Source organism: Pelophylax lessonae, assembly GCF_965119305.1.
Source record: "Pelophylax lessonae genome assembly, chromosome: 2".
In the NCBI taxonomy this organism is placed as follows: domain Eukaryota; kingdom Metazoa; phylum Chordata; class Amphibia; order Anura; family Ranidae; genus Pelophylax; species Pelophylax lessonae.
In genome coordinates this window covers 274,776,924-275,353,639 of record NC_138769.1, presented here as the reverse complement: position 1 = coordinate 275,353,639, position 576,716 = coordinate 274,776,924, and the positions used below count along the sequence as shown (strand labels likewise).

General features: G+C 45.5%; 1 protein-coding gene across 1 annotated transcript; it reads left to right on the top strand.

The window, feature by feature from the left end:
* Positions 1 to 299,051: 299,051 nt before the first annotated feature.
* Positions 299,052 to 576,265, top strand: CTSE (cathepsin E). The gene is made up of 9 exons (XM_082245811.1): positions 299,052 to 299,120; positions 323,445 to 323,601; positions 360,641 to 360,758; positions 395,593 to 395,711; positions 428,837 to 429,036; positions 450,657 to 450,779; positions 491,835 to 491,976; positions 531,894 to 531,992; positions 575,698 to 576,265. Exons 1-9 carry the CDS (start codon positions 299,065 to 299,067, stop codon positions 575,875 to 575,877), a joined length of 1,194 nt encoding a protein of 397 aa, XP_082101937.1. The 5' UTR covers positions 299,052 to 299,064; the 3' UTR covers positions 575,878 to 576,265.
* The last annotated feature ends 451 nt before the right edge of the window (positions 576,266 to 576,716 follow it).

Below are 576,716 nucleotides of genomic sequence, written 5' to 3'. Positions count from 1 at the left end.
CCCTTTACTTTCCTGTCCACCACTACCCCTTTACATTCCTGTCCCCCCACTACCCCTTTACATTCCTGTCCCCCACTACCCCTTTACATTCCTATCCCCCACTACCCCTTTTCTTTCCTGTCCCCCACTACCCCTTTACATTCCTGTCCCCCACTACCCCTTTACATTCCTGTCCCACACTACCCCTTTACATTCCTGTCCCACACAACCCCTTTACATTCCTGTCCTCAGCTTTACCCCATCTTCAGATTCCTGTCTTTAGCTCCCCCATCCTCAGCCCCCCCATCCTCAGCTCCCTGTCCTCAGCCCCCCCATCCTCAGCTCCCCCCCATCCTCAGCTCCCTGTCCTCAGCTGCCCCCCCATCCTCAGCTCCCTGTCTTTAGCCCCCCCATCCTCAGCTCCCCCCCATCCTCAGCTCCCTGTCCTCAGCTTCCCCCCCATCCTCAGCTCCCCCCGTCCTCAGCTCCCCCCCATCCTCAGCTCCCCCCCATCCTCAGCTCCCCCCCATCCTCAGCTCCCCCCCATCCTCAGCTCCCTGTCCTCAGCTCCCCCCATCCTCAGCTCCCTGTCCTCAGCCCCTCCATCCCGAGCTCCCTGTCCTCAGCCCCCCCCCATCTTCAGCCCCCCCCATCCTCAGCTTCCTGTCCTCAGCTCCCCCCCCCATCCTCAGCTCCCCCCTATCCTCAGCTCCCTGTCCTCAGCTCCCCCTCCCCCTAATCCTCAGCTCCCCCCCCATCCTCAGCTCCCTGTCCTCGTTTCCCCCCCATCCTCAGCTCCCTGTACTCAGCTCCCCCCCATACCCATCCTCAACTCCCTCCCATCTTAATGTTCCTGTCCTCAGCTCCCCCTTCACTGCAACCTCAGCTTCCTCCACAATCCACACTACTCACAGAGCAGACAGCAGCTGGACAGCTTCACATGGATGGTGGCAAGCATGAAAGCTGACATCAGAAGCAGGACAGCTCTGTAAGGAGGGCGGGATCTGCATTACTTTTCCAGGTAACCAGCTTGTGATTGGTTGCTGCGGGTTAACTTGAAGTGCCGCCCTCCATCCGGAGCTGTACACTGGCTCTGATATCAGTGTCCTGCCATCCATGCAGGGCTTGTTCAGGATGGCTGAGCGGGCTCCTAAATGGCAGCGTGTCACTGCGCCCCCCCCCAGATTTTGCGCCCGGTGCGGCTGGCCCCCCCACACCCCCCACACTACGCCACTGCCTAGAGCACCAAGACACTGGAAATGCCCACAAAATTACCACATTTTGGAAAGCAAACACTCCACGTATATTCTATTAGGCATTATGAGTAGGGTTGAGCGAACACGGACTGTATTATTCGTGTTCGTACCGAATAATTGGATTTTTGTTACCCGAACACGGACCCGAAAACTTTACTGTATATTCGGGTAAAAATCCGTGTTCGGTCATTTTATTTCCGGGTTTTGCATGCTTTGGCGCGCTTTTCATGGCGGGCTTTCAACAGCCAATCAACAAGCGTTTAACTGGTGTGCCTAAGCCATCCCAGCCATGCCTACAAATGTATCAGTAGCTGTGATTGGCCGTCTGAAGCATGTGACCAAGTCTTTATAAGTTCGAGGCAGCGCCGCTGCGGCGTCATTCTGCTGTTTAGTTCAGGGAGAGAGCACACATCAACGTGCTGCCTGCTGATTAGGGACAGACAGGAAAAAAAAAACATTTGTGTCCGGATAGAATTGAGGGACAGGTCGGAGTGTGTTAGGCAGGGCGAGTTGTAGGCATTTTAGGGAGAGAGTCTGCTGATTTTTAGGGTCAGTGTGTTCTACAAACTACAATCAATATTGCTGTGTGGGGTGGGGTTTGCAGTGACCGATCTACGATCTTAGCAATCCTTTTAGGGAGAGAGTCTGCTGATTTTTAGGGTCAGTGTGTTCTACAAACTACAATCAATATTGCTGTGTGGGGTGGGGTTTGCAGTGACCGATCTACGATCTTATCAATCCTTTTAGGGAGAGAGTCTGCTGATTTTTAGGGTCAGTGTGTTCTACAAACTACAATCGATATTGCTGTGTGGGGTGGGGTTTGCAGTGACCGATCTATGATCTTAGCAATCCTTTTAGGGACAGAGTCTGCAGATTTTTAGGGTCAGACAGTGTGTTCTACAAACTACAATCGATATTGCTGTGTGGGGTGGGGTTTGCAGTGACCGATCTACGATCTTATCAATCCTTTTAGGGAGAGAGTCTGCTGATTTTTAGGGTCAGTGTGTTCTACAAACTACAATCGATATTGCTGTGTGGTGTGGGATAGGAGATAGGCAGGTGTCAGTGGTCCACATCCATTTTGCTGTGTGTGGGCTGCAGTGAACACAATCTTTTTGGGGTGCAGTGAACACAATCTTTTTGGGGTGCAGTGAACACAATCTTTTTGGGGTGCAGTGAACACAATCTTTTTTGCCCACTGAGGAGGAGGGAAAAGTATTTTTCTATCAGGCACTGTGTGCAGCATTTTTCCTTCAGCTGTGCTGTGCTGAGTGACTGATCATACACTGCTGTGTTCAGTTCACATGTGCTAATATTGAGTGGTTTCAGAAATCATACACTTTTTTTCTATTCCACTATTCAATATACAGCCTTGGGTTAAAAAAAATTAAATTGTGGCCTGCAGCAGAGCTGAATGATATTTGGGGGTTTTGGGGTTCATCTCATACTTCTGAAGATTTGAGGGTGCTGCCTGTTCCATACTCCTCCTACTCCTCATTCAGCTTTTTAGGGGTACAAACAATAGTAATTGGGGCCTAGTGTGGTTTTGTACGTGTGAGATACATACACTTTTTTTGATCATATTTCCTATTCCGCTATTCAATAAAAAACCTTTGGGGATCAATTAAATTGCGGGATAGTTTGTGTTGGTACGTGTGAGATCCACCTTTCCAAGTTTTTGGGGTTCATCTCATACTTCTGAAGATTTGAGGGTGCTGCCTGTTCCATACTCCTCCTACTCCTCATTCAGCCTTTTAGGGGTACAAACAATAGTAATTGGGGCCTAGTGTGCTTCTGTACATGTGAGATACATACACTTTTTTTATCATATTTCCTATTCCGCTATTCAATAAAAACCTTTGGGGATCAATTAAATTGCGGGATAGTTTGTGTTGGTACGTGTGAGACCCACCTTTCCAAGTTTTTGGGGTTCATCTCATACTTCTGAAGATTTGAGGGTGCTGCCTGTTCCATACTCCTCCTACTCCTCATTCAGCCTTTTAGGGGTACAAACAATAGTAATTGGGGCCTAGTGTGCTTCTGTACGTGTGAGATACATACACTTTTTTTGATCATATTTCCTATTCCGCTATTCAATAAAAACCTTTGGGGATCAATTAAATTGCGGGATAGTTTGTGTTGGTACGTGTGAGATCCACCTTTCCAAGTTTTTGGGGTTCATCTCATACTTCTGAAGATTTGAGGGTGCTGCCTGTTCCATACTCCTCCTACTCCTCATTCAGCCTTTTAGGGATACAAACAATAGTAATTGGGGCCTAGTGTGCTTCTGTACGTGTGAGATACATACACTTTTTTTGATCATATTTCCTATTCCGCTATTCAATAAAAACCTTTGGGGATCAATTAAATTGCGGGATAGTTTGTGTTGGTACGTGTGAGATCCACCTTTCCAAGTTTTTGGGGTTCATCTCATACTTCTGAAGATTTGAGGGTGCTGCCTGTTCCATACTCCTCCTACTCCTCATTCAGCTTTTTAGGGGTACAAACAATAGTAATTGGGGCCTAGTGTGGTTTTGTACGTGTGAGATACATACACTTTTTTTGATCATATTTCCTAATCCGCTATTCAATAAAAACCTTTGGGGATCAATTAAATTGCGGGATAGTTTGTGTTGGTACGTGTGAGATCCACCTTTCCAAGTTTTTGGGGTTCATCTCATACTTCTGAAGATTTGAGGGTGCTGCCTGTTCCATACTCCTCCTACTCCTCATTCAGCCTTTTAGGGGTACAAACAATAGTAATTGGGGCCTAGTGTGCTTCTGTACATGTGAGATACATACACTTTTTTTTATCATATTTCCTATTCCGCTATTCAATAAAAACCTTTGGGGATCAATTAAATTGCGGGATAGTTTGTGTTGGTACGTGTGAGACCCACCTTTCCAAGTTTTTGGGGTTCATCTCATACTTCTGAAGATTTGAGGGTGCTGCCTGTTCCATACTCCTCCTACTCCTCATTCAGCCTTTTAGGGGTACAAACAATAGTAATTGGGGCCTAGTTGTAACGCTCCTGCATTTTTATATGGTGTGGATTTTCAGCTGCAGAAATAGTTCCACGTCAGCAGTCATGTAAGAGATATGCTGAGATACCATTCCCAACCTCAATGACTCATCATGTGTGGAAGGTCTTATTTCAGCCAGTAAATACACACAATTAGCAAGCTGGTTCTTAGAGTGACTTTATGCATGTGGTAACACAATGATGAAGGTTGAGGGATAGGTTAAGTGGAGGTGGTAGGTGATAGACACTTGAAGGTGAGACAGTAGCAGATGGATGCAGGAAGGTTTAGCAATGTTGTATGATAGCAGATGATAGAATAGCAGGTGGACATACAAAAGAGATCAACCCAGTGCAGAAAAGTAGCAGTAGTCTCAAGAGCTAGCAATCTAGTTTATGCAGATGTGATAAACAGTCTCTACTATGCAGAGCTAGATAGTGTAAGCTTAGTATAAGTTTATAGAGAATTCCCCTGCGGGGTACTTAGCACTATTAGCGATACAGCCGAAGGGTGGTTCAGGAGAGGCGGATGATCCAGTAGCGGGATACAGGGATCAGCGCAGCGAGGTTCCGTCAGCGAAGTAAGCTTGCAAGCATGGAAGCTTCAAGCAAGGTTAGCATCCAGATAAGGGTGTTTGAACGAACACATGTGAGTGAGAACCGACGCCTTAAATAGCCATCTAGTCCGGCGCTGAGTGATGACAGCTCCAGTCTTAAAGGTGTATGCGCACCTTTCCAAAAGTAAATGGTAGGGCGCATACACCCGTGGAAAGCGCAACCTAGGGTACCAAAGGCACCGGAACATTACAATACCCCCCCTTAAGGCCTGCTCCTGAAGGCCTCTGGAGCTGGTTTGTCTGGGTATCTCGCATGAAAATTGCGGATTAATCTAGGGGCATGTATGTCAGAGGTGTTTAGCCAGGTGTCGTCTTGGGGCCCATAGTTCTTCCATCTAACCAAGTACTGAAGTCTTCTTCTGTAGATACGAGAATCCAGAATCTCTTTTATCTCGTATTCTTCTCCACCTTCAACTTGTACAGGAGGGGAGGTGGAATATTAGGCCTTATTCCTTGGTCCGGAACATGGGGTTTTAGTAGCGACACATGGAAAATGGGATGGATTTTTAGGTCCATTGGCAATGTAAGCTGCACTGCAGCTTTTCCAATAAGTTTCTTGATTGGGAAAGGTCCCAAGAACAGAGGTCCAAGCTTTTTGCTAGGGATCTTCAGTCTCAAGTTTTTTGTTGAGAGCCAAACGAGGTCCCCGATAGTATACTGTGGAGAAGGTCTTCTACGAAGATCATAGTACTTCTTTTGTTGACTGTGAGCGTGTGCAATGGTAGTATTTAGTAAACCCAGAGAATCCTTTATTTGGGAAAGATAGTCTGAGGCTACTGGGTTATTTGAAGGAAGGATGCGTGGAGGGAGAATAGAGGGATGGAACCCATAGTTCAAGTAGAACGGACTCTGCTTGGTTGTACTGTGAGTTGCGTTGTTGTAGGCAAATTCTGCCAGGGGGAGAAGATCCAACCAATCATCCTGTTGGTAAGAAGTGTAACAACGTAAATACTGCTCGATGCATTGTTTGACTCTTTCAGTCTGTCCGTTGGTCTGCGGATGGTAAGGAGAAGTGAGCTTCCGCTCAATCCGTAGTATGTGACATAGTTCTTGCCAGAATTTAGAAATAAATTGGGATCCACGGTCAGACAAAAGAGTTTTTGGGATACCATGTAATCTGAAGACATGTTTCATCAGGAGTTCTGCCGTTTGTTTGGACGAAGGTAGTCTGCGAATAGCAATGAAATGTGCCATCTTTGTCAGATGGTCCACTGACACCAAGATGGTATTAAATCCTTTGGAAGGAGGCAATTCTACGATGAAGTCCAATGACAGAACCTCCCATGGAGTTTGGGGTATTGGTAGACTGCATAGTAGACCGGATGGTCTCGTAGTGTCAATTTTGGACCTGGCACAGACATTGCATGAAGAGACGAATTTTTGTATAGATGTTTTCATGTCAGGCCACCAGAATTGCAGAGAAATCAAATTGAAAGTCTTTGTCATACCCATATGTCCTGCCATAAGGCACATCATGCGATAATTCCAAGATCTTGGTGCGTAGGGTAGGTGGTATGTAAAGTTTGTCGTTGTAGTAGAGGAAGCCTTCTGCATCGGTAGTTAGTTGTGGTGGGGGTGAATCCAACCTTATACCATGCAGAACCTCTTCCTTCAAGGAACGGACAACTCCAATAATGCGTTTGTGAGGTATTATAGGAACGGAAGGAATTTCAAAGTAGTTTTCTTCAGTTAGTCGTGATAGTGCATCCGCCTTTTTGTTCTTATCTGCAGGTGTGTAGGTCACTAGGAAGTTAAACCTTAGAAAGAATAGTGACCATCGTACCTGTCGATGCAAGAGAGTTTTGCTAGTCTGAAGATATTGGAGGTTTTTATGGTCCGTGTATATAATTATTGGTAATTGGGTGCCTTCGAGTAAATGTCGCCAATTCTCCAGAGCCAATTTTATAGCAAGCAGTTCCTTCTCACCCACGGGGTAATTTATCTCGGGACTGCTCAGGGATTTAGAAAAAAAAGGCGACTGGATGAAGTGGTGAAGTGGGGGTAGGTCGTTGGGAGAGTATTGCTCCTACTGCCAGGTTTGACGCATCTACCTCCAGAATGTATTGGAGGGATGGGTCTGGATGGCGTAATATGGGAGCGGAAGTAAACCTTGTCTTTAACAAGTGGAAAGCCTTATTTGCTTCTTCTGACCATTTAAATGGTATTTTTATGCTAGTGAGCTGTGTGAGGGGTCTCACAATAGCAGAAAAGTTTTTTATGAACTTCCTGTAGAAATTTCCAAAATCCCAGGAATCGCTGTAGCGCCTTGCGTGTAGTTGGTGTAGGCCAATCCTGAATGCAGGATATTTTACTCATGTCCATCTCGATTCCTGTTTTGGATATGATGTAGCCTAGAAAGAGTACCTCATCTTTATGGAACAAGCATTTCTTCAGCTTCACATAAAGATTATGTGCAAGCAATCTCGATAATACAAGTCTTACATGTCTTATGTGTTCAGACAGGGTCCGTGAATATATAAGTATATGGTCCAGATATACCACAACACAGACATCTAGTAAGTCTTTAAAAATATCGTTTATAAATCGTTGGAAAACTGCAGGGGCATTGCATAGGCCGAATGGCATCACAAGATATTCGAACAATCCGTATCTAGTTGTGAACGCAGTCTTCCACTCGTGTCCATCACGGATTCGAATGAGATTGTATGCTCCTTTCAGGTCTAATTTTGAAAAATAGGTAGCTCCACGCACCTGCTCAATGAGCTCAGGGATAAGCGGTAGAGGATAGCGATCTTTTATTGTGATAGCATTCAATTTCCTGTAGTCGATGATAGGTCTGAGACTTGAATCTTTATTGCGAACAAAAAAGAGTCCTGCTGCTGTGGAAGAAGTGGAAGGTCTAATAAAACCTTTTTCCAAGTTCTCATCCAAATAGGTTTTGAGATGGGCAAGTTCATCCTGTGAAAGAGGATAAACATGACCGAACGGCAATTTGCTATTTGGGAGTAGATCAATGCTACAATCATAGTCTCGATGAGGAGGTAATGCTTGAGCATTTTTCTCAAGAAAAACCTCAGAAAGATCCTGATAACATAGTGGTGCAATCTCATCTGTCACCACAGACAGAATCTTCCCGGAAAACGGGAGGTTACACGTTTCCTCGCAATAACAAGAAGGGAAGGTCAAGGACCGTTTCTTCCAATCTATGGTTGGTTGGTGTGTGTGCAACCAGGGAAGTCCCAACACAATGGGAAAGTGGGGTGATGGTATTAAATCGAAGGTAGAAGTCTCCCTATGAGACTCGTTAATAGTGACTAGAAGTGCTTGTGTCTGATCGGTGATCGGACCAGAGGATAACGGAACACCGGTAATAAGACTTACTGAGACAGGTTTGAGTTTAGAAATAATAGGAATTTTATTTAAAGCAGCAAAACATATATCCATATAATTTCCACAAGATCCTGTGTCAATCATGGCCTTAGTAGTAATCCTGTTCTGGTCCCACTGTAATGTCAAAAAAACAGAAATGTAGGGGTTAGTGAATGAAGTTGTTAATCCTCCTAGAGAGACATGTGAACACTCACCCTTCTTTTTGTTGACTAGGGGACAGACGTTTATCTTGTGATCCGGGGATGCACAGTACAAGCAGAGATTTTCATTTCGTCTTTTGGCTTTTTCCATAGTTGATAGCGGTGGGCGTATGGTTCCTACCTCCATAGGAACGGCCAGACTCCGAGAGGAAACGGATAATGGCATTCCCATCTTTTCAGCCTTTCTTTCTCGTAGTCTTCTATCTATGGTAATACTGAGTTGTATTAATGCATCCAGGGTTTTTGGCAGATCCGCTCGGGCGAGCTCGTCCTTAACGGCTTCTGATATGCCAAGCCTAAATTGGGTTTTCAGAGATGCATCATTCCATTCTGAATCAAGGGTCCATCTCTTGAACTCTGCGACAAAGTCTTCCACAGGCCTCCTTCTTTGTTTCAAGGATCTTAACTGAAGATCAGCAGTACTCTGCCTATTGGGGTCATCATATAGGCTAGTGAGCTCTGCCAGGAACAAGGCATAGGAGTTGAGAAGCTGGTCGTTTTTCTCAAAAAGAGAATCTGCCCAGGCTCGAGGATCGCTTGATAGGTAAGAAATAATAGTACAAACCTTAATGTGATCAGTAAGGTAGGTACGAGGTTTTAGCAAAAAAAGTAACTCACATGCGTTTTTAAATTCGCGAAATTTTTTGCGATCGCCTGTAAATACCAAAGGGGGATTTATCTTGGGTTCAGGGGACTGAGCAGAGGTAAGTTGTGTCAGTCTAATTACCTGCTGCGACAGAGCATGATTGTCTTCTTTTAATTCAGCAAGTGCGTGTATTAACGCAGATACTTGCTGTTTTAATTGTGTCACCTGAGTGGTTATTTCTGGAACTATTTCTGCTGAATCCATTTTTGGGTTCGTTCAATCTGTAACGCTCCTGCGTTTTTATATGGTGTGGATTTTCAGCTGCAGAAATAGTTCCACGTCAGCAGTCATGTAAGAGATATGCTGAGATACCATTCCCAACCTCAATGACTCATCATGTGTGGAAGGTCTTATTTCAGCCAGTAAATACACACAATTAGCAAGCTGGTTCTTAGAGTGACTTTATGCATGTGGTAACACAATGATGAAGGTTGAGGGATAGGTTGAGTGGAGGTGGTAGGTGATAGACACTTGAAGGTGAGACAGTAGCAGATGGATGCAGGAAGGTTTAGCAATGTTGTATGATAGCAGATGATAGAATAGCAGGTGGACATACAAAAGAGATCAACCCAGTGCAGAAAAGTAGCAGTAGTCTCAAGAGCTAGCAATCTAGTTTATGCAGATGTGATAAACAGTCTCTACTATGCAGAGCTAGATAGTGTAAGCTTAGTATAAGTTTATAGAGAATTCCCCTGCGGGGTACTTAGCACTATTAGCGATACAGCCGAAGGGTGGTTCAGGAGAGGCGGATGATCCAGTAGCGGGATACAGGGATCAGCGCAGCGAGGTTCCGTCAGCGAAGTAAGCTTGCAAGCATGGAAGCTTCAAGCAAGGTTAGCATCCAGATAAGGGTGTTTGAACGAACACATGTGAGTGAGAACCGACGCCTTAAATAGCCATCTAGTCCGGCGCTGAGTGATGACAGCTCCAGTCTTAAAGGTGTATGCGCACCTTTCCAAAAGTAAATGGTAGGGCGCATACACCCGTGGAAAGCGCAACCTAGGGTACCAAAGGCACCGGAACATTACACTAGTGTGCTTCTGTACGTGTGAGGGATCAATTAAATTGTGGGGTAGTCTGTGTCGGTACGTGTGAGATACACCCTTCCAATTTTTGGGGCGCATCTCATTCTGCTGAGGATTTGAGGGTTTTTCAGTCTGCCTCCTGCCTGTTCCGAACTCCTCCTACTCCTCATCCTGCCTTTAGGGTACAAAAAATTGTAATCGGGGCCTAGATTGTGTTTGTACGTGTGAGATACACCGTTTTGTAAAATTTGTCCTATTCCGCTATTCAATATACACCCTGTTTGAGTATAAAAAATTAAATTGCGGGATAGTCTGTATCGGTACATGTGAGATACACCTTTTTAAATTTGTTTGGCGCATCTCCTTCTACCGCCGAGGATTGCAGGGCGCTTCAGTTTGCCTCCTGTTCCCAACTCCTCCTACTCCTCTTCCTCATCCTGCCTTTAGGGTACAAAAAATTGTAATCGGGGCCTAGTCTGTGTTTGTACGTGTGAGATACACCGTATTATAAAATTTTTCCTATTCCGCTATTCAATATACACCCTTTTGGAGTGTAAGAAAATTAAATTACGGCATAGTCTGTATCGGTACGTGTGAGATACACCTTTTAAATTTGTTTGGCGCATCTCCTTCCACCGCCAAGGATTGCAGGGCGCTTCAGTTTGCCTCCTGTTCCCAACTCCTCCTACTCCTCGTCCTCATCCTCCCGTTAGGGTACAAAAATTTTTAATCGGGGCCTAGTCTGTGTTTGTACGTGTGAGATACACCGTTTTTTTTATCCTTTTTCCTATTCCGCTATTCAATATACACCCTTTTGGGGTAAAAAACATTACATTGCGGCATAGTTTGCATATTTGACTGTCAGATACACCCGTGCGATACTGTTGTTGTTTTGTTCCGCTATTCAATAAACACCTTTCTAGGGCAAGATCATAAATTACAGAAATATGAGGAGACCGTCAAATAGGGGCCGTGGCCTGGGTCGTGGTGCTGCTGGTAGAGCTCCTGTTGCAAGGAGAGGACGTGGTCGATCTGTGCCAGCTACACGCACAAGTGAAACACCTTCCTCAAGTGTTAGTAGGCAACAGAACCTGCACCAGTATTTGGTAGGGCATCATACGCCTCTAGAAGTGATGAGGCCAGAACACAGAGAGGCGATAGTAGATTGGTTTGCTGCTGACAGTGCCTCCAGTTCCTTCACATTGTCTCCCACCCAGTCTACTGCAGAAAGGTCAGAGTTGGCACCTGCAGCCGATGTCCAACCGTCTTTCACCTCACCCCCTTGCAAATCAGGCAGCAGTCTGAGCCCCAAGCCATACAGGAGTCTCTTCTTCTTTTTGAGGACTCTGTCAGCAGGGTTTCCCAGGGCCATCCACCTAGCCCTGCCCCAGAAGTGGAAGAGATTGAGTGCAGCGATGCCCAACCACTCATTTCTCAAGATGAGTACATGCAAGGACCATCGCAACACATCTCCGATGATGACGAAACGCAGGTGCCAACTGCTGCGGCGTTCAGCATTGTGGAGACCGACAAGGAGGGCAGGGGTGAAGACTGGGTGGAAGATGATGTGGAGGACGATGAGGTCCTCGACCCCACATGGAATGAACGTCATGCAGGTGACCGGAGAAGTTTGGAGGAAGAGGCGGTGGTCGCACAGAGCCACCAGCACAGCAGAAGAGGGAGCAGGGTGCAGAAGCGGATCGCCCGTGCCCTAGACACTACGCCTGCTACTGCCCAACACAGCAAGGGAACGAGTGCACCAAAGTCAGCTCAAAGAAGTTCTCTAGCGTGGAAGTTCTTTAGAAAATGTGCTGATGACAGGACACGAGTGGTTTGCACCCTGTGCAATCAGAGCCTGAAGCGAGGCATAAACCTTCTCAACCTGAGCACAACCTGCATGATCAGGCATCTAAGTGCAAAGCACAATCTGCAGTGGAGTAAACACCTTCAAAACCAAGGAACGTCTCTGGCTCATCCTGCTTCCTCTTCTGCTGCAGTCTCGGCCGCTCCAGCCACATCTGTAGTGATACCGACACCTGCCACCCGCAAACAGAGGATCTGTCAGCAGGGCCGGCCTTTGGGGTGTGCGAGCCGTGCGGCCGCACAGGGCGCCATGGGCAACAAGGGCGCCGTGCGGCCATCACAGCTCGCAGATCAGGTGATTCAGGCCGCACAGCGGGAGGTGAGCGGCGACCGCGGCCTGGACAGGGTTAACACTTACCTAACACGCTTACCTCCCGCTGTGCGGCTTTGCCTCGGTCACCCGTACAAGCAGTGAGGCGAGCTGTGTGTATTACACACAGCTCAGCCTCCGCTCCGATGCTGCCACGCTGACGATCTCTCCTCCCTCCCTGCACTGACACCAGAGGAGAGATCGTCAGCTCCTCCTCACCCCGCCCCTTCTCCTCCTCCCGCCTGCCCACACTCCCGGGGATGTGTGGGCGGGAAGTTTAAAGAAAAAAAAAAAAGCTGCAGAGATCGGAAGGTATCAAGGTAAGTGAGGACTCTCACTTCAATGTAAGGGGGGGGGGCTTTTTGTGGGAAGCTCTGTGTGAGGGGGGGGGTCTGTGATGTAAGGAGGGGCTCTCTGATGTGGGGGGGTCTGATGTAAGGGGGGTCTGTGATGTAAGGGGGGGCTCTCTGATGTGGGGGGCTCCATGGGGGGGTCTGATGTAAGGGGGGTCTGTGATGTAAGGGGGGGCTCTCTGATGTGGGGGGCTCTATGGAGGGGGTCTGATGTAAGGGGACTTTGTGTGGGGGGTCTGTGATGTGGGGGGGCTCTGTGTGAGGGGGGGCTCTGATGTAAGGGGGCTTTGTGTGGGGGTCTGTGATGTAAGGGGGGCTCTCTGATGTGGGGGGCTCTGTGTGGGGGGGGCTCTCTGATGTAAGGGGGCTTTGTGTGGGGGGTCTGTGATGTAAGGGGGGCTTTGTGTGTGGGGTCTCTGATGTGAGGGGGGCTCTGTGTGTGGGGTCTCTGTGCGGGGGGCGTTGTGTGTGTAGGGGGGTTTGTGGGGGGGGGTCTCTGATGTGAGGGGGCTCTGTGTGGGGGGTCTCTGATGTGTGGGGGGGTCTCTGATGTAAGGGGGCTCTGTGTGTGGGGTCTCTGATGTGAGGGGGGCTTTGTGTGTTGGGTCTCTGATGTGAGGGGGGCTTTGTGTGTGTAGGGGGCTTTGTGTGGGGGGTCTCTGATGTAAGGGGGCTTTGTGTGTGGGGTCTCTGATGGAAGGGGGCTCTGAGTGTGGGGTCTCTGATGGAAGGGGGCTCTGAGTGTGGGGTCTCTGATGGAAGGGGGCTCTGAGTGTGGAGTCTATGATGTGAGGGGGGCTTTGTGTGGGGGGTCTCTGATGTGAGGGGGGCTTTTTTTGTGTGTAGGGGGTCTCTGATCTTAGGGGGGCTTTGTGTGGGGGTCTCTGATGTGTGTGTGGGGTCTCTGATGTGAGGGGGGCTTTGTGTGGAGGGGTCTCTGAAGTGAGGGGGGCTCTGTGTGGGGGGGGCTCTCTGATGTAGGGGGCCTCTAAATTAAGGGGGGCTTTGTGTGGGGGTTCTCTGATGTAAAGGGGGCTCTGTGTGGGGCTCTCTAATGTAAAGGGGGCTCTGTGTATGGGGTCTCTGATGTAAGGGGGGCTAAGTTATTAGTGATCATAAAAAAGGTGCAAGAAAATGCGCGGGGGGGGGGCGCCACAGGATTAGCTCGCACAGGGCGCCTGAACACCTAAGGCCGGCCCTGTCTGTCAGCAACACCACCACCTGGGTCACCAACCATCTCCACAATGTCCCGTGGAAGCGTTCAGCTTTCCATCTCCCAAACACTTGAGAGGAAGAGGAAGTACCCCCCTACCCACCCGAAATCCCTGGCCCTGAATGCCAGCATTTCAAAATTCTTGGCCTTTGAAATGCTGTCATTCCGTCTGGTGGAGACGCACAGTTTTAAAAACCTTATGTCGGTGGCTGTCCAACAGTACGTCGTGCCCAGCCGCCACTACTTTTCCAGGCAAGCAATCCCTTTTCGGCACAACCAAGTGGGGGAAAAAATCAGGTGTGCACTGCGCAACGCCATCTCTGGCAAGGTCCACCTAACTACCGATACGTGGACCAGTAAGCATGGTCAGGGGCGTTATATCTCCCTAACGGCACACTGGGTAAATGCAGTGGCGGATGGGCCTGAGGCGGATAGCAATTTGGCGCATGTCCTTCCACCACCGAGGATTGCAGGGCGCTTCAGTTTGCCTCCTGTTCCTAACTCCTCCTACTCCGCTTCCTCATCCTCTACCGCCTCCTCATCCGGACAGCGTAACACCTTCACCACCAACTTCAGCACGGCCAGGGGTAAACGACAGCAGGCAGTTTTAAAACTTGCCTGTTTGGGGGACAAACCACACACCGCGCAGGAGTTGTGGAGGAGCATGGAACAGCAGACAAATGAGTGGTTGCTGCCAGCGAGCCTCAAGCCCGGCTTGGTGGTGTGCGATAACGGGCGAAATCTCATAGCAGCTCTGGGCCTAGCCGGTTTGACGCACATCCCTTGCCTGGCGCATGTGCTGAATTTGGTGGTGCAGAGGTTCCTTAAAAACTACCCCGATATGTCAGAGCTGCTGCAGAAAGTGCGGGCCGTCTGTGCGCACTTTCGGCGTTCTCACCCTGCTGCTGCTTGCCTGTCCGTGCTGCAGCGTAACTTCGGCCTTCCCGCTCACCGCCTCATATGTGACGTGCCCACAAGGTGGAACTCCACCTTGTACATGCTGGAAAGACTGTGCGAGCAGCAGCAGGCCATAGTGAAGTTTCAGCTGCAGCACGCACGCGTGAGTCGCTCTGCGGAACAGCACCACTTCACCACCAATAACTGGGCCTCCATGCGAGACCTGTGTGCCTTGTTGCGCTGTTTTGAGTACTCCACCAACATGGCCAGTGCCGATGACGCCGTTCTCAGCTTAACTATCCCACTTCTATGCCTCCTTGAAAAAACAATTCGGGCGATGATGGAAGAGGATGTGGCACAGGATGAGGAGGAGGAGGAGGAGGATGAAGAGCTAACATTTCCAAGGCTTTCAGGGCAGTCATTCGCAAGGGGCTCCGAGGGTGGGTTCCTGCACACACAAACGCCAGGGACACAATTGTCCAGCAGGGGCACAGTTCTGGAGGATGAGGAGGATGAGGAGGAGGAGCTGGAGGAGGAGATGGAACCATGTTCACAGCAGGGTGGCACCCAGGCCAGCTCATGGCCATCACTGGTGTGTGGCTGGGGGATACAGAGGACACGGACGATACACCTCCCACAGAGGACAGCCTTTCGTTGCCTCTGGGCAGCCTGGCACACATGAGCGATTTCATGCTGCAGTGTCTCCACAACGACCGCCGAGTTGCCCACATTCTAACTTGTGCTGATTACTGGGTGGCCACGCTGCTGGATCCCCATTACAAGGACAACGTACCGTCCTTAATTCACTCACTGGAGCGCGATCGCAAGATGCTCGAGTACAAGCGCACGCTGGTAGACGCCATGCTGCTGGCATTCCCACCTGACAGCGGGGCCACAGTGGAAGCAAAAGGCAGAGGAGGAGGAGGAGGAGGAAGAGGTCGCCAACGCAACCAGGGCACCGCCAGCACCTCAGAAGGCAGGGTTAGCATGGCCGAAATGTGGAAAAGCTTTGTCAGCACGCCACAACAAACAGCAGCAGCACCAGCAGCTCATATGGAACGTCTTAGCAGGAGGCAGCATTTCACCAACATGGTGGAGCAGTATGTGTGCACACGCCTAGACGTACTGAATGAGGGGTCTGCCCCCTTCAACTTCTGGGTCTCCAAGTTGGGCACATGGCCTGAGCTTGCCCTTTACGCCTTGGAGGTGCTGGCGTGCCCTGCAGCCAGTGTATTATCTGAACGGGTATTTATCACGGCTGGGGGCGTTATCACAGACAAGCGCAGCCGCCTGTCCAGAAACAATGTGGACAAGCTCACGTTCATTAAAATGAACCAGGCATGGATCCCACGGGACTTTTCCGTACCTTGTGCAGAATAGCGATGGATACCGACCTTACCCACCCATTGTTCCATTTTTGCTCTTTCTCACTCTTTTGGGGTGTACCCTCATTTAAAATTTCTGAAAAGAAGCAGTGTTGGCTACCTCGTCCTCCTCAGGGCCAGATTAACATAGGGGCTATTGGAGCTGCAGCTCCAGGCCCCTACCTTTATATAGGCCCCGGGTTGGCCATATTCACTGTTACCGCTCTTCTGTCACTTGTAAACACAGAAGTCTGGCTTCTATGCTCGCTTCCCCAGGCAGCTCCCTCAGAACCTCCCCACACAGCACGAAGGCCGGACAAGGAGGGACAGTTGCCGATGCATGGATGTGTTTATGGGCTTCAGAGACAGCAACCCATGTTGAATTAGGCATGCATGGCTGCACCCTTCCTCCTCTGGGTGCATGCCAAGGCACGGCCCTTAAGGCCCTTCAAAATCCTCAGCACCAAGCCCATGATGCTCTTAATCCGGCCCTGGTCCTCCTCCACCGCTTTTTCCACCTACACCGCCCATAGGTGTGCGCAGCCTATTGCATTAGGGTGTGCACCCCAAAGTTTAAATACACATGCATGTGTTTGCCTACATGTACATGGCCCCGATACATTACTCTCCCTGCTGGCAAAGTGAAATAGAGCAGAGCAGGTCCGAGGGAGATCTTTCCCATCTCCTCACTGGCAAACAGAGCGATAATGCTAATGTGCTCTAGGTGATTAGGGTGTGCCCAGGTACACCCGGCACACCCTGTGCGCACGCCTATGACACCGCCACATCCACCACCACCTCAACCTCCCTCCTACTCCATATGGGCCTCGTCCTTCAGAGATGAAGAACATTGTTTTATTTTTCTGTTTTTTTTTTGTTGTTTTAAGTTATTTCCCTATCCACATTTGTTTGCAGAGCACTTGCCATGCTCTTAACAACGTTTTGCTGCCATTTGCAGCACTCTAGCCCTTTCCATTGGTGTTTTAGAGCCATTTTAGTGCCTGAAAGTTCGGGTCCCCATTGACTTCAATGGGGTTCGGTGTCTGGGAAAAGTTCGGCAAAAGTCCGGGACACGGACCCGGACTTTTTTTAAAGTTCGGCCGAACCCGCCGAATACGGACATCCAGGTGTCCGCTCAACTCTAATTATGAGTCTTTTGAACATGTCCTTTTTTCCCACAAGTTTTTGGAAAATGCGGGGAAAAAATGAAAACCTATTTTTTTTTTTTTTACACAAAGTTGTCAATTTATAGGATATTTCTAACACATAGCATGTACATAGCAAAAATGACACCCCAAAATACATTCTACTCCTCCTCCTGAGTATGGCGATACCACATGTGTGAGACTTTTACACAGCCTGGCCACATAAAGAGACTCAACATCCAAGTAGCACCTTCAGGCGTTCTAGGAGCATAAATTACACACATCATTTTCTGACTACCCATCACACTTTTGAAGGCCCTAGAGCACAAAGACAATGGAAATGCGCACAAAATGACACCATTTTGGAAAGCAAACACTCCAATGTGTATTCTATGAGGCATTATGGGTCTTTTGATAATGTCATTTTTTCCACAAGATTTTGGAAAATGTGGGAAAAACATGAAAACCTATTTTTTTTTTTTTTTTTACACAAAGTTGTCAATTTGTAGGATATTCCTAACACAAAGCATGTACACAGCAAAAATGACACATGAAAAAATATATTCTGCCACTCCTCTTGAGTTTGGCAATACCACATGTGTGAGACTTTCACAGCCTAGCCACATAGAGTGGCCCAACATCCAAGTAGCACCTTCAGGCATTCTAGGAGCATAAATTACACACATCATTTTCTGACTACCCATCACACTTTTGTAGTGCAGTGGTCTCGGCAGCAGGAAGGAACGTAGACAGCGACAGTGAAAGGATCGTCCAGACAGCAGACAGGTATACTGTCCATAGTCAGTACAGGCAGAGATATTGTCAGCACAGCCAAAGCATTGGTCCAGGTAGCAGGCAGGGATGTGGTCAGCAGCAGCGAAAGGATTGTCCATGCAGCAGGCAGGAATACTGTCTATAATTAGTACAGGCAGCAGGCAGAGATATGGTCAGTACAGCCCAAGTATTGGTCCAGGCAACAGGCACATTTTCCATAAAAAGTCCTGGGTCATTGCAGGCAGAGATATTATAAGCATAGCCAAAGTATTGGTCCAGGCAACAGGCAGGACCATCAAGCTTAGGGCTTTGGTCGGGAAAGAATAGGGACAGGGGTAGAGGCTTCTCCCACCTAAATCAATTTGAAGCCTCCGGACGCCAGACTCCGTTCCGGGATTACAAAGAATACTATTCTGAAGCCCCTCACAAAAGGGAGACCCCTGTGTTATTTTGAATCCCACTACTACAGTAGCAGGGCAAAAGATCAGTCTAAGTGGCAGGCAAAAAACATGGTCGTAACAGGCTGAGGTCAGTGCAGGTAAAAGGCAGAAATAGACGGTAGGCTAAGGCATAATCGATAAACAGTCCAGGGTCAGTTCACATGAAAGGCAGAAATGTGGCGGATAAACAATGCAGACGGCAGGCAGAAGCATAGTCGATATACAGGCCAGGGTCGGTTCATGTGGAAGGCAGTGATATGGTTGGTTGAGGCAGCAGGAAAATATTCAGCACAGAAATTGAAAAAGGGGAAATGGCAGTCTGATTGAAATATGGGCTAATAGTTTAGGGCAGTGTGATAGAGTCTGAATCAATCTCCGATGCATAGGCCAGGTTGGGAGGGACATTGGGCACAATAAAAACGTGTATCTTTCCTAATCCCTCTTTTGCCACACACCTGACACTTTTTTTGGCATCTTCTTCTGGTTTCTGATGGTGGGATATGGTCAGGGAAATGGCGCTCATGATGTCTGCTGACACAATCGGAACAAATGCTTTCTGGGGGATATCCTTGCTGGTAAATCAGGGCAGTGGCAATATCCTGTAAATGGCCAAATGGAAAAAAGTAAATTGGGACTTTTCCATACCAAAAGAGGGACTTTCATGTTGGGAGATAGGGCTGCAACATTTGACCATTTAAATCCACCCCTCCTTATACTTATTGTACTTGTGGATACAACCAGGCATTTGAACGGGACTGCGTGTTCTTTGAAGTTCCACTGATGGACATGATGTAAACGTCTTTCCTATGCCTCCACTTCACAGCCAACACTTCCTCATTCCTAAGGCTTGCGGATTCCCGGTTTTGTAATTTTGTGGTGACTAGACGCTGTGGGAAGCCCTTCCTGTTTTTTCTTGCTGTACCGCAGGCCAAGGTTTTCTTCAGGTGCAGGTGGCAGAAAAAGGGCAAACTCGTATAATAATTGTCCATATAAATATGGTACCCCTTTTGCAATAGTGGGAATGCTAGGTCCCAGACAATTTTCCCACTTATTCCCATGTACGTTGGGCACTCAGGGGGCTGAAGCTGGGAGTCTCTGTCTTCATACACACAAAAGGCATACACATACCCAGTGGTGCTTTCACAGAGCTTGTTTAGTTTTAAGTCATACCTAGCCCTCTTGCTGGGAATGTACTGCTTAAATCCCAGCCGGCCTGTGAAACGGACCAGTGATTCATCCACAGAGATGTTCTGGTCAGGGACATAAACTTCGGAAAACCTCTTAGAAAATAAATCAATTAGGGGTGAATTTTATAGAGTTTGTCAAAATTGGGATGATCTCGGGGAGGGCACTGTTAGTTATCGCTGAAAGGCAGGAAGCACATTATATTGTCATAGCGGGACCTAGACATGACCGATTAATAAATTAGCATGTGGTGGATGGGTTTGGTGGACCAATAGAAATGCAACAAATTTTTTTTGTAAGTCCCATATTGATTGTAAGGCCCAAAAACAATTTAAGCTCTTCTAAAGTTAGGCGTCTCCATTCGAAAGCACAGGCATGATATGAGTTTGGGTTGTCAAACTGTTGGGCAAAAATATTTATTTGGTCCACGATGCCTTGAAGGAACTCATTAGGGAAAAATAAATTTAAAAAATCAATTAAAGAAAAATTTGTAGAACTGGTGTGATAGACCAGTGGCCCCCCAATAGCACATATTGAAGTGGGGTGTTATCAGAGTATACTTTTACAAGTGTATTTGTGTCCTGCAACAATATTGCCTCTTTTGCTGTGTGATACACGCAGTGCCAAACTCACTGGCCAATTTTTTTGTAGAACTGGTGTGATAGACCAGAGGCCCCCCAATACCACATATTGAAGCGGGGTGTTATTTAACAGTATACTTTTCTAAGAGTGTATTTTAGTCCTGCCAAAATTTGGCCTCTCTTGCTGGTTTGACTGTGCTACACACAGTGACAACAGTTAATGGCCAATTATTTGTAGAACTGGTGTGATAGACCAGTGGCCCCCCAATAGCACAGATTGAAGTGGGGTGTTATCTGAGTATACTTTTACATGTTTATTTGTGTCCTGCAACAATATTGCCTCTTTTGCTGAGTTAAGTCGGATACACACAGTGCCAAACTCACTGGCCAAGTTTTTTAACTGGTGTGATACACCAATGGCCCCCCTAATACCACATATTGACATGGGGTGTTATCTGAGTAAACTTTAACAAGTGTATTTGTGTCCTGCAACAATATTGCCTCGTTTGCTGAGTGAAGTCTGGTACACACAGTGCCAAACTCACTGGCCAATTTTTTTGAACTGCTGGGATAGACCAGTGCCCCCCCCCCCCCCCAATACCACATATTGAAGTGGGGTGGTATTTAACAGTATAATTTTCTAAGAGTGTATTGTAGTCTTGCAAAAATGTGGCCTCTTGCTGTGTAAACAGTGCTACACACAGTGACAACAGTTACTGGCCAATTATTTGTAGAACCGGTGTAATAAACCTGTGGCCCCCAATACCACATATTGAATTGGGGTGTTATCTGAGAAAACTTTTACAAGTGTATTTGTGTCCTGCAACAATATTGCCTCGTTTGCTGAGTGAAGTCTGGTACACACAGTGCCAAACTCACTGGCCAAGTTTTTTAACTGGTGTGATACACCAATGGCCCCCCTAATACCACATATTGACATGGGGTGTTATCTGAGTAAACTTTAACAAGTGTATTTGTGTCCTGCAACAATATTGCCTCGTTTGCTGAGTGAAGTCTGGTACACACAGTGCCAAACTCACTGGCAAATTTTTTGAACTGGTGTGATACACCAATGGCCCCCCAATACCACATATTGAAGTGGGTGTTATTTAACAGTATAATTTTCTAAGAGTGTATTTTAGTCCTGCAAACATTTGGCCTCTTTTTCTGTGTTAACTGTGCTACACACAGTGACAACAGCTACTGGCCAATTATTTGCAGAACTGGTGTAATAAACCTGTGGCCCCCCTAATACCACATATTGAAGTGGGGTGTTATCTGAGTGAACTTTTACAAGTGTATTTGTGTCCTGCAACAATATTGCCTCGTTTGCTGAGTGAAGTCTGGTACACACAGTGCCAAACTCACTGGCCAATTTTTAGAACTGGTGTGATACACCAATGGCCCCCAATACCACATATTGAAGTGGGGTGTTATCTGAGTAAACTTTAACAAGTGTATTTGTGTCCTGCAACAATATTGCCTCGTTTGCTGGGTGAAGTCTGGTACACACAGTGCCAAACTCACTGGCCAATTTTTTGAACTGGTGTGATACACAAATGGCCCCCCAATACCACATATTGAAGTGGGGTGTTATAATTTTCTAAGAGTGTATTTTAGTTCTGCAAAAATTTGGCCTCTTGCTGTGTAAACAGTGCTGCACACAGTGACAACAGTTACTGGCCAATTATTTGCAGAACTGGTGTAATAAACCTGTGGCCCCCCCAATACCACATATTGAAGTGGGGTGTTATCTGAGTAAACTTTTACACGTGTATTTGTGTCCTGCAACAATATTGCCTCGTTTGCTGAGTGCAGTCTGGTACACACAGTGCCAAACTCACTGGGCAATTTTTTTGAACTGGTGTGATACACCAAAGGCCCTCCTATACCACATATTGATGTGGGGTGTTATTTAACAGTATAATTTTCTAAGAGTGTATGTTAGTCCTGCAAATATTTGGCCTCTTTTGCTGTGTTAACTGTGCTACACACAGTGACAACAGTTACTGGCCAATTATTTGTAGAACTGGTGGAATAAACCTGTGGCCCCCAATACCACAGATTGAAGTGAGGTGTTATTTAACAGTATACTTTTCTAAGATTGTATTTTAGTCCTGCAAAAAAGTTGCCTCTTTTGCTGTGTTAACTGTGCTACACACAGTGACAACAGTTACTGGCCAATTATTTGTAGAACTGGCAGACTGACGGACCGGCAGATAGGGAGCAGAGGCAGGCAGAACTTGCATTGCACAAGAGGTACAAAGCAGACTGCAAATGTATCAGGAGCAAGCCATCAACCATGTTCAGTCACATCTGGCGCTCCTAGGACGCCGTCACATGACGCTGCAGTGTGGGCTTTTTTTAATGTGTCCGTTGCTGACAACACTGTTGCCATCTGCAGCCTTTGCAGTCAACGCATAAGTCGCAGTAAGCTCAACACTCACCTAGGGACCACCGCCTTAAGAAGGCACCTGAAATCACATCACCGAGCCCAGTGGGAGCAAAACCATCAGAACCCACAAAGCCACACTCCAGGATCTCACCATCCAGCCTCTTCTCCTTCTCCTGTCTCCTCACAGTTGTCCAACACTCCACCTTCGATGATGCTGTTGTCACGTTGTTCTGGAAAAAGGCAGGCTTCTGTGGCTCAAATGTTGGAGCGTAAAAAAAGGTGTCCGACAGGTGTCCGACTACATCGGGTTAACGGCCGATGTGGACACTCTGAGGAGTGATGAATCCCTGGACTACAGGGTGGGCAGGCTTGACCTCTGGCCAGAGCTTGCACAATTTGCAATGGAAATGTTGGCTTGCCCCCGTCCAATGTCCTGTCCGAAAGGACGTTCAGCGCAGCAGGGGGGATCGTGACCGATAAGCGCACTCGCCTAGCTCATGACAGTGTAGACTACCTCACATTTATAAAAACTAATGAGGCATGGATCCCTGAGGAATTCAACACATGTGACCAGTAGACCATGTTTCATTGAAATTCCTCATCACAGGCCACAAATATCTGCCAGACCGCCATCCACCCACAACAATTCCTGGTCCTTGTCTTCGCTAAATACAGCGGCATAAAAGGCATTTCATGTCCATTGAATGGCTAATTTTTGGGGCCTATACAGGCCGACACTTACTGTTCTGTGTACTGTGAATGCCTACTGTACCTCCAGCCATCAAATACTACGTTCTTTGCTGTCAGTTTAACCCATGTGAGCTAATTTTTGCAGCCTATACAGGCCGACACTTACTTCTGTACAGTGGCGTAGCGTGGGTTGTCAGCGCCCGGGGCAAGTTAAGTAATTTGCGCCCCCCTACACAAACCTACTAGACCACTACACTGACACCTACACTGACCTAGCTGACCACTACAGAGACCTACCTTATTCCTACACTGACCTACCTGATTACTATACTGACACCTACACTGACCTACCTGACCACTACACAGACCTACCTTATTCCTACACTGACCTACCTGATTACTATACTGACACCTACACTGACCTACCTGACCACTACACAGACCTACCTTATTCCTACACTGACCTACCTGATTACTATACTGACACCTACACTGACCTACCTGACCACTACACAGACCTACCTGATTACTATACTGACACCTACACTGACCTAGCTGACCACTTACGAGACCTACCTTACTCCTACACTGACCTACCCGATTACTACACTGACACCTACACTGACCTACCTGACCACTACACAGAAACCTACTCTGACCTACCCTCTTCCAACACTGACCTACCTTATTCCTGCACTAATCAACCTGATCACTACACTGACACCTACACTGACCTACCTACAGAGACCTACCTGATTCATACACTTACCTACCTGATTACTATACTGACACCTACAGAGACCTATCTGACCACTTCACAGACCTACCTAATTCCTGCACTAACAGACCTGATCACTACACTGACCTACCTGATTCCTGCACTAACAGACCTGATCACTACACTGACCCCTACACTGAACCATACACTGACATTCCTGATTCCTACACTGACCTACCTAACACCTTCACTGAACCCCCTACACTGACACCTTCACCGACCCCACCCCCCCTACACTGACACCTACACTGACCCCCCTACACTGAGCCCTATAATGACCCCTACAATGAACCCCGTACACTGACCCCCCCTACACTGACCCCTTTACTGATACCCCCATACACTGACACCTACACTGACCCCCCCACCCTGACCTGCCCCATACACTGACACCTACACTTATCCCCCATACACTGACACCTACACTGACCCCCCCATACACTGACACCTACACTGACCCCCCCATACACTGACCCCTTCATTGACACCTACACTGATTCCATGCACTGAACCCCCCCCCCCTACAGTGACACCTTCACTGACAAATACACTGACCCCCCCCCCTACACTGACACCCCCTATACTGACCCCCCTACACTGACCCCCCATACATTGACCCCCCCATAGACTGACACCTACACTGACCCCCCTACACTGACACCCCTATGCTGACCCCCTCTACATTCCCACATACACTTACCCCCTACACATACCCCCCTCTACTGACCCCCTACACTGACCCCCACACTGACACCAACACTGAACACCACACTGACACCTATACTGTCCCCCCCTATACTGACACCGACACTGACTCCCCCATACACTGACCCCCCCATACACTGACACCTATACTGACCCCCCATACACTGACCCCGCTATACTGACACCGACACTGACTCCCCCATACACTGACCCCCCCATACACTGTCCCCCACACTGACACCTATACTGACCCCCCTACACTGACCCCCCCATACACTGACATCTACACTGACCCCCCTTCACTAACCCCCTACACTGACACATACATTGATCCCCCATACACTGACCCTTACACTAACCCCCCCTACATTTCCACATACACTGACCCCCCTACACTGACCTCCTTACACTGACCTACCATACACTGACACCTACACTGACCTCATCATACACTGAGACCTACACTGACACTTATACTGACCCCCCCTACACTTACCCCCTTCACTGACCCCCCTACATTTACACATATGCGTACCCCCCCACACTGACACCTATACTGACACCCCCTACACTGACCCCCCCCCATACACTGACCCCCCCATACACTGACACCTATACTGCCCCCCCCACACTGACCCCCCCACATTCCCAAATATACTGACCCCCCCTACACTGACCTCCCTACACTGACCCCCCCATACATTGACTCCCCTACATTTCTACATACACTGACCCCCTACACTGACTCCCCTACAATGACACCCCCTACACTGACCCCCCCCCCATACAGTGACACCTACATTGACCCCTCTACACTGACCACTGACCCCCCATACACTGACCCCCTACGCTGAACCCCCCCCTACATTTCCACATGCACTGACCCCCCCTACACTGACACCAATACTGACCCCCTACACTGAACCTCCCCTACACTGACACCTATACTGACCCCCCTACACTGAACCTCCCCTACACTGACACCTATACTGACACCCCCTACACTGACCCACCTCCTCCCCTCCCATGTCAGCTTCCCTGGGCTCCCGGGGGCAGGCAGCACATCACTTACCTTGTTCTGTGTAAAAACACTAGCGACTTGAGGAGGCGATCCGGAGCAAAGGGGAGAGACAGCGGGCCGGCCCGAACAGCAGGGGGAGACTCCGGAAGCGGTGCTGCACATGCACCGAGCGACAGAGCATCTTCACCCACGACCAGCCCCGCCCCCTGGCCGCTGCTCGTCCTGCATAAAGTCAGTCACGGAGCCAAGAGGAGTGCGGGCGGGGGGCGCTGGACACTATGATCCCGCGGATGGCGGGCGTGGGATGCGCCCCCCTAAATGTTGCGCCCGGTGCCAGTGGCCCCCCCAGCACCCCCCACGCTACACCACTGCTTCTGTATACTGTGAATGCCTAATGTACCTCTGGCCATCAAATACTAAGTTCTTTGCTGTCAGTTAAACCCATGTGAGCTAATTTTTGGGGCCTATACAGTCCGCCACTTACTTCTGTATCCTGTGAATGCCTACCATACCTCCAGCCATCAAATACTACATTCTTTGCTGTCAGTTCAACCCATGTGGGCTAATTTTTGGAGCCTATAGAGGCCGACACTTACTTCTGTATACTGTGAATGCCTACTGTACCTCTAGCCATCAAATACTACGTTCTTTGCTGTCAGTTCAACCCATGTGAACTAATTTTTGCAGCCTATACAGGCCGACACTTACTTCTGTATACTGTGTGAATGCCTAATGTACCTCTAACCATCAAATACTACGTTCTTTGCTGTCAGTTAAACCTATGTGAGCTAATTTTTGGGGCCTATACAGGCCGACACTTACTTCTGTATACTGTGAATGCCTACTGTACCTCCAGCCATCAAATACTACGTTCTTTGCTGTCAGTTCAACCCATGTGAGCTACTTTTTGGAGCCTATACAGGCCGACACTTACTTCTGTATACTGTGAATGCCTACTGTACCTCCAGCCATCAAATACACTACGTTCTTTGCTGTCAGTTCAACCCATGTGAGCTAATTTTTGGAGCCTATACAGGACGACACTTACTTCTGTATACTGTGAATGCCTACTGTACCTCCAGCCATCAAATACACTACGTTCTTTGCTGTCAGTTAAACCCATGTGGGCTAATTTTTGGGGCCTATACAGGCCGACACTTACTTCTGTATACCGTGTGAATGCCTAATGTACCTTCAGCCACAGAATACTACGTACTTAGCTGTCAGGTAAACCCATGTGGGCTAATTTTTGGGGCCTATACAGGCCGACACTTACTTCTGTATCCTGTTGCCTAATGTACCTTCAGCCACAGAATACTACATTCTTAGCTGTCAGGTAAACCCATGTGGGCTAATTTTTTGGGGCCAATACTGGCTGACACTTTCTTCTGTATCCTGTAAATGCCTAATGTACCTTCAGCCACAGAATACTACGTTCTTAGCTGTCAGGTAAACGCATGTGGGTTAATTTTTGGGGCCTGGAATGGCCGACACTTACTTCTTTATCCTGTGAATGCCTAATTTTTCAGACTGGAAATGAAAAACAATGGGTCTGTAAAGGTTCCACCAAGTTGTGGAATGGATGCGGACCCATTTTACAGATGTATGAATGGACCCTATATGTATTAGGCAATGTATTTACCAGCTGCCGTCAGTTCTGGCTGATTTATGAAAAAAAAAATGTTTTTGCTGTAAAAAAAAAAATTTAGGGCAACTTTTTCAATTGCAATACTTCTGTTATGATATTGTCCATGTGCTGGGACTATTTGTGCACAGCTAGTACATCTTTTGTGGCTGCAAATATGACCTAAAGGTTTTTAAAGTTTGCCTCCCATTAAAGTCAATGGGGCTGACGTTCGTGAACCGCCCCGGCCGATGTTCATCCATCTCTAATCCCTAATAAATGCAATCCAAAGTGGGGTCTCTTGGGGATAGTTGAGGACTTTAATACTAGCTTTTTAAAGAAAATACATTTCCACATTTGCTTTTTAATGAATAAAAAATGGTTTTACTTCAGTGGCTAAACACTAATTCCCTCAATTTAAATCTATGGAAAAGAACTCATAAACCAAACACTGTCCTTTATTAACATATGAAGCTAGAGGCTTTCCTTCAAGATTTAGGAAAGTATGGGGTAAATGGTTGAGCTTTCCAGATACACCGACCTGTAATTTATGGCCCAAGACTGTGATACACAGTTTTACTTGGAGTCTTATAAATGGACATGGCTGTTAAAACCCACCATACTGTTTCTTAATCTATATTATATATTACATTGTTCAAGATAGCATTGTAAGTTTAGGTAGGTTTTAGTATTGTCAGAAAATGATTTCACATTTAAGTATTATGTTTATATAGTGCATATGTTACCAAGTATTGCCTCAAAAAATGCCAACCTGAAATACTGCAAATCAATAATGTGACACATCAGCTAACATTAATTAAAACATCTAATATATCTTTCAACTGTTGTAGCACAGAGATGCACATTTGGTGTTTTACTAACCTTTAAATTATTTCATATGTCAATACAGTTAATCTTAACCACTTCAGCCCCAGAAGGTTTTACCCCCTAATGACCAGGTCATTTTTTGCAATACGGAATTGCGTTGCTTTAACTTACAATTGCGCAGTTGTGTGATGCTGTACCTAAAACAAATTGGTGTCATTTTTTTCCCCACAAATAGAGCTTTCTTTTGATGGCATTTGATCACCTATGTGATCAATTAAATCAAATTTCTTTATCAGTTTAGGCCAATTTGTATTCTGCTACATATTTTTGGTAAAAAAAAATCCCCAAAAGCATATAATAATTGGTTTGTGCAAAAGTTATAGCGTTTTCAAACTATGGGATAAATTTATGGACATTTTTATAAAATTGTTTTTATTAGTAATGGCGGTGATCAGCAATTTTTAGCGGAACTGCGACATTGCGGCAGACAAATCTGACACTAAGTGCCTAATTCATTAAACCTCCAGCCTAACCCTGCTTTGGCTTTTTTTTTTTCTCGCCGCATTCAAATCAATTAACTCCTGCTGTGGCTAACTGGACAGCGTTACAGCAATAGTGAGTTCTGCCTTCAGCGGCGTTGATGTAGGCTGAATGGCGATCAGATTCATGCATCTCACTCTGCCGTAGGTTCTAGTCTGACCATCTCCACCTAAGTTGTGTTGGGGAGAGATATGTTTATTTTTAAAACTTTGACAGATTGGATCATTTTCATGGCTCCAAGACTTACGTCAAGTACATGCATGCACATACCCTGTGAAGCGCTTGCAAAGTCACATCATGTACAGCTATTTAATTATCTCATCTTTGTCTGGATTTGAACTCATGGTTGTACGGTGCAGAACAAACCATTACAACCACTAAACCCACTACACCACTCAGGTCCAAATTAAAACATCACACTTTTTCAATGGTCTTTTTCCTAGATTCCCTACAATGTTGAGTACCTTAGCTATATGTGCATTTTAGCCTTAAGCCACTCCTTTCTCTTCACAAAACAGCTGGATTCTGCAGAATAGCTAGCTGCTTTGCAAATTAACTACAGTTAACAACGTCATGGTTTCAAATCCCAACAATGACTGCACTTTGATGTATTTTCCCTATCAACCTTTTTTTTTTTTTTTTTTTTGGGGGGGGGGCTCTAGATAATTATACAGAACACTAATGGAACTAACACAATTTTAAGTGTATGAGTGTGGTCATCTTTTTCTTGAGCTGCAATTGTTTACATACCAGTGTCTAGTATTAGAACTTCAACATATTTTACCAGCACAGCCCCTCATAGTCCAACACTACACTTTGCCTCACACCTCAACACAACAGTGTCCCATCCCCAGAGATGTATAGTAACGAAGTAGAACTACTTAAGTACTGTACTTAAGTACCGAAATGCAGTATCTGTACTTTCCTAGAGTAGAATTTTTTTCTCCTACTTCTACTTTTACTTCACTACATTTTTTCGATGATTTCGATACTTCTACTCAAGTATTTTTTTTTTTGTGCTGCATAGTTACTCGTTACTTTTAAAAAAATTACCACTGCCAGAACAGTAGATGGCAGGTTGCATAAAGCTCAAAAAAATGTGTATAATGTCATTTGTAAATCAGCGCATACGAAAATAAAGGCTGTGTATAATAAAAGCTGCTATACCAAATCTTTCCAATAAAAAGAAAATATGAAAAACAAATAAATGGTGCTACAGCGCTTAAAGTGCATCAAGAAACTACTAACAAACACAGGTTAATCATTTGAATAAATCATTTGAAATAATAAAAACAATATGATGTTCATACTTTTGACTTCTTTCTTTAATAACTACATAACAGTACTTGTACTTCTACTTTCAGTACTTGAGTAGAAATTTTTTTTCAAAACTACTGGTACTTTTTACTTTTAGTACTTAAGTAGCAAATTTTTTGAAAAAACTACTTGCAATACTTAAGTAAAAAAAATGTTGAATACTTTAGTACTTCTACTTAAGTAACTTTTTCTGCGAGCACTTCCACTTCTACTCAAGTAATTTTTTGATCGAGCACTTGTACTTTTACTCAAGTAGAAATTTCGAGTACTTTATACAAGTCTGCCCATCCCTACCCTATATTCAAACCCCTCACATCACCAGCACAAGTAGCATGCAAAGTGCAAAGCCCCGGCATTGGCAGCTTAAGTCTGTAGCCACAAAAAGCAACACAGATCTGGACACATGTATCCCACATCTTTACTTACCAGAGATTTGTTCCGCAGCCTTGCTCAGCACTCTTGGAGCGCGCCTCTTCGCATTGCTCCAAGAGTGCTGATGGTCCACAAATGCGGACCGGAAATTAAATCTCCGCCTCAGCTTCATCCGGACACGACGAAGCATGGTGTGTTTGGTGTGAAGGTCGGTGTTTATTATATCATAACCCAGGAGGAGGAGGACCTGTGAAAACAGCAATGTATATTTGAGTCAAACTATGTTAAAAAATGTAAACCAATCAGAAAACATACTATATCAACTTTTTGAGATTGGAGACCAATGAATCCCATTTCTGGTGATACATATACATCTATGTCCAAATCTATCCATGCCCTAGGTTCAACCACACTGGTGATGACTAGGGATGATCGAACTTTTGAAAAGTTCGGTTCAACTAGAACACCCGAATTTCCCGAAAGTTTGGTTCGGATTCCCGGACCCCATTTAAATCAATGGGACCCGAACTTCGGGAATCAAAAAAAACATTTTGAAGCCCTAAAACCTAATAAATGCCCCTAAAAAGTGGCTAGGGTTCTGGGTCATGTCCCAGGGACTATGAATTAAGCAAAAAAAGCTCTTAAAAATTATCGTTTTTGATAGAGAGCCAATTATTAAAAAAATTATTGAAAAAAAAAAAAATGAGATTTCTTTGGATTTAGTGTCTGGGGGTCTAAAAAGTGTACCTGTGAAGTTTCAGCTCTGTAGCATGTCCAGAACCAGAATTATAGCATGCCAAACCTTCAAAAATGACTTTTTTGCTTAACCGCGCCTTTCTTTTGCTCCTAATCAACTGCACAGCCAATATGTATGATGGGGACATAATGCAGTGCACTGGGAACAAGATTAGAGTTTTTTTTGGAAAAAGGTGCTGTCTCTTTAAATGTGGATATTTTCACAATGGGGCTATTATTAACAAATGTTTTCAAGAAGTCAAAAGATGTATGTAGATGAACTTTATTTCATGTAAAATGGTGTTTGGTGAACTTGAATTCTCACAAGAAACAGACATATATGCACGGATACATTGAGGGTTAGAGTTAGGGGTAGGGGCCACAATGTAGTGCACAGTGAACAAGATTAGAGATGTTTTGGATGAATACTGTTGTCTATTGACTTTGAATAGAAGTAAAGGATGCTAAAAAATTGGGCCTTTGGTGGTGCAGACGATGCCTTGACACCATAACCCTATGAAAGTGCTGGTCATGAAGGCAATAATTGCCTTTGTAAGGAAAAAAATTGCAATGATATGCATCTGTGAAACAGGTGTGCAAAATTTGTTGTTTGGGTGTTGGCGGAGCCATACCACTGTAAGCCCAAAAAGCTGGTGTTGAAGTAGGCAAAAAAATTAAGAAGATGTGTACCTGTGGATCAGGTGAGCAAACATTGTGTTTTGGGTGTTGGCGGAGCCTCCCCACCGTAAGCCCAAAGAGCTGGTTTTGAAGAAGGCGTAAAAATTATGAAGGTGTGCACCTGTGGAACAGGTGCGAAAACATGGTATTTTTGGTGTTGGCAGAGCCTCCCCAAAGTAAGCCCAAAGAGCTGGTGTTGCAGAAGGCCAAAAAAAAAAATGAATCTTTTCTAGTGGAAACTAAAATGAGGTTCTGTGAACCTAAACAGATTGAGAGGAGGGTTGGAGGGTGGGACCCTGGTCCAGGCTTAAACTGAGGCTCAGCTGCCACATCGCAACGATAATAAAGATATATATATATATATATATATATATATATATATATATATATATATTCAAAAGAATATATTCTTCGCGCCTAGGAAAGCCTAATTAAGCAGATAGATTCACTAATAAATATATAATATTAAAATTAAATTACAAGAAATTGGCAATTTGGGACTTTATATGAGAACTGGCGAGCACTGCACAGTGTCTCCATCCCTGTCTATTGAAAAACAAGATGGGATAAATGAGGGTGTGTGAAATTAAAATTAAATTAGCAGCTGCTATAAAATATAGAGGAAATGAATAAAAAAAACCCAAAGTAAATGGGATTATATAGCGCTTGCTGGTAGATCAGGATCATATAAGAATATAAAATCGGTGATGGAATGTAGTTAAAAAAGCTAATATCATAAATTATGTAAAATATAAAACCCATAAAATAAACACACAGTGTTGAATATATTAATAAATAACAAAAGTGTCATAAAAGTGCATATATGTGCCAAATAAAGTCCATAAAAAGTTCATAAGTGATTTAGTGAAGAATAATCCACTTGAGTGCAAAGAAAAAGTGCAGATAAGGTCCTCCAAGTCCAGTTAGGGAAAAGAATATAAAGCTCCAGATGGTGCAGCACCGTTTAAAAGGTTTTTTTTTAAGTTATTGATCAAACAGATGCAAAATAAAGATAAAACTCAGTATATCCGCGCCCGCTGTTGTAATGTCTGTAGCGTGGAGGGCTAGTAGCGTGGAGGGCTACAAGGTCTGCATCAGGTGCATCAAAGCTTGATATCCACGACTGATTCATTTTAATGAATGTCAAATGGTCGACTGAGTCGGTGGAGAGTCTCGTTCGATGGTCTGTGACAGAGGCGTAACTAGAACCTTCAGGGCCCCGATGCAAGAAACCATGAAGGGCCCCCCAGACCCCTGGCTGGGGCCCTTCCCTTCAAGCCGGGGCTCTTCCCACTACTCCTGGGGCTCTTTACTCTCGTTGCATGGCCTTTTATTACGGTCCCGCAGCAGTATCCTTTCACAAGTTCTGCAGTGGGCCCCCTTCCTGCAATCTTGGGGCCTCCCCACAGTGGTGCAATGCCAGGGCCCGGTCGCAAGTGTGACCTTTGAGATCCTGGAAGTTCACCCACTGGTTTGCTACCGGGCCCCCTGGAGCATGGGGCCCGGTAGCAATTGCAACCCCTGCAGTTACACCCCTGGTCTGTGACGAATCCTCCTGCTGCGCTGAATGCACGTTCCGATAGGACACTGGAAGCAGGGCAGGCCAACAACTCCATGGCATACTGGGCCAGTTCTGGCCAGTGGTCTAATCTTAAGACCCAGTAAGCCAGTGGGTCGGATTCGTCACATGAAAAGCGCTCTGTGTCACTTTGTGCCCTGACGTAATCGTCCACCATATGATGCAGACGCTGTTGATGCAATGTGGCAGCTGAGAGGCCTGGGCGGTGAGGACTAAAAAAAGACCGAAAGGCATCCATCAACCACACGCCTTCTCCAACGCTCCTCTCGTGACCCGCATTAGAGTCCATGGTAGGTTGTCCCCGCCCCTGCACCCTACGGGAGTCGGGGAACGTGCTCACCAGAATCCTCTTGAGACTGTCCTCAAGGGACTTGATCCCGTGGACTCTCTGGGTGGATGGGAAAAGCTCAGAGACTTTTGACTTGTACCGGTGGTCAAGTAGGGTGGCCAACCAATAGTGGTCAGTCTCTTTAATGACCTTGATTCTGGGGTCCTTTCGCAGGCTCTGAAGCATGATGTTTGCCATGTGTCGCAAATTTGCAAAGGCCTGACAAGCTGACTCCTCGGGGTCACTTAAAACGACATGATCTTGAACGTGCTCCTCCTCCCAGCCACGTACTACTCCACAGTGTCCCGAGGGAGTCAAACTAGGCCTTGCAGATTGCCGCATGTCTTCCTCCTACTCCTCAAAGCTTGCAAAAGTTCCAGAAGAATCGTCATCCCCCTCCTTTTCCTCTTCCACCCCTGGATCCTGTTCGGGCCTCTGGGAGCTAGGCATAATGGGGTCAGGATAAAGGGGGCCTTGAGAGGCAAGGAAGTTCTCCTTTTCCTCCTGCTGCTCTGCCTCCAGTGCCCTGTCCATAATGCCACGCAGAGTGTGCTCCAACAAAAACAGTACCGGTAGGGTGTCAGTGATGCATGCGCATGCATCCTTAATCAAAATCCACTGCCGTGGCGAAAAAAAGCCCAGGTGCGCTGAGCCAATGCTGGTGCCGTACTCGCATAGATATTCATTGAGGGCCCTCTGCTGCAAAGTAATGCCGACTTGGCACCTGCCACTGTGTTAAACAACGTTTGCTGCATAGCCGATTGCTTGTAAAGCTCCAGATCAGCAGAAGAGCAGTCAGCTTACAGAAAGATTTTCAGTGTAGTTAGAAATACAGCAATTGTGCTGTTTGAGTTAGAAAAAAAAATATATATATTTAAAGGGACAGTGTCAGTTAGAAATTATCTTCTGCTGTATGGAGCTGTTCTTTTAGTGTGAGGAAAGGGATGTGCAGTGTAGTTAGGGTACTATATAGCACTATAGTTAGATTCAATAATCTAGCTTTTGTAGGAATAGTTTTAAGTGTCAGGGTTCCGTCTAGTGAGCACGTTGCACTGCGTAAATATCTACAGCAGGTATACGTGCTTGCTAGTCAGCTATTGTGCAAAATACATTTCAGCGTTACACACATCTGCTGTATTTAGCGACAACTTTGGGTCGCATAGCAGTGTGCGTCTTGCAGGTGATTTTCACATCGCACAGTTGATTTATGCCTCGTACACACGTGCAGATCGTCGGCCGAACGATCGGCCGTCTTTTGTCCCCAGGCTGTCGTGTCTGTTGAAAAGTGCAAAAGACTGCACAAGAATTTTGTCCGCCGACTACAGCCGACTGCAGAAGTGATGTCATGTGATGGTTAACTTTCCCTGTGTTTTTCCTTTTCTGAGCATGCCCAGTCTTGCAAATCTGCTGTCTGTCGGCCGAATTCTGTATTGACTGGCGAACAATCGGCCGCTCTGGTGTCGGCATACAAAAATTTTAATGCTTGCACGACAGATTCTTTTCGGCCGAAAGTGCGCTGTCGGCTGTCGGAAGCATCATACTAACAAGCCGAAAATCGACCGATCGTTCGGCAGCCGAATCTTTTCGGCCGACAATCTGCACGTGTGTACGGGGCATAAGCCTCAGTGACAAGTTAACACCTGTTCTTGTTGTAAGCGTTAAGTCCACTGCAAAAGTCCAACAAACATTGAAAAAATATAACAAACATTTGGGTAGACCAGAAAACATTTTTTTTTAACGCATAAGCAAGTATTTTGGAAAACATTTTAAACATGCCCGCCCACCACCATCAATGTTTATTTAAAGCACAATACACAGCTCAAACAATTCACATATGACATTTTTGGCGAACAGTATCCAAGCCTCATGCCACACTAGCTTGAGAGCTTTGCAAAAAGAAACTACTACAAGCACAGCCAGGGCAGCCATCAGAAATTTTGGGGCCCCTTACACCGCTTTAAGCCTGGGCCCCTTCGGGCCTGACCACCAACGTTAGGGAGGACCTGCCCTCTTGCCGTCCCACCGGATCCATCCACTGGCCATCCCATTAATACATAAAAAATGAATCTAATCCAACAAAGAGACATCCCCATATATTCAGCAAAGAGACATCCCAGACCAGCAAAGAGACAGCCTCATATATTCAGCAAAGAGACATTACAATCCAGTAAAGAGACAGTCTCATATTTTCAGCAAAAAACATCCCAATCCAGTAAAGAGACGGTCTCATATATTCCGAGAAAAGGCATCCCAATCCCACAAAGAGACGGCCTCATATATTGAGCAAAGAGACATCCCAGTCCAGCAAAGAGACAGCCTCATATTTTCAGCAAATAGACAATGCAATCCAGCAAAGAGACGGTCTCATATATTCCGCAAAGAGACATCCCAATCCAACAAAGAGACGGCCTCATATATTCAGCAAAGAGACATCCCAGTCCAGCAAAGAGACTGCCTCATATTTACAGCAAATAGACAACGCAATCCAGCAAAGAGACATCCCTTCAGCTGCATCGGCTTACTCTGCAGCTGCCCTGCTTTAGAAATTGCTAGCTACTACAGCAGCAACAACTCGGTCTCGGTGGTTGGGGTCTGGGCGGCTGGGCCCCTTGGAACGCCTGGGCCCCCTACATGTGTATGGGCTGTCCCCCCCTGATGGCTGCCCTGAGCACAGCAATAGTAAATACATACTACATACATGAACAAAGAGCCAATAAGATTAACCTCCCTGGCGGTATGATTCTGTCAGGAATTCTGTACCAAAAGCGGTACAATTTTTTTCATGGAAATTTGGCGTTATGTATTATAGGCCTACAATTCTTAGTAATTACTGACTTAAACCTGACCAAAACAAGACTCTAGTAGACATCCCAGATGTGATAAATTTGAAACACAAACGCATGAATTATAATCTAATCAATAATATAATTTTATTATATAATATAATATATATACAGTATATATATATATATATATATATATATATATTATATTATAAAATTATATTATTGATTAGATTATAATTCATGCATTATATTATATTATATATATATATATATATATATATATATATATATATATATGTGCATATATATATATATACACACACACACATATATATATATATATATATATATACACACATATATATATATATATATATATATATATATATATATATATATATATATATATATATATATATATATATATATATATAATATAAATGTTATGTGTGTGTTTGTGTTTTGTGCAACGTTTGAATTTCCCTCCCTAGTTCCGCTCCCATGCAGCATTGCTGCTGCAGGGAACGGAACTAGGAAGTCATCACACCGACGGAGGACGGACGAGCGGCGGGGATCTCAGACGGCTGGCGATCTCAGCAATGGGAGATCATCGCTGGATCGCCAGGAGAAGGTAAGAGACCGCTGCGCGCTCTGCCCATCCACCCCGAGCGTGACTCGGGGATACCGATAATAGCATGGAAAATCCACTCCGAGTCACGCTCGGGGATACCGCTAGGAGGGTTAATATACATGTGCAGATTGACAAACCAAAACAATTAGCAACAAATAAGCAAAAACTTACAGAGGGTCAAGCATTCATTCCCCCAAATACAGCCCTGGGCTATGTGTCATTAGACATGACAGGCAAACCAGCCAAATCCCCCCCCCCCCCCACCCCACTGCCCACCGAAAAATCACAAAGCCCAAAAAATGAAACACAAAGAAAATCCCTACGAAAAAATATCCCCACCACAATATATTGGACCTTTTGGCAGCCCAAAACTTCCCTGATGTTTGAGTTTTTTCTAAGATACGTCAGACAACACACACCCAGTAATGGGAACGCCCAGCAGAACAATTAACTGTGTGTGTCCTGGAAGCAAACCAACATAGGTGCAACTGCAATTTTGAGTGGGATGTAACAGGGATGAATTGCAAAGCTTTGTAGCATGCATGGTTTATCTAGAAACTCAAGAAAAAGTCTAAGTCTTTGAGCATGCCCAGTAAAACAGAAATGGCAAATTGCAAGAGAGAGAGAGCCTGAACTTTATTGTAGTTGGCCAAACAGTTGCATATGCTTTCTAGAACTACATATATAGATATTCATCTCTCTCTCTCTCTCTCTCTCTCTCTCTCTCTCTCTCTATATATATATATAGTGCTCAGCATATATACGTACACCTCAACAGATTTGTCAGAAAACCTTTAATTTCTTTTCAGAATCAACATTTTCTATGGGACATTATACTATAAAATACTCCCACAAATGCGGGCCATTGATTGCAACCATAATTTAATAATTTGCACACACAAAAAAGTATTTTTCCTAACAAATGCATTCAAGACCATGTTGCTAAAATGAATACACCCCAATGAAAGTCTTAGAAGCAAAGCTAAATTTTAGACAACAAAATCCTAGTTAACCAGAATTCGAAAACAGGTGAGTCTAATTATTATTTTTTAAACAGGTATCTAGCAGACAGTTGATTATAAAAAGGTGTTACTTAACCTCCCTAGCGGTATTCCCGAGTGTGGCTTGGGGTTAATATAGAGTACCAAAAGCGGTAATCCCGAGCCACCATCGGGATTACCCCACAATAAAACTCACCTTCCCCTGCGATCCTCCCGCTGTCCTCCCACTGTGTGCTTGGCTGATGCTGTCACCTGTCTTCCGGGTTCCCTTCCCTGCGAGCGGGGGCAATTTCAAAAATGTAAATAAACCAAATGACATGATACAAAGTTGTTATCCTAACGGATTACACTGTATCATGATTAATTTTCGCACTTATCGCTATCGCTCTTTTCTTCAAGTAACTCTGTTTCGCTGTTGCTGTTTTCCAGTTCGCCTAAAAGCACTCTTGCGCAAAAAGAACGCTTTTTGGACACCATGGTCCTTCTCAATTTTCCAGGCACAAAGAAGTGGAAAAGCACAGGCAGTTGAAATCCTGTGCTAAAATGGCATGATACAGTGTAATCTGTTAGGATAACAACTTTGTATTATGTCATATGGTTTATTTACATTTTTTATTTACATTTTTGCTGCCGGTTCCACCCCCCTGCATCGCGACACTCGCAGGGAAGGGAACCGGAAGACAGGCGACGGCATCGGCCGAGCACACAGTGGGAGGACAGCGGGAGGATGGCTGGAGGACTGGAGGATGGTGGGGGAGGGCCGCAGGGGATCGCAGGGGAAGGTGAGTTTTATTGTGGGGTAATCCTGAGTGTGGCTCGGGGTTACCGCTTTTGGTACTCTATATATTTTTTTTTTTTTCATAAACAAATTTTTTTTATTTTGTTAAAAGCAAGATGTAACAAGAAATGTATACAATACAGTAAATTGGAAGATAATGAACCCACATAATATCAAGATACATAATAGCATAACAACTTATGAGATTACGTGGTTACAGACACAAGAAGACATAATCAAAAACATATAAGGTGGAAGCACTCTATTGAGAAAGGGATGAGGCTTCAAATATTCTGGCTTCTTGGTAACCATCTGTGGGAGTGCAGAAATATAGCTTGTCAAAGAGATAGAAAAAGGTAGGCAGAGAGGAATAATAAAGAGAGAAAGATAGAGAGGAAGATATTGGGAAGGAGGGAGAGGTAAAAAGAAGAAAGAGAAAAAAAAAAAATTAAAAGGGGGGTGGGGGGGATTGGAGGGGTTTGTGGGTATGAGGATCAGGAGGGGAGATCAGGAGGTAGTGAATCTAATGGTGAAAATGAGCACAATTTCCCTGCTCTTATTCCTCTAGGGAAACCGGCTCCAGAGTAATAATAAAGTCTATGGATTCAGATTATGGAGAGCTGATGAAAGATTTGTATTCGTCTGTCTCTTTGTATCGGATCCAGTGCAGCCATTCCGCAGAGAACTTGGATATTTCTTCCCTTGAGATAGCTATCAGTTCTTCTATTTCTTCAGTTCTATTTAGTCTGCGGAACCATTCTTTGAGTGAGGGTATATCAGATGTGCGCCAGTGGCACGGAACACAAAGTTTGGCAGCATTCATCATGTGTCGCGCCAGTGCAGTTTGAAGGGAGTTGGAGGTTCTAGGGGAATAGTTAAGAAGAAATTTTTCCGGGGTGAAAGGAATTTCACTAGATGTGACTTTTTTATGGTTTCTTGTACTTTTTCCCAGAAGGGTTGCAATACTGGGCATGCCCACCATATGTGAAGCATGGTACCCGGAGACTCAGTGCATCTCCAACAGGTGTTATCAACTGCTGGGGCGAATCTGTGGATTTTGTCTGGCGTCCTGTACCAGCGGGTAAGGATTTTATATCCATTTTCTTGTGCAGTGACATTAATCGAGGTGCGATGGGGTGAGCGGCAGATCGCTTCCCAGTCTTTTTCGGAAAGGGATAGTTGTAGGTCTTTCGACCAAGCAAGGGCAAAAGTGGCAGAGGATGCAGATGGGGCATCAAGTATGTGACCATATAATTCTGAAATTATATGTCTATGGGTGCGTTCACATATGGTTTCCAATGGTGACCGGGGTCTCGACCATAATGCTGGGGTGCCTTTGGAAGAAAGGAAGTGGCGCACTTCAAAGAATGTCCACAGTGGTATGCCTGGGGGGCGTAGTGAGGAGTTAAGTCTTTCCCATGAGATGGGTGCTCCATCTTTGTAAAAGTGTTTGGCTAGGACTTCCTGATGCGGCCAAAGGGAGCGCAAAATTGGTACTCTATATTAACCCTGAGCCACACTCATGAATACCGCTTGGGAGGTTATTATAATTTATGATTTCATGTTTCAAACTTTATCATACCGAGGATGTATACTAGACTCTTTTTTGGACAGATTTAAGTGGGTTATTTCTAAGAATTACAGGCCTAAAATATAAAACAACATATTTCCATGCAAAACAATGTACCGCTTTTAGCACAAAAATTCTGACATAATCACACCGCCAGGGAGGTTAACAAAGAAAACCCCTTTCCATTTCATGCTGTCAGCAATGGCCCCACATGGAAGAGAAATGTCACAAGGCCTGAGAAAGAAAATACAGTAAACCCCCCTCCATTGCGGGGGTTACGTTCCGGACCCAGCCACGAAAAGTGAAAATCCGCGAAATAGAAAAACCCTATTAAAATGCATTGTAGGCATGTTTTTTTTTACTGTTACTGTACGTGTAAAAGCATTTTAAGGTCTTTAAACACACTTTTAAAACAATAGAAACTCATTTAAACACATAAAAGATACTGAGAGACATAGCAAGAGCTATGGAAAACACAAAAATATTTCATTTTTAATGATTTCTATAGTAAAATAACATTACAAAAAAAAACGCAATATACCGGGACCGCAAAAACTGAACCGCGATGGAGCTGGGGTTTACTGTATTTCTTTACACAAGAAACGTGAAGGCTACAAGAAGATCAGCAAAGCTTTACTTATCAGTCAGAATACTGTAGCAAAAATGATACAACAATTTAACAATGATGGAACTGCAACCCTCTTACAGAGACATCCAGGCTGTCCTCGGAAGTTAACACCTCGACTTCTGATGAGAAGAATTGAAGAATTGAAGAAAATCGCCATGCAAGTTTACTGCAGTTAGCAGAAGTAGAAAGCCAAACTGGGGTGATTGTTTCCTGTGACACAATACAGCATACATTGCAGAGGAATGGCATGCATGAGTGTCGTCCAAAAAACAAGCCTCTCCTAAAACCCATGCACAAAACAGCCTGTCTAGCCTGTCAGGGCCTATGCTAACAAAGAAAGAAGGCTACTGGGACTCTGTACTCCGAGTGATGAGACAAAGATAAATGTTTTTGAAACTGATGGCTTCAAAACTGTATGTCACAAAGGTGAGGAGTACAAAGAAAAATGCATGGTGCCTACAGTCAAACATGGTGGTTGTAGTGTCCTTTGCTGGAGCTGCATGAGTGCTGCTAATGTTGGGGAGCTGCAATTTCATTGATGGTATCACGAATTCAAAGATGCACTGCTCTATATTGAAAGAGAAGATGCTACCATCATCCCATGCCCTTGGTCTTTGTGCACTTTTCCAACATGACAATGATCAAAAAAATAAAAATAAAAACACATTTAAGGCCACTGCTGCATTTCTGAAGAAGAACAGGGTGAAAGTGATTCAGTGGCCAAGTATGTCCCCTGATCTGAACCCAATCGAACACCTATGGGGAATTCTGAAGAGACAAGTTGAGCATCACACTCCGTCCAGCATCCAGGATCTAAAATAGGACTAGATGTAGTATTTTTTGTTGTGGGGTGTATTTATTTTTGCATCAACTTATGTGAGTAAAACTGAAGATTTTGTAATCTAAGTTATACTTAGGGATGAGCTTTGAGTTTGAGTTGAAGCTAAGTTCGAATCGAACATCGGTCGTTCGATCGTTCGTCGATTGTCGAACAAATGTACATCTTCGCGGGAAATTCGAGATCCCATAATGCACTGCGTGCGCCGCACGTTATGTGATTGGCCAAAGCATGCACCCTGACCTCCTGACCCCCTGACCTTTGGCCAATCAAATGATCTCTCCAATGATTGGACAGGCAGGCTGCCTTTAGCCAATCATGGCTCAGGGGCCAAGTACACGCCCCACACTACATAAAGGCTGCCCCTGCAGCCACAGCGTGTAGTGTGATTGTGCGATCGAGGAGACAGGGAGAGGAACGCCTTTGAGGCAGGGCGAGAGTAGCTTTTTTTGGAATTTGTCAGACAGTGCAGAGAGACATTCCTAGCAGTGTAGGGAGGGACAGGAATGTGTTTGAGGCAGGGAGAGAATTGTTTCTTTGCAGTTTGTCAGACAGTGCCAGTGAGACATTCCTAGCAGTGTAGGGAGGGCCAGGAACGTGTTTTAGGCAGGGAGTGAAACGTTTCTTTGCAGTTAGTCAGACAGTGCAGTGCCAGTGAGACATTCCTAGCAGGGAGGGAGAGAGATTTGTGATTTTTACATGTTCAGAGATCAGATAGTGAGAAGTATTTTCAGTAGTGCATACCATAGACCATATACCATACATAGATCTCTATATATAGGGCTATTGATTACATCATATCAGATCAGTGAGAGTATTGTTAATCGGTCACTTGTGTACATCCTATAAGCAGCACAGCTCATCTATAAGGCTATAGATTACATCATATCAGTGAGAGTATTGTTAATCGGTCACTTGCGTACATCCTATAAGCAGCACAGCTCATCTATAAGGCTATAGATTACATCATATCAGTGAGAGTATTGTTAATCGGTCATTTGCGTACATCCTATAAGCAGAACAGCTCATCTATAAGGCTATAGATTACATCATATCAGTGAGAGTATTGTTAACCGGTCACTTGCGTACATCCTATAAGCAGCACAGCTCATCTATAAGGCTATAGATTACATCATATCAGTGAGAGTATTGTTAATCGGTCACTTGCGTACATCCTATAAGCAGCACAGCTCATTTATAGGGCTAATGATTACATCATATCAGTTAAAGTATTGTTAATCTGTCACTTGCGTACATCCCATAAGCAGCACAGCTCATCTATAGGGCTATAGATTACATCATATCAGTGAGAGTATTGTTATTCAGTCACTTGCGTACATCCGATAAGCAGCACATCTCATCTATAGGGCTATTGATTACATCATATCAGGTCATTGAGTATCTATTGACACCCACGTTCACAGTAGTTTGCCTTCCACCGCAGCTGCCAAAGCGGCCCGTTCCACAGGCTTCTTCTCCACAGCTACTCCTTCAGTTGCCCCACCATCATGCATGGAGGAGTCACCTGAACTTTTCGATCATAGTGTCAGTGACATGCTGCTGGAGGATGCACAGCAATTTGAAAGCTGTGATGTTGGTTCCCAGGTTGATGAAGGGAATAACGTGAGCCTAGAGAGAGGGGGTGACAATGACGGACAAGAAACCAGCAGTCATGTTCCCACAGCTGAAGCATATTGCCAAGTTTGCTCCAGTGATGAGGAGGGAGGGGATGATGAGGTCACTGACTGTACTTGGGTGCCTGACAGGATAGAGGAGGAGGAGGAGGGGGAGAATGAGGAGGACGCACAACTCCAACGAGGCAGGATGTGCTCCAGGGGCCGCCATAGCAGTAGCCAACCTATTGCGTCACAGCACAGAGCTCCACAGATGCGGGGTGCTGCAAACTCCTCGCGGACTCACTAAGTGCTACAAAAATGGCTAAAATCATTTGAAATGTGCAAGTAACGATGAATAAAGTTAAAAATAACCACATATATAAGCAAAGAATCCAAGTGACATAAAATATTAATAATGCAAGCCAGATATATAAAAATGTAAAATTAAGCCATTTTTGTAGCACTTAGTAGGTATTGATTGGAGTGCGCTTTTTTTTATTGGAGAATAGCGCATTACCATTGTCTCCTATCCTATATGCAGCACAGCTCATCTATAGGGCTATTGATTACATATCAGTGAGAGTATTGTTAATCAGTCACGTACATCCTATGAGCAGCACAGCTCATCTATAGGGCTATTGATTACATATCAGTGAGAGTATTGTTAATCGGTCACTTGTGTTACATCCTATAAGCAGCACAGCTCATCTATAGGGCTATTGATTACATCATATCAGGTCATTGAGTATCTATTGGTCAGTTGCGTATACCCTATATTGATCTGTATCAACATCATGTCCGAAAGGCCAACAAGGAGAGGCCGACGCTCACAGGCCATGAAAAGAGGGCAAGCAGCCTCTGTGTCCATTGTGAAAAGTGGTGGTCACAGTCGACATAGTGCACCCTCTGCAGGCGGGGCACGCCCGTCCTTTATTTCTGGTGCTGCCCATGCTATTCAGCCACAACATGTGGAAGAGTTGGTGGAGTGGATCAATAAGGCATCCTCATCCTCCTTGTCCTTTGACGCCCACGCTCATCTATAGGGCTATTGATTACATCATATCAGGTCATTGAGTATCTATTGACACCCACGTTCACAGTAGTTTTCCTTCCACCGCAGCTGCCAAAGCGGCCCCTTCCACAGGCTCCTTCTCCACAGCTACTCCTTCTGTCGCCCCACCATCATGCATGGAGTAGTCACCAGAACTATTCGATCATAGTGTCAGTGACATGCGGCTGGAGGATGTGCAGGAATTCGAAAGCTGTGATGTTGGTTCCCAGGTTGATGAAGGGAATAACCTGAGCCTAGAGAAAGGGGGTGACAATGATAGACAAGAAACCAGCAGTCATGTTGCTACAGCTGAAGCATATTGACAAGTTTGCTCCAGTGACGAGAAGGGATAGGATGATGAGCTCACTGACTGTACTTGGGTGCCTGACAGGATGGAAGAGGAGGAGGAGTGGGAGGAGGAGGACGCACAACTCCAACAAGGCAGGATGTGCTCCAGGGGCCGCCATAGCAGTAGCCAACCTATTGCGTCACAGCACAGAGCTCCACAGATGCGGGGTGCTGCAAACTCCTCGCGGACTCACAAAAGTTCATTATTATGGGCTTTTTTCAGCACATGTGCAGTAGACCGCAGCATTGTTGTTTGCAACATCTGTCTAAAGTGGATCAAGCGTGGCCAGAACACCAGCCGCTTGGGCACCACATGCTTGACAAGGCATATGACGACCTGCCCTGCAGTCCGTTGGCAACAGCACCTGAAAGAGTCACCAGATCAAAACAAGCATACATCACCTTACTCCTCATCTGTGATCTCTAACCCTACTATACCTCATGCTGCCTTCTCAAATACCAGCATTGAGAGGGATGATGGTATAGCAATGAGTGCCACAGAGACTTGCACACAATCTGCTAGCAGTATACACCACCGCTTGATTTGAGAAGCAGGCAAATTTCACTTCCCCAGTTTTTGAACTGTAGAAAGAAATACTGTCCCAGCCATCCACATACTCAGCGTCTTAATGCTAGCTTGGCCAAATTGTTAGCATTACAATTGCTGCCTTTTCATTTGGTAGACTCTGCTCCATTTTGCAAATTTGTGGAATGTGCTGCACCACAGTGGCAGGTCCCAAAAAGGCATTTATTTTCGCGTAAGGCCATTCCGGCTCTCTACCGTCATGTGGAAGGTAGTGTTTTGGCCTCGTTGGACAAAGTGGTCAGCAGGAAGGTGAAAATTACTGCTGACTCTTGGTCCAGCAGGTATGGACAGGAACGTTACATTTCCTTAACGGCGCACTGGGTAACTCTGCTGGCAGCTGGGAAGGATGTAGGACAGGGTTCAGTGTTGCAGCTTGTTTTGCCACCACGCCTCCAAAAAGCTGGTGCTGGTTCTGCCACATCTGGGTACTCCGCTACCTCCTCCTCCTCCATGTCCTCTTTTGCTCAACTGTCCTCTGAAGCAGCAGTGCTCCCTAAGCATTCAAGGGGCTATGCGAGCAGTCAGGCTAAAGGATGCCATGCTGTGCTTCAGTTGGTCTGTCTAGGGGATAGGAGCCACACCGGGGCAGAAATTCTGTCATCTCTGCAGGGGCAGGCTCAGAGATGGTTGACACCATGACTAGGGTTGAGCGAACACGGACTGTATTATTCGTGTTCGTACCGAATAATTGGATTTTTGTTACCTGAACACGGACCCGAAAACTTTACTGTATGTTCGGGTAAAAATCCGTGTTCGGTCGTTTTATTTCTGGGTTTTGCATGCATTGGCGTGCTTTTCATGGCGGGCTTTCAACAGCCAATCAACAAGCGTTTAACTGGTGTGCCTTAAGCCATCCCAGCCATGCCTACAAATGTATTAGTAGCTGTGATTGGCCATCTGAAGCATGTGACCAAGTCTTTATAAGTCCGAGGCAGCGCCGCTGCGTCATTCTGCTGTGTTAGTTCAGGGACAGAGCACACATCATACATGCTGGCTGCTGATTAGGGACAGACAGGAAAAAAAAAACATTTGTGTCCGGATAGAATTGAGGGACAGGTCGGAGTGTGTTAGGCAGGGCGAGTTGTAGGCATTTTAGGGCGAGGCTGCTGATTTTTAGGGACAGTTTTCTACGATCGATTTTGCTGTGTGGGAGGGGTTTTCAGTGACCGATCTACGATCTTATCAATCCTTTTAGGGAGAGGCTGCTGCTGATTTTTAGGGTCAGTTCTCTACGATCGATTTTGCTGTGTGGGAGGGGATTTCAGTGACCGATCTACGATCTTATCAATCCTTTTAGGGAGAGGCTGCTGCTGATTTTTAGGGTCAGTTTTCTACGATCGATTTTGCTGTGTGGGAGGGGTTTTCAGTGACCGATCTACGATCTTATCAATCCATTTAGGGAGAGGCTGGAGATAGGCAGGTGTCAGTGGTCCACATCGATTTTGCTGTGTGTGGGGTGCAGTGAACACAATTTTTTTGCCCACTGAGGAGGAGGGAGAAAAGTATTTTTCTATCAGTCACTGTGTGCAGCATTTTTCCTTCAGCTGTGCTGTGCTGACTGATCATACACTGCTGTGTTCAGTTCACATATGCTATTATTAAGTGGTTTCAAAAATCATACACTTTTTTCTATTCCACTATTCAATATACAGCCTTGGGTTAAAAAAAAATAAATTGTGGCCTGCAGCAGAGCTGAATGATATTTGGGGTTTTTGGGGTTCATCTCATACTTCTGAAGATTTGAGGGTGCTGCCTGTTCCAAACTCCTCCTACTCCTCATCCTGCCTTTAGGGGTACAAACAATAGTAATTGGGGCCTAGTGTGGTTCTGTACGTGTGAGATACATACACTTTTTTTGATCATATTTTCTATTCCGCTATTCAATAAAAACCTTTGGGTATCAATTAAACTGCGGGATAGCCTGTGTTGGTACGTGTGAGATCCACCTTTCCAAGTTTTTGGGGTTCATCTCATACTTCTGAAGATTTGAGGGTGCTGCCTGTTCCAAACTCCTCCTACTCCCCATCCAGCCTTTTAGGGGTACAAACAATAGTAATTGGGGCCTAGTGTGGTTTTGTACGTGTGAGATACATACACTTTTTTTGATCATATTTTCTATTCCGCTATTCAATAAAAACCTTTGGGGATTAATTAAATTGCGGGATAGTCTGTGTTGGTACGTGTGAAATACACCTTTCCAAGTTTTTGGGGTTCATCTCATACTTCTGAAGATTTGAGGGTGCTGCCTGTTCCAAACTCCTCCAACTCCTCATCCTGCCTTTAGGGGTACAAACAATAGTAATTGGGGCCTAGTGTGGTTCTGTACGTGTGAGATACATACACTTTTTTTGATCATATTTTCTATTCCGCTATTCAATAAAAACCTTTGGGTATCAATTAAATTGCGGGATAATCTGTGTTGGTACGTGTGAGATACACCTTTCCAAGTTTTTGGGGTTCATCTCATACTTCTGAAGATTTGAGGGTGCTGCCTGTTCCAAACTCCTCCTACTCCTCATCCTGCCTTTAGGGGTACAAACAATAGTAATTGGGGCCTAGTGTGGTTCTGTACGTGTGAGATACATACACTTTTTTTGATCATATTTTCTATTCCGCTATTTAATCAAAACCTTTGGGTATAAACAATTAAATTGCGGGATAGTCTGTGTCGGTACGTGTGAGATACACCTTTCCAATTTTTGGGGCGCATCTCATACTGCCGAGGATTTGAGGGTGCTTCAGTCTGCCTCCTGCCTGTTCCGAACTCCTCCTACTCCTCATCCTGCCTTTAGGGTACAAAAAATTGTAATCAGGGCCTAGTTTGTGTTTGTACGTGTGAGATACACCGTTTTGAAAAATTTGTCCTATTCCGCTATTCAATATACACCCTGTTTGAGTGTAAAAAATTAAATTGCGGGAGAGTCTGGATCGGTACATGTGAGATACACCTTTTTAAAATTGTTTGGCGCATCTCCTTCTACCGCCGAGGATTGCAGGGCGCTTCAGTTTGGCTCCTGTTCCCAACTCCTCCTACTCCTCTTCCTCATCCTGCCTTTAGGGTACAAAAAATTGTAATCGGGCCTAGTTTGTGTTTGTACGTGTGAGATACAACGTTTTGTAAAATTTGTCCTATTCCGCTATTCAATATACACCCTGTTTGAGTGTAAAAAATTAAATTGCGGGATAGTCTGTATCGGTACATGTGAGATACACCTTTTTAAAATTGTTTGGCGCATCTCCTTCTACCGCCGAGGATTGCAGGGCGCTTCAGTTTGGCTCCTGTTCCCAACTCCTCCTACTCCTCTTCCTCATCCTCCCTTTAGGATACAAAAAATTTTAATCGGGGCCTAGTCTGTGTTTGTACGTGTGAGATACACCGTTTTTTATCCTATTCCGCTATTCAATATACACCCTTTTGGGGTAAAAAACATTAAATTGCGGCATAGTTTGCATATTTGACTGCGAGATACACCCGTGCAATACTGTTGTTGTTTTGTTCCGCTATTCAATAAACACCTTTCTAGGGCAAGATCTTAAATTACAGAAATATGAGGAGACCGTCAAATAGGGGCCGTGGCCTGGGTCGTGGTGTTGCTGGTAGAGCTCCTGTTGCAAGGAGAGGACGTGGTCGATCTGTGCCAGCTACACGCACAAGTGAAACACATTCCTCAAGTGTTAGTAGTGCCTCCAGTTCCTTCACATTGTCTCCCACCCAGTCTACTGCAGAAAGGTCAGAGTTGGCACCTGCAGCCGATGTCCAACCGTCTTTCACCTCACCCCCTTGGAAATCAGGCAAGAAGTCTGAGCCCCAAGCCATACAGCAGTCTTTTCTTCTTTTTGAGGACTCTGTCAGCAGGGTTTCCCAGGGCCATCCACCTAGCCCTGCCCCAGAAGTGGAAGAGATTGAGTGCAGCGATGCCCAACCACTTATTTCTCAAGAGGAGTACATTGAAGGACCATCGCAGCACGTCTCCGATGATGACGAAACGCAGGTGCCAACTGCTTGCTGCGGCGTTCAGAATTGTGGAGACCGACAAGGAGGGCAGGGGTGAAGACTGGGTGGAAGATGATGTGGAGGACGATGAGGTCCTCGACCCCACATGGAATGAACGTCATGCAGGTGACCTGAGTAGTTTGGAGGAAGAGGCGGTGGTCGCACAGAGCCACCAGCACAGCAGAAGAGGGAGCAGGGTGCAGAAGCGGAGCGGCCGTGCCCTAGACACTACGCCTGCTACTGCCCAACGCAGCAAGGGAACGAGCGCACCAAAGTCAGCTCAAAGGAGTTCTCTAGCGTGGAAGTTCTTCAGAAAATGTGCTGATGACAGGACACGAGTGGTTTGCACCCTGTGCAATCAGAGCCTGAAGCAAGGCATAAACCTTCTCAACCTGAGCACAACCTGCATGATCAGGCATCTAAGTGCAAAGCATGAGCTGCAGTGGAGTAGACACCTTCAAAACCAAGAAACATCTCTGGCTCATCCTGCTTCCTCTTCTGCTGCAGTCTCGGCCGCTCCAGCCACATCTGTAGTGATACAGACACCTGCCACCCCGAAAAACAGAGGATCTGTCAGCAACACCACTACCTGGGTCACCAACCATCTCCACAATGTCCCGTGGAAGCGTTCAGCTTTCCATCTCCCAAACACTTGAGAGGAAGAGGAAGTACCCCCCTACCCACCCGCGATCCCTGGCCCTGAATGCCAGCATTTCAAAATTCTTGGCCTTTGAAATGCTGTCATTCCGTCTGGTGGAGACGCACAGTTTTAAAAACCTTATGTCGGTGGTTGTCCCACAGTACGTCGTGCCCAGCTGCCACTACTTTTCCAGGCAAACCATCCCTTCCCTGCACAACCAAGTGGGGGAAAAAATTAGGTGTGCACTGCGCAACGCCATCTGTGGCAAGGTCCACCTAACTACCGATACGTGGACCAGTAAGCACGGTCAGGGGCGTTATATCTCCCTAACGGCACACTGGGTAAATGCAGTGGCGGATGGGCCTGAGGCGGATAGCAATTTGGCGCATGTCCTTCCACCACCGAGGGCGCTTCAGTTTGCCTCCTGTTCCTAACTCCTCCTACTCCGCTTTCTCATCCTCTACCGCCTCCTCATCCGGACAGCGTAACACCTTCACCACCAACTTCAGCACGGCCAGGGGTAAACGACAGCAGGCAGTTTTAAAACTTGCCTGTTTGGGGGAAAAACCACACACCGCGCAGGAGTTGTGGAGGAGCATGGAACAGCAGACAAATGAGTGGTTGCTGCCAGCGAGCCTCAAGCCCGGCCTGGTGGTGTGCGATAACGGGCGAAATCTCATAGCAGCTCTGGGCCTAGCCGGTTTGACGCACATCCCTTGCCTAGCGCATGTGCTGAATTTGGTAGTGCAGAGGTTACTTAAAAACTACCCCGATATGTCAGAGCTGCTGCAGAAAGCGCGGGCCATCTGTGCGCACTTTCTGCGTTCTCACCCTGCTGCTGCTCGCCTGTCAGCGCTGCAGCGTAACTTCGGCCTTCCCGCTCACCGCCTCATATGGGACGTGCCCACAAGGTGGAACTCCACCTTGCACATGCTGCAAAGACTGTGCGAGCAGCAGCAGGCCATAGTGGAGTTTCAGCTGCAGCACGCACTCGTGAGTCGCTCTGCGGAATAACACCACTTCACCACCAATAACTGGGCCTCCATGCGAGACCTGTGTGCCTTGTTGCGCTGTTTTGAGTACTCCACCAACATGGCCAGTGCCGATGACGCCGTTGTCAGCTTAACTATCCCTCTTCTATGCCTCCTTCAAAAAACAATTCGGGCGATGATGGAAGAGGATGTGGCACAGGATGAGGAGGAGGATGAAGAGGTAACATTTCCAAGGCTTTCAGGGCAGTCATTCACAAGGGGCTCCGAGGGTGGGTTCCTGCACACACAAACGCCAGGGACACAATTGTCCAGCAGGGGCACAGTTCTGGAGGATGAGGAGGATGAGGAGGAGGAGGAGGAGATGGAGGAGGAGATGGAACCATGTTCACAGCAGGGTGGCACCCAGGCCAGCTCATGGCCATCACTGGTGCGTGGCTGGGGGGATACAGAGGACACGGACGATACACCTCCCACAGAGGACAGCCTTTTGTTTCCTCTGGGCAGCCTGGCACACATGAGCGATTACATGCTGCAGTGTCTCCACAACGACCGCCAAGTTGCCCACATTCTAACTTTTGCTGATTGCTGGGTGGCCACGCTGCTGGATCCCCGTTACAAGGACAACGTACCGTCCTTAATTCACTCACTGTAGTGCGATCGCAAGATATGCGAGTACAAGCGCACGCTGGTAGACGCCATGCTGCTGGCATTCCCACCTGACAGCGGGGCCACAGTGGAAGCACAAGGCAGAGGAGGAGGAGGAGGAAGAGGTCGCTAACGCAACCAGGGCACCGCCAGCACCTCAGAAGGCAGGGTTAGCATGGCCGAAATGTGGAAAAGCTTTATCAGCATGCCACAACAAACAGCAGCACCAGCAGCTCATATGGAACGTCTTAGCAGGAGGCAGCATTTCACGAACATGGTGGAGCAGCATGTGTGCACACGCCTAGACGTACTGAATGAGGGGTCTGGCCCCTTTAACTTCTGGGTCTCCAAGTTGGGCACATGGCCTGAGCTTGCCCTTTACGCCTTGGAGGTGCTGGCTTGCCCTGCAGCCAGTGTATTATCTGAACGGGTATTTAGCACGGCTGGGGGCGTTATCACAGACAAGCGCAGCCGCCTGTCCAGAGACAATGTGGACAAGCTCACGTTCATTAAAATGAACCAGGCATGGATCCCACGGGACTTTTCCGTACCTTGTGCAGAATAGCGATGGATACCGACCTTACCCACCCATTGTTCTATTTTTGCTCTTTCTCACTCTTTTGGGGTGTACCCTCATTTAAAATTTGTGAAAAGAAGCAGTGTTGGCTACCTCGTTCTCCTCAGGGCCAGATTAACGTAGGGGCTATTGGAGCTGCAGCTCCAGGCCCATACCTTTATATAGGCCCCGGGTTGGCCATATTCACTGTTACCGCTCTTCTGTCACTTGTAAACACAGAAGTCTGGCTTCTATGCTCGCTTCCCCAGGCAGCTCCCTCAGAACCTCCCCACACAGCACGAAGGCCAGACAAGGAGGGACAGTTGCCGATGCATGGATGTGTTTATGGGCTTCAGAGACAGCATCCCATGTTGAATTAGGCATGCATGGCTGCACCCTTCCTCCTCTGGGTGCATGCCAAGGCACGGCCCTTAAGGCCCTTCAAAATCCTCAGCACCAAGCCCATGATGCTCTTAATCCGGCCCTGGTCCTCCTCCACCGCCGCTTCCACCTACACCGCCCATAGGTGTGCGCAGCCTATTGCATTAGGGTGTGCACCCCAAAGTTTAAATACACATGCATGTGTTTGCCTACATGTTCATGGCCCCGATACATTACTCTTCCTGCTGGCAAAGAGAAATAGAGCAGAGCAGGCCTGAGGGAGATCTTTCCCATCTCCTCGCTGGCAAACAGAGCGATAATGCTAATGTGCCCTAGGTGATTAGGGTGTGCCCAGGCACATCCGGCATACCCTGTGCGCACGCCTATGAGACCGCCACATCCACCACCACCTCAACCTCCCTCCTACTCCATATGGGCCTCGTCCTTCAGAGATGAAGAACATTGTTTTATTTTTCTGTTTTTTTTTGTTGTTTTAAGTTATTTCCCTATCCACATTTGTTTGCAGAGCACTTGCCATGCTCTTAACAACGTTTTGCTGCCATTTGCAGCACTCTAGCCCTTTCCATTGGTGTTTTAGAGCCATTTTAGTGCCTGAAAGTTCGGGTCCCCATTGACTTCAATGGAGTTCGGTGTCCGGGAAAAGTTCGGCAAAAGTCTGGGACACGGACCCGGACTTTTTTTTAAAGTTCGGCCGAACCCGCCGAACACGGACATCCAGGTGTCCGCTCAACTCTAACCATGACAGCTTGAGCCAGGAATGGTTGTATGCGACAATGGCACCAACCTTCTCTCCACCCTTCCACAGGGACACTTGACACATGTTCCATGCTTGGCACATGTTCTGAATCTGGTGGTGTAGCCTTCTTGAGCAGATACCCAGGCTTCCAAGATCTCCTGAGGTAGGCCAGAAAAGTCTGTGGCCATTTCCGCCGCTCATTTAATGCCAGTGTTCGCTTATCTGACATTCAACGGAAAATCAACCTGCCCACCAACCGCCTCATTTGTGACATTCCCATCAGGTGGAACTCAATGTTGGCAATGCTACAGTGGTTTCACACGCAGCAGAGGGCCATCAATGAGTACCTGTGCGAGTATGGCACAAGGACAGGAGCTTGGCTTTTTTTCGTCATGCCAGTGGCTTTTGATAAAGGATGCAAGCACCATTTGAGGAGGCCACAAGGATGGTGAGTCGGGACGATGCATGCATCAGTGATACTATCCCTCTAGTCTACCTGCTGGAGCAAGCGCTCTGTGGAATTATGGACAGGGCACTTGAGGCAGAACAGCGGGAGGAAGAGGAGGACTTCCTTTTCTCACAAGGCCCCCATTATGCAGATATCATTCCTGCAGGGGAACAAAACACACAGGAGGAAGAGGAGGGGAAGGAGGATTTTGGCAGCATGGATATAGAGGATAGCATACAGGAGTCTTCAAGGGATGGTTTCTTCAAGGTACGTGGTTAGGAAGAGGTTGCTCTTGCTGATAATGTCATCCTTAGTCACCCAGAGGACTCAGAAGCTCATGCCTCCTCCAAATTACATTGCATGGGCTCCCTGATTCTGCAAAGCCTGCGAAAGGACCCAAGGATTCGTGCTATCAAGGAGAGATATAATTACTGGTTGGCAAGCCTTCTTGATCCACGTTACAAGGGTAAAGTTGCAGAGCTCATCCTGCAGAGGTGGCAGAGGATAAAACATATTGAGAAGGCCTTGAAAAAAAATTTGTGTGCCACCTTTCCAGACACTGGGAGGTCAACATTCTCTGGATGTGTTTCTGAGGCATCGTTCAACCAAAGGAGGAGCAGTGGAGAAGGCGGCCAGCTGACTGATGCCTTTAAACAGTTCTTTAGTCCTCAGCAGCACCCAGGGTTGTTAGGTTTAAGCAACCATTGGCAGTGTCTCCATCATATGGTGCATGATTATCTAGGCGCAAGAGCAGACTTGGAGACCTTTCCAGCTGAGCATCCACTGGGTTACTGGGTCTTGAGGATGGACCACTGGCCAGAACTTGCTCAATATGCAATGGAGCTACTGGCCTGCCCTGCTTCCAGCATGCTTTCTGAACGGACGTTCAGTGCTGCTGGAGGTTTTGTGACGGACAAAAGAGTGTGTCTGTCCACAGACTCTGTTTACCAGCTGACTTATTTCAAAATGAACCAGACCTGGATCAACAAGAGCTATCTAGCCCCTGATGCGGATTGAATTTTCTAGGGGTCTGCCATCCCTTGAAGACTGCATATGCTGCCTATCCTATTCCTCGATTCTGCTAGCTTCCAACAATGTTTTTGGTTTAGGTCACCACCAACCCCCAAGGTCTTGTATGACAGGTGCATACAATTTAAATGTCGTATGTCATTTTTAACAGCAGGCCCTGTCCCTGTGCCCTGCTAACTGTGAGGGGTTACAGTGTTCAGCCACCACCAACAGCAAAGGCACAATTTTTGGCACCTGTATAGCACATGCAATTTCAAATTTGTATGGAATTCTTGACAGCAGGCCAAGAATTCCCGTTCCTGCACCCAGCAAGAGTAACTGCGAGGGCTTAATTATGGTGTTCAGGCACCACCAACAGCATAGGCCCAATTTTTGGCACCTGTATAGCACATGCAATTTCAAATTTGTAAGGAATTCTTACCAGCAGGTCCTGTTCCTGCACCCAGCAAGAGTAACTGCGAGGGCTTGGTTACGGTGTTCAGGCCCCACCAACAGTAAAGGCCCAATTTTTGGCACCTGTATAGCACAGGCAATTTCAAATTTGTATGGAATTCTTACCAGCAGGTCCCTTTCCTGCGCCCAGCAAGAGTAACTGTGAGGGGTTACGGTGTTCAGGCACCACCTACAGTAAAGGCCCAATTTTTGGCACCTGTATAGCACATGCAATTTCAAATTTGTATGGAATTCTTACAAGCAGGTCCCGTTTCTGCACCCAGCAAGAGTAACTGCGAAGGCTTGGTTATGGTGTTCAGGCACCACCAACAGCAAAGGCCCAATTTTTGGCACCTGTAAAGCACATGCAATTTCAAATTTGTATGGAATTCTTACCAGCAGGTCCCATTCCTGCACCCAGCAGGAGTAACTGCGAGGGCTTGGTTACGGTGTTCAGGCCCCACCAACAGCAAAGGCCCAATTTTTGGTACCTGTATAGCACATGAAATCTCAAATTTGTATGGAATTCTTACCAGCAGGTACCGTTCCTGCGCCCAGCAAGAGCAACTGTGAGGGGTTACGGTGTTCAGGCACCACCTACAGCAAAGGCCCAATTTTTGGCACCTGTATGGCACATGCAATTTCCAATTTGTATGGAATTCTTACAAGCAGGTCCCGTTCCTGCACCCAGTAAGAGTAACTGTGAAGGCTTGGTTACGGTGTTCAGGCACCACCAACAGCAAAGGCCCAATTTTTGGCACCTGTATAGCACATGCAATTTCAAATTTGTATGGAATTCTTACCAGCAGGTCCCGTTCCTGCACCCAGCAAGAGTAACTGCGAGGGCTTGGTTACGGTGTTCAGGCACCACCAACAGCAAAGGCCCAATTTTTGGCACCTGTATAGCACATGCAATTTCAAATTTGTATGGAATTCTTACCAGCAGGTCCCGTTCCTGCACCCAGCAAGAGTAACTGTGAGGGCTTGGTTACGGTGTTCAGGCACCACCAACAGCAAAGGCCCAATTTTTAGCACCTGTATAGTACATGCGATTTCAAATTTGTATGGAATTACTGTTGGGCCCAGTAAGAGTAACTGAGGGGTTGGGGTGTTCTGACACCACCAACAACCAAGGCCCAATTTTTCTGCACCTGTTTGACAAGTACATGAGATTTGAAATTTGTATGTATATTTGAATATGACATTTTTTGCTTTAGAAATGTCAGTATTGCTGCAGCAGGCTACATACATCGTAGAGATGCGCTTCTTTACAGGTACATTCAGGGGACCTTTTTTATAGTTTCACTTTAAGCCTCATTAAAATCAGTAAATCACTGCTCCTTTAAAAACGATCATTTTTAAAAACTTTTTTTTCATTGCTACATGTTCCCCAGGTCAGTACCCGGACCCCCAGACACTTTTTTGAGGTAATAACTTGCTTTTAAGCCTTTAAAATGAGGCCTTTTGATTTTTGAGGTTCGACTCCCATAGACTTCAATAGGGTTAATTTATTCAAACAAACTTTTCCTCTGTTCCCGGTGTTGAATCGGGGGGTGTTCGGCTCATCACTATCGGGCATTATCCAATTTCCCTGGGCTATGCTGAAGTCCCTGGAATTGTGCCTTTTATGAGGTTTTCAGTATATTAAAACAACCCTCTGAATCCTTTAACATAACTTCCTTCTCAAATCCATTTGTATGCAGCTTAGGCCATTTAGCAACTAGCTGTTTAATCAAGAGGGAAACTTCTGGTTTAAATGCCTGCATAATAGTTTGTGTGTATATCATGCCCATATCACTTTCAGTGGTCATTCCCGCTTCTTCTTTCAACACCATTTAAAACCTTTTAATAAAATCAGTTACTGATTCTTTCGGACCTTGCTTACAGGCTATGGCTGTGGAAATTGATTTCTTATCCTACCATATTTTTTTCATTTCTGCCTCAACTTGCTTCCATATTTCTTCCACATCAGTATCTGTTAATAAAGGATAATCTGCTCCTCTATATCGCCTGGTGGTATTAAGTCTAATTTATTCACACAATAACAAAAATATACACAAAATTGTATATATCACCAGTTCATGCGCTGATCAATGAGACACTTCCATGGCTTGCTACAGTCTTTAAGCTCCTACTGTGAGGTTGTTGCAGCTCCTCCTTGCTTCCACTGGGTGGCGGACTATGCTTGCATCTATATATAACAGAAAGGAGACACCAGCGCATGACCGTCCTCGCAAAATACCGTTTATTGCACCATAATACACATAAGACAATTACACTCACATTTCATTTGTAGATCACAGGCATGTAGGAATGCTCCTTCTTCCCCTCTCCCTCTCAGGATGCCCTCGGCTTGCTCTGCGATATTATTATGGCCGTTCAATTGCACCTCGCGTGCCCGCCACTGTGGAGCTTCCCCGCTGAGCTCCAGCGTTTTGTGTCCCGTGCGCCTGCGCCCGGTCCCACCGACTAATTCCAACTGCGCATGCGCGCAGCGGCCGCCGCTATGCTGGAGGCCTCTCGGGTGAGAGGGGAATGGTGTATGCACAAGAGTTCACCACTCTAAGGTTGCCACGGCAATGCATTTTGGAGGCGGAGCCTCCTTCTTCAGGTCCCCTGTGTAAAAATAAAAACCACAGAGGTGATCAAATACCACCAAAAGAAAGCTCTATTTGTAGTAAAAAAAGGATTTTATTTGGGTACAGCGTCGCATGATCGCGCAAGTGTCAGTTAAAGTAATGCAGTGCCGTAGCACAAAAATTGCCTGCTCGTTAAGGGGGTTGGAGCAGTAGGCTCCAGTGTTTCTAAAAGGAAAGGATTATTAGCTTTTTTATCTGCCTGCCTGAAGGTACATATACCACTGCATATTTTAACCAGTTTGATATACTTTTTATCCCATTCTCGATCAGGGTCAAACCATGGGAAAGCTTCCTTGTCCCCCAGGCACAGACCCTTCCGCATATTCATATGAAACTCATCATTTGCACCATCTCTGGGAAAAGGGCTTGAACTATGCATTAACTCAGTATATTCTGACAGACTATCTACCCAAGGATTTACATAATAATAATCCCAGGGGGGTTAAATTTTCCGGATTTTGGTTTTGGAGCGGATTTTGGCATTTTACCAAGTTTATGCAATAGTTTTCTTTCTCTAAGAACCGTTCTAGGAGGCTTATGCGGATCTGTTAGTTTCCCCTTACCTAGGGATTTTCCCATCCTTTGGATGCAAAAAAGCAGTTATGCAAGCAGTTCCTAGTATAGTGAAAAAAGGATTCCCCTGGGGGTGGGATTTTTTAGGCACAGTAGTAAATCGTAAACCATATATATATAAAATATTAATTTATTAGATAAATAGAAAATATGAATACAAAAATCACAACAATAATTGATTATTAAAAACAATTAATGCAAGCAAATGTGTAATGGCGAGAACAAAACCCCAATTGACAAAACCAGATGTTCCGACGCGTTTCGAGGTACTGTAAGACCCCTTCGTCAGGGAAGATACTGGCGTCACTGTATAGGTTCGTTTTCACTAAAGCACCGAGCTTGCAAGTTAAAAACAGGAAAAATGAGCTACGTCCACAGCCTTGTCATGTGTCAGATGATAAGATTTTGCTTCTCTTTGTTGGTGTATGTCACAAGGAAGTAGAGGGGAAAGGTAAATAGCCCCTAATGCCTCTTAGAGCAGGGCAACTGAAGTCCAGTTGTAGCTGAATGGGAAAGGGCCAACATGGGTCTCCAACGAGCTTGTAATGGTTAGTGGGACCAGCAAGCTGCATAGACAACCTTCTCCCAGAGGTGGATCGCACAGATCTGTGGTCTTACAGTACCTCGAAACGCGTCGGAACATCTGGTTTTGTCAATTGGGGTTTTGTTCTCGCCATTACACATTTGCTTGCATTAATTGTTTTTAATAATCATTGTTGTGATTTTTGTATTCATATTTTCTATTTATCTAATAAATTAATATTTTATATATATATGGTTTACGATTTACTACTGTGCCTAAAAAATCCCACCCCCAGGGGAATCCCTTTTTTTGCCTACATATTTAGGGATGCGGCACACTCTATAAGAGACCTCCCGCGGGAACATACCACACACAGTTCCTAGTATAGTGATAATCTGCCCAATATTCTTTGTGCTGGAGTAGCTGACAACACTGATGTAGAGCCTCCGTTCAAAACTTCTTAACAGCACCTGCACAGCTATGGCTTAAATCAGACAGAATTCAGTACACCCCTAACATTCTGTCTCTCCCCCACTTTCTTTCACCTTCTCTGAGTCATGGCCGTTAGGCTAGCCAGCAGTGGCGGCTGGTGCGTTGGGGGCGCAGGGGCCCCCCCATCCATGCGTCCGGCCCCCTAATCTGCATGCGGGCACCCGGCGCATGGAGCTCAATGGGTTTTTTTTTAAAATCACCTGATTAGACCCAGAGGCTCTAATAGGCTTCAGCAAAGGGTGGACCCGGAGCCCACCCATTGTGTGACAATAGCGAATGAAAATCAGGAAGTGGGTCTGATAGCCGTTTTCTGATTGGCCGCAAGGCAAACCTCATGCAATTGGCCAATGAGGAGGTGGGAGGGCTCACTTGAGGAGATGCCAGGGGACTGAGGAGAAGCCGCCGCCACTGCTGCTGCTGCAGGTAAGTGCACTGCATTGAAGGGGGAACGCACGCTGGTCTCTGCATTGAAGGGGGCATGCACACTGGTCTCTGTATTAAAGGGGGCACGCACGATGGTCTCTGCATTAAAGGGGGCACGCACGCTGGTCTCTGCATTGAAGGGGGCACGCACGCTTGTCTCTGCATTAAAGGGGGCACGCACACTGGTCTCTGCATTGAGGGGGGCACGCACATTGGTCTCTGCATTGATGGTGGCACTCACACTGGTCTCTGCATTGAAGGGGGCATGCACACTGGTCTCTGCATTGAAGGGGGCACGCTCACTGGTCTCTGCATTGAAGGGGGCACGCACACTGGTCTCTGCATTGAGGGGCACGCACGCTGGTCTCTGCATTGAAGGGGGCACGCACACTGGTCTCTGCATTGAAGGGGGCAAGCACACTGGTCTCTGCATTGAGGGGCACACACGCTGGTCTCTGCATTAAAGGGGGCACGCACTCTAGTCTCTGCATTGAATGGGGCACGCACGCTGGTCTCTGCATTGAAGGGGGCACCCATGCTGGTCTCTGCATTGAAGGGGCAGGCACGCTGGTCTCTGCATTAAAGGGGGCACGCACACTGGTCTCTGCATTGAGGGGGGCATGCACACTGGTCTCTGCATTGAAGGGGGCTTGCACACTGCACTCTGCATTGAAGGGGGCATGCACATTGATCTCTGCATTGAAGGGGGCACACACACTGGTCTCTGCATTGAGGGGCACACACGTTGGTCTCTGCATCGAAGGGGGCACGCACACTGGTCTCTGCATTGAAGGGGTCAAGCACACTGGTCTCTGCATTGAAGGGGGCATGCACACTGGTCTCTGCATTAAAGGGGGCACGCACACTGGTCTCTGCATTGAGGGGGGCATGCACACTGGTCTCTGCATTGAAGGGGGCTTGCACACTGCACTCTGCATTGAAGGGGGCATGCACATTGATCTCTGCATTGAAGGGGGCACACACACTGGTCTTTGCATTGAGGGGCACACACGTTGGTCTCTGCATCGAAGGGGGCACGCACACTGGTCTCTGCATTGAAGGGGTCAAGCACACTGGTCTCTGCATTGAAGGGGGCATGCGCGCTGGTCTTGCATTGAAGGGGGCATGCACAAGGGGGCACGCACACTGGTCTCTGCATTGAAGGGGGCACGCACACTGGTCTCGGCATTGAAGGGGGCACGCACACTGGTCTCTGCATTGAGGGGCACGCACGCTGGTCTCTGCATTGAAGGGGGCACGCACACTGGTCTCTGCATTGAAGGGGGCACGCACACTGGTCTCTGCATTAAAGGGGGCACGCATGCTGGTCTCTGCATTAAAGGGGGCACGCACGCTGGTCTCTGCATTGAAGGGGGCACCCACGCTGGTCTCTGCATTGAAGGGGGCACCCACGCTGGTCTCTGCATTGAAGGGGGCACGCACGCTGGTCTCTGCATTGAAGGGGGCACGCACGCTGGTCTCTGCATTAAAGGGGGCATGCACACTGGTCTAGGCATTGAGGGGGGCATGCACCCTGGTCTCTGCATTGAAGGGGGCATGCACACTGCACTCTGCATTGAAGGGGGCACGCACACTGGTCTCTGCATTGAAGGGGGCAAGCACACTGGTCTCTACATTGAGGGGCACGCACGCTGGTCTAGGCATTGAGGGGGGCATGCACCCTGGTCTCTGCATTGAAGGGGGCATGCACACAGCACTCTGCATTGAAGGGGGCACGCACACTGGTCTCTGCATTGAAAGGGGCAAGCACACTGGTCACTGCATTGAGGGGCACGCACGCTGGTCTCTGCATCGAAGTGGGCACGCACACTGGTCTCTGCATTGAAGGGGGCAAGCACACTGGTCTCTGCATTGAGGGGCACACACGCTGGTCTCTGCATTAAACAGGGCACGCAGGTCTCTGCATTAAAGGGGGCACACACGCTGGTCTCTGCAATAAAGGGGGCAGCCACGCTGGTCTCTGCATTGAAGGGGGCACGCACGCTGGTCTCTGCATTGAAGGGGGCACGCACGCTGGTCTCTGCATTGAAGGGGGCACGCACGCTGGTCTCTGCATTGAAGGGGGCACGCCCGCTGGTCTAGGCATTGAGATCTGTGCGATCCACCTCTGGGAGAAGGTTGTCTATGCAGCTTGCTGGTCCCACTAACCATTACAAGCTCGTTGGAGACCCATGTTGGCCCTTTCCGATTCAGCTACAACTGGACTTCAGTTGCCCTGCTCTAAGAGGCATTAGGGGCTATTTACCTTTCCCCTCTACTTCCTTGTGACATACACCAACAAAGAGAAGCAAAATCTTATCATCTGACACATGACAAGGCTGTGGACGTAGCTCATTTTTCCTGTTTTTAACTTGCAAGCTCGGTGCTTTAGTGAAAACGAACCTATACAGTGACGCCAGTATCTTCCCTGACGAAGGGGTCTTACAGTACCTCGAAACGCGTCGGAACATCTGGTTTTTTCAATTGGGGTTTTGTTCTCGCCATTACACATTTGCTTGCATTAATTGTTTTTAATAATCATTGTTGTGATTTTTGTATTCATATTTTCTATTTATCTAATAAATTAATATTTTATATATATATGGTTTACGATTTACTACTGTGCCTAAAAAATCCCACCCCCAGGGGAATCCCTTTTTTTGCCTACATATTTAGGGATGCGGCACACTCTATAACTGACCTCCCGCGGGAACATACCACACACAGTTCCTAGTATAGTGATAATCTGCCCAATATTCTTTGTGCTGGAGTAGCTGACAACACTGATGTAGAGCCTCCGTTCAAAACTTCTTAACAGCACCTGCACAGCTATGGCTTAAATCAGACAGAATTCAGTACACCCCTAACATTCTGTCTCTCCCCCACTTTCTTTCACCTTCTCTGAGTCATGGCCGTTAGGCTAGCCAGCAGTGGCGGCTGGTGCGTTGGGGGCGCAGGGGCCCCCCCATCCATGCGTCCGGCCCCCTAATCTGCATGCGGGCACCCGGCGCATGGAGCTCAATGGGTTTTTTTTAAATCACCTGATTAGGCCCAGAGGTTCTAATAGGCTTCAGCAAAGGGTGGACCCGGAGCCCACCCATTGTGTGACAATAGCGAATGAAAATCAGGAAGTGGGTCTGATAGCCGTTTTCTGATTGGCCGCAAGGCAAACCTCATGCAATTGGCCAATGAGGAGGTGGGAGGGCTCACTTGAGGAGATGCCAGGGGACTGAGGAGAAGCCGCCGCCACTGCTGCTGCTGCAGGTAAGTGCACTGCATTGAAGGGGGAACGCACGCTGGTCTCTGCATTGAAGGGGGCATGCACACTGGTCTCTGTATTAAAGGGGGCACGCACGATGGTCTCTGCATTAAAGGGGGCACGCACGCTGGTCTCTGCATTGAAGGGGGCACGCACGCTTGTCTCTGCATTAAAGGGGGCACGCACACTGGTCTCTGCATTGAGGGGGGCACGCACATTGGTCTCTGCATTGATGGTGGCACTCACACTGGTCTCTGCATTGAAGGGGGCATGCACACTGGTCTCTGCATTGAAGGAGGCACGCTCACTGGTCTCTGCATTGAAGGGGGCACGCACACTGGTCTCTGCATTGAGGGGCACGCACGCTGGTCTCTGCATTGAAGGGGGCACGCACACTGGTCTCTGCATTGAAGGGGGCAAGCACACTGGTCTCTGCATTGAGGGGCACGCACGCTGGTCTCTGCATTAAAGGGGGCACGCACTCTAGTCTCTGCATTGAATGGGGCACGCACGCTGGTCTCTGCATTGAAGGGGGCACCCATGCTGGTCTCTGCATTGAAGGGGCAGGCACGCTGGTCTCTGCATTAAAGGGGGCACGCACACTGGTCTCTGCATTGAGGGGGGCATGCACACTGGTCTCTGCATTGAAGGGGGCTTGCACACTGCACTCTGCATTGAAGGGGGCATGCACATTGATCTCTGCATTGAAGGGGGCACACACACTGGTCTCTGCATTGAGGGGCACACACGTTGGTCTCTGCATCGAAGGGGGCACGCACACTGGTCTCTGCATTGAAGGGGTCAAGCACACTGGTCTCTGCATTGAAGGGGGCATGCACACTGGTCTCTGCATTAAAGGGGGCATGCACACTGGTCTCTGCATTGAGGGGGGCATGCACACTGGTCTCTGCATTGAAGGGGGCTTGCACACTGCACTCTGCATTGAAGGGGGCATGCACATTGATCTCTGCATTGAAGGGGCACACACACTGGTCTTTGCATTGAGGGGCACACACGTTGGTCTCTGCATCGAAGGGGGCACGCACACTGGTCTCTGCATTGAAGGGGTCAAGCACACTGGTCTCTGCATTGAAGGGGGCATGCGCGCTGGTCTTGCATTGAAGGGGGCATGCACAAGGGGGCACGCACACTGGTCTCTGCATTGAAGGGGGCACGCACACTGGTCTCTGCATTGAAGGGGGCACGCACACTGGTCTCTGCATTGAGGGGCACGCACGCTGGTCTCTGCATTGAAGGGGGCACGCACACTGGTCTCTGCATTGAAGGGGGCACGCACACTGGTCTCTGCATTAAAGGGGGCACGCATGCTGGTCTCTGCATTAAAGGGGGCACGCGCGCTGGTCTCTGCATTGAAGGGGGCACCCACGCTGGTCTCTGCATTGAAGGGGGCACCCACGCTGGTCTCTGCATTGAAGGGGGCACGCACGCTGGTCTCTGCATTGAAGGGGGCACGCACGCTGGTCTCTGCATTAAAGGGGGCATGCACACTGGTCTAGGCATTGAGGGGGGCATGCACCCTGGTCTCTGCATTGAAGGGGGCATGCACACTGCACTCTGCATTGAAGGGGGCACGCACACTGGTCTCTGCATTGAAAGGGGCAAGCACACTGGTCACTGCATTGAGGGGCACGCACGCTGGTCTCTGCATCGAAGTGGGCACGCACACTGGTCTCTGCATTGAAGGGGGCAAGCACACTGGTCTCTGCATTGAGGGGCACACACGCTGGTCTCTGCATTAAACAGGGCACGCAGGTCTCTGCATTAAAGGGGGCACACACGCTGGTCTCTGCAATAAAGGGGGCAGCCACGCTGGTCTCTGCATTGAAGGGGGCACGCACGCTGGTCTCTGCATTAAAGGGGGCACGCACGCTGGTCTCTGCATTGAAGGGGGCACGCCCGCTGGTCTAGGCATTGAGAGGGGGCATGCACACTGGTCTCTGCATTGAAGGGGGCATGCACACTGCACTCTGCATTGAAGGGGGCACGCACACTGGTCTCTGCATTGAAGGGGGCAAGCACACTGGTCTCTGCATTGAGGGGCACGCACGCTGGTCTCTGCATCGAAGTGGGCACGCACACTGGTCTCTGCATTGAAGGGGGCAAGCACACTGGTCTCTGCATTGAGGGGCACGCATGCTGGTCTCTGCATTAAAGGGGGCATGCGCGCTGGTCTCTGCATTGAAGGAGGCACGCACACTGGTCTCTGTATTGAAGGGGGCATGCACGCTGGTCTCTGCATTGAAGGGGGCATGCACGCTGGCCTCTGCATTGAAGGGGGCATGCACGCTGGCCTCTGCATTGAAGGGGGCATGCACGCTGGCCTCTGCATTAAAGGGGGGCATGCACACTGGTCTCTGCATTGAAGGGGGCACGCACGCTGGTCTCTGCATTGAAGGGGCACGCACGCTGGTCTCTTCATTGAAGGGAGCACGCACCCTGGTCTCTGCATTGAAGGGGGCATGAACGCTGGTCTCTGCATTGAGGGACACGCACGCTGATCTCTGCATTGAAGGGGCACGCACACTGGTCTCTGCATTGAAGGGGGCCCACACACTGGTCTCTGCATTGAGGGGCACGCACGCTCGTTTCTGCATTAAAGGGGGCATGCACACTGGTCTCTGCATTGAAGGGGGCACGCACACTGGTCTCAGCATTGAAGAGGGGCATGCACGCTGGTCTCTGCATTGAAGGGCACGCACGCTGGTCTCTGCATTAAAGGGGGCACACACGCTGGTCTCTGCATTGAAGGGGGCACGCACTCTGGTCTCTGCATTGAAGGGGGCACGCACGCTGGTCTCTGCATTGAAGGGGGCACGCACGCTGGTCTCTGCATTGAAGGGGCACGCACGCTGGTCTCAGCATTGAAGAGGGGCATGCACGCTGGTCTCTGCATTGAAGGGCATGCACGCTGGTCTCTTCATTAAAGGGGGCACACACGCTGGTCTCTGCATTGAAGGGGGCACGCACGCTTGTCTCTGCATTGAAATAGAATAGGTAGGACCTATCACTCAATACCCAGTGTGGGTGGCCATCATCCAGATAGGTAGAAAAAGGAAAATCCCCCAGTGGTATGGGATTTTATATGCCACACGCACACTGAACAAGAATACCAACAGTATGTATATAAAATTCAATTTATTAGGTAACACATAACAAAAAATTACACAAACATGTATGTCTAAAGCAAAGTAGACACAACAATTAAAAACTTGCAAGTGTTGACAGACCAGTATCCGTACAGGAGACCCTTGGGTGTCATTGGTAGGATGAACCGGAAAAGACCCTACGCGTTTCGGGTTACAAACCCTTCATCAGGGGTCACCCAAAGTTCAGTACACAATGTCAACCTATTTATGGACATAAATTGCATATTAGTGTTGTAAAATTCATAAACCGTACAACATCACAATTCCAACAATTCATAGTATGCGGTATATAAAGGATGCAGTAGTAATTTTAGGCTTCAAAGGTTAATACCTACCCAAGAGGGTCATCTTAGTAGGGGCAACTGGACTGTCAGTTAAAATCGGTGTCAACCGAAGAGAGGATGTCAATGGCTAGGAGAACATAGTTCATAGGAAAAGTGACGAGAAAATAGAACAATGTTGGCGGGAGCCGACCAGATCGAGGGCACCACAATGATCCGCCACTGGTCCGAATTCCTCAAAAGTAGTGAGTCACTCAAGAGTCCCACAATGTCACTGAAATAGTAATAGGGTAAGGGAAAATTAGCAGAGTAATGGTCACACTAATGTGAAGCAAATGAGGTCATTAAACAAAGAGGAGGATTCTTATATACATGTGCTATGGATATGTATCAGCAATACTGATCGGATCCAATATTGCCTAGACTTTAACTTCCATCTCAATATCATTGGAATGGTTTGTCTCTGCATTGAAAGGGGCACGCAGGCTGGTCTCTGCATTGAAGGGCATGCACGCTGGTCTCTTCATTAAAGGGGGCACACACGCTGGTCTCTGCATTGAAGGGGGCACGCACGCTGGTCTCTGCATTGAAGGGGGCACACACGCTGGTCTCTGCATTGAAGGGCATGCACGCTGGTCTCTGCATTGAAGGAGGCACGTTGGTCTCTGCATGGAAAGGGGGTACGCACGCTGGTCTCTGCATTGAAGGGGGCACGCTGGTCTCTGCATTGAAGGGGGCACGCTGGTCTCTGCATTGAAGGGGGCACGCTGGTCTCTGCATTGACGGGGGCACGCTGGTCACTGCATTGAAGGGGGCACGCTGGTCACTGTTTTGAAAGGGGCACACTGGTCACTGTGCATTGAAAGGGGGCACGCTTGTTTACTGTGCATTGATAGGGGGCACGCTGGTCACTGTGCATTGAAAGGGGGCACGCTGGTCTCTCTGCATTGAAAGGGGGCACATTGGTCTCTCTGCATTGAAAGGGGGCACGCTGGTCTCTCTGCAATGAAAGGGGGCACGCTGGTCACTGTGCATTGAAAGGGGGCACGCTGGTCACTCTGCATTGAAAGGGGGCACGCTGTCACTCTGCATTGAAAGGGGGCACGCTGGTCTCTCTGCATTGAAAGGGGGCATGCTGGTCTCTCTGCATTGAAAGGGGCACGCTGGTCATTTTGCATTGAAAGGGGGCACATTATACCTTAATTACTGAAGGCCCCTTTCACACTTTTGTGACCTCAAAGTCACGCAATTTTTTTACAGCGTTTTTTGCCGCAAAGCAATGCCTATTAAATTTTTCGGTTTGCACCCCCCCCCCAAAAAAAAAATGTGAGCACAAGCTGCCACTGCTAGCCAGAGAGCTGGTGTGTCTTGAGGAGATCAAGAGTACAAAAACATTTTATTCTAACAACAGCACAATAAGCAATCTAACAAAAGCACAATAAGCAAAACATGCATATCACTCTTAACAGGTTGAAGGGAGTATTCCTACAACTATTTAAATTTGCCTAGGCTAATAATCATTCTGTGAGCTACCTCAGCTCAAACAGACCTATCTTCAGTTCTCCCGCAGCACTAGGGCTCTTTGAAATGTGCCCGCAATCAGGGTGTCATAAGACAGAAAGTCTCACTTACCTCTGATGGCGAAGTCACATCCCACTTCTGATCACCAGTTCTGAAAGGTAATACCCCTTGGTACGTATACTTCTGCTGGCCAGTCTCCCTTCAACCTGTAAAGAATGTACGAGTACTTGGAAATAAGACATGAAGACGGGTATGATCTTTCAGTCTGTATTCAAAGCCATTCTGGTCAGGACAGATTATATACAGTTCATAAAGGGGATGTGACATTAGTTTCCCAGACCAACTAAAAATATACATATAAAATGTAAGGGAAATGGACATAACCTATACATAGTAGGAAACAGATGTATGCATAACAGGAAAGTAAACTCAGGAAAGAAACATCTCAGAATAGAAAAATACTGTGCGACCAAAAAATGTTCTCACAATTCAATCCTCAACAGCAAAGAGAGATTTTCAGTAAAATTATAAGTTAAAGCATAACCCATATCATAAAATTCAATTAAGCATGACTATATAACATTTAACCTCCCTGGCGGTATGATTATGTCAGGAATTCTGTACCAAAAGCGGTACAATTTTTTGCATGGAAATTTGGCGTTATGTATTATAGGCCTACAATTCTTAGTAATTACTGACTTAAACCTGACCAAAACAAGACTCTAGTAGACATCCCAGATGTGATAAATTTGAAACACAAACGCATGAATTATAATCTAATCAATAATATAATTTTATTATATAATATATATATATATATATATATATATATATATATATATATATATATAATATTATATAATATTATATAATAAAATTATTGATTAGATTATAAATCATGCGTTATATAATATATATTCGTGTGTGTGTATATATATATATATATATATATATATATATATATATATATATAAAAATAATATAAATGTTATGTGTTTGTGTTTTGTGCAATGTTCAACGTTTGAATTTCCCTCCCTAGTTCCGCTCCCATGCATCATTGCGGTAGGGAATGGGAGATCATCCCTGGATCGCCAGGAGAAGGTAAGAGACACCGCTGCACGCTTTGCACATCCACCCCGAGCGTGACTCGGGGATACCGATAACAGCACGGAAAATCCACCCCGAGTCACGCTCGGGGATACCGCTAGGCATTTTAAATAAGCATAATTCTAACAACACTAGCTTAGGTGTTCTGGAAATGGACCTCACTGTATTGTAAAATCCCACAGAATCTATAGCACATCAGATCAGGGGAGCCTAATCACATTATGGTATACAATACAAACTGTAAACAGGAATATAATTAACATAGCTAAGAAACCTCCAACATAAACATAATCTAAGAAAGCGAATCAACATAAGCATATACCATCCCACAATAGTTTGAGTGTCGATGTTTAAGTGTAATAGTGCACTTTTAGTGTTGAGCGAACACTGACTGTATTATTCGTGTTTGTACCGAATAATTGGATTTTTGTTAACCGAACACGGACCCGAAAACTTTACTGTATGTTCGGGTTTAAAATCCGTGTTCGGTCATTTTATTTCCTGTTTTGTATGTAATGGCGCGCTTTTAATGGCGGGCTTTCAACAGCCAATCAACAAGCGTTTAACTGGTGTGCCTTAAGCCATCCCAGCCATGCCTACTAATGTATTAGTAGCTGTGATTGGCCATCTGAAGCATGTGACCATGTCTTTATAAGTTCGAGAGCCCCAGCGCGCCGCGTCATTCTGCTGTAGTTTAGGGACAGAGCACACATCATACGTGCTGGCTGCTGATTAGGGACAGACAGTGATTCAGTGAAAAATTGTGTCCGAAGAGAATGCAGGGACAGGTCGGAGTGCAGGCAGGGAAAGTTATTAGAGCATTTTAGGGCCAGGCTGGAGATTAGGCAGGGTCAGTCTACATCGATTTTGCTGTGTGGGGGGTGGTGCAGTGAACAATCTTATTGAGCATATTAGGGCCAGGCTGGAGATTAGGCAGGGACAGTCTACATCGATTTTGCTGTGTGCGGAGTGGTGCAGTGAATGATCTTATTAAGCATATTAGGGCCAGGCTGGAGATTAGGCAGGGTCAGTCTACATCGTTTTTGCTGTGTGGGGGGTGGTGCAGGGAACGATCTTATTGAGCATATTAGGGCCAGGCTGGAGATTAGGCAGGGACAGTCTACATCGATTTTGCTGTGTGGGGGGTGGTGCAGTGAACAATCTTTTTGCCCTCACTTGAGCCCACTGAGGAGGAGGGAGAAAAAAAATCTATTTTTATCAGTCAGTTGTGTGCAGCGTTCATCTATTTTACTACAAGTTAAAAGGGATTTTTTTCCTCCTTCATAGCCTGTTTGCTGCAGTGCTGACTGTGACATATAAGACACTGCTGTGTTCACATGTGCTATTGAGTGATTTTCAATTTTATACACTTTTTTCTATTCCACTATTCAATATACACCCTTTTGGGTTAAAAAAAATTAAATTGTGGCATAGTCTGTACTAGAGTTGAGCGGACACCTGGATGTCCGTGTTCGGCGGGTTCGGCCGAACTTGAAAAAAAAGTCCGGGTCCGTGTCCCGGACTTTTTCCAAACTTTACCCGGACACTGAACCCCATTGAAGTCAATGGGGACCCGAACTTTCAGACACTAAAATGGCTCTAAAACACCAATGGAAAGAGCTAGAGTGCTGCAAATGGCAGCAAAACGTAGTTAAGAGCATGGCAAGTGCTGTGCAAACAAATGTGGATAGGGAAATAACTTAAAAAACAACAAAAAAAACAGAAAAATAAAACAATGTTCTTCATCTGTGAGGCCCATATGGAGTAGGAGGGAGGTTGAGGTGGTGGTGGATGTGGCGGTGTCAAAGGCGTGCGCACAGGGTGTGCCGGGTGTGCCTGGGCACACCCTAATCACCTAGGGCACATTAGCATTATCGCTCTGTTTGCCAGTGAGCAGATGGGAAAGATCTCCCTCGGACCTGCTCTGCCATAAGAGAAGTGCCACACACTTCTATTTCACTTTTCCAGCAGGGAGAGTAATGTACCGGGGCCATATACATGTAGGCAAACACATGCATGTGTATTTAAACTTTGGGGTGCACATCCTAATGCAATAGGCTGCGCACACCTATGGGCGGTGTAGGTGGAAGCGGCGGTGGAGGAGGACGAGGTAGCCAACACTGCTTTTTTTCAGTCATTTTAAATGAGGGTATACCCCAAAAGAGTGAGAAAGAGCAAAAATAGAACAATGGCTGGGTAAGGTCGGTATCCATCTCTATTCTGCACAAGGTACGGAAAAGTCCCGTGGGATCCATGCCTGGTTCATTTTAATGAACGTGAGCTTGTCCACATTGTCTCTGGACAGGCGGCTGCGCTTGTCTGTGATAACGCCCCCAGCCGTGCTAAATACACGTTCAGATAATACACTGGCTGCAGGGCACGCCAGCACCTCCAAGGCGTAAAGGGCAAGCTCAGGCCATGTGCCCAATTTGGAGACCCAGAAGTTGAAGGGGGCAGACCCGTCATTCACTACATGTAGGCGTGTGCACACATACTGCTCCACCATGTTGGTGAAATGCTGCCTCCTGCTAAGACATTCCATATGAGCTGCTGGTGCTGCTGTTTGTTGTGGCGTGCTGACAAAGCTTTTCCACATTTCGGCCATGCTAACCCTGCCTTCTGAGGTGCTGGCGGTGCTCTGGTTGCGTTGGCGACCTCTTCCTCCTCCTCCTCTGCCTTGGCCTTGTGCTTCCACTGTGCAGCATCGCCTCTACCAGCGTGTGCTTGTACTCGCGCATCTTGCGATCGCGCTCCAGTGAGTGAATTAAGGACGGTACGTTGTCCTTGTAACGGGGATCCAGCAGCGTGGCCACCCAGTAATCAGCACAAGTTATAATGTGGGCAACTCAGCGGTCGTTGTGGAGACACTGCAGCATGTAATCGCTCATGTGTGCCAGGCTGCCCAGAGGCAACGAAAGGCTGTCCTCAGTGGGAGGTGTATCGTCTGTGTCCTCTGTATCCCCCCAGCCACGCACCAGTGATGGCCATGAGCTGGCCTGGGTGCCACCCTGCTGTGAACATGGTTCCATCTCCTCCTCCATCTCCTCCTCCTCATCCTCCTCATCCTCTAGAACTGTGCCCCTGCTGGACAATTGTGTCCCTGGTGTTTGTGTGTGCAGGAACCCACCCTCGGAGCCCCTTGCGAATGACTGCCCTGAAAGCCTTGGAAATGTTACCTCTTCATCCTCCCCCTCCTCCTCCTCATCCTGTGCCACATCCTCTTCCATCATCGCCCGAATCGTTTTTTGAAGGAGGCATAGAAGTGGGATAGTTAAGCTGACAACGGCGTCATCGGCACTGGCCATGTCGGTGGAGTACTCAAAACAGCACAACAAGGCACACAGGTCTCGCATGGAGGCCCAGTTATTGGTGGTGAAGTGGTGCTGTTCCGCAGAGCGACTCACGCGTGCGTGCTGCAGCTGAAACTCCACTATGGCCTGCTGCTGCTCGCACAGTCTTTCCAGCATGTGCAAGGTGGAGTTCCACCTTGTGGGCACGTCACATATGAGGCGGTGAGCGGGAAGGCCGAAGTTACGCTGCAGCGCTGACAGGCGAGCAGCAGCAGGGTGAGAACGCCGAAAGTGCGCACAGACGGCCCGCACTTTCTGTAGCAGCTCTGACATATTGGGGTAATTTTTAAGGAACCTCTGCACCACCAAATTCAGCACATACGCCAGGCAAGGGATGTGCGTCAAACCGGCTAGGCCCAGAGCTGCTATGAGATTTCCCCATTATCGCACACCACCAGGCCGGGCTTGAGGCTCGCTGGCAGCAACCACTCATTTGTCTGCTGTTCCATGCTCCTCCACAACTCCTGCGCGGTGTGTGGTTTTTCCCCCAAACAGGCAAGTTTTAAAACTGCCTGCTGTCGTTTACCCCTGGCTGTGCTGAAGTTGGTGGTGAAGGTGTTACGCTGACCGGATGAGGAGGCGGTAGAGGATGAGGAAGCGGAGTAGGAGGAGTTAGAAACAGGAGGCAAACTGAAGCGCCCTGCAATCCTCGGTGGTGGAAGGACGTGCGCCAAATTGCTATCCGTCTCAGGCCCATCCGCCACTGCATTTACCCAGCCTGCCGTTAGGGAGATATAACGCCCCTGACCGTGCTTACTGGTCCACGTATCGGTAGTTAGGTGGACCATGGCACAGATGGCGTTGCGCAGTGCACACCTGATTTTTTCCCCCACTTGGTTGTGCAGGGAAGGGATGGCTTGCCTGGAAAAGTAGTGGCGGCTGGGCACGACCTACTGTGGGACAGCCACCGACATAAGGCTTTTAAAACTGTGCGTCTCCACCAGACGGAATGACAGCATTTCAAAGGCCAAGAATTTTGAAATGCTGGCATTCAGGGCCAGGGATCGCGGGTGGGTAGGGGGGTACTTCCTCTTCCTCTCAAGTGTTTGGGAGATGGAAAGCTGAACGCTTCCACGGGACATTGTGGAGATGGTTGGTGACCCAGGTGGTGGTGTTGCTGACAGATCGTCTGTTTGCGGGGTGGCAGGTGCCAGTATCACTACAGATGTGGATGGAGAGGCCGAGACTGCAGCAGAAGAGGAAGCAGGAGGAGCCAGAGACCTTTCTTGGTTTTGAAGGTGTCTACTCCACTGCAGCTTGTGCTTTGCACTTAGATGCCTGATCATGCAGGTTGTGCTCAGGTTGAGAAGGTTTATGCCTCGCTTCAGGCTCTGATTGCACAGGGTGCAAACCACTTGTGTCCTGTCATCAGCACATTTTCTGAAGAACTTCCACGCTAGAGAACTCCTTTGAGCTGGCTTTGGTGTGCTCGTTGCCTTTCTGCGTTGGGCAGTAGCAGGCGTAGTGTCTAGGGCAGGGCCGCTCCGCTTCTGCACCCTGCTCCCTCTTCTGCTGTGCTGGTGGCTCTGTGCGACCACCGCCTCTTCCTCCAAACTACTCAGGTCACCTGCATGACCTTCATTCCATGTGGGGTCGAGGACCTCATCGTCCTCCACATCATCTTCCACCCAGTCTTCACCCCTGCCCTCCTTGTCGGTCTCCACAATTCTGAGTGCCGCAGCAGTTGGCACCTGCGTTTCGTCATCATCGGAGATGTGCTGCGATGGTCCTTCCATGTACTCATCTTGAGAAATAAGTGATTGGGCATCGCTGCACTCAATCTCTTCCACTTCTGGGGCAGGGCTAGGTGGATGGCCCTGGGAAACCCTGCTGACAGAGTCATCAAAAAGAAGAAGAGACTGCTGCATGACTTGGGGCTCAGACTGCTTGCCTGATTTGCAAGGGGGTGAGGTGAAAGACGGTTGGACATTGGCTGCAGGTGCCAACCCTGACCTTTCTGCAGTAGACTGGGTGGGAGACAATGTGAAGGAACTGGAGGTACTGTCAGCAACCCAATCTACTATCGCCTGTACTTCTTCTGGCCTCATCACTTCTAGAGGCGCATGATGCCCTACCAAATACTGCTGCAGGTTCTGTCACCTACTCACACTTGAGGAAGGTGTTTCACTTGTGCGTGTAGCTGGCACAGATCGACCACGTCCTCTCCTTGCAACAGGAGCTCTACCAGCATCACCACGACCCAGGCCACGGCCCCTATTTGACGGTCTCCTCATATTTCTGTAATTTATGATCTTGCCCTAGAAAGGTGTTTATTGAATAGCGGAACAAAACAACAACAGTATCGCACGGGTGTATCTCACAGTCAAATATGCAAACTATGCCGCAATTTAATTTTTTTTACCACAAAAGGGTGTATATTGAATTGCGGAATAGAAAAAAGGATAAAAAACGGTGTATCTCACACGTACAAACACAGACTAGGCCCCGATTACAATTTTTTGTACGCTAAAGGGAGGATGAGGAGGAGTTCGGAACAGGAGGCAAACTGAAGCGCCCTGCAATCCTTGGCGGTGGAAGGAGATGCGCCAAACAAATTTAGAGGGTGTATCTCACACGTACCGATACAGACTATGCCGTAATTTAATTTTTTACACTCCAAAAGGGTGTATATTGAATAGCGGAATAGGAAAAATTTTATAAAACGGTGTATCTCACACGTACAAACACAGACTAGGCCCCGATTACAATTTTTTATACCCTAAAGGCAGGATGAGGAAGAGGAGTAGGAGGAGTTCGGAACAGGAGGCAAACTGAAGCGCCCTGCAATCCTTGGCGGTAGAAGGAGATGCGCCAAACAAATTTAGAAGGTGTATCTCACACGTACCGATACAGACTATGCCGTAATTTAATTTTTTACACTCCAAAAGGGTGTATATTGAATAGCGGAATAGGAAAAATTTTATAAAACGGTGTATCTCACACGTACAAACACAGACTAGGCCCCGATTACAATTTTTTTTACCTTAAAGGCAGGATGAGGAAGAGGAGTAGGAGGAGTTCGGAACAGGAGGCAAACTGAAGCACCCTGCAATCCTCGGCGGTGGAAGGAGATGCGCCAAACAAATTTAAAAAGGTGTATCTCACATGTACCGATACAGACTATGCCATAATTTAATTTTTTACACTCAAACAGGGTGTATATTGAATAGCGGAATAGAAAAAATTTTACAAAACGGTGTATCTCACACTTACAAACACAGACTAGGCCCCGATTACAATTTTTTGTACCCTAAAGGCAGGATGAGGATGAGGAGTAGGAGGAGGTCCGAACAGGAGGCAAACTGAAGCACCCTGCAATCCTCAGCGGTGGAAGATGCGCCCCCCAAATTTGGAAGGTTTATCTCACATGTACCGATACAGACTATCCCGCAATTTAATTGTTTTTACCCCAAAGGTGTAGATTGAATAGCGGAATAGAAAATATGATATCAAAAGGTGTATGTATCTCACACGTACAGACCCAGACTAGGCCCCGATTACTATTTTTTGTACCCCCAAAGGCAGGTTGAGGGGTGTGAGATTCCGAAGGGAGTGTGAAGTGCTGGGAGTGGCTACAGGAGGAATTGTCCCCTCCCCAGCTGCCTGCCAAGTGGCCAACACTGGCATCTCCCTCCCACTACCACAACCTGCAGTGGCAGGTGATTGTGATGTTTGGGAGGGCTCTGCCAATGGGGCATCTTCAGCTCCAACCAGGCGTTGGCGTGTGGCCAGCACCTGAGTGTCAACACTTTGCCGATCCCGTTGATGCTGGTCTGCTAACCTTAGCAAGCAGTCACGCATATCCTGTTGAACCTGTACCATAGTTGCTACAGATTCCTGTATGAGCCCTAGCAGCCGTACTACCTCACTAGATTGCTCAGTAGGCCTCCTTGACTCATTTTGGAACCGATACTCGGCAAGCAGCATCTGGGCCACATCCAGCAGAGATGGACGAGGTGGGGTAGGTGACAATCCCGCTGCATCCAAGGCTGCCTGAAATCAGAAGAAATATACCAAATCTTTAGAAAACATCATTACTAAATAGTTCAGATTAGTTTGTCAACTTAACACCCCAAGCAGAACTTAGAAAAGTTGGATGTGCTTCTAATAAGTACTTGTTCATTGTAATATTATCCAAGCTAGCAACACTTCTGATAATGGGTACATATTATGTTGGTTTTACTAATATGACAAAGGCAAAACAGTTTTGACATGAAGCTGTTCCCAATTAACCCTGGTCTGGTAGGTTGTTTCTGGTTTTGGTAAGTCTGTTACTACACCAATGACTTTCAACATCTACGTATGTTGTCTAAAATCTCGCCATCAATCGGCTACAGGACAACCCAACAAAACGACACACATGAATTTGGACCTGGAAAATCAAAGACTGGCCGGACTTTAAAGGTCCTGGATGTTTTTGCCATGTTTGTGGCACCCCAAATTATACAATAATTCCCTGACGTTCAAGATCTAACTCTTGTTGTGCTGGTGCATCGTCAGAATGTCCTTGCACAAATTTAAAACAGACAATGTAAGCCACATCTAGCCCAAAAACAGTACAACCATTGAAATGTTACATGTGCACCTTGTTCCCTTATATCACATACCACAGCATTGGATGCAGAATCGTCGCCAGCTCCTGATCCAACTCCAGCTGCTACTTCAAGAGGGGCCTGATGTTCTTTGAAAAAAAAGTACAAAACAGGTTTAGTACATACCCTTATGCAGTAATGATTAGGGCCAGATTTCCCTCCTAGCTTCAGGAATTAAGCATTGAGGCCAAACATTCAAAAGTGCTTTCCTGGGCTCATAGGACACTTGCTAAAACCCTCCCAAAGGTTAAGAAGGCATGGTCTGAATACTAATTACGGCACCCATTAATGCTGACAATGGTGTTTTGCAGGGTAAACATCTAAAAGGCAACACTCTTTCTAAAGAAAAGACATGTGCGTTAACTGTGTTAATAAGATTCCTAAAAAGATACATTTGCTATACATACCAACACCTTCCTCCAGGCCTTTCTGCACTGGGGGGGGGGGGTTCCCTGCTGCTGATCTTCTGTAAAGAGGACATAGCAATATGAGCTATCTTGGAAAGGATAAAATATACATTGTTTGGCACAGTACGATATGGGACCTACCAGGAGGAGGGTCATCACTGATGTCAGCACCCATGAGTCCATCTGAGTCGCCAAGCTGCATGGGCTGTGGAGGGGCTGAGATCCATGCTACAGATGAACAAATTGCAGGTTGGGGAAAAGAAAAAAGGACAATTGGAAGGCCAAGTATAAAAGTCTATTCATGTCACACATAGGATAGTAGTTCATCTTTTCACAACAACTCACACAATTGACATCCAAGTTAATATTCTACCTTGGCGCAAAGCATCCGAATCTATGCCCTCTCTGGAAAAGATGGTATCGGGCCCAAGAATCCTCAAAAAAGGTACTTCGTAATTCCAGAGAGAAGCTTGTGCACTTGGATCCAGCCGACCTTCTCGGTCATAAAGACCCGCAGCAGCCCATGCAATTAGCTTATTCCGAACTGACCCACGGATGTCGTTGACCCTCTTCCGCACACTGTCAGTTGGGCAACGTTGACCACCCAGTGCATTTACAGCATCCCGGATTTCATCCCACAATCTTCGCCTCTCAGTGACAGAGGTAGTCTGGGCCCTGGTCCCATGTATCCAATCATATCTGGCCATATAGGCCTGGACCAGGACCCTGCTCTGATTGGGGTTGAAACGGGAAAGCCGGGATAATGTGGACAAGCTGCCTCTGGTGGAAGGACCCTCTCCAGGAGTACTGGGAGAAGAGGCAGCTTGTCCACTTGGTGTGTTAACACCTCCCCCGGCTTCCTCCTCCGGGATGGACGGTGGACTCACTCCTGGATACAGCTGGAGCCTCCCTCACACCAGAGCCAGACAATCTGCCCCCCCTGGCCACCCCACCCGCTAACCTACCTGCTACCCTACTACTTCTCCTAGGCCTTCCAGTGGGTGGGGCCATGGGAGCACGAGGTGGGCAGAGAATCTGGCTGTCCAGCAGCAGCAAATAGCCCCAAACGCCTAAATCTGAAATGACAAAAGAGAAAAAAGGAAAGAGAAAACAGAAAAAAACATGAGTTGCTGAATGCTCTAATATACAGTATAATTAGTGAACAGTTACAGAACACACTTACCAAAGCTAGCCACTGCTTGGTTTCAAAGCCGCATTGGTGGTGGTGGCAAATCTGAGCCTAGGAGGCTGCAAAGAAAGAAAAAGAAAAAATAAATAAAAAAACGCATATGGTCAAACATCACACGAGGCCCTCCAAACACTTACCTAATGGCACAAACGGAATCTATTTGGTGGTGGTAGTGGTGTTGGTGGAGGAGGAAAATGTGAGCCTAGAAGGCTGCAAAGAAAACAAAAAAAAAATTTAAAAAAAAAACGCATATGGTCAAACATCACACGAGGCCCTCCAAACACTTACCTAATGGCACAAACAGAATCTATTTGGTGGTGTGGTGGTGGTGTTGGTGGAGGAGGAAAATGTGAGCCTAGGAGGCTGCAAAGAAAACAAAAAATAAATAAAAAAAACGCATATGGTCAAGCATCACACGAGGCCCTCCAAACACTTACCTAACGGCACAAACAGAATCTATTTGGTGGTGGTGGTGGTGTTGGTGGAGGAGGAAAATGTGAGCCTAGGAGGCTGCAAAGAAAACAAAAAAAAATAAATTAAACGCATATGGTCAAACATCACACGAGGCCCTCCAAACACTTACCTAACGGCACAAACAGAATCTATTTGGTGGTGGTAGTGGTGGAAGATTTTAGAGGCAAAAGGAGGCTGCAAACATTAAACATACATGAGAAATCGCATGACCTACATGCGTGCACATAATAAATTACAGTTAGCAGGAAAGCAAAAAGGGGGTCTTTGGAAGCTGGGAAGGTAAGGGGGCAGGTTTTGATGCCAAATCTAGACTGCAAACATTGACCAAACATGAGAAAACACATGTCAAAACCACATGCACATGGGGCCAACTGACAATGATTAAAAGACACTTGAGGGGTTCCCAAGGTATTGTGGGTTGGAGGGGATTCACCATAGACAACTAAAGCACACCCAAGATAAGTACAAATTAGCTCCTTCAGGAAACAATAACGGTGAGCAAGACCACACAGACAGATATATATATATATATATATATATATATATATATATATATATATATATTTGGAGAGAGAGAGATACAATTGTCTTACCTAAAGATAATGTACGTTGTGGGTCACAGGGTCTTGCTAGCAGATAATATCTATAACATCCTTTGATAACTCTATAACATCCATCAGCCATATTGGCCATGTGCTCATTTTATAGCTGGCTCACAGGTGTGGCAATTACCGGCCATTTCTATATATATCTGCGCATGTGCGAATTCCCACGCTCAAAATGGAGAACGAAAACCCAAGCGTTTTAGAAGGTGCGATGTTAGCCTTTATCGGTGCCCTGTTTGAGGAGGCCATAGCACAGGAGGCAGCAGAAGGTGGGGAAGCAGGTGCTGGGGAAGCAGCTGCAGCAGCACCTCCAGTCCGTGTGCCCTTACCTCGCCAGCCACGCATTTTTGCTCCAAGGATATATTTGGACAAGCTGCGGGATTCTGATGTCAAGAGGAAGTTCCGGCTTGAGCGAGGAACTATTCTACACTAGGGTTGAGCGAACACGGACTGTATTATTTGTGTTCGTACCGAATAATTGGATTTTTTTTACCCGAACACGGACACGAACACTTTACTGTATATTCGGGTAAAAATCAGTGTTCAGTCGTTTTATTTCCGGGTTTTGCATGCTTTGGCGCGCTTTTCATGGTGGGCTTCAACAGCCAATAAACAAGCGTTTAACTGGTGTGCCTAAGCCATCCCAGCCATGCCTACAAATGTATCAGTAGCTGTGATTGGCCGTCTGAAGCATGTGACCAAGTCTTTATAAGTTCGAGGCAGCGCCGCTACGGCGTCATTCTGCTGCGTAGATCAGGGAGAGAGCACACATCAACGTGCTGGCTGCTGATTAGGGACAGACAGGAAAAAAAAAACATTTGTGTCCGGATAGAATTGAGGGACAGGTCAGAGTGTGTTAGGCAGGGCGAGTTGTAGGCATTTTAGGGAGAGAGTCTGCTGACTTTTAGGGAAAGTGTGTTCTACAAACTACAATCGACATTGCTGTGTGGGGTGGGGTTTGCAGTCACCCGATCTACGATCTCTTATCAATCCTGTTAGGGAGAGAGTCTGCTGATTTTTAGGGAAAGTGTGTTCTACAAACGACAATCGATATTGCTGTGTGGGGTGGGGTCTGCAGTCCCGATCTACGATCTTATAAATCCTGTTAGGGATAGAGTCTGCTGATTTTTAGGGAAAGTGTGTTCTACAAACTACAATCGATATTGCTGTGTGGGGTGGGGTCTGCAGTCCCGATCTACGATCTTATAAATCCTGTTAGGGATAGAGTCTGCTGATTTTTAGGGAAAGTGTGTTCTACAAACTACAATCGATATTGCTGTGTGGTGTGGGATAGGAGCTAGGCAGGTGTCAGTGATCCACATCCATTTTGCTGTGTGTGGGCTGCAGTAAACACAATCTTTTTGGGGTACAGTGAACACAATCTTTGTGGGGTGCAGTGAACACAATCTTTTTGGGGTACAGTGAACACAATCTTTTTGGGGTGCAGTGAACACAATCTTTGTGGGGTGCAGTGAACACAATCTTTTTGGGGTGCAGTGAACAAAATCCTTTTGGGGTGCAGTGAACACAATCTTTTTGGGGTGCAGTGAACACAATCTTTGTGGGGTGCAGTGATCGCAATCTTTTTGGGGTGCAGTGATCGCAATCTTTTTGGGGTGCAGTGAACACAATCTTTTTGGGGTGCAGTGAACGCAATCTTTTTGGGGTGCAGTGAACGCAATCTTTTTGGGGTACAGTGAACACAATCTTTTTTGCCCACTGAGGAGGAGGGAGAAAAGTCTTTTTCTATCAGTCACTGTGTGCAGCATTTTTCCTTCAGCTGTGCTGTGCTGAGTGACTGATCATACACTGCTGTGTTCAGTTCAAATGTGCTAATATTGAGTGGTTTCAAAAATCATACACTTTTTTCTATTCCACTATTCAATATACAGCCTTGGGTTAAAAAAAATTAAGTTGTGGCCTGCAGCAGAGCTGAATGATATTTGGGGTTTTTGGGGTTCATCTCATACTTCTGAAGATTTGAGGGTGCTGCCTGTTCCATACTCCCCCCTACTCCTCATCCAGCCTTTTAGGGGTACAAACAATAGTAATTGGGGCCTAGTGTGGTTGTGTACGTGTGATATACATACACTTTTTTTGATCATATTTTCTATTCCGCTATTTAATCAAAAACCTTTGGGGATCAGTTAAATTGGGGTATAGTCTGTGTTGGTACGTGTGGGAGAGATCCACCTTTCCAAGTTTTTGGGGTTCATCTCATACTTCTGAAGATTTGAGGGTGCTGCCTGTTCCATACTCCCCCCTACTCCTCATCCAGCCTTTTAGGGGTACAAACAATAGTAATTGGGGCCTAGTGTGGTTGTGTACGTGTGATATACATACACTTTTTTTGATCATATTTTCTATTCCGCTATTTAATCAAAAACCTTTGGGGATCAGTTAAATTGGGGTATAGTCTGTGATGGTACGTGTGGGAGAGATCCACCTTTCCAAGTTTTTGGGGTTCATCTCATACTTCTGAAGATTTGAGGGTGCTGCCTGTTCCATACTCCCCCCTACTCCTCATCCAGCCTTTTAGGGGTACAAACAATAGTAATTGGGGCCTAGTGTGGTTGTGTACGTGTGATATACATACACTTTTTTTGATCATATTTTCTATTCCGCTATTTAATCAAAAACCTTTGGGGATCAGTTAAATTGGGGGATAGCCTGTGTTGGTACGTGTGGGAGAGATCCACCTTTCCAAGTTTTTGGGGTTCATCTCATACTTCTGAAGATTTGAGGGTGCTGCCTGTTCCATACTCCCCCCTACTCCTCATCCAGCCTTTTAGGGGTACAAACAATAGTAATTGGGGCCTAGTGTGGTTGTGTACGTGTGATATACATACACTTTTTTTGATCATATTTTCTATTCCGCTATTTAATCAAAAACCTTTGGGGATCAGTTAAATTGGGGGATAGTCTGTGTTGGTACGTGTGGGAGAGATCCACCTTTCCAAGTTTTTGGGGTTCATCTCATACTTCTGAAGATTTGAGGGTGCTGCCTGTTCCATACTCCCCCCTACTCCTCATCCAGCCTTTTAGGGGTACAAACAATAGTAATTGTGGCCTAGTGTGGTTGTGTACGTGTGATATACATACACTTTTTTTGATCATATTTTCTATTCCGCTATTTAATCAAAAACCTTTGGGGATCAGTTAAATTGGGGGATAGTCTGTGTTGGTACGTGTGGGAGAGATCCACCTTTCCAAGTTTTTGGGGTTCATCTCATATTTCTGAAGATTTGAGGGTGCTGCCTGTTCCATACTCCCCCCTACTCCTCATCCAGCCTTTTAGGGGTACAAACAATAGTAATTGGGGCCTAGTGTGGTTGTGTACGTGTGATATACATACACTTTTTTTGATCATATTTTCTATTCCGCTATTTAATCAAAAACCTTTGGGGATCAGTTAAATTGGGGGATAGTTTGTGTTGGTACGTGTGAGATCCACCTTTCCAAGTTTTTGGGGTTCATCTCATACTTCTGAAGATTTGAGGGTGCTGCCTGTTCCATACTCCTCCTACTCCTCATCCTGCCTTTAGGGGTACAAACAATAGTAATTGGGGCCTAGTGTGGTTGTGTACGTGTGAGATACATACACTTTTTTTGATCATATTTCCTATTCCGCTATTCAATAAAAACTTTGGGGATCAATTAAATTGCGGGATAGTCTGTGTTGGTACGTGTGGGAGAGATCCACCTTTCCAAGTTTTTGGGGTTCATCTCATACTTCTGAAGATTTGAGGGTGCTGCCTGTTCCATACTCCCCCCTACTCCTCATCCAGCCTTTTAGGGGTACAAACAATAGTAATTGGGGCCTAGTGTGGTTGTGTACGTGTGATATACATACACTTTTTTTGATCATATTTTCTATTCCGCTATTTAATCAAAAACCTTTGGGGATCAGTTAAATTGGGGGATAGTCTGTGTTGGTACATGTAGGAGAGATCCACCTTTCCAAGTTTTTGGGGTTCATCTCATACTTCTGAAGATTTGAGGGTGCTGCCTGTTCCATACTCCTCCTACTCCTCATCCTGCCTTTAGGGGTACAAACAATAGTAATTGGGGCCTAGTGTGGTTGTGTACGTGTGATATACATACTACACATATTTTCTATTCCGCTATTTAATCAAAACCTTTGGGTATAAACAATTAAATTGCGTGATAGTCTGTGTCGGTACGTGTGAGATACACCTTTCCAATTTTTGGGGCGCATCTCATACTGCCGAGGATTTGAGGGTGCTTCAGTCTGCCTCCTGCCTGTTCCCAACTCCTCCTACTCCTCTTCCTCATCCTGCCTTTAGGGTACAAAAAAATTGTAATCGGGGCCTAGTTGGTGTTTGTATGTGTGAGATACACCGTTTTGTAAAATTTGTCCTATTCTGCAATTCAATATACACCCTTTTGGAGTGTAAGAAAATTAAATTACGGCATAGTCTGTATCGGTACGTGTGAGATACACCTTTTAAATTTGTTTGGCGCATCTCCTTCCACCGCCAAGGATTGCAGGGCGCTTCAGTTTGCCTCCTGTTCCCAACTCCCCCTACTCCTCTTCCTCATCCTCCCTTTAGGGTACAAAAAATTTGAATCGGGGCCTAGTCTGTGCTTGTACGTGTGAGATACACCGTTTTTTTATCCTTTTTCCTATTCCGCTATTCAATATACACCCTTTTGGGGTAAAAAACATTAAATTGCGGCATAGTTTGCATATTTGACTGTGAGATACACCCGTGCGATACTGTTGTTGTTTTGTTCCGCTATTCAATAAACACCTTTCTAGAGCAAGATCATAAATTACAGAAACATGAGGAGACCGTCAAATAGGGGCCGTGGCCTGGGTCGTGGTGCTGCTGGTAGAGCTCCTGTTGCAAGGAGAGGATGTGGTCGATCGGTGCCAGCTACACGCACAAGTCAAACACCTTCCTCAAGTGTGAATAGGCGACAGAACCTGCATCAGTATTTGGTAGGGCATCATGCGCCTCTAGACGTGATGAGGCCTGAAGAAGTACAGGCGATAGTAGATTGGGTTGCTGACAGTGCCTCCGGTTCCTTCACATTGTCTCCCACCCAGTCTACTGCAGAAAGGTCAGAGTTGGCACCTGCAGCCAATGTCCAACCGTCTTTCACCACACCCCCTTGGAAATCAGGCAAGCAGTCTGAGCCCCAATCCATACAGCAGTCTCTTCTTCTTTTTGAGGACTCTGTCAGCAGGGTTTCCCAGGGCCATCCACCTAGCCCTGCCCCAGAAGTTGAAGAGATTGAGTGCAGCGATGCCCAACCACTTATTTCTCAAGATGAGTACATGCAAGGACCATCGCAGCACGTCTCCGATAAAGACGAAACGCAGGTGCCAACTGCTGTGGCGTTCAGCATTGTGGAGACCGACAAGGAGGGCAGGGGTGAAGACTGGGTGGAAGATGATGTGGAGGACGATGAGGTCCTCGACCCCACATGGAATGAATGTCATGCAGGTGACCTGAGTAGTTTGGAGGAAGAGGTGGTGGTCGCACAGAGCCACCAGCACAGCAGAAGAGGGAGCAGGGTGCAGAAGCGGAGCGGCCGTGCCCTAGACACTACGCCCGCTACTGCCCAACGCAGCAAGGGAACGAGCGCACCAAAGTCAGCTCAAAGGAGTTCTCTAGCGTGGAAGTTCTTTAGAAAATGTGCTGATGACATGACACGAGTGGTTTGCACCCTGTGCAATCAGAGCCTGAAGCGAGGCATAAACCTTCTCAACCTGAGCACAACCTGCATGATCAGGCATCTAAGTGCAAAGCACGAGCTGCAGTGGAGTAGACACCTTCAAAACCAAGAAACGTCTCTGGCTCATCCTGCTTCCTCTTTTGCTGCAGTCTCGGCCGCTCCAGCCACATCTGTAGTGATACCGGCACCTGCCACCCCGCAAACAGAGGATCTGTCAGCAACACCACCACCTGGGTCACCAACCATCTCCACAATGTCCCGTGGAAGCGTTCAGCTTTCCATCTCCCAAACACTTGAGAGGAAGAGGAAGTACCCACCCGCGATCCCTGGCCCTGAATGCCAGCATTTCAAAATTCTTGGCCTTTGAAATGCTGTCATTCCGTCTGGTGGAGACGCACAGTCTTAAAAACCTTATGTCAGTGGCTGTCCCACAGTACGTCGTGCCCAGCCGCCACTACTTTTCCAGGCAAGCCATCCCTTCCCTGCACAACCAAGTGGGGGAAAAAATCAGGTGTGCACTGCGCAACGCCATCTCTGGCAAGGTCCACCTAACTACCGATACGTGGACCAGTAAGCACGGTCAGGGGCGTTATATCTCACTAACAGCACACTGGGTAAATGCAGTGGCGGATGGGCCTGAGGCGGATAGCAATTTGGCGCATGTCCTTCCACCACCGAGGATTGCAGGGCGCTTCAGTTTGCCTCCTGTTCCTAACTCCTCCTACTCCGCTTCCTCATCCTCTACCGCCTCCTCATCCGGACAGCATAACACCTTCACCACCAACTTCAGCACGGCCAGGGGTAAACGACAGCAGGCAGTTTTATAACTTGCCTGTTTGGGGGACAAACCACACACCGCGCAGGAGTTGTGGAGGAGCATGGAACAGCAGACAAATGAGTGGTTGCTGCCAGCGAGCCTCAAGCCCGGCCTGGTGGTGTGCGATAACGGGCGAAATCTCATAGCAGCTCTGGGCCTAGCCGGTTTGACGCACATCCCTTGCATGGCGCATGTGCTGAATTTGGTGGTGCAGAGGTTCCTTAAAAACTACCCCGATATGTCAGAGCTGCTGCAGAAAGTGCAGGCCGTCTGTGCGCACTTTCGGCGTTCTCACCCTGCTGCTGCTCGCCTGTCAGCGCTGCAGCGTAACTTCGGCCTTCCCGCTCACCGCCTCATATATGACGTGCCCACAAGGTGGGCTCCGAGGGTGGGTTCCTGCACACACAAACGCCAGGGACACAATTGTCCAGCAGGGGCACAGTTCTGGAGGATGAGGAGGATGAGGAGGAGGAGCTGGAGGAGGAGATGGAACCATGTTCACAGCAGGGTGGCACCCAGGCCAGCTCATGGCCATCACTGGTGCGTGGCTGTGGGGATACAGAGGACACGGACGATACACCTCCCACAGAGGACAGCCTTTCGTTGCCTCTGGGTAGCCTGGCACACATGAGCGATTACATGCTGCAGTGTCTCCACAACGACCGCCGAGTTGCCCACATTCTAACTTGTGCTGATTACTGGGTGGCCACGCTGCTGGATCCCCGTTACAAGGACAACGTACCGTCCTTAATTCACTCACTGGAGCGCGATCGCAAGATGCGCGAGTACAAGCGCACGCTGGTAGACGCCATGCTGCTGCCATTCCCACCTGACAGCGGGGCCACAGTGGAAGCACAAGGCAGAGGAGGAGGAAGAGGTCGCCAACGCAACCAGGGCACCGCCAGCACCTCAGAAGGCAGGGTTAGCATGGCCGAAATGTGGAAAAGCTTTGTCAGCACGCCACAACAAACAGCAGCACCAGCAGCTCAGATGGAACGTCTTAGCAGGAGGCAGCATTTTACCAACATGGTGGAGCAGTATGTGTGCACACGCCTAGACATACTGAATGAGGGGTCTGCCCCCTTCAACTTCTGGGTCTCCAAGTTGGGCACATGGCCTGAGCTTGCCCTTTACGCCTTGGAGGTGCTGGTGTGCCCTGCAGCCAGTGTATTATCTGAACGGGTATTTAGCACGGCTGGGGGCGTTATCACAGACAAGCGCAGCCGCCTGTCCAGAGACAATGTGGACAAGCTCACGTTCATTAAAATGAACCAGGCATGGATCCCACGGGACTTTTCCGTACCTTGTGCAGAATAGCGATGGATACCGACCTTACCCAGCCATTGTTCTATGTTTGCTCTTTCTCACTCTTTTGGGGTGTACCCTCATTTAAAATTTGTGAAAAGAAGCAGTGTTGGCTACCTCGTCCTCCTCAGGGCCAGATTAACGTAGGGGCTAATGGAGCTGCAGCTCCAGGCCCCTACCTTTATATAGGCCCCGGGTTGGCCATATTCACTGTTACCGCTCTTCTGTCACTTGTAAACACAGAAGTCTGGCTTCTATGCTCGCTTCCCCAGGCAGCTCCCTCAGAACCTCCCCACACAGCACGAAGGCCGGACAAGGAGGGACAGTTGCCGATGCATGGATGTGTTTATGGGCTTCAGAGACAGCATCCCATGTTGAATTAGGCATGCATGGCTGCACCCTTCCTCCTCTGGGTGAATGCCAAGGCACGGCCTTTAAGGCCCTTCAAAATCCTCAGCACCAAGCCCATGGTGCTCTTAATCCGGCCCTGGTCCTCCTCCACCGCTTTTTCCACCTACACCGCCCATAGGTGTGCGCAGCCTATTGCATTAGGGTGTGCACCCCAAAGTTTAAATACACATGCATGTGTTTGCCTACATGTACATGGCCCGATACATTACTCTCCCTGCTGGCAAAGAGAAATGGAGCAGAGCAGGTCCGAGGGAGATCTTTCCCATCTCCTCACTGCCAAACAGAGCGATAATGCTATGTGCCCTAGGTGATTAGGGTGTGCCCAGGTACACCCGGCACACCCTGTGCACACGCCTATGACACCGCCACATCCACCACCACCTCAACCTCCCTCCTACTCCATATGGGCCTCGTCCTTCAGAGATGAAGAACATTGTTTTATTTTTCTGTTTTTTTTTTGTTGTTTTAAGTTATTTCCCTATCCACATTTGTTTGCAGAGCACTTGCCATGCTCTTAACTACGTTTTGCTGCCATTTGCAGCACTCTAGCCCTTTCCTTTGGTGTTTTAGAGCCATTTTAGTGCCTGAAAGTTCGGGTCCCCATTGACTTCAATGGGGTTCGGTGTCCGGGAAAAGTTCGGCAAAAGTCCGGGACACGGACCGGGACTTTTTTTTAAAGTTCGGCCGAACCCGCCGAACACGGACACGGACATCCAGGTGTTGTTCTGGACATGCTACAGAGCTGAAACTTCACAGGTACACTTTTTAGACCCCCCAGACAATAAATCCAAAGATTTTTTTTATTATTTTTTTTTAATTTTTCCAATAATTGGCTCTCTATCAAAAATGACAAATTTTAAAAACTTTTTTTGTGTGATTTCGTGTCTGGGGGGTCTAAAAAGTGTACCTGTGAAGTTTCAGCTCTGTAGCATGTCCAGAACCAGAAAAAAAGATCATTTTTCAGTAGAGCAGGGATGGTGGGAACCCTCCTTTTATAACTATATGATCTTTTTTTTCTGGTTCTGGACATGCTACAGAGCTGAAACTTCACAGGTACACTTTTTAGACCCCCCAGACACCAAATCCAAAGATTTTTTTTTTTTAAAGTTTTCCAATAATTGGCTCTCTATCAAAAATGACAATTTTTAAGAACTTTTTTTGTGTGATTTAGTGTCTGGGGGGTCTAAAAAGTGTACCTGTGAAGTTTCAGGTCTGTAGCATGTCCAGAACCAGAAAAATAGATAATTTTTCAGTAGAGCAGGGATGGTGGGACCCTCCTTTTACACCTATATGATCTTTCTTTTCTGGTTCTGGACATGCTACAGAGCTGAAACTTCACAGGTACACTTTTTAGACCCCCCCCCCCCCCCCGACACTAATCCAAAAAAAGTCATGCCTGCCTCCAAAAATGCCTGATAAATATATAGAAAAGAAATAAATAAAAGCAGACTGATATACCAGCCCTAAAAAGGGCTTTTTGGGGTGCTGTCAGGATGCTGTCCTTACAGCAGGAGTGGACACAGAACACTGGCCTAGCTAATGATTTCCCTATCAATTCAGCAGCAACAGCAGCCCTCTCCCTGCCTGCTCTAACTAACTCTGCAGCTTCAGAATGAATCTAAGATGGATGCTGCCCTTACTTTTTTATATAGGAGGTGGGAGGGTCTGGGAGGGAGGGTATGCTGATTGGCTGGAATGTGTCTGCTGACTGTGAGGTACAGGGTCAAAGTTTGCTCAATGATGATGTATAGGAGGCGGACCGAACATCGCATATGTTCGCCCAGCGAGGTGAACGCGAACATGCAAAGTTCGCCGGGAACTGTTCGCTGGCGAACAGTTCGGGACATCTCTAATAATGAGTGCCAACACTGGTCACCCAGGGTCGTGCCATGATATGTGTTATGAGTTGGCAGGCTGTTTGCACACAACCAGATCATCAGCCTACCAGCTCACAACAGAAAGATTTCCAAAGTTGTCTTTGAGTCAAATGAAGGTTGTTAACCAATGTGTAAATAGCCTATGTCCTAGTCCTATAGCCACACAAGCAAAACATAAAAGTGATTCCAATGGTATTGCCATATCCCAAAAGTACTTTGCATAAGTGAGTCAATATTGGTTTCCTCACTCTAGTTTAAGATATATTCCAGAAGTAATGCCTATGCTAATGTAATAGGAACAAAATACGGGACAAGTTGGAACTTGCAAGAGAAACACACCACTTTGTGTGTCCTTTTTCCCATTTGTATTAGTGATTTAGGCAGTTAGACAGAGTTGAGATGTTTCATATGAGTTTTTGAACACAGATGAGCAGGTTGTTTAGAAAAATGCATCATTGTCTCCCATTTTGAGGAGTCATCTAAAGTCACATGATATGAAGAACTAATGTATATTTATTTTTTTTTTCAGGGGATGCTGGTTACCCGCAGCTGACGTGGCTGATGGCTCCAATCAGGTACCCCCAGGGCAGAGCAGAACTGAATTACAACAGGGCCTTGCGGAAAAGCCGAAGTATCATTGAGTTGACCATAGGTCTTCTAAAATCCCGGTTTCTCTGCTTGGCCTGGCCTGGGGGTGAACTCCTGTACTCTCCTGCAAAGGCTTCCAAGATCATCCTGGCGTGCTGCGTGTTGCAAAACATGTGCGTTGCCAGGGATGAATCCTGGGAGCTGACGGAGGAGAGGGAGCCAGAGGTCCAGCAGCTGGCGGCCCCCAGGCGGCGGAGCACCGCTGCAGGGATGGCCACCCGGAATACCCTGGTTGCTAGCCACTTTACATGTAAGTACTGTAACCGGTCGAGATAGGGCATGTGTATTAACTTGCTAGTTTGCAGAGATGCCACTCACAGGGAGACAGATGGTAATTATCATCTGCCAATGACACTTGCCATTGTAGATAAAGTGTAGTCAACATTTGTAAACTGTGTTACTTGAGCAAGAACATGCACCTCTAACCATAAACATGTTGTTATTGTGAAAAGTGGAAAGGGCTGAGAAGAGCTGGCAGGTGTTCAGTTGTGTCTATGCCACCTGTGTAGTTATTGATAACATGAACGGCTGCTTGGTATCTTATGGTGTCCTAATTTTTCAGAATCTGAACATCTTGGCACGTACCATGAGAAGCCTGTGGTAATGGGCTGTCTGGCGTCACAGGTGTGTATTCAAATGTTTGCATTAATGATTTCTGGTTTGTGTAAGTTGTGAGAAAATGTGTTATTTCCCTCGTGATGTAGAAATTAAATGAAGTTCAGAATGAATCAAACGGGCATTAAGATGTGATTTTCATGATGAAATGGCTTATCCTTTGCTTTATTTTTCCAGGAGTGGTACTGCTTGCGGTTGTAGCTGGTAGAAACCCACCTTCATGGACTCCACTCGTCTTCATTTGTGGTCAGTGTATATTTTGTGAGGCACATGGCCAGAACTGGCATCGATGACCAACATGAACACCCTGGAACTTCCGAAGTGGCTTGGAAGCTGAACAGCAACCTGGCCATGCCTGTCCTCTATGAGCTGGTAGAGGTGCAGAATTGCTTCTTGACTCTGCATGAAGTTGCTGAAGATATCAGAATCCCGTATCCTTGCCTAATGTAGCCATGGAGCAAAGATCGTGGGCTGGCGCTGTAAAGGCACACGGACTGGAGACTGTCAATATTAGCTTGCTGCATCCCTCCTATAATATGCTGTAATTCCATGAGCAATAAATACTTTTGAACGGAACATGTGTTTGTTTTTTGGGTGGGTGGCTACAGACCAAAGTGCCATGCACACTATAAGATTTGGAGAAGACTTTATCCTTCAGATTTACCTTTTCTATGTAGTGCAAGGGCCTGCCTGATTGCATACAAATTGAAAGTGTTTAGGTTTGACCTCATATTATATGGTTTTGGTAAGTCTAAAGGAAAAAGTCTTGATAAAATCTTATAGTGTATGGCCCATTAAGCTGCCAAGGCCGGAGCTTTGCACTTTGCATGCTGCTTGTACTGGTGATGTGAGGGGTTGGAATGTAGGGTAGGGATGGGACAGTGTTGTGTTGAGGTGTGAGGCAAATGTAGTGTTGGACTATGAGGGTCTGTGTTGTTCAAATATGGAGAGAGTCCAATATCAGACACATAGAAACATAGAAACATAGAATGTGTCGGTAGATAAGAACCATTTTGCCCATCTAGTCTGCCCAATATATCTGAATCCTATGAATAGTCCCTGGCCCTATCTTATATGAAGGATAGCCTTATGCCTATCCCATGCATGCTTAAACTCCTTCACTGTATTTGCAGCTACCACTTCCGCAGGAAGGTTATTCCATGCATCCACTACTCTCTCAGTAAAGTAATACTTCCTCATATTACTTTTAAACCTTTGCCCCTCTAATTTAAAACTGTGTCCTCTTGTGGTAGTTTTTCTTCTTTTAAATATGCTCTCCTCCTTTACCGAGTTGATTCCCTTTATGTATTTAAAAGTGTCTATCATATCCCCTCTGTCTCTTCTTTCTTCCAAGCTATATGTTATGTTAAGGTCCTTTAACCTTTCCTAGTAAGTTTTTTCCTGCAATCCATGTACTAGTTTAGTAGCTCTTCTCTGAACTCTCTCTAGAGTATCTATATCCTTCTGGAGATATGGCCTCCAGTACTGCGCACAATACTCCAAGTGAGGTCTCACCAGTGTTCTGTACAGCGGCATAAGCACTTCTCTCTTTCTACTGCTTATACCTCTCCCTATACATCCAAGCTTTCTGCTGGCATTTCGTGCTGCTCTATTACATTGTCTTCCCACCTTTAAGTCTTCTGAAATAATTACTCCTAAATCCCTTTCCTCGGATACTGAGGTCAGGACTGTGTCAAATATTCTATATTCTGCCCTTGGGTTTTTACGCCCCAGGTGCATTATCTTGCACTTATCCACATTAAATTTCAGTTGCCAGAGTTCTGACCATTCTTCTAGTTTTCCTAAATCCTTTTTCATTTGGCGTTTCCCTCCAGGAACATCAACCCTGTTACATATCTTTGTGTCATCAGCAAAAAGACAAACCTTACCATTGAGGCCTTTTGCAATATCACTTATGAAGATATTAAACAAAATTGGTCCCAGTACAGATCCCTGAGGTACCCCACTGGTAACATGACCTTGTTCTGAATGTTCTCCATTGACTACAACCCTCTGTTGTCTGTCACTCAGCCATTGCCTAATCCACTCAACAATATGGGAGTCCATGCTCAATGACTGCGGTTTATTGATAAGTCTTCTATGTGGGACAGTGTCAAAAGCCTTACTAAAATCTAGATATGCAATGTCTACTGCACCTCCACCGTCTATTATTTTAGTCACCCAGTCAAAAAAATCTATAAGATTTGTTTGACATGATCTCCCTGAAGTAAACCCATGTTGTTTTTCATCTTGCAATCCATGGGATTTAAGATGTTCCACAATCCTATCCTTTAATAGGGTTTCCATTAATTTGCCTACTATTGATGTCAGACTCACTGGTCTATAGTTGCTCGATTCCTCCCTACTACCTTTCTTGTGAATGGGCACGACATTTGCCAATTTCCAATCTTCCGGGACGACTCCTGTTACTAAAGATTGGTTAAATAAATCTGTTAATGGCTTTGCCAGCTCACCACTAAGCTCTTAATTATTTTGGGTGTATCTCATCAGGACCCTGTGACTTATTTGTCTTCACTTTAGACAGCAATCTTAGAACGTCTTCCTCTGTAAAGACACATGCATCAAACGATTCATTAGTCATCCTTTCAAGTGGAGGTCCTTCTCCTTCTTTTTCTTCTGTAAAAACTGAACAGAAGTATTCCATAAGGCAGTCGGCTAGCCCTTTATTCTCTTCTACATACCTTCCGTCCTTAGTTTTTAATTTAGTTATTCCTTGTTTTAATTTATATATCTGAAGAATGTCTTATCCCCCTTTTTCATAGACTGAGCTAGTTTTTCTTCTGCCTGCGCATTAGAAGTTCTTATAACTTGCTTGGCCTCTTTCTGCCTAATCTTGTAGATTTCCTTATCTTCATTGCTCTGGGTTTTTTTATAATTACAAAATGCTAGCTTTTTATTTTTAATGATTTGGGCCACTTCTGCTGAGTACCACAGTGGTCTCTTCCTTTTTTTGCTTTTGCTGACAAGTCTAATACAATTTTCTGTTGCCTTCAATAATGCACCTTTTAAGTAGTCCCATTTCTCCTGGACTCCATGTAATCTGTTCCAGTCGGATAAGGACTCATTTATGACTAATTTCATTTTTGAAAAGTCTGTTTTTCTAAAATCTAAAACTTTTTTTTTTGTGTGGTGTGACTCTTTTACAGTTCTTATATTAAACCACACTGACTGGTGATCACTAGATCCCAAGGTTTCGTCTACAATGACATCATATACCGAATCCCCATTTGTGAATACCAAATCCAAAATGGCCTCCCTCCGGGTTGGCTCCTCAACCACTTGTTGCAGAGACAACCCCAGTAGGGAATTTAGAATATCTGTACTCCTGGTAGAACTTGCTATTTTGGTTTTCCAGTTTATATCTGGAAGATTGAAATCTCCCATAATGATAACTTCTCCTTTCATTGTCATTTTAGCTATTTCTTCAACTAGCAGATCATCTAGTTCTTTAACTTGACCAGGTGGTCTATATATCACACCTACACGAGTTACTGCATGATTAGCAAACTGCAACGTAACCCAAACTGACTCTATGTTGGCCTCACCAACTTGTATTAGGTTAGATTTAATGCCATCTTTCACATACAGGGCCACTCCTCCTCCTTTCTTGCCCTCTCTGTCTCTTCTGTATAAAGAGTACCCTGGTATGGTTATGTCCCAGTTATTTCTTTCATTAAACCATGTCTCCATAACAGCCACTAAATCTACATTCTCAGATGCCATTATTGACCCAAGTTCATTGATTTTTTTTACCTAAACTGCGAGCATTTGTAGACAGGACTCTGAGCTTATCATTTCTTAACCACTTCCATACCGAGTCATGTAAAATGACGTCGGCAAAGTGGTTGTCTAGATCCGGGCCGCCGTCATATGACGTCGGCCCGTTCTAGCTGCTACTGCGCGCCCCCGGCGGCGCGCAGCGGCGCGATCAGGGATGAGGCTCGTCCCTCGGACATAGCCCATCCCTGATCAAGGTAAACAGCCAATAGAAATTGGCTGTTTACCACGTGATCGGCTGTGTCAATCACAGCCGATCACATGAGCGGCTCCAGCACGAGCCGCTCGTTCTCTCTGCAATGCGCGCCCCCGGGGGCGCGCAGAGCAGCGATCGGGGACGAGGCTCGTCCCTCGGACAGAGTCGGTCCCCGATCTAGGTAAAGAGCCAATGAAATTGGCTCTTTACCACGTGACCGGCTGTGTCCAATCACAGCCGGTCACAAATGTCAACAGAGAACACGGTAACTAGCTGTCACCGTGTTCTCCTCCTCACACACTGATCCTGTGTGAGGATGAGATTGTGGTAACAGCTAGTTACCAACTACAGTGCACCCCAACCACACTGATTGCCCCCCCCCCCCAATAAAGAGCACCTGTCACTAGCCCATCAAAGTACCCGAGTACCTGTCACCAGCCCATCAGGTACTTAGATGACAGGTACTTGGGTACTCTGATGGGCTGGTGACAGGTATTCGGGTACTCTGATGACAGGTACTCTGATGACAGGTACTCGGGTACTCTGACGGGTACTCGGGTACTCTGATGACAGGTACTCGGGTACTCTGATGACAGGTACTCGGGTACTCTGACGGGTACTCGGGTACTCTGATGACGGGTACTCGGGTACTCTGATGACAGGTACTCGAGTACTCTGATGACGGGTACTCGGGTACTCTGATGACGGGTACTCGGGTACTCTGATGACAGGTACTCGGGTACTCTGATGACGGGTACTCCGGTACTCTGATGACGGGTACTCGGGTACTCTGATGACGGGTACTCGGGTACTCTGATGACGGGTACTCGGGTACTCTGATGACGGGTACTCGGGTACTCTGATGACAGGTACTCGGGTACTTTGAGTACCTGTCAACGGAGTACCCGTCATCGGAGTACCTGAGTACCTGTCACCTACCCATCAGAGTACCCGAGTACCTTCCACCTGCTCATCAGAGTACCTGACGCCTGAAGTACCCAAGTACTTGCCGCCTGCTCATCAGTACCCATCACTACTCATCAGTACTCATCAGTACCTATCACGTATCAGTACTGATCATCAGTACCCATCAGTACAGTATCACCTATCACCTATCAGTCAGTGAGTACTACTCATCAGTACCTATCACCTGCCTGTCACCTGCCCATCAGAGTACCCGAGTACCTGTCACCTGCCTATCGGAGTACCCGAGTACCTGCCACCTGCTCATCAGTACCAGAGTACCTGTCACCTGCCCAACAAAGTACCCGAGTACCTGTCACCCTTCATACAGCCACCATGTCCAAGTCCAAAAAGGTTTATATACGTCCTCCGTTTAAACCTAAATACCGGTGTTATGGCAGCAGATAGCTGCCATAACCCTGGTATTTTTTTAAACGGTGGACGGTTGGCTTTCCGATAAGGGTGGTCCCAGCGGCGGATTCGCCGTGGGATCACCCTTCCGGGATGGCGGAAGAGGCGCCCCCCCCCTCCCGACACGTTCCGGTCCTTTTCCCCGCTTACCGGACCCGCCGGCAGCGGGGAAAACGATCCGGTCCCGAATCCTCACAGACAGGATGTCGAGTGAGGGCAAGCTTGCCCTCACTTGACTCTATGGTCTTGGAGGACCGGAGCTACGGAAAATGTTGTTGCCTAGCAACCGGTTTAAAGGTCCTTTTTTTTTTTTTTTTCATTTTAGTTCAATCTGAGTTTATTAAGAAAGAGGAGTTTTACAGAATATGGGTGAAAGCTAAGGAGCAAGGAGCAAACAGAAAAAATTCACAGCCATGTCACACAATGAATTTCAAGTAAGTGCTTAGTACAAACAATATCAATCAGTGTTGAGACGAAACAGAAACTACCAAGTCCATTGGAGTACGATTGTATCGCAACTTGATATACAGCAGCTTTTTTCATTTTATATTATAATTATTTTTTTTTTTTTCTATCATTTAGTGTACTTGTGAGATCTGAGGACTTTTTGACCCCAGATCTCACAAAAAAGAGGTCCTGTCGTGCCTATTTCTATTACGAGGAAAATTTACATTTCTTTTAATAGAAATAAAAATGATCATTTTTTTTTTTTTAAACGGTGTAAAAATAAAAAATAATAAATAAAATAAATAGTAAAAAAAAAAAAATTAAAGCGCCCTGTCCCCGTTAGCTCGCGCGCAGAAGCGAATGCATACAGAAACCCGGCCCACATATGTAAACGGTGTTCAAACCACACATGTGAGGTATCGCCGCGATCGTTAGAGCAAGGGGAATAATTTGAGCCCTAGACCTCCTCTGTAACTCAAAGATGGCAACCTGTAGAAATTTTTAAATTGTCGCCTATGGGGATTTTTAAGTACCAAAGTTTGTCACCATTCCGTGAGCGTGCGCAATTTTGAAACATGGCATGTTGGGTATCTATTTACTCTGCGTAACATTATCTTTCACATTATGGAAAAAAATTGGGCTAACTTTACTGGTTTCTTATTTTTTAATTAAAAAAAGTGAATTTTTTTCCAAAAAAATTGCGTTTGGAAGACCGCTACGCAAATACGGTGTGATAAAAAATATTGCAATAATCTCCATTTTATTCTCTAGGGTCTCTGCTAAAAAAATATATATAATGTTTGGGGTTTCTAAGCAGTTTTCTAGCAAAACAACTGATTTTAGCTTGTAAACACCAAATGTCAAAAATAGGCCTAGGCAAGTGGCTAGGATGCATGATGATGCTCCTTGGATGTTAGGCCCCTCTATATGGCTAGGCTGTGAAAAAGTCTCACACATGTGGTATTGCCATACTCAGGAGGAGTGGCAAAATGTATTTTGGGGTGTCATTTTTGCTGTGTACATGCTATGTGTTAGGAATATCCTATAAATTGACAACTTTGTGTAAAAAAAAAAAGTTTTCATTTTTTTCCCACATTTTCCAAAAACCTGTGGAAAAAAATGATATGTTCAAACGACCCATAATGCCTCATAGAATATACGTTGGAGTGTTTGCTTTCCAAAATGGGGTCATTTTGTGGACTTTTCTATTGTATTGGTGCTCTAGGGCCTTGAAAAGTGTGATAGGTAGTAAGAAAGTTTTATGTGTATTTATGCTCCTAGAACGCCTGAATGTGCTTCTTGGACGTGGAGTCTCTTTTTGTGGCCAGGCTGTGTAAAAGTCTCACACATGTGGTATCGCCATACTCGGAAGGAGTAGCAGAATGTATTTTTGGGTGTAATTTTTGCTGTGTACATGCTATGTGTTAGAAATAGCTTATAAATTGACAACTTTGTGGGAAAAAAAAGAAAAAAAAATTTTTTTTCTTCATTTTCCCAAGAATTGTGGGAAAAAATTACAACTTCAAAAAACTCACCATGCCTCTTACTAAATACCTTGGACTGTCTACTTTACAAAAAGGGGTCATTTGGTCAGTATTTGTACTGTCCTGACATTTCAGGGCCTCAAGAAACGAGATAGGCAGTCAGTACATCTGGTGTGATCAATTTTCAGTAATTGGTACCATAGCTTCTAGACTCAATAACTTTCACACAGACTAAATAATATACACTAATTTGGGTTAATTTTACCAGAGACATGTAGCAGTATACATTTTGGCCCAAATGTATGAAGAAAAATTTATTTTTTGCAAAATTTCATAATTGAAACTAAAAAAAAGTGTTTTTTTTTCAAAATTTTTGCTCTTTTTTTGCATATATCACGAAAAAAAAAAACCCCAGTTGTGATCAAATACCACCAAAAGAAAGCTCTATTTGTGTGAAGAAAATGATAAAAATTTTGTTTGGTTACAGTGTAGCATGACTGAGCAATTGTCATTCAAAGTGTGAGAGTGCTGAAAGCTGAAAATTGGTCTGGGCAGGAAGCGTGTCAAACTGCTCTGCATGGAAGCGGTTAAATTCTGTGCTTCTGACCTGTTCTGGCATATGTTTATTGGTCCTGAAATTGTAAGAACCATGGTAAATGTGTAAAGAATTGCAGCTCCAGAAAACTAGGACCACACTCATAGAATTAAAATTGTGTTGGTTCCATAAATGTGCTGGAAATTTGGGTAGAACACCCACCCCCAAAATTAGATATTCAGTAAAAAATATATAAAATAAATGAGAGTGAAAAGAGATCCCAAGTGTAGCGATTGTTGGGATTTGAAACCATGACGTTGTTAACTGCAGTGAAGTTGCAAAGCACTTAGCTATTGTGCAGAATAGAGCTGTTTGGTGAAAATAAAGGAGTGTGTTAAAGCTAAAAAGAACATATAGCTAAAGTACTAAACATTGTATAGAATCTAGGAAGAAGACCATAGAAAAATTGCAAGGTTTAATGTTGACCTGAAGTGGTGTAGTGGTTTGATGACTTGGCTTTGCAATGTGGAATCATAAGATCGATTCTACAGACAGACGAGATCATCAAATCACTTAAGATTATGTAAGTTTGCAAGCGCTTCTGGGTGTAACATTATTTAGCAATATATATGATCCAATCCGTGATAGTTTTTTACAAATAAAAAAAAAATGAGAAAAGAAGTTAGGTGGAGATGGTAAGCCTCGAACCTACATCAGAGGGAGGTGAATTACAGACAATGTGTGCACTAACCCACTAGACCACATTGCTATTCCGCTGATGGCGGAATTCATTGTTGCTGTCCCGCTGTCCAATTCGCCAGTGCGCTAGTTAATTGATTTGAAAGCGGCGAGACTTAAACAAGCCAAAGGAGTCTGAAGCTGCAGTGTTTATAAATTCGGCTGTATGTAACTATGTAGCCCAGGGATAATTGGTGTCAATCAACACTGACTAATGGTTGAATAAACGAGATTAGGAAGAAGACATAGAGGATTATTAATATTATGATGTTGAGGTATTGAATAAATGATTGAAATGGAGCGGGGGGTTGAGGCACACCAGGACAACGGCGATCAATTAAGTTAAATGGATATGCATTAGCAATGTTGATTGTTTGTTTTTATGCACATATTGAAATAAAAAGAGTTAAAAAAAATACTCTATGAAACATAGGGAGGTCAAAGGGATCCCTAATAGATACTGGCATTTATTGACATCAGACCCCTCAGTGGGTCCATTCGTTTCCCCCTACCCCATTGGTCACCTATAGATGAGTCTCTTCAGTGGATGACCAATTGACACAAACCGAGTACTGAGGGGACCAAAGGGGCGAAAGATGATAAACTGTTTGGCACATTTCCGTGTGGTGCATGCTCCTACTGCCAGTTTATTGAGAAAAGAGATATAGTATACTTATATAGTATACTTATGGGATGGCCGTCCTTTCCATCCAATTGCCACACTACAGGAGTTCTTTACCTGTTAAGCTGTGAATGTGGTTGTTTCTATGTAGGAAAACACATCTTGAGCATGCAGAAAAGTGACCCCGAACTTCCCCTGGGTAGACATGTGGCATCTGTCCATGCAGGTCGGTTCCCATCAATATCCTTTTTAGCTTGGACCGAATCCACCCTAGCTCCTGAGGAGAAGACTTTAACAAGTCCCTCCTCCAGCGTGAGCTACTTTGGATTTCAGATCTCAATGCCATCTCACCCCCCGGCTTGAATGAAGCCTTTAACCTCAAGCCGTTCCTCTGTAATGTTCCGGTACCTTTGGTACCCTAAATTACTCTTTTCACAAGTGTATGCGCCCCACCATTCTCTTTTGGAAAGGTGCGCATACACCTTTAAGACTGAAGCTGTCATCACTCAGCGCCGGACTAGATGGCTATTTAAATCGCCGGTTCTCACTCACATGTGTTCGTTCAAACACCCTTACCTGGATGCTAACTTGGCTTGAAGCTTTCGTGCTTGCAAGCATACCTCGCTGACGGAACCTCGCTGCGCTGATCCCTGCATCCCACTTCCGGATCATCCGCTCCTCCTGAACCAACCTTCGGCTGTATTGCTATTAGTGCTAAGTACCCCGCAGGGGAACCCTCTATAAACTTATACTAAGCTTACACTATCTAGCTCTGCATAGTAAAGACTATTTATCACATCTGCATATCTAGATTGCTAGCTCTTAAGACTACTGCTACTTATTCCTGCACTGGGTTGATCTCTCTTGTATGTCCACCTGCTACTCTGTCATCTGCTACCATACATGATTGCTAAACCTACCTGCATCCATCTGCTACTGTCTTACCTTCAAGTGTCTGTCACCTACCACCTCCACTCAACCTGTCTCTTAAATCTTCATCACTGTGTTACTACATACATAAAGTCACTCTAGGAACCAGCTTGTTGAGTGTGTGTATTTACTAGCTGAATTAAGACCTTCCACACATGATGAGTCATTGAGGTTGGGAATGGTATCTCAGCATCTCTCTTACATGACTACTGAAGTGGAATATTTCTGCAGCTGAAAATCCACACCATACATGAAACGCAGGAGCGTTACATCCTCCAAGGATTTACCTCTGGAGGGTTTGACCTGGACCTTTGAAATCTGTTGTGCATTCACCAAATTCAGTTTTTTGCTTTGTCCCAGGACTTGTTTGTAGAGTATACTATCATCCATGTCTACCTTTTTCCCTGTCATATATTTCACACTGCTATAACTTGTCCTTTCTTCTCTGTCTTTTTTCTTTTCCTTCCCTTCCTTTCTCTTTCTCCCCCTTTCTCCTCTTTTTTTTCTCCTCATTGTCCCTTTTTCCTTTTCTTGGCTACTCACATGTATTTCATTTATTGACTGTTGGTTACCCATTTGTCACCGATATACAATGTCTTTGCATGTATTATCTGAATCTTTTTTGTTTTTACAGCGTGCCCCCTTGCATCTTCCTTTTTGGTCACTGGATGTCGCTGTGGTCTAGTCTGGGTGCTCCCCGGCATAGCTAGGCCCTTGGCATGTTTGTGCGCTCTGGGCCTATTTTTGAGGTCTGCGAGGTCCACCTAGCCAACCGGCTTCTCCGGTTTGCGCATGTGCACTTCATCCCATTCCACTGGATGTCTTCTGACCTTCCTACTTCCGTGTTGGTGGTCCTGTGACATCTGTCTCGGCTGCGTGGCGCATGCGCGGCCGCACCGGATGCTCCGGGCACCAGGAGATCCTGTTAGCGCGAATGAATCTGTTGACAGATGTCCACGGATGATGGAGACCTGCCACTGTGTGGCTGGATAGGCCCTCACTGTGACTATGCCTGGCTCTCTGATACCAAATGAACCCGATCTGATATGACCTCACTTCCTGTTGAAGGCAGGATGTGACCTCAGATATGACCTTGCTTCCTGTTGAAGGCAGGATGTGACCTCAGTTTAGGTCCAGAATAAGGCTTGGAAGGCATGCCGCCGCCATCTTGGATGGATGGGGCAGGAAGTGCTTAGTTCTCACACACTGGAATAAGATTTACACCCTATTAGATGCACTATAAATACCAGCGATTCCCCACAATTATACAGACTATATCCTTTGATAATGTTGTTTACAACGAAATGCGTCAGGATGTTTTGACCGGCCTTTCTTGATTTTACCTTGCGGTTTACTAATGGATGTTTTGTAAGTACAAGTCTTTTCTTTTAATACATTTTATATAGCAATATTACGCTATGTTTTTTATTTGGCTTGCTTACATGGCTGTTGATTGAGGGACTCGTATGCCTACATGTCTACACCCTTCTGGGAGAAGTCCTGATACATGAATTCCTGGTTTTACCATGCTGTATTTGACTTGTTTTGCCTATATGGTCACACAGGTCTACATTGTTTGGTAAGTGTACATGAGCTTCTTTCTTTCTGTGATGGGACCTAACACACTCTTTTGGACCATTTCACCTATATTTGGATTTTGAACACTTTGCATGAGGATTAATCCCGTTTGAGTGCCTATTTTGACCTATCTTGCTATATAGCAGTATAGGTTCACTATATTTGGTAAGCGTATTCATTTCTCCTCTAGCGGTTGATGGGACTTGTTTTACTTAGCACAACTCTTATGGATGGATTGTGAAGGTTCTTTCCGTATGAAGACCATTTCAATTCGCAGTTTCCTTCTTGCATGATTGTCATCATCTGTTTGGTACTTGCAATTTACTTACATGTCTGGTGACGGTTGTCTGTATCACTATTTGTTACTGGATCCCTAAGTGATACCAATTTTTCACCTGATTTGGAGTGATATATATGTATGCCTAGTGTAACATACCCTGGCAATATTACACTATATACTTTTCATTTTTTTTTTTTGGGTGGATTATATACCTCTGGCCAATGAGAGATTCTTCTTTGCTCCCTATCTGAGAAACATACATCAAGGAGGAGTGGCGAGATCTATGTCCTACTTTCCTTACAGTGGTTTCTACTGGCCTATTTTGACTTACCATAAGGTATTGTGAGTCCATATATTGCGGTAAGCGCATATTATTACATCAGTATGAGATTTCATCATCTTCATCTGTTTGCAGTGGTTTGAACTTCACACCTACAACAGAAGTTACACCTTGCTGGCTGGACTGTGTGTTCTCATTTGGTTATATTGATTTGTATGGACTCATTGATTTACATCACTTCCACATGTGTAGACCAATTTCTGTTACTTCATTTATTGGTCTCTTGAATCAATCTTTTCATCACAATTGTACATTTTTCACTATTTACTTTTTAGCGCTGCACTTTTTATTATTATTACTTCCTACTTCCATGTTGGTGGTCCTGTGACATCCGACTCAGCTGCGTGGCGCATGTGCGGCCACGCCAGATGCTCCGGGCACCAGGAGATCCTGTTGGCGCGGATGAATCTGTTGACAGATGTCCCCGGATGATGGAGACCTGTCACTGTGCGGCTGGATAGGCCCCCACTGTTACTATGACTGGTTCTCTGATACCGAATGCACCCTGTTCCTCCACACTTCCAGGCCATAGCTTACGTTAAACTAATTTGTTACTACACATATGTGAATATAGCAGGTTCATCACAAGTTGGACTGAGATCAATCCAACTGTGAACCATGCTACTGTCCCTCTGGTGCAACAACTGATCTGATGTAAGTACTTATCACTACTATTTACTATTTGGGTACTATATACATTCTGACAGCCTTATTGGCTTACCAGTCATGAGTCCTTTATCCTCCCTCCCCCACATCTGGGGTTTTTCTAAACAAGGAAGGACATTGGTCCTCTTACATTATATTTTGTATATTACACTTATACTTTTTGCAGATCAAGTATTTCCTCTATTACATTAGAAAATGTCCCTTCTTTTTTCCTGGATCCTTAAGCCCTCATATGTGGTTTTCAGCTGAACACCTAACCACCATCTACTTCCCATATTTATCTTCTGCCTCAATTTTTTGTTTGGTCCTGGGAAGTCCTTGATGCAAAGGGACACATGCTACTCAGCTGTTTTTCATGATCTTATGTATACACCTATTTATTTTAATCTGTTACCCTAATATTATGTACAATAACACATTTATGGTTGTTTATAGATTAATATAGTGTTTTCATCCTACTCCTTAGTGAAGGAGAAATGTTTTTATTTGGAAACATGTTGGGATTGTTGTGAACCCTACTACACTGTAGGTTTCCCCTATCTGAGATCCAGTTGGGTTCTGACTTTAATGGATGTCATCTAGCACTATATACTGTATTATCTACTCATTGTTCTTAACTATACTGTGATGTTTATCACCATTTTATGATTTTGTATCCAATAAACTTTTTTGATTTTTATACTCTGGTTGCTGCTTTCAAAGTCCCATGGGGGAGTTCCTCTCTTTGCATCTACATTTCTAGGGATGTGGCAGTGAGTCTTCTACACTAAACTTGGAGCTTTTTTCTTATACCCCACAGGAGGACATTCCCCTCTTGAGGATATTTGCATGACAATGCAAAACTGTTAACAGGAATATAATTGACATAGATAAACAACAACCAATATACTGTATACTATAAACATAAGTTAATTAAAAAACTAGCCACCTATGCGACCCAATGCCCACCCAGACAATGTTGTGATTAATAAGAGATCCCACTACGGGTCAGACTGCCCGTCACTGAGCTTACAAAGTACATTACATGTTATCATAAGTATAAACACATAACATCTCACAATAGTTCCACAACAAGTTAAAGTGTTCACAAGATTAATCTCATCTACAAGATAAGATCAGACAGACCGAAACCATAGAGCAATGGGAATGCATACTGAGGAGGTACATAATGAGGAAATGATACAATGGGACAAGAACACATAACACCTTAAATAGATTATACCAGGAGACCTCAAGAATCAGAGAGCTTTGAGCTGATGATATTAACATCTGCTCTGAGTCTCACAGTCTGAACGTAGTCATTGCTGATTTGGGCCTAGAGACCCCAAATATGCATATAACTAACAAGGTCCCAGACCTCCATCTGATCTATACCTGCATTAGTGGGGCAGAGTGAACCCGCATAGGTGATCCACATGATCCCCATTCTGGGCCGCAGGGAATAGTTGTCATCAGTAGGTGTGGGAAAGAGGTCGTGGAATCTGTCCAACTGCCAGCACTTCAGCTGGGTGGTCTTTACTATTCTGGGGCACAGCCTGCTGCTGGGGAGAGGGCCAACAGCCCCGGCTCCCTGGAACCACGAAGACACATGTGGTGCTAGGCAGAGGCTACAGTGATCTGCCCTGTTCTCAGCACTTCAGCTGGGTGACCTTTACCATTCTGAAGCTCGATCTGAGTTTGAAGTTGGCAGAGACAATCATGGCCTCATTGACTGTTAAATGTAATAATGTCCTCTTGCATTATCTAACAGGACATCTTCCTAAATGCTTTTAGTTCCTTGAATGCCAGGGCCCATAGTCAATAAGCAAGAGGCTAGCATGCAGTTCCCTCCAAAAGCCTATGTCCTGGTTGGGTCTGTCACCCCAGGTAAAGTAATTACACTAATAATCAGATTATTAAAGAGATGATCAGACAGACAGAAACAATAGATGACTCAATTACCAATGGGAATGCACACCTAGGCAGCACACAATGGGGCAAAGACACATAACACATAACACCTTCAACCGATTATATCTGGAGACCCAAAAATCAGGTTGCTTTGAGCTGATGATATTACCATGTGCTCTGAATATCACAATCTAAAGTAGTCATTGCTGGTTTTGGGCATAGAGGCCCTAAATATGGATCGGGTCCTCCAATTCCCAGAGTCTGTGTGTTATTGGGGAGACTTTAATCAGAAACAAGACCACTCCAAGGTTCCCCCAGGCACACACCTCCCAAAGAGTAGTGTTCACTTAAAAACCAGGGCCCATAGTCAGTAGGAAAAGAGGCCACCCTGCAGTCCCTTCCAAAAGCCCCTGTTCTGGCTGGGTCTGTCACAGACCCAATTCCCCAAATCTCCAGTACTTACACAGGGGAATATGCTTCAAGTGCTTGTTAAAGAAATCTCTAAATAACAGTGTCACTTGTGCTTCGGTGTCCAGTAAAGCTTGGGCGTAGACGCCTTCCGCTTGCACTGACACTATGGGAGACAAGTATAGGCTGAAGGGCGTAGCCGCTCAGGTGAGACAAAGCACTCCGGTGCTGGTCACATCCGCCATCCAGAAAATGTCTCAAACCCAAGGAAAAATGGACCGCACTCAGGAGTAGATGAAATTAGAACTGTCGTTTATTCCTCATGAATACATCCATACAGACAGTGCATCAAAGACATGCAAATAGGTTGACGCGTTTCACGATACAGAGGATCGCTTACTCATAACCACACAATGGGATATCGGTGAAGGACTAACATTTGTAGGCAGAATATCAGCTGGTGCCAATTGCTTGATGGTTAACCACTTGCCGACCGCCGCCCGACTATATACGGCGGCAGTCAGCCCCTCCCAGGCAAAGTGACGTACCGGTATGTCACTAGCCTGGGAGCCAATAGGGGGCGAGTGCGCGCCGCCGGAGGCGCGCTCCCGCCCCTGCTCATTCCCTAAGAAGCCCGTGCGTGTGACCGGCGGACCCGATGTCCGCCGGTCACTCGCGATCGTCGGGTGGAGAGGGAGAAAGGCAGGTGAAGGACTAACATTTGTAGGCAGAATATCAGCTGGTGCCAATTGCTTGATGGTTAACCACTTGCCGACCGCCGCCCGACTATATACGGCGGCAGTCAGCCCCTCCCAGGCAAAGTGACGTACCGGTATGTCACTAGCCTGGGAGCCAATAGGGGGCGAGTGCGCGCCGCCGGAGGTGCGCTCCCGCCCCTGCTCATTCCCTAAGAAGCCCGTGCGTGTGACCGGCGGACCCGATGTCCGCCAGTCACTCGCGATCGTCGGGTGGAGAGGGAGAAAGGCAGGCGGCTTAATGTAAACAAAGCCGCCTGTCATTCTCCCCTGTGTAAATGCACAGATCATACGGTCCTGCTATGTAGGACTGTTGATCTCTGCTGTTACACACACAGCCACATCCAATCACAGTTATAAGCACGCCCCTAGGGACACACTTAAAGCGGAGTTCCGGGCACAAAATCGACCTAATCGATTTTGTGGCCATCCGCTTGCTCTTCTTCACCTGAAAAGGAATTGGATAGTTAGGATTATTTTTTTTTTACTTACCTTGTAATTATAGAAAGAAATACTCACCTATTTTCCACTTCCTCCTTCTGTGGCCGTCACTTCCGGTTTGCAATGATTCCTGGGAGCTGAACGTCATCGCTCCCAGGAATCAATGCGACGGCACCGGCCCCGCTCGTCACTTCCAGTGCGACGCCGCATTCCCTGCTAAACAGCTTCTGGGCATGCCCAGAAGCTGTGTAGGAATGCGGCGCCGCACCGGAAGTGACGAGAGGGGCCTGTGTAGGCGCATTCTGGGAGAAGAAGACATGGAAGAGGACGCAGAAGAGGATCGCGCTGGCTTCAGCTGCCCACAACAGAGATGGCAACGCTGTAGAAGAAATTTTATAAGTGAGTATTTCTTCTTGCAGATAAGTGCGAACCGGGACAGATCAGAGGCTAGCCATTGTGGAATGTACTAGCCCTGACTGTCCCAGGGGTATGTTCATTGAAAAAATGTTTTTGTGCCCGGAACTCCGCTTTAACCCCTCCCTCTCCAATTAAGTTAACCCCTTCCCTCCCAGTGTCATTTTTACAGTAACAGTGCATATGTATAGCCCTGATTACTGTAGTAATGTCAATGGTACCCCCAAAAGTTTAAAAAATGTCAGTCAAGGGTCCGATCTGTCCGCCGCAATGTCGCAGTCCCGCAAAAAAAAAAAAAATCTCAGATCAACGCCATTACTCGTTAAAAAAAAAAAACAAACAACAAAAATGACATAAATCTTTCCCTTAGTTAGTAAACGCAATAACTTTTGCGCAAACCAATCAAAATACGCTTTTTGCGATTTTTTTTTTTACCAAACATGTAGCAGAAAACAAATTGACCTAAAATGTTAAAACATTTTGATTTTTACATTTTTTTGGGGGGGGGGGATTTCATATAAAAAAAAAATGTGAAAAATATTGTTATTTTTTCAAAATTATCGCTCTTTTTTTGTTTATAGCGCATGATCAAAAAATGTTTGTGGGAAAAAAAGAATGTCAATTTCATTTGGGTCACGCAGTGCCGAATCGCAAAATACCCCCTGGTCAGGAAGGGGGTAAAATCTTCCGGGGCTTAAGTGGTTAAACACACCCTGAATCAATTCAACATAGAAAAAATGCCTACAGATGTATATCAAAACACCTTTTACCCATGCAATAAAAGACAAATATTCACAGAGCTCTCCAAATTAGGGAGAAGACTGTGTACAATCAGATCATTCAATAAATTTAAAAGACATAAAAAAAATACTGTATGTGGTCCATAATATATTATACGGTATTTAATGTTCATATTGATCAATATACACATCAGTTGTTTGTGATCTTTATGATCATATGCGGGTTTTTGATGTGACTTGCTAAAAAAGGTTTTTTTCTTTGGAGTTATTCTAATATTTTAGCTTGTCAAGATTTGTAGAATTTTGTGATTGAAATGTTTTTTACTAACAAGCATTGATATCAGATACAATTTATTGTTCCTAAGAATACTCCTTTTTGTAGACATATATTTTTTCTCAATTTTAGTGAGACCCGTGTCGTTTCAAATATACATGTATATTTTATGCATGATCTATATATATTTTTACAATTCTTGATCTTCATTTGGGTTCTTTGTTGTAATTTTTTTCTCCTCCTTTTAGTGTGTCTCAGGTGGAATCTCTTGTGTGGCTCCTTAACCACTTTACCGCTGCTCACTAGAGCTCTACTGCGGCAAAGTGGTTCGATAACGTCTGGCGACGTAGACCTACGTCGCCAGACATTCCCCTCTCTCAGCGGCGTGCGCGCGCCGCCGGAGGCTCGCTCCCGCTGTGTTCAGTCACAGCGGGAGTCAGGCCAGGGGAGGAGCAGCGGCGTTCGCCGCTGCTCTTCCCCGATCGTCGGGGAATTGAGTGTGGAGATTTGCCCGCTTGTGTAAACAAAGCGGGCGGATCTCCTAAGTGACAGGCAGTGTCAGATTGCAGGGTTCAGCATAGCTGAACCTGCGATCTGTCCTTGTGTCACTCAGTCACCTCCCCCCACACATGTCAGTAAGCACCAGGCATACATTAACCCCTCCCTCTCCAATAAAATTAACCCCTTCCCGTCACATTTTTACAGTAACAGTGCATATTTATAGCACTGATTACTGTAGTAATGTCACTGGTACCCCCAAAAGTGTCAAAATGTCAGTCAAGGGTCCGATCTGTCCGCCGCAATGTCGCAGTCCCGCAAAAAAAAAAAAAAAAAAAAAAAAAAAAAAAAAAATCGCAGATCGCTGCCATTACTCGTTAAAAAAAAAAACACCAAAAACGACAGAAATATTTCCCTTAGTTAGTAAACGCAATAACTTTTGTGCAAACCAATCAAAATATACTTATTGCAATTTTTTTTACCAAAAATATGTAGCAGAAAACAAATTGGCCTAAAATGATAAAAAATTTAGATTTTTACATTTTTTGGGGGGGGGGAATTTCATATAAAAAAATTAGAAAAATATTGTTATTTTTTCAAAATCGTCGCTCTTTTTTTGTTTATAGCGCAAAAAGTAAAAATCGCACAGGTGATCAAAAGAAAGCTTCACCAAAAGAAAGCTCTATTTGTGAGAAAAAAAGGACGTAAATTTTGTTTGGGTATGGCGTTGCATGACCGTGCAATTGTCAGTTAAAGTCACACAGTGCCAAATCGCAAAAAGTGTCCCAGACATAAAACAGCAAAATCCTCCGGTGGTAAAGTGGTTAAAGATGATAAACCCTATTTCATTGAACATTATTCAGTATTTTCTCCAGAGGCTCTGCTGGATTGTATTAATGCTGTACACTCAAGCAAGGGGATTGTAAATTGAGTTTTGTTCAGCCCTTACTCCAAACCTGGTTAGATCTCTCCTATCCTGAATCCGCTAACTCGCACCTAGACACTTCAGCCTCTCGACTTCAGTTAACTCAAAGTTGCCCCTCTCCGTTACCTGTAGCAACCACAGCTGCATTCAGGTATGGTTTGCTTTCTACTGCTTGTTCATATCCTGGCTTAACGAGTTGCACTTTTCCTGCATTTAACCCTGTGAAAACTTCCTCTACCACTCCCCTAGCAACCTCTCAGAAATTCTCCTCTGTAACTGTCTCTCCTTTTCCACCATCTCCCAATACTGCCATTTCGCTTCTATCTACTTCACAATCTATTCATACCCCTGCAATCACTAGCAAGATTCCTGTATCTAAACCTAAAAAGAAAACAAGATTTTTCCCAACACATACAATTATACCTGCTACCCAGCCTGCTAATCCGGTGCCTGTTTCTCAGCCTTCTGTCCCAGTGCCCGCTGTTCTGATGCCTGCTGTTCAAGTGCCTGCTGATCTGGTGCCTCCTACTGAGCCTGCTGACCCAGTGCTTGCTGTTCCGGTGCCCTCTGACCCAGTGCTTGCTGTTCCGGTGCCCGCTGATCCAGTGCCCGTTGTTCTGGTGACCACTACCCAGCCTGCTGATCTGGTGCCTGTTTCTCAGCCTGCTGTCCCAGTGCCGGCTTTTCCAGTGCCTGCTGTTCTGACGCCTGCTGTCCCAGTGCCCGCTGATCTGGTGCCTCCTACTGAGCCTGCTGATCAGTGCCCGCTGACCTGGTGCCTCCTACTGAGTCTGCTGATCCAGTGCCCACTGTTCTGATGCCTGCTGATCCAGTGCCTCCTACTGAGCCTGCTGATCCAGTGCCCGCTGTTCTGATGCCTACTATTCCAGTGCCCACTGATCTGGTGCCTCCTACTGAGCCTGCTGATCCAGTGCCCACTGATCTGGTGCCTTCTACTGAGCCTGCTGATCCAGTGCCCGCTGTTCTGATGCCTGCTGTTCCAGTGCCCGCTGATCTGGTGCCTTCTACTGAGCCTGCTGATCCAGTGCCCACTGTTCCAGTGCCTGCTGATCCAGTGTCTCCTACTGAACCTAATTGCATGTCTTTGATGCACTGTCTGTATGGATGTATTCATGAGGAATAAACGACAGTTCTAATTTCATCTACTCCTGAGTGCGGTCCATTTTTCCTTGGTTTTGAGACTATGGGAGACAAGCTTACAAGCCTTTTGGGCAGGTCAGCTTGCTTTCTAGGGTGAGCCAAGTTCCCGGGCTTTCCTTGCCAACTGCTGAAAGGACTGAACAGTGACCTTGGGATGTGGTAAAGCATTGACTCTCTGGGCCCTTTGTCCCAACCTAGCTGGCCTACTATTAGCATTGGTGGAATAGTAGTTACACGCCCTGAGGTCTTCTGCTTGCACCTTGACCTGGTCTCCCCATTCTTTCCATTTTTGGAGCTCTGGGCTTTCTTGGAGTTCTCGGCTGGCTCCTTCACTGAGTGTCAGGATCAGTGTCATTACGTGGGTCACCTGCTGGTGGCACTGTTGTTCCTGGAACTGAGGGGCGCAGTTCCAGGGCCCACCAGCGGGTGTCTCCCAGCAGCTGGACTGTACTTTTAATTAAGCTGCACCTGTGGAGGACTGCTGAGGGAATATAAGCCTGCCCTTCACTGAGGCTCAGTGCTTCAGTATTTTCTCTGCTAGCCGTGTATCTGTCTGAGCCTGATCCTGAAACCTGCATCCTGAAACCTGTATTCTGATCCTGAGTCCTGTTCCCTGCACCCTGCTTCCTGTACCTGGCTCCCTGCTTTCCTTGTCTCCTGTCCTGTCCTGCTATTGTTTGCTCCATCCTTTTGTATATAGTTTGTTAGGTCACTATTGGGGTTTGCTGTTACATTTATATTCTGGTTACTTGTTTTTGTCCACTGGTGTTGCTATTGGAATATGTTACTTGCTTATTAAATGTATTTGCACCTTATTCGTTTGTGTCCTGATTCCTTAGTGCAGCCAATTGATCTGATCACCCTTGCTGGATGCCTGCATGTGGTATCCCTGACACTGAGACCCATTGAAGTTTCCTGCCTTCCGAGCAAGGATGATTTTCTGTAAGACTTTCAGTACCTCGGCTGTAAGATCTGGTTCAGTTTTCTTCTTAGGGGCACTTGGCTTGAAAATGCCCCAGCTCTCCACAACAAAAGCACTTTCTAAATTGGGCTTAGCCCTTTGCATGTTTGCCTGAGCCTCCACTACTCATAGTAGGGTCTGTTGCATCTTGTCCTGAACCTGAACTACTTGAGTTAGCAACTTAGCTGGGGCTGTCTCACTGACGGACTTAATAGTGGGAGGAATTGGGTATTTGTCCCACTCAGTCTCCTCATCGCTATCCTCCTCAGGGGCACTCTTCTCCACTTGAGCCATCTCAGCTGACACCTTCTCCACCATGGAGTTAGCTTCGGCCAGTTCCTTAGACCCTTGGTTCTTCTCATCCAGCAAAGCCTCCTCCTCTCTCATTACTTTCACCAGTTCAGGGTAGGTAGGGACCACTTGTGTCCTTTTAAGTAACCACCACAACACAATTGGGTGGTTGGGCCTGGCACCCTGCAGAATTCATTCTAGCCTGACTTTTTCAGCGTCCCGGGGAATGTTCCCTTTCTTCAGAATGATCTGGTGCAAGACATAATCAGACAGTCTATCTCCCTTGTATTGGTGAGTGTGTTCAAACTTGTACATTAAATCAGGAAGTTTGTCCACTCTACCATAGGCAGGGCATAGAGCCACGATGTAATCCATCACACAATCTGGTTTTCCCCTTCTTAGGTCTTGAATATTGTCTGACTTCTGAGACTTTCTCTTATCCTCTGTCTTTTCACCACCTTGGGCACACTCCACTCTTCCACAGCTTGAATGTCCTGATCATCCGACTTTCAACCCTTACTCCCCTCCAGGGGTGGGGATGTGTCCTTAGAAAAACTGAAGCCTCCAGTACCCTTTATGGGCTGATAAAGTACTGCTCTTTAACAGACTCTCAACTAGCTTGCTCATGTCTGCATAGAAAAAAGGCAGATGCCTTCACTGCTCCCAGATGAAGGCTGTGGTCCCAAGAGACTGAGTCCTCCCCAACACAGGCTATTTATCACCTCTCATAGCATTCTATTCTCTTCCTCCAGCTGGCTGAAACATGTAGTCCACAGCGATCCGGGATCCATGAAGATCTGAGCTTTTTGGACTTCATGTCCCAAGATTCTCCACACTTCTGTAACTTTTCACTCACCCTGCATTCAGGATGTGACAAGGCGGATCCCAGGTTGGGCACTAGAGGGAACAGTCTCATTGTGGCAAATGCTGTAGAGTGCTCATAAGTGCTCAAAGAATGAAGCACTTTAAATACCCCATGGCAAAGGGTTTTGCCATGTGGTGTTTATAGCACTTTATTCTTTGAGCACTTATGATTTATTTGTTGCACCCCGGAAGAAGCTCAATTTATGAGCGAAACATGGAGGGTATTTTTGGGTCACAGAATGGGTTTTGGTGCACAATCCCTTCAACATGGAGATATATTTGGTGGGGAGGAGTTTTGATCAACCTAGCCAATCTCCTAGATCAGGGATAGGAGTGATTAGTATACTGCAGCATAGGACAGTTTTGGGTCCAGTTAGAATAGAAAGCTTAGGGGCACTTTCCCAGGAGTGCCTTTGAATAGGGAGGAAATTTGGTGGCAGGTAAATCTGATACTTTCCCAATATACCCCTTCTAATTGCTGCAGTGCAGATACAGGTAACCAGACAGAGGAATGTTTTGAATATACCCTTCCCCATAGGTGAAAACACACACACCCAACAAATCAATCTAACAAAGTCCTAATAATCTTTAGGCATTGTCCCTAGGTCTTTTGGTGTGTGGGTATGCACACCTTGTTTTGAATTTAATTATATTACCAAAAAGAGGGGCAACTAATTCAGATTTAAGAGGCCATTGTTCAATTGTTATTATAAAAGTTACACTTATATACAAACATCATAATAATAATAATGATTATTGAGAAAAATGTCCACATATTTTAAAGTTAACTTTGTAATACATCTTTTAAATAAGAGTTGTCTTGTCCTCATAACCTTAAAATATGGAGAAACTTCATGTCCTTCATTTAGTGGCACAATAGAGATATACTCTATGAGTTTTTAAGTTTCCTAAACATAGACCAGGGGATTTATTTAACTTTTTGTCCTGTTAATTAGTATAATAAAGAGAAGACACTCTGTGTATATTGCCATAGGATAATGGCCTGTGTTTGCTAGGTCCAAGGTTTGTCAAACAGATACCATTTGGAGAACAATGAGAAGGGTCTTTTCTAGGCTTCAGGTTGGGGGAAATAACCAAAACCCATTATCCAGAAACTGCTTTAATTAACTTATACCTTATGTTTGTAGATTAAATTGTTCCAGTTGAGAAAAACAGAACGGCTCTGATGGGAAAGTTAAACTAAAATGAAGACTTGTTTAAAAGACTCATACTGTCCAAAATTAAATGGTCAAATATATAATTGTATTTCATAACAGTTCTGACAGCCTAACAGGACCCATTCAAGTGAACGCCCTGCAACTGGTTGCTACATGGTGAGTCTGCATTTTCATGGTTAAAACATGGATTGAGAGGCAGATCACTTTTCCGAGGGGAGGCAATGATAGACAGATGTTTGAACAAAGCCTGACCAAATATGTTCTGGGACTTCCATAACAGCTATTTAAACACTGTGATTGCTGGGACATGTCGTGCTACACCTGCTCTATGCTGCTATTTAAACTTTGGGACTGATGGGACTTGTAATTCTGTATCTGCTGTAAACTGCAATCTGAATGCTGGGACTTTTAAGGCATGGGGTTGTGTTTGCTAGGACTTTTAGTGCTTCAGGCACTGTGTGGGGCTTATAACAGTTCCCTTGACACAGACTTCGATAATCAGATTACTAGATGCCACCTCTCGGTACCTATTCTGTGAGTTACTGGAACTTTGTCCTATGGTTGTTATTTCCACCCCCTCCATTCCTGTCCCTTCCAACATACTGTGTATTGAAAAACCTTCAATAAATATCCTGCATGTTGGGTTCTGTGTGCTTAGCATAAGCATTCTCTTTCCCTCTGCTCTCCTAGTTTGACACATGGGTGGCTGTAGACTTATATATACTTTTGCTAAAGCTTTTGAAACTGTTCACTACACATGGCTGTTGTGTAACTGAGTTTTACCAATTACTTTTTTGTATGAATTATTTGTGGTCATTGTACCTGGGGGCCTGGCAGGGGTGTGTCCATCTACATACTCTGTCCTAAAAGGTGTCTCTCTTTTATACCTCAGAAAATTAAGTGTTTGTGCACTTATAATATTTATTCTAAAATATGCAAGCAGTTGGTGGAGGTTTTTTTTTTTTTTTTTTGTAATAAAGTAAGGTTTAAAAAGTTGAAAAAGAAATAGGAAAGACATAGTCCATTTTCAGTTTAAACCCCGAAGACTAGCTAAAAAAAAAAAAAAAAAAGAAAAGAAAAAAAAAAACCCTAACTGGATTGCTCAAGAAGATCAGATTACTTACCCTGGGGAAATGAATTAGATGTTTCATATAATTTGACTGAGTTGATATTCAGTAATTCACTTATCCCTATCACTATTTAATACTTTATTTAGAATTGGCTAGTGACTATTTTATGCACAGTAGAGGGATATTATAATGCCTTGGTTATGAATAATACAGAAAGAGAAACCATTTCTAGTAGATTAAAGAGTGGAAAGTAATCAGTCATTTGATAGTCAGATCGGTATTGTATCAAAACCATAATAGTCTTATTTTAAAGCTATGACTGCTGTCAAGCTTCAATATAAAAATCTATATTAGGTTGTATTTGAAAAATACTCATTCTTATCTTATTTATATATATACCATATATACATATCTTTGCCTTGCTTCCTCAAGTGCTTTCTCATTTGAAAATCATACTATATAACATGTCTAATTTAAAGTTACCAAACTCATTTTAGACTTAGCGAACCACAGAATGGCTGCAAAAATGTTTATATAGTATATATAATGTTCAAAGCAAAATAGAGGTTCATCCTCTCTATTTGTCTTGGTAACCATTATCACTAAAAGTGAAGAAAAAAAAAAAAATACCAAATATTGAGTGGTTACCAGAACGGGAATATAGGGGAAATCTTCCACTAGTGGGAACACTAGTTCTAATGATAAAGATAGGCAGCCGGTAAGCCGAAACATCCCAAATTCTTTATTTGCGATATGACCGTGTACATAAATTTTATTTTTGTTTTGTAATTAATATATTTCGCTTTCCACCCTGAGATGCAAACCTTTTCATCTATCTCATTGATTGATTTAAATTAGTTGCACCTGAATGTCTTTGGGTGGAGGGTGTATATATTGATGTTACGGTTCAGAGATTATTATGCTATGACTAAGACCACTCGGCCAAAACACGTAAGCTGGTTTATCCTATAATTACCCTGTAGCAAATAAAGACTTACCTGATTTCTTTTTATGAGGAGGAAAGTAAAACCTTGGACAGAGGGGTGGCTGTGGTCGTAGTATACTTGGATTTTGCAAAAGCGTTTGACACAGTTCCCTACACAGAGCTAATGGGTAAAGTAAAGTCTACAGGTTTGGAAAGATCAGTTTGTAAATGGATAGAAAACTGGCTAAAAGATTTCAAAAAGAGAGAGATTTGTGCTTTTTACAAGTTCAGAGATCAGATAGAAGCATATTCAGTAGTGCATACCATAAACCATATACCATACATAGATCTCGATATATAAGGCTATCAATTATTTTTTTTTGTTTAATATATTTTTAATGGGGCATAAAGAAAGTCACAAACAAAGACATACCTTTGTAATCTAGAGGAGAACAAAACATAATCCTTGAACAAAATTGTACACGTCAATGAAAACCAAGAGCAACATGAACATCACACAGGCAGGCAATCATAAAGACTCTAAGTTTCAGGAATTATGAAGCTTATCAACCAGGTATATGAGCGGAGGCGCTCATGGACATAGAAGATAGAAGAAGAGCAGAAAAAAGGGGAAAGGACAGCAGTTAGAGAGAGGGGGTGGGGGGAGGGGGGGGGTAAGGTGTTTCCCAGAGCTTCAGATTACTTAATCAAGAAGAATTATCAACCATATAGGTAGCATAGGTGGTAGAGTGGGTAAATGCTAACCAACATGACCATTAGGGATGATCGAACGGTTCGGGTCGACCATCGGTTCGACCCGAACATTGGATGTTCGATATTCGGCCGAATACCAAATTTTTTGCGGTAAAAGTTCAGTATTCGGCCACCAGAACCGCCCAAAATGCACTGGGACAGGAACTGGGCTTTAAAAGCCCGTGATTGGCCCAGAAACGTCTGCAAAAGCCAATGAGGGGGCAGGAGTCTCCTAGGAATGTGATTGGAGTGACTACGGGGACCAGAGGCCAATCAGGAGTGAATACGCCCCACAAAGGGAAAGTGAAAGTGTGAGGGTTCTGTTTAGTGAGCACGTTGCACAGTGCTGCTGTATCACAGCAGGTATACGTGCTTGCTAGGCAGCAAAATACAGTGACAACTTAACGCCTGTTGTTCAAAGCGTTAGGTGCACTGTACAAAAGCCTTTGCAGCTGTGCTGTATCCAGCGACAACTGTGGGTCGCATAGCAGTGTGCGTTTTTCACCGCACACAGTTGCCAACGCATCAGTGACAACTTAACGCCTGTTGTTCAAAGCGTTAGGTCCACTGTGCAAAAGGCTTTGCTACTGTGCGTGACACGCATCTGCTGTATCCAGCGACAACTGTGGGTCGCATAGCAGTGTGCGTTTTTCACCGCACACAGTTGCCAACGCATCAGTGACAACTTAACACCTGTTGTTCAAAGCGTTAGGTCCACTGTGCAAAAGGCTTTGCTACTGTGCGTGACACGCATCTGCTGTGCTGTATCCAGCGACAACTGTGGGTCGCATAGCAGTGTGCGTTTTTCACCGCACACAGTTGCCAACGCATCAGTGACAAATATGCCTGGTAGACCAAGAAAAGGCATACGTGGCCCTGCTGCGGAAAGGGGCACAGCTTCTAGGGTGTCTAGAGGCAGGGGTGGACGTGGTGGTCAGTCCTCAGCCAGGCCACCATTTGGATTGTTCTCCGGCAGTGGCCAAGCTATACATCCACAGTATGTACAGGAGGTGGTGGACTATATGACCAAACCCTCATCATAGGCATCATCTGCAACTACAGTGACCCAGGCAGAGAAAAGTGGTCAGTCTTCTGCAGTTGGCAGAACAAATACAGATTCCATGTCCACCTCACGTCCTCCCTTAGACCCAACTTCAGACATGATTGAGGAGTCCATGTCCACCTCACGTCCTCCCTTAGACCCAACTTCAGACATGACAGAGGAGTCAGCTGAGCTGTTTGATCACAGTGTCGGCCATCTACTCCAGCCTGATGCTCAGTCCTTTATGGAGTCTGATGTTGGGTCTGAGTTTGAGGAGGAGGCAGAGCAAACAAGAGGGGAGAGCAGACGGCCCGCTCCATCTAAGGCCACACTTGTTGTCTCCCGGGCCAGGCCTGATGCTCAGTCTTTGATGGAGTCAGATGTTGGGTCTGAGGTTGAGGAGGAGGCAGAGCAAGCAAGAGGGGAGAGCAGACGGCCCGCTCCATCTAAGGCCGCACCTGTTGTCTCCCGGGCCACTATACACACCTCATCTTGCTGGGCCTTTTTTGAGACATCCCATGTAGACAAAACAGTTGCGATCTGCAAGATTTGTAAGAAGGGTATAAAACGTGGCAAAAATGTCAACCACCTCGGTACAAGCTGCCTAAACAGGCATTTGACAACCCACCACTCGGCCCGTTGGCAGGAGCATTTAAAGAACCCACAAAAGGGCCAAAGATTGGTCAGTCGGCCTCCTAGTCCTCCTTGCGCTCCTCCTCATGCTCCACCTGCTCCACCTGCACATCAGTCTGTTCCTGGCCCTGCTATAGTCACTCGTCACCTGTTGGCAGCCTCCACTGACAGGGATGATGATATAGCAGGCAGTGTCGCATCTACCTCCAGCACACCACCAGCTGTAACATCTAGACGCCAAATTTCGATTCCACACATGCTGGAACGAAAAAAAATGTATACTCCCCGCCACCCACATGCCCAGCGTCTAAACAGTAGTTTGACTAAACTACTGGCTCTGCAACTATTACCATTTAACCTGGTAGAGTCTGCTCCCTTCAGTGACTTCGCAAAATGTGCAGTTCCACAGTGGCAGGTGCCAAGTCGGCATTACTTTGCCCGTAAGGCCCTGCCATCCCTATACCAACATGTGGAAGGCAATGTAGTGTCGTCCCTGGCCAAGTCAGTCAGCCGTAAGATACACTTGACGGCTGACACTTGGTCAAGCAAACATGGGCAGGGACGGTACATTTCTGTCACTGCTCACTGGGTGACACTGCTTGCCAGCGGAAGGGATTGTAGCCAGGGCTCGGTGCTGCAGCCAGTGTTGCCCCCACGTCTGCAAACAGCTGGTGGTGTCGCTGATCGATCACTTCTACCCCCTCCTGCTCCTCCTCCTCTACCTCCTCCATGCCCTTCTCTGCAGAATGGTCCTTTGAATATGATGAGGTACCACGTAAACGTTCAAAGGGCTATTCTATGTCTCAGGCCAAAAGGTGTCACGCAGTACTGCAGCTTGTGTGTCTAGGGGACAGGCAGCACACTGCCCCTCAGATTCTTGGGGCTCTGCAGGCACAGGCCCAGAGGTGGTTGACACCACGCCAGCTGCAGCCAGGGATGGTGGTTACTGATAATGGGTCAAACCTCCTGGCCGCCCTTCGTCAGTGAAAGTTAACCCATGTGCCATGCCTGGCGCATGTCCTGAATCTCGTGGTACAGCGGTTTTTGAACTCGTACCCGGGAATGCAGGATGTGCTAACGATGGCAAGAAGGGTGTGCAGTCACTTCAGGCGGTCGTACAGTGCCACTGCACGTTCGGCCGAAGTGCAGCGCGAGTTTCACCTGCCGGTACACCGCCTCATCTGTGACATGCCCACCCGCTGGAACTCCACCTTGGCTATGCTGCAGCGCCTGTACATGCAGCAGAGGGCCCTCAATGAATACCTATGCGAGTACGGCACCAGCACTGGCTCTGCGCGCCTGGGCTTCTTTTCACCACGGCAGTGGCTTTTGATTAAGGATGCATGCGCTGTCCTCTCGCCATTTGAGGAGGCCACAAGGATGGTCAGCCGGGACATCGCATGCATCAGTGACACCCTACCAGTACTGTTTTTGTTGGAGCACACTCTGTGTGGCATTATGGACAGGGCACTGGAGGCAGAGCAGCAGGAGGAAGAGGAGGACTTCCTTGCCTCTCAAGGCCCCCTTTATCCTGAGAATTCTGACCCCATTATGCCTAGCTCCCAGAGGCCCGAGCAGGATCCAGGGGTGGAAGAGGAGGAGGAGGAGGAGGACGATTCTGCGGGAACTTTTGCAGGGTTTGAGGAGGAGGAGGAGGAAGACATGTGGCAATCTGCAAGGCCTAGTTTGACTCCCTCGGGACACTTTGGAGTAGTGCGTGGCTGGGAGGAGGAGGAGCCTGTTCAAGATAATGTCGTTTTGAGTGACCCCGAGGAGTCAGCTTCTCAGGCCTTCGCTAATTTGCGACGCATGGGAAACATCATGCTTCAGAGCCTGCGAAAGGACCCCAGAATCAAGGCCATTAAACAGACTGACCACTATTGGTTAGCCACCCTACTTGAACCCCGGTACAAGTCTAAAGTCTCGGAGCTTTTCCCATCCACCCAGAGAGTCCACAGGATCAAATCCCTTGAGGACAGTCTCAAGAGGATTCTGGTGAACACGTTCCCCGACTCCCGTAGGGTGCAGGGGCGGGGACAACCTACCATGGATTCTACTGGTGGTCACGAGAGGAGCGTTGGAGAAGGCGTGCGGTTGACGGATGCCTTTCGGGCTTTTTTTTAGTCCTCACCGCCCAGGCCTCTCAGCTGCCACATCGCATCGACAGCGTCTGCATCACATGGTGGACGATTACGTAAGGGCACAGAGTGACACAGAGGGCTTTTCATGTGACGAAGCCGATCCACTGGCATACTGGGTCTTAAGATTAGACCACTGGCCAGAACTGGCCCAGTATGCCATGGAGTTGTTGGCCTGCCCTGCTTCCAGTGTCCTATCGGAACGGGCATTCAGCGCAGCAGGAGGATTCGTCACAGACCATCAAACGAGACTCTCCACCGACTCAGTCGACCGTTTGACATTCATTAAAATGAATCAGTCGTGGATATCAAGCTTTGATGCACCTGATGCAGACCTTGTAGACTAGGCTATCGTTGTGATGTGGCTGCTGAGCCTCAGTTTAAGCCTGGACCATGGTGCCACCCTCAAACCCTCCTCTCATTCTCTTTATGTTCACAGAACCTCATTTTGGTTATAACAAAAACTACCATGTTTGCGCACCTGTTCCACAGGTGCACACCTTTACAATTTTTGGGCCTCCTTCAACACCAGCTCTTTGGGGTTAAGGTGGGGAGGCTATGCTAAACAAAAACTACCATGTTTGCAAACCTGTTCCACAGGTGCACACCTTTACAATTTTTGGGCCTCCTTCAACACCAGCTCTTTGGGGTTAAGGTGGGGAGGCTATGCTAAACAAAAACTACCATGTTTGCGCACCAGTTCCACATGTGCACACCTTCATAATTTTTACGCCTTCTTCAACACCAGCTCTTTGGGCTTACAGTGGTATAGCTCCACCAACACCCAAACTGTAACAATCCTACAGGCTCACCTGAGTCAGAGGACTGCTGGCCGGAGGTATGAGTGGAGCCCAGTGGCAAGGACCGCAGGCCGATAGTAGGTGCAGGGAGTCTGGCAGAGGCTTGGTCAGATAATCCGGGTTGGCTACGGTGGTAGCGGTGCTGGATGCCGGATGGACACCAGGTAGTACTCTGCTGAGGACACGGGTTCACCTGAGGTGCGGAAACTAAGTGATAGCTGGTTTTCACTAGAGCCCCTGATGGTGGGGATAGACTGCGCTGCAAGCTAACACCAGGACGCGGTCCTCAGGATCACCCAGCCAGGCAGAGTGCAGGTTTGGTCCGAAGGCGGAGGAGCAGACAAGGGATAACCAGAGAGAAGTCAGACGAGCCAAAGGTCGGGGCAGGCAGCAGTAAGCGTGGTCAGACAATCCGGATCAGCAACAGAGGTAGCAGTTCAGTAGGTAGGGACAAAGCAGAAGAGTAGTCGGTAGTCAATTCCTGGTCAGCGTTGGATTTGTGGTAGTAGATAGAGCAGCAGATGAGGAGAAGCTTGATCAGGGCTCAGGAGCTCAATAATCAGCAAGCTTGAGTGTACGGGGCTGGACTTATATAGGGAAGTACCAGGTGTCAGGAATCAAGGGTGATGAGCAAGGCTTGGCAAGACTAAGGGAAGAATGTTCAGGGAAGAATGTTCAGGGAGGAAAGTCCAGAGAGGAAAGTCCAGAGAGGAAAGTCCAGAGAGGACGGTAGCCTAGTAAGCAGGGCTACTGCCTGAGATGTGGCTGGTCTCAGGTTCGAATCCCGACACAAACAACAATTTCTGCGCACCTGTCACACAGATGCATATCATTGTAATTTTTTTCCTTACAAAGGCAATTGTTGCCTTCATTACCAGCACTTTCATAGGGATATGGTGTCAAGGCATCGTCAGCACCACCAAAGGCCCAATTTTTAAGCATCCTTTACTTCTATTCAAAGTCAAGAGACAACAGTATTCATCCAAAACATCTCTAATCTTGTTCACTCTGCACTACATTGTGGCCCCTACCCCTAACCCTAACCCTCAATGTATCCGTGCATATATGTCTGTTTCTTGTGAGAATTCAAGTTAAAGTGCACCAAACACCATTTTACATGAAATAAAGTGCAACTACATACATCTTTGGACTTCTTGAAAACATTTGGTAATAATAGCCCCATTGTTGAAATACACCCGTTAATTATATGCACATTTAAAGAGACAGCGCCTTTTTCCAAAAAAAACTCTAATCTTGTTCCCAGTGCACTGCATTATGTCCCCATCATACACATTGGCTGTGCCGTTGATTAGGAGCAAAAGAAAGGTGCGGTTAAGCAAAAAAGTCATTTTTGAAGGTTTGGTATGCTATAATTCTGGTTCTGGACATGCTACAGAGCTGAAACTTCACATGTACACCTTTTAGACCCCCCAGACACTAAATCCAAAGAAATCTCTCTTTTTTTTTTTTTTAATTTTATCAATAATTGGCTCTCTATCAAAAACGACAATTTTTAAGAACTTTTTTTTGTGTGATTAATAGTCCCTGGGGCATGTCCCAGAACCCTAGGCACTTTTTAGGGGCATTTATTGGGTTTTAGGGCTTCAAAACTGTGTTTTTTGATTCCAGAAGTTCGGGTCCCATTGATTTCAATGGGGTTCTGGAATCCGAAGTGAACTTTCCTGAAATTCGGGTGTTCTGGTCGAACCGAACTTTTCAAAAGTTCGATCATCCCTAATGACCATATCTTGCGGGCTAGGGGGGAAAGCCCACGGAGGTCCAGGGTCATGTCCTCCAAATGATATAACCAGTCCACAGAGCGCAACCATTGGTGTATCGGGGGGGCCCCCGTTTGCTTCCAGTATTTCGGGATCAGGGCTTTGGCTGCGTTAAGCAAGTGAGGCGTGATAGATTTACGGTATTGAGCTGGGTGAAGTTTGGTGTCGTGAAACAGCACGGTCCATGGGTCCATAGGCAAAGGGAATCCTTGAATCTCTTCAATGAGTGACAAAACAGTGGTCCAAAAGGGGCGGATGACAGGGCACTACCACCAGATGTGTGCATGCGTGGCTCTGAGCCCACAGCCTCTCCAGCACTCTTCCGACAACGTCGGGAGCATCCTATGCAATTTAGCAGGGGAGTAGTGCCAACGAGTTAGTAACTTATAGTTAGCCTCAGCTGTCCTAGCGGAGACTGCCGAAGTGTGAGATAACTGAAGGATAACTTTTTCCTGTGCTGGGGAGAGAGGGCATTGGAGGTCCGATTCCCATTGTTTCAGGGAAAGCAGACCTTTACTGGGCTTCACAGAGGACAAGATACGTTCAATAGGATTCAGAAGTTTGCAGTTTGCAGATGGCGTAATGGATGGGGAAGAGCTTTCACAAACTGCTGTAGCTGGTGGTACTTCCAGTGATCCATAAAGGTCGTGGGTTCCGAGCGGCAAAGTGTGGTGAACGGCAACAGCCCCTCAGCCGTGGTGATATGATGGAGAAAGGTGTCCTTTGACTGAAGGAGCCATGAAGCGAAAGAGGGATCTCGGAAACCCGGTAGGAAGTGACGATGGCCCAAGACCGGCATGAGAGGGGAGTTATACGGAATTTTATGCACTTTATGCATTGCATCCCAAACCCGGAACACCGAACTGGTGAGAGGGGAAAGCTTCTAGCCGACGGGGGAATCCAGAGCTGTGTAAACAGGGGGGCAGCCGCCATGTCCTGCTCCAGCTGGACCCATAGTTTTACCCCAAAGCAATGCTTCCAGTCGGCTATCCGAACCAGGGAGGCAGCAGCCAAATACCTTTCAAAGTCGGGCACCACCAACCCACCCCGGCTTTTGAAGCGCGTAAGGAGCGAGAACGCCACATGGGGTTGTGAGCAGCGCCACACATACATCCTAACCAATGAGTTCAGTAGCTGAACAAAGTTACTAGGTACATTAAACGGAAGCATTTGGAACATGAAGAGCACCCTGGGCAGCACATTCATTTTGACAACATTCACCCGTCCTATCCACGAGGTGGCTAGGTACTGCCACTTCGAGAGATTAGCTCTGTTCGAATTGAGTAAGGGAATGTAATTGACCCTGGCCATATCATCTACATGAGCTGTAATGTGAACCCCTAAATACTTGAGGGAATGAGATTGCCATGCAAAAGGGAAGGAGGGGCGAATGTGGGAAACAACTGCGGGGGGGATGGAGATGTTTAAGATTTCCGATTTTGCGAGATTGATTTTGAAGTTAGACAAGGCGCCATAGCTAGAAAACTCAGAGAGTAGATTAGAGAGGGATATCAGGGGTTGTTGTACGTAAAACAGGACATCGTCCGCATAGGCGGCGTATTTGTGTGTACTTGATCCGACTGCGATGCCGTGGATGGCTGGGTTCGCTTGTATTCTGGCAAGAAAGGGCTCCAGGGACATGGCAAAGAGGATGGGGGAGAGCGGGCATCTCTGTCTGGTACCATTGGAGAGCGTGAAGGAATCACTGAGGATTCCATTAACTCTGATCTGGGCAGTGGGGGAGCGATAGAGGGCGTTAATCATGCTGAGCAGGCACGGCCCCAGACCGAACGCCTGGAGGGTGGCCATTAGGAACTCCCAGTCCACCCTGTCAAACGCCTTTTCAGCATCCGTAGAAAGCAACAGGGTGGGCTGGAAGCACCGCCGTACATAGGACAAGAGGAAAATGGTGCGGGACACATTATCCCTGGCCTCACGTCCAGGGACAAAGCCAGTTTGGCTATTAGCAATACAGGCGGGGAGGAGAGGGAACAATCTATTGGCAATGACCTTGGCATACAGTTTGGCATCTATGTTAAGTAGGGAAATGGGGCGGTAACTGGGACAGAGAGAGGGGTCTTTTCCCTCCTTCGGCAACACCGTAACGTGGGCATGAAGGGTCTCGGGTCGTAGAGCTGCGCCATCTGCAGTGACATTTACGTAGGAAGCCAAGTGGGGAAGGAGAATGTCAGTGAAATGTTTATAATAGGAGGCCGAGAAGCCATCTGGGCCGGGTGCCTTACCCGAAGCTGTGGACGCGAGGGCAGTGCGAAGTTTGGAGATGGTAATGTCGGCTTCCAAGGAAGCCAGCTTGTGTGAGGGGATGGTAGGGAGGTTGGCGCTAGCTAGATATGAGGCCATCAGAGATTTTCGCCCTACAGGATCTGGGATAGCCTTCGGTACAGAATAAAGGTTTTGGTAAAACGAGTGAAATTCGGCCGCAATAGATGTGGAATCATGCACCAGGGAATCATCTTGTCGTTTAATCTTGGGGATAAAGGAAGCTGCTTTTTGTTGTTGCAGGGAACGAGCCAAGTGTCGACTAGGTTTATCTCCCCATTCGTACACCCTTTGGGAAACCTTACGGAACATTGCCTTGCTTTGAGAATGAAAGAGGGCTTTAAGATCCTCCCTCTTCTGAGTCAGAAGGTGTAGCGTGGTAGCAGCAAGGGAGGCTTTATGGGAGCGCTCAAGGGTTTGGATTTCTGCAATAAGGGCAGCTTGACGTAGTGAACGTTCTCTTTTCTTCCGAGACCCCAATTCAATAAGTTTACCCCGAATACAAGCCTTATAGGCCTCCCAGCGCACGGTGGGGCTAACTTCTGGCCCTGCATTGTCGGCAAAAAATCTGGACAGTTCGTCGCCTATGTGCTGTTTATCCATCGGATCTATAAGGAGGGAGTCATTTCGTTTCCAAGTGGATCTCTTGAGCGGAAGGGAGGGGATGGTCAGGACCAGGGCCGGACTGGCCATAGGGCAGACCGGGCATATGCCCGGTGGGCCGACCTCTGGGCGCATGTCATTTTGTGTGCCAGTCCCAGACAGTGTCCCTCCCTCTGAGTCCCGTCCCAAGCTGGCCCTCCGCGGCCGGCCGGCCGGCCGCGTATTCTTCTGGCCGGCCGGCCGCCGGCCGGGTATGTCACTGCACTCACTGTAGTGTCCCCCACTCCCCCTAGTCTTAGGCATAGTGGCATCAGGCTGGCAGCCGCCGGGCTGTGCTCACTGCGGCCGGCTCCGTGAAGGGGGAGGAGCTAGCCGGGACTCCTTCCTGCTTGATCCGGGCCTGGCGGGAACAGTGAGCAGCCACACCGAAGACACCGGCACCCAGGGCCTGCAGCTCTGCAAGGTAAGGAAGAAAGGGTACTCTACTCTTCACAAGACACTCTGTCTGCTGCCTGTGCCTCATCTCATCATCCATCCCACCTCCATCCCCTCTGCTGTGCCTCATCCCACCATCCATCCCCTCTGCTGTGCCTCATCCCACCATCCATCCCTTCTGCTGTGCCTCATCCCACCATCCATCCCTTCTGCTGTGCCTCATCCCATCATCCATCCCACCTCCATCCCCTCTGCTGTGCCTCATCCCACCATCCATCCCCTCTGCTGTGCCTCATCCCACCATCCATCCATTCTGCTGTGCCTCATCCCATCATCCATCCCCTCTGCTGTGCCTCATCCCACCATCCATCCCCTCTGCTGTGCCTCATCCCACCATCCATCCCCTCTGCTGTGCCTCATCCCATCATCCATCCCACCTCCATCCCCTCTGCTGTGCCTCATCCCATCATCCATCCCCTCTGCTGTGCCTCATCCCATCATCCATCCCCTCTGCTGTGCCTCATCCCATCATCCATCCCCTCTGCTGTGCCTCATCCCATCATCCATCCCCTCTGCTGTGCCTCATCCCACCATCCATCCCCTCTGCTGTGCCTCATCCCACCATCAATCCCCTCTGCTGTGCCTCATCCCATCATCCATCCCACCTCCATCCCCTCTGCTGTGCCTCATCCCATCATCCATCCCACCTCCATCCCCTCTGCTGTGCCTCATCCCATCATCCATCCCCTCTGCTGTGCCTCATCCCATCATCCATCCCCTCTGCTGTGCCTCATCCCATCATCCATCCCCTCTGCTGTGCCTCATCCCATCATCCATCCCCTCTGCTGTGCCTCATCCCATCATCCATCCCACCTCCATCCCATCTGCTTTGCCTCATCCCATCATCCATCCCCTCTGCTGTGCCTCATCCCATCATCCATCCCACCTCCATCCCCTCTGCTTTGCCTCATCCCATTATCCATCCCACCTCCATCCCCTCTGCTGTGCCTCATCCCACCATCCATACCCTCTGCTGTGCCTCATCCCATCATCCATCCCCTCTGCTGTGCCTCATCCCATCATCCATCCCCTCTGCTGTGCCTCATCCCATCATCCATCCCACCTCCACCCCCTCTGCTGTGCCTCATCCCACCATCCATCCCTTCTGCTGTGCCTCATCCCATCATCCATCCCCTCTGCTGTGCCTCATCCCATCATCCATCCCACCTCCATCCCCTCTGCTGTGCCTCATCCCACCATCCATCCCCTCTGCTGTGCCTCATCCCACCATCCATCCCCTCTGCTGTGCCTCATCCCATCATCCATCCCCTCTGCTGTGCCTCATCCCACCATCCATCCCCTCTGCTGTGCCTCATCCCACCATCCATCCCCTCTGCTGTGCCTCATCCCACCATCCATCCCTTCTGCTGTGCCTCATCCCATCATCCATCCCACCTCCATCCCCTCTGCTGTGCCTCATCCCATCATCCATCCCACCTCCATCCCCTCTGCTGTGCCTCATCCCATCATCCATCCCACCTCCATCCCCTCTGCTGTGCCTCATCCCATCATCCATCCCCTCTGCTGTGCCTCATCCCATCATCCATCCCCTCTGCTGTGCCTCATCCCATCATCCATCCCACCTCCATCCCCTCTGCTGTGCCTCATCCCATCATCCATCCCACCTCCATCCCCTCTGCTGTGCCTCATCCCATCATACATCCCCTCTGCTGTGCCTCATCCCATCATCCATCCCCTCTGCTGTGCCTCATCCCATCATCCATCCCCTCTGCTGTGCCTCATCCCATCATCCATCCCACCTCCATCCCCTCTGCTGTGCCTCATCCCATCATCCATCCCACCTCCATCCCATCTGCTTTGCCTCATCCCATCATCCATCCCCTCTGCTGTGCCTCATCCCATCATCCATCCCACCCCCATCCCCTCTGCTTTGCCTCATCCCATTATCCATCCCACCTCCATCCCCTCTGCTGTGCCTCATCCCACCATCCATCCCCTCTGCTGTGCCTCATCCCATCATCCATCCCCTCTGCTGTGCCTCATCCCATCATCCATCCCCTCTGCTGTGCCTCATCCCATCATCCATCCCACCTCCATCCCCTCTGCTGTGCCTCATCCCACCATCCATCCCTTCTGCTGTGCCTCATCCCATCATCCATCCCCTCTGCTGTGCCTCATCCCATCATCCATCCCACCTCCATCCCCTCTGCTGTGCCTCATCCCACCATCCATCCCCTCTGCTGTGCCTCATCCCACCATCCATCCCTTCTGCTGTGCCTCATCCCATCATCCATCCCCTCTGCTGTGCCTCATCCCACCATCCCTCCCCTCTGCTGTGCCTCATCCCACCATCCATCCCTTCTGCTGTGCCTCATCCCATCATCCATCCCCTCTGCTGTGCCTCATCCCATCATCCATCCCACCTCCATCCCCTCTGCTGTGCCTCATCCCATCATCCATCCCACCTCCATCCCCTCTGCTGTGCCTCATCCCATCATCCATCCCCTCTGCTGTGCCTCATCCCATCATCCATCCCCTCTGCTGTGCCTCATCCCATCATCCATCCCCTCTGCTGTGCCTCATCCCATCATCCATCCCACCTCCATCCCCTCTGCTGTGCCTCATCCCACCATCCATCCCCTCTGCTGTGCCTCATCCCACCATCCATCCCTTCTGCTGTGCCTCATCCCATCATCCATCCCCTCTGCTGTGCCTCATCCCATCATCCATCCCACCTCCATCCCCTCTGCTGTGCCTCATCCCATCATCCATCCCCTCTGCTGTGCCTCATCCCATCATCCATCCCACCTCCATCCCATCTGCTGTGTCTCATCCCATCATCCATCCCCTCTGCTGTGCCTCATCCCATCATCCATCCCCTCTGCTGTGCCTCATCCCATCATCCATCCCCTCTGCTGTGCCTCATCCCATCATCCATCCCATCTGCTTTGCCTCATCCCATTATCCATCCCACCTCCACCCCCTCTGCTGTGCCTCATCCCATCATCCATCCCCTCTCCCCTCTGCTGTGCCTCATCCCATCATCCATCCCCTCTGCTGTGCCTCATCCCATCATCCATCCCCTCTGCTGTGCCTCATCCCATCATCCATCCCCTCTGCTGTGCCTCATCCCATCATCCACCCCCTCTGCTGTGCCTCATCCCATCATCCATCCCCTCTGCTGTGCCTCATCCCATCATCCATCCCACCTCCATCCCCTCTGCTGTGCCTCATCCCACCATCCATCCCCTCTGCTGTGCCTCATCCCATCATCCATCCCCTCTGCTGTGCCTCATCCCATCATCCATCCCCTCTGCTGTGCCTCATCCCATCATCCATCCCCTCTGCTGTGCCTCATCCCATCATCCATCCCCTCTGCTGTGCCTCATCCCATCATCCACCCCCTCTGCTGTGCCTCATCCCATCATCCATCCCCTCTGCTGTGCCTCATCCCATCATCCATCCCACCTCCATCCCCTCTGCTGTGCCTCATCCCACCATCCATCCCCTCTGCTGTGCCTCATCCCATCATCCATCCCCTCTGCTGTGCCTCATCCCATCATCCATCCCCTCTGCTGTGCCTCATCCCACCATCCATCCCCTCTGCTGTGCCTCATCCCATCATCCATCCCACCTCCATCCCATCTGCTTTGCCTCATCCCATTATCCATCCCACCTCCATCCCCTCTGCTCTGCCTCATCCCACCATCCATCCCCTCTGCTGTGCCTCATCCCATCATTCATCCCCTCTGCTGTGCCTCATCCCATCATCCATCCCCTCTGCTGTGCCTCATCCCACCATCCATCCCCTCTGCTGTGCCTCATCCCATCATCCATCCCCTCTGCTGTGCCTCATCCCATCATCCATCCCCTCTGCTGTGCCTCATCCCATCATCCATCCCCTCTGCTGTGCCTCATCCCATCATCCATCCCACCTCCATCCCCTCTGCTGTGCCTCATCCCACCATCCATCCCCTCTGCTGTGCCTCATCCCACCATCCATCCCCTCTGCTGTGCCTCATCCCATCATCCATCCCCTCTGCTGTGCCTCATCCCATCATCCATCCCTCTGCTGTGCCTCATCTCATCATCCATCCCACCTCCATCCCTCTGCTCTGCCTCATCCCATCCCTCCCACCTCAATCCCTCTGCTCTGCCTCACCCCATCCATCCCACCGCCATCCCTCTGCTCTGCCTCATCCCATCTCTCCCACGGCCATCCCTCTGTCTGATCTCCACCCCTCCCATGAGGAAGTGGTGATGGGGGGGATAAGGATGACATCAGTGGCAATGGTGATGAGGATAGGGATGACATCAGTGGCAGTGAACATTGTCATTCCTATCCCCACCACCACTGCCACTGATGTTATCCCTATCCTTACCACTACTCCCACTGATGTCAAACCTATCCTCAACACCGATGTTATCTCTATCCCAACCACCACTGATGTCACCCCTATCCCCACCACCACTGCCACTGATGTCACCCCTATCCCCACCACCACTGCCACTGATGTCACCCCTATCCCCACTGCCACTGATGTCACCCCTATCCCCACCACCACTGCCACTGATGTCACCCCTATCCCCACCACCACTGCCACTGATGTCACCCCTATCCCCACCACCACTGCCACTGATGTCACCCCTATCCCCACCACCACTGATGTCACCCCTATCCCCACCACCACTGCCACTGATGTCACCCCTATCCCCACTGCCACTGATGTCACCCCTATCCCCACCACCACTGCCACTGATGTCTCCCCTATCCCCACCACCACTGCCACTGATGTCACCCCTATCCCCACTGCCACTGATGTCACCCCTATCCCCACCACCACTGCCACTGATGTCACCCCTATCCCCACCACCACTGCCACTGATGTCACCCCTATCCCCACTGCCACTGATGTCACCCCTATCCCCACCACCACTGCCACTGATGTCACCCCTATCCCCACTGCCACTGATGTCACCCCTATCCCCACCACCACTGCCACTGATGTCACCCCTATCCCCACTGCCACTGATGTCACCCCTATCCCCACCACCACTGCCACTGATGTCACCCCTATCCCCACTGCCACTGATGTCACCCCTATCCCCACCACCACTGCCACTGATGTCACCCCTATCCCCACTGCCACCATACGAAACTACATACAAATTTTGGGGGCGCCTGTGAACAAAAACCCTGATTTTACTACACGTGTAATATATGACCCTGCACACTGGAATGAGAGCAATAATTATAGGATCATTGTTCATGGTAACTCTGAACTGATGACCTCTATGATCTTTAATAGCTTTGCCTATGGAAAATATAGGGTACTGAAATGTGTTGCCATTTTCGGGCATGCATAGTCTTAAGGTTTGACATGTTGGGTATTTATTTACTTGACACAAACTCATCTTTTATATTTTACCCAAAAATTGGGTAATATATTTTTAATGTACCCTAAAATTACCTGTTATCTCTTAGCCTGGGTTCACACTAAATGCAGACTTCATCTAAATAGCAACCCGTCCATGCAAACAGATTGCGGAGTGTATGTTAGGTTAACGACACTCCGCAATCAGTTTCCAAAACGCGGCACGATTTGCAGAATTGGATCGCATGGGTGTGCAGGCTAAATATAACTAAAAAACATAGAGAAACCGGTAGTTGTTCATCATTGGTCATTTTGTTAAAAAAAAAAATGGGCTGCTCAGCCTAAATTGCCCGGGCCTATTTTTTGTCCCAGTCCGGGCCTGGTCAGGACTAGGCAGATAGGGGAGTGATCGGAGATTGAGGACATGGCAATGGAGGATGAGTCAACTAGTTCAAGGTGGAAATGGTCCACCAAGAAGTAGTCAAGTCTCGAGTAGAAGGTATGTGTTTTGGAGAAATAGGAGTAGTCCCTATCGGATGGGTGCATGGCGCGCCAAACGCCTACCAATTGGAATTCGTGGAAATGTTTGCGCAGAAAATTCAACCGTTTGTGTGCAATGTATGACTTACCGGAGGAGGTGTCGAGCAACGGGTCCAAGGGCACGTTGAAATCACCTGCCACCACTGATATACCGGATGCAAATTCATGAAACCTGCGCAAAGTGGATGTCAAGAAGGACACTTGGTCCTGGTTAGGAGTATAGATATTAGCGAACGAGCAGACAGTACTACCCAGGGTGCCATTCAGGAACAAATTCCGCCCACCATCATCAGCTAACATTTGTATAAGTTTGAAGGAGGACCCCCTGCGAAACCCAATGGCAACCCCCTTGGAATTCCTAACATCTGAGAGGCCATAATACCAGGTAGGGTATGTAGGGGTGGACAATTTGAGGTTAGATGTGTGAGTGATATGGGTCTCTTGTAGGAAAACCACTTCACCATTCAACGCGTCCAGTTCCCTAAAAAGACAATGACGTTTAGCAGGGGTATGGAGGCCTCTCACGTTATAGGAGATATAGGTCACAGTTGCCATGGGGATTGCACAGGGTAGGGGAGAGCATTAACACAGGATCCGGGAAACACCAGGGAGAGGGGACAGAGGGAGAGCGAGGAGGCGAGGGAAAGAGGAAGAAAGGGGACAGAAGAAGAGTGGTAGAAGTAAATGTAAACAGGATGCCAACATATCGGCTACATGGCGGCGAGAAAAACTCACCAAAGAGCGGGGGAACAGAGTCCCCCACCCACGGTCCACCCGGGAGACCAGCTGCCCGGGAGGAAACGTGGGCGAAGAAGAGCCGAACACCGCTCTAAGATAGGGAGGGGGTGGTCACTAGGAGGAGAAACCAGACCGAACCAAAGAAGGCCAGGCACAGGAGCCCCTCCGTGAGACCCCGCCAAGGAAACTACCATGAGACAGTAATAAAAACATTAACTGCATCAACCAACATTTCAGCATGGAACTCAGAAAACAAAATGTGGAAACATGAACCCGAAAGAGCATGGGTCAACCAGGGTGCCCCTCAGATGCTGAAAATAAGAGGGCAGCTCATAATATGCAGGGCTACACAGGAGACCAAACTGCAAGCAGAACCGCAGCAGCAAAACTGCTGTGAAGCAGCTACAGGCATTCAAGTGGGCTTGCGGGAGGAACGGGATCCAGAGGGAGATTTCTGTGATTTGGAAACCTTCTGCCAGGAAACATCAGTAGAGGAGGCCAACGCTGGAAGAGCTTCAGCCTGCCAACCAGGGAGTTCAGGTGGTACAATTGTATGACAGGTGCATACAATTTAAATGTCGTATGTAATTTTTAACAGCAGGCCCTGTGGGTCCCTGTGCCCTGCTAACTGTGAGAGGTTACGGTGTTCAGGCACCACTAACACCAAAGGTCCAATATTTTTGCACCTGTATGACAAGTACATGCAATTTCAAATTCGTATGGAATTCTCACCAGCAGGTCCCATTCCTGCGCCCAGCAAGAATAACTGTGAGGGCTTTGTTATGGTGTTCAGGCACCACCAACAGGAGCAGGAGCAGGAAGATGAGGAAGTCGCAATGTTGGATGAATTCCCAGTGGGTGCTACTCCATCTGAGACATGTCAACAACAGGAGTCTGAAGAGGAGTCAGAGGAGGATGGTGCTGGGGTGGATTAGGAGGAGCAAGAAGAGCATTCTTTAAACCTTTCTGGGATCCCTGGTTTTGTCCGTGGATGGGGGGAGGAGAACGAGGACGACATTATCCTGGATGATGAGCTGGAGAAAGGCCACCTCACCGCTTCAAGTTTAGTGCGAATGGGGGCCTTCATGCTCCAGTGTTTTAAGGGGGACCCCCGTATAAAAAGCATAAAGGGCAAGGACCAGTACTGGGTGGCAACGTACCTGGTACAAACAAAATATGGCGGACTATTTGTACACAGCTAGTAAGTATTTTGTGGCTGAAAATATGACCTAAAGGTTTTTAAAGTTCGCCTCCCATTAAAGTCAATGGGGCCCGCCGCGAACTTGCGATTCATGAACATTTGAGAAAGTTCACGGCTAACGTTCACAAACCGCGCCGGCCGATGTTCGTTCATGACTAATTATGAGTACAGCCAATTCTGGCTATTAACCACCACTCCAAGATCAAGCAAAAAAATTAAATTGGAAAACGCCAACCAATGGGATATCAGTGAGAGATAAAGAAAAATTTACAGTAAGGGACTTCAATGTCTATGTCTGGAAAAAACCACGATAATGGGGGTAGACATGCCAGTCACCCCCATAGGAAACTTGTACGTTTCATGGACACTGAGATGGATCCAATGGATAACAGGTTGGCTATGACAGCTTCAGATGGCTCATTGGCTTAATCAAGCAATTCCAGCCACACACTTCACACAAGTACTCCAGGCTCATCAAAAAATGGTTTACAAAAATCCAACACCAAGAAGTTTTACAAAAAACCCCAAAAAACCAAGGAGGGGAGAGAAGACCGAGGAAATTCCACCACCATGCGATATGCCCTCAGGACTCAGACCCAGAAGAAATAGGTATTTCTAATAATGTGATTATTGTGTCCAGTAGAGACATTTCTTCAAGTGAAATTCCTTTGCTTTCAAAAGGTTTGCATTTTTGTCCTCATGTTCACTTTGACCCTTTTAAAACTGTATTAAATATTAATAAGTTTGTTCGTAACTTAACTGTTCTCAAACATTATTTTGTAAAGAGAGTGAGGATGTTGAGGCAGCAGCTGGGTTGGAATTGGTCTCCAATACTATGGATGATTTTTATTTTTTTTACGCTGTTTTATGCTGTTTTTTTCAAAATTGTTGCTCTTTTTTGTTTATAGTGCAAAATCTAAAAAACGCAGAGGTGATCAGATACCACCAAAAGAAAGCTCTATTTATGGAGTTAAAAACAGTCCAGCTAAAAGCTGGACTGTTTTGTTCAAAATCACAATATATGGCAGGAAAAAAATAAAAAATGCTTGGGAAAGATGTGTTATATGATCTTGAGATAAAGTGATTTTAAACTGTGTGAAAAAGTTAGGTAGAAAAAAAAGATATCAAGAAAAGTGTAAGATAGCCCATGTGCGCATGCTCCATACCAAAAAGTAGGCTAAAAATAACGTTTTAGAAAACGTTAGTGGGAGGTATAGTGAATTGCGCTATATACCGCGGCAAATACCACTGTAAAACGGCAAATACCACTGTAAAACGGCGTTATTCAGGCACTAATGAGAGAAATGCACATATCTATGCATGTGTGTGTATGTATGTGTGTGTCTGTGTGTGTATATATATATATATATAGATGCCAAACAAAATAATTATATGTGTATATATGTTTTTTTATTGTTTTGTCTATGTGTGTATATATATATATGACAAGCAACACTAATATGGCTCCTCCCCAAAAATAAAACATGTGTGAAACTCATATATTTTTGGGTTGGTTAGATATAGAAAGTAACAATAATATAGTGGTTTTTGAATATGCATATATATATATATACAGTGGGTACGGAAAGTATTCAGACCCCTTAAATTTTTCACTCTTTGTTATATTGCAGCCATTTGCTAAAATCATTTAAGTTCATTCTTCTTCCTCATGAATGTACACATAGCACCCCATACTGACAGAAAAACACAGAATTGTTGACATTGTTGCAGATTTATTAAAAAAGAAAAACTGAAATATCACATGGTCCTAAGTATTCAGACCCTTTGCTCAGTATTTAGTAGAAGCCCCCTTTTGATCTAATACAGCCAGGAGTCTTTTTGGGAAAGATGCAACAAGTCTTTCACACCTGGATTTGGGGATCCTCTGCCATTCCTCCTTGCAGATCCTCTCCAGTTCTGTCAGGTTGGATGGTAAACGTTGGTGGACAGCCATTTTTAGGTCTCTCCAGAGATGCTCAATTGGGTTTAAGTCAGGGCTCTGGCTGGGCCATTCAAGAACAGTCACGGAGTTGTTGTGAAGCCACTCCTTCGTTATTTTAGCTGTGTGCTTAGGGTCATTGTCTTGTTGGAAGGTAAACCTTCGGCCCAGTCTGAGGTCCAGAGCACTCTGGAGAAGGTTTTTGTCCAGGATATCCCTGTACTTGGCCGCATTCATCTTTCCCTCGATTGCCACCAGTCGTCCTGTCCCTGCAGCTGAAAAACACCCCCACAGCATGATGCTGCCACCACCATGCTTCACTGTTGGGACTGTATTGGACAGGTGATGAGCAGTGCCTGGTTTTCTCCACACATACCGCTTAGAATTAAGGCCAAAAAGTTCTATTTTGGTCTCATCAGACCAGAGAATCTTATTTCTCACCATCTTGGAGTCCTTCAGGTGTTTTTTAGCAAAAAAAAAAAGCCCGCATGGAGTTTGCTAAAAAACACCTGAAGGACTCCAAGATGGTGAGAAATAAGATTCTCTGGTCTGATGAGATCAAAATAGAACTTTTTGGCCTTAATTCTAAGCGGTATGTGTGGAGAAAACCAGGCACTGCTCATCACCTGTCCAATACAGTCCCAACAGTGAAGCATGGTGGTGGCAGCATCATGCTGTGGGGGTGTTTTTCAGCTGCAGGGACAGGACGACTGGTTGCAATTGAGGGAAAGATGAATGCGGCCAAGTACAGGGATATCCTGGACAAAAACCTTCTCCAGATTGCTCTGGACCTCAGACTGGGCCGAAGGTTTACCTTCCAACAAGACAATGACCCTAAGCACACAGCTAAAATAACGAAGGAGTGGCTTCACAACAACTCCGTGACTGTTCTTGAATGGCCCAGCCAGAGCCCTGACTTAAACCCAATTGAGCATCTCTGGAGAGACCTAAAAATGGCTGTCCACCAACGTTTACCATCCAACCTGACAGAACTGGAGAGGATCTGCAAGGAGGAATGGCAGAGGATCCCCAAATCCAGGTGTGAAAGACTTGTTGCATCTTTCCCAAAAAGACTCCTGGCTGTATTAGATCAAAAGGGGGCTTCTACTAAATACTGAGCAAAGGGTCTGAATACTTAGGACCATGTGATATTTCAGTTTTTCTTTTTTAGTAAATCTGCAACAATGTCAACAATTCTGTGTTTTTCTGTCAGTATGGGGTGCTATGTGTACATTCATGAGCAAGAAGAATGAACCTAAATGATTTTAGCAAATGGCTGCAATATAACAAAGAGTGAAAAATTTAAGGGGGTCTGAATACTTTCCGCACCCACTGTATATATATATATATATATATATATATATATATATATATATATGCAAAAACCAATATATTATTGTTACTTCCTATATCTAACCAACCCAAAAATATATTAATTTCACACATATACAATGTTTTATTTTGGGGAGGAGCCATATTAATGTTGCTTGTCATAAAGAACAACAGAGACATTTGTAGGTAGTTCAGGGATTTGAACACAGAAATACACTGTTGCATGGCAGATTTGCTAACCACTTAGCCCCCCGGTGCTCATGACATTTTTGAAAAGCATGTGTGATTTGGGAAGACTTCTTTATGGCTCCCCCCCCCCCGCCAAAAATAAAACATTGTATATGTGTGAAATTAATATATTTGTTGGTTGAGTGGGGAGCCATATTAGTGTTGCTTCCTATATAGAGCCACATTAAACTCTGAAAAATAGCAAGGTGTTTGAGCTGCAAAATCCAAGAATTTGGAAATTGATTGAGCATATGCAGTGGAACCACAGAACTCAGAATTCAACAACCCCCCCAAAAAAAAAAATATATATATATATATATATATATATATAAATATATATCCCCAAAATATAATTTATATTTATTTTTTTCTGAAAGATTTCTGGGTTCAGCTGCTCATGCTCCAAACATTTGCTATTTTGCACAGTTTTTTGTTCCAAAAATACTACATCAAATCAACACACATAAGAAATGCTTTCAATAATCTCATGAGCACAAAGTGGCTTTTTACATTTTGACCAAGATACAGTGTTCATGTGGGGTGATCCCTATGTGTGCCACATCCCAAATTTTGGTACAAAACAAGAAAATTTCCCCTTGGGTGGGACTTTGAAGGCACTAATTGCACAAACACATAGAGTAAAAAATGTTTAAACTTTATTGAAATTAAACAAAAATGGATAAAATCAGAGGCAAGCTTTAGCATACATCACTTTGTACAATTAGTGCCTTCAAAGTCCCACCCAAGGGGAAATTTTCTTGTTTTTTACATTTGACAAACACTTTCATTCATTAGTGAACTGGTGATTTTGCTTTAGGGACCTTTCACACAGGATGTCCATCGGACGGACTCCGTTTTTCTCAGCGGGAGATCGATCCGCCGATCCCCCGCTGAGCAGGAGGATGACAGCTGTTCTCCGCTCTGTGTGCGGAGACACAGCTGTCAGAGCCCCATACATCTCTATGGGGGAATCGGATGTAAATTGTAAGAAATAATTAAAGTGTGTATGTATAGATTTAGCTAGAAATATATATAAATAAGGAATAATACAAAAATTCCGTTCAGCCTCGGTGGATGAATGTAACCAAAATATTTAAAAAAAAATCACTAAAAATGATTACTAAATAAAAGATTGATACAGCACTGTATTCATGCATGACTGACTCACCTTCGTAGTTTCCCTAGGTCAGTGATAGTGAACCTTGGCAACACAGGTGTTTTGTAACAACATTTCCCATGATGCTCACCTACACTGCAGAGTACATGAGCATTATGGGAAATGTAGGGCAAAAACATCTAGGAGGGTTAAGGATTACCATCATTGGCCTAGGTAAAACATTTCCAATACATTTTAGTTGTCTGTGTGCACCAGTTTTAAAATAAAGAAAAAGCACTTTAAAATAAATTGCAAATGGCACATAGGCGTTCGTCCTGGACCAGAAATGACACCAAATTGGGTTGCACACATTCCAGGAAGTGGTCACAATCAACTGGCTAATCATAGTGAGGGCTACTTTCAGCCGTGAAGAAATGGCATTCGTATGCAAAGTAAGTTGGGGGGAGGGGGGGTCTGTGCTTGTAATCAGAGCATTGATTACCAGTGCAGACCCTTGGGGGATGCCACTAGAGCCACCAGGGATTGCTGACCCATGGCCACCAGGGATGCCCACCCATGCCACCATTGATGCTCAGGGAGCCTGTTAGTGCCCTCCTCATCAGTGCTGCCCATCATTACCATCTACAGTATCAGTGCTGCCCACCAGTGCCAATCATTGCCCATCAGTGCCACCTATCAGTGCCGCCTATCAGTGTCCATCAGTGCTGCATGTTAGTGTCTCATCAGTGCCTGCCAGTGCAGCCTCATCAATTCTCGTCAGTGCAACAAAAAACATATTGATTTACCAAATTTTATTACATAAGCAAAAACACATTTTTTTTAGGGGTCAAACATTTAGGTCTTTTTGCCAATGAAAAAAAAAAACCTTGCAGTGATCAAATACCACCAAAAGAAAGCACTATTTGTGTGAAAATAATGTCATAAACTTGTGTTAGGTACAGGGTTGAATGACCGCGCAATTGTCATTCAAAATGCAACAGCATAAAAAGCTGAAAATTGGCCTGGGCAGGAAGGGGGTGTAACTGCCCTGTAAGGAAGTGGTTAACTATTGAAACATGGGACTAAATATTCCATGGGTAATCATGCTCAGCTCAATGGTTTAGTGGTTAGTGCTCCTATCTATAAACACTGAGAACATGAGTTCATATCCCAAGTATGCCGCCACCTCCTTAAATTTTAGACAGCTGTAAATAAATACTGAAACTTGCCAAATGCATAATTGCACCCTGCACATATGCACGTCTGTTTCTTGAATATACATGGCCATTGACATGCAATTTTTGGTGATGTAGCCAATGTATTACTATATGGTAAAAAAATAATGACACACAACTGTGAACACACAGGGTGTTAGCATGGTTGGGCCTTGAACTCATGACCTAGCAATCTTTGTCTATGAGCATAGACCATTACACCAAAGTGCTGAATACAATCAGACATGCCTGAAAATTTCAGATGAATAAAGAATGAAGATTGATAATTAGACAGCTGTGTAGTCTGCTATTAGTAAATCTAAAGGTTAAAACACATAAGATACATAACTATACCTTAAAAATAAACCATAAAAACTGAAAATTCCTATCAAATACTTACTGTAATTTTCCTTTCCTGATGGTCTCCATGGCAGCCTACGTGTGGGTTAACCCTGCCTCCACTCCAAGGGTATAGGACCCCGCTCCCATAAATTTCAGCTCTTAGGTACAGCTAGTGTTCTATATCTTAGCCGAATCCAAGACCAGAGGGTGGGAACTCCGGCTGCCATGGAGACCATCAGGAAAGGAAAATTACGGTAAGTATTTGATAGGAATTTTCCGTTTTCCTGACAGTCTCCATGGCAGCCTACATGTGGGAAATAACTAGCTTGTGCCACATGGGTGGGAATGCTTTAACAAAGAAACTTTAATTCATATTGTTAGCAGACAAAACAGTCAGACCAAAATTAACTGAAGATAATGAAGCAGGCTCCACACAGTAGTGGGTCATGAAGGTGTTGACCGAAGACTAAGAAGCCGCTCTACAGATCACATCTGGAGCCACTTGACGTGAAGCCGCCCAGGACGTGGATATACTCCTTGTATAATGGGCTGTCACCGCCTCTGGAGGAGCCAAACCCTCTGCCCTATAGGCCTGTTGGATAGCCGCCACAATCCATGATGCAATGGTTCTGGACGAAGCACGCTTCCCTCTATTTTTTCCCAGGAATAAAATAAAGAGGTTGTCTGACTGTCTGAATGATGTTGTTGCTTGAAGATAGATCCTCAAGGATTCACCCTCAAGGATTCACCCACATCCAGCAGATGTAGCCTAGTCTCATCAGAAGACCGGAAAGTAGGGAGAACAATCTCTTGATTCTCTTGAAATACCGAGGTAACTTTCAGGTTAGAATTCAACATGGGTATCAGAACTACCTGATCCGGGAAGAAGGTTAGAAATGGTTCTTTGTAACCGAGGGAACCTATCTCAGAGACCCTTTTATCCGATGTGATGGCTACCAGGAAAACTGTCCAGATGGTAAGGTCCTTGATGGAAGAGGAGGACATTAGTTCAGTTTTTGAGAAGGCATTCAAGATGAGGGAAAGATGCCATTTTGGGAATCTAGGTTTTCTCTGTGGTCTGAGTCTGGCTGGCCCTTTAAAGAATTGTTGGATAAGTGGGTGTTTGGCCCACAAGACACCGGAAAAGGTGGTCAAAGCTGACACTTGAACTCTTAGAGTGCCTACAGAAAGAGCCATATCCAGACCAGTCTGGAGAAATTTTAAGACTTCCCAGGGACTGAGGAAGACATTTCCTCCAGATATGCAGATTCCATGAATCTTGTCCAGACTCTACGGTATACCACATTTGTGCTCGGTCTTCTGGAGTTCATCAAAGTGGGAATGACTGTCGGCGGACAGCCGAGCGATTCCAACATCTCTCTCTCAAGAACCAGACCGTCAACCGGAGTACTGCAGGACAGGGGTGCACTGATGTTCCCTGTGAAAGAAGGTCTGGCCTGAGGGGAAGAGGGATCGGGTCCCGATAACTGAGCTGTAGGAGAAGCAGGAACCATGGCCTGTTCGGCCAAAAAGGAGCCACCATCACGACTTCCACATCTTCTGCTTGAAGTCTCTGCAGGAATTTCAGAATGATGGGTACTGGGGGAAAGGCATATGCCCTGCTGAACTCCCACCTGCCGGTTAATGCATCTGTCCCATAGGCTTGATGGCACTTGCCTCTCGTGACATATTTCTCCAACTTGTGGTTGCAAGGAGAAGCGAACAGGTCGACTTCGGGAGACACTCCCAATGGCAGAATCCAGTTGAACGACTCTGCATGAAGAGACCATTCGTTGTGGTTCAACTGGACTCTGGACAGGAGAACCGCCTGGACCTTCTGAGGTCCTGGAATGTATAATGCGGATATGTTGACTAGATAAACCTGGGCCCAGGTCATAATTGGATCTAGGTCCCACAGAAGGGAAAGGCTCCGCGTCCCACCTTGCCTCTTCACATAAGACACTGCTGTGGTATTGTCCATCCTGAGCAGTACAGACTTCCCTTCCACAAGGTGGTGGAAGGCTCGAAGAGCCTAAAAGGCTGCTCGGAGTTCCAAAATGTTTGAAACTGGAGTGTGGCTTTGAGGAGACCACCTCCTTTGAGCTACTTGCGACAGACCATGAGCTCCCCAGCCGGAGTTGCTGGCATCCGTTGTGATAATGGTCCACGAGGCTGGAATCAAAGAGTGGCAATTGAGCAGATTCTTGCATTGAAGCCATCAAAGGAGATTGCTCCTCATGCTGGAAGATATGTGAATGCATTGCTCTTGTTCCTCTGGATTCCATTGTTTTAGAAAACCTCTTTGAAAAGGCCGCATTCGCCAAAGAGCCCATTTGACCATGGGGGCCTTGGACACCATCGTGCCGATGATTTTGAGGCACTGAGAAGCCCTCAGCCGGGAGGAGGAAAGGGCTGGGAGGATTCTTTCCCGCACCACCGGTATCTTCTCCACAGGGAGAGAGATTGTACTCTTGACGGTGTCGAACTGAGCCCCTAGATAAACTAGGCATTGAGTGGGCTCCAGCTGGCTCTTCTGCAGGTTCAACAGCGAGCCAAACTCCATGAGGGTCGCCATGACCTGATCCCTGTGGGCTAGTAATTGATCTTTGTCTTGAGACAACAGTAGAAGGTCGTCTAGGTAATGGTGTAGACGAATACCTTTTAACCGTATGAGAGCCACTACAGCCAGGAGAACTTTGGAAAATACTCTCGGAGATGTAGAGAGGCAGAAAGGAAGGCAAGTAAACTGAAGATGTCGGTTCTTGACTGAAAAGCGGAGATACCTGTGAAAATCACCTGCTACAGGCACATGAAAGTAGGTGTCCCTGAGGTCTATCGAGGCAAGCCAGTCCCCTGATAACACCGCCTTTTGGATGGTGGAAAGAGTCTCCATTTTGAACTTTTCATTTTTTATGAACTTGTTCAAATATGTGAGATCTCTGAAGGGGCCTCCAGGAACCGTTCTTCTTTTGTACCAGGAAAAGGGGTGAGTATACGCCCTGAAATCTCTCTTGATCGGGCACCAGAACCACTGCTCCTTGAGACACCAAAGCGTCTACATAAGTGAGCAAGTCTTCTTTTTCCTCTTCTTGATAAGGCAAGCGAGTTGGAAAAAAACGGGGAACAGGGTTCACCAGGAAAGACCACCTGTGACCTGTAGAGACCGTTCTGACGATCCAGAAGTCCGAGATTGAGGCCGCCCAGACATCCTGAAAGTGGAGTAGACGTGCCCCCACCTGGCATGTCTGAACGGGCCCAATCTCAAAAAGACTTAGTGGTTTCTTGCCCCTAGGTTGAGGCTTCTTCTGGCCAAAACAGGTGCCTGTCTTGCGGTAGGAAACCAGATTTCCATCCAGTGGCTTTTGCTATGGCGCTGTCCAATTTGCTGCCAAAGAGAGATGAACCCTCAAAGGGAATTTTACACCATGCCTGTTTTGGAGGCTGGATCAGCAAGCCAGGGACGCAGCCATAAGGCCCGCTTTGCCGTGACTGACGACAGCATCGACCTGGACAAGAGCCGAAGGACATCAATGGAGGCTTCTCCCAGGAAAACAGACGCTAGTTTGAGCTCATGAATAGGAGAGTTCTCAACTGCCTCATCTGGGATGCTCCCCAGTTTAGCCTCAATGTCAGATACCCAGACTTCCATGGCTTTGGACATGGCTGCTAGTGCCATAACTGGTTTACAGGCTGCACTAGCCATAACATACACTCTCTTCAGATCCAAGTCTATTTTTCTGTCCAAGGGGTCTTTAAAGGAAATCGCTTCATCTAAGGGCAGTGTAACATGCTTAGCCAATCTTGTGACTGCGGCATCCACAAGGGGAGCTGATTCTAGGTGAACTACATCCTCAGCCTTAAAAGGATAAAGCTTCACCAGCTTGGAGGATAGGGAAGATTTGCTGTCCCTTTTGCTCCACTCTTCAGTGATAACATCCTTCAGCTCAGTAAGGGAAGGGAAGTTGAGGCGCTCCTTACCTAGGTGCTGAAAGAACTTCCGTTGCTTCTTTTGAGGAGACACAGGATCCTCCCATTTTAGGGCTACCTTGATGACCCTGATTAAAGGCGGGGCTAGGGCAAACTCAAAGCCTCCTACTGCTCCTTCCTCTTCAGAATCGCTTTCTGATGATTTCCCAGAAGCAAGGCTCGGTTAAAAGGGGCCCTGATCCTCAGGCGCTTCAACTGGAGAGCTGGTTGTGGCGGGACCATGTGCAGGAACAGTACCCCACTCTTTCATGGACTGTTGTACCACCCGTTTTACCAGGGTTTCCAAGTTATGGTCCTCAGACTCCCTCTCACCGGCTGCACGAGTGAAGCATGGCTCGCAAAGGGACTTGTCCTCCGGGACATGCACCGCACAACCCCAACAAGCTCTCTGATCCATGCAGTGACCATGACGGTGTGTATGGTGTCTGGAGGAAGAATTAGAGCATCTCCTCTGAAGCCTGCTCCCTGATGGACGTCACGCTTTGCTTTCTGAAGTCAGCCTCCTCCAATTTTGTGTTTTTTCCCTACCAAGGACATGTCGTTCTTTGGAATTCTAATTTCTTTCTGGCCATGTTAAAAATTAAAATGTGTGTGGCTTGGCTTGAACATTGTGTGTGTTTAGCAACATGTCAAAAATGCTCAACCCCCGGGAATGTCCCAAAATTGGAGTTCACATTTTGTGCTTTTGTTTTAACAGCTTCTCCTAAACAAAGTCCATCTGCCTCTGAGGGCCCAAGCTAAATGTTTGAGGGTAAGTAATGTGTGCTTTTTCTGTAATGTGTCTACTTTGTTAGGGTATAAATGCTACATGTGTATGGCCCAGATCAGGCTTCAAGTAGTTGTAAAGGCAGCAGGTTGTTTATGTGAATGCATTCTGCCCATTAAGATTCTTACTGCACAAGTTTAGCAGGAGACACTTGTCTGATCCTGACTCCCCCTCCTCGTTAGCTGAGATGACAGCAGGCCAAGATTGCCTCCAGATGCGATCAGTATAAATCATTGAGACTATCTGAAGAGAGGGGGGCCAGGCTGGCTCACAGCCTAGTGCCTGAACAGACACAGGGCGCTTGGCTTCATCTCTGGTGAGTCCATAGCAAGCTGCCTGCTGTGGGGGAAATCAACAGGAGGGAGGTGCGTAGATGGGGTGTAGAGGGACCATGTGAAGAGGAGGATCAGGCCTTCTCTTGTCAAAACCACTAAACAGGCAACAGCGGGTAAGTATAAGCGTTTATTTTTGGTGCCTAGCCATCAAAAAAGGAGATGTTCCCAACACTTTGAACAGGCAGGGCTGAGGCTGAAACAACATCTGAGAAACACAATCCGCACAAAACCATGGAGTACATATCTTTAACGCTATAAGCTTCACCCAGAAGTATGAAGCTCGCAGTGTAGAAATCAGCCTCACCACCGTAACATTTCTAAAAGCACACTTTCAGGGGAGTGTGGAGGGGGGTGGAGTGGGTGTTATTTTTTTTTTTCCTGACTGTCGGGACTCCTGACGGAGTTTTTTTCCTGACTGTCTAACCTACATTTAGTGTCAGTACATTCCTTGATCAACTTTTTACTCTCTTTTAATACAGTTTTGCTGGAGCAAAGGGGATCTTCGGGGGATCGGGATCAATCCCTGGTACCATGTGCCATCCGTCTTCCAAGGGGTCAGTCTCTACAATGTGTCTGTCTCAATCTATAGACAGTAAGAGGGAGAAAGAACTCAATCCTAAATTCTGATGGTGAGAGAGAGAGACGTGTGCGCATGTATCCTTGGAAGCAATTGAACACAACACCTTACATTCTTCAAAATTTTTGGTTGTGTTGACCTGGAAAGCTTTTTACATTGCTTTGATGGAACAGCTACTAACATTCCAAACCATCTTGTGGAACCTTTCAAACCCTTTGCCCTGCAATTTTTGGATGAAGGTTTAGGTCCTCTTCAAGCTGTATCACCTAGAATTTATCTGTTACCAACAACAAAGTGCTTCCTCCACTGTAATCTACTATGTATGTATGAATGTGAGTTAGGGACCTTAGATTGTAAGCTCCTTGAGGGCAGGGACTGATGTGAATGTGCAATGTATATGTAAAAGCGCTGCGTAAATTGACAGCACTATATAAGTACCTGAAATAATAATAATAATCTCTACCATCTTCAGGCTTCAATGCTAAGAGATGAAAGACAACGCCTAAGCTTACTAGGAGCTAGGCCTCCTCCCTTCCCAAAGGTGGGATTACTCAAACCATCAGCACAATAGGGAAGCTCTGGTCCTGTGTGTATGCAATTGGATACCATTCCCAAACAAGCTATATCCCAAGAGGTTGAAGTGAAAAAGATCTTCTGGTTGACCATGCAATTCTCCTTACAAATGTCCAAAACCTGATTGTGTATTAAGCTTTTCAGTGTAACTATGTAGACCAGCAATCTAGCATATTTGCTCATGAATGTTAAGAAAAGCCTGACAATCTACTCCAATGCATATTTGTTGATGCACATTTATTACAATCCTTGTTTTAATAATTTGGCCTCAAGGTAATTACCCTGTCTTTTTCTACACAGGGCATAGCCAGATGACCGTGGAGGTCGCCATGGAATACCTCAGATGGTGTGGCACCAGGCTAGCCCTCTTGGAGTGGAGGTTTGGGGTTGATCCTGACCCCCAAAGATCCTTTTATTCGGGAGCATGCCCATTTTTGAGGTTTTATTTCTGTTTATATATTTTTTACGTTTAAAACAGTTGCTTGTTGCACAAACACATTTTTATATGTTAAAGTTGAATTTTAAAACTTTTCTACCTGCAAAAATGTTATAATAAATATTTATATTTTCCCAAATATGTGAGTTTTTGTGTTTTTCAACATATAGTAAATAAACAAATAAAACACACTACAGATTGAGTGCCGGTTCACACTGGGGCGACTTGTCAGTCACCCTGACAAGTCGCCGTGGGTCGCTTGCCATAGATTAGCACAGGACCCGTTCTAATAGGAGCGACACAAGTCGCTCTGACTTAGAAAAAGGGTCCTGTACTACTTTGGGGTGACCTTGAGCGACCTGCATTGACTTCAATCATATGAAGTCCGTGCATGTCTCTCCGAGGTCGCGGTGCGCGCTGTGCACTGTGACTTCACAGGTCGCCCTGGCAAGTCGGGTCGCCTGTATGTGAACCGGCTCTGAGAGTGGTTGGGATTGTAATTATTTGCATGTTGCCTTTGGTTTCTGTTCTTCATGAGAACTGAATTCTGTGTAAATTAAAAGGGACACCTTTTAGTATTTCATTCAGGGAAGATTGAGTTTAGCAATTAGGAATGTAACCATATGTTTGGAGATAGAGAAGCACGTGTATAGAAAGGCGTACACTAACCAGGGCCTTTACTTGTCCAACATCACTCACAAAATACCAGAGATCAAACACAAATAAATCAATTGGAAACTATATTTATTAAATCACAAAATACAAATGGAAAATAAATATACATCCCCCCCAAAATTAAAAAAAAGGGGCCCCACAATTTGGCCAATTTAAAAAAAAAAAAAATATATATATATATATATATAATAAACGTACATTAAAATATAAGAAAAGAAACATTAAGGTGGTGGCTCGGCAGGTGCAGAGGAACCCTGACGCCCCATCTGCAATACAATCTGCTGCAGTAAATTTAGAATTTCCTGGTTTGGCTGTGGCTGGTGGTAATGCTGCGGCTGTTGCTACTGCTGCTGATGCTGTGGCTGCTGCGGTGGCAGCTGCTGCTGTTGTTGCTGCGGCGGCAGCTGCTGTTGTGATTTCTGCGGCGGCGGCTGCTGCTGCTGCTGTTGTGGCTACTGTGGCAGCTGCTGCTGCAGCTGCACCCAGGGTATTTTTTGCTGCTGCTGGGGGTGCAAGGGGCATGAAGATGAGGTGCGGTGAGGTGTGAGGGGTCGTTTGGAGGGGCAGGGCACGGTGTAGGGATGACCGAGGAGTGGCTGTGTTGGGTAAGAATGGGAAGGGCCTGGGGAGGAGTGTTGAGAGGAAGGTGTTGAGGGAATGGGGCTGTTTGTAAGGCGTAGTGTGGAACCGGAATTTAAAGAGGTGGGGAACTAGGCTTGCTGGTTGAGGGGTGTAAAATTTGGAAGGGACTGTAAAGTGCTGGGAGTGGCTATAGGAGAAATTGTCCCCTCCCCAGCTGCCTGCCCAGTGGCCTCCCACTAATGTAGTGCCAGAGCAATACACAGTGCCTTTAATGCAGCGTCATTGGTGTCAGTTATAGGAATCACCGTACAATGTCACCACCACCAGCTCTGGCACTACATAAACAAAGACTTTTGAAGGACTCTGTTCTTGCTTAGTTGGATGTTTTGGATTATATATGCAATTTATGCACTTTATTTATTTGCACTTTATGAAAGGAGGGTAACACCATCCCTGCGCTACTGAAATTCTAAGAAAAATAATCTGTTTTTTTTTGTGATGAATTTTAATTTATGTATAGTTGTCACTGAGGCTTTATCAACTGTGCGATGTGAAATTCACCTGCAAAACGCACACTGCTATGCGACCCAAAGCTGTCGCTAAATAAAGCAGATGTGTGTGACGCAGAGTAGCAAAGCCTTTTGCAGTGGACTTAACGCTTACAACAAGAACATCCGTTAAGTTGTCACTGAGGCTTTGGCAACTCTGCGTGGTGAAATTCACCTGCAAAACGCACACTGCTAAGCGACCCAAAGTTGTCGCTAAATAAAGCAGATGTGTGTGACGCAGAGTAGCAAAGCCTTTTGCAGTGGACTTAAAGCCTCAGTGACAATTTAACGCCTGTTCTTGTTGTAAGCGTTAAGTCCACTGCAAAACGCGTCACACACATCTGCTTTATTAGGAGCAAAAGAAAGGCGCTGTTAAGCAAAAAGTCATTTTTGAAGGTTTGGCATGCTATAATTCTGGTTCAGGACATGCTACAGAGCTGAAACTTCACAGGTACACTTTTTGGACCCCCCAGACACTAAATCCAAATATCATTTTTTTTTTCAATAATTTTTTAAATAATTGGCTCTCTATCAAAAACGACAATTTTTGAGAACTTTTTTTTGCCTGATTCATAGTCCCTGGGGCATGACCCAGAACCCTAGGCACTTTTTAGGGGCATTTATTAGGTTTTAGGGCTTCAAAATGGTGTTTTTTGATTCCCGAAGTTCGGGTCCCATTGAATTCAATGGGGTTCGGGAATCCGAACTGAACTTTCGGGAAATTTGGGTGTTCTGGTAGAGCCAAACTTTTCAAAAGTTCGATCATCCCTAGTAAACACCCCAAGCAGACCTTAGAACAGTTGGCTGTCCTTCTAATAAGCACTTGCTCATTGTAATGTTAGCCAAGCTAGCAACACTTCTGATAATGGGTACACATTATTGTTTTTTTGCTAATATTACAATGGCTGAAAAGTTTGTACATTAACCAGTTCCAAACTTGCCCTGGTCTGCTAGCTTAATTCTTCTTTTTGAAAGCCTCTTACTGCACCACTGACTTGCAACATTTAAGTAACTAATTTAAAATATGGCCAAAGAAATGATCCATGACACCAAAAAAATTTTGAACCTTTTGGGGCCAGAGAAAATATACAATTCTTCCCTGACATTCAGGCTCAAATTCTTGTGCTGCTAGTGCAGCCTTGGGATGTCCTTACACAAATTTTAAGGAAACAATGTAGGCCACATACATCCAAAAAACATTGCTAACATTTTAATGGAACATTTCAACCTTCATTTAGATCACATACCCCAGCATCGGATGCAGAATCCTCGCCAGCTCCTGGTCCAACTCAAGCTGCTCCTTCACAAGGGGCCTGATGTTCTTTAAAAAAGAGCAAGAAAAGGCTTAGGAAATAACCTTATACAGTATGGATTTGGGGCCAATTTCAATCCTAGCTTCATGGATTAAGCATTGAGGCCAAACACTCTTAAGTGTTTGCCCGGCTCATAGGACACTTGCTAGCACCCTCCCAAAGGCTAAGAAGGCATGGTCAGAATCCAAAATAGGCCACCCATGAATGATGACAACGGTGTTTTTAAGGGTAGACATATTAAGGCCAACACTCTTAAATTTGCTTCATCTGGGTTATCAATAAGATTACTAAAAATACACATTAGCAATACATACCAACACCTTCCTCCAGGCCTTGCTGCAGTAGGGGTGTTCGCTGCTCCCGATGATGTTCTTCTGTCAAGAGGACATAGCAATGTGAGCTCTCATTTGTAAAGGAGAGACTAGTTGTCTACATTGTTTAGCACAGGACAACTTGGTACCTACCAGGAGTAGGCTCAACATTCACGTCGGCAGCCGTGAGTCTGTCCTGGTCGCCGAGCTGCATGGGCTGCGGAGGGGCTGAGATTCATCCTGCAGATGAACAAATAGGGGGTGTTTGAAAAAGAAAAAAGAAACACTTGAAGGCCAGGTATAAAAGTATATTCATGTCACACATAGGATAGTAGTTAATAATTTCACAACAACTCATACAAGTAACATCTAAGTTATTAACTTACCTCTGTGCCAAGCATCCGTATCAACCCCCTCCGTGCCAAGGATGGTGTTGGGGACAAGTATGTTCATAAATTCCAGCTCATAATCCCAGAGTCGAGCTTCTGCTGATGGATGCAGGCCACGTTGGCGGACATGAAGGGCCTCCGCAGCCCATGCACGCAGCTTTTTCTGGACGGACCCACAGATGTCGTTGAGCCTCTTCCGAACATTTTGTACGGTGCGGTGTACACTACCACCCACTGCATTTACAGCATGCCGGATTTCCTCCCACAAGCGTTGCCTCTCAGTACCTGAGGTTGCCTGGGCCCTGGTCCCTGCTATGCGGTCAAATCGAGCCATATAAGCCTGGACCCGGACACGGCTCTGCCCGCGGAAGAACTGGGGAAGCCGGGAGGCTGAGGACATGCTGCCTCTCCTCCTCGAAGGTCCCTCTCCAGGGCTGCGAGGTGAAGCAGCATGTCCACTTGGTGTGGTAACCCGCCCCCCGGCTTCGTCCTCCGGGCTGGAGAAGGTTGACTCCCTTCTGGAGACAGCTGGAGCCTCCCTCACACCCGAGCCAGACAATCTGCCCACCTGGCCCCCCTAGCTTCTACCCTTACACTCCTTCTAACTCGGGGTTGGGCCATGGGAGAACCAGGTGGGCAGGTAGTCTGGCTGTCTAGCAGCAGCAAATACCCTCAATGCCACAATCTGCAAAAAAAAAGAGAAAAAAGGAAAGAGAAAAAACATAAGTTGCAGAATTAAAAATACTACAGTAAAATTTGTGAACAATTCCAGAACACACTTACCAAAGCTTGCCACTGATTGAGTGCAAAGCCGCCTTGGTGGTTGTGGTGATGCCAACTGGAGGCTGCAAAGAAAAAACAAACATGAGAAAATGCATCTGCAAGGCCACTGCACGTGGGCCCAAAAACACTTACCAAAGGTGACTCAGCAGTGTCTGGGGTTGTGGTGGTGGTGTTGGTGGTGGTTTGTGATGCCAACTGGAGGCCGCAAAGAAAAAACAAACATGAGAAAATGCATCTGCAAGGCCACTACACGTGGGCCCAAAAAACACTTACCAAAGGTGACTCAGCAGTGGCTGGGGTTGTGGTGGTGATGCCAAATATAAACTGCAAAGAAGAAACAAACATGAGAAAACGCATGAGCTAAATCCCTGCACATGAGGGCAAATAACACTTACCAAGAAAGAAAAAAGGGGCCTTTTCTTGGGGGGAAGGTGAGGGGGGAGGCACACAGCCCAAATATAGACTGCAAAAAACAAACATGAAAAAAAACATTGGAAAACCACATGCACATGGGGGCAACTGACAATGACTAAAATACACTTGAGGGGTTTCAAGTATTATCACTTGCACAGTGCTCCTTGGGATGTTTAAAGCTTGGGAAATCTTTTTGTATCCAAATACAGCTTTAAACTTCTCCACAACAGTATCTCGGACCTGCCTGGTGTGTTCTTCATGATGCTCATTGCTCTTTAAATGGACTTCTGAGACTTTCACAGTGCAGGTGCATTTATACGGAGACTTGATTACACACAGGTGGATTCTATTTATCATCATTAGTCATTTAGGTCAACATTGTATCATTCAGAGAGCCTCACTGAACTTCTTGAGAGTTTGCTGCACTGAAAGTAAAGGGGCTGAATAATTTTGCACGCCCAATTTTTCAGTTTTTTATTTGTTAAAAAAGTTTGTAATATCCAATAAATTTCGTTCCACTTCATGATTGTGTCCCACTTGTTGTTGATTCTTCACAAAAAATTACAGTTTTATATCTTTATGTTTGAAGCCTGAAATGTGGCAAAAGGTCGCAAAGTTCAAGGGGGCCGAATACTTTCGCAAGGCACTGTATATATATATATATATATATATATATATATATATATATATATATATAGAGAGAGAGAGAGAAAGATATATATATAGATATAGATATATATAGAGAGAGAGAGAGAAAGAGAAGAGAAAGAGAGAGAGAGAGAGAGATACAATTGTCTTAGCTAAAGATACGATAAGTTCTCTTCGTCTTGCTGGCTCACACAGTCTTTCTCTGGCATATAACATCCAGCAGCCGTCTTGGCCATGTGCTCATTTTATAGCAGGCTCAGGCTGTGGCAATTAGCGTGCGTGCGTATATATACCTGCTTCAGTGTGCCAGCTAAATCCCGTGCTCAAAATGGCAGACAGACAGTTATTGGAAAATGTGCTCCTGGCATTTATTAGTGCCCTGTTTGAGGAGGCCAGAGCACAGGAGGCAACAGCAGGTGGGGCAGCACCTGAGGGAGCAGCTGGGGAAGCAGCACCTCCAGTCCCTATGCGCTTACTGCGCCAGCCAAAAATTTTTGCTCCACAGCTATATTTGGACAAGATGCAAGATTCGGCTATCAGGAGGAATTTCCGCCTAGAGCGCGAAGCAGTTCTACACCTCTACCAGCTCATAGAGGACAAAATAGCACCTGACACACAGCACTGCCATGCGGTGCCTGGCATTGTCAGGTTGCTGGTTACTTTGTACATATTAGGGCGTGGCAGCTTCCAAAGCACTTCTGGAAATATAATGGGCATTAGCCAGGCCACAGTGTCCAGGGTGTTTATGTTGGTGATTGATGCCATTCTGGAGATAGGGCCCCAATTTATCCACTGGCCACAGAATGTCAATGAGTGGAATGACGTGAAGGCGGATTTCTCCTGGCGGGCACAGATGCCCCAAATACTAGGGGCAATTGATTGCAGCCATGTAGCCATCAGGCCACCCAGGAGCCACGAGATAGACTATCGCAACCGCAAGCAGTACCACTCCCTTAACATCCAATTAGTGTATGACGCAAGACAGCGCATAATGAGTGCCAACACAGGTTTCCCAGGGTCGTGCCATGATTCGATGATTTTGGAAGAAAGCGAGCTATACACAATGTTTGAAAGTGGTGAAATGCCCCAAGGGTGGCTTATTGGTAAAGTATTATTTTCAGGCAACAACATAAACTCAAAGGTTACATACAAACATGTTTTTTTACATTAGTGTTTAGAGAGGAATAGACAGATTAATAAAGAACATATGTACACCCTGCTTAAAAACAAGCCTACATAATGTATACGTTATGAGTTGGCAGGCTGGTTGCACACAACCAGATCCTCATCTGCTTGTATGCAAGCAGCCTGCCAGCTCACAACTGAAACATTTCAGAAGTTGTCTTCAAGTCAAATTAAGGTGGTTACCCAATCTGTAAATGCTGTGCTAACGCCAGACAAGCAAAACACAAAAGTGATTTCAATGGTATTGACATATCAACAAAGTTCTTTTCATAAGTGAGTCAATATTTGTTGGCTCAATATAGTGTAAGATATCTTCCAGAAGTAATGCCTATGCTAATCTAAGTTGAAAAAAGGACACCAAAAGGACTTTAAATTTCAACTTAGATTAGGGATGGAGGCAATTAGACATATTTCATATGTGTCAGATCACTTTTTGCTATTATCTACAATAATAAAATCCAAGTGTCTCTGCATCCAGTCCCTGTGTCCGTGGGATTGCACTACTGCGCATGTGCCCCACAGACAGCCGTTGAGAGTGCAGAGACTTCGCCCCGCCCTACTTCAGTCAGTTAGGGCAGGACTTCCCAAACCGTGCGTGGCAACCCACAGCCACATCTGAGTGAATAGCCGACAGTCACTGCTGCCAGCCCATAACAACTGCCTTTTTACGGTGATGAATTCTGTCATGAATAATAAAAGCCATTTAAATGTTGTATTCAATGTACTTCATAATGCACATATATATTAAAGACTTTACATTTCATTCTGCACAATATATATATATATATTAGAAACGAATAAATACAGCATTGCACTTCAGCATGTGATCAGCTCTGCAGTTCTGTGGGTAATTTGCATAAACCACCTACCAATCAGACAGTAGAAGTTATCTGCTCAGTAGCACACATAGGCTCTGTGTACACCATCGGGGTTACATAGCAAATAAGTAGAGAGAGAGAGAGAGAGAGTAGGAGGCGTCTCATTACTCTGTGAAGCTGACATTTTGCACTGTGTATATTATATATATATATATATATATATATATATATATATATATATGGGAATATTGTCTGATTAGAGAACACAAACACAGCTCTTATCGGGGCACATTAAAGGGGACTCCGACGGCATTATTAAAGGGGGACTCCAACGGCATTATTAAGGGGGACTCCGACCGCATTATTAAGGGGGACTCCGACCGCATATTTAAGGGGGACTCTGACCGCATTATTAAGGGGGACTCCGACTGCATTATTAAGGGGGACTCTGACTGCATTATTAAAGGGGGACTCCGAACGCATTATTAAGGGGGACTCTGACCGCATTATTAAGGGGGACTCCGACTGCATTATTAAGGGGGACTCTGACTGCATTATTAAAGGGGGACTCTGACCGCATTATTAAGGGGGACTCTGACGGTATTATTAAGGGGGACTCCGGCCGCATTATTAAAGGGGGACTCTGACCGCATTATTAAAGGGGGACTCTGACCAGGGGCACTTTAACCGGGGCTCATACAGGGGAACTCTGACCCGGACACATAAAGGGACACTGATGTAAGGAGGCACTCCGATGGGGACACTGATGTAAGGGAGCACTCCAATGGGGACACTGATGTAAGGGAGCACTCTCCAGTGGGGACACTGATGTAAGGGAGCACTCTCCAGTGGGGACACTGATGTAAGGGAGCACTCTCCAGTGGGGAAACTGATGTAAGGAGGCTCTCTCTGATGGGGACACTGATGTAAGGGAGCACTCTCCAGTGGGGACACTGATGTAAGGGAGCACTCTCCGGTGGGGACACTGATGTAAGGGAGCACTCTCCAGTGGGGACACTGATGTAAGGGAGCACTCTCCGTCTCCAGTGGGGACACTGATGTAAGGGAGCACTCTCCAGTGGGGACACTCATGTAAGGGAGCACTCCGATGGGGACACTGATGTCAGGAGGCACTCCAATGGGGACACTAATGTAAGGGAGCACTCCGATGGGGACACTAATGTAAGGGAGCACTCCGATGGGGACACTGATGTAAGGAGGCACTCCGATGGGGACACTGATGTAAGGAGGCACTCCGATGGGGACACTAATGTAAGGGAGCACTCCGATGGGGACACTAATGTAAGGAGGCACTCCGATGGGGACACTGATGTAAGGAGGCACTCTGATGGGGACACTAATGTAAGGGAGCACTCCGATGGGGACACTAATGTAAGGAGGCACTCTGATGGGGACACTGATGTAAGGAGGCACTCTGGTGGGGACACTAGATTGGATTGCTAGATTGCTAGAGCAACAGGGACGCAGTGCACAGTGAGTGACAGGTCAGACAAGGAGGCTGATGAGGGAGAGACTTAAAGATATTAAAAGGACATTGTATGAGGAAACTTATACTTGGAATTGCATGAGGAAACTTATACTTGGCAAACCCTTTGACTGTAAATATTGTGGTGAAAAAAGCGAATAGAGCTATGATTAATTTTTAAAGGAAAAAAGCTGTTGCTGTCAGGAAAAGGATAATTTAAACAGAGGAAAAAACCTGTCACACTCAGCAAAGCAAATCTGCGACTGTAGAAACGCTGTTAAAGGGACATTGCCTGATTGAAATCTACCACTGTAAGTGCATTACTGTAAAAAAAAAAAAAAACGCAAAACATAGACACGCTATTAAAGGGACATTTATAAGCAAACTGACTTTAGTAGCAAAGTACGCCTACAGAAAATCTGTGAGTCAGATTGCGAAACCTTACAAAAAAATGGAAAGTAAAGACACGCTTTGAACGGGACATTTGCAAATAGAAAGACTGCAGACGCAAAACACGCCTGAATGAAATCTGCGACTGTAGGTGCATTACTGTAAAAAAAAAATCACAGAACATAGACACGCTATTAAAGGGACATTTATAAGCAAACTGACTTCAGTAGCAAAGTACTCCTTACTGGAACAAGTCTGTTTTTACAAATGTTTGACCACATATGTTCTAGCGCCCGTTAATTTAACGGGCTTAATGTCTAGTGCAAATATAAGCACACACCTAGACACACAGATGAGCAGGTTGTGGCCAAAAATTCATCATTGTCTCCCATTTTGTTTACAGGCATCTAAGGTCACATGATATGAAGAACCAATGTATATCTTTTTTTCTTTTTTTATTTTCAGGAGATGCTGGTAACCCGCAGCTGACGTGGCTGATGGCTCCAATCAGGTACCCCCTGGGCCAACCACAACATCGTTACAACAGGGCCTTGCGGAGAAGCCAGGGCATCATTGAGTTGACCATAGGCCTTCTCAAATCCCGGTTTCTCTGCTTTCCTGGCCTGGGGGGAACTCCTGTACTCTCCTCAAAAGGCTTCCAGGATTATCCTGGGGTGCTGCGTGTTGCATAACATGTGCGTTGCCCGGGATGAATCGTGGGAGCTGACAGAGGAGAGGGAGCCAGAGGTTTGTCAGCTGGCAGTCCCCAGGCAGCGGAGCACTGCTGCAGGGATGGCCACCCGGAATGGACTGGTCGCTAGCCACTTTACATGTATGTACTGGAACCGCTCGAGATACAGAATGTGTAGTAACTTGCTACTTTGCAGAGTTGACCCTTACAGGGAGACAGATGGCAATAAACATCTGCCAATTACACTTGCCATTCTAGATAACGTGTAGTCAACATTCTAAAACTGTTTTACTTGAGCAATAACACTAACCTCAAATCGAAAACATGTTGCTATTTGGAATAGTGGAGAGGGATGAGAAGACCTGGCAGGTGTTTAGTTGTGTCTGTGCCACCTGTGTAGTTATTGTCAACATGAAAGCCTGCTTGGTATCTTATGGTGCATGTATTTTTCAGAATATGGACATCTTGGATGGGAATCATGGCACGTACCCTGAGAAGCCTGTGGTGATGGGCTGTCTTGCGTCACAGGTGTGTATTCAAATTTTGGCAGAAATTATTTCTGGTTTGTGTAAGTTGTGTGAAAATGTATAATTTCACTCCTAATGTATAAAAGAATGAAATAAAAAATCAAGCGAGCATGCAGTAAGATGTGATTGTCATGATGAAATGGCTTATCCTTTGATGTCATTTTACAGGAGTGGTACTGCTCGGTTGTAGTTGGTAGAAACCCACCTTCATGGACTCCACTCGTCTTCATTTGTGGTCAGTGGATATTTTGGGAGGCACAAGCCCAGAACTGGCCTCAATCACCAACATGAACACCCTGGCACATCAGAAGTGGCTTGGAAGCTGAACAGCAACCTGGCAATGCCTGTCCTCTATGAGCTGGTAGAGGTGCACAATTGCTTCTCGACTCTGCATGAACTTGCTCAAGATATCCGAATCCCGCATCTTTGCCTAATGTAGTCATGGAGCAAAAATCGTGGGTTGGCGCAGTAAAGGCACAGGAACTGGAAACTGTAAATATGACCTTGCTGCATCCCTCCTTATGCTGTAATCAAATAAAAACAAATACATTTGCTAGGGAACATGTATTTCGTATTTTTTTTGTGCTTCAGACTTAAGCTGACAATGCCGGGGCCTTGCACTTTACATGCTGCTTCTGCTGGTGATGTGAGGGGCTGGAATATAGGGTAGGGATGGGACAGTGTTGTGTTGAGGTGTGAGGCAAAGTGGAGTGTTGGACTATGAGGAGCTGTGTTGGTAAAATATGTAGAGGGTCCAACAATGTGTAAACGATTGCAGCTCCAGAAAAATATGACCACACTCATACACTTAAAATTGGGTTTGTTCCATGTGTGCGCTGTATATTTATCTAGGGCTCCCCCGGGCTTGTCATTGTTGGAATTTGAAACCATGACCGTGTAAACTCTAGGTAAATTGCAAAGCAGTTAGTTATTCTGCAGAATCGAGTTGTTTTGGGAACAGAAAGGAGTGACTTGAGGCTAAAATGCACATATAGATAAGGTACTCAACATTGTAGGGAATCTAGGAAGAAGACCGTTCAAAAAGTGTGGCATTTAAATGTGGACCTCAGTGGTGTAGTGGTTGTAATTGTTTGCTATGCACCGTGCAACCATGGTATCTATGTATCCCCTTGTTTCTTCCTTCACATGCAGTGTCTAGCACTAGTTTTTGGTTAAACAAGAGTTAATAGTACTGGCCTCCTACTCCTGCCCCTTCCCACCCTTTACCCCACTAAAGACTTGTCCTTTGGCAAATCTCCTTCCTATGGTTTGTCTGCCTTGAAACATGTAGCCACATCCTCTCCACTTCCTGTCATCACCCACCTGAGAGAGGTGCTGTTTGGAGCCGCAGCCATCTTGCCATTTCTGGAAGCAGCTGATGCTTATGTCCTAGCCAGAACTCTGCTTCAACCAGCCACATGCCTTCTGAGCTCTGCAGCCTCACAGTGATCCTATGGAGGTCTATAAGGGTTTATGACAAGCTTTAATCTAATTTTATCTAGTGAGTGCATTTTTATTATTTTTTATGCTTTTTTAATAAATTGCTGTCATCAAGCTCACAAAGTGCAATACACATTATTATAAGTGTAAAGACATCCCCACAGTAGAAAATAGGTGAGTAAATCAGCACATTCAAAAATGTGTGGAAGAGAGGTGGTTGAGCTGATAATATTAGCATCTGCTATGAGTCTGACTATGCAGCAGTACCCTATTGGCAATAGACCTAGTCACAAGTACACTGTAATTTCCCTGGCCTTGGGGGGCGTGGCCGGCGTGTGATGTGAGAGGATGTGTTCTGCAGTAGCTCCACTGGTATCCTGATCAATTTCCTGTTTATCTCCGCCATCCTGTCCTCCACTTATCTTGAATCGCCCCGGGCAGCACCCCGGACTCCTATACTTACCTATCGGGTGAATATTGCTGACCTCCACGATGTCCAGAAGGGCGCCAGATCCGTGAATCCAAGATGGCGGCTCTGCGGCCCGCTCAGCGAAGGAGAAACAGATAGAGGCGGCTCAGTGGCTGTTCTCCAGACCCCAAGGTAAAGATAAGCCCCAGCACTCATCCTCCGCTGATGTTGGAGAGGAGGATCAGGTTATGGGGGACGTAGAGGGTGGTAGCACCCCCCCCCCCGAGCCAGCTGATGGGATTATGGCCTACCCTAACATGTACTGCCTGCCTCCCATGCGGCCTACATCCTGCTCCCCTGATTCAGATCCTGAACCCACCCTGCGGGAGATTTTTTCTTCAGTAACAACTGGGAATGCTACTAAAGCGGAGCTAGCGAGGGAGGTGAAGGGGATGAAGGTGGAACTTTCCCTGGTCCGCCAGGACATGCAAAAACTCGGGCACCGCACTGCTGCTTTGGAGGGCCGGGTCAGCTCTTTGGAGGATGAGTGGCAGCCATTACAGCGAGACGTGAAATATATTCAAACAGTGTCCTCAGCTAATGCTGCTAAATTGGAGGACTTGGAGAATCGTCTCTTCAGGAATAATGGGGACACCGCATCCCTGCAAGACCCCCACCGGCTGGTGCACCCCCCAGGCCCTTTCTCTTCAAACTCCTCAATTATAGGGATAGGGATGTGATTCTTAATAAGGCAAGAACTACAGCGCATCTTTCGGTCAGCAATGCTCGGGTCTCCCTATATCCTGACTTTTCTGCGGAAGTGCAACGCCGCCGGGCAAAGTTTCTAGATATTAAGAAGAGACTGCGCAATTTGAATGTGCAATCCTTTATGCTATATCCAGTAAAACTGAAGGTGATAGCCAACGGCTCTACCCAGTTCTTTGCTTATCCCTCCACGGCTATGCACTGGCTGGACAGGGAGGAACGCAACCTGGCGCGCAATGCGCCCATTTAATTGCCTGGGTCTGGAATCCTTGGACTTGTGAGATCTTATAATGGAGCCCAAATTGAGCACTTTCCAGAAACCACCCCATCGCCTGGTGTTTACCCCCCTTGGGTATTAGTCACGCACTTTTCCCGCTCGGCTGAGCGTGATTATTTTTTTCCTATTTTTGTTTTTTTCCTGATGGAGAAATTGCACTTACTCTCTTTGTATCCTGTTGTCCTGCATGGACCTTACGGTTCTGCAAGGCAGAACGCCGACTGCCGGAAGAAATCCTTTATTGTTGGCGGTACCTGATGTGGTCTTTTTTTACACCCTATCTGGGGGTGTTGTTATGGTATTTGTACCTCTCTGGATGGAGGTCAGGTGTGGCACCCCCAGGGAGATACCAGTGTATATACATTTAATGCATGGCGACTCTACCTTCTAATATAATGGTATTGACCTGGAATGTCAGGGGCCCAGCAGATAGTGTCAAGAGAAAAGCTAGATTTAGTTACTTCAGATAAATGCGACCTGCCTTAATCTGCCTTTAGGAAACTCATTTGCTTAGCACCTCTACACAGCTGCTGTGGTCCAGAGCCTACCTTCTGCAATACCACTCCATCTACTCCTCTTACTCCAGGGGAGTGAGTGTTCTGGTGTCTAGGGAAGTGATATTTCTGTGTCTGCAGCAGCGGCTGGATGAACATGGGAGATTCGTATTTTTATTATGCAAAATTAATGGCTTTTTGTGTATCCTGGCTTCGGTGTATATACCTCCACCCTTCTCACATGAGGTCCTGCGTTTGTTAGCACAATTTGTGGCTCCTCACCCGAATACCCCGGTATTTGCCATGGGGGATTATAATAACTACCTTGATCAAGCCCTAGATAAATTTAGTCCTACCCCTAGGGGACCCCCCTCCCACCTCCTGCCCTATGGTGTTTGCTAAACTCTTATTAGAGTTGGGCCTCAGAGATGTTTGGAGAGATAGACATCCGGACCTTAAATGTTATTCATTCTACTCGGCTACCCATGGAGGTCTGTCTCGTATGGACCTGGCCCTGGGCAATGAGGCGATGTGACCATATGTTGTTGATATAGAATATGAGCCCCGTTTGGTGTCTGAACATGCTCAACTCTGGGTTAGGGTGTCCATGGCTGGGCCGACTTTGCATCTGTTATGGCGGGTGAACCCGTTTTAGCTGACCCTTTTCCCTAACCCAGACCCTATATTGGCAGCTTTGACAGATTTTCTCCAAATTAACCAGGATACAGCCTCAATATCCACTGTCTGGGAGACTCTGAAAGCCTTTTTACGAGGTCTTATCATACGGGAAATAAATGGAATTAAACGTAGATCTGCAGCGTGGGAAGACACTGTGTGGGGTGAAATGCAATGTAGGGAGGAGGCTTTGATAGCTGATCCAACTCCCTCCACTCATAAGGCTTGGTTGGAAGCACAGGCTCTATACAATTCTGTGGTTCTTTCTGCAGCTGAGAAAAAATGATACTTTTTGCAGCAAACCAATTTTGAGGAGGGTGAGTATACAGGCCACGTGTTGGCTCTGGTGGCAAGGACTCAGAGGGAACAGGGGTCAATAGCAGGGATTACTGCCAACTCGGGGGAGGTTGTGACCTCTACCGAGGAGGTGGCTGAGGTCTTTCATCAGTTTTATGCAGACCTATATCAATCAAAATTTGAGGGTGAGCCATCCGCCATATCTTCCTTACTAGACAGGTGTCCCCTTCCCCCAACTGGGTAGACAGGATAGGATGTCCCTTAATGCTCCTCTCACTATGGATGAACTTACTGATGCTCTGTTGCAAGCTCCCACTAATAAAGCACCGGGTGTGGATGGCCTCCCAGCTGAGGTGTATGTGAAATATGGCAAGGCCATTCTGCCTGCCCTCCTGTTAACCATGCAGGACATTATGCGTACGGGGATTATACCGGACTCTATGAGGGAGGCCATTGTTATAGTACTGACCAAACCGGGGAAGGATCCAATCTTCCCTGACTCATACAGGCCAATTTCTCTCTTGACTACTGACATAAAACTTCTTGCCCGGGATGAATCGTGGGAGCTGACAGAAGAGAGGGAGCCAGAGGTTTGTCAGCTGGCAGTCCCCAGGCAGCGGAGCACTGCTGCAGGGATGGCCACCCGGAATGGACTGGTCGCTAGCCACTTTACATGTATGTACTGGAACCGCTCGAGATACAGAATGTGTAGTAACTTGCTACTTTGCAGAGTTGACCCTCACAGGGAGACAGATGGCAATAAACATCTGCCAATTACACTTGCCATTCTAGATAACGTGTAGTCAACATTCTAAAACTGTTTTACTTGAGCAATAACACTAACCTCAAATCGAAAACATGTTGCTATTTGGAATAGTGGAGAGGGATGAGAAGACCTGGCAGGACTCTGACCGCATTATTAAAGGGGGACTCTGACCAGGGGCACTTTAACCGGGGCTCATACAGGGGAACTCTGACCCGGACACATAAAGGGACACTGATGTAAGGAGGCACTCCGATGGGGACACTGATGTAAGGGAGCACTCCAATGGGGACACTGATGTAAGGGAGCACTCTCCAGTGGGGACACTGATGTAAGGGAGCACTCTCCAGTGGGGACACTGATGTAAGGGAGCACTCTCCAGTGGGGAAACTGATGTAAGGAGGCTCTCTCTGATGGGGACACTGATGTAAGGGAGCACTCTCCAGTGGGGACACTGATGTAAGGGAGCACTCTCCGGTGGGGACACTGATGTAAGGGAGCACTCTCCAGTGGGGACACTGATGTAAGGGAGCACTCTCCGTCTCCAGTGGGGACACTGATGTAAGGGAGCACTCTCCAGTGGGGACACTCATGTAAGGGAGCACTCCGATGGGGACACTGATGTCAGGAGGCACTCCAATGGGGACACTAATGTAAGGGAGCACTCCGATGGGGACACTAATGTAAGGGAGCACTCCGATGGGGACACTGATGTAAGGAGGCACTCCGATGGGGACACTGATGTAAGGAGGCACTCCGATGGGGACACTAATGTAAGGGAGCACTCCGATGGGGACACTAATGTAAGGAGGCACTCCGATGGGGACACTGATGTAAGGAGGCACTCTGATGGGGACACTAATGTAAGGGAGCACTCCGATGGGGACACTAATGTAAGGAGGCACTCTGATGGGGACACTGATGTAAGGAGGCACTCTGGTGGGGACACTAGATTGGATTGCTAGATTGCTAGAGCAACAGGGACGCAGTGCACAGTGAGTGACAGGTCAGACAAGGAGGCTGATGAGGGAGAGACTTAAAGATATTAAAAGGACATTGTATGAGGAAACTTATACTTGGAATTGCATGAGGAAACTTATACTTGGCAAACCCTTTGACTGTAAATATTGTGGTGAAAAAAGCGAATAGAGCTATGATTAATTTTTAAAGGAAAAAAGCTGTTGCTGTCAGGAAAAGGATAATTTAAACAGAGGAAAAAACCTGTCACACTCAGCAAAGCAAATCTGCGACTGTAGAAACGCTGTTAAAGGGACATTGCCTGATTGAAATCTACCACTGTAAGTGCATTACTGTAAAAAAAAAAAAAACGCAAAACATAGACACGCTATTAAAGGGACATTTATAAGCAAACTGACTTTAGTAGCAAAGTACGCCTACAGAAAATCTGTGAGTCAGATTGCGAAACCTTACAAAAAAATGGAAAGTAAAGACACGCTTTGAACGGGACATTTGCAAATAGAAAGACTGCAGACGCAAAACACGCCTGAATGAAATCTGCGACTGTAGGTGCATTACTGTAAAAAAAAAATCACAGAACATAGACACGCTATTAAAGGGACATTTATAAGCAAACTGACTTCAGTAGCAAAGTACTCCTTACTGGAACAAGTCTGTTTTTACAAATGTTTGACCACATATGTTCTAGCGCCCGTTAATTTAACGGGCTTAATGTCTAGTGCAAATATAAGCACACACCTAGACACACAGATGAGCAGGTTGTGGCCAAAAATTCATCATTGTCTCCCATTTTGTTTACAGGCATCTAAGGTCACATGATATGAAGAACCAATGTATATCTTTTTTTCTTTTTTTATTTTCAGGAGATGCTGGTAACCCGCAGCTGACGTGGCTGATGGCTCCAATCAGGTACCCCCTGGGCCAACCACAACATCGTTACAACAGGGCCTTGCGGAGAAGCCAGGGCATCATTGAGTTGACCATAGGCCTTCTCAAATCCCGGTTTCTCTGCTTTCCTGGCCTGGGGGGAACTCCTGTACTCTCCTCAAAAGGCTTCCAGGATTATCCTGGGGTGCTGCGTGTTGCATAACATGTGCGTTGCCCGGGATGAATCGTGGGAGCTGACAGAGGAGAGGGAGCCAGAGGTTTGTCAGCTGGCAGTCCCCAGGCAGCGGAGCACTGCTGCAGGGATGGCCACCCGGAATGGACTGGTCGCTAGCCACTTTACATGTATGTACTGGAACCGCTCGAGATACAGAATGTGTAGTAACTTGCTACTTTGCAGAGTTGACCCTTACAGGGAGACAGATGGCAATAAACATCTGCCAATTACACTTGCCATTCTAGATAACGTGTAGTCAACATTCTAAAACTGTTTTACTTGAGCAATAACACTAACCTCAAATCGAAAACATGTTGCTATTTGGAATAGTGGAGAGGGATGAGAAGACCTGGCAGGTGTTTAGTTGTGTCTGTGCCACCTGTGTAGTTATTGTCAACATGAAAGCCTGCTTGGTATCTTATGGTGCATGTATTTTTCAGAATATGGACATCTTGGATGGGAATCATGGCACGTACCCTGAGAAGCCTGTGGTGATGGGCTGTCTTGCGTCACAGGTGTGTATTCAAATTTTGGCAGAAATTATTTCTGGTTTGTGTAAGTTGTGTGAAAATGTATAATTTCACTCCTAATGTATAAAAGAATGAAATAAAAAATCAAGCGAGCATGCAGTAAGATGTGATTGTCATGATGAAATGGCTTATCCTTTGATGTCATTTTACAGGAGTGGTACTGCTCGGTTGTAGCTGGTAGAAACCCACCTTCATGGACTCCACTCGTCTTCATTTGTGGTCAGTGGATATTTTGGGAGGCACAAGCCCAGAACTGGCCTCAATCACCAACATGAACACCCTGGCACATCAGAAGTGGCTTGGAAGCTGAACAGCAACCTGGCAATGCCTGTCCTCTATGAGCTGGTAGAGGTGCACAATTGCTTCTCGACTCTGCATGAACTTGCTCAAGATATCCGAATCCCGCATCTTTGCCTAATGTAGTCATGGAGCAAAAATCGTGGGTTGGCGCAGTAAAGGCACAGGAACTGGAAACTGTAAATATGACCTTGCTGCATCCCTCCTTATGCTGTAATCAAATAAAAACAAATACATTTGCTAGGGAACATGTATTTCGTATTTTTTTTGTGCTTCAGACTTAAGCTGACAATGCCGGGGCCTTGCACTTTACATGCTGCTTCTGCTGGTGATGTGAGGGGCTGGAATATAGGGTAGGGATGGGACAGTGTTGTGTTGAGGTGTGAGGCAAAGTGGAGTGTTGGACTATGAGGAGCTGTGTTGGTAAAATATGTAGAGGGTCCAACAATGTGTAAACGATTGCAGCTCCAGAAAAATATGACCACACTCATACACTTAAAATTGGGTTTGTTCCATGTGTGCGCTGTATATTTATCTAGGGCTCCCCCGGGCTTGTCATTGTTGGAATTTGAAACCATGACCGTGTAAACTCTAGGTAAATTGCAAAGCAGTTAGTTATTCTGCAGAATCGAGTTGTTTTGGGAACAGAAAGGAGTGACTTGAGGCTAAAATGCACATATAGATAAGGTACTCAACATTGTAGGGAATCTAGGAAGAAGACCGTTCAAAAAGTGTGGCATTTAAATGTGGACCTCAGTGGTGTAGTGGTTGTAATTGTTTGCTATGCACCGTGCAACCATGGTATCTATGTATCCCCTTGTTTCTTCCTTCACATGCAGTGTCTAGCACTAGTTTTTGGTTAAACAAGAGTTAATAGTACTGGCCTCCTACTCCTGCCCCTTCCCACCCTTTACCCCACTAAAGACTTGTCCTTTGGCAAATCTCCTTCCTATGGTTTGTCTGCCTTGAAACATGTAGCCACATCCTCTCCACTTCCTGTCATCACCCACCTGAGAGAGGTGCTGTTTGGAGCCGCAGCCATCTTGCCATTTCTGGAAGCAGCTGATGCTTATGTCCTAGCCAGAACTCTGCTTCAACCAGCCACATGCCTTCTGAGCTCTGCAGCCTCACAGTGATCCTATGGAGGTCTATAAGGGTTTATGACAAGCTTTAATCTAATTTTATCTAGTGAGTGCATTTTTATTATTTTTTATGCTTTTTTAATAAATTGCTGTCATCAAGCTCACAAAGTGCAATACACATTATTATAAGTGTAAAGACATCCCCACAGTAGAAAATAGGTGAGTAAATCAGCACATTCAAAAATGTGTGGAAGAGAGGTGGTTGAGCTGATAATATTAGCATCTGCTATGAGTCTGACTATGCAGCAGTACCCTATTGGCAATAGACCTAGTCACAAGTACACTGTAATTTCCCTGGCCTTGGGGGGCGTGGCCGGCGTGTGATGTGAGAGGATGTGTTCTGCAGTAGCTCCACTGGTATCCTGATCAATTTCCTGTTTATCTCCGCCATCCTGTCCTCCACTTATCTTGAATCGCCCCGGGCAGCACCCCGGACTCCTATACTTACCTATCGGGTGAATATTGCTGACCTCCACGATGTCCAGAAGGGCGCCAGATCCGTGAATCCAAGATGGCGGCTCTGCGGCCCGCTCAGCGAAGGAGAAACAGATAGAGGCGGCTCAGTGGCTGTTCTCCAGACCCCAAGGTAAAGATAAGCCCCAGCACTCATCCTCCGCTGATGTTGGAGAGGAGGATCAGGTTATGGGGGACGTAGAGGGTGGTAGCACCCCCCCCCCCGAGCCAGCTGATGGGATTATGGCCTACCCTAACATGTACTGCCTGCCTCCCATGCGGCCTACATCCTGCTCCCCTGATTCAGATCCTGAACCCACCCTGCGGGAGATTTTTTCTTCAGTAACAACTGGGAATGCTACTAAAGCGGAGCTAGCGAGGGAGGTGAAGGGGATGAAGGTGGAACTTTCCCTGGTCCGCCAGGACATGCAAAAACTCGGGCACCGCACTGCTGCTTTGGAGGGCCGGGTCAGCTCTTTGGAGGATGAGTGGCAGCCATTACAGCGAGACGTGAAATATATTCAAACAGTGTCCTCAGCTAATGCTGCTAAATTGGAGGACTTGGAGAATCGTCTCTTCAGGAATAATGGGGACACCGCATCCCTGCAAGACCCCCACCGGCTGGTGCACCCCCCAGGCCCTTTCTCTTCAAACTCCTCAATTATAGGGATAGGGATGTGATTCTTAATAAGGCAAGAACTACAGCGCATCTTTCGGTCAGCAATGCTCGGGTCTCCCTATATCCTGACTTTTCTGCGGAAGTGCAACGCCGCCGGGCAAAGTTTCTAGATATTAAGAAGAGACTGCGCAATTTGAATGTGCAATCCTTTATGCTATATCCAGTAAAACTGAAGGTGATAGCCAACGGCTCTACCCAGTTCTTTGCTTATCCCTCCACGGCTATGCACTGGCTGGACAGGGAGGAACGCAACCTGGCGCGCAATGCGCCCATTTAATTGCCTGGGTCTGGAATCCTTGGACTTGTGAGATCTTATAATGGAGCCCAAATTGAGCACTTTCCAGAAACCACCCCATCGCCTGGTGTTTACCCCCCTTGGGTATTAGTCACGCACTTTTCCCGCTCGGCTGAGCGTGATTATTTTTTTCCTATTTTTGTTTTTTTCCTGATGGAGAAATTGCACTTACTCTCTTTGTATCCTGTTGTCCTGCATGGACCTTACGGTTCTGCAAGGCAGAACGCCGACTGCCGGAAGAAATCCTTTATTGTTGGCGGTACCTGATGTGGTCTTTTTTTACACCCTATCTGGGGGTGTTGTTATGGTATTTGTACCTCTCTGGATGGAGGTCAGGTGTGGCACCCCCAGGGAGATACCAGTGTATATACATTTAATGCATGGCGACTCTACCTTCTAATATAATGGTATTGACCTGGAATGTCAGGGGCCCAGCAGATAGTGTCAAGAGAAAAGCTAGATTTAGTTACTTCAGATAAATGCGACCTGCCTTAATCTGCCTTTAGGAAACTCATTTGCTTAGCACCTCTACACAGCTGCTGTGGTCCAGAGCCTACCTTCTGCAATACCACTCCATCTACTCCTCTTACTCCAGGGGAGTGAGTGTTCTGGTGTCTAGGGAAGTGATATTTCTGTGTCTGCAGCAGCGGCTGGATGAACATGGGAGATTCGTATTTTTATTATGCAAAATTAATGGCTTTTTGTGTATCCTGGCTTCGGTGTATATACCTCCACCCTTCTCACATGAGGTCCTGCGTTTGTTAGCACAATTTGTGGCTCCTCACCCGAATACCCCGGTATTTGCCATGGGGGATTATAATAACTACCTTGATCAAGCCCTAGATAAATTTAGTCCTACCCCTAGGGGACCCCCCTCCCACCTCCTGCCCTATGGTGTTTGCTAAACTCTTATTAGAGTTGGGCCTCAGAGATGTTTGGAGAGATAGACATCCGGACCTTAAATGTTATTCATTCTACTCGGCTACCCATGGAGGTCTGTCTCGTATGGACCTGGCCCTGGGCAATGAGGCGATGTGACCATATGTTGTTGATATAGAATATGAGCCCCGTTTGGTGTCTGAACATGCTCAACTCTGGGTTAGGGTGTCCATGGCTGGGCCGACTTTGCATCTGTTATGGCGGGTGAACCCGTTTTAGCTGACCCTTTTCCCTAACCCAGACCCTATATTGGCAGCTTTGACAGATTTTCTCCAAATTAACCAGGATACAGCCTCAATATCCACTGTCTGGGAGACTCTGAAAGCCTTTTTACGAGGTCTTATCATACGGGAAATAAATGGAATTAAACGTAGATCTGCAGCGTGGGAAGACACTGTGTGGGGTGAAATGCAATGTAGGGAGGAGGCTTTGATAGCTGATCCAACTCCCTCCACTCATAAGGCTTGGTTGGAAGCACAGGCTCTATACAATTCTGTGGTTCTTTCTGCAGCTGAGAAAAAATGATACTTTTTGCAGCAAACCAATTTTGAGGAGGGTGAGTATACAGGCCACGTGTTGGCTCTGGTGGCAAGGACTCAGAGGGAACAGGGGTCAATAGCAGGGATTACTGCCAACTCGGGGGAGGTTGTGACCTCTACCGAGGAGGTGGCTGAGGTCTTTCATCAGTTTTATGCAGACCTATATCAATCAAAATTTGAGGGTGAGCCATCCGCCATATCTTCCTTACTAGACAGGTGTCCCCTTCCCCCAACTGGGTAGACAGGATAGGATGTCCCTTAATGCTCCTCTCACTATGGATGAACTTACTGATGCTCTGTTGCAAGCTCCCACTAATAAAGCACCGGGTGTGGATGGCCTCCCAGCTGAGGTGTATGTGAAATATGGCAAGGCCATTCTGCCTGCCCTCCTGTTAACCATGCAGGACATTATGCGTACGGGGATTATACCGGACTCTATGAGGGAGGCCATTGTTATAGTACTGACCAAACCGGGGAAGGATCCAATCTTCCCTGACTCATACAGGCCAATTTCTCTCTTGACTACTGACATAAAACTTCTTGCCCGGGATGAATCGTGGGAGCTGACAGAAGAGAGGGAGCCAGAGGTTTGTCAGCTGGCAGTCCCCAGGCAGCGGAGCACTGCTGCAGGGATGGCCACCCGGAATGGACTGGTCGCTAGCCACTTTACATGTATGTACTGGAACCGCTCGAGATACAGAATGTGTAGTAACTTGCTACTTTGCAGAGTTGACCCTCACAGGGAGACAGATGGCAATAAACATCTGCCAATTACACTTGCCATTCTAGATAACGTGTAGTCAACATTCTAAAACTGTTTTACTTGAGCAATAACACTAACCTCAAATCGAAAACATGTTGCTATTTGGAATAGTGGAGAGGGATGAGAAGACCTGGCAGGTGTTTAGTTGTGTCTGTGCCACCTGTGTAGTTATTGTCAACATGAAAGCCTGCTTGGTATCTTATGGTGCATGTATTTTTCAGAATATGGACATCTTGGATGGGAATCATGGCACGTACCCTGAGAAGCCTGTGGTGATGGGCTGTCTTGCGTCACAGGTGTGTATTCAAATTTTGGCAGAAATTATTTCTGGTTTGTGTAAGTTGTGTGAAAATGTATAATTTCACTCCTAATGTATAAAAGAATGAAATAAAAAATCAAGCGAGCATGCAGTAAGATGTGATTGTCATGATGAAATGGCTTATCCTTTGATGTCATTTTACAGGAGTGGTACTGCTCGGTTGTAGCTGGTAGAAACCCACCTTCATGGACTCCACTCGTCTTCATTTGTGGTCAGTGGATATTTTGGGAGGCACAAGCCCAGAACTGGCCTCAATCACCAACATGAACACCCTGGCACATCAGAAGTGGCTTGGAAGCTGAACAGCAACCTGGCAATGCCTGTCCTCTATGAGCTGGTAGAGGTGCACAATTGCTTCTCGACTCTGCATGAACTTGCTCAAGATATCCGAATCCCGCATCTTTGCCTAATGTAGTCATGGAGCAAAAATCGTGGGTTGGCGCAGTAAAGGCACAGGAACTGGAAACTGTAAATATGACCTTGCTGCATCCCTCCTTATGCTGTAATCAAATAAAAACAAATACATTTGCTAGGGAACATGTATTTCGTATTTTTTTTGTGCTTCAGACTTAAGCTGACAATGCCGGGGCCTTGCACTTTACATGCTGCTTCTGCTGGTGATGTGAGGGGCTGGAATATAGGGTAGGGATGGGACAGTGTTGTGTTGAGGTGTGAGGCAAAGTGGAGTGTTGGACTATGAGGAGCTGTGTTGGTAAAATATGTAGAGGGTCCAACAATGTGTAAACGATTGCAGCTCCAGAAAAATATGACCACACTCATACACTTAAAATTGGGTTTGTTCCATTTGTGCGCTGTATATTTATCTAGGGCTCCCCCGGGCTTGTCATTGTTGGAATTTGAAACCATGACCTTGTTAACTCTAGGTAAGTTGCAAAGCAGTTAGTTATTCTGCAGAATCGAGTTGTTTTGGGAACAGAAAGGAGTGACTTGAGGCTAAAATGCACATATAGCTAAGGTACTCAACATTGTAGGGAATCTAGGAAGAAGACCGTTCAAAAAGTGTGGCGTTTAAATGTGGACCTCAGTGGTGTAGTGGTTGTAATTGTTTGCTATGCACCATGCAACCATGGTATCTATGTATTCCCTGTGTTTCTTCCTTCACATGCAGTGTCTAGCACTAGTTTTTGGTTAAACAAGAGTTAATAGTACAGGCCTCCTACTCCTGCCCCTTCCCACCCTTTACACCACTAAAGACTTGTCCTTTGGCAAATCTCCTTCCTATGGTTTGTCTGCCTTGAAACATGTAGCCACATCCTCTCCACTTCCTGTCATCACCCACCTGAGAGAGGTGCTGTTTGGAGCCGCAGCCATCTTGCCATTTCTGGAAGCAGCTGATGCTTATGTCCTAGCCAGAACTCTGCTTCAACCAGCCACATGCCTTCTGAGCTCTGCAGCCTCACAGTGATCCTATGGAGGTCTATAAGGGTTTATGACAAGCTTTAATCTAATTTTATCTAGTGAGTGCATTTTTATTATTTTTTATGCTTTTTTAATAAATTGCTGTCATCAAGCTCACAAAGTGCAATACACATTATTATAAGTGTAAAGACATCCCCACAGTAGAAAATAGGTGAGTAAATCAGCACATTCAAAAATGTGTGGAAGAGAGGTGGTTGAGCTGATAATATTAGCATCTGCTATGAGTCTGACTATGCAGCAGTACCCTATTGGCAATAGACCTAGTCACAAGTACACTGTAATTTCCCTGGCCTTGGGGGGCGTGGCCGGCGTGTGATGTGAGAGGATGTGTTCTGCAGTAGCTCCACTGGTATCCTGATCAATTTCCTGTTTATCTCTGCCATCCTGTCCTCCACTTATCTTGAATCGCCCTGGGCAGCACCCCGGACTCCTATACTTACCTATCGGGTGAATATTGCTGACCTCCACGATGTCCAGAAGGGCGCCAGATCCGTGAATCCAAGATGGCGGCTCTGCGGCCCGCTCAGCGAAGGAGAAACAGATAGAGGCGGCTCAGTGGCTGTTCTCCAGACCCCAAGGTAAAGATAAGCCCCAGCACTCATCCTCCGCTGATGTTGGAGAGGAGGATCAGGTTATGGGGGACGTAGAGGGTGGTAGCACCCCCCCCCCCCAGGCAGCTGATGGGATTATGGCCTACCCTAACATGTACTGCCTGCCTCCCATGCGGCCTACATCCTGCTCCCCTGATTCAGATCCTGAACCCACCCTGCGGGAGATTTTTTCTTCAGTAACAACTGGGAATGCTACTAAAGCGGAGCTAGCGAGGGAGGTGAAGGGGATGAAGGTGGAACTTTCCCTGGTCCGCCAGGACATGCAAAAACTCGGGAACCGCACTGCTGCTTTGGAGGGCCGGGTCAGCTCTTTGGAGGATGAGTGGCAGCCATTACAGCGAGACGTGAAATATATTCAAACAGTGTCCTCAGCTAATGCTGCTAAATTGGAGGACTTGGAGAATCGTCTCTGCAGGAATAATGGGGACACCGCATCCCTGCAAGACCCCCACCGGCTGGTGCACCCCCCAGGCCCTTTCTCTTCAAACTCCTCAATTATAGGGATAGGGATGTGATTCTTAATAAGGCAAGAACTACAGCGCATCTTTAGGTCAGCAATGCTCGGGTCTCCCTATATCCTGACTTTTCTGCGGAAGTGCAACGCCGCCGGGCAAAGTTTCTAGATATTAAGAAGAGACTGCGCAATTTGAATGTGCAATCCTTTATGCTATATCCAGTAAAACTGAAGGTGATAGCCAACGGCTCTACCCAGTTCTTTGCTTATCCCTCCACGGCTATGCACTGGCTGGACAGGGAGGAACGCAACCTGGCGCGCAATGCGCCCATTTAATTGCCTGGGTCTGGAATCCTTGGACTTGTGAGATCTTATAATGGAGCCCAAATTGAGCACTTTCCAGAAACCACCCCATCGCCTGGTGTTTACCCCCCTTGGGTATTAGTCACGCACTTTTCCCGCTCGGCTGAGCGTGATTATTTTTTTCCTATTTTTGTTTTTTTCCTGATGGAGAAATTGCACTTACTCTCTTTGTATCCTGTTGTCCTGCATGGACCTTACGGTTCTGCAAGGCAGAACGCCGACTGCCGGAAGAAATCCTTTATTGTTGGCGGTACCTGATGTGGTCTTTTTTTACACCCTATCTGGGGGTGTTGTTATGGTATTTGTACCTCTCTGGATGGAGGTCAGGTGTGGCACCCCCAGGGAGATACCAGTGTATATACATTTAATGCATGGCGACTCTACCTTCTAATATAATGGTATTGACCTGGAATGTCAGGGGCCCAGCAGATAGTGTCAAGAGAAAAGCTAGATTTAGTTACTTCAGATAAATGCGACCTGCCTTAATCTGCCTTTAGGAAACTCATTTGCTTAGCACCTCTACACAGCTGCTGTGGTCCAGAGCCTACCTTCTGCAATACCACTCCATCTACTCCTCTTACTCCAGGGGAGTGAGTGTTCTGGTGTCTAGGGAAGTGATATTTCTGTGTCTGCAGCAGCGGCTGGATGAACATGGGAGATTCGTATTTTTATTATGCAAAATTAATGGCTTTTTGTGTATCCTGGCTTCGGTGTATATACCTCCACCCTTCTCACATGAGGTCCTGCGTTTGTTAGCACAATTTGTGGCTCCTCACCCGAATACCCCGGTATTTGCCATGGGGGATTATAATAACTACCTTGATCAAGCCCTAGATAAATTTAGTCCTACCCCTAGGGGACCCCCCTCCCACCTCCTGCCCTATGGTGTTTGCTAAACTCTTATTAGAGTTGGGCCTCAGAGATGTTTGGAGAGATAGACATCCGGACCTTAAATGTTATTCATTCTACTCGGCTACCCATGGAGGTCTGTCTCGTATGGACCTGGCCCTGGGCAATGAGGCGATGTGACCATATGTTGTTGATATAGAATATGAGCCCCGTTTGGTGTCTGAACATGCTCAACTCTGGGTTAGGGTGTCCATGGCTGGGCCGACTTTGCATCTGTTATGGCGGGTGAACCCGTTTTAGCTGACCCTTTTCCCTAACCCAGACCCTATATTGGCAGCTTTGACAGATTTTCTCCAAATTAACCAGGATACGGCCTCAATATCCACTGTCTGGGAGACTCTGAAAGCCTTTTTACGAGGTCTTATCATACGGGAAATAAATGGAATTAAACGTAGATCTGCAGCGTGGGAAGACACTGTGTGGGGTGAAATGCAATGTAGGGAGGAGGCTTTGATAGCTGATCCAACTCCCTCCACTCATAAGGCTTGGTTGGAAGCACAGGCTCTATACAATTCTGTGGTTCTTTCTGCAGCTGAGAAAAAATTATACTTTTTGCAGCAAACCAATTTTGAGGAGGGTGAGTATACAGGCCACATGTTGGCTCTGGTGGCAAGGACTCAGAGGGAACAGGGGTCAATAGCAGGGATTACTGCCAACTCGGGGGAGGTTGTGACCTCTACCGAGGAGGTGGCTGAGGTCTTTCATCAGTTTTATGCAGACCTATATCAATCAAAATTTGAGGGTGAGCCATCCGCCATATCTTCCTTACTAGACAGGTGTCCCCTCCCCCAACTGGGTAGACAGGATAGGATGTCCCTTAATGCTCCTCTCACTATGGATGAACTTACTGATGCTCTGTTGCAAGCTCCCACTAATAAAGCACCGGGTGTGGATGGCCTCCCAGCTGAGGTGTATGTGAAATATGGCAAGGCCATTCTGCCTGCCCTCCTGTTAACCATGCAGGACATTATGCGTACGGGTATTATACCGGACTCGATGAGGGAGGCCATTGTTATAGTACTGACCAAACCGGGGAAGGATCCAATCTTCCCTGACTCATACAGGCCAATTTCTCTCCTGACTACTGACATAAAACTTCTTGCACATATACTTGCAAATAGGCTATCCAAAGTTATCACAAAACGAATACATCCTGATCAATCGGGGTTTATCCCAGGGAGATCTACTGCGCTTAACATTAGGCGCCTTTTCCTTAATTTTGCCAGATGTTGCAGAATGTTGCCTTGCCAGGGTCTAGAAAGAGGTTTTGACCCAGAGTTCTCAACCAGATGGGTTGAGGGGCTCCAGGGAGCTTGTGACATAAAGAGAAAACTGACTTTTCCGTTTTCTCAGTGTTTTAAAAAGTCCAGTTTTGGGACCTGGAGCCTGGAGATTTCTAAGTGACCTGGGTGGGATGAAATCTTTAATCCTGGGTCCAGCTATTCAGTATAGCCAGCATGCTAATTTTTCAGGTGCGTGCTGGGCTTTTAATAACCTGACCATGGTTCTGGGCTCTCCACCCCGGCAGACAGGAGGTTTGTCCCAGGAGTCAGGAGGGCTCCACGAGGTAATCAGTGCAGCATGAGGCCGCTATCCGTGTGCACCCTGTTGGGTGAGCAAAGTCTCTAGGAGACAGACGAGGGCCTGGAGTTCAAGGCCAGTGCAGCAATGCTGCAGGTTGAAGCCAGAGGGGCTGAATGATCATTTATTTTGCTTAGGACTGAAATGCTGAAACCCCTGCGAGGGAAATGCTGTTATTTTTCTGCTTTAACAAACATGGACGAGGAAAGCCCTTAAAAGAAAGAAAAAGTGAGTGGCGGTGCCCTTTAACTGCTCTACAGATGCGAATCTCACACAGGGTACTGCCTACAAATGGCATTCCACGCTGTTTAGGCGATTCCCTCACAGAGATCCCCCTAGACAGGACATGTTTGATAGTGATGCCATATCTGATTTGACCTCAACCATCTCTGTTTCCTCTACACTGAAAAATACTGCTGATCAATCCTGTAAACCACAGGGCTATAATGGCCCAAGTGCAGAATATTCCAATGAGAGAGCAGAGGACTCAATGAGACAACCCCAATCCAGAGAAGGGCATCCCCAGATCGGCTGCCCCAACTAGTCAGAAAATGCAGAAAATCAGTGAGCAACCCTTTCCAAGGTAGCTTTAACATGTCCACTTCCAATGTGACTTCAGCCCCTGACGTAGATCCAACAACTTTTTTTACCTAATCTGGACAGAACCAATCCCAATCGAATGTGAACAATGGGGGTGCTGAATCAGTATGCATATACGCCAACCGACAAATAGATTACTGTGATGATGACAAGATAGGATCCCCCTACGTACTTACTCACTCTGAAAAACAGTTACTCTCTAAAGGTTTGAGTTTCTGCCCTATTATTAACATTGACCATTAGAGATGGGCAGAATGACCCCCTGTTCGTTTCATGCCAGAACTCTCGCAAAAGTTTGGACCCGAACGACAAACCATATTGAAGTCTGAGACCCGAACAGGAAAAATCAACAGTCCTAATTTTGAATGCTTATACAGTATGCAAGTTTTAGGCCATAAAAAGGGTATGGGGGCCCACGTACTGCCCTAGGGGACATGTACCAATGCAAAAGATGTTTTTTTTATAAATATTGTTTTAAAGAAGCAGTGATATTAACCACTTGTTGTCCGCCCGCCGTAATATTATTGCGGCAGGGCGGCTCGGCTGTATCCATTCACGTAGTACTACGTGACTGGAGTGCATGTGGTTTCGGCGGAACGCACGCTGTGTTTAGACACAACGGGAGGCAATTGCCGCTGCCCTCCTGCGATCGTCCGGAAAACCGAGAGAAGACCCGCCTGCTTATGTAAATAAAGCAGGCGGATCTTCTCTCAGACAGGCAGGGACAGATCAGCAGTTTCAGCTAAGCTGAAACTGCGATCTGTCTGTGCCTGTCACAGAACCCCCCCCCACACACACACACACACAAACGGTCAGTAAGCATACAGGCATACATTTAACCCCTCTGATCACCCCCAGTATTAACCCCTTCCCTGCCAGTGTAATTTATACAGCATCAGTGCATATTATTTAGCACTGATTACTGTACTAAAAGTGTCAAAAATGTCAGTTAGGGTCCGATCTGTCCGCTGAAATGTTGCAGTCCCGCTAAAAATTGCAGATCGCCGCCATTACTAATAATAAAAAATAAATAAATGAAAAGTCCAAAAATCTATCCCGTAGTTTGTAAATGCTATAACTTTTGCGCAAACCAATTAAAATATGCTTTTTGGGGTTTTTTTTGGGCAACTCGGCGGTCGTTGAGGAGACACTGCAGCATGTAATCGCTCATGTGTGCCAGGCTGCCTAGAGGCAACGAAAGGCTGTCCTCTGTGGGAGGTGTATCGTCTGTGTCCTCTGTATCCCCCCAGCCACGCACCAGTGATGGCCATGAGCTGGCCTGGGTGCCACCCTGCTGTGAACATGGTTCCATCTCCTCCTCCATCTCCTCCTCCTCATCCTCCAGAACTGTGCCCCTGCAGGACAATTGTGTCCCTGGCGTTTGTGGGTGCAGGAACCCACCCTCGGACCCACTTGCGAATGACTGCCCTGAAAGCCTTGGAAATGTTAGCTCTTCATCCTCCTCCTCCTCATCCTGTGCCACATCCTCTTCCATCATCGCTCGAATCGTTTTTTGAAGGAGGCATAGAAGTGGGATAGTTAAGCTGACAACGGCGTCATCGGCACTGGCCATGTTGGTGGAGTACTCAAAACAGCGCAACAAGGCACACAGGTCTCGCATGGAGGCCCAGTTATTGGTGGTGAAGTGGTGCTGTTCCGCAGAGCGACACACGTGTGCGTGCTGCAGCTGAAACTCCACTATGGCCTGCTGATGCTCGCACAGTCTTTCCAGCATGTGCAAGGTGGAGTTCCACCTTGTGGGCACGTCACATATGAGGCGGTGAGCGAGAAGGCCGAAGTTACGCTGCAGCGCTGACAGGCGAGCAGCAGCAGGGTGAGAACACCGAAAGTGCGCACAGACGGCCCGCACTTTCTGCAGCAGCTCTGACATATCGGGGTAATTTTTAAGGAACCTCTGCACCACCAAATTCAGCACATGCGCCAGGCAAGGGATGTGCGTAAAACCGGCTAGGCCCAGAGCTGCTATGAGATTTCGCCCGTTATCGCACACCACCAGGCCGGGCTTGAGGCTCGCTGGCAGCAACCACTCATTTGTCTGCTGTTCCATGCTCCTTCACAACTCCTGCATGGTGTGTGGGTTTTCCCCCAAACAGGCAAGTTTTAAAACTGCCTGCTGTCGTTTACCCCTGGCTGTGCTGAAGTTGGTGGTGAAGGTGTTATGCTGACCGGATGAGGAGGCGGTAGAGGATGGGGAAGCGGAGTAGGAGGAGTTAGGAACAGGAGGCAAACTGAAGCGCCCTGCAATCCTCCGTGGTGGAAGGACATGCGCCAAATTGTTATCCGCCTCAGGCCCATCCGCCAGTGCATTTACCCAGTGTGCCGTTAGGGAGATATAACGCCCCTGACCGTGCTTACTGGTCCACATATCGGTAGTTAGGTGGATCTTGGCACAGATGGCGTTGCGCAGTGCACACCTGATTTTATCCCCCACTTGGTTGTGCAGGGAAGGGATGGCTTGCCTGGAAAAGTAGTGGCGGCTGGGCATAACATACTGTGGGACAGCCACCGACATAAGGCTTTTAAAACTGTGCGTCTCCACCAGACGGAATGACAGCATTTCAAAGGCCAAGAATTTTGAAATGCTGGCATTCAGGGCCAGGGATCGCGGGTGGGTAGGGGGGTACTTCCTCTTCCTCTGAAGTGTTTGGGAGATGGAAAGCTGAACGCTTCCACGGGACATTGTGGAGATGGTTGGTGACCCAGGTGGTGGTGTTGCTGGGTGGCAGGTGCCGGTATCACTACAGAGGTGGATGGAGAGGCCGAGACTGCAGCAGAAGAGGAAGCAGGAGGAGTCAGAGACCTTTCTTGGTTTTGAAGGTGTCTACTCCACTGCAGCTCGTGCTTTGCACTTAGATGCCTGATCATGCAGGTTGTGCTCAGGTTGAGAAGGTTTATGCCTCGCTTCAGGCTCTGATTTCACAGGGTGAAAACCACTCGTGTCCTGTCATCAGCACATTTTCTGAAGAACTTCCACGCTAGAGAACTCCTTTGAGCTGGCTTTGGTGCGCTCGGTCCCTTGCTGCGTTGGGCAGTAGCAGGTGTAGTGTCTAGGGCATGGCCGTTCCGCTTCTGCACCCTGCTCCCTCTTCTGCTGTGCTGGTGGCTCTGTGCGACCACCGCCTCTTCCTCCAAACTACTCAGGTCACCTGCATGACCTTCATTCCATGTGGGGTCGAGGACCTCATCGTCCTCCACATCATCTTCCACCCAGTCTTCACCCCTGCCCTCCTTGTCTGTCTCCACAATTCTGAGTGCCGCAGCAGTTGGCACCTGCGTTTCGTCATCATCGGAGACGTGCTGCGATGGTCCTTCCATGTACTCATCTTGAGAAATAAGTGGTTGGGCATCGCTGCACTCAATCTCTTCCACTTCTGGGGCAGGGCTAGGTGGATGGCCCTGGGAAACCCTGCTGACAGAGTCATCAAAAAGAAGAAGAGACTGCTGCATGACTTGGGGCTCAGACTGATTGCCTGATTTGCAAGGGGGTGAGGTGAAAGACGGTTGGACATCGGCTGCAGGTGGCAACTCTGACCTTTCTGCAGTAGACTGGGTGGGAGAAAATGTGAAGGAACTGGAGGCACTGTCAGCAACCCAATCTACTATCGCCTGTACTTCTTCTGGCCTCATCACTTCTAGAGGCGCATGATGCCCTACCAAATACTGCTGCAGGTTCTGTCGCCTACTCACACTTGAGGAAGGTGTTTCACTTGTGCGTGTAGCTGGCACAGATCGACTACGTCCTCTCCTTGCAACAGGAGCTCTACCAGCAGCACCACGACCCAGGCCACGGCCCCTATTTGATGGTCTCCTCATATTTTTGTAATTTATGATCTTGCCCTAGAAAGGTGTTTATTGAATAGTGGAACAAAACAACAACAGTATCGCACGGGTGTATCTCACAGTCAAATATGCAAACTATGCCGCAATTTAATTTTTTTTACCCCAAAAGGGTGTTTATTAAATAGCGGAATAGAAAAACAGTATACAAATACAACGGGTGTATCTCACAGTCAAATATGCAAAGTATGCCGCAAATTTAATTTTTTCACCCCAAAAGGGTGTATATTGAATAGCGGAATAGAAAAAAGATATAAAACGGTGTATCTCACACGTACAAACACAGACTAGGCCCCGATTACAATTTTTTGTACCCTAAAGGGAGAATGAGGAAGAGGAGTAGGAGGAGTTCGGAACAGGAGGCAAACTGAAGCACCCTGCAATCCTTGGCAGTGGAAGGAGATGCGCCAAACAAATTTAAAAGGTGTATCTCACACGTACCGATACAAACTATGCCGTAATTTAATTTCTTACACTCCAAAAGGGTGTATATTAAATAGCGGAAAAGGAAAAATGTTATAAAACGGTGTATCTCACACGTACAAACACAGACTAGGCCCCGATTACAATTTTTTGTACCCTAAAGGCAGGATGAGGATGAGGAAGAGGAGTAGGAGGAGTTCGGAACAGGAGGCAAACTGAAGCGCCCTGCAATCCTCGGCGGTGGAAGGAGATGCGCCAAACAAATTTAAAAAGGGGTATCTCACATGTACTGAAACAGACTATGCCGTAATTTAATTTTTTACACTCAAACAGGGTGTATATTGAATAGCGGAATAGAAAAATTTTTATAAAATAGTGTATCTCACACGTACAAACACAGACTAAGCCCCGATTACAATTTTTTGTACCCTAAAGGGAGAATGAGGAAGAGGAGTAGGAGGAGTTCGGAACAGGAGGCAAACTGAACCGCCCTGCAATCCTTGGCGGTGGAAGGAGATGCGCCAAACAAATTTAAAAGGTGTATCTCACACGTACCAATACAAACTATGCCGTAATTTAATTTTTTACACTCCAAAAGGGTGTATATTGAATAGCGGAATAGGAAAAATTTTATAAAACAGTGTATCTCACACGTACAAACACAGACTAGGCCCCAATTACAATTTTTTGTACCCTAAAGGCAGGATGAGGATGAGGAAGAGGAGTAGGAGGAGTTCGGAACAGGAGGCAAACTGAAGCTCCCTGCAATCCTCGGCGGTGGAAGGAGATGCGCCAAACAAATTTAAAAAGGTGTATCTCACACGTACCGATACAGACTATGCCGCAATTTAATTATTTTTACCCCAAGGTTGTAGATTGAATAGCGGAATAGAAAATATGATATCAAAAGGTGTATCTATCTCACACGTACAGACCCAGACTTGGCCCTGATTACTATTTTTTGTACCCCAAAGGCAGGATGAGGAGTAGGAGGAGTTCGGAACAGGAAGGAGGCAAACTGAAGCACCCTACAATTCTTGGCGGTGTAAGATGCGCCCCAAAAATTGGAAAGGTGTATCTCACACGTACCGATACAGACTATGCCGCAATTTAATTCTTTTTACCCCAAGGGTGTAGATTGAATAGCGGAATAGAAAATATGATATCAAAAGGTGTATCTATCTCACACGTACAGACCCAGACTAGGCCCCGATTACTATTTTTTCTACCCCAAAGGCAGGATGAGGAGTAGGAGGAGTTCGGAACAGGCAGGAGGCAAACAGAAACACCCTGCAATCCTCGGAGGTGTAAGATGCGCCCCAAAAATTGGAAAGGTGTATCTCACACGTACCGATATAGACTATGCCGCAATTTAATTATTTTTACCCCAAGGGTGTAGATTGAATAGCGGAATAGAAAATATTATATCAAAAGATGTATCTATCTCACGCGTACAGACCCAGACTAGGCCCCGATTACTATTTTTTGTACCCCAAAGGCAGGATGAGGAGTAGGAGGAGTTCAGAACAGGCAGGAGGCAAACTGAAACACCCTGCAATCCTCGGCGGTGTAAGATGCGCCCCAAAAATTGGAAAGGTGTATCTCACACGTACCGATACAGACTATGCCGCAATTTAATTCTTTTTACCCCAAGGAAGTAGATTGAATAAGGGAATAGAAAATATGATATCAAAAGGTGTATCTATCTCACACGTACAGACCCAGACTAGGCCCTGATTACTATTTTTTGTACCCTAAAGGCAGGATGAGGAGTAGGAGGAGTTCGGAACAGGCAGGAGGCAAACTGAAACACCCTGAAATCCTCAGCGGTGTAAGATGCGCCCCAAAAATTGGAAAGGTGTATCTCACAGGTACTGATATAGACTATGCCGCAATTTAATTCTTTTTACCCCAAGGGTGTAGATTGAATAGCGGAATAGAAAATATGATATCAAAAGGTGTATCTATCTCACACGTACAGACCCAGACTAGGCCTGATTACTATTTTTTGTACCCTAAAGGCAGGATGAGGAGTAGGAGGAGTTCGGAACAGGCAGGAGGCAAACTGAAGCACCCTGCAATCCTCGGTGGTGTAAGATGCGCCCCAAAAATTGGAAAGGTGTATCTCACAAGTACCGATACTGACTATGCCACAATTTAATTCTTTTTACCCCAAGGGTGTAGATTGAATAGCGGAATAGAAAATATGATATAAAATTGGTGATTTTTCAATAGCACATGTGAACACAGCAGTGTCTTATGTCAGTCAGCTCTGCTGCAGGCTATGAAGGGAAAAAAAAAGAAAATTCCCCTTTAAGTTTGTAATTTGTAAATAGATTAGTACAGACTATGGCACAATTTAATTTTTTTTAACCCAAAAGGGTGTATATTGTATAATGGAATAGAAAAATGTGTATAAAATTGAAAATCACTCAATAGCACATGTGAACACAGCAGTGTCTTATCACAGTCAGCACTGGAGCAAAAAGGCTATGAAGGGGGAAAAAAAAAACCCCTTTTAACTTGTAGTAAAATAGATCTAAGATGAACGCTGCACACAACTGACTGAGAAAAATAGATTTTTTTCTCCCTCCTCCTCCTCCTCAGTGGGCTCAAGTGAGGGCAAAAATATTGTGTTCACTGCACCACCCCCCACACAGCAAAATCGATGTATACTGTCCCTGCCTAATCTCTGCAGCCTGGCCCTAATATGCTCGATAAGATCGTTCACTGCACCACCCCCCACACAGCAAAATCGATGTAGAACACTGACCCTGCCTTATCTCCAGCCTCGCCCTAATATGCTCGATAAGATCGTTCACTGCACAACCCCCCACACAGCAAAATTGATGTAGAACACTGACCCTGCTTAATCTCCAGCCTCGCCCTAATATGCTCATTAAGATCCTTCACTGCACAACCCCCCACACAGCAAAATCGATGTAGAACACTGACCCTGCCTAATCTCCAGCCTCACTCTAAAATGCTCTAATAACTCTCCCTGCCTGCACTCCGACCTGTCCCTGCATTCTTTTCTGACACAATTTTTCACAGAATCACTGTCTGTCCCTAATCAGCAGCCAGCACGTATGATGTGTGCTCTGTCCCTAAACTACAGCAGAATGACGCAGCGCGCTGGGGCTCTCGAACTTATAAAAACATGGTCACATGCTTCAGATGGCCAATCACAGCTACTAATACATTAGTAGGCATGGCTGGGATGGCTTAAGGCACACCAGTTAAACGCTTGTTGATTGGCTGTTGAAAGCCCGCCATTAAAAGCGTGCCATTACATATAAAACAGGAAATAAAATGACCGAACGCGGATTTTAAACCCGAACATACAGTAAAGTTTTCGGGTACGTGTTCGGGTAACAAAAATCCAATTATTCGGTACGAACACGAATAATACAGTCCGTGTTCGCTCAACACTAAATACCACCATAAGAAAGCTCTATTAGTGAGACACATCAATTGTATTTGGGTACAACGTCACAGGACTGCGCAATTTTCAGTTAAAGTAACAGTGCGGAATCGCAAAAAATGGCCTTGTCATTAAGGGGGTAAAACCTTCCGGGGCTGAAGTGGTTAATGATGGTTAAAGTGAAACAAAAAAAATTAAAAATTCCATTAACCACCTTAATACTGGGCCCTTTACCCCCCTTTCTGCCTAGACCAATTCAGCTTTCAACGCTGTCACAATTTGAATGACAATCGCGTGGCCATGCAATGCTGTACCTAAATGTATTTTTTATTATTTTCTTCCCACAAATTGAGCTCTCTTTTGGTGGTATTTAATCACCTCCTGGGTTTTTTATTTTTTGCTAAAAAACAAACAAAAAAGGCCAAAATGTTTTTCTTCGTTTCTGTCAGAAAATTTTGTAAATAAGTAATTTTTCTCCTTTGCTAATGGGCACTGACAGGCTGCACTGATGAGGCGGCACTGAAGGGCACTGATGGGGTGGCACTGATGAGAAGGCATTAATATGCAGCACTGATGGGCACTGATAGGCAGACCTGATGGGCACTGATAGGCAGCACTTATGGGCAATAATAGGCAGCACTGATAGGCGGCACTGATTGGCATCACTGATGGGCACATATTGGCATCACTTGGCACAATTTGGCATCACTGATGGGCACTGACTGGTGTCACTGATGGGTACAGGTTGGTGTCACTGATGGGCACAGAGTTACATCACTGGGCACTATTGGGGCTGCACTGTAATCAGGGCCCTGATTAGCTATACATGCCCCCCCTGTGAAGAGATGGTGCTTATCATCTCTCCTCTCCTCACACTCTGTCAGTGTGAGGCAGGGAAAGCCAATAGACGGCATCTCCTTGTATACATCTGATCGGCTGTGATTGAATGCAGCTGATCACGTAGGTAAAGAACCACGTCTCTTGACCGAGATCAGATGTCCTAAGCACACAGCGCGCCTGTGATTGCCGTGCTGCGCACCCCAATGCGGGAGGTGGCATATGACATTGGCCCAGAACAAGACCTGCCCCACTCTGCCATAATTTTACCAGGAGGCAGGTAAATATAGGATCTGGGGGGTCCCCATAGTCTGCCTGTAAATAAAGTGGCACATCTGTACCATGTATAGGTGCACATTTAGATTTTTTGGATAAATTCTGGTGTCTGTTTGGCAGACTTTGAATTTAAATAACAAAGTTTTGCACCACAATGACCAATTGACCAAGCTGTATTTAAAGAAGCCAAATTTTAGTACACTCAGGCCAAGATTACATTTTTTTTACGGTAGATAAAGTCTGGTGTCTCTTTCGCAGACTTTGGATAAAAGGAACAGGTGTGGAAAAATTGGGCTTTGGGTGTTGTTAACGCCTTTACCCCATAACCTTCTAAAGGTACTCTTGATGAAAGCAAGAATTGGCATTGCTATAAAAAAAAAATTAAAATGTGAAGCCCCTGTCAAACAGTTGTGGAAAAATTTGTCTTTGAGTGTTTTTGGTAACTTCACCCCGTAACCTTCTAGAGGTACTCTTGATGAAAGCAAGAATTGACCTTGCTGTAAAAAAAATTTAATTTGATGCCCCTGTCAAACAGTTGTGGAAAAATTGGTCCTTGGGTTTTTTGGTGCTTTCACCCCGAAACCTCCTAGAGGTACTCTTGATGAAAGCAAGAATTGGCCTTGCTTTACAAAAAATTTAATTTGATGCCACTGCTCTAGGTCAGTCTCCCATCTCCACGTCCACTAACACAGAGACCAGGTGCTGGTGCTGTCCATCACGGATTCCAATGAGTGGGGATGGGCCAAACACTCCCTGTTCGGTTCGAACCAGAAAATCTAGAACAGAGAAAAAGTTCTAGTGAACATATGAACTCTATTAACCATTTGCCGACCGCAGTTTTACTACATAGTACTACGTCGGTCGCGCATGTAGTGCTAGGGGGCAAGTGCATGCCGCTGTTGGCGCGCTCCTGCCCCCAATAGGCAGGGGGGATGCTGACCGTTCTTCTCTCTGAAATGATCACAGAGCGCTTGTGATCCTTCTATATAGGATCACAGGTCTTTACGGTCATTTCAAAAGCCCCTCCCCCCACAGTTAGTAAACACTCCCCTAGGCTTACATTTAACCCTTTGATCACCCACTAGGTTAACCCCTTCCTTGCCAGTGTCATTAATACAATAACAGTGCATATTTTTAGCACCGATTACTGTAGTAATGTCACTGGTCCCCCCAAAAGTGTCAAAAAGGTTAGTAAGGGGTCCGAACTGTCCACCGCAATGTCGCAGTCCCACTAAAAATCACAGATCGCCACCATTAGTAGTAAAAAAAAAAAAAAAAGACATAAATCTTTCCCCTAGTTTGTAAAGGCGATAACTTTTGCGCAAACCATTCAAAATACGCTTATTGCGTTTGTTTTTTTCTTTTACCAAAAATATGTAGCAGAACACAAATTGGCCTAAAATGATGAAAAAGTTAGATTTTTAAAATTTTTGGGGTGGGGAATGTAATATAGCAGAATGTGAAATTTTTTTTTTTTGGCGCTCTTTTTTTGTTTATAGCGCAAAAAATAAAAATTTGCACATATGATCAAATACCATTAAAAGAAAGCTCTATTTGTGGGAAAAAAAGGACATCAATTTTATTTTGGTACAGCATCGGCAACTGCACAATTTTCCGTTAAAGTAAGGCCGTGCCGAATAGCAAAAAATGACCTGGTCATTAGGGGGCAAATACTTCCAATCCAGAACTGGTTAAAGTCAATGGGACACGAACCTGAAAAACCAAAAGTCCTAATTTTAAAGGCTTATAAAGTTATTGCCAAAAAAAGTGTATGGGGACCTGGGTACTGCCCTGGGGGGCATGTATCAATGCACAAAATGTTTTTTAAAACAATTGTTTGGAGTAGTAATTTTAAAGTGAAACGATAAAAATGAAAAATTCCTTTAAATATTGTTTTTGTGCTTGCAGGGTACCCTTTTTCTACCTGTAAAATGGTGCATCAGTATGATGTATAGAGCCTGCTGAAGCAATAATGACCTTTTTCAAGGAAAAAATATCATTTAAACTTACTGGTGGCTGTAATGTATTGCCGGTCCCCGGCAATTTAGATAAAAAAAAAATGAAATAAAAAAAAACAGTTTGGAGTCACTGCCCAGTCTATACCAGACCTTTTGGGTCTGGCATGGATTTTAAGGGGAACCCAATGCCAAAATTAAAAAAAACGGCATAGGGTCCCCCCAAAATCCATACCAGGCCCTTATCCAAGTATGCAGCCTGGCAGGTCCGAAAAATAGGGGTAGGGGGTGTGAGCGCCCCCTCCCTCCTGAACCATACCAGGCTACATGCCCAGATGCCCTCAACATGAAGGGTGGGTGCTTTGGAGTAAGGGACAATGTTGATGGGGACAAGGGCCTCTTTCCAACAACCCTGGGCTGTGGTTGTCAGGGTCTGCGGGTGGGGGGACAGGGGGGCCCCCAGATTCCACCCACCCTATATGAATGGGTATCGGGTACATCGTACCCCTACCCATTCATCAAAAAAGTGTCAAAAAGTAAGATAGACAGGAAACAATTTTTGACAAGTCTTTTAATAAAAAATAAAAAAATAGTGTCCCTCGATGTAAATTCATTGTCAATCACGATGCCCGCTGGAGCCAAAAAATAGAAAAAAAAGAACGCTTTTGCCCTTTAGGAGGCTTCCTGCCATCTGTCTCCGCTCCGCTTTGACAGTTCTTATAAAGCCAAGGGGCCACCTGGCTACGTCACCCGATGGCACCGGCCCCTTCTTAAATTACATGCACCTGTCAAACAGGTGCATAAAAAAAAAACCTCCAGCAGCACTGAATGTCTGTTCGGAAAGCACGCTGGAAGCAGGACAGGCCAGTAGCTCGATTGCATGTTGAACAAGTTCTGGCCAGTAGTCCATCCTCAAGACCCAGTAACCCAGTGGATGCTCAGTTGAAAAGGTCTCCAAGGCTGCTCTTACCCCTAGATAATCTTGCACCATATGATGCAGACGCTGCTGATGATTGCTTAAACCTAACAGCCTGGAGCACTGAGGGCTAAAGAATTTTTTAAAGGCATCGGTCAGCCGGCCGTTTTCTCCACTGCTCTTTCTTTGAACGAAGCCTCAGAAATACAATGTCCAGGAAATGTGTTACACAAATTTTTCTTCAAGGCATCCTCAACATGTTTAATCCTCTGCTCCCTCTGCGAAGGCAGGTGGAGCTCTGCAACTTTACCCTTGTAACGTGGATCAAGAAGGGTTGCCAACCAGTAATGATACCTCTTCTTGATACCACAAATCTTCAGGTCTTTTTGCAGGCTTTGCAGAATCAGGGAGCCCATGCAGTAAGTATGAGGAGGCATGAGATTCTGAGTCCTCTGAGTCATTAAGGATAACATTGTCAGGAACTACCTGTCCCCAGCCACAAACAACTCCTGTGGTTTCTGGGGAATGAAAATCATCCCTTAAAGACTGCTTTATGTTATCCTCTATATCCATGCTGCCACAATCCTCCTACTCTTCCTTCTGTGTGTTTTGTGTAGGATTGGTATCTGCATAAAGGGGGCCTTGTGAAGAAATGAAGTCCTCCTCTTCCTCCCGCTGTTCTGCCTCAAGTGCCCTGTCCTTGATTCCATGAAGCATGTGCTCCAGCGGGAAAACTAGATTTATGGTGTCAGTGTTGCATGCATTGTTGCAGCTCAACATTTTTGTGGTCTCCTCAAATGGTGACAGAACAGTGCATGTATCCTTTATCAGCAGCCACTGGCATGGCGAAAAGAAACAAAGCTCCCCTGAGCTCCATTTTGCCATACTCACACAGGTACTCATTGATGGCCCTCTGCTGTGTGTCCAGCCACTGCAGCATTGCCAATGTTGAGTTCCACCTGGTGGGCATATCACAAATGAGGCGGTTGGTGGGCAGTTTGAATACCCATTGAATGTCAGCCAGCCGAGCACTGGCGTTTTATGACCACCGGAAATGGCCACAGACTTTTCTGACCTGCCTCAGAAGATCTTGTAAGCCTGGGTACCTGTTCAAGAAACACTGCACCACCAAATTCAAGCATGGAACATGTGTCAAGTGTCCCTGTTGGCGGGTGGAGAGAAGGTTGGTGCCATTGTCGCATACAACCATTCGCAAACAACCATTCAAGCTGCCATGGCGTCAACCACCTCTGAGCCTGCCCCTGCAGAGCTGACAGAATCTCTGGCCTATTGTGGCTTCTGTCTCCTAGACAGACTAACTGAAGCACCGCATGGTATCTTTTAGCCTGATTGTTTGCGTAGCCCTTTAAACGCATAGGGAGCACTGCTGGTTCAGAGGACAATTCAGCAGAAGAGGCCATAGAGGAAGAAAAAGAGAGGGTCTTGCAGACAGATGTGGCAGAATCATCCCCAGCCTTTTGGAGACATAGTGGTGGAACAAGCTCCAGTTTGAGGGGTGCAGGCCAATCCCATGTCCTTATTTAAAGCTGTACAACCTTCTGAAAAGGCAATGGAGGAATTCTAATGCTCCATGGTGTCTAATGCTGCACAGAAGCAAACGAACAGTGCCAAACAGGAGACAAACTGCGAACTAGCGGAACAGATAGTGGGTTTACAGAGAGCAGTAACCCAGCAGGCTGAAATGGTGAAAGGTGACCCACAGAAGGCAGTGCAGTGAACTCTGCAAAAGATGACGGTCACAGACAATGCAGACAGGTTGCAGAGAACCCTGGTACCAGGAGAACAGGTCGGGGTCATCTGTGTGCATGGTGATTTTAAAGACTATCCAGTGGCCTGTGTGACCATGTGTACACCTGCAGGAACTGCTACACTAAAAGTTGGGGTGGTCCCAGGATTGCCTCATGACTTACTACTCGGGTGAGACTGCCCCTTATTTTGGGACATGTATGAGCAAAAGCTCAAAGGTTCGGGGGTTTCCCCAAAAAAGCAAGAACCCACAGAGGTTGTGAATAATACTGTGTTACAGAATGGTAATACTGATAAAAGGTACCAGATGGCTGAACCTGCAGAAAGTGAGCCCAGTCCCCTGGAGGTATTTGCTGGATTGGAAGCGGAAAGTACCTCCTCTGAGCCACATTTGTCAGATCCCGGGGGCTCCCAGGAAGATTTCCTTAGTGCTCAGATGAGGGACCCAACTTTGATGCCTGCCAGACAACAGGCCACAGAGTTAAATGGTGAACCACAGCAACCTGGGGCCGATATGCAGTTCCCCCATTTTGTTGTAAATCACGACTTGCTGTATAGAGTAACCAAAGTCAATGATGAAGTGTTGGAACAACTAGTGGTACCCAAACCTTTTAGGTCTAAAGTGTTACATTTGGCTCTTAGTTATGTACTTGGGGGTCACCTTGGTGCGGCTAACACTCAGGAACAGATTTTACAACATTTATATCGGCCCAGAGTATATTGGGAAATCAAAGACCACTGTGAGTCCTGCCCCACCTGTCAAAGAACACCAATACCCCATTTTCGTAGTCCACTGGTACCGCTTCCAATTATAGAGGTTCCCTTTGATTGCATAGCCATGAACTTGGTGGGCCCCCTACCCAAGTCAGCTAGGAGACACTAATACATTTTAGTTGTCCTTGACTATGTGGCCAGGTATCCGGAAGTGGTCCTTTTAAGAAATTGCTCGACCAAGGTCATTGCACGGGAGTTGTTTTAGATGTCCATGTGGACAGGGCTCCCATCTGAAATCTTGACGGATCAAGGTACCCCATTCATGTCAAAAATAATGAAGGAGCTCTGTAAACTGTTTAAGATTTAACACTTGCAGACTTCGGTGTATCATGCACCAACTGATGGGCTAGTGGAGCGGGTCAACAAACCCCTAAAGGGGATGCTGAAAAAAGTGGTTGGGGAGGATGGTCGTGATTGGTATTACTTGTTGCCTCCCTTGTTGTTTGCCATAAGAGAGGTACCTCAGGCCTCCACAGGATTCTCCCCCTTTGAGTTGGTTTATGGGAGACACCCATGTGGACTACTGGATATAGTGAAGGAGACGTGGGAACAAGAGGCTTCCTCTTATCGGAGTGTGGTGGAACACATTTCACAACTGCAGGATAGAATAGCAAAAGTTACGCCCATAGTCAGGGAACATTTGCAGGCGGCCCAGAGTCGTGCGTACAACCAATCCGCCAAGGTTAGGGAGTTTAAACCTGGGGATCGGGTGCTGGTATTAGTGTCTACCATAGAGAGTAAGTTTCTTGCCAAGTGGCAAGGACCCTTTGAGATAGTTGAGAAGATGGGGAAGGTTAATTATAAAGTCCATCAGCCCACCAAAAGTAAACCGTACCAGGCTGACTTTTCCATCCAGCACGGAGAATGGCGCCTCTTCTTGCTGCCCAAGTTGTTGGACCACCTTTGGGTTAATCTATCTATGCCCAGGACACTGGTGTGGTTTAGTTGGCTTTTCATTCAATTTATTTTATGAACAATAAATGTTATGGGTTTAACTACATTCTGGATCCAATTGCCATTGATTACCCAAGACTACTGAGAACTGTTTCCTTTGCATGATTGTTCTTATGCTGCATTCTTTCCAAATGTGTTTTTGGCAGCTGCACTTGTTCTAAGAACTTTGTTTATTCTCCATCCTCGGCTCATACAAAATTCAGAATCTATGCTTTAGCGCTTGAGGTATTGTATTGTTCTGACTGATGACCCTACCAGCTACAGAACCATCCCCCTACTGAATACTGATAGTAAATTATATGCCAAACTCCTAGCTACACTACTTTAAGATATTATCCATCAACTAGTGCACATCGAACAGTTTGTTGCTTGCAAACAAGTATCAGACAGCACCCACAGATTTATTGATTTGTTAGAGTGGACAGGGCATCATCAAACACCTTCTTTGCCCATCTCCCTTGATGTAGAGAAGGCATTTGATTTTTGAAATTTGAAATTTGGTTTCTCTAGGATCATTCTGGATCATTCTGGAAGCCATACTCCCCCTTTTTTTCTCTCCCAGCACCAAAGTTATGACTTAAGGCCTACTCTCAGACCCCTTCCGCATCTATAGTGGGACACGTCAAGGGTGTCTGCTCTCACCTTTGATATTTGCCCTTATTAGGGAACCCCTAGCACAATCAACCCACTCATTTCAGGCATTAGAGTTGGTGATAGAATGCATAAAATCGGCTTCTATGGCAACAATGTCATCATATCTCTGACTGAAAATTAACTTTTTAAAGTCTAGCATGCTCGGCAAAGGCCTTAACCAACACACCAAAAATGGCATTGCTGCTCACACGCCTTTCTTGTGGACCCCTAACTCTATCCTAACATATTTGAGTATCCAATTGATCACAATTATGGTCTCTCAGCTTCAATAATCTTGTATTTAAACTCCAGAAGGCTGTGTAGGATTTCCAACATACTCAAACCTCATGGGCATATAAAATCACCCTAAGCAAAATGTATCTATTCCCACATGTCCTATACATGTTCTGAACTATACTGATACTCTTTCTTCAAAAGCAACTACTGAAACACCAGTCCATCATAACCACCTTTATCTGGGGTGGAAAACACCCCCGTCTTAAACGCAGCACCCTATGCACACCCATTTTCTCTGGAAGGATGGGTGCACCAGGCATTCCAGCATATTATAAAGCAATTATTCTTGACCAAGCCAAGGTATGGTGAAACCCCACACAGAAAACACCTGGCTTCAGATAGAAATAGCTGCACTAGCCTCCCATCCCAAACAGACTCTGTGCTCTCCTCCTACAGCACCAAGGGATTTGCACTTGCCTCGACACCATTACTGCCATCATCAAGACATGAAAAGCCACTCTTCAAAGCACTAGAGGCATCCCGGACTGTCTGCCCTCAAACACACCTCTGGCGGGACTTCATATTCTGACACCTGACTAGGGATGAGCTTCGAGATCAAACGTGGCTGTTCACGAGAAATTCGCCCGCCATAATGCACTGTGCATTTGCAGTGTATTAAGTGCTTTGATTAGCCAAAGCATGCACCTTGACCAGTATGCTTTGGACAATCACAGCACAATGTCCTATCAGATCCATGATTGGCCAAAGGCAGGGTGCCTTTAGCCAAACATGGCTCAGAGGCTAAGTCTACGCCCACACTATATAAAGCTACTTACACAGCAGCCGTGTGTAGTGTGTTAGAGGACGAGATAAGCAGGTAATTAGTGTATTGTGAGTTTTATATATAAAGTGTAGTGTGTGTATATATATATATATTGTGACAGGAAGTCAGGTAAATCTGGGGATGTAGTCACAGAGAGGAGACACATTCCCACCTGGTTTGGAAAGTTCATTAATTACTATAGGGTGTCGGCTGCCAAAGGCAGCAGGAAGGTGTAAAGAAGTTGAATGGCCTTCAGCTGTTCGGAATGAGGAAATGAAGGTCTCTATAATTTGTCCAGAGGAAGTCTATGGATTGCTGCCTCCTGTCGCCGTGTGGGCTGGGAGAAGGAGGACAGTCAGACGAGTGCCTCCCGACAAGCTGGTGAGCATGGGAGAAGACCCCCTGAAGTGATGTGCGCTAAGGAGGGTAACCAGTTGTGAAGAATTCTCAAGGTAAATAAACAAACTATTTCTATGTGGAAGAAATAAAGGAAAGTTCTCTAGCTGGAGAGAAAACAAAGGGACAGCTTAAATGAACATGTGCTGTGGTGGAGAGATAAAACATGGACTATTGAGAGTCTGCTGTATGACCAGCCAAGTCTGCCCAACAGTAGGTTGGGGACAGACTTTATTAGATAGTGGCAAGGATTCATTTTGTTTTATTTTATTTTGGCTGTTTTGATGCTTGCACTGGTATAAAGAAAAATTGCAAGAATAAAACTCATACACTGTTTTTGCAACCACTTCTCGGCTATCTTAATGTGTAAACGCACCCCCAAAGGGGGCATCCACACACGCCACCGATCTAATCCCTCACATATGGTGGGGGATGCGGGCAGAAGCAGAGATCCCTGCAAAGAAGTGCATATGTTTGATGAACTTTGTCCGGTGCACGAGATTGCACAATCTATGTGTGCAGGAGAGGAGATCCTGAAAGAGGAAAAAAACGTTTTTTAAAGAGACAGCGGTCTCAAAATTTTTGATGAACTGTGTCTGGTGCAAGGGACTGCACAAACTGTGTGTACAGGAAAGGAAATCCTGCAAGAGAGAGAAAAAAACGACTAAGTTTTAAAGAGACAGTGGTCTTAAAAGTTTTGCTGGACTTTGAAACAATTTTTTGTGGAGTGACTAAAGATGGGGCGATCAAAACGCCTTAAAGATGCAAGGATCGCTGAAATGAGAGACCGGATTCTATGGATGGAGGGGATGCTATTATTTGAACCAGCCCCATCCATGCCTGAACGGAATCGGCTAAAGAGAAAAGTTGTTGTCCCTAGCAACGCTGGTGTAAATGAATCGGTTATGGAGACACAGTGTTCTCAGATGCAAAGTAAGCCCAAAATGGAGGAGATGTTGAAACAACTGATTATATCAAATGCAGCTCAACAGCAGGCAAATGCAGCTCAACAGCAGGCAAATGCGGATTTTCAGCGGAGCTTTGCAGCTCAACAAAAGGCTCACCAAGAGAGCATGGCAGGCTGGAAACAGAGACGCCAGCAGCCAATGGAGGCCATCGGTTTGGAGGAAACCGAGTATGTGTGCAGGGCTGAGTTGGATGCCTTGCAACGGAAAATGGAAGAAAAGGAACAAGCCTTGGAATTGCTTAGGATGGAGCATAGAAACGTGCAGGCTCAGGTGTTCCAGTGGGAAGAATCCACTGCTCTTCTTTTTTCCGAGTTGCACAAACGCAGAGAGACTATAATGGAGAAAGATACCATCCTTATGGAAAAGGAAATTGAAATTCAGACTTTGCAGAAGCAAAGTATGTGTGAAATGTTGGAGTTGCGTAATCAGCTGGAAAAAAGTCTTCAGTCTTTGGAAGCTATCAAAATAGACCTGCAGGGGGCGCAGGAACAGAATGTCGCTCTGAAAACGACATTGTCTCTCAGCGACAAGGAGAAAAGTGAAAGAGAGGCTAAATTACTGAGTACTGTGTATGAGCTCACTACTTTGAGCAATGTGGTAGATGAATTGCGTGCGGACTGTGAAAGTTGGAAAGATGAAGCCCAACGTGTCCAGCAGCAGTTAAAGGAGAAAGAAGCCTGTGTGGCAGAATTACAGTCTCATTCCCAGAAACTAGCCAATGAGGTGAAGGCTCTTCTGCAGGGAAAAGGAGATTCTGAACACAAGAGAAAAAAAGTAGAGGCACAGCTGCAGGAATCGCAAGTCAAGATGTCAGAAGGTGACCAAGTGTGTGCTAAGCTGTCAGAGAAGGCAAACCGATTGCAGGTTGAGTTGGACAGTGTCACAAATCAGCTTTCTCAAGCAGACAGCAAATCTAGAGAAATTGCGGAAGATTTTTCTATCTTGAAATCGCGGCTGCAAAACACGCAGGAACTCTTACAGGAAGAGAGGTGTCAAAGGCTGAGTTTTAGCACAAAGCTCAAACAAATGGGAGATGTGAAAAATGGCTTCCTGGAACAGTTAAAAGAGGAGGAGGAAGCAAAGAAAAACCTATCAGAGCAAGTCGCAACACTGCAAGCTCAGATAGCGGATATGAAAAAACGCATGGAAGAAAGCGTTGGTTCATTAGAGTGTGTAGAAGATGTGAAAAAGAAGTTTGATCAGATGCTTGGTGAGGAGAAGACTGTGTCTGCAAAATATGCAGAAGAACGCGACCGTGCAAAAACGGAGGCGCGTGATAACGAGAGCAAAGCCCTGTTCTTGGCTCGCTCCTTGGAGGAAGCTCTAGAGTCTAAGGCTGAACTTGAAAGAGTTAACAAACAGCTGTTTACAGAGATGGAAGATTTGGTCAGCTCCAAGGATGATGTTGAGAAAAACGTTAAGGAGCTAGAAGAGTCTAAACGAGCCTTAGAACAGCAAGTAGAAGAGATGAAGATTCCGTTACAGGAACTGGAAGAGGAATTACAGGCAACAGAGGATCTGTCCCAAAGAGGGGATAGTGTGCCTGATGCAGTTTTTAAAAGGATCAGTGTTTTGGGGTCTGTCCTGAGTGAGCCTCAGAAATGTGATGACATGTGGCTTGAATCACCCCTTTGGAATAAACCGTTCCTTCAAAAACTTCAAGCATTGGAAAAGGTATCATTAGAGCTTCAGCAAACAAAGGAGCTGGGTAAGAAATGTGATGATTTCTCAGTTCAAGCTGAAAACCTAGAGGAGAAAACTAAAGCGGAGAAAACTAAAGCAAGTGATATAAAGCTGGGAGAAAAAAGCAAACACCACCTAGTGGAGAAAACTAAGGCTGTTGGTGAAAATGTGAAGCACATGAATAAGTGCCTTTCAGGGAATATTTCCAAAATGGAACTGGTGAAAGACAGGTGGCAGAAGTTTGAGCGTGATCTTGAAATGCATTCCATGTGGAATTCAGATAGAGAAAAGGAACTAGGTGACCTTGAGCGGTCAAATAGTTCAGCAGAAAGTGCATTGAAGAAACCTGTAAAAGAATGTGTTGCAGTTCCATGCTTCTTCACTGATGCAGAGAGGAGGTCTATAATGGATACCACCCAGATCGCTGGGTTCAACTGTGTTGTTGCCTTTGACCCCTATGTTGGTGGAAGGAAAGTTGATGATGTTCTGGTTAGCTACTTCTGTGAAGAGTTTGGCAAGAAATATAAACTGAATATCAAATCAAATAGTAGGCCTTTACTGCGACTCGCTTAGGAGGGCGAAAAGTTTAAGAAGTTGATGAGTGCAAATGCTTCAGATCTGCCTATGAATATGAAATGTTTGGTGAATGATATTGATGTCTCTGGGAAAAGGAACAGGGGTCACTTTGAAGAAATGTGTGACAGCCTGTTGTCTCAAATGGAAAATCCTCTGCACAGCATCTTAGAGCAAGCCAAGCTCAAGAAGGAAGATCATTCCCTTTTACAACAAAAAGTCAATGATTGTGTACAGCTGTATGGAGAGGCAACTCAAGTCACAGAGGGACATTAAGAGTCCCTACTTGGAACAAAGCTTAGTGAAGCAGAGGTTCTCAAAGTGTTGTGGAAATCATTTGTTGATTACAGAGAGAGGCGGCTCAAGAATGTTGAAGACATTAAGACTAGCCCAATTGAGTTGCTTATGGATCACGGTCCTCCATCGCGGATAGGACAAACTTGTATGCAAGAGAAACTTGAGAAGAAGCGAAATGATGCCAAAAATGCAGTGGAAGAATGTGTATATGAGATGAGAGACAAACTGTGTGACATTTATGAGAAATCTGTCAATGAAGATGACAGAAACAGTTTCATCCGTCAGCGTGAGGATAATAGAAGGCTTATCAGTGAGAGTCAAGAGAAGTGCCTGACACATGCGTGTCTGGAAATCTGTGTCCCAACCCTAGGGTTGAAACAAAAGGGGGGGTATGTGACAGGAAGTCAGGTAAATCTGGGGATGTAGTCACAGAGAGGAGACACATTCCCACCTGGTTTGGAAAGTTCACTAATTACTATAGGGTGTCGGCTGCCAAAGGCAGCAGGAAGGTGTAAAGAAGTTGAAAGGCCTTCAGCTGTTCGGAATGAGGAAATGAAGGCCTCTATAATTTGTCCAGAGGAAGTCTATGGATTGCTGCCTCCTGTCGCCGTGTGGGCTGGGAGAAGGAGGACAGTCAGACGAGTGCCTCCCGACAAGCTGGTGAGCATGGGAGAAGACCCCCTGAAGTGATGTGCGCTAAGGAGGGTAACCAGTTGTGAAGACTTCTCAAGGTAAATAAACAAACTATTTCTATGTGGAAGAAATAAAGGAAAGTTCTCTAGCTGGAGAGAAAACAAAGGGACAGCTTAAATGAACATGTGCTGTGGTGGAGAGATAAAACATGGACTATTGAGAGTCTGCTGTATGACCAGCCAAGTCTGCCCAACAGTAGGTTGGGGACAGACTTCATTAGATAGGTTCCAGTGTGTGAAGGTAGCCGCCCACAGTGGCAAGGATTTATTTTGTTTTATTTTATTTTGGCTGTTTTGATGCTTGCACTGGTATGAAGAAAAATTGCAAGAATAAAACTCATACACTGTTTTTGCAACCACTTCTCGGCTATCTTAATGTGTAAACGCACCCCCAAAGGGGGCATCCACACCCGCCACCGAGCTAATCCCTCACAATATATATATATATATATATATATATATATCAGCTATTGTAGGATATATGCACAGTGCAGTATATATATATATATATATATATATATATATAGGATAGTGCATTATATATATTTCAGCTTTTGGAGGATATATCAGATTGTGCAGAATATATATTTATCAGCTATTGCAGGATATATCAGCTTGTGCAGAATATATATTTATCAGCTATTGCAGGATATATCAGCTTGTGCAGTATATATATTTATTATTTATATATTATTATTTATAAATTTATTATTTATATATTGGCTGATATATATATATATATATATATATATATATACTGCACTGTATATCAACCAGTGCAGTATATATATCAGCCAAGTCCAGCGTATATATCTGCCAGTACAGTATAAATGTATATCAGCAGCCATTGCAGTGTATATATCAGCCATTGCAGTGTAGTGTAGGGCTGATTCTAATGTTACACAGTGTACTGCAGTCAGTTTAGTGCTGTGCTGTGATTCTGTTGCTGAAATATTAGTCGTCCCCCTTCTTTGTCGCAGGCGCTAGTGCGTCCTTCTGCATCAGCATCAGCATCAGCATCAATTTTTTTAAATAATATTAAGGGCATAATTGCTGCCCGCCTTTTGCATCTCAGGCGCTATTCCTTCTGCTCCAGAAGTGGGTGTTTTTTTTGGTGGCTCACCAGAACTAATATTAAGGGCATATCTGCTGTACCCTTGTCATGGCCATGCAATAGTGTCCAGCAGTTTACCTTCTCCTCCATGTCTCCATTAGAGGCCTAACTCTCTTTCTGGCTGCCTTTTATCATCCCTCCTCCCTGTATGGCTCCACCCCAGGCCATTCCAGGAAGTCTATATTAACTAGTGCACCGCAGGTCTGCTTTGTTCAACTTTGTTTGTTAGCTTGTGTTCCTTTCTGTTGTGTGCTACGTCTACCTTGCTGTGTACCGATCTTTGGCTCGTCTCTGACTACTCCTGTTTTCCTGTGACCCTGACCTTTGGCCTGTCTCTTGGTTACCCTCATCTGCCTGTTTGCCCCGACCTCGGCTGACCCATCACTATCCCTTTTGTCCTGAGTGGCTGCTTCCCCTCTCTTCCTACGGAGCGTGACCTGGGGTTCAGCTGCAGCGAAGGCCATCCTCACCATTAGAGGCTCTGGTGAACACCTGCTGGGCCTTAGACTCTGTGCCCTGGGGAATCTTGGGCTCACGTTTCCTGTCCATCCGCAGCAGTCAGCTATTGGGTTCACTACCTTGTGGTGCACCCCTGTCCCCAACAGGGTGCAGTTGTCACCTGGCCACAGGTGACCCGACAACCCCCTTGTGCATCTCAGATGCTATTCCTTTAGCTCCAGAAGTGGGTGTTTTTTTTTTTGGTGGTGCACCAGCACTAATAATATTAAGGGCACAATTGCTGTACCCCCTTGAGCATCTCAGACGCTATTCTTTCAGCTCCAGAAATGGGTGTTTTTTTTTTTTTGGTGGTGAACCAGCACTTAAATATTAGGGGCATAAATGATGTACCTCCTTGTGCATCTCAGACGCTATACCTTCTGCTCCATACGTGGGTGTTTTTGTTGGTGGCACACCAGCACTAATAATATTAAGGGCCCAATTGCTGTACCGCTTTGTGCATCTCAGACACTATCCCTTCTGCCTGGGGATTTCTTTTTTTTTTTTTGCTTTATTACATTTTTCTTTATTAATAAAAAATATATAATAAAACAGTTTATAGTGCAGCAAGCACAAAAGTATTGCACCCAAGCACCATATTCCCTTTCCACACTCTATAAAAATCCCCCCCCCCAAAAAAAAATAAAACACAATAATAAAACAGTTTATAGTGCACCAAGTACAAAATTATTGCACCCAAGCATCATATTTCTATCCCACATTCTATAATAAACAGTTACAAACCCCCCCCCAAAAAAAATATTCACATAATGTCCGAAAGGCCAACAAGGAGAGGCAGACGCTAGCAGGCCACTAAAAGAGGACAAGCAGCCCCTGTGTCCACAATGAAGTGGTGGTCGCAGACATGATGCATTCTCTGCAGGTGGGGCACACTTGTCCTTTTTACCGTTGCTGGCCGTGTTATTGATCCACAACATGCAGAAAAGTTGGTGGAGTGGATAACTAAGCTGTTCTCATCCTCCTCGTCCTCTGTCACACAGGCTCATACTAGATTGGGTGCAAGTATCTGTGGCACTCATTGCTATACCATCATCCCTCTCAGTGCAGGTTTTTGAGAAGACATGAGGTATAGTAGGGGTAGAGATCCCAGATGAGGAGCAAGGTGAAGTATGCTTTTTTTTTTTATCATCTTGGTCTTTCAGGCGCTGTTGCCAACGGACTTCATGGCAGGTCGTCATATGGCTTGTCAAGCATGTGGTGCCCAAGCAGCTGGTGTTCTGGCCACACTTGATCCACTTCAGACAGAGATTGCAAACAGCAATGTCTACTGCACATGTGTTGAAAAAAGCCCACACCAATGAACTTTTGGAAGTCAGTGGAGAGTTAGCAGTGCCTTGCACCTGTGGAGTTTTGTGGTGTAATGCAATAGGGTGGCTGCCCTTAACCACTTACCGCAAAGTGATGTCGGCTGACTTTGCATGGTTATACCGGGATGATGCCTCTAGCTAGAGGCATCATCCCGGTACCGTTGTTTAGAGCCAGCGGTCGGCTTTCCGGTGGTAATGACCGATGCGACTCGGGAGCTGCTCGATCGTTACCCCGGCGAGTGGGAAGGGACGTCCCCCCTCCCGCCGCCTTCCGCGGCTCTGCCCGGGTCTCACGTCCCACCGGGAGACCCGAGCAACCAGCCGGCACGTCCGCCGGCTGGATGGAGTCCCGATATAAGCCATAGGTGGCTTCGATTGGGTCTCCGATGACGTAACCCGGAGGCGGTGTCCATGACGTCGCGTCGGGGTTACTCTGCTGCTAAAGGTGGCAGATTCAAAAAGTGACTGTATTCAAAAATGCTGTTTTCGGCGTTTTGAATACATGGAAGTTTAGTGGAGGGGTCTAGGGTCTTTTAGACCCTTGATCCCTCCATAAAGAGTACCTGTCACTGCATTTTGCTGTCACCATTGAGTTGGCGCTGTGTGTACCAGACTTCACTCTAACTAGGCAATATTGTTGCAATACACAAATACACTTGAAAAAGTTTACTCAGATAGCACCCCACTTCAATATGTGGCATTGGGGGGGGGGGGGCATTGGTGTAGCACACCAGTTCCAAATATTGGCCAGTGAGTTTGGCGCTGTGTGTACCAGACTTCACTCAGCAAACTAGGCAATATTGTTGCATGACACAAATACACCTGAAAAAGTTTACTCAGATAACACCCCACTTCAATATGTGGCATTGGGGGGGGAGCATTGGTGTAGCACACCAGTTCAAAAAATTGGCCAGTGAGTTAGGCGCTGCGTGTACCAGACTTCACTCAGCAAACTAGGCAATATTGTTGCATGACACAAATACACTTTAAAAAGTTTTCTCAGATAACACCCCACTTCAATATGTGGCATGGGGGGGGGGGGCATTGGTGTAGCACACCAGTTCAAAAAATTGGCCAGTGTGTTTGGCGCTGTGTGTACCAGACTTCACTCAGCAAACCAGGCAATATTGTTGCATGACACAAATACACTTGAAAAAGTTTACTCAGATAACACCCCACTTCAATATGTGGTATTGGGGGGCCACAGGTTTATTACACCAGTTCTACAAATAATTGGCCAGTAACTGTTGTCACTGTGTGTAGCACTGTTTACACAGTAAGAGGCCAAATTTTTGCAGGAGTAAAATACACTCTTAGAAAATTATACTGTTAAATAACACCCCACTTCAATATGTGGTATTGGGGGGCCACAGGTTTATCACACCAGTTCTACAAATAATTGGGCAGTAACTGTTGTCACTGTGTGTAGCACTGTTTACACAGCGAGAGGCCAAATTTTTGCAGGACTAAAATACACTCTTAGAAAATTATACTGTTAAATAACACCCCACTTCAATATGTGGCATTGGGGGGGGGGGGGGGGGCACAGATTTATTACACCAGTTCTACAAATAATTGGCCAGTAACTGTTGTCACTGTGTGTAGCACTGTTTACACAGCTAGAGGCCAAATTTTTGCAGGACTAAAATACACTCTTAGAAAATTATACTGGTAAATAACACCCCACATCAATATGTGGCATTGGGGGGGGGGGGGGCACAGGTTTATTACAGCAGTTCTACAAATAATTGGCCAGTAACTGTTGTCATTATGTGTAACACTGTTTACACAGCGAGAGGCCAAATTTTTGCAGGACTAAAATACACTCTTAGAAAATTATACTGTTAAATAACACCCCACTTCAATATGTGGCATTGGGGGGGGGCATTGGTGTAGCACACCAGTTCAAAAAATTGGCCAGTGAGTTTGGCGCTGTGCGTACCAGACTTACTCAGCAAACTAGGCAATATTGTTGCACGACACAAATACACTTGAAAAAGTTTACTCAGATAACACCCCACTTCAATATGTGGCATGGGGGGGGGGGGCAATTGGTCTATCACACCAGTTTTAATACATTATATGTGCTTTTGTCACTGTGTGTAGTGTTGCTGCAGAAACGCTCAGTCTCACCACCACATCTGTCACAATGCTGCACAGTGCACAATAATAGTACTAATCCACTAAAATATGCTTTCTACAAAGTATATTATACTGTGGATTACCCCCCCTCCCCCACCCCACCCCCCTTTTTAGTGCACTGCACAGCAATACCAAAAAATTTGCAGTCCTTTACATGACTTTTGTGGGCAGCAGTTAGAGATCGGCTGCAGTCACACAATTTGTGTGTGACTGCAGCCGATCTCTAACTGCCCCTAAAGCAACCACTGGATAACTGCCCCTATAGTAAAGAGACTGCAATAGACCCTATAACAACATTGGAGCATTTTAAATGACTTTTGTGGACATTGACAGAGCGATGTCTGTGTGACTGCAGCCGATCTCTAACTGCCCCTAAAGCAACCACAGGATACCTCTCCCTAAGCTCAAAAGATACTAGACCTATACTGAAATACCAGCCCTCAAAAGGACTTTTGTGGACATTGACGGAGCGATTTGTGTGTGACTGCAGCTGATCTCTAACTGCCCCTAAAGCAACCACAGGATACCTCTCCCTAAGCTCAAAAGATTACTAGACCTATACTGAAATACCAGCCCTCAAAAGGACTTTTGTGGACATTGACGGAGAGATTTGTGTATGACTGCAGCCGATGTCTAACTGACCCTAAAGCAACCACAGGATACCTCTCCCTAAGCTCAAAAGATACTAGACCTATACCGAAAAATACCAGCCCTGAAAAGGACTTTTGTGGATCTTCACAGCGCTATATGTGTCTAGCAAACTCTCCCTGATGAGCACAGCAGACCTCTCCCTACACTGGCAGAAAGCGGAATGTGAAATGGCCGCCAGATTGGGTCTATTTATAGGATAGGGGGACTGTCCATGTGCTGGAATGTTTCAATTGGCTGTCCCGTTCCACCTGACGGCTGTGTCACAGGTCAAAGTTCTCCCCAATGTAAACAAATATGGCCGCCGCGAACGACGCCATGTGTCCGAAAATTTGGCGGGTAGTGAACAAGCAAAATTTGCCGCGAACTGACCACCAGGCGAACCGCAAGGCCATCTCTATTGGCAACCCTTCTTGATCCACGTTACAAGGGTAAAGTTGCAGAGCTCATCCTGCCTTCACATAAGGAGCAGAGGATGAAACAGCTTGAGGATGCCTTGAAGAATAATTTGTGTAACACCTTTCCAGACATTGGAACGTTAACATTCTCTGGACGTGTTTCTGAGGCATTATTCAGCCAAAGGAGGAGCTGTGGAGAAGGCGGCCAGCTGACTGATGCCTTTAAACAATTCTTTAGTCCTCAGCGCCCAGGGCTGTTAGGTTTAAGCAACAATCGGCAGCGCCTCCATCATGTGGTGCAGGATTATCTAGGGGCAAGAGCAGACTTGGAGACCTTTCCAACTGGGCATCCACTGGGTTACTGGGTCTTGAGGATGGACTACTGGCCAGAACTTTTTCAACATGCAATCAAGCTACTGGCCTGTCCTGTTTCCAGCGTGCTTTCCGAATGGACATTCAGTTCTGCTTGTGGTTTTGTGATGAATAAAAGAGTGCATCTGCACACAGACTTTGTTGACTAGCTGACATTTATCAAAATTAATCAGTCCTGGATCAACAGCAGCTATCAAGCCCCTGATGCTGATGTAACTGATTGAATTTGCTAGGGATCTGGCATCCCTTGGAGACTGCATATGCTGCCTATCCTATTCCTGAATCTTGATTATGCTAGCTCTAGCTTCCAACATTATTTTTGGTTTAGGGCACCACCAACACCGAATTTTTCTGCACCTGTATGACAGTTGCATGCAATTTCAATTTTCTATGAAATTTTTAACAGCAGGGCCTGTTCCTGCGCCCGGCAAGAGTAACTGTGAGGGGTTGCGGTGTTCAGGCACCGCCAACACCCAAGGCCCAAATTTCCTGCACCTATATGACAAGTAGGGATGATCGAATGGTTCGGGTCGACCATCGGTTCGACCCGAACATTGGCTGTTCGAGGTTCGGCCGAATTTAGAACTTTTTGCCCAAAAAGTTCGGAATTCGGCAACCAGAACCGACCAAAATGCAATGGTTCAGGAAATGGGCTGTAAAATCCCGTGATTGGACCAGAACCATCAGTAAAAGCCAATTGAGGGGGCAGGAGAATGCTACGAATGGATTGGAGTGACTAGGGGGTCCATAGTCCAATCATTAGTGAATACGCCCCCAGTATATAAGATAGCCCCCGCCAAATTCCTAGCATTCTTATACAGGGACATGGAAGAGAGTGGAATGCTGTTCTGTTACTTCTGTTACAAAGTGTCATTTAGCAATTTTTAGTGTGAGGAAAGGGATATCTAGTGTAGTTAGGGTGCTATTTTCCACTATAGTTAGCTTTAATTTATTCAGTTTCTGTAGGGAAAGTGTTAAATGTAAGGGGACCATAGTGTAGTGTAGGGTTAACTGACTGTGACTGCTATGGAAGGGTGACAAAACCCTTCCATATCAGGGTGACCGCTATAGAGAAAAGATTGTTTCTCTTGTGTCACTTTCAGAGCAATGATATGGCTCCGCTCCTGTCAGCATTCTTTTTGCTGCAGGCGTTGCTAGTGCTTTTTTGAGGACATGTTTGGAGTCAGGCATGACATCTGAACATGTCTATAGGGGTATATATACACACACATGTCTGTATATATACACCTGCACATATATAGGTGTGAAAGGAGCAGATCACTATACTTTTGCAAATTAAATAATTTGCACTAATATAGCTCCACTCCCAACACACCTATATATGTGTAAGTGTAAAATACATATAAGTGTGTGTGTGTATATATATATATATACCCCTATACAGAAGTTCAGATGTTTTGCCTGCCTCCAAAGAACCCAAAAAAATGCCCAAAAAAATGCCTGCAAGAACAAACCTGGGCATTTTTTTTTGGCGCTGGCATTTTTTTGGCCATTTTTTTGGGTTCTTTGGAGGCAGGCAAAACATCTGAACTTCTGTATAGGGGTATATATATACACACACACTTATATGTATTTTACACTTACACATATATAGGTGTGTTGGGAGCGGAGCCATATTAGTGCAAATTATTTCATTAGCAAAAGTATAGTGTTCTGCTCCTTTCACACCTATATATGTGTATGGGTATATATACATATAAGTGTGTGTCTTTATATACCCCTATAAAGGAGTTCAGATGTTTTGCCTGCCTCCAAAGAACCCAAAAAAATGCCCAAAAAAATGCCAGCGCCAGAAAAAAAATACCCAGGTTTGTTTGCAGGCGTTTTTTTTTTTTGGCACTGGCATTTTTTTTGGTGCAGGCATGACATCTGAACTTCTGTATAGGGGTATATATACACACCTACACATATATAGGTGTGAAAGTAGCACAACACTATACTTTTGCTAATGAAATAATTTGCACTAATATGGCTCCACTCCTAACACACCTATATATGTGTAAGTGTAAAATACATATCAGTGTGTGTGTATATATATATATATACCCCTATAGAGAAGTTCAAGGTGTGTTCCTGCTGAGAACCTCAATATATGTGCCACATCCCGATAAGTAATGGAGAAAAGGGGGTTCCCCTGGGATTGGGACTATTTAGGCAACAGTTGACAAATCTTGAACAGATAATAAGATATAAATATTTTAATGAAAAATTGCACAAATCAGAAAAAAAAAAAAAAAAAACATATGAACAAGCAAATATTGTATAAAAACAATTGCAAGCGTAAATGTATGTGCAATGTAACCAAAGAAAACTCAACCAAAGGATCAGGAGATCCGACGCGTTTCGGGATTCTTGAGATCCCTTCGTCAGGGATAACGCTGGTGTCCTATCTGTAGGTATTTGAAAAGGCATATTGTATAATATTTTAGCAGATCATATCTGTTTATACAATGCATGCATGACAGATTTCAATAAATAATATATTACTTACATGGTTGGTTTACACAAAGGTTTAGAGCTTGCAAAATTAAAAGCAGGAAGAAAGCTGCGATCCAAATGTCACCGTATGCCAGAGAGATTTCCCTTTTTGGGGCTGTTATACAGCCATCATAGGATGGAGGTAGAGGGAGGGAAGATAGATTTATGCTCCTCTAAAGCTTCCAATTCAGAACAGCTGGAGTCCAAAAGTAGCTTAGCTTAGCGGGATAGGTCAGACATGAGCCTGTCCAAATACTGCTGAAAAATCATAAAAAGGAAAATATGTAGATACCAAAGAGCACTAAAACCCCTATTCTCATTCTTTCATATTTCATAGGTTTACAAAAATATATACATGTCCTTGATAGAAAGAGAGGAAAGAGATATGTGTCACTGGTGGACAAAGAAAAGACCACCAGAACAGTAATGTGTCTGTATCTTCTGAGTCCTAATGATCACCACTATATTTGGCTAAAGCCAGTTGTGTTTAAATTGTACAAAATGCCAAAAAGAAAAAACATATGAGAAAGGATTTTCTTTACCAGTTAAATATGCACTGAATGCATGTAGGTTCAGTATATTTATATGGCAATGGGCAAAGGAAATATACCTATTTCCAAGTAGAGGAGGATAAATACTGAGTGGTGAAACATAGGAATCCGAAAAGATACCATTAGTAAGGGGGGATAGATTACTCAAATAGTATTCCATAAGAGTGAGAGAATAAAAGATGAGGTTGAAATCCAATGGAACAAAAAAAAAAAAAAAAGAAAGCTTTTAGAGAGAATACCTTTAAATTGATAGAGGATCAGAGACCTGCATGGACATCCTTCTCCCAGCAATGGATCGCACAAATGATCCATGCTGGGAGCCGGTGTTATAGTGTCCATGCAGCTGATCCTGATAAGGCTAATGAGAGCAGATCACCGCCGCCAGCTGAAGGCTCCCTGGGCGGTGTCTGCCGAGTGACGGACACTGTACCCGACGTATCAGAATACGTCCTGGCGCCGGATGTGGGCGTGACCGGCACGTCGTCGCCCACCGACACGGAAGTGATGTCAGCGCGTCGCACAGGAAATGCGGTCGCTGGCATTCCGGGGATGTGGCTGACACTGAGAAGTGTCAGCAGAGAGTGTATCCATCTACCCGGATGGGGGGGGCTTGCCAAATTGAATTGACAAATCCCGCTTTCCGTGCCGGGCTGTGCTGAGTAGGAAGCAGACAGAGGAGCAACGTATATCATGGATAACTCAATATCATGTAAATGTTTGCAAGAAAAGCGAACTGCTTATGAATGATATACCATTATATTATAGTAATGATAGTAACGGATCAATAAACAAAAGGCATTTGGTGAATGGTGAGCGCAGCTGTCTACCTGTTTTTTTACAAAGGGCGAAAGAATATACATATATTTATATATACATGGGCATTGGTATGTGTAGAACATGGAACAGAGATATTGTAATATAGAATATAACAAGTACAAAAACTGTATGACAAAGCCAAATGAGGTAAGATAGGATATGATATATATAAAATGCATAGACTTTTGTTTTACTTCTCCATCCCACCCGAATGAAAGCCTTCCAAGAAGGGCTTAAACGAGATTGCCTCGTTGAGTCCGGGGGGCTCAGTAGCTCTGAGTGAGTATATCCATCGAAGCTCCAGCTGCAGAAGACGTTTGTTCCAGTCTCCGCCCCTGGAGCTAGGATGGATACGATCCAACACCAAGAACTTGACCTTTGGAAAAATGCCCGCATGTACTGATGCAACGTGGCGCCCCAAGGGTAATTCAGGATCGCATGTCTGCATACTCCTGATATGCCTATATATGCGCCTCCAAAGTTCCAATTTGGTCTTGCCCACATAAAAGCAATTACAGTTGCAAAGCAAAAGGTAAACCACCCCAAGGGTGCGGCAGTTCGCAAAGTGCTTTGCCTGAAATTTTATACCGTTGGGTAAAATGATGTTACGTTGCACATGCATGAATTTGCAATAATTGCAAGATCCACACATGTACGTGCCCCTATATTTGCATGGATCAGATTTGGGTGGTTGCTTGAATTCGCTTGAGACTAGTTTGTCACCAAGCGCAGGAGCCCTTCTGTAAGTAAACTGGGGTGTCTGGGGTACATGGGGACCCAGCAAAGGGTCTAGAGCCAAAAGGTGCCAGTATTTAGAAACTATACTACGTAGGTCCTGATGCTGCTGGGAATATCCTGTGATTATTCTCAAAGTATCATCAGATTGGCGTTTTTTTGGAATCAAAAGTGTGTTTCTATCACACATTAAAGCTTTTTTGTATGCTTTTTTCAAGGTTTTTTGAGAATAACCTCTGAGCAGCAATCGGCTACGCAGACCATCTGCTGCTGTTTTGAATGAGGTGAGGTCAGAACAATTGCGTCGAAGGCGCAAGTACTGGCCAGTTGGTATAGATCGTATCAGGGGCTGGGGATGGAAACTGGTGGCGTGGAGGACGGTGTTCCCCGCAGTGGGCTTACGATAAAGGCCACTGCGGAGGACACCGTCCTCCCCCTTGGAGATCTCCACATCAAGAAAAGTGATCTTGAATGGATCTGTAGAAGAGGTGAAGGAAAGATTGAAATTGTTCCTGTTAAGTCTCTCAATACACCTATCCAGGAGGTCATGGGGACCGTCCCAGATTAAGAAAATATCATCAATGTACCGAATCCAAGTTCGGATACAATCGGTGTATAGTGTGAGAGAGTCATCAGAAAGAAAAGCCTGTTCCCACTCCCCCAGGTACAGATTGGCGTAGGATGGGGCACAACAAGTCCCCATCACTACGCCTTGCACCTGGAGGTAGTGGGAATTTTGAAATGTGAAAACATTATGGGTGAGAATGTATTCGAGAAGGGTTAACATAAACTCACCATTAGGGTCCAGGTTATCTGGGACTGCAATGGTGTGGCGTACAGCTGCAATGCCCTTGTGGTGGGGAATTGAGCTGTACAATGCCTCCACGTCAATGGCTACTAGCAGACAGTCTTGAGGGACAAAAAGATCACTGATTCTTTCTAAGAAGTGGATCGTATCTCTCGTGTACGATGGCAATTTTATGACAAATGGTTTGAGAAAGGCATCAACAAGCTTGCTGGCATTGTCTGTGATAGAACCACATCCAGATATGATGGGTCTCCCCGGGGGATGAATAGGGTCTTTGTGGACGTTGGGGAGGGCGTAAAAAGTGGGTGTTATGGGGAACGTGGTACGTATAAACTCCCAAGTATCCTTAGTGATGATGTTATTGAAATACGCTCCATCTATCAACTCATAAAATTGTGAGTTGTACTTCTGGATGATGTCCTGGGTGATTTTTCTATACCATTGTTGGTTTTTTAGAATCCTATGGCACATATCGATATATTGGGTGTCATTCATCAGAACGATGTTACCACCCTTGTCAGCTGGCTTAATGACAATGGTGGGATCATCAGCAAGGGTGTTGATAGCCCGTCTCTGTTCAGGAGTGATATTGGAGTCCGAGAGTGTCTGCGTTCTTATATAGAGAAGTTCAGATGTTTTGCCTGCCTCCAAAGAACCCAAAAAAATGCCAGCGCCAAAAAAAAAATGCCCAGGTTTGTTCTTGCAGGCATTTTTTTGGGCATTTTTTTGGGTTCTTTGGAGGCAGGAAAACATCTGAACTTCTGTATAGGGGTATATATTAGGGCTGCGCATCTTCACTTACCTCACGATTCGATGTGATTACAATTATTAGGGTCGCGATTCGATACGATTCGATTCCACGATGCATCACGATTACTGCCCAATGCCCATGCCCAGCCCACTGCCTAATGGTTTTCAAAACTTTATAAAAAAAAACAAACAATCAAGCAGTCACAAATAAAAGAATCCTTTTTATTTTCATTTGCTTCAAAGGACACTTTCCTGGACCCTGTCATGGCCTGCAAGCCCTGCATACTTTAGTGCACTTGCACTGCAAACATATAGGAAGGTCTGAAAATGCAAACAGCATAGCAGAGACAGACAACAACACTAGTATTTTACTAGAAGTAACAGTAAAATTAGTAAAAAACTGTAGTAGTGCAGTTTACTGCTTCATAAAAGAAAATATTAATATAAGCCAGGTCTACCACCATTTAAATTACAACTAAAGGCAAAACTTTTTTGATTTTGGATAAAGTTTTGCCTATAGTTGTACTGTAAAGGCAAGCCAAGATAGAAGAAGCCAGCCAGCCAAGCTAATATTCTTGTGAAAATGGTCAGCATAAATTCCCACAAAACATTATATATAAATCCTTTTATGTGAATATGCATTGCAATAAATTCCAGGTGTGCCATAACCTGTCCTCTACAAAACAGAGCACTTCCTGACTAGTAGCAAACATCAAGGGTGAACCTGGCAATAGTGCACTGCTGCATAACTTCCATGTTCACCGTGATGTTTGTTTCCCTCTGCAACTGCCAGTCAACTCAAGTGAGTTGATGGATTGGCTGCTAGAGGGGAGTTACAAATATAAGCTTTAAGCTTATCAATTCACTTATGTCACTTTTATGTCATTTACTTTACAGAAAACGTTACCTGTCCTGCAGACAGTCTCTGTCTCTACCACGATTAAACCCAACTGAAACCAAGCCAAAGCCACCATTAGAGGAAGGAAAACCTTTGACAGAGTAAATCATCAACTGAAGCTTAAACCTTGAGTAAATCTTCATGGGATCACAAAAAAACACACAACACGATTGTCTGCATCAGAATCATGAGAACTGAAGAAAGGTTTGGCATTGGCACACTGGTACAACTCAAGGCATATAGGTTAGGTCAGGTTTGTGTGTATTTGTGATCCAGTAAAGATTTAATCAAGGTTTTACGCTTCAATGTATGATTGATTTAATCTTTCAAGGATGTCCTTTTCTGTACCGTGGCTGCCTGGCTTGCCTTCAGTTGTCTAGATACACTTTTACCTTTAGTATTTGTTTGGTTGAGGGAACCCCCTACACTTGCTATTGCTACAGAGTACAACAGACCAGCAGACAGACATTCGTTGCAATAAATTCCAGGTGTGTGCCATAACCTGTCCTCTACAAAACAGAGCACTTCCTGACTAGTAGCAAATATCAAAGGTGAACCTGGCAATAGTGCACTGCTGCATAACTTCCATGTTCACCGTGATGTTTGTTTCCCCCTGCAACTGCCAGTCAACTCAAGTGAAGTGAGTTGATGGCTGCTAGAGGGGAGTTATACAAATATAAGCTTAAGCTTAAATAATTATCAATTCACTTATGTGAATGGACCATTTTTGAAAACAAGCCATTCTCCATCTCTCCAGTGCCAGAAAAGCTGTAAAAAATATAAAATGTTCCAGGTTCACTGAGATTGTGTTTGCCCCTGCCATTGCCAGTCAACTAAACACAGTGTGTGTGTGTCGTGACTCGTGACAACTCAAAAGCTTATACGCAGCCTCAGCATCAACTCAACACACACACACATACTGTGTGTGTGTGTGTTGAGTTAATGCTAGAGCTGCGTTATAAGCTCTTGAGTTGTCACGACAGTCAGTCAGCCACGTTACAGAAAGAAAACTTTACCTGCACTGCACTGAGCAGCACTCTACCATGTCGATTACATCTGTAACTGAAGCCAAGCTAGCCAACAAGCCACCATTAGAGGAAGGAAAATCCTTGAGAGAATAAATTGTAAACTGAAGCTTAACCTTGAGGAAATCCTATGGGGGTGACATTCACATACTCACAAATATAGTATATTACACAAGAATCCACAATTGGTGTATTTATTTGTGATCCAATAAGATAAGATTTACTCGAGGTTAAGCTTCAAATGTACAAGTTATTTCTCTCAATGATTTTCCTTCCTATAATGCTGCACCGTGGCTGGCTTGGTGTCAGTCAGTTGTCTAGAAGAAAATACACTTTAATATTATTTATTTGGTTGAGGGTTAAATGAACCCCTGCCTACTTGCCTAGACACTTTTAGTGTGAAGCAACGGAACGGATTATGGATTGGAAATGGACACATTGGACAGGACAATCTTCAAAAACAAACCATCAGTGCTATAAAGCTATAAAACAAGACTGGTGATGTGACTGACTGGTGACTGGTGGCAGATTGAATTAGTAATTACTAATTCATTAAAAACATGAATTAGTAATTATTTCAGTGCTTAGCATTTGGGAACATGTAGGTTTTTCTGTAAGAACACTAGATGATCCACATGCTCAGGTTTCAGACTGCTTCTTTTCGCTGTTATAACATCTCCTGCAGTAGAGAAAACCCGCTCTGCAGATACACTTGTACCTGGGATACACAAGTATTGCTTTGACAGCTGAGAGAGGAGGGGGAATATGACCTCATGCTCACGCCACCATTTCAAAGGGTCCTCAGTGAGAGGCAGAGGTGGGGCTTTACAATATTTTTCCATTTCGTCTTCTGCCTTGGCATAGGGGGTCTTAGGTTCTATTGCACCATCAGTGAAAGACTGCCCCAGCAAAGTCATGAGCAGCGATGTTGTGGCCTTTTTTTTGGGAGGAGAATGGCTTTCCTCAATGGGTGTTGTTTCTTCTTCCACAGTTGCTTTTTCCCTAGGCACTTCATCCACATTTGTCCTTCTATTAGATGTAATCTGTGTGTTTGAACAAAAGATAATAGTATAAGAAGAGCTGAACTGACTAAGAGTGTGATTCATTGATGAGGTGTGGGAAACTGCACGGTAATCCATACCATACAGTTCCACTTCCCACACCGCATCAGTGAATCAGGGCATGTTATTACACAACACAATGTAGCTGAGCTTCTAGCTGTCTGGGAGGAAACATGATGAAATTCTAATTACCTCCAAAGATGCAGCCTCCTCAGTCACTCCTCTGTATATCTCTGATCTCTCCTCCTCTGTGAGAATAAAAGGCAGTCCTTTAAAGCGAGGATCCAGTGCAGAGGCTGTATGAAGGATCTTCTTCTCTGCCTCACTGCTGTACCTCTTCAGGAGATCTGTTTTGATGGCATTCTTGATCTCATGGGTCATGGGTGTGTCTCCCATGGTGTCTGTCATGCTCTGGAGCAGTTGTGCATTTAGAGGGGCAATGAGAGACACTGTTGGGTTGCGCTCTTCTGACATCAGCAAGGTTGCATCCTTCATTAGCTTTAATGCACTCACAGCGTCCTCTGCATTTGACACATCTGTTTCATTGAGAGTGCAGAGATCAGACTCTCCTTTTCTGACTTCTGGAGACAGCAAGGTGGCACAAACTGCAGGTTGTTGTTCTAAGAACCTCTCGACCATGTCATATGCGCTGTTCCATCTTGTTGGCACATCAGTTATTAGCTTATGATTCTTCAGGCCCAGACATTTCTGTTTCTCTTTTAGACAGTGGCTTGCTCTAGTGCTGCGATGGAAGAATGTGGATATTCGTCGCACTCTGGCGAGAAGCCTGGAGAGCGTGGCCCCTTTCAGTGTCCGCTGACATGCAAGATTGAGTGTATGGGCAAAACATTTACCATGAGGAAATTTACCAACTTGAGCTGCAACTATCATGTTCGCCGCGTTGTCGGTCACAAGCACTACAGATTTATCAGACAGCTGCCATTCTTCCACGACATGAGACAGTAGCTCTGCCAGATGAGCACCTGTGTGAGACTCATAAATGGCTCTTGTTTGCAACACATGTGACAAGACCTGCCAGTCCTTAGTAACGTAATGTGCTGTTATTGTAACATAGGACTCCGTTGTGACTGAAGTCCATGAATCACACGTTATTGCAACTCGACTGGCTTGGTTCATTGACGCAAGTACCTGAGCTTTAATGTCGTGGTAGAGTGCAGGTATAACATTTTCTGTAAAGTGACTGCGTGATGGGATCTTATAACGTGGCTCTAGCGTCTTCACAAGGTAGCGAAACCCGGCGTTGTCCACAACTGAGTAAGGCCGTAGGTCCTTGGCGATGAAAGCTGCCACAGCTTTGGTTAGTTTTCTGAGTTGGGCGGATAAGTTGACAGTATGGCATCAATTCTTGGCTGATCTGGGTCCAGCAGTCTTTCCTTGGCAGTGGTGGCACTCCTGGTGGTGACAGGTGTTACTAACTCAGAGTGAAAACGGCTAACATGGTTTCTCAAGTTTGTAGTATTCCCTAGGTATTTAATTTTTGTGTGACAGGCTTTACATACGGCGTGTGTCTTGTCCAACTCACGCTTCCCTGTGTGTTCGTAAAATCCGAAATGTGCCCAGATGTTTGCTCTTAAAACGCTAGGTGCATTTTTTATCTCTCGATCTTTTTCTCCTTCTGCCATTACCACCATACTACCACGTATGTGACGGAGACGGATGACGTAAGTTGCCAAACTCTGTCAGTGTTTAAAAAAAAATAAAAAAATACCACTTGTAAACTAAGCCGCAACAAGTCAACCAAGCAACATCTTTCATAAAATATGACTCTCTGTCTGTCTGTCAGACTCCCTCTTATGCATGCACTGAGCCAAAACCCCCGGGGCCCCCCCCTTACCCCACAGCTGCCTGTGACAGTGACACTGACAGAGACCCCCCTCCCCCCACAGCTGAGCTGACAGCCGGACACACTGACAGAGACCTGGATGTCCCACTGTCCCACACCTTCCCCAATCCCCCACAGCACTGACAAACACTGAGAGTGAGTCCCCCCCTTGCCCAGACCCCCACAGCTGACAGTGACACTGACAGAGACCTGGATGTCCCACTGTCCCACACCTTCCCCAATCCCCCACAGCACTGACAAACACTGAGTGAGTCCCCCCCCTTGCCCAGACCCCCACAGCTGACACTGACAGAGACCCCCAGGCCCCCACTGACACTCAGAGAGAGCCCCCCTGGCTGCCAGACTGCCACAGCAGAACAGTACCCCCGGGCCCCGACTGACCATCCCCTGTCCCAGCCCCCCCCATCAGACATCCCCCAGAGATACAGACGAGACCCCCATGAATGTCATGATTATACAATTATTTGTTCGGACTAGTACATACCTGCTGCTGTGTGACTGTGTGGGTTGTTGTGCACTGCATTGCAGAGGAGGACAGGTGCTGTGCTGCTCTGTGGCGGGCGGCTGGCGTCACTGGCAGTGGCGGCGTGGCGGCGGCTGGGCCTGGGACGGTCGGCTACGGTGAGGCTGGCGGCGCTGGCTGCACTTGGGGCTCCTCGCTCCTGTGCTGTGGAGTGTGGACTGGCTTCTGGCTTGTGGCTTGGCTGGCTGGCTGGCTTCTTGGCTGCAAGGCCGCAGGTGGGACGCCGATACACGTGGGGGATGTCTTGTTGCGCCTCGGCCCGGGTCAAAGAGACGGAAGGGGAGGGGCGGAGCCTTTTTATTAAGCTCCCGCCACTAACCCACCAATCTGCTGCCAATCTTGTGACTTTTTCTCCCTTGCGCGATAGGGCGTGGCCACGGCTGATGACGTCATTTCCTAATCGATTATGCCGGCAACCCACATCGATGCAGAATCGCGAAGGGTCGAATCGCGATGCATCAATCTTTCGATTATATTCAGCAGCCCTAGTATATATATACACACACACTTATATGTATTTTACATTTACACATATATAGGTGTGTTGGGAGCAGAGCCATATTAGTGCAAATTATTTCATTAGCAAAAGTATAGTGTTCTGCTACTTTCACACCTATATATGTGTATGGGTATATATACATATAAGTGTGTATGTATATATACCCCTACACAGAAGTTCTGATGTTTTGCCTGCCTCCAATAACCCCCAAAAAATGCCCAAAAAAATGCTTAATACTAAACCGGCAAGGTGTGAAAAGAGCGGAGCCATATCCCTGTTCTATAAGTGACAAAATACAAACAATCTCTTTTTTATGGTTCTGGACATGCTACAGAGCTGAAACTTCACAGAGTCAAAATCAAAAAATCTCTTTTTTTTTTTTTTTTTCAATAATTGGCTCTCTATCAAAAATGACAATTTTTAAGAACTTTTTTTTGTGTGATTAATAGTCCCTGGGGCATGACCCAGAACCCTAGGCACTTTTTAGGGGCTTCAAAATTGTGTTTTTTGATTACCGAAGTTCGGGTCCCATTGATTTCAATGGGGTTCTGAAATCCGGGCCGAACTTTCGGGAAGTTCGGATGTTCCCTAATGACAAGTAGATGCGATTTGAATTTTGTATCTAATTTTTATAGCAGGGCTCGTTACTGCGCCCTGCGCGTTTTTTTTTTTTTTTTTTTATAATTTTGTTGTACCAGATCCAAATCAATACCAGACCCGAATGGACAGGGGGTACCCTATGCCTTTTTTTTTATTTTTTATCTGTACTGCCGGGAGCCGACAATACATTACAGCCGCGAGCATGTTTAAATTACATTTTTTTCTTTAGAAATGTCAGTATTGCTTCAGCAGGCTATATACATCATACAAATTTTACAGGCACATTAAGGGAACCCCCAAGCACAATATTGAAAGGAATTTTTCATTTTTATTGTTTCACTTTAAGCATCATTAAAATCACTGCTCCTGTAAAAACGATAGTTTTAAAAACATTTTTTTGCATTGGTACATGTCCCCCAGGTCAGTACCCAGACCCCGCATACACTTTTTTCTGGGAAATAACTTGCATTTAAGCCTTTAAAATGCGGACTTTTGATTTTTTAGGTTCAAGTCCCATAGACTTTAATGGGATTCGAATATTCAAACAAACTTTTCCCCCTTTCACGATGCTATGGTGTGAACCGAACAGGGGGGTTTTCAGCCCATCCCTACACTTGACATTACGTTCTCCAAATGGGCCACCGCAGGTATTTCCTTTATTGGAAACTTATACAAGGGCTCCACGCTCATGCCCTTTCAACAACTACAATTTACTTGGCACAATATGTCCAAGGACTTCTTCAAATACCTCAAGATACGCTCACCCATATCTAGGGTAAAGTGGTCGGGAGACCTAACACTCTGGCATATAATAAAATTCTTTAATCAAAACTCCCCTCATCGATGTGGAATTTTATACATCTACAAACTCCTGCCCGATACCTGCCACAACTCAAAGACACAAACGATGCTATAATGGGACTTATTATAATGTTCCTATAACTCCCCAACAATAGTACCGCTTGCTTCAAATACCCTTAAAAACTTCAAGATGTATAGTAGACTGGGAAACTGTTCAAATATGATACCACAGCTGGTACCTTAGCCTGGCTAAAATCACCCATATCTACTTATCTTCTACCAATCTATGCTGGAGAAACTGTGGAAACCCAGGAACCTCATTACATATCTGGTGGAACTGCCCAACCCTCCCCAAACTCTGGACAAAGTTCTCTAAGTTCCTCTGTTCCATCTTACCAACTCCTGCATCCGTCACACCTCAAATGGTACTATTGGGTCTGAACATGGATACCTGGCCCTGAACCTCCCACACAGTCATCTCCCATGTATTCATAGCTACTCGCCTAGCTATTGCCAGAAACTGAAAAGCCCCCACCCCCCATCCAGCTCAGAATTAATAGCTATTTTGAACAATTATTGTCTGATGGAGTATACAGTATGTATGCCAAAGCACACTTACAAATTCCTACCTTCTAAAAACTCTGGAATTTGGCTCAAACACCCTAAATGCCTATCTCTCCCATGAATGAATCATAATATCCTTGAAATCCTAACGCCTTGTCCATACCCAATTAGTCACCTCTCTGATAATGCTTGTGTCACTCATAGCACACTACTAGTGATTGTCTATATTTACTAAGCCTACCCTAAACATATTCAACTGTATCTTAGTGACCTATGTACACCCTTTGTTGGTACATTAACTTGTTCCTCAATTGATTGTTCACTTGACGATCCACTGTTCAACTTTGTACTTTGTACTTTGAAAAACGTATAATTAAACCAAATAGAAAAAAAAAAAGCAACACTGCTCTGCGAGAACACAGTTAACACGTCGTCATCTGTGGCCAACTTCTGTAACATTGCACATTGTTCCTACAGACACAGTTCCTCATTACACTTACAGTAAGCATACTTCTCTCACTTAAGTTGTGCAGCGTTTCTGAGCCAGTACCGCAAGCTTGTACCAGGCTCCACCAATAGAGATGGCCTTGCGGTTCGCCCGGTGGTCGGTTTGCTGCAAATTTTGCTTGTTTGCTACCCGCCAATTTTGCAAACACATGGCGTTGTTCGCGGCGGCCATATTAGTTTACATTGGGGAGAACTTTGACCCATGACACAGCTGTCAGGTGGAACGGGACAGCCAATTGAAACATTTCAGCACATGGACATGCCCCCTACCTTATAAATAGACCAGAGCAGATGGCCATTTCACATTCTGCTTTTTGTCAGTGTAGAGAAAGGTCTGCTGTGTTCATGAGGGAGAGATTGCCAGACACAAATAGCTCTGTTAAGATCCACAAAAGTCCTTTTCAGGGCTGGTGTTTCAGTATAGGTCTACTACAGTCTCTTTTGAGTTTAGGGACAGGTATCCAGTCTGTGCTTTAGGGACAGTTAGAGATCGGCAGTGACACAAATCACTCTGTTAATGTCCACAAAAGTCATTTAAAGGGCTGGTCTTTATTTGGTATAGCTGTGCAGTTTCTGTTCAGTTTAGGGAAAGGTATCCAGTATGCTCTAGGGACAGATCTGCAGTGACACAAATCGCTCTGTTAACCACTTAAGCCCTGGAGGATTTTCCTGCTCAAAGACCAGACCCCTTTTTTCAACTTGGCACTGCATGAATTTAACTGACAATTGCGCGGTCATGCAATGCTGTACTCAAACTAAATTTACGTCCTTTTTTTCCCATAAAAAGAGCTTTTTTTGGTGGTATTTGATCACCTCTGCACTTTTTATTTTTTGCGATATTAATAAAAAAAGAGCGAAAATTTTGAGAAAAAATGACATTTTCAACTTTGTCTTTTAAAAAATATCCAATATACTTAATTTATGTCACATATTTTGGCCAAAATGTGTTTAGCTGCATGTCCTTGACAAAAAAAATTTCAATGAGTGTGTGTATTTTTATTGGTTTGCGCAAAAGTTATAGCGTCTACAAACTATGGTGTAAACACTGGAATTTACGCAGCATTAATTTCTGACTTCATTTCATGAAGTGATAAAATGGCAGGGCAGTACAAACCCCCCCCCCCAAATTACCACTTTTTGGAAGGTAGGCATCCCAAGAAATGTCCTGAGAGGCATTTTGAGCTGATTGAATATTTCATTTTTTTGTCACAGGTGTTTGAAAAATGACTAAAAAAAAAAAATTTTTTTACACAAAGTTGCCAATGAAATGATATATTGCTCACACATGTCATGGGTATATGTGTAATTAAACCCCAAAATATATTCTGCTGCTTCTCCTGAGTACAGGGATACCACATATGTGAGACTTTTTGGGAGCCTAGCTGTGTACGGGACCCCGAAAATCAATCCCCACCATCAGAATTTCAAAGGGCGTACATTTTTCATTGCATTTTATCACTACCTATAACGGTTTAGGAGGCCCTGAAATGTCAAGATAGCACAAACACCCCCCCCCCCAAATGACCCCATTTTGGAAAGTAGACACCCCAAGCAATTTGCTGAGAGGCATGGTGAGTCCATGGAATATTTATATTTTGCCACAAGTTTTGGGAAAATTACTTTTTTTTTTTTTTTTTAATACAAAGTTGTCACCGAAAGATACATTTCTCCCACATGACATGGGTATATGTGGAATGACACCCCACAATACATTCGGCCACTTCTCCTGAGTATGGAGATACCCCATGTGTGAGATTTTTTGGGAGCCTAGCTGTGTACAGGACCCCGAAAATCAATCACCATCTTCAGGTTTTCTAATGGTGTAAATTTTTGATTTTACTCCTCACTACCCATAACAGTTTCGGAGGCCCTGAAATTTCAAGATAGCACAAAACCCCCCCAAATGACCCCATTTTGGAAATTAGACACCCAAGATATTTGCTGAGAGGCATGGTGAGTCCATGGAATATTTTATATTTTGCCACAAGTTTGAGGAAAATTAAATTTTTTTATTGTTTTTCTTTAAAACAAAGTTGTCACTAAAAGATAAATTGCTCACACATGCCATGGGTATATGTGAAATGACACCCCAAAATACATTCTGCTTCTTCTCCTGAGTACAGGGATACCCCATGTGTGAGACTTTTTTGCAGTCTAGCCAAGTACAGGACCCCGAAAACCAATCCCCACTTTCAGGCTTTCCAAGGGCGTAAATTGTTGATTTCACTCCTAACTACACAGTTTCAGAGGCCATGAAATGCCAAGACAGCACAAACCCCCTCCAAAAATTGAAAAAAGAGGGAAAAAAATGCATTTTCCTGTTTTTCTTCATTTTCCAAAAAAATGAGAGCTGCAAAATACTCCCCATGCCTCTCAGCAAATAGATTGGAGTGTCTACTTTGCAAAATGGGGTCATTTGGGGGGGTTTTGTGCCATCTTGGCATTTCATGGCCTTCAAAAGTGTGATAGCTAGTAAGGAGTGAGATCAACAATTTACGCCCTTAGAAAGCCAGAAGGTGCGGATCGGTTTTCGGGGTCCTGTACGTGGCTAGACTGCCAAAAAGTCTCACACATGGGGTATCCCTGTACTCAGGAGAAGCAGCAGAATGTATTTTGGGGTGTCATTTCCCCATGGCATGTGTGAGCATTATATCATTTACTGACAACTTTGTGGAAAAAAAAAAAAAAAATTTCCAGAAACTTGTGGCAAAATATAAACTATTCCATGGACTCATCATGCCTCTCAGCTAATAGATTGGAGTGTCTACTTTGCAAAATTGGGTCATTTGGGGGGGTTTTGTGCTATCTTGAAATTCCAGGGCCTCTGAAACCGTGACAGGTAGTGCAGAGGTAAAATAAGCAATTTACGCCATTAGAAAACCTGAAGATGGGGATTGGATTTCGGGGTCCCGTACACAGCTAGGCTCCCAAAAAGTCTCACACATGTGGTATCTCTGTACTCAGGAGAAGAAGCAAAATGTATTTTGGGGTGTCATTTCCCATATACCCATGGCATGTGTGAGCAATATATCATTTAGTGACAACTTTGTGTAAAAAAACAAAAAAAAAAGAAATAATAATTTTTCCGCAACTTGTGGCAAAATATAAAATATTCGATGGACTCACCATGCCTCTCAGCAAATAGCTTAGAGTGTCTACTTTGCAAAATGGGGTCATTTGGGTGGGTTTTGTGCTATCTTGAAATCTCAGGGCCTCTGAAACTGTGACAGGTAGTGCAGAGGTAAAATAAGCAATTTACGCCATTAGAAAACTTGAAGACAAGATTGAACACCAGCAACAACCAGAAGAGGAAAGATGGAGCCTGATCCATCCCCTCCCATACATCCACTCCATCCCTTCTCTCTTCTGCTTCCCAATACTGATGTATGCCTTGCCAAACTGTCTGATAAGCAGGTAAGTCTGTCTCTGAAGACGTCAACGTAGTGACGAAACGTGTTAGTTGGAAAGAAAGTCGGGATGTCAATGGAGATAGTGGAACGCAAGCCGGACATTACCGCTCTCCACTCTCAGCTCCATTCGTGATCACTCACTGGATATATTTTATGTACTGTTTTTACCTGCTACCCATTGATGAAATAAAATAAAAGCTTTTAAAACGTAAAAAAAAAAAAAAGAAAACTTGAAGATGGGGATTGGTTTCGGGGTCCCGTACACAGCTAGGCTCCCAAAAAGTCTCACACATGTGGTATCCCTGTACTCAGGAGAAGCAGCAGAATGTATTTTGGGGTGTCACTTCACATATACCCATGACATGCTTGAGCAATATATCATTTAGTGACAACTTTCTTTAAAAAAACAAAAAAAAAACAAATTGTCACCTTCCCGAAACTTAGGGCAAAATATAAAATACTCCATGGACTCAATATGCCTCTCAGCAAATAGCTTTGGGTATCTACTTTTCAAAAAGGGGTCATTTGGGGGGTGTTTGAACTGTCCCCGCATTTTATGCTCAATCTTAGCCACACATTACCCACTCTTCTAACCACTTAAAAACCAAACCTTTTCTGTGACTTTTTGTTTACATGAAAAAATAAAGTGAAGAAAGTGGAGGGAAGAGATTGGACTTTATAGGCACCAATATTAAAATTGTATATTCTTTATTAGAAAATTCACAAAAGCACATTGATAACAAAACGCCAAAGAAGAGACATATGAAAAGGACAACATATCATATACAACAATTATTACAATAAGGCGGCAAAGCCTCAAAACGGTTGTGCAAATCGCATAGCCTATCAAGTATTGATTATTGGTACAACAATCACAAGCGATACAAGGATGACCTGTGTTCATGAGGCGGCCCTGGAGAAGGGATGGCCGTCTCCAAAGGGTCGTCTGTACATAGTAGATACAGATGTTTAGGTTGAATCCCAGCTGCCCTACATGTTTCGCTTAACCTAGTAAGCTTCTTCTGGAGCATATGATGAGAGCAAACATCTGCATAAGGACAAAGCAATAACAATGAATATCCTTATATGTAGACAAAACGTTTACATTTTTATAAGAGTTATTATACCGTCATATAACTGAATAGATCTAATGACCAGTCAACACATGGTTACATTTGAGGCTATGTGCCATACCCTTGTCACACCAGGAGACAGAAAGATAGTAGAAAGATGCATGTAAAACAGAAATCATCACAGGAATATTGTGTAGTATTACACACCGTTAACCGCCCAACAACCAAACCCACTGATTTAATGTTGGGTATACATGACAATATTCCACGTATACCTAAAGGTATTCTAACTGCAGTGGTGAAATCAGCCTACCACAGCTGCTGCCATCAGAGGTATCCATATATGCTGAGCGCAAACGCTGTTTGTCTGTTTTTCATTCTTTTGTTAACCTGTTTGTCTTGCAGGTACCCGTCAGCTGCCACACAGATTTTATATATTCTGACACAAAGTACAGTAAAAGTACAGTAGGAAGAGTAGAAGAACATAAAAATAACTGACACAACAACTGTTTTTTGTTTTTTTATTTCATTTTTTTTTTAACACTTTTTTCTGTGAACTGTGATTTTCAAGCTTGGGTTTCTCAAAATGTCGATAGCCATCGAACATCTTTCGGGACCCTGTGTTTGTGTGCCCTACATTGTGTCGTGCTGTACTCTACACTAGAACTCCACTAGTGTATGGTAGCGATGGAAACAGTCCCCGATGCAGAGACCAGGTTGGCCAGGACAGTCAGGAAAATAATAGTGGGTGTCACGCCTACATCCGTGCCTGCTACAGACACGGCATGTTCTTTGGGGCTGTCTTTGGGTAGGGGTACGCGGGAGGACTTGTGGAAAGTTCCTCTCATGCAGCCGGCTCACTGCATCTGGAAGGAGAAGTTGGACAGAAACACTTCCTGGGTACAGGTAGGCTTCGATGATCTCTTCCTGGAATTCTTGGAAGGATCCGGTTCGTCCTGACGCCCTGTATAGGACAAAGGCGTTCAGCATAGCCAATTGGAATAAATAAACAGACACTTTTTTGACACCAGCGTCTGGCTTTACGGGCAACTAAATACGGCGCCAAAAGCTGGTCGTTAAGGTCCAGCCCTCCCATATTAAGGTTATATTCGTGGGGGTTTCTCCATAACGCCAGTTGCCGTAGAAATTTGGACTGTCGTGTCTGGGTGAATGGAGGACAGAACGAAAACATCCCGTGTATCCCTCCACTTCACTGCAAGCAATTTGTCCGTTTTCAAGAAGGCTCTCTCCCCCCGACTAAGACGGGAATTTAGCCGTTGGGGGAAGCCCTGGCGATTAGGTCGCATGGTGCCACATGCGCCAAATTGTAATTCAAGAAGGTGATTAAATAGTGGCACGCTTGTTTAAAAATTGTCCATGTACAAATGGTACCCCTTTCCGGATAAGGGTGACACCAAGTCCCAAACTATCTTGCCGCTGCTCCCTCTGTAGTCTGGGCAGTTGGGGGGCTCCACACAGCTATCTTTTCCCTTCATAGACCCGAATACTAACTGTATAGCCTGTGGCCCTGTCACAGAGCTTGTACAGTTTGACCCCATACTTGGCACGCTTGCCGGGGAGGTACTGTTTCATAGCAAGGTGGCCAGTAAATTTATTTAGGGACTCGTCAACGCAGACAACTTGTTTGGGGGTAAGCAAGGCTGCAAACCGCTGACTGAAGTGGTCTATGAGGGTCCAAATTTTGTGGAGCCAATCATATTCAGGGTCTCCCCGAGGACGACAGATTTCATTGTCGTTGAAATGCATAAATCGCAGAAATTGCTCGTATCTCGCCCTGGACATGGAGGTACACGCGCATATGGTGAAGTGGGCTAGTGGACCAATATAGCCGCAATTCACTCTTTTTGGTTATGTCGATGTTCAGGGAAAGGCCCAGAAAGATTTTAAAATCGGGAACCGTTATAGGTTTCCAGGCGAATTGTCTGGCAAGGGGCAAATTTCGGTTTGCGGTGATGAATTGTTGTGCGTATAAATTTGATTGATCCACAATAGATCCGAAAAGATCTTCCATGAAGAACAGCTCAAAAAAGTTCAGGGGCGTAAAACCAGCTGTCTCCACGTGGATTGCAGGTTGGGCAGTGAATGGGGGAAGTATTGGCGCTGTAGAATCAGTGGGTTGCCAATTGGGATATGCCAGCGCATCAGGGAGGGCACTATGGGCTCCACGGGCCTGTCTTCGAATACGCAGTGGCTGAAGGCCACTACTCGTGCTAGCCACCGCACCAGCTTCAACTGCACTTATGGGACTCGCCACGTCACCAAGTGTTACTGCAGTGCTGGTTGTACTAGGTCCAGGGTGTACTAGGCCGCTGGTGCTTGCCAGGCCACCAGAAGGATGAGCGGCACTAGTACCGACACTCTTCTCTATATGAGCATCCTGCGATTCCTGCATCTGAACAACTCCAGAATGGGGTCGGGTACACCTGGGTCTAAAAGGGACCCATCTGTTGTCGGAGCTATCTGTCAGGGAGCCGCTGCTGTCATCAGGTTCGTATACTGACCCTGATTCTGCCAGTGAGGCTTCCCCGTCGCTCTCATCTGACATGGTCAGTATACTGTAAGCCTCTGCACTACTAAACCAACGTTTGGACATTTTAGTAACTAAATTTACCGGTACAGTAGTGTGACTCACAGGTAATAAAATCACCTGGTTGTCAAGGACTATTTCAACCGCTACCAAAAAAAACTGCTAATGCTAGCAGGGATCAGGCCTGACTCTGCTAACACAGCGGTTTTGTGTGTTGTGTTTTTGTAAGTGACAGTAATCCATTGATTACTACACTTGCCTGGGTGGGGTGGGGTGGGCTGGCCGGAGGGGTTAAACGCAGATGCTGGCAGGAATCAGTGCTGTTCGTGCAAACACCGCGTTTTGAGAACCCTAAACTATGGGGACGCTAGTATAGTTCTGATCAGATCATATATCGATCTGTTCAAACACTATACTAGTAATGGAAGTGTATGTGTGTGTGTGTGTATGTATGTGTGTGTGTGTGTGTGTGTGTGTGCGCTATTTTAGACTGACGCTAACACTAGCTAATGTCAACTGTGTCACTAATAATAGTGACCAGAAAAAAAACTGTACACTATAAAAGTGACACTGTGACAGGGCAATGAAGGGGTTAACTGGGGGTGATCAGGGGGGATCAGGGGGTTAAATCTTTATGGGGGGGGTGGCAGGGACCCTAAACCTCCTAGGGACAGAAACAAACTCGCTAGCGCTAAGTCACAATCACACTAATACAAAATACAATAAAAACACTATATTACGTGTGTATTAGTGTGCAATGTGACAGGGGGGAAGGGGTTAACTGGGGGTGATCAGGAGAGACCAGGGGGTTGAATCTTTATTGGGGGGGTGGCGGGTATCCTAAGGATAAAAGGAACGACCGCAAGCGCTAAACCTGGTCACAAGTCACACTTATACGGGTATATAGGAAAATGCTATATACTGTATACAGTTTGTGTTGTGACAGGGGGTGTAGGGGTGATCGGGGGGATAAGGAGGTTAAATCTTTATTGGGGGGGGGTGGCGGGGACCCTAAACCTATTTGGGACAGAAACTAACTCGCTAGCGCTAACTCAAGTCACAATCACACTAATACAAAATACAGTAAAACACCATATTACGTGTGTATTAGTGTGCAATCATACAGGGGGGAAGGGGTTAACTGGGGGTGATAAGGGGGGATCAGGGGGTTAAATCTTTATGGGGGGGATGGCGGGTATTTTAAGTGTAAAAGGAAGGGCTGCAAACGCTAAACCTGGTCACAAGTCACACTTATACGGGTATATAGGAAAATGCTATATACTGTATACAGTGTGTGTTGTAAAAGGGGGTGTAGGGGAGATCAGGGGGTTAAATCTTTATTTGGGGGGGGCGGTGGGGACCCTAAACCTCCTTGGGACAGAAGCTAACTCGCTAGCGCTAACTCAAGTCACAATCACACTAATACAAAATACAGAAAAACACTATATTACGTGTGTATTATTGTGCAATGTGACAGGGGGGAAAGGGGTTAACTTGGGGTGATCAGGGGGGGTCATGGGGTTAAATCTTTATGGGGGTGTGGCGGGTATTTTAAGTGTAAAGGGAAGGGCCGCCAACGCTACACCTGGTCACAAATCACACTTATACGGGTATATAGGAAAATGCTATATACAGTATACAGTGTGTGTTGTGACAGGGGGTGTAGGGGTTAACGGGGGGGGGGGGCGATCGGTGGTGAAATGTGCCTATGTAAGTGTGCATGTATGTGCTTGGTGCAGTACTCACAGTTAGATGTGCTCTCTCCTCTCGATGAATCCAAAAAGGATCATGGGAGCAGAGAGCGGGTCTTTTCTGAGCCTGTGTTTACATTATACAGGCTCAGCATAGAATCTGATTGGGCAGGACCGATCAACAGGTCCAGGCCAAAAATCATTGGCCTGGACCTGATGACTTATTGGTTCTGAACCCAATCACATCATCAGCGGGACCGCAGGACCGCGCCCCAGAACGGCGGGAGCGAGCGACGTAGCAGTACGTCGCTTTGCCTGCACGGGGCTGACTGCCGCAGTAAATATACTGTGGGCAGTCGGCAAGTGGTTAATGTCCACAAAAGTAATTTAAAGGACTGGGATTATTTTGGTATTGGTGTGCAGTGCACTATATTGGGGTGTAATCCACGGTATAATATAATTTGTAATATAGAAAGCATATTATAGTGGATTTGTATTGTGCACTGTGCAGCATTGTGACTGGTGTGGTGACTGAGCGTTGCTGCAGCAATACTACAAACAGTGACAAAACCATTTTAATGTATTATAACTAGTGTGATAGACCAGTGGCCCCCCAATACCACATATTGAAGTGGGGTGTTATCTGAGTATACTTTTACAAGTGTATTTGTGTCCTGCAACAATATTGCCTATTTTGCTGCGTTAAGTCTGAAACTCACAGTGCCAAACTCCCTGGCCAATTTTTTGAACAACTGGTGTGATAGACCAGTGGCCCCCCAATATCACATATTGAAGTGGGGTGTTATCTGAATATACGTTTACAAGTGTATTTGTGTCCTGCAACAATATTGCCTCTTTTGCTGTGTTAACTCTGCTACACACAGTGACAACAGTTACTGGCCAATTATTTTTAGAACTGGTGTAATAAACCTGTGGCCCCCCTATACCACAGATTGAAGCGGGTGTTATCTGAGTATACTTTCCTAAGTGTATTTGTGTCCTACAACAATATTGCCTCTTTTGCTGTGTTAAGTCTGATATACACAGTGCCAAACTCCCTGGCCAATTTTTTGAACAACTTGTGTGATAAACCAGTGGCCCCCCAATACCACATATTGAAGTGGGGTGTTATCTGAGTATACTTTTACAAGTGTATTTGTGTCCTGCAACAATATTTCCTCTTTTGCTGTGTTAAGTCTGAAACTCACAGTGCCAAACTCCCTGGCCAATTTTTTGAACAACTGGTGTGATAGACCAGTGGCCCCCCAATACCACATATTGAAGTGGGGTGTTATCTGAGTATACGTTTACAAGTATATTTGTGTCCTGCAACAATATTGCCTCTTTTGCTGTGTTAACTCTGCTACACACAGTGACAACAGTTACTGGCCAATTATTTTTAGAACTGGTGTAATAAACCTGTGGCCCCCCTATACCACAGATTGAAGCGGGTGTTATCTGAGTATACTTTCCTAAGTGTATTTGTGTCCTGCAACAATATTGCCTCGAGTTTTATGTCACAATTTAGAAGGGAAATTGGACGGTAGCTGCCGCATAGAAGGGGGTCTTTCCCCTCCTTGAGTATAAGCGTAATATACGCCCTCAATGAATCTATAGGCAGCACTATACCGTCCTGAACTGAATTCATATATGCCTTAAAAGAGGTTGTATTAAATGGGACTTGAAGTGTTGATAGTATGGTAATGTAAGTCCATGGGGCTTTATGTGTCTTGGTCTGGGCTATTGCAGCAACCAATTGCGTTTCTGTAATCTCTCCTTCCATAGCGAGTGTTTGTTCCGCAGATAACACGGGCATACCAGAGTTTTGAAGATAGGATTCTATCTGTTCTGATTGTTTAACATGGTCCATTTTTCCACCCCCTGCACTCTGTAGATTATACAGGGAGTGATAAAATGAGCGAAATTCACCAGCAATTGCTGACGAAGTGGACACCTCCCCCCCTCCCGCCATCTTTATGCGGGGGGTGGATGTTTGTTGCCTAGGTCCCCTTAATGTCCTTGCCAACATCATCCCTGGTTTGTTTACAACTTCAAAGGAGTGTCTTTTAAACCATATCAGTCTCCTATTTATCTTTAGAAAGAGAATGCAATTTAGCTCCTCTCTTGCCCGAGTGAGAGGGGCCAAATGTTCAATAGGGATGATCGAACGGTTCGGGTCGACCATCGGTTCGGCCCGAACATTGGGTGTTCGAGGTTCGGCCGAATTTAGAACTTTTTGCCCAAAAAGTTCGGAATTCGGCAACCAGAACCGACCAAAATGCAATGCTTCGGGAAATGGGCTTTAAAAGCCCGTGATTGGACCAGAACCATTAGCAAAAGCCAATTGAGGGGGCAGGAGAATGCTAGGAATGTGATTGGAGTGACTAGGGGGTCCCTAGACCAATCATTAGTGAATACGCCCCCCAGTATATAAGATCGCCCCCGCCATATTCCTAGCATTGTTATACTGGACATGGAAGAGAGTGGAAGCAGTTCTGTTAATTTTACTTTAAAAGTGTCATTTAGCTATTTATTAGTGTGAGGAAAGGGATATCTAGTGTAGTTAGAGTGCTCCTTTATACTTAAGTTAGCTTCAAAAATTTAGTTTCTGTAGGGAAAGTGTTAAGTGTAAGGGGACCTTAGTGTAGTGTAGGGTTAACTGGCAGTGACTGCTATGGCAGGGTGACAAAACCCTTCCATAGCAGGGTGACCGCTATAGAGAAATGATCATTTCTCTGAGTTGCTTCGGAACTGGAATATGGCTTCTCACCAGCCAAGCATTTTTTATGCTGCAGGGGCTGCCACTGCCAGTGCTTTTTTGAGGACATGTTTGATGTCAGACATGACATCTGAACATGTGTATAGGGGGTATATATACACATATATGTCTGTATATATACCCCTAGACATATATAGGTGTGATAGTAGCAGAAATAAATGCTTGCGCTAATGAAATCATTTACAGTAATATATTTCTGCTACTATCACACCTATATATGGCTAGGTGTCTATATACATATAATTATGTGTGTATATATACCACTATACACAAGTTCAGATGTTTTGCCTGCCTCAAAAGAACCCCAAAAAAATGCCAAAAAAATGCTAGCGTCAAAAAAAAAATGCCCAGGTGTGTTTTTGCTGGCATTTTTTGGGGGGGTTTTGGAGGCAGGCAAAACATCTGAACTTGTGCACAGTACCACTATACACAAGTTCAGATGTTTTTCCTGACTGCAAAGAACCCAAAAAAATGCCTGCTATTAAACCGGCAAGGTGTTACAGCAGAGAAGCCATACTCCTGTGCTGAAAGTTTTCTAATACAAACAATCCTTTTTTTTTATGGTTCTGGACATGCTACAGAGCTGAAACTTCACAGGTACACATTTTAGACCCCCCAGACACAAAACCACACAAAAAAGTTCTTAAAAATTGTCATTTTTGATAAAAAAAGCCAATTATTGAAAAAAAAAAAAAAAGAGAGAGATTTTTTGATTTTGACTTTGGATTTCATATCTGGGGGGGGGGGGGGGGGGTCTAAAAAGTGTACATGTGAAGTTTCAGCTCTGTAGCATGTCCAGAACCATAAAAAAAAAGATTGTTTGTATTAGAACACTTTCAGATCACCAATATGGCTTCTCGGTTTCCACACCTTGCCGGTTTAATAGCAGGCATTTTTTTGGGTTCTTTGCAGTCAGGAAAAACATCTGAACTTGTGTATAGTGGTACTGTGCACAAGTTCTGATGTTTTGCCTGCCTCCAAAAACTCCCAAAAAATGCCAGCAAAAACACACCTGGGCATTTTCTTTTTGACGCTAGCGTTTTTTTTGGCATTTTTTGGGGTTCTTTTGAGGCAGGCAAAACATCTGAACTTGTGTATAGTGGTATATATACACACATAATTATATGTATATAGACACCTAGCCATATATAGGTGTGATAGTAGCAGAAATATATTACTGTAAATGATTTCATTAGCGCAAGCATATATTTCTGCTACTATCACACCTATATATGTCTAGGTGTGTATATAAATATAAGTATGTGTGTATATACACCACTATACACAAGTTCAGATGTTTTGCCTGCCTCAAAAGAACCCCAAAAAATGCCAAAAAAAACGCTAGCGTAAAAAAAAAAAAGCCCAGGTGTGTTTTTGCTGGCATTTTTTGGGGGTTTTTGGAGGCAGGCAAAACATCAGAACTTGTGCACAGTACCACTATACACAAGTTCAGATGTTTTTCCTGACTGCAAAGAACCCAAAAAAATGCCTTCTATTAAACCGGCAAGGTGTTATAGCAGCGAAGCCATACTCCTGTGCTGAAAGTTTTCTAATACAAACAATCTTTTTTTTTATGGTTCTGGACATGCTACAGAGCTGAAACTTCACATGTACACTTTTTAGACCCCCCAGATACTAAATCCAAAGTAAAAGTTTAATTTTTCAATAATTGGCTTTTTTATCAAAAATGACAATTGTTAAGAACTTTTTTGTGTGATTTTGTGTCTGGGGGGTCTAAAAGGTGTACCTGTGAAGTTTCAGCTCTGTAGCATGTCCAGAACCAGAAAAAAAAGATCATATAGGTGTTAAAGGAGGGTCCCACATCCCTGTTCTACTGAAAAATTATCTTTTTTTTTCATGGTTCTGGACATGCTACAGAGCTGAAACTTCACATGTACACCGTTTAGACCCCCCAGATACTAAATCCAAAGTCAAAATCAAAAAATCTCTCTTTTTTTTTTTTTTTTCAATAATTGGCTTTTTTATCAAAAATGACAATTTTTAAGAACTTTTTTTGTGTGATTAATAGTTAATGGGGCATGACCCAGAACCCTAGGCACTTTTTAGGGGCATTTATTGGGTTTTAGGGCTTAAAAATTGTGTTTTTTGATTACCGAAGTTCGGGTCCCATTGATTTCAATGGGGTTCTGAAATCCGGGCCAAACTTTCGGGAAGTTCGGATGTTCTGGCCGAACCGAACTTTTCAAAAGTTCGATCATCCCTAATATTCAATAGCCAAAGATCTTTTATGGAGTCTACTTAGGTCTTCAATTTGAGAAAGCAGCTCATTCACCTTTTTCTCCTGAGTTTTTTTTTTTTTTTTTGGGATGCCAACCGCATCATAACCCCTCGAGCCACACATTTGTGGGCCTCCCAGATAGTTGAGGGAGACAGGGAGTCGTCTTTATTTTCCAAAAAGTAATATCTCAGCGCCTCCTCTATTTTTACCCTAAACTCTGGGGATTGCAAGAGTGATTCATTCAGATGCCATGTAGCAGGTCTAGGTGATCTAGAGTCCCATCCAATGCACACATGAACCGGGGCGTGGTCTAACATCGAAAAATTGTCGATGAGAGCACCAACGGTAAATCCGACTGAGGGACCAAAATGCGGTCTATTCGGGAGTAGGCGTTGTGGATCGGAGAATAATAAGTATAATCCCGTACATTCGGGTGCATTAGCCGCCAAGGGTCGACTAGATTTAAAATAGAAAGTTCACGCTGCAAGCGCCACAATCATGTATACGAGATACAAGAAGATTTCTTTGAAGAATCCATAAGGGGTTCTGAGGCAAAATTGAAATCCCCCCCAAGACCAGATGGCCTTCCCTGAATCCCAAGATAACAGGTATCAACTGCTGTAAAAATACCAGGTGGTCTGAATTGAGCAGGTAAACATTTACCAGTGTAAGTTCTGTGTGGCCAGTACTCCCCTTCACTAGTAAATATCTCCCCATGGGATCTGCTAGGCACTCTTTAGGTGTCCATGGAATCTCTTTAGAAATAAGAATACTAACCCCCTTAGATTTAGTGATAGGAGTGATAGGAGAAGGGGCATGATATGCCCCTTTATTGTAAAGTTTATTGTAAAGTTTGGGTATAAAATCCTTCCTAAAATATGTTTCCTGTAGAAATGCTATTTGTATATCTCTGCGTTTTAGGTCCTGCAATAAGCGCGTGCGCTTCTGTGGGGTAGACAACCCTCTAACATTGATGGTTGTAATCTTACAGCCAATATCCACTCGTCTATGAGGGTTCGATGTTGCAGATGACACCCCCATCCCCCCCCCCCCCCGCCCCTTCCCCCAAAACCGTAGGCACAGACATGATTTAGGAAAGGAGAGAGAAAGAAGAAAAAAAAAAAAAAAGGGGACCACAACAGAAACACTAAAGAAAGAAGAAGAAAAATAACTTTGCGCAACCAGGGGCATCCTATAGTGGGGTAAAAATGTGATAGGCAGGCTCCGTGAGGTTCCCACAGATTTGATAAGAAGAAAAAATTCTAAACACTAGATGCTTGAAGCTGTGAGCGGAGCGGGCCCACCTCTAATGTAGGGGGGGGGGAGGGAGAGGAGAGGGAAGACAGACCCCGCCACCCCACCCCCCATCCCCCCAACCTCCCCTCCACCCCACCCGGCTCCCCGAGTTCAGACCAGCCCATCGCCATGTAACAAAAATAATTTAACCCTCCGTCGCCCTCACCAAGGGAGAGGTCCCAAATGCAGCAATCAACCCGTTATATTGCCATTATCTTAACAATAAAAGTAGTAAAAAAAAGAAGAATTGTAACGCCGAGTGCTCCGGGTTCCGTGGCTTCCCAGGAGCACTCAAGGCGTCCTGCGGGCTGCAGCGCTCCGGTCGGCGTCCCCGACCATGAGCGCTGTTCCCCCGCATTAGTGGAACTCACCCGCCGGGTCCTCTCTGCTCCCGGCGCACGCCGGGTTCCTTCCTCCTCTCGGCGCGCGCGGCCCCGCTCCCTAGGGCGCGCGCGCGCCGCAGCATGTAAATTTAAAGGGCCAGTGCACCACTAATTGGTGCCTGGTCCAATCAGCCCAAATTCAATAAAAACCCACTTCCCCTTCCTGTCCTTGCCGGATCTTGTTGCCTTTGGTATCTTGAGAAAGCTTTTGGTGTATCATTCCCTGCCTGTGTATCTGACCTTCTGCTGTTGCCCCTGACTACGAACCTTGCCGCCTGCCTTGACCCTTTGCTCTGTCTGACCTTGCCTTTGCCTTGTCCTTCTGTACCGCGCCTGAATCAGCTGTCTTTGAGGTTGAGCCACTACCGGAGGATACGACCTGGTTGCTACCGCCGCAGCAAGTCCATCCCGCCTTGCGGCGGGCTCTGGTGAAACCGGTAGTAACTTAGAACCGGTCCCCTGGTACGGTCCACGCCAATCCCTCACTGACACAGAGGATCCACCTCCAGTGCCATCACCTGCCGCCAGTCCGGACCCTGACAGTAGATCCGGCCATGGATCCCGCTGATGTGCCGCTGCCTAGTCTCGCTGACCTCACTACCGTGGTTGCCCAGCAGTCCCAGCAGATTGCCCAACAAGGACAACAACTGGCACAGTTGACCGCCATGCTGCAACAGCTTCTTCCCGCACCGCAGCAGCCGCCTGCTTCTGCTTCTGCTTCCGCTCCACCTCCGCAGCCGGTGGCCGCCACCTCCGCTAGAATCAGTTTGTCTCTCCCGGACAAGTTTGATGGGGATTCTAAGATGTGCCGGGGATTCTTGTCCCAATGTTCCCTACACCTGGAGATGTTGGCCGACCAGTTTCCTACGGAACGATCTAAGGTGGCCTTCATGGTCAGCTTATTGTCTGGGAAGGCCTTGGCCTGGGCCACGCCACTTTGGGACCGCAATGATCCTGCCACTGCCTCCGTCCAGTCTTTCGTCTCTGAAGTCCGCAGTGTCTTCGAGGAACCTGCCCGTGCCTCGTCAGCAGAAACGGCCTTGCTAAACCTCGTCCAAGGAGACGCTACAGTAGGCGAATATGCTATACAATTTCGCACACTGGCCTCCGAACTGACTTGGAACAACGACGCCCTCTGCGCAACTTTTAAAAAAGGTTTATCCAGCCATATCAAGGATGCTCTAGCCGCACGAGAAATACCTGACTCCCTGACGGAACTCATCCAGTTGGCTACTCGCATAGATATGCGCTTCCTTGAAAGACGCCAGGAACTTCGCCAAGAAAAGAATCTTGTTCGCAACAGGCGTTATCCACGCCTGGCACCTCTCTTTCAGCAACCATTGCAACCGGTTGCTGCGCCTCCCGCCGAGGAGGCCATGCAAGTGGATCGGGCTCGCCTGACCCAGCAAGAAAGGTCTCGCCGGAGGAATGAGAATTTATGTTTATATTGTGGGAGTTCCGAACATTTCTTAAAGGACTGTCCAGTTCGTCCACAGCGTCAGGGAAACGCTCGCACCTAGTGAACGTAGGAGAGGCGTCGCTGGGTGTAGAGTCTTCCTCTCCACGTTTGATGGTTCCAGTACGGATTTCTTCTACCGCTAAAGTCTTCTTCCCTGCACAGGCCTTCTTGGACTCTGGTTCTGCAGGAAACTTCATTAGAGCCTCCTTCATAAACCGCTTTAACATTCCTGTGATCCGTCTCTTCGCCTTTCTTCGTTTCTACAGTTAACGGTGAGAATCTAAACTGTACCGTGCGTTATCGCACAGAAACTGTGCTCATGACCATAGGAGTCCTCCACCAAGAGACCATTGAATTTTTTGTTCTACCGAACTGCACCTCTGACGTCCTTTTTGGCCTGCCCTGGCTCCAGCGCCACTCTCCTACCCTCGACTGGACCTCTGGGGACATTAAATCATGGGGGCCTACCTGCCACACTCATTGCCTCAAGTCGGTACCTACTAGACAAGTCTCCGTTTCCTCACCATTGCTCGGCCTTCCTAAGGCTTATCTGGACTTCTCTGACGTCTTTTGCAAGAAGCAGGCGGAGGTCTTACCACCACATAGACCCTATGATTGTCCCATTGATTTGCTTCCTGGTACCACGCCACCCCGTGGCAGGATTTACCCTCTTTCCATCCCTGAAACCAAGGCCATGTCAGAATACGTTCAAGAGAACCTTAAGAAAGGTTTTATCAGGAAATCCTCTTCTCCTGCCGGAGCAGGATTTTTCTTTGTTGCCAAAAAGGATGGGTCACTACGCCCATGTATTGACTACCACGGTCTTAACAAAATCACGGTAAAAAATCGCTACCCTTTGCCTCTCATCTCGGAACTCTTTGACCGTCTGCGCGGAGCAAGGGTCTTCACCAAGCTTGACCTCAGGGGCGCTTATAATCTCATCAGAATCCGTGAGGGAGATGAGTGGAAAACCGCTTTTAATACCAGAGATGGCCACTTTGAGTATCTCGTCATGCCGTTCGGCCTGTGCAACGCTCCTGCAGTCTTTCAAGACTTTGTCAACGAGATCTTCCGGGACATGTTGTATACTTGTGTAGTGGTCTATCTCGACGACATTCTAATCTTCTCCTCCACCCTGGAGGAACACCGTCGCCATGTTCGTCAAGTGCTCCAGCGCCTTCGTGTCAACCATCTGTACGCCAAAATGGAAAAATGTCTTTTTGAACGTAGCTGTCTGCCGTTTCTGGGATACCTAGTTTCTGGACAGGGTCTTCAAATGGACCCTGACAAACTCTCTGCAGTCTTGGATTGGCCACGCCCCTCAGGCCTTCGCTCTATTCAGCGCTTCCTGGGATTCGCCAATTATTACCGTCAGTTTGTTCCCCATTTCTCCACTATCGTGTCGCCTATTGTGGCCCTAACCAAGAAAGAAGCGAATCCGAAATCCTGGCCTCCCCAAGCTGAAGAAGCCTTTACTCGTCTTAAAGCCGCCTTCGCCTCCGCTCCAGTCTTGAATAGACCTGATCCGCTGAAACCATTCTTCCTGGAGGTAGATGCCTCCTCTGTTGGAGCCGGAGCGGTTCTTCTTCAAAAATCTGCTAAAGGGAAAAATGTCACCTGCGGTTTCTTCTCAAAAACTTTTTCTCCCCCTGAAAAGAACTACGCCATCGGAGATCGTGAACTTCTAGCCATTAAATTGGCACTGGAAGAATGGAGACACCTTCTGGAAGGATCCCCTCATCCGATCACCATCTATACTGACCACAAAAATCTCTCGTACCTTCAGTCTGCCCAGCGCCTTAATCCACGCCAGGCCAGGTGGTCATTGTTCTTTGCCCGATTCACCTTCCAAATCCATTTTCGTCCTGCTGATAAAAACATTAGGGCGGATGCCCTATCACGCTCCACCGATGCCTCCGAGGATGAAACCGTTCCTCAACACATCATTCCTCCTGAGTGTCTAATTTCAACTGCCCCTGCTTCACTGGTACCAGTTCCTCCAGGGAAAACATTTGTTCCTCCACGTCTTCGCCTGCGGACTCTCAAATGGGGTCACTCCTCTCACCTGGCGGGTCATGCTGGAATTAAAAAGACGACTCAACTAATTGCCAGACACTATTGGTGGCCTTCCTTTGAGAAAGATGTGACGGAGTTCGTTCGGGCCTGTACTGTCTGCGCACGTGATAAAACTCCCCGCCAGAAGCCTGCAGGTCTTCTTCTCCCTCTGCCAGTGCCTGAACAGCCTTGGTCCCACATAGCAATGGACTTCGTCACGGATCTTCCTGTATCCCATGGCAACACAGTCATATGGGTGGTTGTCGACAGGTTCTCTAAAATGGCACATTTTATTCCGCTCCCTGGCCTCCCTTCTGCGCCACAGCTGGCAAAGCAATTCTTCTTACACATTTTTCGTCTCCATGGTCTTCCAACACACATCGTCTCCGATAGAGGCGTTCAGTTTATCTCAAAGTTTTGGAGAGCTCTCTGCACCCAATTGAAGATCAAATTGAACTTCTCCTCTGCCTACCACCCTCAGTCCAATGGACAAGTGGAGAGGGTTAACCAGATCCTTGGTGACTACCTGCGACATTTCGTCTCCTCCCGTCAGGATGATTGGGTCGACTTGTTGCCCTGGGCCGAATTTTCTTACAACTTTAGAGACTCTGAGTCATCCACCAAATCCCCGTTTTTTGTGGTGTACGGCCGTCACCCGCTTCCCCCCCTCCCCATTCCCACTTCTTCTGGAGTTCCTGCCGTTGATGACTTGACCCTGGACTTCTCCTCCATCTGGAAAGAGACTCAAAAGTCGCTCACCCTCGCCTCTTCTCGCATGAAGAGACATGCAGATAGGAAAAGAAGAACTCCTCCTGTCTTTTCTCCTGGGGGCAGAGTGTGGCTCTCTGCCAAATACATCCGGTTTCGGGTCCCCAGCTACAAACTGGGTCCACGTTATCTTGGGCCTTTTAAAATCAAAAGCCAAATTAATGCTGTCTCTTACAAACTCCATCTTCCTCCTTCTCTCCGTATTCACAACTCCTTTCATGTATCCCTCCTCAAACCCCTCATTCTTAACCGATTTTCCCCCAAGGTCATCGTTCCTGCTCCTGTCTCTGGGTCCTCTGACGTCTTCTCAGTAAAAGAGATCCTCGCCTCCAAGGTCGTCAGAGGTAAAAAGTTTTTTTTGGTTGACTGGGAGAATTGTGGTCCTGAGGAGAGGTCGTGGGAGCCCGAGTCCAATATCCTTGACAAGGACCTCATCCACAGGTACCTGGGCTCCAAAAAGAGGGGGAGACCTAAGGGGGGGGGGTACTGTAACGCCGAGTGCTCCGGGTTCCGTGGCTTCCCCGGAGCACTCAAGGCGTCCTGCGGGCTGCAGCGCTCCAGTCGGCGTCCCCGACCATGAGCGCTGTTCCCCCGCATTAGTGGAACTCACCCGCCGGGTCCTCTCTGCTCCCGGCGCACGCCGGGTTCCTTCCTCCTCTCGGCGCGCGCGGCCCCGCTCCCTAGGGCGCGCGCGCGCCGCAGCATGTAAATTTAAAGGGCCAGTGCACCACTAATTGGTGCCTGGTCCAATCAGCCCAAATTCAATAAAAACCCACTTCCCCTTCCTGTCCTTGCCGGATCTTGTTGCCTTTGGTATCTTGAGAAAGCTTTTGGTGTATCGTTCCCTGCCTGTGTATCTGACCTTCTGCTGTTGCCCCTGACTACGAACCTTGCCGCCTGCCTTGACCCTTTGCTCCGTCTGACCTTGCCTTTGCCTTGTCCTTCTGTACCGCGCCTGAATCAGCTGTCTTTGAGGTTGAGCCATTACCGGAGGATACGACCTGGTTGCTACCGCCGCAGCAAGTCCATCCCGCCTTGCGGCGGGCTCTGGTGAAAACCGGTAGTAACTTAGAACCGGTCCCCTGGTACGGTCCACGCCAATCCCTCACTGACACAGAGGATCCACCTCCAGTGCCATCACCTGCCGCCAGTCCGGACCCTGACAAGAATGCTGCAAACAGAATGCATAGTATCATCCAATAATAAGAAAATGAACACAATCCAAAAAAATAGAGGACCATCAGGTGCAATCATAAATATTCTAAGCACACATCTTCAATGAGCCAAAGATTTTTACAAAGCCTAAGATGCGGTAAGCACGTCCTCTGTCACTGTCTCTAGATGGCTCTTCGAGTGGGTTTGTGAGCGGGACACAAGCCTATTTGATATGGGACCTCCAGGGCCCCCCCCCTCCATAGACCCCTAATCAGTCCGGTACAGGGACAGGAGAAGTCCCAAGGAAGGAAAACAATTCGGGGAGTTGATCATGCCACTTGAGTATAAACGACTTTTTGTCTCGCACCACCACCAGCTGAAATGGATGGCCCCAATGATAAGTTGCCTTTTTTCTATAGATCTCCTCCAACAAAGGCTTCAACATAGCCCTCATTCGTAGGGTGTTATGGGAGAGGTCTGGGAACAAACGTATTTGGGCACCTTTATAGTCCCATGGTCCCTGTTTCCAGGCACACCTCATGATCTCCTCCTTAAAGGCAAAAAAATGTATCCTTATTAACACATCACGTGGATATTTAGTACCTTTATTGCGTGGGGTTCCAATCCTATGAACCCTATCTATTTCAAAGGGTTCAACCAATGGACGCTTCACTAACCCATTAATAATCTTCATCACACAATCCTTGAGATCAGGGCCCAGGACAGACTCTGGAAAACCTCTAAGTCTGACGTTATTCCTGCGGTTACGATTTTCATTACCATCTTGCTTCAGATGCAGTATAGTAATTTGTTTCTGTAATAGCGACTGTGAGTGCTTTAACTCGTTAATTGTGGAGTTCGATAGGGATTGTACCTCCTCCACCCGGCCGACCCTGGCGTCTACCTGGTCCACTTTTTGTTTAACTGAATTAATTTCACCTTTCAGGTTACTCGCGATTGTGAACACCATGTCTGCGATGTCTTGCTTAGTTGGAATGCGGGAGACAAACTCCTTCCACTCTGTGACCGGTAGTAGCTGGGGTACTAGCATTTGTGAAGCCTGTGCAGCCCCGCACTCCTCCATAGCTGGATCCCAAGAAGGGGAACCCTGTATAGGGGGAGGGGACTCTCCCAAATGGTCGGAGATCGCCTTGGATGCCTTTTTTTGCTGCTGTGACGCCGGACCAGTGGGTCCGGTAGCCGGAGGTCGGGTCGGCGCCATTTTGGGGATAGCTGCAGAGCCTTGTGGGACCGCCGATCGTCTCAAAAAATATGCAGTAATCTCAGACCGCTTCGTGGTAATACTTGGCTATGTAGATGCCTGGGTTGTCGGCATGTAAGCTGCAGGCGTAAGGGCTGGAACGCTGGCTGCAGAGGATCACACTCCGCTCAGCTCACCAAGCTCCTGCTTACTGCGGCCTCACGGTGCCATTGCCTAGCCACACCCCCACGCCTCTTTAATTAACCCAATACTTTGGATAATAAAATTAAAGGATGATTTCTTTATATTTAAGAGTAATCATAAAAGCAACATATAAACTTGTCCATACTCTCAATATGTAAGGGATGTCAGGTACCCCATAAAAAAAACACATTTCCGTTTTATGGCATTTCTATTAATTTACCAGTAGATGGCAGCACAAAGCACAAAGTTCAACTGCAAACAAGGCATAGGAAGAACTAAAAAGTTAGACCTTTTGTTCCTGGGGGGACAGAATAGCAGTTGCTGTCCACCAGATTAAAAGGTCATCATACCTCACTCATGTCCTTGTAATTACAGGTAAGAAGGAGTATATTTAAGACTATAAACAGGGCAAAATTGATTTAATTTACATCCCTGTGACCAGTAAAGGCTCCTGTAACTACTGTGTGATTGAATGACATACTGCACAAATGTTAGTGGGTCACACTGTAGCATCACATGACTACAGTGTACCAGGAATGTGGTTATTATAGTGTTATGTTGTTATATCTTATATTAGATTGTTTTATGAGACCACTGTGATGCAGAAGGAGTAACAACATATCAGCACATGTTGAATTGGTTATTTTCTAGGAGGACGTTATTCCTGTATATGAGAATGTTTATATTGTTATATATATAGTGTGAGGGATTAGCTCGGTAGCAGGTGTGGATAACCCCTTTGGGGGGGTTCGTCACACAGGGAGATAGCCGAGGAGTGGTTTAAAACAACAGTTTATGGTTTATTCTTCCAATTTCTTCAAACAAGTGCATGCAGCAAAAACATCAAAATAAAATAAAACACAAAATAAATCCTGGCCGCTGTGGGCGTCTACCTTCTCACACACAGGAACCTACCTAAGGAGTCTTCCCAACCTACTGTTGGGCAGACACTGCTGATCCTACAGCAAACACTCATATGTCCATTTGTGTTTTCTTTACACAGAAAAAATTCAACACCTCACCTTTAGAAGTCTCTCATCTGACTGCTCTCCCCAGCTTACACAGCCTCAGGAGACAGCAATCAATAGACTCCCTTTGGACAAATTATAGAGGTCTTAATTGCCTCATTCTGAACAGCTGAAAGTTTTCTCAACTTCCGTACATCTTCCTGCCTACCTCTGCAGCCGACACCTGATAGTAATTGGTGATTTGTCTAAACCAAGCAGAAATATATCTCCCGTCGGTGACAACACCCATAGATTTACCTGACTTCCTGTCACATACCCCCCCTCTTGTTTCAACCCTAGGGTAGGGACACAGGTTGCCAGGCACGCATGTGCTCGGGACAAACCATCTGCATTCCCCATTTGAACACCGGGGCAATGCTTTACCACAAAACGAAATTCCTGAAGGGCCAGGAACCACCTATTTATTCTCCTATTGGTCTCCTTGTTCTGTGCCATCCACTTCAATGGGGCATGATCCGTCACCAGTTCAAACTGTCTACCCAGGAGGTAGTACTGGAGAGAATCCAAGGCCCATTTCACCGCCAAACACTCTTTCTCAATGGTGGCATAATTCTCCTCATGGGCCTTCAACTTTCGGCTGAGGTACATAACAGGGTGTTCTTCCCCATTGATAATCTGGGACAGTACAGCTCCTAAACCCACATTTGATGCATCTGTCTGGACCACAAAGTCTCGTGAAAAGTCAGGCGACTTTAAAACTGGCTGGCTACATAAGGCCTGTTTTAAAGCCTGAAAAGCTGTTTCTGCCTTGGGAGTCCATTTAAGCATGACAGACTCCTTCCCTTTGGTCAAATTGGTCAGGGAAGCAGCCTGTGAGGCAAAATGGGGAATAAAACGGCGATAATAACCTGCAATCCCCAAAAATGCACGAACCTGTTTCTTGCTGGTGGGACGTGGCCAATCCTTAATAGCTTCAACTTTGTTTATTTGGGGCTTGATTAGACCTCTACCAATGGTATACCCCAGACACTTCACCTCTTCTTTGGATTGGCTGTAAACCCAGCTTTCCAGATGGAATCCAACACAGCCTGAACTTTTGGTAAGTGTGAGTCCCAATCCTCACTGTGAATGACCACGTCATCGAGGTATGCAGCAGCATAGGCTTGATGAGGCTGAAGGGTCTTATCCATGGTGCTTTGGAATGTGGCAGGAGCATTCTGTAACCCAAAAGGCATCCTCCGATATTGGAAAGATCCGTCTGGAGTTACAAATGCTGTTTGTAGGGAGAAGTTTTCAGACCTGCCAGGTTGGGTCTCGGGAGTTAAACATGACATTATCACCACACCAGGGGATAAGGTCAAGTTAAAGCCTTATAGAATTCCAGAAGCCCGGCGAGAGGCCATTCGCCAGGAAGTAACAAGTTCATGTGATAGAGCTGCTCAGGTTTTCGTCTTTTCGTCTAATTTTATAATTCACCATCCCTATTTTCTCCAACACTTCATAGGGCCCCTGCCATTTGGCTAGGAATTTACTTTCGACCGTGGGGACCAACACCAACACCCTATCACCAGGTGCAAAAGAACGGACCTGGGCCCCACGATTGTAAATCCTTTGTTGAGCCAACTGGGCTTGGGCTAAATGTGCCTTCACAATCGGCATCACTTGGGCAATTCTATCTTGCATTTGTGCAACATGCTCAATCACACTTCGATGAGGGGAACTCTCACTCTCCCATGTTTCCCTGGCAATGTCCAGTAGGCCCCAGGGGTGCCTCCCATACAGCAACTCAAACGGAGAGAACCCTGTGGATGATTGGGGAACCTCTCTTATGGCAAACATCAGATAAGGGAGCAGATAATCCCAATTCTTTCCGTCTTTATCCACCACCTTCCTCAACATTTGTTTTAACGTTTTATTAAACCTCTCCACTAACCCATCTGTTTGAGGGTGATATACTGAGGTACGTAACTGGGTCACTTTCAGGAGTTTACAAAGTTCTCTTGTCACCCTAGACATAAACGGGGTGCCCTGGTCAGTTAGGATTTCCTTAGGCAGACCCACCCGGGTGCCAACTTGAAATAACTCCTTGGCTATGGTTTTAGCAGAGGTATTTCGGAGAGGAATCGCTTCTGGGTAACGGGTGGCATAATCCATTATTACCAAGATGTGCTGGTGCCCTCTAGTGGACTTCAGTAAGGGCCCAACCAAATCCATGGCGATCCTCTCAAAAGGAACCTCGATAATGGGCAGGGGTACCAACGGACTGCGGAAATGGGGCATGGGTGCATTAATCTGACACACTGGACAGGAAGAGCAGTACAATTCCACTTCCTTAGTGATCCCAGGCCAATAAAACCTCTGGGTGATTCTCTCACGGGTTTTTTCTGCTCCCAAATGTCCCCCAAGAATGTGCCCATGGGCCAGTTCCAAAACCATCTTGCGGTACGGTTTAGGCACTACCAGTTGCTCAACGGTGTCCTCTATCCTCTGTGACACTCGATATAAGAGGTCCCTTTCAATAATGAAGTAAGGGAGGGCAATCCTCTCGTCAGGGTTAATTAGCTCCCCATCTATCTTCACTACATTCTCCCGGGCTCTTAGCAATGTGGGGTCCCTCAATTGCTCAGTGATAAAATTTTCTCGGTGCACCTTAAGGTCATCCAACCCTAACGGCCGCTGTTCCTCTTCTGAGGTAGCAGGCTCCTCCCTAGGGACTGGTGTTTCCCCGGCTAAGACTGAGCACGGAAACTCAGGATAATCCTCACAGTTAGAGGATTCTGGAGTAGATGGTTCAGGCTCAGAAGAACCACCTACTGGGGAATCTGGGCAATCCCAGAGTTCCCAGAACTTTGGGAAATCCCTTCCCACAATGGCGTCATGTGGCAGTTTGGGAACTAAACCCACTTGGTGACACAGGATACCGAGGGATGTTTCAAAAGTAATTGTAGTCACCGGATATTCTCGAGTGTCCCCATGTACACAAACTACAGCCATTTTCCTAGGATGAAAGTTTTTTTTCACCACTAGATCACTTCTCACTAAGGTGACCAGGCTACCTGAATCCAACAATACCACCACATCTTTACCATCTAAACACATTCTATATAAAGGTTTCTCATTCCCCTTTACTGCAGTGTATGTGGTTGCAAAAAAGGACTGTCGTCTCTCTATCAGAAAGTCACAATGCATGGCTTCATCATCCGCTGGGCAAACCGCTGGGCAAACCGCTGCTACATGTCCCTCTTCCCGGCAACGGTGACAAATCAACCTTCCAGGCCTCTCCTGTGGGATGGGTCTTCCAGGCCGCTCTCGCCAAACATTAGTAGTAGTCCTGCTAATACCTCTAGTTGCTCTTTGGATCCTCTCTCCACCCACATCCCCTGACGCAGTCTTACTTATAGGTGGGGAGGGTCTGGTCTTGGGGTGAAAAGTCTGTGCATCTCTGGAAAAAGAGGTCAAATTCTCTGTTGTTAGGTACCTTTCGACCAGGTCTACTAATTTGTCTGCGGTTTCCGGACCACCATGGCTCACCCATTTCTGCAAGGTGTTAGGAAGAGACCTAAGAAATTTGTCCATGACTACTCGCTCCAAAATTTTTGGTCTGGACAGAATTTCTGGCTGCAGCCATTTCTTAGCCAAATGGATGAGGTCATACATCTGCGACCAGGGTGGTTTCTTCAGTTGATAACTCCAATTGTGGACCCGCTGAGCACGGACATCCAAGGTTACCCCAAAACGTGCCAATATTTCCACTTTTAATCGATCATAGTTTTTTGCATCTGCAAGTTCCAAGTCAAAATATACCTTTTGGGCTTCTCCAGCTAATAGGGGGGCCACTAGTCCAGCCCACTGTTCTTTAGGCCAACTCTCTTTCTCCGCTGTTCTTTCAAACGTGGCCAGAAACATCTCAGGGTCCTCATCTGTAGTCATCTTTGGCAATAAGTGGTTTACCCCGAAAAGTCGGTATGTTACTGACCTGACTCCCAGCCTCGGTCTGCTGTCTCTGAAGCGGTTTCACAATGGCCTCCATTTGCTGCTGGTGTCTCTGTTCCAAGCCTTCAATGGCCTCTCGGTGAGCTTGTTGTTGAGCTACAAAGCTCCGCTGAAAATCCGCATTTGCCTGCTGTTGAGCTGCATTTGCCTGCTGTTGGGCTGCATTCGATATAATCAGTTGTTTCAGTATCTCCTTCATTTTGGGTTTACTTTAACTGCCCACGGCACTCCGCCATATGTGAGGGATTAGCTTGGTAGCAGGTGTGGATAACCCCTTTGGGGGGGTTCGTCACACAGGGAGATAGCCGAGGAGTGGTTTAAAACAACAGTTTATGGTTTATTCTTTCAATTTCTTCAAACAAGTGCATGCAGCAAAAACATCAAAATAAAATAAAACACAAAATAAATCCTGGCCACTGTGGGCGTCTACCTTCTCACACACAGGAACCTACCTATGGAGTCTTCCCAGCCTACTGTTGGGCAGACACTGCTGATCCTACAGCAAACACTCAAATGTCCATTTGTGTTTTCTTTACACAGAAAAAGTTCAACACCTCACCTTTAGAAGTCTCTCATCTGACTGCTCTCCCCAGCTTACACAGCCTCAGGAGACAGCAATCAATAGACTCCCTTTGGACAACTTATAGAGGTCTTAATTGCCTCATTCTGAACAGCTGAAAGTTTTCTCAACTTCTGTACACCTTCCTGCCTACCTCTGCAGCCGACACTTGATAGTAATTGGTGAATTGTCTAAACCAAGCAGAAATATATCTCCCGTCGGTGACAACACCCATAGATTTACCTGACTTCCTGTCACAATAGTTATGTAATAGTATGTATGAACAGAATAGCAGTTGCTGTCCACCAGAATAAAAGGTCATCATACCTCACTCATGAAACGTTTTCAATAAAAATAATTCTGGTTTCACCCGGTTCGATCCCTTCGCACATTGGAATTATTGACCATACTTTCAGCATATGTGCAACAAAATTGGCGCCCGAACAGGGACCGGGTGAAGAAAACGCAAAAGTCACGGAAGTGAAAAAGAGTGGCTACACTGTCCGTGGTGAAGCTGAGAGAAGATTAAAATTTTAACCGTTGCTGCACAGGAATCGCACACAGATGGATGTAGAAAAGTTGCAAAATGAAATCAGTGGGCCTCTTATTCACATGACAGTCGGTGATCTCATTGAGACTTGCCAGTTTATCAAGGCCTCTGAAGCAAGTATGGCGAAAGGAAAAACCCGGCGCCGCTACATGCGGATAGTCAATGAGGTGATAGATGAACTGGTCGAGACTGAAAGTGAAGAAACGGTGACACAATTTCTCCAAGCAACTAAGAGATTTGTCAGTGAGCTAGAGAAGAAGACGGACAATGCTGAAGCACCAAACACCAGTGAGAAAGACCCCCAACCAGAACAGCAATTAGCCAATCTGAAATGACAATACCACACTATGCAGGAGAAGTTCCAGGAAACGTCCAGAATGATCGAGGACTAGATAAAAGAGCTGAGTACTAAAAGCCAGGACTCAAATGACAGTCATTCAAAACAAGAACCTATTGCAGTTACTCAGAGACTTCACCATGGTAACTTGCTAGAGGTGACAATCAGGAAGGACTTTAAGATTGCTGGCCAGATAGGTGAAAAGGAACAGAAAGACAAGTTGTCCTATACAAACCTTATGCACCAGATCGACATGGGACTACAAAAAGGGTATCCCGAGTCCGAGATTGTGGAAGCTGTGGTAAAAGCCATAACCCCCGGCCTAAGTCTCAGAGGTATGCTGGAAATGAAGAATGGACTGACCCTAGTGCAACTTAGGAGAATCCTAAAAAGCCATTACAAGGAGGAAAATGCTTCCGAACTGTACCAACAACTGATAAACATCTCACAGAATAGTAAGGAAACTCCTCAGAATTTCCTGTTCAGAGCTATCGAATTGAAGGACCGCCTGTTGTTTGTCTCACAAGGAGAAGGTTCGGATGAACACTTCAGCGCTGAGCTGATACAAAAGAAATTCCTAAGGTCAGTGGGTACTGGACTGAGAAGTGACCACATCAAGTTCAAGTTAAAGCAGTTTTTAGACGATCTGTCCATTCCAGACGAGGTGCTCATAGAGAAAACAAATGAAGCCACTAATATGGAGATGGAAAGGGAAAAGAAGCAAAAGAAAACTCAGCCCAGCAATTCCATGAAAGGGAAAGAGTGTCAGTCCAATGTCTTACAGTGTCGACACAACACCAAGTAGCCAAACCATCCAACAGCTTTCAAAGAGCAACTCTGAACTGGAAAAGCTGATACTCCAGATGCAAAAAGAGATGAAAACACTTCTCCAAGACTCGAGAACTCGACTTGATCGTGAACTTAGAGGGCCTCAGGTAACAATGGGCATGAGCAATAGAGGTTGTCAATCTTGTAAAAGAACTGGTCGGAGAACTGCCTGTGACCATTGCTTCCACTGTGGTCAATCTGGACATATAGCGAAGAAACTGTAAAATGACCAGTCCCAACCAGTTAAACGGGAGAGGGTTGCTGTCAAGGGACCGACAGTAACCTGTGCGAGAACCAACCCTGTGTCCCAAAGTGCAACTCTTGTCGGTAGCAAAGCAACAAGTTCTCAAACCACCATCAGTGCCACGGCTGGAAGGGTGAGCCCAGACCCCTTGCAAAGGGTACCAACCCGCAGTAACCAAAGATTCTACCAGGTGGCTGAGGAAGTGCCAACTCATGTGGACGGTGTTACCATGAGACAAAACAGCAAGTTTCTGAGTCTCCTTGGAAAAAGGTGCCTTGTGAACTGTGAAATAGATGATACTCCTGTCCAGGCCCTATAGGATACCGGCTCTCAGGTTAGCATTATCAATGAGAGCTGGAGACAGCGAGTTCTGCCACATACGGTGCTCCGATCTTTTGAAGAATTGCTTGGGCCCGGAGTCCTCCTAGGTAAAGCAGCTAATGAGACTGAGATTCCCTTCTCAGGGTGGATTGAGGTCGTTTTTCAGCTAACATCGGGAAGTAACACCTGCCAACAGTTAATAGTGCCCCTTGTGGTATCGGAGGATGAGAAAGTAGCTGAAAAGCCCATCATCGGTTATAATGTTATTGAAGAACTCTTCAAGGAGACATCTTCCAAGGGAAAGAAAGCCATTCCAGGTTTTGTAGACGTACTAGGGACAGCATTGGAACTCTCAACCACCAAAACAGAGATCCTTGTAAGTCTACTACAAGCCAGTCACAGGGAAACTGGTGGTGCTACACTAAAGACTGGTACTAAGAGCCAAAGAATTCCGGCAAACACTGGAACATATCTCAGGTGTAGGGCTCACGCCAAACCAGCACTGCAAGATCAGACAGTTTTGTTTACACCTGATGAGGCCCATCATTGGCCTGATGGACTGCATGTAGGTGAGACATTAGTATCACTCCAAAAGGGACGATTTTCCAAACTATCCATCCCGGTTTGGAACACAACTAAGCAGGACATTATTTTATCAGGTCAGACTAGGATGGGGTGCCTCGAACCCATAAAGGCAACTTACCAAGCTCAGGTGAAACTGAAACAATCAGTGAGTGTGGCCACTCACTCAGTAACTCATCGGCCACTGACATCCAGACCAGGGCCGGAAGGTCGAGTGGATAACCTGAACATGAGTCAATCACCGGTAAGCAATGCTAATCGAGAACACAGGGATCCACCAGTGACTATCGAACACCTACCGGAGGAGGATCAACAGGTAGTCAAGATGATGTTAAGGGAGGAATGTAATGCTTTTGCCAAAGATGACTCTGATGTAGGATGTATCCCTTCCCTACAATTGCAACTTCGCCTCAAAGACAACACACCTGTTAGGAGAACTTACATGTCTGTACCGAAACCACTGCACAGAGAAGTGAAAGAGTACCTGAAGGATCTGCTGAACCACGGATGGATTGCGGAGTCAAAATCTCCATACTCATCACCCATTGTGTGCGTAAGGAAGAAGGATGGTAGTTTAAGACTGTGTTGTGACTACAGAGAATTGAGCCAGAAGTCCATCTCTGACCGCCATCCAATCCCTAGGATTCAAGACATGCTGGACAGCTTAGGAGGAAGTTCATGGTTTTCCGTGCTAGACCAAGGGAAAGCCTACCATCAAGGATTTGTGGAAGAATCCAGTCGACCACTGACTGCATTTATCACACCTTGGGGTCTGTATGAGTGGATCAGAATACCTTTTGGCCTTAGCTCTGCACCAGCTGAATTTCAACGCAGCATGGAAACCTGTTTAATGGGACTGAGAGATGAGATCTGTCTGCCGTACCTAGATGACAACCTTGTTCACAGCAAATCATTCCAAGAACATGTGGAGCATGTCAGGTTGGTACTGCAATGATATCAGCAACATGGAGTCAAGTTAACAGCTAGGAAGTGTGAACTCTTCCAAAACAAAGTCAGATTCTTGGGCAAGATCGTGTCCAAAGATGGTCATTTCGTGGATCCAGCAGACACTGCACCTGTGCTGGCATTGAAGGACAACCAGCCAAAGACTGTTGAAGAACTCAGAAAACTACTAGGATTCATTTCCTATTATCGCCCTTATGTCCAAAACTTTTCCAGAATTGCAAAACCTCTCTATGAATTACTGTCAGCGGATACAACACCTGCTGCATCATCAGCACCAACAAGCCAGTCCAGGAAGAAGAAGAAGCCATCACCACAGCTAAGAGGTCAACTACCCTCTCATCAGTCTATAGTCTGGGCTGACCACCACCAGGTAGTGCTGAACCGCCTTATTGAGGTGTTAACTCATCCTCCAGTGATGGGTTACCCTGACTACAGCAAATCCTTTGTTCTACACTGTGATGCCTCGCAAGAAGGACTAAGAGCTGTGCTGTACCAAGAGCAAGAGGAAAAGTTAAAGGTAATTGCTTACGGGTCTAGAACTCTCACACCTGCCGAGAAGAACTATCACATGCATTCAGGAAAACTAGAATTCCTAGCGATGAAGTGGGCCATATGTGGTAGGTTCCGAGACTACCTATACTACTGTCCATCCTTTGTAGTATATACTGACAATAACCCCCTAACCTATATCCTCACTACGGTTAAACTAAATGCAACAGGCCATCAATGGGTTGCAGAATTAGCTGACTTAAATTTCACCGTCAAGTATCGTCCAGGAAAAAGGAATGCGGATGCAGATGTACTTTCCCGTATGCCATTAAGTCCTGAACAATACATGCAACAGTGTTCGCAAGAAGTGGACCCCAAAATCGTTGAATGCATAACACAAGCACTTCAAGTACGTCAGAAGGAAGAAATGCCTTGGCTGTGTCCAGTAACCATCGCCCATATGACATCAGCAATAGATGGTACCCAAAGGAAGGTAGCTCAAATACCCAAAGGGACCATAAGGACAGCCCAAAAAGAAGACTCTGTGATTGGCCCTGTGTGGAAGTACAAGAGCCAAAACCAGTTCCCTTCAAAACAGGAACGACAAGGTGGACCACTTGATCTCTTCATACTAATGAAACAGTGGACCAAGCTATACCTTGAGGAAGACGGAATCTTGAGACGGAAAACATCATCAGGTTCTCAACTAGTGTGTAACGCTCCTGCGTTTTACGTATGATGTGGATTTTCAGCTGCAGAAATATTCCACTTCAGTAGTCATGTAGAGAAACGCTGAGACACCAATCCCAACTCTCAATGACTCATCATGTGTGGATGATCTCAATTCAGCAAGTAAATACACACACTCAATAAGATGTTTCCTAGAATGACTTATGTATATAGTAACACAGTGATGATAGGCTGAAGAGACAGGTTGGGTAGAGATGGTAGATGACAGACACTTGAAAGGAAAGGTTCTTGAAAGTAAGATAGTAGCAGATGGGATGCAGATAGGTTTAGCAATCATGTATGGTAGCAGATGACAGAGTAGCAGGTGGACATACAAGAGAGATCAACCCAGTGCAAGAACAGGTGGTAGTAGGCTCAAGAGCTAACAATCTTAGATAATGCAGATGTAGTAATAGTCCTTAGTATGCAGAGCTAGATAGTGTAAGCTTTAGTATAAAGGTTATAGAGGTTTCCCCTGTGGGGTACTTATCACTAATAGCAATGTAGCAGAGGAGAGGTTCGGCAAGAGCGGATGATCCGGTAGCGGGATACAGGGATCAGCGCAGCGTGGTTCCGACAGCGAGGTATGCTTGCAAGCATGAGAGCTTCAAGACAGGTTAGCATCAAGGCACAAAGCAGTTTGAACGAACACATGTGAGTGAGAGCCGGCGATCTAAATAGCCATCCAGTCCGGCGCTCAGTGATGACAGCATCAGTCTTAAAGGTGTATGCGCACCTTACCAAAAGAGAATGGTGGGGCACATACACTTATGAAAGAGTAATTAGGGTACCCAAAGGTACCAGAACATTACATAGTGCTGCCCAAGTTGTATCATCAATTGGTGTTGAAAGAATTACATGAAGATATGGGACACTTAGGAGTCGAAAGGACTGTAAATCTGATCAGAGAAAGATTCTTTTGGCCACATATGCAGAGAGACGTTGAGCAATACATCAGCCACCAGTGCACTTGTCTGAAAGACAAACGCCCACATAAGCCTACTAGAGCTCCATTGAACAGTATTGCCACCACTTATCCTTTTGAGCTGGTCTCCATTGACTTTCTCCATCTCGAGACTTGTAAAGGAGGTTATGAGTACATATTAGTGGTAATCGACCATTTCACCAGGTTTGCTCAAGCCTACACAACCAAAAACAAGTCAGCAAAGACTGTTGCCGACAAGATATTCAGTGACTTTGTCTTGAAGTTTGGATTTCCTACCAGAATTCACCATGACATGGGTAAAGAATTTGAAAACCAATTGTTCTTGGCATTAGGGAAACACTGCCATATCCAGAACTCTCACACAACTCCATATCATCCAGAAGGCAATGGACAATGTGAAAGATTTAATCGTACCCTGTTGTCTATGCTTCGGACCCTGTCACCAGATTCCAAGAAAGACTGGAAAAGTTCACTTGCACAGGTCGTACATGCATACAATTGCACCAAGAGTGAAGCTAGAGGGTATTCTCCATTCTTTCTACTGTTCGGGAGGTCTCCACGATTACTCATAGATAGCATGTTTGACACTCCAGTAACAGAAAAATACAAGACTCACTCTGAGTATGTGAAAACGGGGACAGATAGGATGACTGAGGCCTACCAAGTTGCTTCAAAGGTAGCTACTCAAGCTGCACAAAGAGGAAAAGAACACTATGACAAGAAGACTCATGGAGTTGAGCTTGCACCTGGCAGCAGAGTTCTTGTAAGAAATCTTAGTGAAAGAGGAGGACCAGGAAAATTGAGAATTGTTCTGGGAAGATGCCGTACATGTTGTCCTTAGGAAAAAGTGTGAAGATAGTCCAGTGTATGAGGTCAAGCCAGAAATTGGAAAAGGCCGAACAAGGATTCTACACCGCAATTTGTTATTGCCATGCGATTACCTACCCGTCGACAGAGGTCAGAAGATACCTGACAGACCCAGTGCCAGAAAACAAGGAAAAGTTCCAAAGACTACTCAACTGCCTACACAGATATCTGAGAAAGTATCAGAAGATGAATCCGACCATGAACAAGAGCAATGGAGATCTTTCATTCCTGTAACTCAGAGAGACCACACAAGGAAAGACACAGAGTTGAATCCAGAAGCAGCAGAGTTCTACCCTTGTCAGTTTGAAATGAGTGAGGAAATCACAGAAGAAAGTACAGCGGAAGCTACAGAAGAAAGTACGGCGGAAGTTACAGAGGAAAGTACAGAGGAAGCTATAGCGGAAGTTACAGAGGAAGCTACAGTGGGAACTACAGAGGACAAGCCTGTGGGTCAACCTGAACAAACTGCACGTTCACCAGGAGATATAGAAGAAGAAAATCCTTCACCAGGAAAGCCAACAGAGACAGTTGACTGTGACGAAGGCGAGTATGAGGACGCTTCAGATGCCCTTCCTCTACACAGGATACAATCCAGTAGGAACAGGAGACAACCAAAAGTTCTGACTTATGACACTTTGGGTCAACCCAGTAGTACTGCCAGAAATGCAGCTGTACAGGCCATAGACTGTATTCATACACTACCCGTTTGCCCTAGCTGGTATTTAAGTCCAGAATGTTTTGCTGAGGACTCTAAAAACTGGTAAAAACAGTCATGAATATATTGATACGGTCTACTAATTATCACTATGTTAGAGTTGTTTACTTATGTCGAAGATGTTACGTGTTATTTTCTGTAGTTAACAAAAGGACATTTCTTGCACTCTCACTGCAGATTTTCCAGGTCAAGCAAAAATAGTTTCAAGTGATGGGACTAGGTAGTCGGCCGACAACAAAATGGATAGAGAGTATTAGGTGGTTATGCTGTATTGTATTGATAACGTACCATGGGTATTCCACCTTAAAAACACAACAATGGACAGAAGTAATAATATGTTCCCTAGTTCTCCATCAAACCATCTTCTCAATAGCCTACACAAACCTGTGTTGTCGAGGTTTACTAATTAGTTGGCTATATGCAACAATATCTCACCAGGTACATGAGCGCTCTGTACCTGGTGGGAAACTGTGACATAACTGGGAGTAGATGTCGCAGGAAGGACGGTTCCTCCAGTAATTGGATTACTACTTAACCTTGGCTCCCAATGGCTATTGTGAGAAGGGGCATGGAATGGTTCTAATACTAAATCTGCATATGTCGGGGACGACATAAAATTTTGTGGAGGAGAGTGTAAGGGATGTCAGGTACCCCATAAAAAAACACATTTCCGTTTTATGGCATTTCTATTAATTTACCAGTAGATGGCAGCACAAAGCACAAAGTTCAACTGCAAACAAGGCATGGGAGGAACTAAAAAGTTAGACCTTTTGTTCCTGGGGGTACAGAATAGCAGTTGCTGTCCACCAGATTAAAAGGTCATCATACCTCACTCATGTCCTTGTAATTACAGGTAAGAAGGAGTATATTTAAGACTATAAACAGGGCAAAATTGATTTAATTTACATCCCTGTGACCAGTAAAGGCTCCTGTAACTACTGTGTGATTGAATGACATACTGCACAAATGTTAGAGGGTCACACTGTAGCATCACATGACTACAATGTACCAGGAATGTGGTTATTATAGTGTTATGTTGTTATATCTTATATTAGATTGTTTTATGAGGCCACTGTGATGCAGAATAAGTAACAACATATCAGCACATGTTGAATTGGTTATTTTCTATCAGGACGTTATTCCTGTATATGAGAATGTTGATATTGTTATATATATATATAGTTATGTAATAGTATGTATGAACAGAATAGCAGTTGCTGTCCACCAGAATAAAAGGTCATCATACCTCACTCATGTCCTTGTAATTACAGAAACGTTTTCAATAAAAATAATTCTGGTTTTTCACCCGGTCCGATCCCTTCACACATTGGAATTATTGACCATACTTTCAGCATATGTGCAACAAATACATACATAAATGTCCATCTAATATCTCCATTAGGGATGATCGAACTTTTGAAAAGTTCGGTTCGACCAGAACACCCGAACTTCCGAAAAGTTTGGCCCGGATTTCAGAACCCCATTGAAATCAATGGGACCCGAACTTCGGTAATCAAAAAACACCATTTTGAAGCCCTAAAACCCAATAAATGCCCCTAAAAAGTGCCTAGGGTTCTGGGTCATGCCCCAGGGACTATTAATCACACAAAAAAGTTCTTAAAAATTGTCGTTTTTGATAGAGAGCAAATTATTGAAAAAATTATTGAAAAAAAAAAAACAAGAGATTTCTTTGGATTTAGTGTCTTGGGGGTCTAAAACGTGTACCTGTGAAGTTTCAGCTCTTTAGCATGTCCAGAACCAGAAAAAAAAGATTGTTTGTTTGTATTAGAATTGCAGTAGAGCAGGCATAGGGCTCCGCTATTTTCACACCCGGCCGTTTTTGTTGCAGGCGTTTATTGGGCTTTTTTGTAGACGTCTATGGAGGCCGGCATGACATCTGAACTTCTGTGTAGGGGTATATATACACACACACATGTATGTATATATACCCATACACATATATAGGTGTGAAAGTAGCAGAACCCTATGCCTGTGCTAATGAAATTATTTGCAGGCATAGGGCTCCGCTCCTATCACACCTATATGTGTGTATGTGTATAAATACATATAAGTGTGTGTGTGTATATATACCCCTATACAGAAGTTCAGATGTTATGCCTGCCTCCAAAGACGCCCAAAAAATGCCCAAAAAAACGCCTGCAACAAAAACGCCCAGGTGTGTTGTTGCAGGCGTTTTTTGGGCATCTTTGGAGGCAGGCATAACATCTGAACTTCTGTATAGGGGTATATATACACACACACTTATATGTATTTATACACATACACACATATAGGTGTGATAGGAGCGGAGCCCTATGCCTGCAAATAATTTCATTAGCGCAGGCATAGGGTTCTGCTACTTTCACACCTACAGTGCCTTGCGAAAGTATTCCGCCCCCTTGAACTTTGCAACCTTTTGCAACATTTCAGGCTTCAAACATAAAGATATAAAACTGTAATTTTTTGTGAAGAATCAACAACAAGTTGGACACAATCATGAAGTGGAACGAAATTTATTGGATATTTCAAACTTTTTTAACAAATAAAAAACTGAAAAATTGGGCGTGCAAAATTATTCAGCCCCTTTACTTTCAGTGCAGCAAACTCTCTCCAGAAGTTCAGTGAGGATCTCTGAATGATCCAATGTTGACCTAAATGACTAATGATGATTAATAGAATCCACCTGTGTGTAATCAAGTCTCCGTATAAATGCACCTGCACTGTGATAGTCTCAGAGGTCCATTTAAAGCGCAGAGAGCATCATGAAGAACAAGGAACACACCAGGCAGGTCCGAGATACTGCTGTGGAGAAATTTAAAGCCGGATTTGGATACAAAAAGATTTCCCAAGCTTTAAACATTCCAAGGAGCACCATGCAAGCGATAATATTGAAATGGAAGGAGTATCAGACCACTGCAAATCTACGAAGACCTGGCCGTCCCTCTAAACTTTCAGCTCATACAAGGAGAAGACTGATCAGAGATGCAGCCAAGAGGCCCATGATCACTCTGGATGAACTGCAGAGATCTACAGCTGAGGTGGGAGACTCTGTCCATAGGACAACAATCAGTCGTATACTGCACAAATCTGGCCTTTATGGAAGAGTGGCAGGAAGAAAGCCATTTCTTAAAGATATCCATAAAAAGTGTAGTTTAAAGTTTGCCACAAGCCACCTGGGAGACACACCAAACATGTGGAAGAAGGTGCTCTGGTCAGATGAAACCAAAATCGAACTTTTTGGCAACAATGCAAAACGTTATGTTTGGTCTAAAAGCAACACAGCTCATTACCCTGAACACACCATCCCCACTGTCAAACATGGTGGTGGCAGCATCATGGTTTGGGCCTGCTTTTCTTCAGCAGGGACAGGGAAGATGGTTAAAATTGATGGGAAGATGGATGGAGCCAAATACAGGACCATTCTGGAAGAAAACCTGATGGAGTCTGTAAAAGACCTGAGACTGGGACGGAGATTTGTCTTCCAACAAGACAATGATCCATAAAGCAAAATCTACAATGGAATGGTTCAAAAATAAACATATCCAGGTATTAGAATGGCCAAGTCAAAGTCCAGACCTGAATCCAATCGAGAATCTGTGGAAAGAACTGAAAACTGCTGTTTACAAACGCTCTCCATCCAACCTCACTGAGCTCGAGCTGTTTTGCAAGGAGGAATGGGCAAAAATTTCAGTCCCTCGATGTGCAAAACTGATAGAGACATACCCCAAGTGACTTACAGCTGTAATCGCAGCAAAAGGTGGCGCTACAAAGTATTAACTTAAGGGGGCTGAATAATTTTGCACGCCCAATTTTTCAGTCTTTCATTTATTAAAAAAGTTTGAAATATCCAATAAATTTCGTCCCACTTCATGATTGTGTCCCACTTGTTGTTGATTCTTCACAAAAAATTAGTTTTATATCTTTATGTTTGAAGCCTGATATGTGGCAAAAGGTCGCAAAGTTCAAGGGGGCCGAATACTTTCGCAAGGCACTGTATATGTGTGTATGTGTATAAATAGCGGAGCCCTATGCCTGCAAATGCAAATAATTTCATTAGCGCAGGCATAGGGTTCTGCTACTTTCACACCTATATGTGTGTATGTGTATCAATACATATAAGTGTGTGTGTATATATACCCCTACACAGAAGTTCAGATGCTATGCCTGCCTCCAAAGACGCCCAAAAAATGCCCAAAAAAACGCCTGCAACAAAAATGCACAGGTGTGTTGTTGCAGGCGTTTTTTTTGGGCATTTTTTGGGCGTCTTTGGAGGCAGGCATAACATCTGAACTTCTGTATAGGGGTATATATACACACACACATATATGTATTTATACACATACACACATATAGGTGTGATAGGAGTGGAGCCCTATGCCTGCAAATAATTTCATTAGCGCAGGCATAGGGTTCGGCTACTTTCACACCTATATGTGTGTATGTGTATAAATACATATAAGTGTGTGTGTATATATACCCCTACACAGAAGTTCAGATGTCATGCCTGCCTCCAAAGACGTCCACAAAAAAGCCCAATAAACACCTGCAACAAAAACGGCCAGGTCTAAAAGTAGCAAGAGCCACTATCCTGCTCTACTGCAATTCTAATACAAACTATCTTTTTTCTATGGCGGTCACCCTGACATGGAAGGGTTTGGTCACCCTGGCATAGCAGTCAGAGTCAGTTCACCCTACACTACACTAGGGTCCCCCTGACACTTAACACTTGCCCTACAGAAACTAGATTATTGAATCTAACTATAGTGGAAAATAGTACCCTAACTACACTAGATATCCCTTTCCTCACACTAATAATTGCTAAATGACACTTTTGAAGCAGGAGTAACAGAACTGCTTCCACTCTCTTCCACAGCCCCTGTATTACAATGCTAGAGATTTGGCGGGGCTATCTTATATACTGGGGGGCGTATTCACTACTGATTGGCCTCTGGACCCCCTAGTCACTCCAATCACATTCCTAGCATCCTCCTGCCCCCTCAATTGGCTTTTACTGATGGTTCTGGTCCAATCATGGGCTTTTAAAGCCCAGTTCCTGTCCCATTGCATTTTGGTCGGTTCTGGTTGCCGAATTCCGAACTTATTCAGCAAAAAGTTCGGAATTCAGCCTGAATTTCGAACAGTCAATGTGCGGGTCAAACCGATGGTTGACCCGAACCGCTCGATCATCCCTAATCTCCATCACTCATCTTGGCAGAGATTGGATCTGGTAAAGCCATTTATAAAGATAATTATTACTCCAATATATATATTTATTCTGGAAATATCTCATTTTACCGAAAGACTGCATTTAGTAATATCTCCAAAGGGGGCGGTATCGTACTGTTCATTAGATTCAGTATTTAGAACATACAATAAGACCACTATTAAAGATAACCTTTGACCTAAGACTGATTCAAGCAATTAAATCACTTGGCTGTGTCCTATACTGTCAAGAAATGCATCTGGCTTGTAGGATTTATATTACCTAGCCCAGTCCAAAGTAATTCTTATATAAACACTCCTACCACATGCCTTAAAATGAAGTCATTAGTTACAATACACGTCCTTACACTGAAAAGAAATATTCTAATATATATATATATATATATATATATATATATATATCTATATATATCTTTATACACACACATATATATATATATATATATATATATATATATATATATATATATACATACACATCTCTAACATTATATATTTCATTATATCAACAATAGAATAAGACTTAATTGTTGATATACATCTTACACCCAATATAAGGTATCTTTAAAACTATAGTTTAAATGAGAGTGGGGGAAAAAGAGATTGGACTTTATAGGCACCAATATAAAATGGTATGTTCTTTATTAGAAACATTTTTTACAAAAACACATACATAATAAACCACAAAAAGAGGGGACATATAAAAAGAGCAACATGTCATATACGTTGATAATTGCAGTATGGCGGCAGAGCCTACAAAAAGTAGTGCAAGTCACATAGCCTTATCAGATATTGGTTATTATACAGTGTTCACAAGTGATACAAAGAAGACCTGTGTTCATGAGGCGGCCCTGGAGAAGGGATAACCGTCTCCAAAGGGTCGTCTGTATATAGTAGACGCAGATGTTAGGTTGAATCCCAGCTGCTCTACATGTTTCGCTTAACCTATTAAGCTTCTTCTGGAGCATATGGTAAAGACAAACATCTGCATAAAGACAAAGCATTAACAATGAATAATCTTATGTAAGGACACAACGTTTACATTTTTAAACAAACACAAAACAAGACAAGTTGTTATACAGTCATGACTGAGTAGATCTAATAGTCAGTCAGCACATAATTGCATTCTGAGGCTGCATGCCATACCCTTGTCACAGCAGAGAACCAAGAGAAAGAAAGTAAGGAAAGTGAGAATAAGAAAGCCGGGTGGCAAAGGGAGAAGGAAGGGAAGAAGGGAGTGAACTGGGGAAAGGAAAGAAAGGGAGAAACAGGAAGGGTGAGAAGGATAAAAGAGAGAGAGAAAAGAAAAAAAGGTTTGAAAAGAAAAGAGCCTGAGCGTTTAGGAGTGCTAGCCATGCCCAGAGACATAGAGCCAGACGTAGGGACCAAGGCTTGGTATTAAAGTAGACTGGGGTATGACTGGAAGGATGAGCAAAACCGCAACAATATACTGAACAAAGTACGTACCTGAAAAAAATATTACAGGTGAAAGAACTTTCTGATGAATCATGCCATAAAGGCTGGAAAGGGTAATAACGAGGGGGATCGGTACGCTGCAGTTAGAAAAAGGAGCCAAGTAGAAACGTCCAAACTATCATAGGATATAGAGCTTGGAGTAGCCTAAAATAAATAATGTAATAAGTATGATACACAATGATTGAAAATGAGTCAATTTGAAGGGAAAGTTAGGATGAGGATAGTTGTCCAGCACTTCACCTCCGTGCAACTAGATGAATATAGTTTGAGAAAGACCCCAAGTTAATGCCAGAATTAGTGTTACACATATTACTTAATAAGAGTAATGGTGGTAGGTAAAAAGAGAAAAATACCAAAAGAATATAATAACATGCATCAGTAAGCTAAAGATGGAGGTTAGGGTGCCTAGGATGAAAATAGGCATACCCACTATAATGGGTGGCCACAAACACCAAGCTGTGATAAAGCAGAAATGAAGGAGTTAATGAGTAATACTCACATAAATATAAGGCAAAATATTGGCTTGTTACTATGGAGGGTATAGTCCCATAGAGAAATCATGTGTGGCGACCAAGTGGGGAGAGAAGCCCCGGCCCACAGACCCAGATCACGGACCAGTGAGACAAAAAGCTCACATGCCAATGGACCTGTGAAGGTTAAGAATGATAAGCACAATAGAGCGCCATGTAAGAGAGTAGTTATTCAAAAGATCATGTAGTCTTACCAATGGTATGTTAAGGCTGTGGATCCTGACACTGCAGCGACCGTGTGTACACCCCCCCGGATGGGGATACCGCCATGTTTTTAGAGCGAATGCCGCGCTCTATTTGAAGGCAGTGGTCCCGGGTGATGAGTCAGACATGTGACGTCATCAACCCCGGCCGGTGTTTCCCGCGCATGCGCGGGCCATAGGCGTCACCATGGTGACCCAGCAAACAACTGGCCGTGTCATGACACGGGGGGGAAGCCCTTGTGGGTCAGCTGACCCACAACGCCTCCTCCTATCCACGCCAGCGGGAACGCCCATTGGCAGTCAACCGCTGGGCGTGGTTACCCGGCCGTACGTCGGCTCCAAACAGTCAGCGGGGATGGTGAGCACACACCCCCACACGCACGGCGCCTTCCTAGAAAGAATAGAGAGAGAATGCTGGGGTAAAGCAAAAAGTGAAGATAGAAAAAGTATAACATAATGAAAAACGGGGGAAGAAAAGCAGAGATGGACCCCCGACAAAAAGAAAAAAAGTGGGGAAAAGTCAATAATATATCTGACAAGTGCGCCGTTAGTCTAACCTGGGAGAAACGGGGCACTTGCAAGTATCAATGAATCCTAACTAAGTACATGTCACAGATAATAGATCGAAAGCCTGCATGACCATGTGTTGGACAATACTGTCATAGACACATGGGTATGGTGCAGTCGATCCATATAAACATTCATAATGACCACAATAAAATACATGATATTGGATAATTATACTTGGTGTATCCAACAGTAATGTCTGAAGCTTTGAACCAGTTAAACCAAAATGAAAAAAAGGGAGGGGGAGGGGGGGAAAAAGGGTAGGAAAGAGGGGGGGAAAAAAAGGGGGGGAGGAGAAAAGAAGGGACCAGGGAGGGAAAAAAAGAGAAAAACATATATAAAAAGGGGATAAATAGCGCTGCTAGTCATGCACGAATTGACAGCGTTATTGGTCCTTTACAGAAAGCATTTATAGGAGTGCGCCTCGTTGAGCCCCGGGCGGACGTTGGCATTCAGACGCTCAATCCAGAGGGATTCCCTCTGGAGGATACGCTGATTCCAATCGCCGCCCCTGGGGTCGCGGGGTATAATCTCCAAGACAATAAAATTGACATTCATGGTATTGAACCTATGGTACAAGTCCAGGTGCCTGCTTACCGGGGTGATCATCTTGCCACCTGATGAGTAGTAGATGTGGTCGTTTATCCGTCGTCGGAATTGACGAAAGGTCTTCCCCACATAAAACATATTACATTTGCATGACATGAGATAGACCACCCCCTCAGTGCCACAGTCAGCTCTGAAGGTCGGAACAAAAATTTCGCCATTGGGTAGGGTAAATCTGTTGCCCTCGGCCACCCAGGGGCACATATCGCAGTGGCGGCATTTATAAATGCCTCGTGGCCCAGAGGCTATAGTTTTCTTATGGCTGTAGAAGCTGCGGGTTAGGCGGTCTCGCAAGGAGGTTGTCCGCCTATAGGTGATCTGAGGCACTGCATTAACATGTTTGCCCACTGTAGGGTCTTCATGCAATAGGTGCCAATGTCTAGTAAGGATATTACGTAATGTGCCATGATGACTAGAAAATTTTGTAATAAACTTGACTGGATGGTTTAAAGTCGTAGGTTTGGTACCATAGAGAAGGGAGTGTCTATCCTTTGACAGAGCCGAGTTGTAGGCCTTGCGAAGGGTGCTTTTGCTGTAACCTCTCTTCAGTAGACGCATCCGCAAAAAAACGGACTGTCTCTTGTAGTTTGTAAGTGATGTACAGTTCCGCCGTAATCTGATATACTGAGCATATGGAATGCTGCGGATCAGTGCTGGCGGGTGTGCACTGGTGGCATGCAGGATAGTGTTTCCTGCCGAGGTTTTACGAAAGAGATCCGTGGTGACACGGCCGTTCAAGTCTTTCCTCACCGTCAAATCTAAGAAATTTACTTCATGTTCATCTACAGAGAACGTAAATTGTAGGTTAAAGTGGTTAATGTTTAGGTGTTGGACAAAGTCCGTCAAAAGCTGACGAGGACCCGTCCACACCACAAATACGTCGTCGATATATCTTAACCAAATCTCAACATATTGGATATATTGAGATAAAGTTTCATCAGAAAAAATGTGGTGTTCCCACCCCCTCAGGTACAGGTTGGCGTAGGCAGGGGCACAACAAGTGCCCATTGCCACGCCCTGTACCTGGAGGTAGTGGGAACCATTGAACGAAAACCAGTTATTAGTAAGAATGAAGGATAACAATTTGAGGAGGAAGTCATTGAGCGGCCATGTCCGGTCGTCTTTTTGCTGGAGGAAGGTTTTAACCATCCCAACACCCTGCTCGTGAGGGATGCTGGAGTAGAGAGCCTCCACATCCAATGTCACGAGCAGGGCGTCGGGAGGGAGAACCAAACCATCTAGAGTTTTCAAAAAATCAAGGGTATCCTTAATGTACGATGGGAGGGCCTGTACATGGGGCATTAGGAAGAAGTCAATGAATCGGCTCGCATTCTCGGTAAGATTGCCAATACCGGAGATAATAGGACGGCCAGGGGGAGAAATTACATTTTTATGGGTTTTGGGTAAAGCATAAAACGTAGCCTCCCTAGGGAAGCGGGTATTAAGAAAATTATAAGTGTCTTGGTCAATGAGACCCAATTGAAAAGCCTGTCCAATCAAGTCTTTGTAAGCAGACTTGAATTTGGCCGTTTGCGAGGGCTGGATTTTCTTGTACCATGATTCATTGCTCAGTATGTCCATGCACATTTTCTCGTAGTATTCCCTGGTCATTAAGACTATGTTCCCACCCTTATCTGATGCCTTGATGATCAGATCAGGATGGTTTTGTAGCCTATCAATGATGCGTTTCTGTTCTGAAGAGAGGTTAGAGCGAGAGGAAGGTAAAGGGCAGCGTTTCAGTTCGCTGACGCATGCATTAAGGAATGCCCAGATCTTAGGATTAGTAGTGAGGTCCGGAAATTGGGTAGATTTAGGTTTGAATTTCCTTTTAGGTATACATGGCAGAGGCTGTGTCGTGGACAGTACATTGGCGGAGGTCCCATCAGTTGAGGAACTACATCCCTCCTGATCATTTTCCTCCAGAAGGAGGATTAGATCACGGAGTGCGCGAAATTCCTTCATTGTAAAACTTTTTACTCTTTCAGAGATTTGGCGTTCTTGGTTAGCCCTAACGTTAGAAGGATCAAAGATGTACCTATACGTCAAGTTCCTGCAGAACAGGTATAAGTCTTTGATGACATCGTATCTATCCAGGGGGGCTGTGGGACAAAAAGTTAGGCCTAATTTCAGGACTTCGTCTTCCTCACTTGACAGTTTATATGGAGTCAAGTTGATAATTGACAAATTTAGGTCGGTAATGTTAGGGTTTGACTCAACGGAAAATTTGTGGGCTGTGATGGGGCAGGGTTAAAATGTGTATCGAGAGTGGTCTGTTTGGTACCTACATTGGAGGATATGGGTGCCAAGGATGTTGATGTACCCTGTATGGATGGTAAGGTGCTCAGCGCTACATTAGCACCCTGTCCTAATCCATTGGTGTTGGATGGTCTCACTTGGGTTGTAGCTGACCCAGGTTGCATCATCTGCAGGGCCTGTAGGGCCACATTCCCCAAATATGTACCTTGTGTATGGGTATATGTGTCCCTTGGATTAGAGGACGTGTTTGATTTGGCAGCTGGATCCTGTCCCCTTTTAGGGTGTGAGGTATGGTGGCCCCCACGAGGTGTACGTGCACGTGGGCCGCCCCTAGTTTTAGAGCGTGTCATAATGATATTAGAATGTGTTGATTGGTGTGAAGTGTTTGATACTGATGACGAGTCTGATTCCCATTCAGTCTCTCTCTGATCCGATGCTAAGGTTGAATCAGTTTGGCCATGTGGGTGACGGGGTCTACGGGAGCGCGGCGGGCCCTGCCAGCGATAAGCGAACCCTTCTGAGAAGGCAAGTTGGTCTTTGAGGAATTTCGTTTGCTTTTTGTTGACAATGTCCTTGTTTAATTTGGTAAGATATTGTTTCACCTCGTCCCACTTTTTTGCATAGGACTCGTGAGTTTTGATAGTCTCATTCTTGGTATAGAGTGTGGCCAGTTCAGAATCGAGGGCTAAGAGGTCCGACTGATATTGTGCAACTAGAAGTTGACATAGCTCCAGACTGCATCTAGTAAGGGCATTCTCCCACTGGGTTTTGAAAACGTTAGAAGCATTATCAAAAGAGGGGAAAAGTTGGATCCTAAGTCCCAATGGACAGATCCCCTCTTTGATATATTTCAAAAAGAACTCTATGTGCCAATAGAGATTGGATTTGCGTTTCAATAGTCTCCTAGCAGTACTAATGTACTGATTCAATCCTATGTCATTTCTGACAGAGGTATTGCAGCTTAATTGGATCTCCGCCATGTATCCTGTCCACGAATTGCCTACAAATTCCATGTTTTGACTCATTAGTTACAAACCTACGTGGCAAGATGATCAGTGGTCCCAGAAGCTAGACAGACCCCGCAATTGGGGTACTACCTGATAGGAGATGTACCTGGAAAAAAGAAAAAGAACATAGGATGTAAGAAAAAGTAATTAGTAAAACGAGTTAGTACTGGCTGGTTCAGAGATTATAGTGTAGTCAGACAGACAAGTAAAAGTAAAAAATCAAAAAGGATTTGTAAAATACCTGCTTGTTGGTGAAAACACCAACGGGTGCTACCACCCTAAAGTTTAATTGGAATAATTAGATATGTGCGCACCTAGGTCGCAGGATGTCTAGGCGCACCAAAGAAAAAGTAACTAAAAAGTGCCACATCCTAATTAACAGAATTGAGAGTGGGGGAAAAAGAGATTGGACTTTATAGGCACCAATATAAAATGGTATGTTCTTTATTAGAAACATTTTTTACAAAAACACATACATAATAAACCACAAAAAGAGGGGACATATAAAAAGAGCAACATGTCATATACGTTGATAATTGCAGTATGGCGGCAGAGCCTACAAAAAGTAGTGCAAGTCACATAGCCTTATCAGATATTGGTTATTATACAGTGTTCACAAGTGATACAAAGAAGACCTGTGTTCATGAGGCGGCCCTGGAGAAGGGATAACCGTCTCCAAAGGGTCGTCTGTATATAGTAGACGCAGATGTTAGGTTGAATCCCAGCTGCTCTACATGTTTCGCTTAACCTATTAAGCTTCTTCTGGAGCATATGGTAAAGACAAACATCTGCATAAAGACAAAGCATTAACAATGAATAATCTTATGTAAGGACACAACGTTTACATTTTTAAACAAACACAAAACAAGACAAGTTGTTATACAGTCATGACTGAGTAGATCTAATAGTCAGTCAGCACATAATTGCATTCTGAGGCTGCATGCCATACCCTTGTCACAGCAGAGAACCAAGAGAAAGAAAGTAAGGAAAGTGAGAATAAGGAAGCCGGGTGGCAAAGGGAGAAGGAAGGGAAGAAGGGAGTGAACTGGGGAAAGGAAAGAAAGGGAGAAACAGGAAGGGTGAGAAGGATAAAAGAGAGAGAGAGAAAAGAAAAAAAGGTTTGAAAAGAAAAGAGCCTGAGCGTTTAGGAGTGCTAGCCATGCCCAGAGACATAGAGCCAGACGTAGGGACCAAGGCTTGGTATTAAAGTAGACTGGGGTATGACTGGAAGGATGAGCAAAACCGCAACAATATACTGAACAAAGTACGTACCTGAAAAAAATATTACAGGTGAAAGAACTTTCTGATGAATCATGCCATAAAGGCTGGAAAGGGTAATAACGAGGGGGATCGGTACGCTGCAGTTAGAAAAAGGAGCCAAGTAGAAACGTCCAAACTATCATAGGATATAGAGCTTGGAGTAGCCTAAAATAAATAATGTAATAAGTATGATACACAATGATTGAAAATGAGTCAATTTGAAGGGAAAGTTAGGATGAGGATAGTTGTCCAGCACTTCACCTCCGTGCAACTAGATGAATATAGTTTGAGAAAGACCCCAAGTTAATGCCAGAATTAGTGTTACACATATTACTTAATAAGAGTAATGGTGGTAGGTAAAAAGAGAAAAATACCAAAAGAATATAATAACATGCATCAGTAAGCTAAAGATGGAGGTTAGGGTGCCTAGGATGAAAATAGGCATACCCACTATAATGGGTGGCCACAAACACCAAGCTGTGATAAAGCAGAAATGAAGGAGTTAATGAGTAATACTCACATAAATATAAGGCAAAATATTGGCTTGTTACTATGGAGGGTAAAGTCCCATAGAGAAATCATGTGTGGCGACCAAGTGGGGAGAGAAGCCCCGGCCCACAGACCCAGATCACGGACCAGTGAGACAAAAAGCTCACATGCCAATGGACCTGTGAAGGTTAAGAATGATAAGCACAATAGAGCGCCATGTAAGAGAGTAGTTATTCAAAAGATCATGTAGTCTTACCAATGGTATGTTAAGGCTGTGGATCCTGACACTGCAGCGACCGTGTGTACACCCCCCCGGATGGGGATACCGCCATGTTTTTAGAGCGAATGCCGCGCTCTATTTGAAGGCAGTGGTCCCGGGTGATGAGTCAGACATGTGACGTCATCAACCCCGGCCGGTGTTTCCCGCGCATGCGCGGGCCATAGGCGTCACCATGGTGACCCAGCAAACAACTGGCCGTGTCATGACACGGGGGGGAAGCCCTTGTGGGTCAGCTGACCCACAACGCCTCCTCCTATCCACGCCAGCGGGAACGCCCATTGGCAGTCAACCGCTGGGCGTGGTTACCCGGCCGTACGTCGGCTCCAAACAGTCAGCGGGGATGGTGAGCACACACCCCCACACGCACGGCGCCTTCCTAGAAAGAATAGAGAGAGAATGCTGGGGTAAAGCAAAAAGTGAAGATAGAAAAAGTATAACATAATGAAAAACGGGGGAAGAAAAGCAGAGATGGACCCCCGACAAAAAGAAAAAAAGTGGGGAAAAGTCAATAATATATCTGACAAGTGCGCCGTTAGTCTAACCTGGGAGAAACGGGGCACTTGCAAGTATCAATGAATCCTAACTAAGTACATGTCACAGATAATAGATCGAAAGCCTGCATGACCATGTGTTGGACAATACTGTCATAGACACATGGGTATGGTGCAGTCGATCCATATAAACATTCATAATGACCACAATAAAATACATGATATTGGATAATTATACTTGGTGTATCCAACAGTAATGTCTGAAGCTTTGAACCAGTTAAACCAAAATGAAAAAAAGGGAGGGGGAGGGGGAGGGGGGGAAAAAGGGTAGGAAAGAGGGGGGGAAAAAAAGGGGGGGAGGAGAAAAGAAGGGACCAGGGAGGGAAAAAAAGAGAAAAACATATATAAAAAGGGGATAAATAGCGCTGCTAGTCATGCACGAATTGACAGCGTTATTGGTCCTTTACAGAAAGCATTTATAGGAGTGCGCCTCGTTGAGCCCCGGGCGGACGTTGGCATTCAGACGCTCAATCCAGAGGGATTCCCTCTGGAGGATACGCTGATTCCAATTGCCGCCCCTGGGGTCGCGGGGTATAATCTCCAAGACAATAAAATTGACATTCATGGTATTGAACCTATGGTACAAGTCCAGGTGCCTGCTTACCGGGGTGATCATCTTGCCACCTGATGAGTAGTAGATGTGGTCGTTTATCCGTCGTCGGAATTGACGAAAGGTCTTCCCCACATAAAACATATTACATTTGCATGACATGAGATAGACCACCCCCTCAGTGCCACAGTCAGCTCTGAAGGTCGGAACAAAAATTTCGCCATTGGGTAGGCTTTTCAATTGGGTCTCATTGACCAAGACACTTATAATTTTCTTAATACCCGCTTCCCTAGGGAGGCTACGTTTTATGCTTTACCCAAAACCCATAAAAATTTAATTTCTCCCCCTGGCCGTCCTATTATCTCCGGTATTGGCAATCTTACCGAGAATGCGAGCCGATTCATTGACTTCTTCCTAATGCCCCATGTACAGGCCCTCCCATCGTACATTAAGGATACCCTTGATTTTTTGAAAACTCTAGATGGTTTGGTTCTCCCTCCCGACGCCCTGCTCGTGACATTGGATGTGGAGGCTCTCTACTCCAGCATCCCTCACGAGCAGGGTGTTGGGATGGTTAAAACCTTCCTCCAGCAAAAAGACGACCGGACATGGCCGCTCAATGACTTCCTCCTCAAATTGTTATCCTTCATTCTTACTAATAACTGGTTTTCGTTCAATGGTTCCCACTACCTCCAGGTACAGGGCGTGGCAATGGGCACTTGTTGTGCCCCTGCCTACGCCAACCTGTACCTGGGGGGGTGGGAACACCACATTTTTTCTGATGAAACTTTATCTCAATATATCCAATATGTTGAGATTTGGTTAAGATATATCGACGACGTATTTGTGGTGTGGACGGGTCCTCGTCAGCTTTTGACGGACTTTGTCCAACACCTAAACATTAACCACTTTAACCTACAATTTACGTTCTCTGTAGATGAACATGAAGTAAATTTCTTAGATTTGACGGTGAGGAAAGACTTGAACGGCCGTGTCACCACGGATCTCTTTCGTAAAACCTCGGCAGGAAACACTATCCTGCATGCCACCAGTGCACACCCGCCAGCACTGATCCGCAGCATTCCATATGCTCAGTATATCAGATTACGGCGGAACTGTACATCACTTACAAACTACAAGAGACAGTCCGTTTTTTTGCGGATGCGTCTACTGAAGAGAGGTTACAGCAAAAGCACCCTTCGCAAGGCCTACAACTCGGCTCTGTCAAAGGATAGACACTCCCTTCTCTATGGTACCAAACCTACGACTTTAAACCATCCAGTCAAGTTTATTACAAAATTTTCTAGTCATCATGGCACATTACGTAATATCCTTACTAGACATTGGCACCTATTGCATGAAGACCCTACAGTGGGCAAACATGTTAATGCAGTGCCTCAGATCACCTATAGGCGGACAACCTCCTTGCGAGACCGCCTAACCCGCAGCTTCTACAGCCATAAGAAAACTATAGCCTCTGGGCCACGAGGCATTTATAAATGCCGCCACTGCGATATGTGCCCCTGGGTGGCCGAGGGCAACAGATTTACCCTACCCAATGGCGAAATTTTTGTTCCGACCTTCAGAGCTGACTGTGGCACTGAGGGGGTGGTCTATCTCATGTCATGCAAATGTAATATGTTTTATGTGGGGAAGACCTTTCGTCAATTCCGACGACGGATAAACGACCACATCTACTACTCATCAGGTGGCAAGATGATCACCCCGGTAAGCAGGCACCTGGACTTGTACCATAGGTTCAATACCATGAATGTCAATTTTATTGTCTTGGAGATTATACCCCGCGACCCCAGGGGCGGCGATTGGAATCAGCGTATCCTCCAGAGGGAATCCCTCTGGATTGAGCGTCTGAATGCCAACGTCCGCCCGGGGCTCAACGAGGCGCACTCCTATAAATGCTTTCTGTAAAGGACCAATAACGCTGTCAATTCGTGCATGACTAGCAGCGCTATTTATCCCCTTTTTATATATGTTTTTCTCTTTTTTTCCCTCCCTGGTCCCTTCTTTTCTCCTCCCCCCCTTTTTTTCCCCCCCTCTTTCCTACCCTTTTTCCCCCCCTCCCCCTCCCTTTTTTTCATTTTGGTTTAACTGGTTCAAAGCTTCAGACATTACTGTTGGATACACCAAGTATAATTATCCAATATCATGTATTTTATTGTGGTCATTATGAATGTTTATATGGATCGACTGCACCATACCCATGTGTCTATGACAGTATTGTCCAACACATGGTCATGCAGGCTTTCGATCTATTATCTGTGACATGTACTTAGTTAGGATTCATTGATACTTGCAAGTGCCCCGTTTCTCCCAGGTTAGACTAACGGCGCACTTGTCAGATATATTATTGACTTTTCCCCACTTTTTTTCTTTTTGTCGGGGGTCCATCTCTGCTTTTCTTCCCCCGTTTTTCATTATGTTATACTTTTTCTATCTTCACTTTTTGCTTTACCCCAGCATTCTCTCTCTATTCTTTCTAGGAAGGCGCCGTGCGTGTGGGGGTGTGTGCTCACCATCCCCGCTGACTGTTTGGAGCCGACGTACGGCCGGGTAACCACGCCCAGCGGTTGACTGCCAATGGGCGTTCCCGCTGGCGTGGATAGGAGGAGGCGTTGTGGGTCAGCTGACCCACAAGGGCTTCCCCCCCGTGTCATGACACGGCCAGTTGTTTGCTGGGTCACCATGGTGACGCCTATGGCCCGCGCATGCGCGGGAAACACCGGCCGGGGTTGATGACGTCACATGTCTGACTCATCACCCGGGACCACTGCCTTCAAATAGAGCGCGGCATTCGCTCTAAAAACATGGCGGTATCCCCATCCGGGGGGGTGTACACACGGTCGCTGCAGTGTCAGGATCCACAGCCTTAACATACCATTGGTAAGACTACATGATCTTTTGAATAACTACTCTCTTACATGGCGCTCTATTGTGCTTATCATTCTTAACCTTCACAGGTCCATTGGCATGTGAGCTTTTTGTCTCACTGGTCCGTGATCTGGGTCTGTGGGCCGGGGCTTCTCTCCCCACTTGGTCGCCACACATGATTTCTCTATGGGACTATACCCTCCATAGTAACAAGCCAATATTTTGCCTTATATTTATGTGAGTATTACTCATTAACTCCTTCATTTCTGCTTTATCACAGCTTGGTGTTTGTGGCCACCCATTATAGTGGGTATGCCTATTTTCATCCTAGGCACCCTAACCTCCATCTTTAGCTTACTGATGCATGTTATTATATTCTTTTGGTATTTTTCTCTTTTTACCTACCACCATTACTCTTATTAAGTAATATGTGTAACACTAATTCTGGCATTAACTTGGGGTCTTTCTCAAACTATATTCATCTAGTTGCACGGAGGTGAAGTGCTGGACAACTATCCTCATCCTAACTTTCCCTTCAAATTGACTCATTTTCAATCATTGTGTATCATACTTATTACATTATTTATTTTAGGCTACTCCAAGCTCTATATCCTATGATAGTTTGGACGTTTCTACTTGGCTCCTTTTTCTAACTGCAGCGTACCGATCCCCCTCGTTATTACCCTTTCCAGCCTTTATGGCATGATTCATCAGAAAGTTCTTTCACCTGTAATATTTTTTTCAGGTACGTACTTTGTTCAGTATATTGTTGCGGTTTTGCTCATCCTTCCAGTCATACCCCAGTCTACTTTAATACCAAGCCTTGGTCCCTACGTCTGGCTCTATGTCTCTGGGCATGGCTAGCACTCCTAAACGCTCAGGCTCTTTTCTTTTCAAACCTTTTTTTCTTTTCTCTCTCTCTTTTATCCTTCTCGCCCTTCCTGTTTCTCCCTTTCTTTCCTTTCCCCAGTTCACTCCCTTCTTCCCTTCCTTCTCCCTTTGCCACCCGGCTTTCTTATTCTCACTTTCCTTACTTTCTTTCTCTTGGTTCTCTGCTGTGACAAGGGTATGGCATGCAGCCTCAGAATGCAATTATGTGCTGACTGACTATTAGATCTACTCAGTCATGACTGTATAACAACTTGTCTTGTTTTGTGTTTGTTTAAAAATGTAAACGTTGTGTCCTTACATAAGATTATTCATTGTTAATGCTTTGTCTTTATGCAGATGTTTGTCTTTACCATATGCTCCAGAAGAAGCTTAATAGGTTAAGCGAAACATGTAGAGCAGCTGGGATTCAACCTAACATCTGCGTCTACTATATACAGACGACCCTTTGGAGACGGTTATCCCTTCTCCAGGGCCGCCTCATGAACACAGGTCTTCTTTGTATCACTTGTGAACACTGTATAATAACCAATATCTGATAAGGCTATGTGACTTGCACTACTTTTTGTAGGCTCTGCCGCCATACTGCAATTATCAACGTATATGACATGTTGCTCTTTTTATATGTCCCCTCTTTTTGTGGTTTATTATGTATGTGTTTTTGTAAAAAAATTTTCTAATAAAGAACATACCATTTTATATTGGTGCCTATAAAGTCCAATCTCTTTTTCCCCCACTCTCAATTCTGTCAATTAGGATGTGGCACTTTTTAGTTACTTTTTCTTTGGTGCGCCTAGACATCCTGCGACCTAGGTGCGCACATATCTAATTATTCCAATTATAGTTTAAATGAACCTAATAGAATACATGGAGCTATTGTCCATTGTTAAATACAGACAGACTGGCACTACCATTATGTCTTATATGATGAGATGTCCATGTACCACTTATTTGTGACTACATAGGTAGACAGAATTTTCTGTTGAAACCATAGACCCTCTGTAAGAGACATCTTGTTTAACCGCTTCCATACAGAGCAGTTAGACACCCTTCCTGCCCAGACCAATTTTCAGCTTTCAGCACTCTCACACTTTGAATGACAATTGCTCAGTCATGCTACACTGTAACCAAACAAAATTTTTATCATTTTTTTCACACAAATAGAGCTTTCTTTTGGTGGTATTTGATCACAACTGGGGTTTTTTTTTTCGTGATATATGCAAAAAAAGAGCAAAAATTTTGAAAAAAAAACACTTTTTTTTAGTTTCAATTATGAAATTTTGCAAAAAATTAAATTTTCTTCATACATTTGGGCCAAAATGTATACTGCTACATGTCTCTGGTAAAATTAACCCGAATTAGTGTATATTATTTAGTCTGTGTGAAAGTTATTGAGTCTAGAAGCTATGGTACCAATTACTGAAAATTGATCACACCAGATGTACTGACTGCCTATCTCCTTTCTTGAGGCCCTGAAATGTCAGGACAGTACAAATACCGACCAAATGACCCCTTTTTGTAAAGTAGACAGTCCAAGGTATTTAGTAAGAGGCATGGTGAGTTTTTTGAAGTTGTAATTTTTTCCCACAATTCTTGGGAAAATGAAGAAAAAATTTTTTTTTTCTTTTTTTTCCCACAAAGTTGTTAATTTATAAGCTATTTCTAACACATAGCATGTACACAGCAAAAATTACACCCAAAAATACATTCTACTACTCCTCCTGAGTATGGCGATACCACATGTGTGAGACTTTTACACAGCCTGGCCACAAAAAGAGACTCCACGTCCAAGAAGCACATTCAGGCGTTCTAGGAGCATAAATACACATAAAACTTTCTTACTACCTATCACACTTTTTAAGGCCCTAGAGCACCAATACAATGGAAAAGTCCACAAAATGACCCCATTTTGGAAAGCAAACACTCCAACGTATATTCTATGAGGCATTATGGGTCGTTTGAACATATCATTTTTTCCACAGGTTTTTGGAAAATGTGGGAAAAAAATGAAAACTTTTTTTTTTTACACAAAGTTGTCAATTTATAGGATATTCCTAACACATAGCATGTACACAGCAAAAATGACACCCTAAAATACATTCTGCTACTCCTCCTGAGTATGGCAATACCACATGTGTGAGACTTTTTCACAGCCTAGCCATATAGAGGGGCCTAACATCCAAGGAGCATCATCATGCATCCTAGCCACTTGCCTAGGCCTATTTTTGACATTTGGTGTTTACAAGCTAAAATCAGTTGTTTTGCTAGAAAACTGCTTAGAACCCCCAAACATTATATATTTTTTTTTAGCAGAGACCCTAGAGAATAAAATGGAGATTATTGCAATATTTTTTATCACACCGTATTTGCGCAGCGGTCTTCCAAACGCATTTTTTTTGGAAAAAATTCACTTTTTTTAATTAAAAAATAAGAAACCAGTAAAGTTAGCCCAATTTTTTTCCATAATGTGAAAGATAATGTTACGCCGAGTAAATAGATACCCAACATGTCATGTTTCAAAATTGCGCACGCTCACGGAATGGCGACAAACTTTGGTAATCGATTATTCCCCTTGCTCTAACGATCGCGGCGATACCTCACATGTGTGGTTTGAACACCGTTTACATATGTGGGCCGGGTTTCTGTATGCGTTCGCTTCTGCGCGTGAGCTAAAGGGGACAGGGCGCTTTAATTTTTTCTTTTTTTTTTTTTTACTATTTATTTTATTTATTATTTTTTATTTTTACACCGTTTAAAAAAAAAAAAATTGATCATTTTTATTTCTATTAAAAGAAATGTAAATATTCCTCGTAATAGAAATAGGCACGACAGGACCTCTTTTTTGTGAGATCTGGAGTCAAAAAGTCCTCAGATCTCACAAGTACACTAAAAGATAGAAAAAAAAAAAATTATTATATAAAATGAAAAAAAAAAAAGGACCTTTAAACCGGTTGCTAGGCAACAACATTTTCCGTAGCTCCGGTCCTCCAAGACCATAGAGTCAAGTGAGGGCAAGCTTGCCCTCACTCGACATCCTGTCTGTGAGGATTCGGGACCGGATCGTTTTCCCCGCTGCCGGCGGGTCCGGTAAGCGAGGAAAAGGACCGGAACGCTTCGGGAGGGGGGGGGGTGCGCCTCTTCCGCCATCCCGGAAGGGTGATCCCACGGCGAATCCGCCGCTGGGACCACCCTTATCGGAAAGCCAACCGTCCACCGTTTAAAAAAAATATCAGGGTTATGGCAGCTATCTGCTGCCATAACACCGGTATTTAGGTTTAAACAGAGGACGTATATAAACCTTTTTGGACTTGGACATGGTGGCTGTATGAAGGGTGACAGGTACTCGGGTACTTTGTTGGGCAGGTGACAGGTACTCTGGTACTGATGAGCAGGTGGCAGGTACTTGGGTACTCCGATAGGCAGGTGACAGGTACTCGGGTAATCTGATGGGCAGGTGACAGGCAGGTGATAGGTACTGATGAGTAGTACTCACTGACTGATAGGGGATACTGTACTGATGATCAGTACTGATACGTGATAGGTACTGATGAGTACTGATGAGTACTGATGGGTACTGATGAGCAGGCGGCAAGTACTTGGGTACTTCAGGCGTCAGGTACTCTGATGAGCAGGTGGAAGGTACTCGGGTACTCTGATGGGTAGGTGACAGGTACTCAGGTACTCTGATGACGGGTACTCCGTTGACAGGTACTCAAAGTACCCGAGTACCTGTCATCAGAGTACCCGAGTACCTGTCATCAGAGTACCCGAGTACCCGTCATCAGAGTACCCGAGTACCTGTCATCAGAGTACCCGAGTACCTGTCAGAGTACCCGTCATCAGAGTACCCGAGTACCCGTCATCAGAGTACTCGAGTACCTGTCATCAGAGTACCCGAGTACCCGTCAGAGTACCTGAGTACCCGTCATCAGAGTACCCGAGTACCTGTCATCAGAGTACCCGAGTACCCGTCATCAGAGTACTCGAGTACCTGTCATCAGAGTACCCGAGTACCCGTCATCAGAGTACCCGAGTACCTGTCATCAGAGTACCCGAGTACCCGTCAGAGTACCCGAGTACCTGTCATCAGAGTACCCGAGTACCTGTCATCAGAGTATCCGTCATCAGAGTACCTGAGTACCTGTCATCAGAGTACCCGAATACCTGTCACCAGCCCATCAGAGTACCCAAGTACCTGTCATCTGAGTACCTGATGGGCTGGTGACAGGTACTCGGGTACTTTGATGGGCTAGTGACAGGTGCTCTTTATTGGGGGTGGGGGGCAATCAGTGTGTTTAGGGTGCACTGTAGTTGGTAACTAGCTGTTACCACAATCTCCTCCTCACACAGGATCAGTGTGTGAGGAGGAGAACACGGTGACAGCTAGTTACCGTGTTCTCTGTTGACATTTGTGACCGGCTGTGATTGGACACAGCCGGTCACGTGGTAAAGAGCCAATTTCAGTGGCTCTTTACCTAGATCGGGGATCGACTCTGTCCGAGGGACGAGCCTCGTCCCCGATCGCTGCTCTGCGCGCCCCCGGGGGCGCGCATTGCAGAGAGAACGAGCGGCTTGTGCTGGAGCCGCTCATGTGATCGGCTGTGATTGACACAGCCGATCACGTGGTAAACAGCCAATTTCTATTGGCTGTTTACCTTGATCAGGGATGGACTATGTCCGAGGGACGAGCCTCATCCCTGATCGCGCCGCTGCGCGCCGCCGGGGGCGCGCACTGGCTGCTAGAACGGGCCGACGTCATATGACGGCGGCCCGGATCTAGACAACCACTTTGCCGACGTCATTTTACATGACTCGGTATGGAAGTGGTTAAAAGAACATTTGAACTTTCATTCACCTTCAAACAAGATGGAAGCTGTGCTGTTCACAATCTATATATATAAGACTGAATATACATGTAGCTTTTAATAATTAAATTTTTTTTCTTTTATTTAATTACCCCAATAATCCTGACATACCCCTCCCCCTTCTTCCCAGTATGCAGGTGAACAGCCTAGCCATATCTGGGAATAAGGTCAGAAGAAACAGAAAAGAAAAAAAAATGTCTTGTCCTCTTTTTATAAGAGAATAGTTCATATTGGGAATTGTTCATAACTAGAGTTGAGTGGACACCTGGATGTCCATGTTCGGCGGGTCAGGCCGAATTTGAAAAAAAAGTCCGGGTCCGTGACCCAGACTTTTTCCAAACTTTACCCGGAGACTGAACCCCATTGAAGTCAATGGGGACCCGAACTTTCAGGCACTAAAATGGCTCTAAAAAACCAATGGAAAGGGCTAGAGTGCTGCAAATGGCAGCAAAATGTAGTTAAGAGCATGGCAAGTGCTCTGCAAACAAATGTGGATAGGGAAATAACTTAAAACAACAAAAAAAACAGAAAAATAAAAAATGTTCTTCCTCTGTGAAGGACGAGGCCCATATGAAGTAGGAGGGAGGTTGAGGTGGCGGTGGATGTGGCGGTGTAGGTGGAAGCTGCGGTGGAGGGGGACGAGGTAGCCAACACTGCTTTTTTTTTCAGTCATTTTAAATTAGGGTACACCCCAAAAGAGTGAGAAAGATCAAAAATATAACAATGGCTGGGTAAGGTCGGTATCCATCTCTATTCTGCACAAGGTACTGAAAAGTCCTGTGGGATCCATGCCTGGTTCATTTTAATGAATGTGAGCTTGTCCACATTGTCTCTGGACAGGCGGCTGCGCTTGTCTGTGATAACGCCCCCAGCCGTGCTAAATACATGTTCAGATAATACACTGGCTGCAGGGCACGCCAGCACCTCCAAGGCGTAAAGGGAAAGCTCAGGCCATGAGCCCAATTTAGAGACCCAGAAGTTGAAGGGGGCAGACCCGTCATTCACTACATGTAGGCGTGTGCACACATACTGCTCCACCATGTTGGTGAAATGCTGCCTCTTGCTAAGACGTTCCATATGAGCTGCTGGTGCTGCTGTTTGTTGTGGCGTGCTGACAAAGCTTTTCCACATTTCGGCCATGCTAACCCTGCCTTCTGAGGTGCTGGCGGTGCCCCGGTTGCCTTGGCGACCTCTTCCTCCTCCTCCTCTGCCTTGGCCTTGTGCTTCCACTGTGGCCCCGCTGTCAGGTGGGAATGCCAGCAGCTTTGCGTCTACCAGCGTGCGCTTGCGATCACGCTCCAGTGAGTGAATTAAGGACGGTACGTTGTCCTTGTAACGGGGATCCAGCAGCGTGGCCACCCAGTAATCAGCACAAGTTAGAATGTGGGCAACTCGGCGGTCGTTGTGGAGACACTGCAGCATGTAATCGCTCATGTGTGCCAGGCTGCCCAGAGGCAACGAAAGGCTGTCCTCTGTGGGAGGTGTATCGTCTGTGTCCTCTGTATCCCCCCAGCCACGCACCAGTGATGGCCATGAGCTGGCCTGGGTGCCACCCTGCTGTGAACATGGTTCCATCTCCTCCTCCATCTCCTCTTCCTCATCCTCCTCATCCTCCAGAACTGTGCCCCTGCTGGACAATTGTGTACCTGGCGTTTGTGGGTGCAGGAATCGTTTTTTGAAGGAGGCATAGAAGTGGGATAGTTAAGCTGACAACGGCATCATCAGCACTGGCCATGTTGGTGGAGTACTCAAAACAGCGCAACAAGGCACACAGGTCTCGCATGGAGGCCCAGTTATTGAGGGTGAAGTGGTGCTGTTCCGCAGAGCGACTCACGCGTGCGTTCTGCAGCTGAAACTCCACTATGGCCTTCTGCTGCTCGCACAGTCTTTCCAGCATGTGCAAGGTGGAGTTCAACCTTGTGGGCCCGTCACATATGAGGCGGTGAGCGGGAAGGCCGAAGTTACGCTGCAGCGCTGACAGGCGAGCAGCAGCAGGGTGAGAACGCCGAAAGTGCGCACAGACGGCCCGCACTTTGTTCAGCAGCTCTGACATATCGGGGTAATTTTTAAGGAACCTCTGCACCACAAAATTCAGCACATGCGCCAGGCAAGGGATGTGCGTCAAACCGGCTAGGCCCAGAGCTGCTATGAGATTTCGCCCATTATCGCACACCACCAGGCCGGGCTTGAGGCTCGCTGGCAGCAACCACTCATTTGTCTGCTGTTCCATGCTCCTCCACAACTCCTGCGTTGTGTGTGGTTTTTCCCCCAAACAGGCAAGTTTTAAAACTGCCTGCTGTCGTTTACCCCTGGCTGTGCTGAAGTTGGTGGTGAAGGTGTTACGCTGACCGGATGAGGAGGCGGTAGAGGATGAGGAAGCGGAGTAGGAGGAGTTAGGAACAGGAGGCAAACTGAAGCGCCCTGCAATCCTCCGTGGTGGAAGGACATGCGCCGAATTGCTATCCGCCTCAGGCCCATCCGCAACTGCATTTACCCAGTGTGCTGTTAGGGAGATATAACGCCCCTGACCGTGCTTACTGGTCCACGTATCGGTAGTTAGATGGACCTTGCCACAGATGGCGTTGCGCAGTGCACACCTGATTTTTTCCCCCACTTGGTTGTGCAGGGAAGGGATAGCTTGCCTGGAAAAGTAGTAGCGGCTGGGCACGACGTACTGTGGGACAGCCACCGACATAAGGCTTTTAAAACTGTGCGTCTCTACCAGACGGAATGACAGCATTTCAAAGGCCAAGAATTTTGAAATGCTCACATTCAGGGCCAGGGATCGCGGTTGGGTAGGGGGTACTTCCTCTTCCTCTGAAGTGTTTGGGAGATGGAAAGCTGAACGCTTCCACGGGACATTGTGGAGATGGTTGGTGACCCAGGTGGTGGTGTTGCTGACAGATCGTCTGTTTGCGGTGTGGCAGGTGCCGGTATCACTACAGAGGTGGATGAAGAGGCCGAGACTGCAGCAGAAGAGGAAGCAGGAGGAGCCGGAGACCTTTCTTGGTTTTGAAGGTGTCTACTCCACTGCAGCTCGTGCTTTGCACTTAGATGCCTGATCATGCAGGTTGTGCTCAGGTTGAGAAGGTTTATGCCTCGCTTCAGGCTCTGATTGCACAGGGTGCAAACCACTCGTGTCATGTCATCAGCACATTGTCTGAAGAACTTCCGTGCTAGAGAACTCCTTTGAGCTGGCTTTGGTGCGCTCGGTCCCTTGCTGCGTTGGGCAGTAGCAGGCGTAGTGTCTAGGGCATGGCCGCTCCGCTTCTGCACCCTGCTCCCTCTTCTGCTGTGCTGGTGGCTCTGTGCGACCACCGCCTCTTCCTCCAAACTACTCAGGTCACCTGCATGACCTTCATTCCATGTGGGGTCGAGGACCTCATCGTCCTCCACATCATCTTCCACCCAGTCTTCACCCCTGCCCTCCTTGTCGGTCTCCACATTTCTGAGTGCCGCAGCAGTTGGCACCTGCGTTTCGTCATCATCGGAGACGTGCTGCGATGGTCCTTCCATGTACTCATCTTGAGAAATAAGTGGTTGGGCATCGCTGCATTCAATCTCTTCCACTTCTGGGGCAGGGCTAGGTGGATGGCCCTGGGAAACCCTGCTGACAGAGTCATCAAAAAGAAGAAGAGACTGCTGCATGACTTGGGGCTCAGACTGCTTGCATGATTTGCAAGGGGGTGAGGTGAAAGACGGTTGGACATCGGCTGCAGGTGCCAACTCTGACCTTTCTGCAGTAGACTGGGTGGGAGACAATGTGAAGGGACAGGAGGCACTGTCAGCAAACCAATCTACTATCGCCTCTACTTGTTCTTGCCTCAACACTTGTAGAGGCGCATGATGCCCTACCAAATACTGCTGCAGGTTCTGGCCGCCTACTCACACTTGAGGAAGGTGTTTCACTTATGTGTGTAGCTGGCACAGATCGACCACGTCCTCTCCTTGCAACAGGAGCTCTACCAGCAGCACCACGGCCCCTATTTGACGTTCTCCTCATATTTCTGTAATTTATGATCTTGCCCTAGAAAGGTGTTTATTGAATAGCGGAACAAAACAACAACAGTATCGCACGGGTGTATCTCACAGTCAAATATGCAAACAATGCCGCAATTTAATTTTTTTTACCCCAAAAGGGTGTTTATTAAATAGCGGAATAGAAAAACAGTATACAAATACAACGGGTGTATCTCACAGTCAAATATGCAAAGTATGCTGCAATTTAATTTTTTTTCACCCCAAAAGGGTGTATATTGAATAGCGGAATAGAAAAATTTTTATAAAACGGTGTATCTCACACGTACAAACACAGACAAGGCCCCGATTAAAATTTTTTGTACCCTAAAGGGAGGATGAGGATGAGGAAGAGGAGTAGGAGGAGTTCAGAACATAAGGCAAACTGAAGCGACCTGCAATCCTCTGCGGTAGAAGGAGATGCGCCAAGCAAATTTAAAAAGGTGTATCTCACACGTATCGATACAGACTATGCCGCAATTTAATTTTTTTCACCCCAAAAGGGTGTATATTGAATAGCGGAATAGAAAAAATTATATAAAACAGGTGTATCTCACACGTACAAACCCAGACTAGGCCCCGATTACAATTTTTTGTACCCTAAAGGCAGGATGAGGAAGAGGAGTAGGAGGAGTTCGGAACAGGAGGCAAACTGAAGCGTCCTGCAATCCTCGGCGGTGGAAGGAGATGCGCCAAACAAATTTAAAAGGTGTATCTCACACGTACCGATACAGACTATGCCGCAATTTAATTTTTTTCACCCCAAAGGGGTGTATATTGAATAGCGGAATAGAAAAAAGTATATGAAAAGGTGTATCTCACAAGTACCGATACAGACTATGCCGCAATTTATTTTTTTTCGCCCCAAAAGGGTGTATATTGAATAGCGGAATAGAAAAAATTATATAAAATGGTGTATCTCACATGTACAAACCCAGACTAGGCCCCGATTAGAATTTTTTGTACGGTAAAGGCAGGATGAGGATGAGGAAGAGGAGTAGGAGGAGTTCGGAACAGGAGGCAAACTGAAGCGCCCTGCAATCCTCGGCGGTGGAAGGAGATGCGCCAAACAAATTTAAAAGGTGTATCTCACACGTACCGATACAGACTATGCCGCAATTTAATTTTTTTCACCCCAAAAGGGTGTATATTGAATAGCGGAATAGAAAAAAGTATATAAAAAGGTGTATCTCAGACGTACAAACACAGACTATGCCGCAATTTAATTTGTTTTACCCCAAAAGGGTGTATATTGAATAGCGGAATAGAAAATTTTTTATAAAACGGTGTATCTCACACGTACAAACACAGACTAGGCCCAGATTACAATTTTTTGTACCCTAAAGGCAGGATGAGGAAGAGGAGTAGGAGGAGTTCGGAACAGGAGGCAAACTGAAGCGCCCTGCAATCCTCTGCGGTGGAAGATGCGCCCAAAAAATTTGAAAGGTGTATCTCACACGTACCGATACAGACTATGCCGCAATAAATTTTTTTTCACCCCAAAAGGGTGTATATTGAATAGCGGAATAGAAAAAAGTATATAAAATTGGTGATTTTTCAATAGCACATGTGAACACAGCAGTGTCTTATGTTTTATGTCACGGTCAGCAGCAGGCTATGAAGGGGAAAAAAAAAATTCCCCTTTAAATGTGTAATTTTTAAATAGCAGATTAGTACAGACTATGCCACAATTTAATTTTTTTTACCCTAAAAGGGTGTATATTGAATAGCGGAATAGAAAAAAGTATATAAAATTGGTGATTTTTCAATAGCACATGTGAACACAGCAGTGTCTTATGTTTTATGTCACGGTCAGCAGCAGGCTATGAAGGGGAAAAAAAAAATTCCCCTTTAAATTTGTAATTTTTAAATGTCAGATTAGTACAGACTATGCCGCAATTTAATTTTTTTTACCCCAAAAGGGGGTATATTGAATAGCGGAATAGAAAAAAGTATATAAAATTGGTGATTTTTCAATAGCACATGTGAACACAGCAGTGTCTTATGTTTTATGTCACGGTCAGCAGCAGGCTATGAAGGGAAAAAAAAAAATTCCCCTTTAAATTTGTAATTTTTAAATAGCAGATTAGTATAGACTATGCCACAATTTAATTTTTTTTACCCCAAAAGGGTGTATATTGAATAGCGGAATAGAAAAAAGTATATACAATTGGTGATTTTTCAATAGCACATGTGAACACAGCAGTGTCTTATGTTTTATGTCACGGTCAGCAGCAGGCTATGAAGGGGAAAAAAAAAATTCCCCTTTAAATTTGTAATTTTTAAATAGCAGATTAGTACAGACTATGCCACAATTTAATTTTTTTTACCCTAAAAGGGTGTATATTGAATAGCGGAATAGAAAAAAGTATATAAAATTGGTGATTTTTCAATAGCACATGTGAACACAGCAGTGTCTTATGTTTTATGTCACGGTCAGCAGCAGGCTATGAAGGGAAAAAAAAAAAAAAATTCCCCTTTAACTTTGTAATTTTTAAATAGCAGATTAGAACAGCAATCTGTAGTAAAATATAGCTGAACACTGCACACAACAGACTGATAAAAATATATTTTTTTCTCCCTCCTCCTCCTCCTCAGTGGGCTCAAGTGAGGGCAAAAAGATCGTTCACTGCACCACCACCCACACAACAAAATCGATGTAGATCGCTAACGGACGATTGTTCTGTCCTGTGTCTCCTATCTGTCCCTGCCTACTCTCTCCAGCCTGTCCCTAAAATGCTCAAATATCTTTCCCTGCCTACACTCCGACCTGTCCCTGCATTCTTTTCGGGCACAATGTTGTTTTTCCCTGTCTGTCCCTAATCAGGAGCAGCCAGCACCGTTCTGTGTGCTCTCTCCCTACACTACAGCAGACTGACACACCGCGCTGTGTCTCTCGAGCTTATAAAGACCTGGGTCACATGCTTCAGCTGGCCAATCACAGCTACTAATACATTAGTAGGCATGGCTGGGATGGCTTCTAAGGCACACCAGTTAAACGTTTGTTGATTGGCTGTTGAAAGCCCGCCATTAAAAAAAATAAAATTACCGAACACGGATTTTAAACCCGAACATACAGTAAAGTTTTTGGGTCCGTGTCCGGGTAGCAAAAATCCAATTATCCGGTACAGACCCGAATAATACAGTCCATGTTCGCTCAACACTATTCATAACTTTTAAGTAAAGCGGTGAAATGAAAAAAAAAATCAGTTCCAAATGTAAGTTTGTAGCGACTGTGCTAGTGTTAGCTATGTCACAAACTGTTCCTTATTAGTCTTTTGAATTTCGATCTCCTGGAAAAGAAACTCAAATTTTTCTTGAAATCTCCAACTTCAGCTTGCAAAGTCTTGATGGAGACAGGAATTAACTACTGCGATGGCATTAGCCACTACCATTCAAAGCGCAGTAAAACAATGCTGACAATCAGGAATCCGAGAAATCTCTTTGGACGTTGGTTGAATAATGAATGGTCTCAGCATGGTCTAGAGTGTCATATTTCTAGACTGAGTTTTGCTCACATGTGCAATGCACCATTCTCACATCTCCTTCAATTGAAAACAGGAGGTAGTGCGATTCCTCTCAATGGATTTCCTCAGAACAAATGCATAAAGATCTGTTGAAACAAGTCTTCCTCTCGTCAATAAGAATCTGGGGCATCTCGCAAAATGACTCCTGAAGACGGTCCCGATTCAATGAGGGGTTCCGTCTTGAGCTGGGCTCTAAGGAGAGATGACCCATCCGATCGCTGCATTTTTGGCAAACATCATCGTCTGTACCAATCAACGACCTGGCATGGAAGGTTAATCTCTTCCTATTGGATGAAACATACAGTATGAATATACATTCTTATCAATTGACATTTCAATGTGTGGTTGGTACCCTAAGCTTTCTCAGAGTTCTCCTTTAGTCCACCGTGTGATCAGCCCTTTATATGATCACCATGGATGGTGAGACTATATATGTGACCTTTCCTAGGGGCGACTGACTTCTGCGGTTCATTAACATGGGGATGTATTTATCGCCATGGATACCACGCATTGAACAATTGTACAATGAGACAATATTTTGTTAAAATTTTACCTTCTACTTGGGAGGAAAAATATAATATCTCCCCCTTTGGGGCATCAATGCAATTTATTGTAGGCAACAAACTACCTGACATTGAGGATTCCTTCTTGGTTACCATATACAACCTTTAACCTCTTGACTTCATTACGTCATTAGGGTTTGATCCTCCTTGGTATCACCGACATTGGCGATTTTTCAAAATGTGTCCGCTTTGAGCGACCTGTTTGAGTCAGAGGGATGAAGTGACCACTGAAAAATAGGAGGGTAGTTTGTATCTAATAAACAAGATCCCCTGGCAGGGATTTCAGGATCCTCAATACTGTGACCTGAGGAAAAAAAAGGTGTTAGAACCTCTTTCTCTTATACCTCCATTCAGTGTATCCCTCTGATTCCTTGCCATTTGGGCATTTAAGGATTTTGTGGCCTTTGGCTGGCCACAGGATTTGTTCCTAAAGAGGACTTATTTTAGTTCTGGGCTGCAGTGCCCTGAGTGAACCAAGTGATCAACTTATCTAACTTGGCATCTACTATGTTGAAAACCTTTTCAGAATTGGATTGTAGGCTCCGCCTCCTGTGGTGCCTATGTCCCTCGGGTTCAGACAGATTGGACAGATCCCCATCAGAACCACTTACTCGGTTCTGGCGTGAGGTCTGGGCCTTAATGGCTTTCCATCTTCCAGAGGATTTTGAGGAGCCCTAGGATGGGGCAAATCCCTATTTATTTGTGGGTGCCCCCCCCCCTGTTAATTGGTGGAATGTTCAGTGTCCTCCTTGAGATATCCGGTGTCCCCCTTGGGGCCTAGGTGGCATGTCTCCTTTTACTACCTCAGTGTAAATCTTGCTCCTTTGCCAAACTTATTTTTATGTACTTAGGCAATGCCTCAAAGCACAGGGATTTAAATTCCGGGTGGTTGTACTCAGGCTCCTTCATTGAAGGGTGTTAGGCACTTTTGAGTACAGCCAAAAATTCAGTGGGGCTTTGGTGCTGTGTACCTTTTAGATTGTAGATAGCAGCGTTAAAGTTTTTGTATGGGCTGGATTTTAAATGACATCCTACAGGCCGAACACAGGGTGTTTTCATAGGCCTTAAGGTGATCAGTAATGTCTAAAGACCCTTTCTTAACAAAAATCGGGACAGTACTCTTTTTAAAACTTATAATTCTGGAGGTGTCTGGTATCTTTTTAGGGGTGCTAGTCTTTTTGCAGTGACCTTGATATGACTCATACCTATTTATGCATGGCTGCCTAATTTCTGCCCTCCTATATTTAGAAGATGGCTGGGGTGGGCCTTGAACTCTTTGCCTGACTCCCCCCCCCCCTTTGTCTGGGTCATACCCATCAGACTGGGAGTCATATCTGGGTCCATGAATTATTACATCATTTATCATGCAGAACTAATAAGCATTACCCTTTTGCATGGACACCATGACCTTTTGTAACTCTCCTATTTGTTTACTGATGAGTTCCTGTCTTGACTTGAACTGTTAAACTTTATTTTCCACTGCTGATTAGTCGGCAACTAAATTTTCCACTGCTGGTTACTCGGCAACTTTCATAGTTACATAGTTACATAGTAGGTGAGGTTGAATAAAGACAATAGTCCATCCAGTTCAACCTGTGTAGGTGTGTGTGGCTGTAATCATCTCACATACCCCTGAATGTTCTGATCCTTGAGATGCACGTCCAATAGTCTTTTGAAAGCCACCATACTACCCGCAGAAACCACCTCTTGTGGTAGAGAATTCCACAATCTTGTAGCCCTAACAGTAAAGAACCCCCCACGTTGCCTGAGGTTAAAACACTTCTCCTCTAATCGCATTGTATGCCCCCGAGTCCTCATGCAATCCCTTTGACTAAACAGCTTTTTTTCTAAGCTGAGATCCCCATTGAGATGTTTAAAAATTTCTATCATGTCCCCCCTCAGGCGTCTCTTCTCCAGGGAGAATAAATCAAGACGCTCTTCATAATCAAGGTCCTCCAATCCCCTAATTAGTTTAGTTGCCCTTCTCTGGACTTTCTCCAGCTCCAACACATCCCTTCTGAGGACTGGCGACCAGAACTGGACAGAATACTCCAGATGCGGTCGAACCAGAGTTTTATAACTCTATACTTTCGCTAGAAAACATTTTCCCTTGCTCAAAACTTCCTAATTATTGCATTAATCGTTTCTTTTTTAAATCATTGCTTTCATTACGGCTTTCTTGATAAGACTTCTGCCACAATTCTACTTCATTTTGCAGTTTCACGCTACATTCTCTTAACTGATGTGTCCCAATAGAGGTCACTTTCACCTGCTCAAGGAGGTTCCTAATCTCACTTCCTATTATTTGGAGTGGAGATTGGAACTTTACTAAATTCCTTTTCTGCTGAGCCTGCTGGTACAGTTCCTCACAAAGATACAGTAAGGTTGGCCATGACTCTAAAAGTATGTGATCACGAATCCTGATGTCTTTGGTGTTAGATAAGCTATTGGAGAGTTCATACATCGGGTTTTCCTCTACCCATGTCAGATGCCCATATTTGGCCTGTCGTTTGAGGATTTTGATATACAGTATATGACTCTAACCAGCTTTTACATATTCCACCATTTCAGACTCAGAGAGGTGTTTTCACACATTTTTATGATCTGTGCCGAATCTACTGGGGTTGTGGCATTACCACTAGGGACTCACACCTTGCCAGAGTTGGCAGCATGAACTTTACTTACTGTAGACATTTTTAGGGTGTTTCTATCACATTCACAATCAATAAAAAAAATTTAATTTTTTTTTTTTGCAAGGTTATTGATTATGTCACCATGATCAAAATTATGATTGGCATATGTTAGAAATTAATATTATCTCAGCAGTGCCTCTATTATGTCAGAATATTTATACTGCTCTGAATATAACAGTGTCTCTATTTATTTCAATAAGCAAAGATCTGTAAGGTAGGAGAATCTCAACTTATTTCCACAAATCAATATGTAGCGAATTCTTTTTAATTGATTAATTTATTTTTAAAAGCATATACCAATCTTAGTGAAAACCGTCTACAGTAAGGAATATATATAAGAATATTTATTCACAAGACATGTATTCACAATAAATGATCAAAATGGAGGTAACAAAAAAGGGATAACTTTACATAAAATACAAACTTAACGATAAATGCAATGTGATATGTAGCTCAACGATGAAAGCAAAAATAAAGCAAAATGAAAGCAAGATTACCTTTTCTCCAGGCAAAGGATAAACCATAGGTAAGTGTTCTATATAATCAGACCACAATTGTCTGCGAATTGCACAGCCGATAATCACTCCACTGCAGATGGAGCGAGAATAAGCTATGCAAAACGGAAGACTAAAATCGCAAATATTGCGCTAAATCTGATATTAATAAAAATGTATAAAAACAAAAATCAGCTTTTTAGAGAAAAATCTACTATGGTTTATACGGCTGGGATTGTAATCTTATTACCCTTAAATATGCAATATAAAACATATAAGGAAGGAAATAAACAATATTGAATAAAATCAAATAAACAGCAAGGTATATTTACCACACTTAAGATGGCTGCTAGCTTCAAATGGTCGTTACCAGAGTCCTAAAATGGCTGCCTTCTTAAAATGGTGGCTGGTTAGGGAAGATTTTGATTTGGCGTCCCTCAAAGTTTCAGATAAATGATGGAGCAAGATGGAGTATGTTTAGATGAGTATATAGATGGATGGGAGTAGCGTGTGTGTTGTAGGTGTAATGTGTGTTGTCAGTAGTGTAATGTCTCACATCTGGGTTCTCCTTTTTATATGGTATTGAACAAAGGACTATTAAAATTACCATAAGTTAAACCCAGAGGGAGGAACATTATCCCCATTGGTTGGGATATCTTATCCATTAACTGATGAGGTCATAGTCACGCCTCTTTAATTAACCCGATACTTAAAGGATTTTAATTATCCAAACTAGATAAACTAGAGGAAAGGCGGTTTAACCTTAAAATGCGCAGGGGGTTCTTTACTGTGAGAGCGGTAAGGATGTGGAATTCTCTTCCACAAGCAGTCGTATCAGCAGGGAGCATTGATAGTTTCAAAAAACTGTTAGATGGGCACCTTAGAGACCACAACATACAGGGGTATACAATGTACGGTTAAAAGCAAACACACACACACATCATAGGTTAAACTGGATGGACTGTTGTCTTTTTTCAACCTCACTAACTACGTAACTATGTAACTAAAAGGATGATTTCTTTATATTTAAGAGTAATCATAAAAGCAACATATAAACTTGTCCATACTCTCAATACATACATAAATGTCCATCTAATATCTCCATTACTCATCTTGGCAGAGATTGGATCTGGTAAAGCCATTTATAAAGATAATTATTAATATAATATATATATATTTATTTTGGAAATATCTCATTTTACCCAAAGACTGCATTTAGTAATATCTCCAAAGGGGGCAGTATTGTACTGTTCATTAGATTCAGTATTTAGAACATACAATAAGACCACTATTAAAGATAACCTTTGACCTAAGACTGATTCAAGCAATTAAATCACTTGGCTGTGTCCTATACTGTCAAGAAATGCGTCTGGCTTGTAGGATTTATATTACCTAGCACGGTCCAAAGTAATTCTTATATAAACACTCCTACCACATGCCTTAAAATGAAGTAATTAGGTACAAGACACGTATGTCCTTACACTGAAAAGAAATATTCTAATATATATATATATATATATATATATATATATATATATATATATATATATATATATTATATATATACATACATATATATACATACACATCTCTAACATTATATATTCCATTATATCAACAATAGAATAAGACTTAATTGTTGATATACATCTTACACACAATATAAGGTATCTTTAAAACTATAGTTTAAATTAACCTAATAGAATACACTGAGCTATTGTCCATTGTTAAATACAGACAGTCTGGCACTACCATTATGTCTTATCTGATGAGATGTCCATGTATCACTTATTTATGACTACATAGGTAGACAGAATTTTCTGTTGAAACCATAGACCCTCTGTAAGAGACATCTTGTTTAAAAGAACATTTGAACTTTCATTCACCTTCAAACAAGATGGAAACTGTGCAGTTCACATTCTATATATATAAGACTGAATATACATGTAGCTTTTAATAATTCTATTTTTTTTCTTTTATTTAATTACCCCCAATAATCCTGACATATTTTATGTAAGGTTATCTCTTTTTGTTACCTCAAGTCTAATCATTTATTGTGAATACATGTCTTGTAAATAAATATTCTTATATATTCCCTACTGTAGACTGTTTTCACTAAGATTGGTATATGCTGTTAAAAAGAAATTAATGGATTAAAAAGAAATTGTTACATATTGATTTGTGGAAATAAGTTGAGATTCTCCTACCTTACAAATCTTTGCTTATTGACATAAATAGACACTGTTATATCAGAGCAGTATAAATATTCTGACAGCCTTCCTCCATCTCCGACCGCCTGTTTAACCGTAGCACCTCTACCTGACAATCTCCAGCACGTCCCTCTGGTATATCTTGAATTTAGAGATGTCTTTGATAAACAAAAAGCTGATTGCCTACCACCTCATCGGTCTTACGACTGCCCCATTGATTTCCTACCTGGTTCCAAAATACCCTTTGGCCGCATCTTTCCACTATCAGAGACTGAACTAGCGGCTCTTAAGACTTATATTGATGAGAACTTGGATAAGGGTTTAATTCGTCCATCCTCTTCACCAGCCGGAGCCGGCATCTTCTTTGTGGAAAAGAAAGATGTTTCCCTAAGACCATGCATAGACTATAGAGAACTGAACAAAATAACGATAAAAAATCGTTATTCTCTTCCACTCATCCCAGAGTTGTTTCAGTGTTTCCGGTCCGCCCGAATTTTCTCTAAGTTGGATCTGCGAGGTGCCTATAACCTCATCCGAATCAGGCCTGCAGACGAATGGAAGACTGCCTTCAGGTCCAGGTTTGGACATTATGAATATTTGGTAATGCCCTTTGGGCTGTGTAACGCCCCGGACACATTTCAGCACCTGGTAAACGACATGTTTCAAGAATATCTGGACAATTTCCTAGTTGTTTACCTGGACGTTAATGTCCAGTTTGGGCATCCAGAAGCCGTCCATCGGTGGGGGGCACTGTCAGAGAAACCTTCAGCTGCAGACTGGTCATCACATGACATGCACCACATGACTTCCACATGACTTCCTGGCTGCCTATAAAAGCTGAGCGAGTGCTCAGAGGAATTGCTGGTTTGTCTTTCAGCTTCCTGTACCTAAGTTCCTGTTTGATCATTTACCTGCTGTGACCCGGATCGACCCTAACCTACTCTGCTCTTCTCCTGGACCTGACCTTGGCTTGTTTTATGGACTTTGCTCTTGTCTCCTGTGTTTGACCCTCTGCCTGCGACCCGGATTTATCTTCAGTCTCCTGTGCCTTGACCTTCTGTTTGTGACCCAGTCTTGCCTACTATCTCCAGTGCCTTGACCTTCAGCCTGTGTCTTGGCTTACCTGTGTTTGACCCTCAGCCTGTTCTGGACTTTCTACTTACTTCAGCTGGATCTTGATCAGTCTCTGCTCCAGTTCTACAGGACCTCCACACAAGCTCTACCCTGCCTGCTGGTAGTTTGTGCCTCTTTGTGCCATCCACCCTCTGTATCCCCTCCAGAGGGGCGGAGTGCGCTTAGTCGCAACAGCGAACCGCTCTCTGCATCTTGGCCTCAGTGAGTCTATTCTGACAGTCTTGCTCTGCTTCAATGGCTCCAAGAATAGCTTGAAAGAATGATGTCTGCATAAAGCAGGGCTTGAGAGGAAAGGAAGTCCTCCTCTTCCTCCCGATGCTCTGCCTTAAACAATCCAGATCACAGGCTGGGGGTCAAGGCACTGGAGACAGGAGGCAAGACTGAGTCACAAGCAGAAGGTCAAGGCACAGGAGACTGAAGGTGAATCCGGGTTGCAAGCAGAGGGTCAAACACAGGAGGCAGGAACAAAGTCCGTGAAACAAGCCAAGGTCAGGTCCAGGAGAAAATCAGAGTAGGTCAGGGTCAATCCTGGTCACATCAGGTAAACGATCAAACAGGAAACAGGAGCTCAGGTACATGAAGCTGAAGACAAACCAGCAATTCTTCTGAGCACTTGCTCAGCTTTTATAGGCAGCCAGGAAATCATGTGGAAGTCATGTGGTGCATGTCATGTGACGGCCAGTCTGCGGCTGAAGGTTTCTCGGACAAAGACATACGTTAACCCTGAAAGATGATTTTCCAACCCCAGAATCCTTGAGAGTAGTATGTGGATGGGAGGAGGCAGTTCCAGATACTGTAATCCTCAGTGACCAGAGGAGTCTGTTTCTCATGCCTTCACAAACTTGCGGTGCATGGGATCCCTCATTATTCAAAGCTTGCGAAAGGACCCGATGTGGCATCAAGAAGGATCACTTTTGGTTGGCAACCCTCCTTGACCACCATTACATGGGGAAAGTCTTGGAACTCACCCCATCCACACAGAGGGAACAGAAGATGAAATCTCTTGAGGACACCCTAAAGAGGAGTTTATTTAAGGCCTTTCCCAACTCTGGTAGGTTACCGTCTGGTGGAAAACTTAGTTTTGAGGCTTCTGTTGGTCAAGAGAGGAGCGGTGGAGAAGGGGGCCACCTCAGTAAAGCATTTCAAAGTTTTTTTAGTCCCGGTGCCCAGGGCTGTCAGCTTCCACAGTGTCTGCATTATATGGTGAGGGATTATTTAGGGGCGAAAACAGACATTGAAAGCTTTCCAGTTGACGATCCACTGGGTTACTGGGTCATGAGAATAGACCAATGGCCAGAACATGCCCAGTATGTAATTGAGCTGCTGGGCTGCCCTGCATCAAGCATGCTTTCCAAACGGGCATTCAGAGCTGCCAGATGTTGTGACAGATAAGAGAGCTTGTCTGTCCACAGACTCCTTGGACCAGCTGACATTTATCAAAGTGAATCAGCCCTGGATTAGCAGCAGCTATCAAGCCTCTGATTCCGATGTTGAGCATTAGGTGCTCTCTGGATCTTGAATCTCTAAAAGTCTGTAGGCTGCCTAGATTTGTGGGTGTTGATTTAATCTAGAAGAAACTTTTTGGTGTAGGTTTCATGGGCACAATTAACCCCCATGGACAATTTTTTTCCACACATGTTTGACAGGTGCAAATCATTGTGTGTAATAAATTTAAAACAGCGCTAGCTTTTCATGTTGGCAAATAAATAAGATGCAATAAAAAATATTTATATATATAAAAAAACATACAAATATTGGAAAAAAATATATATAACAGTCCTTATTTATGAAGTGTCCAATAAAGTGCTCAGGTGCAGAAAATGATAATTCAAACGGTGCTCAAGTGAGTGGCCAGACCCTCTAGGTTCCCTACTCATCACAGATATGAGTCTCATGCGCTTGATAAAATCCTTAAAGCATTGGTAACCGGGCTCTTTGAAATGGATCCAGGAATAGGAAAGCCTTATGAAGGATCGCTCCAAAATAGGTCTCTGTTAGTCCCAGACAAGAAAACAGAAAGGACCAATAGTGTAGTATATAAAGGTAATTTAATTCCCCAAAATCAAAGAAACGTACTTACAAAATGTATGGATAAAAAACGCAGAGTAAATGAACATCAATGGTGGTGGACGCCGCTGTTCGCGTGCGTTCCACCGTCAATCCAGGAAGCGAACTGGAAGTGACGATGCGTACCAGCCGTACCGGAAATTGCGGCAACGCGTTTCGCCTGCCTACTAATTTTCAAAGACATCATATCCGGTCGGCAAACCTCCATTTATATCTATTTATATCTAGCACGAGCGGACACAACATCCAGTGCTTAATTGATATAGTTTACATTCTAGTTTTAATATATTTGTAGAATCCTCATTAAAGGCATTCCGAAATGTAGATATAATTAATTTTAATGTATGAATTCTGAAATTAATGTATATACTCGCACGGACATCGGTGCTACTTCCTGTTTACAAAAACAAACTTTATTGGTCTCCTAAAGAATAAAAACACTTAACATTGCTATTTAAAAAATATATATAGCGAACATATTTGATCATATATTTATGATTTGTATATATTTAATGTAACCATATGTGCATCGATTTTAACAAATCAAGTGCTATGTGTATTTTGTGATGAAAGAAATAACTATTTAAATGTGATATTAAAAAAATAATTGAATATAATAATAAAGGTGCTTGGTGAATTTGTTTTGAATAAATATGTGTTTGAATATCATATAGTCAAATATGAAATCAAAAATACTGGATGATATTTAAAAATGGTGATTATAAAATCACCTAGTGGTCCTTCCAATATATTGGAGGCCACAGGTGCAAATCATTGCAATTTTTGACAGCAAGGTCAATTCTTGCTTTCATCAAGAGTACCTCTATAGGGTTACTGTGTGAAGGCACCATCAACACCCAAAGACCAATTTTTCCGCACCTGTTTGACAAGTGCATATCATTTCAATTTTTAACAGCAAGGCCAATTCTTGCTTTCACCAAGAGTACCTCTATAGCGTTATGGTGTGAAGGTACCACCAACACCCAAAGCCCAGTTTTTCCACACTTGTTACTTCTAGCCAAAGTCTGGGAAAGAGACACCAGAAAGATCTTGAATCTTATTCCGAGTGCACTAAATTGTGGCCTCATCATACAGACTGGCTCCCCAAGGATTTGTTTATAAAAGAAAGAAGGCTTGAATGGAAGATGCCATTTTTTAACTTTATAAATGTCATTATTGCTTTCATTTTTATTTTTATTTCTTATTTTTATATTTTCTCTTTAAAAATCAGTAAATCACTACTCATTTAAAAATGATGTTTTTTACAAACGTTTTTTTTCATTGATACAGGTCCCCCAGGGCAGTACCAAGACCCCCATAACCATTGTATGCCCAATTACTTGCATTTAAGCCTTCAAAATGGGCACTTTTGATTTTTCCAGTTTGGGTCTCATAGACTTCAATAGGGTTCACTATTCGGTTCCGAGATTTTGCGATGTTCAAAAGTTCTGCCGTGAACCGAACAGGAGGTCGTTCGGCCCATCTCTACTGGAGAGTTGATGCTGTGAAAAATAACAGACCTGCTGGCTGAATTACCAGATTAAATAAAAGAAAAAATGCCTAAAAAAGGAAACGAATACTACCATCACATTTAAAAATTGGTAAACTGCACTATAATACATGTTTGCTTTTGGGTTTAATACTGCTTTAAGATTAATGACAACATTGTCTTGGTTGTCACTGCCAGGTGCCATATGGAGAATTCACTGGGGGTCCCATCAACATTTTGTTATGGAACCCCATATTACACTTCTGACTGTCATCCAGATTTATGAAGTTACACTGCTGTTTGCTGTAACAGTGCTGCAAATTCATCAATTTTTTTTTTTTTTTTTTTTTGAACACGAGCTAGCATGATAGACTGTGCTGAGTGATCAAAAAGACAGGAAGTTAGATACTGGGGATTATTACAAACTGCTTTACAAAAGTGTCTACTGGGCAAAGTACACTGGCTGAAAATAAATAGACTTTCAACGTTATGTTCTTACTTACTACAGTGCTGTTGTGTTGGGCATTGGGCCCCAGTACAAATGTGTGATCTCACTCAGGACAATTTTGAACTAATTTGATAGTTTACCTTAGTTCAAAATGGGTAGTTGATAAAACATATTTAATTTTGCTGAAAAATAATGCTGTATGTTAGTTAGAAGATATATTGAAAATACGTCGAAGAGAATTAGGGGGTCACCAGAATCTGGTAGGAGTGTTTTCAAAGAATTAAAAAAGTTTTAACTTTGGGTTTGCTACATGTATAAATTTTACATTATACTGAAAAACATTTATTTATTCAAAGTTAGCGCTTTTATTTTACAGTTATTTTATTGTAATGCTAGGCTAGTCACCTGCCTATCCACTGGTTTCTGCACAGTAACCTCATGAGGATAGGTGTGGACAAAACCCTCACAAGCTTTTAACCTTGTTAATTGTGTAAGAAATGTGAGAATATGTCACCTATTTACTTTTCACAGCAAACAATACTATCTGGGTTTGGTTTTAGAAAAGATATAAATTGGATTTTCCTGTTGGCCTGACACACTGAACAGTTTCTGCATGTGCCAACAATGAAGCACATACTTGTACTTCTTCTCATTTTGTCTTTGGTCCATGGGATAATTCGGTGAGTGATATTTTTATTTTCCTTTCCTAATATTTCAAGCTTTGCTCTGTAAGATTTTTTTTTTTTAACTAGCTGTGGCTTGTTTTTTAGTGTATTTACCCCTCAGTGCTATGCATTGATGACGGATTATCTACATTTATACAAAATAATATTTCACTTACAGCTTAAAGAACTTATTTTTTACACACCACAGATGACAAAACATTTATATGCTATATTACCAAGGCAATCATGAGATCCAAATTAGAGTGACTGATACAGGAAATGACTTACTGCAAAAATTGAATACATGTTTTTCTTTCACTGATTTGAAGCCAATAAACTCAAACTCAGCATGATTTGTTTTCTTGCACCGCTTAAATTTCTCACCCAATTACATTACCACTTAAGCCCCCGAGGATGTGGCTGCTCAAAGACCAGACCCCTTTTTTTAACTTGGCACTGCGTGATTTTAACTGACAATTGCGCGGTCATGCAATGCTGTACCCAAACAAAATTTATGTCCTTTTTTTCTCACAAACAGAGCTTTCTTTTAGTGTATTTGATTACCTCTGCACTTTTCATTTTTTGCGATATTACTAAAAAAAAGAGCGAACATTTTGAGAAAAAATTAAATTTTCAACTTTGTCTTTTAACCACTTAAGCCCCGGAAGATTTTACCACCTTCCTGACCAGGGGGGTATTTTGCGATTCGGCACTGCGTGACTTTAATGGACAATTGCGCGGTTGTGCGACGCTTTATCTAAACGAATTTTTTCCCCACAAACAGAGCTTTCTTTTGTCGGTATTTGATCACCTGTGCGATTTTTTGATCATGCGCTATAAACAAAAAAAGAGCGTAAATTTTGCAAAAATAGCAATATTTTTCACATTTTTTTCTCCCAAAAAAAAAGTAAAAATCAAAATTTTTTAATATTTTCGGCCAATTTGTTTTATGCTACCTATGTTTGGTAAAAAAAATCGCAAAAAGCGTATTTTGATTGGTTTGCGCAAAAGTTATCGCGTTTACTAACAAAGGGAAAGATTTTTGTCATTTTTGTTGTTTTTTTTTACGCGTAATGGCGGTGATCTGCGATTTTTTTGCGGTACTGCGACACTGCGGCGGACAGATCGGACCCTTGACTGACATTTTTGACACTTTTGGGGTTACCAGTGACATTTCTACAGTAATCAGTGCTATACATATGCACTGTTACTGTAAAAATACACTGGCAGTGAAGGGGTTAACACGTGGTATCCCTGTACTTAGGAGAAGCAGCAGAATGTATTTTGGGGTGTCATTTCACATATACCCATGGCATGCATGAGCAATATATCATTTAGTGCCAACTTTGTGTAAAAAAAAAAAATTGTCACCTTCCCGAAACTTAGGGCAAAATATAAAATACTCCATGGACTCAATATGCCTCTCAGCAAATAGCTTTGTGTGTCTACTTTTCCAAAAGGTTTCATTTGGGGGGTGTTTGAACTATCCTGGCATTTTATGCTCAATCTTAGCCACACATCACCCACTCTTCTAACCACTTGAAAACCAAGCCTTTTCTGTGACTTTTTGTTTACATGAAAAAATATGTTTTTTTTACTAGAAAATTACTTTGAACCCCCAAACATTATATATTTATTTAAAGCAGAGGCCCTACAGAACAAAATTGTGGATGTTGCAAATTTTTTTGTCACGCACAGAATTTCCAAACGCAATTTCTGAGAAAACATTTTTTTTTTTAATTTAATGCACAAATAAACTATACAATTCCAAATTGTTTGCTAAAACTTAAAAGATTTTCTTATGCCGAGTAAATAGATACATAGATAAAAATTGCGCACTCCTGTGCAGCGGCAACAAACTAAGTACATTTTTAAAAGCCTTTAAAAGTCTTTACAGGTTACCACTTTAGACTTACAGAGGAGGTCTACTGCAAGAATTACTGCACTCGACCTGGCATTCGCGGTGATACCTCACATGCATGCTGCAATTGCGGTTTACATATGACATTAGACTAACGCTTGCGTGCGCCTTTGTGCGCAAGCACGGGGGACAGGGGGGCTTGTTTTTTTTTATTTTTTTATTTTGATTTTTTATGTTATTTTGACATCTTTCCTTTTCCTTTTTTTTTTTTTAATCATTTTTTATTGTTTTCACAGTGAATTTAACCACTTGCCGACTGCCGCACGACTATTTACGTCGGCAGTCAGCCCCTCACAGGCAGAGCGACGTAGATCTACGTCGCTAGCCTGTAAGGGTTTTGGGAGTGAGCGCGCGCCGCCGGAGGCGCGCTCCCGCTCGGTCACGGACCCCCCACGCGCGTGTGCCCAGCGGACCCGATGTCCGCCGGGCACTCACGATCGTCCGTGACACTGGGAGAAAGGCAGGCGGCTAGTGTAAACAAAGCCGCCTGTCAGTTCTCCCTGTGTAAGAATGGTGATCAAACGGTTCTACTATGTAGGACCGTTGATCACTGTTCTTACACATCAAGCCACAGCCAATCACAGTTAGAAACACGCCCCTAGGACACACTTAACCCCTCCCTCTCCAATACAGTTAACTCCTTCACTGCCAGTGTAATTTTTACAGTAACAGTGCATATGTATAGCACTGATTACTGTAGTAATGTCACTGGTAACCCCAAAAGTGTCAAAAATGTCAGTCAAGGGTCCGATCTGTCCGCCCCAATGTCGCAGTCCCACAAAAAAATCGCAGATTGCCGCCATTATGCGTTAAAAAAAAAACAACTAAAATGACAAAAATCTTTCCCTTTGTTAGTAAACGCATTAACTTTTGGGCAAACCAATCAAAATACGCTTTTTGCGATTTTTTTTTAACCAAACATATGGTAAAAAAAAAATGGCCTAAAATGTTAAAAAATTTTGATTTTTACATTTTTTGGGGAATTTCATATAAAAAAATGTGAAAAATATTGTTATTTTTGCAAAATTGACGCTCTTTTTTTGTTTATAGTGCATGATCAAAAAATCGCACAGATCAAATACCACCAAAAGAAAGCTCTGTTTCTGGGAAAAAAAAGAACACCAAATTAGTTTAGGTACAGTGTCGCACGACCGCGCAATTGTCCGTTAAAGTCACGCAGTGCCGAATCGCAAAATAGGCCCTGGTCAGGAAGGGGGTAAAATCTTCCGGGGCTTAAGTGGTTAAATATCCCCTATGATAGCAATCTGTAGTGACAAGTACTCTTTTTTTTTAAAAAATGGGGTCTTTTAGACTCTAGATCTCTCCTCTGACCTTAACGCATCTGACCACACCAAAATTGGTGTGATAAAATGCTTTCCCAATTTCCCAATGGCACTGTTTATTTCTGGCAAAACAGAAGTCATGAAATGCTCGTTGCTTCCTGTATCTTGGGCCATAGAGATGATTGGAGCCATTCTTGTCTCCAATCAGCTCTATGGTTAGTTAATTGAACCACCGGCTGTACTCTTGGATTAACCGGTGGGACAGGAGAGCCCGAGAAAAACCACAGAAGGCGGCGGGAGGGGGAGTCCCCTCCCACTGCATGTAAAAGCAGTCTAGCGGCCAATTATCCGCTAGGATTGCTTTTACATGTAAGCCGATCGCTGGCTATAAAAAACCATACCAAGATGATGCCTAAATCTGCAGGCATCTTCCTGGTATAACCACTCAAAGTCCAGCAACGTACCAGTACATTGCTGGTCCTTGTTTGGCATATAGTGTAGGTTTTTTTTTTTTCATGCAGCCTGTGGGCTGAACGAAAAAAAGAGAACCTAACAGAAATCCCCATAGGAAAATTGTGTAGTATACACACCATTAACCGCCCAACATCCAAACCCACTTATTTAATGGTGGGTATACATGACAATATTCCACGTATACCTAAAGGTATTTTAACTGTAGTGGTGAAATCAACCTACCACAGAGCTGCCATCAGAGGTATCCATATATGCTGAGCGCAAATGCTGTTTGTGTCAGAATATATAAAATTAGTGTGGCAGCCTACGAGTACCTGCAAGGGAAACAGGTTAAGAAAATAATGAAAAAAACAAAGTACAGTAAAAGTACAGTAGGAAGAGTAGAAGAACATAAAAATAACTGACATGACAACTGTTTTTGGTTTTTTATTTTATATTTTTTGTTGTATTTTTTTAACACTTTTTTTTTTGTGAACTGCAATTTTCCAGCTTAGGGTCTCTCAAAATGTCGATAGCCATTGAATGTCTTTCGAGACCCTGTGTTTGTGTGCCCTACACTATGTCGTGCTGTACCCTACACTAATACTCTACTAGTGTAGGTAGCGCTCAAAACATTCCCCGATGCAGAGACCAGGTTGGTCAGGACAGGTGGGACAATAATAACGGGTGTCACGCCTAAATTCGTGCCTACTACAGACAGGAAATCTTCTTTGGGGGCATCTTTGGGTAGGGGTACTCGGGAGGACATGTGAAAAATGTCTCTCATGCAGCTGGCTCACTGCATCTAGAAGGGGAAGTTGGGCAGGAACACTTCCTGGGTACAGGTAGGCATTGATGATCGTTTCCTGGAATTCTAGGAAGGATCCGGTTGGTCCTGACGCCCTATATAGGACAAAGGTGTTCAGCATAGCCAATTGGAATAAATAAACAGACGCTTTTTTTGTACCAGCGTCTGGCTTTATGGGCAACTAAATACGGCGCCAAAAGCTGGTCGTTAAGGTCCACCCCTCCCATATTAAGGTTGTAGTCGTGGACACAGAGGAGTTTCTCCATAACGCCAGTTGCCGTAGGAATTTGGATCGTCGTGTCTGCGTGAAGGGAGGACAGAACAAAAACATTCCGTGTATCCCTCCACTTCACTGCAAGCAATTTTTCCGTTTTCAAGCAGGCTCTCTCCCCCCGACTAAGACGGGAATTTACAAGCCATTGGGGGAAGCCCCGGTGATTAGGTCGCACGATGCCACATGCGCCAATTTGTAATTCAAGAAGATGACTAAATAGTGGCACGCATGTGTAAAGGTTTCCAGCCGGATGGTTTGGCAAGGGGCGAATTTTGGTTGGCGGCGATTAATTGATGTGCGTATATATATTTGATTGATCCACAATGGATCTGAAAAGCTCTTCCATGAAGAACAGCTCATAAAAATCCAGGGGCGTAAAATTGGCTGTTTCCACGTGGATTCCAGGTTGGGCAGTGAATGGGGGAAGTACTGGCGCTGTAGTATCAGTGGGTTGCCAATTGGGATATGCCATCACATCAGGGAGGGCACTATGGGCTCTACGGGCCTGTCTTCGAATACGAGGTGGCTGCGGGCCACTACTTGTGCTAGCCACCGCACCAGCTTCAACTGCACTTATGGGACTCGCCACGTCACCAAGTGTTACTGCAGTGCTGGTTGTACTAGGTTCAGGGTGTACTAGGCCGCTGGCGCTTGCCAGGCCACCAAAAGGATGAGCGGCACTAGTACCGACACTCTGCTCCATACGAGCACGCTGCGATCTCTGCACCTCAGCAACTCCAGAATGGGGTCGGGTACGCCTGGTTCTAACAGGGACCCATCCGTCGTTGGAGCTATCTGTCTGACATGGTCAGTATACTGTAAGCCTCTGCACTACTGTACCACCGTTTGGTAATTTTATTAACTAAATTTACCGATACAGTAGTGTGACTCGCAGGTAAAAAAAGCACCTGGTTGTCAAGGACTTTTTCAACCGCTACCAAAAAAAACTGCTAATGCTAGCAGGGATCAGGCCTGACAGGCCTGGGCAGAGGGGTTAAACGCAGGTGCTGGCAGGAATCAGTGCTGATCCCGCAAACACCACGTTTTGGGAACCCTAAACTATGGGGATGCTAGTAGGGATGATCGTACGGTTCGGGTCGACCATCGGTTCGACCCGAACATTGGGTGTTCGAAATTCGGCCGAATTCCGAACTTTTTGCGGTAAAAGTTCAGAATTCGGCCACCAGAACCGCCCAAAATGCACTGGGACAAGAACTGGGCTTTAAAAGCCCGTGATTGGCCCAGAAACATCAGCAAAAGCCAATGATGGGGCAGGAGTCTCCTAGGAACGTGATTGGAGTGACTACGGGGACCAGAGGCCAATCAGGAGTGAATACGCCCCACAGTATATAAGATAGCCCCGCCTAAACTCTAGCACAGTGATACATAGCCTGTTGAAGAGAGTGGAAGCATTTCTCTTACTCCTGCTTTGCTACACTACATTTTCTGCATAGACGAGTGGTTCTAAAGCTCCATATAGAAGAATTGCATTCAGCTTACAGCCAGTCAGTGTAGTTAGAAATACAGCGATTGTGCTGTTTTTTTTTGAATTAGGAAAAAAAAAAAAATTTTAAGGGACAGTGTCAGTCTTCTGCTGTAGGGAGCTTTTTATTTAGTGTGAGGAAAGGGATATCTAGTGTAGTTAGGGAACTTTGTACCACAGTAGTTAGATGTAATAATCGAGTTTCTGTAGGGAAAGTGAAAGTGAAAGTGTGAGGGTTCTGTGTAGTGAGCACATTGCACAGTGCTGATATATCTACAGCAGGTATACGTGCTTGCTAGGCAGCAAAATACATTGCCTCAGTGACAACTTAACACCTGTTCTTCAAAGCGTTAGGTCCACTGTGCAAAAGGCTTTGCTACTGTGAGTGACACGCATCTGCTGTGCTGTATTCAGCGACAACTGTGGGTCGCATAGCAGTGTGCGTTTTTCACTGCACAGAGTTGCCAACGCCTCAGTGACAAATATGCCAGGTAGACCAAGAAAAGGCATACGTGGCCCTGCTGCGGAAAGGGGCACAGCTTCTAGGGTGTCTAGAGGCAGGGGTGGACGTGGTGGTCAGTCCTCAGCCAGGCCACCATTTGGATTGTTCTCCGGCAGTGGCCAAGCTATACGTCCACAGTACGTACAGGAGGTGGTGGACTATATGACCAAACCCTCATCATCGGCATCATCTGCAACTACAGTGACCCAGGCAGAGAAAAGTGGTCAGTCTTCTGCAGTTGGCAGAACAAATACTCATGAGTCCATGTCCACCTCACGTTCTCCCTTAGACCCAACTTCAAAAATGGCAGAGGAGTCAGCTGAGCTGTTGGCCATCTACTCCAGCCTGATGCTCAGTCCTTTATGGAGTCAGATGTTGGGTCTGAGGTTGAGGAGGAGGCAGAGCAAGCAAGAGGGGAGAGCAGACGGCCCGCTCCATCTAAGGCCGCACCTGTTGTCTCCCGGGCCACGCCTGATGCTCAGTCCTTGATGGAGTCTGATGTTGGGTCTGAGGTTGAGGAGGAGGCAGAGCAAGCAAGAGGGGAGAGCAGACGGCCCGCTCCATCTAAGGCCGCACCTGTTGTCTCCCGGGCCACTATACACGCCTCTTCTTGCTGGGCCTTTTTTGAGACATCCCATGCAGACCGAACAGTTGCGATCTGCAAGATTTGACAGAAGGGTATAAAACGTGGCAAAAATGTCAACCACCTGGGTACAAGCTGCCTAAACAGGCATTTGACAACCCGCCACTTGGCCCATTGGCCGGAGCATTTGAAGAACCCACAAAAGGGCCAAAGATCGGTCAGTCGGCCTCCTAGTCCTCCTCGCGCTCCTCCTCGTGCTCCACCTGCACATCAGTCTGTTCCTGGCCCTGCTATAGTCACTCGTCACCTGTTGGCAGCCTCCACTGACAGGGATGATGATATAGCAGGCAGTGTCGCATCTACCTCCAGCACACCACCAGCTGTAACATCTAGACGCCAAATTTCGATTCCACACATGCTGGAACGAAAAAAAATGTATACTCCCCGCCACCCACATGCCCAGCGTCTAAACAGTAGTTTGGCAAAACTACTGGCTCTGCAACTGTTACCATTTAACCTGGTAGAGTCTGCTCCCTTCCGTGACTTTGCAAAATGTGCAGTTCCACAGTGGCAGGTGCCAAGTCGGCATTACTTTGCCCGTAAGGCCTGCCATCCCTATACCAACATGTGGAAGGCAATGTAGTGTCATCCCTGGCCAAGTCAGTCAGCCGTAAGATACACCTGACGGCTGACACTTGGTCAAGCAAACATGGGCAGGGACGGTACATTTCTGTCACTGCTCATTGGGTGACACTGCTTGCCAGCGGAAGGGATTGTAGCCAGAGCTCGGTGCTGCAGCCAGTGTTGCCCCCACGTCTGCAAACAGCTGGTGGTGTCGCTGATCCGGGTAGATCGATCACTTCTACCCCCTCCTGCTCCTCCTCCTCTACCTCCACCATGCCCTCCTCTGCAGAATGGTCCTTTGAATACGATGAGGTACCATGTAAGCGTTCAAAGGGCTATTCTATGTCTCAGGCCAAAAGGTGTCACGCAGTGCTGCAGCTTGTGTGTCTAGGGGACAGGCAGCACACTGCCCCTCAGATTCTTGGGGCTCTGCAGGCACAGGCCCAGAGGTGGTTGACACCACGCCAGCTGCAGCCAGGGATGGTGGTTACCGATAATGTGTCAAACCTCCTGGCCGTCCTTCGTCAGGGAAAGTTGACCCATGTGCCATGCCTGGCGCATGTCCTGAATCTCGTGGTACAGCGGTTTTTGAACTCGTACCCGGGAATGCAGGATGTGCTAAGGATGGCAAGAAGGGTGTGCAGTCACTTCAGGTGGTCGTACAGTGCCACTGCACGTTTGGCCGAAGTGCAGCGCGAGTTTCACCTGCCGGTACACCGCCTCGTCTGTGACATGCCCACCCGCTGGAACTCCACCTTGGCTATGCTGCAGCGCCTGTACATGCAGCAGAGGGCCCTCAATGAATATCTCTGCTAATACGGCACCAGCACTGGCTCTGCGCGCCTGGGCTTCTTTTCACCACGGCAGTGGTTTTTGATTAAGGATGCATGCGCTGTCCTCTCGCCATTTGAGGAGGCCACAAGGATGGTAAGCCGGGACAGCGCATGCATCAGTGACACCCTACCGGTACTGTTTTTGTTGGAGCACACTCTGCGTGGCATTATGGACAGGGCACTGGAGGCAGAGCAGCAGGAGGAAGAGGAGGACTTCCTTGCCTCTCAAGGCCCCCTTTATCCTGAGAATCCTGACCCCATTATGCCTAGCTCCCAGAGGCCCGAGCAGGATCCAGGGGTGGAAGAGGAGGAGGAGGAGGACGATTCTACGGGAACTTTTGCAGGCTTTGAGGAGGAGGAGGAAGACATGCGGCAATCTGCAAGGCCTAGTTTGACTCCCTGGGGACACTTTGGAGTAGTGCGTGGCTGGGAGGAGGAGGAGCCCGTTCAAGATAATTGTTTTGAGTGACCCCGAGGAGTCAGCTTCTGAGGCCTTTGCTAATTTGCGACGCATGGCAAACATCATGCTTCAGAGCCTGCGAAAGGACCCCAGAATCAAGGCCATTAAACAGACTGACCACTATTGGTTAGCCACCCTACTTGACCACCGGTACAAGTCAAAAGTCTCAGAGCTTTTCCCATCCACCAGAGAGTCCACAGGATCAAATCCCCTGAGGACAGTCTCAAGAGGATTCTGGTGAACACGTTCCCCGATTCCCGTAGGGTGCAGGGGCGGGGACAACCTACCGTGGACTCTACTGCTGGTCACGAGAGGAGCGTTGGAGAAGGCGTGCGGTTGATGGATGCCTCTTGGTCTTTTTTTAGTCCTCACCGCCCAGGCCTCTCAGCTGCCACATCGCATCGACAGCGTCTGCATCACATGGTGGACGATTACGTCAGGGCACAAAGTGACACAGAGGGCTTTTCATGTGACGAAGCCGATCCACTGGCATACTGGGTCTTAAGATTAGACCACTGGCCAGAACTGGCCCAGTATGCCATGGAGTTGTTGGCCTGCCCTGCTTCCAGTGTCCTATCGGAACGGGCATTCAGCGCAGCAGGAGGATTCGTCACAGACCATCGAACGAGACTCTCCACCGACTCAGTCGACCTTTTGACATTAAAATGAATCAGTCGTGGATATCAAGCTTTGATGCACCTGATGCAGACCTTGTAGACTAGGCTATCTTTGCGATGTGGCTGCTGAGCCTCAGTTTAAGCCTGGACCATGGTGCCACCCTCAAACCCTCCTCTCATTCTGTTTAGGTTCACAGAACCTCATTTTGGTTATAACAAAAATAGCATGTTTGTGCACCTGTTCCACAGGTGCACACCTTTATAATTTTTTGGCCTCCTTCAACACCAGCTCTTTGGGGTTACGGTGGGGAGGCTACGCCAAAAAAAAATACCATGTTTGCGCACCTGTTCCACAGGTGCACACCTTTATAATTTTTTGGCCTCCTTCAACACCAGCTCTTTGGGGTTACGGTGGGGAGGCTACGCTAAACAAAAAATACCATGTTTGTGCACCTATTCCACAGGTGCACACCTTTATAATTTTTTGGCCTCCTTCAACACCAGCTCTTTGGGGTTACGGTGGGGAGGCTACGCTAAAAAAAAAAATACCATGTTTGCGCACCTGTTCCACAAGTGCACACCTTTATAATTCTTTGGACTCCTTCAACACCAGCTCTTTGGGGTTACGGTGGGGAGGCTACGCTAAACAAAAAATACCATGTTTGCGCACCTGTTCCACAGGTGCACACCTTTATAATTTTTGGGCCTCCTTCAACACCAGCTCTTTGGGGTTACGGTGGGGAGGCTACGCTAAACAAAAAATACCATGTTTGCGCATCTGTTCCACAGGTGTACACCTTTATAATTTTTGGGCCTCCTTCAACACCAGCTCTTTGGGGTTACGGTGGGGAGGCTACGCTAAACAAAAAATACCATGTTTGTACACCTGTTCCACAGGTGCACACCTTTATAATTTTTTGGCCTCCTTCAACACCAGCTCTTTAGGGTTACGGTGGGGAGGCTACGCTAAAAAAAAAAAATACCATGTTTGCGCACCTGTTCCACAGGTGCACACCTTTATAATTTTTTGGACTCCTTCAACACCAGCTCTTTGGGGTTACGGTGGGGAGGCTACGCTAAACAAAAAATACCATGTTTGCGCACCTGTTCCACAGGTGCACACCTTTATAATTTTTGGGCCTCCTTCAACACCAGCTCTTTGGGGTTACGGTGGGGAGGCTACGCTAAACAAAAAATACCATGTTTGCGCACCTGTTCCACAGGTGTACACCTTTATAATTTTTGGGCCTCCTTCAACACCAGCTCTTTGGGGTTACGGTGGGGAGGCTACGCTAAACAAAAAATACCATGTTTGCGCATCTGTTCCACAGGTGTACACCTTTATAATTTTTGGGCCTCCTTCAACACCAGCTCTTTGGGGTTACGGTGGGGAGGCTACGCTAAACAAAAAATACCATGTTTGCGCACCTGTTCCACAGGTGCACACCTTTATAATTTTTGGGCCTCCTTCAACACCAGCTCTTTGGGGTTACGGTGGGGAGGCTACGCTAAACAAAAAATACCATGTTTGCACACCTGTTCCACAGGTGTACACCTTTATAATTTTTGGGCCTCCTTCAACACCAGCTCTTTGGGGTTACGGTGGGGAGGCTACGCTAAACAAAAAATACCATGTTTGCGCACCTGTTCCACAGGTGCACACCTTTCTAATTTTTTGGCCTCCTTCAACACCAGCTCTTTGGGGCTACGGTGGGGAGGCTCTGCCAACACCAAAAATACCATGTTTGCGCACCTGTTCCACAGGTGCACACCTTCATAATTTTTACGCCTTCTTCAACACCAGCTCTTTGGGCTTACAGTGGTATGGCTCCGCCAACACCCAAACAACAATTTTTGCGCACCTGTCACACAGATGCATATCATTGCAATTTTTTTCCTTACAAAGGCAATTATTGCCTTCATGACCAGCACTTTCATAGGGTTATGGTGTCAAGGCATCGTCGGCACCACCAAAGCCCCAATTTTTAAGCATCCTTTACTTCTATTCAAAGTCAAGAGACAACAGTATTCATCCAAAACATCTCTAATCTTGTTCACTCTGCACTACATTGTGGCCCCTACCCCTAACCCTAACCCTCAATGTATCCGTGCATATATGTCTGTTTCTTGTGAGAATTCAAGTTAAAGTGCACCAAACACCATTTTACATGAAATAAAGTGCATCTACATACATCATTTTGACTTCTTGAAAAAATTTGGTAATAATAGCCCCATTGTGAAAATACACCCGTTAATTATATGCACATTTAAAGAGACAGCACCTTTTTCCAAAAAAACTCTAATCTTGTTCCCAGTGCACTGCACTATGTCCCCATCATACACATTGGCTGTGCAGTTGATTAGGAGCAAAAGAAAGGCGCGGTTAAGCAAAAAAGTCATTTTTGAAGGTTTGGTATGCTATAATTCTGGTTCTGGACATGCTACAGAGCTGAAACTTCACAGGTACACCTTTTAGACCCCAAACCTTAAATCCAAAGAAATCTCTTTTTTTTTTTTTTTTCAATAATTGTTCTCTATCAAAAATGACAATTTTTAAGAACTTTTTTGGTGTGATTAATAGTCCCTGGGGCATGACCCAGAACCCTAGGCACTTTTTAGGGACATTTATTGGGTTTTAGGGCTTCAAAATGGTGTTTTTTGATTACCGAAGTTCGGGTCCCATTGATTTCAATGGGGTTCTGGAATCCGAACCGAACTTTGGGGAAATTCGGGTGTTCTGGTCGAACAGAACTTTTCAAAAGTTCAATCATCCCTAGATGCTAGTATAGTTCTGATCAAATCAGATATTGATCTGTTCGAACACTATACTAGTAATGTAAGTGTGTGTGCGCGTGTGCGGTAATCAAGGGGTTATTTCTAACTATGCGCCAGGGATCTGCGCTATCTTAGACTGACGCTAACACTAACTAATATCACCTGTTTCACTAATAATAGTGATCAGAAAAAAAAATGTACACCCGTGGCGGCCGGTGTATAGAGGGCATAGGGGCACTGCCCCCCCATCCATGTGTCCGGCCCCATAATCTGCATGCAGGGGCGCCGGACGCATGGAGCTTAAAGGGTTTTTTTTTTTTAAATCACCTGATTAGAGCCAGAGGCTCTCATAGGGTGATGCAAAGGGTGGAGCCGGGGTGCAGAGCAGTGCGCCCTGAACCCACCAATTGTGTGAAAATTCGCTATTGTCACACCGATCCTCCTCCTGGCCAATCAGGAAGTGCATCCGATACGCACTTCCTGATTGGCCTCAAGGCAAACCCCATGCCATTGGCCGAGGAGGAGGCGGGAGTGGGAGGACTGGAGGAGATGCGCCGCCGGCCCGGGACTGAGGAGAAGCCAACCCGGGGGACTGAGGAGAAGCCGCCCGCCTTCGCCGCCGCTGCTGTTCCAGGTAAGTAAGAGGGAATGCACGCTGATCTCTGCATTGGGGGAATGTATGCTGGTCACTGCATTGAAGGGGGCACACACGCTGATCTCTGCATTGGGGGAATGTATGCTGGTCACTGCATTGAAGGGGGCACACACGCTGAACTCTGCATTGGGGGAATGTATGCTGGTCACTGCATTGAAGGGGGCACGCACGCTGATCTCTGCATTGGGTGAATGTATGCTGGTCACTGCATTGAAGGGGGCACGCACGCTGATCTCTGCATTGGGGGAATGTATGTTGGTCACTGCATTGAAGGGGGCACGCACGCTGATCTCTGCATTGGTGGAATGTATGCTGGTCACTGCATTGCAGGGGGCACGCACGCTGATCTCTGCATTGGGGGAATGTATGCTGGCCACTGCATTGAAGGGGGCACGCACGCTGATCTCTGCATTGGGGGAATGTATGCTGGTCACTGCATTGAAGGGGGCACGCACGTTGGTCTCTGCATTGGGGGAATGTATGCTGGTCACTGCATTGAAGGGGGCATGCACGCTGATCTCTGCATTGAAGGGGGCATGTATGCTGGTCACTGCATTGAAGGGGGCACACACGCTGATCTCTGCATTGGGGGAATGTATGCTGGTCACTGCATTGAAGGGGGCATGTATGCTGGTCTCTGCATTGGGGGGATGTATGCTGGTCACTGCATTGAAGGGGGCACGCACGCTGATCTCTGCATTGAAGGGGGCAGGTACGCTGGTCACTGCATTGAAGGGGACATGTACGCTGGTCTCTGCATTGAAGGGGGCATGTACGCTGGTCACTGCATTGAAGGGGGCATGTACGCTGGTCACTGCATTGAAAGGGGGCACGCTGGTCACTGTGGGGGGGGGGTGGCGGGGACCCTAAACCTCCTTGGGACAGAAAATAATTTGCTAGCGCTAACCCAAGTCACAATCACACTAATACAAAAATACAATATACCCCTATATTACCTGTGTATAGTCTGCAATGTGACAGGGGGGAAGGGGTTAACTGGGATGATCAGGGGGAGATCAGGGGGTTAAATCTTTATTGGGGGAGTGGCGGGTATCCTAACCCTAAAAGGAATGGCCGCAAGCGCTAAAACTGGTCACAAGTCACACTGATACAGGTATATAGGAAACTGCTATATACTGTATGCAGTGTGTGTTGTAACAGGGGGTGTAGGGGTTAACTGCGGGTGATCAGGGGGTTAAATCTTTATTGGGGGGTGGCGGGGACAGTAAACCTCCTTGGGACAGAAACTAACTCGCTAGCGCTATCTCAAGTCACAATCACACTAATACAAAATGCAGTAAATCACTATATTACCTGTGTATTAGTGTGCAATGTGACAGGGGGGAAGGGATTAACTGGGGGTGATCAGGGGGGGTTCAGGGTGTTAAATCTTTATGGGGGGGTGGCGGGTATCCTAAGTGTAAAAGGAAGGGCCGCAAGTGCTAAACCTGGTCACAAGTCACACTTATACGGGTATATAGGAAAATGCTATATACTGTATACAGTGTGTGTTGTGACAGGGGGTGTAGGGGTGACCAGGGTGGTATCAGGGGGTTAAATCCTTATTGGGGGGGTGGCGGGGACCCTAAACCTCCTTAGGACAGAAACGAACTCGCTAGCGCTAACTCAAGTCACAATCACACTAATACAAAATACAGTAAAACACTATATTACATGTGTATTAGTGTGCAATGTGACAGGGGGGAAGGGGTTAATTAGGGGTGATCAGAGGGGGATCAGGGGGTTAAATCTTTATTGGGGGGGTGGCGGGTATCCGAAGTGTAAAAGGAAGGGCCGCAAGCGCTAAACCTGGTCACAAGTCACACTTAAACAGGTATATAGGAAACTGCTATATACAGTATACAGTGTGTGTGTTATGACAGGGGGTGTAGGGGTTAACTAGGGGGCGATCGGGGGTGAAATGTGCCTATCTAAGTGTGTCTGGGTGTGCTGGTGCAGTACTCCACAGTTTAGATCTGCTCTCTCCTCTCGATGAATCCAAAAAGGATCATGGGAGGGGAGAGCGGGTCTTTTCTGTGCCTGTGTTTACATGACACAGGCACAGATCAGTATCTGATTGGGCAGGACTGATCAACAGGTCCAGACCAAAAATCATTGGCCTGGACCTGATGACTGATCGGTTCTGAACCCAATCAGATCATCAGCGGTGCCGGGGGCGTGCAGGGGCGCGCCCCAGAGCGGGGGGAGCGAGCGACGTAGGGATACGTCGCTTTGCCTGCAGGGGACTGACTGCCGCAGTATATAGTCATGTGGCAGTCGGCAAGTGGTTAAAGTGGAACTCCCCTTTTGTTGAGAAAAAAACTTTCCCCTCTGGATGATCTATGTACATTGCAAGGACTTTAACAAACGTTGCAGATTCCTACCTTTTGTTATTGTGTGCTTCTGTGCTGAGTGGGTTAAATGGGAGTGGTTTCATAATTATCTATCAGCTGTGGCAGCTGCAGAGCTCTAATGAGGTAAGCTGCTGGGCCTGCATCCCTTTAGACGTGTTCCTATTGGGAGTATCTCACCAAAAATTACATTTTTGTTGCAGGGGATGCCAGAAATCTGACTTGTATCTTAGTATAGACTTCTGGGAAAATCAGTGAGCCAATCACACAAGCAGAAAATTATGTTTCTGGGGGACATAATGTGTACAGAAAACCTCTAGGTAGCCATTTTCAGAAAATTACATCGACTGCAGATTGAAAAGGAAAGGTACTTTTAATAACATTCAATTGCAATATGACTTGTGTCACAATTGTATTTGCAAAATTGTTTTTTTCTTTATTTGCTTTTTTTCCCCTGCAAAAGTGAAGCTGCCCTTTAATATTATGTCCACATAAACACTAATATTCTCTGTCAAGTTTCCATTTTCAGAGACTTTTGTCTGTCCTGGGGGTGACTCTTTGTTTTTTTATGCACCTTCTGGAGTTTGTGGAAGGTAGAAATAGTAGGGCTCTTATTTTGGAGAAATGTTAATTCATCTTTAAATATCAACTTATCTTCCAGGGCCCCCCTTTAAAATAGCCTTCAACTCTGACACATACTGTTTGGTTGGACCCTTCCCCAAAATACAGTAGTTTTCCATATTCTGCAGTAGTTGCAAGCATTTCATTATGTATTTTTCCCTATCCATTAGCACCAGGTTGCCTCCGCTGGTTCTTAGGCAGACTTTTGGGAAAATTGGTGAGCCAAGCAGCAGGAAATTATATTTCTGGGGTGCGGTCAGTACACATTCTGTGTACAGAAAACCTTCAGGTAGCCATATTGCATTGCATTTTTAGAAAATTACAACAGAGGCAGATTGAAAAGGAAAGGTGACTTTTAATACCATTCAATTACAATATGATTTGTGTTGCAATTGTATATGCTATATTGTTTTTTCTTTATTTGTTATTTTTTTTTCCCACAAAAGTGGAGTTACCCTTTAAGCTAGGCATCATTGTGTGTTAAAATCTCCATAGATTATAAAGCACTTACAGTCTAATTTAAAGATAATAAGTAATTTGTTACCCATTTTTATGCCCTTTTGAAAACTCTAACTGGCCATACATGGATTGTTTTTGTTTTTTGCTTGAGCAGTCAGCTTGCTGACAACCGGGTTCCCCCATCAACACATTCAAGGTAGATAGAAGAATCCTCCCCACTGCAGTATTGTATTTTGACAGCGAGATTCCTCCACTGTCAGGATACACTGATCAGTGTTGCAGCCAATTGGTTGCATGCAATGATTGAACGCAATTTTCCCCTTATGAACTGGCTGAATTTCAATCCATCTATGCCAGCCTAATGCCCAGTACACGCGTTCCGATAATCGTACGACAAAACTTGCTTTCGACCTGATCGCACGATAATCTGATCGTTAGTACACAGCTTTCGACAGCCGATCACGACAGTTGGTCCAACAAAATCCGAAGGGACAAACAGGAAAACTTTTGTCGTACGACAGCTTATCGAACGACAATCGTTTCATCAGTACAGTATGCGTCCGCTAAAAATCAATCGACAAAGACCGAGCATGCTCAAAAACACTAAAATAGCACGGAAAAAGCCTGGCTGCCATTGTTTTTGTTTTGCACCATCTGATACGTAGCTAAGCAACCAGGAAGCTTTTCCAGAATCGTACGACAAAAATCATACGTTTTGTACGCATTGTTGAATTCGATGTTAGTATCATGCAACAAAATGCGAACGATAAGTCGTCCGATTATCTGAACGTGTGTACGGGGCATAAGTCTCTACTTACGGTCGGCTTTCAGATAAGGGTGGTCCCAGTGGCAGATTCGCCGCAGAATTACCCTTACGGTGCAGGGGAAGAGGTGCCCCCCCCTCCTGCCGCGTCCCAGACGTTTCCCCAGCTTACCGGACCCGCCGGCAGCGGAGAAAACTATCCGGTCCCGGATCCTCAGAGACAGGAAGTCGAGTGAGGGCAAGATGGCCCTCACTCAACTCTATGGTCTTGGAGGACCGGAGCTACGTCAAAAGACGTTGCCTAGCAACCGGTTTAAAGGGCCGCTTTTTTTTTTTTTCCTCTTTCAACATTTTTTTTTTTCTTTTTTAGTGTAGTTGTGAGGTCTTTTTGACCCCAGATCTCACAATAAAGAGGACCTGCCATGCCTATTTCTATTACAAGGGATGTTTACATTCCTTGTAATAGGAATAAAAATGATCAAAACATTTTTTTTTTTTAAACTGTGTAAAAATAAAAAAATAATAAATAAAATAAATAGGAAAAAAAAAATTAAAGCGCCCTGTCCCCGTTAGCTCGCGCGCAGAAGTAAACGCATACGCAAGTCCCGCCCACATATGTAAACGGTGTTCAAACCATACATGTGAGGTATCGCCGCGATCGTTAGAGCGAGAGCAATAATTTGAGCCCTAGACCTCCTCTGTAACTCTAAGCTAGTAACCTGCATAAATTTTTAAAATGTTGCCTATGGGGATTTTTAAGTACCAATGTTTGGCGCCATTCTGTGAGCATGCGCAATTTTGAAGCATGACATGTTGGGTATCTAATTACTCGGCGTAACATTATCTTTCACATTATGGAAAAAATTGTGCTAAATTTACTGTTTTCTTATTTTTTAGTTTGAAAAAGTGAATGTTTTTCAAAAAAATCGCATTTGGAAGACTGCTGCGCAAATATGGTGTGATAAAAAATATTGCAACGATCTCCATTTTATTCTCTAGGGTCTCTGCTAAAAAAATATATAATGTTTGGGGGTTCCAAGTAGTTTTCTAGCAAAAAAAATGATTTTAGCTTGTAAACACCAAGTGTCAAAAATAGGCCCAGTCTTAAAGTGGATAAATGGATAACTTTGTGTAAAGCGCTACTTGGATGTTAGGCCGTATGTGGCCAGGCTGTGAAAAAGTGTTACACATGTGGTATCGCCATACTCAGGAGGAATAGCAGAATGTATTTTGGGGTGCATTTTTTGCTATGTACATGCTATGTGTTAGAAATATTGCATAAATGGACAGCTTTGTGTAAAAAAAATGTGTTTTCATTTTCTTTCCACATTTTCCAAAAACTTGTGGAAAAAAATGACATATTCAAAAGACTCATTATGCCTCAAAAATTATACATTGGGCTGTTTGCTTTCCAAAATGGGGTCATTTTATGGGGGTTTCTATTGTCCTGGTGCTCCAGGGCCTTCAAAAGTGCGATAGGTTGTCAGGAAATTATATGTGTAATTTGTGCTCCTAGAATGCCGGACGGGGCTACTTGGATGTTAGGCCTCTGTATGTGGCCAGGCTGTGAAAAAGTCTCACACATGTGGTATCGCCATATTCAGGAGGAGTAGTAGAATGTGTTTTGGGGTGTAGTTGCAAGTATACATGTGCTGTGTGAGAGAAATAACCTGTTAATACGGCAATTTGTAAAAAAAAAAAAAAAAAATCTTCATTTTGCAAAGCATTGTGGGAAAAAATTACAACTTCAAAAAACTCACCATGCCCCTTATTAAATACCTTGGAATGTCTACTTTCCAAAAAGGGGTCATTTGGGGGGTATTTGTACTTTTCTGACTTTTTAGTGTCTCAAGAAATTAGATAGGCCTTCAGTACATCAGGTGTGATCAAGTGTGATCAATTTTCAATGATTCGCACCATAACTTGTGGACTCTATAACTTTCACAAAGACCAAATAATATACACTTACTTGGGTTATTTTTACCAAAGATAAGTAGCAGTATAAATTTTGGCCAAAATTTGTGAAGGAAAATGACTAATTTGCAAAATTTTATGACAGAAACAAAGAAAAATGTTTTTTCACGATATTTTTCATTTTTTATTTATAGCACAAAAAATAAAAAACCCAGTATTGATCAAATACCATCAAAATAAAGCTCTATTTGTGTGGAAAAAAGGACACAATTTTTGTATGGGTACAGTGTTGCATGACTGAGTAATTCTCAGTCAAAGTGTGAGAGCGCTGAAAGCTGAAAATCAGTCTGGGCAGGAAGGGGGTGAAAGTGCACTGTAGGCAAGTGGTTAACTTAATACATAATTAAGCTAAGGATCACCATGATAACCAGGGGGATAGCATCTGTAGCACAGGGCTGGGAAACAAAGATAAATATGCATATTGATGCCAAGCAAAGCAGTCAGCAGCTATCTCTTATTTTTCTTACCTCCTCCATACATACCTTCCTTCTCATTCCAGCAATCCTCACTGTGTGGCGCTACCCAATGATAAGCAACGTAAATTTCCTGGCTGGCTCCTCTTACTGGTACAAATGCACTATTTCTTTCTATGGGTGAGCCGCATTCCACTGAACAGCTAGAGACCTGCATGAGCACTACCTATGGGAATGAATAGAGCCACAGTGTAGGCCAGTAGGAAGATGAGCCATCCAGAAAGTTGTCTTTGCAAATACTGTGCAGCACTGGGCAGATTACTGGAAATGGGTAAAAAGTAAGTATTCCAGTTATGGATGATGGAGGCCATTGTACTCATTGGGACCTTTAATGCTGCAGACATTTTTCTGTACCCTTCCCCAGATCTGTGCCTCGATACAATCCGGTCTCAGAGGTCTACAGACCATTCCTTGGACTTCATGGCTTGGTTTGTGCTCTGACATGCACTGTTAACTGTGGGACCTTATATAAACAGGTGTGTGCCTTTCCAAATCATGTCCAATCAACTAAATTTACTACAGGTGGACTCCAATCAAGTTGTAGAAACATCTCAAGGATGATCAGTGGAAATGGATGCACCGGGGCTCAGTTTTGAGTGCCATGGCAAAGGCTGTGAATACTTATGCACATGGGATTTTTTTGTTTTTTATTTTTTAATTAATTTGCTAAGATTTCAAACAAACTTCTTTCATTTTGTCGTTATGGGGTATTGTTTGTAGAATTTTGAGGAAAATAATGAATTTAATCCATTTTGGAAAAGGGTGTAACATAACAAAATGTGGAAAAAGCGAAGAGCTGTGAATACCTTCGGATGCACTGTGCTGAGAACACAGCCTGCTCTCCTATAAAATGATCAGGCTTTTGCTGACATGCCCCCCTTGCATAGCTATTTACTAGGAAGACTAGTGTAATGCTGTTGCTCCTCCCTTAGCTCTCTGAGCACCTTATGCAGTTGAGAACAGAGGGTATGTGACCACATACCATCACATTTCTTATTTGCTGACATTAGGAGTATTAGGGTACCTGCTCAATACTGGCCAGGAGCAGTCCCTTCCTACTGTTCCCTGGGTGTATAATGCGTCACTTACAGGTGTACTGTGCAGGATGTCGTCACTTCCTGGCCCGTCCCGACGTGGCATTTTGTTGTCCTGACATTTTCAGGCCACAGCTTATGGAGCAGGTACCATAGTACTCTGCTCATGTCAGCAAACAAGCGAATGTACCTTAGTGTATGTGAATAGGCATTGTGGAAGTGGTTTATGGAAAAATAATGTTTAGGGTTTCACACTATTGTGATCTTCCTCTATTTCTTCTTAATGTTGCGTGAGTCTATATGATTTCTATATAACACCAGCAAGAGAAGAGAGAAGGACTTGGTCCAGGTAGAAAGTGGATGGTGTTTCACTCTGTGTAACAAGCATTTTTTGACTTACCTATAGTGGGTGGTCATATAAATCTTGTAAGTTTTCTGTGTTGGTGGTGGAGGATCACTGGAGACCTGCATTTTTTGTCTGCATGTATTCAAGAAGTGAACATAAGAGCACTTTTATGGGATCCATGATATGGACACTGTATCAAAGGCACAGAGCCTGAATTTGTTGGAGATTTTTGCACTACTGCACTTCTTGAGGAATTTTGATAAATAGACACTTTTTTATGCACTTTATTGTATGATACTGTATATATTTCTTACTTGTATGCACATAGATTTGTATACACGGACCAATAGCGCCGTATAGAATTAAGAGGGTTTACATGTACTTTAAGTCATCAGGCCTCGTGCAGTGAATGTCCCCAGTGAGAGTGGTGTGTGTGGAAGGGGCTTAAGGCGCCCTTGCAGGGACACTGTGGAATTTGCACTCACTAATGCCTTAACTTTAGGCAGGAGCTGTGATCAGATGAATTCAACATTAAGGCAGAACTTAGAAGCGAGTAGTAAAATTGTACAGTTAACTCCTTGCAATGTGTGGCCATACTTCTTACCATGTTGTTTACACTAAAGCACTTTGAACTTTGAACACAAATTATGTTAGAGAATACCATCTTTCCCAGGTGTGCAGCATGTTTATACCATTACCACAAAGCTTCTACCGGTCTCCATCAACTCTGCAGACCCATTACCTCATTTCCATTGACAATGTTCTGTATGTTGCTATTAGACACAGGAAACACATTACTTTTTGCTTGTTCTCCTCCTGAGGCCTTGCTACATCTCCTGTGATTCCCAGGCTAGATACCTAAGTACTCTGTGCCATGAGGGTATTCCCTGTATGTGGGGAACCGTTCACTAGAGAAGGGGCCAAGCATAACACCCGTTCACTACCAGAGTATCTCTCACCTCTGCCATGTCACCCGTTTCCTGGTTGGTTGGATGAATTTGCAAGTAACACAAACATGATAGTCCTTGGCGACAGCAATCTAACTTTCTTTAGACAGAATTTTGTTTGTTAGACCTCAGTACTGTATCTTCCCTAACCTCAATCCTCTTTTTGTAAACCCTGTTCTTTCGATACACCATGCATGCACCCCTTGAGAGACTTCAGGCCAAGCAATTTATATGAATATAGATATTTTACTGAGGTAGTTGCAGATAACACACAAAGAGTTCTCAAAGACATCTTCCATACACTTGCCTGTACAAAGTTCTCCAGTGCCCCATGGGGTGGTCATACCTTAGGCAGATGGCTAAATCTATAAAGAGTCCTCCTCAAGGCAAGAGTCGATAATAGGCAGTAAATTCATAAGGGATAGCAAACAATCTCTTAAAGTCCATGATCTGGTAATAATCTTCAAATGGTGGTAAGTCTATGACTAACAGCTATAAGTCCATAAAGATCCACAGGTTCCAAACCCAACTTGGAACCCACAAATGGTTTCCCCAGAAGGAGCACAGCCCAGCAGAGTGACAGCTACATCTTCGCCGTCTTTTGCCAGGGCACCTCTCTTGGCACCAGAGATGTATAGTAACTAAGTAGAACTACTTCACTACTGTACTTAAGTACCGAAAGGCAGTATCTGTACTTTCCTAGAGTAGAATATTTTTCTCCTACTTCCACTTTTACTTCACTACATTTTTTCAATGATTTCAATACTTCTACTCCAATAATTTTTTTTGTGCTGCATAGTTACTAGTTACAATTATAAAAATTACCACTGCCAGAACAGTAGATGGCAGGTTTCATGAAGCTCAAAACATGTGTATTATCAGCGCATACGAAATTAAATGCTACTGTATGTATAAATAAAAGCTGCATTTTAAATAATAAAAAACAATATGATGTTCAAACTTTTGACTTCTTTCTTTAATAACTACATAACACAGTACTTGTACTTTTACTTTCAGTACTTGAGTAGCATTTTTTTTCAAAACTACTGGTACTTTTACTTTCAGTACTTGAGTAGCAAAATTTAAAAAAAAAAACTACTTGCAATACTTAAGTACAAAAAATGTTGAATACTTTAGTACTTCTACTCAAGTCACTTTTTGATCGAGCACTTGTACTTTTACTCAAGTATGGGTTTCGAGTACTTTATACAACTCTGCTTGGCACTAATGAGCCCCTATTTATATGGTATGACTTGCAGGGGGTGGCCACCTTCCTGAAAAGAGCAGGGAAACCTGGCCCTTCCTTCTCAAGCACCACCAGCTGAGCAGGTCAACCTAAGGAACAGTGCAACATTTTATACATTGTAACAATTTGCAGCATCAGTGACCTGGTTAACTTCAGAGCATAAACACAGAAGATGAAGAAGTTAAACACCTTAGAACCCTCTAGGAAGCACCTATGGACTGATAATGTGCCCTGAGTTAGGCCTGAATGAACTATCCCTGCTACTAGGAGGACCTGCCCTCAAGCACATTTTGTATAGAAATGTACACATCAGAACCATAGGAGGGACAACTGAGGCTGTACAAGAGACTGAGAGATTTTGTCTCAAAAGAACATTCCCTCCAAGTCAGGAAAAGTTGGGCGCTATGATTCATATAAATCTGAAAGCACCATTTCTACTTTCCTCCAACTTCCCAGCAGCGTGCAAAGGACCCTAAAATCTTGCTCCTGTCTGGAGGGCATAATTGATTTTCCTGAACACTTCCTGTACCTTCTAGATGTGCAGGCACATCAACAGAACTACACCTGGTGCACCTGGTGTTAGAGAGATGCACTGAAAATACTCTACTAAATCCATGATAGGCACTACATAGGTAATTCCTGTATTTCTGGCAAGATCACCAAGTACCTTTTACTACTAACAGCTTTCTGACAAAGAAACAATAGTTGTGCGTGTATGCAGATTGATATATATATATATATTTATGTATATATAATATATAGCATTGGTAGCAATGCTTACCTAATTAGGTGTTAGTCCTCAGCTGTTGTCTTTGCTCTAATGCTTTTTACTATGGACAATTTATTAATTACAGAATTCCACTGAAGAGACAGAAGTCACTGCGAAAAATTCTTAAGGAAAAAGGAAAGCTCTCACAATTATGGACAAAGCAGGGAAATGACTTTCTTCAGTTGAGTGACTCTTGTAGCAGCCCAGAAACTGCAAATGAGCCTCTTATGAATTACTTGGATGTAAGTACTGAAATACTACATTTTGATGTGGAAATTTACGATGATCATTTACCTAAGCAAACAAATTAAGAATCACAATCATAACAACATTTTCAAATTTATTGAGATATAAGCAAGCAGCTCAACTCCTAGAGCAGATTCTTTTTTTCAGTAATATCACTATGTCAACATGAGAACACAAGCTAAGATCTGTTGCAGAGATAGATCCATTAGGGTATATTCACACTATTGTATTTCTGAAAAATGGGGTAAAGTGCATTTTTTTACTGCTATTTGCTTATTTACCTTACCTTACTTATTTAGCCATTACACATATGTTAACCATCCAGGCAGTGTGATAAATTGCATTTCTAAAAGTTAATGTTTTTTTTTTTTTTTTACCAAAATGTTAACACATGAGAAGTAAAGCTGGCCATAGACAGATCAAAATTTGGCTGGTTCAGCCGGGAGGGATTGAATTTTGATCAATGTGTGTCTGGCTCTGTTTGACAGAAGTCGATCACTAGATAGACTTCTGTTGAAGGACAAGCTGGAAAACTTTTGCTGATCAGAGACCAAGCCCAACTATCAGAATACAATATCCTTGTGGGAACGGGGGGGGGGGGGGGGGTAGGGGGTGAGGGAAATTCCTCTATTAACCTAGTTTGGGTAAATGGAGGAATCGGTTAATTTTTTTTTTTTGTACAGCCCACTGGCTGAACAAAATAAAAAAGGTAAAATCTATGGCCAGCTTAATGGACCTGTTTGAATAGGCACTCAGACTCCCTGGAAGTCCACTCCGGTCATGGTAGATTCTGCAGTGAATCCCCCTAAGGAAACAATTGCTTGGATTCAGTGGGAACCCCACTTTCCTTGGTCATATGTCTTTACAGAACAAACTCTATAATATGAAACTTATATAGGTGCACTGTCCCCTTAAGAAACAAACATCTCAAGTGAACAAATCAAAATAAAACATTTATATATATATATATATATATCCACATTACTTATCATACTTAAAATGCAAATCAATAAATATAGTGCAAGGCTGTGAAAATCCATGACAGCAAATCCACAAACTGTGAACCAAAAAAAAAACAGATTAGATAAAGTCCAAAGAAAAAAAAGTCCAAGATAAAAGTGAACCACTCCTTCTATAATGTAATAGCAGTACCACGAGGAAGGAAGGGTGCGACCAGACCATTCTACACAATAGTAAAGCAGGCTCCTTACCAAGCCTATAGATCCCACAACAGAGGCGTAACTAGAACCTTCACGGACCCAGTGCAAGAAAGCATGAAGGTAGGCCCCCCTGACCTCTGATCATGATGCTCTCTCCTCTGAGCTCGGGGCCCTTTCCTCCTGGCTCGGGGCTAGGGTTGCCACCTTTTCTTCAAGCCAAACCCGAACACTTTTGCAGCGCATGGCAATTTTTTTTTTGTAGCAGTATTTACCATGCATATAATTTGTGATTAAAAAACATTTCTAATCCTTATGAGTTAGTACAGGGCCCCCTATAGGGAGCACTATTAGATCAGAGTCCCCTTAAAGGATATGTGATAAACATAATACTATATGAATAGTTGTTGAAACCTCCAATCTGTTCCAAAATGTGTTGTGCTAATATCCAACTTATAAAGTCCTTTTGAGTTGGATATTAGCAATACACATTTTGGAATGGATCAGAGGTTTCCACCACTATTCTAATAGTTTTATGTGTATCAAGATTGCACAGTATATGTGTTTGAATAAGATTGGATTGTATTAATACTTGGATTATCCTTGGGTGTTTCCACCATCATTCATAATTATTTTGTGTTTTGAGGTGTGGGACCATATATCATGTCCAGTTTTTCTCTTTTTTTTTTTAGTTTAGAGACCCCTTATATCAGTGAGCCCCCTTAGAGACCAACCATTGGTCTCTAAGTCGAATCGCTGATATAAGGGGACTCTGCTCTAATGGGGGAGTATCTAAGGGAGTGTGCTAAAGGTACTCTGATCTAATAGGGGTCTGTAAGGGAGGTGTTTATATAAGGTGACCCTGATTTCATGGGAGATCTATAAAGGGGAATGCTGATAAAGAGGGACTCTGATGTAATGGAGGTCTCTAGAGGCGGAGCTGACATGAGACTCTGATCTAATGTGTGGTCTCTAATGGGGATGCTGATTGGTGTTCTAATGGTTGGTCACAAACTATTAGATCAGCAGGCAGTCCCCCATTAGCCCAGAGTCCCCTTATATCATGCCTTATCCCCCCTTAGAGCCCTCCATTACATCAGAGAGACCCCCCTGCAATGCAGAAAGTCAAGTATGGGAACCAGAGTTTGTGGGCGGAGCTGGGAGGTGGAGTAGCTCAGCTCTACTGCTCTAGCCATAATCCTCCCACTGTGTGGGGGGAGAGGCGGGTGAGTAGTGGGGAGAAGGGAAGAAAATCGAGCACAGGCAGGCCCTGCACTGGAACAGGAATCCTTACTGCCTGATGGCACTGTCTAAAAGCAAAGCACCCACGTCCCCCCAGAACTTGCATGGCTCCATGCACCTATATAAGTTTCATATTACATCTGAACTACCCAGATAAATAGAGTTTGTTCTGTAAAGACATATGACCAAGGAAAGTGGGGTTCCCACTGAATCCAAGCAATTGTTTCCTTAGGGGGATTCACTGCAGAATCTACCATGACCGGAGTGGACTTCCAGGGAGTCTTGAGTGCCTATTCAAACAGGTCCATTATGTTAAGCTGGCCATAGATTTTACTTTTTTTCTTTTGTTCAGCCAGTGGGCTGTACAAAAATAAAATTAACCGATTCCTCCATTTACCCAAACTAGGTTAATAGAGGAATTCCCCTCACCCCCTACCCCCCCGTTCCCACAAGGATATTGTATTCTGATAGTTGGGCTTGGTCTCTGATCAGCAAAAGTTTTCCAGCTTGTCCTTCCTTAATAAAATATGCATAATCAATATATGACAGTATATGTGAATTATACAGAAACGTCCATAGACAAATGGTCAAATCCAGGAGAGAAAAGGTAGATGACACCAGCATTCCCAGAAGAACCATTATACAGAAAGGGGAAGAGGGTGACTGGAAAACAAGAAAATAGCTTCACACCTTCACACCCTATGTGGTATATACGTAGGCGTGGTTTATGGTGCTGACGACATTGCGCTTCTCGTTTCTGATTGGAGGAATGCTGTTTCCTCTCAGAAGCCTGGATTTCAAAATGAACTCCGCAGGAACGACGTAGCACACGACTTTTATGCCTGTACCCTTTGATTTGTTGCAAGTACAATATATTTTTAGTCACAATAAATGTTTTATCTCTTAATGCATTATGGTAGCGCTTTTATCTCTTGCCTTTCATGACATATGAGTTGGTTGACAGCTGATCCTTTATGTACCAATGTCTTATCGATGGATGATCGGTGGATTGCCTTTTTTGGACCACCTATGATTTAGTAGTCATTGTGATCTGGTAAGGGGATTACATATACCACATAGGGTGTGAAGCTATATTCTTGTTTTTCAGTCACCCTCTTCCCCTTTCTGTATATGGTTCTTCTGGGAATGCTTGTATCATCTACCTTTTCTCTTTTGGATTTGACCATTTGTTTATGGATTTTTTCTGTAGGATTTACATATACTGTCATATATTGATTATGTATATATTATTCATTGGTTCTATTATCTTTGATTAGCGCTGCACTATTTGCTTGTTATTTTGTTTTTGGAAGTCTGTATCTTTATTCCAAGTGCTAGCTGCTTACCTCATAGCACAAGGTTTTACTCTGTGTTATTCATCTTTATGTAGAGCAACAATTCTTTTTTTAGATCCTCAGAGTTCTTTGCCATGAGGTGCCATGTTAAACTTCCAGTGACCACTATGAGAGAGTGAGAGTGATAACACCAAAATGAACACATCTGCTCCCCATTCACACCTGAAACGCTCTAACACTAACGAGTCACATGCCCCCAGGAAGGGAAAATGGCTAATTGGGCCCAATTTAGACATTTTCACTTAAGTGTGTACTCACTTTTGTTGCCAGCGGTTTAGATATTAATGGCTGTGTGTGTTATTTTGAGGGGAGAGCAAATTTACAGTGTTGATAAAAGCTGTACACATTGTAGCAAAGTGTAATTTCTTCAGTGTTGTCACATGAAAAGACATAATAAAATATTTACAAAATTGTGAGGGGTATACTCACTTTTGTGAGATACTGTATATGCAAAGAATTGGCTAAAAAAAGGAGTATGGGGGTCTGGGTACTGCCCTAGTGGACAGGTATTAATAAAAAAAAAAAAAGAAAAAAGTGATTTAATTATGCTTAAAATGCACCAGTAAAAATAGAAAATTAATTTAAATATAGTGCCTGGGGGGTATCTTTAATGGGTATCTTGTAAAGTGGTACATCTGTAGCATGCATAAAACAGGCTGCATCAAAAAGGACATTTGTAAATAAAGAAAAATGAGACAAATCCCATTTAAAATGACTCGGCATACCTGACATACAACTTGGCAAGTCAGGAAAGAAGGGGGGGGGGGCGAGTGAGCGCCCGCCCTCGTGAACCATACCAGGACACATGCCCTCAACATGGGGGGTTGGGTGCTTTTGGGCAGGGGGCTCCTCTACCCCCACCATAAGGCACCTTGTCCCCATGTTGATGGGCTGTGGCCTGGTATGGTTCAGGAGGGGGGGCGCTCACTTGTTTCCCCTGGGCTGTGGTTGTCAGGGTCTGCGGGGGCGGTGAGCTTATCGGAATCCTGGGCTTCTCATGTCAGCATACTCCTGGGATCAACTCTGCCCCCTGACTCCCTCGGGACAATGCTTTCCTAGTTCATCAAAGACTGACCTTAAACTCCCCCTTGATGCTCTTTTCTCTGTCTTGCACAAGCCAAGAATGACTTGCCTGAGTGAATAGCTCTGCTGTGGAGAAAGGAGTTCGGCAAACGATTCAGCCCGGTCATGAGTTTGGGCCGAACATTGGCCAATTGCCCTGTTCGGGGAACACCCGAATTTGCATTGTGTTCAGTTGGTGTCTGCCACGCCGCACACTCTGCAATGCACTGCGCGCTGCACAGTGCATGCTGTGCCCTGATTGGGCAAAGCTTTGACCAATCAGGGTTGCAGTAAAAGCTGGTTGTTAAGGAGTGTGGCAGGGAAGTCGGCCTTAGTGTCCTTTACAACCGATGAGTCATCAGCTGTCATTGAAATTTAAATAACAATCCAACTGTGCTAGGTCACACTAATACTTAATGGTGAACATAAATACAAATGAATATATAGGCTGCCAGTACATAGGTAAATAGAACCACAAGCAATAAAATAGAAAAAGTACAGCCCAAACATAAATCAAAACATATTGTGTGGAAAAAAGTCCAATGAAGGTCAGTTAGTAGATCCCACAAAAATAGATGATGTGATGAATCCCAAAAGGTAAAGAACCAAAAAGTCCAGCACCCCCAATGGGATCAAAAAGGAGGCGAAAAACCACCACATGCACAAGATTTTGACAATGTCCCTATTGTGACGAAACGCGCCAGCCACGCCCACATGTCTACATGTCCATCTTGGTCCTTTCGATTTTTCATGCGCTGTCATATCCATAGAAATGTGAGTCGCCATTTTTACATGTTAATTTATTAATAAAGTGTTATGCTATGCCATTGGAGTCTTCCTTTATCTTTGGAGGTATATGGTATAACGAGTTGAATATCAAGTGGAGGTTTGGAAAACGCCAGCTGTACTAGTGAAAGTAATCGCTACCGATGTTTGGTGGATGATCTAGTCTTGGAATAGCTTTGAATCCATGCTCCTTTTGACCATTCCTAACCGATGGTCAGAACGTTCCGGTAAGCGTACACCCTTATCTTGTGCAAGTGGTGGTTTTCTCCTCCTTTTTGATCCCATTGGGGTGCTGGACTTTTTGGTTCTTTACTTTTTGGGATTCATCACATCATCTATTTTTGTGGGATCTACTAACTGACCTTCATTGGACTTTTTTCCACACAATATGTTTTGATTTATGTTGGCGCTGTACTTTTTCTATTTTATCAGCTGTCATTGGGCTTCCTGTCTGACAGCTATTTAAAAAAAAAAAAAAAAGAAAAATTACCTGTAAAAAATAATAAAGAACATTTAAAAGAAAAAAACGGTGTGGGGTCTCCCCAAATTCCATAACAGACCCTTATCCAAGCATGCAGCCTGGCAGGTTGGCCCCAAAGCACCTTGTCCCCATCACCTCTTCCCAACAGCCCTGGGCTGTGGTTGTCTCGGTCTGTGGGCGGGGGCTAATCAGAATCTGGAAGCCCCCTTTAACAAGGGGGCCCCCAGATCCCACCCCCCTATGTGAATGGGTAATGGGTACATAGTACACCTACCCTTTTACCCAAAAAGTGTAAAAAAATAATAAACACAAGACAGTTTTAGACAAATCCTTTATTAAAAAAAAATAGTGTCCCTCGACCCAAAAAATTGAAAAAATATAAAACACTCCTGCCTTCTGAAAAGCCTCCTGCCGAATGCCTGCTCTCCTAGTTATGCCAAACGGTGGCACCACCCCCTTCTTATATTATGGAATGGTGCATGCTGGGCATGTGATGTCACGTTGGTGCGGGGTGACCGAGTGACGTAGCTAGGTGGGCGCGCCCCTTACCTATAAAAAAAATTGTCAAAGCGCAGAGCAGGCATTCGGCTGAAGGCCTCCCAGGTGGCAGGAGTGTTTTTGATTTATTTTTATTTTTTGGGTCAGCGGGCGGCGTGATTGACAATGGATTTACATTGGGGGACACTATTTTTTAATTTTTTAATAAAGATATTGTCAAAAATTGTCTGTTGTATCTTTTACTTTTTGATACTTTTTTGGTGAATGGGTAGGGGTACTACGTACTAGGGATAGACCGATTATCGGCAAGGCCGGTATATCGGGGGCTGATATGCACTTTCCCCGATATATCGGTATCGCCCCAGAACTGGCCGATATTGCCGATATTTTTGTGACGTCATTCTGCCTTCTTAGGCCGCCTCCCTTTGCCTTGGACAGCCTCGTCTGGAGGCGGTACTAGTCTGGCGGGAGTGTGTCACAGCCATACACCCACCCACAGCAGCCCGCTGCCAGCCAGCCACCCACATCCACAGGCCCTGTACCACCCAGCCAGCCAGCCACAGGCACTGTACCAGCCAGCCTTAGGCACTGCACCAGCCAGCCACCCACATCTCTGTACCAGCCAGCCACCCACAGCCCCTGTGCCAGCCAGCCAGCCACCCACCACAGGGTGCCAGCCAGCCACCCACCCACCCACCCACAGAGAGGGTGCCAGACAGCCAGCCAGCCACCCACAGACAGGGTGCCAGATAGCCAGCCACCCAACAAAGGGTGCCAGCCAGCCACCCACCACAGGGTGCCAGCATGCCAGCCATTAAGCATTAAAAATGAACATGTTCAGTACCAGATTTGTGTCAAAAATTTTATTTATTTATTAAAACTTTAAATGTACAAAATATCGGCCCATACCGATAGGTTGTGACCAAAATATCAGTATCGGTATCGGCACTGCAAAAAAGCATATCGGTCTATCCCTACTATGTACCCAATACTAATTCACAGGGGGGGACCGGGATCTGGGGGCCACCTTGTTAAAGGGGGCTTCCAGATTCTAATAAGCCCCTTGCCCGACGACCCAGACGACCACAGCCCAGGGTTGTCAGGAAGAGGCCCTTGTCCCCATCAACATAGAGGCAAGGTGCTTTGGGGTGGGGGGGGGGCAGAGCCCCCCGTCCCAAAGCACCCAACCTACCATGTTGAGGGCATGTTTCCTGGTATGGTTCAATGGGGGTGGGGGTGCTCATCCTCCCACCTTTCCTGCCAGGCTGCATGACCGGATAAGGGTCAGGTATGCATTTTTTTTTGGGGGGAGGAGGTCCTACACTTTTTTTTTTTTTTTTGACGAGGTGTTTGGGTCGAACCATTCGCCATCCCTACTCATTAGTTAGCAACTAAAATGAAAAATGTAATAAAATGCACAAAAACAGACATTACAAAATTTAAGCAAAACTGCCTAACAGTGGCTGTGGACAGATGTGAACAATGCCTAACTTGAAATACATTTTGGTCTCTATGCATTTGTGTGGTGTTCCATCTATTCTAAATTTCCTATTGTTTATACGCAAAGTTCATCTCAGTAGCTCCTACTGCATAAGAACAGCCAGAGACACTGTTCTCTTCCATAATACACCAGTCACGTACTACCAATTGAAACCCAGGATCCAAAGATTCTCTACCATTCCTAGGAAGATCAGTCACTTGCAGTGCGGTACACTGGTAGAGATTGGTTGGAGCAGTGCTGTGATATACTATGATGTTAGAATCTTCTGGTCCTAGTTTCTTCCCCTTTCTATCCTTACAAACAAGTATAAACCAGAAGTGACATCAACAACATTAGCAGAGGTGAACCGGATCTTTCAGCTCCTTAAGGGGCCAGTAGATGATATATCTTTGCCTTGATTCTGTGTGCACTGGATTTAAGTGCACACACATTATACATGTGGGTGCATATTATTTGAGCTTTTAAATAAAATAGTGTTTTTTAAACAGTAAGCACAATGATGGTTTTGTTTTGTTCCTTTTGAGTGGTAGTGCATATTATACTTGGTGAACTGGATCCAACTGGGAACACCAGGAGGATAATAGGCCATTGCAGTAATTGATCTAATTTAAAGAGAAAAAGCGCTTTGGATCTATTTAACACATACAGTAGGTCATTACATGAAGGTGAGCTGCTAATGTATGTGGTGGAGGATATCATGTGGTGATCATACCCAAAAATTCATTATATTACGGATCAAGAAGAGCACTTCTAAAGGCAAACTGTTTCTTATGAACACGTTGAATGTGCATGTGCACTGATATTGGAGCAGTATTTTATTATTTGTATGGACTGAAGCACTTTTTTTTTTGAGTTTTTATGCAAAGGAATTGCGTAATGAAAATTGCTTGTCCAAGCTTGAGGGGATAATTAATGTCACTACAAATAAGGACAACACGTTTTTTTATTTTTACCATTTTTTATAATAACAAGTTTTGTTGATATTTTGTTTTTATCACATTTTACATTAGGGGGTGTCACCATTGTTGTTAACATGTAATCATATGTTTAAAGCATACTAAGGTAGCACTGCATTTTATTTTTTTTCATTTTGCTACTTATTTACTTGGTAGATGTTATTTGAATAAGATGTGCTTGTGCGGTAGCTTTTCACATATTTATGTCATTTCAGATCAGTGACTCGCAAGGTAATAAAACACGATATATGGATAAGATTTAAAGCCCCAAACCATTAAACAAAAAAAACAATAAAATAAGCAATGGTGGATCCCATTTTTCTATCCTGACAAGCTCATTTTAAATAAAAAAAAAAAAAAATGTTTTCTGTTTAAAGTTTGTCTGCTTGAGAGATCACCTCTGAATATATATGTAAAGCACAATAATCAAAATATGAGTAAAAATTTGAAAGGCATATCAGAAATCAGTTTCAAGTAACTGTTACAATATTAACCGCTTGCCGACCGCCGCAAGTAAATATACTGCGGCGGTCAGCCCCTCACAGGCAAAGTGACGTATATAAACGTCACTAGCCTGGGAGGGTCTGGGGAGCGAGCGCGCGCTCCCGCTCCCGCGCGGTCACGGACCCCCCCGCGCGTGTGACCCGATGTCCGCCGGTCACTCTGCGATCGTCGGGGGAGAGGGAGAAAGGCAGGCAACTTGTGTAAACAAGCTGCCTTTCAGTTCTCCCTGTGTAGAGACACTGATCATACGGTTCTACTATGTAGGACCGTTGATCAGTGTCCCTACACCTCAAGCCACAGCCAATCACAGTTAGAATCACGCCCCTAGGGACACACACAGCCCCTCCCTCTCAAATAAAGTTAACCCCTTCACTGCCAGTGTAATTTTACAGTAACAGTGCATATATATAGCACTGATTACTGTAGAAATGTCCCTGGTAACCCCAAAAGTGTCAAAAATGTCAGTCAGGGGTCAGGGGTCCGATCTGTCCGCCGCAATGTCGCAGTACTGCAAAAAAAATCGCAGATCGCCGCCATTACGCGTTAAAAAAAAAACAACAAAAATGACAAAAATCTTTCCCTTTGTTAGTTAACGCGATAACTTTTGCGCAAACCAATCAAAATACGCTTTTTGCGATTTTTTTTTACCAAACATATGTAGCATAAAACAAATTGGCTGAAAATGTTAAAAAATTTTGATTTTTACTTTTTTTTTTTGGGAATTTCATATAAAAAAATGTGAAAAATATTGTTATTTTTGCAAAATTGACGCTCTTTTTTTGTTTACAGCGCGTGATCAAAAAATCGCACAGGTGATCAAATACCACCAAAAGAAAGCTCTGTTTGTGGGAAAAAAAGGACGTCAAATTTGTTTAGGTACAGCGTCGCACGACCGCGCAAAAGTGCCGAATCGCAAAATACCCCCTCGTCTTTTAGCAGCCAAATCCTCCGGGGCTTAAGTGGTTAACTAAAAATGCGTACTTACACAATACTGCAGTTTCCACAATAGCTAAATTTAAAAAAAGGCTTCTTTCATGCAGTTTGAATGAGTAAGAAACTAAGCAGATATCATACACTTTCTTCCTCTGTGCTCTGAAAGCTATCGTCACTGGTCCCGGCCAATGTAAACATTGTTCTATTTGCATTAAGATTCTCTGATTCTGTTCTGTAACAAAAGACAGCAACTGAGAACAACTCATATGGCCAGTTTGAGTTAAGGTTTTAGTTTTCAAGAGCCATATATGGTGTTTTTTGTGCTGCAATGCACTTCTGTAATCTTCTGGTATCATAAACTGCTAGAAACAGGCAGTCTCTGCATATGTTTACCAACCTATGCATCAGTGTAATTCCAATAAACTTGTCATCAGTTCTGGCTTAATCACGTACTTTCTACAGAAGAGATTTACTGTGAAAGTAAGCCCATGCCCCAATATATGCAAGAACAAATATCTAGAGACAAAGTAGGGGTTTTGTTCTGTTCTCACTACACGTATGGCGTGTGCAGCTCAACATACAGCTAAACCTTTAATCCTGCAATAACCAGTCCTTTTGTAACTTAAGGCTTTATTTCAGAGATAGAATAGTGGTCACATGAACAGGTTACAAGTCAGAATGGATATGCGAATAGGATTGTGAATAGAGGTGAATAGGGTTGAGCGGACACCTAGATGTCCGTGTTCGACGGGTTCGGCCGAACTTTAAAAAAAAGTCCGGGTCCGTGTCCCGGACTTTTACCGAACTTTTCCCGGACACCGAACCCCATTGAAGTCAATGGGGACCCAAACTTTAAGGAACTAAAATGGCTCTAAAACACCAAAGGAAAGGGCTAGAGTGCTGCAAATGGCAGCAAAACGTAATTAAGAGCATGGCAAGTGCTCTGCAAACAAATGTGGATAGGGAAATAATTTAAAACAACAAAAAAAAACAGAACAATAAAACAATGTTCTTCTTCATCTCTGAAGGACGAGGCCCATATGGAGTAGGAGGGAGGTTGAGGTGGTGGTGGATGTGGCGGTGACATAGGCATGCGCACAGGGTGTGCCGGGTGTGCCTGGGCACACCCTAATCACCTAGGGCACATAGCATTGCCAGTGAGGAGATGGGAAAGATCTCCCTCGGACCTGCTCTGCTCTATTTCTCTTTGCCTACAGGTACATGGCCCCGATACATTACTCTCCCTGCTGGCAAACACATGCATGTGTATTTCAACTTTGGGGTGCACACCTTAATGCAATAGGCTGCGCACACCTATGGGCGGTGTAGGTGGAAGCGGCGGTGGAGGAGGACCAGGGCCGGATTAAGAGCATCATGGGCTTGGTGCTGAGGATTTTGAAGGGCCTTAAGGGCCGTGCCTTGCCATGCACCCAGAGGAGGAAGGGTGCAGCCATGCATGCCTAATTCAACATGGGATGCTGTCTCTGAAGCCCATAAACACATCCATGCATCGGCAACTGTCCCTCCTTGTCCGGCCTTCGCGCTGTGTGGGGAGGTTCTGAGGGTGCTGCCTGGGGAAGCGAGCATAGAAGCCAGACTTCTGTGTTTACAAGTGACAGAAGAGCGGTAACAGTGAATATGGCCAACCCGGGGCCTATATAAAAGGTAGGGGCCTGGAGCTGCAGCTCCAATAGCCCCTACGTTAATCTGGCCCTGAGGAGGAGGACGAGGTAGCCAACACTGCTTCTTTTCACAAATTTTAAATGAGGGTACACCCCAAAAGAGTGAGAAAGAGCAAAAATGGAACAATGGGTGGGTAAGGTCGGTATCCATTGCTATTCTGCATAAGGTACGGAAAAGTCCCGTGGGATCCATGCCTGGTTCATTTTAATGAACGTGAGCTTGTCCACATTGTCTCTGGACAGGCGGCTGCACTTGTCTGTTATAACGCCCCCAGCCCTGCTAAATACCCGTTCAGATAATACACTGGCTGCAGGGCACGCCAGCACCTCCAAGGCGTAAAGGGCAAGCTCAGGCCATGTGCCCAATTTGGAGACCCAGAAGTTGAAGGGGGCAGACCCCTCATTCACTACATGTAGGCATGTGCACACATACTGCTCCACCATGTTGGTAAAATGCTGCCTCCTGCTAAGACGTTCCATCTGAGCTGCTGGTGCTGCTGTTTGTTGTGGCGTGCTGACAAAGCTTTTCCACATTTCGGCCATGCTAACCCTGCCTTCTGAGGTGCTGGCGGTGCCCTGGTTGCGTTGGCGACCTCCTCCTCCTCCTCCTCCTCCTCTGCCTTGTGCTTCCACTGCGGCCCCGCTGTCAGATGGGAATGCCAGCAGCATGGCGTCTACCAGCGTGCGCTTGTACTCGCGCATCTTGCGATCGCGCTCCAGTGAGTGAATTAAGGACGGTACGTTGTCCTTGTAACGGGGATCCAGCAGCGTGGCCACCCAGTAATCAGCACAAGTTAGAATGTGGGCAACTCGGCGGTCGTTGTGGAGACACTGCAGCATGTAATCGCTCATGTGTGCCAGGCTGCCCAGAGGCAACGAAAGGCTGTCCTCTGTGGGAGGTGTATCGTCCGTGTCCTCTGTATCCCCCCAGCCACGCACCAGTGATGGCCATGAGCTGGCCTGGGTGCCACCCTGCTGTGAACATGGTTCCATCTCCTCCTCCAGCTCCTCCTCCTCCTCATCCTCCTCATCCTCCAGAACTGTGCCCCTGCTGGACAATTGTGTCCCTGGCGTTTGTGTGTGCAGGAACCCACCCTCGGAGCCCCTTGCGAATGACTGCCCTGAAAGTCTTGGAAATGTTACCTCTTCATCCTCCTCCTCCTCCTCATCCTGTGCCACATCCTCTTCCATCATCGCCCGAATTGTTTTTTCAAGGAGGCATAGAAGTGGGATAGTTAAGCTGAGAACGGCGTCATTGCCACTGGCCATGTTGGTGGAGTACTCAAAACAGCGCAACAAGGCACACAGGTCTCGCATGGAGGCCCAGTTATTGGTGGTGAAGTGGTGCTGTTCCGCAGAGCGACTCACGCGTGCGTGCTGCAGCTGAAACTCCACTATGGCCTGCTGCTGCTTTCCAGCATGTGCAAGGTGGAGTTCCACCTTGTGGGCACGTCACATATGAGGCGGTGAGCGGGAAGGCCGAAGTTACGCTGCAGCGCTGCCAGGCGAGCAGCAGCAGGGTGAGAACGCCGAAAGTGCGCAAAACGGCCCGCACTTTCTGCAGCAGCTCTGACATATCGGGGTAGTTTTTAAGGAACCTCTGCACCACCAAATTCAGCACATGCGCCAGGCCAGGGATGTGCGTCAAACCGGCTAGGCCCAGAGCTGCTATGAGATTTCGCCCAGGCCGGGCTTGAGGCTCGCTGGCAGCAACCACTCATTTGTCTGCTGTTCCATGCTCCTCCACAACTCCTGCGCAGTGTGTGGTTTGTCCCCCAAACAGGCAAGTTGTAAAACTGCCTGCTGTCGTTTACCCCTGGCCGTGCTGAAGTTGGTGGTGAAGGTGTTACGCTGTCCGGATGAGGAGGCGGTAGAGGATGAGGAAGCGGAGTAGGAGGAGTTAGGAACAGGAGGCAAACTGAAGCGCCCTGCAATCCTCGGTGGTGGAAGGACATGCGCCAAATTGCTATCCGCCTCAGGCCCATCCGCCACTGCATTTACCCAGTGTGCCGTTAGGGAGATATAACGCCCCTGACCGTGCTTACTGGTCCACGTATCGGTAGTTAGGTGGACCTTGGCACAGATGGCGTTGCGCAGTGCACACCTGATTTTTTCCCCCACTTAGTTGTGCAGGGAAGGGATGGCTTGCCTGGAAAAGTAGTGGCGGCTGGGCACGACGTACTGTGGGACAGCCACCGACATAAGGTTTTTAAAACTGTGCGTCTCCACCAGACGGAATGACAGCATTTCAAAGGCCAATAATTTTGAAATGCTGGCATTCAGGGCCAGGGATCGCGGGTGGGTAGGGGGGTACTTCCTCTTCCTCTCAAGTGTTTGGGAGATGGAAAGCTGAACGCTTCCACGGGACATTGTGGAGATGGTTGTTGGTGACCCAGGTGGTGGTGTTGCTGACAGATCGTCTGTTTGCGGGGTATCACTACAGATGTGGCTGGAGCGGCCGAGACTGCAGCAGAAGAGGAAGCAGGATGAGCCAGAGACGTTTCTTGGTTTTGAAGGTGTGTACTCCACTGCAGCTCGTGCTTTGCACTTAGATGCCTGATCATGCAGGTTGTGCTCAGGTTGAGAAGGTTTATGCCTCGCTTCAAGCTCTGATTGCACAGGGTGCAAACCACTCGTGTCCTGTCATCAGCACATTTTCTAAAGAACTTCCACGCTAGAGAACTCCTTTGAGCTGACTTTGGTGCGCTCGTTCCCTTGCTGCGTTGGGCAGTAGCGGGCGTAGTGTCTAGGGCACGGCCGCTCCGCTTCTGCACCCTGCTCCCTCTTCTGCTGTGCTGGTGGCTCTGTGCGACCACCGCCTCTTCCTCCAAACTACTCAGGTCACCTGCATGACGTTCATTCCATGTCCACACTCCACACTCCACATCATCTTCCACCCAGTCTTCACCCCTGCCCTCCTTGTCGGTCTCCACAATGCTGAACACCACAGCAGGAACTAAAATGGCTCTAAAACACCAAAGGAAAGGGCTAGAGTGCTGCAAATGGCAGCAAAACGTAATTAAGAGCATGGCAAGTGCTCTGCAAACAAATGTGGATAGGGAAATAATTTAAAACAACAAAAAAAAACAGAACAATAAAACAATGTTCTTCTTCATCTCTGAAGGACGAGGCCCATATGGAGTAGGAGGGAGGTTGAGGTGGTGGTGGATGTGGCGGTGACATAGGCATGCGCACAGGGTGTGCCGGGTGTGCCTGGGCACACCCTAATCACCTAGGGCACATAGCATTGCCAGTGAGGAGATGGGAAAGATCTCCCTCGGACCTGCTCTGCTCTATTTCTCTTTGCCTACAGGTACATGGCCCCGATACATTACTCTCCCTGCTGGCAAACACATGCATGTGTATTTCAACTTTGGGGTGCACACCTTAATGCAATAGGCTGCGCACACCTATGGGCGGTGTAGGTGGAAGCGGCGGTGGAGGAGGACCAGGGCCGGATTAAGAGCATCATGGGCTTGGTGCTGAGGATTTTGAAGGGCCTTAAGGGCCGTGCCTTGCCATGCACCCAGAGGAGGAAGGGTGCAGCCATGCATGCCTAATTCAACATGGGATGCTGTCTCTGAAGCCCATAAACACATCCATGCATCGGCAACTGTCCCTCCTTGTCCGGCCTTCGCGCTGTGTGGGGAGGTTCTGAGGGTGCTGCCTGGGGAAGCGAGCATAGAAGCCAGACTTCTGTGTTTACAAGTGACAGAAGAGCGGTAACAGTGAATATGGCCAACCCGGGGCCTATATAAAAGGTAGGGGCCTGGAGCTGCAGCTCCAATAGCCCCTACGTTAATCTGGCCCTGAGGAGGAGGACGAGGTAGCCAACACTGCTTCTTTTCACAAATTTTAAATGAGGGTACACCCCAAAAGAGTGAGAAAGAGCAAAAATGGAACAATGGGTGGGTAAGGTCGGTATCCATTGCTATTCTGCATAAGGTACGGAAAAGTCCCGTGGGATCCATGCCTGGTTCATTTTAATGAACGTGAGCTTGTCCACATTGTCTCTGGACAGGCGGCTGCACTTGTCTGTTATAACGCCCCCAGCCCTGCTAAATACCCGTTCAGATAATACACTGGCTGCAGGGCACGCCAGCACCTCCAAGGCGTAAAGGGCAAGCTCAGGCCATGTGCCCAATTTGGAGACCCAGAAGTTGAAGGGGGCAGACCCCTCATTCACTACATGTAGGCATGTGCACACATACTGCTCCACCATGTTGGTAAAATGCTGCCTCCTGCTAAGACGTTCCATCTGAGCTGCTGGTGCTGCTGTTTGTTGTGGCGTGCTGACAAAGCTTTTCCACATTTCGGCCATGCTAACCCTGCCTTCTGAGGTGCTGGCGGTGCCCTGGTTGCGTTGGCGACCTCCTCCTCCTCCTCCTCCTCCTCTGCCTTGTGCTTCCACTGCGGCCCCGCTGTCAGATGGGAATGCCAGCAGCATGGCGTCTACCAGCGTGCGCTTGTACTCGCGCATCTTGCGATCGCGCTCCAGTGAGTGAATTAAGGACGGTACGTTGTCCTTGTAACGGGGATCCAGCAGCGTGGCCACCCAGTAATCAGCACAAGTTAGAATGTGGGCAACTCGGCGGTCGTTGTGGAGACACTGCAGCATGTAATCGCTCATGTGTGCCAGGCTGCCCAGAGGCAACGAAAGGCTGTCCTCTGTGGGAGGTGTATCGTCCGTGTCCTCTGTATCCCCCCAGCCACGCACCAGTGATGGCCATGAGCTGGCCTGGGTGCCACCCTGCTGTGAACATGGTTCCATCTCCTCCTCCAGCTCCTCCTCCTCCTCATCCTCCTCATCCTCCAGAACTGTGCCCCTGCTGGACAATTGTGTCCCTGGCGTTTGTGTGTGCAGGAACCCACCCTCGGAGCCCCTTGCGAATGACTGCCCTGAAAGTCTTGGAAATGTTACCTCTTCATCCTCCTCCTCCTCCTCATCCTGTGCCACATCCTCTTCCATCATCGCCCGAATTGTTTTTTCAAGGAGGCATAGAAGTGGGATAGTTAAGCTGAGAACGGCGTCATTGCCACTGGCCATGTTGGTGGAGTACTCAAAACAGCGCAACAAGGCACACAGGTCTCGCATGGAGGCCCAGTTATTGGTGGTGAAGTGGTGCTGTTCCGCAGAGCGACTCACGCGTGCGTGCTGCAGCTGAAACTCCACTATGGCCTGCTGCTGCTTTCCAGCATGTGCAAGGTGGAGTTCCACCTTGTGGGCACGTCACATATGAGGCGGTGAGCGGGAAGGCCGAAGTTACGCTGCAGCGCTGCCAGGCGAGCAGCAGCAGGGTGAGAACGCCGAAAGTGCGCAAAACGGCCCGCACTTTCTGCAGCAGCTCTGACATATCGGGGTAGTTTTTAAGGAACCTCTGCACCACCAAATTCAGCACATGCGCCAGGCCAGGGATGTGCGTCAAACCGGCTAGGCCCAGAGCTGCTATGAGATTTCGCCCAGGCCGGGCTTGAGGCTCGCTGGCAGCAACCACTCATTTGTCTGCTGTTCCATGCTCCTCCACAACTCCTGCGCAGTGTGTGGTTTGTCCCCCAAACAGGCAAGTTGTAAAACTGCCTGCTGTCGTTTACCCCTGGCCGTGCTGAAGTTGGTGGTGAAGGTGTTACGCTGTCCGGATGAGGAGGCGGTAGAGGATGAGGAAGCGGAGTAGGAGGAGTTAGGAACAGGAGGCAAACTGAAGCGCCCTGCAATCCTCGGTGGTGGAAGGACATGCGCCAAATTGCTATCCGCCTCAGGCCCATCCGCCACTGCATTTACCCAGTGTGCCGTTAGGGAGATATAACGCCCCTGACCGTGCTTACTGGTCCACGTATCGGTAGTTAGGTGGACCTTGGCACAGATGGCGTTGCGCAGTGCACACCTGATTTTTTCCCCCACTTAGTTGTGCAGGGAAGGGATGGCTTGCCTGGAAAAGTAGTGGCGGCTGGGCACGACGTACTGTGGGACAGCCACCGACATAAGGTTTTTAAAACTGTGCGTCTCCACCAGACGGAATGACAGCATTTCAAAGGCCAATAATTTTGAAATGCTGGCATTCAGGGCCAGGGATCGCGGGTGGGTAGGGGGGTACTTCCTCTTCCTCTCAAGTGTTTGGGAGATGGAAAGCTGAACGCTTCCACGGGACATTGTGGAGATGGTTGTTGGTGACCCAGGTGGTGGTGTTGCTGACAGATCGTCTGTTTGCGGGGTATCACTACAGATGTGGCTGGAGCGGCCGAGACTGCAGCAGAAGAGGAAGCAGGATGAGCCAGAGACGTTTCTTGGTTTTGAAGGTGTGTACTCCACTGCAGCTCGTGCTTTGCACTTAGATGCCTGATCATGCAGGTTGTGCTCAGGTTGAGAAGGTTTATGCCTCGCTTCAAGCTCTGATTGCACAGGGTGCAAACCACTCGTGTCCTGTCATCAGCACATTTTCTAAAGAACTTCCACGCTAGAGAACTCCTTTGAGCTGACTTTGGTGCGCTCGTTCCCTTGCTGCGTTGGGCAGTAGCGGGCGTAGTGTCTAGGGCACGGCCGCTCCGCTTCTGCACCCTGCTCCCTCTTCTGCTGTGCTGGTGGCTCTGTGCGACCACCGCCTCTTCCTCCAAACTACTCAGGTCACCTGCATGACGTTCATTCCATGTCCACACTCCACACTCCACATCATCTTCCACCCAGTCTTCACCCCTGCCCTCCTTGTCGGTCTCCACAATGCTGAACACCACAGCAGTTGGCACCTGCGTTTCGTCATCATCGGAGACGTGCTTCGATGATCCTTGCATGTACTCATCTTGAGAAATAAGTGGTTGGGCATCGCTGCACTCAATCTCTTCCACTTCTGGGGCAGGGCTAGGTGGATGGCCCTGGGAAACCCTGCTGACAGAGTCATCAAAAAGAAGAAGAGACTGCTGTATGGCTTGGGGCTCAGACTGCTTGCCTGATTTGCAAGGGGGTGAGGTGAAAGACGGTTGGACATCGGCTGCAGGTGCCAACTGTGACCTTTCTGCAGTAGACTGGGTGGGAGAAAATGTGAAGGAACTGGAGGCACTGTCAGCAGCAAACCAATCTACTATCGCCTCCACTTGTTCTGGCCTCATCACTTCTAGGGGCGTATGATGCCCTACCAAATACTGATGCAGGTTCTGTCGCCTACTCACACTTGAGGAAGGTGTTTCACTTGTGCGTGTAGCTGGCACAGATCGACCACGTCCTCTCCTTGCAACAGGAGCTCTACCAGCAGCACCACGACCCAGGCCACGGCCCTTATTTGACGGTCTCCTCATATTTCTGTAATTTAAGATCTTGCCCTAGAAAGGTTTTTATTGAATAGCGGAATAGGAAATATGATCCAAAAAAGTGTATGTATCTCGCACGTACAAAACCACACTAGGCCCCAATTACTATTGTTTCTACCCCTAAAAGGATGGATGAGGAGTAGGAGGAGTATGGAACAGACAGCACCCTCAAATCTTCAGAAGTATGAGATGAACCTCAAAAACTTGGAAAGGTGGATCTCACACGTACCGACACAGACTATCCCGCAATTCAATTGATCCTCAAAGGTTTTTATTGAATAGCGGAATAGGAAATATGATCAAAAAGAAAGTGTATATATCTCACACGTACACCACCACACTAGGCCCCAATTACTATTGTTTGTACCCCTAAAAGGATGGTTGAGCAGTAGGAGGAGGAGTATGGAACAGGCAGCACCCTCAAATCTTCAGAAGTATGAGATGAACCCCAAAAACTTGGAAAGGTGGATCTCACACGTACCGACACAGACTATCACGCAATTTAATTGATCCCCAAAGGTTTTAATTGAATAGCGGAATAGAAAATATGATCAAAAAGAAAGTGTATGTATCTCACACGTACACCACCACACTAGGCCCCAATTACTATTGTTTGTACCCCTAAAAGGATGGTTGAGCAGTAGGAGGAGGAGTATGGAACAGGCAGCACCCTCAAATCTTCAGAAGTATGAGATGAACCCCAAAAACTTGGAAAGGTGGATCTCACACATACCGACACAGACTATCACGCAATTTAATTGATCCCCAAAGGTTTTAATTGAATAGCGGAATAGAAAATATGATCAAAAAGAAAGTGTATGTATCTCACACGTACACCACCACACTAGGCCCCAATTACTATTGTTTGTACCCCTAAAAGGATGGTTGAGCAGTAGGAGGAGGAGTATGGAACAGGCAGCACCCTCAAATCTTCAGAAGTATGAGATGAACCCCAAAAACTTGGAAAGGTGGATCTCACACGTACCGACACAGACTATCACGCAATTTAATTGATCCCCAAAGGTTTTAATTGAATAGCGGAATAGAAAATATGATCAAAAAGAAAGTGTATGTATCTCACACGTACACCACCACACTAGGCCCCAATTACTATTGTTTGTACCCCTAAAAGGATGGTTGAGCAGTAGGAGGAGGAGTATGGAACAGGCAGCACCCTCAAATCTTCAGAAGTATGAGATGAACCCCAAAAACTTGGAAAGGTGGATCTCACACGTACCGACACAGACTATCACGCAATTTAATTGATCCCCAAAGGATTTAATTGAATAGCGGAATAGAAAATATGATCAAAAAGAAAGTGTATGTATCTCACACGTACACCACCACACTAGGCCCCAATTACTATTGTTTGTACCCCTAAAAGGATGGTTGAGCAGTAGGAGGAGGAGTATGGAACAGGCAGCACCCTCAAATGTTCAGAAGTATGAGATTGTGTTCACTGTACCCCACAAAGATTGTGTTCACTGTACCCCACAAAGATTGTGTTCACTGCACCTCAAAAAGGATTTTGTTCACTGCACCCCACAAAGATTGTGTTCACTGCACCCTAAAAGGATTTTGTTCACTGCACCCCAAAAAGATTGTGTTCACTGTGCCCCCCAAAGATTGTGTTCACTGCACCCCACAAAGATTCTGTTCCCTGTACCCCACAAAGATTGTGTTCACTGCACCCCACAAAGGATTTTGTTCACTGCACCCCAAAAAGATTGTGTTCACTGCACCCCAAAAAGGATGTTGTTCACTGCACCCCAAAAAGGATTTTGTTCACTGCACCCCAAAAAGATTGTGTTCACTGCACCCCACAAAGATTGCGTTCACTGCACCCCACAAAGGATTTTGTTCACTGCACCCCAAAAAGATTGTGTTCACTGTACCCCCCAAAGATTGTGTTCACTGCACCCCACAAAGGATTTTGTTCACTGCACCCCAAAAAAGATTGTGTTCACTGTACCCCCCAAAGATTGTGTTCACTGCACCCCACAAAGATTCCGTTCACTGTACCCCACAAAGATTGTGTTCACTGCACCTCACAAAGGATTTTGTTCACTGCACCCCAAAAAGATTGTGTTCACTGCACCCCAAAAAGGATGTTGTTCACTGCACCCCAAAAAGGATTTTGTTCACTGCACCCCAAAAAGATTGTGTTCACTGCACCCCACAAAGATTGTGTTCACTGCACCCCACAAAGGATTTTGTTCACTGCACCCCAAAAAGATTGTGTTCACTGTACCCCCCAAAGATTGTGTTCACTGCCCCCCACAAAGGATTTTGTTCACTGCACCCCAAAAAGATTGTGTTCACTGTACCCCCCAAAGATTGTGTTCACTGCACCCCACAAAGATTCTGTTCACTGTACCCCACAAAGATTGTGTTCACTGCACCCCACAAAGGATTTTGTTCACTGCACCCCAAAAAGATTGTGTTCACTGCACCCCAAAAAGGATTTTGTTCACTGCACCCCAAAAAGGATGTTGTTCACTGCACCCCAAAAAGGATTTTGTTCACTGCACTCCAAAAAGATTGTGTTCACTGCACCCCACAAAGATTGTGTTCACTGCACCCCACAAAGGATTTTGTTCACTGCACCCCAAAAAGATTGTGTTCACTGCACCCCAAAAAGGATTTTGTTCACTGCACCCCAAAAAGGATGTTGTTCACTGCACCCCAAAAAGGATTTTGTTCACTCCACCCCAAAAAGGTTGTGTTCACTGCACCCCACAAAGATTGTGTTCACTGCACCCCAAAAAGGATTTTGTTCACTGCACCCCAAAAAGATTGTGTTCACTGCACCCCACAAAGATTGTGTTCACTGAACCCCACAAAGGATTTTGTTCACTGCACCCCAAAAAAGATTGTGTTCACTGCACCCCACAAAGATTGTGTTCACTGCACCCCACAAAGGATTTTGTTCACTGCACCCCAAAAAGATTGTGTTCACTGTACCCCCCAAAGATTGTGTTCACTGCACCCCACAAAGATTCTGTTCACTGTACCCCACAAAGATTGTGTTCACTGCACCCTAAAAGGATTTTGTTCACTGCACCCCAAAAAGGATGTTGTTCACTGCACCCCAAAAAGGATTTTGTTCACTGCACCCCAAAAAGGATGTTGTTCACTGCACCCCAAAAATGATTTTGTTCACTGCACCCCAAAAAGATTGTGTTCACTGCACCCCACAAAGATTGTGTTCACTGCACCCCACAAAGGATTTTGTTCACTGCACCCTAAAAAGATTGTGTTCACTGCACCCCAAAAAGGATTTTGTTCACTGCACCCCAAAAAGGATGTTGTTCACTGCACCCCAAAAAGATTGTGTTCACTGCACCCCAAAAAGGATGTTGTTCACTGCACCCCAAAAAGATTTTGTTCACTGCACCCCAAAAAGGACGTTGTTCACTGCACCCCAAAAAGATTGTGTTCACTGCAGCCCAAAAAGATTGTGTTCACTGCAGCTCACACACAGAAAAATGGATGTGGATCACTGACACCTGCCTATCTCCTATCCCACACCACACAGCAATATCGATTGTAGTTTGTAGAACACAGTTTCCCTAAAATTCAGCAGCAGCAGCCTCTCCCTAACAGGATTGAGAAGAGATCGTAGATCAGGATTGAGTGCAGAGTCACCCCACCCCCCACACAGCAATATCGATTGTACTTTGTAGAAGACACTGACCCTATAATTCAGCAGACTCTATCCCTAAAATGCCTACAACTCGCCCTGCCTAAACACTCCGACCTGTCCCTCAATTCTATCCGGACACAAATGGTTTTTTCCTGCCTGTCTTTCCCTAATCAGCAGCCAGCACTTTGATGTGTGCTCTGTCCCTGATCTAAGCAGCAGAATGAAGACGCTGCGGCTGCCTGGAACTTATAAAGACTTGGTCACATGCTTCAGACGGCCAATCACAGCTACTGAGACATTTGCAGGCATGGCTGGGATGGCTTAAGGCACACCAGTTAAACGATTGTTGATTGGCTGTTGAAAGCCCGCCATGAAAAGAGCGCCAAAGCATGCAAAACCCGGAAATAAAACGACCGAACACGGATTTTTACCCGAACATACAGTAAAGTGTCCGTGTCCGTGTTCGGGTACAAAAAATTCAATTATTCGGTACGAACACGAATAATACAGTCCGTGTTCGCTCAACACTAGAGGTGAAACTATGAATAAACAGATAAACATACAATCAGTGTACAAACACAAACAATATATGCATTGAGTATATAACTGACAGTTCTGAGCATACCAGCGATGCTTCAAAGGGGGGTTCAGGAATCTTCCCACAGCAACCTCAGATGCTGTCTGCTCCTTCTTGAGGTAAATCTAAAATGGAGATTCTCTCAGAGAGGGGTGGAACTAATCCAGCAATAGAGAACAGGAAATACCATAAAGTACTGTACAACAGTCTGTCACAGTGGCATCTTGTGGACAAAATTGGTATGGCAAGTTCCAATAGCATTCATTTTTTCCTTATGCTGGAGGCATGACACTCCCCGCCTGGTATCATCAGATACCACTATTTATTCCTCAGATGATAACAGCAAGATCGGTTCAGAAACTGGTCTGAGGAACAACTTTGACTCCCTGATTCTCTGGATCTTGACTTCCACTTTACATGGGAGTGATGATGTGATACAATCAAGTGAGCGATGTGGTGGTGACCAGGAACTGTTAGAGGGTTTCTCTCTTCTGACTCTAGGTTGGCTTGTCTTAGACGACCACCTACCCTAAGTAGTCCATTTGGATCAAGGAATGGGTCAAATTTTCTCAGGGCACTGTCTCTAGGGATAGGTTTCCCGTTCAAGATACAGTCTATCTCCTTAGCATAGGCTTCATGCTGTACAGTGCGGATGATAAGATCCTGAGACTGCTGTAGCTCCAATACTGAACTGATCCTTTGGCAATGGTGCCATCCCTTGCGGTCACAGCTGTTTGAGTCACCTTTAAAGGAGCAAGCTATGTGAATAAGACAAGAAATAGCTCGAACAAGTGTCTTCCATTTTGAGAATCTGGTAAATCTGTCAGATTTAAGCTGGCAGTCTGAAGTTGTGGTATGAAATGTTGAGATCTCAGGACGGATGTCAGTATCTGAGTCTGGATCTACTAGTTCAATTGTGTCACTTTTAGGAAAAGTCTGTTCTGCATCGTACAAGAATGCAGGTCCAGTAAACCATGTTGTGTCTTTCAGGTTACATGCAGCAACAACTCTTGTAGCATTGTCTGCAGGGTTATAGTCAGAAGGTACATAGTGCCATTGTGTTGGAATGGTGGATCTCCTATTCCTCAACACTCTGTTGTTGACATAAACATAAAAACGTCTGGTCTCATTGTAGATGTAGCCTAGAACTACCTTGCTGTCTGTGTAGAGTTGAACATCCTTGAGGTCAATGTCCATCTCTGAGGCTATTAGCTCTGCTAGTTCAACAGCTAGTACTGCAGCACAAAGTTCTAGCCCAGGTATAGTGTGCTCGGGGTGTGGAGCAAGCTTTGCTTTGCCCATGATGAATCCTACGTGGCATCGTGCTGTAGTGTCAACAGTTCTTAAGTAGGCCACGGCAGCTATTGCCTTGACAGAAGCATCACATAATATGCAAAGGTTTTGACTCTGTATCTCTGTAGAAGGTACAGGAGCATATGGACGTGAAACATGGAGATCAGATAAGACTGATAAAGAGTCCCTCCACTCTACCCAAGAGTTCCTCTTATCAAGGGGAAGTGGGGCATCCCAGTCGGATGTTTCACGAATCAAGTCTCTAAGCAAGGCTTTACCTTGAATTGTCACAGGTGCCGCAAAACCTAATGGATCGTACAGGCTATTGATTGTAGACAAGACACCTCTGCGAGTGAAGGGTCTTTCTTCTCCATTTACTTGGAAGGTAAAGGAATCGGATTTCAAGTCCCAAAGTAGACCTAGACTGCGCAGTACAGGTAAAGAGTCTGTACCCAGATCTAAGTCCTTTAGATCACTGGAATGGTCTTGAGCGGGGAAAGCTTCCATTACCTCTTTGCTGTTGGAAGCAATCTTGTGAAGCCTGAGATTGGAACAAGCGAGCATTTCCTGTGCTCTTTTAAGAAGACAGATTGCAGACTCACTGGAAGGTAAGGATTTTAAACAGTCATCCACATAAAAGTCTTTTTCTACGAATTGTCTTGCATCTGAGCCAAACTCAAGTTCACCTTCTTGGGGCGGAATGTCTGAGTCCGTAGATAGCGACTGCAGGTGAAGGGCTATTGCCAAAGATGTGTACGCTCATGCGATACTCTGAGATATCTTTTGAAGGATCATTGTCTTGGAACCAAAGGAACCTTAGGAAGTTCCTGTCTTCCTCTCTGACCAAGAAACAATGGAACATCTGCTGGATGTCAGCTATGAAGGCAATAGAATCTTTGCGGAAGCGTAAGAGCACTCCCAGGAGTTTGTTGTTGAGGTCTGGGCCTGTCAAGAGGACATTGTTTAAAGAGATACCCTTGTATTTGGCACTAGAGTCAAATACTACTCTAATTTGACCTGGCTTTTTGGGATGGTACACTCCGAATATAGGGAGATACCAACACTCTTCAGAGTCTTTAGGGGTGGGAGCCACCTCGGCATGACCGTTCTCAAAGATCTTCCCCATGAAAGAAAAGAAATGTTCCCTCATCTCTGGCTTTCTTTGTAAATTACGTCTAAGGGAAGCAAAACGTTGTAAAGCTTGTTTTTTGTTATTGGTTAAGCGTTGTCTCTGTGGTCTGAAGGGAAGAGGTGCAACCCAGCTGTTTGTGCTGTCTTTAACTAGACCTTGCTCCATTAATTCTAAGAAGAGTTTGTCTTCGATAGACATTGCCACACGATTGTCATCTTTAGTTCTCTGAAAGACTGTGCACCCTAAATGGTCTTGGTCACTGTCACAGGCAAAGTTGTCACTAATTGGGTTTGTGAAGGGACAAGATGAGTGGGTGGCGTAGGCTGATTCCTTAACAAGGAAATGGTTGTGGCATGGCTGGAAAAGAGAAGGACGTCCATTCTCTAGGGTATTTGTGAGCATGCTGCTAACGGAGTTAGGTTTGTGCACGCTTCCTAGACAGACATCTCCTATGATGACCCATCCGAGGTCTAAATTCTGAGCATAAGGAGCGTTATTGGGACCAATAATCTGAGCTCTTGATTTGTGGGCTTATAAGATATCTCTCCCAAGGAGTAGGATAATCTGAGCCTGAGGATCAAGTTCTGGTATCAGATGTGCTATGCGTTTCAAGTGTGGGTGATGAGCAGCTACATCTGGTGTAGGAATTTCAGATCTGTGATCAGGGATCTGATTGCATTCGATAAGAGTTGGCAAAGACAAGCGAGATCGCCCATCGATGGACTCGATTTGGTAGCCGGATGCTCTCCTACCAGCCGTCTCCACTATTCCTGCACAAGTTTTCAAGGAGTAGGGAATGCTGGGGCCTTTAATGCCGAACATGTCAAAGAAAGTTGAGCTGGCTAATGACTTGTTACTTTGGTCATCCAGAATTACATAAAGCTTAATAGCTTTGTCTTTTTGGCCTGCTGGGTAGACTCTGACTAGGCAGATTTTGGAGCAGGACCTATGGCTCCTTTGCAGATCTCTGTACATTGTGAAGTGACCTCTGGTGTAGTTGTGGTGGTGTGCTCCTCCTCCCCGCCGTGCTCACTAGTGCTGAGGGTGTGTTGTAAAGTCCATGGAGCTGGCCCAGGATGTAACCCTGTGTTGTGGTCTGAGCTGTCACATTCTGTGCATTTTAAACTGACCTTACAGTCCTTGGCGAGATGGGATGTTGAAGAGCAGCACCTGTAGCAGATGTGGTTCTCCTTGAGGAAGGCTTTGCGGTCTTGCAGGGTTTTCTCTCTGAAGGCTCTGCATTTTAGTAGAGGATGTGGCTTCCGATGCAAGGGACACTGCTTACCAGGATCGTTGACCTTTGTCTCTGAGTTAGAGAAGTTGGCAGACCTGTGAAAGGAACCTGGTCAGGTATTTAATTAGAGGTGTCGCGCTTTGTTTATAGTGCTCTCCTAAATCGATAATATGGAGCCCCCATATAACGGTGACAATAATTCCATCCTGTCCTCTGTAAGAATTTATTTCCTCTTCCTGGTTCACAAAGCCAGGGGGAACCTGATAACCGGGCTCTTGTGTTATAATTTAACTCCCCCAGGGACACACTTGTGCGACTCAACATATAGAGTCCACCTTATTAAGGAATAGGGAGCATGCCAAACGATGCCGGGTTATATACTTCCAAATAGTCCACTGTAAGTATATGGAGACAGGCTCTAGAATGGTTTAGGTTATACACCATTCAGAGTCATGATACCCATTCATGACCCTATAGGTAGCCTTGGTATCGGTGATTCTCCATATGTGCCTGCCTGCCTTTGATGTCGTGTCAGTAAATTTCAGTCCGGTATATTGGCAACACTGCTGATCACACTGTTTGCTCATTTTGCAATAATCGGAAATAAGTACCCCCAAATTGTTTTCCTCTGTAGTGCTGGCCAACAATGTACCTCCAATGTTGAGGGAAATAAAGTTAAAGGAGCCTGCACCTTCTTTTGTGCATGCTACCCTACTTGAACTAGCGGTCCCTGGCACATTTGCAGTATAGTCCAAGTCACCCTGCACAAAGTGTTCAGAGGGTCTCCCAAAGTTAGGTCTTTGGGTGAAGCATCAGCAGTTGGGCTACATAGTTATATAGGTAATTAGGTTGAAAAAAAGACACAAGTCCATCTAGTTAAACCAATAAAAAGGAAAAAAATCATCCAATCCCATATACACAATCCTATACCCACAGTTGATCCAGAGTAAGGCAAAAAACCCCAGCAAAGCATGATCCAATTTGCTACAGTCTTGACTTTATCTTCTGAGACAAGAGGCAACATGTCTCTGCCTATAGTTGCATCATTGGGTGGTTCAGGGGGCTCCACAGCAAGAGCTAGGGGACTACTGGGTTGTGTTGTATTGTCAGGATCTATGGCTTCTCCTAGGGGTCTTGGAGTTAACAGTGGAAGAGCATGAGACAGCCACCATTCAAACTCTGGTGGCAGAGACATTTGTTGCTCACAAACTTGGCTAGGTTCCTCAAAAAACCCTTATGGGCCTCTCTGTGGCTCTCAATAGGTTTAAGGATTTTATGGTATAGGAGTCTCCTTTTTTCCTTGGTTCTATATATTTCTTGGGTTGTAGAATGGCACACCTGAAATAGGGGGTTGTAGGATGACTCCAGGGACTTTATCCAATGGGGTTGACATTTTCCTTGCTAGTATGTGCCCTAATGTTGGATTAGCACTCTGTTTCCAGGTTATATATTTAGTCAGGTTGAAAATAGACACAAGTCCATCTGGTTCAAACAATAGAAAAAACACAAACAAATAGAAAACCCCCATTTACACAATTCTATACCCACAACTGATTCAGTGGAAGGTGAAAAACCCAATAAAGCATGATTCATTTTGATCCTGAGGGGGGGGGGGGGATCAGATACTCCCTGAATCAGCTACGTCAAAGTCTGATGTCTCCAATTCGTCTTGCTCCATCCATGGCTAGTCTTTAGCAAATTGTTTGACTTCAGACATGCATCATTTCCACACCTGAATCCAGGAACATGTGGGCCATATGTTTGTGAGCCCCTGACAGTATGACCAAGCATTACATGGTAAGGTGAGTGGCCTGTCAAGGAATGTACTAATTGTTTTGCTAAGTAATAGGTTAACTTTCTTTGTTTCTCAGGAACCAAGTCTCTTAGCAGTTATATCAATTTGCAATTGAACCTCTAACATGCCTCATTGCCATGTGGGAGGTACGGGGTAGTGTGCATTTTCTTCATGCCTATTGAGTGGCACCATTCCTGGAAGAATTTGCTATTGAAACAGTGTCCCTGGTCTGAATGTATCTTCACCAGAAAGCCATAAGAAAGGCAGAAATACTTGCATACCATTTTCATACCATTACTATGTAAGATTCTGGTACCTTTGGTACCCTTATTTCCCATTTCTACCTTAATATTGCGTCCCACCTTGCTAACTAGGTGGAACGCATACACCTTTAAGAACGATGACATCATCGCCGAGCGCCGCTATGAGCGGCTATTTCAATCGCCGGTTTTCTCTCACTCATTGCTCGTTCAAACCGCATGCTTGACCAGTCTTGTCCTATGCTGCCGGAGCTTCTAGCTATTCCTTTGTCTGAACAAAACCGGAACCTCGCTACCGATCCCGTATCTCGCTACCGGATCACTCTCCTGCTACTGGACCTTGCTACTACTAACCCAACTAGTAATAAGTACCCCACAGGGGATTTCTTCCTAACTAACTTACACTATCTACCTCTGCATACTAAAGGACTGTTACTATGTAAGCACTATTTCTATCATCTGCATAACTTCATAGATTGCTAGCTCTTGAGCCTACCATCATCTACATCATTGCACTAGGTTATTCTCTCTTGTATACTTCATCTGCTGTCCCCTACCACCTGTTACTATACATGATTGCTAAACCTATCTGCATACTACCTATCATCACCTACCACTCTCCTGAATATTACTACTGAGTGCTCACCATTTCTAACGCCTGTCTCTCACCTCTATACTATCATATACATCCTATCACTCCAGGAACATCATATTGAGTGTATGTATATTTGCATAAAGCAGGCTGTGCACGGTGATGAGTCCTGAGAGTTGGATATGTTTGTGCAACACATCTCTACATGACTACTGAGTGTAATAATTCTGCAGCTGCAAATCCATTCACTAACAAAAAACGCAAGAGCGTTACATACTAGAACGTGGTATTCATCTGACATGCTGAGTGTAAGAAAGTCTATAATGAGTACTTTCAGTGGGGCAGACTTGTATCAAGTCAATGGTAAAATTCAAGCTTCAACACTGAAAGGAATGAAAATGGATAGATGAACCAATGTGCTAACCAAAAATAGGAATAAAAATAGAATAAAAAACTCAGTGTGATAAAAGATAAAAGCAGCCAATTTCTAGTAGTGTCACCACATACAAAAGGAAAATTCAATATAACATAAATCGGCGCTAAAATAACAATATTGAAAAACAAAAAGCACATAAATCATAACAATTGTAATAATATGTGCAAATACCCACTCCAAAAGTGGATAAGTGAAAGTGCATAAATAATCAAAAATATTAAAGGTGTAATATATAAAACATCAAAATGTGCACTTTTCATAAACAAATGCACTCAGTGTAAAACAAAATTGTCCAGAGGTTCCAATGAGAAACCAAGAAATAGGTGCAAATTTGTAAATAAATATAGTCCAATAAAAAGTCTTTAAAGGTGCAAAATAAATATGATTTCTCCGTGTGCAAGGTGAATCCCAAACAATCACCAAGTGGAAAACAACACCCTGTAAGTGCAATGGCCGCTCACCTCACTGAGGATGGATAACACTTTAAAATCAGTCCAACAGGAACACAGATCGAATCCTCCTTATTGATGATAGTATGCTTATGGTAGGGATAATAACCTCCATACAATCACTTCCCCAGTATTATTGGATGATCCACAGCAGCTCATAAAGAAAGCACAATAGGGGCTCCATAGTGAAGTAAGTATTAAAATGGTAACTTTAATAATATATCACTTACATAAAAATTCACAGTTGAATGCAGAGAAGAGACCAGCAGGGTCTCCGAACGGCGTCTAGCTTCTAGATTAGGTACTTACGGTTTTCGGCCGAAACCAGAAATCCGTCTGAAACCGTAAGTACTTACAGTTTTGTCCGAAACCGGAAATCCAGCCGAAACCGTAAGTACTTAAAGTAGAAGCTAGACGCTGTTCGGAGACCCTGCTGGTCTCTTCTCTGCATACAACTGTGAATTTTTATGTAAGTGATATATTATATAATGATTTTAGTGCAGATTTATATTATATTGAACACTGAAAGAACCACACAGTATTGGCAGACTTGTTCAACCAACAGAGAGAGACCCACACAAATGGCTTGTCTCCTAAACCAGATCAACGTTTTGTGAACAAATCAGTTTCCTGCTTCCATGTGGATTCTCTCCAAATAGTGCCCACACCCTTGACAGTACAACCTGCCAGATCATGGGTAAACATTTTATTGTGGTGCACAATATCATCCCACAGGATGAGACAGGACAGCTCACTCAACAATATTTTGTTTTCTGCTAAAATAGATTCATTCTTTCTCAGAGAATGGGCCATCACTTTAACCACATTGCCTCTGTTAGGGGGACAACCATTGGATTTTTTTCTCTGTATTTTAGCCCATTTAGGCTCTTCAAGTACATATATGTGATTCACCCAAGGCTTACTCGTAGGCCTTTCTTTGGTCAATTTGGGGATTTCTATCTCTTCAGTTTCTTTATCCCATTATCTTTGGTTCTTGAATTGGGAGCCACTCCACTTTGCTACCCCACTGCCTGGCCCCTGGTAGTAGGGTGTTCAAGTGTAACACCTTCCTCTGTGTATGCTTGGGGGAGTTTCTCTGGAGATGGCTCAACTCATATTAAGTTGTAGCAACCTCCTAGGTAGGTGCTAGGTTTACATAGAATTAGTATGTGTTTTGATAAAATAGTTGGTAAATTTAGTTGCCACCCTGTAGTCAGTGTGGCTGTGTTTATTTGTTAGGTAAATCCATAGTTTGCTTACTGTACTCAAGTAGCTGTGTTCTGCTAGTTAGGTCTGCTCAGTGTCTTCATTTGCTGCCAGACTGATAACTCCCTCTGCATCTAGAGAGATTGAGAATTTTCTGGATAATAAGTGTTGAGATAAGCTGATGGCAGCATGAATATTGATACAGCCCTGGCCTATCCCAGAGAGGCAGGCTCTGATGGCATGCTGGGAGACTGTATATATTCTGTTAGCACAGTGAGCTTGAGGTCTTTTCCTGGAGAGGATTAGTCCAGCCTGGAGGTCACCCTGCCCTTCCAGGAAATGCTGCTATGTCTGCTGTCATGAGGCCTCAGGTGGGTGACCCGAGGGCTTGGATGCTGAGGCCCTGGAGCTAGGGAAAGCTGACTGAGGGCGCTGTTCAGTGAAGATCTACTCTTGTATCACCGGAGTAAGGTGTTGCTTGGAAGTTGTAAGGAGGCAAGCTGTTCCATGGGCCTTGTCTGAGTACAGATGCTTTTGGGGATCTTTGTGCTTTTGCCACTCCTTTGCTGCTAGACAGAGTCAGCTGTTGTTCTAGGAATAGGGGACACCGGCTGGTGTCCTGAAGAGCTTTGTCCATCTTATCTTCCACTTAAAGGGACTCTGCTCTTGTGGCTCTAAGAATGGAGTTCGCAGGTAACCACTACTACTACGCAGGTTCGCAGGTAACCACTACAACTACTACCTTAAAGCTGAAGTGAACGTAGCTTGTCCTGAAAGAAGTCCTCAAGTTGTACATAGTTTGTGATTTTGGAGTATCCCACCTAATTCCCTCAACCCTATCCAAGTTGCCCAAAAAAATAAAACAACAAAAACAACATCCCTAGACTGTGTGCCTGGCTGTGGGGCAAACTTTTCATGCAGCTCCTACGGGCGTAGCCCTACAAGTAAAAAAGTTTTACCATAGTTAAGGATGCCTTTGCATTTTTTATATAACCGCTTCCATACAGAGCAGTTTGACACCCTTCCTGCCCAGACCAATTTTCAGCTTTCAGCACTCTCACACTTTGAATGACAATTGCTCAGTCATGCTACACTGTAACCAAACAAAATTTTGATCATTTTTTTCACACAAATAGAGCTTTCTTTTGGTGGTATTTGATCACAACTGGGGTTTTTTTTTTTCGTGATATATGCAAAAAAAGAGCAAAAATTTTGAAAAAAAAACACTTTTTTTTAGTTTCAATTATGAAATTTTGCAAAAAATAAATTTTTCTTCATACATTTGGTCCAAAATGTATACTGCTACATGTCTCTGGTAAAATTAACCCAAATTAGTGTATATTATTTAGTCTGTGTGAAAGTTATTGAGTCTAGAAGCTATGGTACCAATTACTGAAAATTGATCACACCAGATGTACTGACTGCCTATCTCCTTTCTTGAGGCCCTGAAATGTCAGGACAGTACAAATACCGACCAAATGACCCCTTTTTGTAAAGTAGACAGTCCAAGGTATTTAGTAAGAGGCATGGTGAGTTTTTTGAAGTTGTAATTTTTTCCCACAATTCTTGGGAAAATGAAGAAAAAAAATTTTTTTTCTTTTTTTTCCCCACAAAGTTGTCAATTTATAAGCTATTTCTAACACATAGCATGTACACAGCAAAAATTACACCCAAAAATACATTCTGCTACTCCTTCCGAGTATGGTGATACCACATGTGTGAGACTTTTACACAGCCTGGCCACAAAAAGAGACTCCACGTCCAAGAAGCACATTCAGGCGTTCTAGGAGCATAAATACACATAAAACTTTCTTACTACCTATCACACTTTTCAAGGCCCTAGAGCACCAATACAATGGAAAAGTCCACAAAATGACCCCATTTTGGAAAGCAAACACTCCAACGTATATTCTATGAGGCATTATGGGTCGTTTGAACATATCATTTTTTTCCACAGGTTTTTGGAAAATGTGGGAAAAAAATGAAAACTTTTTTTTTTTTACACAAAGTTGTCAATTTATAGGATATTCCTAACACATAGCATGTACACAGCAAAAATGACACCCCAAAATACATTCTGCCACTCCTCCTGAGTATGGCAATACCACATGTGTGAGACTTTTTCACAGCCTAGCCATATAGAGGGGCCTAACATCCAAGGAGCATCATCATGCATCCTAGCCACTTGCCTAGGCCTATTTTTGACATTTGGTGTTTACAAGCTAAAATCAGTTGTTTTGCTAGAAAACTGCTTAGAACCCCCAAACATTATATATTTTTTTTTAGCAGAGACCCTAGAGAATAAAATGGAGATTATTGCAATATTTTTTATCACACCGTATTTGCGTAGCGGTCTTCCAAACGCAATTTTTTTGGAAAAAATTCACTTTTTTTAATTAAAAAATAAGAAACCAGTAAAGTTAGCCCAATTTTTTTCCATAATGTGAAAGATAATGTTACGCCAAGTAAATAGATACCCAACATGCCATGTTTCAAAATTGCGCACGCTCACGGAACGGTGACAAACTTTGGTACTTAAAAATCCCCATAGGCGACAATTTAAAAATTTCTACAGGTTGCCATCTTTGAGTTACAGAGGAGGTCTAGGGCTCAAATTATTCCCCTTGCTCTAACGATCGCGGCGATACCTCACATGTGTGGTTTGAACACCGTTTACATATGTGGGCGGGGTTTCTGTATGCATTCGCTTCTGCGCGCGAGCTAACGGGGACAGGGCGCTTTAATTTTTTTTTTTTTTACTATTTATTTTATTTATTATTTTTTATTTTTACACCGTTTAAAAAAAAAAAAAAATTGATCATTTTTATTTCTATTAAAAGAAATGTAAATATTCCTCGTAATAGAAATAGGCACGACAGGACCTCTTTTTTGTGAGATCTGGGGTCAAAAAGTCCTCAGATCTCACAAGTACACTAAAAGATAGAAAAAAAAAAAAATTATAATATAAAATGAAAAAAAAAAAAAAAAAGGACCTTTAAACCGGTTGCTAGGCAACAACATTTTCCGTAGCTCCGGTCCTCCAAGACCATAGAGTCAAGTGAGGGCAAGCTTGCCCTCACTCGACATCCTGTCTGTGAGGATTCGGGACCGGATCGTTTTCCCCGCTGCCGGCGGGTCCGGTAAGCGGGGAAAAGGACCGGAACGCGTCGGGAGGGGGGGCGCCTCTTCCGCCATCCCGGAAGGGTGATCCCACGGCGAATCTGCCGCTGGGACCACCCTTATCGGAAAGCCAACCGTCCACCGTTTAAAAAAATACCAGGGTTATGGCAGCTATCTGCTGCCATAACACCGGTATTTAGGTTTAAACGGAGGACGTATATAAACCTTTTTGGACTTGGACATGGTGGCTGTATGAAGGGTGACAGGTACTCGGGTACTTTGTTGGGCAGGTGACAGGTACTCTGGTACTGATGAGCAGGTGGCAGGTACTCGGGTACTCCGATAGGCAGGTGACAGGTACTCGGGTACTCTGATGGGCAGGTGAAAGGCAGGTGATAGGTACTGATGAGTAGTACTCACTGACTGATAGGTGATAGGTGATACTGTACTGATGGGTACTGATGATCAGTACTGATATGTGATAGGTACTGATGAGTACTGATGAGTAGTGATGGGTACTGATGAGCAGGCGGCAAGTACTTGGGTACTTCAGGCGTCAGGTACTCTGATGAGCAGGTGGAAGGTACTCGGGTACTCTGATGGGTAGGTGACAGGTACTCAGGTACTCTGATGACGGGTACTCCGTTGACAGGTACTCAAAGTACCCGAGTACCTGTCATCAGAGTACCCGAGTACCCGTCATGAGAGTACCCGAGTACCTGTCATCGGAGTACCCGAGTACCTGTCATCAGTGTACCCGAGTACCTGTCAGAGTACCCGAGTACCCGTCATCAGAGTACCCGAGTACCCGTCATCAGAGTACTCGAGTACCTGTCATCAGAGTACCCGAGTACCCGTCATCAGAGTACCTGAGTACCCGTCATCAGAGTACCCGAGTACCCGTCATCAGAGTACCCGAGTACCTGTCATCAGAGTACCCGAGTACCTGTCATCAGAGTACCCGAGTACCTGTCATCAGAGTACCCGAGTACCTGTCATCAGAGTACCTGTCATCAGAGTACCCGAGTACCTGTCATCAGAGTACCCGAATACCTGTCACCAGCCCATCAGAGTACCCAAGTACCTGTCATCTGAGTACCTGATGGGCTGGTGACAGGTACTCGGGTACTTTGATGGGCTAGTGACAGGTGCTCTTTATTGGGGGGGGGGGCAATCAGTGTGTTTAGGGTGCACTGTAGTTGGTAACTAGCTGTTACCACAATCTCCTCCTCACACAGGATCAGTGTGTGAAGAGGAGAACACGGTGACAGCTTGTTACCGTGTTCTCTGTTGACATTTGTGACCGGCTGTGATTGGACACAGCCGGTCACGTGGTAAAGAGCCAATTTCATTGGCTCTTTACCTAGATCGGGGATCGACTCTGTCCGAGGGACGAGCCTCGTCCCCGATCGCTGCTCTGCGCGCCCCCGGGGGCGCGCATTGCAGAGAGAACGAGCGGCTCGTGCTGGAGCCGCTCATGTGATCGGCTGTGATTGACACAGCCGATCACGTGGTAAACAGCCAATTTCTATTGGCTGATTACCTTGATCAGGGATGGGCTATGTCCGAGGGACGAGCCTCATCCCTGATCGCGCCGCTGCGCGCCGCCGGGGGCGCGCAGTAGCAGCTAGAACGGGCCGACGTCATATGACGGCGGCCTGGATCTAGACAACCACTTTGCCGACGTCATTTTACATGACTCGGTATGGAAGTGGATAAGAAAAACTCAATATTTTTTGTCAAGTTTTATTTAACAGAAATTAATTATTTTGAAGTCACTCTATAATCTCTGTCCACTCTATAATAATATATGTCATAATAAATTCCTTGTTTCTTTTGCAGGTGGAATATTTTGGACAGATTTTTATTGGTACACCTCCTCAGCAATTTACTGTGATCTTTGACACTGGGTCTTCAAACCTGTGGGTGCCATCCATATATTGTACAAGTCAAGCATGCAGTAAGAAACCTACTCTTTATATGCCTCACATCAACTTCCCTTTCCAGGGTTTTGAGTCTTTTTTTTTTTTTAAATGTTAGCACATATGCCTGTGTTTCAGAACATCAAGGGGTTCATTTAAAACAAGAATTTGCATAGCCATTCACACATTGAAAGTGCATATACATTAGTTCTGTGCAAATGGAAAAACAAAAACAAATAACAAACATAAATAGGCTACATCCTGTTCTGTTTAAGTCATCAAACAGTACAGAATAAAGCCCATTTGCATTTGTTTTTTGCCCTATTCACACAGAATGAATGTATATGCACTTTCACTTGGCAAATTGATGAACAGGTCCTTTATAAATCACCTATTAAGCTGGCCATACTTATTGACCTGTTATATAACTTTTGGGGCCGCTCAAAGTAGAGGTGAGAGTATATCCCTGTGTCCCATAGCTTGGAGTGCTGGCTTATCCTGATACCAATCCAGAAGGCTAGTAAGTATAAAGAGTAAAGAATTGCCTCTACTCCCAACCAGCCCATGTGAGCAAACGATAATGAATGTCCTCAGCCTACCTGTCTATACTATACCGCACACTCTGATGCATTTCACCCCACCTACCGGAGCGGAGCTGAGGCTGCACTTTATTTGTTTACCTGGGCTGGTCAAGAGTCCTTTCCTCTTTATAGTTACTGCCCTTTATATACATTTTTTTTTTTTGATCAGCCAGCAAGTTGATCTAAAAAAAAAAAAAAAAAACTTCTTCCATCCACACAAACAAGATGGATAGAGAAATGCTTCCCAATGTGTTACTGTGTTACTGTATTCTGACAGCAGGGACTCCTCCACTGTCAGAATACCCTGATCAGCACTGCAATGATCGACTGCAGCGCTGATCAGCACTGATCTCCTGCGTTGCTCCACAGCCCACAATCTACTGTTTTCTTATTCCTTCATTCTGCAACTGCCCCCTTAGCCTCCCTGTGGCTGGAGATTGCATCCAACCTTCGCTTCCTGCATCCAACCTTCGCTTCCTGGCTTACCCTACACCCAAGAGTTCATAAGAAGTGTGGAGTAAATCTGCTGATTTGCAGGAATTTTTGGTGAACTCTTTAAAAAATCCACAAAAAAATCCACTTTAATGTGAACCCTATTGTAGTCAACGAGAGGTACATTTTGAAAATCAGTTTTGTCCACTTTTGTGCCTAATAGTTAAGGGATTGACAAACGAAGATCATAAGAAGCTAGGCACTGATAGCGGGCACATGTACCACTGAAGAAAACATAATTACAACCGTTTGGCAAGCAGATGGTCCTTCATTTTGTGCAATTTCGAGGGGACATGGAAAAAACATAAATTCATTAAATTACATGTTTCAGAGATGCCTTAAAGCTATATGTGGGGTTACAGAACAGTTCTTCAGAACAGCATCAATAACGCTGTAATTTGGAATCATATAATTTTTTTTGTGTATTTTTTTTTTTTATTGAACATTATTTAATGATTTACATAAAGCAGCAGCATCCCTATTAGGATAATTATAACTTGATAACAAATCTCTTTTTAAGTATTTTGTGCAGTGACACATGGTTTTTATCTAGCCATTGCACATCATGTAAGCCTTTTTAGTAGGACACATTTGAAAAGGGAGAGATGATGCATTTTTTTTATTAAGCATTACAATTACACTGGATTATGTCACAGGCACAAAGCAGAAATATTACATGCTGCATATCATGTAAGCCTTTTTAGAAGGACACATTTGAAAAGGTAGAGATGAAGCACTTTTTATGCAAAAACTACAATTACCGTAGATTATGTAATAGATACTCGGCAGAAAAAGTACAGAGACACAATGCATTATGTAAGTCTTTTTAGTAAGCCACATTTGAACAGGCAGGGCGTCTTATTGATCCAAAGTAAAAATTGCATTGCATAATGTCAGACATGAGAGTCAGAAACACAATAGAAATATTACTAAAAATAAGATAGGAGATGTGAGGGGGCTCTGAGGACTCTGATGGGAGGGGGGCTCTGAGAACTCTGATGAGAATGGGAATCTTTTGTGAGGGGGCTCTGAAGAATCAAATGCAACTGGGGCTCTGAGGATATGGATGCGATAAGGGCTCTAAGGATGGTAATGTGAGGGGGCTCTAAGAACCCCTACCTCTCCCTGTAGGCATCTCAAGCATGATGTCAAGAGGTTTGCCTAATTTTAGTAACAACAATGATAATAGGTGGATTAGGCATGTGTTGCTTTGGTGCACTCTACGCTGTGGTGAGTTTGTGCAGTAAATTGGACCACAATGCATACCTCTATTTTTTTGTAATTTTAACAGCCAGAGAGAACTGTTGCCAAGTAGAATACCATGCAGCCCCCGAAACAGGGACATAATTTCTAAAATGGAGATGAAATCAGAGACAATTCCTGATTTTAAGAGATTGTCTCTGAAAATCAGGGAGATCTGGTCATCCACAGCACAGAAATAGTTATGTTTATTGGAACACTACTCCTGGAATAAACGTAATCATTTCATATATATACTATGTGTGTGTGTGTGTGTGTATATATACATATATATATATATATATATATATATATTGTGACAGGAAGTCAGGTAAATCTGGGAATGTAGTCACAGGAAGGAGATACATTTTCCACCTGATTGAGAAGTCCATTAATTAATTTAGGGTGTTGGCTACAGAGCTAGCCAGCAGGAAGTTGAAAGGCCTTCACCTGTTCAGAATGAGGGAGTTAAGGCTCTATAATTTGTTCAGAGAAATTCCTGTTTTTTGCTGCCTCCAGAAGCTGCATCCTGAAGCCATGTGGGCTGGGAGCAGGAGGACAGTCAGCGTGTGCCTCCCGACAGGATGTGTGGGCCTGGGAGAAGACCCCCCGGAGTGATGTGTGCCCGGGACGGTAACCAAGGGTGAATACGTCTCAAAGGTGAGAAGACGAAGTGTTTCTGTGTGAAAGAAACAAAAGGACTGTGTTGCCCTGTGAAACTATTATAAAAGGACTATTGAGTGTCCACTGTAGGACAAGGAAGTCTGCCCGACGGTAGGTTGGAGACAGACACTTAGGCAGGTTCCAGTTGTGAGAAGGTAGCCGCCCACAGAGGCAAGGATTTATTTTCTGTTTTATTTTATTTTGGATGTTTTGCTGCATACAGCCTGGTGAAGAAAACACCATTTAATAAACCACACTGTTTGTTTGCAAGCACTTGTCGGCTACCTCTCTGGGAAAAAACACCCCCCAAGGGGTCATCCACACCCGCCACCGAGCTAATCCCTCACATATGGTGGAGGTATGCAGTGGGCAGAAGCAGCAAGATCCCTGCAAGGAAGTGCAAATGTTTGATGAACTTTGTCTGGTGCATGAGATTGCACAATCTATGTGTGCAGGAGAGAAGATCCTGACAGAAAAAAAAAAAAAGTGTTTTAAAGAGACAGGGGTCTCAAAATTTTTTGATGAACTTTGTTGTGTCTGGTGCAAGTGACTGCACAAACTGTGTGCGCAGGAAAAGAGATCCTGCAAGAGAGAGAAAAACTACATGTGTTGAAGAGACAGTGGTCTGAAAATTGTTTGCTGGACTGTGAAAAATTTGTTTGTGGAGTTATTGAAGATGGGGCGGTCCAAACGCCTGAAGAATCCAAAGATAGATGAAATGAGAGACCGGATTCTATGGATGGAGGGGATGTTGCCGTCTGAACCAGCCCCATCCATGCCTAAAGAGAGTCTACTAAAGAGGAAGGTTGTTGTCCCTAGCAACACTGATGAAACCGCTATGGAGACGCAGTGTGCTCAGATGAAAAGTAAACTCAAAATGGAGGAGATGTTGAAACATCTGATTATATCAAATGCAGCTCAACAGCAAGCAAATACAGCTCAACAGCAGGCAAATGCGGATTTTCAGCAGAGCTTTGCAGCTCAACAAAAGGCTCATCAAGAGAGCATGGCAGGCTGGAAACAGAGACGCCAGCAGCCAATGGAGGCCATCGGTATGGAGGAAACCGAGTATGTGTGCAGGGCTAAGTTGGATGCCTTGCAACGGAAAATGGAAGAAAAGGAACAAGCCTTGGAATTGCTTAAAATGGAGCATAGAAACTTGCAGGAAACGAATGAACTACTCAAGTCTCATGTGTTACAGTGGGAAGAATCCACTGCTCTTCTTTTGGTCGAGTTGCAAAAACGCAGAGAGACTATAATGGAGAAAGATACCATCCTCATGGAAAAGGAAAGTGAAATTCAGACTTTGCAGAAGCAAAGTATGGCTGATATGTTGGAGTTGCGTAATCAGCTGGAAAAAAGTCTTCAGTCTTTGGGAGCTACAAAAATAGACCTGCAGGAGTCGCAGGAACAGAATGTTGCTCTGAAAGCGACATTGTCTCTCAGCGACAAAGAGAAAAGTGAAAGAGAGGCTAAATTACTGAGTACTGTGTATGAGCTCACTACTTTGAGCAATGTGGTAGATGAATGGCGTGCGGACTGTGAAAGTTGGAAAGGGGAAGCCCAACGTGTCCAGCAGCAGTTAAAGGAGAAAGAAGCCTGTGTGGCAGAATTACATTCTTATTCCCAGATGCTAGCCAATGAGGTGAAGGCTCTTATGCAGGGAAAAGGAGATTGTGAACATAAGAGGGAAAAAGTAGAGGCACAGCTTCTGGAATCGCAAGTCAAGGTGTCAGAAGGTGACCGATTGTGTGCTAAGCTGTCAGAGAAGGCAAACCGATTGCAGGTTGAGTTGGACAGTGTCACAAATCGGCTTTCTCAAGCAGACCGCAAATCTAGAGAAATTGCGGAAGATTTTTCTATCTTGGAATCGCAGCTGCAAGACACGCAGGAACTCTTACAGGAAGAGAGGTGTCAAAGGCTGAGTTTTAGCACAAAGCTCAAACAAATGGAAGATGAGAAAAATGGCTTCCTGGAACAATTAAAAGAGGAGGCGGAAGCAAAGAAAAACCTATCAGAGCAAGTCGCAACATTGCAAGCTCAGATAGCGGATATGAAAAAACGCATGGAAGAAAGCGTTGGTTCATTACAGTGTGTTGAAGATGTGAAAAAGAAGTTTGATCAGATGCTTGGTGAAGAGAAGACTGTGTCTGCAAAATATGCAGAAGAACGCGCACGTGCAGAAACGGAGGTGCGTGATAACGAGAGCAAAGCCCTGTTCTTGGCTCGCTCTTTGGAGGAAGCTCTAGAGTGTAAGGCTGAACTAGAAAGTGTTAAACAGCTGCGTACAGAAATGGAAGAATTGGTCAGCTCCAAGGATGATGTTGTGAAAAGCGTTCAGGAGCTAGAAAAGTCTAAGCGAGCCTTAGAACAGCAAGTAGAAGAGATGAAGATTCCGTTGCAGGAACTGGAAGAGGAATTCCAGGCAACAGAGGATCTGTCCCAAAGAGGGGATAGTGTGCCTGATGCAGTTTTTAAAAGGATCAGTGTTTTGGGGTCTGTCCTGAGTGAGCCTCAGAAATGTGATGACACGTGGCTTGAATCACCCCTTTGGAATAAACCGTTCCTTCAAAAACTTCAAGCATTGGAAAATGTATCATTAGAACTTCAGCAAATAAAGGAGTTGTGTAAGAAATGTGATGATTTCTCAGTTCAGGCTGAAAACCTAGTGGAGAAAACTAAAGCGGAGAAAACTAAAGCAAGTGATATAAATCTGGGAGGAAAAAGCAAACGCCACCTAGTGGAGAAAACTAAGGCTGTTGGTGAAAACGTGAAGCAAATGAATTTCAAGTGCCTTTCAGAGAATATTTCTAAAATGAAACTGGTGAAAGACGGGTGGCAGAAGTTTGATCGTGATCTTGAGATGCATTCCATGTGGAATTCAGATAGAGAAAAAGAACTAGGTGACCTTGAGCGGTCAAATAGTTCAGCAGAAAGTGCATTGAAGAAACCTGTAAAAGAATGTGTTGCAGTTCCATGCTTCTTCACTGATGCAGAGAGGAGGTCTATAATGGATACCACCCAGATCGCTGGGTTCAACTGTGTTGTTGCCTTTGACCCCTATGTTGGTGGAAGGAAAGTTGATGATGTTCTGGTTGGCTTCTTCTGTGAAGAGTTTGGCAAGAAATATAAACTCAATATCAAATCAAATAGTAGGCCTTTACTGCGACTCGCTCAGGAGGGCGAAAAGTTTAAGAAGTTGATGAGTGCAAATGCTTCAGATCTGCCTATGAATATGAAATGTTTGGTGAATGATATTGATATCTCTGGGAAAAGGAACAGGGGTCACTTTGAAGAAATGTGTGACAGCCTGTTGTCTCAATTGGAAAATCCTCTGCACAGCATCTTAGAGCAAGCAAAGCTCAAGAAGGAAGATCATTCCCTTTTACAACAAAAAGTCAATGATTGTGTACAGATGTATGGAGAGGCAACTCAAGTCACAGAGGGATGTCAAGAGTCCCTACTTGGAACAAAGCTTAGTGAAGCAAAGGTTCTCAAAGTTTTGTGGAAAACATTTATGGATTGCAGAGAGAGGCGTCTTAAGAATGTTGAAGACATTAAGACTAGCCCAATTGAGTTGCCTATGGATCACGGTCCTCCATGGTGGATTGGACAGACGGTTATGAGGGACAAGCTGTCTGACATTTATGAGAAAGCTGTCAATGAAGATGACAGAAACGAGAAGGAGCAAAATTATGCCAAAAATGCAGTTGAAGAATGTGTATATGAGATGAGAGACAAACTGTGTGGCATTTATGAGAAATCTGTCAGTGAAGATGACAGAAACAGTTTCATCCGGAAGCTTGAGGATAATAGGAGGCTTATCAGTGAGTCAGCAGTGCCTGACACATGCGTGCCTGGAAATATGTGTCCCAACCCTAGGGTTGAAACAAGAGGGGGGGGTATGTGACAGGAAGTCAGGTAAATCTGGGAATGTAGTCACAGGAAGGAGATACATTTTCCACCTGATTGAGAAGTCCATTAATTAATTTAGGGTGTTGGCTACAGAGCTAGCCAGCAGGAAGTTGAAAGGCCTTCACCTGTTCAGAATGAGGGAGTTAAGGCTCTATAATTTGTTCAGAGAAATTCCTGTTTTTTGCTGCCTCCAGAAGCTGCATCCTGAAGCCATGTGGGCTGGGAGCAGGAGGACAGTCAGCGTGTGCCTCCCGACAGGATGTGTGGGCCTGGGAGAAGACCCCCCGGAGTGATGTGTGCCCGGGACGGTAACCAAGGGTGAATACGTCTCAAAGGTGAGAAGACGAAGTGTTTCTGTGTGAAAGAAACAAAAGGACTGTGTTGCCCTGTGAAACTATTATAAAAGGACTATTGAGTGTCCACTGTAGGACAAGGAAGTCTGCCCGACGGTAGGTTGGAGACAGACACTTAGGCAGGTTCCAGTTGTGAGAAGGTAGCCGCCCACAGAGGCAAGGATTTATTTTCTGTTTTATTTTATTTTGGATGTTTTGCTGCATACAGCCTGGTGAAGAAAACACCATTTAATAAACCACACTGTTTGTTTGCAAGCACTTGTCGGCTACCTCTCTGGGAAAAAACACCCCCCAAGGGGTCATCCACACCCGCCACCGAGCTAATCCCTCACAATATATATACGTATATATATAAGATTTTCCAAGCATTGGGCCTGATGTGGGTCTGCTATGGCTACCGGTAACATCATCAGTCCATTTAAGCTGAATACCCAAGTGTGAGATTGGAAACAATGACCATTCCGGCATCTTTAGTTTGTTTTGTTTATTTAATAATAGGGATGGCAGAAGGGAGTGGAATACTCCTCTGGCTCAACTAGGTACAAATGGGACACTTTGTGGAAAAATGCCTTTCAGCGCTGTCTTAATGCCGGCTGAATGCCGACCAACGCTTGCTGGCGCTTGAAAAAACACTGACTTGCTGAACTGTACTTGAACTTGACTTCTGACACTCTGATCAGCTCAAAAGTCCTGCATACAGATCCCTCCAGTCCTTCCTGACTGAGGTAGCTCCTGTAACTGCTTGTGCTGCTGCAACTCTCAACACTGTACACTGCACGTTGTACACTTTAACTCTTCAGGGCCCAACCGCTGGCGACCCCCTTTGCTCTTCAGGGTCCTCTCACTAGGCACCCCCTCTACACTTCAGGGTCCTCTCACTAGGCACCCCCTCTACACTTCAGGGTCCTTTCACTAGGCACCCCCTCTACACTTCAGGGTCCTCTCACTGGGCACTAGAGATGGCCTTGCGGTTCGCCCGGCGGTCGGTTTTGCTTGTTCGCAAGTTCGCAAAAAGTCTGACTTTTGCCGATTTTCGCGAATATGTCCGCGCTGCCATTTTCTTTTTCATTTTTTGCCTGATTCATAGTCCCTGGGGCATGACCCTGACCTAGGCACTTTGTAGGGGCATTTATTGGGTTTTAGGGCTTCAAAATTGTGTTTTTTAAATCCAGAAGTTCGGGTCCCATTGATTGCAATAGGGTTCTGGAATCCGAACCAAACTTTCGGGAAATTCGGGTGTTCTGGTCGAACCAAACTTTTCAAAAGTTTGATCATCCCTACTTATCACAATTTTATCACTAGTTTACCCCTTCTGGGGTATATTTATATATAATTTATATTTTATCCACAATTCCTCTGAATAATATTTGCACTCCCAGAGCCTCCATACAGAGGCTTCACAGCACCTAAAAATCTTCACCTTCATAAGTTCTTATTGCACTAATCAAGCACAACCTTTTTTCAATAATAAAGCTTATTTAATACACTGGTACAGTAATTTATTTGCACTATGTATTCAGCACTTTATTTTTAGATTATTTGCACGCTACTTTAACCCCAAACAACACGGGTCACTTTCATTTCAATATATTTGTATGCCATACCTGTATACATTTTGAGCATGTAAGTGTATGATTTGGATTCATTTCCAGTGGTTTCAAATTGCACAAGTATTTATATGAACATAGCACGTTTTAATTGGTCTAAATAAGGCAGCGCCATATACCAACAACACCCCTTACTTACTTCTCAAGACCCCTGGTTTTTCCAGGGGTAGGTTGGTGGCAACTTATGCCTAATTAGCACAACTATGTACTGTATCCATAGCACTGGTCATTTTTTGAGTAAGGACATGGATTATTGGAACCATGACCTGTGGTCTGATGAAACCAAGATAAACGTATTTGGTTCAGATTGTGTCAAGCGTGTGTGGCAGAAACCAGGTGAGGAGTACAAAGACAAGTGTGTCTTGCCTTGCATTGTGGTGGTAGTGTCATGGACTGGGACTGCATGAGTGATGCCAGCACTGGGGAGCTTCAGTTCATTGAGGGAACCATGAATGCCAACATATACTGTAACATACTGACACAGAGCATGATCCTCTCCATTCAGAGACTGGGCCGCTACTCACATTCCAACATAACGATCACTGCGTTGCTAAAGAAGCTGAGGGTAAAGGTGATGGACTGGCCAAGCACATCTTCAGACCTAAACCCTAATGAGCATCTGTAGGGCATCCTCAAATGGAAGGTGGAGGAGCGCAAGGTCTCTTACATCCACCAGCTCCGTGATGTCATCATGGAGGAGTGGAAGAGGACCCTGGTGGCAACCAGTGAAGCTCTGGTGAATTCCATGCCCAAGAGGGTTAAGGCAGTGCTGGAAAATAATGGTGGCCACACAAAATATTGACACTTTGGGCCCAATTTGGACATTTTTACTAGGAGGTTTACTCACTTTTGTTGCCAGCGGTTTAGACATTAATGGCTGTGTGTTGAGTTATTTTGAGGGAACAGCAAACTTACACTGTTATACAAGCTGTATGCTCACTACGTTACATTTTAGCAAAGTGTAATTTCTTCAGTCACATGAAAACATATAATAAAATATTTACAAAAATGTTAGGGGTGTACTCACTTTTGTGAGATACTGCGTCTGTGTGTGTGTGTGTGTGTGTATATATATATATATATATATATATATATACACACACTTTTTGTTTTTACTAGCCATCCTCTGGAACATGACCACAGTTCACAATTCATGCAAGTCCACTGTCCTGGGTCCCCTCCACCTCTAGTGTCTTCAGCATCCCCAAATCCCTTAACGTCGAATGTACTTCATACAATATAGTAACGAACAAGCGCACTCCTCAATATACCAAATGCACACTATATTTAGCACAAAAGGCTGTGCTATACTGCGATAATGGTCATATTTTTTTGTACAACAATACGGAAAAATGTTAACATATAACAAAAGAACATATATGCAGCATAAAATATATACACTTCATTAATAAAAGTATTGGGACACACATGAACTTCAAGTTTAATGGCATCCCAGTCTTAGCCCATAGGATTCAATATTGAGTTGGCCCACCCTTTGCAGCCATAACAGCTTCAACTCTTCTGGTAAGGCTGTCCAATGCCAGACTGTGGATCTGTCACTAGGGAGAGAGGACGGCTTCCTCCTCTCCCAGGTCTTTGAACTGCAGATGAGGAAATAAGCCCGCTACTCTATCTCCCGTACTCTCATTCAGCTGCTAGGAAGACATTTCTCGGTTACTGTCTTCAAGGTGCATGGATCCTTGCTGGGGAGGATAGACGACCCCCTCCTCTCCCTGCATCTGTAACGCTCCTGCGTTTTATGTATGATGTGTATTTTCAGCTGCAGAAATTTTCCACTTCAGTAGTCATGTAGAGAAACGCTGAGACACCAATCCCAACTCTCAATGACTCATCATGTGTGGATGATCTCAATTCAGCAAGTAAATGCACACACTCAATAAGATGTTTCCTAGAGTGACTTATGTATATAGTAACACAGTGATGATAGGCTGAAGAGACAGGTTGGGTAGAGATGGTAGATGACAGACACTTGAAAGGAAATGTTCTTGAAAGTAAGATAGTAGCAGATGGGATGCAGATAGGTTTAGCAATCATGTATGGTAGCAGATGACAGAGTAGCAGGTGGACATACAAGAGAGATCAACCCAGTGCAAGAACAGGTGGTAGTAGGCTCAAGAGCTAGCAATCTTAGATAATGCAGATGTAGTAATAGTCCTTAGTATGCAGAGCTAGATAGTGTAAGCTTTAGTATGAAAGTTATAGAGGTTTCCCCTGTGGGGTACTTATCACTAATAGCAATGTAGCAGAGGAGAGGTTCGGCAAGAGCGGATGATCCGGTAGCGGGATACAGGGATCAGCGCAGCATGGTTCCGACAGCGAGGTATGCTTGCAAGCATGAGAGCTTCAAGACAGGTTAGCATCAAGGCACAAAGCAGGTTGAACGAACACATGTGAGTGAGAGCCGGCGATCTAAATAGCCATCCAGTCCGGCGCTCAGTGATGACAGCATCAGTCTTAAAGGTGTATGCGCACCTTACCAAAAGAGAATGGTGGGGCGCATACACTTATGAAAGAGTAATTAGGGTACCCAAAGGTACCAGAACATTACAGCATCTCGGGCTGCTGCTGGGAAATGAGGACAGTTTCCTCCCCTCCTTGCATTTCTGACAGCCACTGGGGAGTAAGAACGGCTTCCTCCTCTCCTTACACTGCTGTTGGGGAGGTGAGTCGGGTGCTACATCTCCTGTACTCTCATCCAGCTGCTTGGAAGACATTTCTCTGGTACTGTCTCCCAGGGGCACGCTGGGGAGGGAGACAGTTTCTTCCACTCTGGCTGACTGTTGGGAAGAGAGGACAGCTTCCTCGCTTCCAGACTGTGGATCCTCTGCTGGAGAGGGAGGATGACCACCTCCTCTCCCTGGCCCTTGGCCTGCCCCTGGGGAGGGGGAATTGTTTCCTTCCCTCCTTGTATCTCTAACTGCCCCTGGGAAGTGAGGACGACCACATCCTCTCCCAGACTGTGGATCTGCTGCTGGGAAAGGAGGACATACACCTCCTCTCAATGATCCTTGGCCTGCCGCTGAGGAGGGGGAATGGATTCCTCCCCTCCCTGAATCTTGAACTTCCACTGAAGAGTAAGGATGACCACCTCCTCTCCTGGACTGTGGACCTCCCCTCGGGAGGGAGGACAACCACCTCCCCTCCCGGACTGTGGACCTGCCACTGGGGAGTGAGGACAGCTTCCTCCTCTCCGGGGTCCTTGAACTGCATCTTGGAAGATGAGCTGGCTGCTCCATCTCCTGTACCCTCATCCAGCTGCTGGACAGATGCATTCCTCCATCCAAGCTTGTCCTATGCAGAAACGGGTTCATCAAGGTGAGTTAACACCTGCTGAATCCGCGATAAGAGCTCTGCTCACATAGCTGTAGGTGGAGGTGGGCAAAGAACATTGTTACTCTGCCCCACTGCCAACACTTCAGCTGGGATTTTATAGCTGGTACCAAAAACACTGGACTTAACGGGAAATACCAATTTTGATCTAAAAAGTTATATATTTATTGAAGAAATCTCCATAAAATCATTTGTAGAAAACACATACACACAAAGGGGTTATATATAAATATATATGTAATGAATATACATCACAACTGTTGTGAATGTCTCTGACCAAACAATCAGAAACCAAGTTTATGAGGGTGGCCTGAGGGCCCACCGTCCTCACTGCCCAGCAGCGTGGAGCTCCATTGGCATTTGCCATTGAACACCAGAATTGGCTGGTTGGCCACTGGCACCCTGTGATGGGTCAGTGATGGTCTGGAAAGGCATATCTATGGAAGGAAGCACAGACCTCTTCAGGTTATACAATGGCACCCTGACTGCAGTTAGGTAGGATGAAATGCTTGGACCCATTGTCAGACCCTACGCTGAAGAAGTGGGTCCTCTTGGTGCACGACAGTGCTCGGGCTCATGTGGTGAGAGTATGCAGCCAGTTCCTAGGGAATGAAGGATTGATGCCATTGAATGGCCCCCATGCTTGCCTGACCTAAATCCAGTAGAACACCTCTGGGACATCTCAGTCTGCTCAGGAGCTCAGTGGTGCCCTGGTCCAGATCTGGGAGGAAATACCCCAGGACACCATCCATTGTCTGATTGGGAGCATGAACCGACGTTGTCCGGCATGCATATAAGCACGTGGGGCCATACAAACTTCTGAGTATCATTTTGAGTTGCTGCAATGAAATCTCAGCAAAATGGACTAGCCTGCTGCATTATTTTTTCTCTTTGATTTTTGGGGTGTCTTTGATTTTAGCCCTCTGTAGGATGATAATTTATATTTCCATCAAACAATGTGGCATTCTTTTGTTCCTAACACATTACCCAGTCCATATCAGTATAGATATCCAGCATGATATTTTTACCCATTGAGATCTGATGTGTTTTCAAAGTGTTCCTTTAGTTTTTTTGAGCAGTGCATAATAAAAAAATATATAAAAACAAACTGGTGAGGTAGAAAAGGTAATATGTCTAGAAAATTAAATATATGAACCTATGTAAAAAAAAAAAAAAAATAATAATAATAATAATAATAATGCACAACTGATATCCATTTCCAATCCAATGAGAATAAATAGTACATGATACCAGAATCTGGAATTTTTTTACTCTAGCACCCTCCTAGGCAGGTGCTAGTGGGAGAGTATAGTTTTTGGCTCTATCTGCCTATCAGAGGAGCAGCAGGGAAATCTATAGCAGCAGGGAAATCTATATTGATTTCTGCCTACCAGAGAGCAGGATCTGTGAGTTAGGTCTGCTCAGTGTGTGATTCATTGGGTCCAGTGGTGTATTTGGGTTTTGTGCTGCCCTAGGCCTTACTAAACTTGTGCACCCCCACATTTAAATATGACCCACCCCTTCCTGTAAAGGCCACACCCCTACCTGTTTATGAGCCGCCCTGTCATCTGTAAACCACAGACCACAACCACAGTCTATCAGTGCCCATCAGCGTAGCCACATCAGTTCCCATAAGTTCAGCCTCATCAGTGCAGCCTTATCAGTGCAGCCTCATTACTGCCCTCATTAATGGCCTCGTCAGTAGCCATCAGTACAGCCCCATCAGTGGCCACCAGTGCAGCCTATCAGTGCCCATTAGTGCAACATATCCATGCCCATCAGGACAGCATATCATTGCAGCCCCATTAGTGAAGCTTATCAGTGCCACCTTGTGCCCATCAATGCAGCCTCATCATTGCCTATCACTGCTGCCTTATCAGTGCAGCCTCATTAGTGCCCATCAGTGCAGTTTATCAGTACCCACCATTGCTGTCTCATCAGTGGCCATCAGAGCAGCCTATTGTTCCCATCAGTGCAGCATATCAGTGCCCATTAGTGCAGCATATCAGTCCCCATCAGTGCAGCTTATCAGTGCCACCTCATGAGTGGCCATCAGTGCAGCCTTATCAGTGCCCATTAGTACAGCCTTATGTCCCTGGATTAGTAAGATTACTCCTTTCTTTTAAGATATTTGGACTTGTGTTTGCTGCCATTGATTGTAATTATAGGATTATTTCACTTATTTGTATAATGACTAGAAAGTCCATAGTCATTATACAAATAAGTGAGATAATCAGTGGCAGCAAACACAATTCTAAATATATTTTAAAATGGGAGTAATCTTACTAAACCGGTGACATATTGAGATAGCACATATGAGGTGAGCATGCCATATGAGGTGAGCATATGAGATTGCCGTCATATACAATTTAAAGAGTTTATAATATATAATGCAAATCAATATGCTCACTCAAGGACAAGGATGTTTAAAGAAATTAAATTATATTATTGACATGATGCCTGCCATACCTGGGGGCGGAGGAGGGTAGGTGGAGCATTAAGCTGCAGTGCCACACTTATTAGTATTGGCGGCTGTCGGGCCAGTTGTATTAAGTGTAGTCAGCGGCCTGCGGTCTGTTCAAATGTCCTCCAAAAGAAATTTATGATGCTTGGCACCTTACTCCTGCACTCAGAATTATCCTCAACGAGGCCTTTATTTATAACAAATTAAAAGATGTCTACTCACAAACGGGTGATGTAAACCAGCATATCAGATTAAAAAATATCCTCACCCGCCTACCGGCAGATAGCAGTGGGACCACTTTATGGGGGTGCCAGACTGATTTGCCTCCTGGACCCTGCCCTCTGGACCAATTTGCCCCATGAAACTGGCACTAAACTAAAAGTGTAGCACAAGCCGGCGGGGACCCTTTTCATGCAGGAGCTGGGAGGAGGCAGTTTTTTTTCATGCGGGGTGCAGATTTTTTGCTGCCCCCCTGCAAAGTGCTGCCCTAGGCCTGGGCTTTGTTGGCCTAGGCCAAGATACAGCACTGATTGGGTCTAGAGAGTGTTTCACACTGGTCCAATAGGGAGGCATGTTTTACAGTGGGAGGAAACCGGACCAATGGGTACACAGGCTTTGATACAGTCACAGTGAGTGGTAGAGACTGGCTGCTTCAGTGCATTATGGGATACTGTATAAAAGCCAGGAACACATGTGCTGGGGGGTCTTTGGCTGTTGAGAAGAGGTTGTCGGCTGCCTCCTCCTCTGTGGCAGTGGCACGTCGTCACAGGCAGTCGAGCTCTGGGGACCAGAGGAAAGGAACTAAACCCAAAGGTCCAGAAGAACTGACTGGAGGGGTAGAGACATTGGAGACCCTCGAAAAACAGTATTGTGAGTACAGGGGATCGTGTCTAGGGGCCTGACCTGAGGGGGGCCACCCCTGTGTAGGATAGCCAGAGGACGGGTGTCAGTCTGTGGAGTGAAAGGGGATACTAGGCAGGTATCCTGAAGGTAATCTACCCAACTAGGTCATCTGGATAGAGACTTGACCTAAATTCATCTAGTGGCAAGTTGATTCTGCAGCCTGGCTGTACTTTCAGACAGGAGTCCTCATCTGTTGTGAATAGTTCAATTTGGAGTATCCCACTCTTCCCTTCACCCATCCCTATTTAAAATAAAACAACTACATATCCCTGGACTGATCATTGACTGAGCCAAAGAAGTAAAGTGTTAATCTGTGTATGCCAATGTTGCTAATGGTAACCCAAGGGGACCCAAGAGTGTATTATCCAGCAGTCCTCAAGGGGGCAGTGCTACATTACCAAAATTGAAAAATGTGTAAGAACAGAGAGGGAACTGGGTGCTCCATGCAAAATAGTAGGCACCTCAAGTTCCTCATTGAGACTTCCTGGTGACAGAGTATAAAGATGATAAATCCAAAAGCTTTCTCTCATGAATGTAATTGAAATGGCGAAGAACACTATGATCAGTGCTGCCTTCCTCAATGATTCTCCTGTGTTCACCAAAATGTACCTGGACTGCATGAATACTCCTGCCTATGTAGAGGAGCCTGCAGGGAAATGAGAGGCAGTATACAACAAATTCCGTGGAACAGAAGAAAAAGGAACTGATGGAATACATTTTTCCTTTGTTATCTGTAAAACTCTTTTTGCTGTGGTCGACACATTTTCACATCTTGCATTTTTGTTTTTTACATGGAAACATCCCTTCTATGTTGAAGGAGCCAAAGGATGGGAGGAGGGCTTATTGCTGGATGATATATTGATGATACTATCATCACCTGGGACAGCCCCCCTTCCTTGGTTGTACCTTTTGTTCAGTATTGTAATGACAATACCTTTGGCATGTCCTTCAATCATGTTTGTGATCCCTCAAATTTGGTTTTCCTTGACCTTGAACTAGGCAATACCACTGGTCAAATTGCTTCAAAGACGCATTTAAAACCCACCTCTGGCAACTCTTATTTTCATTTCTATAGTTTCCATCACCTCAGGTGGGTTAACAACATCAATAAAGGACAGTTTAGTGGTCCTCGTAGGACTTTGACCTTGGGAAAAATAATCCTGACCAAGTGTATGATTCTTAAAGACATATTTCTGGGAAAAGGTTTCGACCCCAGCTTAGATGAACAATCCTTTAAACATGTGCCACTAGCCAGATCAGGGTCATTAAAACAGAAACTACCTTGGGGTCCAACATCGAATTTATAACCCAGTTTTACTCCTGTTTCAAACAGATGGACAAGGTCATTGCATGACATTGGCGGATCTATTTGAAGGACCCTAAGTTGGGGTCGGTTCTCCCAAACAGATCTAAATTTGTGTATAGAAGGGCTCCTAATGTGAAAAAAAAATTTGCCCTTAGCAAATCCCATCCCTTAACTACCTTCTTCAACATAGTAGGGATGTTTCAATGAAAAAAATTTAAATGCAAGATGTGTAAATTTGTCGACCACCGCAAGAATTTTACAGATAACAAAGAAAAAATGTATTCCATCAGTTCCTTCTCCTGTTCCACGTATTTTGTTGTATACTACTTGTCATGTCCCTGCGGTCTCCTCTATGTAGGCAGGACTATTTGTACAGTCCGAGTACGTTTGGTGAACAGAGGAGACTCATTGAGGAAGGCAGCACTGATCATAGTGTTCCCTGCCATTTCAAATGCACTTATGGTTGCTCCAGCGATGGCCGGCGAGTCCGGGTTTTGGAACGAATTCCCCCCTATGACTCTGTGACGGAGAGGTTTCATACCCTCTGCTGCAGAGAAACCTCTTGGATTTGTCCTCCTTATACTCTGTCACCAGGAGGTCTCAATGAGAAACTTGAAGTGCTTACTATTTTGTAGGGAGCACCTGGATTCCTCTCTATTCTCATTCATTTTTCAATTTTGGTAAATAATCCTAACTTCTGTTATGTACTTTTTGCTACATATTATTTATTCTCATTAGACTGAAAATGAATATCTGTTATTCATTTTTTTTTTTCTTACATAAGTGCATATATTTAATTTTCTAGGCATATTTATTTTTCTACATCGCCATTTTTATTATATATTTGTCTTATATACATATTTTTTTCTAATATATATATATATATATATATATATTTTTTTTTTTTTATTATATGTGAATATATTTTCTAGTAATATTAATGGTAATATCATAATGTAATACTTGGCCTTTATATTTACAGTGCAACTATTTTGTTTTATCTGCTTTGTATTTTCTTGTCTTACTCCCTGTCTCCACTCCAGTAGTAACACTGAATTCCCCTGATACTGGCAGTCTGCAAGCAAAGGGTTAAAGGCTCATCTATGTCTTCTGTGCTTTTATCTCCCCTCCTACTTTCCTCCCTCTTCTGCCCTTCTGGCTCTATGCAGCAGCTCAGCTCTCTCCCTCATTACCTCTCCCTCCTTACCCTTCTTTCCTTCCTGCCATTTTGGCTTTATAAATCCATCACTTCCCTTCACTGTCCATGCATTTGAAAAAAAAAAAAAAGCAAAGTCCCTGGAAACACATCATGCACAACCCTTCTCCCCACATTCACCATTCATTGTGACAGCTATCATCTTAATGTGCAGCTGAGAATACGGCTGCTCATATCCATACCTTGAGCTGGCTGGCTCGTTCCTTGTCATCTACAGTCTCTGTTTGCTCAGGGATGCCTACAGCCTCACACTGATCACAACTGCTTGGCCTGAGGTGTTCCCTATTCATGCTGTTTCATGCTAACTTCAATGTAAGTGTGATGCTTATTTTAATAAGTGATTTTTATTTGATACGGACTTCAACGCCTTGCTGTTTGCTTCCTTCTACATTGAGGTCACCTACCCAGATCTTCTGCGGAAGCTGCAGAGGTTTCAGTCCCTTCCCCTGCTCAGCCATCCATCCAGTTGCCTCATTCCTTCCTCTACCCTGTTGATGGTCTACAGATACAGATAAAAGTTCCAATAGGCCTTGTGACTGCACTCCTCCTGGGAGCGCCGTATGTACTGTGTACTTGTACACTCTTTAGATTAGATATCTGCACATCTCCTCTTCCACTAACTAGACCGCAGATCCCAGTGGTGGTTTGGGGATTCCATTGTAAGTGACGAGCAATGTTGCAGGGTGACGCCATTTGTATAAGATCTTGTGGTTGAAGAGAGCCTTGGTAAGGGTCTTCAATTGCCTCCTCTGTTGTAGCGTATGTTGGGACAAGTCTGCGTATAGCTGAACTTCTGCATAAGGCGCTGGCAAGGTTCCTAGTTGTCTGGAGGTTTTGAGAATTTTTTCTTTGGCTGGATAGAATGCATGTATACAAAAAGAATTCCCCTTGTGGTATGGGACTATAAATGCCGCTGAACACTGTATATTACATAAAATAGTCTTTATTGGTGCAAATAGAACAAATCATGAAAAACACAATGTTAAGAAAGGACACAATTACACATACAGGGCATTAAAAATGCATGCATTTGACAGACCGAATACCGAACCAAGATGGGGACGCTCAGTTACATAGGGCAATCATGGAACCGGAACCGACCCTACGCGGGCATGGAATCAGCCCTTCCTCAGGGGTCACCCAGAGTTCCAGATAGAGCACCTAGTGTATCTAGAATAGTAAAGCGATTTAATATATTGTAAAGCAAATATCTATATAGCTGCATATCGCCTAGTATATCTAGGAAAACAAAATGCTTCGATGTGCTTTAAAACAGACGTTTGTACAATTGTATATTCACAAGCCGACAGTTGTATACTCTGTCTTCTAATATAAGCTCTATGTTAATCAACCTACCCTTTGTGTCCAACCAATGGATTGGATCGGTCTGTCGGATAAAAAACGGTATTGCTACCGTGTGGAGGGATGCCCAAGTTTCCCAAAGCCTGTACAGGGCAAAGAACTCCGTGAGAGTATCGAAAGTATAGTAGCAGTAGCTGCCCGGAAGGACCAGCAGGGCACCACGATGACCAGTCAATAATGGCTCAGCATGGACCGCTCACATATTGAAGAGTATAATCATTTGTGATACCTAATGCAAAAAATATGAAGATACAGGAGACAAGGGTTGAAATGACCAGGGGTAATAATTCCCTGTAAATTGGTCACTGGCCCCTTTAAAAACATGAAGACATTTACCTTGAGTATATGAAGTGAATGCGACCGCAGAGGGTCAAATGAAGTAAATATGGTACGAGTCTTATGTTGGCGTAGTCAAAATTGTGATAGTGGTCTGAAAAATATTAAGGGGAGTATGGAGGCTATTACAACCCCATTTAGTTGCAAAAAGTGCAAATGAAAAAGGAAGGGGTGTGGTAAGAACCAAAATCCCAGATTCGTGCAGAGAGACCGAGGAATCCATGCAAAACGCACAATAGTGCGGGCTAGTGAAAATGCAGAGAAGGTGCATGAAATTTAGTATGAATACATATATCATGCACAGGGCAGGGGGCATGGACGCACAGATGCCTAAGTTAATCCATAGTATGCAGCATGATAGTGTGCTATATTGTCACACTAGTATGACTTCCAGATAATAAAAGAAAGAGAGCTCAAACTGTCCACAGTGATGTGTGCCATAGAGACATGACCAGAGCATCGTGGACAATATAGGATTACATTTCCGGCAGTGTGCATACATGACCCCATGCAAGTAAAGCGTGCCACATACCTATGTGATAGTGAAAAGATAGCCATAAAAAAATGAAAATGTGAGAAAGAGGTGTGTGGAGCGAATACAGGAAAGAGTTTATGTGGTAAATGAGAAAATCCATAATAAATAGTAATGGAAGACATAAGGCAAATAGTGCGAGTTGTAGGCATGCAAAAATATATTAAGAAACATAGTAGTGAGAGGCAGAGTTAGTAATAAAGTAACATGCAACAAGGAAGGTTCTATAACTTACTGTCCCTGGGTGTTCATGGGCTTGGCATCCTCTGCAGATAGCCATAAGCCCAGACTGTTTAAAAGGCATCGTATGACGCCGGCGCCTGCGCAGTAGAGACGTGTGACGTCAATGCGGGCGGTCCTGAGAGCCAATCCGGTCATCCGCCTGGAGAGCGCGGGCCCCGCCCATCCCGGAAGGAGAGGCCAGGTCCGCGCTCCACGGGCACCGACGCGGGAAACCAGCTACTCAGGAAGAGAGCTGGAGTAAGTGGGGAGCCAGCACGGCGGGCGCCCCCTACCCGCGCCGGGGGAGCCTGCAACCATCAAGGGCAGCAAAAGAAAAGCCAGCGAGACGCTGGTGAGCGAAGGGGAATGAGCAAAGAAGGAGAGTGTGAAAAAAGAGAAGTGTGGGATGTGGAAAAAGAAAAAAGAAGAAAAGAAAAAAGGAGGAAAAAAGGAAAAAGAAAGGGGTAATAGAAGAAAAAAAAGAAATAGGTGAGCAGGGAAAGAAAAACCCAGAGGAATGGAATGTATAAAGCAAATATGACAAAAAATTGTAAAGAGTTGTATGAAGGAGAAAGCAAATCTGACTCCATTAACCCCTACTAGGTAAAAATGAAGAAAGGGGGAAAAAAAAAAAAAAAGGACAAAATATATATATATACACTTGTCCATCGCAGTGGCACAGTATTGGTCTCTCAATTGCATGTTACAACCAATATACATCGTATGAACAAAGCTTATATGATAATAACTCGGGCCGCATTACCACACCATATGCTAGCCAGAAGGATCCATTAAACCATCGTAGATAGAATTATAAAAAACTCTGCATTGAATCAAATCAGAACATGTCAGATCATCCACAAAAAATATGGCATATTATGTAAATATATTTGTAATGCATGTAAAATACATGACAGAAAATTCGAGTGGGCCTATATCACCCAAGATGAAATACACGATACAGGTATCCTGATAGTGTCAGGCTATCTAATATAGAGTCCTGAACACGAGTATTGTATCATAGACCTAGACTTTGACCCCATAGGGTTACGTGATACTATTCAACCCCACCCCAAATCATCTACATGGGTAGTCTGTTTAAGATTTGATGATAAAAATGGGTAATGAAGGAAATGGGAATGGTTAATAGGGAGTTTATAGTTACTCATCTTACACGGCAGTGAAGACACAGCCTATTTAAGAGGGGATGGTGTACTTGCTCTTAGTTGGAGACATAATCGTGATCATTGTTCCCAGCCACCTGAGGAGAAACCCTCCAGAAATGGTCTGAAACTGATCACGTCGTTCAGGCCCGGGGCTGTGGTGGCATTTAAGTCCAGGATCCAACGGGTTTCCCGCTGTAGAAGGGTCTTGTTCCAGTCCCCACCGCAGGGACTGGGGTGGACCCTATCCAGAGCGAGAAACTTTGGAACCGGAGGAATACCTGTGTGCATGTCTCGTACATGTCTACCGAGTGGTAGATCTGGATCTCGTTTTTATATACTCAATACGTGTCGGTAAATACGTTTATGGAAGGGCAATTGGGTTTTCCCTACGTAGTAGGACCCACATGGACAGGAGAGCAAATACACCACACCTGCCGTTTTGCAATTAACAAAATGGTGTGCCTTAAATGTCTTTCCATTAGGGAGACGAATGTTAGGGTCTCTATATATGTACTGGCAATAATTGCACCCTCCACATGTAAATGTTCCGAATCTTTTACAGGGGTCTTTACGGTATTTGCCAACAAATTCACTCCGTGTGAGATAATCTTTCAAAGCTTTGGTTCTGCGATACGTAATAGCCGGTCTCTGTGTAATATGTGGGCTGATATTAGGGTCACAACTCAACATATGCCAGTATTTTTGGATCGCTTTAAGTACCTGTTGATGCTGTTGCGAATATTGCATTATGATGCGAGGAAGATTCGCATCCACAATGCCTGATTTGTTTTTTTTCTTGTTTTTAAACAGCAGTTCTTGTCGCGTAAATGAGTTTGCTCTGTTAAACGCTTTTTTGAGGCAAGTTTTAGAGTAACCTCTTTTGCGTAGGCGTGCCCTCAGGTTATTGGCCTCGATTTTGAGAAAAAGGCTCTAAAATCTTTAATTGAGCAACATGATCTCACGATCAATCCATCAGTTAAGGGCGGGAACATAGTCATACTTAGTAACTCCCAATACAGGGACATGTGTCTTCGTATCCTCAAAAACAGGGAGTGGTATAGGCCTATCTCAAAAGGGGCCATTGATAGGTCCAACTTGGAGTTTTACACCATGTTGGACCATGCTTATCTCTACAATATCATAGATAAGCCAACATGGGATTTTTTACGGACAAAATTTTCGGTGGTCCCCACCTTTTACAGCTTACCGAAGGTCCATAAACATCCTTCCAAACCCCCAGGGCGCCCGATAGTGTCCGGATGTGGGAGCATATCAGAGAATCTAAGTAAGTTCATAGATTCAAAACTACGTCCTTTTGTACAGAGTCTACCCTCATATGTTAGGGACACGATTCATTTACTCCAGGTTTTGGAGTCGACATTGATTCCATCGGATGCCCTGTTGGTGGCTATCGATGTGGAAGCACTCTACAGTTCGATACCACACCAACAGGGCATCCAGGTAATCCAAAAAACATTGTCCCAATTTGACAGACATCAAAGTGACCTCAATGGGTTTCTCATACAGGGCCTCAGATTTATACTCACCAACAATATTTTTTCATTTGATGGATCCCACTACCTCCAGGTGCAGGGGGTTGCGATGGGGACCTCGTGTGCCCCATCGTATGCCAACCTGTACCTGGGGGAGTGGGAACGCCAGTTGTTATCTGAGGATTCATCTACAGGTTGGACCAGGCACATCCTAACCTGGTACCGCTACATTGATGACATTTTAGTTATCTGGAGCGGCTCGACTGAGGAACTCATTGAGGGGGTTACTCATATGAATAACAACAACTTCAATTTGAAGTTTACTATGAACTATGACTCACACTCAATTAACTTCCTTGATATTACCATTAAGAAGGACGGTTTAGGAAACTTACAAACTACCCTATACCGCAAGCCCACATCCGCGAACACTATCTTGCATGCGTCCAGTTCACACCCGGCACCACTCGTCAGATCTATACCCTTCAGCCAGTACCTTCGCATTCGCAGAAATTGCTCAAATGACACACAATTCAAAATCGAGGCCAATAACCTGAGGGCACGCCTACGCAAAAGAGGTTACTCTAAAACTTGCCTCAAAAAAGCGTTTAACAGAGCAAACTCATTTACGCGACAAGAACTGCTGTTTAAAAACAAGAAAAAAAACAAATCAGGCATTGTGGATGCGAATCTTCCTCGCATCATAATGCAATATTCGGAACAGCATCAACAGGTACTTAAAGCGATCCAAAAATACTGGCATATGTTGAGTTGTGACCCTAATATCAGCCCACATATTACACAGAGACCGGCTATTACGTATCGCAGAACCAAAGCTTTGAAAGATTATCTCACACGGAGTGAATTTGTTGGCAAATACCGTAAAGACCCCTGTAAAAGATTCGGAACATTTACATGTGGAGGGTGCAATTATTGCCAGTACATTAATAGAGACCCTAACATTCGTCTCCCTAATGGAAAGACATTTAAGGCACACCATTTTGTTAATTGCAAAACGGCAGGGGTGGTGTATTTGCTCTCCTGTCCATGTGGGTCCTACTACGTAGGGAAAACCCAATTGCCCTTCCATAAACGTATTTACCGACACATATTGAGTATACGAGTCCAGAGATCCAGATCTACCACTCGGTAGACATGTACGAGACATGCACACAGGTATTCCTCCGGCTCCAAAGTTTCTCGCTCTGGATAGGGTCCACCCCAGTCCCCGCGGTGGGGACTGGAACAAGACCCTTCTACAGCGGGAAACCCGTTGGATCCTGGACTTAAATGCCACCACAGCCCCGGGCCTGAACGACGTGATCAGTTTCAGACCATTTCTGGAGGGTTTCTCCTGAGGTGGCTGGGAACAATGATCACGATTATGTCTCCAACTAAGAGCAAGTACACCATCCCCTCTTAAATAGGCTGTGTCTTCACTGCCGTGTAAGATGAATAACTATAAACTCCCTATTAACCATTCCCATTTCCTTCATCACCCATTTTTATCATCAAATCTTAAACAGACTACCCATGTAGATGATTCGGGGTGGGGTTGAATAGTATCACGTAACCCTATGGGGTCAAAGTCTAGGTCTATGATACAATACTCGTGTTCAGGACTCTATATTAGATAGCCTGACACTATCAAGATACCTGTATCGTGTATTTCATATTGGGTGATATAGGCCCACTCGAATTTTCTGTCATGTATTTTACATGCATTACAAATATATTTACATAATATGCCATATTTTTTGTGGATGATCTGACATGTTCTGATTTGATTTTATGCAGAGTTTTTTATAATTCTATCTACGATGGTTTAATGGATCCTTCTGGCTAGCATATGGTGTGGTAATGCGGCCCGAGTTATTATCATATAAGCTTTGTTCATACGATGTATATTGGTTGTAACATGCAATTGAGAGACCAATACTGTGCCACTGCGATGGACAAGTGTATATATATATATTTTGTCCTTTCCCCCCCCCCCTTTCTTCATTTTTACCTAGTAGGGGTTAATGGAGTCAGATTTGCTTTCTCCTTCATACAACTCTTTACAATTTTTTGTCATATTTGCTTTATACATTCCATTCCTCTGGGTTTTTCTTTCCCTGCTCACCTATTTCTTTTTTTCTTCTATTACCCCTTTCTTTTTCCTTTTTTCCTCCTTTTTTCTTTTCTATTTTTTCTTTTTCCACATCCCACACTTCTCTTTTTTCACACTCTCCTTCTTTGCTCATTCCCCTTCGCTCACCATCATCTCGCTGGCTTTTCTTTTGCTGCCCTTGATGGTTGCAGGCTCCCCCGGCACGGGTAGGGGGCGCCCGCCGTGCTGGCTCCCCACTTACTCCAGCTCTCTTCCTGAGTAGCTGGTTTCCCGCGTCGGTGCCCGTGGAGCGCGGACCTGGCTTCTCCTTCCGGGATGGGCGGGGCCCTTGCTCTCCAGGCGGATGACCGGATTGGCTCTCAGGACCGCCCGCATTGACGTCACACGTCTCTACTGCGCAGGCGCCGGCGTCATACGATGCCTTTTAAACAGTCTGGGCTTATGGCTATCCGCAGAGGATGCCAAGCCCATGAACACCCAGGGACAGTAAGTTATAGAACCTTCCTTGTTGCATGTTACTTTATTACTAACTCTGCCTCTCACTACTATGTTTCTTAATATATTTTTGCATGCCTACAACTCGCACTATTTGCCTTATGTCTTCCATTACTATTTATTATGGATTTTCTCATTTACCACATAAACTCTTTCCTGTATTCGCTCCACACACCTCTTTCTCACATTTTCATTTTTTTATGGCTATCTTTTCACTATCACATAGGTATGTGGCACGCTTTACTTGCATGGGGTCATGTATGCACACTGCCGGAAATGTAATCCTATATTGTCCACGATGCTCTGGTCATGTCTCTATGGCACACATCACTGTGGACAGTTTGAGCTCTCTTTCTTTTATTATCTGGAAGTCATACTAGTGTGACAATATAGCACACTATCATGCTGCATACTATGGATTAACTTAGGCATCTGTGCGTCCATGCCCCCTGCCCTGTGCATGATATATGTATTCATACTAAATTTCATGCACCTTCTCTGCATTTTCACTAGCCCGCACTATTGTGCGTTTTGCATGGATTCCTCGGTCTCTCTGCACGAATCTGGGATTTTGGTTCTTACCACACCCCTTCCTTTTTCATTTGCACTTTTTGCAACTAAATGGGGTTGTAATAGCCTCCATACTCCCCTTAATATTTTTCAGACCACTATCACAATTTTGACTACGCCAACATAAGACTCGTACCATATTTACTTAATTTGACCCTCTGCGGTCGCATTCACTTCATATACTCAAGGTAAATGTCTTCATGTTTTTAAAGGGGCCAGTGACCAATTTACAGAGAATTATTACCCCTGGTCATTTCAACCCTTGTCTCCTGTATCTTCATATTTTTTGCATTAGGTATCACAAATGATTATACTCTTCTATATGTGAGCGGTCCATGCTGAGCCATTATTGACTGGTCATCGTGGTGCCCTGCTGGTCCCTCCGGGCAGCTACTGCTACTATACTTTCGATACTCTCACGGAGTTCTTTGCCCTGTACGGGCTTTGGGAAACCTGGGCATCCCTCCACATGGTAGCAATACCATTTTTTATCCGACAGACCGATCCAATCCATTGGTTGGACACAAAGGGTAGGTTGATTAACATAGAGCTTATATTAGAAGACAGAGTATACAACTGTCGGCTTGTGAATATACAATTGTACAAACGTCTGTTTTAAAGCACATCGAAGCATTTTGTTTTCCTAGCTATACTAGGCGATATGCAGCTATATAGATATTTGCTTTACAATATAATAAATCGCTTTACTTTTCTAGATACACTAGGTGCTCTATCTGGAACTCTGGGTGACCCCTGAGGAAGGGCTGATTCCATGCCCGAAACGCGTAGGGTCGGTTCCGGTTCCATGATTGCCCTATGTACCTGAGCGTCCCCATCTTGGTTCGGTATTCGGTCTGTCAAATGCATGCATTTTTAATGCCCTGTATGTGTAATTGTGTCCTTTCTTAACGTTGTGTTTTTCATGATTTGTTCTATTTGCACCAATAAAGACTATTTTATGTAATATACAGTGTTCAGCGGCATTTATAGTCCCATACCACAAGGGGAATTCTTTTTGTATACACTGACTAGGGATGATGGCCGCTGACACTAGGCACCGAGCATGAGAATACTTCTTGTCTCGATAGAATGCATGCGAAGAAGCACATCCCTAGGGACTGAGTCTTCTAAGTGGCGAGGTTTAGGAATCCTATGAATTCTGTCTATAGTTAGTTCTATAGGGATCAAATCAGGCACCAGCGTAGTGAACAAATTAGATGCATGTTGCAACAGTTCATTAGGTTGAACCGTTTCAGGGATGCCTCGCAATTTTATGTTGTTGCGGCGTGAAAGATCTTCAATATCAGCCAATTTGTATTTGATCCATTCAGTGTCCTCCTTTTGTTCATGATATGCATCTACAAGCTCATTCACTGTTTCAGTACATTCATCCATACTGTGTTCTATGCGGGACACCCTATTGCCCATATGTTTCATTTCACAAGAAAACGTATGCATAATGGTGGTGAGGTTAGCCATAAGAGATGACTGGAATGTAATCAGAATATTTTTCAATGTGGTGTCCAGGACAGGCTGGCCAGTAGTAGGGAATGCAGCAATAGAGGATTGAAGAGCAGACATGGAGTGCATAGAGGCAAAGGAGGTACTCACTGCAGGGTCAGAAGGTTCTGCTGGGTCCAGTCGCATTCGAGTCTTCGCAGGACTACATGAGACCGGGGTCGCTGGAGAGGAATCCGGCATAGGAGGTAACGATGTGGAGTCTTCAGGCGAGGGGATTGCATCAGGGAGATCTGTGTAGGCCGCTCGGCTCCCGCGGTCAGACAGCGTGTCTGCACCATCTTGGATTCCCTCAGGCTGAGGGGGCTGTTTAACCGCTTGCCGCCCGCCCGCCGTCATATGACGGCGGAGCGGAGCGATCATTATCCTGGGCCGCCGTCATATGATCGCGTGCGCGCCGCCCTGCACTGCCGGTGTCGGGGTGTCCCCGGGACACCCCCCGTCACCGGCAGGGGGGAAACAGCCAATGGGCGTGGCTGTTTCCCACGTGATCGGCTGTGTTCCAATGACACAGCCGATCACAATGAAGGCGCCCACAAGATGACCGCGCATGCGCGATCGGGAGCGCGCAGGGCGGTCATGTCGGTGGCACTGTGTTCCGTAGGAACACAGCTGTCACCGGCGGTAGTAAACAGTCACTGACAGTGACTGTTTACTATGTGATCGGCTGTGAATCCATTCACAGCCGATCACAAAATGTAAACAAAGAGCAGTAACTCACTGTTACTAGCTCTTCTCCCCTCATACAGTTTCCAGTATGAGGAGAGCAGAGCTAGAAATAGTGAGTTACTGCTCTGTGTACCTGTCACAAAGTAAAAGCACAGAAATAAATGTCCCCACACAGTCCTCAGCCCCCCCCCAATGTCACCTGTCACCCAACAGTCACCTCATCAGTGCCCAGAAATTGACACCCATAACGTTCACATGTGAGCGCAGCGATCGCGGGCAGAATCGTCACTTGTCACCTCATCAATCATCGTCACCTGTCACCTCATCAATCATCATCACCTGTCACCTCATCAATCATCGTCACCCGTCACCCCATCAATCATCGTCACCTGTCACCCCATCAGTCATTGTCGCCTGTCACCCCATCAGTCACCTGTCACCCCATCAGTCATCGTCACCTGTTTGCCATATACATGCAATCGCTTACTGACCGCCTAACGACTATATGCGTCAGCCATTAAAAGCTAAATACTGGGGTTATGGCAGCAGATAGCCCCCATAACCCCGGTATTTTTTGAAACGGCGGGAGGTCGGCTTTCAGATAAGGGTGGTCCCAGTGGCGGATTCACCGCGGAATTACCCTTACGGTGCAGGGGAAGAGGTGCCCCCCCCCTCCTGCCGCGTCCCAGACGTTTTCCCAGCTTACCGGACCCGCCGGCAGCGGGGAAAACTATCCGGTCCCGGATCCTCAGAGACAGGAAGTCGAGTGAGGGCAAGATGGCCCTCACTCGACTCTATGGTCTTGGAGGACCGGAGCTACGTCAAAAGACGTTGCCTAGCAACCGGTTTAAAGGGCCGCTTTTTTTTTCTTTTTTTTTTTCCTCTTTCAACAATTTTTTTTTTTTCTTTTTTAGTGTAGTTGTGAGGTCTGAGGTCGCTTTTTTTTTCTTTTTTTTTTTCCTCTTTCAACAATTTTTTTTTTTTCTTTTTTTTTTTCCTCTTTCAACAATTTTTTTTTTTTCTTTTTTAGTGTAGTTGTGAGGTCTGAGGTCTTTTTGACCCCAGATCTCACAATAAAGAGGACCTGTCATGCCTATTTCTATTACAAGGGAAGTTTACATTCCTTGTAATAGGAATAAAAATGATCAAAACATTTTTTTTTAAACTGTGTAAAAATAAAAAAATAATAAATAAAATAAATAGGAAAAAAAAAAAATTAAAGCGCCCTGTCCCCGTTAGCTCGCACGCAGAAGCAAACGCATACGCAAGTCCCGCCCACATATGTAAACGGTGTTCAAACCATACATGTGAGATATCGCTACGATCGTTAGAGCGAGAGCAATAATTTGAGCCCTAGACCTCCTCTGTAACTCTAAGCTAGTAACCTGCAGAAATTTTTAAAATGTTGCCTATGGGGATTTTTAAGTACCAATGTTTGGCGCCATTCTGTGAGCATGCGCAATTTTGAAGCATGACATGTTGGGTATCTAATTACTCGGCGTAACATTATCTTTCACATTATGGAAAAAAATTGCATTTGGAAGACTGCTGCGCAAATATGGTGTGATAAAAAATATTGCAACAATCTCCATTTTATTCTCTAGGGTCTCTGCTAAAAAAAAATATAATGTTTGGGGGTTCCAAGTAGTTTTCTAGCAAAAAAAATGATTTAAGCTTGTAAACACCAAGTGTCAAAAATAGGCCCAGTCTTAAAGTGGATAAATGGACAACTTTGTGTAAAGCGCTACTTGGATGTTAGGCCTATGTATGTGGCCAGGCTGTGAAAAAAGTGTTACACATGTGGTATCGCCATACTCAGGAGGAATAGCAGAATGTATTTTGGGGTGCAATTTTTGCTATGTACATGCTATGTGTTAGAAATATTGCATAAATGGACAGCTTTGTGTAAAAAAATGTGTTTTCATTTTCTTTCCACATTTTCCAAAAACTTGTGGAAAAAAATGACATGTTCAAAAGACTCATTATACCTCAAAAATTATACGTTGGGCTGTTTGCTTTCCAAAATGGGGTCATTTTATGGGGGTTTCCATTGTCCTGGTGCTCCAGGGCCTTCAAAAGTGCAAATTATATGTGTAATTTGTGCTCCTAGAATGCCGGACGCTGCTACTTGGATGTTAGGCCTCTGTATGTGGCCAGGCTGTGAAAAAGTCTCACACATGTGGTATCGCCATACTCAGGAGGAGTAGTAGAATGTGTTTTGGGGTGTAGTTGCAAGTATACATGTGCTGTGTGAGAGAAATAACCTGTTAATACGGCAATTTGTAAAAAAAAAAAAAAAGAAATCTTCATTTTGCAAAGCATTGTGGGAAAAAATTACAACTTCAAAAAACTCACCATGCCCCTTATTAAATACCTTGGAATGTCTACTTTCCAAAAAGGGGTAATTTGGGGGGTATTTGTACTTTCATGACTTTTTAGTGTCTCAAGAAATGAGATAGGCCTTCAGTACATCAGGTGTGATCAAGTGTGATCAATTTTCAATGATTCGCACCATAGCTTGTGGACTCTATAACTTTCACAAAGACCAAATAATATACACTTACTTGGGTTATTTTTACCAAAGATAAGTAGCAGTATAAATTTTGGTCAAAATTTGTGAAGAAAAATTACTAATTTGCAAAATTTTATGACAGAAACAAAGAAAAATGCGTTTTTTCACGATATTTTCAGTATTTTTTATTTATAGCACAAAAAATAAAAAACCCAGTATTGATCAAATACCATCAAAAGAAAGCTCTATTTGTGTGAAAAAAAGGACACAATTTTTGTATGGGTACAGTGTTGCATGACTGAGTAATTGTCATTCAAAATGTGAGAGTGCTGAAAGCTGAAAATCGGTCTGGGCATGAAGGGGGTGAAAGTGCACTGTAGGCAAGTGGTTAAAGAAGAAGGGCGTGAGCTTCTTAGCTTCTTGAGGCCCCGATCGTCCTTTCTCTTTCAGCTGGACATCTTCCCCGAGTGTTCGGCAAGCTGGTCTGAGCGGGTAAGAATGCCGGTAACCGCTGTGCTTCTCATACACTGGGTATTAGGTCGGCCGGGTACAGAGAGCTCTCAGCTCAAACGTCCATGCAGCATGTGCACAAGCCCCCCCCCCCCCCCGGTTATTGTCCCCAGTGGTGGTTTGGATGTCCCAAACTGCAGGAAGTATCCAACACTGCCACCAAATGTGACGGGCCACATGGCATTCCGCCTGGGTGCTTCCGCTATACAGTGCTTCCTGCCCTCCAAACCCTTCCAGCAGATAAAGAGCTAATCATCATACACATACAAGATGTTGAGGTAAAACCAAAAGAATTACTGTTTATTGAACTGAAATACAGGTTTTTATACACTTCAAAAATAGGGCAGTCACCACATGAACAATGCAAACTTCGAACAGCAATCCAATTAACAGCTAATAGTGATCTAATTAAACAGTAAATCATTTAACATAAACATAAACCTATAAACCGTTTAGGAGATATTTACTTTGCATGCAGCCAGTGACATCACTGGCGCATGCGCTCTGAAGGAACGACCGCTTGTGCCATTCCTTCAGAGCCCCGTGCCGCTACCGTCGGCTCCCGCGCGCATGCGCGGGAATGACGTCATCGCGGCTCCAGCCAATCAGATGGCCGGATGCCACAAACCCGGAAGAAGTGCGACAGAACATGTCGCCCATGGACAGGTAAGCGGTCGGCACTGCGGGGGCTTCGATCTTAGGTAAGTGTTTCATAATGAGCTAGTATGCGATGCATACTAGCTCATTATGTGTTTTTCTTTCAGGTGTACGTTTTAAAAAAAAATTTAAAAATCAGAGGTTTACAACCTCTTTAACAATGGGAACTTGCCGACCAGCCAATATAGTTATACAGCGGCAGGTCAGCTCTGTTAAGCGAAGCAAAGTACAGGTACGTTGCTTCATGTAGCAGATAGTGGGGGCACACACGCACTGATTGGTTACAGGGGGGCCAATCAGCGCACACCCACGATCGCTCCGCACGAAAACAGAACGTTGGTCTGTTGATGTAAACGTGGCAGACCGCTGCTCTGTCAGTGATGAACACAGGGATTCTGTGTTCCTCCTATTTAGGAACACAGAGTTCTGTGTAAATCCAGTGAGTAAATCCCCAACACAGTTAGAAAGCACCCCCTAGGCACACATTTAACCCTTTGATCACCCCTGGTGTTAGCCCTTTCCCTGCCAGTATCATTATACAGTAACAGTGCAAATTTTGAGCACTGATTACTGTAGTAGTGTCACTGGATCCCTCAAAAGTGTCAGTTAGATGTCTGCTCTGTCCACCACAATGTCGCAGTCCAGCTAAAAATTGCTGATCACCGCCATTACTAGTAAAAAAAATTACAAATCTTTCCCCTAGATTGTAGAGGTAATACATTTTGCGAAAACCAATTAATATATAATTATTGGGATTTTTTTTACCAAAAAAAATGTAGCAGATTACATATTGGCCTAAATTGATGAAAAAAATCGATTTTTTTTATTTTTATTTTTTTATTGGTAATGTTTTATAGCAGAAAGTAAAAAATATTGTTTTTTTTGTTTTTGTTTTGTTTTTTTCAGAATGGTCGCTCTTTTTTTGTTTATAGCACAAAAAATAAAAACCGTAGAGGTGATCAAATACCACAAAAAGAAAACTCGATTTGTGGGAAAAAAGGACATCAATTTTATTTGGGTACAGCAGTGCACGACCGTGCAACTGTCAGTTAAAGTAATGCAGTGCCATATCGCAAAAAATGGCCTGGTCATTTAAGGGGGTAAAACCTTCCGGTCCTTAAGTGGTTAAACATAACAGCATCTGATCTTCTGCTTAGAGTCTCTGAGTCTAGGAGGGGTAGTAGAAGCAGTCATCGCTGTTTTGGGCACAGAGGCCCCAAATCTGTATCCAGATCCTAGGTTCCCTGAGTCTGTGTGTTACAGGGAGACATGGACCCGAATCTGAAACATAACCACTCCAAAGGTCCTCCAGGAAAAGTGCCCCCTAAAAAAAAGCCAGGGCCCATAGTTAGTAGGCAAGAGGCTATCCTGCAGTCCCCTCTAAAAGCCTCTGTCCTGGTTAGGTGTGTCACACATGCATCCAGGTTTTTCCTATTTGGTCAAATCTCACCTCCAATATATGCTTTCACTTCCAATGATCATATCCGCCTGCAAACATGCTTCTGTCATTCCTAATTCTTTCAGTATCCAATATATGTCTATATTAGCTCCCAATTCCCCCAAACTCTGATACATGCCTCCTAGCTTCCAGTAGATCTCTGGTATCTCCAATCTCTGCAGAAACCAGCTACCATTTTTCCATTACTAATTGGAAACTGATTAGCAAGCAGTATTATTATTAATAATAAGCAGTAGCATGATTGGGGTATAACCGATGCCCACTCTTGATCTTACGTGTACTCACCCCTTTCTCTTAATTCTAAACAAAATACTGCTGACAACCGACTTGGAGAAAATGTGGCCTGGTAGGCCATTTTATTAACAAAAACACAATACCAAAATAAACATTTTAAACATGAACCATAAATACTCCAGTATCATATCAAGAAAAAGGGGTTGTTGGTCTTGGGAGGCACCAAAAATTCCAATTCAAAAACGGTATCAGTATCCAAAAATCCAACGGTCCCCAGCCGCAAAACACCAGCACGGGAACAAACACACTTCACCCCTGATACCACTTCTTTAGCACTTCCCGGTTAATCCCCTACTAACCGGGATCCACTACAGGGCTCCATACCTTGGATGGGTCACCCTATGCACTGACCAAAATCTGTTAACGCCTCCAAAGACCCCCAACCGCCAGCACCAAACACTCTACAACCCACATGCCCACAAGCAGCTTCCAGCTCCATGTTCCGCATCCTGAAGCTCAAGGGCGGGAGGGCGGGGATTCTTCTTCCTTCCAACGGTCCCCACGCGGCTCTGCTGTAGATTCCGAGCCCCCTCCCAGTATTACCAGTCCATTGACCCCACCCCACCTTACTGCTAGCCAATGGCCCCCTTTTTCCACCAGCCACAGCCCCACCATTAACCCCTCCATTTCCGTGTCCCCTGTCCACCCCCTCATGAGGCCCTACGCCTATTTTTTTTTTTTTTGCTCCGGGCCTGTCTTTCTTATTTTTTCTTTTTATTCCACTGTAGTTCCTGACACTGAGCAATTTTTATTCTGTGTTTATTTCTATACATGAAAATTAGAGGTGTCTAGAAAGATATGTATGTTGGGATGTAACTAACATTAATATAATAATCATAATGCAACTATTAACCTTTTTTTCTGTTTTATGCAGTGAAACACAACAGGTACCGACCGAGTGAATCTACCACCTATGTTTCCAATGGTGAACCATTCTTTATTCAGTATGGGACTGGCAATTTAACAGGCATACTAGGAATTGATCAAGTTACTGTAAGTGTAATCCATAATAAATACTGTGAGAAACAAAAGTCACATGTTCCTTGAGAATTACCCATTACAGTTTAGTGAAATATCCTGACCAGTTCTTTAGAGATTCTAGATACACAATTTCTTCTACGGTTTCCTGAAATGTCTACAAAATAACCTCTAGTGTTGAAAAAACTAGTGAAAAAGAACTCAAATGCCAGTCACTTCAATGTACACTGTAACAGTTTACCTTCATAAGGTAAACCTGAGCAGTTCAGATAAGCATTAGTGATGTCACGAACATAAAATTTAATGTTTGCGAACGGCGAACGCGAACATCGGCAAATGTTCGCGAACCGGCGAACCGGGCGAACCGCCATAGACTTCAATAGGCAGGCGAATTTTAAAACCCACGGGGACTCTTTCTGGCCACAATAATGATGGAAAAGTTGTTTCAAGGGGACTAACACCTGGACTATGGCATGCCGGAGGGGGATCCATGGCAAAACTCCCATGGAAAATTACGTAGTTGACGCATAGTCGGGTTTTAATCCATAAAGGTAATAAATCACCTAACATTCCTAAATTGTTTGAAATAACGTGCTTTAAAACATCCAGTGTGTGTATACGATCAGGTATGATGTTGTATCGATCAGGTAGTGTAAGGGTTACGCCCGCTTCACAGTGACAGACCAAACTCCCCGTTTAACGCACCGCAAACAACCGCAAACAGACCAGAACCGACCAAAATGGGACAGGAACTGGGCTTTAAGGGTTAGGGTTAGGTTTAGTGTTAGGGGCTAGGGTTAGGGTTACGGTGAGATACTTAGGGTTAGAGTTAGTAACCCTACCCCTACGCCTCTAACCCTAACCGTCTAACCCTAAGCACTAAAAATAACCCTAACCCTAGCCCTAACCCTAACCCTAGCCCTAACCCTAATTCTACACTTTTTAGACCCCCAGACACTGAATCACACAAAAGTTCTTAAAAATTGTCATTTTTTGATAGAGAGCCAATTATTGGAAAAATAAAAAAAAAAATAAAAAAAATAAACATTTCTTTGGATTTAGCGTCTGGGGGGTCTAAAAAGTGTACCTGTGAAGTTTAAGCTCTGTAGCATGTCCGGAACCAGAAAAAAATTGCGAATTAGGGTTAGGGCTAGGGTTAGGGTTATTTTTATGGCTAGGCTTAGAGGGTTAGGGTTAAGGTTAGAGTGTTATGGTTAGAGGTTTAGGGTTAGGTTTAGTGTTAGGGGATAGGGTTGGGGTTACGGTGAGATACTTAGGGTTAGAGTTAGTAGCCCTACCCCTACCCCTCTAACCCTCTAACCCTAAGCACTAAAAATAACCCTAATCCTGACCCTAGCCCTAACCCTAATTCTATTTTTTTTCTGGTTCTGGACATGTTACAGAGCTGAAACTTCACAGGTACACTTTTTAGACCCCCAGACAATAAATCCAAAGACATTTTTTTTGTTTTTGTTTTTTTTTGTTTTTTGTTTTTTTTCAATAATTGGCTCTCTATCAAAAATGACAATTTTTAAGAACTTTTTTTTTTTGTGTGTGATTTAGTGTTTGGGGGGTCTAAAAAGTGTACCTGTGAAGTTTCAGCTCTGTAGCATGTCCAGAACCAGAAAAAAAGATAATTTTTCAGTAAAGCAGGGATGGTGGGAACCCCTTTTACACCTATATGATCTTTTTTTTCTGGTTCTGGACATGCTACAGAGCTGAAACTTCACAGGTACGCTTTTTAGACCCCCCCAGACACTAATCCAAAAAATGTCATGCCTGCCACCGTATATATCAGTGGTGGGTGGGCAGTGGCACTGCAGTGGGCACAGTACACTCTGTGGACCTGACAGTCACTGGCAGCCCAGGCAACTGCAATAATAAAAAATATTTTTTTTTTCAATTTGCAACAAGATGCTGTGCCACAGTATACATATCAGTGGTGGGCACTGCAGTGGGTACAGTACACTCTGTGGACCTGACACAGCATTCACTGCAATTATGACAGAGGAAAAAATTATTATTTTTTAAAATGCAAGGTACTGTGCCTGTGCCACCCGAAATGAGTGTGGTGTGCACACAATACAGTCTGTGGTGGGTCTGTGGCCTCTCACACACAGCGGGAAGGCAACTGCAGTGCACAATATATATATATATATATATATATATATATATATATATATATATATATATATATATAAAATACTCAAATACCAGCCCTAAAAAGGGCTTTTGGGGACAATATATATATATATATATATATATATATATATATATATATATATCACAGAACAATAAAAAATTACACAAATACCAGCCCTAAACAGGGCTTTTTGGGGACAACAGATATATATATATATATATATATATATATATATCCAAAAAAAAACCTCAAATACCAGCCCTAGGAAGGGCTTTTTTGGGGTGCTGTCCTTACAGCAGGAGTGTACCAAGAACACTGACTAACAAGACCGGGAACACTGACTAACAACTGTCCCTAGCTATTAACAGCAGCAGCAGCAGCAGCACTCTCCCTGCTCTCACTAACACACTGCTTCAGAAATGATCTAAGATGGATGCTGCCCTTGCTTATTTATAGGAGGTGGGAGGGTCTGGGAGGGAGGGTATGCTGATTGGCCTGGAATGTGTCTGCTGACTGTGAGGTTCAGGGTCAAAGTTTGCCTCAATGATGATGTATAGGAGGAGGACCGAACATCGCATATGTTCGCCCGCCGAGGCGAACGCGAACATGTGAAGTTCGCCGGGAACTGTCCGCCGGCGAACAGTTCGGTACATCTCTAATAAGCATATGATGAAAAAATGCTTATTTCTAATTAAGTTATTAAATTGTACTTTACTTTTTTTTTTAACTAGATGTTTAAAATAAGTCTGCATGAGCTTGCCCCTTCTTTGGGCAGGACAAATAGATTTCCCGGCGCATCATGGCAGCATACACTTGGGTTGTGGCTCCGCCCCCATAACCTGATAGGACTGGTTAACTATAAATCAAAGACAGACCCGACTCGCAGCATTCTCCTCTTTGTCCTCACCTGATCAGGGCTGGAGTTGCGAGGTATCCCTCAACGTTTGTCACCCCAGCCAGGTTTAGCATTTCCTGGGTGGAAGTCCTGTACAGTCTCTAAATGAGCTATATGGTTGGAGCCCCATTCTAGTGGTTTGGGGGCATAGTTCAGCCTATCCTGGGTGGAAATCCTTCCTGTACAGCCTCTACACAAGCTATATGGTTGGAGCCCCATTCTGGTGGAGCAGGCCTGTCTAATATAGCTTTAACCACTTAAGCCCCGGAGGATTTGGCTGCTAAAGGACCAGGGGTTTTTTTGCGATTTTTTACTGCGTGACTTTAACGGACAATTGCGCGGTCGTGCGACGCTGTACCTAAACAAATTTGACGTCCTTTTTTTCCCACAAACAGAGCTTTCTTTTGGTGGTATTTGATCACCTGTGCGATTTTTTGATCACGCGCTATAAACAAAAAAAGAGCGTAAATTTTGCAAAAATAACAATATTTTTCACATTTTTTTATATGAAATTCCCCCCAAAAAAATGTAAAAATCAAAATTTTTTAACATTTTTCGGCCAATTTGTTTTATGCTACCTATGTTTGGTAAAAAAAATCGCAAAAAGCGTATTTTGATTGGTTTGCGCAAAAGTTATCGCGTTTACTAACAAAGGGAAAGATTTTTGTCATTTTTGGTGTTTTTTTTTTAACGCGTAATGGCGGCGATCTGCGATTTCTTTTTCGGTACTGCGACATTGCGGCGGACAGATCGGACCCTTGACTGACATTTTTGACACTTTTGGGGGTACCAGTGACATTACTGCAGTAATCAGTGCTATACATATGCACTGTTACTGCAAAAATGACACTGGCAGGGAAGGGGTTAACTTTATTGGACAGGGAGGGGTTAAGTGTGTCCTAGGGGCGTGATTCTAACTGTGCAGGGACATTGCTATTGGTGTAAAAGCAAAGATCAACAGTTCTACATAGTAGAACGGTCAGATCTTCACTTTTACACAGGGAGAACTGACAGGCAGCTTGTTTACACAAGCCGCTCTGTCTTTCTCCCTTCACAGGAGCGATCGTAGTGTGACTGGCGGACATCGAGTCCGCCGGTCACACGCACTGACTTGTCTGTGAACGAGCCGCGGCGGGCGCGCGCCTCGGCGGGCGCGCGCCCGCCCGCAATAGGCTCGCAAGTCAGTGACAGGCGAGTGACGTATCGATACGTCACTCTGCCTGGCCGGGGCTGACCGCCGCAGTATATAGTCGTGCGGCGGTCGGCAACCGGTTAAACAAGCTTTGACGTAAGTGACAGTGTTTTCCCTTTTGCTTTTCATATGCTTTTCACCTCTTTTCTCTTTTTTTTGTGGGTGTTTGCCATTTCAAAGATGGCTGCAGCAGTGCAAGTATACTCTGAGCATCAAAGACAGGAAGTGATGAGGCTCCTGTGGCCTGTTTCCATACCTCCCAACTTTTGAACTTAAGAATGAGGGACAATTGAGGGAGTAAGTGAGCTGTGACGCGAGTAACGGCAAAATGTGGGTGTGGCTAAAGTCTTGATGGTAGGGGCTTAAGGGGTGTGCTAAAAAAAAAAAAACCAGCTCTCTTACCAATGCTCCTAGCTCTCACTAATGCCCCCATCTTTCTCACCTCTCACAAATGCCCCCCCCCCAGCTCTCTTACCAATGCCCCCCACCCTAGATTTCTCAGTAATGCCCCCCCAACTCTCCCACCAACTCCCCCCTCCTCCAACTCTCTCACCAATTCTCCCTCCTCTCCTACTAATACCCCCTCCAACTTTCTTACCAATCCCCCCTCCTCTCTTACTAAAGCCCCCCCCCAACTCTCTCACCAATTTCCCCCCTCCTCTCTTAATAATGCCCCCCAGCTCTCTCACCAATTCGCTCTCCTCTCTTACTAATGCCCCCCAGCTCTCTCACCAATTCCCCCTCCTCTCTTACTAATGCCCCCCACCCCCAACTCTCTCACCAATTACCCCCTCCTCTCTTACTAATGCCCCCGAACACTCTCACCAATTACCCCTTCCTCTCTTACTAATGCCCCCCAGCTCTCTCACCAATTCCCCCCTTCTATCTTACTAATGCGCTGCCACCAGCTCTCTCACCTATCCCACCTCCTCTCTTATTAATGCCCCCCAGCTCTCTCAGCTATTCCCCCCACCTCTCATACTAGTGCCCCCCCAGCTCTCACCAATTCCCTCCTCCCCTTCTACTAATGCCCCCCCCCCCCAGCTCTCACCAATTCCCCCCTCTTCTCCTACTAAAGCCCCCCCCCCAGCTCTCTCACCAATTCCCCCCTCCAGTTCTCTCAGCAATTCCCCCTCCTCTCTTACTTATGCCCCCCAACTCTATCACCAATTCCCCCTCCTCTCTTACTTTTGCCCCCCCCAAACTCTCTCACCAATTCCCCCTCCTCTCTTACTAATGCCCCCAAGCTCTTTAACCAATTCCCCCCACCTCTCCTACTAGTGCCCCCCCCAACTCTCTCACCAATTCCCCCTCCTCTCTTACTTATACCCCCCAACTCTCTCACCAATTCCCCCTCCTCTCTTACTAATGCCCCCAAGCTCTCTCACCAATTCCCCCCACCTCTCTTACTATTGCCCCCCCAACTCTCTGACCAATTCCCCCCTCCTCTCTTACTTATACCCCGCAACTCTCTCACCAATTCCCCCTCCTCTCTTACTAATGCCCCCCAACTCTCTCACCAATCCCCCCTCCTCTCTTACTAATGCCCCCAGCTCCCTCACCAATTCCCCCCTCCTCTCTTACTAATGCCCCCCCCAACTCTCTCACCAATCCCCCTCCTCACTTACTAATGCCCCCCAGCTCTCTCACCAATTCCCCCTCCTCTCTTACTAATGCCCCCCAGCCCTCTTACCGATTCCCCCTCCTCTCTTACTAATGCCCCCCAGCCCTCTCACCAATTCCCCCTCCTCTCTTACTAATGCCCCACCAACTCTCTCACCAATTCCCGCTTCTCTCTTACTAATGTGCTGCCACCAGCTCGCTCACCTATTCCCCCCTCCTCTCTTATTAATGCCCCCCAAGCTCTCTCAGCTATTCCCCCTACCTCTCATACTAGTGCCCCCCCGCATCTCTCACCAATTCCCCCCTCCCTGCTTACTAATTCCCCCGCAGCTCTCTCACCAATTCCCCCCTCCTCTCCTACTAAAGCCCCCCCCAACTCTCTCACCAATTCCCCCCTCCTCTCTTACTAATGCCCCCCAGCTCTCTCCCCAATTCCCCCTCCTCTATTACTAATGCCCCCCCAGCTCTTTCATCAATTTCTCCCTCCTCTCTTACTAATGCCCCCCCCAGCTCTCTCACCAATTCCCCCCTCCTCTCTTACTAATGCCCCCCAGCTCTCTCACCAATTGCCCCCTCCTCTCTTAATAATTCCCCCCCCAGCTCTCTCATCAATTCCCCCCTTCTCTCTTACTAATGCGCTGTCCCAGCTCGCTCACTCATTCCCCCCTCCTCTCTTATTAATGCCCCCCAGCTCTCTCAGCTATTCCCCCACCTCTCTTACTAGTGCCCCCCCAGCTCTCACCAATTCCCCCCTCCCCTCTTACTAATGCCCCCCTATCTCTCACCAATTCCCCCCTCCCCTCTTACTAATGCCCCCAGCTCTCTCACCAATTCCCCCTCCTCTCTTACTAATGCCCCCCAACTCTCTCACCAATTCCCCCCTCCTCTCTTACTAATGCCCCCCCAACTCTCTCACCAATTCCCGCCTCCTCTCTTACTAATGCCCCCCCCCACTCTCTCACCAGTTCCCCCCTCCTCTCTTACTAATGCCCCCCAGCTCTCTCACCATCCCCTATTCTCCCATTATGCAAATCTTGACCAGCCACTGTTGTAGAATGCCCGCCCTCTCCACCCTACTTGTAAGGAAAGCCATCCATTAAAGTTATGAACCAATAACAATTGGAGCCTGACCACTGTTACAGTGTACATTGCAGTGGCTGATCTAGATCTGTAATATAGTGCTTGGGGGGGAATTTCCACCAGGTAGGTAAGTGGAATTCAGCACCTACAGAGCCTCTTTTTATGCCCTGAGATAGTTTGGAAAGTTTAAAAAGTTCAGTTTTTTCACTTTACGCTATACATGACAATGGAACAGAAAGGAGAGGGGGGGGCAGAGGAAGGGGAGTAGAGAGGATGGGGAAAGGGGAAAGAGGGGAGGGAAGAGAGAACAGGGTGGGGTAGGAGGACAGAGAGGAAGAGTGGGATAGAGGGCAGGGGGAAGAGGACAGAGGGAGGGGGTGAAAGAGGAGAAAAAGGGAGGGGTGAGAGAGGAGACAGGAAGGGTGAGAGAGGAGACAGGGGGGATGAGAGAGGAGACAGAAGGGGGGCAAGATGGGGGGGGGTGAGAGAGCAGACAGGGGGGGTGAGAGAGCAGACAGAGGGAGGGGTGAGAGAGGAGACAGAGGGAGGGGTGAGAGAGGAGACGAGAAAGGAGACAGGGGGTGAGAGAGGAGACAAAGGGAGGGGGTGAGAGAGGAGAAAAAGGGAGGAGGAGAGGAGAGGATGGGGGGAAGAGAGAGAGAGGGGAGGGAGGACAGAGCGAGGGGGGAGAGAGGGGAGAGAAAGGACAAAAGGAGGGAAGGAGAGAGGACAAAAGGGTGGGGGGGGAGATGACAGAGGGAGGAAGGGAGAGATGACAGAGCGAGGGAGGGATGGAGAGATGACAGAGTGAGGGAGGGAGGGAGAGATGACAGAGTGAGGAAGGGAGGGAGAGATGACAGAGCGAGGGAGGGAGAGACGACAGAGCGAGGGAGGGAGAGATGACAGAGCGAGGGAGGGAGGGAGGGATGACAGAGCGAGGGAGGGAGAGATGGCCGAGGGAGGGAGGGAGAGAGGACACAGGGAGGGAGATAGAGAGGATGGAGAGAGGGAGGGAGAGAAAGGACGGAGAGAGGGAGGGAGGGAGAGAGGGGAGAGAGGATGGAGAGATGGAGGGAGAGAGGGGACAGAGAGAGGGAGGGAGAGAGGGGACAGAGAGTGGGAGGGAGAGAGGGAACAGAGAAAGGGAGGGAGAGAGGGGACAGAGACAGGGAGGGATAGAGGGGACAGAGAAAGGGAGGGAGAGAGGGGACAGAGAAAGGGAGGGAGAGAGGGGACAGAGGGAGGGACAGAGGGAACAGAGGGAGGGAGATAGGGGACAGAGGGAGGGAGGGAGGGAGGGAGAGAGGGGACAGAGGGAGGGACGGAGAGGGGACAGAGGGAAAGAGAGGACAGAGGGAGGGAGGGAAAGAGGACAGAGGGAGGGAGGGAGAGAGGACGGAGGACAGAGGGAGGGAGGGAGGGAGGGAGGGAGGGAGGGAGAGAGGACAGAGGGAGGGAGGGAGGGAGGGAGGGAGAGAGGACAGAGGGAGGGAGGGAGGGAGAGAGGGAGAGAGGACAGAGGGAAAGAGGACAGAGGGAGAGAGGACAGAGGGAGGGAGGACAGCGGGAGGGAGATGACGGGGGGGGGAGGAAGGGGGGATAGAAGACAGAAGGGGGATAGAAGACAGAGGGAGGGAGGAGGGGAGAGAGGACAGAAAGGGAGGGAGGGAGAGGGAGGACAGAGAGAGGGAGGAAGGGGGAGAGAGGGAGGAAGGAAGGGGGAGAGAGGACAGAGGGAGGGGTGAGAGGACAGATAGAGGGAGGGGGGAGAGGACAGAGAGAGGGAGGGAGGGGGGAGGGGACCAAGAGAGGATAGAGAGAGAGGGAGAGAGGGAGGGAGGGAGGGAGGATGAAGAGAGGACAAAGACAGGGAGGGAGGGGGGGAGAGGACAGGAACAGGGAGGGCGGTAGGGGGGGGAGAGAGGACAGAGAGAGGGGGGAGAGAGAACAGAGAGAGGAGGGAGGGAGGAAGGGGGGGACAGGAAAGAGAGAGGAAGGGGGGAGAGGACAGAGAGAGGAAGGGCGGGCAGAGAGAGGGGGGGCAGAGTGAGGTGGGGCAGAGGGAGGGGGGGCAGAGGGAGGGGGAGGACAGAGAGGATGTAAGGACACAGGGGGGTAAAGGATGGGAAGGAAGGGAGGGAGGGAGGGAGGAGAGAAGAAAAAGGGGGGAGAAGAGAAGAGAAAAAGGGGGGAGGAGAGAAGAGAAAGGGGGAGAGCTCCTCCTCCATAGACATGCTGGATATTGTAGTCCCACAAACTCCCCTCTACAGTGGGGCACACCACAATCCTGCCCAGCCTCTGCCTCTATCACACACAGTCGTCTATTCACAGAGCATGTACTTCTTCCAGGGCTACTCCCGAGTCCCGCTGCACCCGCCCGCAGGTCCTGTTCTCAGCACTTCATGTAATGTGTCAGGGAAAGATAACTCCTCAGCCACCTGACACAGACGGTAGTTAAAAAGTGCAGGAGTGAATTTAACAGCCCGCTGCAGCATGGAACTATTACAGAAACCATGCTCTGTACCTATGTCCCTCCAGCAGCTGAAAGCACTTTTTAACTATAGTCTGTGTCAGGCGGCGGCTGAGTTATCTTTCCCTGACAGGTTCCTGTGATTGTTCCCCGCTGCAGCGATCCCGGCGCTGAGAGGCAGGATTGGGAGCCGAAGATGGGGGCGGAGCTGGGAGGAGGAGGGGGGAGCAGAGATGGCAGGCCTGATTTTCCGGGAATTCAGCCCGGCTCCGCAGGACCCCGGACTCACTCCAAATTGCGGGACAGTCCCGCGGATTCCGGGACGGTTGGGAGGTATGTGTTTCCTTGTTAGCCCTTTTCCAAGATTGCGATCTGAGCATGCTCAGGCACTGATATCATCACAAATGGCAAAATGTGCTAGTTTTAAATGGTTTTATGGCATTTTCGGGCAACACATGGTGGAGCTCTCTACACATGCATCCAGATGCACATGTGGTCATTGTTTGCAGGGATGTTTTCCCTTTTTTATGGCATTCACCTGAGCTTTTCCTATCCCCTTCTCAGTGTTGCTCTGGGATCACTGTGCTTTTTATGGCATTCACCTGGGCTTCTGCTTTCTCTTTCTCATTGTTGCTCTAGGATCACTGTGCTGTTTATAGCATTTCACCTTGGGTCTTCCTATCCTCTTCTCAATGCTTGCTCTGTGATCACTGTGTCATGCTGTTTTTCATTTCAGTCTGTTGCTTTGCTCTGTTTCTATGGGGAACACTGCTCAGTCAGACTACACATTGCTTTTAAGGTATAGTGATTAGGTAAGTAGTGAAGATTGAGAAAAAAAAGAGCAAATATCTACAGCCCTGTAAGGACCTCAAGATGGAGAGAGTCCTCTAAAGGTCAAGACAACTCACCATCTAAGAGCAGACATCCAGGCAATGTTGATCAAGGTCATCATCTCGCCACACATTCTCATTGCTTCCCGTTTACAAACATCACAGGCTACCAGCCCCAATAGTTACTGCATTTGTGGTGGAGAGTCATTGCCTGCCAAGCAAGGACCTCAGGATGCAGGGAGCTTACTAAAAGCCAGAACATTTACCATTTAGGTGCAGACATCCAGTCAGATCCATCAAGATCATCATCTCACCCTTCATTATTATTGCTCCCCGTTAACAAACACCACAGGTACCAGCCCTAATGGGTGCGGTGTTTGTGGTGGAAAGTTATTGCCTCTCAAGCTAGTATGTCAAGTCCGCTTGGAAAAATTGACAACTCACAAAGAAGGGGATGTCTGGAAAGTAGCCACCTTGAATAAAGAATCAGCCAAGGAATTGATACATGAAGCCTGTACTTCCTAGTCGGTGGCTGAATTGCCTAGTACCTCCAACCAGATCCAGTAGGTGGTGTCCACATTGGAAAGCTTGTTGGAAGAAGGCATTAAAGGGGCCACAGGCTTTGATGATTGCCCAATAGAATCAAGAAAAACCTGCGCTAAATATGAATGTGCAAAAAAAGGAATATTAGTCAAAAAGCTGCTAAACACTGGATCAATAGAAATCCAAAAACAATATACAAAACAATCGTGTAGCGCTAACCTTACATGGTGAAAATACAAGTAAAATTAATACATGAAACAAGTGAGAAAAATAGGACATATAAGGTGTGTGAAACCGTGCATCAAATAAAGTCCAAAAAATATTAAAGTTCGAAATATAGGTCCCAGAATGGACGATGAACAAAGGTTGATATCTAAAGATGGAATTCCCAACAGATGGTGAGGCAGGAAGAAAGCACCCGTGAGGAATGGTACAAAATGGCTGCTTACCAAAAAGTGTGGGCCCCCAAATTAATGGACAGGCCACAAATACTTTATCTGCAGATCAATATTCTGGTCTTTCCCTCCAGGTAGTCAGGGGTTAAATCACAAACTCGCAGGCAACTCCAGCAATGCACAGATCAGTATGCGTGGGAAGGGAGAGTAAGAGAGCACATAGCGTAATCCAGTTTAGGTAGAAAAAGCATTTATTTACATTGCACTTACATCAATTTAAAACATTCCAGGCAAGAAAGCATAAAACCACGGCGTCCCGCAAGTGATCAATAGAGCCGGCATTCCAGGGGGCGTGGTCACGTAGCGTCCGGTACCGCCCTACCGGTTTCATCATATGTGACACAACGCCCGGACGACGTCACATATGACGAAACCGGCAGGGCCTGTCCATTAATTTGGGGGCCCACATTTTTTAGTAAGCAGCCATTTTGTACCATTCCTCACGGGTGCTTTCTTCCTGCCTCACCATCTGTTGGGAATTCCATCTTTGGATATCAACCTTTGTTCATCATCCTTTCTGGGACCTATATTTCAAACTTTAATATTTTTTGGACTTTATTTGATGCACGATTGCCCAATAGCGCCTTTTGCGAGAGGAATTAAGGACGCAATTTCCTGGAGTGAAGTGGAGGAAACTCTCCACAAGGTTAGAAAGCACTAATTTCCCTTCACTGAACAACTAGAGGAGTTATTCCAGGAAGAATACAAGGGGTCAGAGAACAAGGCCTGTATAAACAGGTTGTCAAAACTGTATACCCTGAAAAAGCTAAAGGTCAAACTGCTGCGGTCTCCTCCAATAGTGGATGCATCATTATGGCAGCTGGCAAGGTACGTCACCTTGCGATTGTGTTCAAGGAGGCTCTAGTCCGAAAATTAAACACAGCTTTCAAGTGCTCCTACGTACTGTAGCATCTGCAAATGCCTGCAGACCAGTGAGTGAATCTAATGGAAGTGGTTTCATAATTATCAACCAGCTGCTGCACCTGCAGATGTGATTTTCTCTTGGGAGTATCTTATCAAAAATTAAATTTTTGTTGCAGTGGATGCCAAAAATCTCATTTGTATCTTTGTGCAGACTTCTGGGAAAATCAGTGAGCTAATCACTCAAGCAGAAAATTATGTTTCAGGGGGCATTCTGTACACATTCTGTGTATAGAACACCTCCAGATAGCCATATTGCCTTGCATTTTAGAGAAAATTACAGCCCTGCAGATTGAAAAGGAAAGTAGAGTTACCCTTTGTGTCAGTAGATGTCAATTGATGTTTTTCAAGAGCGGTGTTCCCCGCGTTCACGACAAGGAGGGCATTATGGCTGAAGCCATGGTATGCGGATCCCGCCTTAAAAGAAAAAAAAAAAACTGGTGCAAGATACTAGACAACGGATTCAATCTATTTGGGAGAAGACAGGATACAGTCATCTCAAGGGTGACCCCTAGCAGGTCAGGGTGAATATCATCTGACAAAAAACAGAAAAAATCAGAAAAGGTCCAGCATACAGGCGGCAACTCCCAAGTAGATACAAGGAGCCTACGGACCGGGAAAAAGATTAGTAAAGGAATTGGGGAAGTACCCAATCTACATTGTTGAAGCCTTAAAAATCGAAGGCACCTGTATTAGGAGAACAGCGGAAGTCCTTTTAACCATTTGCCGACCGCCGCAAGTACATATACTGCGGCGGTCAGCCCCTCACAGGCAAAGTGATGTACCGGTACGTCACTAGCCTATGAGGCTCTGGGGAGCGAGAGCGCGCCACCGGAGGCGCGCTCCCACTCCCGCGCGGGCACGGACCCCCCCCGCGCGTGTGAGCGGCGCACCCGATGTCCACCGCTCACTCACGATTGTCCGTGACAGCGGGAGAAAGGCAGGCGGCTGATGTAAACAAGCCGCCTGTCATTCTCCCCTGTGTAGGAACAGTGATCATACGGTTCTACTATGTAGAGCCACAGCCAATCACAGTTAGAATCATGCCCCTAGGGACACACACAGCCCCTCCCTCTCGAAAAAAGTTAACCCCTTCACCCCGTTACAGTAACAGTGCATATGTATAGCACTGATTACTGTAGTAATGTCACTGGTAACCCCAAAAGTGTCAAAAATGTCAGTCAAGGGTCCGATCTGTCCGCCCCAATCGCAGATTGCCACCATTACGCGTTAAAAAAAAAACAACAAAAATGACAAAAATCTTTCCCTTTGTTAGTAAACGCGATAACTTTTGCGCAAACCAATAACTTTTGCGCAAACCAATCGAAATACGCTTTTTGCAATTTTTTTTACCAAACATATGTAGCATAAAACAAATTGGCCGAAAATGTTAAACAATTTTGATTTTTACTTTTTTTTTTGGGGAATTTCATATAAAAAAATGTGAAAAATATTGTTATTTTTGCAAAATTGACGCTCTTTTTTTGTTTATAGCGCATGATCAAAAAATAGCACAGGTGATCAAATACCACCAAAAGAAAGCTCTGTTTGTGGGAAAAAAAGGACGCCAAATTTGTTTAGGTACAGTGTCGCATGACCGCGCAATTGTCCGTTAAAGTCACGCAGTGCTGAATCGCAAAATACCCCCTGGTCAGGAAGGGGGTAAAATCTTAAGTGGTTAAGGGTGAATTCATCCAGGGGGTGCCTGTGTAAAGCTTTGCAAACACACCTAGATGGAAAATATTCAGGATCAGTGGGCCACATCAGCTATATTGGTGTGACATTGGTTAATGTTTTCCACCTTCCGATCTCTGCCAGCCAGGCTAACAAATGTGATGGAAAAGTGTAAAATTCTGGTCCAGTGTGTAGCTGGATTAAATGAAGAATTAGCAGTTTGTGAAGGTTCCAAGTGCCCAGAGGAGATAAGGATTAGGTTCCCCTCTGTTCCTAGCAAAAAACCTTTTAAAATCAGGTAATCTGTGTCCAGTGCTAAATTTGAAAAAACTTTACAAGCACAGAAAGTTGAAGTCGTGTAAGATAGAGAACCTCCAAACAATTCTATGATTAATAAATCTGGGAGACTGGATGATTTGTAGGTTTATCAGACACCTACCAACTTGTCCCAATCCATCCTAAATTCCTCTACCAATTTCAGTGCTTCCCCCTTGGTCTGTACACCTCTCCCAGGACATTCACAAAGGTAATACTGTCTGCAATAGCGACTGAAAAAAATTCAGTAGAACTTCCACAAGGGAAGATCTGTCTTCTGAGAAAGTCAAAGGGGATTTGGGAGCAAAGTCAGAACAGTGCCTGAGTATCCTTGGTTCTTTTGTAACCAATTGCTGTTTTCGAATGGAACATTATCATATCAGACCCCAGCCAGAAAGGTTGGCAGACGCATTTCAAAGAGCAGGCTGCTTAAGGTCATGGGATATTCAGCTTATGAGGCAAAGTATGCTCTCGAACTGAGCGTAGTGTTCAAAGTCCTTCTGTCAGTCACTCCTTTTACGAGAGAAGCAAGAGTTGTACTGTGCCTATGCAGCAGTGGAATGGTAGAATTCTTAGGCTGTCAGTGGAACTTCCTGTATCAGTAATTGCAATTATACAATTTTGGCTTAGGAGGCTCCAGTGCCTCTCCCCTACAATTGAGTACTGAGTCATCACTGCCTCTGCCAGTTATGACAGATCTGCTCTCTCATGGCCAGTTTGGCCATCCAGCCCAAGAGACTACTTTTGATGGCATGGAATTTGAGAGGCAGAGGCTAACAAGTCAAGGGTGCTCAGTGCAGGTAGTGGCTACCTTGAGTCAAGCCAGAGAGGTCTCCAAGAATATGGATATGGATATGGGTAAATTATGCAGATCTCACACAGCAAAAGCCTGGAGTCCTTTATCAACTAAACTAGCCAAGGGTCTGCAGTTCATACAACTGGGACTGAACAGGGGCCTAAGTTCAAATATGATAAAAGTTCATAGACAAAATGAAAGTGAGCGCTGGTACAGGTGTAACAATAATACATAAACAATTGGTGCTTTTAAATAGTGCTCATATAGTGCTATGATTAAATTAAATCACAGTGAAGTGCACAAATGTGATATAACATTAGACACAATGAATTCAGTGCTCAGATGTTCCTGATTCCTGAATCAGGAACAAATAATGTGAAAATATGTGACCAAATAATATAATAATCAATATTGTAAATAATGGGTGCAATGCAGTGATTCCAAGTGTTAACAAAAGTCTGTGTGGTATTTCCAATCCAAAATTTGCCAACGGAAAAAAATCCACCTTGTGAGCAGTGATCTAAATATGTGCTCACCAGAAATGAGCAGGTCACACAGACCTATACCGCTCTGTCAGCCTCCAAATCAGTAGGAAGGACATTTCACTGACTCCTCCTCTCTCTTCCTGAGATGGTCCACTGGATCACTCATTCACATATGGTAAAAATGGGAAACACAAGAAGCCACCAATAGTGTATTCCTGCTTTATTAAAATTCTTAGAGCATAAAAAGTAAAATGGGTGCTTACATATAAAGTGCCCACCTGGCACAGGAAGAAACGCCAAATTTGCGTATTGCTCCCTCTGATAACCTGGTAGATAGGAACCGCCAGCAGTGCAGAGTATTGCTCCCCCTGATAATTTAGTAGCGTGGCAGCGGTCGGCATGCGTTCCACCGCTGATGAGGAAGTGTATGTCGGAGGATTCAGATTACCCGGTGTTCCGTGAAAAAAACCCACCCGTGAAAATTTCATACCCTCATCACTTCTGGTACACCTACGTCAGCACCTACATCAGTGAACAGCTGAGGCGCTTACTAGTGCGCATGCTTGGAGGGTATGAAATGTTCATGGTAGTGTGTTATAACGTTACAACGCATCACCACATTAAAACATCTCCGCTGCAACATGAGTCATCTCCGCTCCTACCCCTGTCACTTCCCTGATGTCGGCTACTAAATGTAAAAGCGGAGCCGAGATCTCCGTGATTTACATTTCATACACTCGCCCCCGCTTTTACATTTACTAGCCAACATCAGGGAAGTGACAGTGGTAGGAGCGGAGATGACTCATGTTGCGGCCGAGCTGTTTTAATGTAACTGCCGCAACAGCTCATGCCGTGTAACGTTACACACACTACCGTCAAAATGTCATACCCTCCGAGCATGCGCACTTGTCAGCTCCTCAGCTGTTCAATTACGTCACCGGGGCTGTGAGCATGCGCACTGCTACGCTGCTCAGCTGTTCCTGACAGGAAGTGACGTGATTATGAATTTCTCACGGGGTAGGTTTTTTTAACGTTACACAGGGCGATGCTTAGACCACAATGCATTTCGCAGATTGCGTCATCAGGAAGTCCAAGCATCGGCCTGCCCGGCAGGTTTTATGTATCTCCCGCACCTCTAATCGAATAACTACATGCCTGTGTCTACTCCAGTGCAGAAAACCTGTTAAAACTCATTTTTGGAGGCACATAACATTACTAAAAACCCCTGAAATAAAAACAGCTGACGAGATATATAATAAATAATTATGATAAAGATAATAATAGGTTTGTGTTACGGGAAACAATGTACTCAGTAAAAATACCAGCTCCGTCCTAGCAACTTCAGCTTTCTTTGACATATTCTAAAGCCTATATTTTTAATAATAATAATAAATAAATATATAAAATAGTATTAAATATATTTCACATAGAAAATAAATAAAATTTAAAATGGTGTTACACATAAAACATTAATAGTATAAAAATGAGTAGTATATGCATAATGAGAGATATCTGTATTATATCACCACCTACTGGTCATATATAGGTATTATCTAACACAAATATATGTATGGTGTAATAGATGAAAATTGTAATCTATATTATGCTCGATCCAACACTGATACTTATTTATCTCCCTGAAAAAGGGTATCAATAAGGGGATGTCAAAAAATATATATAAATAAATAATAAAAACAAGAAATATCTGGAACCTGATAACCACACAACCAACTTGGTTGAAAATAGTAAAAGGGATCTTAATTATATCTATGAATTGTCTGGAAACTGATATATCGAAAGCCGACTTAGTTGGGAATTTTGGTGAATGGACCAAGGTAACAGGTTAGAGGAGACTGTGAAATGGATCCCCTACTCTTTATTTGTCTCCCTAAACCGGATGTGGATAAGGGGATATAAAATTATACCCAGAAAGGTACCTGAAAACCCATATATAAAGTATACAGGGAAACCCACTATTTAGTGGAAAATATGGGTGAATGGACCGAGGTGAAAGAAAAAAAAAAGGTGTATATCGTAAAATGCGAATGTAAGATGGATTTCAAATCTGGTGAGGGGAAACCCAAAAACCAGTGGACCATCTCAGGAAGAGAGAGGAGGAGTCAGTGAAATGTCCTTCCTACTGATTTGGAGGCTGACAGAGCGGTATAGGTCTGTGTGACCTGCTCATTTCTGGTGAGCACATATTTAGATCACTGCTCATGAGGTGTATTTTTTTCCGGTGGCACATTTTGGATTGGAAATACCACATGGACTTTTGTTAACACTTGGAATCACTGCATTGCACCCATTATTGATGTAGCACCCTACAGAGTAGGTGCTAGGTAAAAGTATAGTGGGCCTTGGTTACCTAACAGCAGGGCTATAATTTCAGCTGGACTGTCATGTCTCTCAGGTGTGTCTGCTGAGAGTGGAGTCTCCCCACTGGCTCCATGAGAGGATTCTCATTGGGCAGTGGAGGAAATCCAGTCAGAGACACATTCAGGCCTGTATCTACCCCAGAAGGCAGATTCTGCCGCAGAGGATTCTGGTAATGGGTATAAGTTTGAGGGGAACGCATTACGCATCATCTTTGGCTGGAAGCAGAGTCCCAGAAGGGAGAGTACGGCTGTCTCTCCTTCTGTCAGAAGGATCGGGTGTTCCGGGTGGCTGCCCGGGAATCCAGAGGATGCTGAGTTGAGCTGAAGGAGGGATCCGGTGTGCCGAGGACCAGTAGAGGAAGAGGGGTTCAGTTCTTCAAACATCAGGAAGCGCTGGTCCGCATTCAGCTGGCGTCAAGACAGCACCAATGGGCATTTTTGTACAGAGTCCCAGTTAACCTAGTTGAGCCAGAGGAGTATCCCACTCATTCCCTTCTCCCATACCCAAAATACAATAAACAAAACCAACCAAAGATGCCGGAGTGGTCAATGTCTCAATTCTCACACTTGTGTTCACAATTTAAATGTGTTGGAGGTGTCACCGGTAACAATGGCAGACCCTCATCAGGCTCAAGGCCTGGAAATATTACATTTACGATATTGATTATTATATTATTTAGTACAATATTTTCACATTATTTGTTCACCTTTCCGTATTTTTCCTTTCCTGGTGCATCTTCATGGCAGCATACAGATTCCCACCCAAATGGTGAGAGTTAGAGAGAATGCTGCGAGCCGGGTCTGTCTTTGATTTATAGTTAACCAGTCCTATCAGGTTGTGGGGGCGGAGCCACAACCTAAGTATATGCTGCCATGAAGATGCACCAGGAAAGGAAAATTACGGAAAGGTGAGTATACAATTTTCTGTTTTTCTGAGCTCCTCATGTCAGCATACTCCTGGGATCAACTCTGCCCTCTGATCCCCTCAGGACAATGCTATCTTGCTCAAGCCAAGGTAAACAAGTGGTTGGATAGCCATTGTAACATGTGAAGAACCCCCCTTCATTTCTCTCACCAAGAATGACTTGCCTGAGTGGATAGCTCTGCTGTGGAGAATAGAGTTGGGCGAAATGTTCAGCCCGGGCATGAGATTGGGCCAAACATTGGCTGCTGGCCCCGGGGAACACCCTGCAATGCAGTAAAAGCTGGTTGTTAAGGAGTGGGACAGGGAAGCCAGCCTCTGCGTCCTTAACAGATGAGTCATCAGCTGTCAATGGGCTTCCCGGCTGACAGCTGAATTAACCACTTCTGGACCGGAAGGATTGACGCCCTTAATGATCAGGCCCTTTTTTGCAGTTTGGCACTGCATGATTTTAACTGACAATTGCTCGGTCATGCAATACTGTACCCAAATTAAATTTAGGTCTTTTTTTTCCCCACAAATAGAGCTTTCTTTTGGTGGTATTTAATCACCTCTGCGGTTTTTATTTTTTGTGATATAAACAAAAAAAGACTGAATATTTTGGGAAAAAATGACATTTTCTATTTTTCTTATATAAAATATCCAATCAACTCAATTTTTGTCATACATTTAGGCCAAAATGTATTTAGCTACATGTCTTTGATAAAAGAAATCTCAAAAAGCATATGTTTACTGGTTTGCGCAAAAGTTATAGCGTCTACAAACTATGGTATATATACTGGAATTTATGCAGCTTTAATTTTAACTGCCTATCTCATTTCTTGAAGTGCTAAAATGGCAGGGTAGTACAAAACCCCCTCAAATTACCCCTTTTTGGAAAGTAGACACCCCAAGGAACTTCCTGAGGGGCTTGTTGAGCTCACTATATATTTATTTTTTTTGTCACAGGTGTCACCATTAAAATTATATATTGCTCACACATGCCATAGGTATTTGTGGAATTAAACCTCAAAATACATTCTGCTGCTTCTCCTGGGCACGGAGATACCCCATGTGTGAGACTTTTTGGAAATCTAGCCACGTACAGGTCCACGAAAACCAATCCCTGCCTGATTCTGAAAGTGAGGCTTCCCCATTGCTCTCATTTGTCATGCTCAGCATCGTGTAGGCCTCTTCACTAGTGTACCTCTGTTTGGACATTTTGGCCAATACATTTATAGGTACCTAGTGTGACTCACAGGTAAAAAAGCAACTGGTTGTCAAGGACTATTTGAACCGCTACTAAAAAAAAAATGTAACTGCTAGTGCTAGCAGAGATCAGGCCTGACTCGGTTAACGCTGCATTTTGGGAACACTATACTAAACTATTAGTTAGGGTTTAGGTCTGGAGACATGCTTGGCCAGTCCATCACCTTTACCCTCAGCTTCTTTAGCAAGGCAGTGGTCGTCTTGGAGGTGTTACATAGTTACATAGTTAGTGAGGTTGAAAAAAGACATCAGTCCATCCAGTTCAACCTATGATGTGTGTGTGTGTTTGCTGTTAACCGTACATTGTATACCCCTGTATGTTGTGGTCTTTAAGGTGCCCATCTAATAGTTTTTTGAAACTATCGATGCTCCCTGCTGATACGACTGTTTGCGGAAGAGAATTCCACATCCTTACTGCTCTGACAGTGAAGAACCCCCTACGTACTTTAAGGTCAAACCGCCTTTCCTCTAGTTTTAGTGAGTGGCCACGTGTCTTATTGTATTCCCTTTCTCTGAATAGTTTGTTCCTTATGCTAGGGTCACCAGTACAGTATTTGTACATTGATATCATATCCCCCCTTAATCGTCTCTTCTCCAGAGAGAATAAGTTCAGTGCTTGTAGTCTTTCCTCATAGCTGATGTCCTCCATTCCCCTAATTATTTTTGTTTCCCTTCTCTGGACTCTTTTCAGTTCCAGCACATCCTTCCTGAGGACCGGTGCCAGAACTGGACAGTAGAGATGGCCTTGCGGTTCGCCCGGCGGTCGGTTAACAGCAAATTTTGCTTGTTCGCTACCCGCCAAATTTTCAGACACATGGCGTCGTTCGTGGCGGCCATATTTGTTTACATTGGGGAGAACTTTGACCCGTGACACAGCCGTCAGGTGGAACGGGACAGCCAATTGAAACATTCCAGCACATGGACACATTCCCCTACCCTATAAATAGACCTGATCTGGCGGCCATTTCACATTCCGCTTTCTGCCAGTGTAGGGAGAGGTCTGCTGTGCTCATCAGGGAGAGTTTGCTAGACACATATAGTGCTGTGAAGATCCACAAAAGTCCTTTTCAGGGCTGGTATTTTTCGGTATAGGTCTAGTATCTTTTGAGCTTAGGGAGAGGTATCCAGTGATTAAATAGTTACATAGTAGGTGAGGTTGAATAAAGACAACAGTCCATCCAGTTCAACCTGTCTAACTGCCCCTAAAGTGGTTGCTTTAGGGGCAGTTAGAGATCGGCTGCAGTCACACACAAATCACTCTGTCAATGTCCACAAAAGTCCTTTTGAGGGCTGGTATTTCGGTATAGGTCTAGTATCTTTTGAGCTTAGGGAGAGGTATCCTGTGGTTGCTTTAGGGGCAGTTAGAGATCGGCTGCAGTCACACAGAAATCGCTCTGTCAATGTCCACAAAAGTCATTTAAAGTGCTCCAATGTCGTTCTAGGGTCTATTACAGGCTCTTTACTATAGGGAGAGGTATCTAGTGGTTGCTTTAGGGGCAGTTAGAGATTGGCTTCAAATTTTTTGGTATTGCTGTGCAGTGCACTAAAAATGGGGGTGGGGGGTGGGGGAGGGGGTTAATCCACAGTATAATATACTTTGTAGAAAGCATATTATAGTGGATTAGTAGTATTGTTGTGCACTGTGCAGCATTGTGACAGGTGTGGTGGTGAGACTGAGCATTTCTGCAGCAACACTACACACAGTGGCAAACTCCCTGGCCAATTATTTTTAGAACTGGTGTGATAGACCAGTGGCCCCCCAAAAGCACATATTGAAGTGGGGTGTTATCAGAGTATACTTTTACAAGTGTATTTGTGTCCTGCAACAATATTGCCTCTTTTGCTGTGTGAAGTCTGATACACATAGTGCCAAACTCACTGGCCAATTTTTTGTAGAACTGCTGTGATAGACCAGTGCCCCCCCCCCCAATAGCACATATTGAAGTGCGGTGTTATTTAACAATATACTTTTCAAAGAGTGTATTTTAGTCCTGCAAAAATTTGGCCTCTCTTGCTGTGTTGACTGTGCTACACACAGTGACAACAGTTACTGGCCAATTATTTGTAGAACTGTTGTGATAAACCTGTGGCCCCCCAATACCACAGATTGAAGCGGGGTGTTATCTACCTTTTCCTAGATATACTGCGATTCTCTAGAGACTGTTGTCACAGGGTAATTAAAAAACATGACAGGCAGAGGAAGAGGCAGAGACGTACGCAGGGGTGGTAGGGGTAGGGCAGGAGCGGTAGGCCGGAGCCTAACTGTGAAGTTTCAAAAGCCTTCCTCTTCTGCACCCTCCTCATCTTCTCTATCTGCACCCTCTTCACGCTCTGCTGTGTGCACCCCCAAAGACACCACTACATACCCTCTACTTGAGTCACTGGAATTGTTTTCCGATCCATCACAAGACGTTTGCGATGCACAGCCATTGTTGGAATCGGATCAGGAAGAGGAGGTAGCAACAGCCGCCACTCAGCAGTCTGACGACAGTACCCAGATCAGCCCAAGGAGGTGGGTCCCCGCTGTTGCTGCCTACTTCGAGATCTCAAATGTTAGTGGTGGGGAAGATGACGTAGATGATGACGAGTCTATGGACGTCACGTGGGTGTCCAAAAGAGAGGAAGAGGAAGGGAGTTCAGAGAGAGAGACGGATCGGCAGATAGGGAGGAGAGGCAGGCAGAACTTGCATTGCACAAGAGGTACAAAGCAGACTGCAAATGTATCAGGAGCGAGCCATCAACCATGTACAGTCACATCTGGCGCTCCCAGGATGCCGGCACATGGCTCCGCAGTGTAGGCTTTTTTTAATGTGTCCGTTGCTGACAACAGTGTTGCCATCTGCAGCCTTTGCAGTCAACGCATAAGTCGCGGTAAGCCCATCACTCACCTAGGGACAACCGTCTTAAGAAGGCACCTAAACTCCCATCACCAAGCCCAGTGGTAGCAACACCTTCAGAACCCACAAAGCCACACTCCAGGCTCTCACCGTCCAGCCCCTTCTGCTTTTCCTTCTACTCTCTCCTCACATTTGCCCTCCATTCCACCTTCCATGATGCCGTCGTCACGTTGTTCTGGAAAAAGGCATGCTTCTGTGGTCCAAATGTTGGAGCAGAAAAGAATGATGACGCCGGATAACCCTCTTGCCCAACGTTTGACTGCTGGCTTGTCGGAACTGATAGCCCGTCATCTACTGCCATATCAACTGGTGGACTCAGAGGCCTTTCGTAAATTTGTGGCCATTGGAACACCACAATGGAAGGTCCCAGGCAGGAAATATTTCTCACAAAAGGGCATTCCAGAGCTGTATGACCATGTTAAGTGGCAAGTGAATATATCTCTGCCACACAGTGTTGGTGCCAAGATACATCTGACCACAGACAGATGGTCTAGTAAACACGGGCAGGTAAGGTATATCACTTTTACTGCCCACTGGGTGAACCTTCTGATGGCCGTTAAGCATGTAACTCGTGGCACCCGTGTAGATTTAGTTGTACCGCCACGGATTGCAAGCAGGCCTGCCTCTTCTTATCCTCCTCCTCCCATCCTCCCTCTCCTCCTCGGCTGACTCCTCCTCTTCCGCTGCTACCGTCTCTTCTCCTGCGCCGCCCAAGATCCCCAGAACCTATTCCACATGCCAGGTGAGACATTGCCATGCTGTGCTGCGTCTGTTGTGCCTGGAAGCCAAGAGCCACACTGGTCCTGCACTCCTTTCAGCTTTGTGTTCACAGGCAGATCAGTTGCTGAGACCGCTGAGTTTGTCAGTTGGTAAGGTGGTGTGCGACAACGGTGCCAATCTGCTGAGCGTGCTGAAACAGGGCAAAATAACACACGTGCCATGCATGGCACACGTCCTGAACTTGGTGGTGCAGCGATTAGTTGGCAAATACCCTGGGGTCCAGGACGTCTTGCGGCAGGCCAGGAAAATCTCAGGCCATATCTGAAGATTTTACACAGCCATGGCTTGCCTTGCTGAAATTCAACGGCGACACAACCTGCCCCTCAGGCGTCTTATTTGTGACTGCCCGATGCAATGGAACTCAACGTTGCATATGCTCGATAGGCTGCTCCAGTAGAAATGTGCAGTTAATGACTACCTGTTCGAACTCGGCGGCAGGACAGGTTCTGGGGAGCTTGGGTTTTTTTCACCTCGCCAGTGGCTGCTCATACGGGACGCATGCATACTTCTGCGGCCATTTGATGAGATCACCAAACTGGTCAGTCACGGCCAGGGCGCCATAAGTGACATCATACCTTACGCCTTCTTTCTGGAGCGTGCTTTGCGTCGTGTCATTGATCAAGCCGTCGAGGAGCAGGAGCAGGAAGATCAGGAAGTCGCAATGTTGGATGAATTCCCAGGGGGTGCTACTCCATCTGAGACAAATCAACAGCAGGAGTCTGAAGAGGAGTCTGAAGAGGAGTCAGAGGAGGAGGATGGTGCTGGGGGGATGAGGAGGAGCAAGAAGAGCATGCTTTAAACCTTTCTGGGATCCCTGGTGTTATCCGTGTATGGCAGGAGGAGAACGAGGACGACATTATCCTGTTTGATGAGCTGGAAGCAGGCCACTATACCGCTTCCAGTTTAGTGGGAATGGGGGCCTACATGCTGCAGTGTTTTAAGGGGGACCCCCGTATAAAACTCATAAAGACCAAGGACCAGTACTGGGTGGCAACGTACTTAGACAGCCGGTGCAAACACAAAATGGCGGAAATGTTACCACAATCACAGAGGGCGGTCAGAATGCAGCACTTCCAGGCCTTGCTGCAGAAAATGCTGCATTCTGCTTTTCCACGCACTGGCAGAGGAATTTCCAGTCACAGAGAGACAGTTGCGGGTAGCAATCCAACAGCGCCTGCAAGAAGAGGGCGGTTGGAAGATGTCTTGGTCACTTCAGATATGAGATCCTTCTTTCAGCCGAACCATCGACAGCTGTACTCCGGATCCTGCATGAGGGAACGCCTAGACCGACAGGTATCTGACTACATCAGGTTAACGGCCAATGTGGACGCTCTGAGGAGTGATGAACCCCTGGACTACTGGGTGGGCAGGCTTGACCTCTGGCCAGAGCTTGCACAATTTGCAATGGAAATGTTGGCTTGCCCCCTGTCCAGTGTCCTGTCCGAAAGCACGTTCAGCGCAGCAGGGGGGATCGTAACCGATAAGCGCACTCACCTAGCTCATGACAGTGTAGACTATCTCACATTTATAAAAATGAATGAGGCAGGGATCTCTGAGGAATTCAACACATGTGACCAGTAGACAAGGTTTCATCGAAATTCCTCATGCCAGTCCACAAATATCCGCCAGGCCGCCATCTACCCACAACAATTCCTGGTCCTTGGCTTCTCTACATACAGCGGCATAAAAGGCATTGAGCTAATTTTGGAGCCTATACAGGCCGACGCTTACGGTTCTGTGTACTGTGAATGCCTACTGTACCTCTAGCCATCAAAAACGAAGTTCTTTGCTGTCAGTTCAACCCATGTGAGCTAATTTTTGGAGCCTATACAAGCCGACACTTACTTCTGTATACTGTGTGAATGCCTAATGTACCTTCAGCCACAGAATACTACATTCTTAGCTGTCAGGTAAACGCATGTGGGCTAATTTTTGGGGCCTGGAATGGCCGACACTTACTTCTTTATCCTGTGAATGCCTAATATTTCAGACTGGAAATGAAAAACAATGGGTCTGTAAAGGTTCCGCCGAATTGTGGAATGGATGCAGACCCATTATACAGATGTGTGAATGGACCCTATATGTATTAGACAATGTATTTACCAGCTGCTGTCAGTTCTGGCTGATTTATGAAAAAAATATATATATTTTTTCTGTAAAAAAAAATAAAAAATTTAGGGCAACTTTTTCAATTGCAATACTTCTGTTATGACATTGTCCATGTGCTGGGACTATTTGTGCACAGCTAGTACGTCTTTTGTGGCTGCAAATATGACCTAAAGGTTTTTAAAGTTCGCCTCCCATTAAAGTCAATGGGGCTCGCCGCAAACTCGCGGTTCGTGGACTTTTGAGAAATTTGCGGCTGGCGTTCGCAAACCGCCCGGCCGATGTTCGTCCATCACTAATAGTGACCACTTGGAAGAAACCAGCGGTAGACCTGGGTATTATGAAAAATAAGCTGACGTAGATCATGCTCAGGAAAAAGCTCCACCAAAGTTGTTGAGGGGAAGTGTCTGAGGGGAGAGGTTAGTTATGTAGTCTTTGATAGCTGTTTCACATTTTAGGCGATGGGCCAGGTTAGCTAATATACCACAGCTGATGGTCCAGGACTGGTGGGTAGGTCTAGGAACCTGGGAGAAGAGGGAGGTGACGACCACGTATTGGTCGAACCAAGGGCAAGGTATCATAGTCGAAGCTTGTAGGAGCGGGGAGGTACTGACACTGACGGAAATGTGGTCTATATGGTAAAACAATTTGTGTGGGTGGAAATAATGAGCATATTGTCTCCTTGTAGGGTTCTGCTCTCTTCATAAAAGGTGTGTTGTTGCAGGCATTTATTGGGCATTTTTTGGGCGTCTTTGGAGGCAGGCATAACATCTGAACTTCTGTATAGGGGTATATATACACACACACATATATGTATATATACACATACACACATATAGGTTTGATAGGAGCGGACCCACATCCCTGCAAATAATTTCATTAGCGCAGGGATGGGGTTCCGCTCCTATTACACCTATATGTGTGTATGTGTATATATACATATATGTGTGTGTGTATATATACCCCTATACAGAAGTTCAGATGTTATGCCTGCCTCCAAATACGCCCAAAAAATGCCCAATAAACGCCTGCAACAAAAACACCCAGGTATGTTGTTGCAGGCGTTTATTGGGCATTTTTTGGACGTCTTTGGAGGCAGGCATAACATCTGAACTTCTGTATAGGGGTATATATATACACACACACATATATGTATATATACACATACACACATATAGGTGTGATAGGAGCGGAGCCACATCCCTGCAAATAATTTCATTAGCGCATGGATGGGGTTCCGCTACTTTCACACCTATATGTGTGTATGTGTATATATACATATATGTGTGTGTATATATACCCCTACACAGAAGTTCAGATGTCATGCCTGCCTCCAAAGACGTCCACAAAAAAGCCTAATAAACGCCTGAAACAAAAACGCCTAGGTGTGAAAGGATCGGAGCCACATCCCTGCTCTACTAAAAATTCTAAGAAAAATGATCTTTTTCTTATGGCGGTCACCCTGACATGGATGAGTTCTGTCACCCTGGCATAGCAGTCAGAGTCAGTTCACCCTAAACTACATTACGGTCACCCTGACACTTAACACTTCCCCTACAGAAACTAGATTATTGAATCTAATTATAGTGGTATATAGTACCCTAACTGCACTAGATATCCCTTTCCTCACACTAATAATTGATAAATGACACTTTGCAGCAGGAGTAACCGAAATGCTTCCACTCTCTTCCATAGCCCCTGTATTACAGTGCTAGAGATTTTGCGGGGCTATGTTATATACTGGGGGGCGTATTCACTACTGATTGGCCTCTGGACCCCCTAGTCACTCCAGTCACATTCCTAGCATCCTCCTGCCCCCTCAATTGGCATTTACTGATGTTTCTGGTCCAATCACAGGCTTTTAAAGCCAAGTTTCTGTCCCATTTCATTTCGGTCGGTTCTGGTTGCCGAATTCCGAACTTTTTCCGCAAAAAGTTCGGAATTCGGCCGAATTTCGAACAGTCAATGTTCGGGTCAAACTGATGGTCGACCCGAACCATTCGATCATCCCTAAAGGTAACGACCTTCCTGAACTCTGATCTCCACCAGGAGAGTGAATGGGATGCAATGGTGGAAGGCAATAAGAACACCTTTTTGTTTGGTAGAGGCTGAGTCAGTATAAACCTTTGGGTATTGGTGACCGAAGAATTTGGGGGTTGAGGTAGTCAAGAAGTGGGTCTCCTGTAAACAAACAATCTGGGCTGAGAGTGAAGCGAAAGAGTGAAATGCTTTGGTGCATTTAGCAGGGGAGTTTAGGCCTTGAACATTAAAGGATAAGGTGTTTAAGCAAGTCGTTGTTTTTGGAGGAAGTTGGGGAAAGTCTCTACTGAGACGCTAGTAAATAAAGGTTCCTTTCTAGGGGGTGGTGAATAGGAGGAAAGGTAAGGCTTAAGACCCGGTTCACACTAGCGTGGCAACCCACAAGTCGCGGTGGGTCGTCTGCCATAGATTAGCACAGGACCCGTTCTAATAGGAGCGACACAAGTCGCTCCGACTTAGAAAAAGGGTCCTGTACTTCTTTGGGGCGACCTGGAGGCGACCTGCATTGACTTCAACGATATGAAGTCCGTGCATGTCGCGCCGAGGTCCACGGTGCACGCTGTGCACCATGACTTCACAGGTCGCCCCAGCAAGTAGCGTCGCCCCTATGTGAACGGGGTCTAAAGGAGTTGTAAAGTCAGAAGACTATTTTATGCTAATGCTTTCTATGCATTAAGATAAAAAAAATCTTCTGTGTGCAGCAGCCTCCCCATCCCCCCTAATACCTACCTGAGTCCCATCTCTGTCCAGCGATGTCCATGAGTGTTTCATCCGTCCCAGACTCTCCCTCCTGATTGGCTAAAACACAGAAGTGGTGCCATTGGTTCCCTCTGCTGTCAATTAAAGTCAGTCAGCCTATCAGGAGAAAGAGGGGGTGAGGTGAGGCCACAGCTCTGTGTCTGAATGGACACAGGGAGCTGTGACTCGGCTCGGGTGCCCCCATAGCAAGCTGCTTGCTGTGGGGGCACTCCACAGAAGGGAGGGGCCAGGAGCACAGAAGAGGGACCGGAAAAAAGGAGGATCCAGGCCACTCTGTGCAAAACCACTGCAACAGACGAGGTAAGTATAACATGTTTGTTATTTTGATTGAAAAAAAAAAGACTTTACAATCACTTTAAGATGAGGGAGGTTAGTAGGGGCAAATGCGAAGGGGTTTGCTGAAAGGCGTATCAAGTGTATCAAAGAGAAGTGTAATAGGGTAATAGGTGTAATAGCAAAATAGAGAAGTATCTCTAACTAACAAACATTAGGCTAAATAATTCAGAGTAATGAATATGCATATAATGAAAACCATAGGCTCGTTCTAGGTTGTAATCTAGGTGTGATCGTATAATCAATCCAATCAATGTCCATATCTTCTGAATGGCAAGCTAATAGTTAAATGGGCGTTAACATCATGTGACTGACACAAAAAGGGAACAAGCAGCAGTCCACCATGACAGTTGTTGGTTCAAACCGGTTCTGACCACAAATGTCTATTCTTTGATCAAACAGGAAGGTAGGTGGTTGGTTTTCATCAGGCGGTGAGTGACATCACAGGTTGAGACTTTTGTTTCCTACAGTTAACAGAAATGTACATTAGCTCCTACAATGAAATTACAGTAATAAGCAGAAGTAACAATATACAGTGGGTACGGAAAGTATTCAGACCCCCTTAAATTTTTCACTCTTTGTTATATTGCAGCCATTTGCTAAAATCATTTAAGTTCATTCTTCTTCCTCGTGAATGTACACATAGCACCCCATACTGACAGAAAAACACAGAATTGTTGACATTGTTGCCTGATTTATTAAAAAAGAAAAACTGAAATATCACATGGTCCTAAGTATTCAGACCCTTTGCTCAGTATTTAGTAGAAGCCCCCTTTTGATCTAATAGAGCCAGGAGTATTTTTGGGAAAGATGCAACAAGTCTTTCACACCTGGATTTTTGGATCCTCTGCCATTCCTCCTTGCAGATCCTCTCCAGTTCTGTCAGGTTGGATGGTAAACGTTGGTGGACAGCCATTTTTAGGTCTCTCCAGAGATGCTCAATTGGGTTTAAGTCAGGGCTCTGGCTGGGCCATTCAAGAACAGTCACGGAGTTGTTGTGAAGCCACTCCTTCATTATTTTAGCTGTGTGCTTAGGGTCATTGTCTTGTTGGAAGGTAAACCTTCGGCCCAGTCTGAGGTCCAGAGCACTCTGGAGAAGGTTTTTGTCCAGGATATCCCTGTACTTGGCCGCATTCATCTTTCCCTCGATTGCAACCAGTCGTCCTGTCCCTGCAGCTGAAAAACACCCCCACAGCATGATGCTGCCACCACCATGCTTCACTGTTGGGACTGTATTGGACAGGTGATGAGCAGTGCCTGGTTTTCTCCACACATACCGCTTAGAATTAAGGCCAAAAAGTTCTATTTTGGTCTCATCAGACCAGAGAATCTTATTTCTCACCATCTTGGAGTCCTTCAGGTGTTTTTTAGCAAACTCCATGCGGGCTTTCATGTGTCTTACACTGAGGAGAGGCTTCCGTCGGGCCACTCTGCCATAAAGCCCTGACTGGTGGAGGGCTGCAGTGATGGTTGACTTTCTACAACTTTCTCCCATCTCCTGACTGCATCTCTGGAGCTCAGCCACAGTGATCTTTGGGTTCTTCTTTACCTCTCTCACCAAGGCTCTTCTCCCCCGATAGCTCAGTTTGGCAGGACAGCCAGCTCTAGGAAGGGTTCTGGTCGTCCCAAACGTCTTCCATTTGAGGATTATGGAGGCCACTGTGCTCTTAGGAACCTTAAGTGCAGCAGAAATCTTTTTGTAACCTTGGCCAGATCTGTGCCTTGCCCCAATTCTGTCTCTGAGCTCTTCAGGCAGTTCCTTTGACCTCATGATTCTCATTTGCTCTGACATGCATTGTGATCTGGAAGGTCTTATATTGACAGGTGTGTGGCTTTCCTAATCAAGTCCAATCAGTATAATCAAACACAGCTGGACTCAAATGAAGGTGTAGAACCATCTCAAGGATGATCAGAAGAAATGGAAAGCACCTGAGTTAAATATATGAGTGTCACAGCAAAGGGTCTGAATACTTAGGACCATGTGATATTTCAGTTTTTCTTTTTTAATAAATCTGCAACAATGTCAACAATTCTGTGTTTTTCTGTCAGTATGGGGTGCTATGTGTACATTCATGAGGAAGAAGAATGAACCTAAATGATTTTAGCAAATGGCTGCAATATAACAAAGAGTGAAAAATTTAAGGGGGTCTGAATACTTTCCATACCCACTGTGTATATGGTACATAGAGAATAAATTTTTCAGACCCCCATATACAGTAGATTTACTCAGCTTTATATTATTAAAGTTCTTTGAGTCCACAGCAGATTCTGATCCACACCATAAGTGCTAGAGTTTCTACAGATAGCCCTAGATGTTAGTCTTGGTTATCAGCAATTGTTTTGTCTTTCAGGCTTACAGAGGTCAAGTGGGTTTTCAGCCCTCTTGTAATGCAATTTATGAAGACAGCCATGAGATCCTTGGTTCTATACAGCTTTACAAAAGCTTCTTTTTTCAGACTAATGTCCTATGCAAAAAAGAGTGCCAAAGTTATCAGCATTTTTAGGCAAAGAAGCCATATTATACTTTTTTCAAGGATAAAGGTTGACCTTGCTAAAGGTTGAAGTAGGCAGGTGTAGTCTACTTTCTCCATTGCAGGTGGTATTCAATCGCAGCAGCATTTCAGGGGGAGGGGAAATCAAGAGGAACATGGTTCCATGGTTTCCGTGGTCCTGGGAAAGCTATCAGATTGTTTGCTGTCACCCCATTTGACTCTAGCAGCCATCTTGGGTCAGGCAGAACCTTTTTAAAGCCATAGCTTCCAGGCTTGGCACACATTTCACATGTGGGTAGGAACAGGTCACCCGTCTGACAGGGACAGTGGTTAGCAGCAGGGAGTGGCTGCAGATGAATAGGAAAAGGATAGGGACATGCCATCTTTCTGGAGACCTCCCCATTTGTGCTCAGACCGGCCAGGTCACATTCTGACCCTCAAGACAGATGCTGTCTGCATATCTGAGACCTGCTCTTCTACACATTGCTGTTATTTGCCTTGAGTGCCTTTCCAGTGGGTTTGTTGAGAATTACTGGATTCTGCATTAATACAAGTTCTGTTCCTTGCCACCAGACTCTGTGTGTTTAATGCAGTGTTGGGGTAGTTACTCAAAAAATGTAACTAGTTACTATTTACTAGTTACTTCTGTAAATTGTAACGAGATTACTTTACTAGTTACTGCATTTGAAAAGTAACTTCAATACTTATTACTTTACCTTCCTCTTTCTTAATTGACCGTGTAGAAGAAGATACATGACACTTTTTCAGCATAGAGTTTATTGTATAAACACAGGCTTTGGGAAACATGAGAACAAAAGCTGAAAAAACAGAATAAAACATAAAGTGCAACAAAAATTCATAAACTTCATCCCTCTCTATTCTTCCAAATAACGATTGTATCGCACGGCTTGGGTAACGCAGGAAAGCGTGTTCCTATAGCCTAGTAAAGTAGTGTAGTTACCTCCTATAGCCTAGTAAAGTAGTGTAGTTACCAATATTAGTATTGTAACTAGTTACATTACTTAGTTACCAAAAAAAGTAATGTAGTTACTGTAATCCGTTACTTTGTAACTCGTTACCCCCAACACTGGTTTAATGCTGCAGCAAAACGCTGCACCTCTGCACAGGCGTATTTGTAAGTCGTTTCGAAAGGAAGGTTCCCTCTTCATTCTTTCTAACGATCGCCTGGATGTTTTCTCATCCTCTTCAGGTTCTTTTGGTTTGTGTGTTGTTGTCAGCCAACACCTTGAAATACATTATGTTTCTGCAAGCCTCTTTTGTGTGTGTTTGGCTGTCTTCTCTCCCTGTTTATTTTTTATTTTTTCTAGCTCAATCCTGTGGGTATACTGACATAAGGCCAGGAATACAGACATTTTGTTTTGATAGTTACTGGAATTTTTCTTTCCTAGCTTCTACTCAAGTCATCATACAACCTCCCTAGGTGTTCTATCTTGAGCCATATGGGAAAATTTAGGGTTCGTTTTTAATGGGCTAGGAAGGCAGTGTATTGAAGAGTCCAATGGAACAGAGCTGACTTAATGGGTATGCTAACATAAGTGGAGGCCAGGAAAGAAAAATGATAAGTTTTTTAAACACTTTTTTTTATAATCTGATCACTTGTCACATCTGAAAAGATGTCCATGAATAGCTATTTAAATTAGGAAAGTTAGTGGCATGATATCAGCAACATCTATTACTGGTTATAAATATTTCTATTTCACCTACAAAATATTTTCTCCTTTCTCTCTGTTTGTTACATATAGGTTCAAGGTATAACTGTACAAAGCCAGACATTTGCAGAAAGTGTATCAGAGCCTGGAAGCACTTTCCAAGATTCAAATTTTGATGGTATTTTGGGATTGGCATACCCCAACCTGGCTGTTGATAACTGCATTCCAGTGTTTGACAATATGATTGCACAAAACCTAGTGGAGTTACCTTTATTTGGAGTCTACATGAACAGGTATTTTTAATGTATTATATTACAGCCCTAATATTTATCCCCTGCAGATGAAAGTTGTAGGTAATACTGTATCATTTTTATATACATTTTATCAATTTTTTTTATTGTTGTTTGTGAATCAGTAGTACTATCTTTAGTCCCCGTTCACACTGGGGCGACCTGTCAGGCGACCACGCCGTAGGTCGCCTGCCATAGAGAAGCTGTGGACCCGTTCTAATAGGAGCGACACAAGTCGCTCCGACTTAGAAAAAGGGTCCGGAGCTTCTTTGGGGTGACCCGGAGCGACCTGCATAGACTTCAATGTTATGAAGTCCGTGCCAGCCGCTCCGAGGTCGCGGTGCGAGCAGCGTGCCGCAACCTATGAGGTCGTCCCGGCAAGTCGGATCGCCCCAGTGTGAACAGGGCCTAAAAGTGAATGTAAAGTCTTGTTTTTTTTCTATAACAATAACAAACATGTTATACTTACATGCTCTGAGAAAGTGGCTTTGCACAGGGCAGACTAGATCCTCCTCTTCTCAGGTCCTGCTTTGGCTCTCCTGGTCCCTCCCCCACAGCAAGCAGAAAGAATAGTATGTATTCAGACACGGAGCTTCGGTTCAGCCCCGCCCCCTCTCTATCCTTATTGGCTAACTTTTTGGGAGCCAATGGCGCTGCTGTTGTGTCTCGGCCAATCAGGAGGGAGAGTCCTGGACAGCCAAGGCACTCGTAGACATTGCTGGATCGAGAGGGGGCTCAGATAAGTATTAGAAGGGCTGAGGGGGGGCTGCTGCACACAGAAGGCTTTTTATCTTAATGCATAGAATGCATTAAAATTTAAAAAAAAAAAACTTCTGGCTTTACAACCACTTTAAGTTTATTGTATATCTATAAATAAATTTTGGAACACTGCATGGCATTAATTTACTAAGCTATGTTCATTGTTATTTCTCACAATCCATTTTAAGATTGTTCATTTAACTGGTTCCCGACCGCCTGCCACTTATTTACTGCTACAGTGCAGCTCTCCTGCGCGAACCAACATAGACCTACGTCGGTCGCGTGCCTGCAGCTAGGGGGTGTGCTCCCATCCCCACTCGGCAGCGGGTACACCGATGGATGGGGCAGTCAGCTCCGCTTGCAGCCTGACACCCACGATCGTTCCCCGCTGAGAGAGAAGAACAGTCAGCTGTTGTAAACACAGCTGACCATTCCTCTCTCTGGAATGATCACAGAGCCCCTGTGATCCTGCTATATAGGATCGCAGGTCTCTGTGATCATCTCACAAGCCATAGAGATAGGTGTAAAGGGAGTTGGAAAACGGCGCTACCTGTTAAACCTATATATTCAAGTGTCCTAAAAAGGCCACTCCAGCAGACGTCCTATGACGAAACGCGTAGGATGGCGTTTACGTCCAACGTCACTTCCGGTCTTTGGAGTCTGAGCAGTGGAACGCGGAAGCTATCCCGGCGTCTACACTGTTCCGATACAGCCATTACAGCCAAAGCGTGAGTCTATATACTTTTAGCGCTTAATGGTTTACATACTGCACTATGGGGTTTTTTCTTTTTCATTGGAGCATTTAGGTTGGATGATCGCTTCACCCCCGAACCACCTGCTCAGTTATATGAACGGAAACCCCTGGATTCCCTTTACTTGATAGCTGCCTACCATAACTACTTTAGAGGCTATATAGGGTGTGTGCGGTACCTAGTGGCCAACACAGGTACATACACCCTCACTACCTGCACTGTCTTTTGCACCAGCACTTATTGAGCACCATGAAGAAAAAATATTTAATATAAAGACTCAATATATATAGTGATTACCCAAATTTGGGGTTGTTTGTAGAATCTTTTTTGCACGGAATTAGGCACTATTAGCACTTTATTAATAGATTCATATTTATTTGTGCACTTTTATTTATTTATTGTTCCAATCACATTTATTTGAACATTGAACATTCCTCCCGCACATTAATATACAAATATATTTTTTAATTTTAAGTATTTATTTATTATTCTTTATGAATGCACTATCTTTAAGACACTTGAATATATAGGTCTAACAGGTAGTGCCGTTTTCCAACTCCCTTTACACCTATCTCTGTTTTGAACTCTGTCATTCAGAGGTTGGTTGGTGGCAGCTAACACCTGAATCTCTTACGAATCTATTTACTTTGCACACTCCATAGTGCTGGTCACTTTCATCTCTAAATTTCACAAGCCATGCCCCCCCACAGCTAGAATCACTCCCCTAGGCTCACGTTTAACCCCTTGATCACCCACAAGGTTAACCCCTTCCCTGCCAATGTCATTATTGCAGTAACAGTGCATATTTTTAGCACTGATTACTGTAGTAATGTCACTGGTACCCCCCCAAAAGTGTCAAAAATGTCAGTTAGGGGTCCGATTTGTCCGCCACATTGTCGCAGTCCCGCAAAAAATCACAGATCGCCACCATTACTAGTAAAGAAAAACAATATAAATGACATAAATCTTTCCCGTAGTTAGTAGACGCGATAACTTTTGCGCAAACCAATCAAAATACGCTTATTGTTTTTTTTTAACAAAAATATGTAGCAGAAAATAAATTGGCCTAAAATGGGAATTTTGGTTTTTAAGTTTTTTTTTTTGAGAATGTTATATAGCAAAAAATGAAAAATATGTTTATGTTTTTTTTTCAAAATTGTCGCTCTGTTTTTGTTTATAGCACAAAAAATAAAAATCGCAAAGGTGATCAAATACCACCAAAAGAAAGCTCTATTTGTGGGAAAAAAGGACATAAATTTTATTTTGGTACAGTGTTGCACGACCGCGCAATTGTCCATTAAAGTAACAAAGTGTCAAATCGCAAAATATGGCCTGGTCATTAAGGGGGAAAATCTTCCAGTCCAGAAGTAGTTAACATGCATAAATACTAGCAGAAGTGGGCTTGCTTGTTAAACTGGAAGAATTCCTTACACTATTTCCTGGTAATATACAGGTATAAACAGGGCCTGTGCATGCAATGGCAGCCATTATGGACATTTGCAGCATATGTGCCACAGTTCCTCCGTTCCCCAGCATGTGAGTTAACCTCTCAAATTTTTTCAGTACACCCATCCGAAAAGCTCTACAGCCCCAGTCCTATAGTGGTCATAATGACTGATTTAAAAATTCCCCACCAAAACTCCTGGCACTTACAACATGTTTGTGTACCTGTCTGCCACCTCCACATGTTTCCAGCATTTATGACAAAGTCTTTGCAAATAACCTATATCAAATTATATATATATATATATATATATATATATATATATATATATATATATATATATATATATATATATATATATATATATATATATATCAAAGAGTTTATATGTTAACCCCTCAGTGTCCAGCCCTACACAATAACCCCTCTTGAGTCAGTCTCAAGAGCATGTGTGTTAACACCTTTGCTCCCACTCCCCAGCACAGGTCCATAAGGAGTTTTAGTAAATAAGATAGAGGTAACAAAGGTATGATGACTTTTCACTTGGTGTCAGAAGTTAAATACCCAGAAAATTGATACTTAAAAACTGAAAATTGTATCATACTTACCGTAATTTTCCTTTCCTGGTGCCTATCCATGGCAGCATACCAATGATAGAGCTCCACCTTGACTCCTCCCTCATGACTAGCGCATAGCATAAAAGACAAGAAGGTCCCTTCCCCCAGCATTCTCCTGTAATTTAGAATACCGAGGGTGGGAGTGTATGCTGCCATGGATAGGCACCAGGAAAGGAAAATTACGGTAAGTATGATACAATTTTCCGTTTTCCTGGTGCCTCCATGGCAGCATACCAATGATAAATAAATAGCTGACACGGGTGGGATAATGCACACAAAAAAATTAATTTTATTCAGACAGAGGACATGGCCGAGTTTAGTGCCCTTCTTCCAAAGTTTACAGTTGTAAGGGATCCTGGATCAATTCTGTAATGCCAGATGAAAGTATGGCGAGAAGACCAGGATGCTGCCCTGCATACCGTCTCCAAGGAGATGTTGGCCCTAGCTGCCCAAGATGCTGCTACAGCCCTCGTGGAATGAGCTTTCACCTGTGTTGGAGGCACCAACTTCTTGGATATGTACGTTTTTTTGATTAGCTTCACTACCCAGGAGGCTAGAGTTCTGCTAGTGGCCTCTTCCCCTCTATTTTTCCCGTGAGGGATGATGAACAGTCTTTCCGATATCCTAAAAGATTTGGTGGCAGCCAAGTAGGCTTTCAGCACTCTGGCGATGTCTAATTTGTGGTAAGTATCGGAATCCATGTCAGTAAAAACTGGCAATGCCCAGGGTTCTCTTAGGAAAACTGATGACGCCACTTTGGGGACAAAGCCATGAATCGGACGGAGTTCCACCCTATCCGGGAAAAAGGAAATGTTTTCCTCACCAATTCCAAGTGAGTGGAGTTCCGAAATTCTCTTCCCAGATGTTATGGCTAAGAGGAAGACCGTTTTTAATGTAAGATTCCAAAGTGAAATTTGCTCTACTGGGGCAAACGGCTGATCTGAGAGGACCTCCAAAATGAATGAAAGATCCCATTTTGGAAAGGAGCGCCTGGCCGGAGGGCGGATTTTTAATACTCCTCTCAGAAAGGTCACTACTTAAGGGGTCTTCTGCCCATCTTCTATTGGATGCGGCCGATATTGCTGCTACCTGAACCTTTAGGGAGCTCAGACCAAGACCCAAATCTAGACCCGTCTGTAAAAAACTGAGGACGTCAATCGTAGAAGGAGAGATCGGGTTGAATCCTTTTCCAGAAGCAAAGGTTTGAAACTTGTTCCAGATTTTATTGTAAACTGCGTTTGTGGTAGGCTCTCGCTCCTAGAAGGGTAGAGATGACCTCTGCGGAGCAGCCTAAGGTTTCAAACCTCTGCCTTTCAGCTTCCAAACCCGAAGGTCCATCTTGTGGGGATTCGGGTGAAACATCCTGCCTTGGGATAACAGGTGAGGAAAGGAGGGGATCCTCGTCTGCGGTTCCAGGCTGAGATACATGGCTAGAGGGAACCATGGTCTCTTCGGCCAATAGGGTAGTATTGCCAAGACTTGGACTTCTTCCTTCAGAAGTCTTGAGAGAAAACTCGCAATCAGTGGGCGAGGTGGAAAGGCATAAGCCGTCTTGAAGACCCATGGGCATACCAGAGCGTCCACTGCTTCGGCCGATGGGTGAGGAAAGCGGGAGAAGAAACGGGTCAACTTGTTGTTGCTCGGAGAGGCAAACAAATCTACCTGAGGATAGTCCCAGAGATTGACTATCTGCTGGAAGATGTGGGGGTGTAGAGACCACTCGTTGCTGTCCGTGAAGTTCCTGGACAGCATATCTGCTTCCATATTCAAAGTGCCTGGAAGATACACAGCTTTCAGGCCGAGGAGATTCTTCTCTGCCCATAAGAGTATTGGCTCCACTTCCCTGAGAAGGGATCTGCTGTGTGTGCCCCCTTGTCTCTGAAGATAAGACACTGCTGTTCTGTTGTCCAGATGCAGTAACACTCTCTGACCTTTGATGATGGAAGTCAAGGCTAACAGTGCTTGGAAAACCGCTCTGATTTCTAGTATATTCGAAACAATCCCGTTGGTAGGGAAAGGCCACCTTCCCTGTACCCTTGTCTCCCCACAATGGGCTCCCCAGCCCTGTCCGCTGGCATCGGACGTAATTGTGATCCATGAGGGAGAGCCGAGGTGATGCAATTTGGAAAGATTTGTTGCGTCTGTCCACCAGTGTAGGCTTCTGATTGTTGACGCTGACAGACTAATCTTTTGGGAAAGATGTAGTCTCTTCCACTGTGCCAGAAAGGCTACTTGGAAATGCCTCAGATGCCAATGACACCAGGGGACTAAAGGGATGCAGGCCGACATAGTGCCTATTAGACTCATGCATTGAATAATGGCTTCCCTCTTCTGAGTAGGCAACGAAACTGAACTTTGTTTCATGTTGAATAAGGCGCCCAGATAAATCATCTCTTGAGTAGTTATTAACTGGCTCTTCTGTAGGTTTATCAACCATCCCATTTCCGTTAATTCCTGCATTAACATTTCCTTGTGGACTATGAGCTGGTTTGGGTTGGAGGCCAGAAGCAAGATATCGTCTAAATAGTGGTAGACTCTTAGACCTCTTTCTCGAAGTGGAGCCAAGGATGAGATCAGTATCTTTGTGAAAACTCGCGGAGAGGTGGACAAGCCGAAGGGAAGGGCTTGGAATTGGAGGTGCATTGTCCCACTGCACTGCATTGTCCCACAATGCGTATTTTTGGAAAGAGGGGAGAATTGGGACATGCAAATACGCATCCTGCAGATCTATAGAGATCATCCAGTCCCCTGGCTGGATGGCATGGATAATCGTTTGCAGGGACTCCATTTTGAACTTTGAGAAGAATGTGTCGATTTAGCTTCTTTAGGTCTATAACAGGTCTCCAACCTCCTGTTTTCTTTGGGACCAGAAAAAGGGTAGAATAGAATCCCTTGAAGCGCTCTTCCGAGGGAACAGGAACTGCCGCTTTCTGAAGCTGGAGAAATGTCAGGAAATGAGACAGTGCTTGTGCCTTTTGATGGGAGGTCGGCCACGTTGTCTGTTGGAACGAATCTTGAGGAGGGTGACCCAAAAAACTCCAAAAATGGACCCAACGAATAGTCGATAGAACCCAAGGATCCTGGCAGTGGCTTGCCCAGATTGAAAAAAAAAATAGTTTTAGCCTGGCCCCCACTGGGAGGGACAAGGCTAAGTTGGCGTCAAAAAGGTTTTGGCGCCTCTTGGGGAGCGGTAAGGACTTTATTTTTTCTGGAATTCAGGAAGGAAGCTTGAGTGCCTCTCCAGGGTCTCCTGCCCTCTCTGGCCTGTTTGGCTGTCTGTAATCCCGCACATTAGATGGACAGAATCTTGCTGTAAATGGCCTTGACTTGCGAGCCCTTCTGTCTTGTGGAAGCATGCCCGATTTTCCGCCCGACACTCTCGAGATGGCTGTATTTAGTTGTTCCCCAAACAAATTTTTCCCGTCAAATGGAATCTTGCACCAGTTCTGTTTGGATGCAAGATCGGCTATCCATGGTTTAAGCCATAAAGCTCTTTTTGCCATCACAGAATGGAGCATAGCTCTGGCTGAGCAGCGGATGGTATCAATTGCCGCTTCTCCCACAAAATCTGCCGAAACCTTGAGCTCTTCCAGGGCTTTGATTATGTCCTCCTTTGGGACGTCCTGACGTAAGGCAGTCTCGATGTTTCCTGTCCAAGACCTAATAGCGGTGGAAACCGAGGTAAGGGCAATTGCTGGTCTGCAAGCTGCACCTGCTGCCAGATAAGAATTTCGTAGGTCCGAGTCAATCCTTCTGTCTAAAGGATCCTTGAAGGAAGTAGAGTCCTCCATAGGTAATGTAACGTTCTTTGCCAGGCGGACCACTGCTGCATCTACAACTGGCATAGAGGCTAAGGAATGCATATCCTGTTCAGCCAAAGGGTATAGCTTGTTCATACGTCCCACCGAAAATTTCTTATCTGTTTTCTGCCATTCATTATCAATGACCTCCTTAATTTCTCCCATTAAAGGGAAATAGATCTGTTTCCTTTTAAGGAATGGAAAGTAGGATTTGGATTTTTGAGGGGCGGGATCTTCCACTTCCTCCCAGGCAATAGCTTCTTTGACCGCCTGAATGAAGGGCTGAACCAAGGAATATTGGAACCCAGATGGATCCCCCTCATCTGAAGATTCGTCAGAGTCTGACTCCCTGGCTGGATGCTCTGCCGGATGCACAGGAGTAATAGTTGGGGAGGGACCTGGCCTTTCGGTATCTGGAACATGAGCAGAAGATTCGGACACAGATTGGGCCGGAGCCGATGCTAGTTCTGAAATCGAATCCTTAACTGTCTGTTTCATCAAGTCTACTACTTGTTTGCTTTCTTGCTCCCGATTGGCCGCATAATCTCTCAAGCAGTCCTTGCAGACTAATTTATCCGGGAGGGGATTTGCGCCACAAGCCCAACACTTCTTTCTGGAAGTATGATGAGGGGGAGATGGGGAATAGTCCCGCCTCCTTGATCTTGATCTTCCAGATCTATGTTGTGAGGATCCGGATCTATATGGACTCTCGTCATCTCGATGTCTCGAAGATCTCTCCGACCTTTTGGAATGGGCGGGGCTGGTGAGAGAGGGAAATTGCCATCACTCAAAGACATATGCTCTCTTTTTTTTTTTTTTTTAAATACTCACGTAAAGTTGGTCCCATACCTATCAGGAGTGTGAGGATCTTGTGCACGAGATGAGCGACTCATGATGACTTACAAGCAGCAGGGTCAGCTAAGGGAAAAAGAGAGAGAGAGAGAAAGAGAAAAAATCCCCATTTTTTTTTTTAAAGACAATAGGGATGAAGAAAAAGAAAAGAGAAGGGGAATAAAACTATATATACATATACACACATATATATACACATATATATATATATATATATATATACATATACACATACACATACACACATATATATACACACACACACACATACACACATATATATACACACACACACATACACACATATACATACATATACATATATACATACATATACACACATAGCTGCACAACTATACCCACAGATATACTTGTACAGATTTTAAATAAAAATTTGCTTTACCTAAGGGCAGGGAAAGGAGCACTTGAAGGCCTTCTCATAGAGGCAGATCCCACTCATATGAGCAAGATGCCTCCTCATATATATCTTTAATTAGGGAAAGGGAGAGCCTAATGGACAAAACTGCTGCTCATAGTTTACTTTGATTGCTTTAGGGAAAGCGAGTACTGCTTTCCCCCAACAAACATGGCCGGCGACTAACACACTATACAACTTTCTTCAGACTTTTTCCTCCAGACCTACCAAAACCATATAACATGAGGCCAAACCTAAACACCCCCAACCTGCATGCAATCAGGCAGGCCCCTGCACCACACAGAAAAGGCAAATCTAAAGGAAATCCAACAAAAGCTGCACAGTGTGCATCCAGCTTAAGAGGTAACTTTTTGGGAAAAAGGACAAACCCCTAAAAAAACACATTACTACTAGAATATAAGGAAGAAAAAAAATAACAAAATATGCCTAACTAATAACATCATCTAGCGACAGTAACCTGAAAAAAGGGGAGAAATGGAAAATAAGACATTGATAACACATACAGTAGCCTTAGAGAAACCAGTGAAATATATAAATGAAACAGATAAAATAAAGGGGAACACTTAAACATATAGAAACATAGAATGTGTCAGCAGATAAGAACCATTTGGCCCATCTAGTCTGCCCAATATATCTGAATCCTATGAATAGTCCCTGGCCCTATCTTATATGAAGGATAGCCTTATGCCTATCCCATGCATGCTTAAACTCCTTCACTGTATTTGCAGCTACCACTTCTGCAGGAAGGTTATTCCATGCATCCATGCAACACTGACCCGGCTGTTGAAGTCAAGACTCATCCATAATTTTTCAGAAACTGCAGACTGCGTTCCTATGAGGAAACTCTGCTTTTGACCCCAAAAGATCCACAGAAGGGGTTCCCTGCCTTATTAGTGCTATGAGCGACCCAAGAGCAGGGACTGCGTCTGGGAGAGGCTGAACCCAGCGGAAGCTGCCAAACTAAGTAAGGCAGAGGTAGGGACATACTGCTAACTCTTCACCAGTTCCAGAGGTATGAGGAAAAAAGGAGAATGCTGGGGGAAGGGACCTACTTGTCTTTTATGCTATGCACTAGTCCTGAGGGAGGAGTCGAGGCGGAGCTCTATCATTGGTATGCTGCCATGGAGGCACCAGGAAAGTAGTTTTGCTGGAGTATTTTAGGGTGGGGCGTGGCCACCCAAGGTGGCTAAATTGTTTTACTACTAAATTGCCTTGAGTGCTGACAGAGCATTCAGGAAATGTGTGCACACAAGTAGTACCACTGGAAGCAAGGAGCTAGTGGGTACAGGTTTTGCTAGGGAATAAAAATTCAATCATGCACAATTTCATGTACATGATTTGCTTTGAAATTTTAAAGCTATAATTGCTTATGTTATGCATGCATATAGAACTGCTAAGTAGTTGTCAGTGCTTGAAGTGGCCCAAAAGAGGGGCCGGTACTCTATTATAGCCTATAATTTTTTTTATTTTAGGGCCCCCACAGAGTGCCCCCACCTCACATCAGGGTCCCCACAGAGCCCCCCCACATCAGGGTCCCTACAGAGCCCCCCTTACATCAGGGTCCCCACAGAGCCCCCCCACACATCAGGGTCCCCACAGAGCCCCCCCATTCCATCCCATCCCACATCAGGGTCCCCAGAATTGCTCCTACTCACGTTTTTAGGCTGAGGGCGGCTGACACACAGGACTCACTGTGCTGTGCTGGCCTGGAGTAGCTGGAGGGAGGAGGTGGGTGGAGCCAACACTCCACACAGCGCGCACAGCAGAGGAGGAAGGAGGCTCTGCAGTGTATGCTGGGGCCTCGCTCTCCTCCTCCTCAGATGACCTCACTGGTTGCTAGACGCTGAGCGGCGATAGCAACCAGTGCACTGCAGTACAGGCCAGCAGCGTGGCAGCTCTGCCGCCGCTGCTGGCCCCAGCTGGGACTCCGGAGCCAGGGGGACTCACTGGTGGTGACTGGTCTGGCGCAGATGTCCAAAATGAGCGTACTGGTACGCTAAGGCGCACAGAGAGGTGGCGGTACCCTCAAGAGCCATATTTGGAAGTGGTGGTACTGAGTACCGGTGCGTACCGGCCCACTTAAAGCACTGGTAGTTGTATTATAAGTCTCTCAAGACACAAAACCGTTTACAGAAAAGCAAGTGGGGAGCCAAAAGTGTCCGCATAGCATATTGTCTGTTTACTGTGCTTTAAATGGAACAAAGCGCGGGCGTGGTCAAACGATTTTGTAGGTGCTATTTCAGAGTCTCAGCCGCGCCACTCCACGCATAGCAAAGCACACAAATACATAGGCACGCTCGCATTTTCTGATATTTGTTCCTTCCAGGACGAAGAACTCTTTAAGTAAAGGAAGGGTCTCACATTTCTCTAAAGCACCATGTCAGGTGTGGAGAAAACATATAGTGTTACAAGAACTACGAAAGGAAGAGTTTTTTTTCTCAGTGAAGACAAAATGTAAAGTGTTAGCTACAATAGGACAAAAAAATCAAAAAGGGAAATGGCTGTAAGTAATAACTAGGAGTGTTGGTTCAAAGAGAACAGAAGTAGACAATGTACCATTTATAGAAAGGGTTCAAGAGGGTCCAGAATTTGCTCACTTGTTGAAGGATAGAATGAATTAAAAAAAAAAAAACTAAAAGAAAAAATAAAGTAAAATACAATTGGGGATTCCTTGCCCAGTTTAAAGAATACTTTGACATATTACAAGCACTCAAATTAGCCACATTTGTGAATTTACCCCATGCTAGTACACCCATGACCCCAGGATTGGTCAGTATTTCCATAGATGACTGCGAGTTAGGTCATATGAAATGTTTCCCTCTTTGGCTTTGGATGCCAGAAGCTGTTCCTCAAGAGCTCCTGGAGATTAAAGCCCCTTTACAATTCTCTGTCTGTCGGGGGATGATTTGGAGGAAGTACAGCAGTACAGATGGGGATACGGGACATATTTGTAGAACAGGTGCAGCAATTAATAAAATAACAGCATAATATTTGCTTTGTGCTATTATTGAAACCTAAGGTTAGAGTACCCCTTTAAAAATATTATTGCGTGTAGAGTCAGAAATTTAGGAAGTAAAGATTTCTATAGAAAAAGAGAAAGTCTTGTTGCAGTTTTGTGCTAACCACAAAGGCTAGAGTCTGGAACAAAGTGACATAATAACCTGTTTACTGTTAGAGATAAATTTTGTTTAAGACAAATTGCCCGGAAATGAATTGGTTTAAATGGCAGAGCTTATGGTTTTGAAACAGGTTTGTATGATGGGGAAATGTTATATCTATATGTGTTTATAGATTTACAGTGTGTTTTAAAATACATGTTATAATTAGAGTTGAGCGAACACCTGGATGTTCGGGTTCGGCGGACTCGAACTTGAAAAAAACACACATGGAAAGGGCTAGAGGGCTGCAAATGGCAGCAAAATCATCTTAACGCATGGCAAGTGCTCTGCAAACAAACGTGGATAGGGAAATAACTTAAAAGAACAGAAAAAAATGAAAAATAAAAAATAATCATCTTGAATGATGTAGGAGGAGGACGAGGCCCATATGGAGTAAGAGGTTGAGGTGGCGGAGGATATGGCGGTGGATATGGCGGTGTAGGTGGAAGCGGCGGTGGCAGTGGAGGAGGAGGACGAGGTAGCCAACGCTGGTTTTGGTTTTTAACCACTTTGCGTCTGCTCACAGTAATACTACTGCGGCAGAGTGGCTCATTATCGTCTGACGAGTATTAACGTCGTCAGACACTCCCCCTTCTGGGCAGCGCTTGCGCGCCGCCAGAGGCTCGCTCCCGCTGTTTTCATTCACAGCGGGAGTCGGGCCAGGGGAGGAGCAGCGGCGATCGCCGCTGCTCTTACCCGTTCGTCGGGGATCGAGTCTGGAGATCTGCCCGCTGTGTGTAAACACAGCGGGCGGATCTCCATCGTGACAGGGAGTGACAGATTGGACTGTTCAGCATAGCTGGACATCCGATCTGTCCATGACTCACACAGTCACCTCCCCCCCTACACGTCAGTAAGCACCAGGCATACATTAACCCCTCCCTCTCCAATAAAATTAACCCCTTCCCTGCCAGTGTCATTTTTACAGTAACAGTGCCTATATATAGCACTGATTACTGCAGTAATGTCACTGGTACCCCCAAAAGTGTCAAAAATGTCAGTCAAGGGTCCGATCTGTCCGCCGCAATGTCGCAGTCCCGCAAAAACAAATCGCAGATCGCCGCCATTACGCGTTAAAATAAAAAACACCAAAAATGACAGAAATCTTTCCCTTTGTTAGTAAACGCAATAACTTTTGCGCAAACCAATCAAAATACGCTTATTGCGATTTTTTTTACCAAACATAGGTAGCAGAAAACAAATTGGCCAAAATTTTTTTAAAAAATTGGTTTTTACATCTTTTTTGGGGGGAATTTCATATAAAAAAATGTTAAAAATATTGTTATTTTTTCAAAATAAACGCTCTTTTTTTGTTTATAGCGCAAAAAGTAAAAATCGCACAGGTGATCAAATACCACCAAAAGAAAGCTCTGTTTGTGGGAAAAAAAGGACGTAAATTTCGTTTGGGTACGGCGTCGCACGACCGCGCAATTGTCAGTTGAAGTCGCACAGCGCCGAATCGCAAAAAGTGGCCTGGACGGAAGACAGCAAAATCCTCCGGTGGTTAATAAAAAAAAAAATTTAATTTGGGTACACCCCAAAAGAGTAAGAAAGATCAAATCCAGCAATGGCTGGGTAAGGCTGGTATACATGACTATTCTGCACAAGGTACGGACAAGTCCTGAGGGATCCATGCCTGGTTCATTTTAATGAACGTGAGCTTGTCCACATTGGCTCTGGACAGGCGGCTGTGCTTGTCTGTGATAACGCCCCCAGCCGTGCTAAATACCCGTTCAGATAATATACTGGCTGCAGGGCAGGCCAGCACCGCCAAGGCATAAAGGGAAAGCTCAGGCCATGTGCCCAGCTTGGAGACTCAGAAGTTGAAGGGGGCAGACCCGTCATTCAGTACGTCTAGGCGTGTGCACACATACTGCTCCACCATGTTAGTGAAATGCTGCCTCCTGCTAAGACGTTCCATATCAGCTGCTGGTGCTGTTGCTTGTTGTGGCATGCTGACAAAGCTTTTCCACATGTCGGCCATGCTAACCCTGCCTTCTGAGGTGCTGGCGGTGCCCTGGCAGCATTGGCGACCTCTTCCTCCTCCTCCCCTGCCTTGGCCTTGTGGTCCCACTGTGCCCCGCTGTCAGGTGGGAATGCCACCAGCAGCATGTCTACCAGCGTGCGCTTGTACTCGCGCATCTTCCGATCACGCTCCAGTGAGGGAATTAAGGATGGTACGTTGTCCTTGTAATGGGGATCCAGCAGGGTGGCCACCCATTAATCAACACAAGTTATTATGTGGGAAACTCGGCGGTCGTTGAAGGGACACTGCAGCATGTAATCGCTCATGTGTGCCAGGCTGCCCAGAGGCAACGAAAAGCTGTCCTCTGTGGGAGGTGTATCCTCTGTGTCCTCCGTACCCCCCCAGCCACACACCAGTGATGGCCATGAGCTGGCCTGGGTGCCAACCTGCTGGGTTCCATATCCTCCTCCATCTCCTCCTCCTCATCCTCGTCATTCTCCAGGACTGTGCCCCTGCTGGACAATTGTGTCCCTGGCGTTTGTGTGTGCAGGAACCCACCCTCGGAGCCACTTGCGAATGACTGCCCTGAAAGCCTTGGAAATATTACCTCTTCATCCTCCTCCTCCTCCTCCTCATCATCCTGTGCCACATCCCCTTCCATCATAGTCCGAAGTATTTTTTCAAGAAGGTATAGAAGTGGGATAGTTAAGCTGAGAACGGTGTCATCGGCACTGGCCATGTTGGTGGAGTACTCGAAACAGCTCAACAAGGCACACAGGTCTCGCATGGTGGCCCAGTTATTGGTGGTGAAGTGGTGCTGTTCCGCAGAGCGACTCACGCATGCGTGCTGCAGCTGAAACTCCACTATGGCCTGCTGCTGCTCGCACAGTCTGGCCAGCATGTGCAAGGTGGAGATCCACCTTGTGGGCACGTCACATATGAGGCGGTGAGTGGGAAGTCCGAAGTTACGCTGCAGCGCTGACAGGCGAGCAGCAGCAGGCTGAGAATGCCGAACGTGCGCACAGACGGCCCGCACTTTGTGAAGCAGCTCTGACATATCGGGGTAATTTCTAAGGAACCTCTGCACCACCAAATTCAGCACATGTGCCAAGCAAGGGATGTGGGTCAAACCGGCTACGCCCAGAGCTGCTATGAGATTTCGCCCGTTATCGCACACGACCAGGCCGGGCTTAAGGCTCACTGGCAGCAACCACTCATCGGTCTGCAGTTTAACGCCCCTCCACAACTCCTGTGCGGTGTGTGGTTTTTCACCCAAACAGGCAAGTTTTAAAACCGCCTGCTGTCGTTTACTCCTGGCTGTGCTGAAGTTGGTGGTGAAGGCCTGAAGAGGAGGCGGTAGAGGATGAGGAAGCGGAGTAGGAGGAGTTAGGAACAGGAGGCAAACTGAAGCATCCTGCAATCTTCGGTGGTGGAAGGACATGCGCCAAACTGCTATCCGCCTCAGGCCCAGCCGCCACTGCATTTACCCAGTGTGCTGTTAGGGAGATATAACGTCCCTGACCGTGCTTACTGGTCCACGTATCCGTAGTTAGGTGGACCTTGCCACAGATGGCGTTGCGCAGTGCACACCTGTTTTTGTCACCCACTTGCTTGTGCAGGGAAGGGATGGCTTGCCTGGAAAAGTAGTGGCGGCTGGGCACGACGTACTGTGAGACAGCCACCGCCATAAGGCTCTTAAAACTCTGCGTCTCATCCAACCGGAATGACAGCATTTCAAAGGCCAGAAATTTTGAAATGCTGGCATTCAGGGCCATGGATCGCGGGTGGGTAGGGGGGTACTTCCTCTTCCGCTCCAGTGTTTGGGAGATAGAAAGCTGAACGCTTCCATGGGCCATTGTGGAGATGGCTGTTGGTGACCCAGGTGGTGGTGTTGCGGGTGGATCCTCTGTTTGCGGAGTGGCAGGTGCCACTGTCACTACAGAGGTGGATGGAGACGCCGAGACTGCAGCAGCAGAAGAGGAAGCAGGAGGAGCCAGAGACCTTTCTTTGTTTTTGAGGTGTGCTCTCCACTGCAGCTCGTGCTTTGCACTTAGATTTCTGGTCATGCAGGTTGTGCTCAGGTTGAGAAGGTTTATGCCTCGCTTTGGGCTCTGATTGCACAGCGTGCAAACCACTCGTGTTCTGTCATCATCACATTGTCTGAAGAACTGCAATGCTAGGGAACTCCTTTGAGCTGGCTTTGGTGTGCTCAATCCCTTGCTGCGTTGGGCAGTAGCAGGCGTAGTGTCTAGGGCACGGCCCCTCTGCTTTTGCACCCTGCTCCCTCTTCTTCTGTGCTGGTGGCTCTGTGCGACCACCGTCTCTTCCTCCAAACTACTCAGCTCACCTGCATGACGTTCATTCCATGTGGGGTTGAGGACCTCATCGTCCTCCACATCGTCTTCCACCCAGTCTTTACCCCTGCAACCCTTGTCGGTCTCCACAATTCGGAATTCCGCAGCAGTTGGCACCTGTGTTTCGTCATCATCCGAGACATGCTGTGATGGTCCTCCCATGTACTCATCTGGAAACACAAGTGGTTGGGCATCGGTGCACTCAATCTCTTCCACTTCTGGGGCAGGGCTAGGTGGATGGCCCTGGGAAACCATGCTAACAGAGTCATCAGAAGAAGAGATTGCTGCATGAATTGGGGCTCAGACTGCTTGGCTGATTTGCAAGGGGTTCGGTGACAGTTTGATGGACATTGGCTGCAGGTGCCAACTCTGACTTTTCAGCAGAAGACTGGGTGGGAGACGATGTGAAGGAACTGGAGGCACTGTCAGCAACCCAATCTACTATCGCCTGTACTTATTCTGGCCTCAACCTTTGTGGAGGCACATTAGGCCCTGCCAAATACTGCTGCAGGTTCTGTCACCTACTCGCCGGCTGAGGAAGGTGTTTCACCTGTGCGTGTAGCTGGCACAGATAACCCACGTCCTCTCCTTGCAACATGAGCTCCACCAGCAACACCACGACCCAGGCCATGTCCCTTATTTGACCTTCTCAACATATTATTGAATTTTGGATCTTCCCTGAAATGGGTTTTTATTGCAAGGTGCAATACAACAGTATACAACGGGTGTACCTCACACGTACAGATACAGACAAAGCCGCAATGTAATATTTTTTCCCTAAATGGGTGTTTATTGAATAGCGGACTAGAACAACAGTATCCAACGAGTGTATCTCACACGTACAGATACAGACTAAGCGTCAATTTAATATCTTTCTGTCCCCTAAAAAGTTTTTTTTTATTGCACGATGCAATAGAACAGTATGCAATGCGTGTATGTCACTGTAACATATGCGGACAGGGCCGCAATAAACTTTTTTCCCCCTAAATGTTTTTTTTATTGCACGGCGCAATAGAACAGTATGCAATGGGTGTATGTCACTGTAACATATGCGGACTGGGCCGCAATAAACTCTTTTGTCCCCTTAATAGTTTTTTTATAGCACGGCGCAATAGAAAAGTACGCAATGGGTGTATGTCACTGTAACATATGCGGACAGGGCAGGAATAAACTCTTTTGGTCCCCTAAATAGTTTTTTTATTGCAAGGTGCAATTCAACAGTACGCAATGGGTGTATGTCAATGTAACATATGCACACAGGGCCGCAATCAACTTTTTTTGTCCCTTAAATAGTTTTTTTTTTATTGCAAGGCGCAATTCAACAGTACGCAATGGGTGTATCTCACTGTAACATATGCGGACAGGGCTGCAATAAACTTTTTTACCCCTAAATGTTTTTTTTATTGCACGGCGCAATAGAACAGTATGCAATGGGTGTATGTCACTGTAACATATGCGGACTGGGCCGCAATAAACTCTTTTGTCCCCTTAATAGTTTTTTTTATAGCACGGCGCAATAGAAAAGTACGCAATGGGTGCATGTCACTGTAACATATGCGGACAGGGCAGGAATAAACTCTTTTGGTCCCCTAAATAGTTTTTTTATTGCAAGGTGCAATTCAACAGTACGCAATGGGTGTATGTCAATGTAACATATGCAGACAGGGCCGCAATCAACTTTTTTTGTCCCTTAAATAGTTTTTTTTATTGCAAGGCGCAATTCAACAGTACGCAATGGGTGTATCTCACTGTAACATATGCGGACAGGGCTGTAATAAACTCTTTTGTCCCCTAAATAGTTTTTTTTATTGCACGGCGCAATAGAACAGTACGCAATGGGTGTATGTCACTGTAACATATGCGGACAGGGCAGGAATAAACTCTTTTGGTCCCCTAAATAGTTTTTTTATTGCAAGGCACAATTCAACAGTACGCATAGGTGTATGTCACTGTAACATATGCGGACAGGGCAGCAATAAACTATTTTGTCCCCTAAATAGTTTTTTTTATTGCACGGCGCAATACAACAGTATGCAATGGGTGTATCTCACTGTATTGTATGAATGAAAAACTGAAAAATATTTTTTTTTTACCCTAAATACTGTAAAATAATTATTTTCCCATCACATTGGTGCTTTTTGAACAGGAGGTTAGAAAAGCAATGTCTGTCTGACATACAGTCTTCAAAGTGAAATATGAAGGAAAAATGTTTTTTTCTTTTTTAAATGCTGATTAAGCACACACATATGCACTGAGGTTGCATGAAATGTGCAGCACCGCACGCCTAACAACCAGGTTGAATACGGTTGTTCTATCCCGCTATTGAATAAAAAAAAAAAAAAAAAAAACCCATTTGAATAAAAAACTGAAAAATAATTTTTTTACCTTAAATACTGTCAAATAATTATTTTCCCCTCACATTGGTGCTTTTTAAAGAGGAGGTTAGAAAAGCAATGTCTGTCTGACATACAGTCTTTAGAGTTAAATATGAAGGAAAAGATGTTTTTTTTTTTTTTTTTTTGCGATTCAGCACTGCGTTACTTTTTTTAAATTCTTTTTATTTCAATATGAGCATAAAAACGAACATTCCAAACGTCCTTTCAACAAAAGGACTAGGGATGATCGAACGGTTAGGGTCGACCATCGGTTCGACCCGAACATTGACTATTCGAAATTCAACCGAATTCCGAACTTTTTGCTGAAAAAGTTCGGAATTCGGCAACCAGAACCGACCAAAATGCAATGGGACAGGAACTGGGCTTTAAAGGCCCGTGATTGGACCAGAACCATCAGTAAAAGCCAATTGAGGCGGCAGGAGGATGCTAGGAATGTGATTGGAGTGACTAGGGGGTCCAGAGGCCAATCAGTAGTGAATACGCCCCCCAGTATATAACATAGCCCCACCAAATCTCTAGCATTGTAATACAGGGATGTGGAAGAGAGTGGAAGCAGTTCTGTTACTCCTGCTGCAAAAGTGTCATTTAGCAATTATTAGTGTGAGGAAAGGGATATCTAGTGTAGTTAGGGTACTATTTTCCACTATAGTTAGATTTAATAATCTAGTTTCTGTAGGGAAAGTGTTAAGTGTCAGGGTGACTGTAGTGTAGTGTAGGGTTAACTGACTCTGACTGCTATGGCAGGGTGAACAAACCCTTCCATGTCAGGGTGACCGCCATAGAAAAAAGATTGTTTGTATTAGAATTGCAGTAGTGCAGGATAGTGGCTTCGCTACTTTCACACCTGGCCGTTTTTCTTGCAGGCGTTTATTGGGCTTTTTTGTGGACGTCTTTGGAGGCAGGCATGACATCTGAACTTCTGTGTAGGGGTATATACACACACACACATGTATGAATATATACACATACACACATTTAGGTGTGAAAGTAGCAGAACCCTATGCCTGCGCTAATGAAATAATTTGCAGGCTTCGCTCCTATCACACCTAAATGTGTGTATGTGTATAAATACATATAAGTGTGTGTGTATATATACCCCTACACAGAAGTTCAGATGTTATGCCTGCCTCCAAAGACGCCCAAAAAATGCCCCAAAAATGCCTGCAACAAAAACGCCCAGGTGTGTTGTTGCAGGTGTTTTTTTGGGCATTTTTTGGGCGTCTTTGGAGGCAGGCATAACATCTGAACTTCTGTATAGGGGTATATATACACACACACTTATATGTATTTATTCACAAACACACATAAAGGTGTGATAGGAGCGAAGCCCTATGCCCGCAAATTATTTCATTAGCGCAGGCATAGGGTTCTGCTACTTTCACACCTATATATGTGTATGTGTATATATACATACATGTGTGTGTGTGTATAATAAAAATCAAATAAATCCTGCGCTAGACCAACAAATTTAAACTTGTGCAAAAAATTGTGTACACTTGACCAATAGTAAATCAACAAAAGTATAAACCCAAAATAGTGCAGGGCTAATGAAGGTGATATGATCACACAGTGTGTTAAATTTAAATAAATTGCATCATGCAAAAAAATGTACATATGAAAATTATAAGTGAAAAAAATGAGTGAGAATATGATAAAAATTAAGAAAGTCCATAGGTGATCCAAATAACAAAGCACAAGTCCCAGAAAGGTGATGCCAGAACAAGAGGCTTGTATCCCGAGGTAGGATAGGAGTACACCCAAACAAAGTGGCAGCTTACCAGAAGCTGAGGCCTCCAAGTTAATGGAACGGCCACACACGCTTAGATATAGGACCCAGTATAACTCATCTTATAGGGATCAGGAACCAGGAATGCTCTGCTGCACGATGTGAGGCTTATGAACTCCAAGGATAGTGTCGCATGTTTAAAAAGGGAAATGAGAGGCACATAGCGTAATCCCGTTTCCAACATAAAACACGTTTAATAACAAATTGCACTTACAATAAGGCGACTTGAGACGAGTACATCAAACATATAGGAAGGCAGACCGCGGCATCCCGCGTGTATGGATTGAAAAAGCCGGCGTCTAGGGGGCGTGATAGCTCTCTGGTAAGCTGCCACTTTGTTTGTATGTGCACGGGTGTACTCCTATCCTACCTCGGGATACAAGCCTCTTGTTCTGGCATCACCTTTCTGGGACTTGTGCTTTGTTATTTGGATCACCTATGGACTTTCTTAATTTTTATCATATTCTGACTCATTGTTTTCACTTATAATTTTCATATGTACATTTTTTGCATGATGCAATTTATTTAAATTGAACACACTGCGTGATCATATCACCTTCATTAGCGCTGCACTATTTTGGGTTTATATATATATGTGTGTGTGTATATATACCCCTACACAGAAGTTCAGATGTTATGCCTGCCTCCAAAGATGCCCAAAAAATGCCCAAAAAAAACGCCTGCAACAAAAACACCCAGGTGTGTTGTTGCAGGCGTTTTTTTTGGGCATTTTTTGGGCATCTTTGGAGGCAGACATAAAATCTGATCTCTCATCAGTCCTTGATCTGGTACACATCATTTACCACATCTGGCGCACATCTGCCTGCGGTCATATGGTGCTCATCTTAAACATCTGTCCGTGATCATCTGGTGCACATCTGGCCCACATCTGCCACATCTGGTGCACATCTGGCCGTGATCATCTGCCACATCCGGCGCACATCTGCCACTTCTGTCTGTGATCATCCGGCGCACATCTACCACATCTTTCATCCCAGTGATCAATCTGCCTTCTTCTCTATTTAAAGACAAGGGTTCTTTTATTTTACATGGGATTTTTGCTAACATTTTTAGCGATATGCATTGAAACATAGAGAAAATGTGTTATTATATCATAATTTGAGAATGTGTTTAATTTTGTACATTGTGATGTGTAAAAGTATCTATCCTATCTCTGAATTGTAACCAGAGGATCCAATATATGGGAAGAGGGGAGAATTCATAATATACAAAAGTGACCCCAAACTATTAGAGTTTTTTTTTTTACAGCAAACAAAAATGAATTTTTATTAAATTTTTTCAGAGATCCTAACTCAGTAGACGGTGGAGAACTGGTACTTGGAGCATTTGACACATCCCGCTTCTCTGGCCAGCTAAATTGGGTGCCAGTAACTGTTCAAGGATACTGGCAAATACAAGTGGATTCGTAAGTATTTTCTCAAGCTCATGCCTATGCATGTGGAGTTTTCCTAACATACTTTAATTTTCAAATCGGCAACTACATTTTCCCACACTGAAAAAGATAAACATGCCAATGCTTTTAAAAACTCCATTTGTGGAATGAGCTGGCCCATTAATGGAGCCAGACTGCTCTGCTACTGTGCAATAATGTTTCATGCATATCCTTGGAAATGTAATAGTGAAGCCCAATGACCAAAACTACTAGGAATGAAAATATATGAAAGGTGCATACATTATATATTTCCTTTTAATTCTGATTCCTGTCTATTCACACAGGCATTTACACATGCTGAAATTTCGAGCGACAAGAATCTGTGGATATGTTGAATTAACAGATGTGTGCAAATAGCGGCAGCCACTGAACCTGTACAATGCCATGACAGGCTGTTAGCAGCTATTCATTGCTTTTTACCTACAGCGATCGTGGCTGGACCCACTTTCTATAGTCCCCTGTGTGAATGGACCCTAAGTGATGACTCTGTTTAAACCAGGCTTTTTGTAAAAATGCTCAAAATACAGTAAACTGAAAGCCACTAAAGATCCTGAATGACAAGTTAATCATATAGAAATATGCAAAGTTGCTCAAAAAGGAAATTATGCGACTTTCACATTCTGAATTCTAGGCATTTTAATTTAATATATTAACTACTATACTGTTATCAGAAAGAAGTTAATCCCTTGTGGTCATTAAATACAAGATATTAGAGGAGATTCAGTAACCTCGCACACAGCCATGAAGCCCTACTTAAAGGAGGCATGTCAAACTTAAATGAACTAGAGAGACAATTTTGCTGGCATAAAACCAACATGGTGGAATAAAACTGCATTAGGTCAACTGAGCCTGGAGTTAGGCCTTAGGGAGCTTCATAGTTATCTATAGAGATGTAGCATTTATCAACTTGACAACTTCTGGGGCTTTATTCATTTTTTAATCCTTTAAGTGGTATTAAAATCAAAACCAAATCTTTTTTTGTATGTCACCTGGGACCAGCAGCAGAGAAGGAGGGGCCAGCGGGAAAACGCTCTTTACAAGACGACTCATCAAAGATGCTTCCCTGCATTGCTCTGCATAAAAAGGAGACCGCTGTGTTGCCCTACTCCCATATAATGTTCCTTGCTGTGTGCCTGCATCCCATGTAATGTTCCCTGCTGTTTGCCCCATATTGTGCCCTGCTCCCATGTGAAGTGTCCTTCTCCCATGTAATGTTCCCTGCACCCATGTAATGTGCCCAGCCCTCATGTAATGTTCCCTGCTCCCTTGTAAAGTGAATTGCTCCCATGTAAAGTGCCATGTTCTCTTTTAATGTGCCCTGCCCCCATATAATGTGCTCTGCCCCCCATGTACTGTGCCCTCACTCCCCATGTACTGTGCCCTTCTGACCCCCTGTACATTGCTGATCTCAAGTTTGACCGAGAGTTGAGCACCTGTACAGAGAAAAGCAAGCACAGGTTTCACATTAAGTGCCCGTTCACATTTGTGCGATCACAGAGATCAGATTTAATTCAGAGCCCACTGCTCCTAAAATTACATGCAATGTCTGTGCGGTGCAAATTCAGCCATACAGTTTGTATGGCTGAATTTGCACCGCAATCGCACTAAAACACGCACAGGACCCTTTTTTTGGTCCGCAGCAGAATCGGATTGCATGGTGGTTCACACTAGTGTGATCCGATTCTGTGCAAACTTTCAGATCGCACTGCGATATGCGATCTGATCTGGGGGTGTCATTAACTTTGAATTGACACCCCCAGCGAATCGCATATGGCAGTGTGAAATGTCTGTTGTGCGGATGCAATGCAGGAACACTATGTATATTCGCAGCGTTCCCGCATCGCATAAATGTGAACTCACACCTCCCTGGTCTCCGCTGTACTTCCAGGGATGCTGCCTATGCAGCCGGTCCAGTGGTCCAAGGATTTGAAGTCTATACTTTTCTCCTTCTTCTCTGTGCAGCACAATGTTTTTCAAAAGTGGTGACCAATCAGCATTATGTCTGATCCATCCAGAAGGTGCTGCACAGAGAAAAGGGAGATGACGAGCTATGGTTTCATATCTCTGGACCCTTGGACCAGCTGCGAGGGCATTGACCGTTCAGCATCCCTGAAGTAAATACAGCAGGAACCAGAGGGGTGGGGAGCAAGTACAACGTTCACCTTTACATTTTTTCTGTAAAGGTAAACCAACACTTTAAACTGGCTAAGGGCCGCAAAAGAGGAAAAAAGCCATATGTGGCCTAAAAATCAGTTTGACATGCCTTCATTAACAACGCTCATTCATTTATACCCCTATAGACTAAAGCAATTTTTACATTACCACTTTTGGCCTATGTACTCATTAACTCATTACATAAAATAACAATAACAAAGTAATACATACACTTTATTACCAAAAGTATTGGGACGCCTGCCTTTACATGCACATGAAATTTAATGGCATCACAGTCTTAGTCTGTAGAGTTTAACATTGAGTTGGCCCACCCTTTGAAGCTATAACAGCTTCAACTTATCTGGGAAGGTTGTCCACAAGGTTTAGGAGTGTCTATGGGAATGTTTGACCATTCTTCCAAAAGCGCATTTGTGAGGTCAGGCACCGATGTTGGAGAGAAATTCATTCCAAAGGTAATTAGATAGGATAATGGGACTTTTAAGGTGCTAATAATTATTCATTGAATAATTATAAGCACCTTAAAAGTCCCATTATCCTATCTAATTGCTCTTGAATACTATTTATGGATGTGGTGCCTGTGATAGCAATACAATTTTTACAAATCATTCCAAAGGTGTTCTATCAGGTTGATATCAGAACTCTGTGCAGTCCAAACAAGTTCCTCCACTCCAAACTCGTTCATCCACGTCTTTATGGACCTTGCTTTGGGTACTTGTGCGCAATCATGTTGGAACAGGAAGGGCCAACCTCAAACTATTCCCACAAAGTTGGGAGCATGACATTGTCCAAAATGTCTTGGTATGCTGATGCCTTAAGAGTTCCCATTTTTTGAAAAAAGGGGCCAAGCCCAAGCCCAACCCCTAAAAAAACAACCCCACACCATAATACCCCCTCTACCAAATGATTTGGACCAGTGCACAAAGACATGGATGAGCGAGTTTGGGGAGGAACTTGACTGGCCTGCACAGAGTCCTGACCTCAACCCAATAGAACACCTTTGGGTGTTGAGTGGAGACTGCAAGCCAGGCCTTCTCTCCAACATTAGTGCCTGACTACACATATGTGCTTCTGGAAGAATGGTCAAACATTCCCATAGACACTCTTCTAATCCTTGTGGACAGCTTTCCCAGAAGAGTTGAAGCTGTTATAGCTGCAAAGGGTGGGCCAAGTCAATATTGAACCCTACAGGCTAAGACTGTGATGCCATTAAAGCTCATGTGCGTGTAAAGGCAGGCGTCCCAATACTTTTGGTAATATAGTGCATATTGTTTGTTGAGGACAAACTAGGTGTTCTTTTGGAAATATTTTGTTGTTAAAATTCATTTTATTTTCTATGTAATCTACAGACAAAAAGATGTAAAAGGAAAACCTTTTTTTTTTTTCTATTTTACCTAGTATTAGTCTAAAATTGTAGTTTACTGTGAATAAAATGTATACATTTTATTCAATAACTTGTTATGCTTAAAACAATGCTAACATGATGTTTCTGGTACAAGCATGGAAAAGTTATTTGCAAATAATTTTTTATATGTGACACTGTAAAAAATATGCATATTCATATGCATATAGCAATTTAAAGAAGGTTGGTATTTACACATCAATGTTGGATAATTCGGAGCAACTGTAGCAATTTGTAGCAACAGGCGTATACTGATAGCTTCTTTTTTTATTGCACGCTTGGTTTTGCACATTGTGATTTGGATGAACAGAATGTTGGGTGGGGTGACCAAGCTGTCATGATACTTATTGGTACAAATGATAAAGTTAGAGAAAGATAAAGTGTCTTAAAAAATTATTTTTAAGGACTTAGGTGCTATACTAAAAAAAAAAAAAAAAACTTTATTATGCTATGTTTTCCTCAGCCACGGGGTGTGGGGCAGCTATCCCATTGGATAGTGGCACCCCATGTAACTTTGGCAGCCATCTTGGGTCAGCCAGAGCCTATTTAAGATCCTGGCTTCCGGGCTTGGCGTGCTTTTGGCGAGTGGACATGTTAGGGAAAAGTACCCTGTCAGTCAGGGACAGTGGGTACAATAGGGAAAGGTTCTGGTGGAGTAGGGAGAGAGCAGGGCCTACGTCTATCTCTTCAGGAAGCCTCCCTTTGGGTTGCATCATCCAAGCCACACTTTGCTCCCCTTGACAGATGCTGTCAGCAACTTGGATCCTTCTGTCCACTGATAATCTGTTGCTCACTTGTAAGTGACCCCAGTTGGATGAAGTCCCCACCGGGCCTGTTTGTACCATTGACTTGGTTGTTACAATGCAAAGTTCTCTGCAAATCGAGAGTCTGCGTGTTCACTTCCAGCCACACCATGCTGCACCTATCCAACACTTGGCAGCTATCGGCAGGATATGTCCCTTTTTGCAGCTGGTGCAGAAGGAAGAGCAGGGCACATCATGCCTTGCTTGGCACATGCTTTGCTTGCAAGGTACATCATGGCACCATTGGGGTCTGCCTTGGTTTTAGTGCTGAAGTTTATAGGGGTCCAATATCTCCCTGTGAGAGGAGAAGCTGGAGAGTTGTGCATGCCTGTACCAGGTTCCCACCCAGCAGATTGCGGAGCTGACCAACAACTTCTTGGAGGATGACGCCCGCTGGGAGGTGATGGTAATACCAGAGGCTAGCCTTGGACAAATTGTAGTATGCCTGGAATGCCTATTTGAGAAGAGCGTGACAGTACCGGAGTTAAGGCAGAAATCTATCATCCGTACGCTGAAGGGCAACAGCAACCCTCATCCAGTTTGCTGTTGCCCTTCAGAATCTCTAGGAAAGCCTAGAGAAGAAATATGTACATGGCTGTGCCAACATAACCACCTCTGACAAACTAGTTTATGGTGGGAATGAAGGCCTGATCAGTCAGGAGAGCTCTGCAAAAATGAATTAAAGCACAGCCCACCCTCTCTTTCAGTGACACTGTAGTGCGGGGGTTAGCAACCAGTAGATCGCAATCTACCACAGGTGAACAGGTAACTGGTAGATCGCAGTCTATGCTTGCTGACCTGCCATTCTAGAGCATCAAACAACAGGCTTGGCAGTGGCATGCAATGCCAAGTCGCTTCAAGCAAAGCCAACAGAATACTGGCATGTATAAAAAAGGGGATTCACTCCAGAAATAAAAAGATTATTCTTCCACTCTACAAGACTCTGTTCCGGCCACATCTGGAGTATGCTGTCCAGTTCTGGGCACCGGTCCTCAGGAAGGATGTGCTCAAACTGGAGAGAGTCCAGAGAAGGGCAACAAAAATATTTAGGGGAATGAAGGGCATCGACTATGAGGAAAGACTACAAGCTTCTCTCTGGAGAAGAGACGCTTGAGGGGGGATATGATATCAATGTACAAAATACTGTACTGGTGAGCAGTGGCGTACCAATAGGGGGGGCGGGGGGGCGGTCCGCCCCGGGTGCCACACATTAGGGGGGTGTCAGTGTGTCAGGGAAGATCAGGGTGACACCCGGGGCCGGCCGCCAGACTGCTTCCACCGCGGAGGAGGAGGAACTGTTTAAAGCAGAGAGGATGTGAGAGACTCACTGTCACTCCCGAGCCCTGAATACACAGCGATCGGCGCTGCCGCAGTTTACTATGCTGGTTAATGAGAAGGCGATTGGTTGCTAGGACCGCCTATCAACCAATCACCTGCTCATTAACCAGCATAGTAACTTCTGCAGTTCCCGCCGAGGCGCCGATCGCTGTGTATTCAGGGCTCGGGAGTGACAGTGAGTCTCTCACATCCTCTCTGCTTTAAACAGTTCCTCCTCCTCCGCTCTCCTCCTAAAAAGGTAGGGGGGGCGGGGGGGCTTTGTATTGTAAAGGGGTTATTTTGAGGGGGGGGGGCTTTGTATTGTAAAGGGGTTATTTTGAGGGGGGGCGGGGGGGCTTTGTATTGTAAAGGGGTTATTTTGAGGGGGGCGGGGGGGCTTTGTATTGTAAAGGGGTTATTTTGAGGGGGGGGCGGGGGGGCTTTGTATTGTAAAGGGGTTATTTTGAGGGGGGGGCTTTGTATTGTAAAGGGGTTATTTTGAGGGGGGGGCGGGGGGGCTTTGTATTGTAAAGGGGTTATTTTGAGGGGGGCGGGGGGCTTTGTATTGTAAAGGGGTTATTTTGAGGGGGGGGCTTTGTATTGTAAAGGGGTTATTTTGAGGGGGGGGGGCTTTGTATTGTAAAGGGGTAATTTTGAGGGGGGCGTGGGGGCTTTGTATTGTAAAGGGGTTATTTTGAGGGGGGGGGCTTTGTATTGTAAAGGGGTTATTTTGAGGGGGGGGCTTTGTATTGTAAAGGGGTTATTTTGAGGGGGGGCGGGGGGCTTTGTATTGTAAAGGGGTTATTTTGAGGGGGGCGGGGGGGCTTTGTATTGTAAAGGGGTTATTTTGAGGGGGGCGGGGGGGGGCTTTGTATTGTAAAGGGGTTATTTTGAGGGGGGTGACTTTGTATTGTAAAGGGGTTCTTTTTTTGGGGGGGTGGCTTTGTATTGTATAGGGGTTGTATGGGGGGGGGGCTTTGTATTGTATAGGGGTTCTATGGGGGGGCTTTGTATTGTATAGGGGTTCTATGGGGGGGGGCTTTGTATTGTATAGGGGTTCTATGGGGGGGGCTTTGTATTGTATAGGGGTTCTATGGGGGGATTTATTGTAGAGGGGTTCTATTGGTGGGGGCTTTGTATTGTAAAGGGGTTATATTGGGGGGCTGTGTAATGTAAAGGGTTGTATGGGGGATGGGGCTGTGTAATGTAAAGGGTTCCAATGGGGGTCTGTGTAATGTAAAGGGGTCCAGGGGTAAGGGGGCAGTGTAATGTAAAGGGGTCCAGGGGTACAGGGGCTGTGTAATGTAAAGGGGTCATGGGGTAAGGGGGCAGTGTAATGTAAAGGGGTCCAGGGGTAAGGGGGCTGTGTAATGTAAAGGGGTCCAGGGGTACAGGGGCTGTGTAATGTAAAGGGGTCCAGGGGTAAGGGGGCAGTGTAATGTAAAGGGGTCCAGGGGTACAGGGGCTGTGTAATGTAAAGGGGTCCAGGGGTAAGGGGGCTGTGTAATGTAAAGGGGTCCAGGGGTAAGGGGGCTGTGTAATGTACAGGGGCTGTGTAATGTAAAGGGGTCCAGAGGTAAGGGGGCTGTGTAATGTAAAGGGGTCCAGGGGTAAGGGGGCTGTGTAATGTAAAGGGGTCCAGGGGTACAGGGGCTGTGTAATGTAAAGGGGTCCAGGGGTATGGGGGCTGTGTAATGTAAAGGGGTCCAGGGGTAAGGGTTCTGTGTAATGTAAAAGGGGGTCTCCATACATTTTACACATGACACGTCAATGTTCGTTGCCTGGGGGGGGGGGGTGCCAGATATAGGATCCGCCCCGGGTGCCAAATGCTCTAGGTACGCCCCTGCTGGTGAGGACCCTAGCATAAGGAACAAACTTTTTACAGAAAGGGAATACAATAAGACACATGGCCACTCACTAAAACTAGAGGAAAAACGGTTTAACCTTAAAATTCATAAGGAGTTCTTCTCTATCAAAGCAGTAAGGATGTGGAATTTGCTTCCACAAGCAGTCGTATCAGCAGGGAGCATCGATAGTTTCAAAAAACTATTAGATGGGCACCACAAAGACCACAACATACAGGGGTATACAATGTACTAACACACACACCAATCATAGGTTGAACTGCATGGACTGATTTTTTTAACCTCACAAACTATGTAACTATGACCAATAGATACTGAATCGACTGATATATACTAGTGGCCTATATATATTAGATATGAATGCATGGTCTATACTGAACTGACCGATAGATACTCAATGGCCTAATATATAATCAATTGTCATATATATATATATATATATATATATATACATACATACATAGATAGAGAGAGTGAGAGATCAATGTATGCTCTATACCAGGGGTGGGGAACCTGCGGCCCGCACAATCATTGCGTAACCCCCCCCCCCCCCACCCGTGCCGCTGAGCCTGTGTATGCCAGTGGAGCTGTCAGAAGGAGCCGATGACTCCGTCCTGACAGTGGGAGTCACAGAAAAGCTTCAGAAAAGGGTGGACCTGGGGCGCCCCGAGCCTACCTATTTGTGTAACAATAGCGAATGAAAATTCGCTATTGTCACACGGATCCTCCTGGCCGATCATGAAGCGGGTCTGAGACACGCTTCCTAATTGGCCAAAAGGTGAACCCATGCCATTGGTCGAGGAGGAGGCGGGAGGACTCGAGGAGAAGCCGCTGCTGCAGGTAAGTGCACTGGCTTGCTGCATTGAAAGGGGGCACGCTGTGGTCAGTCTGCATTGAAAGGGGGCACGCTGTGGTCAGTCTGCATTGAAAGGGGGCACGCTGTGGTCAGTCTGCATTGAAAGGCGGCACGCTGTGGTCAGTCTACATTGAAAGGGGGCATGCTGTGGTCACTCTGCATTGAAAGGGGGCATGCTGTGGTCAGTCTGCATTGAAAGGGGGTACGCTGTAGTCATTTTGCATTGAAAGGGGGCACACTGTGTCAGTCTGCATTAAAAGAGGGCATGCTGTGGTCAGTCTGCATTGAAAGAGGGCACGCTGTGGTCAGTCTGCATTGAAAGGGGGCACGCTGTGGTCACTCTGCATTGAAAGGGGGCACGCTGTGGTCACTCTGCATTGAAAGGGGGCAGGCTGTGGTCAGTCTGCATTGAAAGAGGGCACGCTGTGGTCAGTCTGCATTGAAAGGGGGCACGTTGTGGTCACTCTGCATTGAAAGGGGGCACGTTGTGGTGACTCTGCATTGAAAGGGGGCATGCTGTGGTCACTGCATTAAAGGGGGCACGGAATGCTGTGGTCAGTCTGCATTGAAAGGAGGCACACTGTGGTCAGTCTGCATTGAAAGGGGGCACGCTGTGGTCACTCTGCATTGAAAGGGGGCACGCTGTGGTCAGTCTGACACCCAAGCGTGCGAGTATCTCCATTTTCAGAGTCTCATAGTCCTGGGCATTATCTGGGTCCAGGTCAAAATACGCTTTTTGCGGTTCTCCTGTCAGAAATGGGACCAACAGACCTGCCCACTGTTCTTTTGGCCAACCTTCACGGACAGCGACCCTCTCAAAAGTCGCCAGGTATGCTTCCACATCATCAGCCGGTGTCATCTTTTGCAGGTGGTACGAGGCACATACCAATTTTGGTTCAGCTGGCACAGGAGATGCAAATGCTTTTTTCAACTCCAGCAGAGCCTCTGCAAACTGTCGGTTCATCTCCTGCTGGGCTGCCTGTTGTGCTGCAGTAGTCTCCTGCTGTGCTGCCTGTTGTGCTGCAGCAGCCTCCTGTTGTGCTGCCTGTTGTGCTGCAGCAGCCTCCTGCTGTGCTCTAACGGCCTCTGCGATTTGGTGGTTGGTTTTCCGCTGAGCTGCATTGGCCTGTAGCAGGACCTTTAATATTTCCTCCATTTTTAGAATATGCCCGCATCCTCCACCACGCGTGGGAGATTAGCTCACAGGGATCACCTTTTCCAGCAAAATAAGGTCAGCATGCAGGTAATTCTTAAAAGTCTGGTGGGTTGCCAGCTTTATTCAGCAGAGGTTTACTAATGTGAATAACAACAAAACAGTAAAATAAATCCTTGCCGTCCGGCACTAAACTATACAGGAATTTTCCTCACTATACAGTGTGGGGCTGGTCGCCATCACCCACAAAAAAAACACATAGCAAAGCAAACCTTTTAAAGTCCAAATAGAGCTCCTCTCTCAGATTCCCTCCTGAGTCTTAGGCCAGAGCATTTCTGTGCTCTTTTCCTGTTAATTTAAAGTCCACCTGAGCATGGACTCAGGTAACTCACAATCTCTGGACCGGAACCTAGCCTGTCACGGAGGCTGGAAAAACCCGGGCCGGATTCCGGTTCAGTCTCTCACCACAGAACGTATGCGAGGTGAAATATAGCGATTATCTACTACCTCACCTCGCATAACGTCACAATATATATACTGTATATATATATATATATATATATATATGGTGTGTGTGTGTGTGTGCATCACCAGCAGCACACTAACAGCACCAAATAGGGACCATGATCTACAGTGCCTTGCGAAAGTATTCGGCCCCCTTGAACTTTTCAACCTTTTGCCACATTTCAGGCTTCAAACATAAAGATATAAAACTGTAATTTGTTGTGAAGAATCAACAACAAGTGGGACACAATCATGAAGTGGAACAAAATTTATTGGATATTTCAAACTTTTTTATCAAATGAAAAACTGAAAAATTGGGCGTCTAAAATTATTCAGCCTCCTTAAGTTAATACTTTGTAGCGCCACCTTTTGCTGCGATTACAGCTGTAAGTCGCTTGGGGTATGTCTCTATCAGTTTTGCACATCGAGAGACTGAAATTTTTGCCCATTCCTGCTTGCAAAACAGCTCAAGCTCAGTGAGGTTGGATGGAGAGCGTTTGCGAACAGCAGTTTTCAGTTCTTTCCACAGATTCTCGATTGGATTCAGGTCTGGACTTTGAATTGGCCATTCTAACACCTGGATATGTTTATTTGTGAACCATTGCATTGTAGATTTTGCTTTATGTTTTGGATCATTGTCTTGTTGGAAGACAAATCTACGTCCCAATCTCAGGTCTTTTGAAGACTCCATCAGGTTTTCTTCCAGAATGGTCCTGTATTTGGCTCCATCCATCTTCCCATCAATTTTAACCATCTTCCCTGTCCCTGCTGAAGAAAAGCAGGCCCAAACCATGATGCTGCCACCACCATGTTTGACAGTGGGGATGGTGTGTTCAGGGTGATGAGCTGTGTTGCTTTTACGCCAAACATAACTAGTGTTGAGCGAACACGGACTGTATTATTCGTGTTCGTACCGAATAATTGGATTTCTTGTACCCGAACACGGACACGGACACTTTACTGTATGTTCGGGTAAAAATCCGTGTTCGGTCGTTTTATTTCCGGGTTTTGCATGCTTTGGCGCTCTTTTCATGGCGGGCTTTCAACAGCCAATCAACAATCGTTTAACTGGTGTGCCTTAAGCCATCCCAGCCATGCCTGCAAATGTCTCAGTAGCTGTGATTGGCCGTCAGAAGCATGTGACCAAGTCTTTATAAGTTCCAGGCAGCCGCAGCGTCTTCATTCTGCTGCTTAGATCAGGGACAGAGCACACATCAACGTGCTGGCTGCTGATTAGGGAAAGACAGGCAGGAAAAAAACATTTGTGTCCGGATAGAATTGAGGGACAGGTCAGAGTGTTTAGGCAGGGCGAGTTGTAGGCATTTTAGGGATAGAGTCTGCTGAATTATAGGGTCAGTGTCTTCTACAAACTACAATCGATATTGCTGTGTGGGGGGTGGGGTCTGCACTCAATCCTGATCTACGATCTCTTCTCAATCCTGTTAGGGAGAGGCTGCTGCTGAATTTTAGGGTCAGAGTGTTCTACAAACTACAATCGATATTGGTGTGTGTGGTCTGCACTTAGTCCCGATCTACGATCTCTTCTCAATCCTGTTAGGGAGAGGCTGCTGCTGAATTTTAGGGAAACTGTGTTCTACAAACTACAATCGATATTGCTGTGTGGTGTGGGATAGGAGATAGGCAGGTGTCAGTGATCCACATCCATTTTTCTGTGTGTGAGCTGCAGTGAACACAATCTTTTTGGGCTGCAGTGAACACAATCTTTTTGGGGTGCAGTGAACAACGTCCTTTTTGGGGTGCAGTAAACAAAATCTTTTTGGGGTGCAGTGAACAAAATCCTTTTTGGGGTGCAGTGAACAACATCCTTTTTGGGGTGCAGTGAACACAATCTTTTTGGGGTGCAGTGAACAAAATCCTTTGTGGGGTGCAGTGAACACAATCTTTGTGGGGTGCAGTGAACACAATCTTTTTGGGGTGCAGTGAACAACATCCTTTTTGGGGTGCAGTGAACACAATCTTTGTGGGGTGCAGTGAACACAATCTTTTTGGGGTGCAGTGAACAAAATCCTTTTTGGGGTGCAGTGAACACAATCTTTGTGGGGTGCAGTGAACACAATCTTTTTGGGGTGGAGTGAACAAAATCCTTTTTGGGGTGCAGTGAACAACATCCTTTTTGGGGTGCAGTGAACAAAATCCTTTTTGGGGTGCAGTGAACACAATCTTTTTGGGGTGCAGTGAACAAAATCCTTTGTGGGGTGCAGTGAACACAATCTTTGTGGGGTGCAGTGAACACAATCTTTTTGGGGTGCAGTGAACAAAATCCTTTTGGGGTGCAGTGAACAACATCCTTTTTGGGGTGCAGTGAACAAAATCCTTTTTGGGGTGCAGTGAACACAATCTTTTTGGGGTGCAGTGAACAAAAACCTTTGTGGGGTGCAGTGAACACAATCTTTGTGGGGTACAGTGAACAGAATCTTTGTGGGGTGCAGTGAACACAATCTTTGGGGGGTAGAGTGAACACAATCTTTTTGGGGTGCAGTGAACAAAATCCTTTGTGGGGTGCAGTGAACACAATCTTTGGGGGGTACAGTGAACACAATCTTTTTGGGGTGCAGTGAACAAAATCCTTTGTGGGGTGCAGTGAACACAATCTTTGTGGGGTGCAGTGAACACAATCCTTTTTGGGGTGCAGTGAACAACATCCTTTTTGGGGTGCAGTGAACACAATCTTTTTGGGGTGCAGTGAACAAAATCCTTTGTGGGGTGCAGTGAACACAATCTTTGTGGGGTACAGTGAACAGAATCTTTGTGGGGTGCAGTGAACACAATCTTTGGGGGGTACAGTGAACACAATCTTTTTGAGGTGCAGTGAACAAAATCCTTTGTGGGGGGCAGTGAACACAATCTTTGGGGGGGTACAGTGAACACAATCTTTTTGGGGTGCAGTGAACAAAATCCTTTGTGGGGTGCAGTGAACACAATCTTTGTGGGGTGCAGTGAACACAATCTTTTTGGGGTGCAGTGAACAAAATCCTTTTTGGGGTGCAGTGAACAACATCCGTTTTGGGGTGCAGTGAACAAAATCCTTTGTGGGGTGCAGTGAACACAATCTTTGTGGGGTACAGGGAACAGAATCTTTGTGGGGTGCAGTGAACACAATCTTTGGGGGGTACAGTGAACACAATCTTTTTGGGGTGCAGTGAACAAAATCCTTTTAGGGTGCAGTGAACACAATCTTTGTGGGGTGCAGTGAACAAAATCCTTTTTGAGGTGCAGTGAACACAATCTTTGTGGGGTGCAGTGAACACAATCTTTGTGGGGTACAGTGAACACAATCTCATACTTCTGAAGATTTGAGGGTGCTGCCTGTTCCATACTCCTCCTCCTACTGCTTAACCATCCTTTTAGGGGTACAAACAATAGTAATTGGGGCCTAGTGTGGTGGTGTACGTGTGAGATACATACACTTTCTTTTTGATCATATTTTCTATTCCGCTATTCAATTAAAACCTTTGGGGATCAATTAAATTGCGTGATAGTCTGTGTCGGTACATGTGAGATCCACCTTTCCAAGTTTTTGGGGTTCATCTCATACTTCTGAAGATTTGAGGGTGCTGCCTGTTCCATACTCCTCCTCCTACTGCTCAACCATCCTTTTAGGGGTACAAACAATAGTAATTGGGGCCTAGTGTGGTGGTGTACGTGTGAGATACATACACTTTCTTTTTGATCATATTTTCTATTCCGCTATTCAATTAAAACCTTTGGGGATCAATTAAATTGCGTGATAGTCTGTGTCGGTACGTGTGAGATCCACCTTTCCAAGTTTTTGGGGTTCATCTCATACTTCTGAAGATTTGAGGGTGCTGCCTGTTCCATACTCCTCCTCCTACTCCTCAACCATCCTTTTAGGGGTACAAACATTAGTAATTGGGGCCTAGTGTGGTGGTGTACGTGTGAGATACATACACTTTCTTTTTGATCATATTTTCTATTCCGCTATTCAATTAAAACCTTTGGGGATCAATTAAATTGCGTGATAGTCTGTGTCGGTACGTGTGAGATCCACCTTTCCAAGTTTTTGGGGTTCATCTCATACTTCTGAAGATTTGAGGGTGCTGCCTGTTCCATACTCCTCCTCCTACTCCTCAACCATCCTTTTAGGGGTACAAACAATAGTAATTGGGGCCTAGTGTGGTGGTGTACGTGTGAGATACATACACTTTCTTTTTGATCATATTTTCTATTCCGCTATTCAATTAAAACCTTTGGGGATCAATTAAATTGCGTGATAGTCTGTGTCGGTACGTGTGAGATCCACCCTTCCAAGTTTTTGGGGTTCATCTCATACTTCTAAAGATTTGAGGGTGCTGCCTGTTCCATACTCCTCCTCCTACTGCTCAACCATCCTTTTAGGGGTACAAACAATAGTAATTGGGGCCTAGTGTGGTGGTGTACGTGTGAGATACATACACTTTCTTTTTGATCATATTTTCTATTCCGCTATTCAATTAAAACCTTTGGGGATCAATTAAATTGCGTGATAGTCTGTGTCGGTACGTGTGAGATCCACCTTTCCAAGTTTTTGGGGTTCATCTCATACTTCTGAAGATTTGAGGGTGCTGCCTGTTCCATACTCCTCCTCCTACTGCTCAACCATCCTTTTAGGGGTACAAACAATAGTAATTGGGGCCTAGTGTGGTGTTGTACGTGTGAGATACATACACTTTCTTTTTGATCATATTTTCTATTCTGCTATTCAATTAAAACCTTTGGGGATCAATTAAATTGTGTGATAGTCTGTGTCGGTACGTGTGAGATCCACCTTTCCAAGTTTTTGGGGTTCATCTCATACTTCTGAAGATTTGAGGGTGCTGCCTGTTCCATACTCCTCCTCCTACTCCTCAACCATCCTTTTAGGGGTACAAACAATAGTAATTGGGGCCTAGTGTGGTGGTGTACGTGTGAGATACATACACTTTCTTTTTGATCATATTTTCTATTCCGCTATTCAATTAAAACCTTTGGGGATCAATTAAATTGCGTGATAGTCTGTGTCGGTACGTGTGAGTTCCACCTTTCCAAGTTTTTGGGGTTCATCTCATACTTCTGAAGATTTGAGGGTGCTGCCTGTTCCATACTCCTCCTCCTACTCCTCAACCATCCTTTTAGGGGTACAAACAATAGTAATTGGGGCCTAGTGTGGTGGTGTACGTGTGAGATACATACACTTTCTTTTTGATCATATTTTCTATTCCGCTATTCAATTAAAACCTTTGGGGATCAATTAAATTGCGTGATAGTCTGTGTCGGTACGTGTGAGATCCACCTTTCCAAGTTTTTGGGGTTCATCTCATACTTCTGAAGATTTGAGGGTGCTGCCTGTTCCATACTCCTCCTCCTACTCCTCAACCATCCTTTTAGGGGTACAAACAATAGTAATTGGGGCCTAGTGTGGTGGTGTACGTGTGAGATACATACACTTTCTTTTTGATCATATTTTCTATTCCGTTATTCAATTAAAACCTTTGGGGATCAATTAAATTGCGTGATAGTCTGTGTCGGTACGTGTGAGATTCACCTTTCCAAGTTTTTGGAGTTCATCTCATACTTCTGAAGATTTGAGGGTGCTGCCTGTTCCATACTCCTCCTCCTACTCCTCAACCATCCTTTTAGGGGTACAAACAATAGTAATTGGGGCCTAGTGTGGTGGTGTACGTGTGAGATACATACACTTTCTTTTTGATCATATTTTCTATTCCGCTATTCAATTAAAACTTATGGGGATCAATTAAATTGTGTGATAGTCTGTGTCGGTACGTGTGAGATCCACCTTTCCAAGTTTTTGGGGTTCATCTCATACTTCTGAAGATTTGAGGGTGCTGCCTGTTCCATACTCCTCCTCCTACTGCTCAACCATCCTTTTAGGGGTACAAACAATAGTAATTGGGGCCTAGTGTGGTGGTGTACGTGTGAGATACATACACTTTCTTTTTGATCATATTTTCTATTCTGCTATTCAATTAAAACCTTTGGGGATCAATTAAATTGCGTGATAGTCTGTGTCGGTACGTGTGAGATCCACCTTTCCAAGTTTTTGGGGTTCATCTCATACTTCTGAAGATTTGAGGGTGCTGCCTGTTCCATACTCCTCCTCCTACTGCTCAACCATCCTTTTAGGGGTACAAACAATAGTAATTGGGGCCTAGTGTGGTGGTGTACGTGTGAGATACATACACTTTCTTTTTGATCATATTTTCTATTCCGCTATTCAATTAAAACTTTTGGGGATCAATTAAATTGCGTGATAGTCTGTGTCGGTACGTGTGAGATCCACTTTTCCAAGTTTTTGGGGTTCATCTCACACTTCTGAAGATTTGAGGGTGCTGCCTGTTCCATACTCCTCCTCCTACTCCTCAACCATCCTTTTAGGGGTACAAACAATAGTAATTGGGGCCTAGTGTGGTGGTGTACGTGTGAGATACATACACTTTCTTTTTGATCATATTTTCTATTCCGCTATTCAATTAAAACCTTTGGGGATCAATTAAATTGTGTGATAGTCTGTGTCGGTACGTGCGAGATCCACCTTTCCAAGTTTTTGGGGTTCATCTCATACTTCTGAAGATTTGAGGGTGCTGCCTGTTCCATACTCCTCCTCCTACTCCTCAACCATCCTTTTAGGGGTACAAACAATAGTAATTGGGGCCTAGTGTGGTGGTGTACGTGTGAGATACATACACTTTCTTTTTGATCATATTTTCTATTCCGCTATTCAATTAAAACCTTTGGGGATCAATTAAATTGCGTGATAGTCTGTGTCGGTACGTGTGAGTTCCACCTTTCCAAGTTTTTGGGGTTCATCTCATACTTCTGAAGATTTGAGGGTGCTGCCTGTTCCATACTCCTCCTCCTACTCCTCAACCATCCTTTTAGGGGTACAAACAATAGTAATTGGGGCCTAGTGTGGTGGTGTACGTGTGAGATACATACACTTTCTTTTTGATCATATTTTCTATTCCGCTATTCAATTAAAACCTTTGGGGATCAATTAAATTGCGTGATAGTCTGTGTCGGTACGTGTGAGATCCACCTTTCCAAGTTTTTGGGGTTCATCTCATACTTCTGAAGATTTGAGGGTGCTGCCTTTTCCATACTCCTCCTCCTACTCCTCAACCATCCTTTTAGGGGTACAAACAATAGTAATTGGGGCCTAGTGTGGTGGTGTACGTGTGAGATACATACACTTTCTTTTTGATCATATTTTCTATTCCGCTATTCAATTAAAACCTTTGGGGATCAATTAAATTGCGTGATAGTCTGTGTCGGTACGTGTGAGATCCACCTTTCCAAGTTTTTGGGGTTCATCTCGTACTTCTGAAGATTTGAGGGTGCTGCCTGTTCCATACTCCTCCTCCTACTCCTCAACCATCCTTTTAGGGGTACAAACAATAGTAATTGGGGCCTAGTGTGGTGGTGTACGTGTGAGATACATACACTTTCTTTTTGATCATATTTTCTATTCCGCTATTCAATTTAAACCTTTGGGGATCAATTAAATTGCGTGATAGTCTGTGTCGGTACGTGTGAGATCCACCTTTCCAAGTTTTTGGGGTTCATCTCATACTTCTGAAGATTTGAGGGTGCTGCCTGTTCCATACTCCTCCTCCTACTGCTCAACCATCCTTTTAGGGGTACAAACAATAGTAATTGGGGCCTAGTGTGGTGGTGTACGTGTGAGATACATACACTTTCTTTTTGATCATATTTTCTATTCTGCTATTCAATTAAAACCTTTGGGGATCAATTAAATTGCGTGATAGTCTGTGTCGGTACGTGTGAGATCCACCTTTCCAAGTTTTTGGGGTTCATCTCATACTTCTGAAGATTTGAGGGTGCTGCCTGTTCCATACTCCTCCTCCTACTGCTCAACCATCCTTTTAGGGGTACAAACAATAGTAATTGGGGCCTAGTGTGGTGGTGTACGTGTGAGATACATACACTTTCTTTTTGATCATATTTTCTATTCCGCTATTCAATTAAAACCTTTGGGGATCAATTAAATTGCGTGATAGTCTGTGTCGGTACGTGTGAGATCCACCTTTCCAAGTTTTTGGGGTTCATCTCATACTTCTGAAGATTTGAGGGTGCTGCCTGTTCCATACTCCTCCTCCTACTCCTCAACCATCCTTTTAGGGGTACAAACAATAGTAATTGGGGCCTAGTGTGGTGGTGTACGTGTGAGATACATACACTTTCTTTTTGATCATATTTTCTATTCCGCTATTCAATTAAAACCTTTGGGGATCAATTAAATTGCGTGATAGTCTGTGTCGGTACGTGTGAGATCCACCTTTCCAAGTTTTTGGGGTTCATCTCATACTTCTGAAGATTTGAGGGTGCTGCCTGTTCCATACTCCTCCTCCTACTCCTCAACCATCCTTTTAGGGGTACAAACAATAGTAATTGGGGCCTAGTGTGGTGGTGTACGTGCGAGATACATACACTTTTTTTGATCATATTTCCTATTCCGCTATTCAATAAAAACCTTTGAGGATCAATTGAATTGCGGGATAGTCTGTGTCGGTACGTGTGAGATCCACCTTTCCAAGTTTTTGAGGTTCATCTCATACTTCTGAAGATTTGAGGGTGCTGCCTGTTCCATACTCCTCCTACTCCTCATCCATCCTTTTAGGGGTAGAAACAATAGTAATTGGGGCCTAGTGTGGTTTTGTACGTGCGAGATACATACACTTTTTTGGATCATATTTCCTATTCCGCTATTCAATAAAAACCTTTCTAGGGCAAGATCTTAAATTACAGAAATATGAGGAGACCGTCAAATAAGGGCCGTGGCCTGGGTCGTGGTGCTGCTGGTAGAGCTCCTGTTGCAAGGAGAGGACGTGGTCGATCTGTGCCAGCTACACGCACAAGTGAAACACCTTCCTCAAGTGTGAGTAGGCGACAGAACCTGCATCAGTATTTGGTAGGGCATCATACGCTCCTAGAAGTGATGAGGCCAGAACAAGTGGAGGCGATAGTAGATTGGTTTGCTGCTGACAGTGCCTCCAGTTCCTTCACATTGTCTCCCACCCAGTCTACTGCAGAAAGGTCACAGTTGGCACCTGCAGCCGATGTCCAACCGTCTTTCACCTCACCCCCTTGCAAATCAGGCAAGCAGTCTGAGCCCCAAGCCATACAGCAGTCTCTTCTTCTTTTTGATGACTCTGTCAGCAGGGTTTCCCAGGGCCATCCACCTAGCCCTGCCCCAGAAGTGGAAGAGATTGAGTGCAGCAATGCCCAACCACTTATTTCTCAAGATGAGTACATGCAAGGATCATCGCAGCACGTCTCCGATGATGACGAAACGCAGGTGCCAACTGCTGCGGCGTTCAGCATTGTGGAGACCGACAAGGAGGGCAGGGGTGAAGACTGGGTGGAAGATGATGTGGAGGACGATGAGGTCCTCGACCCCACATGGAATGAACGTCATGCAGGTGACCTGAGTAGTTTGGAGGAAGAGGCGGTGGTCGCACAGAGCCACCAGCACAGCAGAAGAGGGAGCAGGGTGCAGAAGCGGAGCGGCCGTGCCCTAGACACTACGCCCGCTACTGCCCAACGCAGCAAGGGAACGAGCGCACCAAAGTCAGCTCAAAGGAGTTCTCTAGCGTGGAAGTTCTTTAGAAAATGTGCTGATGACAGGACACGAGTGGTTTGCACCCTGTGCAATCAGAGCTTGAAGCGAGGCATAAACCTTCTCAACCTGAGCACAACCTGCATGATCAGGCATCTAAGTGCAAAGCACGAGCTGCAGTGGAGTACACACCTTCAAAACCAAGAAACGTCTCTGGCTCATCCTGCTTCCTCTTCTGCTGCAGTCTCGGCCGCTCCAGCCACATCTGTAGTGATACCGGCACCTGCCACCCCGCAAACAGACGATCTGTCAGCAACACCACCACCTGGGTCACCAACAACCATCTCCACAATGTCCCGTGGAAGCGTTCAGCTTTCCATCTCCCAAACACTTGAGAGGAAGAGGAAATACCCCCCTACCCACCCGCGATCCCTGGCCCTGAATGCCAGCATTTCAAAATTATTGGCCTTTGAAATGCTGTCATTCCGTCTGGTGGAGACGCACAGTTTTAAAAACCTTATGTCGGTGGCTGTCCCACAGCCGCCACTACTTCTCCAGGCAAGCCATCCCTTCCCTGCACAACCAAGTGGGGGAAAAAATCAGGTGTGCACTGCGCAACGCCATCTGTGCCAAGGTCCACCTAACTACCGATACGTGGACCAGTAAGCACGGTCAGGGGCGTTATATCTCCCTAACGGCACACTGGGTAAATGCAGTGGCGGATGGGCCTGAGGCGGATAGCAATTTGGCGCATGTCCTTCCACCACCGAGGATTGCAGGGCGCTTCAGTTTGCCTCCTGTTCCTAACTCCTCCTACTCCGCTTCCTCATCCTCTACCGCCTCCTCATCCGGACAGCGTAACACCTTCACCACCAACTTCAGCACGGCCAGGGGTAAACGACAGCAGGCAGTTTTACAACTTGCCTGTTTGGGGGACAAACCACACACTGCGCAGGAGTTGTGGAGGAGCATGGAACAGCAGACAAATGAGTGGTTGCTGCCAGCGAGCCTCAAGCCCGGCCTGGTGGTGTGCGATAACGGGCGAAATCTCATAGCAGCTCTGGGCCTAGCCGGTTTGACCCACATCCCTTGCCTGGCGCATGTGCTGAATTTGGTGGTGCAGAGGTTCCTTAAAAACTACCCCGATATGTCAGAGCTGCTGCAGAAAGTGCGGGCCGTTTGTGCGCACTTTCGGCGTTCTCACCCTGCTGCTGCTCGCCTGGCAGCGCTGCAGCGTAACTTCGGCCTTCCCGCTCACCGCCTCATATGTGACGTGCCCACAAGGTGGAACTCCACCTTGCACATGCTGGAAAGACTGTGCGAGCAGCAGCAGGCCATAGTGGAGTTTCAGCTGCAGCACGCACGCGTGAGTCGCTCTGCGGAACAGCACCACTTCACCACCAATAACTGGGCCTCCATGCGAGACCTGTGTGCCTTGTTGCGCTGTTTTGAGTACTCCACCAACATGGCCAGTGGCAATGACGCCGTTCTCAGCTTAACTATCCCACTTCTATGCCTCCTTGAAAAAACAATTCGGGCGATGATGGAAGAGGATGTGGCACAGGATGAGGAGGAGGAGGAGGATGAAGAGGTAACATTTCCAAGGCTTTCAGGGCAGTCATTCGCAAGGGGCTCCGAGGGTGGGTTCCTGCACACACAAACGCCAGGGACACAATTGTCCAGCAGGGGCACAGTTCTGGAGGATGAGGAGGATGAGGAGGAGGAGGAGCTGGAGGAGGAGATGGAACCATGTTCACAGCAGGGTGGCACCCAGGCCAGCTCATGGCCATCACTGGTGCGTGGCTGGGGGGATACAGAGGACACGGACGATACACCTCCCACAGAGGACAGCCTTTCGTTGCCTCTGGGCAGCCTGGCACACATGAGCGATTACATGCTGCAGTGTCTCCACAACGACCGCCGAGTTGCCCACATTCTAACTTGTGCTGATTACTGGGTGGCCACGCTGCTGGATCCCCGTTACAAGGACAACGTACCGTTCTTAATTCACTCACTGGAGCGCGATCGCAAGATGCGCGAGTACAAGCGCACGCTGGTAGACGCCATGCTGCTGGCATTCCCATCTGACAGCGGGGCCGCAGTGGAAGCACAAGGCAGAGGAGGAGGAGGAGGTCGCCAACGCAACCAGGGCACCGCCAGCACCTCAGAAGGCAGGGTTAGCATGGCCGAAATGTGGAAAAGCTTTGTTAGCACGCCACAACAAACAGCAGCACCAGCAGCTCAGATGGAACGTCTTAGCAGGAGGCAGCATTTTACCAACATGGTGGAGCAGTATGTGTGCACACGCCTACATGTAGTGAATGAGGGGTCTGCCCCCTTCAACTTCTGGGTCTCCAAATTGGGCACATGGCCTGAGCTTGCCCTTTACGCCTTGGAGGTGCTGGCGTGCCCTGCAGCCAGTGTATTATCTGAACGGGTATTTAGCACGGCTGGGGGCGTTATAACAGACAAGCGCAGCCGCCTGTCCAGAGACAATGTGGACAAGCTCACGTTCATTAAAATGAACCAGGCATGGATCCCACGGGACTTTTCCGTACCTTGTGCAGAATAGCAATGGATACCGACCTTACCCACCCATTGTTCCATTTTTGCTCTTTCTCACTCTTTTGGGGTGTACCCTCATTTAAAATTTGTGAAAAGAAGCAGTGTTGGCTACCTCGTCCTCCTCCTCAGGGCCAGATTAACGTAGGGGCTATTGGAGCTGCAGCTCCAGGCCCCTACCTTTTATATAGGCCCTGGGTTGGCCATATTCGCTGTTACCGCTCTTCTGTCACTTGTAAACACAGAAGTCTGGCTTCTATGCTCGCTTCCCCAGGCAGAACCCTCAGAACCTCCCCACACAGCGCGAAGGCCGGACAAGGAGGGACAGTTGCCGATGCATGGATGTGTTTATGGGCTTCAGAGACAGCATCCCATGTTGAATTAGGCATGCATGGCTGCACCCTTCCTCCTCTGGGTGCATGGCAAGGCACGGCCCTTAAGGCCCTTCAAAATCCTCAGCACCAAGCCCATGATGCTCTTAATCCGGCCCTGGTCCTCCTCCACTGCCGCTTCCACCTACACCGCCCATAGGTGTGCGCAGCCTATTGCATTAAGGTGTGCACCCCAAAGTTGAAATACACATGCATGTGTTTGCCAGCAGGGAGAGTAATGTATCGGGGCCATGTACCTGTAGGCAAAGAGAAATAGAGCAGAGCAGGTCCGAGGGAGATCTTTCCCATCTCCTCACTGGCAATGCTATGTGCCCTAGGTGATTAGGGTGTGCCCAGGCACACCCGGCACACCCTGTGCGCATGCCTATGTCACCGCCACATCCACCACCACCTCAACCTCCCTCCTACTCCATATGGGCCTCGTCCTTCAGAGATGAAGAAGAACATTGTTTTATTTTTCTGTTTTTTTTTGTTGTTTTAAGTTATTTCCCTATCCACATTTGTTTGCAGAGCACTTGCCATGCTCTTAATTACGTTTTGCTGCCATTTGCAGCACTCTAGCCCTTTCCTTTGGTGTTTTAGAGCCATTTTAGTGCCTTAAAGTTCGGGTCCCCATTGACTTCAATGGGGTTCGGTGTCCGGGAAAAGTTCGGTAAAAGTCCGGGACACGGACCCGGACTTTTTTTTAAAGTTCGGCCGAACCCGTCGAACACGGACATCTAGGTGTCCGCTCAACCCTAAACATAACGTTTTGCATTGTTGCCAAAAAGTTTGATTTTGGTTTCATCTGACCACAGCACCTTGTTCCACATGTTTGGTGTGTCTCCCAGGTGGCTTGTGGAAAACTTTAAACGACACTTTTTATGGATATCTTTAAGAAATGGCTTTCTTCTTGCCACTCTTCCATAAAGGCCAGATTTGTGCAGTATACGACTGATTGTTGTCCTATGGACAGAGTCTCCCACCTCAGCTGTAGATCTCTGCAGTTCATCCAGAGTGATTATGGGCCTCTTGGCTGCATCTCTGATCAGTCTTCTCCTTGTATGAGCTGAAAGTTTAGAGGGACGGCCAGGTCTTCGTAGATTTGCAGTGGTCTGATACTCCTTCCATTTCAATATTATCACTTGCACAGTGCTCCTTGGGATGTTTAAAGCTTGGGAAATCTTATTGTATCCAAATCCGGCTTTAAACTTCTCCACAACAGTATCTCGGACCTGCCTGGTGTGTTCCTTGTTCTTCATGATGCTCTCTGCGTTTTTAAACAGACCTCTGAGACTATCACAGTGCAGGTGCATTTATACGGAGACTTGATTACACACTGGTGGATTCTATTTATCATCATTAGTCATTTAGTTCAAAATTGGATCATTCAGAGATCCTCACTGAACTTCTGGAGAGAGTTTGCTGCACTGAAAGTAAAGGGGCTGAATAATTTTGCACGCCCAATGTTTCAGTTTTTTGTTTGTTAAAGTTTGAAATATTCAATAAATTTTGTTCCACTTCATGATTGTGTCCCACTTGTTGTTGATTCTTCACAAAAAATTACAGTTTTATATCTTTATGTTTGAAGCCTGAAATGTGGCAAAAGGTCGAAAAGGTCGAAAAGTTCAAGGGGGCCGAATACTTTCACAAGGCACTGTAAAACTTAAAACAAATGTGTAAAAATAAATTAAATTCAAACATATATAATTGTCCCATAAAAAGTCCTCTTTAGTGATGAATTCAAATCCAAAAGAAATGTATGTGTTCAGTGATATCCAATTATAGTTGAGTCACCACAAAACACCACCACTGTTGTGTGTCAACTCAACACTGACCTTACATAGTTACATAGTAGGTGAGGTTGAATAAAGACAATAGTCCATCCAGTTCAACCTGTGTAGGTGTGTGTGGCTGTACTCATCTCACATACCCCTGAATGTTCTGATCCTTGAGATGTAAGTCCATCAGATGGTCACAAAAAACGGCTGTTGGGAAAATCCATTAGTAAGCCAGTCCACTTCTCCACCCCTCTTGTAATAAGTAACTCCCTGTGGGTGTACATAAAAAAGAAATGCTCCACTAGTGTAATATTGGCAAAAGCTCAAGCATTTTATTAAAACAACACTCGATCTACTCACATATTAAAACTTGGTAACAAGCATTCAAAAGCTAATATCAAGCATCCGCGAATGGAACCTCTATTGATGTCACTATCTCCACGCTGGCTAACAACTATTCGGGGACTGTCACTGGCTCTCTCGCGCTGTCACCGCAGTGATTTTGGCTACCATACTGTCAAGCCCAATGCGTTTTGTCACTTCGGACTTCATCACAGGGGGTGGCTGTACGACTCGGCAACTCGGCTTATCACTCCTCCGCCTCTGAGCTATTAACCCATTCCAAGGCTTCCGGAACTGTGCTGCATCCTATCATGTAGTTCCCCTCCCGCAAATACCTACAATCCCTAGTAGGGGTACCAGCACGCCATCTGTACACTTAACCCATTAAAAGCCATTCAGAACTCACAATTGGTAGAGATAACAGAATTGGCTATAGGTAATAACTGGTGATTTGCAGTAGTATAACGCTAACCAGTGGCCTTGGCCTGGGTAACAGATGGCCTATTGTAATGTTCTGGTACCTTTGGTACCCTAATTCCACTTTCCTTAGTGTATGCGCCCCACCATTCTCTTTTGGTAAGGTGCGCATACACCTTTAAGACCGATGCTGTCATCATTGAGCGCCGCAGGAGCGGCTATTTCAACCGCCGGCGGTCTCACTAACATTGTTCGTTCAACGCTGCATAACCTGCCTTGAAGCTCACATGCTTGCAAGCATACCTCGCTGTCGGAACCTCGCTGCTGATCCCTGTATCCCGCTACCGGATCACCCGCTCATACCGAACCTCTCTACTACTGCTTGCTACTAGTGATAAGTACCCCGCAGGGGAATCCTCCATAAACCTTCATACTAAAGCTTACACTATCTAGCTCTGCATACTAAGGACTGTTACTATCATCTGCACTATCTAGATTGCTAGCTCTTGAGCCTACTAACATCTATCCTTGCACTGGGTTAGTCTCTCCTGTATGTCATCTGCTATCCTATCATCTACTACCATACATGATTGCTAACCTATCTGCATCCTTCCTGTTACCATCTCATTCTCAAGAACATTCCACTCAAGTGTCTGTCAACTATTGTCTCTACTTAAACCTGTCTCTTCAGCCTATCACCACTATACTACTATATACATAGATCACTCCAGGAACATCTTATTGAGTGTGTATATTTGTATGCTGAATCAGAGACTATCCACAGTGATGAGTCTTGGGAGTTGGTATTGGTATCTCAGCGTTTCTCTACATGACTACTGAGTGGAGTATTTCTGCAGCTGCAAATCCACATTGTTCAGAAAACGCAGGAGCGTTACACCTATACATCTAATTATTATTACTCAATTAGACATTTAAAAAATATATACAGAAAAGTAATAAACAAAATATTAAAAAAAAATATATAATCCACATAAAAATTTTTTAAAATACTCATCTAAATCAGAAAAAATATATAATGGACTAAAAATATATGTATCTCACAGTCACTGGTAAATATAATAAGCATGATTCTAGGAATCACTAATGAAACTATTTATATCTAATTCAATATTTAAGCCTGTGGGCTCTAAAGTATGTAGTAAATAAATCCATTTAGTTTCGCATTTGGAGAGGTCCCTAACCTCGTTAGAGCCCCTCCAAGATGCAGAAACTCTTTCCACTTACCAAAATTAAAGGCCGCTTGGATCTCTATGATGATGACGTCTGAAATGTTCTGACACACTATGATACCTAAAGCCCTGTACAAACGTACCGATTGTCGGCCGTAAATATTTGGCCACCAACCGATCGGCCGATTGTAGGCTTGTTAGTATGATGCTTCCGACAGCCGACAGCGCATTTTCGGCCGAACAGAATCTGTCGTGCAGACTTTAAAATATTTGTTGGCCGTCACCAGAACGCCCGATTGTTCGCCAGTCAGTACAGAATTCGGCCGACAAACAGCAGATTAGCAAGACTGGGCATGCTCTGAGAAGAAAAAACACACGGAAAGTTAACCATCACATGACATCACTTCTGCAGTCGGCTGTTGTTGGCCGACAAAATTTGTGTGCAGTCTTTAGCACTTTTCAGCCTACAGGACAACACTGGACAAAAGACGGCCGATCGTTCGGCCGACATTCGGTACGTGTGTACGGGGCTTTAATCCCTTAATGATATTCTGTATATTTTCACCAGTGATGGGAATAACGGCGCTATAAGTAAACTGCGTTACAACCAGTGTTACTTTTTTAGAGTAACTAGTAATCAAACAAATTACTGTTTCCTCGGAAGTAAAACTGACAATAAAAATGCGGCATTACGATAATTTCAGTGGCCAGCAGAATGTCCCTATTAAATATTTTAGCCCGCAGGATGTGTATACAGTAAGCTTCGGCTACTTACAGAACATCCCTGTGCTGTAATACTCTATGTACCGCAGCTGAGCCAATCACGGCAAGCGGTGTATTCTATTAATGTATACAAAGCCTGCTCAGATTGGCTGAGTCAGAGGCAGGCTTATACAACCTTTGCCAATCTGAGCAGGCTTTGTATGCATTAATAGAATACACTGCTTGCCGTGATTGGCTCAGCGCGGTACATAGAGTATTACAGCACAGGGACGTTTTGTAAGTAGCCGAAGCTTACTGTATACACATCCAGCGGGCAAAAATATTAATAATACAGAAGTTCTGTATGTAGCAGAAGCTACAGTACATATTAGGGCATATCAAGCTGGCTAAAATATTTAATAGGGACATTCTATAAGTACCAACTATTGTCGCTATTGTGCCTGGCTTCTGTGTGCTGCTAATCAAGATTTTAAGATACAGTAAGGGCTCTTTCACACGGTCCGCTCCGTAGGCGGATCCGTGTTGCTCAGCGGGGATCGATCCGCGATCCCCGCTGAGCCGGGCGGGTGACAGCTCCGTCTCCGCTTGCAGAGCGGAGAGGGAGGTGTCTCAGCCCCCGCTGCCCTCTATGGGGGATCGGATGAGAGCGGACCGCTTGTCCGCTCTCATCAGATCCGATCCGCTCCGATTACTGAACGGATGGAAAAATAGGGTTTCCATCCGTCCAGATTTCAAGCACAGGATCGGATGCGGATGGCAGCGGGTGTCAGCGGAGGTGTCTCCGCTGACACCCGCTGCCCCATAGAGCTGCATGGACGATCCGATCAGATCCGCCTAAAAAACTGACAGGCGGATTTGATCGGACCGCCCGTGGGAAAGAGCCCTTAGTGTGCTATATTTATTGGTATCTCAGTTACTTTTTGTGAGAAGTAACTAGTAACTAGACCTAATTACTTTTTTTAAAGGACATGCCCAACACCGATGTTCACCAATTCTTTTTCAAAGCCCACTTGGTGCGCCCAATGTACATTAAGATTAATATCGATTACAAGTCAGGGAAATTTAACAGATGCTTGGATGCACTTTCCCTCCACCGAGTAGAGCGTGTGGAGAAGGAAATCAAGTCAAGAGGACATAAAGGAAGCCCCTGTGTTGCTCACGGCCGAGTCCCCCTACTCCCTTGAGGGCCAGGCAGCAGGGACCCTGGTGGGCCCCGCCAAAATCCATACTCAGGAAGAATGGACCCAGTTCCAGCAGATGGATCCTGAGCTCATGTACAGTAAGTGCAATGCTTCCTGTAGAGACAGCGCAAGCCATTCTCCCGACAATGCCAAAAGCTGTCCCATATAGTGAGAGCAATCTTAAGACAGTGGAATTGGCTCAAGTCCCGGGACAATGCACTTTATTGCCAGGCCTGAATACTTACTGAGTAGCAGGACATACTACAGATCATGCCCCCCCCCAGTCGCACATTCTTCAAGTTTGTCAGGTGTTGCGTCCTGCAATTGGGCATTTTGGAGTGGACAAAACTGAGGCCTGGTCAGGAGATACTCCTTTTGCCCATTGTTAGCAGAATGGGTGCAGTGATCTTGCCAGGAATGTGCATCCTGCTTGGAGCACAAAGCACCTCCTGAAAGGACTACTCTTTTGACCATTATCACTTTAAAAGCCCTTCGAGCTGGCCGCAATGAACTTCCTGGTGATTTTCCGTTCCCCTGGAGGATTCTGCTATGCCTTGGTCTTCGCTGACCATTTCACCAATATAGTTACATAGTTTGTGAGACTGAAAAAAGACATCAGTCCATCCAGTTCAACCTATGATGTGTGTGTGTGTTTGCTGTTAACCGTACATTGAATACCCCTGTATGTTGTGGTCTTTAAGGTGCCCATCTAATAGTTTTTTGAAACTATTGATGCTCCCTGCTGATACGACTGCTTGTGGAAGAAAATTCCACATCCTTACTGCTCTGACAGTGAAGAACCCCTTACGTATTTTACGTAAGGGGTTGCTGTGGTAGTACCCTACAAGGACCAAAAAGCCCCAACCACAGCTAAGTTATTCTGGGAACATGTGGATGCCCCAGCCGTATACTTTCAAGCTAGGGTCTTTGAGTCAATAGTCATGTCTGAGCTGTGCAGTCTGAGTGGCACCCTCAGGGCAATGGGGCCTGTGAAGGGTTCAACTGCATCCTGCTGGGCATATTATGGAACTCTTGAGCAAGGCCACTGAGATCATTGGCATCAGCATTTGGGGGCCGTAGTTTGGGCTTACAAAAATACAGTACATTGAACCACAGGCCACATTCCATTCTTAATGTTTGGATGCTACAGCCGCTTACATGTAAATCTATTACTAAGTACGACCCACATCTTGCAAGCCCAGCACATGGGTGCAAGAGCATGGGGACCACTTGCAAAAATCCAAGCAATTGGTGCTGGATAGACATAAGGACTTGGTCGAGGACGCTGACGTGGAGTACATACCTTTGCAACCGAGGATAGGGAAGGGAAAAATTCCTAAATGCGAGAGAGGCGTCAAACTAGGACCCACGTGGGAGCACACCCCCCACTAAGTGGAAAAGCAGCCTTTTTCCCCAACTGCAGTGTATGATGTAATCTTGGAGGAGCCCAACCCTGTTGAAAGATGACTCAACCAAAATCTTCTGAGGCTCTGAGTGCTAAGTGGCGATTGCTCTGCCAAGCCATCTGGAGATATAGTTAAATAGGTAGTCTGGTTGAAAACAGACACAAGTCCATCTAGTTCATCCCAAAAAAGGGAGAAAAAAAATCATACAATCCTATATACACAATCCTATACCCACAGTTGATCCAGAGGAAGGCAAAAAAAAAAACAGCAAAGCAGGATACAATTTGTTTGCGCAGGGGAAGAAAATCCTTCCTGATCCACTGAGAGGCAATCAGATATTCCCTGGATCGATTTTACCTATGAATGTTAGTATCCAGTTATTGTTAAAGCAATCTACAGAGCTGGTCAGAACCAGCTATTGAAGGAGTTTATTCCACATTTTCACAGCTCAGTCAGGGCAAATGGGGCAGCTGCCCAGGGCCATCATTGTTTTAGGGCCTAAAGCATCTGCTCCTTAAGCAAGCGCTGCCCGCAAATACAGAGCCCCATCGGCCCTCCAGTCCACACAGGCAACAGCGCGCTGTGCTGTCATTTTTTTAAAGCAAGGAGCAGGCGGAGCCATGAGCTCCAATGACGCTCTGACTCCGCCCCATGCCATGCCTGTACATCAGGACCCAACTCGGGAGGCCACGGGTAGGAGCCGATGTCAGAGTGCTAGTGGCAGCCGAAAGCACATACAGTTAAACCTTGGATTGCGAGCATAATTCGTTCCGGAAGCATGCTTGTAATCCAAAGCACTCTTATATCAAAGCGAATTTCCCAATAAGAAATAATGGAAACTCAGATGATTCGTTCCACAACCATTTATTCATAAATCCTTCAATTTATAGTCCATATAAAAAGATTATAGCATTGCGATAGGTTATATAACCATAAAATGTCCATCCACAAATAGCCGCTTCCACAACGGGATTAGAAGCAAAATCCAGCAGGAGCTACAGAGTATCAAAGAGAAGAGTGGCACCTCTAAGTGTAGCAATATGGTTCCATTTAATGAAGGTGCAATATTTAGCAACTCACAAGGTTGATGAATAAAACAGGCACATCTAAGTACGCAGGCATCCGGGGTAAAGCTGTCCACATAGACTATCTTCTGCACCGCCGGCTGCCAGTCTGTAATCCTGACCGGGAAGACCACCCTGCAGTAAAGCGATCTGAAAGCGAGGGGCAACATGGAAGGGATGGCGTCAATGGCGATGCGGAGGATGGTCCTATGTGGACAGCTTTACCCCTGATGCCTGCATCCTTAGATGTGCCTGTTCCAATCATCAACTATGTGAGTTGCTAAATGTTGTACCTTCATTAAATGTAAACATATTGCTACACTTAGAGGCGCCTCTCTTCTCTTTTATACTCAGCTGTGACTTGAGGCTACTTGTATATCAAGACATCGCTTGTAAACCAAGTCAAAATTTATTTGAAAATTTTGCTTGTCTTGCAAAGCGCTCTTAAACCAAGTTACTCTCAAACCAAGGTTTTACTGTATATGAGCCTGCAGATGGTGAGCGAGGTAGGTCCTTTTTCTCCCCTGGCTCCCCATATTAGGTTCCAAAACTCTGACCTGGCTGTGGCTTTTATTTAGAGAGCATGCAAGCATTTTAAAAATGCAGTGGCCCTGAAATTGCATCAAGCTATTGCGTGTGATTTCGCTGCAATTCCTGCACCTGCAAACATGCTGTATTTTTAGATGCGTAGGCCACACATCTAAAAACACGTACGTTTGCGGATGTGGAAACTGCAGGTAAGTCGCATGGTGCAAAAGCATGATGCAATTTCAAGGCTATTGCATTTTTAAAATGCTGCATGCACCTTTTTTTCTGTGGGAAATGCAGGCATGGCCGCCCATTCAAATAAATGGACTGTTGTGCTTGAGCAAACCTGCATGCATGTAAACCAGGCCTAAAGCAGTAATAAAGTAATTTTTAAAAGTATACAAAATAAAAAATGTATGCACAAACCAACACACTAACAAAATAAAGTACAATGAGAAAATGTGCAAAAACGGGTAGCAGCCAATACTCAAATGTGTCTCCACATATATCACTGATAAAAATAAAATAAATGTGGTGCTACCTCTAAAATGTTTAATAATAATGCTACAAGATACGTGCACACATCAGTTGCCTAATGACATAACATATATAACATATATAACAATTGGAAAAGTTGACCCTACTGGGAAGTGCTATCAATTGCTCTAAAAAATATTTTTGAATTTTCTAATAATAAAATAAATAATTGGATATAAAAAGCTTGTTATATGTGAAATCCGCACAGACTTTTAGTGATTATAAGATATAATGAAAAATAAAAAGTAAAAAACAATGTCCATAGGCATAATAAATTAAAACACATTTAACAGAATAGCATGCCGAAGATCCATTCCAATCAATAAAGTGTGTGTGCAAGAATAATGATAAGATGATTGATAGGAGAATGTGAAGTATATACAAAATCCAATTGTAAATAGTTTGTTTAGAAAAGTGTGTGTGTGTGTTTGTTTTTTTGGGATGCTGGGGTGGAGAGCAAAATTGCCTAGAAAATGTTTGCTCAGGGTCCAATCCATATTAAAGACGGCCTTGCTTATTGTGAAAAAATCTTTCCATCTTTGGAGATTAAATCTCTTTTTCTCTAGATGTAAATAGTGCCCCCTTGTCCTCTGTGATGACCTTAAAGTGAATAATTCAACACCAAGTTCACTATATGGACCACTTATGTATTTATACATGTTGATCATATCCCCCCTCAATCTCCTCTTCTCAAGAGAGAATACGTTCAGTTCCTATAATCTTTCCTTATAGCTGAACTTCGCTATGCCTTTTTGTTGTTTGGTTGCTCTTCTTTGCACTTTCTCCAGTTCGCCAATATCCTTTTAGTGAACTTGTGCCCAAAACTGAGCTGCATATTCCAGATGAGATCTTACTAATGATTTTTACAGGGGCAAAATTATATTTCTCTCTCTTTTTGGAGTCCATACCTTTCTTACTACAAGAAAGGACTTTACTTGCTTTGGAAACCAGAGGTTGGCATTGTATATATGCTATCTACCAAAACACCCAGATCCTTCTCCATCATTGCTTCCCCCAGTTGTACTCCCCCTCGTATGTATGATGCATGCATATTCTTAGCCCCCAAGTGAATAACTTTAGATTTATCAACATTAAACCTCATCTGCCACATACTGTAGCTGCACAATAAAAAAGTGCATTGACGTTGGCATCTAAGTTGGAGACATCCTGTAAGGACGTTATTCCACTGCATAGTTTGGTGTCATCCACAATGTCTGAAATTGTACTTTTAATCCCAGACCCTGTGTCATTTTAAAATATATTAAAAAGTAAGGGTTCCAACACTGAACCTTGGGGTACACAACTGATAACCTTAGACCATTCAGAGTAAAAATCATTAACCACTACTCTCTGAATTCGGTCTTTTAGCCAGTTTTCTATCCGATTACAAACTGATTTTTCAAAGCCTGTAGACTTTACCTTCCACATTAGCCATGTGTGGGGAACTATGTCAAACCTATAGCACGTCCACAGCCACCCCTCTGTCCAAGGTATTACTTACCACTTCATAAAAAGAAATCAGATTTGTTTGACAACTTATGTCTTTCATGAATCCATGCTGTCTGTTGTTTATTTATTTCCAGCAAGAACTCATCTATGTGGTATTTTATTAGACTCTCCAGTATCTTACACACTAAAGAAGTTAAAGAAATTGTAAAGGTTAATTTTTCTTTTTTTCAAAATAACAAACATGTTATACTTACCTGCTATGTGCAAGGTTTTTGCACAGAGCAGCCCTGATCTTCCTCTTCTGGGGTGCCCCGGCGGCCTTCCTGGCTCCTCCTCTTCATCAGGTGCCCCCCTGAGGGAACCCGTGCGCGCGCGCTCATGAGTCCCGCTGCTGTGTCTATTGACCCAGACAGTGGGACTCAGCCCTGCCCCCCCCCCCCCTACCGTTTCACTGGATTTAATTGATAACAGAGGGAACCAATAGCTCTTGCTGCTATCAATCTATCCAATGAGGACCCGAGACAGCGGCTGGAGCCAATGCTGGAACAATCAGGTTCAGGTAAGAATAAGGGGGGGGGGGTGTGGGGTACAGCTGAAGCACCGAAGGTTTTTCACCCTAATGCATAAAATGCATTAGGGTGAAAAACCTTGAGACTTTTTCAACTCCTTTAAACCAAAATGTCTATAGTTACTTGGTAAATACTTTGATCCCTTTTTAAATATAGGTGCCATACCTTACGCCAATCCAGTGGTACTATTCCAGTCATTAACTACTTCAATACAGGGCACTTTCACCCCCTTCCTGCCCAGGCCAATTTTCAGCTTTTAGCACTGTTGCATTTTGAATGACAATTGCGCGGTCATGCAACACTGTACCTAAACCAAATTTATGTCATTTTTTCCCCCCATAAATAGAGTTTTCTTTTGGAGGTATTTGATCACTGCAAGGTTTTTTCTTTTTTGCTACTAAAATAAAAAATTCCAAAAAGTTTGGAAAAAAAAGTTTTTTGTTTGTCATAAAATGTAAATAGACAAGTTTTTTCCTGCACTGATAAGCACTGATGAGGCCGAACTGACAGGCACTGATGAGGAGGCACTGATGGGGTGGCACTGATGGGGTGGCACTAATATGCAGCACTGATGGGCACTGATATGTTGCACTGATAGGTATAACTCATATGCAGCATTGGTGTACACTGATGGGCACTGATAGGCAGCACTGATGGGCACTGATGGATGGCACTGATGCTCACTGATAGGTGGCACTGATGGACATTGATAGGCGGAACTGATGGGTACTGATAGGCGGCACTGATGGGCACTGATAGGCAGCACTGGTGGGCAATAATGGGCACTGGTTGGCGGCACTGATAGATTGCAATGATTGGCACTTGTGGGCGGCAATGATAGATGGCAATCATGGGCAGCTCTGATGGGGAGGGCACTTAAAGGGTCCCTGAGCCCTGATTGCCATCCCTTGTGGCCATGGGTGGGCATCCCTGGTGGTCATGGGTGGGCATTCTTGATTGCCATGGGTGGGCAATCCCTGGTGGCTCTAGTGGTACCCCCCCCCCCAAGGGTCTGCACTGGTAATCAATGCTCTGATTACCAGCACAGACCTCCACCCTGTCAGGAGAGCTCTCCTCTACTCGTGCCTCTCAGGAAAGCCGATCAACGGCACTTCCTATTTACTATGTGACCAGCTGTGATTGGACACAGCTGGGCACATGGTAAAGAGCCTACGTCATTAGGGTCTTCACCAAAATCGGAGATCGCCGTTCGGCACGCCCCCCGGGGGGTGCGCAGAGTGCTCTATCCTGCTGGACATCATATGACGGCCAGTCAGGATAGTGCAACTTTACCGCAGTCAATCTGCTATAGGGCGGGTGGCAAGTGGTTAAAGAGTCCCTAAAAATGAGAAACCGTGCCATTGAAATGACGGATCTCAATTTATTTAGGATCCGTTGGTGTATGTTGTGACAGAACTATCCAGCTTGGGTGCATCCAAGATATAGCTTCCACCAGTCTGGAACCAGATATTATAGCTGAATATTGCACCCAAGAATCTAGATGACACTATCTTAGGTACACTGGAACTGGAACTAACTTTATTGTAAATTCACACAGAATATATAGCACGCAGGATCAAATTCCTTGATAACATTATTATATACAATATAAACTGTAAACAGGAATATATTTAACATAGCTAACATACACATAATACTAATCTACCTCTAGCAACTAATAGCTGACAGTGATCTAATTAAATGGTAAGCAAATTAACACAAACTCCTAACATCCCACAATGGTTCCATAACAAGGTAAAGTGTTCACAACATTATTCTCATCTCCAATCAGATGATCAGACAGACAGACAGACAGAAACAATAGGTGACGCAATTAACAATGGGAATTTACACCTAGGAGGTAGGGATGGCCTTGCGGTTCGCGCGTCGGTCGGTTTGCGGTGAATTTTGCTTGTTCGCTACCCGCCAAATTTGCGAACACATGGCGTTGTTCGCGGCGGCCATATTCGTTTACATTGGGGAGAACTTTGACCAATGACACAGCCGTCAGGTGGAACGGGATAGCCAATTAAAACATTTCAGCACATGGACATGCCACTAACCCTATAAATAGACCTGAGCTGTCGGCCATTTCACATTCTGCTTTTTGCCAGTGTAGGGAGAGGTCTGCTGTTTTCATGAGGGAGAGATTGCCAGACACAAATAGCTCTGTGAAGATCCACAAATGTCCTTTTCAGGGCTTATTTTTCGGTATAGGTCTGCTAGTATCTTCTCAGGTTAGGGGCAGGTATCTAGGCGGTCGGTGCTTTAGGGGTAGTTAGAGATCGGCAGCAGTCACACACAAATCGCTCTGTTAATGTCCACAAAAGTCCATTTCAGGGCTGGTATTTCGGTATAGGTCCAGTCTCTTTTCAGGTTAGGGACGGGTATCCAGTCTGTGCTTTAGGGGCAGTTAGAAATCGGCATCTGCAGTCACACAAATAGCTCTGTTAATGTCCACAAAAGTAATTTAAAGGGCTGCAATGTCGGTATAGGTCTATTACAGTCTCTTGGGGGGGGGGGGTAATCCACAGTATAATATACTTTGTAGAAAGCATATTATAGTGGATTAGTAGTGACTGAGCGTTGCTGCATTGTGTATTATATTATGTATTATTATGTATTATAACAGGTGTGATAGACCAATGCCCCCCCCCCCCAATACCACATATTGAAGTGGGGTGTTATCTGAGTATACTTTTACATGTTTATTTGTGTTCTGCAACAATATTGCCTCTTTTGCTGAGTTAAGTCTGGTACACACAGTGCCAAACTCACTGGCCAATTTTTTGAACTGGTGTGATACACCAATGCCCCCCCCCCCCCCAATACCACATATTGAAGTGGGGTGTTATTAACAGTATAATTTTCTAAGATTGTATTTTGGTCCTGCAAAAATGTGGCCTCTTTTGCTGTGTTAACTGTGCTACACACACAGTGACAACAGTTACCGGCCAATTATTTGTAGAACTGGCGAACTGACAGACCGGCAGATAGGGAGGAGAGGCAGGCAGAACTTACATTGCACAAGAGGTACAAAGCAGACTGCAAATGTATCAGGAGCGAGCCATCAACCATGTACAGTCACATCTGGCGCTCCCAGGACGCCGTCACATGGCTCCTATGTGTGTGCTTTTTTTAATGTGTCCGTTGCTGACAACAGTGTTGCCATCTGCAGCCATCGCAGTCAACGCATAAGTCGCGGTAAGCTCAACACTCACCTAGGGACAACCGCCTTAAGAAGGCACCTGAAATCCCATTACCGAGCCCAGTGGGAGCAACACTGTCAGAACCCACAAAGCCACACTCCAGGCTCTCGCCGTCCAGCCTCTTCTCCTTCTCCTATTCTCCTGTCTCCTCTCAGTTGTCCAACACTCCACCTTCCATGATGCCGTCGTCACGTTGTTCTGGAAAAAAGCAGGCTTCTGTGGCTCAAATGTTTGAGCGTAAAAAAAAAGGTGTCCGACAGGTGTCTGACTACATCGGGTTAACGGCCGATGTGGACGCTCTGAGGAGTGATGAACCCCTGGACTACTGGGTGGGCAGGCTTGACCTCTGGCCAGAGCTTGCACAATTTGCAATGGAACTGTTGGCTTGTTCCCCGTCCAGTGTCCCGTCCGAAAGGACGTTCAGCGCAGCAGGGGGGATCGTGACCGATAAGCGCACTCGCCTAGCTCATGACAGTGTACATTACCGAATATTTAGAAAAATGAATGGATCTCTGAGGAATTCAACACGTGACCAGTAGACCATGTTTCATTGAAATTCCTCATCACAGGCCACAAATATCTGCCAGACCGCCATCCACCCACAACAATTCCTGGTCCTTGTTTTCGCTAAATACAGCGGCATAAAAGGCATTTCATGTCCATTGAATGACTATTTTTCGCAGCCTTTACAGGCCGACACTTACTTCTGTATACTGTGAATGCCTAATGTACCTCTAGCCGTAAAATACACTACATTCTTAGCTGTCAGTTAAACCCATGTGGGCCAATTTTTGGGGCCAATTTTTGGAGCCTATACAGGCCGACACTTACTTCTGTATACTGTGTGAATGCCTACTGTACCTCCAGCCACCAAATACTACGTTCTTTGCTGTCAGGTAAACCCATGTGGGCTATTTCTTGGGGCCAATACTGGCCGACACTTACTTTTGTATCCTGTGAATGCCTAATGTACCTTCAGCCACAGAATACTACGTTCTTAGCTGTCAGGTAAACCCATGTGGGCTAATTTTTGGGGCCTGGAATGGCCGACACTTACTTCTTTATCCTGTGAATGCCTAATATTTCAGACTGGAATTGAAAATCAATGGGTCTGTAAAGGTTCCGCCAAATTGTGGAATGGATGCGGACCCATTTTACAGATGTGTGAATGGACCCTATATGTATTAGACATGTATTTACCGGTTGCTGTCAGTTCTGGCTGATTTATGAAAAAAAAATATATATATTTTTTGCTGTAAAAAAAAAAAAAAATTTTAGGGCAACTTTTCCAAATGCAATACTTCTGTTATGACATTGTCCATGTGCTGGGACTATTTGTGCACAGCTAGTACGTCTTTTGTGGCTGCAAATATGACCTAAAGGTTTTTAAAGTTCGCCTCCCATTAAAGTCAATGGGGCCCGCTGCGAACTTGCGGTTCGCGGACTTTTGAGAAAATTTGCGGCTGACGTTCCGAACCGCCCCGGCCGATGTTCGTCAACCTCTACTAGGAGGCACACAATGGGAGAGACAAAAACTTTTGTAATCTGTCCACTAAACATGTCATCAGAAGACAAACAATGTTCCAGCAGTCTGATGAAGTTGAATTAATTTATCTTCATAGATTTCTTGAGTGATATTGTTGATGAACATTTCTGTCCCAAGTGAAGGAGCCTCCCCAACTCAGTCTGCAGAATGGCCACCACATTCCCTTTGACCATTACCATGTGTAGGATTAATATTACAACTTTCCATCCAGTAGGGATGCTTTATTGTCTTTATTCAGAGCATAATTCCAAGCCTCACTCTTAGCATTCATCACATTGTTGTCCATCAATAGAGAATGATCTGCTCTCTCCATGGGCCATCATCAGTGGGTAGGAGGCTTTACCTTAGTGCTCTCCTAAAGCCCTGTCCTGGTTGAGTCTGTCACTTATGCCATCCAGTCCAGGTGTTTTATTTACCTTTATTCTGGCTAAATATGTCTGGACCATATCAATTTTAAACCATTGTGAATCATTTGGGGCTGTGTCAATACCATCCCCATTATGGACATGCTCCTTTGTATACATAGAGCTAAAGAAAGTATTTAATACATTTGTCTTCTCTTTGTCCCCAGTCACCCACTCTACATTAGTTTGTAAAGGGCCTACATGATCAGACCTGACATTTTTAATATTATTATTTAAAAAAAAATGCTTAGGTTTGTCCTACTCTTTTGCAATCTGTCGTTTGTTCGCTCAGGCACAGAACTGTGGATCGGCCCTGCCCCCCCTCTCTCTCCTGATTGGCTAATTGAATCTGATAGCCGTGGGAGCCAATGGTGCCGCGGCTGTGTCTCAGCCAATCAGGGGGGAGAGTCCTGGATGGACCAGGGACTTATGGAAATCGCTGGACAGAGATGGGGCTCAGGTAAGTATTAGGGGTGCTGGGGAGGCTGCTGCACACAGAAGGATTTTTGTCTTAATGCACAGAATACATTAAGATAAAAAAAAAAACCTTCTGACATTAATACTCCTTTAATTTAGCCTTTAGGGTTTTTTGTGTAGAGTTTTTTTCAGGATGTGGTACTAGGCAATTTGTACCTAAAATGTAGGTGGTCCCTTTGGTAATTTCTTCCTCCCATCTATAGGCTTCAGGTGGGGGTGGGGGGTGGGGGGGCAGCTTCCACTGTTATTGCCTAGGCAACTACAGCGGAAGTGGGAGTGGGTACCTGGCAGAAATAGGTACCCACTCTCTCTAAAAAAAAGTGCAAAAAGTAGGAGGGGAGGAGGAGAATGCATTTTAACCGCTTGCCGACTGCCGCACGACTATTGACGTCGGCAGTCAGCCCCTCACAGGCAAAGCGACGTAGGGCTACGTCGCTAGCCTGTGAGGCTCTAGAGAGCAAGCGCGCGCACCGCCAGAGGCGCGCTCCCGCGCGGTCACGGACCCCCCCGCACGTGTGATCGGCGGACCCGATGTCCGCCGGGCACTCACGATCGTCTGTTAGAGCGGGAGAAAAGCAGGCTAATGTAAACACAGCCGTCTGTCAGTCTCCCCTGTGTAAGAATGGAGATCAGACGGTTCTACTATGTAGGACCGTTGATCTCTGTTCTTACACTAGTAGCCACAGCCAATCACAGTTAGAAACACGCCCCTAGGACCCACTTAACCCCTCCCTCTCCAATACAGTTAACTCCTTCACTGCCAGTGTCATTTTTACAGTAACATTGCATATGTATAGCACTGATTACTGCAGAAATGTCACTGGTAACCCCAAAAGTGTCAAAATGTCAGTCAAGGGTCCGATCTGTCCGCCGCAATGTCGCAGTCCCGCAAAAAAATCGCAGATTTCCGCCATTACTCGTTTAAAAAAAAACAACAAAAATGACAAAAATCTTTCCCTTTGTTAGTAAACGCTATAACTTTTGCGCAAACCAATCAAAATACGCTTTTTGCCATTTTTTTACCAAACATATGTAGCATAAAACAAATTGGCCAAAAATGTTAAAAAATTTAGATTTTTACATTTTTTGGGGGGAATTTCATATAAAAAAATTTGAAAAATATTGTTATTTTTGCAAAATTGACGCTCTTTTTTTGTTTATAGCGCATGATCAAAAAATCGCACAGGTTATAAAATACCACCAAAAGAAAGCTCTGTTTGTGGGAAAAAAAGGACGTCAAATTAGTTTAGGTACAGCGTCGCACGACCGCGCAATTGTCCATTAAAGTCATGCAGTGCCGAATCGGAAGGTAGGCCCTGGTCAGGAAGGGGGTAAAATCTTCCGGGGCTTAAGTGGTTAAGGTGCATATCCTCACATATCAAGTACATAGCTCTCACTACTAAAATGGGCTAATCAAAGTGATCACATGATCAGGAACAAGACATGCTGCATATTAAATGTAATGTTAACCAGTGCCCAAGTAGTAAGGTATTACTACATCAGGAAGATTCTGAAGACAATAAGTATGCCTTACATGATTTGCTAATAGTTACGTGCGGTTTTAATCATTACAGTGAAAAATCTAAGGGTCTCAATTTTCTCCAGCATACAGGTGGCAGGCCAAGTGATATTTTGCAGTGATGGATGTCAAGCCATTGTAGATACTGGCACCTCTTTGATCACCGGTCCATCAGTGGATATTGAACAACTTCAAAATTATATTGGAGTCACAAGTACGAATGGAGAGGTAAGATGGACATCAAACAACCATTCACTCATGTAAATGGTATGTATGCTATGTTATTATTTTAGCTATATTTATGACACGGGATGTCACATTGGTATTAATGAGTATGTAAGGGTATTATTACAAACACCTGCCTATACATTAAATTTCATACCAATATACGAAAAAGTGTGTGTGATACCTTATTGTATGTACAATGTACTAACCAACATACCCAATATATTGAATATTATGTACTTCCAAATTCATTAAAAGTGCTTAGTGCTAACATCGATTGCAAAAGTGCCACAATGATAACTCCTCTTTTACCATATACAAAGTGCCATAGTGCAGTCCCCACATGGATCAAATTTTCACCTAGTTGGGCTAATATATTTTTATGGTTGTTTTGTCACATTTTTTGGGGTTGTGTTCAATATCTGCAAAGAGAGATCACACAAATACTTAAAAGTATAACATTTATTAAAAGTAATGACAGGTACAGATAATATTAGAAAATATAACTAAAATACTTAACTAAAGATGCTGTTTCCGCCACGCGTCCCTCCACTATATGGCATGGTACACAGATGACCACAGACGTATGCCTCATGGAGGCAGCTCTGATGTGAGACAAAGACCCTATAGGTTTTGGCTGTGGTGTATAGGTCTTGAATGTAAAGAAAAGACAACCCCCAAGCCAACTTCCATTGCAATATGACCCCTCAAGGACTTGGTCATCAGTTAACAATAACATTCCTTTGGTATATGGTAGAACTATGGTAATGTCCTTTATATGGCTCCTGGATAGAGTTGAGCGAACACCTGGATGTCCGGGTTCGGCGGGTCCGGCCAAACTTGAAATAAAAGTCTTGGTTTGTGACCCGGACTTAACCCGAACTTTACGCTGATCCTGAACCCCATTGAAGTCAATGGTGACCCGAACTTTTGAGCACTAAAATGGCTCCAAAACAAACATGGAAAGGGCTAGAGGGTGTAACGCTCCGGCGTTTATTTGTGTGGTGTGGATTTGCAGCTGCGGAAGTTACACTCAGTAGTCATGTAGAGATGTGTTGAACTACCATATCCAACTCTCAAGACTCATCATTGTGCATCAGCCTGTCTCAGCAAGCACATACATAAACACAGACACTCATTAAAGATGTTCCTGGAGTGATATGTTTATATGTGAAAGTATAGAGGTGATACTGAGGGGACAGGCGTGGATAGTGATAGCAATGGTAAGAGGTAACAGATGGTGATAGTAAGCACTTAGGATAGCAATCATGTACAGGTAACAGGTGGTAGTGAAGAGCAGATGAAGTGTACAGGAGATGCTAGGCTAGTGCAGTGACAAGATGGTAATAGGCTCAAGAGCTTGCAATCTAAGTAGCGGTGCAGATGTTAGATGTAACAGTATAGTTCTTAGAGTAGCAATAGTCTTTAGTAAGCAGAGTAGTAGTGAAAGTAGATTAGGAAGGTATTCCCCTGTGGGGTACTTATCACTGGTAGGTTTGTAAGGAGAGGGTTCCGGCGGTGAGGTAATGATCTTGTAGCGAGATACAAGATGTTGTAGTAAGTCTTCGGTCAATCCAGGTATTAGGGAATAGCTGGAGGATTCGGCAGCGTTAGGTAATGCTGTAGCAAGCGGTTTGCAAGAACACATGTGAGTGAATGCCGGTGGTTGAAATAGCCGCTCAAAACGGCACTCACTGATGAGGTCATGGAATTTAAAGGGACAGGTACTAGATGCGTTCCACCTATCTATATGGTGGAACGTAATGTACAAATAATAGGTTGGAAGGGTACCGCAGGTACCAGGATCTTACAGTACCCCCCCCCCCCCAAGGCCGGCTCCGGAAGGCCTATAACACTGGTCTCTCCGGGTATTTGGAGTGGAACCTTCGTATAAGCCTGGGTGCGTGGACGTCAGAAGCATCCAACCAGGTGTCATCTTGGGGACCATAATTTTTCCATCTTATGAAATATTGGAGCTTTCCTCTGTGGATACGAGAATCCAAAATTTCTTTAATCTCAAATTCTTCTCCACCTTCAACTTGTATCGGAGGTGGAGGCGCGATGGTAGGTCTAATCCCTTGGTTGGGTGTATGTGGCTTCAATAGAGATACATGGAACTAGGGGTGTATTTTAAGATCTGCCGGTAAAGTGAGTCGAACTGCAGATTCCCCAATGAGCTTCTCAATTGGGAAAGGTCCCAGGAATAGAGGTCCAAGCTTTTTACTAGGAATTTTCAACCTCAAGTTCCTCGTAGATAGCCAAACAAGATCCCCAATAGCATATTGAGGTGAAGGTCTTCTGCGGAGGTCATAGTACCTCTTTTGTTGGCTATGAGCATGTGAGATGGTGGTGTTAAGTAAGCCCAAAGAGTCTTTTATTTGGGTGAGATAGTCAGAGGCTACTGGGTTACTTGATGGTAGGATGCGTGGTGGAAGAATTGTGGGATGGAACCCATAGTTCAGGTAGAACGGACTTTGCTTAGTAGTACTGTGGGTTGCATTGTTATAAGCAAATTCTGCCAGAGGGAGGAGGTCCACCCAATCATCCTGTAGGTATGAGGTGTAGCAACGCAAATATTGTTCAATACACTGGTTGACTCTTTCAGTTTGTCCGTTGGTCTGCGGGTGATAGGGGGAAGTAAGTTTTCGCTCAATGCGCAGTATGTGACATAGAGCTTGCCAAAACTTAGAGATGAACTGCGAGCCCCGGTCACATAAAAGAGTCTTTGGAATTCCATGTAGTTTGAACACATATTTTACTAGCAATTCCGCTGTTTCCTTAGATGAAGGTAGTCTGCGAATGGGAATGAAATGTGCCATTTTTGTCAGATGGTCCACTGACACTAGGATGGTAGTGAATCCCTTGGACGGTGGTAATTCCACTATGAAGTCTAAAGAAACAACTTCCCATGGAACTTTGGGTATTGGTAGACTGCAAAGTAAACCAGAAGGTTTTGTAGTGTCAATTTTGGACCTTGCACAGATGTCACATGAAGAAATGAATTTTTGTACAGACGTCTTCATCCCAGGCCACCAAAATTGCCTAGTGAGCAAATTAAATGTCTTAGTCATACCCATATGTCCTGCCATAGGTACGTCATGAGATAACTCTAAGATTTTGGTACGCATACCGGGAGGTATGTAGAGTTTGTCGTTAAAGTAGCGGAAGCCTTCTGCATCAGTACTTAGTTGAGGTGGTGGTGAATCCAGTCTTAGACTGTGCAGAATCTCTTCCTTTAAGGGACGAACAACACCAATAATACGGTCATGGGGTATTATAGGTAATGAAGGAATTTCGGCACAGTTATCTTCGGTTAACCGTGATAACGCATCTGCCTTCTTGTTTTTGTCTGCAGGTGTATAGGTCACTAAGAAATTGAATCTTAGGAAGAATAGCGACCAACGTACCTGTCGGTGGGAAAGGGTCTTGTTGGTCTGGAGATATTGGAGGTTTTTATGGTCTGTATATATGAGTATTGGCAACCGGGTGCCCTCAAGTAGATGTCGCCAATTCTCCAGTGCCAACTTCATGGCAAGTAACTCTTTTTCACCCACTGGGTAGTTCACCTCTGGGTTACTTAGTGATTTAGAGAAGAAAGCAACTGGATGAAGTGGTGAAGTATTCGTAGGTCGTTGGGAAAGAACTGCTCCTACAGCCATATTTGACGCATCTACCTCCAGGATGTATTGGAGGGATGGGTCTGGATGGCGTAGTATGGGAGCGGTAATGAAGCTTGATTTCCACAAGCTGAACGTTTTATTTGCTTCTTCAGACCATTTAAATGTTTGCTTAACACTTGTAAGTTGTGTGAGTGGTCTCACAATAGACGAGAAGTTCTTGATGAACTTCCTATAGAAGTTTGAGAATCCAAGAAATCGTTGTAAGGCCTTACGAGTTGTTGGTACAGGCCAATCCAGAATACAGGATATCTTGCTCATATCCATCTTGATGCTGTTCTTGGATATGATGTATCCTAAGAATAACACCTCTTCCTTATGGAATAGGCATTTCTTCAGTTTTACGTACAAGTTGTGTGCGAGCAATCTGAACAACACAAGTCTTACATGTCTTTTATGTTCAGACAAAGATTGAGAGTAAATGAGTATATCGTCCAGATATACTACGACACAGACATCGAGTAGATCTCGGAAGATGTCGTTTATGAACCGCTGAAATGCTGCAGGAGCATTACACAACCCAAACGGCATCACTAGATATTCGAATAGTCCGTATCTAGTTCTAAATGCCGTCTTCCACTCATCCCCACTACGGATGCGGATGAGATTGTAAACCACTTTAAGGTCTAACTTTGAGAAGTAAGTGGCTCCACGCACTTGTTCAATCAGTTCCGGGATGAGAGGTAAGGGATAGCAATCCTTTATCGTAATAATATTTAATTGCCTATAGTCAATAATAGGCCGAAGGCTTAAATCCTTATTGCGGACAAAGAAAAGTCCTGCAGCTGTAGAGGAAGTAGAGGGTCTAATGAACCCTTTCGCTAAGTTCTCATCCAAGTATTCCTTGAAATGAGAAAGTTCATCCTGAGAAAGAGGATAAACATGACCGAAAGGTAGCTTACTATTAGGGAGTAGGTCAATAGAACAATCGTAGTCCCTATGGGGAGGCAACACTTGAGCATTTTTCTCAAGGAAGACTTCTGATAAATCCTGATAGCATGGTGGTGGTGTAATTTCCTCTGACACCATGGACAGGATTTTCTTTTGAGATTGGAGGTTACACGTGGTCTCGCAATAGTGAGAAGGGAAGGTTAGGGACCGTGTCTTCCAATCAATAGTTGGTTGATGTATATGTAACCAGGGAAGTCCCAAAATAATGGGAAAATGTGGTGAGGGTAACACATCAAACGTGGTGGTTTCAACATGAGACTCGTTAGCAGTAGCAAGGAGTGCTTGTGTCTGAGTGGTAATTGGACCAGAAGATAACGGAATACCGTTAATCAAACTAACAGAGACAGGTTTGGGTTTTGAAATAATAGGTATTTTATTTAAAGCAACAAAACTAGTGTCAATGTAGTTCCCACAAGATCCTGTGTCAATCATGGCCTTGGTGGTGATCCTAATTTGGTCCCACTGTAGGATCAAACGAATAAAGAGATAGGGATTAGTAAAAGAAGTCGTTAATCCCCCCAGCAAGACCTGTGAACACTCACCCTTTTTCTTGTGGACAAGGGGACAAACGCTTATCAAATGTTCGGCGGAGGCGCAGTACATACAGAGATTTTCTGTTCTTCTCCTGGCCTTTTCAGTAGACGATATTGGTGGGCGGATGGTTCCTACCTCCATAGGAGTAGGATCGAAGGACGACTCCCGAGAAGGGTTGGGTAATGGGATTCCCATTTTCTCAGCCTTCCTCTCTCGCAATCGTCTGTCTATTTTGATACTAAGTTGTATCAAGGCATCCAAGGTGCCAGGTAAATCCGCTCGGGCGAGCTCGTCTTTTATGGCTTCAGATAACCCAAGCCTGAACTGGGTTCGCAGAGATGCATCATTCCACCCTGAATCAAGGGTCCATCTCTTGAACTCTGCTACGAAATCTTCAACAGGTCTCCTTCCTTGTTTTAAAGCCCTCAATTGGCTGTCAGCAGTACTCTGCCTATTAGAGTCTTCATATAGGCTAGAGAGCTCTGCTAAAAAAGTAGGATAGGAGTTGAGAAGAGGGTCATTTTTCTCAATAAGAGAGTCTGCCCAAGCCCGTGGATCACCTGACATATATGATATAGTGGTGCAGACTTTTAATTGGTCTGTAGTGTAAGTACGAGGTTTTAGATTAAAAAGCAATTGACATGCGTTTTTAAATTCACTGAATTTTTTCCGATCACCCGTAAACACTTATGGAGGGTTTATTTTGGGCTCACGGGGTTGGGCAGCAGTGAGCTGTGAAACACGGGCTATCTGCTGTCTCAAGGTCTGGTTTTCATTTTTCACTTCAGTAAGTGAAAGAATTAATGAATCTACCTTTTGTGATAGTTGTATCACATGTGTAGCTATTTCCGCTGAATCCATTTTTCGGGTTCGTGCAATCTGTAACGCTCCGGCGTTTATTTGTGTGGTGTGGATTTGCAGCTGTGGAAGTTACACTCAGTAGTCATGTAGAGATGTGTTGAACTACCATATCCAACTCTCAAGACTCATCATTGTGCATCAGCCTGTCTCAGCAAGCACATACATAAACACAGACACTCATTAAAGAAGTTCCTGGAGTGATATGTTTATATGTGAAAGTATAGAGGTGATACTGAGGGGACAGGCGTGGATAGTGATAGCAATGGTAAGAGGTAACAGATGGTGATAGTAAGCACTTAGGATAGCAATCATGTACAGGTAACAGGTGGTAGTGAAGAGCAGATGAAGTGTACAGGAGATGCTAGGCTAGTGCAGTGACAAGATGGTAATAGGCTCAAGAGCTTGCAATCTAAGTAGCGGTGCAGATGTTAGATGTAACAGTATAGTTCTTAGAGTAGCAATAGTCTTTAGTAAGCAGAGTAGTAGTGAAAGTAGATTAGGAAGGTATTCCCCTGTGGGGTACTTATCACTGGTAGGTTTGTAAGGAGAGGGTTCCGGCGGTGAGGTAATGATCTTGTAGCGAGATACAAGATGTTGTAGCAAGTCTTCGGTCAATCCAGGTATTAGGGAATAGCTGAAGGATTCGGCAGCGTTAGGTAATGCTGTAGCAAGCGGTTTGCACGAACACATGTGAGTGAATGCCGGCGGTTGAAATAGCCGCTCAGAGCGGCACTCACTGATGAGGTCATGGAATTTAAAGGGACAGGTACTAGATGCGTTCCACCTATCTATATGGTGGAACGTAATGTACAAATAATAGGCTGGAAGGGTACCGCAGGTACCAGGATCTTACAGAGGGCTGCAAATGGCAGCAAAATCATCTTAAGAGCATGGCAAGTGCTCTGCAAACAAATAACATAAAAAACATAAAACTAAAAAATAATAATCTTGAATGATGTAGGAGGAGGACGAGGCCCATATGGAGTAGGAGGTTGAGATGGCGGTAGATATGGCAGTGTAGGTGGAAGCGGCGGCGGCGGTGGAGGAGGAGGACGAGGCCCATATGGAGTAGGAGGTTGAGGTGGCAGTGGATGTGGCAGTGTAGGTGGAAGGTGGAGGAGGACGAGGTAGCCAACACTGGTTTTTGTTTTTAATTGTATTTATTTTTAAATTAGGGTACAACCCAAAAGAGTTAGAAAGATCAAATACAACAAGGGCTGGGTAAGGCCATGAGCTTGTCCACATTGGCTCTGGCCAGGCGGCTGCGCTTGTCTGTAATAACGCCCCCAGCCATGCTAAATACACGTTCAGATAATACACTGGCTGTAGGGCAAGCCAGCACCTCCAAGGCGTAAAGGGCAAGCTCAGGCCATGTGCCCAATTTGGAGACCCAGAAGTTGAAGGGGGCAGACCCGTCATTTAGTACTTTTCAAACAATTTTTACTTTAATACCTATGATTTTAAGCCTTCTCGTCCAACATCAACTTTCATACATTTGAGTCTTCTACCTTCTACCTTCTATCTTTTTTGGCTTTCTCTAGGTTCAGCCTTCTCCTCCAACATCCCCCTTTTCATTTTCTATTTTTTATTTTTATTTTTAATTTTGGTAACTTTTTTTTATTATATATGTGTATTTTTTTAGTACATATGTATATATTTTTTCCCTTCATTCATTTTTCCTTTCAACATTATACATTTGAAATATATTGACATATTATGTACTTATGGATAAGAGAAAACACTCATGTTACCTTCCGTCTATGCATTCCACCCCTTTTATCCTATTTTATTTTATTGTATATATGGACTGGAATTATCAGCTCAGAGATTTTTTAATCATGATTTTTGAATTACGAATGTATCAAATTTATTGGGGTTTTTTTTAACATTTTTAGGTCCAATTGTTATACATACCCAATATATATAATCTTTTTACTGCATTTTTTCTAAATAAAGTTTTTTCTTTTTATATAAATATCAATGTCGCTCAGGATTCAGTCTGATCATGCATGATGAAATTGGCCATGTCTGTATGTATCCATTCGCGAGCTGGCACTGTTTTGGATTAGCAATTGTAATGTTCCGGTACCTATGGTACCCTTGTTCCTATATTTCTCCTCTCTTTGCGTCCCATCTTGTATATACAAAGGACGCATACACCTTTAAGACCGGATGACATCACTGCCGAGCGCCGCTATGAGCGGCTATTTCAATCGCCGGTTTGCTCTCACTCATCGCTCATTCAAACCCACATGTTCATCGCACCTACGCCTGAGAAGTCGGAGCTGCTGACATACCTTCCTTGCTGAACTAAAGCCGCAAACCTCGCTGGTGATCCGTATCCCGCTACGGGATCACCCCTCTCCAATGGACACTGTTATTCCTAACCTATCTGAGTGATAAGTACATCGCAGGGGATTCTTACTAACCAATCTCCTACTGTCATCTACTGCAATTACCAAGACTATCTGTATCTATCTATTCACTATCATCTGCATAAGACTGTTAGCTCTTGGGACTACCTTGAACTATCCTTGCACTAGGTTACTCTGTCTAAAGTATACTCCATCTGTGTCCTCTTACCATCTGCACTATACTTGACATCAGAACTAGAGTTGAGCGAACACGGACTGTATTATTCGTGTTCGTACCGAATAATTGGATTTTTTGTACCCGAACACGGACACGGACACTTTACTGTATGTTCGGGTAAAAATCCGTGTTCGGTCGTTTTATTTCCGGGTTTTGCATGCTTTGGCGCTCTTTTCATGGCGGGCTTTCAACAGCCAATCAACAATCGTTTAACTGGTGTGCCTTAAGCCATCCCAGCCATGCCTGCAAATGTCTCAGTAGCTGTGATTGGCCGTCTGAAGCATGTGACCAAGTCTTTATAAGTTCCAGGCAGCCGCAGCGTCTTCATTCTGCTGCTTAGATCAGGGACAGAGCACACATCAACGTGCTGGCTGCTGATTAGGGAAAGACAGGCAGGAAAAAAACATTTGTGTCCGGATAGAATTGAGGGACAGGTCGGAGTGTTTAGGCAGGGCGAGTTGTAGGCATTTTAGGGATAGAGTCTGCTGAATTATAGGGTCAGTGTCTTCTACAAAGTACAATCGATATTGCTGTGTGGGGGTGGGGTGACTCTGCACTCAATCCTGATCTACGATCTCTTCTCAATCCTGTTAGGGAGAGGCTGCTGCTGCTGAATTTTAGGGAAACTGTGTTCTACAAACTACAATCGATATTGCTGTGTGGTGTGGGATAGGAGATAGGCAGGTGTCAGTGATCCACATCCATTTTTCTGTGTGTGAGCTGCAGTGAACACAATCTTTTTGGGCTGCAGTGAACACAATCTTTTTGGGGTGCAGTGAACAACGTCCTTTTTGGGGTGCAGTGAACAAAATCTTTTTGGGGTGCAGTGAATAAAATCCTTTTTGGGGTGCAGTGAACAACATCCTTTTTGGGGTGCAGTGAACACAATCTTTTTGGGGTGCAGTGAACAAAATCCTTTGTGGGGTGCAGTGAACACAATCTTTGTGGGGTGCAGTGAACACAATCTTTTTGGGGATGCAGTGAACAACATCCTTTTTGGGGTGCAGTGAACAAAATCCTTTTTGGGGTGCAGTGAACACAATCTTTTTGGGGTGCAGTGAACAAAATCCTTTGTGGGGTGCAGTGAACACAATCTTTTTGGGGTGCAGTGAACAAAATCCTTTTTGGGGTGCAGTGAACAACATCCTTTTTGGGGTGCAGTGAACAAAATCCTTTTTGGGGTGCAGTGAACAACATCCTTTTTGGGGTGCAGTGAACAAAATCCTTTTAGGATGCAGTGAACACAATCTTTGTGGGGTACAGTGAACAGAATCTTTGTGGGGTGCAGTGAACACAATCTTTGGGGGGTACAGTGAACACAATCTTTTTGGGGTGCAGTGAACAAAATCCTTTGTGGGGTGCAGTGAACACAATCTTTGTGGGGTGCAGTGAACACAATCTTTTTGGGGTGCAGTGAACAAAATCCTTTGTGGGGTGCAGTGAACACAATCTTTGTGGGGTGCAGTTAACACAATCTTTTTGGGGTGCAGTGAACAAAATCCTTTTTGGGGTGCAGTGAACACAATCTTTGTGGGGTGCAGTGAACACAATCTTTTTGGGGTGGAGTGAACAAAATCCTTTTTGGGGTGCAGTGAACAACATCCTTTTTGGGGTGCAGTGAACACAATCTTTTTGGGGTGCAGTGAACAAAATCCTTTGTGGGGTGCAGTGAACACAATCTTTGTGGGGTACACGGAACAGAATCTTTGTGGGGTACAGTGAATACAATCTTTGGGGGGTACAGTGAACACAATCTTTTTGGGGTGCAGTGAACAAAATCCTTTGTGGGGTGCAGTGAACACAATCTTTGGGGGGTACAGTGAACACAATCTTTTTGGGGTGCAGTGAACAAAATCCTTTGTGGGGTGCAGTGAACACAATCTTTGTGGGGTGCAGTGAACACAATCTTTTTGGGGTGCAGTGAACAAAATCCTTTTTGGGGTGCAGTGAACAACATCCTTTTTGGGGTGCAGTGAACACAATCTTTTTGGGGTGCAGTGAACAAAATCCTTTGTGGGGTGCAGTGAACACAATCTTTGTGGGGTACAGGGAACAGAATCTTTGTGGGGTGCAGTGAACACAATCTTTGGGGGGTACAGTGAACACAATCTTTTTGGGGTGCAGTGAACAAAATCCTTTGTGGGGTGCAGTGAACACAATCTTTGGGGGGTACAGTGAACACAATCTTTTTGGGGTGCAGTGAACAAAATCCTTTGTGGGGTGCAGTGAACACAATCTTTGTGGGGTGCAGTGAACACAATCTTTTTGGGGTGCAGTGAACAACATCCTTTTTGGGGTGCAGTGAACACAATCTTTTTGGGGTGCAGTGAACAAAATCCTTTGTGGGGTGCAGTGAACACAATCTTTGTGGGGTACAGGGAACAGAATCTTTGTGGGGTGCAGTGAACACAATCTTTGGGGGGTACAGTGAACACAATCTTTTTGGGGTGCAGTGAACAAAATCCTTTTAGGGTGCAGTGAACACAATCTTTGTGGGGTGCAGTGAACAAAATCCTTTTTGAGGTGCAGTGAACACAATCTTTGTGGGGTGCAGTGAACACAATCTTTGTGGGGTACAGTGAACACAATCTCATACTTCTGAACATTTGAGGGTGCTGCCTGTTCCATACTCCTCCTCCTACTGCTCAACCATCCTTTTAGGGGTACAAACAATAGTAATTGGGGCCTAGTGTGGTGGTGTACGTGTGAGATACATACACTTTCTTTTTGATCATATTTTCTATTCCGCTATTCAATTAAAACCTTTGGGGATCAATAAAATTGCGTGATAGTCTGTGTCGGTACGTGTGAGATCCACCTTTCCAAGTTTTTAGGGTTCATCTCATACTTCTGAAGATTTGAGGGTGCTGCCTGTTCCATACTCCTCCTCCTACTGCTCAACCATCCTTTTAGGGGTACAAACAATAGTAATTGGGGCCTAGTGTGGTGGTGTACGTGTGAGATACATACACTTTCTTTTTGATCATATTTTCTATTCCGCTATTCAATTAAAACCTTTGGGGATCAATTAAATTGCGTGATAGTCTGTGTCGGTACGTGTGAGATCCACCTTTCCAAGTTTTTGGGGTTCATCTCATACTTCTGAAGATTTGAGGGTGCTGCCTGTTCCATACTCCTCCTCCTACTGCTCAACCATCCTTTTAGGGGTACAAACAATAGTAATTGGGGCCTAGTGTGGTGGTGTACGTGCGAGATACATACACTTTTTTTGATCATATTTCCTATTCCGCTATTCAATAAAAACCTTTGAGGATCAATTGAATTGTGGGATAGTCTGTGTCGGTACGTGTGAGATCGACCTTTCCAAGTTTTTGAGGTTCATCTCATACTTCTGAAGATTTGAGGGTGCTGTCTGTTCCATACTCCTCCTACTCCTCATCCATCCTTTTAGGGGTAGAAACAATAGTAATTGGGGCCTAGTGTGGTTTTGTACGTGCGAGATACATACACTTTTTTGGATCATATTTCCTATTCCGCTATTCAATAAAAACCTTTCTAGGGCAAGATCTTAAATTACAGAAATATGAGGAGACCGTCAAATAAGGGCCGTGGCCTGGGTCGTGGTGCTGCTGGTAGAGCTCCTGTTGCAAGGAGAGGACGTGGTCGATCTGTGCCAGCTACACGCACAAGTGAAACACCTTCCTCAAGTGTGAGTAGGCGACAGAACCTGCATCAGTATTTGGTAGGGCATCATACGCCCCTAGAAGTGATGAGGCCAGAACAAGTGGAGGCGATAGTAGATTGGTTTGCTGCTGACAGTGCCTCCAGTTCCTTCACATTGTCTCCCACCCAGTCTACTGCAGAAAGGTCACAGTTGGCACCTGCAGCCGATGTCCAACCGTCTTTCACCTCACCCCCTTGCAAATTAGGCAAGCAGTCTGAGCCCCAAGCCATACAGCAGTCTCTTCTTCTTTTTGATGACTCTGTCAGCAGGGTTTCCCAGGGCCATCCACCTAGCCCTGCCCCAGAAGTGGAAGAGATTGAGTGCAGCAATGCCCAACCACTTATTTCTCAAGATGAGTACATGCAAGGATCATCGCAGCACGTCTCCGATGATGACGAAACGCAGGTGCCAACTGCTGCGGCGTTCAGCATTGTGGAGACCGACAAGGAGGGCAGGGGTGAAGACTGGGTGGAAGATGATGTGGAGGACGATGAGGTCCTCGACCCCACATGGAATGAACGTCATGCAGGTGACCTGAGTAGTTTGGAGGAAGAGGCGGTGGTCGCACAGAGCCACCAGCACAGCAGAAGAGGGAGCAGGGTGCAGAAGCGGAGCGGCCGTGCCCTAGACACTACGCCCACTACTGCCCAACGCAGCAAGGGAACGAGCGCACCAAAGTCAGCTCAAAGGAGTTCTCTAGCGTGGAAGTTCTTTAGAAAATGTGCTGATGACAGGACACGAGTGGTTTGCACCCTGTGCAATCAGAGCTTGAAGCGAGGCATAAACCTTCTCAACCTGAGCACAACCTGCATGATCAGGCATCTAAGTGCAAAGCACTAGCTGCAGTGGAGTACACACCTTCAAAACCAAGAAACGTCTCTGGCTCATCCTGCTTCCTCTTCTGCTGCAGTCTCGGCCGCTCCAGCCACATCTGTAGTGATACCGGCACCTGCCACCCCGCAAACAGACGATCTGTCAGCAACACCACCACCTGGGTCACCAACAACCATCTCCACTATGTCCCGTGGAAGCGTTCAGCTTTCCATCTCCCAAACACTTGAGAGGAAGAGGAAGTACCCCCCTACCCACCCGCGATCCCTGGCCCTGAATGCCAGCATTTCAAAATTATTGGCCTTTGAAATGCTGTCATTCCGTCTGGTGGAGACGCACAGTTTTAAAAACTTTATGTCGGTGGCTGTCCCACAGTACGTCGTGCCCAGCCGCCACTACTTTTCCAGGCAAGCCATCCCTTCCCTGCACAACCAAGTGGGGGAAAAAATCAGGTGTGCACTGCGCAACGCCATCTGTGCCACCTAACTACCGATACGTGGACCAGTAAGCACGGTCAGGGGCGTTATATCTCCCTAACGGCACACTGGGTAAATGCAGTGGCGGATGGGCCTGAGGCGGATAGCAATTTGGCGCATGTCCTTCCACCACCGAGGATTGCAGGGCGCTTCAGTTTGCCTCCTGTTCCTAACTCCTCCTACTCCGCTTCCTCATCCTCTACCGCCTCCTCATCCGGACAGCGTAACACCTTCACCACCAACTTCAGCACGGCCAGGGGTAAACGACAGCAGGCAGTTTTACAACTTGCCTGTTTGGGGGACAAACCACACACCACGCAGGAGTTGTGGAGGAGCATGGAACAGCAGACAAATGAGTGGTTGCTGCCAGCGAGCCTCAAGCCCGGCCTGGTGGTGTGCGATAACGGGCGAAATCTCATAGCAGCTCTGGGCCTAGCCGGTTTGACGCACATCCCTTGCCTGGCGCATGTGCTGAATTTGGTGGTGCAGAGGTTCCTTAAAAACTACCCCGATATGTCAGAGCTGCTGCAGAAAGTGCGGGCCGTTTGTGCGCACTTTTGGCGTTCTCACCCTGCTGCTGCTCGCCTGGCAGCGCTGCAGCGTAACTTCGGCCTTCCCGCTCACCGCCTCATATGTGACGTGCCCACAAGGTGGAACTCCACCTTGCACATGCTGGAAAGACTGTGCGAGCAGCAGCAGGCCATAGTGGAGTTTCAGCTGCAGCACGCACGCGTGAGTCGCTCTGCGGAACAGCACCACTTCTGGGCCTCCATAACTGGGCCTCCATGCGAGACCTGTGTGCCTTGTTGCGCTGTTTTGAGTACTCCACCAACATGGCCAGTGGCAATGACGCCGTTCTCAGCTTAACTATCCCACTTCTATGCCTCCTTGAAAAAACAATTCGGGCGATGATGGAAGAGGATGTGGCACAGGATGAGGAGGAGGAGGAGGATGAAGAGGTAACATTTCCAAGGCTTTCAGGGCAGTCATTCGCAAGGGGCTCCGAGGGTGGGTTCCTGCACACACAAACGCCAGGGACACAATTGTCCAACAGGGGCACAGTTCTGGAGGATGAGGAGGATGAGGAGGAGGAGGAGCTGGAGGAGGAGATGGAACCATGTTCACAGTAGGGTGGCACCCAGGCCAGCTCATGGCCATCACTGGTGCGTGGCTGGGGGGATACAGAGGACACGGACGATACACCTCCCACAGAGGACAGCCTTTCGTTGCCTCTGGGCAGCCTGGCACACATGAGCGATTACATGCTGCAGTGTCTCCACAACGACCGCCGAGTTGCCCACATTCTAATTTGTGCTGATTACTGGGTGGCCACGCTGCTGGATCCCCGTTACAAGGACAACGTACCGTCCTTAATTCACTCACTGGAGCGCGATCGCAAGATGCGCGAGTACAAGCGCACGCTGGTAGACGCCATGCTGCTGGCATTCCCATCTGACAGCGGGGCCGCAGTGGAAGCACAAGGCAGAGGAGGAGGAGGAGGAGGTCGCCAACGCAACCAGGGCACCGCCAGCACCTCAGAAGGCAGGGTTAGCATGGCCGAAATGTGGAAAAGCTTTGTCAGCACGCCACAACAAACAGCAGCACCAGCAGCTCAGATGGAACGTCTTAGCAGGAGGCAGCATTTTACCAACATGGTGGAGCAGTATGTGTGCACACGCCTACATGTAGTGAATGAGGGGTCTGCCCCCTTCAACTTCTGGGTCTCCAAATTGGGCACATGGCCTGAGCTTGCCCTTTACGCCTTGGAGGTGCTGGCGTGCCCTGCAGCCAGTGTATTATCTGAACGGGTATTTAGCACGGCTGGGGGCGTTATAACAGACAAGCGCAGCCGCCTGTCCAGAGACAATGTGGACAAGCTCACGTTCATTAAAATGAACCAGGCATGGATCCCACGGGACTTTTCCGTACCTTATGCAGAATAGCAATGGATACCGACCTTACCCACCCATTGTTCCATTTTTGCTCTTTCTCACTCTTTTGGGGTGTACCCTCATTTAAAATTTGTGAAAAGAAGCAGTGTTGGCTACCTCATCCTCCTCCTCAGGGCCAGATTAACGTAGGGGCTATTGGAGCTGCAGCTCCAGGCCCCTACCTTTTATATAGGCCCCAGGTTGGCCATATTCACTGTTACCGCTCTTCTGTCACTTGTAAACACAGAAGTCTGGCTTCTATGCTCGCTTCCCCAGGCAGCACCCTCAGAACCTCTCCACACAGCGCGAAGGCCGGACAAGGAGGGACAGTTGCCGATGCATGGATGTGTTTATGGGCTTCAGAGACAGCATCCCATGTTGAATTAGGCATGCATGGCTGCACCCTTCCTCCTCTGGGTGCATGGCAAGGCACGGCCCTTAAGGCCCTTCAAAATCCTCAGCACCAAGCCCATGATGCTCTTAATCCGGCCCTGGTCCTCCTCCACCGCCGCTTCCACCTACACCGCCCATAGGTGTGCGCAGCCTATTGCATTAAGGTGTGCACCCCAAAGTTGAAATACACATGCATGTGTTTGCCAGCAGGGAGAGTAATGTATCGGGGCCATGTACCTGTAGGCAAAGAGAAATAGAGCAGAGCAGGTCCGAGGGAGATCTTTCCCATCTCCTCACTGGCAATGCTATGTGCCCTAGGTGATTAGGGTGTGCCCAGGCACACCCGGCACACCCTGTGCGCATGCCTATGTCACCGCCACATCCACCACCACCTCAACCTCCCTCCTACTCCATATGGGCCTCGTCCTTCAGAGATGAAGAAGAACATTGTTTTATTTTTCTGGTTTTTTTTGTTGTTTTAAGTTATTTCCCTATCCACATTTGTTTGCAGAGCACTTGCCATGCTCTTAATTACGTTTTGCTGCCATTTGCAGCACTCTAGCCCTTTCCTTTGGTGTTTTAGAGCCATTTTAGTGCCTTAAAGTTCGGGTCCCCATTGACTTCAATGGGGTTCGGTGTCCGGGAAAAGTTCGGTAAAAGTCCGGGACACGGACCCGGACTTTTTTTTAAAGTTCGGCCGAACCCGTCGAACACGGACATCTAGGTGTCCGCTCAACCCTAATCAGAACCTATCTGCTTACCATCACCTGCAACTCTCCTATACTACTTCTAGTGCTCACCATACAATAGCCTGTCTCTCATCTATATATCCTCATATACTCTATCCCTCCATTAAACATCTATTAATATATATATAGCATAGAACAGGCTGTACACGGTGATGAAGTCCTGAGAGTTGGATATGTTGTTCAACAGATTCTCTACAAGGCTACTGAGTGTAATAATTCTGCAGCTGTAAATCCATCCACAACAAAAACGCATGAACGTTACAGATTGAACGAGCCTTTAACCACTTTACTACCAGTCACGTAACCTCTACGTCGGCTGACTTTGAGTGGTTATACCGGGATGATGCCTCTAGCTAGAGGCATCATCCCGGTACCGTTGTTTGAAGCCGACGGTCGGCTTTCCGTCGGTAACGATCGATGCGGCTCGGGAGCCGCTCGATCGTTACCCGGGGGGGCGGGAGGGGACGTCCCCCCCCTCCCGCCGCCTTCCGCGGCTTTGCTCGGGGCTACCGTCCCACCGGGAGCCCCGAGCACCCAGCCGGCACGTCCGCCGGCTGGATGGAGTCCCGATGAATGCCGGAAACGGCATCGATTGGGTCTCCGATGACGTAACCCGGAGGCGGCGTCCATGACGTCACTTCCGGGTTACTGTGCTGCAAAAGGCGGCAGATTTGAAAAACGGCTGTATGCAAAAATGCCGTTTTCGGCGTTTTGCATACAGGGAAGTGTAGTGGAGGGGTCTAGGGTCTTTTAGACCCTCGATCCCTCCATAAAGTGTACCTGTCACGACATATTACTGTCACCAGGGATGTTTACATTGCTTGTGACAGCAATAAAAGTGATCAGATTTATTTTTTTTTTAAAAACCTGTAATAAAGTTTAAAAAAAAAGAAAAAATAAATAGGAAAAAAAAAAAAAAAAATGTAGCCGTCCCCGTCACCGTTAGCTCGCGCACAAAAAAAAACGTATACGCAAGTCGAGCCGCAAATGAAATCGCTGTTCAAACCACACATGTGAGGTATCGCCGCGATCGCCAGAGCGTGGGCAATAATTTAAAAAAAAGAGCTACACACTAACTCTAAACTGGTAACCATTAAATAAATTTAAAGCGTCGCAGATTGAGATCTCTATTGACCGTAGTTTGTCGCCATCCCACGGGGGGGCGCAATTTTAAACCGTAACATGTTTGGTATCTATTTACTCGGCGTGACATCATCTTTCACAATATACAAAAAAAATGGGCTAACTTTACTGTTTAGTATTTTTTAAATGCAGTGAAATGTGATTTTTCAAATTTTTTCCAAAAAAATGGCGTTTTAAAGACCGCTGCGCAAATACCGCGTGACAAAAAATTTTGCAATGACCGACATTTTATTCTCCAGAGTCTTTGCTAAAAAAATATATATAATGTTTGGGGGTTCTAAGTAGTTTTCTAGGAAAAAATACTGGTTTTAACTTGTGAACAAAAAGTGTCCGAAATAGGGCTGGGGCTAAAGTGGTTAAAAAAAATATGGATTCAGCAGAATTATCCACTCATGTACTACAATTAAAACAACAAGTAGATGCATTGATCCATGCACTTACAGAGGTAAAAAATGACAATCAAACCTTGAGACAGCAGCTTGGCCGTCTCACACAGCCTCCTGCTGCTCAGCCCCGTGAGCCTAAGATAAACCCTCCTATAGTGTTTTCTGGTGATCGGAGCAAATTCCGTGAATTTAAAAACGCATGCCAATTGTTTTTTTTGTTAAAACCTCTAACCTACACCACTGACCAAATTAAGGTCTGTACCATCATCTCCTATTTAACGGGTGAACCCCGGGCCTGGGCAGATGCTCTCTTTGAAAAGGATGATCCACTCCTTAATTCTTATCCCTTATTTCTAGCACAACTTGCTACTTTATATGAAGACCCCAACAAGCAGAGTACCGCTGACACCCAGTTACGGGCCCTAAAACAAGGAAGGAGACCTGTTGAAGATTTTGTGGCGAATTTTAAAAGATGGTCCCCTGATTCAGGGTGGAACGACACATCTTTGCGAACGCAGTTTAGACTTGGCCTATCTGAGGCCGTTAAAGACGAGCTCGCCCGAGTGGATTTACCTGGCACTCTAGAGGGACTGATCCAGACCAGTATCAATATTGACAGACGACTACGAGAAAGAAAGGCTGAGAAGATGGGCTCACCATTTTCCAGTCCTTCTCGGATGTTGCCTGCTGACCCTACTCCTATGGAAGTAGGAATGATACGTCCACCTCTGACCCTTTCTGAACGTGCCAGGAGGAAAACCGAACATCTTTGCATGTACTGCGCATCCCCGAATCATCTGGTAAACGACTGTCCTCTTGTCCGCAGAAAAGAGGGTGAGTGTTCAAATGTCTTGCTAGGGGGACTCACAACTTCCTTTCCTAATCCTTATCTTTTTGTTCAATTAACATTGCAGTGGGACCAAACTAGGATCACCACCAAGGCTATGATTGACACAGGATCTTGTGGAAACTACATTGACATTTGTTTTGTCTCCCTTAATAAAATACCTATTGTTTCAAAACCCAAACCTGTCTCCGTTAGTTTTATTAACGGTACCCCTTTATCCTCTGGTCCTATCACCAGTCAGACACAGGCACTTCTTGTAACTGCTGACAAGTCTCATGTGGAGACCACCACCTTTGATGTATTAACTTCGCCACATTTCCCAATCATTTTGGGACTTCCCTGGTTACACATACATCAACCAATCATCGATTGGAAAACAAAAACGTTAGCCTTCTCTTCTCACTATTGCGAGACGACGTGTAACCTCCCCACACATGATAGGATCCTGTCTGTACTGCCAGATGACATTATTCCTAAGTGTTATCAAGATTTATCAGAGGTTTTCCTTGAGAAAAACGCTCAAATGCTACCTCCTCACAGGGACTATGATTGTTGTATCGATCTGCTCCCTAATAGCAAGTTGCCTTACGGACATGTATATCCTCTCTCACAGGATGAACTCTCTCACCTTAAGGAGTATCTGGATGAAAACTTGGCAAAAGGATTCATCCGACCTTCTACTTCCTCCACTGCTGCTGGGCTTTTCTTTGTCCGCAATAAGGACTTTAGCCTTAGGCCTATCATTGATTTCAGACAATTAAATGCCATCACAATAAAGGATCGTTATCCTTTACCCCTTATTCCTGAACTTATCGAACAGGTGCGTGGGGCTTCTTTCTTTTCAAAATTGGACTTAAAAGGGGCATACAATTTAATTCGAATCCGTAAAGGGGATGAATGGAAGACGGCATTCAGAACCAGATACGGACTGTTTGAGTACCTTGTAATGCCATTTGGGCTATGTAATGCCCCCGCAGCCTTCCAACGTTTTATAAACGAGATATTCCGAGACTTGCTTGATGTTTGTGTGGTAGTATATTTGGACGATATACTTATCTATTCTCATTCCTTACCTGAGCACATAAAACATGTGAGACTTGTGTTGTCAAGACTACTTGCACATAACTTATATGTTAAATCAAAGAAATGTCTGTTTCATAAAGAGGAGGTACTATTCCTAGGATATATTATATCTAAAAGTGGAATCAAAATGGACATGAGCAAAATATCCTGCATTCTGGATTGGCCTGTGCCAACCACTCGCAAAGCATTACAAAGGTTCCTAGGATTCTCAAATTACTATAGGAAATTCATTAAAAACTTCTCTGCGATTGTGAAACCTCTCACACAACTTACAAGCACGAAGAGACCATTTAATTGGTCAAAAGAAGCAAATGGAGCATTCTCTCTGCTGAAATCAAGCTTTACTACTGCCCCCATACTATGCCATCCAGACCCATCCCTTCAATACACCTTGGAGGTAGATGCGTCTAATATGGCAGTAGGAGCAGTTCTCTCACAACGACCAACAAACACCTCACCTCTTCACCCAGTTGCTTTCTTTTCAAAGTCATTAAGTAGCCCCGAGGTGAACTACCCAGTAGGTGAGAAGGAATTATTAGCCATAAAACTGGCATTAGAGAATTGGAGACATCTACTTGAGGGCACTCAATTGCCAATTCTGATATATACTGATCACAAAAACCTCCAATACCTTCAGACTAATAGAACTCTTTCCCACCGGCAGGTACGGTGGTCATTATTCTTTCTGAGATTTAATTTTTTAGTAACTTACACGCCCGCAGACAAAAATAAAAAAGCGGATGCACTCTCACGACTAGCCGAGAAAGATTGCACTGAGGTTCCCTCAGTTCCTATAATACCACTTGAACGTATTATCGGAGTCGTTCGCTCACTGAAGGAGGAGATTTTGCACAGCATAGGGTTGGATTCACCTCCACCACAACTAACTACTGACGCAGAAGGCTTCCTCTACTACAACGATAAATTATACATACCCCCTACTATGCGAACCAAGATCTTAGAATTGTCGCATGATGTACCTATGGCAGGACATATGGGTATGACTAAAACTCTCAATCTACTCACTAGGCAATTTTGGTGGCCAGACATGAAGACAACCGTAAAAAAGTTCGTTTCATCTTGTGATATCTGTGCAAGGTCTAAAATTGACAACACGAAACCATCAGGATTACTTTGTAGTTTACCGATACCCCAGGTTCCGTGGGAAGTGGTATCCTTGGATTTCATAGTGGAACTACCACCTTCCAAAGGATTCAACACCATCTTGGTATCAGTGGACCATCTGACCAAGATGGCACATTTCACCCCTATCCGAAAACTACCTTCATCCAAACAAACAGCAGAATTACTTGTGAAACATGTCTTTAAGTTACATGGTATTCCAAAAACACTGCTGTCTGACCGTGGTTCACAATTCATCTCAAAATTTTGGCTAGCTCTATGTCAGATACTGCGAATAGAGCGTAACCCTCCTTCTGCCTACCACCCTCAGACCAACGGACAGACAGAGAGAGTTAACCAGTGCATTGAACAGTACCTGCGTTGCTATACTTCGTATCTACGAGAACAGACGGTATCTACTTCGTATCTACAGGACGATTGGGCAGATCTCCTCCCACTGGCGGAATTCGCCTATAACAACGCTACTCATAGCACTACTAAGCAAAGTCCGTTTTACCTGAATTATGGGTTTCATCCCACACTCCTTCCTCCACGTATCTTACCATCAAGTAATCCACTAGCATCTGATTATCTTGCCCAGATAAAGGATTCTCTGGGATTACTCAACAATACCATTATTAATGCTCATAGCCAACAAAAAAAATACTACGACCTCCGTAGGAAACCCTCTCCCCAATATGCCATTGGGGATCTTGTTTGGCTTTCTACAAAAAATCTGAGACTAAAAATCCCTGGTAAAAAACTTGGACCTCTATTTCTGGGACCTTTTCCAATAGAGAAGCTTATTGGAAAAGCTGCAGTACAACTCACATTGCCAGTAGACCTCAAGATACATCCTGTCTTCCATGTGTCTCTACTGAAGCCCCATGTTCCTAACCAAGGAATAAGGCCTACTATCTCACCTCCACCTCCTGTACAAGTGGAGGGTGGAGAAGAATTTGAGATAAAAGAAATTTTGGATTCCCGTTTCAATAGAAGAAGACTCCAGTATCTTGTACGATGGAAGAATTATGGGCCCCAAGATGACACCTGGTTGGATACCTCCGATATCCATGCCCCTAGACTGATTCGCAATTTCCACTCGAAATATCCGGAAAAAACAGTTCTAGAGGCCTTCCGGAGCCGGCCTTAAGGGGGGGGGTACTGTAATGTTCCGGTACCTATGGTACCCTTGTTCCTATATTTCTCCTCTCTTTGCGTCCCATCTTGTATATACAAAGGACGCATACACCTTTAAGACCGGATGACATCACTGCCGAGCGCCGCTATGAGCGGCTATTTCAATCGCCGGTTTGCTCTCACTCATCGCTCGTTCAAACCCACATGTTCATCGCACCTACGCCTGAGAAGTCGGAGCTGCTGACATACCTTCCTTGCTGAACTAAAGCCGCAAACCTCGCTGGTGATCCGTATCCCGCTACGGGATCACCCCTCTCCAATGGACACTGTTATTCCTAACCTATCTGAGTGATAAGTACCCCGCAGGGGATTCTTACTAACCAATCTCCTACTGTCATCTACTGCAATTACCAAGACTATCTGTATCTATCTATTCACTATCATCTGCTTAAGACTGTTAGCTCTTGGGACTACCTTGAACTATCCTTGCACTAGGTTACTCTGTCTAAAGTATACTCCATCTGTGTCCTCTTACCATCTACACTATACTTGACATCAGAACCTATCTGCTTACCATCAACTGCAACTCTCCTATACTACTTCTAGTGCTCACCATACAATAGCCTGTCTCTCATCTATATATCCTCATATACTCTATCCCTCCATTAAACATCTATTAATATATATATAGTATATAACAGGCTGTACACGGTGATGAAGTCCTGAGAGTTGGATATGTTGTTCAACAGATTCTCTACAAGGCTACTGAGTGTATTAATTCTTCAGCTGTAAATCCATCCACATATTATGCCCGCCGGCCGGCCTCGCTGGAGCACCAATATGGCGATGAAGTGTCCCTGGTTGCTAGGATACAGATGACTACATAAGAAACGGGAGGACGGTATGTTGACGCCGCTCCAGTAGACGTCCAATGACGAAACGCATAGGGCGGAGTTTCGTACGTCAACGTCACTTCCAGGTTTTGCAGTCTCTAGCTGTGGAACACGGAAATATCCCGGCATCTGCATTGCATACTGAAACTGATCAGCCTGAACTGTGAGTCTGCTATAATTGCCTTCATTTTGAATGTATATACTGCACCATGGGGCTTTCTTTGTTTTGAGCAATCAGATTGGACCTGCATCCGGAGGATCCTCCTGAGGTTTGCCCATCATAAACAGATTGAACCCCGACGTTTTTTACCAACTGTGTGCATGGAGATTATCCCTGCCTGCATTCAACACCCTATACTGAGGGGTGGAAAGGGTGAGTGCGATACCTAGTGTATCTCACAGGTATAAGCACCTTTATCACTAGCCTCAGTTATTCCACTACCCTTTTCTTTTGCACTAGCACCGCTCCTAGCACAGTAGTAGTAAAAGGTTTCCTTTATTTGTTTTATGGACAGCACTTTTATTTTGATATATTACCCGCACTGGCATTGCACTTTTGAATAAATATATCCGCACTTTGTTCATTTGATATGCTTCACATTTATTTCTAGCACTAAGCACTTTTTGGGCATACATACATTTTCAGCCCAAACAGAAATCCTGTCATTTGGCACTTGCACTTTATTAACACTTGTGATTTTATTTATATCCTTTTATATTCTTGTGTTTACCACTAACACACACCTATAGGATCTAGTGCAATACACTTTCATAACAGGTAGCGCCGATACCAATCCTTTTATACCCTTCATATATACTTGACCCCTATTTTTAGGGGTTGGTTGGTGGCAGCTTCACACCTGTACACGATAGATTTTTTACATATCCCATAGCGCTGGTCAATCTTATTTTTTCCACTTTTACAAGTGTATTTGTGTCCTGCAACAATATTGCCTCTTTTGCTGTGTTAAGTCTGATACACACAGTGCCAAACTCACTGGCCAATTTTTTGAACAACTGGTGTGATAGACCAGTGGCCGCCGAATACCACATATTGAAGTGGGGTGTTATCTGAGTATACTTTCATAAGTGTATTTGTGTCCAGCAACAATATTGCCTCTTTGGCACTGTGTATCAGACTTAACACAGCAAAAGTCACTGGCCAATTTTTTGAACAACTGGTGTGATAGACCAGTGGCCGCCCAATACCACATATTGAAGTGGGGTGTTATCTGAGTATACTTTCATAAGTGTATTTGTGTCCTGCAACAATATTGCCTCTTTTGCTGCGTTTAGTCTGATACACACAGTGCCAAACTCCCTGGCCAATTTATTGAACAACTGGTGTGATAGACCAGTGACCCCCCCAATACCACATATTGAAGTGGGGTGTTATCTGAGTATACTTTTACAAATGTATTTGTGTCCTGCAACAATATTGCCTCTTTTGCTGTGTTAAGTAGTGTTGAGCGAACACGGACTGTATTATTCGTGTTCGTACCGAATAATTGGATTTTTGTTACCCGAACACGGACCCAAAAACTTTACTATATGTTCGGGTTTAAAATCCATGTTCAGTCATTTTATTTTCTGTTTTGTATGTAATGGCACGCTTTTAATGGCGGGCTTTCAACAGCCAATCAACAAGCATTTAACTGGTGTGCCTTAAGCCATCCCAGCCATGCCTACTAATGTATTAGTAGCTGTGATTGGCCATCTGAAGCATGTGACCATGTCTTTATAAGTTTGAGAGCCCCAGCCCGCCGCGTCATTCTGCTGTAGTTTAGGGACAGAGCACACATCATACGTGCTGGCTGCTGATTAGGGACAGACAGTGATTCTGTGAAAAATTGTGTCCGAAAAGAATGCAGGGACAGGTCAGAGTGCAGGCAGGGAAAGTTATTAGAGCATTTTAGGGCCAGGCTGGAGATTAGGCAGGGTCAGTCTACATCGATTTTGCTGTGTGGGGGGTGGTGCAGTGAACGATCTTATGGAGCATATTAGGGCCAGGCTGGAGATTAGGCAGGGACAGTCTACATCGATTTTGCTGTGTGGGGGGGTGGTGCAGTGAACAATTTTTTTGCCCTCACTTGAGCCCACTGAGGAGGAGGGAGAAAAAAAAATCTATTTTTATCAGTCAGTTGTGTGCAGCGTTCATCAGCTATATTTTACTACAAGTTAAAAGGGATTTTTTTCCTTCCCCCCTTTCATAGCCTGTTTGCTGCAGTGCTGACTTTGACATAAGACACTGCTGTGTTCACATGTGCTATTGAGTGATTTTCAATTTTATACACTTTTTTCTATTCCACTATTCAATATACACCCTTTTGGGTTAAAAAAAATTAAATTGTGGCATAGTCTGTACTAATCTATTTAAAAATTACAAACTTAAAGGGGAATTTTCTTTTTTTTCCCCTTCATAGCCTGCTGCAGAGCTGACTGTGACATAAAACATAAGACACTGCTGTGTTCACATGTGCTATTGAAAAATCACCAATTTTATATCATATTTTCTATTCCACTATTCAATCTACACCCTTTGGGGTAAAAATAATTAAATTGCGGCATAGTCTGTATCGGTACATGTGAGATACACCTTTCCAATTTTTGGGCGCATCTTACACTGCCGAGGATTGCAGGGTGCTTCAGTGTGCCTCCTGCCTGTTCTGAACTCCTCCTACTCCTCATCCTGCCTTTAGGGTACAAAAAATAGTAATCGGGGCCTAGTCTGGGTCTGTACGTGTGAGATAGATACACCTTTTGATATCATATTTTCTATTCCGCTATTCAATCTACACCCTTGGGGTAAAAAGAATTAAATTGCGGCATAGTCTGTATAGGTACGTCTGAGATACACCATTCCAATTTTTGGGGCGCATCTTACACCGCCGAGGATTGCAGGGTGCTTCAGTTTGCCTCCTGCCTGTTCCGAACTCCTCCTACTCCTCATCCTGCCTTTAGGGTACAAAAAATAGTAATCGGGGCCTAGTCTGGGTCTGTACGTGTGAGATAGATACACCTTTTGATATCATATTTTCTATTCCGCTATTCAATCTACACCCTTGGGGTAAAAAGAATTAAATTGCGGCATAGTCTGTATCGGTACGTGTGAGATACACCTTTCCAATTTTTGGGGCGCATCTTACACCGCTGAGGATTGCAGGGTGCTTCAGTTGGCCTCCTGCCTTTTCCGAACTCCTCCTACTCCTCATCCTCATCCTGCCTTTAGGGCACAAAAAATTGTAATCAGGGCCTAGTCTGGGTTTGTACGTGTGAGATACACCTTTTGATATCATATTTTCTATTCCACTATTCAATCTACACCCTTTGGGGTAAAAATAATTAAATTGCGGCATAGTCTGTATCGGTACGTGTGAAATACACCTTTCCAATTTTTTGGGCGCATCTTACACCGCCGAGGATTGCAGGGTGTTTCAGTTTGCCTCCTGCCTGTTCCGAACTCCTCCTACTCCTCATCCTCATCCTGCCTTTAGGGTACAAAAAATTGTAATCGGGGCCTAGTCTGGGTTAGTACATGTGAGATACACCGTTTTATAAATTTTTTTCTATTCTGCTATTCAATCTACACCCTTTTGGAGTTTAAAAAATTCAATTACGGCATAGTCTGTATCGGTACGTGTGAGATACACCGTTTTATAAATTTTTTTCTATTCCGCTATTCAATATATACCCTTTTGGAGTGTAAAAAATTTAATTACGGCATAGTCTGTATCGGTACGTGTGAGATACACCTTTTTAAATTTGTTTGGCGCATCTCCTTCCACCGCCGAGGATTGCAGGGCGCTTCAGTTTGCCTCCTGTTCCCAACTCCTCCTACTCCTCTTCCTCATCCTCATCCTCCCTTTAGGGTACAAAAAATTGTAATCGGGGCCTAGTCTGTGTTTGTACGTGTGAGATACACCGTTTTATATCCTTTTTTCTATTCCGCTATTCAATATACACCCTTTTGGGGTGAAAAAAATTAAATTGCGGCATACTTTGTATATTTGACTGTGAGATACACCCGTGCGATACTGTTGTTGTTTTGTTCCGCTTTTCAATAAACACTTTTCTAGTGCAAGATCATAAATTACAGAAATATGAGGAGACCGTCAAATAGGGGCCGTGGCCTGGGTCGTGGTGCTGCTGGTAGAGCTCCTGTTGCAAGGAGAGGACGTGGTCGATCTGTGCCAGCTACACGCACAAGTGAAACACCTTCCTCAAGTGTGAGTAGGCGACAGAACCTGCAGCAATATTTGGTAGGGCATCATGCGCCTCTAGAAGTGATGAGGCCAGAACAAGTAGAGGCGATACTAGATTGGTTTGCTGCTTACAGTGCCTCCAGTTCCTTCACATTGTCTCCCACCCAGTCTACTGCAGAAAGGTCAGAGTTGGCACCTGCAGCCGATGTCCAACCGTCTTTCACCTCACCCCCTTGCAAATCAGGAAAGCAGTCTGAGCCCCAAGTCATGCAGCAGTCTCTTCTTCTTTTTGATGACTCTGTCAGCAGGGTTTCCCAGGGCCATCCACCTAGCCCTGCCCCAGAGGTGGAAGAGATTGAGTGCAGCGATGCCCAACCACTTATTTCTCAAGATGAGTACATGGAAGGACCATCGCAGCATGTCTCCGATGATGACGAAACGCAGGTGCCAACTGCTGCGGCACTCAGAATTGTGGAGACCGACAAGGAGGGCAGGGGTGAAGACTGGGTGGAAGATGATGTGGAGGACGATGAGGTCCTCGACCCCACATGGAATGAAGGTCATGCAGGTGACCTGAGTAGTTTGGAGGAAGAGGCGGTGGTCGCACAGAGCCACCAGCACAGCAGAAGAGGGAGCAGGGTGCAGAAGCGGAGCGGCCGTGCCCTAGACACTACGCCTGCTACTGCCCAATGCAGCAAGAGAACGAGTGCACCAAAGCGAGCTCAAAGGAGTTCTCTAGCGTGGAAGTTCTTCAGAAAACGTGCTGATGACAGGACACGAGTGGTTTGCACCCTGTGCAATCAGAGCCTGAAGCGAGGTATAAACCTTCTCAACCTGAGCACAACCTGCATGATCAGGCATCTAAGTGCAAAGCACGAGCTGCAGTGGAGTAGACACCTTCAAAACCAAGAAAGGTCTCTGGCTCCTCCTGCTTCCTCTTCTGCTGCAGTCTCGGCCTCTTCATCCACCTCTGTAATGATACCGGCACCTGCCACCCCGCAAACAGATGATCTGTCAGCAACACCACCACCTGGGTCACCAACCATCTCCACAATGTCCCGTGGAAGCGTTCAGCTTTCCATCTCCCAAACACTTCAGAGGAAGAGGAAGTACCCACCTACCCACCCGCGATCCCTGGCCCTGAATGCCAGCATTTCAAAATTCTTGGCCTTTGAAATGCTGTCATTCCGTCTGGTGGGCCTTATGTCGGTGGCTGTCCCACAGTACGTCGTGTCCAGCCGCCACTACTTTTCCAGGCAAGCCATCCCTTCCCTGCACAATGAAGTGGGGGAAAAAATCAGGTGTGCACTGCGCAACGCCATCTGTGCCAAGGTCCACCTAACTACCGATACGTGGACCAGTAAGCACGGTCAGAGGCATTATATCTCCCTAACGGCACACTGGGTAAATGCAGTGGCGGATGGGCCTGAGGCGGATAGTAATTTGGCGCATGTCCTTCCACCACCGAGGATTGCAGGGCGCTTCAGTTTGCCTCCTGTTCCTAACTCCTCCTACTCCGCTTCCTCATCCTCTACCGCCTCCTCATCCGGTCAGCGTAACACCTTCACCACCAACTTCAGCACAGCCAGGGGTAAATGACAGCAGGCAGTTTTAAAACTTGCCTGTTTGGGGGAAAAACCACACACCGCACAGGAGTTGCGGAGGAGCATGGAACAGCAGACAAATGAGTGGTTGCTGCCAGCGAGCCTCAAGCCCAGCCTGGTGGTGTGCGATAACGGGTGAAATCTTATAGCAGCTCTGGGCCTAGCCGGTTTGACGCACATCCCTTGCCTGGCGCATGTGCTGAATTTGGTGGTGCAGAGGTTCCTTAAAAATTACCCCGATATATCAGAGCTGTTGCAGAAAGTGCGGGCCGTCTGTGTGCACTTTCGGCGTTCTCACCCTGCTGCTGCTCGCCTGTCAGCGCTGCAGCGTAACTTCGGCCATCCCGCTCACCGCCTCATATGTGACGTGCCCACAAGGTGGAACTCCACCTTGCACATGCTGGAAAGACTGTGCGAGCAGCAGCAGGCCATAGTGGAGTTTCAGCTGCAGCAGGCACGCGTGAGTCACTCTGCGGAACAGCACCACTTCACCACCAATAACTGGGCCTCCATGCAAGACCTGTGTGCCTTGTTGCGCTGTTTTGAGTACTCCACCAACATGGCCAGTGCCGATGACGCCGTTGTCAGCTTAACTATCCCACTTCTATGCCTCCTTCGAAAAACGATTTGGGCGATGATGGAAGAGGATGTGGCACAGGATGAGGAGGAGGTGGATGAAAAGGTAACATTTCCAAGGCTTTCAGGGCAGTCATTCGTAAGTGGCTCCGAGGGTGGGTTCCTGCACATACAAACGCCAGGGATACAATTGTCCAGCAGGGGCAAGGTTCTGGAGGATGAGGAGGAGGAGATGGAGGAGGAGATGGAGGAGGAGATGGAACCATGTTCACAGCAGGGTGGCACCCAGGCCAGCTCATGGCCATCACTGGTGCGTGGCTGGGGGGATACAGAGGACACAGACGATACACCTCCCACAGAGGACAGCCTTTCGTTGCCTCTGGGCAGCCTGGCACACATGAGCGATTACATGCTGCAGTGTCTCCACAACGACCGCCGAGTTGCCCACATTCTTACTTGTGCTGATTACTGAGTGGCCACGCTGCTGGATCCCCGTTACAAGGACAACGTACCGTCCTTAATTCACTCACTGGAGCGCGATCGCAAGATGCGCGAGTACAAGTGCACGCTGGTAGACGCAATGCTGCTGGCATTCCCACCTGACAGGGGGGCCACAGTGGAAGCACAAGGCCAAGGCAGAGGAGGAGGAGGAAGAGGTCGCCAATGCAACCAGGGCACCGCCAGCACCTCAGAAGGCAGGGTTAGCATGGCCGAAATGTGGAAAAGCTTTGTCAGCATGCCACAACAAACAGCAGCACCAGCAGCTCATATGGAACGTCTTAGCAGGAGGCAGCATTTCACCAACATGGTGGAGCAGTATGTGTGCACACGCCTACATGAAGTGAATGACGGGTCTGCCCCCTTCAACTTCTGGGTCTCCAAATTGGGCACATGGCCTGAGCTTGCCCTTTACACCTTGGAGGTGCTGGCGTGCCCTGCAGCCAGTGTATTATCTGAGCGTGTATTTAGCACGGCTGGGGGCGTTATCACAGACAAGCGCAGCCGCCTGTCCAGAGACAATGTGGACAAGCTCACGTGAAAATGAACCAGGCATGGATCCCACAGGACTTTTCCGTACCTTGTGCAGAATAGAGATGGATACCGACCTTACCCAGCCATTGTTATATTTTTGATCTTTCTCACTCTTTTGGGGTGTACCCTAATTTAAAATGACTGAAAAAAAGCAGTGTTGGCTACCTCGTCCCCCTCCACCGCCGCTTCCACCTACACCGCCACATCCACCTCAACCTCCCTCCTACTTCACATGGGCCTCGTCCTTCACAGATGAAGAAAATTGTTTTATTTTTCTGTTTTTTTTTTGTTGTTTTAAGTTATTTCCCTATCCACATTTGTTTGCAGAGCACTTGCCATGCTCTTAACTACGTTTTGCTGCCATTTGCAGCACTCTAGCCCTTTCCATTGGTGTTTTAGAGCCATTTTAGTGCCTGAAAGTTCGGGTCCCCATTGACTTCAATGGGGTTCGGTGTCCGGGTAAAGTTCGGAAAAAGTCTGGGACACGGACCCGGACTTTTTTTTCAAGTTCGGCCAAACCCGCCGAACACGGACATCCAGGTGTCCGCTCAACTCTAATCCTAACACATTACCCAGTCCATAATATCCTAACACATACCAAGTCCATACCAGTATAGATATCCAGCATGAGATTTTTCCCATTGAGGATTGAGGTCTGTTTCATTTTTTTGAGCAATATATATATATATATATATATATATATATATATATATGCACACACATACACATACACGGATATGTACACACATTTATCTAGAGCTAGAAAACAATATATATATGTATCAATTAACAGGTGTTAAAATTATATCTATAAAAAAACATTATTAATAGTAGTATAGTAGTAATTAATGGAGTGTGAGGCCTCCAGCTTGTCGGAAGGTGCTGTGCCTCCCCCTGCTGGCGGATTTTGGAAAGTGCACCATGCTGACACCCTGCCTCCGGTGACACGTTAAATTTGTGACAGACGGGAAGAGTGAGCAGGCACAGAGAGAGAGACAACCTGCTGCCAGACCTACAACACCTAGCTGGGGTGAGAGCGACACTGTGTGGCACAAAATAAAAAATTAAAAAAAAAAAAATTATTATTTTTTTTTTTAAATGATTTACATTGTCCCTGATTAACAGGGACAATGTAAATTACCCGGGACAGGCTCCTATTTGCCGGGATTGTCCCGGGAAAAACGGGACAGTTGGCAGGTATGCATTCCATGTATTCTCAGTGTTTTCTCCCCTGAAACTGGCCAATGAGAAGATCACATGACCGGATCTGAGCTGCCTGAGAATAGGTAAGTAAATGCATCTCCTTTTACAGGGTAGTTTGAATAGGAGTTAGGACCCTGGACTTATACTTTAAGAAAAGGGAATATTTGGAGAAGCATTCCATCTAGATTTGAGCGAACACCTAGATGTCCGGGTTCGGCGGGTTCGGCCTAACTTGAAAAAAAAGTCCGGGTTCATGACCCGAACTTAACTCAAACTTTACCCCGATCCCAAACCCCATTGGAGTCAATGGTGACCAGAACTTTTGAGCACTAAAATGGCAAAAAAAAAAACATGGAAAGGGATAGAGGGCTGCAAATGGCAGCAACATCTTCTTAAGAGCATGGCAAGTGCTCTGCAAACAAATGTGGATAGGGAATAACTTAAAATAACATAAAAAACATAAAAATAAAAAATAATCATCTTGATCTAGGAGGACAAGGCCCATATGGAGTAGGAGGTTGAGGTGGCGGTGGATGTGGCGGTGTAGGTGGAAGCGGCGGCGGTGGAGGAGGAGGACGACGAGGTAGCCAACACTGGTTTTGGTTTTTAATTTTTTTTTTTTTTTTAAATTAGGGTACACCCCAGAAGAGTAAGAAAGATCAAATACAACAATGGCTGGGTAAGGCCGGTATACATGTCTATTCTGCACAAGGTACGGACAAGTCCTGTGGGATCCATGCCCGGTTCATTTTAATGAACTTGAGCTAGTCCACATTGGCTCTGGATAGGCGGCTGCGCTTGTCTGTGATAACGCCCCCAGCCGTGCTAAATACACGTTCAGATAATTCACTGGCTGCAGGGCAGGCCAGCACCTCCAAGGCGTAAAGGGCAAGCTCAGGCCATGTGCCCAATTTGGAGACCCAGAAGTTGAAGGGGGCAGACCCGTCATTCACTACATGTAGGCGTGTGCACACATACTGCTCCACCATGTTAGTGAAATGCTGCCTCCTGCTAAGAGGTTCCATATGAGCTGCTGGTGCTGCTGTTTGTTGTGGCGTGCTGACAAAGCTTTTCCACATTTCGGCCATGCTAACCCTGCCTTCTGAGGTGCTGGCGGTGCCCTGGCTGTGTTGGCGACCTCTTACTACTCCTCTGCCTTGGCCTTGTGCTTTCACTGTGCCCCTGCTGCCAAGTGGGAATGCCACCAGCAGCGCGTCTACCAGCGTGCGCTTGTACTCGCGCATCTTCCGATCACGCTCCAGTGAGGGAATTAAGGATGGTACGTTGTCCTTGTAACAGGGATCCAGCAGCATGGCCACCCAGTAATCAGCACAAGTTACAATGTGGGAAACTCGGTGGTCGTTGCGGAGACACTGAAGCATGTAATCGCTCATGTGTGCAAGGCTGCCCAGAGGCAACGAAAAGCTGTCCTCTGTGGGAGGTGTATCGTCTGTGTCCTCTTTATCCTCCCAAACACGCACCAGTGATGGCCATGAGCTGGTCTGGGTGCCACACTGCTGTGAACATGGTTCCTCCTCCTCCATCTCCTCCTCCTCATCCTCCACCTCGGCATCCTCCAGAGCTGTGCCCTTGCTGCACAATTGTGTACCTGGCGTTTGTGGGTGCAGGAACCCACCCTTAGGGCCACTTGTGAATGACTGCCCTGAAAGCCTTGGAAATTATACCTCTTCCTCCTCATCCTGTGCCACATCCTCCTCCATCATCGCCCGAAACGTTTTTTCAAGAAGGCAAAGAAGTGGGATAGTTAAGCTGAGAATGGCGTCATCGGCACTGGCCATGTTGGTGGAGTACTCGAAACAACAAGGCACACAGGTCTCACATGGAGGCCCAGTTATTGGTGGTGAAGTGGTGCTGTTCCGCAGAGTGACTCACATCTGGCCAGCATGTGCAAGGTGGAGTTCCACCTTGTGGGCACGTCACTTATGAGGCGGTGAGTGGGAAGGCCAAAGTTACGCTGCAGCGCTGACAGGCGAGCAGCAGCAGGATGAGAACGCCGATAGTGCGCACAAGCGGCTCGCACTTTCTGCAGCAGCTCTGACATATCGGGGTAATTTCTAAGGAACCTCTGCACCACCAAATTCAGCACATGCACCAGGCAAGGGATATGTGTCAAACCGGCTAGGCCCAGAGCTGCTACGAGATTTCGCCCGTTATCACACACAACCAGGCCGGGCTTGAGGCTCATTGGCAGTAACCACTCATCGGTCTGTTGTTCAATGCTCCTCCACAACTCCTGCGCGGTGTGGGGTTTTTCCCCCAAACAGGCAAGTTTTGAAACTGCCTGCTGTCATTTACCCCTGGCTGTGCTGAAGTTGGTGATGAAGGTATTATTCTGACCGGATGAGGAGGCGGTAGAGGATGAAGAAGTGGAGTAGGAGGAGTTAGGAACAGGAGGCAAACTGAAGTGCCCTGCAATCCTCGGTGGTGGAAGGACATGCGCCAAACTGCTATCCGCCTCAGGCCCAGTCGCCACTGCATTTACCCAGTGTGCTGTTAGGGAGATATAACGTCCCTGACCGTGCTTACTGGTCCACGTATCCGTAGTTAGGTGGACCTTGCCACAGATGGCGTTGCGCAGTGCACATCTGATTTTGTCACCCACTTGCTTGTGCAGGGAAGGGATGGCTTGCCTGGAAAAGTAGTGGTGGCTACTGACTAGACGGAATGACAGCATTTCAAAGGCCAGGAATTTTGAAATGCTGGCATTCAGGGCCAGGGATCGCGGGTGGGTAGGGGTGTACTTCCTCTTCCGCTCCAGTGTTTGGGAGATAGAAAGCTGAATGCTTCCACGGGACATTGTGGAGATGTTTGTTGGTCACCCAGGTGGTGGTGTTGCTGGCAGATCCTCTGTTTGCAGAGTGGCAGGTGCCACTGTCACTGCAGAGGTGGATGAAGAGGCCGAGACTGCAGCAGAAGAGGAAGCAGGAGGAGCCAGAGACCTTTCTTGGTTTTTGAGGTGTCTACTCCACGACAGCTCGTGCTTTGCACTTAGATGCCTGGTCATGAAGGTTGTGCTCAGGTTGAGAAGGTTTATGCCTTGCTTCAGGCTCTGATTGCACAGTGTGCAAATTACTTGTGTCCTGTCATCATCACATTGTCTGAAGAACTGCCACGTTAGGGAACTCCTTTGAGCTGGCTTTGGTGTGCTCGGTCCCTTGCTGCGTTGGGTAGTAGCAGGCGTAGTGTCTAGGGCACGGCCGCTCTGCTTTTGCACCCTGCTCCCTCTTCTGCTGTGCTGGTGGCTCTGTGCGACCACCGCCTCTTCCTCCAAACTACTCAGGTCACCTGCATGACGTTCATTCCATGTGGGGTCGAGGACCTCATCGTCCTCCACATCATCTTCCACCCTGCCTTCCTTGTGGGTCTCCACAATTCTGAGTGCCGCAGCAGTTGGCACCTGTGTTTTGTCATCATCCGAGACATGCTGCGTTGGTCCTCCCATGTACTTTTCTTGAGACATAAGTGGTTGGGCATTGGTGCACACAATCTCTTTCACTTCTGGGGCAGGGCTAGGTGGATGGCCCTGGGAAACCATGCTAACAGAGTCATCAAAAAGAAGAAGAGACTGCTGCATGACTTGGGGCTCAGACTGCTTGCCTGATTTGCAAGGGGGTGAGGTGAAAGATTGATGGACATCGGCTGCAGGTGCCAACTCTGACCTTTCAGCAGTAGACTGGGTGGGTGACAATGTGAAGGAACTGGAGGCACTGTCAGCAACCCAATCTACTATCGCCTGTACTTGTTCTTGCCTCAACATTTGTAGAGGCACATTAGGCCCTGCCAAATACTGCTGCAGGTTCTGTCGCCTACTCACACTTGAGGAAGGTGTTTTACTTGTGCGTGTAGCTGGCACAGATCGACCACATCCTCTCCTTGCAACAGGAGCTCCACCAGCAGCACCACGACCCAGGCCACGTCCCTTATTTGACCTTCTCCTCATATTTCTCAAATTTAGGATCTTGCCCTAAATGGGTGTTTATTGAATAGCGGAATAGAACAACAGTATCCAATGGGTGTATCTCACAGTAACATATGCAGACTAGGCTGCAATTTAATTTTTTTCCCCTAAATGGGCTTTTTTGAAAAGCGGAATACAACAACAGTATCCAATGGGTGTATCTCACAGTAACATATGCAGAATTGGCTGCAATTACATTTTTTTCCCCTAAATGGGTTTTTATTGAAAAGCGGAATACAACAACAGTATCCAACGGGTGTATCTCACAGTAACGTATGAATGAAAATTTTTTATTTTTCCCTTAAATCGGTGCTTTTTGAATAGCAGTGTCTAAACGCTGTATGACAGTGTCACAGTAAAGTATTTGGGCCCGGGGAGTGGTGGTAGGTGCACTAAAACGTTTTACCCCTGCCTCATCTGATGTCTCGGAGTCTGAGTCTGGCTCAGGCGCCGCAGGCGTGGGCCTGACGTGGGCCTCCCTGCCGGGTCTGTTACCTCGCGCCCTGTCTCCTCAGATGATGAGGATGACATTTCCACCTCCCCTGCCGTGGCAGGCGCTGGTGGACGCACTGGCTGTTTTCGGTGCGTGGCACCCTGCAATTTGGGGGTCGATTCGGCGGCTGCGCCTAGGGCGCAGGTGGCATCTGGCACTCACATGGCACCCGGAGCTGCTCATTTTGTTGACTGCTCATGTAGGAGACGTTCCCCTGGGTGTCTAAGCAGCCGTTAGCCGTTGCCCTTTTGGGGGAGTCTCTAGTACAGAGGACTGTTACCGTACGTCCACCAAAGGCGGACTCTAGCTGAATGGGACTACCGTTGTTCCGGTAGAGGAATCCCCGTCCTTTAAGAACTTAGGGGATAGGATGGCGCGGGCTGTGGCCTGCGCTCTGTGCTCCCTGGCATAGCTGCACTGAGAACTGTGTTCATGTTTGCCCTTGCCATGCAGACTCTGCCTGATGGGCGGAGTCCCAACACCGCAATTTCGTGTGGGGCATGTCCCTCTTGCTCTGGGGGAGCTGTTGGACCAGCTGGTGCAAGGGCTGCATTTTGTTTGCTATGCCGTGCTGGTCGAGGCTCCCTTGTATAACACCTTGTCATTTTTGGCGGTGGTTGACCGGAGTCTACTTGACCGGAGTGTTGGTCTGCGGATCAAACTTCTAAGAAGGTCTTAATGGATCTCCCTTTTCAGGGGGATCGCCTGTTTGGCGCTGGATGACACAGTCTGTCAGGGGTGAGGGCCTTGGTCGCAGTCGGGGTTCCTCCCTTTCGGCTCGCAAACAGTTTCTTCATCCCTCGGGGACAGTCGATGTGGCAAAGTCCTTCCAGACTTCCGCGTGGGTTCCAGGTGACCCTGGTCTGGCGTACATGGGTTTCATTTTTTCCAGACCTGCTGACAAGGCCTATGTGGCAGGAAAGGGCTTCCTCTCCCATCTAGGGGGTCGAGGATCTGCGGCTGTCCCGGATCCCAGGCTGACTGGGTTCAGGAGGTCATGCGGTCCAGTTGCAAGATCGAGTTTCGATCCGGTTATTTCCGGTAAGGTTTTTTCCCTTCCAGTGTACGGCTGTCTACGAATCGCTTACAGGCGCTCTGTGGGGCAGTTAAGGCTCTGGTTCAACAAGCTGGGCCTACTGGTCTTTTGTTGGTTCCATGCAGATCACAAATTCAAGTTGGTATTGGTTCACACGGTGGTGGCTTCTCTACATAAGGGGGCTTCCTGGCCTCCATAGACATCAAGCTGCCTACCTTCACGTTCTGTTATGTCCTGGACAGCTACCAGTTCTCAGTTTTTTGCAGTGGGGAAGGATCTCTTGGTTTGTGGCATTACCCATTGGTCTCGCTTATGCTCTTCACGACGGTGTTGGCTCCGGTCCTGGCGCTGTTGCGGAAGCCTGGCGTATCGGCCCTGGTTTCCTGGCCGCACTGCTTCTTCGTTTGGAGTTCCCTACGGTGCTGACAACGAAGTTGGTTGTCACCGTGGGAACTCTGGTGGAGTTCAGGTGGGTTCTGAACCTTCAGAAATCATCCCTGGGCCTTTCCATGAGACTGGATTTTCTGAGTCTGACTTTGGACTTGTCCTCGGTCAGGGTGTTTCTCCCCCTGGAGTCAAAACTTTTGGCACTTTAGACTGCGGTCGACTATTGCTGTCCCGCACATGGTCTTCTCTTTGGACCTGCATGCGAGTTCTGGGACTGATGGTGTTGTTTTTCAAGACAGTCCCTTTCGCTCAATCCCTCTGGGGATCCCCCAGGAGGCACTCCTTCTTGAAGGCGACCGGAAACCAAACTCTCTGGACTTGTGGATCCGGCTGGGTGCCCGGGGAGTCTTGCTCTGGAATCCTTCCTCCCTGTCTACTGGACAATTGTCACCACGGATACAAGCTTGTCCGGGTGGGGAGGAGTCCTTGGCAGGTTTTCTGCTTTGGGAGCATGGTCCCTGGAGGATCCAGGTTACCGCTTCTTGTCCTGGGGCAAAGAGCGTTCCAGCTTTGTCCAGTTCACTGGATCCGGCACCTACACCTGTCCGGTGCACTTTCAATTGACTACGACGTGACCGTGGCTTATGTCATTAACCAAGGGGGCACCATAAGTGTCCTTGCTGCCTTGGAAGTGATGTTTCTTCGTTGGGCAGAGTGACTTGTTCCGGCTCTATCCACTGTTCCCTTTCCAGGGGGGAAACAACACAATTGGTAGGTGGTTTGCTTCAGTCGACAGGCCCTGGATGCAGGGCAATGGTCCCTTCATCCAGAGTCGTTCCAGCAGTTTGGGGGCACTCCTGACGTGGGCCTGTTGGCATTGCTTCTACAGGATAGTGCAGAGGTCGTGGCCCATGGCGGGTGCAATGGTGGCCTCATGGGTTCTGTCATGTGCAAGAAGATTCGCTCGGTTCAACATGTTCAATGCTGAGATGTTTGGCGTGGTCACCTGTGCAAGGCTGACGCCGGCATGGTCGTACGAGAGTGCTCGCGGATGGGCCGAGGTCAGTGTCAGCTGCTGTCTGCCTTTCCTCCTCTCCTATTGCTGCCAAGAATCCTTCGCAGGATCGAGGCGACAGGATTTCGGTCATTCTCGTGGCTCCGGACTTGCCTCGCCGAGCTTGGTATGCCGACCTGGTCAGGCTTGCCGCTGACGTTCCTTGGGTTTTCTTCTCTCCGGAGCCGATCTCCTGTCCGGCTTTACATTCAACAGCTTGCGGGCTTGGCTGTTGAAAGCCAGGTGTCAAAGGACGGGGGGGGTTGTAAGTTCGGTGATTCCCACCCTGTGTAAAGCGTGGGAAGCATCTTCTATGATGCTTTTTTTCATCATATGAGAAAGTCGCGCATTGCGTGGTGTGAGTCTACTTGGGCTCCCCCTCGTGGCCAGATCTTGGCTTCCTTCAATGGGGGGGATTGATCAAAAGTTGGCCTTGAGTACTGTCAATGGTCAGGTTTCGGCTTTGATACTTTTTATTCCACAGGCCGTTGACCCCCCGTTTCCAGGTGCGTAACTTTTTCCAGGTGGTGCGCCAACTGGGGACCTTGGTTGTTGCAGTCGGTTCTTTCAGACCCTCCTTTGTGAGTATCGTGGGTATCCCCTGCTTACCTTATTGTAGAAGGTAGCCTTGGTTGCTGTCACTCTGCACACGGGGTGTCAGCAGTGGCGACATTGTCCTGTCATTCTCCCTATCTGTTGGTTCATGGGGCCAGGTGGTACTTCTTCCGGATCCGTCCTTCCCTCCGAAGGTGGTTTCTAGTGTTCACTTGCACGGGGCCATTGTGTTGCTATCTTGTGTCCTGAGCCCCCTCATCCTACAGAATGTGTGCTGCATACTCTGGATGGAGTTCGGCACTCGAGGGCTACTTGGCGACTACCGAGTTTTCCCGTAGTCAGGTTCGCTGTGTTACTTAAGAGAAAAGGATTTTACGGTAAGTCAAAAATCCAGTTATTGTTGCATAAACAGCAATTCTAAAGGCAAATGTGTAAATTTATAGCAGTACTGTACCAAAATTACCACTATTACACCTTGTGCTAACACATTTTTTATTGGTTTCAGTATGGTGTGAGTTGTTCTACCTTGAGTACAATGCCTTCCGTCACTTTTACAATCAACGGCTTGGATTATTCACTGACACCTGAACAATATACGCTTGAGGTGAGTGCTGTTACAACTTATATAATATGATATAAGTAATTTTATTGAAGCTTTCAAAATATATTGACCCCAGCACAAGTACATCTTATAAACATGACAAGTATGAAGACATCTGAAACACTGCACTATTATAATATTACAGCACCATTGCTGTAATATTTGTTTCTGAATTAAAGAAGGTTTGTATAGAATATTTTTGTTTTTTTTCCTGTGTTGTGTTATATATGACCGTCACCTCAGTGTAACATTTGGAATTAATTCAATCAGGAGTTAATGTTAATGAGTAATAAGACTGGCTGTGACACTTTCACAGCCCGCACTGCCTTTGGCCACCACTAGAGGGAGACTCCACTCCAATCCAGCTGGCTGACCACACACAGGCAGATACAAATCTTACATACAATCTGGTGCACTGTAAGGGTTGGGGAGCAGTCTAGCAATAATCACACACTACTAGGATTCCTACAGCTATCCTACAAGCTAGAACCCCGGTGTTAATCACTCTTCCCACTGTCCACACACCCACACACCACAAACGATAGCCTGCCACCACCCAAAAGTTTGTCCGCAGACTGGTCTGCTGGGCCACCACACACACACAGATCTCCGTCTAGTTTACAATCTGCATGCAATCTGCCAACACGCAGTGCAATTGCATACAGATTGTTGCATTTTAGTGCCTAATTGCTTGGTCTAAGCTACATGCCAATCTCTCCAGAGATTTGAGCCCTAGCTTAGTACACAGAAGTCACTTATTAATTTTATAATTTATTATCCCGAAAGTGGGCAGTGCATAAGAAATATATACAAAGCCGAAGGAGTTACAAAAAATACAAAAAAAGACACACAATTGGCAATTTGCTATGAAAATAAAAAGGAATAAAAACAGAAATAAACTTTACTGAAGCTAATCCCTTGGTAGAAGCATGCTGGAAACCGTGTGGGGACTCCCCAGTTTTGAACTGGCTTCATGGAAGAACAATGTCCATATCTCAGGTTCCCCAATTTATTGGAATATGAATGTGGGCTGGACTTTAGCTTTTGACCGGGGGGAGGGGGGTGTCCCTGTCTCAGCCCACAGGATGTGACCAGAGTTGAATTGACCCAGAACAGCGCTGACCGCTGAGTCACCGCTGAGTCATGGATAGGAATTCTGACACCAGCGTATCGGTCTGATCGTGACAGTACCAAACACTGCCTGCCTGTCGCAATCAGGCGCCATATAACAGTTTTGTGCGATTCTACATGCACTACAAATACAGATGTACTTGTAGCCCAACACTTGAACCATCAGAAGGAATTATTTTCATCTCTCTGCCACTAATATTTTAACTTTTATGAGAGATAAAATACATTCCTTAGATCTGATGATACCAATCAAAGCTTGCAGCCTGTTCGGAGCCTCTTATCATCCCCTGCGGATCCTCGTAGCCAAGATGACTAGCAGGCTTTAGGAAGGTGACAATTTTTGTCTTTGAGGTTTCAGGAAGGTGCCAATTTTTGTTTACTTGTATGGGAGACTTTTATTGGCATCTAGGTGTCACCTCTATCCTAGAGACTGGTCCTGTCCTTTTCAAATGCTAATAAAGGACATATGTGTATGACTGATTACTGAATACTACAATTATACTATTTCTACAGATCACTTCAAATCTCGCTAAGGCACAACTACCCTACTCTTACATTTATGTTACAGAGTACTAAACGGAAGATTTTTTTTTTGCATACGGTTATGGAAAAGCTTCCTGGTTGCCTAGCTACGTATCGGATAGTGTAAAACAAAAACAATGGCAGCCAGGCTTTTTCCGGGTTATTTTCGGGTTTCAGATCATGCGTCTTTGTCTATCGATTTTTAGCAATCGCATACTGTACTAATTAAATGTCGTTTGCTAGGCTATCGTACGACAAAAGTTTTTCGTGTTTGCGTGCTTCACGCATGCGCAATGGCAGCGGCAGCACCTATCACTTTATTGGTGGCGGCAGCGACATCACTTGATTCCAGGACAGGTAATATTAAAAGTCAGCTGCTGACTTTTTATTTTTGGAGGGGGCAAAACTCCATATTAAAGGGGTAAAACTTTCCAGGGCTGAAGTGGTTAAAGGGGTATGAAGCCCGAAATCAAATATTTAAAATATTGCAGCTTACCAATCATGAGATGTGGAGGCTGCATGCGTTTTCATTTTTAGGCTTTTTCTTACTCTAATACAGGGGGTGCGTTAGGGCCCTTTCACACGGGCTGTCCGATCAGGTCCGCCTGTCAGTTTTTAACCACTTGCCGACTGCCGCACGACTATTTACGTCGGCAGTCAGCCCCTCACAGGCAGAGCGAGGTAGTACTACGTCGCTAGCCTGTGAGGGTCTAGGGAGCGCGCGCCCGCCCCCGGAGGCGCGCTCCCGAGCGGTCACGGACCCCCCGCGCATTTGACCGGTGGACCCGATGTCCGCCGGTCACTCGGCGATCGTCAGTGCAGAGGGAGAAAGGCAGGCGGCTAATGTAAACAAGCCGCCTGTCATTCTCCCCTGTGTAGAAACAGTGATCATACGGTTCTACTATGTAGGACCGTTGATCACTGTTCCTACACCTCAAGCCACAGCCAATCACAGTTAGAATCACGCCCCTAGGGACACACATAACCCCTCCCTCTCAAAAAAGTTAACCCCTTCACTGCCAGTGTAATTTTACAGTAACAGTCGCAGTACCGCAAAAAAAATCGCAGACCGCCGCCATTACATGTTAAAAAAAACAACAACAAAAATGACAAAAATCTTTCCCTTTGTTTGTAAACGCGATAACTTATGTGCAAACCAATCAAAATACACTTTTTGCGATTTTTTTTTACCAAACTTATATAGCATAAAACAAATTGGCTGAAAATGTTAAAAAATTTTGATTTTTAAATTTTTTTGGGGGGGAATTTCATATAAAAAAATGTGAAAAATATTGTTATTTTTGCAAAATTTACGCTCTTTTTTTGTTTATAGCGCATGATCAAAAAATCGCACGGGTGATCAAATACCACCAAAAGAAAGCTCTGTTTTTGGGAAAAAAAGGACGTCAATTTTGTTTGGGTACAGCGTCGCACGACCGCGCAATTGTCCGTTAAAGTCACACAGTGCCGAATCGCAAAATAGGCCCTGGTCAGGAAGGGGGTAAAATCTTCCGGGGCTTAAGTGGTTAAGGCAGACCTGATCGGACCCTCAATTCACTCCTTTTTTTTTTATATTTCTTTATTAATTTTTCCATTTAAAACATTGAACATTTAATCATTCATTTCAATTCAGGTATATTAATTAGGTCACAGTGTTATTAAAATCACATCAATATTGTGCATTTGCCCTTACTAGACCCTACACCTGATAATTTCTATCTTATCCCTCTTCCCCCCCCCCCTTTTCCTCCCCCCCTTCTCTTATTCACCCTCTCCTAATCCCTGAATCATTCTACATTTCCTCGTTTCCTTAAACTTACTCCAACTTTCCCAAATATCCTCCCATTCTCCTTGTTCTTCTTCTTCTTCTTCCTCCCAGTTTTTCAGAGATTCTAATTTTCTCGTTCTATCCACCCTCCCAATCCAATCCCTACCTTAGGTGGCTTCTTCTTTTTACCAATTTAGGGGTATTAACCCTTTTGCTGCGTTCAGTAAATGAGGGATCAATGTTCTTTTATATTGTTTCACAGACATTATTGTATTATGAAATAAACAAGTCCATGGGTCCTCTGGGATATCTATATTCGTACTTTTTTTTATTAAATCTATCACTTCTCTCCAATATTTTTTAATTTTCGGGCATTCCCACCATATATGTGCCATTGTCCCTTCTACCCTGCATCCTCGCCAACAATATTTTGAGCTCTCCAGTTGGTATCTCCCCACTTTATCAGGGGTATTGTACCATCTGGAGATAAGTTTGTAATTCATTTCCGCTGTATTAATATCAATTGCTGAATTATGTACCAACTTCATACATTTTTCCAATTTAAACCCTTCACCACGTGTACCTAATTCCCTTTCCCATTTCTCTATGAATGGAGGTTCTGTCGGCATCATTCCCGTTATCATGATTTTGTAGATATTCATAATATTATTTCTTATCCTCTCGGAAACACAAGTTTTTCAGCTGACAGTATCTCCATTCATTTACTTTCCAATTCATTTTTTGTTTTAATTCTAAAAAAGTAATCAATTTTCTATTGTACACTATATCTTTTAACCGTGCATCTTCATCTCCAATCCAATTATTGTATCCCTTCTCCTCTCCTGGTGGGAAAAAAATTGTGTCTCGTAATGGTATCAACGGTGAACTATATTTCCAATTTTCTTTTTTATGTGTTATATCCCATATTTTAAGTGCCTGATGTGTAATATTGTGTGTATTTATTGTGTTTATTTCTGTATTGTGGGGGAATCCATATAATTTTTCCTAAATTTGTGCCATTTGTGCTGTTTTCTATTTCTCCCCAACATTTTTCGCTCTCTTTTTTTCCCCATTCCATCACCCTTGTGAGTACTGAAGCTTGGTAGTATCTTTTAAAATCGGGTATCGCTAACCCCCCTTGTAGTTTATTTTTACTTAATACTGCGTATTGTATTCTGGGTTTTTTGTTTTTCCATATAAACCTAGTTATCATTGATTTTAATGTCTTAAAAAACCTGCGGGATAGGGATTGGCATCATTTGAATTTTATACGAAATCTTTGGGAGTATTGCCATTTTAATAATGTTGATTCTTCCTATCCAAGATGGGACCCTTGTTGTTAATTGATTAATTTCTGTTTTTATTTCATTAAGCAGAGATATAAAATTTGCTTTATACATTTTCTCTGGGGAAGATGTTAGTTTGATTCCTTGGTATTTTAATTCATCCTTCCTCCATACAAAAGGGAATGCACTTTTTAATCTCTCCTCCTGTTTTCCCATTTTAATACTCAAGATCTCAGATTTTGATGGATTACTTTTTAAGTTAGATAATTCTCCATATTGTTTCAAAATTTTGATTACATTTGGCAAGGTAATCCTTGGGTTGGAGACGTAGAGCAGCACGTCGTCCGCAAAAGCGGCGACTTTATGCTCTATTCCCCCAACTACCCCCCCCCCCCCCTTTAACATCTGGGCTTCCCCTTATAGTTGATAACAGGGGCTCTAGGGATAGAACAAACAATATTGGCGATAGGGGGAATCCTTGTCTTGTTCCATTATACATTGTAAATGGTTCTGATAGTGTCCCATTTATTTTTACTCTTGCCATGGGGTGACTATAAAGAGTTCTTATCCATGCCATCATTCTAGGGCCTATTGCTAATTCCTCTAGCGTTCTTATCATGAACTTCCAGTTGACCCTGTTGAATGCTTTTTCAGCATCTATCGACAGAATCAAACTTGGGGTCTCGTTTTTTAACATCTTTTTGTAAGATTCTGGTACCTTTGGTACCCTTATTGCCCATTTTCCTTTTCATATTGCGTCCCACCTTTTTAGTTAGGTGGAACGCATATACCTTTAAGCCGGATGACATCATCGCTGAGCGCCGCTCTGAGCGGCTATTTCAATCGCCGGCTTTCTCTCTCACATTGTTCGTTCAATGTTACCGCATGCTCACAAGCCTTGTCTTATGCTGCCGGAGCCTCCAGCTATTCTCTTTACCTGGAACAGACCGGAACCTCGCTACTGATCCCGTATCTCGCTACCGGATCACTCCCTCACTACCGGACCCCTCTACTTACTAACCTTACTAGTGATAAGTACCCCACAGGGGATTCCTCCATAACTAACTTACACTATCTACCTCTGCACATTAAGGACTGTTACTATCTATGCATACTAATTCTATCATCTGCACTGTTACATAGATTGCTAGCTCTTGAGTCTACTACCATCTATCCTTGCACTGGGTTAGTCTATCCTGTATATGTCATCTGCTGTCCTCACCACCTGTTACCATACATGATTACTAACCTATCTGCATTCTACCTATTACCATCTACTACTCTCCTGAACATTACTATCAAGTGCTTATCATTGCTGTCACTGCTCACACCTGTCCCTTCAGCACATCACCTCCATACTGTCATATACATCCCATTACTCCAGAAACATCTTATTAAGTGTGTGTATATCTGTATGCTGAAGCAGACAGGCCCACAGTGATGAGTCTGGAGAGTTGGATCTGGTATTTCAACACATCTCTACATGACTACAGAGTGGAGATTCTGCAGCTGCAAATCCAGCTTACTATAAAAACGCAGGAGCGTTACACTTTTGCATTAGGAGGATTGTTCTTACTGCATTATCTCTTCACTGTCTCCCGGGGATAAATCCCACTTGATCGCTGTGTACCCATTCCCTCATCATTCCTTCCATCCTTTCTGCCAAAATTGTTGTGAACAGTTTTGTATCAGCATTTACGAGTGAAATCGGTCTATAGCTAGAACACAGTACTGGGTCTTTCTCTTCTTTCCGTATGACAGTAATAGATGCTAATAGTGCTTCTTTACTCATCTCAAACTGAGAACCTAGCCCGTTCAGATAGCCCTTTGGGACCAAGAGCTCTCTATATTTCTTAATATAACCCATCAGGCCCTGGGCTCTTACCTGAGGAGGTATTTTTTATTGCTCTTTCTATCTCTTGGTCAGTAATCGGGGCTTCCAAAAGAGCTAGTCTCTCCTCCTCAAAGCTTATCATCCTCGCTTTTTTTAAATATTCTTTAATTATTTCACTTCTAACTAAATCTCCTGTTTGACCTCTCCTCTTACTGCATATAGATTTTCATAGTAGTTCTGGAACTCCTTTGCAATCTCAGTTGTTGAGTGAATTAATTCCCCCTTTTTACTTTTGATCTTATCTATATAGTTCGCTCATTTCTTTTTCTTCAGAATCCTAGCCCGGTTTTTCCCGATTTTGTTACTCTCAAAGTACTTCTCTTTTGCTATTTTATTAAACTCCTGTCTTATTTCTTGTTCTAGCAACTCTTTTAGTTCTTCTCATTTTGCTTGCAGTAAATTAGTTAGTTCTCCATCATGAGTTGTTTTATACTTTTGTTCTAACTCAAAGATCCCTTTTATTAATCTGTCTTTATTTTTAGTTTTTTAGTTTTTCCTTTGTGCTCCTTTAGAGATTAATAGTCCCCGCATATAAGCTTTATGTGCTTCCCATACTACATCTTTTGGTGATTCTTCTATGTCGTTTATTTGGTAATATAATTCCAGCTCTTTCCTTATTTCTTCTCCCCATTTTTTATCTCTTATTAATTCTTCATTAATTTTTCAGGAATTCATATTAGGTTGTTCTCTTTCCATTTCCATCTTAATTGTAACAGGAGTGTGATCTGACCAGGTTCTGATCCCTATATTCGCCTCGCTCACCCTTTCAATCCATCTATGCTCGATCAACATATAATCTATTCTTGAATGCGTCCTGTGTACAGCAGAGAAGCAGGTATAATCCCTTTCTTTTGAATGTAAAATTCTCCATAAGACATTGATGTAATTTTTTTTTTAATCATGTTTATCTGGGAATTTCTGCTTCTCTGTGAACCCGAGGAGCTATCCTTTTTTGGGTCCAGGCATAAGTTGAGGTCACCCCTGGCAGAACAATCCCTCCTTTTCTAAACTCCAATAGTTTCCCCAATATTTTCCTCAGGTAAGCCGCCGGGCTCTCATTAGGGCAATATATATTTACAAGAATGACTTCCTCCTCAAATAACTTGTCCTTCAGAAAGAGAAATCTCCCCTCGGGGTCTGTCATCCTCTTTTCCAAGGTGAACCTCACTCCTCTAGCAACACCGATGGCCACTCCCTTTGACTTTTTCTTTGATGAGTCCGCGTAATACCATGTGGGGTGATCTCGTGAATAAAACGTAATATTTGATGAATGTATAATACGAGTTTCCTGTAAAAATATTATATCTGCTTTTAAGTATTTAATTTCCTTCATCATTTTTTGTCTCTTTATCGGGGAGTTCATCCCTCGAACATTGTATGTAATAAAATTTACTGTTGTCATCTCTTCGCTCTATGTTATCTCTTTCTCTATCTGGAAGAACTGGAGAACTACCAAGGATATTCTGCTTAGATATGTGATGTATTGCTCTTTGGTACTGAATTTTCCCTTCCCTTCTCCCTCCCCCTCCTTCTTCCCCTCCTCCCCCCCAACCTTTCCCCCCTCCCCCCCTTCTTCCCCTCCTCCCCCCCCCTCCTCTCCATCCTCCCATCCCCGCCACCCCTAGCCCTCTAGGCCCTGGGTATCTGGCCTCTTTTTCCCTTGTGGCCAAGCCACTCGATGAACCTCCTCCCCCCTTCAATCGACCTTGCCCCGGGGTCGAGCTCTGACCATGTTCGCCTGTTCCCCCCTTCCTCCCTATTTATGGGACATTGGTTGGTGTGAACCCCCTAGCCTCGGGATCCCGTCCGGTTTCTCCTATTCATTTAATCTCATACCGCCTCCCCCCCTCTTCCCTCCCTCCTCCCCCCTTCATTCACAGTCCACAGTTAGTTCCTTGGTTTCGTTTTCAGTGTCTCGTTGTTCTTGGATATCATCTGCCACTGATCTTCTTCCTCTGCTTCCTCCCCTGACTCCCTTTGATCAGTTCATCCAGGAATCTTCATAATTGGGATGTCTAGGGTGTCCCAGAATTCTTGCATATCCTCTGGGAATCTTAACTTGACTATCTTTACTTCTTTACGAACACCTAGGCATGCTGGGTGGCCCCAAAAATATTGGATATTTTGTTGTTTCAAGACTTCTATTATGGGTTTCAGAATCCGTTTTCTGTTTACTGTTTTCTGTGATAGATCCGAAAACACCTGTAAATCTGAGCTTCCATATTTCAATGGGGGTCTGTCTCTCAGTTTTTCCCAGATCTGTGCTTTCACTTCATACCTGTGGAACCTAACAATCACATCTCTTGTTTTGTCTCTTGAAAAATTCTGTGGTTCCTGATTCTGTGGACTCTTTCAAATTCTATTTTATCTGTAATTGCTTTCCCCATGAGAGGGTTAAAGACACTTTCCAGCATTTCCTCCAGCTTTTCTTCTTTCTCTATCTCTGGCAAGCCTCTAATTCTCAGATTGTTTCTTCAATTTCTATTCTCCTGGACTTCTATCTTATATAAGATGTTTCTCTGTTCTATTTGTGTCCTCCTCATTTGATCTTTCAACTTTTTTATCGCTTTTCCGTGAGTATCTGTTTTTTTTTTTTGTCTCTTCTACTCTTGTCAGAATTTGGGCCAGGTCACCCTGAATTGTGGCCGTCTCCTTTTTAATTGATCGCTCTAAATTCGCAAACATTTCCAAGATTTCTGTTTTAGTTGGTAATTGATCTTTAGCCCTTAAATCTCCCTCCTTCACCATTTCCGTATCTCCACTCATCTGTACACTGTCCTTAGACAGGTCCAGACTCTCGTCCCCACTTGTGCCTAAAGGCTTTTGGGTTTTGGATTTCTTGCTTCCCTCACTCTCTTGCTTTGTTTTTGCGCTTGGTTGTCTTTCAGAGCTTTTACCACCCCCCTCTGTTGTCATGTATTTTTTAATAGTCGCGGGACTGGCGCAAATTTTTGGCAGGTTTTCCTGTCCCCTCTTTTGACTGTTTATTTTTCATTATTGAGGGTGTGTTGAGGATATATTCTTGAAATGGGACACTCCTAGTCCACTTACGATTAATTTATAGCAGGGGTTTAACTGACTGTACTGCGGCAAAGTTGCTCAATTCCGTCCAGCGACGTAGTCCCGCAAAAAAAAACGCAGATCGCTGCCATTACGCTAAGTTAGTAAACGCAATAACTTTTGCGCAAACCAATCAAAATACTCTTATTGTGATTTTTTTTTTTACCAAACATAGGTAACAGAAAACAAATTGGCCAAAAATTTAAAAAAATTTAGATTTTTACATTTTTTTGGGGAGGAATTTCATATAAAAAAATGTTAAAAATATTGTTATTTTTTCAAAATAAACGCTATTTTTTTGTTTATAGCGCAAAAAGTAAAAATCGCACAGGTGATCAAATACCACCAAAAGAAAGCTCTGTTTGTGGGAAAAAAGGACGTAATTTTCAGTTGGGTACGGGGTCGCACGACCGCGCAATTGTTAGTTAAAGTCGCACAGCGCCGAATCGCAAAAAGTGGCCTGGACGTAAGACAGCAAAATCCTCCGGTGGTAAAGTGGTTAAATCACATCTGCCCCTCTCCTCAGTTGCAATCAATCTCGATGGCACACACTCCTTTTTTTTAGAGGGTCCCACCACTATTCATTATAGGAAAAAGTATATCACAAACAAAACACACAAGTGTTTACACCAAGGATACTGTGACAGAAAGTCAGGTAAATCTGTGGGTGTTGTCACAGACGGGAGATACATTTCTGCCTTGTTTAGACAATTCACCAATTACTATCAGGTGCCGGCTGCGGAGGTAGCCAGAAAGGTGTCTTGGGGCGTCTACCTTCACAACACAGGAACCTACCTATGGAGTCTGTCACAACCTACTGCTGGGCAGACACTGCTGGTCATACAGCAGTACCCCAATAGTCTATTTGTTTTTCTTTTCACACAGAAAAAGTCAACACCACCTCACCTTCAGAAGTCTTTCTCAGCTCACTGCTCTCCTTAATGCAAAAAGCCTCAGGATGCAGCAATCAGTAGTCATCCTCTGGATAACTTATAGAGGACTTCATTCTGAATAGCTGAAGCTTTCCAACGTCCTTAAACCTTTCTGGCTACCTCCGCAGCCGACACCTGATAGTAATTGGTGACCAGACCAGGTCTTTAGCCTTCCAGGTATGGGCCTCAACTCTTCTTGTTTTGTTACCTCACAGTTCGTAGAGACAGCAGAAAAGAGTTTTTTTTTTCCAATGGAAAGTTTTTTTTTGGTTTTCCAGGTCTAAGTTAATGAGTTTATTATTCTCAGAGCATACACTGAATAGTTATAAAGGGGGGGCTTTCACCCTCTCACCTCCTTATTTGGATTAGACTGTATTTGGGGTTTTCATGTACCTCAGACTCACTTGCCGAGTCCTCTCCTCCATGCAGCCGAACGCCAGCGGTCTTGCTGCGGTCTCACAGTTGGGCGCACACCTCCCGATGTCACTCAGTGTCTCCGCCTCCTGGCTTCCCGTGACCCGGGTCCCAGGGCTCTGCTTCCCCCCGGATGTCCTAACGGCGTTTGATCGGTAGTATGAAGGCAGGCAGAGCTGCGGCTTCAGATCCCGAGGGTGAGGTAATGTAGAGGGGGGTTGAGGTGCATCGGGTGGCTAGCTGCACCTATCCATAGGTGGATTACTTTCTCCTTCTACCATATCCCGGACGAGCTCTCCCCTGGGCTTAGCAGGTGCTCACGTCAGACGCCATTGCCAGGCTCCTCCCCCCTGTTGGTGTCTATCCTGCACTTCCTGGCCGGCAGTTCTGTGGCTTCTCTGTGGCGGTGGCCCCTCAATTCACTCCTATGTAGTGGTGGATATCAGCGGTGACATGTCCACTGGCATCCACCGCTATCCGATCCGATCCTGTCCGGCAAATCCAGACTGATGGTGGTCCTATTTTCCATCCGTATGGTGGATTTGATTGAATAGGATTGGATCAAAACATACAGGCGGTCTGTTTTTACCCGATCTCCCCAGAGAGGAGAGCGGGACTGTGTCCATTTCTGGTCTGCACAGTGAGCGAAGATGGACCTGTCATCCACTTGCTCAGGCAGGATCAGCAAAGCGATCCCCCGCTGAGCAAGTGGATCCCACAAAACGGAGGCTCCCATGTAAAAGGGCCCTTACTGGCCAGAGCACCAGGTGAAAATGAAAGCGAGCCCAAAAAAGAAAACTAATACAGCTATCACATCTAAGAATTACGTAATTACATAGTTAGTCAGGTTGAAAAGACACAAGTCTATCTTGCTCAACCAATAAAAAAACAAAAAAAACAAAAAAGAAAACACAACCATACAATCCCATATACTGTACATAAATCTATACCCACAGTTGATCCAGAGGAAGGCGAAAAACCCCAGAAAAGCATGATCCAATTTGCTACAGCAGGGGAAAAAACTCCTTCCTGATCCCCCGAAAGGCAATCGGATATTCCCTGGATCAACTTTACCTATAAATGTTAGTATTCAGTTATATTATGTACACATAGTAAAGAATCCAGGTCTTTTTTTAAAGCAGTCTACTGAGCTGGCCAGAACCACCTCTGGAGGGAGTCTATTCCACATTTTCACAGCTCTTACTGTGAAGAAAATGAAAATAAACCACTAGCACCAGAAAGATTATCAATGTAAAAAGAAATTGGAGAAAAAAATAATTTTTAAATATTAAAATAATTGTATGTGTTAAGGGACAGCTGCTGTAGACAAAGACTTATAAGATGATAAGAAAAGCATGCCTAATTCATGCTACCAACAGCGCTTGCACCATAAGAAAAGCATGCCTAATTCATGCTACCAACAGCGCTTGCACCATCATTATTAATGTGAATAACAATGTATATTGGTCTAGTATAAACCTTACACATAAATAGTACAGTGAATCTCTATGCAAAAAAATATAATTCCTAAAGGAAGAAAAACGGAAAATTCCTATCAAATACTTACCGTAATTTTCCTTTCCTGATAGTCTCCATGGCAGCCTACGTGTGGGTTAACCCCGCCTCCACTCCAAGGGTATAGGACCCCCCTCCCATAAATTTCAGCTCTCAGGTACAGCAGGTGTTCCATATCTTAGCCGAATCCAAGACGAGAGGGTGGGAACTCCGGCTGCCATGGAGACTATCAGGAAAGGAAAATTACGGTAAGAATTTGATAGGAATTTTCCGTTTTCCTGTCAGTCTCCATGGCAGCCTATGTGTGGGAAATAACTAGCTCATGCCACACGGGTGGGAATGCTTTAGCAAAGAAACTCATGCTATTTGCATACAAAACAGTCAAACCAAAATTAACTGAAGACAGAGAAGCAGGCTCCACACAATAGTGGGTCATGAAAGTATTGACCGAAGACCATGAAGCCGCTCTGCAGATCACATTTGGAGCCACGTGCCGTGAGGCCGCCCAGGACGTAGAAATACTCCTTGTAGAGTGCGCCGTCACCGCCTCTGGAGAAGCCAGACCCTCAGCTCTATAGGCTTGTTGGATAGCTGCCACTATCCATGATGCACCTCTGTTCTTCCCCCAGAACAGGATAAAGAGGTTGTCAGACTGCCTGAATGGTGCAGTTGCTTGGAGATAGACTTTTAAGGATTCTCCTACATCCAACGGATGAGGATTAGACTCATCAGAAGACCGAAAAGTAGGCAAGACGATCTCCTGGTTCTGATGAAACACCGAGGTGACTTTCGGGTTTGAATTCAGCATGGGTATCAGCACTACCTGATCTGGGAAGAAAGTCAGGAATGGTTCTCTACAGCCGAGGGAACTTAATTCAGAGACCCTTTTAGCCGAAGTGATGGCTACCAGGAAGACAGTCCGGATGGTCAGATCCTTGATAGAAGAAGAGGATTCTATGCCTGTTTTTGAGAAGGCATTTAGGACAAGAGGAAGGTCCCATTTTGGAAACCTAGGTTTTCTTTGAGGATTGAGCCTGGCTGCTCCTTTAAAGAACTGTTGAATAAGTGGGTGCTGAGCCCACATGATCCCAGAGAAGGCAGACAATGCCGAAACTTGGACTCTTAGAGTTGCCACTGAAAGGGGCATATCTAGGCCAGCCTGAAGAAAACTTAGTATTTCTTGAATCCCAGGAACTGAGGAAGACATACCTTCTGGATATGCAGACTTCATGAATCTCGACCAGATTCTGCAGTATACCTTATTTGTACTTGGTAGTCTAGCATTCATTAAGGTGGAAATGGCTGTAGATGGGCAGCCGAGCGATTCCAACCTTTCCCTCTCAAGAACCAGACCGTCAACCGGAGTATTGCAGGACAGGGGTGTACTGATGTTCCCTGTAGAAGCAAGTCTGGTCTGAGGGGAAGAGGGACTGGGTCCCAGTAACTTAGCTGTAGGAGCAGCGGAAACCGTGGCCTGTTTGGCCAGAAAGGTGCCACCATCACTATCTCTACGTCTTCCGTTTGAAGTCTCTGCAGAAATTTGAGAATGATGGGTACTGGAGGAAAGGCATATGCCCTGCTGAACTCCCACCTGTCGGTAAGTGCATCTGTCCCGTAGGCTTGATGGCATCTGCCTCTCGTAACATACTTCTCCAACTTGTGGTTGCAAGGAGAGGCGAACAGGTCAACTTCGGGAGATACTCCCAACGACAGGATCCATTTGAACGACTCCACATGGAGAGACCACTGGTTGTGGTTCAACTGGACCCTGGACAGAAAATCTGCTTGAACATTCTGTGAACCTGGAATGTAGACTGCTGAGATATCGACTAGATGAGCCTGAGCCCAAGACAAAATTGGGTCTAATTCTCGTAGTAGAGAGAGACTCCGTGTCCCACCTTGTCTCTTCACATAAGACACTGCCGTGGTGTTGTCCATCCGAATCATTACAGATTTCCCTTCCACCAGGTGTTGAAAGGATCGAAGAGCCTGATAGGCTGCCCAGAGCTCCAGTATATTGGAGACTGGCGTGTGTCTCTGAGAAGACCACTTTCCTTGGGTCATTTCCGACAGACAGTGAGCCCCCCAACCTAAGTTGCTGGTGTCTGTTGTGATTATGGTCCATGAGACTGGAATCAGAGAGTGGCAGTTGAGCAGATTCTTGCGTTGCAGCCACCAAAGAAGACTGAGTCTCATGCTGGAGGAGATATGAATGTATTGCTTCCCCTCTTCCGGGTTCCACTGTTGTAGTAACCCTTTCTGGAAGGGCCTCATACGCCAAAGAGCCCATTTGACCATCGGAGCCGTGGACACCATGGTGCCAATAATTTTGAGGCATGGAGAAGCTTTCAGCCGAGGGGAAGAAAGAACTGGAAGGATTCTCTCCCTCACCACCGGTATCTTCTCTAATGGGAGAGAGATTGAATTCTCGATGGTGTCGAATTGCGCCCCGAGATAGACTAGGCGCTGAGTGGGCTCCAGCTGACTCTTTTGTAGGTTTAACAGCCAGCCAAATTCTTTGAGGGTCGATATGACCTGATCTCTGTGTGCCAATAACTGATCTTTCTCTTGAGACAGCAGCAGAAGATCATCTAAGTAATGATGTAGACGTATTCCTTTTAATCTTATGAGGGCCACTACAGCCAGGAGAACTTTGGAGAACACTCTGGGCGAGGTAGAGAGGCCGAAAGGTAGACAAATGAATTGAAGATGTCGGTTCAGAACACAGGACCGGAGATATTTGTGAAAGTCGACTGCCACAGGTACATGAAAGTACGCATCTTTCAGATCTATTGAGGCGAGCCAGTCTCCTGGCAGTACTGCCTTCTGAATGGTGGAGAGTGTTTCCATCTTGAATTTTTCGTTCTTTATGAACTTGTTCAGGTATGTGAGGTCTATAATGGGCCTCCAAGCTCCGTTCTTCTTCTGGACTAAGAAGAGGGGTGAATAAACACCTTGAAATTGTTCCTGCTCCTTGAGCCACCAAAGCGTCTACATAGGCGAGCAAGACTTCTCTTCTCTCTTCTAGACAGGGCAAGTGAGTTGGAATGAACCGTGGAACCGGATCTGCCAGAAATGACCATTTGTGGCCTATAGAGACCGTCCTGACGGTCCAAAAGTCCGTGATTGAGGCCGTCCAGACACGCTGAAAATGGAGAAGACGTGCCCCCACCTGGCATGTCTGAACGGGCCCAATCTCAAAAAGATTTAGTAGATTCTTGTCCAGCAGGCGCTGGATTTTTGGATGATCTTCGAGAAGAAGATTGGCCTCCTCTCCAATTTCTCCGAAAGTCTCCAGTAGGTTTGTAAGAGCGGGCATCTCTTGATCTCTCAGTGTATTGCCTTCTAGTTTGAGGCTTCTTCTGGCCAAATAGGCGTTTATCCTGCGGAAGGAAACCTGACTTTCCGCCAGTGGCCTTTGCAATGGCGCAGTCCAATTTATTCCCGAAAAGGGAATTACCCTCGAAGGGGATCTTACACCATGCCTGCTTAGAGGCTGGATCAGCAAGCCAGGGGCGGAGCCACAAGGCCTTTTTTGCCGTCACTGAAGATAACATTGATCTGGACAAAAGGCGCAGAACATCAATAGATGCTTCTCCTAGAAACACTGAAGCCAACTTGAGTTCTTGAATAGGAGAGCTCTGAACAGCTTCTTCCGAGATGCTTCTAAGTCTAGTCTCAATATCAGACACCCAAACTTCCATGGCTTTAGACATCGTCGCTAATGCCATAACAGGCTTGCAGGCCGCTCCGGCCGTAACATAGATCCTCTTCAGGTCTAGGTTTATTTTCCTGTCCAAGGGATCTCTGAAGGAAACCGCATCATCCAGGGGCAGAGTAACATGCTTTGCTAATCTTGTTACTGCAGCATCCACAAGGGGAGCAGACTCTAGACGGGCGACATCTTCAGGTTTGAAGGGATATAATTTCCCAAGTTTGGAAGATAGGGAAGACTTACTATCCCCCTTACTCCATTCTTCAGTAATCACCTCTTGTAATTCAGAGAGGAAAGGGAAGTTAACACGCTCCTTGCCGAGGTGCTTGAAGAACTTCCGCTGCTTTTTCTGGGGAGACACAGGATCCTCCCATTTTAGAGCTTCCTTAATGGCTCTGATCAGGGGTGAAACCAGGGCAAACTCAAAGCCGCCTACTGCCCCATCTTCTTCCGAATCACTGTCAGATGATTTTGCAGAAGTAATGCACGGTTGAGAGGGGCCTTGATCTTCCGGCGCTTCAGCTGGAGAACTAGACGTAGTGGGAACAAGTGCTGGGACCGCACCCCATTCTTTCAGGGACTGTTGCACTATCCTCTTTACCAGGGATTCCAATCTATGGTCCTCGGGCTCCCTCTCACCGGCTGCCTGAGCAAAACATGGCTCACATAGGGACTTGTCCCCTGGGACATGCGCCCCACAACCCCAACAGGCTCTCTGGTATGTGCGGTGACTCGGACGTTGTTTATGGTGTCTGGGGGAGGAATTAGAGCGTCTCCCCTGCTGCCTACTCCCTGATGGAGATTCATGGCGCTTTGAACTGGAGGATGAACTCCCATGAGGTCTGACAGGATCTCTTTCTTGGGATAAACCAGGCCTGGAAGAGCTGATGGAAAAAGAGAAAGTCGGGGAGACACTGGATTTAGCCATGAAACAGGGACCAGCTAGCCCTCCCCCGCCCCCCCCCCCCCTGAAAATGCCAGCACCCACCTGTTATGAGAGGGCTGGCCACAGGAGGGCGGTGACGCAGGATCCATACTTCAGGCCAACAACCAGACTGATAAAGAAAAGGTAATACACATCAGACACCAAGATAATATAGTGATACAGTGTGAGGTAGCAATCCATCCCCCCCCCCCTCTGCAGTCAAGCATCCATTGCACATACCTGTGGCAAGGAATCCAGAGACACAGGGAAGCTGCCGCAACGCCCACAGTACTTCCTGAAATACAGGGAAACCGACAGCTGCTTAAATCCCCCGCCGGAATGATGTCATCGGTGATGCGGCCGCGATCGCTAGTGCGCATGCGCGAACCAAGCCTCGGCTTAGTTCGCGACGCACTGCGCATGTGCGGGACTACGAAACGTCCACCGATTGGCCGCAGGAAGCAGAGGAGGAAGAGGAAGGGTTGCTGGAACGCAGGAAGCATTCCAGCGCCATTGGGGCCATAACAAACGCCGCACAGCGATAGAGATAGACACAAACAAAGTGTACATAAATCACAAATACCGCTGCCATGAAGAGCTGTAATGAGAACCTTCAGACCCTGTCAGAAAATGCCGGCCAAGCTTCAGTCAACCGCAGAGAGCAGGGGAATTTTAAATGTCACTCATCCGCCCGTGGCTGGGCCCTGGACATGCAGACACCATCCAAAGTATCCCGAGGTAAGCCGGACAAAGTAAGACATCAGAATTGTAGGTCCTTGGAGGAGGACAAAAAAGGAACACCTGCTGTACTTGAGAGCTGAAATTTATGGGAGGGGGGTCCTATACCCTTGGAGTGGAGGCGGGGTTAACCCACACGTAGGCTGCCATGGAGACTGACAGGAAATAAATATTCCTCATGCATATACCCAATCAACATAAAAAAAAGAAATCTGGCCAGCAAGCGTGTGCAGGCCTTAGCTCTGCACTGGGTCGGCCGTGTCATAGTCCCGCTGGACGGGGACTGGCCCCACGAGTTAAACGCCTTGCCAGGCCGCACACGACAGGGTCTAGGCTGATGTCGTAGCGTTCCTATTTGGCCGACAGCCCCCCTACTCTGGTGGCGTGGGGTCCTGGCATGACATGGCGCCCACCTGTGTTCCCGGTATGGTGAGTAAACGTTCCCCCCCATTTTGGGGTGGACGTGGACCCTCTCTCTGGGATGGTCGGACCCTCACACTCCAGGGTTCCCTCTGTCCTGTTGTGACCCCCCCCCCCCCTCCTATGTGGGGGACTGTTCAGGCCTACCTGAGGCTGGGGCCTAGTGTGCAGGCTGCATGGGGGGCAGAGGGGTGCGCCGTTCGCGGTGCTCGGTCAATGGGCTGGGATGCCTCGATCGGGCCCTCCGGGGCTGGATAGTGCAGTAAGGCTTGGGGGGGGGGTCTCCCTGGGGGGTCCTGTTTCCATGCTGGTCGCGCGGGGCCGCCATTTTGTTGTAGCCTTGTCTGCATTTGTGGCAGCGGCCATCTTGGGGGGGGTGGTTTTCGACCATTTTGCAGTGGATTTTATACTAGGAAAGCCCATGGGTGTGCCTGGAGGTGTTTTTTTCGGGGGAGGAGCCCCTCTCTTCAGCCCGGGAAGCTTCTGGCTCAGATTTCCTTTCATGCGTCACCGCTGACACGTGCAGACCTCCTAGAAGTTTGCTGCATTCCAAGGACAGTGAGTTGCTGGGGGCTTATACTCTCTCTCTCTCTCTCCGGGGGTTCGTAGCGTGGGCCTGACCTCCGGGGGCACTGTAGCACTGTGGGGACGTTCCCTTTTCATACACTAAAAAAAAGAAAAAAAAATTCTGTCATTTTTCTCAAAGTTTGCTGGGGGGTCCTATTGGTGCAACATGTACCCCTCAGACCATGTGTCCCCACCTGATCATTACAAGTAATAGTGGCGATCTGCGATTTTTTTGTGGGACTGCGACATTGCGGCGGACAGATCAGACCCCTAACTGACATCTTTGACACTTTTGGGGTACCAGTGACATTACTACAGTAATCAGTGCTAAAAATATGCACTGTTACTGTAATAATGCCATTGGCAGGGAAGGGGTTAATACTATTAGTGATCAAGGGGTTAAATGTAAGCCTAGGGGAGGGATTACTGTGGGGGGGTTGGGCTTGTGAGATCATCACAGAGACATGTGATCCTATATAGCAGGATCACATAGCCTCTGTGATCACTTCAGGGAGAATGACAGACGGCTGTGTATATATCAACAGTCCATCCTTCTCTGTCAGCGGGGGGAGATCGTGAGTGGCCGGCGGCCATCAGAGCCACCTGTCACAGGCACTGGTTCCCCAGCTGATGAGCAGGGGCGGAAGCGCTCTGCCGGTGGCGCGCGCTCGCCCCCTAGAGTCTCCTGAGCGAGCGACGTAGTACTACGTCGGTTTGCCCAGGAGTGGCCGCCTGCCACAGTAAATCCGCAGTGGGCAGTCGTCAAGTGATTAAACGGTCCTGGAAGCTTTTGTGTCCCGGGGGGAGGTGGCCTTTAGAGAGCGGGGTGCGCAGAAACACCCTCCTCCTACCCCTGCCTCCTCTGATGTCTTGGACTCTGAGTCTGACCCAGCCACCGCAGACGCGGGTACCCTGGCGGGGTAGGATCTCCTCTGATAGTGAGGATGAGCTTTCTGCCTGATACGAGTGGACGCACTGGTTGTTTCGGTGCACAAAACCCTAAAATTGAAGGATGCGGCTGGCGGCACCCAAAAGCCTCCGAGGGTGGAAAAGTCTTTTCCCTTCCCCACTTATTTTGCTGGCCTGCTTGCCGAAGAATGGGAGCCGCGGACACGTTCTCCCGGGGTGTCTAGGCGGTTTACCAGGCGCTACCCATTTGAGGAGTCTCTGGTGAATTTGGGGAACAGATGGTGCAGGCGCTGCAGTATGCTTGCAATGCTGCACTGGACATTGCTTCCCTTTTGGGTCGTCTTTTGTTTTCGGTGGTGGTCATGAGCGGTATGCTCTGGCTGAAGTGTTGGTCTGCATATCAGGTTTCTAAGAAGGCCTTGACGGAACTCCCCTTTCAGGAAGACCGTCTGTTTGGGCTACCCTGGACGACATTATTAAAGGTGTTATGGGGGGTAAGAGTACCTTTCTCTGGAAGGCTTCCAGGGGTAGGGACTCTCGCCGTAGGCAAGGTCCGTCCTTTTCGGCTCACAGAAAGTATTCTCGTCCCTCTGAGGCAGCCGATAAGGCTAAGCCCTTCAAGGCTCCCTTAGGTGCTTCCAAGCTTCCCTGGTCTGGGAAACAGAAGTCCACTTCCGCCAGACCTGCGGACAAGGCCCAATTGGCCTGAAGGCGCGGCCTCACCCGGATCCCAGACAAATGGGTCTGGGAGGTTATGTAGTCTGGATACAAGATCGAGTTTCGATCCGCTCCTCCGGTCAGGTTTTTCCCTTCCAATGTCCGTCTATCCCCAGATCGCTCGCGAACGCTCTATGGGGCAGTGCAGGACTTGCTACAGCAAGGCGTGATAGTGTCTGTTCCACACGCGGTTTTATTCCAACCTGTTCACGGTTCCCAAGAAGGAGGGCAAGGTGCAGCCGATCTTGGACCTAAAGGCTCTGAATGTGTTCGTGCGCGCTCAAAAGTTCAAGATGGGAACTATTCGCATGGGGGTGGCCTCCCTACATCAGGGGGACTTCCTGGCCTCAATAGACATCAAGGATGCCTTCCTTCACATTCCAATCTGTGCTGCTCACCAATGGTTTCTCCATTTTGCCGTGGGAGAAGATCACTGTCAGTTTGTGGTGTTACCCTTTGGTCTCGCCTCCGCTCCTCGGGTCTTCCCAAAGGTGTTGGCCCCAGTCCTGGCACTGTTGTGACATCGGGAAATACCGGTCCTGGGCTACTTGGACGATCTGATTCTCCGTGCGGAGTCCCCTGCCTTGCTGATGGAAAATTTGGGGGTCACCATGAGTACTCTGGAGGAGTTTGGTTGGGTCGTGAACCTTCAAAAGTCGTCTCTGACCCCTTCCATGAGACTGGTCTATCTGGGCCTGACCTTGGACTCTGCCAGGGTGTTTCTTCCTCCGGAAAAACTCCAGAAGATCTAGTCAGCGGTTTGTTTGTTGATGTCCAACGACTGGCTGTCCCTTCGGACCTGTATGAGAGTACTGGGACTGATGGTGTCCTCCTTCGAAGCGGTCCCATTCACTCAGTTCCACACGAGGGTTCTTAAAAAGGAAATTCTTCTCAAGTGGAACAAACACCCGAATTCTCTGGATTCTCGGATTCGGTTAAGCCACAGGACCAGAGAGTCCCTGGTCTGGTGGCTTCGGTCCCCGATGCTTCAGTGGGGAAAATCCTTTCTCCCTATATACTGGACAGTTTTCACCACGGATGCGAGTCTGTCCGGGTGGGGGGTGGGGGGGAGTCCTCAATCAGGACTCAGCTCAGGGAGTCTGGCCCCTGGAGGAATCTCGATTGCCGATCAATGTCCTGGAGTTGATAGCACATCAAAACGGACAATGCCACGGCCGTGGCTTACGTCAATCACCAAGGGGTCACCAAGAGTGTCCTTGTGGCCCTGGAAGTGGCAGACATTCTACGTTGGTCGGAGCACAATGTTCCAGCTCTCTCCGCTGTACACATTCCGGGAGTGGAAAATTGGCAGACGGATTACCTCAGCCGCCAGGCCTTGAATGCAGGGGAGTGGTCCCTGCATCCGGAGGTGTTTCACCAATTGTGTCTTTGCTGGGGGATCTGTTGGTGTCTCGAATCAACAGGAAGGTACAGAGGTTTGAGGCCCACTCCCGGGACCCTCTGGCAGATGCCGCAGACGCGCTGGTGGCCCCCTGGGGCCAGTATTGGCTGATGTTTGCCTTTCCTCCTCTCAAGTTGCTGCCAAGACTTCTTCACAGGATAGAGGCGGAAGGGATTCCGGTCATTTTTGTGGCTCTGGACTGGCCTTGTCGCACTTGGTACGCTGACCTGGTCAGGCTTGGCGCAGACGCCCCGTGGAGACTCCCTCTCAGGGAGGATCTTCTCTCTCAGGGGCCAATCTTCCATCCTGCTTTACAGTCACTGTCAGGTGCTGAAGGACAGAGGTTTATCTGCATCAGTGATTCCCACTCTGCTAAAGGCGAGGAGGGGCGACTTCCAGAAATATTTATCATCGTACGTGGAAATCGTACATTGTGTGGTGGGAGTCCCTTGGGACCCACCCTCGCTCCTATTCGGTGGCTCGGATCTTACATAGTTACATAGTTACATAGTAGGTGAGGTTGAATAAAGACAATAGTCCATACAGTTCAACCTGTGTAGGTGTGTGTGGCTGTAATCATCTCACATAGCCCTTAATGTTCTGATCCTTGAGATGTAAGTCTAAGAGTCTTTTGAAAGCCACCATACTACCCGCAGAAACCACCTCTTGTGGTAGAGAATTCCACAATCTTGTAGCCCTAACAGTAAAGAACCCCCCTCGTTGCCTGAGGTTAAAACGCTTCTCCTCTAATCGCATTGTATGTCCTCGAGTCCTCATGCAATCCCTTCGAATGAACAGCTTTTTTTCTAAGCTGGGATCCCCATTAAGATATTTATAAATTGCTATCATGTCCCCCCTCAGACGTCTCTTCTCCAGGGAGAATAAATCGAGCGATTGCAGACACTCTTCAAAGTTAAGGTCCTCCAATCCCCTAATCAGTTTAGTTGCCCTTCTCTGGACTCTCTCCAGCTCCAACACATCCCTCCTGAGGACTGGCGACCAGAACTGGACAGAATACTCCAGATGCGGTCGGACCAGAGTTTTATAAAGTGGAAGGATTATAGTCTTATCTCTGGAATACATCCCTTTTTTTATGCATGCTAATAATCTGCTGGCTTTGGCAGCTGCCGCTTGACATTGCATGCTGTTGCCTAATCTATCATCAACCAAGACTCCCAGACCCTTCTCCATTTTTGATTCCCCCAAGGGTTCCCCTCCTAACGTGTATTGTGTTTTTATGTTTTTAGTCCCCAAGTGCAAAACCTTACACTTCTCTACATTAAACCTCATTTGCCATGTCGTTGCCATGTCACACCGTTATTTTGTCCAGGTCATTCTGTAGGATATCTGCTTCATTCTGTGCAGTTATTGCCCTGGCCAATTTTGTGTCATCTGCAAAAACTGATATCGAACTACTGATCGCGTCCTCAATGTTGTTTATGAATAAATTGAACAAGGTTGGTCCCAGAACTGAGCCCTGGGGCACCCCGCTTACTACCTCAGACCAGTCTGAGTATGCGCTGTTTATTACCACCCTTTGGACACGGCCTTTTAGCCAGTTCCGTATCCAAGAGCAAACCCTGCTGTCGATACCTGCAGACCTTATTTTATAAATTAAGCGCTTGTGGGGAACTGTATCAAACGTCTTAGCGAAATCCAAGTACACCACATCCACTGGTCTCCCCCTATCTAGCTCACAGCTCACCTCCTCGTAGAATGTTAAGAGATTGGTTTGACAAGAACGCCCATATGTAAACCCGTGCTGATTACAGCTTATGATGTTGTTGTCTTTAGCAAACTCTACGATATAGTCCCTTATCATCCCCTCCAGAAGTTTACATACAATTGATGTCAAACTGACAGGCCTATAATTTCCCTGGATATGCCTCTGGCCCTTTTTGAATATCGGAATCGCGTTAGCTTTCTTCCAATCCCCTGGTACATCTCCTGTCCTAATACTGTCAGCAAAGATCAGGAACAGTGGTCTCGATATAACTTTACTGAGTTCCTTGAGTACTCTCGGATGTACGCCATCCGGGCCTGGTGATTTGTTTGTGTTAAGTTAAGTTTATCCAGCCATAGTGGCAAGTCCTGTGTATTACTACTAACCATACAGTCATACAGTCATGGTCAGTGTACCCCTCCGTTTCCTGTGTAAATACTGATGAGAAAAAAGCATTCAGCACGGTTGCTTTTTCAGTGTCCTCTGTAACCATCCTCCCAGCATTGTTAATTATGTGTGCAATATGCTCTGCCTTAGTTTTTTTGCTGTTGATATATTTAAAGAATTTCTTTGGGTTTTTTTTTACTATCCTCCGCTATTTGTCTCTCAAAGTTGATTTTAGCCATCTTGATTTCTTGTTTACTTTTCTTATTTGCCTCCTTGTATTGTATGAAAGCCGATACTGTGCCCTCTGCTTTATATTTCTTGAAGGCCAATTTTTTTCCCCTAATACGTTTTTTAACGCTACGGTTTAGCCAGCCAGGTTTGGCTTTGTCTCTTCTAAATTTATTTCCCATAGGAATGCACTGCAAGATGCATTTGCTTAATATGTTCCTAAAGCATTCCCATTTATCCTCTGTGGTCAGTGATCCCAGGGTTTGGTCCCAGTTTACCCTTTCCATCAAGGAGTATAATTTTGGAAAGTTTGCCCTTCTGAAATTTAGGGTTCTTATGTTCCCCACTTGCCTTGTTATATTGTTATTTATACTAAATGTGATCATCCTGTGATCGCTAGAGCCCAGGTTGTCCTGGACTCCTACCTGCGAGATTATGTCTGGGTCATTGGTGATCAATAGATCCAGGACTGCGTTTTCTCTGGTAGGGGAATCCACCAACTGTGACATGTAATTATGCAGTAAGGTTTCCGTGAATAGACGGGCCTTCTGTGAGTGTGCAATCCCCTCATCCCAGTCAATGTCGGGATAATTGAAGTTTCCCAATTTGATGACTGATCCCAATTTTGCCACTTTACCCATTAGTGCTAAGAATTCCAGCTCTACCTCCTCCCCTTGCTTAGGTGGCCTATAGCAAACCCCCACAATTACTTTCCCCTTTTCTCCTTCCCTATGGAGTTCAACCCACACAGATTCTAAATCAATGCTCATCCCATCCGTAATGTCACTCCTTTCTATCGCCTTTATATTGTTCTTGACATAGAGACATACCCCTCACCCTCTTTTTCCTACCCTGTCCTTCCGGTACACCGAATACCCTTGGATATTGGCCAGCCAGTCACGTGAGGGGTCGAACCAAGTCTCTGTTATTCCCACAAGTTCTATGTCCTCCTCATGTACTAATATTTCCAACTCATCCATTTTATTAGCTAGGCTCCTGGCATTAGCATATACCCCTCTTAGTTTTACGGAAGTTAAGCGCGATTGGCGGTTATGTTTATTCCTGTTTGGTCTGAGAATTTCCCGCACAGACCTGCCAATTGACATTGTGGACCTACTGTCGCTGCTGACCCTACAACTGCCTTCAATCCTCTGCTCCCTCCTGACTGATTCTACTTCTGAGCCCTCCCCCCCGTCTCCTAGTTTAAAAGCCCCTCCAACTTGGTGGCCATCTTTCTCCCCAAAAGAGCTGTACCGTTCCCATTAAGGTGCAGCCCATCCTTACTAAAGAGACGGTAGCCGACTGAGAAGTCAGCCCAGTTCTCCAGGAACCCAAACCCCTCCTTCCTACACCAATTCCTCAGCCACTTGTTAAGTTCCCTAATCTCCTTCTGCCTCTCTTGTGTGGCCCGAGGTACAGGCAGTATTTCAGAGAAAACCACCTTGGAGGTCCTTTTCCTCAATCTATTACCTAAGTCCCTGAAATCGTTCTTTAGGATCCTCCACCTACCTTTAACTTTGTCATTAGTGCCCACATGCACCATGACCGCTGGGTCATCCCCAGCCCCGCACAACAATCTGTCTGCCAGATCTGCGATGTGCCGAACTCGGGCGCCCGGTAAACAACATACAGTTCGGTTACCAAGATCTTTTTTACAGATTGCCCTCTCTGTCCTCTTGATAATTGAGTCCCCCACTACCACAACCTTTCTAACCTTTCCTGAGTTACGGCCTGTGACGGAATACGGACACCACCAACTGGGTATCTCCGCCAGAGACCTGCTTCCTAAACTCTGGAACACGGGATCCGTGATTCTGGCTATAGTTACCCCAAGAACTAGACAGTACAAGCTTTGGAGTCATCCAGAATCAAACTGTTTAATCAAACACAAAGCAGATGGAGATGAACACTTCAGGGACAACCCCTCCCCCTTAGTCAATCCACTCAACATACCCATCCCATAATAACAATATAACAATGGAATGCAGGTATTCAACAACAACAAACCCCCACCCCCACTAGCAAGAGTCTGATTAGTGCAGAGCTGGACTGACTGGGGTTTTTGGTCACCCTGTGCCCCTTATAGACACAGGGTGATTTACACATAAGAGGGACTGGGGATGCTGGAGAAGGAGTCTCCCAACCTCCCTAAAGTTATTGGGGTTCCACAAGCCCCCCAACCAAAGTGTCTCACGTCACATATCTCCCCTTTCGGCAGGAGACAAACATAGAAGGAGACCCCAAACGGGTTGACTTTGAAGTTAGTCCGTAGTTCCAGTCCCCCAATGTCTGCACCCACACAGTACCCCAAAAAAATTGTCCGGAACAGATCGTTACTCACCCAGCCAACCTCTGCCTCTCTTGTAGAACATAACCCCTGCTGTGGAGAAGTGTGGACTGGCCCTTCTCCCTGAAATCCATTTAGCCGCTGGAGAGAAGACAGGGTGGCTGGGATCACTCCATCATGCTGTTGGGGATCTGGGCCGACTGCCCAGCATCCCTGGGGTATCCAGGTGGAGACAGTAGTCTCATATACTTTTTCTGTATGAAAATCCACCAGTAATTGCACAACAAGGCTGACATCTTCCTGTCCCAATGCCAGACCTTTTTCTGGGGTTGTGTAAGTGGAAACCGAAGTCCCATCCACTATCACAGGGAATCCATCTTCTATTAGTTGGGGGCAGAGGCCAGCAGTGCTCTGCTCTGTTGCCAGCCCTTCTGCTGGGTTGGGGTTGGCGAATACTACCCCCAGGACCTGGTTGGGGGTCTGCTGTAGAGAGGAGGGAACGCCTACCTCCTCCTCCTGGTATTCCTGCGGGGTAGGTTGAGGATCTGGACTGGCCGTCCAGCATCCCTGTAGATCTGGTGCAGAGACCGCAGTCCCATCTGCACCATTGTGGTCAGGGCTGTTGTCTCCCTGTGGTTGGGGAGAAGGATTAGTTGTCTCCTCTCCCTGGAAGGTACAATGCTGTAGCTGGGGACCTGGGCCGGCTGCCCAGCCTCCCTGTAGGGCCAGTAGAGAGACCTCGGTCCCATCTCCACCTGCCATCGGTGGGTCTTCACAGTACCCCCAGTCTGTACTGTCTCTCCAATCAAGGGGAGACTGTTGTGGGCAGAGGCCAGTAGCGTTCTGCCCAGCTTCCAGCTGTTCCACTGGGATGTAAATTGAAACATCGGTGACCTTGTACAAATCCGTCAGGGCCACCGATTGTTGTATGCAGGGGTCCACAGCGCCATGCTCTGAAGTGAGCTGTTCTGCAGGAGTCTCACCGGGTTGTTCCTCCTCAATAGAAAAGTCTATTAAATCCCCAGTCTCTGGTGGTGTCTGGGGATCGAGGTTCACCATCTCCTTTCTGTGGAATCCAGAAGATGTTACTGGTGCTGGGCAGAGGCTAGCAGAGCTCTGCCCTGTTGTCAGCACTTTAGCTTTGGGAACAGCAATCTCCGGAGTTTCCACTGCCGACTCATAGGCATGCTGCTGAACGTGTCCTAGCAGTTTCCTGTATGCCCTTTCCAGATGCTGTTCTTTCCTTAGCAAGTGTTCTAGATCAGGTTCAAGCTCTGAGACCCCTGTGAGATGGAGCATAGCCTCTCTGTATTCTCGCAGGTTCTCAAGGGTAGGTTCCCCTTTGTCACCAAACACAAACGCATCTGTAAGGCTCTCCCACAGCAATCCAGGGCCACCAAAGTCATATCCCTCCGGAGAGCATTCTGAGGTCTCTCCTAAATATTTCTGCTCTACGTGCCATTGCAGAGCCTGATACTGATTGTCCAGCTCTATCTCCTGCTGGACCAGCCTGTCCAACTCAGATACCCATTGTTCCTGGGGTCGCTCTCCCAGGAATGCCATCCGCAACTTCCGTTGATCACTGGCCTGTTCCCCTGGGGTTGGAAAGCACTTTCCCTGGTATATACCAGCAAGCTGGAGGGCTCCAAGCTAGAGCCCCACCCGAATCTGCTGCCTGAGCTCCAGGTATTGATCCGCAGACACTGTCCTGGGGTATACAGAAAGGGCAATCCGCAGCACCCCCTCGAACTTTGATGCCAGGTCCATATCTCCGTTGTAGTCACCAAAGTCTGCTATCCCGATCTTGGATCCCGGTGGAGGTTTGGATGTCCCAGACTGCAGGAAGCATCCCACCGCTTGCCACCAATGTGACGGAATCCGGACACCACTGACTGGGTATCTCCACCAGAAACCTGCTTCCTAAACTCTGGAACACGGGATCCGTGATTCTGGCTATAGTTACCCCAAGAACTAGACAGTACAAGCTTTGGAGTCATCCAGAATCAAACTGTTTAATCAAACACAAAGCAGATGGAGATGAACACTTCAGGGACAACCCCTCCCCCTTAGTCAATCCACTCAACATACCCATCCCATAATAACAATATAACAATGGAATGCAGGTATTCAACAACAACAAACCCCCACCCCCACTAGCAAGAGTCTGATTAGTGCAGAGCTGGACTGACTGGGGTTTTTGGTCACCCTGTGCCCCTTATAGACACAGGGTGATTTACACATAAGAGGGACTGGGGATGCTGGACAAGGAGTCTCCCAACCTCCCTAAAGTTATTGGGGTTCCACAAGCCCCCCAACCAAAGTGTCTCACGTCACACGGCCCCCCTTCTTCCTGGAGCCGTCCCTCCCCTGGCAGCTGGGGGAGGGCGCATGCTCCAGCACTGCCACCCCTGAGTTGATATCCCCCTCAACTTGCAACTCTGCAAATTTGTTAGGGTGTACCAACTCAGGATTGGCCTCCCTGGCACTCATCCCTCTACCCTTCCTAAAAGTCACCCAACTCCCAACTCCCTCCTCTATGCTGGCCCCTGCCAGCGCATGATGGGTAATGTCCAAGCTCCTTTCCAGGTTGTTGATGCTACGCAGTGTTGCCACTGTGTTCTGTAGGTCCAGGATCTGGTCTACCAGAGCAACAAGTCGTTCACATCTTGCACAGCAGTATTCGCCCTCGACTGGTTCATCAAGGAACTCATACATGGCGCAAGAAGTGCACTGAGTGGCATCCGCAATCCTGTCGGACATTATTACCCACTACTCTATGGGGATATATTAACGACCTGCTCTTCCTTACCTACACTACCTCTGTCTCCCCTGGTACTAAACCTGGGGTACTCACCAGTCGCTAATATACTAACCAGTCACTAAGATACTCAAAAGTCGCAAAGATCCAACAGACGCAAAGATACTCACCAGTCGCAAGGATACTCACCAGTCGCAAAGATACTCACCAGTCGCAAAGATACTCACCAGTTGCAAGGATACTCACCAGTCGCAAAGATACTCATCAGTCGCAAAGATACTCACCAGTCGCAAAGATGCTCACCAGTTGTAAAGATACTTACCAGTCGCAAAGATGCTCACCAGTCGCAAAGATGCTCACCAGTCGCAAAGATACTCACCAGTCGCAAGATACTCACCAGTCGCAAGATACTCAGCCCCGTTGGTCAGTCGCAGAGCACCTCTCAGTCTATAGTAGCCCCTTAGTAACCTGTATTGTTTGTAGTTTTTGTACTTGTATATAGATTGTACTTGTAGTCCCCCCACCAGCCCACCCCCCTACCAGCAGATCAGATCAGATTGTTTCCTACTTACGTCCCTCGGTCTTAGTCTGGTCCCGGTCCTGTCAGGTCCTTGTCTCCGCCGCTGCTGCTCTGTCGCTGCTGCTGCTCTGTCCCCGCACTGTCTCTCTGGTCCGCACTGTCTCTCTGGTCCGCTCTGTCACCGCTGCTGCTCTGTCCCCGCACTGTCTCTCCGATCCGCTCTGTCCCCGCTGCTGCTGCTGCTCTGTCCCCCGCACTGGTTCCCTGGTCCGAGGCTCCCAGCTCCTGCCTCCTGCCCCTGGCTTCCTAGTGCAGCTTCCCCCGCTCTCCCCCGCATGTGCGGCTCCTCCTCCGCTCCTCCTCCACACACACACAGCTCTTAGCTCTCCTCGCTGTGTGTGTGCTGTGGATCGCTTCCGGTTGCAGTTCCTCTGGTTCTTCCGGCTTTCCTTCAACGGGGAGCTGATCAAAAATTGGCCTTGAGTACTATCACGGGTCAGGTCTCGGCCTTGCCTATTTTCTTCCAGAGGCCATTGGCCGCCCATTCCCTGGTACGTAGTTTCATCCAGGGAGTGCGACATTTGGTACCTCCGGTGCTACCTCCGCTACCGCCATGGGATCTTAATTTGGTGCTGTCGGTTCTTCAGAGGCCTCCCTTTGAGAATATTCAGGAGGTCCCCCTGCTTACAGTACCTTGTCTCAGAAGGTGGCCTTCTTGGTGGCTATCACTTCTGCGCACAGGGTGTCAGAACTGGCGGCGCTGGCCTGTTGTTCTCCCTTTCTGGGGGTTCACAAGGACAAGGTGGTACTTCGGCCGGATCCGTCTTTCCTGCCGAAGGTGGTTTCCAGTTTTCACCTGAATGAGGACATTGTGTTACCTTCCTTGTGCTCTAAGCCTAAACATCCTAAGGAATTTGCTCTGCATGCCCTGGATGTTGTTCAGGCCATCAGGGTGTATTTGGCGTCTACCGAGTCCTTTCGCAAGTCTGACTCGCTCTTTGTGCTCACTGATGGCCCAAAGAAAGGGCTGCCTGCTTCTGCTGTGACTATTTCCAAATGGATCAGACAGACAGTGGTGCAGGCTTATTCCATTAAGGGCCAGCTTCCACCCTTTCCTGTAAAGGCGCACTCTACTCGGGCACTTAGTGCTTCCTGGGCCTTTCGCCTTCAGGCGTCTGTGCTTCAGGTGTGCAAGGCGGCGACTTGGTCGTCTGTTCACACCCTTACAAAATTTTATAATGTGGATGTCTCCTTTGGCCGCAAGGTTTTGCAGGCTGTGGTTTGGCCTTCCTTGAGGGTGTTCTTCTGTTTGTTTTCAGGTGGACCTCATCTGGTTGTTCTGATGAGTCCTGTGTTGCCTGGTTGGCCATGGTGGCCTTTGGGACTGTTTTTTCTTTGTCCTGCTTTTCCCACCCCTCATTTAGTACTACTTTGGGACGTCCCTACTAATATGCATCAGAGGACTGCGTCCATCAATGAACAATAGAGAAAACTGTATTTTTGACCTACTGTAAAATCCTTTTCTCTTAGGTCCATTGACAGACGCAGTACCCGCCCCTTTAATTTTTTGAGTGGGTTGGTGTGCTATTCTCTGACACTGCTTTGATACAAAACTGACATCCTATGCAGGAAGAGAGAGGGTATACCCCCAGGGACTGCGCAAAGGGGTAGCCAGAATTTCCTTCTGCCTAGTTTCCTACTACTGTAGGGGGCGGTATTACTCCACTGATATGCATCAGAGGACTGTGTCCTTCAATGAACCTAAGAAAAAAGGATTTTACAGCAAGTCAAAAATCCAGTTATATAATGTAAATTTATATAAACATTGTTTACATTTATTTAGATTGCTTATAAAAAAAAAAAAACCCTGATTGGGTCTTCATCATATAAGTCATACACTACACTGCATGCTGGTTCACCAAAACTGTTAAGTGCACCAATGCTGCCTAAGAACCCAAGTGAGAGCCGACAGAGGAACACAGTAAAGAACTCCCAGTATAAAGCCATTCTACCAGCTCCCTATCTTCTACTCATATAAAGGGTACCTCAATCCAGTTAGCCTAGGCCTAGCTTAGTCATCCTTATTGCAATTTGGCAGTATAGTCTTCTGGAAGCAGTAAATTTAGCATTGTTACTGTTGATTCTGCCCTCACTGTGATCTTGCTTCTGTTTATGCTTATCCTGGTGCCTATCCTATATCTACTGCTGACTACTGATCATAAGGCATATTAACCGCTTGCCGACTGCGCACAGTATATTTACTGCGGCAGTCGGCCCCGGCCAGGCAGAGTGACGTAGGTCTACGTCGCTCGCCTGTCACTCCTTCCAGAGCCAATAGCGGGCGGGCGCGCGCCCGCTGAGGCGCGCGCCCGCCTCGGCTCGTTCACGGAGGAGTGCGGGAGTGTGACTGGCGGACCCGATGTCCGCCGGTCACACTACGATCGCCGGTACAGCGGGAGAAAGACAGAGCGGCTTGTGTAAACAAGCCGCCTGTCAGTTCTCCCTGTGTAAAAGTGAAGATCAAACAGTTCTACTATGTAGAACTGTTGATCTTTGTTTTTACACTAGTAGACCTGTCCCTGCACAGTTAGAAACACGCCCCTAGGACACACTTAACCCCTCCCTGTCCAATACTGTTAACCCCTTCCCTGCCAGTGTCATTTTTGCAGTAACAGTGCATATATATAGCACTGATTACTGCAGTAATGTCACTGGTACTCCCAAAAGTGTAAAAAATGTCAGTCAAGGGTCCGATCTGTCCGCCGCAATGTCGCAGTACCGCAAAAAAAATCGCAGATCGCCGCCATTACTCGTTAAAAAAAAAACACCAAAAATGACAAAAATCTTTCCCTTTGTTAGTAAACGCGATAACTTTTGCGCAAACCAATCAAAATACGCTTTTTGCGATTTTTTTTACCAAACATAGGTAGCGTAAAACAAATTGGCCGAAAATTTTAAAAAATTTTGATTTTTACATTTTTTTTGGGGGGAATTTCATATAAAAAAAAGTGAAAAATATTGTTGTTTTTGCAAAAATTACGCTCTTTTTTTGTTTATAGCGCGTGATCAAAAAATCGCACAGGTGATCAAATACCACCAAAAGAAAGCTCTGTTTGTGGGAAAAAAAGGACGTGAAATTGGTTTAGGTACAGCGTCGCACGACCGCGCGATTGTCCGTTAAAGTCACGCAGTAAAAAATCGCAAAATAACCCCTGGTCTTTTAGCAGGAAAATCCTCCGGTGGTAAAGTGGTTAAGTTGTACTAATACTCTTGCCATTCCACTTTAATGCCTTTATCGTTACCAATCATATTGTGTGACGATATATTGAGATTTGCCTTTACTACAAAAATGTATTCATGAAATATGTGAAAGCATTTAAATGTTAAAAGTATTTTTTCTGCATTCACTGTAAGTCACGTTGTTCTTATCATATAATAACCAAAGCATTCTTAAAACTGAAGTGTGGACAAAAACTTTATTTGGGCATTAGCTAGTTACCTCTAGTGATTTGTGCCTAGTGAATGTTACATACTGCTTCTAAGGGGAATGTCTCCACTCAAGTTAAGCGCAGAAAAATTGACAGTTGAGACTGGAGCAGAGGAATCACAGTGAGTTGCTTGCTGTGTAGCTCCTCCATTCAAAAAATTTCTTGTTTTCTTTTAAAAGAATACAAGGTATTATGTGTTTGGACAAGGGGCATATGATTGTCACATTTTCCTTGCAGACCTCAGCCATCATTTGTAGTAATATATGATGCCGCTTGTATTCAATTGGAGGATTTTAATCCATTCTGGTAAAAAGTAATGTTGCAGAGATCAGATTAGTGTTATCTACCAATAATAGGAGTTTCTCTAGAAAGGCTTGTAAGAGTGACCCATTAGTGGATTTAAACTTGGCAGTGATTATTTTTTTATTTCAATCCTCTTCCAGTTTTTTCTGGAGTAGCCTTAATACTTTGACATATTCTCTATACCCTGATTGTACTATGAATCCCCAGTTAATGTCTATATACAGTATCGCACAAAAGTGAGTACACCCCTCACATCTTTGTAAATATTTTATCTTTTCATGTGACAACACTGAAGAAATGATACTTTGTTACAATGTAAAGTAGTGAGTGTGCAGCTTGTATAACAGTGTAAATTTGCTGTTTGCTCAAAATAACTCAACACATAGCCATTAATGTGTAAACCGCTGGCAACAAAAGTGAGTCCACCCCTAAGTTAAAATGTCCAAATTGGGCCCAAAGTGTCAATATTTTGTGTGGTCAGCATTTATTTTCCAGCACTGCCTTAACCCTCTTGGGCATGGAGTTCACTACAGCTTCACAGGGTGCCACTGGAGTCCACTTCCACTCCTCCATGACGACATCATGGAGCTGGTGGATGTTGGAGACCTTGCGCTCCTCCTGCTTCCTTTTGAAGATGCCCCACAGATGCTCAATAGGGTTTAGGTCTGGAGACATGCTTGGCCAGTCCATCGCCTTTACCCTCAGCTTCTGAACCAAAGAAGTTTATCTTGGTCTTATCAGACCTAGGACATGGTTCCAGTAATCCATGTCCTTAGTCTGTTTGTCTGTTTACGGGCTTTCCTGTGCATCATCTTTAGAATAGGCTTCCTTTTGGGACAATAGCCATGCAGACCAATTTTATGCAGTGTGCAGCGTATGGTCTGAGCACTGACAGACTGACCCCCCACCCCTTCAAGCTTTTGCAGTAATGCTGGCAGCACTCATACATCTATTTTCCAAAAAAAAATGGAAGTATTATGACCTTTCCTGCCTCTACTACACCAATTATATTAAGCCGCTCTACAACCATCTCTGGCTCCAAGATATACCTGGTTCCTTGAGTCCACTAGTGTATATGCCATGGTGGTAAAATTACCTTTTTATATGGCCTGATATGGTATGTCATCATAACCAACAGCACCCCCCCATAATTTGGGACACTCCGTGGTATCACGTGGTTCTTTTCTCTGGGGGAATTTTACCCCTTTCTTCCTTCTTTAGTCCTTGTTTTTCCTCTTTTATCACATGGTTTTTGTAGTGGGGTGTTTCCTTCACACTATACATTTTTCTTTCTGTTCTTTCTTATATATGGGTGGTGCACTGATATACTCCTCCATACAAATTATACTTCTAATTTGTCCATTTCAATAGCCTACTATAGTGTCTCCCATGTCCGCTGGGGAGAGGCAATTTGGTGGTCTGGCCCTTTGACTGTGATCCATGGTGGCTTTCAGCTTCAGGTGAGGCAGCTCCTCCCATCTATTTATATGTCCTTGTTGTATTTGGAGACATTTGATACTAATTCACTGTTTATCATTATCAGAATATGCGTAGTGTTTAAAATATCCTCCTGAAGAAGTAGTTTTTACCACGAAACATGTCGAGGAACATACGCCTGGATTTCTCAAAATCCCTTTTGGGATAATCACAAATTTAATTTGTTTCTGTTTCTGTAAATTTACTTGTATTTTTGTAGCACATTTGTGTGTCTCCTTGTGCTATGATTTTTTAACACTTTGAATAAAATATATATCGATTTTTTTATCTCTTTTGTATCTATTACTATGGTACCCGTAAAGTCCTAATTTCGTTTTTTTCCCCCTCCCCATTCCCCTCGGACCTCTCTGGGAGGTTAGGTCTGTGTTATCCCCTTCCCCCTTGATAATATATACACTCTGGATGTTGGTACTACTTACCATCATATATCACAGGCTTCTATATTTATGGTCTTTGATCTCCGAGTGGAGATTAGGCCACCAGTAGTGACGGCTGATGAGCAAGAAGGACCGGAGAAAACCCGCATGGCCCGCCACCTTGGAATCATGTCCCCAACGGAGAATCTTAGCTCTTAGCTCGGTAGGGACAAAGGTCTTACCAGGAGGAATTTTTGAGTCCAGGGTGGTAGAATGGGCAACAATGCAAGAAGTTAGGACGATCGGCTCAGGTTCAGGAGTGGACTACTTGTCCAAAATGTCAAAGGACCCGTGGGGTCCAAAACACATACAAGCAATCTCTGTATGCAGCGGGAAGGTCAGAAGATACCGATGTGGTAGCAACCGGAAGTCTCTCCTTTGGGGTAATCTTGGAAAGACATGAGGGGCCCCAAGCCAGGATCTGCCCAGAGACCCAGTCCGCATGGTGAGAGTGGAGCTGTAGCCAAGGAAGGCCCAATACACTGGGAGTAGAGGCTTTGGGTAGGATGAGAAAGGATATCCACTCCTGGTGGAGAATCCCTACCGACATCCTAATAGGTAATTTCTGGAAGCGAATAGGGCCGCCTGGAAGAACAGTGCCATCAATTGCTGAGACTACCAACAGCATAGAAAGGGGTGAAAGGGTGAGCTTCTTAGAAGAAGCAGTTCTCCAGTCCATAATGTTTCCGGCGGCCCCCGAAATCCAGATATGCAAGGGTCGATTGGGGAGAAGTGCTTACATGAAGGGACACCGGAAGGAGAAGACAGGAAGGCAATGTTTCTGGGTCCAATATTCCACCCCCTAAATGTATTACCCGATCGTTTCCCGGGCGAAGTGAGCAGGAGTCACGAAAGTGACCCTTGCCTCCACAATAGAGGCACAAGCCCAAAGTTCTGCGCCTAGCATGTTCTTCAGGTGTTAGCCTGGTCTGGCCCAGCTGCATAGGTTCCTCAACAAGCAGAGGATGCACCGCGGAACTAAGTGAGGGGAGCTCAGACTGGCTAGGACCTAGGGAGTGTTGGTGTCTTTTCTCTATGGGCTGCATAGGTTCCCCAACAGGCAGAGGATGCTCCACGGGATGAAGTGAGGGGAGCTCAGACTGGCTAGGACTTAGGGAGTGTTGGTGTCTGTTTTCTATGGACCCTGCAAAAAGGTAGCGACCAGGGCCTCATTGTTCCAGCTCAATTCAGCTGAGAGGATACGGAACTGGAGAGCATATTGTCCCACTGAACAGGATTCTTGCCGGAGATGTAAAAGAGCACTTGTGTAATGTTCTGGTACCTTTGGGTACCCTAATTACTCTTTCATAAGTGTATGCGCCCCACCATTCTCTTTTGGTAAGGTGCGCATACACCTTTAAGACTGATGCTGTCATCACTGAGCGCCGGACTGGATGGCTATTTAGATCGCCGGCTCTCACTCACATGTGTTCTTTCAAACTGCTTTGTGCCTTGATGCTAACCTGTCTTGAAGCTCTCATGCTTGCAAGCATACCTCGCTGTCGGAACCACGCTGCGCTGATCCCTGTATCCCGCTACCGGATCATCCGCTCTTGCCGAACCTCTCCTCTGCTACATTGCTATTAGTGATAAATACCCCACAGGGGAACCCTCTATAACCTTTATACTAAAGCTTACACTATCTAGCTCTGCATACTAAAGACTATTACTACATCTGCATTATCTAAGATTGCTAGCTCTTGAGCCTACTACCACCTGTTCTTGCACTGGGTTGATCTCTCTTGTATGTCCACCTGCTACTCTGTCATCTGCTACCATACATGATTGCTAAACCTATCTGCATCCCATCTGCTACTATCTTACTTTCAAGAACATTTCCTTTCAAGTGTCTGTCATCTACCATCTCTACCCACCTGTCTCTTCAGCCTATCATCACTGTGTTACTATATACATAAGTCACTCTAGGAAACATCTTATTGAGTGTGTGTATTTACTTGCTGAATTGAGATCATCCACACATGATGAGTCATTGAGAGTTGGGATTGGTGTCTCAGCGTTTCTCTACATGACTACTGAAGTGGAATATTTCTGCAGCTGAAAATCCACATCATACGTAAAACGCAGGAGCGTTACAACTTGCCGCTGAAGAAACCCGAGCCGGCTCCTCGAAGATGTTACGAAAGAACTTCAAGAAGGACAGGTTGGAAACTACCGGATCATTCTTCTCCCATAGGGGGGCAGCCCAGGTTAGAGCTTCACCGTAAAGGAGGGAAATAATATAGGCTACCTTTGCCCGATCTGACCGGAAGTTTTGCGGCTGAAGCTCAAAATGGATGGTGCATTGGCTAAGAAACACCCTGCAGGCCTTGGAGTCTCCAGAAAAACGGATTGGAGGAGGTAGTTTCAGTGAATGCGAATCTGTGACTGGCGCGACAGGCCCAGCCACTGTCTGCTCTTGGAGTTGCGGATTCGTGGTTCCCAACGAGGTCTGAAGCTGTTCAAAGCGGGAAAACAGCTCCTGTAGGAATCGCATCACCTGAGTCTGATTAGCTTCTTGCGTCTCGAGTCTGTGAACTAAGCCCTATAATGGATCATCTGGAGGGTGCGGCACGTCAGTCGGGTTCATGGCTGTTCAAACTGTCAGGTCACCTGTGGCCAGGTGACAACTGCACCCTGTTGGAGGCAGGGGTGCACCGCAAGGTAGTGAACCCAATAGAAGATTGCTGCGGATGGACAGAAACGTGAGTCCAAGGTTCCCCAGGGCGCAGAGTCTAAGAACCAGCAGGTGTTCACCAGAGCCTCTAGTGGCGAGGATGGACTTGGCTGCAGCTGGGCCCAGGTCGTGGCCCCTGGAGTCCCCCGGGTCATGCTCCGTAGGGAGAGAGGGGAAGCAGCCACTCAGGACACACGGAATGGTGATGGGTAAGCCGAGGTTGGGGTAACAGACAGACGAGGGTAACCAAGGGACAGGCCAAAGATCAGGGTCACAGGCAAACAGGAGTAGTCAGAGACAAGCCAAAGTCGGTACACAGAAAGGTAGATCAAGCACACGGCAGCCAGGAACACAACAAACAAACACTGTTGAACAGCAAAGCAGACCTGCAGTGCGCTGCTTAATATAGACTTCCTGGAATGGCCTGGGGTGGAGCCAAACAGGAAAGAGAGATGATAAAGGCAGCCAGAAGGAAGAGTCTGGCCTCTAATGCAGACATGAGGAAAAGGTAAGCTACCGGACACTATTGCATGTTCATGACATCTGCATAATTCAGATATTTGGCTATAATTGGGCGTGGGGACTTACGGTCTTCCGAGTACAGGCCCATCCGGTGGGCCCTTTCCACGACACATCCCCTGCAGCCCCAGAGCCTCTGGAATTTTCCTGGCACAGAGATCAGGGATGGCAGAGGGGGGGACAGACTCAGGGACTCGAATGAACCGGAGGTTCTTCTCGCCCTGTTTTCCCAGGTCTTCCAGCTTTTGTAAAATCAAATGATTCAGTTTATCCTGGGTTTGTTCAGTGTTCTGCCATTGGTAAAGTTCATCTTCAATATTAGAGAGGCGGCTCTCCACCTTATTAAGTCTGTGAGAGTGTTCCTCTAGGTCCCTCTTAATGCTGGGCATGCCAGCATCGTGATGATGCTAACCGTCCCAATCCTCCCCAGAGGGGGGGTACCGAGGATGTCGCTGGCCTTCCTATAGTTCAGGGGAGCTGGGCCTTGCTGATGGCCCCGTCTGTGCGCCCGGGGTCCGCTTGTGAGTAGTTGGGCCGGGTTTCTAATTTAAATTTCCCGGCATGGCAGTCCCGGGTCCCTGCTTGTGAGGGCACAGGCGCGGTGAGCAGGACCTCCAGTGAGGGTGGGCGGCGTGGTTCCGGCCGCTGAAAATGCGGGGTCAGCGGCGGGTCAAGAGCTGGTGCTTCCGCTTCCAGTCCTCGGGTAGGGAGGATGCCAGTGACAGTATTTTTTAATCTGATCAGTTCACTGCTCTTTAGCTGCGCTCTCCATAGGGATGGAAGAGAAGTCAGCAGCAAAGGCAGATGTAGGCGCCTCCATCACTGGCCAGGCCCAGGTAAGAGGGGGCAGGGGACCCTCTAAATTTACTATTTGCTTTCTATGGTGGTTGTTTTCTTTGCCTCTATTTGAGCCTGCCACTGGTTAGGTTGGTTTCTAAATGCCCCAGCCTTACAGTGTTATGTTGTGGAATCTGTTGTTTTTTCTGCGGTGGGTGCACCTTTTTTCCTTTAGGTGTTAAGTTGTTCACCTGGGTGTTAATTAAGTAACAGAGGTGTCTGTCTATTTGGGCTGTTCACTAGTCTGTTAGGTACTGTAGGTAATAGGAGTTTTTGTTTGGTTTTCAGGGGAAAGCCATGGTTAAGTTCAGGTCCCTTCAGTGAAAAGGAAGTTTCCTTCCTGCAAGTCTCCTTTAAAGGATACATGGCCTAAGCCATTATGCAAGACCTGTATTGCAGACTTAGTAAAAGAAGAATCTGCACAGCAGTGCAAGTATTTATTTTCTTCAGTGAAAGAGCTGACAGATGCACTGGGTTCAATCAAATCCTTGTTAATTAAAGCCCCACCTGCACAGACAGACTCCAAACACACTTTCTTCCCTCAGGGATTCAGAGGAAGAGGAAGACTTGGAAAGGCCTTCCAAGTTTAAATTGTCCTTAAAAGAAGTACAAGCTCTACTCAAGGCAATATATACTACCCTGGGTATCCAGGAGGAAAAAGTGCAACTGTCAGTTCATGACAGAATGTATGAGGGACTGGATGAGACTAAACATATAGTCTTTCCTGTACACAAGACCCTTACAGACAGCAAAAAAGGGAGCCTTTTCAGGATCTTTCCATTCCTTTTTCACCCTAATAGTCTTAGAAGAAGGTTTACTTTTAAAGATGAGGAGTCTCAGGTCTGGAACAAAAGGCCCAAAGTGGATGCGGCCTTTTCCTAAGTCTCTCGCCGCACAGCCCTAGCTTTTGAAGACATGGGGGTACTAAAGGATCCCATGGACAAAAGAGCGGATGTACTCCTTACAAAGCCTTGGAATTCTACCTCATCTAGCCTAAAACCAGCTATGGCATCCACGGTAGTAGCTAGAAACCTGGAATGCTGGTTGCAGTGGCGTACCAATGGGGGGGGGGGGCGGGGGGCGGTCCGCCCCGGGTGCCACACATTAGGGGGGTGTCAGGGAGGACCAGGGTGACACCCGGAGCGCAGAGGAGGAGAAACTGTACAAAGCAGAGAATGGAAGAGAGACTCACTTCGCTCACGAGCCCTGCATACACAGCGGGAAATGCCGGAGTTAACTGTGCTAGATAATGACAATGGCTAGGACCGCCTAGCAACCAATCACCAGCTCATTAACTAGCACAGTTAACTTTGGCATTTCCCGCCGACCACTGTGTATGCAGGGCTCGTGAGCGAAGTGAGTCTCTCTCCCATTCTCTGCTTTGAACAGTTCCTCCCTCTCTGCTCTCCTCCTAATAAGGTAGGAGGGGCAATTGTATTGTAAAGTCGTTCTATTGGGGGGAGGGGGTCTGCATTGTAGAGAGGTTTTATTGGGGGGGGGGGTCTGCATTGTAAAGGGGTTTTATTGGAGGGGGGTCTGCATTGTAAAGGGGTTTTATTGGAGGGGGGTCTGCATTGTAAAGGGGTTCTATTGGGGGGGTGTCTGCATTGTAAAGGGTTCTATTGGGGGGTTGTATTGTAAAGGGGTTCTATTGGGGGGGTCTGCATTGTAAAGGGGTTCTATTGGCGGGTTTGCATTGTAGAGGGGTTCTATTGGCGGGGGTTTGTATTGTAAAGGGGTTCTATTGACGGGGGCTTTGTATTGTAAAGGGGTTCTATTGGGGGGGTTGTATAATGTAAAGGGTTCTATTGAGGGGGGGCGAGGGCTATGTCATGTAAAGGGTTCTTATTGGGGGGGTGCGGAAACTGTGTAATGTAAAGGGTTCTATGGGGGGGGGTGGGGGCTGTGTAATGTAAGGGGTTCTTTTAGGGGGCAGGGGCTGTGTAATGTAATGTGAAGGGTTCCATGGGGGTGGGGGCTGTGTTCTATTGGGGGACGGGGGCTGTATAATGTAAACGTTTCTATGGGGGGTGGGGGCTGTGTAACATAAAGGTTTCCATGAGGGGGGTGGGGCTGTGTAATGTAAAGGGTTCCAATGGGGGGGGCTGTGTAATGTAAAGGGGTCCAGGGGTACGGGGGCTGTGTAATGTAAAGGGGGTCTTCCTACATTTTACTTGCAGTTATTACTGCAGTCCTATAGATTTTTTTCTGCATTTTCTGAAAGCGCACCAAAAGTCTTGCATGCTGCATCTTTGGCAAGCTTTCAGAAAACAGGAAAATTATTTTTTGGGGGGAGTGACACCATGGTTTACTGCACCAGGTGACACCAACCCTAGTGTAACAAAAAAAGTTAAAAGAAAAAAATTAAAGCACCCCCATCCCTCTGTGCTTGCACACAGAAGGGAACGCATACATAAGTCACCCACTCATGTAAACAGTATTTGCACCACAATATTGCCACGAATGTTAAAGTGGGAGCAATAATTCCAGCAATAGACCTCCTCTGTTACTGGTAACCTGTAAAGGCTTTTAACCACTTAACGACTGCCCACCGCAGATTTACTGCGGTAGGCAGCCGCTTCTGGGCAAACCGACATAGTACTACGTTGCTCGCTCAGGAGACTCTAGGGGGCAAGCCCGCGTCAGCCGGGGAACCAGTGCATGTGACCGGTGGCTCCGATGGCTGCCGGCCACTCGCAATCTCCCGCAGCTGAGAGAGAAGGGCAGACAGCTGATGTAAACACAGCCGTCTGTCATTCTCCCTGAAGTGATCACAGAGGCTGCAATATAAGATCGCATGTCTCTGTGATGACTTCACAAGCCATGCCCCCTGACATTTAGAATCACGCCCCTAGGGACACATTTAACCCCTTGATCACCCATACTGTTAACCCCTTCCTTGCCAGTGTCATTTTTACAGTAACAGTGCATATTTTTACACTGATTACTGTAGCAATGTCCCTGGTACCCCAAAAAGTGTCAAAAATGTCAGTTAGGGGTCCGATCTGTCCCCCGCAATGTCACAGTCCCACAAAAAAACTATAAAAATGACATAAATCTTTCCTGTAGTTAGTAAATGCAATAACTTTTGCGCAAACCAAATCAAAATACGCTTATTACGATTTTTTTTTAACAAAAATATGTAGCAGAAAACAAATTGGCCTAAAATGTTAAAAAATTTAGATTTTTACATTTTCTTTTTTTTGAGAATTTAATATAAAAGAATGTGAAAAATATTGTTATTTTGTTTATAGCGCAAAAAATAAAAATCGCACAGGTGATCAAATACCACCAAAAGAAAGCTCTATTTGTGGGAAAAAAAGGACGTCAATTTTATTTGGGTACAGCGTTGCACGACCGCACAATTGTCTGTTAAAGTCACGCAGCGCCGAATCACAAAATAGGGCCTGGTCCTTGAGCAGCCAAATCCTCCGGTCTTAAAGTGGTTAAAGCGTCACCTATGGAGATTTTTAAGTACCACTGTTAAATTGTTGCCATTCCACGAACTTGTGCAATTTTAAAGTGTGACATATTTGGTATCCATTTACTCGGCGTATCATCATCTTTCACATTATATGTAAAAAATTGGGTAAGTATTGTGTTTTGTTTTCTTTTAATTCATTAAAGTGTATTTTTTACCAAAAAATTGCGTTAGCAAAACCGCTATTAAAATACCACGTGGCATAAAAAATAGCAATCATCTCTATTTTTTCCCTTGGGTCTGTGCTAAAAAAAATTTACAATATTTGGAGGTTATAAGTAACTTTCTAGCAAAAAACTGAATTCAATTTGTAAACAAAAAGTGCCAGAAAGCCTGGTCGGCAAGTGGATAAAAAACATTTTAAGTTATGTTGCAGCATCCACAGTATTTCATTCGGCAGCTACCTATTTTGTTACAACTTGAAGCAAAAAGTCTCTAAATATTTCTTACCATTTACAATTACAGCATCATACAGTAGTAATTTATCTTTTTATCTACTGGGGAGAGCTTTGATTTTGAAGTCTGAAAACCTGCCACAGCTATTATGAGAGACTCCACTTTATGATTTTAAATGTTTACATTACGGAGAAAACTAAATGAGAAGTGGGAGGGCAAATTGATTTTGGTTGGACTGATCTTTTAAATAATAACTTAAATCTTTTGGTTTCTTGGCAGGATGGAGGAGGCTACTGCAGCAGTGGATTTCAGGGCCTGGATATTCCTCCCCCATCAGGACCACTCTGGATTCTAGGAGATGTTTTCATTGGTCAATTTTATTCTGTATTTGATCGTGGTAACAATAGAGTTGGTTTTGCTCCAGTGGTTTCTTATGAAACCACAACAAATGGAGCATGAGTTAGTGCAGTAATGGCCTTTATTAGTCATATTTTTGCTGTAGCTTTTCAAAGCCAGTTACCTTTTGGTTGCAACAACAGAGAAAACATAATCACAACATTTGTAAAAACAATGTGTGGTTTTAAAGAATCATAAATGACTGGACAATTCTTTGTGATACTTGAAATAGTAATTGTAACTAATCGCCAAACATTTTGAAAAAGTAAAATTGCTAAGCATTATTCATGATCTTTCTTGTCCCAATACTTGCATATTGTGCTATATCTGTTTCATAAGGGCAAATATTACCTGTTAATTCTCTAAGAAATCATGTAAGCTTCATTTGCTTCCTGCCTCTGCTGCACTACATTTCTTATTTAGACTACAAAAAAACCCCATCCTATGGAAATGAGGAAAATGAGGAGTTTGGGAGGTGTTGCAAAGTCCTAACACATTTCCTCTCCTAGAGTGCAATGTTGTTCTTCCATAGATTCAGTAACTCAAACCATACACATACAGAAAGGAGGCCAGACCAAAATCAAATACAAGAAATCCAGATAAGTGTAATCGTTGATTAAAAAAAAAAGTCATATAAAAACAGCCAATGCGTTTCAGGAATAACACCACTCCCTCTTCATCATGGCCAAACACAGGATAACACTTGCATGGACTCAAAGAAGCCAGTGATTTCACAGATCTACTGTATTGAGCTCTCCTCATGGAGGGACAACCTTGCTGAGCAGCAATAGATACATAGATGCAGTACAGTACAGTTAATGAGTGTTTATCACCCTAGGACAGAAAATGCATTACTGGTAGGATTACCATGTGAAAACAAAGGAAAAAAGCATCTATTGGCT

What these genes read in the sequence shown, in the direction of transcription:
- CTSE (XM_082245811.1), top strand. Translation starts at nt 299,065, where the DNA reads ATGAAGCACATACTTGTACTTCTTCTCATTTTGTCTTTGGTCCATGGG. An exon ending in TAGGAATTGATCAAGTTACT is followed by an intron (nt 395,712 to 428,836) that starts GTAAGTGTAATC and finishes TGTTACATATAG; the next exon opens with GTTCAAGGTATAACTGTACA. An exon ending in TGGCAAATACAAGTGGATTC is followed by an intron (nt 450,780 to 491,834) that starts GTAAGTATTTTC and finishes AATTTTCTCCAG; the next exon opens with CATACAGGTGGCAGGCCAAG.